Genomic DNA, 509,561 nt, shown 5'->3' with positions numbered 1-509,561 from the left:
AATATTTATCACAAATCGAAACCAACCAAAACCACCAATATGAAGCACAAAATTCTTAAAATGTTATGTAAACTGCCTTCAGAAACCATCCTACACCGATCAAATTTGATTGATTCGTATTTAGTTCTGCTATTTTGTAAGGAAAATAAACTATTATTCAAGGGCTGGATGTGAAACATTTAATATTTATTTTTTTAGATATTCATTATTTTTTAAACAACAGTAATAAATTAAACTATGAAGATTCAAAATAATGAAATTACGAGTGCTTATGATGCTTATATATATATATATATATATATATATATATATATATATATATATATATATATTTACAGTACAGACCAAAAGTTTGGACACACCTTCTCATTCAAAGAGTTTTCTTGGAGCAACATGGGTGAAGGTACAATCTCCACCTCTTCTCCATACCTTTCTCTCAAATTCTCCTCCTGCTGTCGCACCCACTTCTTCAGCTCTTCTTGTTTGTCTGCTTGGTCCTTTTTCTGGCTGGTTCCTACTGTCAGCTTCTGAGTTTGGATCGGACCAAAGTGCAGACAAGAGCTTGGCAGCCGCATAATTAAAGGAATCTCCATCTTTAATTAGCAATCTCAAGGAAGTAGCAAAACACAAAGAACTGATCAGGGAAATGAAACATGGCAGAACAGTAAGTAAATAAACAGAGGAACCAGCAGGGAAAAAAGAACACAGACCAACTAAAATACAGGGAGAAAACAAAGGCAAGTAATCACAGGAACTAAGAACAGGTGTGACAAGCTGGCAGGGAGGCAGAGGGGACAGGTGGAACTGATTAACAACACAGGGAAACAGAACTAAACAAAAGTTAACACAAAACACAAACCAAGTCCAAGGATGTCATATCATGACAAACGTGTCCATTTTTAAATCAGTTAATACAAACCCAGCGATTCTATGGAAGTGAATGATGTCAGGTCATGTTAGTCCTCTCACACAATTGCTGACACACATAGTACATTTCATTGATAAGTTTAATTAATAACACCTGTGTCTAGTAAATTAGTTTCCAAATTATTGTCAGGTTTAGCAATATTATAAGTACATTGAATAGTGAACCCACATTTTAACAAGCAATTCAATTTTAAGTAAAGACCGTATTACCAACAGTTTCTTATCTGTTATAACCCTGGCATACATGAAATTGGTTACTTTTTACATTTCATCAAAATTTAAATCTCAGCTGTATGAACAATATCCTCACTCCAACTGAGAGTCTTTATTGTGAATTGTCACCAATAACATTTATGTATCAACAAGTAACATTTGTTATTGGACAGGTTTTAATTATTAATACATAGTTGTACAAGCACACTATTCCATTGACACAAGATTTTATATTTATTTCCGATCATTTGGATTATTAGGCTTAGTCATCAATGCAAAGAATTAATAAATATTTTGGAGAAATATATAACTGAAAGTGACAGAAAAGTATATAACAGATAAGCATTAGGAGGTACTTTGACCCGTTCTTTCTCTGAAAATCTACAGTAAAATTATAATTTTTTTTACATAAAACCTGTTTGTGAAAGTTGTAAATGTGTCACTAATATAAATGTTGTGAAGGGTAATTTTCTGTTTTCCTCTTAATTTCTGAACCGTTGCCTGGATTGGCTTCTGGGCTGCTCTATTACCGTAATGCACCTTGTATGTGCGAAGCTAACCTTTAACAGAGAGCTGACGTCGGCGGGCTTCTACGGAAGCTCATTGCATTCACCAAAGAAACAATAATAGACATATTTTCTCATAATTACAATCTCCTAAGTTTGAAAAAATATGTCTTTTTTTTTTTTTTTTTTTTTTTTTGGTGAATGCAATGAGCTTCCGCACACTTGACCGCGGTACGTTGGAGAAAAAAAGAGGAAGCTTACAAGCCTGTGTAAATATCATGGAGTGTGGGCGTCCGCGGAAGAAACTAGTACTCTTCACAAAATATACGTGATAAGAAAAGAAAAAATTCCAGGAAACGAATGTAAAAATCTTATGAAGGGTTACCTACAACGTTTGACCCAAGCCAAATAAGTCCAATACATAGATAGAGAATCCTTGTAATATAGTGCATGAGAATCAAAGTTGAACATACTTTAAATTGGGTTCTGTTCTAGTATTTGGGATAAAGTATGTTATCAGAGGAAGGTATATGTACATCTTACTTAAAATTCAGAAGTTTAAATACAGTTCCTTAGAAATTCGTTAATTAAGACAGATTGAATTAAGTATTGTGAAAGAAAACCTGTCTGAACCTCCATCTTTTCCATTCATGTCTTTCATTTATTTCTTTCAGTGGTTTTAATCATTACTTAATTTCATAATTATGAATTACATTAATCTTTGCGAGAAAAATATTTTCATAATTGTTTTAACAAATATTTTTGTTTGAATAAAAAAATATATAAAAAAATATCAAAATCTCATGAATTTATAATTTCATAGTTTCCTTTGGGATAAATAAAGTATTTTTTTTTTTATTTGAATTGAATTGAATAGTCTATGAATCTATCATCAATAGGTTTTTACATTTTATCTCCGCCTAAAATTTCACCAGCTGTGAAATTCATGTTTCCATGATCTCCATCAGCTAAAATAATTATTTAAACATTATTCAGAGAACAATAACTACAAACATTTCAAAGTACAAATGACCAAACACAATGGTCTGCATTAAATTGTTTAACTCTCTCTGTCTCCCTCTTGTGGCGATTCTGTGTATTGCAGGAAAAGTCGGCAGATGTTATGCCAAAAAGTGCATGCCTGTCGAGATTTGCATGCCCTATCGCGGGAACGCGCATCACTCTAAACACCCATATATCCTTAAGAAAACGGAATAAAATGTGACCCACGAGGAAACTTCTAAAAATATTCGTTATATTAACATGTTTCTTATCTATGAACGCCATGAAAAGGTATGTTTTTTGGGAGGTTAATTTAAAACAAAATTTTGCTTTGGTTTTTTTAACATGTTATTGTTAACAAAACCAAATCAAGAACATAAGGCAGATTTTACCTAATTACTCTTTTAAGTAAACATGGCAAACTTGCTTTAACTCTGTAAACTATTTACAGGCCAAGCAAAGAAAAGCTTCTTCAACAGGTGGGCTTTCTATGCAGAAGGGTCACCCTATAAGTGTATTTTCTTGAGTGAAAAAGTGGCATAAACAAGCACAAGCTGCAAATTGCCACCGCCCTCCTTATCAAACTACTATTAAAAAAATAATAATCTGGACAATTTGCTATTGCAAAATTACAGGTCCATCTCAAATCTCCCATTTATCAGTAAGGTTACTGAAAAAGCTGTGTTCAACAGTTTCCTTCTTAACAATGACCAACTGCTTTGATGTCTTCTGGTCAGGTTTCCTGCTCACCTCAGTACTCAGACTGCCCTTGTCAAGGTGTTTAATGACATCCTCATAATTGCAGACTGTGGTAGAACCACAGAGCTGGTATTACTGGACCTCAGCGCAGCATTCTACACTGTTGATCACGGTATATTAGTGAGCGACTGGAGAACTGGGCCGGCCTTTCTTGTACAGCACTTGACTGGTTTGAGTCTTACTAGAAGGACAGGGATTTCATTGTTTCAATAGGTAACTTTACATCAAAGTTGACAAAAAAAACCCACATGTGGGGTTTCCCAAGGTTCCATCCTGGGAGCCGATCTATTCAATGCTCCTCCTAGCTCAGATCATAACAAACAAGATAAGTTACCATAACTATGCAGATGATACACTGCTCTACATTACAATATCACCAGGGTGACTGTGAGCTCATTCAAGCATTGGGTAAATGCATAGAACAAATCAATGGGTGGATGTGCCATACTTTTCATCAGACGAATAAAAACAAAATTGAAGTCATTGTTTTTGTGTTTTTGGACCAAAGGAGGAGCAATCAAGAGTTAGCACACAGCTTCAGTTACTACAGCTAGAAACCACTGATCAGGCCTGAAATCTGGGTGTAGTGATGGACTCAGACATGAACCTCCAGAGCCACATGAAGACAATCACTAGGTCAGCCTTTTATCACCTGAAGAACATTTCCAGGATTGAAGGACTAATGTCCCAGCAGGATCTGGAGAAACTCATCCATGCATTTATCTTTAGTAGAATTGATTACTTCAACAGTGTCTTTCACAGGTCAACCTAAAGAGTCAATCAGACAGCTGCAGCTGATCCAGAACACTGCTGCCCACATCCTTTCTAAAGCTAAGAAAGTAGAGAACATCAGCCCTGTTCTCAAGTCCCTACTCTAGCTCCCTGGACCTCAGAGAATATACTTTAAAATTCTTCTGTTAGTTTATAAATCACTGAATGGCTTAGGACCAAAATACTCTAAAGATTTGCTGTCATTGTATGACCTTTCCACACCACCTTGGTCTTCTAGTTCAAGTCTGCTCTGCACCCCCAGAACCAGAACCAAACATGAAGAAGCAGCATTCAGTTCTTATGCTCCACTGATCTGGAACAAACTTTGAGAAGATGGCAGAAATGCTGAATCCTTGAGTTCTTTTAAATCAAACACATTTGTTTAGATTGGCTTTTGATTCTTCTAATATAAAAGTTTAAAAGGTCCTGCTAATCAGACTAAAATTTTCAAATTATTATAATACAGATTTCTACTGGGAACAAATGTCATATGGGATTTTCTACCTTAGAACAGATTGGGGTGGACCCATTGGTAGTTCACTGGTAAAGACCCCTCCCCTTGGTGGTTGAGTGAGGCTGTCCTGAGAAGATGTGATTAGTGAGTGATTAGAGTCCCAGAAAACTCTAAACTCCAGTGGAGACATCTGCAGGTTTTTAAACAAACATTTTCCTCATTACCCAGACATGTAAGGGGATAGAAGAAAAGTACTGTCAGAGTTCTGTCAGGAGACTGAAATAAAATTTTGAAATGGGAAGAAGGAAGCAGAGTTCTAAGGAACTGCCTCATCCCCAGGGAGAAATGTTTTACCTTTTGACTTTATGGTACTAACTATGAACCAAAACAGCACCGAGTGCATAAATGAATGGGTTAAAGAATGAACTTTTTCCAACGGGGGGGGGGGGGGGGGGGGGGGGGGGGGGGGGGGGGGGGGGGTGGGGGGGGGTCGTGCAGCCCTAAATTATAAAAATTTATTAATTTTAGTCTGTAGTACAACTTTTCTTTATTATATTATGCCACTGCAATGTACTTTTTATGTTCTTTTGATTGTCACTGCAAAGTTGTAAAGCACTTTGAATTGCCTTGTTGCTGAAATGTACTTTATAAATAATCTTGCCTTGCCTTAACATGTTATGGAACACACCACCATTAAAACGTCTGACAACTATTTTCCCTTTTAATCATTGTCAAAATAAACAAGGTACTTATTAAATGCTGTAATGTTCTTTTGTGGTGTATTGGCGTTTTTTTTCTACAGATGACCTGACTGACGATATTGTTAACAATAACATGTTTTATACATTGTAAGCGGAGTATTCTTTGACAAATCTACATTCAGGCTGCTAGCCAAGACATAGATCATTGGTTTCTTCAACTTCGCTGTGTCATTGAAATGTATGTATTGTGGTAGAAAAATCAAGTTATAACGGGGAGAAAGTACTTGTATGTTCCTTTGCAGGCAAACAAGAACACAAGTCTTCATGATGAGAAATGTTTTTAAGAAGAAAAATCAAGAGTCTGGAATATTGTTCAGGGTCAGGCTGAAATTTTTGGTAACTCCACAGTATAAAGAGATAACAGCTCCAAAATATCAGTTATAGTTATTCATCGTAAGAAGTGTTTGTGAGCAAAAAATCAACAATATGGGATACTGTTTGTCTATCATTTGGATGGGGATACAAATTCTGGCAGGGTCAGCCTGACAAAGTCTGTTTCCACCAAATATAGGGGAAAGCTGTAAGATGACTGTGCAAGATTGGGGCAGAAAGTTTTAAAAAGACAAAGATAAAGAGCAGTAACTAATCATAATCTCAAGGATATTAAAATTAAAACACTAGACAGGTGGAGTAGAATGGGGATACAGATTCTGCCAGTGTAGAATGAAATAGGAATGTTAGAATGAAGATGTTAGAACAGATTATGGTGATGGCAAGGAGGACGTCCAGCCGGAATGACTCTGTGCTCCAAAGAAAAATGTCAAAGCACCAGTGGAAACATGCAAAAAGCTGGTTAACATTTATAAAATGGGTGCTAGAGCTTTAAAATCAGTACAAGTTTTTCCATTGTTAATTGAGAAGACTATTTATACTTTTCTACGTACCATTTATTAATATGTAAATTAAAACAGATTTTTTAAACTCTTATACATCGTTATATTTTGAAAGATACCTGCCTTGTTTCCTGCCAATTAAAATCACGTTAAATCTAGATATGCCAAGGTTTTGAATCATGTTGGGCTTAACTTTATTCAGTGTTTATTTTTTTACATTTGGGATCTGTTTCATATGATCTATCTTATGGATCTAGCAACAAAATGTGTTTTAAAAGAATAAAGTAGACAACTGTTCAGTGATGTACCCAGGAAGGTGTATTTTTGTTATCAGCAGACAAAAATTTGTCGATCTGCGATCTGGAAATGATCCCACGTCAGTTTACATGTTGAGAATGTGGTTTATCGTGTGTTAATGTTTTTATGTATCGAGTTTATACTGACGTGATTATCCTCTTATTAGGCAAACGCTCTCGGTTTGTTCACGCGCGATACCACGTAAGAACAACACTAAATGCGTCATTTACTGTCGTAAACCTCTAACTAAACGATTAACTAACGGCACTCATTTCCACAAAAGTAAAACATCACTATTTCCACGTCACGTTGGTTAAGAGTTGAGACGGAAACAACTGGGTCCGCTCTTCCTGCTGAATGCGCGCTCCCGACGCAGAGGATACAAATTCTGTCGGGGATACGTAACCTCGGCACGACACCGGACCTGAAGACGGATGCGACTCCACCTGACCTGTAGTGTATTTCTAAATGAAGATGCTAGATGCCCGGTTTCGTCGCTTGTGTTTGGTGGTTTTAGCGTTCGGTTTTCACCTCGGAGGAGCGGCAGAGGTCTCAGTATGGAGCGTAAACATCAATTCGGTCAGTGTTTAACCTTCGGTGTGAGCGTTTTTACAGAAAAGCGACGGTCTGCGGGCTAAATGTTCAGCAGCTGGTAGCTAAGGCAGCTAGCAAAGCTGTCCCCTGTATGCGTGTTCCACCTGTCAGGAAATAGATGGATGGAATATGCTATGCCTTTTAACAAACTACAGGCAGGTTTTTTTTTTTTTTTCCTGGAGCGTAACCCTATCTGGAGGTAGCTTTCACAGTAAAAGCAATTTAAAAGAGGTCGTCCTGACGCTTAATATTATGCCCACGATCAGGGATGCGGATCTTAAGGATAACATAATGCTACAGAGTGAAGTAAACGGAGGAAAAAAAACCAAACTAACATCTGTATAATATGAGCTGTGTTAATGGGTGTTTGAGCCAAAACCAGTGAATCTCTTTAATTTACATGGTTCCTAACAGTCATGAACACTATGGCAATTTATTTGTCAGATCTGGACGAGTATGGATGTAGATAAACAGATATAGAAATATACAAGCATTTCAATACTTGATTCCCTATCCCATTCCATATCCATCCATCCATCCATTTAAAAATGTATAATTTTTTTAATATATGACTATCACTGTGTAGAGCAAGAACCCTACAAATACTGCTCTAAATTAAAACCTCCCCTTTATCAAATCACAGTATAAATCACAGTTTTTATCAGGCTTTTTTCACTAAGTTAGATGATGGCTTATCCCATCCATCCATCCATCTTGCTTGTGTTTATTTGTTTTTTGCAGGTTCCACATTTAAAACATGGCCAGCTACAAATCTGTCTGCAATAATTTCATAGTGAACTTTAGTATTTATACTTTAAAACTGTGACAAAGTGAGCGAACTCTGGAAAATTGGGTGAAAACATGTGAAGAAACCCTGAATTTACAAAGTGCCGTTAGAAAAGGACAGTTTTAGTGTAACATTTTAACACATTACGGACAAAATCAGATATTGACATGCAGACCGGGACATGTCTCTTGGTCTCATTGAGATGTGAGGACCAGAAAAGTCTCCTGATCACATATGAGATGCTATGTCACCTAAAGTGTGATTGTTTGTTTTCTATGTTGTGTTTTTAGACACAGGATGCTGTGTTTCGGAAGACGCTGTATGCCAACACCACCATCTTTATGAGGTGTAAGTAGTCAGACTGCGTCCTCATGTGTTGTGTTTTTCTCTAGGCTGAGTTGAACTTTTGGGCATTTTCAGTGCCAGGTTTTTGTTTGACCTATGGAGCTCTGGCCGTTGTGTAACCTTCTGATCCGTGAAAGTTGTTTAAAATTGGGAGCTTTTTCTCCCCTTTATCTGATAATCCTGTCTGCTATCCTCTCTTCAGTTCTCAACGACTCAGGGTCATGTGACAGAAATCTGGCCTTTAACATCAGCTGGTACCTCCGCTCATCCGTTTGCTATAATGAGGTCTTCAACACACCAGTAAGTTATGGTTCTGTTTGTTGATGTCCTTTATTTAAATCTGGGACATTGCTGCACAGAAGGTTCTGTCTGCTCTGATTCAACCCTTTCCAGACTGATTATTTACAGGTATTCATCCAATACAGCCAGAGTGCCGTTCCCTAAAAGGCTGACATGCAGAAGTCCTCTGAGCCTAGTGAACCGCAAAGCACACAACTGATTCTCTCTTCCCCTTGTGCCTTCACATCTTTTCTTGGTTCCTCGTCTTACAGAACAAAAATCCACCAGACGTACATTACACTGCAAAAGAAATACTGGTTTAGATCCATCCGTTTTCCCATCAGCTCTGACCAGCTTATCCCTGCTGAAGAAAAGCCCACAGCATGATGCTGCCACCACCATGTTTCACTGTGGGTATGGTGTTTTCGGGGGGACGTGCAGAGTTGCAATTCTGCAACACATATTTTCATATATTGTTCTCATCGCCTTCAACCTCATGTTTGTTGTGTCCCCTACAAGGCTTGTGACAAATGCAACCATGACCTTTTATAGCTTTCTGTCAACAAATGCCTTCTTCTTTCCACTCTCCCATAATAGGTGAGATTTGTAGACGGCACAACAGATGGTTGCATTGGAATTTATTTTGGAGTTATCAAAACCCAGATGTACATTTTTGTTTGTTAAAAAAAAAGTCACATAAAAGGCACATAAAATACATAGAGGTTCGTGATTGCATCCAAACCAGTGTCAAATATTGTGGGGATTTTAATAGAAAATCATTACTACTGTGATAGACAGTTAAAACTACTACTCTGTATTGTTTTCTGCAAATGACAGCTAATTTTCAGCACGTTGAGTAAATCATAGCCGGAGGCAAGTAACAGAGTGGACGTTTTGTCACTTTTTCCTCATGGTTTTTTTTTTTTTTTTTGTCTTGAAGGACAACAAAGCGATGAACATGTTCGGCATGGACCACATGCTGAAAGATGGCTGGAGTGGCTTCTATAGCCAGGGCTACATGTACTTTGAGAACTGCTCTTCTCTCTTCATCCCAAAAGTAAAGCCTGATACATGTAAAACAGCTGCTACCTGAACTCATGATTTTCCTTACGTTCCAAAATGTGAAACATTGCAATGTTTTTTGCTGTTTGCAGGTTTATTTCCCAGACTTCAACCCTTATCAACCACTGTCCAGTCCAAAGGTGGGTGATTGATTTCATTGACCATGCTGTCTGAAAGCTCTTATTTGTTTAACAGCCGCATCACTATACAGTTTCATTGAACTTTTGTGTCTACTTTCAGAGTGACCCATCAAATCAGACTCTCACTTGGCCAGATAAGCCGGTGAGGAAGGCTTTTCATACATTAAACCAAAAACATTTTCATTTTTTTATTTAAAATCATCTTGCCTTCATGTTTCAAAATTCTCAAATCTTGAAATTGTTGTTTTCCAGGATGTCAGTGCAGTTTCTAAGGCTTGGGAGGATGGTCCCTACCTGTTCATAGTGAAGGTGCAGCCTATGTCCCGTGGAGTTGAGGATGAAGACATCGGAACAGAGCTGCTCAGTTTTGCTTTCACAAGTGAGAATCGAACATTTGGTGCAGAGTTTTTTAGATGTCATCATACAGTAACAGACAGGTTTTTTCTGAATTCCCCAGTGAATGTGGAGATGAAAGGACCACATGACTACTCCTCCCCAGCAGACTGGCCTCTGATGATCGTATGTATCTTGATTTCTTGCAGAAACCATACCAGTGGTATTAATCTGGCTATAGTAGCCTTGTACGTAATTTAGTTGCTGCTGGATGGTATTAAAATAAAGCTGTGTGTTTCTCTCACCTCCTCTCCTCTCAGTTCTTCATGGTGATGTGCATCGTGTACGTGCTGTTCGGGGCGCTCTGGCTCTTCTGGTGCGCTTGCTACTGGAGGGACCTGCTGAGGATCCAGTTTTGGATCGGCGCCGTCATCATCCTCGGCCTCCTAGAGAAAGCCGTCTTCTACTCTGAGTACCAGAGCATCCGTTACAAAGGAGACTACGGTCGGGCAGCATGTTTGCTTGAGTCTGGCGTATTTGTCCTTTCCATCAGTCACGTCCATCATGTTGTCTCTGGATTTTGTTGTTGCAGTTCTAGGTGCTGTGATTTTTGCTGAGCTGCTCTCTGCCCTGAAAAGATCCTTGGCTCGAATCCTGGTTCTCATAGTCAGTCTTGGTTATGGCATAGTTAAGTATGTCGACTGCTTTGAAAATTATCTATTAGTTGTTTTTTTTTTGCACCCTAAAAACACGCGCAGAATTGCTTCTTAATAATCACTGTGCTGTAGACCACGGCTAGGTACCACAGTGCATCGACTGGTGGCGGTTGGACTTCTCTACCTTCTCTTCTCCTCTGTGGATGGTGTGCTGAGAGTGACAGGTGTAAGTAGCAGTCAAATATCAAATGTTAGGGAATGGTAACAAAACTGTTGAGAAAACTGTGAGAAAAGACCCTTTAATTCCCATTTAACAAACGTAATCTTGGTAAAAACCTGTGAGACATTAGCCTCTTTGTATTTTTTCTCAAATTGAGCATTCTGCCTCTACAATTCTGTGAAAAGCATTCCTATTCATTGAATGTTTTCAAAATGCGGCGCTTTACAAATACAACCTGTCAAGTGAAAGTAACATGATTCATTGGTTAAATAATTTTTTTGTGGGCAGAGCAATGCAAACAGCCACAGACTGATTTGCCAATTTAGAACACAAATGTCCAAAAACTGGAGGAACTAGTTATCAAAAAAATATAAAATCTCCTAGGATTACTATGGCTTTAAACCAGATGAAAGAGGTAAACCACGGGATGTAACTACTCGCGAGCAGTGTGTCACATATAAAACAGTTCAATGTGGAGACTTTTTCCCGCCAAGCAGTTTATTGTGTGACACCGCGTACGCCGGCGGACGTCCGCTTTGAGTACGAGCGTACCTCCGCGGAGTCAACCAGGCTACGCCCTACTATGTTTCGCCCTTAACCCGTAGACCAAAAAACAAAATACCGCTCTTAAAAAACAAAAAACAAACCTTTGAAGGGCTCAGCCTATCGTCAATGGTCGAAAACTTCGTCTAATTGCCCAACCTTAGTATGAATTCAGCTGTTCTGGGAAGGCCTCGGAGGTTTTTAAGAGAACATTAGTGGCCAAAGTAGGACTAAAGTTCTGCATACTGTTTACATCCAATCATCAAAACCTGTAGAAGAAAGGAAGCATAAAACATGCTCAAGGCCCAATCACTCAATGTGATACATAAGGACAGTAAAACTGAATGTAAAATGTAAAAAAGTTATATGAATACTTTTACAAGTCACTGTAACTAAGCTGAGAGCTATATTATTTAGAGCTAAACTGCTCAGACAAGAGCTCCATTGATCTGGTTTATCAAACCTACTCACATCTTGTTTCTACAGGGTTTCTATGGGACTGTTGCCCTGGTGGCTAATCTTAGCCTCTCTCTCATTGACTCGTGTGTCATGTGGTGGATATCCTTTTTCGTTCCACTAAAGTGGGCTTGCTCAAGTCCATTCATGGATTCTTGGAAGCATTGTGCATTCTGTATAAGTATTGTTTTTCCATGTGTACTCCCAAGGTTCTCCTTAATCAGCTTCTACATTTTCATCAGCTTGTCACAAACCACTCGTCTCCTGAAGCTCCGCAGAAATGTGGTAAAGCTGTCTTTATATCAGCACTTTACCAACACGCTCGTCTTCTTCGTTGTCGGTGAGTTCGACGCCGGTCTGGGAAAAGAAAACTAAAATCAGAGCTTGTCCTATGGGTTGTAGTCGAGTTTAGAGAGCACATCGACGAGTTCAGACCAGAATAATTCACGTTCAGAGTTTGTTTGTGTATCTACATCAGTTTTACGTTACGTCTACATTGGTTTTAAGTTGATAGTACAACATTTAGGATTACATTTTTTAAATATTGTGGAAAACCCTCACAGTCCACTGGACCTTTTCCCAGTTTTGAGCGTTTCAACCATTCTTCACACCAGCAGGATTCCCAGACCTTCTTTTGAGACTCCAGGTTATCTGTTTGTGGACAGAATACAAAGGATTATTAGCCTCCTAAAGATTTTTCTTTGGTGAGATAAAAGTGTGTTAGGGAGGAACATTTTAATTGGACAGGACGTTTATAAGCTAATATAAACAACTGCCTGTTACAACCTCTTAAAAAACCTATAAAAGCAAGAGGAACATTTTGTAAAGAGTCCTTTATTTAAACCTCGAAGGCTTTCTTTACCTTTTGATTTGTCACATCACAGCTTGATTTCAACATTTCACTTACAAGTATTTCGGGTTTTGATTTATCTACTGAATGCAGACATGTTCAAAAATCAAGAAAGCACCATTTCACTACTTTTCCATAAAAGAAATTCCAAACAATCCACAAAAGCTGCTCATTTTTGCAAATTTTCCAAACAAATGAAAGGCAACAGAGCTCACAAACTGCTTTAAAGACCCAGCATGTTTTGCAGGATACACCAGAGTGCAAACGTTTGAGATTTTGCAATAAAGTTGCTCCTAGTTAGTCCAGATACCTAAACAGCTGTGGATTTGCCCAATAACAGTCAGCCCACTATTTGAGCCATTCAGGGGGGGTTTTGGACTAGACTCAAGTCTACAAACACACAACAGATTTGATGCTGTCACAATTTGCTGACCTCAAGTTAACAGCATAATGGAAAAGCTGTGTGTGAAAACTAAGTACACCCCATGACTAAATAGCTTGTAGCAGCAAGAACTTGAATGATGTTCTTTGGTCCACTCTTCTCTTTCCAACGTTATTTCTGGTCTTCGAAGTTTGTATCTGCACAGCTCTGTAAAGGTGCAGCCACAACATTTCAACCAGGTTGAGCTGTAGACTTTGACTAGGCCTATGTAACACATTGATTCTTTTCTTATTCAGCTATTCTGTTGTAGATAGATTTTGCTCTGTGGGAGAGAGATCATTGTCCTGATGATGACTCAGTTGGACCAAACTTCAGCTGTTGGACAAATGGTCTCATATTTGTTTATTTAGAAGACATTAGCATATAAAGGAGATTGTAGTTGACTTACTGACCGCAAGGTGCCCAGGTTCTCTGGACACAAAACAAGCCCAGAATATCAGCCCTCCACCACCATGCTTCACAGTTGACATTTGGGTGTCTGCCATATTCTTCACAGAGAGCTGGGGCTTCTGGGCAACCCTTTCAAAGATGCCACATGTTTTATTTTCTAATTCTGCTATCATGAACTTCTGTAGACTCTAAGATGGTTTTTTTTTTTATTGACCTGAAAGTTCAACAACTGTCCTGAAATTGTCTACTTGTCAATAATCGTTCAGTAGAATTACTTGAAATTGTTTGGAAGTGGTCTTCTAATCTTTCCCGGATTGATGGACGGGAACGTTTGCTTCTTTAAGGTCATTGCTAATGTCGTTCCTGTTTGGCTAAAAGTTGACTAATATCTGTATGCTCCAGACACGCAAACTGCCAAAACTTGGTGTCTTAAATACTATAGAAACACAGAGGGTGTACTTAGTTTTTCATCACGAATAAATAATGACAGTGTGGAATAAGCTCTGTGTTTTACCCTTGGGGTTAGATTTAAATACATGTAGAACCTAGTAAAGGAAAGATCAGGTTTATTTATTAGATTTTAAAGTGTGTCTCTTTCTTTTTCCTGTGAGTGGGCATCTTTAGCTTCTGTTAAAATGTACCAGAATATGACCGGTGTTTAAATTGTGTCCACAGTTTCCATCATATTTATCATCTGGACCACCAAGGTGTTTAGGCTGGTCGACTGTCAGAGGGTCAGTTCATTTTTGGTGCTGACTCAGATCGATTCTGTTCACTGTGTGCACAGGAGAAAAGTGAACCCACTTCGTCTGTGTTCTGTGTTGGTTCTGTCCCCCCAGAGCTGGCGGGACTTGTGGGTAGACGATGCCTTCTGGCGTCTCCTGTTTTCCACTATGCTGCTGGTCATCATGGTGCTGCTGCGACCTTCTGCTAACAGCCAGAGGTTAGTGTGGATAGTGTGGAGCCTTGTCCAAAAATATATTTATTTTTATTATTTCAATTACAGAACTGAGATTTGAGTTAAGCCTGTGTTGTGTTTACTCTCAGGTTCTCTCATTCCCCTCTTATTGACGAAGATGATGAAGAAGATGAGGCCAAGGAACCGATGATGAATGAAGCTTTTGGTAAGAAGTACCTGTGCATTGAATTCAAAATGAGGCTTGTATCGGTATTTATAGTCCCCATCGTAAGTATTCATACCACGGAAGATTTTTATGTTTTCACTTTACAACCCAAACCTCAATCTCTGATTTTAAGATGTGAACCAACACAAATTAGTCATTGTTCTGCCGGAGGTGAACATCCACCCAAGTAGAGTATCACAGCATGATACTGCCACCACCATACCTTAGCGTGAGGATGGTGTGTTCAAGGTGACGTTCGGTATTAGTTTTCTCCCATTTGGCACATAGGCCAGCAAGTCCAATCTTAACCAGAGCAGCATCTTCTTCCACATGTTTACTGTGGATTTTATTTGGGTTTATCGGAGTAAAGGGGGCTGAACACAATCGCACACCAGAATTTTCAGATTTTTATTTGTAACTTGTACGTCCTATTTCATGTTGGTCTATTAAAACATCACAATAAAATACGTTGAAGTTTGTGGTTGTAATGTGACGAATGTAATAAAGTTCAAGAGGAATGAATGCTTTTGTAAGGAATTGTTTTAATGGTTTAAAATGTTATTTTACTTCCCATTATAGTTTCACAATTACACAGTTAAAAAAAAACACTCTAGTAACCCAACTGAAGGCAAGATGAAGGAAGTTCATTTATAGAGCACTATTTATACACCAGGCAGTGTGAAAGTGCTTCACTCAAAATCAAAGGAGAGACATTAAAAAAATATTGCGAAACACATTTTAAAATGTAATAAAATCTTAAATCTTACCCTTTAGTCACCCATCATTAATCAGAATCAGAATCAGCTTTATTGCCAAGTTCGTACATACAAACAAGGAATTTCACTCCGGTACACTTTGCTCTTTGGTTTTGTTTTTGTATTACAGAATATACATATTTACAATGTACAATATAGACATATATAAATAAAAAGGTGCATTTGCAACATCTGTATACTGTTGTTTTGTACTCTATTGAATGTTCAACCGAGAAACAGCCTGGGGGAAGAAACTGTCTCTGTGGCGGCTGGTTTTAGCGAACAAATCCTTTCTTAATGAGACTCTTCGACCAAAAGCTGGAGTAAACAATAATGTTTTCAGTCTTGATTTAAAAGAGCAAACAACTTTGGCACATCTCAGGTTTTCAGGCAGTTTGTTAGGGAGCTGAGGAGCATAGAAACAATGAAGACACTGCACAATATTCGAACCAACTGAAAATAAAAGCATACAACATACTGATCAACAAGCACTTTTCTGGCAATGCCTGTCATGGTGTGCGGTCTTAGCTATTTTTATTTTTATGTCCAGAGGGAATGAAGATGAGGGGATCGAAGCCTGACGCTAATGGCTCCCAGAAATTTCTGAGTAAAGAGGTAGATCTTTATCTTCTTTATAACTTTAATTATGTTCTTCAAGCTTTAGTTTGTTTCAAACCTTGGATTCTTGTCAGGATGAGGACCTGAAATGGGTAGAAGAGAACATTCCTACCTCCGTTGCTGATGTGTAAGTCATTCACTGCATTTACTGCACGGTAGCCTTTAGAATGAATTCCACACTTTACCATAGAGAATAGAGAATGAACATTGGAACAGTTTCGACATATTGTTATAACAGCTTAGATAAATGTATAAGTTGAAGGAACAGAGATAGGACAGGTTAAGATTGATGAGGTCAGTGAATAATAACAAAATGGCAACATGCTAACATTCTGATTGTTTTCCCCTTCATTCAGAGCTCTCCCTGTAATGCTGGATGAGGAAGAGGTAAAGTCTTTTTCATTCCCCGTGCTAATCCCATGATTCTAGTCACAACTATTTAAAAAGATCCAACTGTTGGCTTTTAGCTTGCCCTTATTTCACAGTCACATTGCAGCTTGTGCATACATTTCTGTGTTTATCTTCTAGGAAATCCTGAAAACTAAGATGGAGAGATCTAAAATGGAGTAGAAGTAAATGCAGAAAGGTGCTTTAAGGGTAAGAAGGAAGCTTCACTGAAGCAGCAATGAATGGGATTTAAGAACTTTCATCACCAAAAAAAAATGTTAAAAAAATGTATTGTTTTCTTTTTCTTTTTCTTTTTTTACACAGGTTGTATGAAGCTCAGGAGTGTGAACTGTGTTTTAGAACAAAGAGATGATGTGTTCTGAGTTTAGAGGTGCTTTCAAGTTGACCCACCTCTTGCATTGAGGCGAAACTCAAATAGATGTTTAACAGAACAGTCCTCTAAAATATTTTATGGGTTTCACCTCTGTGTCTTCACTATTGGGCAAGCTCAAGCACATGGTTTGCATGTTAAATGAGATTCTTGTTTAAAAAAATCAACATTTATCTGAAACCTATTCCTGTGGTATTTGGATTAGTCCTGTATGTAATTACAGCAGATGTGGTTGAGGATAAAGTCTTCTGGGGATAGTTCCATTGCCCATTTCTCACTAATGGAGTTAGTTCAGAACATGCTGAAGTATGAAAATGTGATTCAGTGCTGAAAACGGGAGGGTGTTATATTATTTAAAGCGTTCAGGTACATAAATTAAAGAAAAAAAAATATTTTGTAATCTACTTTTACATTTGCTGAACCTTTTTTTTTCTTTAGTGACCACAGTGTGAACATTGTACGTTCAGTTTTGTTTAGGCCCACAGAGTGATCTCTAGCTTAGAAATAAAGAAGTCACTAACTGTCCACTGCCTTGCAGCAGTATACAAAACCCTTTGAACTTATTAGCATGTTGTCACATGGCAACCACAAACTTCACTGTATTCTCCTAGAATTCTACATGGCAGACAAACAGGAGTAGTGCAAAAATAAAAGTTCATCCAGAAAAATATGGCATGTGGTTCTTTTCAACCCCACTAAGACAATACTATGTAATACCTACTTAACTGCTACATTAAAGTCTTTCTAGGTATGTCCCTGCCAGCTTTGCTCATCTAGGGAGGTTGTCTCAGCCCCATGCTAATTAGGAAAACTACTCAAAGTCAGTCAGATTGGTTGAAGAGCCTTTGTGAAAATAAACGTTTAACTCTTGCTACAGATTTCAAATTAAAGTTAGGTTTGGATGTTGACTGTGCCACTTTAAGACACGAAAAGGCATTGATCTAAATTATTTAAATTATTATATTGTAGATCTGGCTGTAGGATTTGGGGCTGTTGCCCTGCTGGAAGGTGAACATCTGGCCCAGTCTCGAGTCTTTTGCAGCCACTAACAGGTTTTCTGTTTTCCGCTGCATCCATCTACCTATTTATCCCTGACCAGCTTCCCAGTTCTGGCAGGACATTAGCATTTCTGCAGCATTAGGCTGCCTCCATTGAATATCACCATAGGTATGGTGTGCTTAGGACGTGCAGCGTTAGCTTTCTACCATGCATAACATTTTGTACATAGGTCAGAGCACCTTCTTCCACACGTTTGCTCTGTTCCCTGTACGACTTATGGCAAACTGCCAGCAGAACTTTCATTTATTAGTGGCTTTCTTCTTGTCCTTAAGGTCCTGTTTAGTTGTCCTGCCAACACAGTCTCCTACCTGATGTGTGGATCAGTTATCAGGCTCCTCTAGGCTGCATCTGTGATTAATACTTGCAGATGAGCCATGCTCTTTATGTTTACAGATGATGGACTGAACATAGCTCACAGAGATGTTCAAAGCTTTAGGTATTGTTTCCAAAGGTGCACCGATTGCGGTTTTCTATTTACTACTTAGGTGATTTATGATGGCAGTTGGTTGAACTGGGTTTTCTTTAGGGATATAAGTGTAGGAGGGGCTGAATACAAATGCATGCCATACCTTTAGATATCGTGTATAAGAAATGTTGAACATCATCTATGCTCAAGGGTATGATTACTTTTGCAAGGCACTGTATATCAACACAATTGTTATCCAGATCAGATCAACAAGATGGAACTTTGTCTTTTTTGTATTGTTTCTTTCATTGCTAAGTTTTGGGGAAAAAGAGATTCCCAGTTCTTAATGAATATTGAAAATATGAAGCAAGAATAATAAATACTCAAAAAGTGTAACATTATGTATATTTGTATTTTATGGAAGTCCAAATTCTATTGCTGTGTTTCACTTACATTCAATATTGCAGCTAAAAATATTACATCTCTTGTGGATGAAACACATGATTTACAGCATGTATGTTTGAGACTCACTGCACTAATTGGATCAATGTTTTCATTCAGAATCTCATAAGGCTGTTCCTGTTACACAAAACATTTAGTTTGATCTCGTCTGACACAATTGTTTGAATCCTTATTTAGTTTATGAATAAATGTATGGATATTCTGAAATCCTTGGGTTCTGTTTCAGTATAGGTTTAAGTCTAGTTAATATTTCTTTGTAGAGAAACATTTGTCACTCTTTAAAGATTTTGACCTGTTGTGAAGCTTTTTGCATAAGTTCTGCAAATAAACTTTATATTAAAAAACTGTGAAAATGTGATTTTGTTTTTGTTTTACTTTTTGTGGCACTTAATCAAAAATAAAATTGACTTACAGAATCTTAGCTTCGTTTTTAAAAAAACCTTTTCCATCCATTTTTACCATCTTCATATTACAGACATTTTGTTTGTTATTGCTACCATCTCCAAACCACGCATCATATAACGCTTCCGCTTTTTTTTGTAAACCTTCCTTTTCCCTGAGCTATCCTCCAATCGCAAAACATTGCTGCTGTTGACCTGGTTGTGTCCAGGTACTTAAAGTAATCCAGTTTCAAACGTTTCAGATTAAGATGTGAAATGAATGCCCTGCGATGGACTGGCGACCAGTCCAGGGTGTACCCTGCCTCTCGCCTGTAGATTGCTGGAGGTGGGCACCATGCGAAATGTACGCAGAAGCTGTATGGAAGAAGCGGGTATAGAAAATGGATGGAAGTGAAATTATTTTAAATCAAGTTATTTGTTTCCGAAAAGAAATGACACAAGCATCTTTTAACAGATAAACCGATGCAAGCAAAATCCAACAAATGAGTCAAAAAAATCAAACAATGTAAAAGGAGTATAAGTTTAAATACAAATTACTGTATTTGGTTGCATTTTAATATAAAATGGCATGTCGAAAATGATTCAAACCCTTCTCATAAATGAACAGAAATATCGTTATTGGCATTAAAGCATTTAAACCTTTCCTTCACAAATGACCATCTTTTGTACGTTTCTACTTGTATTTGCCATCACCCTGATCTTTAGCTCCCTCCTCTCTACCTGATTCAAGTCAGGACTCATGCTGGGCCTCTCCAAAACGTTGACATTACTTCCAATCATGTTAACATGTTAAAATAAAAGATAACTTCAAATCTAAAACTACCAAGGCCATGAGTAATTTTGGACTTAACTATATTATATGAATGTGTTTCTTTGCTCTCCTGTCCAGATACTTTATACGTTTAGCTCACAATATTCTCTGCAAACTTCATAAAGTACTCCATCTGTTTTATCTAGCCATGTTCTGTCCATCCATTCACCAAACCATCCATTTGTCCATCCATCCATCTTATGTTTACCGATCCTTGCACCTTTTATTATCCCATCCATCCATCCATCCATCCATCCACTCATAACGTCCTTCCTCTTCATGTCCTGTCCAACTAGACATCCATCCATCCATCTGTTTTGTCCATTCGTCAATCCTTTCCTTCCACCTACTGTCCTCTTTTTGGCGATTTCACATTTAAAGCCTTACTACTGTAAAAAAAATATATATTTGTTAAAAATTTAAAGTTAACTTTTGTATTCAAGTTAAAAAATGTGCTAAAGAGGACATGACAGACGAGTCTGTCGAAATAACTCTTGAGTCTCGTGATAAAGGCACTGTTAACGGACCGCGGAGGGGGAAATAAAGCCACTGCACCTTTAATTCGCTCCTCGTGAGTTCAGTCACGTGCCTGTCAAAGCCTCGCGCAGCTGTCAACAGTGAGGAAGTAGCGAGAAGCAACAGTGGAAACTAAACTGCTACCATAAATTATTTGCGTCTATTATTTGGCGCATGTAGTCGCCTACAGTTATGTTAGGTTTTGTAGACAAAGTAAATGGCGACCTCTGCACGCTTTTCTTTTGACCGCGAGGGAAAAGAGAACCATGTTTAGAGCCAGTAGCTGTTGCTTGCTAACTTCTAAGCTAGCTCGCTAACAGTCAGATGTTGTTATGGTTGGAGCGATAGCTGGCTAAAGGGACGCAGTATTATATTTGTCTACAAGACCAGGATTTACGAGACTGCAACTTCTGCGTCCAAACGTGACACATGGACCTGTTCGGTTGGTTTTTAATGACAATATAAAAAGCAGCATCACCCCGACAGACTCGTCATCTGTTGTCTGGCAACTCGGTGTGGCAATTGATCATCCAGCGGAAATATTGTGTTATAGAATCAGCAGGACTGCTTCAAGATGCATGACGCTTATGAACCAGTGCCTATTTTAGAGAAGCTTCCTCTTCAGATCGACTGTCTTGCGGCTTGGGGTGAGTAGATTACTTCACCTTCAGGTTGTCCCTCTGTGTGGTTCTGGTCCTGCAGTCTGAAGTGTCCCCCGGGCCTTGAAGGGGTCATTTGTGGCACCTAATATCTCTAAGACAGGGACAGATGTCTTAATTTTTTTTTTTTACGGGGTGACACATGTAAATGACCCATTAAATCAATTACATTTTTCAATTCTAAGTATTATATCTAGTTTGTTGTATCAAAATGCTTATTTTTTTGTAGATTTGAAGCAAAATTTAACTAAGCTCATATACTAAAGCACTTCAAGAAGTTTTAGGCAGCTTTTAGACAACCCCAGCAGCTAATATTATATCAGAGAAATATATGTTCACAGATTGCCATCATGCAAATATTGTTTTGTTCATAACAAATAAAAATATTGAAATAATAACAACCTCCTAAAAAGAAAAGATAAAATTAATTTTACCGACTGTGCCTGGGTACCCAACTTTGTATAGGATTAGTTGACCTTTTAAATAAGAATTGCTCCAGAAATGTATTTTACAATATTATTACCTCCTTTCATTTATCCTAGAATTTAAAACTCTTTTATTATCCTGACTAATATAGACATGAGCTCAAAACAGCCAATGTTATAATAAGCACACATGCAACTGTCACATTCCTTGTTTTACCCCATCCTGAATTAAAGAACATCAGAAGCATAATACATAGGTTAAGAACAAAAAGGACTGGACTGTTTCTCAGGCATCCAAAGTCCTGTTTACAAATGTAAGTAACTTTGATAATTCTAATAATTATTTCATTTTATTTAAAAATCAGTGCCGTAGAGTCTAGAGGAAAATTTGAGAGGCACAGAGTCCAAGCTGTTTAAGGACCAGTGTGAAGTATCAAAAGTCAGTCATGATTTTTGGGAGCTGTGTCATCTACTGGTGGTAGCTGATTGCCTCACAAACATGGTTGCAGTAATTCATGCAATAGAGCCCAAGTGTTGAATGCAGATACTGTACAGTACACTTATACACTTTTTTACTATATTGACATTTTTGTAATGAAGAGCCAGTTTTTGTCTGTCTTTTTAAATCAAATTGTCCAAGAAATACAATTTTCCATATTTATCAAAATGAGCACTTAACATGTATCTAACTTTGCATAGTGAATCTATATATGAATTTCAACTTTTTAATTGATTTACTGAAATAAATGATCTTTTTGATGTTATTCTAATTTACAGAGAAGTACCTGTATATTCAGGAGAGGTAAATTTCAAACTACAAAGGGGGACACTACAGAAAATGTTTGAGAAACACTGCTCTAAGGTAGCTCCCTGCATCTTTTAAACTGACTCACCCTCAATGTTTGTCCCCACAGAAGATTGGCTGCTGGTTGGAACAAAACCAGGACATCTTCTTCTGTACAGAATCAAGAAAGATGCAGGTAAAACAGATTGAGGGATGGTAAATGACCTGAACTTATATAAGTCCCCAGAGACCCCAAAAGCGCTTTACACATCAGTCATCCACCCATTCATACACACATTCACACACTGATAGTGGTGAGCTACATTGTAGCCACTGCTGACCTGGGGCAGACTGACAGAAGCGAGGCTGCCATACAATCGGCGCCACCGGGCCCTCTGACCACCATCAGCAGGCAAGGCAGGTGAAGTATCTTGCCAGATACAGACAGAGCGGGCATTCGAACCGGCAACCCACTGGTTACAGGACAAACTCCTACCACTGCTGCCACCGTTCCCCATCAGGGATGGATATTTACGTTTCACTTAACTTTTTTTTTTCCCCCAGGTGTTGATGAAAGTTTTTGTAATTTGTTTTCTCCTCAGGCACCAACCGGTTTGAAGTGACTTTGGAAAAATCTAATAAGAACTTCTCAAAGAAAATCCAGCAGGTAGGATAAAACCTGGAACAATAACAGTATAAACCAGTTCTTCTTTTGGGGAAGACCAATTTGAAATTAAAACACAACAACCAGAAGTTGTTTCAGCTAAACTTCTTGTTTGAGCACATTATTAAACATAATGTGCTCCATGTTATTCTAAATAAATCGTATTTGTATAATCAGCGGTTTGTTTAAATCAACTGAAGAATTTAATTAATGCTTCAATCAGTGTCTCCTACCAATTTTAACATACATTTCTGCTGTATTATTGTTTTCTTCTTTTTCTCCAGCTATATGTTGTCTCACAGTATAAAATTCTTATCAGTCTTTTGGGTAAGTTTTGACATCCCATTTTTTACTGTTTTACTGTCCTACATGTGTAAAAGTTAATTTGTCGTCTTGTTTTTTGGTCTGTTGACTTAAGAACTGGTTGTAAAGGTGTGGGATTAAAACCAGTTTATGCAGGAAATTAGACTAACCTTTTGCACTGATGCACCTAACTTTTTTATTTGGTCACACTGACACAACTTTAAGGTATGGATGAAAAGTTTCACAGCTGGTTTACCATCATAACATTACATGTTTAAAAGTAACACTTTGTTAATTTACAATGCAGGCTGATGATTATTGTTAAAAATTCATCAGGATTAGCAAAATTAATACAAATCATACAGCGTAATGACAATAAAACAAGATAAAAACATTTATTAGGATGTGCAACAAACTTTCATCTCACTGTGGAGCCCTGTCATCTATACAGCATACTTGTTAGCCATTTAGTCAAGAGAGGTCTACAAACCCCTCTCTTGTGTCTTTCAGAGAACAACATCCACGTCCATGACCTCCTGACCTTTCAGCAGATCACTGTGGTGTCTAAAGCCAAAGGATCCACACTCTTTGCATGCGATCTGCAGGTCAGTTACAGTCTTTCTTTGGCTTTAGCTCATTATGCCCACAAAAAAAAAAAAAAGACTAAGACATGTAACTTTATCTCTGACTGTCATGTTTAACACCACTTTATTTAGTGAATGCTAGCATTATCATAGAAAAAAAAAAGTGTTTTAAAGTGTAAATATAACACGATTATGGAAAAGGCTCTCGGGATGACACTACAAACACAACTTCAATGTATTTTGTTTATTTGTTGTAACAAATGTGATGCATTCTGTGAAGGCATCAAAGCTTTTATTTTAGAGAACATTGCTCAACAATGGTCAACACATACAATGGCCCTGTCAAAGTCCAGATCTAAATTCAATCAAGAATCTGTGACAAGACTTGAAAGTGGTTCACAGGCACTCTTCATCCAGTCTGACTGAGTTTGAGCTGGCCACAGATTTTCCTCTCTACCTGGACAAAGCTGGTGGAGATATAGCTCAAAAGCACTGCAGGTGTAATTACAGCAAAAGTTGCTTCTGCAACATATTGACCAAGGGGGTGGAATACAAATGCAAGCCACACTTTTCAGAACCTTTTCAGAACCATATTTAACATGTCTTTGTTCTCTGCTATCCATTTTAAATCAGCTCTACCTTGTTGTCAAATGAGGTAACATATTCCATGATTTCTTACTGACTCCCCATCAAAATGGAACGGTTTATATAAAACTACCGAAATAAGACAGATTTCTTATATGGAAACACATTTGTGGCTTTCTTTGTAAAGTTAAAAGTCATGTATTTTTTTTATCTTCAGCAAACAAGCTCGGGAGAGGAAAGCCTCAGAATGTGTGTGGCAATGAGAAAGAAACTCCAGCTGTATTACTGGAAGGATAGAGAGTTCCATGAGCTGCAGGTAAATTTAATTATACTGAACACGTGAGGCACTGTTGTGTGATTTAAGTTTAAATATTCCACTCTGTCCCTTGGCAATAGTAGATTTTTGTTTCTGTGTCTCAGGGTGACTTGTGTGTGCCAGATATTCCAAAGTCCATGGCTTGGTGTGAAAATTCCATCTGCGTGGGCTTCAAACGGGACTATTACCTTATTCGGGTATGTTTTACAGAAATTCGTCTTATTTTTATTTGACGTAAAGGAATTCTCAGGAGAGTTGCGAAATGTTTTCAGTGCTGTCTCTTATGGAAAGCAAATGCTTTGACTTCGTATCCCTAGAAACCACTTTACCATTAAACCAAGACATACAAGTTAGGTGAAATAATGGTGGATAAAGGAAAGAAACTGATGTTTTTTGCCTTTTTAAAGCCACTAAAACCTTGAACAAAACTCATAACAGTTTACAGAAAATGTGTATGTTAGTATCTGCAGTGTTTAAAAACGCACAAATTGATCTTTTATGTCATATCTTGTTGTTTTATGGTGATTTGTTTGTTTGTGTAAGACATCTCAAAGGTTTTTTTTACACATAATATTTAATTGTGTATGATATTTGGTTCTTAATCTCATTTGGACTTTCCCTGCTGTTAACTAGCTGGATGGCCGCGGCTCCATCAAGGAGCTCTTCCCCACTGGGAAACAGTTGGAGCCTCTGGTTGCCCCACTGGCTGATGGGAAGGTGGCTGTGGGGCAGGATGACCTTACTGTGGTGCTTAATGAAGAAGGAGTTTGTACCCAGAAGTGCGCTCTGAACTGGACTGATATCCCTATTGCCATGGGTAAGGAAATATTCCCTAACATTGACATTATGCTTGACATTAATCAGAAAAGACGGTTTTTTTTCTGAGATCTATGTGGGTCAGAGCTTCAAACAACAAATAGAAAAGGAGTTTTTTTCCTAAAATGTGTCAGCTGTGGCAATTTCACCAAGAACAGTACATGTCCTTCACCACATGATGGGCTTCGGCTTTCATTTGATAAACAAGGAAGCCCTAAAAACAGCAACCTGGTTTAATTATTCTAAATAAATCTGGCTGTTTAGCAGTAATAAGCTGGCCTGTTGAAGTAAAATTAACGGCACAAGAGGAAATGGATTTGTGAAAGCTTGACACCACACTTTCAGGGGTAAGCTCATAGTGTTTACTGAGAGTAAAGCCTAATGTATGTTGTGTGGGTACCATGCACATGCATATACTGTGCATAAACTGTGCACTATGTTATATCAGTTATTTTAAATCCAAGAAGTTTAGGCATGACTGTAGTTCCCACTGCCACAGCGCCTTGCACACAGTATTTCCCACAGTTATCCACATTTTTTCTCATTAACACCACAAACGTCAACGTATTTGATCAGGATTTCATGTGATATAACAACAGAAAGTAGTGCAGAAAGATATGTCTTCTGGTGAAGTGGAAAGAAAAGGATACAGGGTTTCCAACATGTTTTCAAATAAAAATCTAAAAGGTGTTGGATGCACATGTATTAACCCACCCTGAGCTAATACTTTGTAAAATCACCTTTTGCAACTTTCATAGCTGTGGGACTTTACCAGCTTTGCACATCTGGGGACCAAAGTATTTGCACATTCAGTCAGACTGGATGGAGAGCGTATGTGAACATAATTGTTTTTTATGTCAAATCTTGTCACAGATTCTCATTTGGATTTAGGTCTGGGCTTTGACTGGACCATTCGAAGACATAAATATGCTTTTATCTAAACCATTTCATTGTAGCTCTGGATATATGTTTCTTATTATGTGTTATTATTTATCTTAGGTCACTGTCCTGCAAGAGGGTAAGCCTTTACCCATGACTCAAGTTCTTTTCAGCTTCTACCAGGTTTTCTTCACGATTGCCCTTCATGATGCAGTTTTTTCACTAATGTTCTCTAACAAACCCGCCAGGTCTTTGCAGAACAGATTGATATATCCTGAAAAGAAATTACATGTAGTTGGACTCTAATTGGCTAAGGTGACTGGTTGCACTGATTATATTTAGAGGTATTAGAATAAATGATGACGAATACAAATCTACACCATACTTTTCAAATTCTTGTTTGTAAAAATATTTGAAATCCATGTATCATTTTCTTTCTACTGAAGTTATGCTCTACTTTGTGTTGGTCCATCATATCCCAATAAAAAAAACAGTTTTTTGTTGTAACATAAAAGAATTGGGAAAAGTTCGAGGAGTATGAATACCTAAGCATGGCACTGTACACTGAACAATGTTTTAGCTGTCATTTTGAATTTCAGCTCGAGTTAGAACCGTGACTTTAACCGTGACTTTAATTCCCCTTGCTAAATTTTATTCAGCGTTTCAGCTTATAATAATAATGCAGTTGTGAAGAATCCCAGGATTTTTAGTCATAGAATCTCTACGGATTTCTTCAATTAAAAATTTAGGCAATTTTTTACGAGATCACTTTGCCTTTTTACTAATGAAACAGGAAGTGCCCGGATAGGATTGCTCTAATATTAGCCAAATCCCTATAACCGTTGTCATTGCTCTGTCAGTAGTAATCCAGCTGTCTTTTCTCTGTCATAATCAGTTTTCCTCTTTCCTCTGTGTAGTCTGAGCAGTCCAGATACAGGTTTGGCTTTCACATATGAGAAGATGAAATGTTTAACTCATGACTAATTCACCATAGGTCTATGCTGTGTGTTTCTGTTCTCACTGGAATACAGAAAGGACAAATAACAAGAGGAAATGAAGCCTCCAAGCACTGGTTTTATACAGCTTTCAATTTCCTCATCTTCATACTGTCAACAGAGCGGCGTTGGCATGCAGAGGCTGATGTGAGCTGGACCATTTTAAATCTGTTTAAACGGACTGTCCCAACTGCTTGACTATAAAGAACAACCTGTTTTTTTGTGCATCATCTGCCTCATATCTGCACAAAACCATGACTAAACTGTTGCCTCAATACTGGATTTGCAAAACTTAGCCTCGCTGATTGTAAACCTCAGAGATTTCTTATTTTTTTTAACAACTGGTGCTTGGAGCAGAAAAAGGGTGACAACAACCATCAATTTCTGTTCCATCGTTTTTATTTACACCTTCGTTCTCATAATACCCCTTTTTACATCTCCACAGAGCACCAGCCTCCGTACATCATTGCAGTGCTGCCCCGGTACGTGGAGATACGGACCTTGGAACCACGGCTGCTGGTGCAGAACGTGGAGTTGCAAAGACCACGTTTCATCTCCTCAGCAGGGTGAGACCGACATTACAGTGATGAAACAAAACACAAATCACCTGTTCACTTTTGTGTAGAGCACTGATCTTCTAGTATATGATGTTTTTTTCATTATTGTAAAATCTGTTTCAGTTCACCTTCAGACACAGTTTAAAGAAAAGATCTGACTTGTGATTTTTGTTGTTTGTTTTTCCCCCTTAGGAAAATAAAAATTTTGTTTTACTAGACTCCTAAAAGCTTTTAAATCAACCCCATTTTATTCTTAAGAATTACTATTTAGATGCTGCATTTATTAACAGAAACAAAGTGCCTTGTAAACAAACAATTATTTGGTCGGTTTGCACCTTCTCCGATTGGTGCCAAGTTGCCATTTCATCCCTTCTACTTCCATTTCGTGCCTGCAAGCCAGTTATATATTTTATCACCATTTAGACTCAAAACAAACAAACTGAAATAAAATATGAATGTCAAAAAGACAAACACAGCAACAAACAAAAGCATAAAAACATGTGCCATAATGGCATAATGGAAAGAAATATTAAAATGAGGTTTTAGCAAATAAAGGGCTGAGACATGATAGAGCTGATAAAGTCATTTTGGCCCCTATAGGTAAACTGTAAACAGTAATGTTTTCAGTCCTGATTAAAAGGAGCCAAACATTTCCACACATCTCAGGTTTTCAGGAAGTTGGTTCCAGAGCTGAGCAGTGTAGAAACTCACCTTTTTTAGTTCTTGTCCTAAGAACCCTGAACAAAAGGTCTCAGATGACCTGAGGGTTCTACATTGTTCATACCTAACTAGCAACTATGAAATGTGTGTAAGCCCAGGATTATTCAGCACTGCCAGAGTCCTGGTGTTGGTCAGGGCTCTGGCAGCAGCATTTTAGATGAGCTGCAGCTGCCTGATTTGTTTCTTTTACAGAGACCAATGAAGGAAACCATAACAATAGTTTAACCTACTCAAAATAAAAGCAGGCACCACCATTTGTGTCCTGTTACGAAACCTTTTATTCTGGCAGTATTTTAAGGTAGTATTGGCAGATTTATTGCTAGAATGTATTTGGCTGTTATGGTTCAGATCTGAGTCCTTGATGACACCTGGGCATTTTGCTTTCTTCATGGTCTTCAGGCCCTTTGAGTCTGGTTTGAGATTTAATTTCCAACCTTGCATTTTGAGACCAAAAACAATGACTTTGAGTCTAAGGGAATTCTGACCCACCTACTCCTGGATGTTTTGGACACACGGACTCAGTGGCTGTAAAGAAACAATTCAGTAGAGTATAAATAGAATATAAAAAAATATTTTAAATGATCAGTTTTCATTGCGGGAACGTAATGTCCCCTGGAGCAGATTCCTTTTTTTATGGTCAGTACAAAGTCTCAAACGGCGAAGAGCTCCATATCATACCTGAAGAAGTATGAAACAACCAAAACTGCAAAGGCAGTAAATAGGAAGGGGGCAAAATTATGACGCAACCCCAAAACTAACCAGCGAAGAGTGGATGATGTTTGCATTTATTTTCTATAACTACCTTTTTATTGCAGTTCATCATTCATCCTTGGAGGGTTTCATCGTCTTTTCTGTTGTTGTGAAGATGATGTTGGTCCATGTTTAGAGAGGAAGAGTCGCTCTGATGTTGCGTGCCAATAGTTAAAATGCCTTCTCTTCTCTCACAGGCCAAACATTGTGTATGTAGCCAGCAACCACTTTGTCTGGCGCCTGGTGCCGGTGTCGATAGCCAGCCAGATCCGCCAGCTTCTTCAGGACAAGCAGTTTGAGCTGGCTCTTCAACTTGCAGTAAGCAGAACAACAACTTGTTTTTCATTTTATTCCCCCAAAATCTAATTTTGATGAGATGCACTAATAGAAAGACTAAAATGCTTTAAGCTTTGTATCATCACTTTTCTGAAGGGTGAAGAGAGTCGGTTCAGGTGTCTCGTTGGATTCCAGAATTCTTTCAGCAGGAAGCCAGATAAAAATTTTAAGTCGCATCACGTTTCACTGTTTATATCCTTTTTTTTTCTTTCAGAAAATGAAGGATGATTCAGATGGTGATAAGAAGCAGCAGATACATCACATCCAGAATCTTTACGCCTTCAACCTGTTTTGCCAGAAGAAATTTGATGATTCCATGCAGGTGTTTGCTAAACTGGGCACAGGTAGGACTTCTCTCCTAGTCCCAGTAGACTGGGGTGGTAATGTCAGAGAAATGGGTCAAATCTATGCAAAATACTCCCTTTATTTTCCCAACCTGCAACTGGATTTTTCTTCTGTCACAAATCGATCTTGACAATCACTGAAAACAGATTTGGAAATTTGAAGGAATTGTTTTTACTTTTCCTGAATCAATTCTGGATTCATGTTTGTACTAACTTCATCATATATCTGGCTTTTAATTCTTATTGTTTGATATGTTGCTTATTGTAAATGATGTTTTATACATTATGACCTCATGTCAAAGTCACATCTCATTTGTACATGTTTGTTCAACAAAAAAAAAAAAATCTATCATGCTCTAATTGGCCGAAGGTCCAGGAGGCTTGGCTTCTTTGTTTTATTGCAATTATAGTAATGTGTAGTGTATATTTTATAATGCCCCTAATGCTTGTTCTGTGATGCCAGATCCCACACATGTGATTGGACTTTACCCAGACTTACTCCCATCTGACTACCGCAAACAGCTGCATTACCCCAACCCTCTGCCGACCCTGTCTGGGGCCGAACTGGAGAAAGCTCATCTCGCCCTTATTGATTACCTTACCCAGGTGTGTGTTTATAACAAAGAAATGAAATTTCTGCATTTTTAGAAAACCGTAAGCACTGCATGAGCTACATAAAGTTCACTTTAATGTTGGGATTATAAAAATTGTGCTAAATGGGGAAAAAAAATATGATACAAACCTTCATTTTTCATTTTTATTTTTATCTTTTTGGTCCTGACAGAAACGCAGCCACCTTGTTAAACAGCGTAATGACTCGGACCCTTCTACAACATCTCCACTCATGGAGGGCACACCAACTATTAAAAGCCGCAAGAAGCTCCTGCAAATCATTGACACCACATTGCTGAAATGTTACCTGCATGTAAGACCACCATGTTTTTTGCCTTACTTTAAATATAAGTCCCTGCTAACAGCTTCCTTTATTTATATATTTACTTGCCTAAGTCTAGTTACTTATTACAAAAAATGGTTGCAGTGTTTTTCAAAGCCGCTCTTAACAGAGTTTTTTGACATTTTGTCACATTTGAATCACAAACTTCAGTGTTTTGTTTTAACATTATTTACAAATAACAATCTGAAAAGTGTGGCGTACATTTATATTCAACGCCTGAAACGTTGTATAACCATTCATTCACTGCAGTAACAGCTGGTCTTTTAGGGCGTATCCTGATCAGCTTTATATCTACAGATGGAAGTTTGTTTCTATTCTTCTTTGCAAAAAAGCTCAAGCTCACTCAGGTCGGATGGAGAGTGTCTGTAAGCTTACGTTTTCATGTCTTGCCACAGATACTGAATTGGGTTTAGGTCTGGACTTGGACTGGATCATTCTAATATACTTTGATCTAAGCCATTACATTGTAACTCTGGCTGTAAGTTGAGGGTAGGTGTCCTGATAGAAGATAAGTATTCACCCCACCTTCAGGTTTTCTTCCAGGACTGCCCTGTACATTCCTCCATCCATGTTGCATAACTTTTCTCCAGCTTCCAGGGTCATGCTCTAGAAATGTGTCTCCACTGCTGCCATTACTATGTTTCAGTAATGTACTCAGGGTGATGTGCAGTGTTAGTTTTCTTTCAGATGTCACCTGTTAACTCATTAAGTGACATCTAAAAGCATTTTTTTTCATGTGGGCTGAACACAAATACACGCCAAACTTCAAAACGTTTAAATGTGAAAACCGATGCCAGTAAGTATGTAAAAATCATTGACCCTAATCAATTAGGTTATTGATTATTAGGTAAGGCTAATTTCAATTACGTATACATAGTCTCCAAGGAGATAGTTTGTCTCTATTAATAATTTAATTGAAAATAATTTATTGAATTATTAAGTCTTACCACCATGCAGGTTAATGAACCTCGTATATAGCAACAGTAGAGGACCTCACTGGTAGATGTGCTATAAAGCTGGAGGCTACAACACAGTTACAGTCTAAGGAAGCATTAACTGTAATCTCCCTGAAGCTTTATAGCTGTGACACTGTAAATGATGAAACTCAGCCTACATACCTACATTTTGTTCTGCTTAGATTAGCAATATTCTCCACCAGATTATTGAAGTGATTCGTATAGTGTAAAGCAGAAGAAGACCTGATGACGTACATTGGGAGTAGTGGACTGAGGTTTTTAAATGCACTGTGTTGTAAAACTATTCTATGTAGACAAATGTGGCGCTCGTCTCCCCCCTCCTTCGACTTGAGAACAACCACTGCCACATCGAGGAGAGCGAGTACGTCCTGAAGAAGTCTCAGAAGTACAGTGAGCTCATTATTCTCTACGAGAAAAAGGGCTTGCACCACAAAGGTAAGCAGCTGCTGATGGATATGCTTAACAGGTCAGATTGTCATTAAAAGTAATTTTTGTTTTTACGATTTTCTTGTCTTTGTTGATAAAAAAAAAAAAAAATGTTCTTAAAGTATATTATTACAAATTGAAAAATTGGTTAAATGCAGCTTATTTCTCTGCAAAAACACAACATATCAGTTTGATTATGTGTGACGCTGATCCCAGTAACTTATCTGAAATGATTTAAAATTGTTCAGATTCTTTAGTAGTGGCTGGTTTCTGGAAAACTAATCTTTCAGAATTATTCTAATGTTATAGATTTAGGTTTACAAAATCAGTCAAGAACATGTTAAAGCTTTATGACCGCCCGTGTCCCGCTGAGCTACACTTTCTGGCGGGCCGCTTCCTAAAACTCCGCTCCGCGTCACATTATCATTGTTTGCTATAACTGCTGGTTTGATTCCATACACACCCACTGCTGTTTTGTTTTATTTGTTTAGTTAGATATTTTTTTTACCCTTCTGTGTAGAACTTTGCATGTTTGATTAAGTGAAGATTATTGAATTGGAATAGCGAGGTGGATCAGGCTGTTGATTTAATAAATATTCACGTAGATAAAGAGAATTCGTTTATTTTTTGTTTTGTTTATTTTGTGCAAGAGTGATTCGTCAGTCAAAATAAGGTTAAAGTTCCCACATTTCGGCAGAAACGGTTGATTAAACAGTGACATCTAGTAATAGTTATCAATTATTACTGAGTATTTAACGGTTGTAATTATCAAAGGCGTTGAGCCACAATTGCAACACCAGAAGACATCTCTGGTTTCGATTCATAAATGAGGATTTATGGTTAAGAAATTGATTTTCTCAAATTATGATTTTTAATTCTAATTCTTGATGAATATTAATTAATCAATAATCATAATTCTAACACTGATGATTTTTCCAAGTAATTTGCTCATGTCCTATTTATAAAACAAGCATCATTCACATAAACAGGTACTGTTCTGTGAAGGCCAGTAGTTGGTACATTTTAAGCTCTTTTAATTACAACTCTGAAATGGAAATAACAAAATATGCCAAGATTATTATATATGCTCATTCTTTATTACATCTAAACATAAGATACCAGGTTTGTCTGGTTTGGAGGGTCGAAAATATAAATGTGAGGGATTATAGTGAATGTCAATGTTCCATCTTAAATAATAATAAAATAAAATAAACATTCATCCCAGAAGAAATCTGCTTCTGGTGAGGAAACGACAACATCCTCTGTACAGAAAAGCTGACATGCTCCACAGATTCCCATTAAATGTTTCATCAGTCACCAAATTCACTCGGTTTAGGAAGGAAGGGACTGGGTTCAATAGTGAATATTTTACGGATAAAGAAACAAAAGTGGTATTTAAAGTCCATCTCTTTGATAAGAGTTGATCAAAATCACCATTTATGATTTGTACATTTAAAAGATCAACCATTCTGTTCTTGTTTGTTGTGTTATTGTCTAATTAGGGGACCAAATATTTTATCTGAAGTGGAAAGTAATTCATCAAGCCACAGATATGAGTCAGCTGAAATGAAACTGCTGTCACAGTCTGAGTCGTTTCGGTTTATTTGTTGCAGGCAATCAGCATGACAGTGTAATGCTGAACAAATGATCTGTTTCATCATCCCCTTTTTCTTTGAAACTCGGCTTGAATTAGAGCTTTGAATGTCAGACCAGCTATTGTCTCGTTTTGTTCCAGTTCCAACACAAGATCATTAGCCTAAAAGTATCTGCTCAGAATTGCACAATTGAGCCATTGTAAGCGCAGTTGGTCCATTATGAAGAACTTCACTGGGCACCAGTTAGATGCTTGTAACAAAGCTGTATCCTGGGGCCTGTGAGTCAACTCGCTAAGGCTTCACAATTCGTCTCAGAGGAGGTTTCCTGCATGTGGTTGATTCATGATCCTCGTAAATAAGAACAGTTTTGATCTTTCTGGTTCTTGTTCATTCTGGATGATGCGTGCACAGCTGGTCCTAATTGGCCTGCTGTGATTTACGCTTGTGATGTCACATTGCTTAAGTTTGTCTTCAATTAAAAGCAGCTGTTTGCAGCCACCAGCTAACACTGTGGATGTGCTTCATCCAATTTCTGTTGATAGAGGCACTATACTGTGCAGTACACACCAAAAAAACATGGAATCCCACTGTTTCACAGTAACCACTGATCATGCATTTACTCTTAGTGTTCTGTCACGCGCCTCCCTTTAATTATTCTTACTTTGTTTGCTCTGTTTCAGCTTTGCAGGTCCTGCTGGACCAATCTACCAAGGCCAACTCTCCTCTTAAAGGTCATGAGCGAACCGTCCAGTACCTCCAACGACTTGGTGAGAATCAGCAGTCCTCTTGAGCGGACTTTGGGCGATCAGTTGCACTAGTATTTTTTAGGGGTTTTAAGAGTAACAGAGGCTGAATACAAATGCACAACATACTGTTTTAGATCATATAAAATACCACTAAAACACAGTTGTAACGTGCCAAAATGTCAAAAACAAATGAAGAGGTAAGAATACGAATAAATATTTTTTTGCAAAGCACCAGTCTTCTTTATGGCTAGAAGTGAAATAGATTTCAGTTTTTAAAAACTAATATTGACATAGTTTATTTCCTACCTTGTAAACTTCTCTTACACACAGGAGCAGAGAATCTGGGCATAATCTTTGAGTTTTCTCCCTGGGTGCTTAAGATCTGTCCTGAGGATGGCTTGAAGGTGGGCACAGGTGTTTAAAAAACGATCATATAAGCATGTTCATTTATTCCCAACTTTCTTGTATCTCAGCTCCCTGTACCTTCATGGCAGTAAGCCACAGGGAAGTTGAAACTTGAACATCTTGTGTTTTATATTGACTTGCATGATGAAAGGATCCCTGTTGGTATGAAAATGTCTCCTTCTTTTTAGATCTTCACTGAAGATCTGCCCGAGGTGGAGACTTTGCCCCGAGACAAGGTGCTGCAGTTCCTGAAGGAGCGCTTTGAGGAGCTGGCCATCCCGTATTTGGAGCACATCATCTACGTGTGGGACGAGAACGGCCCTGAGTTCCATAATGTGCTTATTCAGCTGTATCTGAGCAGGGTTCAAGGCCTGATGAAACAGTACCTCTACTCACTGCCAGAGGGTATGTGCAGAAGTTCCCTGAAGCTCTGGGCACTTTATGGTCGGAAAATTTCTAGAAGTGTTTTTTTTTTCTGGCTGGTTTTTGCTATTTTGGGTATTTGGCTTTTAACTGAAGATGGTATCATTCTGTCTAATTGTAAGATGATACAAATTAACATTCAAATTTGAGTGCACGCAGCTTTTAGTATATATTGTTGAAAAATTAACTTTTTTTTTTTAAAGTGTTACCTTAGTTACTGTTGTCTTATGAAAGATTTCTTGTAATCTAAGCATTGATAGATGGAAAGACCTTACATTTAGAGAAGTTACTCAGATGCATTGACAGACTGACTGCATCACAGCTTGTTTTCAGAAAATGCAAGCTCTTAGTTCATTTTAATGTTCACCAGAAGCTCAAAGGATCAAAGTGAGTGTTCTACATAGTACTGGAAATCTTTCTTGTATCCATGATTGCCCTCTAGTGTTAGCAAAGTGATTAAAAATAGCTGATTTAAACAAACTGATGGCATTTGGCAGTCTGTTGGTTCACATGGCAAGATTTTAAAAATTATCCTTTGATTTTCAAAACCTGAGAGACCCCAAACATAATGATAAAGAATCGTGGCTATAACAGGTTTGGTCCTACATGGCAAGCACAACACACCACACCACACACAAACAGATTTCACTCATGAACATTCAGATGGGAATCTGAATGAAATCTCGCAAAATCTCTTTAGATCAAACGTTAGATCAGAGTAAATTCCCTCCATGTTTCCGTCACCTTGCTTTCTGATTGGTTACATGTCACATTCAACAGGCTGTATGCTCGTTTGTCCTCTGGGAACACCCCATATAGTAGGATATCGGGCCAAGACAATCCAACATGTTAAATTTCGCAGATTTGAGGTCAGAGCGGTCCCGACGTCCTTCTGAGCAGAAAAGATCACTCTCAACACACCACAGCCGCTCAATATCTCATACAACTATCTTTAGAGGCATAACAATGATCGGGGGATCCTTAAGATTGTCGGAAGGAGAAGATGGGGTTGAAAATCGGTATAAAAATCCTGCATTAAGGCATTAATCGAATTAATCGAACACAAAGACAATAATTAATAAACTTTTACGTTTTTACAGACAGCATGTGATAAATTATCTATTCTGTTGATGTCATAAACCTTCCTGATTGAATAAATGAATAACTGCACTGTAAATCTGCAACACTTTTGCTATGTTTACTTGATCAAAAACACTATTAATATGTTTAAACAACAGGTTTTCTAAAATAAATTGATGGTTGAATTTTGAACTCTAACCTTCAGTTCATAGACTGATCACTTACTTTAATACCCATCATAGCATAATGAGATGTGCTCTGTATTGTGTAGGGGTTTCAGCTGTTCCTGCCGGGCAGGAGAAAGGTGAACTGGGACAGTTCAGGAACAAACTGCTGTCCTTCCTGGATATTTCTACTAGCTATGAACCTGCCAGACTCATCAGTGACTTTCCATTTGATGGTAGGAAGGCTTAAAGCTCTGCTCCTATTGTAGAGATCCAGACAAATGTGTTGGTACCCTTGTACAGATGTTTAAAGAGCCTATAAATCCTTTATTGCAATTGCATAATCTCACAGTAAGCAAAATTCAATATTTCATTTGAATCGATTTATTTGGGGGAAAAAACTCTAGTTTTTAACAAAATCACTGGTGGTACAATGATTGGTATCCCTGCTGTCAATACTTTGTGAAACCCCCTTTTGCTAACAGGAAAAGGCCAAGTCTTGAAATAATATAGTGATAGGTATTGCATCAGAAACAGCCCGTTGCAAAATTATTATTCCAAATTTTGATATTAGAATGACTTTATATTCGTGATTTATTGTGCAGCTCAACACCTAACGTGCCTCATCTGACTAAAGCACATACTTCTATAAACTTCCAAGTGGAGTTCAGCAAACTCCACATGTTTACATTTGGGATAGTAGGACAGAAAGGGCCTTTTCCTGGCATCACCCCCAAACAACTTGTTATCATATAGTTTCTAATGATTTTATAGTGGCTTGGTTACCCCAAGATGCCATAAATTGCTGCAGCTATACCAGTAATATTTGGAGATCTTTTCTTTTTGAACCCCCTCACCATCCTTCTCTGTGTTTATAGTGACAAGATCATTGGGTCGTTCTCCAGCCAAGTGGCTGCTGGCTTAAGGAAAAAGGCCTCTGTTGTTATAATTTACTCAGAGAAAACACACCGTCATTGATTGCTAATTAGAAATTCTGCTTAACTTAAAAAAGAAAGGTATACATTAAAAAAAGCTTCAGGTACATTTTTTTAAAGGGATTGTTAGGAGTGCCAGTAATTGCATCATCTGTGATTTTCTCAAAACAAGTATTTTTTTTTTTTATTGTATAAATGCTCAAATGAAGCGTTTTTCAGTGTGAGAATATGCTGCTGCCATAAGAGATCAAATTATTTTAAAGGTCCTCTTCACCTTAATAAAAACATAAGGTACAAGTTATATTTATGAACAGAAATATAAGATCATACATTTAAAAGAATGCTGTGCTTGCTTAATGTTAAAGTATTTATTCTATATATATATATATATGAAAGCATATTATTTGTTTGATACCACTTAGAAAAATATGGCAATAATCTCGCAGGTCTTGGGCTGCATCACTGACCTTGTTTTCCATCTCTTAAGGGTTGCTGGAGGAACGGGCTCTGCTCCTGGGTCGCATGGGTAAACACGAGCAGGCGCTTTTCATATATGTCCACGTACTCGATGACACCCGCATGGCTGAAGAGTGAGTACTTGTGTAAACACCACCAAGCCTTGCCTAACCTCACATAACAGCAACCATCAGAAAACTCACTGGACTGAAGCTGAGCAAATATTATCTGACTGAATCATTTTGTTGCCAAATATCATATTTGAAAGGAAGGTTCTTTCTCTACATTATAAAGGCAGATGACTCATCTGAATCGTTATGATTATGTGAAATGCTATGACCATGTTGGTTACAATAATCAGGTTCTAATCAAGCTTTTTTGAGTCATTGATTATATTTTTCTTTGTTTTATGATGTAGATATTGTCACCGACATTATAACAGTTCAGTGGAAGGAAATAAAGATGTAAGTACCTTTTTTTTTTTCTGTTTTATAGCACTGCTTGGTTCTACAACAGATACTCTCATTGTAGCAGAGAAACCTAAGTATCATCTTAAACAGAAGAAATACAGTCAACATATCATTACTGTTTCTGCAACGGTCACAAAAAGTTGAGTTTCTAACTTTGCTGTCGGGTTTTACATGTTTGTGTTCAGTCCAATTGTTAGTATGAAACCCCCTTGTTTACTCTGATTTCAGAATAAACAGTAGTAAAATGAAAGAATAGGACAGATAGTAAGTCAGGATGTGAAGGAAAATAGTAAGGAGGAAGTTAGGGTAGCTTTGAAGGGGATGAGGTGTGGAAATATGTTCCAGATGATCTACCTGTGGAGGTATGAAGATACCAGAAGAGTGAAGGGATGTCTGATGATTGGAGGAGGTGTGTGGTGGTTACAATCCTCAAGAACAAGGAGGATGTATAGAGGTATAAAGTTGATGAGCCACACAATGAAGATCTTGGAAAGACTGGTGGAACCAAGACTCAGACAAGAGCTTCAGAACATTGAGCAGCAGTTTGGTTTCATGCTAAGAAATATTAGCTCAGGTGCCATTTTTGCTCAGACAGTTCCAGTAGATAAGTAAAGGTCAGAAAGAGTCGCAATGTCCCCTTATGGATACCGTAGGGTGCCTAGAGAGGAACTGTAGTGCTGCATGAGGAAGTCAGGCGTGGCAGAAAAGGGTGTCATACAGGACATGTATAGAGACAGTGGTGAGGTGTGGAGTGGGACTCAAAGATGGGTTTATGGTAGGGGTGGTGGTACATCAGGTATCTGCTCCGTGACCCTTCTTGTTTGCAATGGTGATGAAAAGGTTGACAGATGAGGTCAGGCAGGAGGCTTCATGGACCATGATGTTTGCAGATGATATCATAATCTGTGGTGAGAGTACGGAGAAGGAGGAGTAGAACTTAGAGAGCTGGAGGTTTGCATTAAAGAGAAGAGGAAGGAAGGTCAGCAGAACCAAGACAGAATACATGTGAATGAGGGTGAAGCAGGGGGAAAGGAGAAGCTATAGGAGGAGAAGACATTTCGAAGGTGGATGAGTACCTGAGGTCAACCATCCAAAATAGTGGACAGTGCTTATCTGGAAGTGGCAGAGTGGAAGATGCTGAGATTTCCATTGGTAGTAATCAGGACGTACAGGACTAGAAATGAGGATATCAGGAACAGCTAAGGTTGGGTGGTTTGGAGATAAAGTTAAAGATGCAAGGTTGAAGTGGTTTGGACATACTGAAGAGATGAAGAGGACACATTGGATGTTGGAGAGGAAGCTACCCGGCAGGTGGAAAAGATGAAGATTGATGGACGCACTGAAGGAGGACATTAAGATGGTTGGTGTAACAGCAGAGTATGGAGGTGATGTAGTGAGAAGAGGCAGGGGGCCTGCTGTGCCGAGGACAGTGGGAAGCAGACTAAAGAAGAAGAGTTTGCTTCTGATGTCAGCATTTTAGAAAGTGTGTATTTGTTTTTTTTCTGAGATAATTTCATGTTTCTTGGTCACAGTTTGGACAAAAAGGAAAATTGTGTTTTTATAAATATAAACTAGAGCTTTGGGTCTGTTAGCTTAATTTTAATGATGCTTCATATAGTTTAAATTCCAGTACGAACGTTTTATTCAGTCAGTTTTGAGTATTTATTGAATTATGTTTTTTTTGTCTCAATCAAGACTGAATGAATGTAAATAGAGATGTAGAGATCTGAACTATGAGGCTAATTTCTGACCGCCTGTTTTTCTTTTTTTCTTTTAAGGTTTAACCCACTGATGTGGATTTTAGCTGATCATTCTTAGAAACTATTAAATGGGAAGATATAAGAGGAGACATTTGTTTCTGGTCTTTTTGGTCAGTAGTTATTTATGTCAGGGACAGAAATTACATCACACGTCATGTTGTGGAGAAAGTAGCCTTCATAAAATGGTTTTACTAAAATTTTAAAACAAAAACTTTACTGAAATCTTTAGCTTCTTATATTAGCAATTAGCATCGCCAAAGCAGTCTATGCATTTTTCCTTTGGACATTGGCCTTACCTTATCTCTGAGTTTTGCTAAAGGCTGCCAACATTTTCAGATCAATCTCCATGACAGACAGAGGTTGAAAACTGAAAATGATAAAACAAAGCAACATTGATGTACTCCATTCAGTCTTCCTGTTATCTGCTGAAAGTCCTGCTCCGCCTAGTGCGCTTGCTGCTTGATCTGAAAGTGAAATGCTTGTTCCTGAGTAGCTCATTCATTGTATTTCACTAAAATGAGATAAAGATTTGACTTTAGGGAAGAATTAACTACTGTGACTCTGCCTTGCAGGTTTATCTGTCTTTGCTGCGGATGTACCTGTCCCCCCCTGACGTCCACTGCCTGGGGCCCATTAAGATGGAGCTCACTGAGCCTCAGGCCAACCTGCAGGCGGCCCTGCAGGTCCTGGAGCTGCACCACAGCAAGCTCAACACCACCAAGGTAATCATTTCTCGCACCTTCAGCACTTTTACAGTTAAACTTTAGTTCTGAACCTTTGCTATGAATAAAAGACAGAGGCTTGAGTAAGAAACGTGAGTTATAGGCTTGCTTTTTGCTCTGATACCTGCCAGGACTGATAGTTTAAAAAGCTGCAAAACTAATTTATCCAAGATTTCTCTAAATATCTTTTTAAAAGCAGTTTTAAAAATGATTTGTTTATATTAATGACCTCACTGGATTAAGAAATAACAGGTTTTACACAATATTTTGAGTGGTTTACCTGTTTTGGGGCGCCATGCTATTTTTGAAACACACACTTTTCTGGTCAATGTTTCCCAGGCTATCAATCTGCTCCCAGCAAACACCCAGATCCGCGAGATAAGCGTTTTCCTTGAGAGCGTTCTGGAGGAGAAGGCCCAAATGAAACGCTGCAACCAGGTGTTGAAGAGCCTGCTGCAGGCTGAGTTCCTCCGGGTGAGTCCTAGAGAATGTTTCTGTGGTTGATTATTTCTGATACAAAGGAACAGCGAGGAGCCAAAGTGAAACCCAAAGAGAGATCTTTCCTTCTGGCATCTTCATGGGGGACCACTGAAAACAGAACCAGCTACTCTGTTGGAAGCAATCCTAAAGGGACTGGACATTTAGGCAGTGCTTAATCCACTCTTTTTAAAACTTACTGGTGTAGACCATTCAGGGGATTCTTGATGATGCTTAGTAGTGCTCAGTATGACGTCATGCTCATCAGACAGGCAGTGGTTTGGGACAGTTAAAGCTTAAAAGCAATCCTCCAAACCTAATTAACCAAAGGATGGCTAAATTTGAAAGATTTTTCTCTCTATTTTTTGTCAGACATGCAGATAACTCTGGCTAGGAAAAAGATGTTAAATATGATTTTGTGTCTGTTTTCAGGTGCAGGAGGAGCGCATCTTCCATCAGCAGGTTAAATGTGTCATAACAGAAGAAAAAACCTGCAGAGTCTGTAAAAAGAAGATAGGAAACAGGTAACAATATCTCATTTTAGAGATAGTTTTTTTATTTATTTATCTCGTTTTGGTAATTTGGGGTACAGTTTTCATGTCCCTTGAACTTTTTCACACTGATGGACAAGGTATGGAGGCCATTAATCAGAGAGGCAATTAAGATGCCCATGGAAAACTCTGGAGGAGCTGCAGAGATCAATTGCTTGAAATCTATGCCCTGCACACACCATTACCATGGTAGAATTTAGTGGCTGCATCATGCTGTGGGGTTGCATTTCTTCAGTAAGGAGTGGGAAGCTCAGAGTTAACAGGGAGATGGATGGTACTAAATACAAGGCAATTCTGAAAGAAAACCTCTTAGAGGCTTCAAAAGACTGACGTTTACCTTGCCACAGCAATCTTAAACATCCAGAGCTGCCATGGTTTAGATCAGAGCCTATTCAATGTTTTAGAGTGGCTTATTCAAAGCACAGACCTAAATCCGATTTGAAATTTGTGGCAAAACTTGAAATTTGCTGCTCACAGTCATTCTCCATCTAATCTAATCTGATGGAGCTTGAGCTCACTTTAAAGTGACAGCTTAGAAAGCTTGCATCATTTTCCTTCCGCTTCACAAAAGATCCAACATAATAAACTGAGATTGGTGGTTGTAATGTCACAAAATGTGGAAAAGATCATGGGCTTTGATTATTTTTGCAAAGCATAGTAGTATTACTATCAGGTTCTGTATTTACCATATATCTTATATCAGTCTAAACTGTAGTTTTATTAATGCTCATAGTTACTGGAACAGAAGGATGGTGATAAGAAATCCTTATTTCATATGATTCTCTTTCAGTGCATTTGCCAGGTATCCCAATGGTGTGGTCGTGCACTATTTCTGCTGCAAAGATCGCAGTGTGTGTCCCACTGAGCAGTAAAAGCCTCTTCTCACACTGCAAATAAACACCCCCCTCTCCCCTGTGGACTTCGCTGCTGGGTCGTGTTGAAAGTAGAAATATATTTGAAGGTTTGCCGTATTTTTGGCCTGAGATGCCCTTTGCTGCCACAGAGCAGAATAGGACCACCATTTTCAAGCTGGAAGGCTGAGGCTTTCTCTCTTTACACATGAAGAAACAGGAGGAATGTCCGGCGACCCTCAGCAGGAACGGAGAAGTGAACAGAGAGGTAGATCAAGACAATCCCAAAGCATGTGCTACTGTAACACCAGGAAAGATTTGTTGCCTTAAAGGCACACCGCCCTGGTAGATTATTGACAGCTTGGGATAACAGAGGTTTGTACTTGCTATCTCTGATCATTACAGACAGTGTTTTTGGTTTGTTTTTTGGCTCTCACTTTTCCTCCATTACTATAGCTCATTGTAGGCCTCAAACACACCTTGATATGCCATACTGAGTACTACAGTACTGTTAAATGCCTTCTGTGACTGAAGATTGTACTTGCAATGAAAGGAGATGTCACTTGCGACTTTTTGTTAGAATATAACAGACTATAGTGCTTTTATTTAATATATGTCTGCCTTTTGTCATTTAATATTATTTATAGGTCAACTTTCTTCCCCAGTTCTTACCCAACTGCATCCACTGTTGTATGAACGTTATTTTAACACATCATAACACTGATTCCCTTGGCCATTCTCTTACAGATGCTATGATCAGTTCAGTCATCAGCTGAGAGATGTAACATTAATCCAAATGTTGTTCTTTCTGCTTCTTAAATCTGAATAGCCACTGCCTTTTATTAGTAGGATCTGTTCCACTAAATGCAATACATATACACCAAACAAGAAAATTTAGTGGTTATTAATCAGTTTTCCAACTGTAGCAGTATTCACTCCAGTATATTTATTATTTTTATTTCCAACTTTCATTGTAAACTAGAATTTTGTGCTGCCTCTTCTTTCCAAAGGTCTCTCACTACGGTAGAAAATGGAAGTCCTGCACTTTAAATTGATTCTTTTGATTCTCTTTTTGAAATACTGGAATTATACTAAACTGGAATGGTTGATATCTGCATTTTGGAGGCAACATTGTTCTGAAATGTGTCTGTTTACTGTTTCTCTAGTGAGCAGTTCAAAAAACAACAGTTTTCTTTACTAAAAATAAAAAGCATGTAATGTTTGTTTGCTTGGTCAACAGTATCATCATTCAGAAATGTGTCAGTTTCATTTGTTAACCATTAAGCACACCTCATCTTTCTGAGGTTGTCTTTCACATTGGTAAATGTGTGTAAAATGTGTTTAAATGTGCCAAATTTAGATCATAAACACTATTTGGGTTGTTGATGCTAAACGTGTGCATGTTAACATTACTATTCAGGATATAACAGTTTTTCATCATAGCATTGAACTCAGCTGTAGGCTTAGTGATTCACAGTGTTTGTCAGCCTGTAACAGTTCACATCTGCTCCTCATTGGCGTGAATATCATTCAGAGCTTTTATTGATGCATTTGAAGTTTTCTTTTTTTCGGGCAGGTATCAAGTTACAACATATAACTTTAACTGTACACAAATGTATGCATATTTTCGTGAATCTGCACAAGTTCTTTCTGTAATTTTTCTTTTTTTTTTTTTTTGTCCAATCCGAACCAACTTTGGATGTTTGTTGGTTGGCGTATTCATCTGTCCAAGTTTTGATCATCTGAACCAAACTGCCACCCACGATGAAATAAAATCAGTTGTCAGGAACAACTGAAAAACCATCAAGGCTCAAGCCTATGAGAAACTGAGAGCTGCTAGTACACCAGTGTCCACAAAAGCTAGTTTAGCATCAACATGGGCTGAAAGGTTCTGTTCCAAAACCAGCATCTATAAAAGCCCGACTGAAACTTGCAGCTGCTCACATGGACAATCTAAATACTGTCTGGAGAAAAATTTATATTCAGATGAGACAAAGATTGAACTGTTTTTGCCACAATGATGATAAGTATATGGAAGAGTCGAGGTGAAACCTAAAAGTACTCTGCCAACTGTCATGCATGGTGGTGGTAGCATCATGCTGAGGGTCTGTTTTGCTGCCAGTGGTACCTTCATCAAAATGATGAAGCAGACTAACATTGAACTTCTAAAATGGCCCAAACACCAACCTTATTAAAATATTGTGGACCAATCCTGAGAAGCTGGATCTGTGCCAAACCAACCAATTGAAATTAGGTCTTCTAAAACTGATGAGTAGTGAAATATTCAGCCAGATTTATGACAGAAGCTTGTTGATGGCTACAACAATTATGTGGCTTCTCTGGAAAAACATTATCTAAATTTTAATGAGAGTGAATGTAAATGTTTGAACTATTTTCCTATTTTTTGACCATGTCATAAAAAGTACAGTTCAAATGCCTCTTAAAAGCCCAATAATAATACAATTATGCTAATGATGAGTATATGTCAACTTCTCACTGGAACTATTTCTCCTTTTGCATGTTTATTTTTAGATTTTTAGTTATTGCTATGCACTGAGTAAATGGCCCATATCATGATTTTAATAAAATCACCAAGACACCACACTGTTCCAGGCAGCATGACTTCAGCCTGTAATATAACAGTACTGTTGTACCTCACATTTAAAATGACTTTGAATGAACATTTAATGCTTTAAGTTACATCAATGTATTACTGATACAGTTGTGGCACTGTTTCACTGAACCCTTATGCCCACCTTGACTTGCCCTCAGTTTTTATTATTATTTATTTGGTGACCATATTCATTCATATATTAATTCATTTATTTATGTAGACTTTTTAAACAGACAGCCAAAGTATTTTACAATAAAGTCGCAAATAAATAAAGAGCAGATAAAACAAATCAAATAGATACAAAATAAAAGAATAAAAAGTTAGAAATCTGGTATACCATGCCACAGTGCTGCTGCGTGTTAAAAGCCTTCCTGAATAAAATTTTAAAAGATTGTGTGTGGGTGTGGCGGTTGTGCAGGGGTGAAGTGTGCAACCCATGTACGAAGGCCTTAGTCCTCGACGCAGGCTGCCGTGGGTTGGAGTCCCGGCCCATAGTCGTTTACTGCATGTACTCCCCCCTCTCCACACCCTATTTACTGTTGACTCACTTTTGAAGTCATTTGAAAAATAAAGGCCACTAGTGCCTTTAAAAAAAAAGAAGACTGGGAGTCACGACTGAAAAGGCCTAGTCACCCCAATGTTTAAATTTAGTTCTCAAAACATTCAAGAAGAAGAACGACAATGACCTCAGGGATCTACCACACACACACCATCTCAATAAATCAGAAAGGCCACTTTTTTTAGGTAAAAAAAAGCTAAAAGCTCGATTTGACCACTAAATAAACTTGTTGAATTTAAAATTATTTTGTTACAATTTCACCAAATTGAAAATATAGAGCATGGACGTTAATGGTGGCAATCTCATCAAACAAAATGTATTTGGTATTTTTCTTCTTTTAAAACTGGAAATATTTCTTTAACCATTGTTTTACTGCAGAAATACCATCAGCGGGGGGGAGTGTTGAATGTAACAAGTGTAAATCTGAAGATTATTTGCATAACAGTGGAAAGACAGGTGATTCCAACTCATAATCACTCTGGGTGGCAGCAGATAAAGGGGAAAAAAGAACAGAGGAGCACTGGAGGAAAATGCATTATTAATTTTAAAACCTTTAAGATACCAACATAGTGGCCTAAGCAAGACAGCTATGTAAACAAGCGATGGAATAAAGGAGTAAAAAACCCTAGGTACATCTCACAAAGTAGAATACTGTAAAAAAAAAGTACAATATATTTTGTCACTTATTTCAGAAAGTCAAATTCCTATATAGAGTGAAATATTTCAATCCTTTGTCTTACAATTTGGATGATTATTGCTTACAGATAATGAAAAATCCAGTGTCTCAGAAATTCAGAATAGTACATAGGATCAAAACAAATATTTCAAACAGAAATGTCAGGCTTATAAAAAAAAAAAAAAAAAGCCACTGGATTTATATACCTTCATAGGTTAAAACATATTAAGGAGTATTAAGAGTCACTTGAAGGAAAAATGATGGACGTAGTTTGGTGGATTTCTCTTTCTTTTCCGTTAAAGTATAAAGTTGAAATGTGAAGGAAAAAGTCAAAATTCTGTTTCATGGATAAAGGTTTTTATATTGGTTGCATATATCAAGTTTGTGTTTATAAACTAAAAGACAATTTTTAAAAATTAAATCTAACCCTAAAGTAGGCGCTCGGTGGCTCAGCAGGCAGACCATATACAGAGACTATAGTCCATGACGTGGTTGCCCTGGGTTCGATTCCCGGGCTCAGGCCATTTGCTGCATGTCTTCCCCTTCTCTTTCCACTCTTTTCCTGTCAAGCTACTGTTCAATAAAGCCTATTTACATGAGGCATGTCTATCGCAGGTGTTTGCGGCAGTACCGTTTCAACTTTTTTCACATCATTTTGTCTTTTTTCGTAATTTCGTCTTTAATCTTAAAACAGGTAAGCAGCAACAAAAAAGCTTCCACCTCGTTTGTTTTACCGAGTGACCCTAATAGTCCGTGGTAAAAAAAAAACTGTTGTTTACATACAGGGTAAAAATAAAACCTTTTTTCCTCACTGCCTTATGTCAGACTTAAGTTTTTTGGTCAGTTAGTAGTACCAGAATTATTGCTATGTGCTAAATGCCAGAATAATTAGCAATAGAATTTGTTTGACAATTCTTTAAATTCAGAAGTTTACATACAGTACATTTCCTTTGTATTTTATAGAATTGCCTTTTAAACTGCATGACTTGGGTCAAATGTACTGGGTATCCTACAAGCGTTTCACAATAGTTTGTCCCATTCATACATTTGTCATCATTCATTGTCCCATACCAGTTCCGACAGAACTGGAATAACAAGTAGGTTTTGTTGGCCAACTGCTCACACACACCTTCTCAACCCTGCTCATTTTCTAAGGGACTGAGATCAAGACTTTGTGATGGCCACTTGTTGTGGCTTAAAGGGACATATCATGCTTTTGATTATTTCTTTTCACACTTAAACCATTCAGTTGTGGTTTATATAAAGTGGAACTGCAAAGCTTTGGTCTGAACTCCTTGTTATTGTAGCTCCACAGGCCCATCTTTTACCCCTGTTCTGAGGTGCGTCTGAGAACAACTCATTTTGGTGAGGTCTCTTTAAATATTGAGGCACTTCAAACCCCGCCCCACTCCAGGTCAAAGAGCGTTCCACTCTTACCCGTTCGGCCATTTTTGTAGTTTGATAACAGAGATACAATTATCTACCGGTGCAGAAACAAGAAAAAAAATGGCAAAAACAATGCTAAACTATTTATCTAATAAAACTATTTCAAACAGTCCTGTCTTCAAGGAGCTAAAAGCAGCACACAGCACTAACATTAACAGAAGGCATGATGCTACTGTTATCAAAACAGTGGCCAGGACGTCATATCAACACACAATAAATTCATGTCTAAAATAAAGTTTCTTGTCATTGTAGCGTTATTTGCAGCTTACCGCTTTGCTGTGTTCGTCATTTAAATAGACAGAAGGAACTGACCCCTTAAACAGATGAAGTCTTTCAGCAAATCCTTCTTCATACTGGCGCAGGTTGCTGAAGCACTCGTCCTTGAAGTGTTTCATGCAGATAAAGAGGAATTTCCCCACTGATGTGGGTAAATTTCTGGTGCTGGGGGACAGTGAAATAAATTGTGTAGGTTAATACACCTAACACACGAACATTTAGACTTATCCACTCGCAACTTCGGCATACTTGAGCTTCGATTACAAAATAAGAATACAACAAGAAATACATTTGGCAGATACGCAAAATTGATCAGCCAGAAGTCCAGGACCTGTTCTACAGCAAATACTGTGACGTAACAGTTCAAAAAATGTAAAAGATAATAGGAAAAACTGAAAGCACTGAAAAATATGATTCAAACAGAATATAAAGATATCTACACAACACCTGGAGAGACTAAATTCTACTTTTCTGCACTCCTACAGACTCCAAGTACATAACAAAATGTATTGAAGGGCTAAAAAAAAGTGGATTTTGTACAATATTTCCCCTTTAAGGAATTTCTTGTCCTTAAACCACTTTGAAACTAATTTGGCACTTTTGGAAGATTCGTTTTTCTACAAGCTTTACCATTCTGGCTGATTTTTGGCTTTTGGCTGAGATGTTGCTTCACTACGTAATGTTCTCTCCTTGTTATGCCATCTGTTTTGTAAAATGCACCAGACCTTCCTACAGTAAAACACGCACACAACATGATGATGCCACCCTCATAGTTCACAATTGAGATGGTATTCTCAGACTTGCAAGCTTCCACCTTTTCCCTCCAAATGTAACGTTGGTCATTTTGGCCAAACACTTCAATTTTAGTTTCATCAGATCACAGGACATGCCTCCAAAAATCTTTGTACCTGAAGGCATCTAAAAATTGCAATCTGGCTTTACATGTTACTTACGACAGAACTTGTTTCACTGTGGATAATTACACTCTATTAACAGCTTCAGTCAGCATCTTCACAATGTCTTCTGCTTTTGTTTTGGGGTTGACCTGCAAACCTTGAACTAAAATGATTTCACGGAACCCATCTTCATTGTGAACTTGTGTGTAATTGTTTGATCAATTGAATATTGCACTTTGAGACATCTGGAAATTGTACCTAAGGATAAAGCAGATTTGTAGAGGTTGGCTATTCTATCCTCCCAGATTTCTTTAAATCTTTCCGTGCCCCTCTGGATCTGTTTGTATGTTTGAGCCTTGCCCACTGGGCTGAGCAGCTCCTGCATGTTCCACATTTAACATACCTTAGACCCTACTTAGAACGTTTTCGGCCCACTTGCACAGCTGGGTTGGGTGGGGTCGGTTCTTCAACATGTAGTAGCTCCCAAAGTGGCCTTTCTGTATCTAACTAAATTTTCACCCTACGTTATGGTGCTGCATATTTCCCAAAAAGAGATGAAGCTGGTCTGGATGTTCTACAAGTTATTCAGAGTGTTTTCATTTATGTCAAAGATTATCAGTCTCTTCAGAAATATCATCTCAACAATGGAACAAGTCTTTTAAACTGAACCACCAGGCAGACTCTGTAACGTCTATAGCTGTTTTCAAGCTCCCCAAGGACCACACTGCACCCCATCGACCAGCTGAATCTCACCTCAAGCTCTACCTAAAAAACGGAACATGTTCTCAGATATTTAGAGAATTGTTTGCACTACACCTTTTAAAGGCAAAACATCAGATGTGCTAAAAACGTGTGTGTCGCTGCAACCATGGGGGCCTGACTATGTAGTAAAATGGGGGAATTTCACACCTTTTGACCATAGTGGTCTAAGACACACTACGTTTGTGCTGGAGATCAAACCTCAAGAATGTTTTTATTTTTATTTTGCTGCTTCGGCTATATGCTAATGAACAATCCCATTTAAAGACTGTACAGCTAGTTTGAAAACACTTCCTGGGATGCTGTTCCTGCAAATGGTAAGGTGGACTGACCAGGCTGCTGCAGAGATCCCAGCAGATAGCAAATGCATTGCTATGAAATGTGTTTTTCAATACTTGATTAGATTTATGGTGAGTGTGAGGGATGAAGCACTGTCACAATAATAAAAAGCTAATTGACATTCTATTTATTTTACTATCCAACTGAAGAGATTACTCTGGAAAAAATCCACTTTTTTTGCAGTGAGCTGGATCAAACAAACTGGGTGGTGAAGAAAGAGGGGACTAGAATCTAGCAATGTTTTGTAGAATTTATTATTTGCTTCAAAAAAGCACACTGTGAGTTAACAGAGACTTTGTATACTTGTCTGACTGTGGGGAATGATCAGATTTATTTGGGACAAATAATTAGGGAGCAGAAACATACATTTGATCGAACTTTGCCAGTTGGAATTCAAACTTCAGGAGATGTTCTTCATGTATTTCCGAGTGTACAACTCAGAATATCTGGCTCCCACTACAAACACAAAGAGAATGAACCATGGCTTTTCTTGTTATAATGCTAGAAAAATTAGCTAGTAGCCAAACTACAGGCATCCATTTGTATTTCTTGAATAATCTTAATAAATACTGCCTTAATCCACATTACACTTTATGCATGGTTCTATGAAGTAAACAGCTGGGTGCCTGCCGCTGGCCGGGGACCTCTTGGTGGGTGAGTTTGTCCCATCATGGTGCGGGGTCGGGGGTCCTGTTGTGGGTGCGGTGCTCGGTGGGGTCTGCCCTGTTGCACCAGTGTACAGTGGTGGCGTTGTGCGTGGCCCTTGCCTTGCCGTTCCCTGTGGGGGTGTGCCCCTGTGGGGGATGGGATTCGTGGGGCATGTGTTCAATATCGGTGTCCTTGTTGCGGGTGGTCCTGTGGGGAGGTTCATGTTAGGGTTCACTGGGGGTGGGAGACTCATGGGGTTTGGATCGGAGCTCATTGGGGGGTCGGGACTGCTCCGTCCTGGTTGGCGGGCTGGTATGAGCCATGTGGACACCTCTTTTGTACATAGCCCCCTCTCCGGAGGTGGATGGGGGTTGTTGGGGACTGGGTTCGGGGCGGGGGCCGGGCCAGGGTCGCCCGGGTCTGGGCGCTGCCGACGCTTTCTGCCTGTCTCTGCCCCATTAGGGAAGGGGACCACCTCCTGGGTCCAGGGGCTGGTTGCCTGTACCGGCGCCTGGACCTGGGAGTATAGAGTATGCATGGGGAGTGTGAGTTGTTTGTTTTTTTTGTGACAGGTTGGGTCTTGGACTGCTCCCTCTCCTGGATCAGCTTAGCCCCCCCCCCCCCCCATATTATGGGGGGCCTATTTCCTCCCCGCCACACTACCTGCCGGTGGTTGGAGTCTCTGCCCGCTGGTGTAGTTGTGGTTCTCAGTGTCCGGGGCTGGGTGCTTTGGTGTGTGCTGGCTCACTCCCGTTGGCTGCTTGCCGGCGCCTAACCCCCTGGGCTCTGTCGGGCCTCTGCTTGGGGGATGGTGTGTCCCGGGGTCTTGGGTCTCGGGGTCCATGGCTGGATCTGCTCGAGCGTGGACGGCTGCCGGCGGGGCATGTGGGCTCGTTGCTGCGGCTCCCTGGGGCTTCTGCACTGTCGCTGGGTGGTTCCCCTGGGACTCTCCACTGCTCTTCTCTGGGGGGGTTGCGGTAGTCCCGGCGGCAGTTCTCCTGGGGTTCCTGTGCTTTGGGGGGCCTTTGGATGTCTGTGGCTCGGATCTCCTCAATGTCTGTCCGGGGACCATGGGGCAAGTCTGTGGGTCCTCACACTCGCTATTGCATATTTTTGTGGAGAAATCTTGTATGCAAAAGCGTGTCCAAGCTTCAGATGTTGACAGATACATACAGGGGTTGGACAATGAAACTGAAACACCTGGTTTTAGACCACAATAATTTATTAGTATGGTGTAGGGCCTCCTTTTGCGGCCAATACAGCGTCAATTCATTTTGGGAATGACATATACAAGTCCTGCACAGTGGTCAGAGGGACTTTAAGCCATTCTTCTTGCAGGATAGTGGCCAGGTCACTACGTGATACTGGTGGAGGAAAGCGTTTCCTGACTCGCTCCTCCAAAACACCCCAAAGTGGCTCAATAATATTTAGATCTGGTGACTGTGCAGGCCATGGGAGATGTTAAACTTCACTTTCATGTTCATCAAACCAATCTTTCACCAGTCTTGCTGTGTGTATTGGTGCATTGTCATCCTGATACATGGCACCGCCTTCAGGATACAATGTTTGAACCATTGGATGCACATGGTCCTCGAGAATGGTTCGGTAGTCCTTGGCAGTGACGCACCCATCTAGCACAAGTATTGGGCCAAGGGAATGCCATGATATGGCAGCCCAAACCATCACTGATCCACCCCCATGCTTCACTCTGGGCATGCAACAGTCTGGGTGGTACGCTTCTTTGGGGCTTCTCTACACCGTAACTCTCCCGGATGTGGGGAAAACAGTAAAGGTGAACTCATCAGAGAACAATACATGTTTCACATTGTCCACAGCCCAAGATTTGCGCTCCTTGCACCATTGAAACCAACGTTTGGCATTGGCATGAGTGACCAAAGGTTTGGCTATAGCAGCCCGGCTGTGTATATTGACCCTGTGGAGCTCCCGACGGACAGTTCTGGTGGAAACAGGAAAGTTGAGGTGCACATTTAATTCTGCCGTGATTTGGGCAGCCGTGGTTTTATGTTTTTTGGATACAATCTGGGTTAGCACCCGAACATCCCTTTCAGACAGCTTCCTCTTGTGTCCACAGTTAATCTTGTTGGATGTGGTTTGTCCTTCTTGGTGGTATGCTGACATTACTCTGGATACCGTGGTTCTTGATACATCACAAAGACTTGCTGTCTTGAACATTCCCACTCTGCTCTTATTGGTGCAATGTGCAATCAATGACGACTGGCAACCAGGCTGGTCCACTTTAGCCATAAAACTTCACACACTAAAATGACAGGTGTTTCAGTTTCATTGTCCAAACCCTGTACATTTTACAGTCATAAGTACCGTGTACTATTTTGTTAAAAAAAAAAAAAAACAGCTGCAGGTGTATAAGCAAGCAGAGTGTAATCTTGTATTCTCTTCATCCTTCTTTCTTTCCTCCACTCTTTCCTCCTTTTCTCCCCTTTTTCCCTTTTGCCCCATTTCTCTTTTTAAGGCTTTTTTTTTCCTTTTCATTTCAGTCTCCGTGTCCGTAACAATTGAAATATTCCCAAATAAGTTTATAATAAAGTCTCTCTCGTCTCGTCTCGTCTCGTCGTCTTCCGCTTATCCGGGACCGGGTCGTGGGGGCAGCAGACTCAGCAGAGATGCCCAGACGTCCCTCTCTCCAGACACCTCCTCCAGTTCCTCCGGGTGGAGCCCAAGGCGTTCCCAGGCCAGCCAAGAGACATAGTCCCTCCAGCGTGTCCTGGGCCGTCCCCTGGGCCTCCTCCCGGTGGGACGTGCCTGGAACACCTCCCGAGGAAGGCGTCCAGGAGCCATCCGATATAGATGCCCGAGCCACCTCAACTGGCTCCTCTCGATGTGGAGGAGCAGCGGCTCTACTCCGAACCCCTCCCGGATGGCCGAGATCCTCGCCCTATCTCTAAGGGAGTGCCCGGCCACCCTACGGAGGAAGCGCATTTCAGCCGCTCGTATCCGGGATCTCGTTCTTTCGGTCATGACCCAAAGTTCATGGCCATAGGTGAGGGTAGGAACGTAGACCGACCAGTAAATTGAGAGCTTTGCTTTTCGGCTCAGCTCTCTCTTCACCACAACGGACCGGCACAGTGCCCCCATTACTGAGGCAGCCGCACCGATCCATCTGTCGATCTCCCGCTCCATTCTTCCCTCACTCGTGAACAAGACCCCGAGATACTTAAACTCCTCCACTTGAGGCAGGAACTCCCCTCCAACCTGAAGAGGACAAGCCACCCTTTTCCGGTCAAGTACCATGGCCTCGGACTTGGAGGAGCTGATCCTCATCCCAGCCGCTTCACACCCGGCTGCGAACCGCCACAGCGCATGCTGTAGGTCTTGGCTAGAGGGGGCCAGCAGGACCACGTCGTCCGCAAAAAGAAGAGACGAAATCCACTGGTCCCCAAACCAGACCCCCTCCAGCCCTTGGCTGCGTCTAGAAATCCTGTCCATAAAAGGACCGGTGACAAAGGGCAGCCCTGCTGGAGTCCAACATGCACCAGGAACAGGTCCGACTTAGTGCCGGCAATGCGGACCAAACTCCTGCTCCGCTCGTACAGGGACCGGATGGCCCCTAATAAAGGGCCCCCGATTCCATACTCCTGGACACCCCCCACAGGGCATCACGAGGGACACAGTCGAATGCCTTCTCCAGGTCCACAAAACACATGTGAACCGGTTGGGCAAACTCCCATGAACCCTCGAGTACCCTGTAGAGGGTATAGAGCTGGTCCAGTGTTCCACGGCCGGGACGAAAACCACACTGCTCCTCCTGAAGCCGAGGTACGACTATCGGCCGGACTCTCTTCTCCAATACCCTGGCGTAGGCCTTACCAGGGAGGCTGAGGAGTGTGATCCCCCTGTAGTTGGAACACACCCTCCGGTCCCCCTTCTTATGAAGGGGGGACCACCACCCCAGTCTGCCAGTCCAGAGGGACTTTCCCCAACCTCCACGCAATGTTGAAGAGGCGTGTCAACCATGACAGCCCTACAACATCCAGAGACTTGAGGTACTCAGGGCGGATCTCATCCACCCCCGAAGCCCTGCCACCACAGAGCTTTTAACCACCTCGGTGACTTAAGCCTGGGTGATGAAAGAGTCCAACCCCAAGTCCCCAGGCTCTGTTTCCACCACGGAATGCGTGATGTCAGGATTGAGGAGATCCTCGAAGTACTCCTTCCACCGCCCGATAATGTCCTTTTATAAATATCAAGCAGAACTTTAAAGCATTAGCTGTGATGCTCCGCTTGTGAAAGTAAATCTGTTGGGCAATTTCTTGGCACTCAGACAGAGAATTTTGAGCGATACTCTACTGGACAGGACACGGTAAAAAAAAAAAAAACAGCTAAAAAGAATGTTCACCAATAAGCAAATCTGTCATATTCTGTGTCAAAAGTGTTCATTAAACATCTTTTGTCAACTTAGCAACAGTACGTTTATTAAAAACCAATGAGAATGCATGCATGTCAGCAAATCTGTATGAACCTACCATAAACCTCCTTCAGCTGTTGCCAAGCAAACCTGCAACATCATAACATTTCTAATATTATTTACTTAACTGCACACACAAAGGTCTGTTGAGCTTTGAGCAAAAAACAACAGTATTGCTTTCTCGCAGTCTTCCTGAATGGGTTAGTTAATTCTATCCTAGAATATTGATGCTTCAGTTTGTTGGCGTTATGTGTGATAAGCAAGTGGACCAGCCAAATAAGACGTAATTTCCAGGTCTTTCCTCACATTTGATGCAACTCACAAGTTTTATGAAGTATGTGAATAAAATGTCTAATAATAAGTTGACAAATTATTACTTTTCCCTTTCAAACTAAAATGACAACTGAGTTCTTTACCTGATCAGCATTTTTGCATTAACATTTGCTCAGCGGGCAGGTCAGTGATAGAGCTGTGTAGTAATTCAGGGTTAGGTTAAAATAAATTTATTAGAAGTCCCTCACATACAGAACACTATCTGTTGTGGATAAATAACATTGCGCATCACCATGAACACACCATCCCCACTGTAAAAACATGGTGATGGGAGCATCATGCTGTGGGAATGCTTTTCTTCAGCAAACATCAGGGAGCTGGTCAGTGTGTGATGAAACATGACAAAATGTGGAAAGATTCAAGGGATGTGAAACCTTTTGCAATATACTGTATTTTACTTGACCCTTCTAATAGTTCTATGACAAGAGAAGAGCTTTTTCTCTCTCATCTTTAATTTCTTGGATATCTTCGTCATCCTTAGGGCTTAATATTCCACAAGCTCACTTTCTACACTTGGGTGAGACAGATGAGGCAAAAAAAGGATCCTAATGAATCTTTCATCTGGGGAGGGAGGCACGATCAATCCTCAGAACAGCCAAAACAAGCAGTATATGCTAGGCTGTTAAATGTGTATCTGAGGCTAAGGAAGAGGCCCAGCATTATTGTAAGAAGGTCTCCAGAGACTTTAAAAAAAGCGGTCTGTAGGACTGGAGGAAACACTGAATAATCCACCCTCCTCCAGGTTTGTGTAGTTGTCTTACTCTGTTTCTCTTTAAAAAAATGTTTTGCTGTGCCCAGATGCCGTCATGTCTTGGAATAGTGTGTCAATGTACAAATGGGAAAGATGTACAAAATGGAAGTTGCCCAGCCAATAGGACAACTTCTTTCCGCAAAGCTTAGGAAACTGATTTTGTTGATATTGTTCCAGACAGACAGACAGACAGACACACACACACACAAACACTCGCTCTCACAGATTTTGCTCTAACTTCTCCATGTGATTCCCTTACTCAACACTGCTGTTTTTCAGTAGGCAGGCTGCTATTAGTATGGCACTGTAGATTCAGTGCCTTGGAAAAGTATTGACCCCCTTGGCTTTTTACCTGTTTTGTTATATTCCAACCTGCTATTTAAATGTTTTTAAATCTTATTTTATTTGATTGATCTAGTTTAAGATGGTGAAGTGAAATGAGAAATATATATATAGGAAAACATTATTAAAAGAAAGAAAAAAACTGAAATTGGTATCTGCATATGTATTCACCACCTTTGCTATAAAGCCCCTAAAAACGTCTGGTGCAACCAATTACATTGAAAACTCACATATTTAGTAAAATTAAGTCCACTTGTGTGCAATCTAAGTGTCACAGAATCTGTCAGTATAAACACACCTTTTCAAAAAGGTTCCAGAGGCTAAAACACCACTAAGCAAGAGGCATCCCACCATGAAGACCAAGGAGCTCTCCAAACAAGTCACGGACAAAGTTGTTGAGAATTACAAGTGAGGGTGGGTTATAAAAAATATTCAAATCTTTGATGTTCCCCTGGAGCACCATCAAATCCATAATCTTCAAATGGAAAGTACATCATACCACAACAAACCTGCCAAGAAAGGGTTGCCCACCAAAACTCACAGACTGGACAAGGAGGGCATTAATCAGAGGCAGCACATAGACCAACGGTAACCCTGAAGGAGCTGCAGAGCTCCACAGCAGAGATTGGAGTATCTGTCCATAGGACCACAATAAACCCTACACTCCATAGAGCTGAGCTTTATGAAAGAGTGGCCAGAGAAAATAAAAAAAACATTAGTTTGTGTTAAAAATGAGCAGGCATCTTTTGAGTTTGCTAAAAGGCCTGTGTGGGATTCCCCAAATGTTGATGAAGGTGCTCTGGTCAGATGAGACTAAAATGCAATTTTTAAGCCAACAAGGAAAACGCTATGTCTGATGCAAACCCAACACTTCCTATCATTCCTGAAAACCATCCTTACAGTGAAACAAGGTGGGGTTGTTTGTCAGCAGCAGGAAGTGGGAAACGGGTCTGAGTTGAGGGAAAGCTGGATGGTGCTAATGTACTTGACCAACACGTGTGTCAGTTTGCCTGTGATTTGAGACTGGGATGGAGGTTCACCCTTCAGCAGAACAATGACCGAAGCATACTGCTAAAGCAACACTTGACTGGTTTAAGGGGAAACATTTAAATATGATGGTATGACCTAGTCAAAGTCCAGACCTCAATCTAATTGAGAATCTATAGTTAAGATTGCTGTTCACAAGTCAAAACCATCCAACATGAAGAAGCTGGAGCAGTTTTGTCTTGATCAAAAATCCTAGTAACAAGATATGACAAGCTCAGAGACTTAACCAAAGCGACTTGCAGCTGTAAGTACGGCAAAAGGTGGCTCTACAAAGTACTGACTTTGGGGTGGGGGGGTGAACAGTTTGTGCACACTGAAGTTTTCTGTTACTTTATTTCATTTGTTGTTTGCTTCACAATAAAAAAAATACATCTTCAACATTGTAGGCATGTTCTGTTAATGAAATGGTGCAAGCTCTCATACAATTTATTTTAATTCCAGGTTCTGAAGCAACAAAATGCTTTTGCACGGAACTATGTGGGGATACCAGAAAATAATGTTGCAGTGGTGGAAATGCAGTTTGGCTAGGCTCAGAGAGTCACATATTCTTTCTATTAATGGTTTTAGAAAACCCAATTAGGAGCTCAGAAATGCTGTTGAAGGGTGGCCACATGCATGGATACAAATCTGTAAACCCTCTCCAGGCATTTCTAATTTTTTTTATTCTGTCATTCTAATTCTGTAAGACATGTTTTATCCATTATAATCCAATACTTTTTGAGTATAAACTCTTCGCTATAATGAATTCTGATGTTGCTTAGCAGTTTCTGCTGTACTATGGTAATGTATGGTAATGTATGCTAAAAATAGCAACGGTATTGGTTTAAATCCCATGTTTTTTTTAAAAGATACAAAGTCTGTTAATTACATGTCTTTAATGATGGAAATTTTGTTAATTCTTTAATTGTATTCTTTTAAAACATGATCATGCCACTGCGATTATACTTATTACCATCTTTTACAACAGTGCAGCTGCCACCAGAGTGAAGGCTAATAAAGGGAAGGCAGCATAGACTGCTCAATAATGGAAGAAATGACAATATATTATTACCCTTAAAGTGCTAATGTGACATGCATTATATAAGAAGTGCCATTAAATGGTAAATGGACCAAACCTATATAGCACCTATCTAGTCATACCGACCACTCAAGACATGCTGCAACAAAGCAGCATGATAAACAGTTCTTGGCAGATGTTTGTACTGACTCCCTGGGGTATACAGGTCCTTCTCAAAAAATTAGCATATTGTGATAAAGTTCATTATTTTCCATAATGTCATGATGAAAATTTAACATTCATATATTTTAAATTCATTGCACACTAACTGAAATATTTCAGGTCTTTTATTGTCTTAATACGGATGATTTTGGCATACAGCTCATGAAAACCCAAAATTCCTATCTCACAAAATTAGCATATCATTAAAAGGGTCTCTAAATGAGCTATGAACCTAATCATCTGAATCAACGAGTTAACTCTAAACACCTGCAAAAGATTCCTGAGGCCTTTAAAACTCCCAGCCTGGTTCATCACTCAAATCCCCAATCATGGGTAAGACTGCCAACCTGACTGTTGTCCAGAAGGCCACTATTGACACCCTCAAGCAAGAGGGTAAGACACAGAAAGAAATTTCTGAACGAATAGGCTGTTCCCAGAGTGCTGTATCAAGGCACCTCAGTGGGAAGTCTGTGGGAAGGAAAAAGTGTGGCAGAAAACGCTGCACAACGAGAAGAGGTGACTGGACCCTGAGGAAGATTGTGGAGAAGGGCCGATTCCAGACCTTGGGGGACCTGCGGAAGCAGTGGACTGAGTCTGGAGTAGAAACATCCAGAGCCACCGTGCACAGGCGTGTGCAGGAAATGGACTACAGGTGCCGCATTCCCCAGACCTGGGCTACAGAGAAGCAGCACTGGACTGTTGCTCAGTCGTCCAAAGTACTTTTTTCGGATGAAAGCAAATTCTGCATGTCATTCGGAAATCAAGGTGCCAGAGTCTGGAGGAAGACTGGGGAGAAGGAAATGCCAAAATGCCAGAAGTCCAGTGTCAAGTACCCACAGTCAGTGATGGTCTGGGGTGCCGTGTCAGCTGCTGGTGTTGGTCCACTGTGTTTTATCAAGGGCAGGGTCAATGCAGCTAGCTATCAGGAGATTTTGGAGCACTTCATGCTTCCATCTGCTGAAAAGCTTTATGGAGATGAAGATTTCATTTTTCAGCACGACCTGGCACCTGCTCACAGTGCCAAAACCACTGGTAAATGGTTTACTGACCATGGTATCACTGTGCTCAATTGGCCTGCCAACTCTCCTGACCTGAACCCCATAGAGAATCTGTGGGATATTGTGAAGAGAACGTTGAGAGACTCAAGACCCAACACTCTGGATGAGCTAAAGGCCGCTATCGAAGCATCCTGGGCCTCCATAAGACCTCAGCAGTGCCACAGGCTGATTGCCTCCATGCCACGCTGCAATGAAGCAGTCATTTCTGCAAAAGGATTCCCGACCAAGTATTGAGTGCATAACTGTACATGATTATTTGAAGGTTGACGTTTTTTGTATTAAAAACACTTTTCTTTTATTGGTCGGATGAAATATGCTAATTTTGTGAGATAGGAATTTTGGGTTTTCATGAGCTGTATGCCAAAATCATCCGTATTAACACAATAAAGGACCTGAAATATTTCAGTTAATGTGCAATGAATCTAAAATATATGAATATTGAATTTTCATCATTACATTATAGAAAATAATGAACTTTATCACAATATGCTAATATTTTGAGAAGGACCTGTAATTAGAGGAAGGTTTAAGGCTTTCAAATATTTGGACACTGTCCATCTCTACTGGAAAACAAAAGTATGTGAGTGTTTTGGCCTGCGTGTCCCATCTGTGCTGTAGACACTGTAATTTTACAAGTTTCTTGTCAGAGCCAGCCCAAGGCATTAGTGAACTAAGCCTCAACGCCAGCAGGGGCTGCAAAAGCTCACACAGACTGAAAAAGATGAAACATGAGTGTACATTTCAGTTCATGATAAAGATTTAAGTTTGGAAATGTATCATTTCTTTAGAATTTAAAAGAAATGAAAACAATTTGCTAGTTGCAATCTTAGCTAACAGTCAATGATTGGTATCATTTGTTTATCATTTTTGCCACTCGTCTCTGTGCTGAATCTGCATTTCATGGACTCAGCTTCAAATCAGTCGTCAATTTTCCGTATAGTTTTGGAGGTGCAAACAAAAACTGGCCCCACCCCTGAGTCTGAATTGAAACACTTTGCTCCAGATTGCCAGAACAAATGAGAAATCAGAGAATTGAGCTTGTCTTCAAAACGTATTTACTGCTATCTATGAGATAAATAAAATGAAATGTGTAATGTGAGGGTAAACTGTGTCAAGAGGGCCAATGGGTCAACCAAAGCACATTCTTTAATTAGCTGAATGTAATTATTGGCTCAACAGTAAACCATGAAATCTGGGGACGTTATGTGCAAAACATTCAAACAATTAATCTTGGGCAATTTAAAAAGATAATACAGGTCCTTCTCAAAATATTAGCATATTGTGATAAAGTTCATTATTTTCCATAATGTAATGATGAAAATTTAACATTCATATATTTTAGATTCATTGCACACTAACTGAAATATTTCAGGTCTTTTATTGTCTTAATACGGATGATTGTGGCATACAGCTCATGAAAACCTAAAATTCCTATCTCACGAAATTAGCATATTTCATCCGACCAATAAAAGAAAAGTGTTTTTAATACAAAAAACGTCAACCTTCAAATAATCATGTACAGTTATGCACTCAATACTTGGTCGGGAATCCTTTTGCAGAAATGACTGCTTCAATGAGGCGTGGCATGGAGGCAATCAGCCCGTGGCACTGCTGAGGTCTTATGGTCTTATTATTATTGTTATTATTATTATTATTATTAAATGTGATTTAGACAAAGCCATTTCAACAAATTGCTAAAGGCAACATGATCTTTTCAATAACAAATATAGATAAAATGGGTTAGAATATGTATTATTAGGTGTGTATTCAGGAATAAACATTACTTGATATAAAAAGGCTTACTTTTGTTGTTGTTGTTGACTTTTAAGCATCTCGTTTTAATTGGCAGTGGTGAAACAGCAGGTCATTCCTGTATGACTCCACCTCTGCTTCATTACGCTCTCATTGGCCCAGAAGCTCGGATGAATTCCTGACAGTCAGTCTTACGACATGTACAAGACTAAACTTGCACACATCAAAGGCTGAGGATTATCAGCTCCAGCAAGACGGCAGTAGGCTAAACTTCCACTGTCATCAATGATATTCTATTGAGGCGTGTGTCTGCCGGGGTGTGTGACTGGAGGTGTCTGGGATTTCTTTAAGTGTACAGGTCCTTCTCAAAATATTAGCATATTGTGATAAAGTTCATTATTTTCCATAATGTCATGATGAAAATTTAACATTCATATATTTTAGATTCATTGCACACTAACTGAAATATTTCAGGTCTTTTATTGTCTTAATACGGATGATTTTGGCATACAGCTCATGAAAACCCAAAATTCCTATCTCACAAAATTAGCATATTTCATCCGACCAAAAAAAGAAAAGTGTTTTTAATACAAAAAATGTCAACCTTCAAATAATCATGTACAGTTATGCACTCAATACTTGGTCGGGAATCCTTTGGCAGAAATGACTGCTTCAATGCGGCGTGGCATGGAGGCAATCAGCCTGTGGCACTGCTGAGGTCTTATGGAGGCCCAGGATGCTTCGATAGCGGCCTTTAGCTCATCCAGAGTGTTGGGTCTTGAGTCTCTCAACGTTCTCTTCACAATATCCCACAGATTCTCTATGGGGTTCAGGTCAGGAGAGTTGGCAGGCCAATTGAGCACAGTGATACCATGGTCAGTAAACCATTTACCAGTGGTTTTGGCACTGTGAGCAGGTGCCAGGTCGTGCTGAAAAATGAAATCTTCATCTCCATAAAGCTTTTCAGCAGATGGAAGCATGAAGTGCTCCAAAATCTCCTGATAGCTAGCTGCATTGACCCTGCCCTTGATAAAACACAGTGGACCAACACCAGCAGCTGACACGGCACCCCAGACCATCACTGACTGTGGGTACTTGACACTGGACTTCTGGCATTTTGGCATTTCCTTCTCCCCAGTCTTCCTCCAGACTCTGGCACCTTGATTTCCGAATGACATGCAGAATTTGCTTTCATCCGAAAAAAAGTACTTTGGACCACTGAGCAACAGTCCAGTGCTGCTTCTCTGTAGCCCAGGTCAGGCGCTTCTGCCGCTGTTTCTGGTTCAAAAGTGGCTTGACCTGGGGAATGCGACACCTGTAGCCCATTTCCTGCACACGCCTGTGCACGGTGGCTCTGGATGTTTCTACTCCAGACTCAGTCCACTGCTTCCGCAGGTCCCCCAAGGTCTGGAATCGGCCCTTCTCCACAATCTTCCTCAGGGTCCGGTCACCTCTTCTCGTTGTGCAGCGTTTTCTGCCACACTTTTTCCTTCCCACAGACTTCCCACTGAGGTGCCTTGATACAGCACTCTGGGAACAGCCTATTCGTTCAGAAATTTCTTTCTGTGTCTTACCCTCTTGCTTGAGGGTGTCAATAGTGGCCTTCTGGACAGCAGTCAGGTCGGCAGTCTTACCCATAACTGGGGTTTTGAGTGATGAACCAGGCTGGGAGTTTTAAAGGCCTCAGGAATCTTTTGCAGGTGTTTAGAGTTAACTCGTTGATTCAGATGATTAGGTTCATAGCTCGTTTAGAGACCCTTTTAATAATATGATAATTTTGTGAGATAGGAATTTTGGGTTTTCATGAGCTGTATGCCAAAATCATCCGTATTAAGACAATAAAAGACCTGAAATATTTCAGTTAGTGTTCAATTAATCTAAAATATATGAATGTTAAATTTTCATCATGACATTATGGAAAATAATGAACTTTATCACAATATGCTAATATTTTGAAAAGGACCTGTATTTGCTCAGTGGATTAACTATTGTGACCCTTGAAATGTCAGCTGTTGTTCTGTCTGAACTACTGAATCCATACAAAGCCATAGGAAACAAGATTCACAACTAAAACACACTTTGTAGAACCAACTTTAGTTGGAGTCACAGCTGTAAGTCTTTTGAGGTGTGCTTATACCAGCTTTCCACATCTACAGACAGACATTTTGGCCCATTCTTTTTCACAAAATTGCTTAAGCTCAGTCAAAGTGGACCAGAGCACCTTGTTCCACATGTTTGCTGTTTCCCCTGCATGACTTGCAGCAAACTGCAATCAGGACGACGTTTGGCTTTTTCTCAACAAATGTTTTTTTCCTGCCATTCTTCTGTAAACGCTAGATATGTGGAGTGCCCAACTAATAGATGTCATGTTGACAGATTATCCACCTGCGCTGCCATGTCTTGGTAGGTGTCAGGTTTTGTTTTTAGAAGGATCCGAAGGCAGGCAGATCAGAGGTAGAGAGGGGAAGAGTTTTAATCATGAAAAATAAGGACTTACAATTCCGGCATGAAGAGATAGGACATTGAACTGCCGTGAGTGTAACAGAAGAACACAACGATGAACAATATAAAACAAGGAGCTTAAATACTTAAATACAAGGCAGGGGTGAAAATGTCTCTGAACTAGCTGAGCTAATGAGAGCAGATGTGGAACAGCTGTGGCAGAATGAGAACAGAAAAGCTGAGGGAGGGAGACTAATTAACACAAAGAGCTAAACTAAGACTCAAAAAGAAATAAGACTAACACTGATATAAGAGATTAAATCAAAATGCACAGGGAAAGACAACAAAAAAATTCTAAATGTGGCAAGACCTTATTGACAATAAAAAACCCAAAAATGATCAGAAAGCAAATACAAAACAAAACCCTTGTGAATTGTGACAGTAGGTTTGTAGTTGTGTCATCCTTTTTCCATTTTCAGATGATCCATTAAACACTGCTTCATGAGGTCTTGGAGAAATTTTGCAACCTGTCTGCTGCTTTTAATTTCTCCACAACCTTCTACCTGACCTGTCTGCTGTGTCCCTTGGTCTTCATGATGCTGTTTATTCATTAATGTTCTCTAACAAACATCTGAGACCTTCATAGAACAGCTGAATTTATAAATAACAAAGAAATAACATGACCTCAGAAGCCAATTGATCACTTTTAGGGGTATCACAGTAAAGCGGTTGAAAACAAACAAACACCATGCTTTTCAGATTTTTTTATATAACACTTTTCTTCAACTTTACAGTGATGCACTACTTGGTTTTATGATCTCATAACATTCAAATAAAATAAATTGAAGTTTGTTGTTGTTACATTTAAAAACATGTAAAAAAAATCTTTAAGGAGTATGAACATTTCTGCAAGCCATTGTAGTCTGCAGGGATCTCGACAAGCACCCATGGAAGCATGCACAGATAGTTATTAGATAATTACTTTTTAAATGCATCATCTTTATTGTACATTTTAATAATTTTTGTTCTTGCACCTTTTTGTTCAGGAAACACAGAATTCCTGAAAATGTTTAACAGCTTAAGTGCTTTCCTGCTTCCAAAACAAAATCCAGTTATTTCTCCTGCCTTACGTTTTTTCTGCATGATCTAGCAGTTACTATGCAACACTTTTCCCTTCAACCCACTTAAAGACAGAGGTCAGGGGTTATACTAAAAACAGAAAGCCTTATTCTTGTAAATATATATGCTCAAGTGTACGCAGCACAGTACACTCACACACACCCACACACAGATAACTGCAAACCATTTAAACATATGTTCTCTCTGTGCAGATTAGCTGCTCTTTTTTGTTTCTTGTAAAATAACTGAAACCAGTTCATCATCAACTGATCTGCTCCACTGTAGGGATAAAAATTAATGTATTTATCATAGAGGTTCAGAACTTGAAAGCAGCTGAAAAACGTCCCAAACCTTAATATCATCCAGTATAAGAAATAAAAGCTGACATAGCAATACGGCAAATGTGCTTTATTGCCGTGGATACTGTTTTTGAGCATCAGGCAGATAAAAACCATCCATGTGTTCATTGTTTACATGATAAAATATTGTTACACAATATTTTTCATAAATCGAGTTTATGATGGCTTCGACTCTAAAAAGCCTTCCAGTAGGCATGGGGTGTTTTTTTCCACTTATTGGTCGCATCCTTTTGTTTTCACTTCAGAAATCTGTGTAGTTTAGTCAAAATGTGACAAACACTGACCAAAGCATGGAGTTCCACTTAAAGTCCCAGTGCTTTTTTAATCATGCTCAAATTTAGTACAATAGACAACATTTAGTATTGATAATCAGTGACCACATTGCAAGTTGTACATTGTTTTCGGTGGAAAAGTTGGCTTTGCAATCATGTTTTATTTTTGTTTGCCTGTAGGATACAACATTTGTATGTCTTGCATTTAAACACTAGGTTATGTTATGAAATAAGTGGGGTGGTACCTGTCTCTCAGGATTACATGAATCGTTGTATTTTACTTTTTTTTTGTTTTGTTTTGTTTTGTTTTCAGGTATATAAAAACGTGGCTGCCAACTTGTGTGAGGGCTGATTTGGCAGCAAAAGGTCATTCCAAGACACTCCCCTGTTGCATAATTAACTTTATTAAGAAAACGTTTTAGGTTTGGCTGTTGGTTTACCATAACTGAAGTAAGCCATAATTGTTTCTCTCTGAGCAAACCTTTGTTAAAAAGGCAGTTAAGATGACGTTACCGTCAGGCTAAACACAAAGTTAATGTGGTTGAAAAGAGAAAGGAGAAAAGAGGTCTTAAGGAAACATTAAGGGTGATAACATTTCCCTTTTAGATAACTTTAAATACTAACTTTCAACACTTTTGTTTATGTCAAATTTGGACGTTACAGGTGAGAAACAACATGTTTTCTGCACCTAAATAAGGAAAATGACTGGCCACACTCCATGGATTTGCAGTGTTGTCTAATCCCGGGCTCACACAGTGGGATTATCGGACGTCTTGGCCCAGATCTTTTCTCGTGAAAGAATAGTCAGACAATCTCTGGTTGTGAGTCTGAGTCGGTGCTCTATGGTAGTTCAATGTGACAGACTCATTCACATCCACATCAAGAATGTTGCATTCCCTTTCCAGAGTCTTTAGGATATGCTCCAAATGTCGTATGAGGTTCAATTTTTTTAGTCTGCATTATGGAAAGACTACAACTGGGATATGTAGCTGGTAAAATACATTATACTTAGGTGAAAAGCTCTAGTTTGGGTCAGATGAGACTGCTTTGAATATGAATTTCTGAAAAGCATTTCATGCCTACTGTTACTGATACTGTGGATTCATCTATGATGCTGTGGGCCTATTTCTCTTTCAAAGGCCATGGCATTCTTGTAAATGAGGCATCACAAATGCTTTGAAATATCAGAGTATTTTTAATATGGTGAACTCTACCAGTAAACAGGTTTAAGTCTTAAATATATTTTTCAACAGGCAAATCTCCCAAATACAGGTCCTTCTCAAAATATTAGCATATTGTGATAAAGTTCATTATTTTCCATAATGTCATGATGAAAATTTAACATTCATATATTTTAGATTCATTGCACACTAACTGAAATATTTCAGGTCTTTTATTGTCTTAATACGGATGATTTTGGCATACAGCTCATGAAAACCCAAAATTCCTATCTCACAAAATTAGCATATCATTAAAAGGGTCTCTAAACGAGCTATGAACCTAATCATCTGAATCAACGAGTTAACTCTAAACACCTGCAAAAGATTCCTGAGGCCTTTAAAACTCCCAGCCTGGTTCATCACTCAAAACCCCAATCATGGGTAAGACTGCCGACCTGACTGCTGTCCAGAAGGCCACTATTGACACCCTCAAGCAAGAAAGTAAGACACAGAAAGAAATTTCTGAACGAATAGGCTGTTCCCAGAGTGCTGTATCAAGGCACCTCAGTGGGAAGTCTGTGGGAAGGAAAAAGTGTGGCAGAAAACGCTGCACAACGAGAAGAGGTGACCGGACCCTGAGGAAGATTGTGGAGAAGGGCCGATTCCAGACCTTGGGGGACCTGCGGAAGCAGTGGACTGAGTCTGGAGTAGAAACATCCAGAGCCACCGTGCACAGCCACCGTGCAGGAAATGGGCTACAGGTGCTGCATTCCCCAGATCAAGCCACTTTTGAACCAGAAACAGCGGCAGAAGCGCCTGACCTGGGCTACAGAGAAGCAGCACTGGACTGTTGCCGTTGTCCTGGGCCGTCCCCTGGGCCTCCTCCCGGTGGGACGTGCCTGGAACACCTCCCGAGGAAGGCATCCAGGAGGCATCCGATATAGATGCCCGAGCCACCTCAACTGGCTCCTCTCAATGTGGAGGAGCAGCGGCTCTACTCCGAGCTCCTCCCGGATGGCCGAGCTCCTCACCCTATCTCTAAGGGAGTGCCCGGCCACCCTACGGAGGAAGCTCATTTCAGCCGCTTGTATCCGTGATCTCGTTCTTTCGGTCATGACCCAAAGTTGATGGCCATAGGTGAGGGTGGGAACGTAGACCGACCAGTAAATTGAGAGCTTTGCTTTTCGGCTCAGCTCTTTCTTCACCACAATGGACCGGCACAGCGCCCCCATTACTGTGGCAGCTGCACCGATCCGTCTGTCGATCTCCCGCTCCATTCTTCCCTCACTCGTGAACAAGACCCCGAGATACTTAAACTCCTCCACTTGAGGCAGGAACTCCCCTCCAACCTGAAGAGGACAAGCCACCCTTTTCCGGTCGAGTACCATGGCCTCGGACTTGGAGGAGCTGATCCTCATCCCAGCCGCTTCACACTCGGCTGCGAACCGCCACAGCGCATGCTGTAGGTCTTGGCTAGAGGGGGCCAGCAGGACCACGTCATCCGCAAAAAGAAGAGACGAAATCCACTGGTCCCCAAACCAGACCCCCTCCGGCCCTTGGCTGTGTCTAGAAATCCTGTCCATAAAAGTTATGAACAGGACCGGCGACAAAGGGCAGCCCTGCCGGAGTCCAACATGCACTGGGAACAGGTCCGACTTAGTGCCGGCAATGCGGACCAAACTCCTGCTCCGCTCGTACAGGGACCGGATGGCCCCTAATAAAGGGCCCCCGATTCCATACTCCTGGAGCACCCCCCACAGGGCATCACGAGGGACACAGTCGAATGCCTTCTCCAGGTCCACAAAACACATGTGAACCGGTTGGGCAAACTCCCATGAACCCTCGAGCACCCTGTAGAGGGTATAGAGCTGGTCCAGTGTTCCACGGCTGGGACGAAAACCACACTGTTCCTCCTGAAGCTGAGGTTCGACTATCGGTCGGACCCTCCTCTCCAATACCCTGGCGTAGGCCTTACCAGGGAGGCTGAGGAGTGTGATCCCCTGTAGTTGGAACACACCCTCCGGTCCCCCTTCTTATAAAGGGGGGACCACCACCCCAGTCTGCCAGTCCAGAGGCACTGTCCCCGACCGCCACGCAATGTTGTCAACCATGACAGCCCTACAACATCCAGACACTTGAGGTACTCAGGGCGGATCTCATCCACCCCCGAAGCCTTGCCACCGCGGAGCTTTTTAACCACCTCGGTGACTTCAGCCTGGGTGATGAAAGAGTCCAACCCCGAGTCCCCAGCCTCTGTTTCCACCACGGAATGCGTGATGGCAGGATTGAGGAGATCCTCGAAGTACTCCTTCCACCGCCCGATAATGTCCTCAGTCGAGGTCAGCAGTCTCCCGCCCCCACTATAAACAGTGTTGGCAAAGCACTGCTTCCCCCTCCTGAGGCGCCGGACGGTTTGCCAGAATCGCTTCGAGGCCAACCGGTAGTCCTTCTCCATGGCCTCACCGAACTCTTCCCAGGCCCGAGTTTTTGCCTCTGCCACAGCCCGGGCCGCAGCACGCTTGGCCTCACGGTACCCGTCAGCCGCCTCAGGAGTCCCACAAGCCAACCACAGCCGATAGGACTCCTTCTTCAGCTTAACAGCATCCCTTACTGCCGGTGTCCACCACCGGGTTCTGGGATTGCCGCCACGACAGGCACCGCAGACCTTACGGCCTCAGCTATGGGCAGCAGCATCGACAATAGATGCAGAGAACATGGTCTACTCGGACTCTATGTCTCCAACATCCCCCGGGATCTGGTCGAAGCTCTCCCGGAGGTGGGAGTTGAATACATCCCTGGCCGAGGGCTCCGCCAGGCGTTCCCAGCAGACCCTCACTATGCGCTTGGGCCTGCCGAGTCTGTCCGGCTTTCTCCTCCTCCAGCGGATCCAACTCACCACCAGGTGATGATCAGTGGACAGCTCAGCCCCTCTCTTCACCCGAGTGTCCAAAACATGCGGCCGAAGGTCTGATGATACGACAACAAAGTCGATCATCGACCTACTGCCTAGGGTGTCCTGGTGCCAAGTGCACTGATGGACACCCTTATGTTTGAAGCAGTCATTTCTGCCAAAGGATTCCCGACCAAGTATTGAGTGCATAACTGTACATGATTATTTGAAGGTTGACGTTTTTTGTATTAAAAACACTTTTCTTTTATTGGTTGGATGAAATATGCTAATTTTGTGAGATAGGAATTTTGGGTTTTCATGAGCTGTATGCCAAAATCATCCGTATTAAGACAATAAAAGACCTAAAATATTTCAGTTAGTGTGCAATGAATCTAAAATATATGAATGTTAAATTTTCATCATGACATTATGGAAAATAATGAACTTTATCACAATATGCTAATATTTTGAGAAGGACCTGTATGTGTAGAAACTACACACAAAATCGACCTTCTTTCATGACTCTCTCATTCTCCAGACCTATAAGAAACTGCAGAATGGGTTGAAGAGAAGGTAACGAGGACCAAGGACTCTGGAAGACCTGTGCACAGAGATGGTTAGAGATCTGTCTTTCTGTATGCTCCATCTTTGTGAAATGCTATAGAAGATTTAGTGCTGTCATGTTGGCAAAGGCAAGCTGTAGAAAATATTAAAAGAAGGAGGGGCCACACCAGGGATTTAGTTAAGATCAATTGCTGCTCTCTCTGTCTTCACAGCTGACATGGGAATGTAGAGGTTTGTATCTCTGTGTGGATGAAGGAGGATGTTGACAGAGGTATCAGACTGACTGGACTGGAAACTCCCCACCCAGACATTCTCAGACCTCCCAGCACCCACTAATCTTGACATCCCTAAGCCAGTAAAGGGCTTCGTTGCCAGGTCTAGAGGAAAGAGCCACAACACACAGTGTTCAGAGTTCCCAACTAAGCTGCCAGTGCTGACACCTCACCATGACTGCTGTGTGCATTTCTCCTCGCCTTGTCTGTATGCTCTGAGACTTTTTTCTTCCTGCTTTGGGGTGACACTGTCTTTCCCATAGAGAAGAGCAACAGCAAAGTTGCGAGAGGCACAGGCCTGTCCATACGAATGAAGACAAATGTCTTCCAGCCTTGGGCCAGATGTGGCTCTGACCCCTGTGCTTCCCCTTTTTGAATACACACAATGGATTCAGGGCAGATCTCATTAGCTGACGGTTTCTCTGTGACAGGCTGGACGACCGGGAATAGACGGCTCATGAACACAATGAGATTAACCTTCAAGCCACAGAGATAAAAGGTGCGAGCACCACTACCGGAAACCTGCTAGACTTTTTCTAATTTACAAAGGGTATTTTTATGCCTGGTAATTAAAAATGACAAGAACATGATCATGAGGAATAGAGGGCAGTTCCTTTCAAACATAATTACATCCCTTGAACTTTTTCCCAGTTGTCAAATCCCATTGTATTTTATTGGGATTTGATCAGAGAAGTAGCCAAGAGGTGCATGCCAACTGCAGAGGAGCTGCAAATATACATAACTCAGGTGGGAGGACAACTATGAGTCATATACTCCATAAATCTGTCCATTGTGGAAGCATGGCAAGAAGAAAGCAACTGTTGAAGGAACACCGTGAGAAGTCCTGTTTGCAGTTTGCCACAAGGACACAGCAAACATGGAAGAAGGTGCTCGGTCAGATGACAATACTTTTCTCCAACAAGGATTGGCTGGTGAAAGATGATAGTAAGATGGAAGGAGCAAAATACAGGGCAAAATGGAAGAAGACTTGTTAGGGGCAAGGATTCACCTTCAACAACATTAAACAAACAGCCAGAGCTACAATGTCATGGTTAGGATCAAAGCATATTCATGTATTAGAATGGCCCAGTCAAAGTCTGGTCTAATCCAACTGAGAAAATGTGGTGAGACGTTTTGGGATTTTCAGATGCTCTCTGTCCAATTCAAAAATTTAAGCTATTTTCCAAATAAAATGAGCAAAACATTTCCATCTCTAGATGTACAAAGATGGTAGACACAAACCTCAAAAGACTGGCAGCTGTAATTTTAGAGAAAAATGTTTCTGCTGGCTGAATACAAATGCACACCACACCTTTTCAGATTTCTATCTTAAGACCCTGTTTTTTTCCCATCCACTGCACAATTATGCACTACTTTGGTTTTGTCTGTGGCATAAATCTCCAAAAAAATACATTGACATTTATGGTTTTAAAGTGCACCTAATAAAAATGACTATAACTTTAACACTGGTATGAAACATGGCCTATTGCAATATACTATCATCAATGAAAGCATAGGAAAAAAATATTTTCAACAGGACACAGCTGCAGAGGGCTTTTACAGTCAATGGTTACTCCATGTTGCCTTCCCCTTACTGCCTCTGGATCATGTTTCTTCTCACTTATGCTTGTGATGATGAAAACGTGGCCTTCCTGACCTGTGATGCTGTGGTGGTGGGCCCAGCTGTGGGGATGTTTCTAACACAGTGGTTTGCTCTTAGCTGGGGTGGGATGAGCTCATACTGTTAGCTGTTTGCATGTTTCTTGTTGCAGAGAGGGAAACTGCAGCTGCTTTGGTTCTGTTATATACCCAGGGTGTTATTAGGTTTCTTTTGTTTTCTTTACTGGTGAGCTGGTCCACATTTAAAGGTGGGGAGAAATTTTGAGAAGGGGGTCTTTTCAGTCTAATGAAGTCAAATGTTTTTTTATACCCTTCATATTTATTCTGAGGTCATCTCTTGCAATTCAAAATAAACGGAAGGAGATTAATGTTATCTCAACAGCAAACTCTTCTCTTTCTCATTATTTCAGTTACCGTGTTTGAGGTGGAAGCTGATAATTAAAATGCATATTTTAAGATGCACCAGCAGCATAATGCTTAGTAACACATCCACTGAAGTAGTGCAGATTATATTTATATTCTGAATGCTGGATTAACAGTTTGTTACCGTAAGGTTGTGGCAATTTTTACCTTGCTTATTCAGATCATTTAGTGTTTATTTCTGAAAACAGAATAATTTAAAATAATTTAGATAAAAATTGTGGAACTGGCAAGTTGAAAATATTTCTGTAGATCAAATGAAATGTGTAGTTAAAACTGACATTGTTAATCCCTTGAAAGGGAATAATTTTATTAATTTTTTTCTTGAAGAAGGCTTGTCTTTGAAAGTGATTGGGCGGATAGTGAAGTTGGTGCAGCCCAGTATACACGGTATACATTGCCAGCCACATTAATTGGCAACGCTGGTGATAAAAACTAAATTAATTTATCTGCCATTAAAAATGTTAGAACACCTCTTATATTAAGAAACAAAACCACAGTTGCACCCGAATTTGCACTTGTGATGGTAGGGCAGAGAAGGCTTTTTTTTCTGGACTCTGTTCCACACCACTGGTTATGGCTTGCACTGGTAGTGCTTTATCAAGTCCGACAACTCCAAAGCGCTTTACACTACAATCAGTTATCAACCCATTCATACACAAATTCACTCACTGACAGTGGTAAGCTACATTGTAGCTGCAGCTGCCCTGGGGCAGACTGACAAAGGTGGGGCTGCCATACAATCGACGCCACCGGGCCCTCTGACCACCGTCTGCAGGTAAGGCAGGTAAAGTGTCTTGCCCAAGGACACAATGACCTAGATGGACGGAGTGATTCGAACCAACAGAACGTTTGAAACCGTTTTGTGAGCTTTGAAGAACTCAATAGAACAACATTTACTCGACATTGAAAAAGCATTTATTTACCTCAGAAAAAACAGGTGTTTGAAATAAAACGTCCACTCATATATCTTTTTGAAGCAGAAAATCAAAGAGTGCATTTAATGCATTTTATGTAGAATGTGGAAAATAATTTAATCGTATGTCACCGGCAAGATGGTGGCAACACCATGTTCCACGGTGTGTGTATGTGTTCAAGATATGCTGTGTTAGTCGTATTCATATTTTTTGTATGCAAACATTTACTCTGGTGGTTTTAGCTACATTAGCTATGTGATCCAAACACATGGAAAATCTAAACATGGAAATATATAAGGGAATGCTTATGCGACAAAAAACAGTCTGTTGTGTTCCCAGTGATTTTATGATCTAATTCCCATGATTCATATCTTCTTCAATAAAGCATGATCATTTTGTAAAATCATCTTTCCATTTAGAGGTAAAACACCTATTTTGGCCAGACTTCCAAGTTTGGAATTGTACATGCTGCATTTCTTAAATGCTCTGAACCTTTATAGGGCATATTAAACAAAACTGGCTTTATAATGCCAGTGTGCTGTTGAGCATGGCTCTGCATTTGTTACAGTCGTTTGGATATTTTTGGTTCAATAACTATAACATTTTGTTGAAATTTGATGGAGAATTTAACTGGGGCACAGAACAGGGACCCAGTAATGTATCACCTGTAAATGCTTTGCATGATACGCCAGGAGCCTTTTCAAGGGGAAGAGGGGATGTTCATGTTATTATAACCGCCTTGGTTTCATTGTGGAGCGAAAACAAAAGCAGAGTGTCAATGCACGGATGAGAAAGAACCAATTAGAGAGTTTGTCTTCATGATTTCTTCTTTCCCCCTGTTGAAAAACGTCCTCTCCTTTATTGTAACCAGTGGCTGCATAATAACCGAGTGTGCGAGATAGGGTTGCGTGTTTACAGGGGGGGAGGAGGGGAAGGGGGGTGATATAGCTCGGCGCTAGGACCGTGCACTCAGTCAGTGCGCAAATCCCAGCAGAGAGACAGCTCTCCGACAGGAACGATAGAGGCAGAGGCTGTCTGTCTGCTCTGCAGGTTCAACCCATCAACGGCAGGGGCGGCTGCACCTTCTGCCCGCGGACGGACCTGAACCAGCCGGGCTCGCCTCCGGTGCCCTCCTTATGGGCTCACCATGCGCAGGATACGGGCCAACGCCATCGCCATTCTGACCGTCGCCTGGATCCTCGGCACGTTTTATTACCTGTGGCAGGACAACAAACCCGCATCAACGCCGTCGTCGTCCGCGTCGCAGACTCGCGGCAGGGGCCACGGGCAGAAGCTGGTCCCCGGTCGGTTGGAGATCCACCGGGACGACAGGACCATCCCGCTGATTGTAAGTGGACACGGTTCTGAGACAAATTTCTAAAAAAAAAAAAAAAAAAAAAAAAAAAAAAAAAAAAAGATTAAAAAGAGAATGGTGCTGTGGCTGGAGACGACGGGTCGCAAGAGAGTGTGTGCTGCATGTTGATGTGCATGTGTGTGAAAACTTAGAATGATGGTGCTGCTCAGCTGGGTGTCTCACCAGGAATATGTTCAGCTGATGTATGTAGCGCAGGAACACCGTCCCCCTCCTGTGCAGGCATGCCTTTATTCCACAGGCTGCTCAGCGCAATCTGCAGCCTTCTCGGCCCGGTTTCTCCATGTTAACCCCCATCCCGGAGCCTATAAAGAAACCTCATGGACCGTCTCCCCTAAGAAGCTTTCTCTTAAGTCTTGTGCGTCATGCGCAAACGACTAGTAAACAAATAGCCCTGAGAACTTTCCAGGGGCGACTCCAGAAAATTTTACTCGGGGCAGCCAGATGGGGGCCACTAATAATCGTGAGGTGGCACACTAAAACCAAATGCGGGAACAGAATTTCATGAGTTTATTTCCGTATGCTGCAAGGCTGTACCATAAATCGAATCACAATCGTCATGCAATATCACTGCACAATATCATAATCACAAAAGACTAATTAGATGCAATATTTGGTAGGATATTATATTTCACTTTCCATGCTTTTTGCATGCTAATTTTGTGATTGAGAGGACTGCTCTAGTGTCCTTTCAATCACAAAGTCTGTCTGACATGAATTTTGTCATCTGTACCCGCCCACTAGTATCCTATGGGTCTCTTCACACGTGGGGTTGTGGTATTTTAACATATATATACACTCACCGGCCACTTTATTAGGTACACCTTGCTAGTACCGGGTTGGAACCCCTTTTGCCTTCAGAACTGCCTTAATCCTTCGTGGCATAGATTCAACAAGGTACTGGAAACATTCCTCAGAGAGTTTGGTCCATATTGACATGATAGCATCACACAGATGCTGCAGATTTGTCGGCTGCACATCCATGATGCGAATCTCCTGTTCCACCACATCCCAAAGGTGCTCTACTGGATTGAGATCTGGTGACTGTGGAGGCCATTTGTGTCCAGTGAACTCATTGTCATGTTCAAGAAACCAGTCTGAGATGATTCATGCTTTATGACATGGCGCGTTATCCTGCTGGAAATAACCATCAGGAGATGGGTACATTGTGGTCATTAAGGGATGGACGTGGTCAGCAACAATACTCAGGTAGGCTGTGGCGTTGACACGATGCTCAATTGGTACTAAGGGGCCCAACGTGTGCCAAGAAAATATCCCCCACACCATTACACCACCACCACTAGCCTGATGATACAAGTTGATACAAGGCAGGATGGATCCATGCTTTCATGCAGTTGATGCCATATTCTGACCCTATCATCTGAATGTCGCAGCAGAAATTGAGACTCATCAGACCAGGCAACGTTTTTCCAATCTTCTATTGTCCAATTTTGGTGAGCCTGTGTGAATTGGAGCCTCAGTTTCCTGTTCTTAGCTGACAGGAGTGGCACCCGGTGTGGTCTTCTGCTGCTGTAGCCCATCCGCCTCAAGGCTCAACGTGTTGTGCGTTCAGAGATGCTTGCCTTGGTTGTAACGAGTGGTTATTTGAGTTACTGTTGCCTTTCTATCAGCTCGAACCAGTGTGGACATTCTCCTCTGACCTCTGGCATCAACAAGGCATTTGTGACCACAAAACAGCTGCTCACTGGATATTTTCTCTTTTTCGGATGGTAGTGCGTGAATTTTTTTTGCAGGTATATTGTAGTTAGGCTCTTAACAAAACAGACTAAAATAGGGGAGGATCAAACAATAAATAATCAAGACGTTTATAATGATGCGACTTCCTCTTGGCTCTTGGGTGGTAGAACAGCAAATTGGTTGTTTTACAGAACCAGTAATAACAGGCTCTAGCACCAACCCAGTTAAGAGCCTCTTTGATGAAAAAGCCCTATGGGTGGAATGTGAACCTTCATCTGAGCTAAAAATAATATGAACAAGGGCGAGTGCTTGTACATGAAGTCCAAGCAGCTCGCATGCAAGAGCCAAACTGCCCTTGGTGCCCACACCTGATGTTGATTTTTAGTGGCTGAGATTGTAGAAATGGGCCCTTCAGGGTAGCTCCAAATAATGATACAATTAAACAAAAACATTCTTCATTTCTCTTTAAATATGGAAGCAAAAGCTTTTCTTTGCTCTAAAACAGAAAACCAGAACTCAGACTTTTCATTTCCTTCAAGAAAAAGAGATTTTTATTTAGATATTTATAAAACCTGATACATTAACTTTCTTCTAAATGATCATGTCAGTTTTGTCTTTAGACAGGTTTTATTTAGCAAGTGTGAGACCAAAAATGGCTCCTTGCACTGTAAAAGTTGTTGCCACCAACTATTTACTATGTACCTGCTTTTTTTAGCCGATACAGAATTTATTGATCCTGATTTTAAAATACTGTTATTCTGCTCATTTTTGACCTAAAGATGTGTTCTCTTTGTACTTGACTTTCTAAGTTCCCATTTAGAATTGCAAAAGATGTGCCCTCTGAATTGTTATCGGGGTTCAATATCCAATATGGCTGCCACACGTGAAATGTTGCCAATGTTGAAGGTATAAAGTGTTCATGAGCACTTCTAACAGCTTTTAACCCATAAAACAGGTGTCCCCAACAGTGCTATATGACCTCTATTTGTCAACATGTTAATTTGGTGTTTAAATGCATAACATGCCAAGAAATACACTGTTATTATCTTGGATTGCTAATCCTAGTTAGCACCACAAAAAATAGCAAATCTCACTAGTCTTAAGACTTAGTCCCAGAGCGCGCTAAACTATGACATGGCGTCATTTCAGATTCAAGGTCCAACGTCAGAAACAGTGGAACGCAACATTAATAGGAGATCCTGGGATCATTTAAGGGGCTGAGCCAGGGGTGAGTAGAAGACATTGAAAAAGGGCACTATTAAAGGACATAAAAATGAAAGCATTGTCATATGAATTAATAAATAATTGTTGCGACTCATTAAGTTTGTCCATTCCTCTCAGAAATTCATAAAAAATACTTTTCATCTAAAATGTGAGGCTAGAATATTTATGGGGTGGCTATTGCCCACCTGGCCCTCCCCTTAGTGGTGCCACTGGAACTTTCCCGGCCTCCACAATGGATTGAAAAACAGCAGATTTCAGAAAGAGACATGAGACGATGAGCCACCTAGTACAGTATAGTGTTTCAATAAAGGATTATCAATGACAGATCAGGGTTCAGAAGTTAAAATAAGCCATTCTATATGTTGAAACTGTTGTCGCAGGTTCGGCAACCTCCTGTTTGCAGCCCCAGATCCAGTCAAAGAGCATGCTCTTACCTTGGATTCTGGCTGATGTTCTGCTAGCTTGGATTAGACTATGTTGTCTATCTGGCAGCAGACATTATGCTGCATTAGCTGTAAAGAGATACAAGTATCGTTTACAGCTGTATCAAGAAACTGAGAGTAATCTTGTAATAAAATACCCATCTGCTTATCTCATCCCAGATTCAGAATAATAAATACAAACATAGTTGTTTCTTACTATCTCCAAAGCTAAGGTAGAACAGGTATACACAGCGTCTCCATCCTAGTTTACTCTTCTAACAGTGGCTAGTTGCAGAAAAATAATTCAAACTCTGTAGAATCAATAAAACCAATGCAGCAGCCACACTGTGTTCCTTCTGTTACAGCTACCCATGCAGTCCTCCGTAAGTCCCCTCACCTTGTGTATGAAAAGGGGGACATGTGCTCTGCATTAGTGTGTGAATACATAAGCGAAGTTTGTGGTGGTGAATCGGAGGATGCATGCAGCAATACTTTTCGATATTCAGCTCTTCATCCCTCCAGCAGACTTTCCGGGCACATGCCGTACTCTGGCAATCAGACATCAATTCTAATCAGATCGTTCTTTGACCTGAAAGTGAAGCTCCCTCTTTTGTAATTGCTGATTTTGTCAGTGGGGTCGTTGGCCTGTCACCAAACTGAGATGTCCCTGCTGTTTGTTTTGTAATATGACCTGACGCCTGCCTGCTGCCAGCTCTGTCCTGCTCTTCAGCAAGATCGGGGTGGTACAGACAGGAGGCCTGCTGGGTGTCTCTTTCTCTGTCATAATTGATTCGTTGATTTCTTTGTGGATTTAAATAGATTCTGTCATCTTTTCTTCCAGCATATTGACCCTTGTAAGAGTGCAAAATATTTTCACATTTTCTGATGTTACAACCACAAACTTCAACATCTTTTAAAAGGATTTTATGTGATATACCTCAACATAGTGCATAATTGTGAAGTGAAATAACAGGACACATGGTTTGAAAATGTTTTGCAAATAAAAGTCTAATCAAATCAAATAAAAGTGTTCTGTGCACATGTATTTAGCTTTCTTGACTGTGACACCCATAGATAAACTACAGTGAAACCTTTTGTCTTTAGAAATTAAGTAGTCATTTTGTGATCTTAGTACAAATCCACCTGTTCTGCCTCAAAGGATTTTTAGAGGACATTATCAATCATACTGCATTGTGAAGACCAAGGAGCACAGCAGGCAGATCAGCAATAAAGTTGTGGAGAAGTTTTTCTTTGAACATTTCTTGGAGTATTGTTCCATCCATCGTTCAAAAATGGAACGAGTATGGCACAACTGCAAACATACTTATCTACCTACCAGACAGGATTAATCCTCTACTGAAAGGGCAAGGGAGCATTAATTAGAGAAGCAGCCAAGAGGCATGTGGTAATTCTGGAGGACTGTCAGAAATCCAAAGCTTATTAGGGATACTGTTGACATAACAACTGTTTGTCATGGACATATATAGTGCCTTGCGCTATTTTTTTATATTCCAGCATGATCTGCACAAAATAGTCTAAGTTGGTGAAGTGAAATGAGAAAAATACATATAAAAAAAGAATAAAAAGTTCTGGTGCTCTGGAGGAAGGTGCTCTGGTCAGATGAGACTAAAATAAAACTTTTCAGCCACCACGGAAAATGCTATGTCTGGCACAAACCCAACACATCCCTTCACACCAATAACGTAACCCTTATCATTGGTGGTGGCAGCATCATGCTGCGGGGATGTTTTTCAGCGGTTGGGACTGTGAAAATGGTTCAATTTAGGGAAAGATGGATGGTGCTAAATACAGGGATGTTCTTGACCAACATCTGTGTCAGTCAGCCCGTGATTTGAGACTGGGATGGATGTTCACCTTCTAGCAAAACAATGACCAGAAGCATACTGCAACACTCAAGTGGTTTAAGAAGAAACATTTAAACATGTTGGAGTGGCCTAGTCAAAGTCCAGACCTCAAACCAATTGAGAATCTGTTAGACTTGAAGATCGCTGTTTACAAGCAAAAATCCTTTAACACAAAGGAGCAGGAGTGGTTTTGCCCTACGACATTGGTGAAAATCCCAGTGGCAAGATGTGGCAAGCTCAGAGCCTTACCCAAAGCGACTTGCAACTGTCATTGCAGCAAACAGTGGCTCTACAAAGTACTGACTTTAGGGGGAGGGAACAGTTATGCATGCTCTTATGTTAAGTTTTCTGTTAGTTTGTCCTATTTGTGGTTTGTTTCACAACGGTTCAAACTTTCAAACAATCCATTTTAATTCCAGGTTGTGAGGCAGCTAAACATGAAAAGACCAAGGAGGGTGAATACTTTTTCAAGGCATTGTGTCTGCTCCTTATGGAAGAGTAGCAGGAGAAAAGCCATAAAAAATCCCATCCACAGTTTGCCCCCAGCCATGTATGAGACACAGCAAACGTAGAAGACGGTGCTCTGGCCACTAGAGATCAAACTTGAACTATTTTATTTTAGCCAACAATCAAAGCACTATGTGTTGTGGAAAAGTAACACTGCACATCACCCTGAACACGCTATACCCATTGTGAGATGTGGTAGTGGCAGCCTCATGATGCAGGGATACTTTTCTGCACAGATGGAAGCTGATCAGATTTCATGAGAAGATGATTGGAGCTAAATACAGGAAAATCATAAAAATAAAAAAAAACCTAAAGATATAGTCAGGGCTGCTATGGAATGTTTTAGATTAATGCATATTTGTGTGTTAGAATGGCCCAGTCAAAGTCCAGATCTAAATTCAATTGAAAATCCAATTCAAGACTTGGAAATTTAGCTATGAGAATGGGCAAAAACATCAGTCTTCCAATGTTCGAAGAGGTAAATACATCCCAAAAGACTTGCAGCTGTAAAACGTGGTCTTAATGTTGTCTCAGGGGGTCTGAATATAAAAATCCATGCCAAACTCTTCACATTTTTAGGTTGAAAACCATGTCATTCCACTTCACAATTATGCACTACTTTGTGTTGGTCTATCACATCAAATCCCAGTAAAATGTACTAAAGTCTGTTTTTGCACTGTGAAAAATGTGAAAAGGTTCGGTTGGTATGGATTCATTTGCAAGGAAATGTATTTACTTGCCTTTTTCCTTTTTTTTCTCTCTAACTCGAAGTATTTTCATTAGCAGCATTTGTTACAGGTAATGATATAATTTGTGAAAGCTGGCTCCACTTTCCTCCCCCAATTTTTGTAATTTCCCAACACTGTGTTTCAGTTTACAGTAATTCATTGCACGTGAACGTTCACTGATTAAATTTTCGGCAATGACCGGTTTCTCTAACCTGCACATCTGTTGCTTGGTTGTTAACGCTGGGCATGTTGCAAACATTCGACCTCAGCTTGCCATTAACCTTCAGGCGTTAGCTGATGTCACCTCTCCTATAAACTTTATGGATTAGGTTTTCATTAAAGGTTTAAGGTTCCTATGTTTAATCTAATATTGGACACAAAGATTCCAGTACATAAGATCTAATAAAGCTGCTGGGTTTTGTGGCCAGACGTCACACTGAAATGCCAGCCAACATTTTATTTTTCAACAGACGTGTGACCGTATAAAAACTTTAGGAGATAATTGGATTAAATGTGCTGTTAACGATGTTGTCTGAGCTAGGATTAACTACATGTTCCATTACTGTTATGCTTACGAAACTTGAAGAGTTTGTGTGACTGCAAAGCTCCATTTAACTATGAGCAGTTTAGAGATTGAAAGATTTATTCAGAAACTAAGCTGGTGTGCGTCATCTGTATGTGCCTTGTTTAAAGTTGTGGAGTATATGTGGATAGATGGAGGGATGGAGTAGATCCATTCATCCATTCATAGATTCATCTATCCATTGTCTATAACCACTTTTTGTTGCAGAGTTGCTGGGGGGCTGGTACCTATCTCCAGCTGTCAATGTTTACCTGGAACAGATCGCCATTCCATTAAAGAGCAACCCCATAAAAAACAAAAAGCATAAACCTAGCATTTGGGCTAAAGAAAACCTGGTAGGGTTTTGTATGTAAGTTTGCGCAACATGAAGCAAAGATGAAAAACCAATAAGTAAAATCTGTAATGTGGTATAGATTATCTCGCTTTGGAGGTAAATTTGCATTTAGCAAGAGTAATGTCATTGGTTAAAAGGGAACTATTTCTTGTTAAAAAACATAATAAATTTTGATTAAGGTTTTATAAGTCAGGGTTACATTTACAGTACAGTTCTAGGCTGTAATTAACAAGCCTTCTCTTGTTAAGAAAACTACTGTAATATCCAATGCAAACTTAGTGTTGTAACAAAAATAAAAAGCATCCAGTAACAATAATATAAATATTTTAGTGTCCTCTCTTGCAAAACATAGAAGGGGGTTATGAACAAGACTAAACCCACCGTAGCAAGATAATCTGATGTATCTTCTGTGGTCTCCATCATGTCAGAACCACCTTAACAGAGCTGCACTTCGAGTGCATAGGCCAGGCGCTGCTTGCATGTAATTTGTTAAATGCTTTAGGTCAGCCTGCAGAGCAGACCTGCTCATCTTCCAGATAAAGCTCATACTTAATTCACAAGACTGAGCCTCAAAAGATCTACTGTTACTTTTTTCTATCATCTGCCTTCTATTGTTTTAACTGCTATTTAATGTAGATATAACATGGATAGAGGCAAGATCATTTGAGAAAGAGAACAGGAGCTTAAATAATTCATTTAATACTTTACAATCTTCTGTGAACTGCCCAAGTGAAGGTTTAAGTATAGTAGAATATGTTCCTTCAGGTCATTGATTTGTCTGTTGTTTATAGAATATTGATGAGCAAGTTAAAATTACTTACTCTTACAGGTGATCATTTTTAGAGCTTGTTTTCCCACCTGAACATGCATCCAAACAGCTAAAAAGCTGTCATTTGTATATGCTTTTGCCTTTTAGATCCTTGGCACATGTTATTGAGAGAGGCTAGTAATACCACTACTTGTTGTTTTGGTTGATTTGTACTTGATATATTTTGGTTCAAAACGGAGTCATGTGCATTTAGTACTGGCCATGCGTTCATTTATACACACTTTTGAGACGCAGCATACCGACCAGTTCATACCCATCTTGGGTATATTTCATATGGACCACTTTTCAATTCCTACAAGCTTTGCAGGCCATTCGTACCAGCCGTGTATATATTCGTATCCCCTTTATAGACGTTTTGTACTTACCCTTTGTCAACTCATACCTACCATAGGAATGTTTCTTATCAGTCATTAGCCAATTGTTTTGCAATTTGAGGTTGTTGTATTTAAATCATGTGACAACTCAAGCTACTTTAAAGACATTTTGTACAGACACTGCGTCAATCTGTACCCACCTTTGTGATGTTTCATAGCAACCATGCTTCAATTTGTACCCTCTTTGGGAATATTTTGTATTGACCATTGGTATGTTTCATACAGACAATATGTACATGGGCACCTTCTTCTTCGTACATGCCATTGCATCAATTTGTACCTGCTTTGAGAATTTTTTGTACCAAAATGCGTCCATTTGTCCCCGCCTTGAAGACATTTCTTATCAACCATCTGTCAATTTGTTCCTGCCTCTGTTACAGTACTTATCAGCCATGCTTAAGTTTGTGCCTGCCTTGGGGATGTTTGGTATTGATAATGCATCAATTTGTGCCTGCTTTGGAGACATTTTGGACTTTTTATGCATCAATCCGTACCTGCACTAGTCATGATTTGTACCAACTATGTGTCGATTTCTACCTGCTTTGGGGACATTTCATACCAACCATGCATCAATTTGTATCCCTTTGGTGATGTTTTGTACAGAACACATGTCTGTCAACCAGCCATGTTTCAGTTTGTACCTGCCTTGGTGATGTTTGGTATCAACAATACATCAATTTTGACATGTTGCAATGACCATCCATCAATTGTGGTGATGCTTTGTACAGACCGTACATCAGTTTTTACCTGCCTTAGATTTTTTTGTTACTGGCCATGCCTAATTTGTACCCACCTTGGAGATTGTTGTACCTGCCATAAGTCAATGTGTACCTGCTTTGAGGGTGTTTTGTAACTGTTTAGAAATCCAGTGATATACTTCTGTTTTTTTCTTCTCAACTCAGAGTCTACCATGTGGTGTTCATTAAGTTAAATAATGCCAGAATATATATGTGAGATTCTAGCATTTTTATGAATATGACTATAAGTTATTGAATGTCTTACTACAAATAACACAGGTGTGAAATAGTTTGTTTATTTGTATAAAGAGGATGTGGCTAAATGTGAGTAGAGAATGTGGTTAGCGAGGGCTAATTGTCAAAAACAACAAATTAATTTCTTTTGTTTTTAGTTAAAACTTTATGCAAATGCAATTTCTAGGTGATAATGTAGTACAGTTAATATAGTCCAAATTCTTTACCATTATTTTACCATTGAACAGACTGAATGAAATTATCTGCCTACGTCAACAGGCTTAGATAATATCAGATAAACTCAATGGGTTTTATTGCTTATGTGTTTGGGTCTTGTTGTTGCTTGGGGACTTGTAATCACATGTAATGCTGTAATAATCCCATTATTGGTTTATTGCATTAGTTCAAGCAAATGAAGCTGGAACTGTTGTGGCTATACAGTTTCTATTTGTCCTTCTTTTTTTGCTGCCAACCGGTAGAACTTTATGGATTTCATTTTACACATTTTTAATATATTTTTTAGAAAATAAAAGCAATAGTGAAAAAATGAGAAAGTTGTCCATATGCTGCTTTTTTTATACTTCTACAACCCAGGTATACAGCGTCTACTCTTCTGTTAAACAGTAGCTATATTCCACTCTTACTTGAAAGTCTAGAAAATCTGTGCCAATGGAACAGAAATGTCTTTCCTTTTAAATAAATTCTTACATAGGCGACTGTGGCTCTGTAGGAAGAGTAGTCGTCTTGCAATCAGTGAGTGTTAGTGAGTGCGATTGGGTGAATGTGGCTCTAGTGTAAAGCGCTTTGAGCGGTCTGTATGACTGGAAAAGCGCTATATAAGTTCAGTCCATTTACCATTTACATATCTCTGCTTTCTCTGATTAAACAACACCTTACTTATTCCTGGAGTCAAAACGTCCACACCAACGAATGCAGTGACCATGACCTGGTAGTACAAGTTGTAGTCTGTTCACTGATAAAATCAGGAAAATTTGAGTATTTTTTTAGTTTCCGACTATTCAGTCACCAGTCAGGGCCAATAAAGCTGACGATTGGTCAATTCTGGTCAGCAGCTAATTTCGGCATCTTTAGTAAAAATAGTTTTTTTAATGGTTTATATTTCATTAAATGAATTGCAAACACAGCATTGTACCAACTGGTCTATAAAAGGATTGTGACATCACTCCCATAGCTCAGCCAAATTGAATACAACATAACAACAACTCCTATTAAAGTTAATTAGGCACATGTATTTGTTTAATAGTAAATACACAATAGGTGTTTATGAGCTACTCGTTAGGCCAGTTTCCATCTGTATTTACAGAACCTTTGGCCTCTGAACGGCAGCTGATCATATATCCAGCATTCATTTCTAGCAACCTGGAAGTCTATATTGTCACTGTCAACTCTTCACTTTCCTCCAGCTGAGTTTTTTTTTCCACACTTTGGGGTCACGCTGCTTCCCTGGGGAGCCTGAAAATGAGGTCAGTCCCACCTCAGCCTCTTCAGGAGCTTTTTCGAAAACCCTTCAGCTGCACAGACCTGCACTGAAGCAGCAGCAGCATCCTGTCCTGTGTCTGTATTTTCGTTCTGCATTTCAACCTTTGTGATGAGGGCTTCTCTCATCTTCCTTTAAGTATTCGTCTGCTGCTTCAACCTTCCACTTTTCTGGGCTGTCGGTGAGAGTTAAAGCTCCTCGAAGGGAAAATCCATTTATTACTGAGAATTTATTGACTATATTCTGATCTGATGACTGCTCTGCTCATTTTGCCTTGTTAGCAGTAAAAGCGACCTGAATGGGAGGCAAACATTTACATTTTTGGCAGATAAAGGTATTCATAATGAATTAAAAGTCAACCCAATTTATTTCCTTGTTGGCACTTGACACGTAGATTTTGCACATTAATAATCATTGTGCCAAGAGTTTGCCAAGCGGATGTTTTTGTTCTTTCTCCCGGGACAAATTCAACAAAATCACCGGGAAGAAATTACAAACATGCTTTGTTGATAGAGGTTCTGACGCTGAGGGACAAGACTGTCGACTCTTTTTATTCTTGCTCTGACTTTGCCTAAAACAATTGTATATAGAGTGCCTTGCAAAAGTTCTCATACCTCTCGCACTTTGTCACATTCTTGCATGTTACAACAATAAGCTTCAGTGCATATCATATATAATTTATGTGCCAAACCAAAAAAAGTGGTACATATTTGTAAAGTGGAAGGAAAAGGGTGCATTGTATTTAAAATCTTTTTAGAAGCCAAAAACATAAAAATGTGCCGTGCATTATATTGAGTCAGTAGAGCAACCTTTTGGTGCAGTTACAGAAGCGAGTATTTTGGAGGATGTTTTTTTCTCCTTTGCACATCTAGAGACAGAAATGTTTGCCCATTCTGCTTTGCAAATTGCACAAGCTCAGTCAGATTAGACGGAGAGCATGAAAAGCAGCATTGCCACAGATTTGCATTTGAATTGAAGTTGTTGCTTTGACTGGGCCATTCTATTACATGAATTTGCTTTTTCTAAACTATTGTTTTGGATCTCTGGCTGTATGTTTAGGGTCTTTATATGTTGGAGGGGAACCTCGACCAGAGTGTCAAGTCTTTTGCTTCCTCTAATAGGGCTTTTCCACCTAACAGGTTGCAGTTCTCAACCGAGGCTGGTGGTAGGGCCAATTCTTACCTGGCTCTGTAAAAGAACGGTTTTGCTTTTCCATCACCTGAGAGCCAAGTTGGTTGGAGACAATTTAAACACTCCAACAATATAATTTATCCCGCACCAACAGCTGGAAATGGGAGACAAAAACTGCTTTTAGAGCAAGATTTGTTTTACATCACCTGGTGATCCATCTTCCCATTAACTCTGACCAGCTTTCCTGTTTCTGCTCAAGAAATACATCCCCACAACATGATGCTGCCACCACATTTTTCACGATGGAGATGGTTTGTTCAGAGTGATGTGAAGTCTTAGGTATCCTCCACACAAATCATTTTGTATGTAACCCAAAAAATTCAATTTTGGTCTCATCTGACCGGAACATCTTCTCTCGGCTTTGGAATGTTCCCTACATGGCTCGTAGCAAACTGCACAGTGTTTCTTTTAACAATGTGTTGTTTGATTGATACTTTCTGAGGACTTCACACATGAGTTGTATTTGTACTGAAAAGAATTACACACAGATTAATTAAGTGACATCTGAAGGCAGTTGGTTGCAGTGAATTTCATTCAGGGTGACACAGTAAAGTTGGCTGAGAAAAAAAATCTAAAAAACTTTTCATATTTTTATTTCTAAATCATTTCGATAGTAGTGTGTCCCTCCTCCTTTCAAGATTCGTTCTCAGACTGCAGGTTTACTGGTGGTTCCTAGAGTCTCTAGAAGTAGAATGGGAGGCAGATCCTTTAGTTATCAGGCTCCTCTCCTGTGGAACCAGCTCCCAGTTTTAGTCCATGAGGCGGACACCCTGTCTACTTTTAAGGCTAGGCTTAAAACTTTCCTTTTTGATAAAGCTTATAGTTAGAGTGGCTTAGTTTATCAGGGAGGGAGCCTTCCTCCCTCCCTGTTGGATGGAATAAGGGGGAGTCAGGTTTAGCCTAAACCGGCTCAGTTATGGTTGAGGTGCAAACACACCCTCCATTTCTGCTACCTGTATGACTCCTTCTCTTTTCCGATGGTTGTGATCAGTCTGACAGAGAGAGGTATCCCAATCCTTGTGGTTTTTAGTATAACAATGACCATCAGTGGGACCCTTTGTGGGGTTCCTTGAGACGACATTGTTGTAAATAAGCGCCGTTTAACTAAATAATCTGAACTGAAACTATCTGTGTAGTTATGCTGCTATAGGCTTAGGCTGCTGGAGGACATAACAACCACTTTCACCCTCTTCGCTACATTCTCACACTACTCTCCAATTTTGCATTATTTGCTGTTATTTCAGCTTTTAACCTTGTTCTCTCTTTTCTCTTCCTAGAAGTTACACCTGGCCTGACTCTGTGTCTACCTGTGACACCTTTCTGGAGAGGGGAATCGTCCGAGCTTCTGCTGGCAACAACTTAATGCTCACCCTCTACCAATGATCCACATAGCCCAGTCTTTCAGTGTTTAACCCTTTCTCTCTCCTAGACATGGAAATTGACTGAGCTTAACTGTAACTAATTATATGTGCTCTCTTTCAGACTCTAACCTTGAAAACTGGCTCAGAGTTTATCTGTTCTTTCTTTCTAGATGAAACAACTAAAGGAGCTACATCATTAACATTTACTTTTCCTTCCCATAAAAAGTACTCCTGGATCATTGCTTCTGTGTTCCTTTTGTGTCTCTGCTCTGTTCTCTCAAACCTCCAGTCGGTCGTGGCAGATGGCCGCTCACACTGAGCCTAGTTCTGGTTCTGCTGGAGGTTTCTTCCTGTTAAAAGGAAGTTTTTCCTCTCCACTGTCACTACATGCATGCTCAGTATGAGGGATTGCTTCAAAGTCAACGCCAGTGACTGTCCACTGTCTCTACATGCTCATCCAGGAGGAGGGAATGCTGCAAGTCACTGACTGGATGCAATCTGCTGGGTTTCCTTAGACAGAAAAACTTTTTATCCAATTTGAATAAATAACTGAATCTGACTGCACCGTTCAATGATTAGGATTAATTGGAATGTATGTACCTGACTTTTGTGAAGTGCCTTGAGACAACGTGTTGTGAATTGGCGCTATACAAATAAAACTGAACTGAAATTTAATTGAATTGAAGATAGTTCCAATAAAACACACTGTGGTTTGTGGTTGTGTCAAAAATATCAAAAAGCTTAAGAAGTATGAATACAAGCCAATGTATATTTATACATGTCTTTGCTTTCCATTGTCTTTGCATTTATGGACTCCATTTTCCATCGTCTGCAGGTGACTCAGCCCCCTCGAGCTGAGCAGCAGAGCCAGCTGCTGGGCAGCTTTGATGAGAAGGCCTACCTGGCAGCAAGACAACTCAAACCGGGGGACGACCCATACAGGGAGCATGCCTTTAACCTCCAGGAGAGTGACCGTCTGGGCAGTGAGCGAGCCATCCGAGACACTAGACACTACCGGTGCGTAGAGTTTCCTCCTTATGCTTATGTGCTGTTGATCTTCACAAGATGATCAGGAACTTATCTTTTGTGAGCTCCAAATCAATTTAGGGTTACACTTATGATTTTATACTTGGATTGCTGATTAAACAGTGATTGGAAAGGCTGTTTTAAAACCCCCAAGTTTAGAGAGTGAAATTATCGACTGGGACATTTTATTATTTATGTTTGCAGTGCCTTTCTAAAAGGTGCACTCCTTTTCAGCCTGATGATGGATGTTTGACCCACTGTGTCCGGGCTCTTTCCTCTGCCTGGATAGGGTTCCTAGCACATATTTCTGAGAATAGTTTTAAATAGGCAGACATGATGAGTTAATATTTTCAAATGCAGTGTAACTAGTTATCTGGTTTGCATCTGGCATCAGCATACTTCGTTTGTATATGGTGGTTAAGGATTGATACTCATACCCATAGTGATTATAATGTCAGGTAAAACTCTTCCTACCTCCTAAAGTATTCAAATTTGTCGCAATAAAACCCCTAACATCAATGTTTTTTGGGATCTTATGTGATAGACCGACAGTTATGCATAACTGTGAAATGAAGAGGAAATGATACATGGTTTTCAAAATTAGACCCAAATAAAAATTGACTCTACAGAATCACCTTTGGCTTTAATCATAGAGATTACCAGGTTAAAAAATTCAACTTAAAGATGTGCAAAGATGTTTTGCAAAATAGCTCAATCTTTGTCAGATAGGTTGTCATCTGAAACAGGAATTTTCAAGTCTTGGCACAGATTCTCAATTGGATTTAGGCCTGGACCATTTTAACACACATGTATGCTTTGATCTAAACAGTTCCGTTTTGGCTCTGTCTGTGTGTTTAGGGCTTTAGTCCTAGTTGAAGGTGAACCTCCAACCCAATCTCATGTATTTACAGCCTGTAACAGTTGTTTTTTAAGGATTGCTCTGTGTTTAGCTCCATCCATCTTTACCTTAAACATGACGAGGTTCAATGTCCCTGCTGAAGAAAAAGCATCCCCACAGCATGATGCTGCCACCACCGCGTTTTACAGTAAGAACATTGTGTTCGGGGTAATGTGCAGTGTTAGTTCTAATTTGCTAAATTCTAAAAAGAAACACTGAAGCATATGTTGCAATGTGATAAAATGTGAAGAAGTATGAATGCTTTTGCAAGGCAATGTAGGCAAATAATTTTACAGGTGTTAGTGTTTTTCATCACAATATATCACTGACCTTAGCCTTATGCCTAACCAACACTAAAAATCTACTCATTTGATATGGTAGGCATCAGAAAAGGTAAATTTGCTCTCCGGTTTGTTAATCACCATTGTGACACATGTAAAACATTTACCTATCAAGAAAAACTGGACTCACAGCAGTGGCTCAAAATAATCAATCACTTATTCAACAAGAATTAGACTGATGTGTGCATTAAAGTAACACATCAGATCTTTGTGACTGTTTTTGTACTTAATCTGCCAGGATATTTTGTCTGTTTTCTTGCAATACACTTAATTAGGTGTTCTGTGGACAATTTGCACTTGATTTCAGTTTAGTGTGTTTAGTTTTTTTCCATGTTCAATTTGAGTTGGATGTCTTCCTTCTACAGGTCTCTGCCCAGATCTTAGGTGGGCAAATAAAGGTTGTCATCCTCACGACCACTGAGAAATGCAGTGTGTTTTCTTGCTTTCATGGATCATTTTACCTTAGAAGTATAATTACAATTCTCTGCTAATCTGGAGTCAGAATAATCAGCTTTACACATTTGTAAAAAGACATGGTTCTCTGTTAAAATGTCAGCCTTATCTGTGATTAAACAGGATGTTTTTTGTGCAGCTTGAGTCATTCAGTAACAGATAGTTAAATATGGTTATAATGAATTTATAGATTTAATGTTCACCATTGTAAAAGGTTGTAATAAGTTCTTGAGAAATATACATAAAAAACCTTTACCACTCGCTTCCCTGGTTTCTTTTTCTCCTTGGTTTTGTGTTATCACACACATGTGCATCTGTCCAGCAAACAACCCAAAATGTTGCTTTAATAAAGGTGGCCACACCTCCTGACATCACTTATCAGGTACATTCCCCAATTCTACTTAACACACACCTTTTCTATATTTCTTAAAAATCACTTGTTGGAAAAACATGTTACCAGTGAAAGGTTTATGTTGCATTCATATATAAATATGTAACATGATATTTGCATTCGCACTGAGGAATATGTCCATATGTGTTAATTTTTATATTTTGGAAATTTAGGTGGAATGTCTGAAATACTTTTTTTAATAATTCATTACTGAATGAATAAATTAATTAATTCATTCTGTGCTGAACAAATTGTTTAATCTTCTTTATAGGTTTATTTCGAGACAATTGCTAGTTACAAAACTTATATTTGTGAAAATGTTCACACATGCACTGATTCATGATGGTTATCTGTAAAGAATCAAATTCATAGCTTCAATTATTTATTAAAATTTTCTTCATCTGTTTGAATGAAAACTAGATGTAGTTTTAAGTCCTATATATTAGCCCCCTGATGGACTGTGAACCTGACCCTGGATAAACGCTGTTTTGCTATAAACATATTGAAAACGTTTAGAATTTGGCTGTGTATGATATTTCAGATGTCTTCTGACCTAGGCTTGATTCTCCCTGCACCTGATATAAGAGAAGAAAGTGGTCCCAAACCAGTGCGATTGTTGCCGGGCAACTAGATATTTTCATGTCACTAATGGCAACAATGAGGCTACTTCTGCTAATCACAGCTGGCTAAGACTCTGTTCAATGTGCTTTGAGGCTGGATAGAAAGGTAATAGTATGTGACTGACTGAGCACATAAGTCTGATCTCTTTTTCTTTTGTCGCTTTAGATGCGCATCTTTGACCTATGACACAGACCTTCCCTCCACAAGCATCGTCATCACTTTCCACAATGAGGCTCGCTCTACTCTACTTCGCACCATCAAAAGGTAATGAGGTTGGACATCAGTTGGTCCCATTAGACTGGTGCAATGACACAAACACATTTTCACTTGGATCTCATCTCTCTCCCTTTCTCTTTCAGTGTCTTGATGCGAAGTCCCCCATCTCTCATTCAGGAAATAATCCTTATAGATGACTTCAGCACTGATCGTAAGTTCTGTCATTTGTCCTTTGTTACTTAAGGGAATATGGCTAAGCTCTCAATTATGCTCCATCTATTTAATGCAGCTATAATCAATGGTTTTATAATAACTATTAGCTGGTGGGAGGTATATTTCAACTCATTGTTTTCAGTTGTTTTTCAATGTTGTTTTGAATAATTTAAACCTACCATTCTTTGTTCTTTTTTTTTTTTAACTGTTTTCAGCTACAGGACTGTAAATAACATGTGGCCAGAATCAATACTGAATGACCCTGATCTCTGGGCCCTCAGGCAGCACTGCTTGAAAAGAAGACACAATTTTATGGAGCCTGGGCTCATATTCACAAAGAATCCTAAGATTAAAAGGAGCTCCTAGTGACGTCATTTTAAGAAAAATAATTTCTCAAATTCTACGATTTTTCTGAGAATTTACCCCTGATAAGATAAAAGTTATTTACAAAGCACCTAATGCCTTAAGAGAGCTCCTAAGGTGAACAAATGTTAAGAGTAGTGAGGAGGACTTTTAGTGAGCCCAAGAGTGTCTTAAGCAGAGAAGATGATGGAAAGACAGAGAGAACGGAGAGATAATCTCCTACAATAAACAACAGTGAATTAATATGACTCTACCAGCTCGATTGTGCAGGGATCCACCCCCTCAACAGTCTAGTAAATGAGCACATAAACTTTGATAACAATCATACAATTATTAATATAAAGATGAGGTAAACTTTATCATCGCCTTAGGGGGAAATTTCAACAGCAGGACAGGGTGAAGGTGCACCTCTAGTAAGGTAATATTAGGAAGCATAAATAAATAATAGAAACAATAGCAAATCACCATGAATAAAAGTGAAAATATGTACAAACAAGTTTAGTATTAATTTATTGCAAGTCATAACGTCATTCCAACATTGAACAACACTGTTGGTTATATTATCCGTCCACTTTTGATGGTCTCATTGTAGTTAATAGTTTTAATTCTTATCTTAACTCCTCTACGCATATCACACATTTTCCTATAATTTTGCCGCTTTACTTGCATTGTCTGACCTTAAGGGGAATTCGCTGGGCCTCCCACACTGGAAAGATTGGCAACCTTCCGAATTGTTTTCAGATTGTGAATGCACAGTCTCACTGGACAACGATTTATTTTAAATTGTTTGGAAATTGCTTTATAGCCATTCCAAGATTAATGGGCAGAATGAATTGCTTATCTGAGATAATTGCAGATGTATTTTCCAATTGGCATTAGGTCAACACACAAATTTATATTCCAAAACTCCTAGTTTCCCACAGGTGGTCACCATAGACAGCACAAGGCACGTGCGAACTAAGCCGCTGGTGAGGTCCCCCAAACCATCGGGGGGCTCCCATAAATGCTTGAATTTTCACACAGACCATAGATATTTTTAAATGTGTTTATTGAGAATGGGATTACATTGGGTTTGACTGTTTCAACATAGATAGATCAAAAATTTTAAATTGGTAAAAATGTAAGATTTAAAGGAATTCTCAAGGTTACTTTGTAAAAGTACAAAGGATAATAAGTTGTTTGATTGTTGTGTTAAAATAGTTTCAATCTGATGCTACAAGTTTAATCTTTTCTTTATGTGTGAGTTCGGTTTGTTCACAAATATATCTCAGCAAATAATGATCGAATATCCACGACTGCTTTTAAGCTCAGCCAGTTAAACTTGCTCCCTCTCCCAGATTCCACCAAATCTGTATTGAAATGCCGTTAGTGATGGTGATGTTCTTAACAGGCAGAGGGGCCCCAAATCAAATTCTGCTTAAGGCCCCATACAACCTTGGGCCAACCCTGGTGTTTACACACGTGCTGATGCTCCCTTTTTCCAAGCATATTTCCCCTTTAGCCCTAAATCTAATGAAAGCAGCAAAGAGTCTCCACAGTTTTTGACACACCACCTTTCCACCTTGTTGACAGTGGGGAAACTGTTAAGTGTGTTTGTTCACTTATGTTTAGATTGGAATCATCTTAAAGCCTGGTAAAAAACAGATTAGGGTCTTCTTTCCATTTTACTGTGACTGTTAGTGAGATAAATAAATGTAGATATTTAAGAAGTTTCCTTTAAGATGTGAGACATGCTGTAAAAGAAAATGTGAAATCAAAGTGCAATTTGCATTTAGGGAGTGAATAGGTTATTTTATATCCAGTAGCTCCACAAATAGGAATAGTTTCTACTGTATGTCAGAGGAAAACTGTGTCTTAGTTATTATTCCACTTTGTCAGCATTGGGCAGATGAATTACATGAGCTAATGTTTCACACTGTCCACTGTGCTTTCTGTAATTTCCACCACATGCATCTTGTGTCTGTGGGAACCGCATGCTGACCTAAATTCCTTGTGTGCTCAGACCCACATAAGGACACACTTGAAAGTGCCAGAGCTGGCCAGATATTTAACAGTGTATGTAGCAGCAGGAGCACTTTAAGCTCCCTAATGCCGTTATTTATTCTCCCCATGGGCAGCCAATCTACCTGCACCCAAAATGAACACGCACTAACCACCGTGTCTGAACTGGCTGCCCAAATACATTTAAACATGAGTTTAAGCCTCCTCCCTGTTTTTAATTACAGTTCTTAGTATTGAGTGTCACACGAAACAGTTTTCTCTGGTTCTTGGTTACAGTTTGAAGCTTTTAATTTTGCCCCTGTCTGACTGAGCCAGTCAGCCTCTTTCTCGCTCACCTTTTTGTTCATCTGGGTTTTTTTGTGTGGTCCTTCAATGTTAGTGCTTCTGGGTTTTTAGCACTAGAAGAAAGAAGGAAAGTCTCACTGAAAGTTTATCCAATGGGAGTTTAAGCAGTCAAATGTTTTTGCTCGTAATTGTATCAGGATTAAACTACATTAAACTATACCAGCATTCATAAAATGATCGGTCTCACAACCTATCAAAGATCAGTCAGTCTCATAATCCCCTTTTCCACCGAAAGCCCTGGGGTTTAAAGCTCCAGGAGTTGTTTTACTCGGGTAAAAAAATACAGGGATTTGGGTGCCTTTTGTTTACATTGCTCAGTTAGGCCACGGACCATTTAAATCAGCATAATGACGAATGGGAATGTTGTGAAAAAACCTGTACTACACCTTCAGTCCAGGGGATAACTTTTACATAATAAATAATTTTTAGTTTCAACCGATAAATAATAATAGATGATGAGCAGCTTTAGAGTTATAAGGTTGAATAATACCTTCCGTTATTCCTTAAGTTGCTCTGGATCCATAAGCAGGAAAAGTTTAAATTATTATTTTACATGTATTTTTTTCCCCAACCTCAGAGTTGTTGTTTGTGTCACATTGAAAGTTGAAGTCACTCAAACTACTTATTTCACATTGTTTTTCTGATAGTTGTAGAGCCATTAAAATCAAAACTGTTCCATGTGGCCTCTATTTGGTTTTTATAATTCTAGTCTAAATGTTTTTTAATCAGGTCCACTTACACCAGAGTGCAGCTGAGGTTTCCAGCAGACAGGAAGCTCGGCCAGTGAGAGTGTGAGCATGTTGGTCAATAGATGGGATCTGGCAGGCAGACAGGCGAAGAAGGTGGCGGAGCACGTCGAACAGCAATAGCATTAAGGACTGTCTTGGCTGAGCGTAATCCCATTAAGGCTCGCCTTAACTATATGCCCTGACCTCAGTCAAGGACACTGATCTTCACTGTGTGTGGACAAGTTCATGTGTGTCCAATTTCACTGTAACAAGAATAGATTGCTGAAAGCTTACTTAGTAATAATAATAACAATAATAATAATTTACAGAGCACAATAAAAACAATAAAATTAGGATTCTCAACAGAAACTCTGAATACTAGGGTAGTTGTTGTCTTCAATAGGGAATGATTTTGCCCAAATAAGAAGAACCTCGGTTTTATCTTTCTGTGAGGTAAACCAACATCTAATGAATGGAAATGGAGGTACGTGGGAGGGTAGAGCTGGGTTTAGAGACAAGGGGTGTGTATAATCTGTACTATATATCTAATAAAACTGATAGTGAACTTGTGGAAGATATTGCCAAGTGGAAGGAGATATATGATGAACGGCAGGTGTCCGAGGACCGAACCTTGAGGAGCACCACTAGTGACAGGACGCAATTGGTATTGTGCCAAAGTCAGTTTATAAGTATTAAATAGGACAGATGTTTTGTTATGTTGTTCAACCCAAGTCACATTTAATAATCCCAGCATTGTGTGGACATTTTGCCCGGTCCATATGGGTGATGTGGGTTAATGGTTAGGTTTAAGACTAAGGTATGAAGGGGAAGTTATATAGTGGTAAGGGTTAGGTTTAAGGTAATTGTCAGCATTTTGTGTGTGTGTGTTTGTGTGTAGAATCTAGATATGACTATGAAATAAAAGTAGAAAATTTGAATTGTGTCCTCTCAACACTGGTATATAATTCAAAGTAATTTCAGGGGTAATTTTCCAACATTTTCTTAATTAGTGATACAACTTGGTATAGTGAAAGAAAAATAAAGCTATTTCCTCGTTAGCTCTAAGGTGGTTGTTGTAAGCAAAACAAATTACTGGCAAAAAACTGAGACAGAAATATGTACACTGAGTCCAGCTTTCATAGCTCGATACAATGGACTTTAATAATTCACTTTCGACAGGCACATTCAAGCTCTCCTTACATCTAGCATGTGCTTTATGGCCAGATATTGAAGAGATGACTAATCAGCCAGTCTACCCTCGAGCATTGTTGTAACATTTTTAATCCTTTACAGCGTCCAAAATGCCAAATTTGCGGGTAGCTAAGTGTTCCAAAGTAATGTCCAAGCTATCTCAGTCTGGCCAGAGATGGTTTAACTGAGAAGGCTGTTTATTCCTTCATGAATAAACACAACTATATGCATAACTTAAGTGTCTTCATATTGCATAACTGAAAAGAATGGGATTTGGTAAATGTTGTACTCAGGAACTGTTACTGCTGTGAATGTGACCAATTTAAATTGAAACAAACCACCAGTGGTGCAAATAAATAGACAATTACTGTAGATATTGCTTTATTATGTGCCTTATATCTCTATCCCTGTCATATTGGATTTTAATGTTGGGTTTGATGAAGCTCCTCAGATTCTCCAAGTCGGAATTCTGACTTCTAGATTCATTTAAACAAAACAAAACAATATCTGTTTTTAATTACAGATGACAATGTTTGACTGTAGGCATTAACAAAAGATCTGATTTTGGTTAAATTTGAATGATAATTTGGATATATCTTGTGTACAAGTATAAAAACTGCTTTTTGTCACATTACTATGGCAAACTTATTTTTTTTTAACTGGTCTATTATAGATTTTTATTTCTAAAAACCTTTGAAACCCATGTATTAATTTCAGTTTACTTCACTAGAATGCACTACTTACATACATACGTACACACAAACACAAAAACGGATGCAGTCGTGCACACACACTTAATCTGGCTGAAATACAACATCTGCTCTGTGGGTGTAACCCTTGGCATCTGTCTTATGTTCCCTGAGTGATTAGTCCCCCATATAGACATGTTTACACACATACACACACACACACACACACACACACCTGCTGTCCCACACTCTCTCATACACACCCATGTCCCCTGTGACATGACTGGGTCCTGTAAATACAAACAAACAAGTTTGTTCAGGCGACATTATTTAATCAAAGAGGATTACGAGTTGTCAAGCTTCAGTCTGTAACCATCAGGATGCGTCTCTGCTAGAGAGGGGGCCTGTAAATCTACCTACAATCCCTCAGTAAGACCACACTCACTCTCTGCTACTGATACTAATCCTCCAAAAGGGCATGAGTCCTTTTCAGCACCCATGTTTGTAATGCTGACTGTCTGCAGTGACAAAAAGTCCGTGGCAGCTTTTGCTCATGCAGAGAAAGTTGGAGGAAATAGGCTGCTTTCTGAATTTTAGGTGAATTATCCAGTAAAATTAAACTATTTTCTTTGTGCACTCATTTGTGCATGTTCATGCGTTTCAGGGTATTCCTTTTTTTTTATTTTAGCAAGGATGTGTGTTGCTGGTCTGTGTTACTGGGTGTTTGAATTGCTGTAAATCCATGCTTGTGTGGCTTGTGTGGTGTGTTTGTGGGTCAGAGTGACTGACAGAGAGCGAGGCGATGCGATAAAAGAGATGTCTCAGTGTATGTTCTGCCTCCAAAATAACATGCCATCTCCTCTGCTCTCCACCTCCAGCTGAGGACTGCCAGCTGCTCTCCCAGATCCCCAAAGTGCACTGCCTGAGGAATAGCAGGAGAGAGGGTGAGTGAAAAGACTGGGAGGAGATTGGGAGGAGGTTCAAATACTGCAAAATGGTCTAGTGGGAAATATACTGTACTTAAAAGTGCTGTGTGGGGTGTGTTTTAAGCAGTATGAGCACTCAACAAATTTTGAACATTTTTCAAAGTTCACAAGAAACTGATTGAATTCGTGGTAAAAAGAAAAAAAAAATGTCATAGTTTACCATTTAGAATTACAGCATAAAGTATTCTTACATCTTGATTTTTTTTTACATTACAACAACTATGTATCTTAGTCAAATAGTATATGTTTGATCTAATGTAAAAAAAAATCCAAGTATTCTGTAAAGTCTTCAGGAGTTTAGAAAACATTAGTGAACAAATAGAATTATGAAGGCTAAGGAACACACAGTGGGATCGGAACATAAGGAACACAGCAGACATACCAGAGATGAAAACCACTGCTCAATCCATCACCCGCAAACCTATCAAGATATTAATCAGAATAACAGTCAAGAGGCCTCTGGTGACTCTGGAGGCGCTGCAGAGATCCACAGCTCAGGTAGTAAAATCTGTCAACAGGACAACTATAAGTCATACACTCAATAAAGTGCACTGTGTTTATCACCCTGGACACACCATCCTCAGAATGAAAAATGGTTGTGATAGCATTATTGTGTAGGGATACCTTTTTTCAGGAGGGACTGGGAATATTGTCAAGGTTCACGGAAAGATGGATGGACATAAACAACAATTCTGGAAGAAAACGTTAAGATGCTGCAAAAGCATTTAAACAGCAATTCTTCCTTCAGCAGCACAACAGCCCCTAAACACACAGTCAGAGCTGCAATGGAATTTAGATCAATGCATAAATATGTGTGAATGATCCAGATCTAAATCCAAATGAAAATATGTAGCAAGACTTGTTGTGTCCTTCTCTGTCACACCGCTGGACATCGATCCATCCCTGCTGAACATATTCGCATTTACACGAATAAGTCAGCCCTGTTTTGAAATGGAACATGCCGACATAGCAGATAAAGACTCATGGGTTTCAAAGTTCAAAACCCTGACAGTGGATCTCCAAGCAGTCGCTCGCCAGAAGGCCACTCTCGCTAAAGAGCACAAATGGAATTATATTGAAAACCTCCCTGAACTTGAAAAACTTTTGAAACATGGAGTGCCATTCCCGACTCGTATATGAACATGAAACAGTATGCCTTTGAAGTCCTGTTCATCTCTGGTTCAACATACTTATGCGAGCATGAAGTCCAAATATCGCTCCTACAGTTCTGTGTAAAGATCAAAGTGACATCTTACAGCCTGAACTTAGGGAAGATCAGCATGGAGCTTCAGAAACAGAAGTCACATTAAACAGGTATGAACTTAAAATGAAAGATAGTTTTGACACGGGGTTGATGTCGTTTTTTATCGTATGTTCAGGTGCTTCACCTGATTGCTGGCCAAGAAAGAAACCTGAAGAGGATGAGAGCACACTGAAATGGACTTTTCTAGTTTTATGTTTACTTTATTAAAACAGCTAAGCTGCAACTACGTCTTTTTATATTAAAGTAGGTTACGTTTTATTTTATTTTGTACAAATACGAGAGCTTAAAAATCCCTGCAATTTTCAGTGTATAATTTATTGTAAAGTAGGCCTTTAGATGCCAATATATATATATAGAGAGAGAGAGATATATTCCAAAAGACTATATAAACTCTCTCTCTCTCTCTCTCTCTCTCTCTCTCTCTCTCTCTCTCTCTCTCTCTCTCTCTCTTTATATATATATATATATATATATATATATATATATATATACTCCAAACGACTATGTAAACTCTCTCTCTCTCTCTCTCTCTCTCTCTCTTTATATATATATATATATATATATATACATATATATATAGACTGAATTCTATTCAGTCTGTTCAGTAGGACTATCAGCTGTGTACTGTATCCACCTCCTGCACAACACAACTAATGGTCCCAACCCCATTTATAAGGCTTGAAATCCCACTTATTCAACCTGAGGGCACACCTGTGAAGTGAAAACCATTTCAGGTGACTACCTCTTGAAGCTCATCAACAAAATGCCAAAAGTGTGCGCAGCTGTAATCAAAGCAAAAGGTGGCTACTTTGAAGAACCTAGAATATAAGACATATTTTCAGTTGTTTCACACTTTTTTGTTCAGTATATAATTCCACATGTGTTAATTCATAGTTTTGATGCCTTCAGTGTGAATCTACATTATTCATAGTCATGAAAATAAAGAAAACTCTTTGAATGAGAAGGTGTGTCCAAACTTTTGGTCTGTACTGTATATATATATTGTCCCAAGGTATTTGGAACACCCCACCAGAAACATGATGGAAGCTATCAGGTGCTTAACGACCTCTACTTGACATGCAAGAAGCGCTAAGCTACATGAGGCATTAACATTGGAAGCCAGAAAACTACTGAGAGGTCAAAGCAATATTAATAAAGCAGATATACAATAAATGAAATGTATGATATACACACAGTAAAACTTCTCAAACCAACTTGCATTACAAGGAAGTGACTCCACTCTCATAAAGGTTTTTTTTGTATTGTAGTTAAATACCATTTAACAAAATGGTATGTGTATGTCCGAGTAAAGTTGCGCACATAGTTGACCGTACTGTGAGCAGCAAGGACTCTCCATGCACTGTTCGCGGATGTTTGAGGTTTCATAGCCGAGTGTACCAATTTCCTGCATTTCTGATGACAAACTCCTACATTTCCCAAACTGTGTGCCACGGCATCATTGGATGCTGAAAGGTACTATTTTCATACCCGGGTAGATACCATTTGATTTTAGACTTAATCAACCGTTTTGTTTAAATTATGGGCTGTAGGGTTCTGTTTAATTTATTTTTATTTTAAAGTAAAGTCACCAATACACAAATCCTGTTTTATAAGGGCTATTTTCTATTTAAATGAAGAAACCTAGTTTTTGGTGTCAGACATACAGTTTTCAAATGTAACTTGTACATACCAAGTCTTGCTCTACTATTAACCTTACTGTGTGACATTGTCGGATTAAAATAATATAATTATAATAAATAAATATATAGAAAATAAGTAAACTAAGTAAACTAAATTCTAATATTGTTTGTATTATTGTATATGCAATAATGTCTTATACAAGGGTTGGACAATGAAACTGAAACACCTGTCATTTTAGTGTGGGAGGTTTCATGGCTAAATTGGACCAGCCTGGTAGCCAGTCTTCATTGATTGCACATTGCACCAGTAAGAGCAGAGTGTGAAGGTTCAATTAGCAGGGTAAGAGCACAGTTTTGCTCAAAATATTGAAATGCACACAACATTATGGGTGACATACCAGAGTTCAAAAGAGGACAAATTGTTGGTGCACGTCTTGCTGGCGCATCTGTGACCAAGACAGCAAGTCTTTGTGATGTATCAAGAGCCACAGTATCCAGGGTAATGTCAGCATACCACCAAGAAGGACGAACCACATCCAACAGGATTAACTGTGGACGCAAGAGGAAGCTGTCTGAAAGGGATGTTCGGGTGCTAACCCGGATTGTATCCAAAAAGCATAAAACCACGGATGCCCAAATCACGGCAGAATTAAATGTGCACCTCAACTCTCCTTTTTCCACCAGGACTGTCCGTTGGGAGCTCCACAGGGTCAATATACACGGCCGGGCTGCTATAGTCAAACCTTTGATCACTCATGGCAATGCCAAACGTCGGTTTCAATGGTGCAAGGAGCGCAAATCTTGGGCTGTGGACAATGTTAAACATGTATTGTTCTCTGATGAGTCCACCTTTACTGTTTTCCCCACATCCGGGAGAATTACGGTGTGGAGAAGCCCCAAAGAAGCTTACCACGCAGACTGTTGCATGCCCAGAGTGAAGCATGGGGGTGGATCAGTGATGGTTTGGGCTGCCATATCATGGCATTCCCTTGGCCCAATACTTGTGCTAGATGGGCGCGTCACTGCCAAGGACTACCGAACCATTCTTGAGGACCATGTGCATCCAATGGTTCAGACATTGTATCCTGAATGCGGTGCCGTGTATCAGGATGACAATGCACCAATACACACAGCAAGACTGGTGAAAGATTGGTTTGATGAACATGAAAGTGAAGTTGAACATCTCCCATGGCCTGCACGGTCACCAGATCTAAATATTATTGAGCCACTTTGGGGTGTTTTGGAAGAGCGAGTCAGGAAACGTTTTCCTCCACCAGTATCACGTAGTGACCTGGCCACTATCCTGCAAGAAGAATGGCTTAAAATCCCTCTGACCACTGTGCAGGACTTGTATATGTCATTCCCAAGACGAATTGACGCTGTATTGACCGCAAAAGGAGGCCCTACACCATACTAATAAATTATTGTGGTCTAAAACCAGGTGTTTCAGTTTCATTGTCCAACCCCTGTATATGTTTCTTCATGTATAAAATGATCTACTGGGATAATTGTAGTTGCTCTTGAGTTTTATTTACTTTTCCCTGCCTCTTCGAAAACCTCATTTCTCCTGGTCCCATGGCCAATAAGTGTACAGTAGTCTGTTCATGTCACATGTGGTCCCTTCTCAGCCCGATCAGGTAAGAAAAAAGTAGGTGTCGGTAATGGAAACGCTCACAAAGCGGTCCGAGTGGAGTGGAGCTGGCCTAAATAGAGCCAGTGGAAAATGGGCATAAGTATTTGTTTCGGCTTTAGGAAGCACATGCCGACAAAGCAGAAATATGTCAGATTCAGGCCAACATTGTCCGACTGGCAGATACAGTGAGCCGGATCAAGCTTATCTTTAAGATTTTCTATTCTGCCAGCTTTAAAATCCAGGGCAGAAAATTAAAGCTTCAAGTATGAGCTAAATCTTTCACAGCTTTTCTTAGATAAAAATGCTCAAGGCGCCTTACTGTATTTTTGTACCACCAGAGCAAAAGGAAACAGAAAACAACACAGCACTGAGTTTTGTCAAATAACATAATATGTCTTGAATTAATTTGAGTTTTAAATAGCTTCACATCTTTCATTTAATGTGTCACACTATGCTAGGGCAGCAAGCACGGATGCAAGTACTAGATCAACATTAGTAACATGCTAACACAAGACAGGCTTTTCTCAGTAAGTTATAAACCCAGTGCCCAGCACGTGTCACGCAAGTACAGTACAGACCAAAGGTTTGGACACACTTTCTCATTCAAAGAGTTGTCTTTATTTTCATGACTATGAATATTGTAGCTTCACACTGAAGGCATCAAAACTGTGAATTAACACATGTGGAATTATATACTGAACAAAAAAGTGTGAAACAACTGAAAATATGTCTTATATTCTAGGTTCTTCAAAGTAGCCACGTTTTGCTTTGATTACTGCTCCACACACTCTTGGCATTCTGTTGATGAGCCTCAAGAGGTAGTCACCTGAAATGGTTTTCCAACAGTCTTGAAGGAGTTCCCAGAGATGTTTAGCACTTGTTGGCCCTTTTGCCTTCACTCTGCGGTCCAGCTCACCCAAAACCATCTCGATTGGGTTTAGGTCCGGTGACTGTGGAGGCCAGGTCATCTGGCACAGCACCCCATCACTCTCCTTGGTCAAGTAGCCCTTACACAGCCTGGAGATGTGTTTAGGGTCATTGTCCTGTTGAAAAATAAATGATGGTCCAACTAAACGCAAACCGGATGGAATAGCTTGCCGCTGCAAGATGCTGTGGTAGCCATGCTGGTTCAGTATGCCTTCAATTTTGAATAAATCCCCAACAGTGTCACCAGCAAAGCACTCCCACACCATCACACCTCCTCCTCCATGCTTCAAGGTGGGAACCAGGCATGTAGAGTCCATCCGTTCACCTCTTCTGCGTCGCACAAAGACACGGTGGTTGGAACCAAAGATCTCAAACTTAGACTCATCAGACCAAAGCACAGATTTCCACTGGTCTAATGTCCATTCCTTTTGTTCTTTAGCCCAAACAAGTCTCTTATGCTTGTTGCCTGTCCTCAGCAGTGGTTTCCTAGCAGCTATTTTACCATGAAGGCCTGATTCACACAGTCTCCTCTTAACAGTTGTTCTAGAGATGTGTCTGCTGCTAGAACTCAATGACCTGTTCTCTAATCTGAGCTGTTGTTAACCTGCGATTTCTGAGGCTGGTGACTCGGATGAACTTATTGTCCGCAGCAGAGGTGACTCTTGGTCTTCCTTTCCTGTGGCGGTCCTCATGTGAGCCAGTTTCTTTGTGGCGCTTGATGGTTTTTGCGACTGACTGACCTTCATTTCTTAAAGTAATGATGGCCACTCGTTTTCTTTACTTAGCTGCTTTTTTCTTGCCATAATACAAATTCTAACAGTCTATTCAGTAGGACTATCAGCTGTGTACTGTATCCACCTCCTGCACAACACAACTGATGGTCCCAACCACTTTTATAAGGCTTTAAATCCTACTTATTAAACCTGACAAGTGAAAACCATTTCAAGTGAAGTGAAAACCATTTCAGGTGACTACCTCTTGAAGCTCATCAACAGAATGCCAAGAGTGTGCAGAGCAGTAATCAAAGCAAAAGGTGGCTACTTTGAAGAACCTAGAATATAAGACATATTTTCAGTTGTTTCACACTTTTCTGTTCAGTATATAATTCCACATGTGTTAATTCATAGTTTTGATGCCTTCAGTGTGAAGCTACAATATTCATAGTCATGAAAATAAAGACAACTCTTTGAATGAGAAGGTGTGTCCAAACGTTTGGTCTGTACTGTATATCTGACATATCTGATTTAGGATCACTCAGAACCTTGCATGAACACCCCTTGAACATTTTCAGAGTTTGTCACATTACTCTTTCTAAATTGCCCTTAAGTATGAATGAGTGTGTGCATGGTTTTTTGTCCTGTGTGTTTTCTTGAGTTGCCCTGCGATGGACTGGCTGCCAGGGTGTACCCATCTCTCACCTGCAGAGCGCTGTAGATGGGCACTAGCTTCCCCCGACCCTGTACAGAAGAAGCGGGCATTGAATATGGATGGATGGATGGATGGATGGATGGATATAATCCATTCCATTGTAGCTCTTGCTGTGTGTTTTAGGTCGTCGTCCTGATAGAAGATAAACCTCCACCCCAAGTCTTTTTTCTGTCAAGAAGTGGTTCTTGGATTAGACCCCAGAATGCAGACAGGCAGGTCACAACACTAGGAATAAAAAAAAAAAGGTTTTCACAAATAACCAAAAAGGAAAAGCTCACAGATGGCAGGATCTAAGAGATGCAAGCATGAACATAGACAGGCTTGGTTTGGCATGAACAAACAGTATTCTTTACTGAGGGGTAAACAGAACATCAGAGTCTAAAGTGGATTGCACAGGTGAAAACAAGGAGACTGATTAGCATGAAACAGGTTGACCAAATGAAGCTGATTATGGAGGCAGTGGCTGAAAGTGGAAACAAAACCTGAACTGAACACAAAGACAATAAAACCAAAAGATAAATCTAAAACTAACACCACTAAAATACACCATAAACAGAATGAATATGAAACTAAAGTGAACTAAAGCACTACCTGGAAAACGTAAACAATCATGAGCAAGATCCAAAACAACTCAAATACCTACCAATCATGACATTTTCAGCCTTTAACAAAGTTTTCTTTCAATATTGCCCTGTCTAGCTTTATCCACCTTTCCCACAACTTCTCTGTCTCTGATGCAAAATATTATCCCCAAAGCATGATGCTGCCACCACCATCTTTCATTATGGGGATCTTGTGTTCAAGGAGATGAGCAGTGTTATTTTTCTACCACAAAATAATTACACAGAAGGCGATGACTATTTACACAGGTTAAAAAAAGTGCTCCACTAGCAATCTTCCTGTGTGAAACATACTGAGATTGGACCATGTAAAGGGTTTACATGGTCCAATCTCCTGATAGAAAATTAAGGCAATGAAAACAATTCTGTAAAGTAGGATACACTAAATTTGCTTCACCTTTATGTCAGGCAGGTACTCTGATAAGAAAAGCTTTACATGTTCAGTTCACAGTGTACAGGAAGATCATCATCTAGACGTTAGCTTAATCATCAGGGACTAATCTGGATTTATACTAAAAGAAGAGGCAGAGAGAGTTATCTTATGCAAGTGAGATATTAACTATTTATAACTGTTTTACAGAACCTCAGTTAAAAATGTTTAACTATCCCATTACTTTCCTATGAAGAGTTCTATGTTGACCGAAAATTACCACTGTTGAAGATGTAGTTTTTATTTGGAAAGATACATCTATTGTCTGATTTAACATGACACCTTTTGAAATAGACTTTGCTCTCAACTCAAATGGCATCTTGTTCACAAGTTATCTATAACATCCGCATGGGCAAAAGGGGAGACACCATGCTAACTAGCTCAGACTAATCCAGTTAATCGCTTTAATGTCTAAATGCTGTTTGATTTTCAGAGCCTCTGTCAGCTATGTTATGTACACTACTGGTAAAAAGTTTTAAAAACACTTTTTCATTTAATGGTTTTCTTTATGTTTATGACTATGACTATGACTCATTGTATGTAGATTCTCCCTGAAGGCATAAAAACTGAATGAACACATGGAATTACGTAGCAAACAAAAAATAGCAAAATATGTTTCAATATTTTTTTTTATTTTAGATTCCTTCAAGTAGCCGTCCTTTGCTGTAATGACTGAAATATTAACCTCTGGCCGTCTCTCAATGAAACTCTGGGAAGTTCTTTCAAGACTGTTTGGAAAACCATTTCAGGTGACCACCTCATGAAGCTCATGGAGAGAATGCCAAGAGAGCAAAGCAGTAATCAAAGCAAAGGGTGGCTATTTTAAAGAATCTAAAATATAAAAATGTTTAGAGTTATTTCACACTTTTTCTATACTATATAATTCTTTGTGTGTTCATTCATAGTTTTGTTGCCTTTGATGAGAACCTACAATGTAAATTGTCATGAAAATAAAGAGACCCATTAAGTGAGAAAGTGTATAAAACTTTTGACCGGTAGTGTATATAACAAAAAACTTTTTATTTCCTCCAGAAAGTCAGTTATGTTAATAGGAACCAACATTGGAATAAAAAAAAAAGACATGGAGACAATTGCCTTAGAGTTCAGTGGTAATAATAAAAATTGTTTAATAAAAAACAGGCAAAAAGATTTTTTGTCATTGTTTCTGATGGTCCCAAGCAGTAGGGCAGCATGAGTAGTAGATATATGGAAAGATAAAAGGGACACAATGTGTGTGCCTTCTAAAACCTAGTTTTGTTTTGTTTTAGAAGCACCTTGCAATATATCAGTAAACTATTATATACCTTAGGTGTTTGGGTTTTAGTATTCTTTTGTATCCATTTTCACCATCTCTCCGTTGTTTATTATGTTCTAAATGGTTTGGTCATACATAGTTCATTTATTTAGGTTTAGTTTCCTCTTTATTTCTTGTGTTCGGTTCCCCGTGTATTCTAGGTTATTCCCTTAGGTTTGTATTTGTCTTTTCCTCTTGGTTATGTGTATCCTAAGTGTGTCTTGGTTCAGCTCTCGCTGTGTTAATTAGTCATTCTCCCTCAGTCTACCTGCTTACCTTCTGCCTCAGCTGACCACAGACAAGCTGTGATTGAATGCACCATAAAAGTGCAGCTCTTCCCCTTTGGTCAGAGGGAATTATCAACCCCAGTGGGTCGCATCTCTATGCTGTGCAGGGTTTTGGACTGGTTTAATGCTTCAGGTACATTGAGTTTGATAGGACTCACCCTTTCAAAACAATATGAAGGCTTTGCGATCATGTTCCATCATGAAAAGGAGGAAAATTGATTTTCTGGCTTTAGCTTCTTCGGCATGCAGCCATCTGGATACTCTCCAACTCGGCATTCATTCTCATCAGCTGAACCTAAGATCCATGAACTGAAATGACAAGTTGGCACCTGTGTACCTGCAGCTGGAAAATGGGTTTGGCCACACCAGAAAGTGAAAGAAATAGTCAGTCAGTCAGTCATTTTCTACCGCTTATTCCATAGTGGGTCACGGGGGAGCTGGTGCCTATCTCCAGCACTCTATGGGCGAGAGGCGGGGTACAAAGAAGAAATAATGTATTTCTTTTCTTTTCATGACTGGTCATTTCTTCCGAACATCCCAAAGCTCTCCCATTCAAATCCTGTGAAGATACTTATCTAATTAATAAATAAAGAAGCAGATTTAGTGACAAATACCCTAAAAACAACTAAATTCATTTGTTTGGCAGCAGACTCAGCAGATACGGCCAGACGTCCCTCTCCCCAGACACCTCCTCCAGCTCCTCCGGGAGGAGCCCAAGCCGTTCCCAATCCAGCCGAGAGACATAATCCCTCCCTCAACTTTAATTGTGAGCAAAGTAGTTAGAGATAAACTGAGGTGTGTGGCTAAGTAATTCTTGTAAAGCTCTGACCTGCTGTTACTGATTTTAGTTCAGATTTTTCTTTAAGAACTGTAATTATTTCGGCTGCAAATCTTTTTTTGTAGCCTTTATGCCTTGAGTCCTGATAAATTATTTATATTAGGATTTACATTAGGAACAGAGGTAATGTCATCCTTCACCAATTTGCATGTTTAGTGTACCTTATATACACCTCAGTTTTGTTTTTTGTCACAAAACATTTAAAGGTCCTGCTACATTCAAGACGTGTTCTACAAATACAAACTGGTGTAATTTTTACATTGGGCTGGGGCAAATACATGTATTATGGATTTTGGCAAAGTATGTTTTGGAGTTCATTGGTAAAGAGGTTCATGGGTCTGTGGGTAAAGAACAAATGAACACCACCAAAGAGGGACATTCACCTCACTGGTTCGTTGGCGTTAAATGATCTGATAAAATGAACCTCTGAAGCAATGAGATGGTTTGTATAAAGCAGTTAAGTGCTTTTGGACAGTGGTCACATGATCAAACCACACCTTAGCACAGCGGTTCAATACATTTGCTTCATGAGCTAACACCTGTGAGGTAGCCTCATGTCCCAGAGGATCATCACTACTTACATATGCAATTAGCATAATGAGTCAGCATTGCTGACTATAAACATGAGTCCCTTTGTGTATTCCCTAGTGAATGTTAATCCCAACGTTAGCTGTGAAATTTTTAAAAGGCTGCTAACATTTCCACATCCTACTTGTTCCATTACAGACAAAGGTTGAAAAGGTTTTAAAGAGTCAAATGAAACAACTTTTCTGTAATACGGTTAGCCTCCCTGTTATCTACTGATGTCAGGTCTGGGTCATTTTATTGCTTCACTAATTGAGCAAAACAACTCCAAGGAACTGACATCCTGTGGCACACGTCAGCAAAAATCGGAAAGACTAATATTACAAACATACGAAATGGCAACAGCGGGAAATGACCAGTAACCAATGGGGTTAAAATGCTTTGATATGGTAGATTTTTATACTGTACAACTTATATATAAAGCCAATAAAAATATATTACCTACTTTTATCGAAAAGCTCTTTGGAACCAAATGGGATTGCAGCTCAAGCAATGACCAAATATAACTATATATTGCATATCTTGATTCTTTTCTTTATGTGCAGTACTGTGCAAAAGTTTTAGGCATGTGTGAAAAAAGGCTGTAAACAAAGAATGCTTCAAAAATGGAAGTGTTGATCATTTATTTTCATCAATCAACAAAATGCAGTAATGAACAAAAGTTAAATCTAAATCAAATCAAAATTTGGTGTGACCAGTCTTTGCCTTCAAAACAGCATCAATTCTTCTAGGTAGACTTGCACACAGTTTTTGAAGGAACTCGGCTGGTAGGTTGTTTCAAACATCTTGGAGAACTAACCACAGATCTTCTGTGGATGTAGACTTTCTCACATCCTTCTGTCTCTTCATGTCATCCCAGACACACTCCATGATGTTGAGATCAGGGTTCTGTGGGGGCCATACCATCACTTCCAGTAATTCTTGTTCTTCTCTAGGCTGAAGATAGTTCTGAATGACGTTGGCTGTATGTTTGGGTTCGCTCACTTAGCATTTTGTATATTGATAAAAATAAAAAGTCATCATTTATATTTCTGAAAGCATTCTTTGTTTACAGCATTTTCTCACACTTGGGTTTTCTCTGGGTACTCCAGCTTCCTCCCACAGTCCAAAAACATGGCTGTTAGGTTAATTGTTGTTTTTAGATCACCCTTAGGTACAGTGTGAGTGTGTATGAGTGCATGGTTGTTTGTTTGTCATGTTTCTCTCTGTGTTGCCGTGTAATGGTGACCTGTCCTGGGGCTGTTCCGCTTCTTGCCCCAGTGACCACTGGAGATATGCAAACCCCCATTCTCCACAACCCTGCAAGGATAAGCGGGTATAGACAATGGATGGATAAATATGATTGCTATATACGTCATATTAGGAATCAAATGTATTATCCCTATATACATGCAGTAAGACAGCAGGCAATGCAATTATTAGTATTCTTAGCAAGCTTTTGAGTTTTGAACCTTGAGGTGTCTGTGTCATGTGTTTTTCACAGGGTTGATCCGATCGCGAGTGAGAGGAGCCAACACGGCCTCTGCCACCATTTTGACCTTCTTGGACAGCCACTGTGAAGTCAACACTGACTGGCTGCAGCCGATGATCCAGAGGGTCAAGGAGGTATGAGAACACAGATTCACACGCTCCAGTTAGGCTTTCTTTACAAGTAGGATGAATTCAGGGTCTCTGTGCCCTAGTGTGTCATTCTTTAGCTGCTTTCCAGAATAGATTTTAATGGTCATAATGTAAAAGGCTGGCACTGCATTTTACATAGATATCAATTTGTTTTGCTTAGATTCAAGTCACACCATATGTGCCTTCTGCTACATCTCTACCCAGTGCACCAAACAGATGGATCATAAACTCCTTAATATTGCTTTATAAGAATATGTATGTTCTTTTTATGGAAGCTAACATATAAGAAATAGAAATGTATAAATGTTTGAAATGTCGAAACAAAGACCTGCAGTGTGTGTTTCATAGTATTTGGTATCTGCTTTGTGTTTCTGTGATGTTGCAATGCGATCAGTGTTTACTCTTGCTCCAGGCAGCATGCTGGTTTGTTTTGTGATCAAAAACAGCCTTTTGTTAATGCAGCCAAAAGATTCTTCCAATTCAATGCATCCTGCAAATTAAGTTATGCAGTCCACCAGGGACACTGCCATCACATCTAAAGAAGAATGCACAGAATACACAATGAAATGCAAAACCCACCACTTTTCATTATGAGTTGTTTTTTTCTACTTCGTCTTTTTAATTTTACTGGAATTTTGATGTGACCCTTCAAGGACGTTATGGCTGTGAGCCATCCCTTTTTCTCAGGTGCACAAAGCTTCTGCACAGCTAAATTATTTCCTCTTCTAAGTCTAAGACATGAAGGTCTTGCATTTTGATGGAGAGAGATGTAACCATGGAGGGGGTCAGTCATCGCTCACTTATGAGTAGGAGACTGTTTCTTCTCATATGCCCAGTGTCATTATTAATCTAGCTAATTTCACATTCCTTTCGGTTGTTTCCTGTCTGTGCTATACCTGTATGGGTCAATACACCATTTTCCCTACATGGTAGGGGTGAATATTTTTTAAATCTAGCTCACAGTTGTTTTGTGGTGAAAAAATGATGGAATTTCATCTGTAAGGAACAAACAAGGACAGCCTTTTTCCAAATTAGTTGAAATGCTGTATGTTTGAAAGCCAGATAAGTACCTATACCTATATCAGTCTAAAATAAGTACTTTCTGCAAACATACACATCAATGCTTCTACTGTCTTAATTCACAAGAAACATGATGGGTGTGTTTACATTGTTTGCGTTTGGTAAAGCACTCTTGGCCTTGGGCTGCTGTGACTCATTCAGCTTTCATTATGGCCTTTTAGTTTGGCATTCATGAGAGCTCAGTCATAATTCACTACATCCTCATCTTGGCTCCATCTGGTCCTGAAGTCATTTGTTTCTGTGAGATTAGAGCTTTAGGCTTAATGCGGGAGCCATCCAACGTCGTTTGTTTCCACATGGTGACCACAATTAATTATTAAATTCACCACGACTCAAACAGCTTTAATTTAATTAAATGCCAAGAATAATTATTACCTACGTAAGTTATGAAATTGTGGCCTCTAAAGTTTACACTGGTTTCTTAAAGGTGGAGCTTCTTAGTGTAATTTTGGCTTAAGGCAGAAAAGATCATCTCAAAGCCTAATAGTTGATTTGCAGGTAGATAAGTTTCCATTAATGCTTTTTGAATAATGCCTCAGACCCTCTGTTATGTAAAGATTAATAACAGTTAGGGATGGGTACCTTTCACATTTGAACCGATATCGTACCGATGCCCGGTACCTGGGAAACGCTATCGCTACTCAACAAATTTTCGGTACAAAACAACATCCAGCTGTTTGTATTATAACATCTGAGTTGTTTCAAGCATTTCTTCTCCCATGTTTCTGGCTGCAGAAGACGAGTCACTAACAGATGCAGGCATACTGACGGTGCCGAATGCAGGAGTTGTAGCCGTAGATCTGAGACTGATGAAAATTGAGCTCTCTTCAGCCTTGAGAAAAATCTGGTTTTGAACTAAGTGCTTCCTCAGATTAGACGTTTTTCTACTGCTGCAATTCGTGTCACAAATATTGCAGCGAAAGTAATCTGCATCGCATTTTGAAAAGTGGGGCAATTCTTTCGAGCGCTTTCTATCAGACATGCTTTGTTGACGGTACGAGCAGCTACTGACGTCATTACACTTATGTGCGTGCAATGCTGTGTTCAAATGTGCTCAAAATTATTGCTTTTTGCAGTTTTAAAATCATTTTTAGTAGTAAGACAAATTTTTTATGTCGCAGTTACGGCGCAGAGGTGCAAGTCAATGACGCAACCCGTACTGTCCCAATTCTACAATTTTGCATGCCTGTAACCTGCGTACTCGAACCTCTACGTGCACATCTACAAAGTACACACTTCATAGAGGGGCATAGGGTGTAGTGTGGTTATTGTGGTTATTAAATAAAGCACGCTAAACAGCAGCTTATACACCAGACTCACATCATGTACAGTATAGTAAAACAAATAATTGTAATACCTCCATTTGAAAACAAATTCTTTCAGCACAGGAGTTAGATTGGTGAACATTGCTATATTCCGCCTTTTTGCTCAAAATGTCACATGCAGCAATGAATTGTGGGCATTATGCTTCGGCGAAATCTGCTTAGATACACGATTAGCCAAAGTGTGGATCGGGGGCGCAAAGGGGGCGGCGCAAAAGGCCACTTTGGAGAATTAGGACACACTACGCACTCAAACCCAGCAACGTGTACATGCAACTGAGGGACACGGGTTTAAGTGCAAGTATTGGGACACGGCCTCTGTCAACACAACAGGGCAACTCAAGAACCACTTCCTTTCTAACTTCAAAGTAAAGGTTTCAAACCTAGAACGAACAGGGGTTCAAGCTTAAAGCTCTCAACTTCAAAAATAACTGCTTACAGTTATTTTACCTCGAAAGACAGTCTTCAGCTTGACAAGAAAATACTGGAACCTTTTAATATTTCAAGATTTTCCACCGTAAGAACATTTACTGTATGGTTTCTGTATTAAGTCTATGGTGATGATTATTGTACCAGTGTCCAGTAAGTAAAGTAGGCCATATCAAGTGGCCATAGTTTTAATGACACTCATGCTGCCTACAGGTGGTTTTAGAGAAGTGTTGCTACCATGAAGACAAAAAGGAAAAGTGTCAGAACCTTTTACTAATGAGTAGTCCATTTTAAGCACTGGGTTGATATTAACAGAAAAAGGTGGGCAGCTCAAATTTAAAACAGCTGTTCGTTTGGACCCAATATTAAACTGTTGAGTCACACACACACACTCAAACACCTGCCTTATGAACATATAACAGTGTTTGCACATCACTTTCACACAGACACACAAACTAAAGGAAGCCAACAGTTTTCTCATCTGGTGTGTTTACCTTTGGGATCATATTACCTTTGCTGCAGAAGGTTGTTTAACACTTCACAGATGTTACTCCACAAAGAGCTAAGCTATCTTTTTCCCATTGGATTGGTTAACAAATTGCTGTGAAACCAGTGAAGACCGGGGCTGCACGGTGGTGCAGTTGGTAGCACTGTTGCCTTGCAGCAAGAAGGTCCTGGGTTCGATTCCCGGCCGGGGGTCTTTCTGCATGGAGTTTGCATGTTCTCCCCGTGCATGCGTGGGTTCTCACCAGATACTCTGGCTTCCTCCCGCAGTCCAAAGACATGCCTGTTAGGTTAATTGGTCACTCTAAATTGCCCTTAGGTGTGTGAATGAGTGTGTGTGCATGGTTGTTGGTGTGTTGCCCTGCGACGGACTGGCGACCTGTCCAGGGTGTACCTTGCCTCTCGCCCATAGACTGCTGGAGATAGGCACCAGCTCCCCCGCGACCCACTATGGAATAAGCGGTAGAAAATGACTGACTGACCAGTGAAAACCTTGAACTAATCCATTCCTGCAGCCCTCCTGATACAGAATATTGACTTAAAGAAAAGCCTTGACCAATGTAGTATTTATATTTGTTGTCAAATGTAATATTTTACTGTTTGCTGAATCATCTCAAGCTCTATCTCTGTCATCTCTTTTTGTTGTTATTGCCAGGATCATACTCGAGTGGTCAGCCCCATTATCGATGTGATCAGCCTGGATAATTTTGCTTACTTGGCTGCATCTGCTGACCTAAGAGGAGGTCAGAACCCAACACAATACACTTGGAACAGTAACAGAACCCTTCTTATTGTATTTATACTATATTGTCAAACATATTGGATCACTTTTACAAATAACTGACATCATGTGTTCCAATCTCTTCCATGACCACAGTAGTTTAAAATCAGCAGCAATGCTCGCAGACTGCTTCTACAAACATTTGTTTAAGATTGGGTTGCTCTCAGAGCTCGGGGAATTCAACCATGGTACCTTGAGAATATACCACCTATGAAATAAGTCCTTTTTTAAATTTTCCTTTCTAATAAACATTCCCTGGTCAACTGTTAGCGGTATTATTAACATGCAGAAGTAAATAGGAACAACAACATATTATCCATGGTACAAATCACAAAGGGGGGGACAGTATATGTGAAGATGCACAGTGTGCTGAAGTCACCAACTATCTGCCGAGTCATTAGCGGCAGACCACCAAAGTTCATGTGGTCTTCAGATTAGCTCAACAACAGTGTGTAGAGAGCTTCATGGAATGGTTTTCCTTAGCTGAGCAGCTGCTTCCGAGCAGTGGAGGTGTGTTTTCTGGAGTGATAGATCACTATACCCTGTTTGGTAATCCAGTGGATGATTAGGGGTTTGACAGCTGCCAGGAGAACAACACCTTTTTGATTTCAATTTGTTAAGTGTGAAGTTTGGTGGAGGGAGAATTTTGTTTTTTGGTTGTTTGTCATTGGTTGGGCTTAGCTCCTTAGTTCCAGCGAAAGGAACTCTTAATTATTGTTGCATACAAAGACATTGTGGACAATTTTATGCTTCTGACTCTGCTGGAACAGTCTGGAAATGGCCCCTTTAGGTCCAGAACCGTTGCACAAAGCAAGATAGAAATGAACATGTATTATTGAGTTTGATGTTGAGGAATTTTATTCTAAACTCAACCCTGATAGGAGCACTTATGGTATAAATTAGACTGTATGCCAAGTCATGTTTAAGCTTTTGTAGTAAGAATGGGATGTCATTAAAGTTGATGTGGAATACGTCCAGCAATATAGTGCATGTCCCTAGGATTCATAGCAGAATGCTATAGAATAACATTTCAGTTATGTAATGAATCCAATCAGGAAAAAGATACATTGGAGAAATCTGTAGTTTGCAGTGTCTGTATTGTGTATTATTAACAGATTTTGCATACTAATATACGGCTATGACCGATATGGATATAAAACATGATTTAAGTTAAAATTTGCTTCAGTTTTTATTTGTCCACCTGAACCCAATAAGACGAAAGTGTAGACAACAAAATTAAAAAGCAACATGTTTTTTTTTTTGCTGCTTGCTCCACTCGTGCTGTCTTCTTCATGTCAGGGTTCGATTGGAGTCTCCACTTTAAATGGGAGCAGATTCCAATCGAGCAGAAAATGGCCAGAAGTGACCCCACACAGCCCATAAGGTACATCTACGCTACCAATTGTGATATCTACTCCTACATTTTTCATGTTTAACTGATTGAAACCCTGAAATATACTGTGTATACATTTTTGATTAAATATGTGTTTATATTTTTAACTTTTGCGTTTTCTCAATATCAGAAAATAACTAAATTTACAGTTTGGAAAATAAGTACTTAATCCCCTGTTGATTTCCTGAATTTTATATTATTTTTATTTTAATGCGGAGAAACAGAATATCAAGGAAAAATTCAGAAAGGGTGCATGACATAGAGGTTAAAAATTGGTTTGCATGTCACCGGTTGAGCCTATTAGCACAACCTCTATTTTTAAAAAGTTTTCTTTAGCACCAGAAGCATAAGATAGAGAGAAATACATTGTTATACCCTTTGTATTGCTAACAGTAGTTTGCGGCACAAAAATTGGTTAATCACACTGGTTTTCCGAGTTTCAGTCAGAACGCTTTTAACCTGGGTGTGACATTTTTGCCAGATCTGACTCCTGAGACTAATCAAATGCTGCAATAAATGTAATCAACCTCAAATAAACATTATTTATTTAAATGTTATTTATCATAATCTCACGAACAAGGGCAAAATGCACAACCAGTTTTTTAAAAGCTATGCTCACTCTTATTGTCTCCAGGAGGTTTATAAGTGTTGCGGCAATGCCCATCCAATGAACTTATAGAGTGCAGCGAATTTAGCAGATTGCTTCTTTGAACCATTCAGTTGGGAGTTCACACAATAGCAGAATAGCAGAAAGGAGAAACATCAGCCATTATCTTCGAGGAGAAATCACTCATTTCACAGTGAGAAAATGTATGCTCAAGTGGAAAACTACTCTAGCAGGCCAATCTTCACAGTAATGTTTGGCCCAGTAAGAATGAGGTCACACTGTTTAATGCTAAGCAAAATACAAAGAAAGCCCCCAAAATCCCAACATTCACCTGAGAAAGTTCAAGAGTTATTTAACATGTTCATTTAATTAAAAAAAGACTGACTAAGTAGGGTGAAATATGTTTGACTTTAACTGACCCATATTTGGTTAAAAGCATTCCAACAACACGACCTCGTTCAATTTCTCAAACCCAGTGAAGGCCTGATGATTGGGGCTTTTTTGATGCAACAGGACTTAGGCGGCTTTCATTCACATAGCTGACTACAGGCCAATGATGAAGAGGACAGATAAATAGTTTTTATGTCCCAATCTCAAGATAAGACCTCAAAAACTGGAGTGTAATCTGTGTATGTGCAAATCATTTTGGCTACAGTGCCTTACCAGAATATTAATACTCCATAAACTTTTTCACAATTGGTAATATTACAACAAAAACAACATATTTTATTCTTATTAATGTGACAGACCAACACAAAGTAGTGCAGAAAAAATCTAAGGTGAAAATGTTTTATAAAAAGTGTGGCATGTATTTGTTTAGTTTAATCTCAAGCTGTTCTTTGTGGAGGTTTTATTTTCATAGTTAAAACAATAGCATTATGAAGACCTGAGAACACAGCAAACACATCAGGGATAACATTGTGAAGAAGTTTAAATCTGGGTTAGGTTATAAAACAATATTCCAAGCTTTAAACATTTGGCACCACGGCAAACCTACCAAGAGATTGCAGTCAACTTAAACTGACTGGCCATCCAAGAAGAACAAAAATCAGAAAAGCAGCCTATGGAGGAGCTGCAGAGATCTAGGGCTCAACAATTTTTCATGAGCTGCACAAACCTGGTCATTATGGAAGACTGGCATGAAGAAACTTATTGTTGACAGAAAGCCACAACAAGTTCCATTTTAAGTTAGCCACATGCCGCGTAGAGGACACAGTAAACACGTGGAAAAAAACTAACACTATACAGTACATCACACAATGGTAGCGTCATGCTGTGTGGAGGCTTTCCTTTAGCAGGAGCAAGTAAGCTGGTCAAAATCTATGGGAAGATGGATAAAGCTAAAGATAGGGCAATTTTAGTAGAAAACCTGTTATAGGCTGCAAAAGAGTTAAGAGTGAGCCAGAGGTTCAAAGTCCAACAGGACAAAATGAGCAAAATTTTCCATCTTTAGATGTGCAAAGCTGATACAAACGTAGAAGACATGGAGACCAAAAAAAACCTGCAGCTGTAATTACAGCAAAATTAGATTCTACAAATTATTGACTCGGGAAGGCTGAAGACAAATACACACCACAACTTTCAGATTTGCATTGGTTAAAAAATGAAAAATATAAATGTTTTTCTTTCCACCTCCCAGTTATGCAATACTTTGTGTTGCTCTGTCTCATTAAAAATCTAAAATACTTTGAAGTTGTGTTGTAACATTTTAAAATATTGACAAATTCAGGGGGTACTAATATTTTTGCAAGGTTTTGTATTTGTGATTAAATGTACTTTTCTAAAACTCCTTAATGAAGGTAAAAACTTCTCCTCCTTCCTATTCCACAGGACTCCTGTCATTGCGGGTGGGATCTTTGTCATGGACAAGAGTTGGTTCAACCACCTGGGCCAGTATGACACTCACATGGACATCTGGGGTGGGGAGAACTTTGGTGAGCTCTCTGATGATTTAACACTCTTCTGCAGCCCAATACAAATGTCTTTAAATCAGATGTAGAAATAAATGCATTCTTATTCACAGCAGAGCAAATCGGGTCAAGGTATGGGTTGCTATGAGATTCTCACAGTATAATAACTTAAAGTGAAAATAATATAACAATACAATAAATTGTTTACTGCAGTTATAATAATTTATAACAGTTATTCATTCTTTTGATACATTGACCATCATGATGTCATTTGGCATACGTTGTCCTGTGCTAAAATATATAATAAATCCCTGCTAAACATTGTCATTTTAATGGGAGGTGCTTCTTGAACTGTTGATTTGGACTTGTTTTAACAATTGCAGGATTATCATTTTAAGCATAACAGATTATTCCAGCTCAGTGTAATATCTGCAGAAAAGTCAGATTTCTGATGGGTTTTTAATGCCACAATGCAAAATGCCTAAGTGGGCATGCTTTTAATGCTAAAAAAATAATGCCCACACTCCTGGCTTAAATTTTAAAACTGTTCTTTCCTTTGAACTGAAATATCAGTTGCCATAAATTTCAGTGTTTTGCATTTGGTTTACATCTGCCATCCATAAAATGGTGCTGGGGAATTCAGCCAGAGTGATTTCATGATGATGCACATTAGCCTAAGTTGTTCAGTACGATAAATAAGCTCACCGAATGCAGAACACCCTTCAGCGGCATGTCTGCAACCTTTGCTGCATCCTCTGTGCCTGTCCTCTTGCAGAGCTTTCTTTCCGAGTCTGGATGTGTGGGGGAAGTCTGGAGATCCTTCCCTGCAGCCGCGTGGGTCATGTGTTCAGGAAACGGCACCCGTACGACTTCCCAGAGGGCAACGCTCTTACCTACATCAAGTGAGTTGGGTTGGTTGTTTACTTGCCTCGTAATTTAAGAACTGCCAACACGCTTAATTCTGTGTTCCCCTCCAAAAAAACTATGTGTCAAAAGGAGTTGGATGTGAATATGTGTCAGCTGACACATATTCACACTTCTGACACATTCTACTGAGAATTTAATGATAGATGAGCTGTAAAAACTCTGAGCAATTTAACTGTTTATTCCTCACTTTGAATTTGTTGCTCTAGGAATTAAATCAAAGATAGAAAAGCATTTAATCTTTGAAGAAAACAAGCAAAGAGATGAGAATAAAATTAGGTTTGGTAATTTGGTTGGTCTATAATAGGATAACTAACTAAAATGTAGCAAAGTAAGATGAGAATATTTTGACCAGATTTTTGTCTAAGAAGTGGTTTAATTTGAGTTTGAGTGCTAATGTAGTTTTGTACAATGTAGTTCTGTGTAGAAATGCACAGAGAAATCAGCTGCTGACCGGAATCGGACAATTTTCATCCTGACTGGCACTGACAGGTGGCTGGCCGGTTGGAGAATCAAAAATGCAATCCTTTTCTGATTACTTAAAGCATCATACAGTACTGTGCAAATGTTTTCGGCAAGTGTTAAAAAAAAGGCTGTAAACAAAGAATGCTTCAAAAATGGAAGTGTTATTCATTTATTTTCATCAGTCAACAAAATGCAGTGAATGAACAAAAGAGAAATCTAAATCAAATCAATATTTGGTGTGACCATCTTTTGCCTTCAAAACAGCATCAATTCTTCTAGGTCCACTTGCACACAGTTTTGAAGGTACTAGGCAGGTAGGTTGTTTCAAACATCTTAGAGAACTAACCACAGATCTTCTGTGGATGAAGGCTTTCTCACATCCTTCTGTCTCTTCATGTAATCCCAGACACACTCCATGATGTTGGGATCAGGGTTCTGTGGGGGCCATACCATCACTTCCAGTAATTCTTGTTCTTCTTTACACTGAAGATAGTTCTTAATGACTTTGGCTGTATGTTTGGGTTCGCTCACTTAGCATTTTGTAAATTGATAAAAATAAACAGTCATCATTTATATTTCTGAAAGCATTCTTTGTTTACCACTTTTTTTCACACCTGCCTCAAACCTTTGCACAGTACTGTACATAACCACTAAATGAAGCCAAAGGAAGGACAAAGATGCAGAAAGCTTTTGGAAATTACACTAGGTAATCCAAGACACGATGAGACATTTATTCCATCTGCTAGAGAGTGCAATAAACAGATAACAGAAAAGGCTACATAAAGTACAGCAAAATTGCTCTTTTTTATCCTTTTGAGCTATTTATCTCTGTGTTATGGAAAAAGTTTTACTTGGGAATGTTGCCAGCCAAGAAATACTGTAAGGATCTATAATATCTTGAGTATACACACAGAGATCTTTTTGTAATGCTAAAAAAGATATTTCTAAATTTTATTTTTATGTCCTTTAATCTTAAAGTTTTAAACTAGGTATACTTCTATTCTTAAAGCAGATTTGTTGTCATTAAATCATCTCATTTTAAGTGGCTAAAATAAACTAAGAGTCTACATTCTCAAAGTTTGATGGAGTAGAGGACAGTTTTCTTTCTGAAAATGGACTGTTATTTACTGTATATTTGAGTATAAACGTTTGACAAAGCTGCAAAGTGATCAGGTCTACTTGGATGATTTTTAGTTTTTCACTCCTCAGGGTTAACGTAGGGATCTAACATAGACCATTTATGACCACTCAAAACCAGATATCAGCCACAAAATTGTGATCATTGCATTTCTAGTTTTGTTTTAACTAACTAGTTTTTTTTCAAGTTGCTAAAATACCATGAAATCTAAAGTCTTAAAGCATGATCTTCTCTCTGATGGAGTGCAGAGCAGGTTTTATGTCTGGAGGCTCCTCCGTGCAACAAAGTCATTAGAGCTGACTGCAGGAATCACAGCAACACTGTAATCACAGCATCTGAGCAGGTGTTCTGTCTGTGTCGACGCAGGAACACCCGACGGGCTGCTGAGGTGTGGATGGATGAGTATAAACAATACTACTACTCTGCACGGCCGTCTGCTCAGGGCAAGGCTTTTGGCAGGTTGGTCTCTTAGAATTATACCCCTTCAATGTGTTTATTATGAGACAGCATGAAGACAGCAGCCCAGAAAGAGGGCTGGTAATGTCTCATACAAGTCAGACCCATTGTAGTCATGCAAGCTACACTTTTAAAAATGCTTACCGTCATGCTTTTCAAAGGGCTGGCCTAAATGTAATGCATAATGGGCAATTATTTACTGTTTATGAATATACGTGCATGGTAAATGTCAAGAGCTGGTTGTCTTCTTCACCTCTGGTGTTTCTATATATTATGAATGCTTTTAACAGACATAGTCTGAAGAAAACCTGTTTCAGCATATTTAAGTGTAAACGTTCGATAATGTTAGGAGCAAATTCAGCAATTATGGCAACTGGGAAGAATTTTTGTTTTCTACCATTGTCCATGATGATCCCATTGTTTGCTCTCTCTGCTTTGTTTTTTTTTTTGCTTCTTGCAGCATTGCAGATCGTCTGACACTGCGTCGGAAACTGAATTGCAAACCTTTCCGATGGTACATGGAGAACGTCTACCCTGAGCTGAGGTGGGACGATTTAGTAAAGGAAAGATTTTGTGTAGTCTGGATTTGCTTTTGTAGGGCAAAAAGGTTGGTAGCCTGAGCTGTGAATAAAACACATGGAAGCACAAGCAAAAGAGCAAGAGGGGCTTCCATGTTTTATTATTTCATTATTTATTAAGATGTGAAGTTACTTCCCAAGGCTTTTGGTTTAAAAATCTCTGTAATGTCAAAAAACATATTCTAAATCATATTTATGTTGAGCTCGATGAACAATATTACCTGCATATGAATTTAAATGGTTTCAGCATCTTCCATTTTTCATTTATGGTTCAACATTAACAGCTCCTTGCAAACATTCACATTTTGTCACATCACAACCACAAACAATCAATTTATTTTATTTTATTTTTTATTTTTTAATCTGAAAAGTGTGGCTGGCATTTTTATTCAGGTCTCTAAACGATAAACCTTGAGTAGAAAATGAAAGTGTTCTAGCTTAGACTCAGTGAAATTGAATGGAGGGCGTCTGTGAACACCATTTTTGAAGTCTTGCCAAATCCCTACCTGTATATATGTAGGTCTCTACTTTGACTAGACCCAATTAACACACTTGTATGCTGTGACCTAAACCATGATATTGTAGTTCCAGTTAATGTTTAGTGTTGTTGTCCTGCTAAAAGGTAATTAAATCTGCAGTCTTGCGTATTTTGCAACAAGTTTTCGTCCAGTATTGCCATCATTTAGCTTCATTAATCTTCCTATCATCTTCCCTGCTGAACAAAAGCAGGCCCTGCTATTCATTAATTCAAAAGAAAAACTCTTTGTCCTTCACAGAGCAGCTATGTTTCACCTGAGATAAAGTTACGTACAAGTGAACTAAACAGATTTCAGAAGGTGATTGTTTGCACTAGATTTTATTTTGGAAATCATATGAAGGGGAGCTGAATACAAATTGTCGGCAGATTTTATTTATTTTTTTGTGTGTGTGTGTGTTAAGAAAAATTGAAAACCATGCACTATTTTACTTCCACTTATGCTTATGATTATGCTCTACTTTGCGTTGGTCTATCACATCAACCCCCTCCCCCCAAAAAACATTGAGCTGTATGGTTGTCAGTCAGTCAGTCATTTTCTACCGCTTATTCCATAGTGGGTCGCGGGGGAGCTGGTGCCTATCTCCAGCAGTCTATGGGCGAGAGGCGGGGTACACCCTGGACAGGTCGCCAGTCCATCGCAGGGCAACACAGAAACAACCATGCACACTCATTCATACACCTAAGGGCAATTTAGGGTGACCAATTAACCTAACAGGCATGTCTTTGGACTGTGGGAGGAAGCCAGAGTACCCAGTGAGAACCCACACATGCACAGGGGGAACATGCAAACTCCATGCAGAAAGAACCCTGGCCAGGAATTGAACCCAGGACCTTCTTGCTGCAAGGCAACAGTGCTACCAACTGCGCCACCGTGCAGCCCTGTATGGTTGTAATGTTACAAAAGGTGAAAAATCCACACCATAAGAAAAACTTTCAAAGTTTTTTTCAGACTCTTGTTGTAATCCAAAGAGATGGAATGAGCCACATAGATTTACATTTGAACCTTCATTTATTTATTTTTTTCAGAAGCAATGTTTGGAGAAATAAAATTCAGAAGCAGGTGATCTTGATTCCCCTTGGCATAAAAATAATTGTGGAATCAAAAGCCTTTATTTTTGCTGTCCAGTATATAAAAAATAAAGTAAAAAGAAAATGTATTTTCTTTTTACTTTACAGAGGGTAGCAACCCTCCACGTTGAAAATCAGATTTCAGATGGGGACCTTTGCCTTGATTTATATCAAGATCTCAAAAGCTTGTTTTTCTGACCTCTTCAGCTGTATGTGCTCCAAACAATGTGGCTCTGACAGCATAACTATATATGTCTAGAAGAGCTTGCTGTAATAAGCCACAGTACTTGTGGAGAGATGCAATTACTTGATACAGCTACTCATCACTCCAGTCAATTTGCTCTTTATTGTTTGTAATAAGATCGTTTCACCAACCTCCCTCCACTCCGTCCCTGATTTCTTCAGGGTCCCTGAGCAGGAAGCGGTGTCCAGTGTCCTGAAACAAGGCGGTTTGTGTCTGGAGGCCCTTGGGAGGGACAGCATCGGCCTGGCAGAGTGCAGGGGCGCCGGAACCAATAGGCTGCAGTCACAGGTCAGGAGGCTGTAGATAAAAGTTCATGTTTTGAACAAATACTGTGTAATCTTATTCTTAGCTGTAACTTTAAAATGAAACATATGGATCCAGCAATATTAAAGAAAATGTTTTTTAAATTTCATTTTAGGTTCTCTTGTATTACTAATCTCAACGAATGCATTTGATGCTTCCAGTTTGGAGTTGTTTTCAGATAAATAAAAATATATATTTTGGTTGGGTATATTTTATCCTGTTTTTTATGAAAACCTTGATCTCATTTAAATTATTTTCTCATTGAATAAACTAACACCTATAATTATCAGACACAAAGAGGTAAACTATTAGCTGTGTATTTGTAAATCATTTTAAAAAATGTATCAAAAATATCAAAATCATAAATTACATAAAATTCAGTTAATTAATGTACGATTATGTGCTCTTTAAGGTCTCATTAGTCATCTTTACCTATTTTAAAAACATGTCAAAGTTTAATTTAAAGTTTAATTTAACTCAGTTCAATTTAATTCAGTTTAATCAAAGTGATTTAGTTCAGTTTTGTTCAGTTTCATTCAATTTAATTCACTTTAATCCAGTCAGTTCAATTGCATTCAATTTAGTTCAGTTCAGTGCCGACTGTACAGTTTGATTTAGGTTATTTCCACTGACAGAAAGAAAACCACTGTGCAAACAAAGAGGACATTAATAAGGTAGGAGTAGCAGAGCTGTGTAGCCATTTCCAAAATATGGCAGATACAGTTCATTTCAATTCAGCTTTATTCAACTGAGAGAAATGCAACTACTGTAGATAAGCTCATTTTCGGTAAAAGGAAGAGAGTAACGTCACTGCTACACCATATTCATTTCAATTCAGTTTAGTTCATTTCAGTTCAAACGAGGGACAGAAGCCGCTGTGGATACACTCATGGATGGGGTACAGTGGTAAACTTGAAGCAGCAGCAGCCCTGCCTAAGTTTTCTAGTACATTCCTGACACTTTTCAATATTTGTCATTGGTCAGCTTTGGGTGTGGGTCCACTACATCGGCCATCCATGATCCCATCATCCTAAACAACCACAGATCGCAAACTAAAGCTTTAGACCAAGGAGTGTTCTCACAATTCTTTCACAATAAAAGATTTTATCTACAAAAACATTTTACAGTGCGAAACCATCTTAAAGCAACCAGCAGATATCCTCACGTTGAAGAGGTCCGCTATCATTCAAGCCATTCACCTTGACCGTACGTCCATCCGTCCATCCATTGTCTATACCTGCTTATACATGCAGGTTCACCTATGTGCTGGTACCTACTGTATCTCCAGCAGTTATTGAGTGAGATGCAGAGTACACCCTGGACAAGTCCCACCTCGACCATCATATCTAAAATCCCATTTCAAGGTTACATATTACAAATAGTTTTAAAATATTAGTTTGAATCTGCAATCTTAAAGAGGTACTAAGTGTCCTGTTCCAATGAAAGCAAAAACTATATGCGAAAATTTTTAAAAACATTCTCACTCCTGTGTTGAATATCAAGTGAATCACATTCACTCAAGAGCTAAAGATGTTATAGAAATTATTGCTTAAACCTTACAATACAGTTTTTTTTCTAAACAAAACAGAATCTTTTTAAAACAATGCTAAAAAATGCTAAAGGCAGTAAAAGGCAGTAAAAATCCATACCTCAGTGAAGGCAGTGCTGTAACACTATAGGGTATCTGCCTTGCTTTTAAATCCTGTAAGAAGATACAAAGTTTTAAGTGAGTAACGCCCTAGCGTTGCGTTCCTATACATGTGACACTGTAGCATACACAGTTTGATCAGCAGCTAAACCCAGCTACCATGCATCTTTTGGACATGTCCAAAATTCTGCGAAATGAACTTTTACACTGAGATAACATATATACCACACACAGGCTCCGCTGATGTGGAACACAAACAAAGGCCATTCAAAAGTCACAACAGTTTCATGTTACGCTATGCAGCTTCTCTGCTTGCGCTGATGAACAATCACTCACCTTTGCATGCTGAATGCTTGGAGTGGCTCCAGCTGACGGCCACCCAACCTATTCTCTGATTAAGTTAGCTAAGAATTATTTGACCACTTGAGAACATATAAAAGCATTGAACTTTCATCCTCAGATAATCGGTTGATCCTTAAATATGGAGAAAAGAATTACACGGTGATATTGCGGCAATAGAAAGGTACACTTTAAACACTCATACTCTATATAAACACATACTTTAAATATGTAACAGGACTTGATCCGCTTTATTTCCTCATATTTAGGTGCACATAACATGTGTATAGATATACCAACATACAGTGTGACAGCTTTAATTTCATAAAAACAAGTGTCTTCACTACAAAATAAATTTGAATTATTATTAGAATTTAAAATACAAACTTGAATGTTACTTGCAATGTTTTAATTTAAAAAAGCCTAAGTGAGAAAAAGACGTTTCTCTGAAAACTAAAGCTGGCAATGCTGGGTGTCAACACTTTCCACTGCTTTCTGGGTTTGCAGAAATGGGAGCTAGTGGAGCCACTGATTCGGCAACAGGACCTGTGCCTGGCCATTTCTGCCTTCACAGCAGGGTCAAAAGTCAAGATGGAGCCCTGCAACTCAAAAGAGCCCAGACAGGTAAGATGAAGAAACATGTTTTAGCAGATAACAAAGAAAATACAAAAAGTAAAAAGAAGATTTTCTAAACATCTTCAAGGAGCATTTAAGGATGCCTAATAATCTACAAGAATTTCAAATTTGTATTTGTCTTTCAGCTACCAAATAAATGCCTGCAAAAAGAGAATTCTGTTGTTTTTTTAAGGAGGCATTCTCTCAAAACGATTTCCAAATAGTTGTTTAATTATGCCATGAAACTGTTTATGTTTTGTTGAAACTCCATATGCAGTAAATTAGCCCTATAATGGCATATGTATCATTTTTGATGCACATGTTTCTGAGACCTCTTCTTCTTCTTCTTTAATTGGTACTAGCCAAGGACGGGGACTTAAGTTTTAAACTTGGACTCAACTAACAATCAAAATACTTGAGATTTAACTCAAACTCGTGGTCTGACACTTGAGTCTTATATATAATCCTTATCTAATGTAATCAAGAGTTAAAGCAATTAAGAATGCAAATTAGAGACCGTAGCCATATGATAGGAGATGCGCTGTATGCACATATTTTACTGTGGCAGGGTGTAAGAGGAATTTCTGTCAATGGTGGGCTATTAATAGGGTATAACAATAAGAAAATGCTTATTTCAGACTACAGAAAAGACTTGGACGTGAGGTGAAAAATTTGAGACATGACTTGGACTTGCCCTTAAAGACTTCAGACTTGATTTGGGCTTGGGAAAAATTACTTGTGAACATCTCTGGTATTTACCTCCAAAACCAGCTGTATCAAGTCCTGTACCTATCCCAAATGTTTAGAAAAAACATGGACTGGGGAGACAGAAGTCGAACCTTTTGGAAGGTTTGTGTCTGGTGTGAAACTAACACAGTTTTAGAAAAGGAACATCGTAACCACAGTGAAACATGGTGGTGGTAGTGTGATGGTGTGGGCTGCTTTTCTGCTTCAGGGCCTGGATGATTTGCCAATTATTGATGAAACCATAAATTTGTCTCTCTATTAGAAAATCCTTAAGAATTTTCAGCCATCAGTTCAGGATCTGAAACTCGAGTGGACTAGGGTTGTGCAGCAGGACAATAATCAAAAACTTATCAGCTGGTTAAAAAACAAATAGGATGGTTTTGGAGTAGCCTAGTCAAAGTCTGGACTTAGATCAGATTGACATGCTGTGGCATAACCTTATCATACAAGAAAAATCTCTAATTTGGTTGCATTAAAACAGTTTTACAAAATAATGTGAATTACTTTTTCACACAGGGCCAGGTTGGTTTGAATAGCTTTTTTCCTTTGATAAATGAGATCCTTATTATTCTGTTTACACAGGTTATCTTTGACTTATTTAAAAAAAATATCTGATGATCCATAATAGTTAATTAGGGAAAAACAAAAACAAAAAAACAGAAGACATCTGTAAAGGGGGGATGCTTTTCATGGGACTGTATTTACCAAAAGAATAACTGCATTACATGACTTCATCATTAATGTGATAAAATACAATATCAATTGTTCAATAGATATTTTGTCAAAAGTATCAAATAAGCAGTTCTATTTTTGACTTATAGGATTTTCTGTTTTCAGACTTCTTTTTATATGAGGCTCTTAAGATTTGAAGTCATGAAGAATTTTGAGAGAAGAGGTAGTTTCAGAACAGATGTGCAGCTGCCAGAGGAGCTGTATGAGACCCTGAGTGGCCCTATTCCACCAAGGCAGATCCTGGCAGGCTGACTTTTATAGATGTAGCAGCTGAACAAGCACTCTTAAAACCCCAGCCCCTCTTTGTTCCTTTTTGTAAATGTTGAATACTAACATCCTACAGAGTTTGCTGTTTGTGATTCAGGGTGTTGTAGGAGGCATGAGTTAACCATGTATGCACATCTTCACACTCTTGCCAGGTCTTCTTCTCCTCCCTCACTTGGCCAATCATGGTGTTTTCAGAGATCTTTGGGAGCATTCCCATCAACAATGAACCACTTATTGCTGATGGAGACATTTGGCATCTTTGAGATGTTTTTTATTCCCTAGAAAGAAAGAAAGAATTCTCTTCTTGACTGTGCTGATCTTTCTCTGTGCGATAGTGGACATGTCATCTATCACCAGGATTACTCAGGCTTTTCATTATTTCTTTCCTGGAAAACAGTCTGGAACGTTGATGGCTTTTCTTTCTTTCTGTAAATCGTTTGTAGACACTTGTCTTTTCCTATCAACAACATGTTGATTAGTTCAGGGTTTTGCGTAAAAAAGCATGTTTATTGCTACTTTACAAAATTACAGGCTGTGCAAAAATGAAATTAATGTTTTGGAATACAGTGTTGTGCAAAAGCCAGTGTAGATCCCCTCTCATCTCTGCATTTGCTTCCAAGAAGCCACATTTTCTTGTACTTTTTTGTAGTGGTTTCCATCAATAGTTCTGCAGGCTGTCTGAAGGTCTGTAAAAAGTTTTTCCTTTTAAATTAGTTTTTTTCTACTCCTTCACAGCTCTGCCTCTGTATTTGACCCATTTTTAAGGAATATGTTTTTCTTGTAAAGCCTCATAACATTGACTTATGAATTAGATGTAGTAACTTACTGAAGTATTCATACCCCTTAAACTTTTTTTTTTTACATTTTTCATTTTTTGAGGGGGAGGGGAGGGGGGGTATTCCTGACATAGCAACATAAAGTAGGGAACAGTTATAAAGTTGAAGGAAAATGGAAAATGGTTTTCAGCATTTTTGGAAGACAGAAAATCTGAAACATATGTATTCAATAGAACACCAAGTCTTCTTGAGTGTGTCTCTACTAGATTTTAACATCTAGAAAGTGACTTTTGACCATTCTTCTTTGCATGATAGCTCAGGCTCTGTCCAATTGGAAAGACACTGTCTGTGAACATCAATTTTCAAGTCTTTTCACAGATTCGAAAATGGATCAAGCTCTGGACTTTGACTAGACCATTTTAACATGTGAATATGCTTTGATCTAAACCATTCCATCATAGCTCACGCAGTATGGTTAGGGTCATTGACCATCTGGAAGGATGAACCTAATCTTGAGTCTCAAGTCATCTGCTGTTCCTAACCGGATTGGATTTTTTTAGAATTGCGATGTATTTAGTATTCATCTACCTCAAAAAAAACATCCCCACAGCATGGTTGTGCCACCACCATTTTTCGCAGTGGGAATAGTGCGTTCAGGATGATGTGCAGAGTTAACTGACCACTATGAAATGTCAGCCAAACGTTTTGAACAGAGCACCTTCTTCCATGGTTGTCCCTTGTACGGTATCAGGTAGTTGGACATCTTAGAGCTTTCCTTCAAAAATGGGCTTCTTCTTGCCAATCTTTCACAAAATGCCAATTTTGTAATGCACTTTACAAAACATTTGCACACCTGAGCTCTGGATCTCTGCAGCTCCTCCAGCGTAATCATGGGTCTTTTGGCTGCTTCTCTGATAAATAATCTCCTTCCCCACCCTGTCAATTTAGTCTGAGGGCCACATCTTGGAAGGTTTGTAGTTTTGCCTCCTTTATTCCTCCAATTTCAGATGACAGTGCTCTGTGAGGTGGTCAAAACTTCCTCCCTGACCTGCTTTGGCCATCATGATGCTGTTGTTCTCTAATGTCCTCTAACAAACCTCTGAGGACTTCACAGAACTGCTGGATTTATACTGAGATTAAATTACACACAAGGTGCTCTTAGTGTAATAATAATGTGACTTCTGAAGGTAGTTGGGGTTTATTTAGATGCATCAGAGTAAAGAGGACTGAGTCTTAAGGTCTCAAGAATGTTCCTAGGTTTTTTTAAGGAGCGCTGGCCAAAAACGTTTGTGCAGTACCCAATTCCTTACTATTAAATAAAAACTTTAAAACAGATTTGATGATAAGAAGTTGTACATAATATCTTATCCTACATGCAGGCATCCTCAAAGTTGCAGTGCCTGTTACACGGTGTTCCATCATGTCACCAGCAGTCACAGCGCCATCACTGTCAGAGTTCATTTTTTGTCTCTGGTTCTGCTGTCCAAACATGCCTGCTCTCCAGGTGCAAACAGGTCCCGCCCCTGCAGCAGTGCATATTTACTCTCAGTGACACACTTTCACAGAGACACTTTCTCGGGGATTTTAAGATTAACCCCTCACTCGGCTGCGGACTTCATCCATGTGACTCCATAAATCTGTACTTAACACTCTCATGCCTCAAGTTCAGCAGCTCTATCCATTTATCGATCGAGCTAAAATAAGGAAACAGTCGCAGCGTCCTTTGTGGTCTGTGGGACGCCTGCAAATAAGAAACAAAATATCTCACCATCTGCAGCGTCTGTCTCATCTTTCTTGTCAAACCAGCTCTACTGCTTTGCATGCAGAACCTTATGTGATTCATGAAAACCTATATACTGTTGAGTTTAAGGAGTGTATTTATTTTTTTAGTGCATTCTTTTCAGCTAATCTGGGTAATATCACACTTCTGGTATACAGTGTTGGCATAATTTGTTGTCCCTAGTAAAGATGTGTAAAGGCCTTAAAATGAACTTTTTTTTATTGCAGCAGCATTTCAAACATGAAAAAAATTGAGTACAGCCTTTAATTTAAGTGCATTTATTCAGTGGGGGAAGAAATAACATGGATGCAAATAGGTTCATTTTGTGTTTGAACCTTTTTTTTGTTGGTTTAGCCATATGTTTATACCATTATTCTGCTGAGAGACCCAATGATGACTCTTTTTCCCTTCAACCACAGAGTCAAGCAGATTTCAATTTAAGATGTTCTGGTATTTCAAAACATTTACGTTACGGTGCATTCTAAAAAAGTTCCCAGAGTGTTTGGAAGAGAAACAGGTCCACAGCATCACAGGTACTACTCGTACTTAACAGTGAACATGAGGTGGGTTTTTGTTGGCATATGCATCCTATCTTTTACTGGGAAAAAAAATTGTGGTTGCAAAATTCAAATTTGTGAAAATGAGCCCACAGAAATGATTATTCAAACTTGTTCCAATAAATAAAAATTTCCAACAAGGTGAAATATTTAAAACATTTTATAGCTTATCCCAGGTATGTAGAGGTTCATTAAACATATCAGAACTACACTATACCTAGATATGATGGAGCATTTTGATGCAAAATGTGGATGTGTTACATTTCCTCAAATGGTGAATCAATGCGACTCAAAAGCTCATGTTGCATTTTTTTTATAAAAGTGTGCACCGTGACTGGACCAACAACCATCATCATGTTTAAATGTTGACTTCTTGGCTCAGAAAGAGTCTCTTTAAATCTAAAATAATAACATAATTATTATTACAATAATTAAATTCGTAATTAAAAGATAACTGCAGTCCCAGGTAACTTTTTTAATTTGTTAGATTCTAGTTTGTTTTCACAGTAAATCAACATTGTATTGAATATCATATCCCTGAAGAACAGGCTTTCTTAGATTGCATTAGGCCTAGTCAGCTTTAGATTGATCTACCTTTTAAATTACAGATAAAATAACCTAGAGCAAAGTCAGTAAAGGGTTTCACTTTTTTATCTATACCAACAGGCAAGATTCAATTGTAGGGTATTTTTCTCTGCAGAACTGTACCCAGTCGCATGGTGTAGAGTTAGAGCTTGCGCCCCGTATGCAGAGGCTGTTAGTCCTCGACGCAGCCGTCCGAGGTTTGATTCCCATCCTTGGGACCTTTGCTGCATGTCTTCCCCCCTTCTCTCTCTCCCCATTTCCTGTCTGGTTACTGTTAATAAATGCTACTAGTGCCACAAAACCATTAAAAAGTTAACTTCACCCACAGTGCTTCCGCACGTCCTTTATCCCTCTGCCATCAGACTCTTGTGCAATAACATGTGAAATAAATCTTGTGACTTTTATCGGGTAACTGCGATGTCAGTAGAAATGTGCAAAGCTGTCCACTGAATACATATTCATCATACACCCGTGCAATATTGAAATTCACTCCAGACAAAAATCTGTTTTATATATTGCTTAGAAATGTGTTTATCTTTCTGCACATAATGTGATTTTTTTAAAATCTCCTAGATTATTGTCTCTTTTATAAATTATTCCTATATTTTTTATGTACTTTTTTTACTTGTGTGGATTATTCATTGATTTATTTAGTGCTGTGGGATGAATAAAGGTTTCTTTTCTATTCTGTTCTAAACTGCCATTTGTTAGCAAACAGGAACAGATTTCCAGGCAGAAATGGTAAACTGAAGCAGGCAAACATCAATAAACAGTTTGTAAAGCTTTTAAACTGTAAAATATTTCTCCATTTTATTTTAAAAACAAAGTTTTTCTCTGTTAGCGTTTAAAAATCTCTCTCTTGGCATTTGCAGTTGGGATCAGAGGTTTACATAAATTGACTATGGTCATAAATGTCTTTATTTTTGGGCTTTTAGTGATGCATTTAGGATACCAAGATGCAACATACAGGTCCACAAATGGGAGAATTATACATACAGGCTCAAATATATACATAGTCCCCATTAATATATAGCAATAAGTCCCAAAAAGTCCCTTAGCATGTTGTAGATAAATAAGTCACTTTTTGAAGCCATCAACGAGCTTTAGGCATAATTTAACCACTCTTCTTTTCAGAATTAGTAGAATTTGTTTAAATTGTTTGGTTTTCTGTGCTTTTGAGGACAAGCCCTTTCCAGAAACTTAATCTTAACTCCTTTACCCATTCCAGAACCTGTTTTAACCCATCCAATTTGAACATCCACCTGTGTCCAAGTATTACTAATCTGGCCCACACTCTGACTGAGATGAAAATTAGTTAAGGGTGATCAGGAACCACCCATTAACCACCACGACAAGCCTACCATAAACTAAATGATGCTGGTACACTAGAGTCACTGTCCCCAGATAAGCCAGTTGAACATCAAATTGAACTGAGTCAGTGGCCACCTAGAGAATAGCCTCTGCTTCAATTTGAGAGGCCAGGCAGTGATGTTGGATGAGACGGTTGTAGCTCACAGTCTCTCCTCTAATTCATCCCAAATGTGTTATTTAAGGTTGAGGTCAGGACTCTATGCAGGCTAGTCATGTTCTTCCACACCAAACTCACTCAACCATGTCTTTATGCACCTTTGGTGCACCTTCTGGACCTCATGTTAAAACAAGAAGGGATCATCTCCAAACTCTACCCAAAGGTTGGGAGCATAAAATTGTCCAAATTGTATTCTTATGCTAGAGCATTAAGGAACTTAGGGGCCAAGCCAAAATCCCAAAAATCACCCCTACCCAACAATCCCCTCTGCAACAAATTTTACACCAGACACTATGCAGTCAGGCTAGTCATGTTCTCCTGGCAACTGCCAAACCCAGACTTATCCATCAGATTCCCAACCAGCGAGGCAGGATTCTTCACTTCAGACAACACGTCTACACTGCTCTTTAGTCTAGTGGCATCTATGCAGTGCACATGGTGATGTAAGGCTTGGATGCAGCTCAGCCATGGAAACCCATTCCATGGAGCTCTCTACACACTCTTCTTGAGGTAATCTGAAGGCCATGTGAAGTTTGGTCTGTAGCTGTTGACTCTGCAGACAGTTGGTGACTACTGCACACTATGTGCCTCAGCATGCACTGTCCCTGACTCATAGCTGATTTGCTGTTTAATCCACTTTGTTATAATACCTCTAACTATTGACTGTCCAAAACCTAAGAACACTAAACCAGCTGTCAGGCATAGTGGTAGCAGTGACTCATTGTAGTTGTGGCAGTGTCATGCTGAAGGAGACCCTTAGAATTACTGGTGCATCACACAAAGTGAGTGGAGTAATTAAGAAGGGGGATTATCTTCAAATATTCCTTCAGATCTACAACCAAATGTTTGAAACATGGGCACAGTTGGATGCTCCAACAGAATAATAATCCCAAACACGCACTAAAACAGGATTTGGAATAAAGTCTGCAGGTTTACATTAGGGACTGGAATGACTAATAATGCTTAAACTGGGTCTTTGACAGGAAAAAAACACATTTAAATTAGTTCTTTCAATTCTGCTAAAAAGAGTGGTCTAAAATCCAGCCTGAATTATGCCAGAAGCTTATTGATGACTTAAAAAACTGCTGAACAACATTTAATTAAAACTATTAGTTTGGGTGTATATAATTGAGTCCGTTTGTATATTTTAGGCCCTCTGTAAACATAATAATAAGAAATGGGACACAAACAAAAAAAATGATGTGCATAAATATGGCTATTTCTCTGAAACAAAATAACAATAAAATATGGGGAGGGAAGGACATCTACTACCACCACCTTAATGATGATTAGTATCCACAGATGTCTACAGCACATAACTCCAAACATTATCATCTAATGCAAACTGTCCCTGTCCTCGTGGGATGGCCTGCTTCCAGGGGCAGTGCATCTGGATGTTCTGTGACCTATCTACCGTGCATACTGTTAGTCAGTAATTCACGTGATTACTCTAATCCAAGTCTGAATCAGGCCATTACTCATTACTAGCATGAACCTCCTGTGCTTATTCACATCATGGAATACAAACCAGAGAGCGTGCCAGGGTGTCTGTACAGACTGAAACGGCTTTTTTTCCCCCCCTTTCTCTTTGCAGAAGTGGAAGCCCAGAGGCCCAGCTCTTCAGCACATGGTGAGCGGCCTCTGCCTTGACAGCCAGGGCACAAACGGACCTCTGGTTATCTCGCAGTGTCGCCCCCAGATGGCTGGCCAGTCATGGGAGCCGCAAGTTATCGCCTGAAGCAAGGGAAGGGTAGGGGCAAGGGGGAAGATTCTGGAGGTGGACCGCAGAAGGACACGGGTGGAATCTGTGGAGTTGCTGAGGCACAGAAGAAGTGAAAACTGCTTTTCTGATGTCAACCTCTGTCTGCTCATTTTAAGGCCTTGTTAAGAAAAACCACCTGAAGTCTTTTGTGTATAGTGTTTCATCCTTCAAGGATGCTGCAAATCATCTGCAACACCAATAAGGTTGGGACGTTGTGCAAAACATAAATAAAAACAGAATACAGTTATTTGCAAATCCTCTTCCTACATGCAATTGAAAAAGAAAGACAAGATATTTGATGCTCAATTTGATAAATGTAATTGTTCCAGCTTTTTTTGGAACATGTAGCAAGCATCAAATTCAAAATGAGTGAATATTTGCAACGTAAACAAGTTTATCAGATTGACTGGTTAATGTCTTGTCTTTGTAGTGTATTCAGTTGAATATAGGTTTAACTGGATTTGCAAAGCATTGTATTCATTTTTTATTTACGTTTTCCACAACGTCCCAGCTTCATTGGTATTGGGGTTGTATATATTCTAAGCTTTCCACTGAATATGTTGCACATTTAACTTCTTCATTTCTGTTTCTACTGCGGTCCACAATTTGCTTTCATTTAAAACGATTTGACAAGTGCAAACTGTTACTGTAGCAAATTAGCTGAGCTGCACCTGATCAACTCTTCAGTCAAAGTCACTGCTTTTGTAAAGTGACCTCGTTTAGGTGCAGGAAAGACTGAGGACAGGGCAGCTTTGTATATAGCTCAATAAAAATGGGAGCTTTTTATTGCTGATTAACAAAGCACTGTCAGGACATTATTTATTCGTTTGCACGGTCAGACCCAAAGAATGTTTTATTTTTCCTTTTGGTTCTGTCTCTATAAAATTTCATGTAAATATCGGAAACAGGTTATTGTTTTTGTGTAAAGTAATCTACATGTTGTTTTAAAAATAAAATGTGGTTGCAAAGACAATTGCATTGCTGCATATATTATTAATATTAATAAACAAAATCAAAATTGTGTGATGTTTTTTTTGGTCAAATACTACATCTGACAGATGAATATTCTTTCATCTAAACCATTCTATTGCAGCTCTGGCTGTATGTTTAGGGTTGTTGTCTTGCTGGAAGGTGAAACTCCACTCCAGTCTGATGTCTTTTGCAGCTTCTAACAGGTTTTCTTCCTGAATTGCCCTGTATGTAGCTTCATCCGCCTTCCTGTTATCTCTGACTAGCATCCTTATCTCTGCTTCCACTGACATTTTTCACTGTGGGGATGTTGCCTTCAGGGTATTGTGTGGTGTTAGTTTTATTCCGCACATAGGCCAAAAAGTGAAGTTTTTGTTTAACCTGACCAAAGCACCTTCACCCGGATGTTTGGTGTATCCTCCCACACTTCTTCTGGTTTTCTTTCAACAATGGCTTTCTTCTTGCAACAAAAAAGTGGATGATCCAATTCCAAATGAACTAGATTTGTGGTATACACAAGTAATAGTTCACCTGTCATCAGATTCTACCCCCAGGCGCTGTGGATCTAAGCAGCTCCTCCAGAGTTGCCAGGGGCCTCTTGGCTACCTTGCTGATCACTGCTCTCCTTGCCCGGCCTGTCAGCCTGCCATGTCTTGTTTGGTTGGCACTTTTGCTCTACTCTATTTCTGGATGACCAAGCAGAATAACTAGATTTATACTGATATTAAATCACACGCAGGTGGGCTTTTTTAACTAATAGGAGAAATTCTGAAAGAGGTTGATTTTATTTATGGGTCTCAGAGTAAATGGGTTTAACACAAATACAGCATCCCACTTTTTGGATGTTTATTGGTCATAATTTTAGAACACCATGTACAGTTTCTTTCCTCTTCAAAATTATGTGTTAGCGACAGTAAAACACATTGATATTTATTGCAGTTATGTGAAAAAAATGGGAAAAGGTTGGAGGGGAACAAAAAACTTTGTAAATCATTGCACCTTCAATAAGAAAGCAAACACAAAGACAAGCAAATGTTCCAAATTAAGCTTTGGATTTAATCTACTTTTTTATTCATCCGTTGTTAAATATCAGAGCTCTCGAGATAATTAAAGGGCTTATGCCTCCCTTTTTTCGGTCTGCCAAGGGCAATCCATCACGGTTGAACTCTGACTGATCTCTTATTGTGAAATAGAAGCACTGTTCGTCGGTCTTAAGATGAATTGAGACATGGAGGGAGTTAAAGGGTGGGGTTGAGAAACACATATTAGTCACATAGTGCTTTATCCAGACATTATTTTAGCTGCGCTGACCTGCTGAATCTATTCTGTCACTATCTTGATCCTCATGATCAGAAAACTGGAATGCTCTGCGGCAATATCCACAATATGCATGACGCAACTTTTAGATGCGGCACAGTTCCTATTTTCAGAAAAATGCGGTTCCTAAATCGTGAGTGAAAAAATAAACATGAAAATTGAAGATTAAACTCTGCTGGTAGAAGGGGTGGCCTGTTATCATTAAAATGATTATTGGATGAGTTTTATGAATTTGGTTACACTCTAATAAATGTTGCAGCAGGATCTGCTGTCTGGATGAGTTATGATGGCAAGGTCAGACAGGTTTCATGGAAGGTTTGCCTGCTCTGAAGACAAATCATGCTTGTTTTTAGGAGAACCAATACTAAATGGCTTTATTTATTTACTTATGCACTCCTTTATATATATATATATATATATATAAATATATATATATATATATATTTATTTATTTATTTATTAAACAGACTTCATTGCAGTGGCTTGTCCCCCCACTCTAAAAAAACAAAAAGAAAATCAAATCTGGTTCATACAAACTCAAAAAGGCCGCAGATACATTGAATGAATATAATTCAGCCCCAAATTATTAATCACTCCAGGTACATTACATTTTCATTCAAGCAAGAAGGTCGTTCCTGATAAGTACTGAGACAGACAATAAATCAATGAAGGAGTATCCATTTTGAGCAAAAGAAAAACAATTTATCTATTCTTTACATTTCATTCAAAAATGGCAGCTCAAAATTTATTTCTACCCTTCTCAATAATCAGTGGAAAAATCTTTATTGACGTTACAGAAATCAAACCTTTCTAAGCAGCTTTTTGATGGTTTCCACGATTTATCTTTGGTGATGAGCTCCATGTTTTTGTAAGTTGGAAGTCCTCCTTGCCATCTCCCTAATCTATAGCAGCCTCCACAGATTCTCTATCAGATTCAAGTCAGGACTCTGGCCGAGCAGCTCCAAAACGTTAATATTACTTCCAGTCAGTAGAAACCTGCTGATCAAATTAGAAGGTGACGTTAATCTCCCACGGGTGTGAATAATTTTGGGTTAAACTGTATGAGAATAATAATATTTTATTGAAGAGAAAGTTAGATAATGGCAGGACAATTTAATTCATGTTTTCTAAAAGTGTAAGCTGTCGGTAGTCGGAAACTTTCACATTTTAGGGAAAACCTGCAAATTAAACGCCTGCATTCTTCTTCACAGATATTAATAAAGGAAACGCCAACAAGAACATAATTCAAATGAATAAATGAAAAGTGGACATTTCTAAAGATGTACAATAGAAAACCCATTCTAGTTTAAATCTGTTGTTCACTGAATCCTTGTATCCCACATATTGGCTATATAGTGTCTTGTAAAAGTATTCATGACCCTTTCAACATTGTGTTACCTTACAAACACAAATCTTATGTGTTTTATTGGGATTTCATGTGATGGACCAACACAAAGGGAAGTATAGTTGCAAAGTGGAGAAAAATTACATGATTGTCAGTTATTTTTACAAATAAAAATCAGACAGGTAGTTTTACTTAGCCTTGTTTACTCTGATGTCCCTAAATATAATCCAGTCCAACCAGAAGTCTGCTAATTAGTTAAGAAGAACATAAATCAGAGATGCAGCCAACAGATTCATGGTAGCTCTGGAGGAGTTACAGAGATCCACAGCTCAGCTGTGAAAATCTCTCTGCAGGATAGCTTAGTTGTGCATTCCACAAATCTAACCTTTATGGAAGAATAGTAAGAAAAAATCCATTGTTAGAAGAAAGCAATATTAAAGCTAAAGAAGGGGCTCTGAGACCAAAATAAATATTTTTTGTCCTATATGCAAAATGCAATATGTGGAGGAAAACCAACACTGCACATCACTTTATCCACATTGAAATATAGAGGCAGCATAATGCTGTGGGGAGGCTTTTCTTCAACAGGCGCAGGACAGCTGGTCAGAGTTAAAGGGAAGATGGATGGAGTTAAATAGGACGTCGCCTGAAAGAAAAACTGTTAGAGTCGGCAAAACACTTAAGACTGAAGCCCTGGTTCACCTTCCAACAGGAAAATGGTCTTAAACATAAAGCCACGGCTACAATAGAATGGTTTAGATGAAAGCATATTTATGTTAGAGTGGCCCAGTCAAAGTCCGGACCTAATCCAACTGGGAATCTGTGATAGGATATGAAATTTGCTGCTCACAGGCACTCTCCATCCAGTCTGACTGAGCTGGAGCTAGTTTGCAAAGAGGATGAGGCAACACAAGCCAGTAGACATGCTCCCAAAAGACTTGCGACTATGATTGAATCGGGGCTGAATACACATATACACCACTGTTTCCTGATTCCATGTATTCCTCCTGCTTCAGCATTTGTGTTGGTCCAAAACAGAAATTCTTAACACAATGCAATGTACTTTGATGTAAATTTTAAAACGTTGAAGAAATTCAAGGGCTATGAATGATTTTGCAAAGCATAGTGGGTCAGGGTTGAAACCTCATCAGAATCCAGATTTGGCCAATTTAGAGATAATTTTGAAGACCTGGTGATTGTGTTCACCTCGGGATTATTTTAAGAGTTACTCATGGAGAGCTGATTGATTTCTAAAAAGGTCTAGTGTTTTAAAAAATTAATAAAATAAATTGAGTTTTATTTTATGAGACAATGTGATTGTTAGCTCTGAAACTAACTTTGTCAAGTGTTTTTTTTTTTTTATTTAGAATATTTTTATACCAGTTATTTAACAAAGTTAAATAAGAAAGTTAGGACATGTCTTCTGGTCGCTACTACACGCTGCAGAGCATAAACCTGCTCACCATAAACCTGCACTTAGGACGGCAGGTGATTAAATCCATGCAAATCACATCAAATCCACTGTACAAAGCATCCCGCACATCACATATGTCAGGAAAGGAGCCCCAGGTCCTACCCTCTCCCTCTAGCTCAGAACATTGCACTCTAAAGTCAGCATAGGGTGCAAGCTAGGCTGCACAGGTCACCCAACACAAGCAACACGACAGTCTTCCTCACCCACAGCCCCAATAAAAGAAAGCAAAGAATTGATACAGGATAGGTCCTAAACACATGGACCAAAGCCCATCACTCCCACGCCCATCATAGTGAGGATCCAATCCCAGGTAAGCTCCTTGCATTAGGTGATGAACTAACCTGATTCTCAAACATCATCTAAAGGTTTGATGTCTTATTTACATTTTGTTATATAAAACTTGCTTCTAACATTGTCAAATGAATTTGGTTTGTGCTCAGGTTTCATTAAGGCTGTTTTTTTCTACCATTGCAAATATATTTCAGTTAAAAACTATCGTCCTATCAGCGACTTCTTGTTGAGATTTTGATAAAATCATTAGGCTCATTTTTAGTAAGCTTATTTCCTGAAAAAAGGTCTAACGAGCGTCTGAGTCAGTGAACGTCATTTTTGAACTTACCAAGGTTGACCGCAAGATGGCAGAATATCTTAACAAATAAAAGAAATGGAGGGACTCACACAAAAAAGATAACATTTCATCACTGAAAGCATAATAGATGGGGTTTTGGGGCATACTTTTTATACATAACATAAAAGCAGTTGGTTATTATTAAAATTAAAAAAAGGAAACAAAAAAGCAATAGCGTAAGTCTTTGACAGTGAGAAGGAGAACTTACCATTAAAGTATTTTAATAAGGACATTTGCATGGCAATCATCAACATAAGAGGCTTGACTACTTTGTTCGTGTGTGTGTGTGTTTGTGTCCTCTGTTCGCTTTGTAACCTTTGAGGCCACAAATTATGCTACAGTGCAGCTTTGTAGACCTCAGAACTATGCGAGGAATGCTGATAAACTTGTGGCCTTTTAGAGAGGCCAGTTTGTCATCATCGAGGGGTGAGGCGGTGCACTCAAACAGGAGAATAGATGAGGACAATGAACGTGGAAAAAGTGAGTTTTAGTCTGTTTGACATGATCGGAAACATTTATAAAACTGGAATTATTTGAAATTTGGAAGGCTATGAGGGACGTCGAGGTATCCAAACAGTCTCTACAGCTTGAAAATAACCTCACAAAGTATATTAGGTGGATACATTTCATATCATATAGTCAGTGAATACATACTGAAGCTGAGTACATTCACAATTGTACTTTATACACTTTGTACTACTCTTCCCCTCTGCATTAAAGCAGAAAAGTACTTTTATTTGACTGCTTTTATAATAATAGTTTAAAACTTTGGAGTGTGAACATTTCTCAATCAATGTTTAAACCAATAACTTTAATGATTAACCTGCAATGCAACATATAACAGAAATATATTCCTAGTCAAATTCCATGTAATCACCTGTGAGTAATGGTCTATTAAAAGCCTTGCCTTTACTAATAATGTGTTGTCAAATGTGAATCAAGATATTAAAAAAGATTACATCTGGAAACGATTCATACTGCATCATTTTTTCCATATTTGGTTATGTTGCAGCTTTACTCCAAAATGGATGCATTAGTTTTCTTCATACAAAATTCCATAAACAATACCCCATAACAACAATGTTAAAAAAATGTTTAAAAGCTTTTCTGATTTAAAAAAATATATATATATCTCATATACATGTGCAAGGGGTCACATGTACACGACAGGTGGGTCAGGAAGCTTGACAAACCAGTTTTGGAGTATTTTCTACCATTCTTCTATGCTGATCCTCTTGAAGTCGGTTAAGTTATGTGGGCTATTTGGGATCAAAGTCCAAGTTCTGGTTGGACCACTAAAGGACATTCATAGATTACTACTGCCGCCACTCCTTTGTTATCTCAGCTGTGTGTTTTGGATGATTGTCATTTTGGAAGTTGCATTAGTCTGGAGCAAATCATGAGGAATCTCTACAGTTGCTGTTATCCTACTCTCTCTGTGGACTAGTCCCCAGTCCTCAGAGCAGAGAATTTTATTTCTTCTGGTCTGATAACCTCAAAAGTGTTTTGATTTTTCTTTTATAGAATTTAGGCGGGTTGTGATACCCATGTGGCCATCATGCTATAAAGGCCTGATCGGTGGAGTTCTTTAGCAAGGGTTGACCTTCTGGGTGGATGGATGTTATATCTCTACATGGTATGCATGATTTTTCTTGTGTCCTTCCTCATCTTTGGATTATTTCCACCCCTCTCAATAATAAGTGGAAAAATCTTTATCAACATTACAGAAATCAAACCTTTCTTATAACTGCAGTTTGGCAAAAGATTTGGGTGAATCTTTGGTGGCAGCTGAACATTAGTGATGACAAGGAGGCCTTCTAACCTCAAAGGCTTGAGGTTCATCACCAAAGATAAATAATCTAAAACCTAGTCAGCAATTATAAAGAGAGGTTGATAACTGTGATGCCAATAAAGACTTCGCCATATGGGCTCTGTAATGTTCCATGTACTATAATATTGTACATGATATCAATTCGGTTGCTGTCACTTGTAATATGAAAAGACATACATGTGAACACGCTATCAGCCCTCACTATCAACACTACAAATGTAACAATTCTAACAAACAACAAATAATTATGCTTATATGTGATGGTAAACAATAGATAATGTTTTTATTTTTGGTAAATTATAGTGGGCTTGCATGTGATGTCACCATCAGCAGGCTGCCCATTGCTTTGCCACTCAGTTATTGCTCTGTCTTATTCAGTGTAGCTGATTGGGGTGTGATGTATGTGCAGTCCCTCTATAACAGGTTTTGCTACTTGCATTTAAGTTCACCGTTTGAATGTTTTTGCATAAGTTCTACAAAAATGCACTTCCTAGTGATTCATTTGCACTTTTTTTCTTAGCTATATGAATCAAAAACTGTTTTACTGTTACAAATGGAGGTAATACACTAGGGCTGTTGTAAACGATTATTTTAGTAGTCGGGTTTTCTATCGATTCTGGCAAATAATCGAGTAAGCGAATAAAAAATTCTGTTTTGCAACTTAAAATAGTACAAATATATGAAAGAGAAAATGCTAGAAAAAAATACATTTATTTTTAAATAACATTATATTGCTTTAAATGCAATAAGATTCAAACATCACCTTTAATAAATGATGAATGCATTTTATGCTTCCATTACTTGATTTTTTATGTATATATGTGAGGTTTGAGGGGGTTGAAAATTCCATAGTAGTCAGAAAGAATTTCTGCTCCCTGAGGGGGATAGAAAATAATTGATAATCACTGCTTTATGCCTCTTTGACATGTGTGTTAGTTGTGGATGGTGAATAAATAAAACACTGAAGTAATGTTTTGTTTTGTAAGTTTTTTCACACACAGTCTATGCCCAGGCGAAGTTCCCAGACACCACCATGCAAGATGTGAGACGAATCATAAGAAAGAAATGCAACAATATAAACTATGCCAAGCAACTACATGAAAAGAAGTCATAAAAGTAGCGTTTTTGTTTCTGTCAAGATATTTATTTTTTGTTCCAAAGATGTGCACTTTTCTTTTACCTTCTTTTGACAAGGCATGAGTTCAGTTCTCTGTTGGAGACACTATTTTGTCTACACTTTTAAAAGCATATGCACACTTTTTCATGTTCCATTTTTTACATAGAAGGATTTCATAGTGTTGACATTTTTATATGCAAATGTGCACCTTTTCCTTTAAATTTTTAAAGCAGGGCTTCATTTCATAGAGGCTTTTTGTTTTTGAACTGCACACCTTTAATTATTTAGGCAGGTAATTGCAAAAAACACTGGACGTTATGTTTTAAAATGTTATATAAATAAATGAAAGTTGTTCTCAAGATTTGTCTTGTGATTTTGTAAACATCGCGGTGATGTGTACATACATTATGGGTCAATTTTAAGAATACTTTAAGAAGTGTATTTTCTGTATATAAATAGTATGCTATAAGTAATATGCTAAGCGAACTTACAAGTATATTGTAGTATATACAGGTCCTTCTCAAAATATTAGCATATTGTGATAAAGTTCATTATTTTCCATAATGTCATGATGAAAATTTAACATTCATATATTTTAAATTCATTGCACACTAACTGAAATATTTCAGGTCTTTTATGGTCTTAATACAGATGATTGTGGCATACAGCTCATGAAAACCCAAAATTCCTATCTCACAAAATTAGCATATCATTAAAAGGGTCTCTAAACGAGCTATGAACCTAATCATCTGAATTAACGAGTTAACTCTAAACACCTGCAAAAGATTCCTGAGGCCTTTAAAACTCCCAGCCTGGTTCATCACTCAAAACCCCAATCATGGGTAAGACTGCCGACCTGACTGCTGTCCAGAAGGCCACTATTGACACCCTCAAGCAAGAGGGTAAGACACAGAAAGAAATTTCTGAACGAATAGGCTGTTCCCAGAGTGCTGTATCAAGGCACCTCAGTGGGAAGTCTGTGGGAAGGAAAAAGTGTGGCAGAAAACGCTGCACAACGAGAAGAGGTGACCGGACCCTGAGGAAGATTGTGGAGAAGGGCCGATTCCAGACCTTGGGGGACCTGCGGAAGCAGTGGACTGAGTCTGGAGTAGAAACATCCAGAGCCACCGTGCACAGGCGTGTGCAGGAAATGGGCTACAGGTGCCGCATTCCCCAGGTCAAGCCACTTTTGAACCAGAAACAGCGGCAGAAGCGCCTGACCTGGGCTACAGAGAAGCAACACTGGACTGTTGCTCAGTGGTCCAAAGTACTTTTTTCGGATGAAAGCAAATTCTGCATGTCATTCGGAAATCAAGGTGCCAGAGTCTAGAGGAAGACTGGGGAGAAGGAAATGCCAAAATGCCAGAAGTCCAGTGTCAAGTACCCACAGTCAGTGATGGTCTGGGGTGCCGTGTCAGCTGCTGGTGTTGGTCCACTGTGTTTTATCAAGGGCAGGGTCAATGCAGCTAGCTATCAGGAGATTTTGGAGCACTTCATGCTTCCATCTGCTGAAAAGCTTTATGGAGATGAAGATTTCATTTTTCAGCACGACCTGGCACCTGCTCACAGTGCCAAAACCACTGGTAAATGGTTTACTGACCATGGTATCACTGTGCTCAATTGGCCCGCCAACTCTCCTGACCTGAACCCCATAGAGAATCTGTGGGATATTGTGAAGAGAACGTTGAGAGACTCAAGACCCAACACTCTGGATGAGCTAAAGGCCGCTATCGAAGCATCCTGGGCCTCCATAAGACCTCAGCAGTGCCACAGGCTGATTGCCTCCATGCCACGCCGCATTGAAGCAGTCATTTCTGCCAAAGGATTCCCGACCAAGTATTGAGTGCATAACTGTACATGATTATTTGAAGGTTGACGTTTTTTGTATTAAAAACACTTTTCTTTTTTTGGTCGGATGAAATATGCTAATTTTGTGAGATAGGAATTTTGGGTTTTCATGAGCTGTATGCCAAAATCATCCGTATTAAGACAATAAAAGACCTGAAATATTTTAGTTAGTGTGCAATGAATCTAAAATATATGAATGTTAAATTTTCATCATGACATTATGGAAAATAATTAACTTTATCACAATATGCTAATATTTTTAGAAGGACATGTAGATGAGTGTACTTGCATACTTTAATGTATAATTTGGTAAACTTAAAATGACCTTGTAACAGTATACTTAAAGTATACTTTTATAAACTTAAAAATGTCCCAATTTAGTCTGAAGAAGTATTCAGTTAGTATACTTTCTAGTACACTACAAGTAGATAATCAATTGTATACTTGATATACTTATACTTAAACTCAAGTGTACTTGATAAAATGATCTTCGGGTTGAGGGGTATAAATAAGTTTCGACATGCTAAATTTACCATAGTGGGTTTCACACCCTAACTTTACGCGAAAATAACCGAGTCAGTCACATAAATGCATTAGTCTCCTGAAGCACGTCTTTTAATAAGTAGTTTTCCAGTGTCCCCATCCTCATTGCACCAGTGAGTTTAATCGATAGTTGAAAGCACCCTGCCTACGGTACTTTCAACTATCGATCACCTCATAGCTGCGCGAGCGGCCCAACGAGGTCACGCGGAGGCGGTCCGTTGCTAAGGAGGAGGTTTGGTTGAGTCTCTGCGTAGCAGCCATTCAGCGGCGGTGGCTGAAGCGATTGGACTGCGAGGGCTTCTCCAACATTTTTTTTTTGTGGAATTTGAATTATTTTGGAACAGCACGGCTGGTGGTTCATAGGTGACGGCTTCAACGGGACAGCTTGTGGGTCGCAGAGGTGGTCACAGGTAAGTTGAACAAAAATGCGTAGAGTCCTGCTGGGACTAGCATGCCTGTGATCTCTACAGTCTGGGTTAGCTCGCAGAGCTAAGCACCACTAGCCTTTCTGAATGCGGCACACGCAGCTACGTTAGCTCCCGATTTCAAGGCATTTAGTTCGCTTTCTAACGCCAGTGTTTGACGGAATGAGGAAATTATAGATGTAAATCTGTCTACCACACTCTGCGCATGTTGGAAAGATCCTATTTTGGCCAACTGACCGATGGAGGTAGCAGGTTATTCGGTGGGTTACATCCTTTTTCTGGTAATGCGCCAACGACTCTCAAGTTACCTGAATAACTTTGAGAGGAGGGCGTATGTCGGCAAAACGAATGGCTCCATCTCCGACAAAAAATAAGCAGTCATCCAACACTTGAGGTGTCACGACTTGTTTTCACACATGGTCACACGGATCGCTTGTGTATAATACGGTCGTTACAAATGTTGGCTGCAGTAGAAAACGCGGATACGTTTACTGCGAAGTTTGGTGACAAGGTGTCAACAGTCTAGCTCCTTCGGATCGAAACATACGGCTAAAACGACTGCTCCTCTAAAACAGCCAGGCAGCCTGGTTAAGTCGTGACTCATAGTCTTAACACGATGAATTTTTGTAAAGTGTGATAATGCGTCTCAGATTACTGTGTAAGGCACCTTTTGTGGGACTTCTGGGTCGTACGGTGGTTTACTCATAACATGTAGGAGAGATTTCAAAGCTGCTATCAGTGATAAGACTAGCATCAGTGGTCAGATTACTTTTCTGCCTGCTGATTTTCTGAAGGTAAACACAGGAAGACACCCATACTGCTTAGACATCCCGTTTACTACACGGTAAGCCTGCTGGGAATCTCTTTAGTGGTCAGTGTTTATAGTTAGTAAATGGCATGGCAGGGAGTTTTGTTGTGGGACAGATCACAGATCAGAGCTTATCTCGGATGGTTTAAGTGGTACATCTCAATGAGGAACCATATTAAAACATTGCACTGCAAATGACAGGTGTGTTTTCACATATTAAAGGGTTGGAGATGAATGTTTTAGAATAATCAGCAAATGCCCATTATTTACAAAAGTAATTTCATTTGATTGGCCAACCAGTTTATTTTTGCTGAGGGTATGAGTTAAGAGTGCTGACAGTTTTTGACGATCTTGAAAGTAGTTCATGGCTTAGCCCATCTCAAAGAATGAGGGAGTCAAGGTTGGCTGTCTGCCACTAAACCCCCTCTCTAAGTATGTCAGCTGTTTGAGCGAGGAGGAGAAGAAGTCTCTGTCCGCAGCTTTGTTTTATTCTGTGGGAGAAACTAATCATCCTGCTCTATTCTCAGAGGAGAGGCTCCTGCTTGGTAGCGAGCTGTGCATGTGAATTATGAGAAGTGATGCAATACAGGTAGATAAACCCGCTGTGTGATGACGGCACAGTCGGAAGGCTTCAAATATATACCTAGTAGCTGGCAGATTGTTGAGCCTCTGGTTGCATGTGTTGAAATCACATCAGCTTAGCTTCAGCGTCCAGCGGTACTTAATTTTCTTCACCTACCAGTCTGCATCAGGGTGGTTTTTCTCTCTGTCTCTTTTATGCTCATAACCTTATTATAAGGTATTCTTATTCTGTTAAATTTAACTTGCGAGACAAAAATGTAAACTCAACTTTAGTAAGAAGCTTTTTAATTTATCCATAGCCCAAAAACATTTTACAATATATTGCATTACAACCACAGACCTCTCTATATTTTATTGGAATTTTTATGTGATAGACCAACACATCCCATATTTTCCTCGAGGCCTTTTTTAGCCCCTTTCACAAAACACTTCAGGGTGGGATTGCGGTGCCTTTTTGCCGTCTCCATGTGTTTTGTGACAGGACCAATGTGGCAAAGAGAGCTGAGGTCAGTCTGTCTCTGTTACTCTTCCAGCGAGGTAGTCACAGCCCTGCATCAGCTGACTTATGTAGGGATAAGTCAGCTTCGCGGGTCAAGGACTGATGTAGTGATGATGTATAGTTTGTGAGACGAGCCGGCAAGCAGGATTTACAAGCGTAAACAAGACTCAGAAAATAAAATGCCAGATTTGCCCTGCACAAAGCTGGATTGCTACACTGACTTTGTTTTAGATTTATGTTTTAAAAAGATTGGTATGGGGAGACTGCCAACAATGATTTTATGTGTAGTGTTGTCATTACCACCGAACCACCCCTCCTGCTTGATGGGGGTCATCATTTCTAAAAGCTCACAACCATATCAAATATTGCTGTATAAATGGTCAAGCATGGCTTGTCTTTGTGGGTTTAGGACAGAAATGTTTTGTGGAAGAACTTTGCTTGTCCATCATCACGATGTATCCACCACATTTTTATTATATTTCCCTCTAATGGCCTTCTTACACTGTGCGATTTTAACAATCTTTGGTACGATGTCAAGTTTAATGTGCGTGCCCATTGTACGGTGACCGTTTACTACTAAATTGGTTATGACTTACGGCGATAGGTAACACCATCAGTGTGCACCATCCACCTGTGCCGCCTGAGACAACCACAACAAACACACAATGAGGAACGCAGTCCTAGTAGTTACGGCATTTATGTGCCTCGAAACAAATATGAAGAGAAGGAGGAGGAAAATGTGTATGCGGTCGTGGAAGGGGATAGCGGCCAATTTGGGATGCTGGTGTTGTGCTGTGTGTAATCTGTGACCACCGTGTGCTTGCCTCACACAAGTGGATTGTCCTCACCATTCTGCTGTCCACTAACTCTACCCTCACATGACTCATACCTCCACATGAAGAACTCTGTGGAAACACTACATGGTGAAATACATGTAGCGCTCCCAAGGTGTAGCACCAGTGCTGTGTGGGCAGGGAAATGCATTGTTTCGGGGGAACTGAATTTCGCACAGCACTGGTTTTATGCTGCAATCCTATTGGCGGATTAGTAGACGTAGGCTGTAGCAGCTGTCACACTGTGGGATTGTCATTGTAACTACCTGACGCTGTCAAATATTGATCGCACGGTTTCTTTGGTCGCAACACGCCCCGACCAAAGATTTCTCCATGATTTTCCCACTGTCGTCGTCTTTTGTCTGCGGCGGCCCAAAATCGCACAGTGTGTACCGGCCATTAGCCTTACATCAGAAGCAGGAGTTACATGTGGGAGTATTCCACTCTACCAAATAATGTTTTGAAGCAGTCGTTTGCAGATTCAATATATTGTGTAGCGGTAATTTAAACTGACTTCAAATTACACACAGGTTGACTCTATCATTTGGGGTTATATAAAGTAAAATGGGCAGATAACAAAAACTACAAATAATTTTACGTATAATGTGAATACTTTTGCAAGGGAGTGTTTAGCCGTTAACTGACTTTAGCATTTTATTTTTTTTTTCATTTTAACTAACTTTTAAAAATACACAACATTGAACCATCTGATTTGTTTAAGCAATGAGAAGATTACTTCGAATGAATTAAGACTGGCTTATTAAATAGATAGCATTTAGAGAAACATTTGAAAAAATATTATTTCCCGCTTACGCAAAGGCCCACGTAGCATTTGATAGCTCCTCATTCTTACAAAGTCTGCACCCTGTCCACACATGTGAAATCTGCACAGCTCCACCATCTTAGCGTGGCTGTCCAGCAGAGACACTGGCAAGATTCAACCAGAGGGCAGGTTTTAGAGCAACGATCTCAAATGTGCAGCTGACCCCATTTCAAAAGAAGTAGCTGAAAATAGGTTCTCTGGAACAGCTTTAATGCGTTTGGTGATGAATGCTGTTGTCTCCTGTCACTGATGAAAGCTGTTGTTGGTCGTGACTTTTTCTTCACAAATCAGACTCCATAAAGAAGATCTGTTTCTCAGGCTTAACTGCGACCAAATCTAAAGAAAGAGGAAATCACAGCAACTGATCACCACGGATGATTAACGCACGGCAACATGCAGAATAAAGAAAATCGGACAGGTTTTGTTCTGGGGTTAGGGGTCATACCATCATACCATTGGGATTGATCCTGGCTGGAAGAAGTCATTAAACTGTTGGTAAATTAGGGGTTTTTGTCGTTAAAACATTATCATTACTGTTCAACATGGAGATAATGAGAAGGCAGTTCTGTACTCCCAATGATGGGTTGTGTTATATTATGTGCTGTAATACCTTGTACTGCATTAATGGCCAACGGTAACTAACGATACATTTTTCCTCTCCTGTAAAATAACTTTCAGAATGACTCTACACTCTTTCCTGGTATTTATCTTGCACAATCATAGAAGCATTCGGTGTCTCTGCAGTCATGTTCATGCTAATCAGATTTGTTCCAACCTTAGCTGTCTGGTTTTACTGCTTTGAGTGTGCCCTTTGGGACAATAACTTTAGGTTTTACTTGACACCAGAGGGCTTGCATCTCCCCTCCTTGCCCTGACTGTATCATCTTGGTATTAGGGGGGGGTTATCACTGTATGCGAGGAGTTGCCTTTCAGGTTTGTGCCTGCATGACTCCTCCCTGGATACGCTGTAAGGCTCAGGGACTCCTTTTGTCTTTGAAGGCCCCTATATAATGTGATACCTGAGCCTCTTGGCCTGGAACAGCTCATGCTTTATTCAACCCTCTGATCTCTGCTTTAATTATGGCCGACCCAAGATGAAGTGACCAGTGGCTGGATATCATAGGGTGGGAACTTTGTACCAGCTTTCAGTTGGAGTCAGGACTATAGATGTTTAAAAGTTGCGTCACACATTTGTATTGTCGGGATCTTGTTTAAACTGACAACGAATTACTAGTATTCACTAGTTAGGTGACCACAGAAAGAAAATGGTTGCACTGGATTTTTGTTTAGGTAGATGAGAGTAAAAGGGGCAAAATAAAATAAAAGATAAAGCAAAGCAAAAGAAAATAAATGAATTTCAAAGGTATATATAATTTTCTTTCCATTTCCCAATTTTACACTACCTTATTTTCCGCACTATAAGGCGCACTTAAAAACCTTTAATTTTTTCAAAAACTGACAGTGCGCCTTGTAATCCGGAGCGCCTTATATATGGATCAATTGGTTAATTAGTTGATTCATACTGGTTGTACACGGCGCTCTGTCAAAATGTTTCAATACGACTGGTAAACTACAAAGCCGCACCGCTTGCAGCATTACGGCTACCGTAGTCAGGGGCGTCGCCGAAGTAATAGCGGTAAACACCTGTACTGTGCTTACTGCTAGTCCAACACCACTTGTGTGTGTATAACGTTTGAATGTACTGTTGCAGGAATTGCCTGAACTATATGTGATTAGAAGCTCAGTGTGTGGGGTGTATGTTTCGTGTGTGTGTATGGAAGATGTTGACATTACTCCTCCGGACAGAGGTGGCGCTGTGTGCTGCCGTAGCTGAGAATCAAGAGTGAAGGAGTGACGTCGGTATTATTGTGTGTGTGGGGTGGGTAGAGACGGCGACCGGAGCAGCGGTGTATCAGTCTGTAAGCCCTGTGTTTTTACGTGCTGCAAAGTCATTAAAAAGAACCCCGAATCTCGTCAACAACTCAGTGTTTTGATGCTGTTTCTTCATGCTCAACTCAGCAACGTATGAGTGAGGGAGTTAACCTCGAGGAAACTAGTAACTTCGGCCCTGGAGAAAGCGTCTCCCCTGTGTCATCAGACTACGGTCAGGGGACAGAAACAGGAAAGGTTAACAGTACTAACGTTTGATTTAGTGCATCAAACTGTTTCTTTTACGTGTTTACTGAATCAGGGAAAAGTTCCCTTTCACGTTTTAACTAACGTTTGATTTCAACTTCAACTTCATAGACTCCAATGCATTCCTAACGTGCGGTTGGCTTTATTCAATAGATTTCTATGTAGAGGAGACCTTACCATGAGAGTGAATGGAGTTATCAGAACGCTGGTTTGTAGTGTATTAATAAAGTTTGACTGACTGACTTATCTGACTGTTTTGTTGACATTCTCTTTAGCACAGCTCCATCTAGTGGATGCATACGTTTGACATTCAAATGTTTGACTGCAGTCGCTTCTATTCTATGCGCCTTATAATCCGGTGCGCCCTATATATGAAAACAGTTCTAAAATAGGCCATTCATTGAAGGTGCGCCTTATAATCCGGTGCGCCTTATAGTGCGGAAAATACGGTATTTGGTGTAGGTCTATAACATAAAGTCCACTTGTCTGAGGAATTTGTAAAATGTTATCTTTTTGAACATGCACATATTTAAAAGCCATTAAACATGCATTTTGTACAAGAATGAATCTGTTTCATGTGATCATTGTATTAGGCCTTCATAATATTAGAAAATCTTTCTTGTGGCCATGTTATGTCCTGCACAACCATGGGGAAAACTGGTAAATTACCAGTTGTCTCGATGGAGAGCATATTCTGTACAGCACATAAACATATTTTTCAGCAGTGTCACATTTCTGTTTTAAATATTCGATTTTATTGCTCTTATGTTACATTTTCTCAGGTACAGAATTTTGGTGTTTATTAGCAGGAATCCACAATAGCCAAAATGAACAGAAACAGAAACGTGATGTATATCATTGTGTGCTGAATCTGTATAATTTTTAATAGTATTATAAAACTTTGAGATGGTTCTGTACTTGTTTCGCTCTATAAAGGGTTAAGAAAGTGTACTATATGGCTGGTTAAAAAAATAAAAGTCATCTGTTTTTTCTAGAGCCAGTGTTGGCACCAGTGGGGTGGGTATAACTTGTTGCTGTAAAACAAATTGACGTGCACAGATGTGTTTGTCAGTGGCTCCCCGTCCAGAGCATGGGTGGCCGCAGTACGTTTCCCCAACACATTGTGTCTACCCTCAAGATACTTCCTGTTCAGCTATGTGTGATGTGTACTCTTCTGCTGCCATCATGCTAGACAAATTGTTACCTTAGCACCAGTTTCTACCACAGAAGCTGGTGTAGAGAAGAAAAAACCCCAAATGACTCATCAGTGTGCTCAGTGTTAGGAACCGGCAACATGCAAAATGTAAAAACATGTCAATGATTTTAAAGGCAATTACAAAAAAATATCAAATATGCGGCTCAGTAGAGCCTGTGGTTTAATTGATTTGTGATGCAGTTGCATTGTTTTGAATGTGTCATAAATCCCCAGTTTTTTCAAATTTATTCTGATTACTCTTTGCTCTGAATATCTTCGTTTCATTCATATACAGAATTTTGAACAGAGAAGAGATTGAAAATCTAGTAAAAAACTGAAAATTGTAGGTTGGAAATTAAGTGTTTCACCTGTCTTCCTCTGCCTTGCAAAAGGTACCCCTTGATTTTTTTTTGCTATGTTTTGTCAGCTTGCAACCACAAAATTAAATGTGTTTTATTTAAAGATGTTTTGATAGACCTGCACTAAATTATGAATAATGATGCGAAAAATGATGCATACAGTTGTTAAAAGGTCAGTTGTGCGTTAGTTTAAAGCAGCATTGTGGTGTCCATTGTTGAAAATTTACAAGGCATGAACTGACAAGCTGGACAAAGAGAATATTAGGCAAGTGAAGCAGCAAAAGAGGCCCACGGTTTCTCTGGAGGAGCTGTAGAGAGCCACAGTTCTGAGCAGGAAGACGGCCGCTGATATAACAGTCCGTTTTGCAGTTTGCCACATGCCCTGCAGGGGGGCAGCAAACCGGACTAAGGTGATTTTGTATGTGACAAACACAACAGATAAAACACGTTATACCAGAAAACGAACATGTCACTGTGAATGGGTCATGTCCAAATTGGGACATGGTGGCTGCAACAAGCAGGCTAGTTGGAGTTAATGGGAAGATGTATGGAGCTGAATACAGAGCAAATACGGACGAAAACATTTTAGAAGCTGAGAAATACTTAAGACTGGGACAGAGATTCACCTTCCAGCTGTACATCAGCGCAAAATAAACAGCCAGAGTTACAGTGGAATGGTTTCAGCATGGCCCAATCAGAGTCTAACTCCAAGTGAGAATCTGTGGCAAGAAAATTGCTGTTCAGACACCCTTCACCCCCTGCTGCTGCGGTTGAGCTGTTTTTGGTGGAATATTACATCAAATCTCAATAATATACACTCAGGTTTTTGGAGGTAATGTAACAGAATGTGGAAAAGCTGAAGGACGGTTTATGCATGTATTTGCAGGTAACTGTAGTATGTAAGTGATATTGTTGGTAAATCACTTTAGACTGATTTCTGGAAGTAAAGCTGAGTTGAAGATGAATAAACATTCATAAGACAATCTTTTTACAACTCATCTCAGCGTCGCATCAAATAAGGTACAGCTTTAATTACAGCGTCCATAAAGAGGATTTTTTTTAGCATAACATTTGAGACTGTTACATTATTTTGTTTCAAAAAGAATTCATTGTCTCCGGTACATTTGTGTCTCGTCAGACTTCTCTGTCTTTAAAAATGGATTCTTTATTTACAAGGAAGCTCCTTCACGCTCTAGTGGACCTACATTTACCGGTGATTGTTGCATAAGGGATATGAGCATGAGCCATATTCCTTTGGCTGCTGTTTGCCTGTTAGATAACTGGGTCCTGAGTAGGCAAAAGACTCAGCAATGAGAATATCAAGTTAGAAGGTTTAGTTGAGTCATTTACTTCTCACGACATTGCATTTGCAGTGGTGGGCTGAAACGTTCCAGGTTACAGTATAGAAAGGACCTGCACAGCAACCAACACTAAAGCTTTGCCCAGTTGATAAAGCCCTGTGTCAGAAAGAGTCAATTATTGAGCTAAGTATCATGTTCTGCCTCGAGTAAGAGGGGAAGTTTATTTTAATGAATCATTGCTGCTTTGCATTTGGACAAATACCAAGATGACAGTAAGGAAACAGAGGAATGTAAAGTGAATCAGGAACCGTGGATATGGCGCTTTATTTAAACAGTTATTAAGGAGGATAGCGCAAAACATGTTTTCACTTTATTTCATTTCTTAGCAGCTAGTGTTTTAGTTTATTAAAAAGCCTTGGCAACAGGTGTAGCATATGCACATTTGGTGCAGTCTGTGTTGCGTTTCTGTTGTTACAGGGATCGTGTGAGTAAAGGAATCCAAGACATGTTCAGTAGCCAGTTCACAAACTGCCCAGCCTTGCACCATTCCTCAGCAGCGAGCGGCCTGATGAGAGGGGTGTCTGGCTCGTGAGAGAGCCACTGTGCTGAGTCGACAGGAGGGGGACAATGCCGCTGCTGTGCGGCTTGTCAGTTTGGCCGCCTTTATGCAGCATTTCAGACAGGCCCACCATCGGCTTTTGGCTCTGTGAGCCATGTTGACTAGGCCCTTGCCTGGTTGTTACTGACCCATTGTGCCCACAGTGCCTGCAGCTCGTCAGGACTCCGAAGACTGCTGATTATCCCACAGTAATTGGTGCCTGGGCCCTGCCTGATCAAAGGTGTCCAGCTGATTGTGGGGCCTTGGTAATTTTCCATTCTCTGATGCTCTGCAGTCTTTGTCTGTTTGCCTGTTCATCTGGCCCACTGCTTGCCTGGCTGCTCATACTGTATCTGGGCAAAGGGGGTTGATGCTTGTCTGCATAATTATTCCATTTTGTAACTGGTATTACAAAAAGGAAAAAGACACATTGAGTTTAAGAACAGTCAAAATGTTCAGGTCAACTCTTGTTTCTCAAAATCAGCTGTTGCTAGAAAGCCTAGGTTAAGTTTGAGCCCTGGAGCTTTGGAGTATGCCCAACAGCCATGTGACTTGGCAAAGTTTTTATTCAACTTGTACACCTCAGTCATGTGCTTTTCAGGTTTTTGTTAGTCAGAACTTTGTACTTTCTGCTTCAGATGTTTTAGTTTGGCTCTGCATCTCCTGCAGGTGTATAACATCCCCTGGGATTTAGACTGAATGGAAATAAAACTTGCATTGGCTACTAATGGATCAAATTCATATAAATTATAGATGACAATTGTAGTCAATTATAATTCTCTTTTTATCACTATTAGTACTCAAATATTGTTTCCCTTATTTTGGCATACATTTTTGGCATAAACAATATTCTGTGATGTTCCCAAAAACAGCAAACAAATACAATAAAATCATTAGACTGTGAGACAATGGAATCTGTGCAAATAAAACACAACCAAAGAGAATGTTTGCAGCTTTTTTGGCCCAAATTGTGCATAAAAGAGAGCAGTTGATGTTACACAGCTCTGTACTTAACCAGGATTTTAGTATTTCAAGACAAAGACAATAATTATAGGAGTGAAATGTTCTTTAGCATCTTAATTTAGCATTTTACATGAGCAACGCAATTCGCAAGGTTAGCAATTCTATTTCTAAACATCAGTCTCTTTGAGTAGATGTGGGAGACCCTTACCTGTTATAAAATGTCTAAAAGCCTGAAAACATTTTCTAATCCAGCAGAGACAGAACTGGACTTTTCAAAATCACAAAACCACATCTTACATATAATATGTTCAGCTTCCAGCTGTGTGCTGAAGTCATTTCCAGGCTTTTGGAGCCTGCATGAACACCCAGCATGCCTCCATAGAAAACAGTTTAACTTCTAAAAGCATCTTCTGACTCCATTTTAAAAACATCTTACTGATACGAAACTAGATGAGTCTTCTTCACTCGGTTGACAAGATCCACACCAAAGACATTTGGTGTCAGTGCAACCTGTTAGCACCAAGGTATGATGCATTCACTGACTGGAGAAAGAAAGAGGGGATCTTTTCATTTATGGCTGGCTTATCTCAAAACGGAGCCCGTTAGGAGTAAAATTATCTGATTCTAGTTACTTGGCAATTTCTTGGTGCATCTCTAATATAAATGATGGTGCTTTACGTACGTGTTCAATAGCAGATACCGAATCCAAAAAACTGTCTTTTGACTATTTCAGTTCCTTCATTTCTTTTTCTTTAATTGCCAAGAAATAACAGAATAGCTTGGATGCTTTGATCTGCTAGTGTATGTGAGAAAATTCTCTCTAAAGCTCTGATTAGATACTTTCACTATAGTACTATTTTTTTTAGGAAGTGTCCAACATTTTTGAGGAAGGACCACTGGATCATCAGGGATGCTGTCATTGAAGTGAACAAGTCTGCTAGTCGCTTACAAATATTAGTCTATTAACTATTAACAATTGCTATTTTTAAACTGTGTCGTGATGACTGATATTCCTGATTAGCCGTCCTGACTTCTGCCTTTCTATAAAATTAGCCAAGTTAGCCTTTTCCATACTGATGTAGTCTGCGAGGTATCTGCAGGCCAAATACTGATCATTAAATGTATCAGTATTTCAGTCTATAGATGCATCAACAATCTGTATGTTCAAGGATGCATTTTGATTTTGAGTTAAATACCAACTTCCTTTACCATGACACCCAAACTACGTTGTTTTCTGTTAATACCAAGGTTTGTTACATTTGGCTGATGAAATAAAGCATAGTGAGCAAACATGTTACTTTTTCAGCAGGTAGGTTGACTTTCCAGGAAAACACAAGATACGCATTAGTCGTTAGGTCGGGTTTGTCATGATCAGTTTCTGAAAGTGTCCCTTTGCTTCACACTTGCTTTAACTGTACAGAGAAATTTGCTGGGTAAAAAGTTCGACAGTTTTGCTTAGTCTACTTTGTATCTTTGTATTCAGCAGCCATCCTTCTCTTAACAAAAGCCCAGCCAGAATACAAAGAGATAGACACAGGTATGTGCAAAGAATCCCTGATATTGTGTGCAGGTCAACAGCTGCACTGAACTTTACAGCAGCATTTACATTCAATCCTGTCCAGTTGGTTTCTTGACCTCAATATAACCTGCTTTTTATGGAGCGGATTCCTACTGCTTTTGTGTGGATCTCCTTCTTCCTCTCGCTGACCATGACAAGCAGCTTATACATTTGATAAAAGGTTACAGTGTAGTTTCAGTTGTACTTGCTCACAACTTTGCATATTTCATCTTCAGTTCAGCCAGGCGTAAGGGCAGGTGAAGTGAGTGGAAAAGGGGATTTGGTCATGATGTGTGTACTTTAAGCGAGTGTGTTTCTGTGAGCCGTAGTCTTGTTGGACAGCCAATGTGGCAACTGCATGTCTGTTCACTCAGCAGGAAGTTCCTGTTCCACTCCATCCTCTCGTCACTCATGCTGCTAGACTAAATCTGCCACTGACTGTCTCTCTCACACACACAAACATACACACACAGAAGGTGAGTGCCACCGAGCCATGGTACGGTGCTGCTACAGTGTACTTATAGTAATGTTTGGACAAAAAGCTCTGTCACTGTTGCCACTCTAATTCCTTTGTAGTATGTCTTTATATAAGCATATAGTGCTTTACATCAGTATTCGCACCCTTTGAATTATGTCACAAATTTTTCCACATTGCAGTCACAAACATTGGTATTTCAGGCTATAGACTAGCACAACATAAATACATGCGAAGAGGAAGGAAAAGACAACACAACACAGTCCGCTGCTCATGATCAGGTGTTGCCATAAAAGCCAAAGTTCATCCAGCTGGCAAAATATATTTGAATACATAGCACATGAAATATTATAGCCTTCCAAATATTGCATTTGAACAGGCCTCTGCAATGGCCATATTGCACACCTTGCAACGGCAGCAACAATTGCAGTTTGATATTTTATGTAACTCTTTAGAAAGCAACCAGCATTGTGGATACACAGGAACACATCCAGCAGGTAATGGATAAAGTTGAGGCATTGTTTAAGGTGGGTTAGATTCTAAAACAGTATGCCACACTTTAAATGTCTCACAGTGGACTGTTTAATCCATCATCCAAAGAGGGTAGGAATTTAGCACAACCTACCAATGCAGGACCATCTGCTTAAACTGACAGGCTGTGCAAGGAGGGCATAGGCCAGAGTAGCAGCCAAGGGAGCCATGGTGACTTTGAATGAGCTTCGGAGATCCACCATGGTGTTGGAAGAATCTGTCGACTGGAAAGTTATTTAACCTATGAACAGAAGTCTATAGTCTAATGCAAGCCGTGTTGGGGAAAAAGCAAACATGTGGAAGAAGGGTCTGTGGTTGGATGTGACCAAAATGACATTTTTTGTCAAAACTCTGGCAGAAAAATGAACATTGTACATTATCCCAAATACACAATCTACACAGTGAAAAAATGTGGTGGTAGAATCATGGTGTGGGGATGGTAAAGCTGGTCAGGGTTGAAGGTGGATTGAGGTAAATACAGGGCAAATGCTGGAAGAGAACATTTAAGAGACCTCAAAAAACTTGAGACTGGTGTGTGGAGCTGCTAAATTTAATATAACTAAATGTGAAACAGCTCAAGGGGTGTGAATACGCTAAGAACTGTATTTTACCGTCACGCTCTAGTTTCTTTCACTCACTATCAAATTCTTATCTGAATGGCCTTCCAGTATTGAGATAGTATTTATCTGATGTATTACAATGATTCAAAATGCATGGGAGAGCCATCTCTAGATGATGATGATGATGGGGAAAGCATAGACAAGTGGCAGGCCTTTATCATGGTGTGAAGACCATAATCAAGCCCACTGACACGGTTCCTCACTGCAACGCTTTCACCACCTAATGTATGCTCAGTGAGCCTGCTCAAATTATCTTTCTTGACACACAAATTAACAATGGACAAAATACAGAAGGCAAATTATGTTTGTTAATCTTGATCAGTAGAAAAAAGAAAATATATTGACCTGTTCTTTCTTACCCACTTTGCAAATGCGATGTAAATTATCTTAGGGAAAAACATTCTTATCTTTTTAGATGTTCACAGGAATTACCTGGTCAAGGGCCCCACATTGAAGCAAATTTTAATGGCTTTTGTGAAAGTCACAGCTGCACCAATTATACTTTTCAGTTTTACCACCACATGGAGGATCCACAGATCATCCCCGTGCAGTGGGAGTCCTCTCGGTTTGGGGAATACATTAATTGCCTCTAATCACTGAATCATTTCTGTTTCTTTGTAGTTTCTCTTTGATGCCTAAATGAACACGTCTTTACAATTTGTGATCACATACCAGTCACTACTGTTAAGCAATAAATGTTCTTATTCGCTGAGCATTTCCTTGCAGTTGTTAGGCTGTTTATTTGTATATTTATATACAGTAAGTGATTCAAATCTTGTTTAAGAGAAGTGCTTTTATGTGCATTTTTACAGGAAATAGATTAGTTACAAAATGGATCTGTTAGGGGTTAGTGTCAATTCTTTAACAAAAGTTTATTTAATAAAGCAGTTATGTTTCAGTTGAGTAATCTGTTTCATTTATTCATTTACGTTTCTATCTCTACGTACAGTAACTGTTTTTCTGTGTGCTTTTTGAGCTCTGATGAGTTGTTTGACAATCAAAGCACTCATTATATCGTCACTGTGTTCAGACGCAGGGGCTTTATAGTTGCCTGTGTGACAGCAGCAATGACTGAGTTTCAAACAAACCTCTCTCTGCAGTGTCACCTACCCTGTAGGCTTTAAATTAGAAATGACAGGGCTGCTGCCAGAGCTATGGAAGAGCTGAAGGGTAACTGGGAGAGCTTTGAAGAAGGACTGTTGAAGCGCAAAGCAACAGCTGTGCAGAAAACCTACCACTGCTTGCCTTAATCATGTCTTACCACTTATCATCCTGTGCAATTTACTATTTTCTTTTGAATCAGAGGCGTGGCAGGTTGGTACCCAGGAGTTTTTATGGTCTAAGGACGCCTTTCCCAAAGAGACATGATTTCAGTGTTTGAATCACTGTAGGATGGACCATTTATGTATTTAATGTAGTTTGTAGGAATGTGTGGTCATCGTTTAGTGCATCTGTTGTTCTTTGAATCAAACACATAAAGCGTTACTAGAGGTGCTAATTTCAGTTAAAGGGCTTCAGTGGAAAGTGGCCGAAGAAACTAGCCTGATCCATGAAATGTGGTTAAATATTGTAGGGACAACATTTAACCAAATGTTGTGTGTATTATTCTAACGTCCATGTTATGACAAAAAATTATAACAATTAAAAAAAGGGAATAATGTCACATTGACATGATGTTGTCTGTTCACATTTGTGTGTGGGAAGGCTTGGTGTCGTGAACTTTAAAAACCCTTCTATATGCTAGAGAATAAGTATGTTTATGTTAAACTAACTGTGTTTGACCGTGACAGGAGTCTACCTTGTTTTAAGTATTGGCCTGTAAGGGACTGTTGACACGTGTGACTCTAACGGAAGCTCTGATAATATGAGTCTCCGCTTGCACCAACTGTTTTGGCCCACTTGTTGTATTTTCCTGTTTTTGATCACTGATGGCCAGGCTGGTTTAGTTTATTAAACTTGTCTTAGCCTTGGGGGGGATAAAATCTGCAATCTTAGATCACAATGGTTCCTCTGAGACTCCTATAAATATGATTAAGCCTGCATTCTCACAGTGAACCTGGCTTATGTAGGAGTAATGGATCATGTATTAACAGCACCTGGTGAATATGTAACCTTGGCAGTGTTTCTTCAGGTCACTGCTGTGTACAGAGGAAGTACTCAGTGTGCACAGTTCAGCCTGGTTTCTTTAGCTTGCTGAAACAGGTCATCTCTCTTCCTTGTGAAACAGTTCTGAGAAAGTTTGTGTTTGGTGCTTCCTTTGCATGTTTTTTTTGTATAGAAGACAGAAGTCACTTGAACGGGAAAATGTCAGCTTCATCTTCATAACGAGCTTTTTCCCCCAGGTTCTTTTTAAAGCTTCATAAAATCGTAACTTTTTTTTTTTTGCATTTCGGACGATGTCTTGCTGTAGCTTTTCCAGTCCAGGTATAATTTAGTCTAATTCCAAGGTGGTCATAAAACGTTTCTCTTCTTACTTTTTCACAAATATTTTGCGAGTCTCAAATGTTTTTTTAAGGAATCTATATTTTGGTGTATAATAATCCAGTTGCAGTCCCGGCTAGTTGAACACTGGTATAGGCATTTCGCCCTGATCAGAAGCAACAAAGCAGATATCAACTTGTTAGTGGCTAATGGTTAGCAACGAGGTGTCTTCGCACCCTACTTACAAATTGCTTGTGTCTTATTGGTCACTAGAGATGCACCAATAAATCAGCTGTCAACTCCCCCTTGATCGGCTCTGATTTGGGGTTGGTAGGTCAAATACGGAAAATTCAAAAAGAAAATGTCCCTTTCAGTTCAGTAACTGCATCAATGAAGGTCTTTTACCCAATTCTGCCTGTAAACTCATCCAGCAATAGCATGTATTTTAAAAACCGGATAAAGATTATGGTAAAATGCTTTCATACATTGATGAGGATAATGTTAGTTGTGCTTAATTTCCTTCTGGGTTCAAAATGACTTCCTCTAGGAAGGACATGGCAGCAAATGTAGCCTTGTAACGTGTTATTCTGTAGTCCTGTGGAAATAAATCTAATTCTCTAGATCAGACCTGGATCATTGTGCATCTCTATCACCATTTCTTTATTACTCGTTTTCCACTAAATCTTCCGGGTTTCCGATCGTGATTTCAAACTGGTGACGCATGTTTCAACAAACGAAAAAAGGTTCCAGAGCGCGAACTCTGGTACAAATTGAGCACTGCAGAATACTTGGTTATTCTGCACGAAGCGTAATGTCACCTGCAAAGCCGCAAAGATTGTACTGCATAAACATTATTTATGTTTGCAAAAACACACCAAACACACAATTGTATATCTACTTATTTCCATTACACTTGCAGATGTTGAACATATATAAACAAAAAAAAACATTGTACGTACAATTGTTCTTGCACTAAGTCGCCGTCTTTTTCCAGATTAACTGTAGTTTATGGATGCTCTCTTTGTGCATTAAAAGGAAAATTCCCGTAGCTCAGCAAGCTCCGCTATCACGCTACTAAGCTTCCCCCCACCCGTTGTGGAATGCCCACTGTTGATGACTCATGCTTGGTTCCCACAACTGGTGAAAACACAAGCCGGTGCTCAATAAAACACCAAAGTTTAAAGGCACGTGAAATGAACCAGTTCAAGAATGTGAGTTCTTCGGTGGAAAAACATTATATTTGGAAGAGCTTTTTTTTAATTAGATAACACAACAGGGAAACTTGAGAACTACTTCTTTTTCTTCTTCAAAATAAAAGTCGTAAACAAAAAGCCCATGCTTTTATATCAAAGTATAGTACACTTGACTTTGACACTGTTTTTGTTTTTCAATTTGCAAGATCTTCTGCAATGAGATCTTCTTACACCCCTTCTTATCAACGAAAAAGAAAAGCTGTGATTTTCTTACATTTTTTTATTTTAGGAATGACCTTTGCCCAGTCAATCAGCAAACATAGTGAGATCCATTTGGTTGGGCACAGCACTGACTCACGGATCACACAATTATCTTTGGGCTCTATAAAAATATGTTTTTCCATCGCTGCATCATGAGTTAGTACTTATTGTATTTCCATAGGCAGCTTCCAATAAATAGAAATGAGAATGGATGGAGTGGGATGCTCGGAACACTACATCAAACCACTCCCAGCAGGCCATTGCTTTTAGTCCCCAACCTCTCTCCACAGCACAACTACAGTGTTTACACCTTTTTTTAGTGATTGAGACACCTTTCCATTTGAGGTCTCCTCTGGCAAGATTCTTAGAAACACAATCTCAGCCTAGATCTTTGGTGCAAAAACAAAGACTATACATTTTTAGGGTGACTTCTTGACATTGTGTGTTTGGCTCTGTGCAGATCCTGATTTATTAAGTCTGCAAATCATAACCAGGGCATGCCTGAAGGGAGATGATACAGTGACAGTGACTTGCAACTGCTTCGCTGCCAGGGTTCTGCCCTGGATGTTTAAATGTTTCCTCAGCTGTTACCCTAAGTGATGTGCAGCTCCAAGCTTTGAATGGTGTGCTAGCCGGCCGACTTGCTCTTTGCCCGGACATCATCAATGCCATGCCTGACCACACCCAGAGAGACACAGTATGGAAGGAACAACAGTGTGCGGCCCTCTGTGGGCTGGTCCACACGTTTTATTTTTTTGTCTGTCTGCACTCTAACCCCAGTCAGATGTTACCCTAGGAAATGGGGGTCATTCTGAGGGCAGAGAACAGATTCACCCTGTAATTATTTAGTGGCAGGCGGGGAGTCTTGTCAGCAGGTCAAACAGTGGCCAGCACTTCTATTCCCACCATTTCCTTCCTCCTTCCACCTATCTCCACAATGGCCTCATCACTTACTCTCCTGTATTCAGTTTGAGATTTAACATGACCAGGTTCAAAAAACAGATGTTCTACTATGTACAGGGGTTGGACAATGAAACTGAAACACCTGTCATTTTAGTGTGGGAGGTTTCATGGCTAAATTGGACCAGACTGGTAGCCAGTCTTCATTGATTCCACATTGCACCAGTAAGAGCAGAGTCTGAAGGTTCAATTAGCAAGGTAAGAGCACAGTTTTGCTCAAAATATTGAAATGCACACAACATTATGGGTGACATACCAGAGTTCAAAAGAGGACAAATTGTTGGTGCACGTCTTGTTGGCGCATCTGTGACCAAGACAGCAAGTCTTTGTGATGTATCAAGAGCCACAGTATCCAGTGTAATGTCAGCATACCACCAAGAAGGACGAACCACATTCAACAGGATTAACTGTGGACGCAAGAGGAAGCTGTCTGAAAGGGATGTTCGGGTGCTAACCCAGATTGTATCCAAAAAACATAAAACCACGGCTTCCCAAATCACGGCAGAATTAAATGTGCACCTCAACTCTCCTGTTTCCACCAGAACTGTCCGTCAGGAGCTCCACAGGGTCAATATACACGGCCGGGCTGCTATAGCCAAACCTTTGGTCACTCATGCCAATGCTAAACGTCAGTTTCAATGGTGCAAGGAGCGCAAATCTTGGGCTGTGGACAATGTTAAACATGTATTGTTCTCTGATGAGTCCACCTTTACTGTTTTCCCCACATCCAGGAGAGTTACGGTGTGGAGAAGCCCCAAAGAAGCGTACCACCCAGACTGTTGCATGCCCAGAGTGAAGCAGGGGGGTGGATCAGTGATGGTTTGGGCTGCCATATCATGGCATTCCCTTTGCCCAATACTTGTTCTAGATGGGCGCATCACTGCCAAGGACTACCGAACCATTCTTGAGGACCAGGTGCATCCAATGGTTCAACCATTGTATCCTGAAGGCGGTGCCGTGTATCAGGATGACAATGCACCAATACACACAGCAAGACTGGTGAAAGATTGGTTTGATGAACATGAAAGTGAAGTTGAACATCTCCCATGGCCTGCACAGTCACCAGATCTAAATATTATTGAGCCACTTTTGGGTGTTTTGGAGGAGCGAGTCAGGAAACGTTTTCCTCCACCAGTATCACGTAGTGACCTGGCCACTATCCTGCAAGAAGAATGGCTTAAAATCCCTCTGACCACTGTGCAGGACTTGTATATGTCATTCCCAAGACGAATTGACGCTGTATTGGCCGCAAAAGGAGGCCCAACACCATACTAATAAATGATTGTGGTCTAAAACCAGGTGTTTCAGTTTCATTGTCCAACCCCTCTATGTGATGTATTAACATGATAAATAGGAAATCACCAAATTGATTTAAATGAATAAAAACCATGATGTAGAGATAAACTAATAATGTTGATACATCATCTTAAGCTAAAATATTAAATGCACATCCACCAAATAAATTCTGCAAAATATAATACCCTTTTGCCATTCTGCCTTACACAGAGTGACACAAATGCAACAAGCTTCAGTTAGCTGGTTAATCAGTCAGGCTATGTGATTGGGTAAAACCTGAAGTCAGCTGCTTAACAAACATACTGCTGGTAGTTTGTCAGCAGTAGTTGTAAAATGGCATTTCCTGAATAAAGCTTATTAGTTGCTCTCATTTGGCTTTTACAGCATGATTGCCCGTGCTTTGCAGCTGGAAATGTTTAAAAACAGTCCAAGTTGTCTTTCTTGGAAGCAACAGAAAAGTATAGAATATTCAGTGCGCTGACCGGCAGTCCACAGCACTTCAAATGGTAGGAATGCGATAATAGAAACGGATTTTTTTGGTGTGCTTTGGTACTGGAACCCACCCCAGGTCTGTATATTACAGTTAAAAATACTAATATCTTGTCCGCCTCACATGTTTGTCTTGCTTTCAGAGTCCCAGTGTGCAGTCATTCACTTTACTGTGTATCGTTAACTGGTTTCAACCCACGATCCACTCTGCAGACAACCTCTGAATGTGACAAAGTGTTTCTGTCTGCTGTGAAAAGTGTTGTGAAAAGTGTGCTGATCATCAAAGGAGAGAACAGTGCGCTGAGCCTGGAGCTCAGTGATCAGCTGACTTACACTTATTTCCCCACAGTCTGTCATTAATGCTGTGGTTTATAATTTAGCTTTTCTCTGCAGCTTATTGTATGCTGGACTATTGGTAAATTATATATATAGGGTATAAACATGAGCAGCTGTGGCACACACTACGTAAGCTTTAAACAATGGCTTAGAATTGCATGATTTCTCTACATATATTTGCATAAATGCATTACGTTTGTAGATATGTCTTCAAATGCCTAAAAAGATGTCTTTGCATACACCCACAAATAAATTTTTAATTTGTATTGCATAAACATTTAATAAGATGACTGGAAATACACAGACTAACTCAAACAGTGCCTATGCAATCTATTTCTGAGCAAACGTTTTGCTAGTTTGTGATTTAGTCATGCTACTCATGCCATTTCCTTCTAGACTGTAAGAACAAATGTGGAACTCTTGAGATTTTCTTTTGATTATTCCCGAATCAGGTTTCTTGTTGCGTTTGAAAAGAAAAACACCAAAACGTTTGCGTCAGAAAGGCTGTTTGGCTGGAGCAGCAAATGCTTTTTTTTTTGGAATAATATCCCTCTACTTTGCTTATAGACATCATGGCATCCCTGTGATATTAAATAGACTCAATGTAGGTCAGATTTCCCCCGAGTGCCAATATGTAATACTTTAATTAATTGTATGTGGTTGCATGTCACCCAGAACATTAAATTAATCAAGTGAGCCACTGGATGTCCCTGTGGACTGTTTCACTCATGTTTGAACTCAGAATCTCAGTAGTGGACAATTGGTAAATCAGTGTTCAGCAGTACTGTATTAGTTATCTACCTACATAATTTATCATGTTATGTCACCACACATATAGATCCAAAAACCGCCTGCACCCCCTGGTGTTTTTGTAGCTATTTTTCCAAATAGTTGATTAGTCAACGGTTATTTTAATTCACTTCTGCTTTGTGTGGGTGCATCGTCTGTTACTAAACAGGTTTATTGCATCTTCTCAAGTCAGCAACATGTGAATTTGACCCGGATGTTGTTGAAATTCATGCAGCACATTAAAATGATTTGGAAACGTGAGTTTGAGAATACATTGCCCCTTATTTGATCAGTTCTTCTACTCTAAACTCTAAAATACTTACTCATGCGTTGTGGTAGGGCTGCTATGGTAGGAGAGCTTGGCCTTACATTATCACTATCATGTTTCTGGTGGACAAAGGAGACAATGCAATCCCAACAACTTCCTTTTTAATAAGCTTTTCTCTTATTAAAAAAATTAAAATAAATCAAATACATGGTTTTACACCACACGTCAATGTTTTTGGTCCTTATGTGTTAAGTTTTTTCCCTTCTTTTCCTTTTCATATGTTATAATACCAAATGTCATATTTTGTCCAGAAAAATTTGATTTCCTCAGTTCCAGGATTCTTTTGAATTCTGTCTTCATATGGCTTGTTTAGATCAGAACAGAGGCAACATTACCTCCAGCCGACCAGCGTCCTGATAACAGGGTTCAGTAGATATGCTTTCCTTGGTCAATTTGCTTTACAAATCGCTTCCTCAACTGATTTGAGGATATACAATATTATTGTTGACCTTTTAAGCTATGGACACACATAACATGGAATTTCCTGAGCACAGTAGAATAAAATAGGATAAACTGCATCAGTTTGGCAAAAATGGTGGGACAAGCCATGAAAGACTATTGTTGGATTGTTTTGTCTCAATCTGCCCTTTTTTCCCAGTCTCACGCTCACTCCCACTTCTAGACTCTCCCTCCCTTCTTTCTTTGAAACTCAACTGCTTTACTCATCCCTGGGATCCTTCTGCAGGGATTAATCAGTTTTCCATTCCTGAGGAGATTATTTAAATACTATTACATCTGCAGCCAGCTGCAGCACACCCTTCCTCCCTCCTTCCAGGCACATAACAGATGAAAGTGAGTTGACAAAAGTCTCCCCCTTCTATGTTTTTTCTGTTATTTGTCCACTTCTACCCTTTAATTTCTTATTTAAGTATGGCATTAATTTTCCAGCAACAAAAATGTTGCATATAGAGGGACCTAATAGAACTTTACACCTCCTACTATTTACTGTTGTGTATGTTCTTATGAATGCAGAGTGAATACCATACAGAGAATGGTTCTTATTTAATTGTTCTCATTAGTGTTAACAGTTGAGAAGCCATGGGTTTCTCACAGCACCAATGTATTGGAGCTGTGAGGGCTCCAGCACGGTCCAGATCCTGCCCTTCTATACTAAAGCTTTTATGTCCCAACACAATTGCTTGTCTTAAGCCCCTAATCAATCTATCTTAACTGCCTCATACCCCTTTTATTCTTTTTCTTCTGAAGTTTTAAAATGTGGCTTTAGATGATTCATTTTTGTTAGAAAGAAACAAATCTCCCACTGATTGCCCCAAATCTGCCACTCTCCCAGTCAGACTGAAAATACAAATTTACACAGACTTTTTTAATCTTTGCAGGCCTGCCCTCAAATGTTAGGGGCCAGACATTTGTATGCAGTTAAATTCACAGTTGTATTTTTATGACAGACCAGCACAAAGTAGTGCATAATTGTGAACTGGAAGTAAAATAATTATTGGGTTTCAAAACTTTTTTTTTTGCAAACCAAAGGTTTGTGTGCATTGTACTCTGATTCTCTTAAATAAGATACAGCACAACTAGTTGCCTTCAGAAGGTACGTACTTAGTAAACAGAGTCCATCTGTATGTAATGTATTCTCAGTATACATTCAGCTGTTCTGTGAAGGCCTCACAGGTTTGTTTGGAGAGAATTAGTGAACAACCAGCATCATGGAGATCAAGGAGCAAAACAGACGGGTCAGAGATAAAATTCCCTGAACGTTTTGAACATGTCATGGAGCACTGTTCAGTCCTTCAGCTGAATAGAAAGATTACGTCACATCTGTAAACCTACAAAGACACGGTGGTCCACCATAATGACAGACTGGGTAAGGTAAGCATTAGACAAAAAAGCGGCCAAGAGGCCCATGATGACTCTGGAGAAGCTGCAGAGATCCACAGCTCGGGTGGGAGATCCTATGATTAAACGTCTCTTACTTGTGCACTCCACAAATATGGCCTTTATGGAAAAGAAGAAGAAAGCTATTGTTGAAGGAAGCCATGAAACTTGTTTGCCACATTCATGTAGGGGAAACAGCAAACGTGTGGATGAAAGCGTTCGGGTTAGAACAGACCAAACGAATCGGGACGAGGGTTAACCTTCCAATAAGACGTCATCCTAGAACCTCCAGCCAGGGCTATAGTGGAGAGTTTAAATCTCTCTGTGTGATTAAGTAGCTTGAGCTGTTCTGCAAAGAGGAATGGGGCAAATGAGGTTATAGATGAGCAGAGCTGGTAGACTTACCCCCAATATGCCTTCAACTGTAGTTGCAGCAAAATGTGGCAAATATTTAGATTTTAAAAAAAATATATATTTTTGTAAAGAAGTTTCAGTTATTCTCAGGAGTTATTCTCCTTCCAATCCACAAATATTCACCACTTTGTGTTGGTCTGTCACCTGAAACCTGACTGGAATTTGTCATTGTGAAGTGATGAATGAGCAAACGTTCAAGGGGTGTGAATACGTTAATATGTTTTTAAGATGGAAACAAAATGCACAGTGTTTAAAATTATGCAGAGAAAGGAGCTGATCCACAGCTGCAGAAAAAGGTTAATTTATAAAGCTCACACATTTGATCTGTTTTTCTTAAAAAAGAGATGTTGATTTCACATCATGTTATAATTGACCAACTTCTCTGTGATCTGTTGAAGCCGTTTTTATTTCACTGCTCTTGCTAAGTGCGTTAGTGTTGTGTTCTCCTTGTAGTTTGTGGTCGTTGCAGTGCCACACCACAAGCTGATTTCTTGTATTTCTGTGTTAAGTTGTGGAGGACACATTAACTGTTGTATCAGTGTTGTTTTCTGAGTTAAGCTCCCATCATAATGGATCATTTTTATAATTAGTGATAATACAATAGAATCGGTGTGCTGTGTTTGCGTTATGCATGTCTGATGACAGATCAGTGGATGGTTTTAGTGCCAGAAAACAATTTAACCATTATTGTCACTCATCAGTTAAATTCCTGCGGTTATTAAATATTGTCTCATTTCTCTTCTCTGATTTACATTTGACTAATTTACCTGCAATTTAGTATTTCTTTTTAGCTTTTGCTTGCTGTTCCATATTTATGTAACATTTTGCTTTTTAGGTTCTTGGATGATCAAGGAGCTAAATGTAAAAGAAACCTGGCCCACGCCTACTATTGTGCCGCCGCTTCTTCACCAACACACTGCTCCACTTCTTTGTGGCTCCCTCTCTCTGACCTCAATCCTGATAACTGCTCATCTACCTACTATCATCACTCTTACACAATGCCTTGAAATAGTGTTCAAACCCCTTGTTCAGATTTTGTCAAACTACAGCCATAAATCTGATCAGGGAACACAACTGGGAGGTCAGAGATAAAGTTCTGGTTAAGTTTAAACCAGGGTAAGTTACACTGTTCAATATTTCATTTGAAAATGAGAATAGTATGGCACAACTGCAAACCTACCAGGACATTACTGTCCACCTAAATTGATGAGAGCCCAGACAACATCTGCCCAGATCTGGGCCCATATTCGCAAAGAGTCCTAAGACTAAAAATAGCTCCTAGTGACGTCATTCTAAGAAAAATATTTTTTTCTTTCTCAAATTTCTTGAATTCTTCGATTTTTCTTAGAATTTTTGCTTGTTAAGATAACAGTTATTCACGAAGCATCTTAGGCCTTAATAGAGTTAAGTGAGGAGATGTTAAGAGTTGTGAGGAGGACTTTTAGTGAGCCTAAGAGTGTCTTAAGCAGAGAAGAAGCTTGAGAGAAAGGAGAGATATTGTTCGTACAATGAATAACAGTAAATTAATAAAACGCTACCAGCTCGACCTTGTAGGGATCCACCTCCTAAATAGTCAAATAAATGAGCACATAAACGTCTGTAACAATCATATAATTATTAGTATAGAGATAAGGTAAACCTTATCATCCCTCAAGGGGAAAATAAATAGTTTAAGTGGCAGGACAGATTAAAGCTGCACCTCTAATAAGGTAATATTAGGAAGGATAAATAAATAATAGAAACAGTGATAAATAACCATGAATAAAAGTGAACAAATTACAAACAACATAGTACAGAATTATTTAAATATTTGCAGACTGTACTGATGCCTGGTACCTGGGATTCAGTATCGGTACTCAACGGTAATTTTGTGCATGTTTATGTGTTTTATAAATGTTAATTTGTTTAACAATAAAATCTCAAAATCTTTCAATTCAACATATTTATTTCTCCATATCTAAACTTTAATGAATATATCAAAACAACATCCAGCTGTTTGTATTGTAACATCTCAGTTGTTTCAAGCATTTTTTCTGTCATGTTTCTGGCTGCAGACGACGAGTCGCTAACGGATGCAGGCGTGCTAACAGTACTGAATGTAGGAGTTGTAGCCGTAGATCTGAGGCTGATGAAAATTGTCTCTTCAGCCTTGAGAAAAATCGTTTCCTCAGGTGTTTCCTCAGTTTAGAAGTATTCCCACCGCTGGGCTTGCACAACGCATCAAAAATATTAGAGCGAGCTTAATCAGCATTTTATTTTGAAAAGTGGAGTTACACTTTCAAGCGCTTTTTATGAGTGATTTTTGTTGGCGGTATCAGAGTTTACTGATTACATTACGTGCAATGGTGTGTTCATGTCCAGCATGGAAAATCTCCCAATGCTCATCTACAACGCTCCCCCATCTGAGGAGAGCTTCCTTGGTGTGCTGCTATCCCTTCTCTAGCTTCTAAATGCAGAAGGTACCAGAGCTGCTCACATCCCAGGCTGGTGCTAAAACCAGAGGGAACGAAGCATTGATCTGCTTGGGAATACCTGTTTGTTATCAGGGCCCGTAAGATTCTCAAAGAATGGAAAAAGAAAGCCCCAAGAAGTCCCATTTAAAACAAAAAAAACAAACAAACAAAAAAAGGTCCAAGTCATGTAGGGGAAACATCCAGAAGATGATGCTGTGGTCAGATGAGATCACAATTGAACATTTTGGCCCATCTTAGCTGTGGTGGAAGCATTATGGTGTGGGGGTGCTTTTCTTCATCGATTGTAATAGAAGCTTTCCATCCATTCCAACTGAGCTTGAGCCATTTTGAAAAGAAGAATGGGCTAAAATGTCGTTCTCGTAGAGCCTGTAGAGTTGTACCTCAAAAATGTGCTGCTGCATTTGGAGCAAAAGATGGTTCTACAAATTTTGGCACATTGGGGGCTTAATACAAATGTGCGCTACATTTTTCATATTTTTATTTAAAAACTGTAAAAGCATGTTTGGTTTTCTCTCCTTATGTCATAATGCATAATGCATCTTCTTTTTTTCAGTTTTTCCTCTAAAATCCTGAGAAAAACATTGTTGTTGGGGTCGATGCGTGATGTAGCAGTAGAGCACGTATCCCATGTACAGAGGCAAATGTGTCCTGGGTTTGATTCTTGACCTTGTGACCCTTCTCTCATGCCCAATTTCCTGTCTGGTAGCTGTCAATAAAGGCATCTGTTGCCAAAAAATATATATTGTTGTGTGGGGTTTTAACATGACAAAATGTGGAAATTAATACTTTTTCAAGGCTAAACATATTTTGGTTTCTTTTTTCAGGTTAGTGTAAGTCATACAATTTCTTTTATAGTCTGTTTAAACCAAAATGTAACCATAAAAACTCCACCTCTACCTGTTAAACCCCAGGAGTCACAGTAAAGTTGGGTTAGACACCACCCCAGCACCTAATAAAATGTGAAAAAGAAACACACAAGTCCTATAGGTGAGAAATAGAAACCAGCACACAGTGATGCAGATTCATTACACAGTGTCACTGTTTGACATTAGACTATAAACACACGTTGCACCTTGTTGACCTACTGGTTTGTTTTCACACTTTAATCTCTGGCTCTTGGTGTTGACACAAATAATGCTGTGACTTCAGAGCGTTTTTACGATTCTCTGGTTGCTGAGCAGTATGGACAAATATGTATATACCTGTGTAAAAGAAGTCTCAGGAAAAATGGACCTATGCTCATGTAACATGTGAAGAGGTAAAAAAAAAAATATAAGGTATGAAATCTTTTACAAGAATCCACCTAAATCCCTTCAAATTGCCACTAGTGGTGTTGATCCCAATAAGCCATTTCAGGGTTACTCACATAGCTGTTGCTGCCAGCAGAACCTGGCACTACCTTCGAGATGAAATACCTGTTGTTCCTGGTTACATGACAGGAGAGAGATTACACTGTGTACTGCGTTCATTTTGATTTATCAATTAGTATGGAAATCTCTGGTTGTGGGCGAATTCTCCACTGATCACATTACATGCTTTAGGGCGTCCTATTTGTACTTGGGAGGAATTTAAATAATTCACCCAGCGGTGCAGAGATTTTACATTATTGCAATCCTCCTTCTCTGGTGATGAAAGTCTACTTTTGCTTTTCTTTCTGCCAATATTTTAACCTTTTTAAAATTTAAAATTTTACATAAAATGTCTTATAGTCCTTGTATATTTTATGCTGCAACAGGAGAGACAAATATAGGGCTATTCTAGTCTATATGTGTATGGTAAATAACTTTTATATATACATAGATATCACCCCACAGATTTTGTAATCTTTGCGCCATCAGCGCTCTTCACATTTTTTGGCTTTTTCCCAGATTTTGTGCTTTTATATATTGTATTTTCTTAAAGTTGTATTCTCTATAAAGCTCATGGTACTTATATATATGTTTTCTTTTTAAGTGAAGAAAACAAAAATCACACTATAGAAAGTCTGGTATCAGTCCAGATTTTGAAATTGCTATTCTTTAATTCCAGCTTAAGTTTAATATTGAATCAACAAATAATTAAGGGTTCATATCATTTAAGACATCTTAAAATCTTTTTTGAATCTTTTAATTTGGCATAAGTGTATAATTTGCTATGCAAACTTTTCGGGTTCTTAATGTTAATTACATGTTGATTACCAGGGGCTCACGGTAGGAAGAAATACTGAATCTCAGTCGGGCGTTCCTCACTAAATATAGGCTTTAAATGCTCTTTCAGTGTATTCTTTCCAGTCATAAAGTTCACTCTTAAGTTGTGTTTGTAAAGAATATTAAAAATGTTCATTATTACAGGTATAAACTGAAGCCCATGCTTGAGTTTGGCTCCTTGCTGTGTGTCAGAAACCTCTAGCTGAGATCATTGGCAAATGTGGATCTTTTACGGGTCAATGCTCGCTTGCGCTTTTACCCTTTTGACCTCTTTCAAAGAACAGTAGGATCGTCAAGTTGAATTAAAAGTTGCAAGTCATAAAATACTGCAGTGGGAATCGGATTTTGCTCTTTTCAGACATGTAATGTTCTTTTGCAGAGCCTGATGCCAAGATATATGCAAACACATGTTGAGGTCTAGTTTCTTATTTGCATTATTCTAGGTGAAGCACCGGGGTCACTGACCATGTTCTTTCTTTATCAGCCAGAATGGTCCAGAAAAGCTACTTGTCTGTTTTCCATGGCTTTAGCCTTTGTTTAATTGTCTGCTGGACATCTCTTTTGTATAGGATTGACTACATTTGAAAAACACTATAGCTAAGTATTGATCAGACAATTGTGACATATTGTATTCTTGCTACTCCTGAACTACCAAGTTATAGTTTTTGCTTTATTGATTGGAAACTATGCTCTTCTTTTTTTAAAGGTGTCTTTTTTTCTTTTCTACAGACTATTCAAGGCAATTCATTTCAGTTCAGTTTATTTATGTACAACATATAAAAGAAAATATGTATTGCCCTTTCTTTGATAGCGATAGTTTTACAGCAGAAAATTAAAGAATTACAAGGTTATCTCTATTTATGCATTATAAATAGAGATAATGATGTCATGTTTTTTTTGTTGTTGTTTTTTACTGAATACCAAAGAAAGTGTATCAGAGTACATGCATGGGTGATTCTTTGTATACCAGAAGTTCTTAGTTTTGATATTTCATTAAAGATAGGAAGAAACATATTATTTTCAATATTTTACCTGCCAGTTACCAATTATAACCAATCAAAGTTGGTCATTTTCGCCTGAGATCAATTATGGGATTCTGGCACTGATCAAGGAAATATTAATGATGAGGTATTGAGGATCCTGGTTATAGCTAACTACCACTCTCTGTTGTTTTAGGTCAGCTATACAGATGTAAAAATCAATTAGCCACATTGGAATAAATATATACATGCATTTTTATCCTGGCCAGCTGGGTGGAAAAAAAAAATTTGACTCTTGCTTCCTGTCAGTAAACGCTCCATACCTGTGCAACAAGTCTGCACCAGTTGTAACAGGTCTTGGCGGGAACGTTGCTTCTGAGAGAAGACACGGTTGGCCATTGTAAGTTTCTGTGAGGTATATAAAAATCAATCTCTGACTTAGGGTAGGATCTACTTATTCTACAGGAAATACTTAGGGTCTGCTGCTTAGTAATGCTAATATAAAATGTGAACGTTTAAGACGTCATCTCAATTATGATGTCTTTGTACACACACAATGTGACGTCACCCCCTTTTGAATACTTTAACTATTCACCACAGAAAGTCTTTTGTTTCGTTAGACGCAGCTGTCATTTATTTTCAATGGAACTGTGTAATGTTCTGGTGATGTGGTGCACTTTTATGTTTAGAGGTCTGCAAAAATAAATCCAAATATTAAACAGCCATTCTAATCAAAATCGGCTAAAATTGTTACTTGTCGGCCAGAGCGTTAAAAGAATAATTCAGACACTAAGCCACAAACCCCTGATTGTTGGATCTCTACTGTTAACCGACATTTCTCAGGGCTTGTTCTACATAATCATTCATTTAGTTATTAGATCAGTCCAAATGTTTTCATTGCTTTATTGTAACAAGTACATTCATTGTGTTGAGCCAAAGACACGATGCAGATGGATCTGTTTTCCTCCAGCCTGCAGTGTCGAATCATGCAGTCTGTCACAGGCGCTGCAGTGAGCCCGAACATGATATGACCTAAATAAATGACTTTAATGGAGGAGAGCAGGAGTGAGGCATGAAGCAACATTTATCCCCCTTGCTTGTCGTCTTGTTTTCAAACCCTTTACCCGTCTGCAGGCTACAGCTTCTGAATCTCACCCGTCAATACCAATACGCAGGCTGGAGCTCGGCTAAGTGTTTGTATGTATTTTCCCTTCTTTTTGCTTCTAAGCACATTTTCACTTTCACTTTTTTGCAATGTTGCAACAACAAACAATGCATTTTGTTAGAATTTTCTGTAATATACCAACACAAGGAGGGGCATGATTTTAAAGTGGAAGAAAGAGGACACATGGTTTGAATTTTCTATTTGTTTTTTTGCAAATGAAAATGTGAAAAGTGTGGCGTGTATTCATGTTTAGCCCACTGTGTGAGCTTCCGTGTCCCTGCAGAAAAAGAACGCTGTGTTGCTACTAACACTACATTTCACAGTGATGGACTGGGATCAGAATGATGCGAAAACACATTAAGTTTTGCATTAAGGCCAAAAAGGTTTGTTTTGAAATAATCTGACGAGAGTACCTTCTTCCACATGTTGGCTGCATCTCCTACATGGCTTGGTGCAAACTTTAAATCTAAAATTTCTTATTGTTTTTTGTTGTTTTTTTTATGTCTTATTTTAACTACTTAGTAAAGGCAAACTTTTTGTGGAGTGCACAACTAATAGTTGACATGTTAACAGATTTTTGTATCTTAGTTGTGGATTTTTGCAGTTTCTTTACAGTTACCATCACTAATTAATGCTCTCCTTGCCTTGCCTGTGGGTCTAGATGGTCGGCCATATCTTGTAGGTTTGCAGTTGTGCCATACTCTTTCAATTTCTGGATGATGGACTGAACAGTGGGATGTTGCTTTATTCGTATCTAAATTAAACTCACTAAAGTTTTTGATCGCATAGTGGCTACATCTTCAGAACAAGTTTCAACCAGATGGAGAAGTTTGCTGCACAGAAGTAAGAATAACCTTGATGAAGGTCACAATAATACTTAAAAACAATAAAATTAGCAGCGTTTCTGAAGTATTTCACTTAATATTTTTCCCCCTCCTCGTGCCTCCTGGCAGTAGATAAGGTTGTGTCACAAAATCCTAGGTTAAAAATAGTGGACAGTTCAAATGAATTTTACTGCGTAGCATTGGGAATTAAGTTTGACATGGTTCATGCATATGATAGACTCAAGCTTAAAGAGTAGTCTATGTCTACTCTTTGACTGTGATTACAAGTAGTTTATCGTATTTAGGTGTGCTTCGTGCTTTAACATGGCCCAACCTTGAAAGCTTTATTCTGTCCTGCCTGCAGAGCTGGGGCCTGGCATGGACAGATACAAGAACGTCACCTCAAGCATACTGTTAGCTCCCGGTCACTACAGGACAGGTCTGATTATGCAAACAGTCAACCTAGGTCGTCTATGTGTGTGTGTGTGTTCCTGTCTTGGCATCACAGTGAGAACCATTTTCCCGATTTCACCATCAAATTGAGGACCGATTGTACCAAAGTGAGGACATTTTGCTGGTCCTCACGACCTATTTTGCTAACGGTTAGGTTTAGGACTAAGATGTGAATTGAGTTTAGGTTAAAGTTAGGGTTAGGCATGCACTGGTAATGGTTAGGTTTAGGGTTATTGTCAGGGTTAGGGCATAGAAAGGGTTGAAAATGACTGAAAATCAATGGAAGTCAATGGGAGTCAACACATTGTCCTCACTACATATAGCAAAACAAGAGTGTGTGTGTGTGTGTGTGTGTGTGTGTGAGTGTGGTTAAGCAGGGGCATATGCATGTGATTAGTTGGGGTGGGTGTGTAAGTGTATGCTGCTGTTCATTCTTGCTTGTGTGTGTTTGTGGACAGTCAGCTCTCCTGGATTAAAGACTGTAAATCCTGACCGATCCTCATCAGTTCAGAAGTCAGTGGGTCCAACTTGTTAGTTGAGGAGTTTGCTGTACTCATGTGTTTGAAGTGAGAATTTCATGGCCGAACGAATTTTGGTCCCTAGTTTTCGAGTTGATCTGGGAGGTTTGAGCCAGGCTTTCCATGATGGATGGGCCTTTCAGTTCTAATTTGCATCAGCAACTTTTAATTGGGACTCTGCTTTTCTTGTGTATCCTAATCCCCTCTCAAAGCCAAGAAGTGCACGTAGCTGTTCTGTCACCTTAATTAAATGTGCTTTTTAAAAATATTTTACTGTTTGAACCTGAGTCGAAGAACATTCCTAGTGTTGGTTTATTTATTCCTGTAGTTACGAGGTAGACCAAAATTCAGGACATATTTAAAGTTTCCCATATTCCATCGTTGAGCAGGAAACTTAAAAGTAACTCAAAGTAGAACCATGATGTAGGTGTTATGTGTTCATACACGTTAAGCAATAAATGTGCTGAATTATAGACTAATAATTTTATTTTAATCTTATTTTCACTTCTACTTCTTTCTTGAATCATTGGGTGTATTTTTAACAGTGTTCTCATATTTCCTAAATCTGACGAAGTAATGCGTAAACAGGGCTGTAGCTGGTGCATGACTACTTGTTGACTGATCTGTCAAAATCTTTTCCCGATTAGTCCATTAGTCATTGATTATTTTTAACCATCTCTGTTTTCTGTGGTGACATATTTTGTTCTCAATACAGGCACTATTTATGCATTATGACAGAAATTCCCTCAGTGAAGAAAAATGACTCGTAAAATGTGAATTTGAAAATACATTATCCGTTCTTTTTAAAAACAATCCATTAAAAATCTAAAATACTGAGGTTGAACCTGAAGTAGATTGTTCTTTGCTGATTAAAGATTCTTTAAATAGAGTTTTACTGGTTGAATCCTTGTTTTCGTTTGTGAAAAAACCAAAAAGGCATACTTTAGATTGAGCATGTAAGACTGTGGCTAAACTAGACTGTTTGACTATTTTAGATTTTGAACTGTGTTGAACAAAGTGGTTTAGATGACCTAAAAAATGTTTCAGTTATTTTTAGCCCACATGGCAGAAGTCTTGCCCTTCACCACCCCTTTATAATGTACGCCCAGCAATCCTTCTTAGCTTTTTTTATTATAAGTCGTCACCTCTCCTGAAGAAACTACCCATGGCTGAAGTCTACAGATCTGTTTCTTCTTGTTGTAATTCATTCTGATTCTTGCATTGTGTGTAAATATCAGGAAATGCTGTTTAGCATGCAGCACATCAGTTCGGCTTTGTTTTCATCTTATCTGACCGAAATGCACCCTCTCAGGTGCAGGCTTTAATAGCTTTAAAAAGGTTTAACAGTCTAAACCAGTTAAAACCTCAGAAAAAACTTCAGAAAACTAAATATTTACATTGTACATTATGACTTGTGGATGATAAAAGTTAGCATCCACACCTTTTTGTAGTAGACATCGATGATCTTGTCAAGTCATCATTGCAACCACAGTTAAAACTGTATTGTATTTGTAGGTGCAGTAAACACCAATATAAAAACTGCTCAATCATGCATTTGGTAATATACAGATCTTTCTGGATTGTGTGTTGTCAGTAAAATAGTAGGTTACAGTGCTGCGTATTAGCTCTTAACTCCTAACATCTGTATTCTGGGTCTTTGACTTTGCACAGTAAGCGAACACAACAGTTAACATACATCATTTTTTTATTATTATTCACATTTAAAAATAACTGACTGACCTAGCTGTATTTAAAAAGTCAAAGAAATACCATGGTATCATGATATTTATCCAAATCTATTTTCATGGATAGCTAGCCTGCAATCAACGGCTTGACCAGACATGGCGCTTGTAGTTTTTTGTAACCATCCAAGTTTGTAATTTTTGGGGAACGACAAAAAAGTGTAAGAGCTTTCTTTTAGTAAATGGACCAGCAATGAGTGGCAACGTGTGAAGAAGGGGCAGGGTTGCATTATTCATCATAGTCAAATAAACTCAGGCATTTTCTCTAGAATCCCATTAAAAACACTTTCAGACATAATTTTTATGATGGAAACTTTTAGAAGGTTTGACAATTTAAGAAACTGGTAGATTGCTGATGCTGGTAAGCGGTCCATGTAAACATTTGTATTTATGTTTTGTCAAATTATGTGTTTTGCCTTGAAAATGGTGTTAGTCTTAAAGTGAATTTTTTTTGTTCTCTGACTTTTAAGGTGGTGGTATATTCTTCACCGTTCAGCCATTTTAACAGTCCCTTTCACCCCTCACAGGGAGCTCAGCGATGAATAAGCTACGGCAGAGCTTCCGGCGCAAGAAAGACATCTACGTGCCAGAGTCAAGTCGGCCCCACCAGTGGCAGACGGACGAGGAGGCAGTCCGCAGCGGCAAATGCAGCTTTGCAGTCAAGGTGACTCTCCCCATTGTTGCTGGAATACAAACAGCCCTGGATACACACATTTTATTTTTAACAAATATTTGAGCAACACACAAACTGGATATGGCGCTGACCTTTCTGTGAAACAACTGTACTCCAGAGAAACTTCTCCTCGGTGTCTCTACATCCAAGGACACTGCTGTGATTAATCAAAAGCTTTCAGAGGACGTGAGCACAACTTTAATCTAGGTTACAGCTCTGCGGCTGTGGGCTCCTTAAGCTGTTAAAGCTGAGAGCATTGCTTCCTGATCTCTACAACTTTATAAAATAACTTGAATAGAGATATATTATGATATAAAAAGTAATATTTTATTTATGTTGAGAACAGTAGAGGCAGGTCTGTGCAAAGGGACAGTGCAGGAAGCACCGCTCTGACGGTTATGCTGCAATTGATAAGGTGGAGAGTTCATTTTATTTTGGCAACACATTGTTCCACTTTTGCAAACAGAAGTGCAACGGTACGCTTCCTCTCATCACATGGGGCCAAATGGTCACCTCACTCAGTAAAGGGAGAACTGGAGACATGGGTTTGTGAGAAGGAGTTTTTTTCCACACGTAGATAACGAACATTTGTAGCTCTTCAATAGATGAAGATATCCCTAAATGACTTTGCAGGCTGTGGTTTGATTTTTGGGTGAAGTTTTGTTCAGTGTTGTCAGAGCAACCAAAGGGCTTTCAAAAAAAGGCTGGAGTTGTATGAACAATGAAAGCTGGGACCTTAGTGTTACAGTAAGACTGAACAGAGATTTGTGGAAACAGAAATTTGCGTTTAGGTTGTTTAAACCAGACATTTGATGTTGAACAGCTACATGTTTATGGCACTCAAAAAATAGTTAATTTATTCCAGCTTTGGAAGCTTGAAGATTCCAGGTATTCTTTTAGCTTGAAAACCAAGTAATCAGTACACCGTCACCTTCTGAATGTTACTGGTACTGGATTTATTTATGAGCAATTACATATGTACCTATCAGGCTTTTCCAGGCCGATCCTGATTTAGAGATTTCTTTGTGGTCTGACATGCTGACTCAATTCCATTGATTCTGGATTTTTTTTTTTTTCCCTAAGGATCATAACACAAAAGAAATGTTTTTCTGGTTCTTTGCTAGAGTTAAAGTTTTGTATCCAACAGAAAACAGAACAATTGCAAGATTATGCATCACAGCATAAATCTCGTAACATTTGTCTGATGTTTATTAAACTTGGAAAAAGTGAAATAAAGGGCTCACTGCTGGTTGATTCGTTTTAGTATTTGACCTGCTGATCACCAGCCAGAGCCGATCTTGGGAAAATTGGCCTATTCCAATCTGTGGCTCTTTAATTGGTTGATTTATTTTTTAGAAAAAACATTTCCAGTCCATTTTTCCATGCATGTAAATAAAGCAGTAGTTTACCACATTATTCCTTTTGTTTTAGTCTTTATGTTGTTAATCATGTTTGATTAAAACAGTGTTGTTGTTTTTTTTTACCTTATAATCGGCTTTATGAAATTTTTGTTTTTAACAGTCTAGAACAGACATTATGCGATGCAATGATGAAAGCCTCGCTTAGGCGAGACACATAAATGGAAAAAGTCCGTAGATTTCCTTTCCTCTGGTCTTCCTCTCATTATGAGACCGCACAACCTACCATGCTACTCCTCTGGGTCCCTCCCCGTCTTCCTGCTCCTGGATTCCCTCTCTAGGTGCCTCAGATGAGGCGAGTTGTGTGTAGGTTGTTGCCGTGAAATTATCACCAACTGCAGCAATCATGCAGCACACAAGTGTAGCAGAGGGTATGAACGGGAGAAACCTGTTTCCAAGTTTTGTCTAGAGGATTTGCTGCCCTTCAGTTTAATTTGTTGTCATTTATATTTGTAATCAGATCTGTTTGCATGTAAAGTTGCATCGGTTGTCTCAGGTGAATGTAGATATTCATTTAAAGATTTTTTTGTTTTGCCCCCAGAAAACGTTAAGGTATGTTGAAGTATTTATTGTGACTGTTTAAGCCATCCCTGCTTCCACTCATATCCACTCCATCATCATCTCCTGGCTGATCCCTGTTGTGAGACACTGCTGCTTTCACTGTCCCAGCTGCCCACGGCTGCCTCCTCGCATCAGTATTGTCCCAACATCCTACGTTTGTAGTCTGCATCCGTGTGTATGCATGTATAAATGCATACACATGTGTTCTAATACGCTTGACAGTGTGACTCACGGCTGTTACGTCACAATCTTAAAATAGCAGCGCCAGAGGGTGTGGTGACAGGCATGGGTCACTTTGTGTGTGTGTGTGTGTGTAAGGAAAGGGTAAGGACTTCCTCTCTGGCCCAGCACGCACAATAGCTTCTGAGGAGGTCAGGGTTGTGAGTGGAGGGACACGTAATGATGCTGTTTCGAGCCCAGAAGGATAGGGGGAGAGATGTTTTCAGGCTAGAGGCAATATTTGCTCTGTGTTCAGTTGCACTTTAACCCTGATTCGTGGATACGCACACATGTACGGTTGACACAAACACAAAAGCACCTGTGCTTCATCTTCATTATTTGGCCTTGTTCCTGCATTCTTGTCTCCAGTCTAACTAGGAATTTAATTTGCTTATGAGAGTGTATGGTAATTCAAGAACAGACAGTGTTAGTCTGAATTCTGTGTGAAACTTGGTTCATGTGTGAAAGCTTTAGTGTCACCAGAGACAGTTTTATTATATTTGAAGCAACGCTCCTGGGTATCATGGGTCTGGGAGTAAAATATTATTTTATGACTTACCATCTCATTCCAGAAGGATTATACAATGACCAAAAATCATTTGAAAAGTATTATTTCTACAAGCATTATTCTCCTGGTTTTGTAATGAGCTTTTATGGTCACACAGTCCTAGATGATCATAAGTAGATGTTTTGCAAGAAGTGACAGTAACCTCTTTTTACAGCTAAGTTTCATTTTGTTTTTTTTTTTCTTAATAAACAATGCAGATCATTTTGCATACTCCTGCTGGAGGGAGATGCTCTGGGAAATTGGATGTTGACCAGAATCGGTCGATTTTTCAGATTGATCAACCTTGTCTGGTGTCCAGCCAGTAAAAAATAAACATCAGGGAACACTAAGGTCCTCACGATACTAAGAAAAAAACTAAATACTAGTCTATACCATTTACAATACCGTGGCAAAATTTTTTGAATGGTTCTTTTTGCTTAAGAGCAAAAAATATGATTAATCACAATATGACAATATTTTAACTTATCCAGTTAGGGCAAAACCAATAGGTAGGCAACAATTAAGCATTTGTAAAAAAAAAAAAAAAACATGATTTAAAGGTGTCATTTTCCTTTTTGGCAAAACAGTAGACAAGATAACAGTATAAGTGTCCTTTGTGGATGTATGTACCTTTTAATTCAGTCGTGAAATTATTTGATCAGAATTGTTGATCTTTAGTGTGCCACTGTGTGCTTCCACGTGCCTCTCAATTTGATGTTGATGCAAATAAATGTATACAGCAGCAGCCCTGTACAGTTCATGTCTTCCTGGAAATTTTGCAGAATAATTTCTGCAGCGATCAGCTACATTGAGGTTCACATATCTTTGGAGGTACTGAGTGTCTGTTATTGCGCAGCTGCTGCTAAAGAAGTGTGACAATTTGGGCAAATATGAATGGGTCAGTTTATATCGATTTTGACACGAATGAGTAGCTTTAAATAATGATTTTTTTTTTTTTTTTTTTGTATTGTTGATTATATCGAAATATTGATTATTTTGACAGCCCTAATGAACACACCATACCTTAGCAATACCAGTTTGCGCTGATAACACTCTTCGATGTGGAGGCTGTTATTGAGTTAGGAAGAATTATACTTAGCTATAACGGTGAGGTGTTTGAATATGAGCCCAGAAGAAGCACAGGGACATTGGAAGTTGTTTGAACAGAAACTACATTTTGTACAACATGTCTGTGGTTCATTTAGTCTGTGAGAGACACCAACATTCAAAGCACATAACAGGAGGAACGTAGTACAGCAGAGCTGTTTACTTTTATCCTTTTGAGCTTTTAGCTGTTGTCTGTTATTGAACATGTTGGATTTGGAAATGGTGGAAGCCTTTTGTCAGAGTAGGGCTGGGCCATATGGCAAAAATATCCCATCACGATATCCCCATATCTTTTTCTCTAGGAACGGCTTTTAGGTTAACATAGGTCTTGGATCATTTAGACCAAGGAACATTTCTGAAATAATCAGCTAGCAAAATGTTTTTAACTTATGTTGTGCACAGCTGACATACTTAAGACTTGAAACAGCACCTTTACCAAAATGGGTTTTCCCAACTCAGAAAATGTCTTTCTAACCTCAAAGTTTAACAAACAGCAACACTCAGGCTAAGTGCACTGTTGCTACATAAAGATGTAACTGTATGAACATTTTGTATCAGGATTTCTATTTTATCACAGTTATCGACATAAATGTTAACATTAAACATTATTATTAGTAGTAGTAGTAGTAGTAGTAGTAGTAGTTGTACTAGTAGAAGTAATGGTAACTGTTCTGGCATTAAGTCAGAAATACAGCTACAGTTACTCCTTGGTGCACGTTGGTTGTCAAAATATCTCTGCTTTACTTTTTTACAATTTTTAGAAGCACTAACTAAATATGGATTTAATATGTAATTTAACGGATAATACCTAAATCATAATGCTTTCATTTTACCATTTAATCCCTGGTTTATAAATGCTAGTTTATTCACCTGAAGGGAACGGAGGAAAAAAAGGAGGGCACTTGGATTATGATATATTTTAATATATTACTAACACCCTGTTTTATAGTGATTGTTCTCTCAAATGTGATGTGTCATTGCTGCTAATATAAATAATTAATGACCCCTCTGAGCTGGCAAATACTTTTTTATTCCTTTTCCTCTTATCTTTTCTGAACTGGACAAAATTGGTTTTGCCAGATCAGAGCTTTAGAGATTGGAAATCACCCTCAAAACTTGGTCGTTTGGTGCATTCTTTTACTTTTCTCAATAAAGTTTAGAGATTAGTCCATTTCTGATTGGAATAAACCAAGAACCAACTGAAGGAGCAGTCAATCTCAGTGGCGGTTTATTAGATTTTTTTTAATCAGCAGCACAATGGTAGAATGGATGATGAGAAAAGAAGGGCCAAATAGCACCAGGTCTCATCTGGGAGTGTTTGTCAGATCACTGGTGTGATGGCTAGTAGAAAGGTTTGTTACAGCCTGGCTGAGCCTCTTTCTGTCTGTCTGCTTCTGTTTGCAGTACCTGGGGCATGTGGAAGTGGAGGAATCGAGAGGCATGCACATCTGCGAGGATGCGGTAAAGCGGCTTAAGACGGTAGGTATTACAACTCAACCTCTCTGTACCTCCAGGAATGTGGGTGCTTAAATGCCAGGTATTCAACCTCCTCTCTCTCCTCAAACTCCTGCATCTTTAATGGCAACTCTCTGTCTTTGACAGTATATGTTTTTGTTTTTCCTGGTGTTTCATTCTTTTATCTTGCTTAGCTTTTCCCCTATTCTTAATGGCTGAAGTAGGTCTCCACTCATGCCAGCCCTTAAGCAACCCTCCCTCGCTCTCTTCTTACGCTCAGTCTTGGACAGAGCAGTAAGGTCGGCGTGTACTTCCTGCTGCCATAGAATATGTCAGAGTTGCGCAAAAAAGGAACAAATTCCAGCTTAGGGAGTGAGAGGAGGGTAAGAGGGAAGCAATTTCTTTTGCATGTCGTCAGCTGTTTGCCAGAACTCCACCCAGGTCGTAAACCCCTGCGGGTAAATGTGGCTGATTCTCCAAAGTCAGGGCCAAACCTGAGTTGGCAGGTTTGCAGGAGTGCTCTTTCTGTCTGTCTGTCTGTCTGTATGGTCAGGTTCTATTAAGACACATTAACGGATTGTGTCTGAGTTTTAGCATAAACTGCGGATGAACATTTTTCCCCATGTGTGTTGTCAGATTTCAGTTTTAATACTAGGGAACTTACATCCAGTTCCTCTCCATCAGTACCTACTTCATTTATCTAGCAATTGTGTAAAGAGCATTGTAGTCCTCCTGCATGTTCTACTCAATTGACTGCTGAAGACTACTTGAGCTCTAAGTGTTAGCATAATTACACTAAAGAACATGAGTCCAGGAGGGATTTATATATTTAACATGTACATTCAGCAAACTGTAAAACACTTATCATTCTTATTCTGTGTAAATTAAATACATAAGTTAAACATGCTCATAAAAGCGATCTTGTTTTAAAATTTATGGTCAGCAGCCACACAAACTCTTTATAACAAAATGGCTGCTTTGTGTATCTGATTCAAATATAAGACAACATGCAGCCAAATAGTTTCATGCAGTGTTCATATTTGCTTACTTGTCGACACATGCACTGAATGATGAGTGATTAAAAAAAAAAAAAACAACCACACTGCACATCACGAAGAGACCCCACTCCCTTCATAAACACAGTGGTGGCAGCACGTTGCAGGATAGCTGTTACTCAACAGACTGGAAAACCTTGGAAATAGAAGGTCTCAGATGGTCTCCATCTGATCAGTATATCAGTACAGGTTTGAGCTATTTTGTAAAGAACAATGGGCAAATACGTCATCATCTAGTTGTGCAATGTTAATAGAGACATGCAGCTGTAATCGGAGCAAAATGTGGTTCTACAGGACTCAGGAGTGTGGAATACAAATGCACACCACACTTTTAGTCACTTCTGGCCTACATGCAAAATGCTGTGTGCGGCAGAAAACACACCATCTCTTTTGTGAAACCTGGTGGTGGCAGGATCCATGCATATCCATGAGTTACAGAAGAGCCTAGTCAAAGTCCACACCTAAATAAATCCAGAATATGTGTCAAGTACCATTTTCACATATGTCACCAAGTACATGCACTGAAAATGGTTTGTAAACACGAAAACCATGATGAGTGTGAAGTACAGACTATAATGCTGTGCATTTACGCACTAGCATACATTGGGTCCAAAAGTCCAAAACAGATACAAAGCTGCACACTCATGCACTTAATGAGCCTGCATGATGTCCACAGACCCGGAGGCCATAAGGTATCAGAATAAGAATTGCTATTAGATTGCTGTGTGTTTTTAAAAGGTATTCTTATTCTGATACCTTACAGCCTCTGGGTCTGTGGACATCATGCAAGCTCATTAAGGGCGTCTTGATTGTAAAATAAAACAGATGTTCTCACAAAACATTCAAAGGATGCAAACCTGTTACTGGAAATCTACCAACAGAGTAAAATCCTGCAGGCTGTGGGCCGGTTACCACAAAAAGAGGTGCAGCATTTCACCTTAGGTCCTTTACAAGAGAGATTAGAGCTCACCAACCTTTTTGCATAGCTCCAAATATGGAAGTGCACCATGTCACAAGATAATATTTTTCTCTCCATTTAAATTAAAAAATAGTTTTTCCCAACTTAAAATTTGAGAGGAAAAAGCTCTGATTTAGATCAGGCGTAATAAATCATTCATTCATTTATTATTACTATACAGGACTCTTTAACAGCCTTTGTCACCAATCATTAATTACAGTTGAGCCCAGAATTATTTACACCCCTGGCATATTTAGGTTTAAATGAATCTTTTTTAACTTTGCCAACATGTTTGTCCTGACTGGAAGAACTATTAACTTTTTGGAGTGTCCAAACTGGAGTCTGATCAAGAATAAGGGTGATGGCAAAGAAGCCTTCCAAAACTCAAACCTCAACCTGTATTGAGAAAGGTATAAATGCCTTTTTTGATCAAATGTAAATAGAAGCAAATAATTATTGCTTTGAAATTGGATTCTCATTTTACATTGTTTTATTGTCACTTGATTCCTGCTTCATTTTCAATCAGAAACGAACTTCTTGGTTGATGTTATTTATGTTTTTTTTTTAAATATCTAATCCTGCCAGGGGTATGACAGGGTGACGTCACTCTGTGTTGGACAGAGAGCAGTCTGTGTAGTACAGCTCTGCAGTGTAACAGGTTTTCAGATTTTCAAAACAAAGACAAAAGTCTGAGTAAACTGTCTTCATCTTTAAGTTACAGATCAGCACAGTTAGCGTTCCTAACCGCAGCCTCTGTCTGTATAGTGAGTAGAACCTTACCTTAACTCTGAGATTTCCTAAAGATCTCTAACACTTCCTAATCTAGCATGTTCCATGTCAGAAATTGGGAAAATACACAGCAACTCTACTGTAGTGGGTTAAGCATTTCTGTTATCTGCTGATGTCTCCTATCCTGTTTAAGTTTAGTAGCAACAGCCACATGCTCAGATAGACCCCTAGTGGTTTTTATGCATCCCTGCTGAAAATGCTTGCCTTTTCATACAACGAGCATTCAGACATAATACCATAGCCTACATGTTTTGTACTCAGGAAATCTGAGATTTGTCCTGCTGTTCACTGATGTTTGTCCGGTTTAATGAAGAGAAATGGGGAGAGATGCAGGCAGATAGACAGACAGGGAATTTAAAAACAGTTTCACAAATTAGACCAGTTCCCTACTTTTGTTTCATTTAAAATTTTTATTATTTTGATGTGTAAGCCCGAAGGGGAAAAAAAGCATGACCCAAATCATTTTGCAGGAGAATGTCAAGCAGCACTCAAAATAAACTGCAGAGTTTTAATTACGTTTTTTAGTTAGTAATATCTTTTGATTGTTATTTAATATATTGTTCGGTTATTAAAAAGCCAGCACAATATGGACCTGTTAAGATGATGCATCAATTCCAGTTACCACCGGATTTTGTGGTGCATCTCTAAAGTTTTGTTTTAAATTTCCATATTTTTCATTCCTTTTATGGTCATTTGAGGTGACAGAAGAGATCTGCGTCAAGGTTGTTTAAAATAAAAGAAAGAAAACCCCAAAATAAATCCAGTGAGTTATATTACTCTGTTTTTACCATTCAGCGCTATGACAACAGAGAAATTTGTCTGAGTTAAAGTGGGTCACTGTGCCTATAACCTCACTCAGACGTTGTGAAATCACACTTAGATGGGTCATCCTTACTCCAGACACTATTGTTAAAGTAAAGCTGTCAGAGCGAGGCAAGCCTTTAGACAAATACAATTAGCAAATCCTTCTTCATCTTCGTTAAGTCTTTAATAAACTGACTGTTGCCAGGCAACAAATGCAATCCCTGTCAGCGGAGAGCATGTCAGTTAGCATCGCTCTGGAAGCAGACTCTGTTTCCTCAGAGCTACTAACTGTGTTGGACAGGAAGCGGGTTCTAAACCTGTAGGTAAGTAATGTTTGGTGCAGGATGATTGTTCCCCTGAACTTTCAGCTTGAAGCAGGCAGACAGCAGCTCGACCACCATCAATCTGGCAGCATCATCCCTACAAGAGCTGAAGAACAGTAGCAGTGAGCTGAAGTTCTCATGAATAAGTAGAAAACAAAGCCAGTGTAGATGTGCCTGAATGTTCAGCTGAGCTGGAAGAAATCAGCTGTGCAGCTGTCAGTTGTGAGGCAGCTCCATGGTGTCTTCAGCAGCCTCTGGGAGGCTAATAAGAGTTTTCTCACAGCTCTGAGATCTGTGACTCAGAGAGGAGGGTGGAGGAAGAGGAGAAGGAGGAAGCTGCACTGCAGCACCTCCAAGCTGCCCTCTTGTGCTGTCATTATGACATCACTTCCTTTTGTTTGCTAACTGGTGCTCTGAGCTTTATCTGTGTTCTTGCTGTTACTCAGGAGCTCATAATGAGGTGGAGTTTTTTTTGTCCGTGTTTGCTGGGTGGGGCAGCACACCTTGCAGATTCTGACCCGGTGAAAGAATTTCTTCATGTGTTCATTCAGAGAGTAAATTGAGTGCTTTCTAAGAAAAATCTATTTGAAGAGATGTCTGCTGCTTTTTCATCTTCAGCTGATATTTTTGAAGTGAATCCTAAATTCCAGAAGGAATGAAAAGCAAGTCCTCATTAAAACATGTCTTTTAGTCAGAAATACTCTGTCTTGCAGAACATTTCTTTTTTTTTTTTTTTCTGGTGCATGAGGTAAATGTTGTAAAGCGTTGATCATTACACAAAGATCTTACACACGAGGTGTGCGGTTGTACTGCATATCCTGCCAGTGTTTGCAGTTGCTTTAATTGGAGGACTTCTATTACTCACCAGTATGCCTGATCCGGTACGATAGCATTCAGTAAAACATCACACAAACATTCAAAAATGAATAACAGGATCAACTTGCTGTGATTTAAAACTGAGAACCACCAGCTACTTCTTCTGCTGCCAAAATAAAACACTTTGATTATCACAGTTGTAGTAATGCTACCTACATTATGAATTTATTGTTATTTTCATATGTAAAAATATATCATAAAAACCCATTGAATTTAATTGTAAATAAATGTTTTTTTTTTTTATGGAAATAATATACCTTTTTGACATTCTGCTTTTTCCAGAGTAAGAGTAGCATATTAACGGGTTAGTCAGGCTATCTGCTTATGTAGCCTGCCTACTGTTGGGTTGCTTCGTTATATTGCTCTGCTCAAATCTAGGTAATAAAATTCATGAATGCATATTTTTTCGCTGCCAGAAACAGCTGAATTTGTCTTTCTTGTAGGCAATTGAAACATGTAGTTCCTTCAGCCAGGTGACCAGCAGTGTGTTTTTGCCTATTATGATTTCATTCATGAACGTTGAATGACCTTTTTCTATGCGTTAAACCTTTTGTCCTTTTTTTTAAGCAGGTTTAAATTGCAGAGAAATGCCTGCAAATCCAACTTCCTTCTTTTCTGAAGTTCTAGTGATTTCTTTAATCGTTCCTCTAACCGTGACTTACTAATACATCACTGCTCATCTTTCTGGCTCACACAAACACATACGCTTACAGGAGCTTAACTTCACAACAAATAAATGTCCATTTCTGGTTAACATGTTTAATCATGCATTAACATGGTGCCCAAAGAGCCGTCTCCACCGCGGCAGTGTAACAGGAGCCGAATGGCACTCCTTTTCACAGTTTACAGGAAGGAGAGCCGCTCACTGCAAGCGGGTGAATGCAGAGAAGGGATTAAGACTAGATCTGGTCTGGTTGGCTTTTTTTTTTTTTTCTTGTTTAAAATGGTTGCTGCAGTTCAAACCTGAACCCCAGACTCAGCGAACAGTCACAGGCTTGACCCAGGGGTCAGTCTTCCGTCTGCAGCAATCTGTTTCTGTCTACTGAGCAGCCATGGATGGATCAGGTCTCTGTCTGGAAATCAGAGGAGAAAGAATAGAATGGGACTTTAGGTTATCCCTTCCCACAAGGCTGAGAGCCAAAGGTGTACAAATACATCAGCTGGACAGGCTCTGACCAGAACAATGGTTTGTTTTTAATTGTTTGAAAGAATTACAGCTTAAATGTGGTTTTAGAATACTTTTTATACACTTTGATTTTGGTGGGTAACCTCAAGAGCATATCCTTAAAGATCTTGTACCCCAACTTTAAACCAAAACTCTAGGGAATACACACAGACTAGTGTGCATATTTAGTAAAGCTAAATATGTCTAATACGCAAATTGCTAATATAAGATGTTACATAAAGCTTAAAATGTGAACTGTAATACCTTTCTTTGTTTTCATATAATAAAGCTATTTTCTGCGTGGAAGCTGTAACTGAAGGAAAAGGGACTTAAAGTTAGCTGAGTTCATTCAGGCTGGGAGAGAGCAAGACTTTCAGCAGGTAACAGCTAGGCTAAATTAATTTACAGGAAATAATTTTATCTTATTTGGTGATCAGCCTCCATCCGTTATAAAAGGCAGCTTTATGGAAATCCTAGAGTTAAGGTAGGCTCAAGGGAATATAAACACAGACAGCTCTTTTAGTAATTATAGTAACGTCAACCATGCTAATTGACAGTGTAAGAATGCTAAAGACAGTTTAAAACATATTTTTGCCTTTGTTGAGTAGAACACTAAAACAGGGTTTAGAGGCAAGCGCTCTCATAGGCTGCAATGTTCCCTCTTCGACTGATATATTGAATACAGGTCCTTCTCAAAATATTAGCATATTGTGATAAGGTTCATTATTTTCCATAATGTCATGATGAAAATTTAACATTCATATATTTTAGATTCATTGCACAATAACTGAAATATTTCAGGTCTTTTATTGTCTTAATACGGATGATTTTGGCATACAGCTCATGAAAACCCAAAATTTCTATCTCACAAAATTAGCATATCATTAAAAGGGTCTCTAAACGAGCTATGAACCTAATCATCTGAATCAACAAGTTAACTCTAAACACCTGCAAACGATTCCTGAGGCTTTTAAAACTCCCAGCCTGGTTCATCACTCAAAACCCCAATCATGGGTAAGACTGCCGACCTGACTGCTGTCCAGAAGGCCACTATTGACACCCTCAAGCAAGAGGGTAAGACACAGAAAGAAATTTCTGATTGAATAGGCTGTTCCCAGAGTGCTGTATCAAGGCACCTCAGTGGGAAGTCTGTGGGAAGGAAAAAGTGTGGCAGAAAACGCTGCACAACGAGAAGAGGTGACCGGACCCTGAGGAAGATTGTGGAGAAGGGCCAATTCCAGACCTTGGGGGACCTGCGGAAGCAGTGGACTGAGTCTGGAGTAGAAACATCCAGAGCCACCGTGCACAGGCGTGTGCAGGAAATGGGCTACAGGTGCCGCATTCCCCAGGTCAAGCCACTTTTGAACCAGAAACAGCGGCAGAAGCGCCTGACCTGGGCTACAGAGAAGCAGCACTGGACTGTTGCTCAGTGGTCCAAAGTACTTTTTTCAGATGAAAGCAAATTCTGCATGTCATTCAGAAATCAAGGTGCCAGAGTCTGGAGGAAGACTGGGGAGAAGGAAATGCCAAAATGCCAGAAGTCCAGTGTCAAGTACCCACAGTCAGTGATGGTCTGGGGTGCCGTGTCACCTGCTGGTGTTGGTCCACTGTGTTTTATCAAGGGCAGGGTCAATGCAGCTAGCTTATCAGGAGATTTTGGAGCACTTCATGCTTCCATCTGCTGAAAAGCTTTATGGAGATGAAGATTTCATTTTTCAGCACGACCTGGCACCTGCTCACAGTGCCAAAACCACTGGTAAATGGTTTACTGACCATGGTATCACTGTGCTCAATTGGCCTGCCAACTCTCCTCCATAAGACCTCAGCAATGCCACAGGCTGATTGCCTCCATGCCACGCCGCATTGAAGCAGTAATTTCTGTAAAAGGATTCCCGACCAAGTATTGAGTGCATAACTGTACATGATTATTTGAAGGTTGACGTTTTTTGTATTAAAAACACTTTTCTTTTATTGGTCGGATGAAATATGCTAATTTTGTGAGATAGGAATTTTGGGTTTTCATGAGCTGTATGCCAAAATCCTCTGTATTAAGACAATAAAAGACCTGAAATATTTCAGTTAGTGTGCAATGAATCTAAAATATATGAATGTTAAATTTTCATCATGACATTATGGAAAATAATGAACTTTATCACAATATGCTAATATTTTGAGAAGGACCTGTAATTAATCACTGCTCATGCCAAGAAGAATGGATGGAAATATTTGGGGCCCGCAATGCACTGCTCTCCCATGCAATGCATGGCAGGCACCTATTATTATTCACCTCTAAATTGGACTCTTTATTTATTTATTTTTCTTCCGTCTCCGTTAATGCGGCCCGAACCGTAGCGCACACCCCCACAATGTATATATATCAAAACGTCCGGCTCGGTCTCGGGATGTTTGCTATTACTTTTATTGGCGTTTCAAGTTACCGTGGCGACGTAATTAACGGAAAACCACCCCCCCAAAATCCCATAGAAATGAATGGAGTCAGGGGAGGAAGGAATCCTCAAAATTCACTGTTTTTGAGGCTCTACTGTATCGCCATACATTCACCTAGAAACACTGTATGACTTTCAGTTTGTAGAGAAATCCACCGGCTTTTCAGAAGTGAAAACGGTGTGTTGATAACTACTACGGTTTGTCTAAAATTAGACTCCAAGCAACACAAAGTTTGCGAGAAAATCCCACTCCTACAGTGGAGATGGCAGTTACTAGATTGTATAAAGCGGGTTTTTCTTCAGGAAAAATGATTTTTAACTCGCCCTCACGGCCACAATTTTCGCTCTAAAGTCACCATTTTCAGTCAGTTTGTAGGGCCGGGCCTCTGCTTTCACACAATATCTTTAAAATTGTTCTAGGTCTCACGGTTTTCTGTCAAAACCCCCTCGATTGCCAAGAGTCAGAAGAATTCTGTAGGCCTTCTCCCATGTATTTTCAATGCGAGTTTGACCAGTAGTCCATGAGTGAAACCATTTCTTTCCATTGTCCTATTTTATACTGTGAATGACATAGAGCTATGAAAATCTCCATGATTGGGGACGAGGGATGGCTTTCACCCACAGTTCAAAAAAATTTTAAATACCATGTACGGTTTTCGAGATATTAGACTTTGTTTGGGAGCATGTTCAGGCATTTTTGTCTTTTTCTCCATTTTCCCCTCTCTTTTCACCTAGTGTTGTGTCTTTATTATTATATTTTCAACAAAAAAGGATTGATATTATCGTTTCCCTGTCCGTTCTGATAAAAACGGTCCAAGAATGACGTTGATAGCCTTTACGGTTTCCGAGTTATGGGCAGTAGATCGGGAGCATGTGCCACCATGTTATAAAGCCAGGCCATGATGAGACACAAAGTGTGGTGCTGCCTGAGTGAGAAACAGCAGCTGTTGGGCACTCATTAATTACCATAGCAACAGAACACAGCTGCCAGTGAACTAAAGTAACCTCTGACAGAGAGTGGCTCTGAGGCTGAGCTCAGGCCAGAAGCTTCCATGAAGGATCACAATAAGTCAGTCATAGCTGACAACCACACTAGATTTACAAAATAAGACCTACACATACTCTACAAAATAAAAGCCTTTTTGCATACTGAACATCAACCTTCCATATGTACTGATTTTTTTTTATAGCTGATAATAGCATAAACAATGATTTTAGACAAGCAAGCAGGTTCTATGTGACTAATGGAAATAACCCAGACCTGAAAGGACAACCAAGCTAGATTTTCAAAATAAGACAAAACATACCCTGCAAAATAAAAGCCTTTACATTTTAAACAATAGATGATTGCAGGACTGGGCATTACACTAATGTTGGAGCTCACTTAGAGTAGAAAAGAGGACCAGGTCAGTCCTTTTATAATAAAGCTTACTGAAACTTTCAAAATAAAAGCCTCAAACTTCCATAGTTATTAAGGATTTTTTGAGCTGATAATAGCACATAAAATGTTTTTAAAATAACAAGCAGGTTGTGTATACCTAATGGAACTAACCTAGACGTGAAAGTACAACAATGCTGGACTTTCAAAATAAGACAAAAATGCTCTACAAAATAAAAACCTTTACATTTTAAACTATAGAACTGGGCTTCACACTATTTTGGGAGCTCAAGTGTTGGAAATGGGACTATGTTGGCCCTTTTAAAATAAGGCTTACTAAAAATTTCAAAATAATGGCCTCAGTTTCCAGAGTTACTAGCAATTTTTTAAACTGATAATGGCATAGACAATGATTTTTAAATAGCAAGCTCTGGTCCGAGAAGCACGCACCAAGAGGCAGGCCCTGTCTAAATTTCTTCCGAAATTTTCTAGTTTAAATGCTATTCTTATATTAGAGTCCTTCAATGAACTAGTAGAATGGACTAAATCAGTAGCGGAAGGTTAAAGCTATACACAAACAAGAGATTGGTAATCAGCCACAAATCTCTGGTGTATCCGTATCAAGCGGTGTCACTTCCTGCTGTCAGCATTAACTCTTTTTGGGTGCTTTCTTTACGGTTCTACTAACAGCAGTTGGCACCAACAAAGTGTCACCCATCAATAACCATGACATGAATTCATGTGGAGCTAACTGAGCACTCACCTCACTCATAACGCAGCTTCAACTTCACCAGAAAACAAACTAAAATCAAACCCCTAGGTAACATTTTCATGCCTTGTTCCTCCCCCCCCGTCTCCTCCAACCCTCTCACCCGCCCTCCCTTTTTGCCACATCCACTTCCAGGACAGGAAATTCTTCAAAGGATTCTTTGCTAAAGTAAGTTATTGCTTTGTGTCTCTGAGCGTTTCTCCTTCTTACTGGCTTTATTATTTTCTCACACTTCACTCTTTGATCACACCTGGTGGCTGGAAGAAGCACACAGACACACAGAGGAAGTGAGTCTGGAGAGAAACAAACACACCAATGCATGTGTCTTTGAGCAGGTGGGGTGGTTTCAGGCTGGGGTGGGGGCACCTTTTAGTTATCGTGTTTTGTATTAACAGGAGTGCCTTCTTCTCCTTTAGCCCTGCTTCCATGAAGCAGCAATGGATCAGTGAAAAATTTGTGTGAATGAATGATTCCTTTTTCATTGTTGCTATTCTAACCAACGGGGTCACAACCTACTGAATCAGTCCACAGAATCTCACACCAACCCTTTTGGTTTCTTGATCAAAATTTGTCTCCTGTGTGGCACAGATCTTCAAAAAAAACTCGACAATTTTTTTTTTTGCCTTTTACTTGCTGCTGTCTCTTTTATTCACAGGTGTGCTCTGTTTGCGTTTGTGTGTTTATGGCCTAATATTTTCTTATGAATAGGGACAGAGGAATAGTAAAAAAAAGAATGTCCTGTAGGATGTTGAAGAAGCTCTCTTTTTGTTAACTTGTTGCACTTGTGTGTGTGTGTTCGCAGGTTGGGAAGAAGGCAACGCGAGCTGTGTTGTGGGTGTCTGCTGATGGTCTTCGTGTCGTTGACGACAAAACAAAGGTAGTACTCTTTGACAAACAGATATTTCCCTTGCAAAATTATTTATACTGCTTATACTTTTACAGTTTATGTTTACAACCACCGACTTCAGTGTATTTTATTAGATATGAGATAAACCAACATGTATCTCGTTTACAGCACCAAGTGGGTTTTTGTGGTCCCGGATTAAACTGGTTTAGGTGTTATCAAGCAGAAAGAACCATGTGTGTTAGAATAGCAGATTCTGAATCCTTCTCTGCTCCTCTATCTCAGGGGTTCCACAAGGCTCAATCTTAGGTCACCTGCTTTTTTCCTTTTATCTGCTTTCTTTGGGTTCAATACCCAGGAACCATTTTCATTTTTACGCTGACAACAGTCTGATATGTATGCCACTAAAAAAGAAGCCCTCTCAAATGAACCGCTTCTGTTGTCTCGTAGACATTAAAGCCTGGATGACCGCTAACCTAAATTTCCACAATAAAACACAGAAGTGATGGGCTTTAGTCCTGGTGGCTCCTGTGAACCTTTCCCCTGTTGATTTGGGCTCCTTGGCATCTTATTTAAAGCAAACAGTTTCTAATTTGGGTTTTAAATTGGACAGTAATTTGAAATAAGATTGCCAGTTTGGAGCAGTGGTCAAGTCCAGTTTTTATCGTCCTAGGCATCTGGCACAAGTAAAGCCCTTTCTCTCAAAACAAAACCTTGAAACAGCAATTCATGCTTTCACTACATCCCAGCTTGACCATGGTAATGCTCTCTATTGTGGACTCAGCCAGTCCTCCCTGAAACATCTCCAGTTGGTCCAGAATGCAGTTGGAGGCTTCTAGAGTTGGTAAGAGGGAGCACATCACCCCCCACTCTGGCCTCCCTCCACTGGCTGAGTTAATTTTAAGATTCTCATGTGTTTTTAAAAGTTTACATTGTCTTACCTCTCTGAGCTGCTTTACCTATATTCTCCTTGTTGATGCCTCAGTCAGCTGATCAGCTGATCTTGGAGGTGACGAGCACCGTTCTGTTTCCATTGCTCAGAAATGCCACGGAGCATTTTTTATATCACCCGAATGAGGTATGGGGATGTTGTGAAGAAAACTGCACTTACACCTTCAGTCCAGCAGATGGCATCACTCTCCGTATAAAAGACTATTAGCTAATAAAAAGATATTTTGTTTCAACTCAATTTTACATTTAACTTTTTACCTACCTGCATCTGGCCAGTTGTTGGTTTACAACTGCATGATTCATTTAAAATAACTACTAAACAATGATTAACACCCTTTTTTTCTTTTACAATTATCAGGTAAACTCATATCAGATAACTACAGAAAATGTTTTTAGTAAAGATTTTATTTATTAGAATAAAAAACCTGATAATCAATCCAGAAGTACAAGCAATTAATACTTTGACTATCTTATCATAAGCAAACATTTATATAAAGTAGAGGATGTGTAGTGAAGTAGAGGATGACAGGACACAAGGGTGAAGAGGATGCACAGAGCTTCTGTGTAACTGCATCCAAACCTGTCCGTCCTTCTGCAAATTTGTCTGCACAAAACCATGTAAAATTAATGATAAAATACACTCCACTAAGTTAGGTTTACATGAACAGACAATCTTGGGGAAATGTGTATTTTTTACAGTGCCTTGCGAAGGTTTTCAGCCCCCTTGAACTTTTCAACCTCTTGCCACATTTCAGGGTTCAAACATAAAGATAAAATATTCTAATTGTTTTTGAAGAATCAACAACAAGTGGGACACAATCGTGAAGTGGAATGAAATTTATTGAATGTGTCAAACTTTTTTAACAATTAAAAAACTGAAAAGTGGGGCTTGCAGTATTATTTGGCCTCCTTGCGTTAATACTTTGTAGCTCCACCCTTTGCTGCAATTACAGCTGCAAGTCACTTGGGGTTTGTCTCTATCAGTTTTGCACATTGAGAGACTGAAATTCTTGCCCATTCTTTCTTGCAAAACAGCTCGAGCTCAGTGAGGATGGATGGAGAGCGTTCATGAACAGCAGTCTTCAGCTCTTTCCACAGATTCTTGATTGGATTCAGGTCTGAAATTTGACTAGGCCATTCCAACACCTGGATACGTTAATTTGTGAACCATTCCATTGTAGATTTGGCTTTATGTTTTGGATCATTGTCTTGTTGGAAGATAAATCTCCGTCCCAGTCTCAGGTCTCTTGCAGACTCCAACACGTTTTCTTCCAGAATGGTCCTGTATTTGGCCCCATCCATCTTCCCATCAATAGTGACCGTCTTCCCTGTCCCTGCTGATGAAAAGCAGGTCCAAACCATAATGCTGCCACCACCATGTTTGACAGTGAGGATGGTGTGTTCAGGGTGATGAGCTGTGTTGCTTTTATGCCAAACATATCGTTTTGCGTTGTGGCCAAACAGTTTGATTTTGGTTTCATCTGACCAGAGCACCTTCTTCCACATGTTTGGTGTGTCTCCCAGGTGGCTTGTAGCAAACTTTAAACGAGACTTTTTATGGATATCTTTGAGAAATGGCTTTCTTCTTGCCACTCTTCCATAAAGGCCAGATTTGTACAGTGTACGACTGATTGTTGTCCTATGGACAGTCTCTCCCACCTCAGCTGTAGATCTCTGCAGTTCATCCAGAGTGATCATGGGCCTCTTGGCTGCATCTCTGATCAGTCTTCTCCTTGTTCGAGATGAGAGTTTAGAGGGACGGCCGGGTCTTGGTAGATTTGCAGTGGTCTGATACTCCTTCCATTTCAATATGATTGCTTGTACAGTGCTCCTCGGGATGTTTAAAGCTTGGGAAATCTTTTTGTATCCAAATCCGGCTTTAAACTTCTCCACAACAGTATCTCGGACCAGCCTGGTGTGTTCCTTGGTCTTCATGATGCTCTCTGCGCTTTGAACAGAACCCTGAGACTATCACAGAGCAGGTGCATTTATACGGAGACTTGATTACACACAGGTGGATTCTATTTATCATCATCAGTCATTTGGGACAACATTGGATCATTCAGAGATCCTCACTGAACTTCTGGAGTGAGTTTGCTGCACTGAAAGTAAAGGGGCCGAATAATATTGCACGCCCCACTTTTCAGTTTTTTATTTGTTAAAAACGTTTGACACATCCAATAAATTTCAATCCACTTCACGATTGTGTCCCACTTGTTGTTGATTCTTCACAAAAGATTTGAGTTTTATATCTTTATGTTTGAAGCCTGAAATGTGGCAAGAGGTTGAAAAGTTCAAGGGGGGAGAATACTTTCGCAAGGCACTGTATGTACATGGAAAATTTAAAGTGCTCTGATCATCAGCACTGCATTAAAATATTTCTCTTACAGAACTGTGCCGAAACAGTTTATAATTAATGCCAACAATAACTTAGAATATGACAAACTTCTGGTAAAAAATATTCCGTTTTGTCTTCCGATACTTGCTGTTATTCACCACATAACGACTAAACGCTTTCTATTCACTTTCAGCCGCCGCAAACAGATAACGGGTAGCGGAAAGTCCCAGAATGCTGGCCGATATCAGGCAGCTGTTAGTGGGGATGTCCCAGTTCAACCACCCAGTTAGCTTACTGACCACCCTGTAAACGGAGCTCTGGAAACTGAGAAAAACATTTCAAAGTAGGCTCATTCTTGATGAATTGACTGCACAGATGAAGTTCTGAGGTGTACTTTCTTGCTTAAAAACATCTTAAAACTACTATTTGTGACAAATTAATGGTATAAAAACGATTAATTAGTATTCTCAGCTCCGCCATTACTGCAGTTGCTGGTGCGGTGCCTTGCTGCACACAACCCTGCCCCTTTAACAAATACCGGGGAAATCTGGAAAGACCCACTCCAGGCCGGGACCATTTTCCCATGAAAGTAAAGCCCTGGGAAAGTGAAATTACCCGGGTAAATTTCTTTCTACAAGCAGTGGAAAAGGGGCTAATGTGTTAGAATGGCTTAGTCAAAGTCCAGATTTAAACTCAGTCAAAAATCTCTGGTAAGACTTGAAATGTGCTTTTAACCGATGGTCTTCAAAGCTGGTAGAGACATATTCCAAAAGAATCGCAGCTGTAATTGCAGGTTGTTCCACAACCTACTGACTCAGGACGGCTGAATACACACATTTTGTTGTAAAATGTTTGAAAACTATTTATAATTTTCCTTCCACTTCATAATTGTACACTACTGTGTTTTGGTGTATCTCATAAAACCCTGATATAATACTGGAGCATGTAAAAAAATGAATATGATGTATTAAAAAGTTTAATATTTTTTTGTCACTCATTTTATAAAGTGAAACTCATAGATTCATTACACAGAGCAAAAATATTTCAAGGCTTTATTTTTTGCAATTTTGATAATACAGAAAATGAAAACCCAAAATTCAGTGTCTCAGAAAATTGGAAAATTGTGAATAAATAAATGTTTGGAAACTCTTGATGTCACATCCTAATTGGCTATTTAACCCAAAACGCCTGCAAAGGTTTCCTGAGCCTCTAAATGGTCTCTCAGTCTGGGTCAGAAGGAGACACAATCATGGTGAAGACTGCTCACTGGACAGATGTCCAGAAGAATGCTATTGCTAAAGAAACTGGTTGTTCACTGAGTGCTGTATCCAGGTATATTCAGACAAAGTTGAGTTGAAGAAAACAGTGTGGTAGGAAAAGGTGCACCAGTAAAAGGACAATATTTAAAAGATTGTCAGGCAAAATCCATTCATTAATTTGGGGGAGCTTCACAAGGAGCAGACTGAGGCTGGAGTCAGCGCATCAGGATCCCCTGTGCAGAGAGGAATCCTGAGACAAGTGTCTTGTTCCTCATGTCAAGCCACTCCTGAACCAGAGACTGGACTGTTGCTCAGTGGTCCCAAGTCATCTTTTCAGGTAAAAGTAAGGTTTGCATTTCATTTGGAAATCAAGGTCCCACAGTCAGGAGGAGGAGTGGAGAGGAGCAGAATCTACACTGCTTGAAGTCCAATGTGAAGTTTCCAAAGTCAGTGGATGATTTGGGGTTCTTTGTAATCTGCTGGTGTTGATCCACTGTGTTTTCTGGAGTTCACAGTCAACACAGCCATCTGGCAGGACATTTTAGAGCACTTTATACTTCTGTCCGTTGACTAGCTTCATGGAGATGCTGATTCCATTTCCCAGCAGGACTTGGTACTGGTTCTGTTTCCATTATCTGTAAGCTATTATTATGAAAACTGCAAAAAATACATTACAATTACAATTTATTTAGATGTACCTGTCGATTAAACTTCTTTGTTGTGTTAATGTAACAAAAAGTGAAAATGTTCCAGGCGGTATCTCAGATTATTAGCTCCAAATATGGAATATGCCGAGTTCATGTATTGATTATGATCAGAAGGTCAAGTGACCTCCAGAGGGCCCTCTCTGCACCTGTAGGGGTGGTACAAATGAGTTGTTTACATAGAATCATATAAGTGACAGCGACATCTGCTGGACATATCTGATAATGCCATCAAGATTTTGCTCAAATCCTCAAAGGTGTTTGGGTTAGCTGTGTGAGTTGGATATATTATTATTTTTGGAAAAATAACACTGTAAATTCTTACATTTCTTTTGTTCCTTTTGTCTTTTAAGTTATATGCCACTTAAAGGTATAGTTTACAGAGCTAAATCAGAACAACTGTTGACTTTACTGGCCAGACTAGGTTTTTCAGAGGAACTGAAGTAGTTAAATGTAGTTAAACTTAGGAACATGTGAAATGGGGGAAGAAATATTAGTTCACTACTTCATTTGCCTAGCATTAATATCCAATTGTAATTTAAGAGGTGTACTATTGCCGTTTTTTTTTTTCATCTGTAAACATTTTGTCTTGAGCATTTTGTATGTCCCTTTCCTTATACATATTAATTATTTGTGGTTCTCGTACCTGGATCAGGGCAATGCTGGTCCATTTAGTTGGTAGTTCAGTAGTTTTTGAGCCCAATGACGGAACATTGTCATCAGAGGAATCCCTGTTAAATTCTTCAGCTCATGCTTTGATTTGATTTCCTATGTCCCAGCTATCACCATGCTAATGATGGAAACTGCTTTCTCCAGGACCTGATTCTGGATCAGACAATAGAGAAGGTTTCGTTCTGCGCTCCAGACAGGAACTTTGAGAGAGCGTTCTCTTACATCTGCAGGGATGGCACCACACGACGCTGGATCTGCCACTGTTTTATGGCCGTTAAAGACTCAGTGAGAACATGCTCAGTTACTCTAATGTTTTGCTGTTTTAAAGGAACTGAAAGTTATTCTCTAAAGAGGAGTTTTAACTGTCATCTTGTCCAATAAACATGTGTTTTGGAGAATTGTCATTTCTTCCAGAAACTTGAACCATTTGTCTCGTCCCTGTCAGGGAGAGCGGCTCAGTCATGCTGTGGGCTGTGCGTTTGCTGCCTGTCTGGAAAGAAAACAGAAGCGGGAGAAGGAGTGTGGCGTCACAGCAACCTTTGATGCTAACAGAACCACTTTTACCCGGGAAGGCTCATTTCGCGTTACCACGGCAACAGAGGCTGCAGAGAGAGAAGAAGTCATGAGGCAACTGCAGGATGCTAAGAAAGGTTTGTACTTTTAAGGTTGAGAATTTTGATTTCAGAACTACTTACAAATCTGTGTTTGTAGCTTAAACAGAGTTTCAGGCCTGTTTGAAAAAATAGGAAAATGTTTGGAAATGTGGTCTAATTATTCTCCAGGTCTGGATGACTGTGGAAAAACAGAGTATGGGAATAAAATTGCAGTTCCCCTTGACTAAATCTCCATTCCTTCCTTCCTTCCTTCCTTGCTTCCTTACTTGCTTACTGGCTAGCTTGCCTGTCCATCCATCTATTTAAATAATTTAACAGCCATATGTTTATAGTAAAGGTTTGTATTATTACTTTAACAAATGCCTTAAAACAACAATGTGTTTTTGACATGAGAAATGTGTGGGAAGCCTGCCTCCACAGATAAAAATAGCTATTTATTTAACAGCTGTTTGTGTATTACATTAAATGAATAAAAACCCCATCTCACCAGGGATTAAGCAGGTATAGAAAATAAATGGATGGATTGATTAAATTAGTTATTAATTTATAGAATTTTGTAAGAAAGTTGTCACTTAGCTTCAATATAAATCTCTTGGCTCTTCAGTGGGACATTGACTCATTGTCGCTTTTTTTTACCAACAGAGACAGAAGTGAAGGTTGCCGGAAACTCGGCCAACAGTGTGACCAACTCTTCAGTGCACCAGCCAGGAAGTTCCCCGTCTCCCTCGTCCTCTCCGCCTCTATCTGTGGCCGCGATGGGACCTCAGGTGATACCCCGCAGACACGCGCCGGTGGAGGCTCTCGCCCGGCAGGGCTCCTTCAGAGGCTTCCCGGTCCTCAGCCAGAAGACCTCTCCCTTCAAACGACAGCTGTCACTGCGCATGAATGAGCTGCCCTCCACCATGCAGCGAAAATCTGACTTCCCTATGAAAAACACAGGTGAAAAACCTTCAAAACAGGGTTCTTTAAAAGTCCTAAAATGGCTCAAATACACATCTGCATGTGGATTACGTTTATTAGTGTTTCGGAAATAAATGTAATTTATTATTAGTTCTTGTTTCTCTGACAAACTTGGCTGCTCTTCAACATGGGAAAGACATGAGAGCATGCCATTCAAGTAAGGCACGTGTGGGTCAGCCTTAATTCATTAGAAAATGGCTACAAGAAGCTACTTAAATATATAAATTTGACCTTTACTACAGTCAGGGCAATAATTACACTTTAAGAGCCGAGATAAAGAAACCTGGACGAGGATCCAAATTAATCTGCCACCATGCACAGTGAGGAAAATAGTGGTAATAAAGTCAAATGCAAAAAAAAAAAACAGTTCAATGTTTAAACTGCAACAAAGACTGGCATCTTGAAGTCACCAAGTCTCCATAACGACTATTCCCTAACCGGGCATGTAGGTAAAGAGTGTTCATGAAACATTCTTAAAGTTATATATGCAGAGTTTGCTAAACTCCACTGGGAATTCAACTGGAACTGTGGGCTTTGGTCTGATGACACTAAGATTGAGTTTCTCTTTAACAATCACTTCTGCTTGGTTTGGAAAGGGTGAAAATGTGGAAGAGCAGCTCATGTCAGTTGCCAAGTAGGATGGAGGTTTGTCATGCTGTGGGCCTTTTTCTTTTCCAAAGGCTCTGGTAACCTTGTTAGAGTGCATGGCATCATGGACACTTGGAGATTTTAAAGAAAAACTTAATGGACTCGGCCAGAACACTGAGATTTCATCATCAATTGGTATTAATGATCCAAAACATATGACAACACATACAAAAAGAGATGCTGTGTTACTTCCTGTTTTTGAGGTAAAAGGGACCAACCAGAAAGAAATATGTATTTATTAGTTGCTTAAAAACGTATCTCTTCTATACGTTTGATTAAGAGAAATTCAACAAATTATGGATTGTTTTTATATTTATGAAAGGAAAAATACAGTAGTTCCTTTTTTATAAGCAGATATTTCCATAAAAATAAGCATTCTGAAACTAAAGTAGAAGACATATTTAACAAGGATGCAATGCTCTGGTGTACTACGCTAATGTTTGTGCAGGTATTTTAACTCCTGCTTCTTTGAATCGTTTTCCTGCAGTCCCTGAGGTGGAAGGAGAAGGTGACAGCATCAGTTCACTGTGCACTCAGATCGCTACTGCTTTCAGTGGACCCCCAGAGGACCCGTTCTCTTCCGCTCCAATGCCAAAACCAGCGTCCTCTCCACAGTCTCCTGTGGCACCAGGTAAGACCTGTTCATATAGAACATCTGCTCTGTGCTACGAGAGACACCCTGACTAATATTTCCTCTTTAGACATAATCTATTCAGAAAATGGCTTTTGAATACGTTTGGTTCAAATGAAAAGTCAGCTGATCAGATAAAAACTCAATCAGGTTCTAATTTATAGGTACTGTATAATTAGGTATTCATTGCAGTGAAAGAAATCAGCTGGAGGTACATCCTGTGGGCTGCACTCTTTATTTCAAAGTTTAGCTGAATTTCTTGCTCCTCTGATGAGGCAGTTGTTGTGATAATTTACATTTAACTGTACTGTTGTATTGCCTGCCTCTCTTTTTTCACTAGAAAGTTTCTAACACCTATGTTAAAGAAGCTGTTAAACACTTAAGGCTACCTATTAACAGCATGGTAACATTGCATGTCTAGCAAAAGATCAGCCCCCATCTTTCGGAGCTTGCATTAGCTTTGGTGTCTTATTTGCTTTAGTGAATGGCACCATGCCTGCCTTCTCTGCTGCTGTCGCCGCTGCTGCAGCTGCTGCAGCTGCTGCAGCTGCTGCCACTGCCAACTCCTCAGTCCTGCACCCAGCATTGCCTGCTCGAGAGACTAACCCCTGGGCTACAAACCCAGCAGGACCCCCGGCTTTGGCCCACCTAGGTAAGCAGCTCTGCAGAGAAACTGAACTTTGACATTTTGGGCCCCATGACGCTTTGTCACTGCTGTTTTGTAGAAAAAAATCCACTCTGTAACAATTATTGTTGTATCAGGCACACAGCTTAAACACCAATCTAAGGATATTTTCTGAGAAAAGACATTTCTGTGCTAAAAGAAATTGAAATGCCTTTTACTTCTTAAACCTTTTCATGTTTTTGTCATGTTACAACCACAGACGTAAATGTATTTGGGGGATTTTACACTACACAAATCAGAGCGTGATTGTGAAGTGTAAGGAAATTTATGTAAGGTTTTTAAAATTTTCTACAAATAAAAATCCAAATAATGTGACATTCATCTGTATTCAGCCACCCTTTACTTTGATACCCCTAAACGAAAATCCAGTGCAACCAATTGCCTTGTTTTTATTTCTTCTGGAGTTTTATTACGAGCCATCAACAAGAAGATCAGGACAAGAGCTCAGACAACACCAAAACTGAACTTTTTCCAAAACACAAAAATGTTTATAGACACTTTCCATCCAAGTGGACTGAGCTCCAGCTCTTTTGCAAAGAATAATAGGAAAAAGTTCAGTCTCTAGATCTCTAGAATGGTGGAGATATACCCCAAAAGAACCAATTAACAGCAAGAATTATCTGTCATTCACAAATCTGAGCTTTATGGAAGGGTGGCAGCTAGGAAAGACATTGTGAAAGCCAGAAGAAGTCCAGTTGGCAGTTTGCTGCAGGCTACGTAAGGGACAGAGATGTAGAAGAAGGTACTCTGGTCCGATGAAAACACAAGTGAACTTTTTTGGTATTGATGGAAATCACTGTTTGGAGGAAAATTAACACAGTATCCACGTCATGAATCACGGGGATGACATCATCATGCTGTGAGGGATCCTGGACAGAGTTGATGTAAACATGGATGGAGATAAATACAGGGCAACCATGGAAGAAACCATGTATCTTTTTCCTTCTGCTTCACATTAATGCACTACTTTCTGTTGGTTTTTTAAACAAAATGCAAATACAATAAATGGAAGTTTGTAGCTGTAACGTGACAAAATGTGAAAAATATTATTGGGTCACATACTTTTACAGTGCATTGTAGATGTGCTAGCATCATCTTTGTGGCTCGGCTAAATAACACAAAGTGACTGATTGTTTCTCTTTCTTAATTCAGGAGGGGACTGGCCATTAACGACACCAGTAATAGTAGCCCCTCCCACTGCCTCTCCAGGGTTGTCCGCTCACAAACGCACACCATCAGAAGCAGACCGGTGGTTGGAAGAAGTCACCAAATCTGTCCGAGTACCACAGTCTAAACCAGTCACTGCAGAAAGCACGCCTCCTCCCCAGCCATTTGGTGCCCCTTCGCAGATGCCAATAGCTTCTGTCTCTATTGTTCCCCCTGTGCCCTTTTTTCCCCCTCTACCCCCTACTGTCCCCATCGTGCCCCCCCGCCAGCCCACTTTCCACGCTCAGGCTCCGGCATCCTACCCAGTGTCCAACGGGCTGCCGTTTTCTCAGCCCAGCATGCCTGTGTTTGGCATAACTCCTTCACAGATGGTGGCTAATGTGTTTGGCTCTGCTACCCAACCCCAGCCTTTTCCTCTCCCAGCCTCCACAACACCACAGACTGATGCTCAGGCCATTAACAATATTTCCCCATACATTAAACCCCCACTGCCCACGGAGGTAAACCCCGCTACCCTCCACCCCCCTAATGGCAGGGCTGCCTTTAACGGGGCTGATGGCTGGGCGGCTTCATCGCATATTGCTTCATCTTCTCAGTATGTCCAGTCTGCACCAGCGCAGCAGGAAGATGCTTTTGAAGCCCAGTGGGCAGCCCTGGAGAACCGCCCGCACCAGCGCACCACCCCCTCCCCCACAAACCCCTTCTCCACCGAGCTACAAAAGACTTTTGAGATCCAACTCTGAACACTGTGCAGTTATAAAGCACTGGGTTATGGGGACTTGGATGGCTGTAAAGGAGATGGGAGAGCCGTACTGCCTTCCTCCTGGGTTTTATTGGACACACTCAGTGGGGGTAAATAAAACTAGGAGAAAGTGGAGAACAGCAGGGGGGCAACATCGGAAAGAGAACCCCACACAGCAACAAGAGACAAAAATGAAAACAAAACAGGTTGCTGTGAATAAATTTACGGCTCCTCAGGCATTTCGTTTGTATGGTCTGTATTGTTTTTTTTGTGCTGTGGAGAGTTATCATTGCCCTGTGGAGTATCCCTGCTAAAAAAAAAAACCACCCCATTCCGCCACCTAGCTTCGCTTGATGAGGCCCCCGTTGGCAGGGCGAAACCTTCCTCAGCCTGGCCGATGGGCTCCAGCACTGAGAGAACTCAACTTCCAGATGAGAAGTACTCCTTAAAAACCACCCAATTATAAGAGTAGAGTGAGACAATGCCAAAATCTTTATTTTTATGCATCAAGTATATTTTAAATAGCTTTGGAATCTAATAGAAGAGTTGTAAGTAATCTTGCCAAAGGCACGGGATAACTAGAAAGTTCATGTATACAAGAAATGATCATGTATATTATACATAAATACATATATATATATCTAAAGAATCTATACTGTACACACAGCTCACAGCAGTGCAAATTTTTAATGTGATGTAAAGAGATTTTTGTGAAGGGATAGCTGCTTTATGAGTGTGTGCATTTTTCTTTGGTTTTGGTTTTCCTAATTTTTGACGACAAATCTTGATGCAGTTTCCTGCATCGTCTAACTTAATGGAGAATATCTCACCGTGAAATAGGGTATGTTTGCAGCAACAATCAGTTTGGACTTGGCCATGGTGGTGGTGCCTATATGGTTGCCTCTCTCTTACCTGCCCTTTGTTTTTAACGGTTTAGTACAAATTAGTACTTTTTTGTTCTTTCTTTGTAGTACCAATCTTGTTTTATATTATTATTATTATTTAACAACATAGGATACAGCAATCCTGTTTTACCACCTCTTCCTGGGGGATTTTTTTATTGTAGTTTATTTTTATGTTTTGTTGTTTTTGTTTTTTTAATTTTGCACATGCACTAAACCAGATAGTTTGAACTCACAGGTGAGCTTGATTAACATGGGCTGGTTAGTCATGGTGCTGCAGTAGCTGAGAAGCTGCATGATGATCTGGCCCAGTTTCCGTTAGCCTTCGGTGGGTCTAACGGGCTGCAGAACCCCGGTGGGAGAAACAAAAATGGTTTCATCTTCACTAGCTGATTTCTCTCTATTTTATTTTTTATTATTTTTTTAAAAATCAAGCCTGCAAATATGATCAATTCTCTGATCTGTTTTTCCATTTTGTAAGTATTTCATTTCTTTATTCCAGCTCTTTGGAGAAAAACTGAAGCTAATGGGTTGAATAAATTTATGGTGATAGAAAAAAAGGCAGCGTGTGTTCCTGATTTATTCACAGCCAGTGCCTTATAAAGGTATTCCTGCACCTTAAACCTTTTCACATGTCACATTATGACCACAAGCTCCATATGTCTTATTGGGATTGTATGTGTTAACATAAAAGAAGCGCATGATAGTGAGGTCAAGAAACAGGATGCGGGGTTTTTGACTTATTTTTACAAATAAGTCTGAAAAGTTGTCACTTCCAGGTTCCACTAATTTGGAGGTTTTCTCTTCCAGCTTTGTTCTAATAAAGCCTGATTTTGTTGGCCAATTTTCCTTACCAAATCACACAAACTCAGTCAGATTGGATGGAGAGTGTCTGTGAACAGATTTTCAATGAGATTCGTCTATATGCTTCAATCTTAGCCATTCCATTGTAGCTCTAGCTGTATAATTGGGGATAATGACCTGCTTTGGGGTGAAAATTTGCTCCACGCTCCAGTCTTTAGTAGCCTGTAGTAACAGGTTTGTGTCCATTTTTGCCTTGTATTTAGCTCCATTCATCTCCCTGCCCCTGCTGAAGGAAAAGCAATCCCACAGCATTAAGGTGCCACCTCCTTGTTTCACTGTAGTGATTTGCAGCTTTACTTTCCATGCAAATTTTTGTGTGAAGAAATGTGAAAAGGTTCAAGGTATGAGAGTTTTATATTGAAGTGGCCCTACTGGTCTCTAAGATACAGGCCCGTCCTAGTGGCTGTTTCGTTATTCTTTCATCCATCCACCAGGGGGCGGTAGCTGTCGCGCGGGTTCCCGTCGTAGAAGTGCAGCTATAAATGCAGCTCAGAAGAAATGGATCAGAGCAGCAAACGACTTTACGTGCGTGTAAGAGCGGCGTTCTGCTGACTAGGAATCTAAAGGTAAGGCTGTCCATCAGTCGGTACTGAGCTGGCTTGTAAAGCAATATTGACGCCGCATTAGTCAGTCGATGTGCTGCGAGCCGCTTGGGAGGAAGCTAGTTTACTGGTTAGCTGTTGATGCTAACAGGTTAACGTGGGTTTAAGTTGATGGGGAAAATGGAACACAGGGAATCTTATGGAATTAAATTGTAGTCTCCTTTCATTTAACACGTGTGCACGCTTAAAACGGAAAGATAACCCAGCGTTGACACCTCAGTTCTTAAGCTTACACTGCAGTTGTAAGTCTTCTGCGTTAGCATCCGATTCAGCACTGGAGTAAAGGACTGTTTCATAATTGAAGTTAGGAAATCTGGGCTACTTTTGATGAGCCCCATTTCTAAAATCTAAAAGGCTTAGAATGGTCCAACCCGAAATGACTTGTTCTACACTGCCTACAGGTTCTTTATTACACCATTTATGATCTGTCAAAACTCAGAGATTTTAAGGCTTTCTTTCGGCATTTTTGAACACATTAGATGGGAGTTCTTTATGAAATGCCCAACTGTAATTGCAGGACTTGACCTGTTCGAACCTTATCTGGATTGTTCAGTGAAGAAAGACTAATCTTTTGTGTTTTTCAATTGACAAAGCATATATTTAATTTGGTAAACACAAGGGGCTATTTCAATGCGTTATATTTTTTACATTTAGTCCACATTAGCGGAGTTCCATTTTTAAAATCACACTACTGGACTGGATTATTCTACACTAAATACACATCCTTTAAAACTGGTTTTCGAATCGGTTAAACCAAAGAAAAATGTTTTTTATGCATCCCTGGCATTTAGACAGGTTTCCTACACAGTCTGGAAAAGTATGGAATTTGATCCGACAATTTTCCAAGTTCCATGATTGGGAACGTATATGAATTTTCAGATAAGTTTCACAGAGAAGTGTTGCATCCATACATCCAGCCTTCCTTTGTCTCTCATCTATCAATACGTCTAATAAAATTTTTTTTTGCAGAACTAACTGCTCAAAAGTGCAGCTTGGGGGATTCTCGACCTGGTTAATGTCTGCATAGGATCCTTGTTAAAGTGATTGAATGTATCGGAGATATCACACAACCCTATATAGACCTGTGGATGTCCTGACCGCCCACTCTGTGAAATACTAACGTTTATTTACATGTAGAGCAGGTAACTGTGATCTGATCACATTTTAACAGTTTGCCATCAGGCTTCCCTACTTGCGCCAGTTAGGACACATGTTGAAACCAGGTCTGAACAGAGCCGTAGTTTAGGTATAGATATACAGGTCCTTCTCAAAATATTAGCATATTGTGATAAAGTTCATTATTTTCCATAATGTCATGATGAAAATTTAACATTCATATATTTTAGATTCATTGCACACTAACTGAAATATTTCAGGTCTTTTATTGTCTTAATACGGATGATTTTGGCATACAGCTCATGAAAACCCAAAATTCCTATCTCACAAAATTAGCATATTTCATCCGACCAATAAAAGAAAAGAGTTTTTAATACAAAAAACATCAACCTTCAAATAATCATGTACAGTTATGCACTCAATACTTGGTCGGGAATCCTTTGGCAGAAATGACTGCTTTAATGCGGCGTGGCATGGAGGCAATCAGCCTGTGGCACTGCTGAGGTCTTATGGAGGCCCAGGATGCTTCGATAGCGGCCTTTAGCTCATCCAGAGTGTTGGGTCTTGAGTCTCTCAACGTTCTCTTCACAATATCCCACAGATTCTCTATGGGGTTCAGGTCAGGAGAGTTGGCAGGCCAATTGATCACAGTGATACCATGGTCAGTAAACCATTTACCAGTGGTTTTGGCACTGTGAGCAGGTGCCAGGTCGTGCTGAAAAATGAAATCTTCATCTCCATAAAGCTTTTCAGCAGATGGAAGCATGAAGTGCTCCAAAATCTCCTGATAGCTAGCTGCATTGACCCTGCCCTTGATAAAACACAATGGACCAACACCAGCAGCTGACACGGCACCCCAGACTATCACTGACTGTGGGTACTTGACACTGGACTTCTGGCATTTTGGCATTTCCTTCTCCCCAGTCTTCCTCCAGACTCTGGCACCTTGATTTCACAATGACATGCAGAATTTGCTTTCATCTGAAAAACGTACTTTGGACCACTGAGCAACAGTCCAGTGCTGCTTCTCTGTAGCCCAGGTCAGGTGCTTCTGCCGCTGTTTCTGGTTCAAAAGTGGCTTGACCTGGGGAATGCGACACCTGTAGCCCATTTCCTGCACACGCCTGTGCACGGTGGCTCTGGATGTTTCTACTCCAGACTCAGTCCACTGCTTCCGCAGGTCCCCCAAGGTCTGGAATCGGCCCTTCTCCACAATCTTCCTCAGGGTCCGGTCACCTCTTCTCGTTGTGCAGCGTTTTCTGCCACACTTTTTCCTTCCCACAGACTTCTGGCAGTCTTACCCATGATTGGGGTTTTGAGTGATGAACCAGGCTGGGAGTTTTAAAGGCCTCAGGAATCTTTTGCAGGTGTTTAGAGTTAACTCGTTGATTCAGATGATTAGGTTCATAGCTCGTTTAGAGACCCTTTTAAGGATATGCTAATTTTATGAGATAGGAATTTTGGGTTTTCATGAGCTGTATGCCAAAATCATCCGTATTAAGACAATAAAAGACCTGAAATATTTCAGTTAGTGTGCAATGAATCTAAAATATATGAATGTTAAATTTTCACCATGACATTATGGAAAATAATGAACTTTATTACAATATGCTAATATTTTGAGAAGGACCTGTAGTGATGTAAGGGATGATTTGTGAAAGGAGGACATTGCTTTCTTTATGCAGAGATGCATCAAGCCTGTTGAGATCACAGAAACAAGGACTAAATGGGAACTCATTGATCAAGGAAAGGTAAAGTATTACAAACTGATGGATGCCTGATTCCAGATCTGCTCAATATTTAAAACTCTTCATTTTTCTTTCTCCTCCTAGGTTTGAACTTTCCAGTCTGTTTTAAATCAGGGCAAGTCAACATGTCTCATCGAGGGCCTTTAACCACTGTCATAACAACAGTACTGGGGGCGGCCTTAGGGGGGCTGCTCATATGGCAGGTGTATCGAACAAAACGGAAGAAGCTGTCTTCTTTCCAGAATGCAGCGGATCTGGTTGTCACTCTGTGTCCTGCTGAGAATGCTCTGTCAGTTGTGGAGTGTCAACAGATCCAGCTGCCACATCTGGCTGACAAGGAGGATAAAACCGCAGTGTGTCAGACCACAAACGTACCCTCTCCTGTCCGGATCCCGTCCTGTGACCAGCTGCTGGCGGTGAAACCAGTGATGGTGAGCTCCAAAGAGGATTGGCTGGAGATATGGCCGCTAATGCAAAAGGAGCTGTCAGTCTTCCCTGTTCTGGGGCTTGACTGTGAATGGGTAAAGACCAAAGGCGTAAGGAATACCTTTTGCATGATTTTTACTTGATCAACAAAGGAAAAATCCACCCAAAAGTTTAGATATCTTGGTTCACAGAAGTAGAAGGGAAAAGTGATTTGATTCAAGGTGTCTAAAAAAACTGCACTGGTGGAATTTTCCTTTTCAGAAATCGCTTTGTTCCAGTCGGATTTGTCTTGTCTGACCCAGCCACCTTCTATTATTGCAGGTGTCGATAAAGGGCAGAGCCTCTGTGGTCTCTCTGCTGCAGATGGCCACATACTCGGGTTTGTGCGTCCTGGTGCGGCTGCTGACGTTTCGCAGCGGCCAGCAGCCGTTCCCGCTGAGCTTCATGGAAGTTCTTAGAGATCCACACATTTTAAAAGTTGGTGTGGGTTCCTATGACGATGGGAAGCGCTTAACCCGTGACTACGGCCTGTCCCTGACCTCTACAGTCGACCTGCGCTACTTTGCCTTTAGGCACAGGTATGGCTGAAAAGAAATCTTGTCATTCTTAATAGTTGTGGATTTTGACTGCAAACCCATCCTTATAACATGATTTCCATTTTCAGGAGATCTTCTGTCAGTAATGGCCTCAGTCTAAAGTCCTTGGCTGAAGATCTGTTAAATGTATCTCTGGATAAATCTTTGGAGTTGCGCTGCAGCGATTGGGAAGCGGATCAGTTAACACTTGAGCAGGTATTGAGCCACTACTTCCTTGAGTATATTTAAATAAATTAAATAAAATAAGCACTCAAGAGCTTTCATTTTTGGAATTAATATCCAGCAGCATACAAGTTAGGAGATTTTAGCCAATTTATGATTTCCTTTTCAAGAACTGTAAGATCCTACAGCAGTGAAAATAATGCCTCGAGATTAAAACTTTTTTCCAAGATGTATAGAAATATGTTCTCTATATGGGAATTGAACCCAGATAACATAGGTGCAAGAGCCAACTGTTACCCACTAGACTACCAACAACTACAAATGATCCTGGTGAACGATTTAACCAACTGCTATTTTATACAAGTTGTGATAAATATTTCTATTTGTTCCTATATTCTCATCTTTTTTGCTGAATCCAAAGGAAAAAAAGACTAAAAAAGAGCTAACGCGCACTCGATACGGTACAAAGGGCACCACATATGTCGTCGACACAAGCCTCGATACGTGCTTCACAAAGAGTACCTGGATTACTCGACACGCTCCGAAGCATCGGCACACTGGACACATTAGTGATTAGTGGGATATTACTACGGTGGTCCCAGTGTTTCGTAGATCCATTCATAACTCTCGAAATTTCCCTGAAAGCTGCCAGCAATCCCAAATCCACACTGTTCCATAACAGAAGAGGCAAGTTTGCTGTAATACTTCCAGCCTTCCTGTTATCTGCTGGATGTGTGTTTTTCGTGATACCTGGAGCATCATTATAATCACATGGATGAAGTGACTTCTTGTCATTTGAAAACAAAATAAACTTTACTTAGCTCTGACATCTGAAGACTGCAAAAGAAGAAGATAACCTAAACGTAAAAACGAATTAATAATTCATTTTTTCCCCCCCCTGAAAATTTGAATGCATATTTGTGTCCTTGCCGTCCCTGAGACTTTGTTTGGGTAAACATCAGATTTCTCATCCTTGTTTCTTTAAAGCCTGCTTTATTTTTCTATTTCTGGTTCAGATCTGACTGCTTTTTTGCCTTATCAGCTGTGATTGGCAACACCCGTTGGCTGGCACTATATTCTGTCCCTGCTGATGCAGTAACAAAAATTAGGGCTGCAGACAGTCGTCTACAGAGACTACTTGCGCCCCTAGTGGATGATGATATTAATGACGGTTTTTCAAAATTTCCGGGTTTTTTATTTATTTATTTTTTATTCACTCAGAAACTCGATATTACCAGGGGTTAACCTATTTCCACTACTTTTCTTAAAAAATAAATGTATATTTACATGCAGGTGAGGTAGAATCCGATAATTTCAAAAGTCACATCGGTTAACAGATTTTTTTTTTTTTTTACATATTTCATAGAATTTTCTGATAAAGGGTAAAGCTGCTGACTATTAATGTTTTAAATTAGGTTTAAGAGACATGGTCTTAAATTATTACCTACAGCAATGCACACCAGATGTCACGTGTCTGATGTGAGAATGTTAATGTCAGGCATTTGAGATCTGATTACGGTGCGTTCACTGAATGGGTAAAATGAGATTGAGTTTCTGGCCAGATGGTCACTGAGGGCCAGTTGATCTAAAAAATGGCAAATTCTGATCAACAGCTGGTTTGACGGTGCATCTTTTAATTAAGGTAAAACGGACTGGAAGATGAAACGGATTTCTATGAGGTGACATTCTTCCAGGCCGAGCAGGATCACGTACTTCTCTGAATGCTTCCCCTCTGCTTCCTCCAGATGATGTACGCTGCCAGAGATGCTCAGATTTCTATTGCCCTCTTCCTCCACCTCCTCGGCCTCCAGACTGAAACCAGTCCCGCCTTTTCCAGTGGGAGCTCCTACTTGGAGCTGGTCTCCCGCTGCCAGGGCCTGGTGGACGTCCCCTTCAGGGGTCGTGGAGACGGAGACGGCGGGGCTCACGAAGGAGACAGGAAACGGAGGACGCGGAAGCCAGCACCATGTGAAACCTCGGAGTCTGGAGATCAGCAAGTCCCAGACCCTCGAAGGAATAACAAGAGAAAACCGCTGGGTGTCGGCTACTCTGCCAGGTGAGCAGAGGCAGGATGTTCTGATGACAGAAAGAGACGGCGTCTGAAGAACAGTGTGTTTGCAGTCTGTCCTGGCTATTTTAAATCTCTCACCTGTGCTTCTTGCAGAAAGTCTCCTCTCTATGATAACTGCTTCCTGTACGCACCTGACGGCCAACCTCTCTGTACATGTGACAAAAAGAAAGCCAAATGGTACCTTGACAAAGGAATCGGAGGTAAACTTATTGTTTGGACTCTGTAGCAGAATACTTGCTTCATTCTTTTTCTTGTGCTTTTGGTGACAAACTTGCCTAAACGTTGCTGCTGCTGCACCTTCCTGGCCTTGTAAAATTATTTAATGGTCCGGATTGACTTTTTTCTCACTTTATAAACAAATGCTTTATCATATTTTTATGTGGATTTTCTGTGATGGTGGAAATGTGCTTTAGAAGAAAAATGAAAAAGTTTCCAGAATAAAAATCTGGACCTTGAAATTTAGTGTCTTACATCTGTGTCCACCCCCTTTTTTATGTTGAGTACCGCTCAAGTTGACAATAAATGAGTAATTCTGTTGAATCTATATTCAGATGAGCCTTCTCCTGGTTATCCAAATATTGTTGTTTTGATGCAGTGCTGCAGAGTGAAGATCCTTTCATTGTAAGGCTGCTCTTTGAGCCATCAGGACGCCCCGACTCCCAACAGGACTACTACCTGACCGCCAAGGAAAACCTCTGTGTTGTCTGTGGCAAAGCGGATTCCTACATCAGGTTTGAATGCTTTAGTGTTGCTTCTCTGGATTACAACGTCTCAGTCTCAAGTGGCACTCCCTTTTTTATATGTGAAATTCACCGTTAATTCTCCCTGGCACGGCAGGAAAAACATTGTACCACACGAGTACAGACGACATTTCCCCACAGAGATGAAGGACCACAACTCCCATGATATCCTGCTGCTCTGCACCAGCTGCCATGCAGCCTCCAATGTTCACGACGGCTTCCTGAAGGAGCAGCTGGCCGATGAATTCTCAGCCCCTCAAGGCTGCGAGGAGGGAGTCCGGCTGCTGGAAGACTCGGACCGCCGGCGAGTACGTTCGGCGGCTCGGGCGCTGCTCAGCGCCAAGGATGGGCTGCCTGAGCAGCGGCGAGAGGAGCTGCAGGCGCTTATCAAGAACTACATGAACATGAATGAGGAGCAGGAGCTGACGGATGAGGCGCTGCAGGAGGCTGCCAGCCTGGAGACCAGGTGATTCTGCTCATTATCAGCATCTCAGGAATATAATCCAAGTAATGAAACTACAATATGAACAGGAACTGGTGATTTTCTTGATACTATTCAGTACTATTTAATGTCCGATACACCATGGATCATGATGTTTACAGATGATACTAGGATCTATAGTGGAAGCAGGTAGAAGAGAGCCTGGAGATGTAGAGGTATTATGTGGGGAGGAGAGGAATGAAAGTCTGTAGATGTAAGAGATCAATGATGCTGCATCGAGTAAAAGTATTAAGTGTTTAAACTTAACTAGCAGTGGGCAGGAGCATGCAGGATGGAGTGGAAAAGCTGCAAGAGTAAAAGGGAAGGTTTCTAACGTGGTGGTGGGACTGGATGGTTGGATTCAACAAAGGATGTTGAACAGGGAGCTGACATGGAAGGAGAAAAAGTTTGTGGTTGTAGTGATCAGGATATGCACAGGGTTAGAGTGAAGGGATAATGCTCAGTGTGGGGTGAGATTAGAGCAGATCTTTTTTCTCCTCAAACTAAAGGTCTCACCCTTTCATAATGGAAATGATAGATCAGGAATTCCCAATAATCTTGAATCAGCAAAAAAAGGGAATTTATGTTTATGAAATAAAGCTAACAGATATTTTCAACGTGGGTGGCTGGGTAGAGCTTTATCGTTGGATTGTTACTAAAGTAGGATTTAAGCTTCCAATGATGGACTTTCAAAATAAAGTTTACATGTTCTTTTTTTTTTTTTAAAGGCAGTATTTCAAAGCAAAAGTAGGTTCCACATTACAAATGAATTTTTTTAATGTTTTTTTTTTTTTTTTTGCCCTTTACAAAAAAACTGTCATACAGATACTTCATCTGCTCCTTTTTAAATAGGTCATTACAGATGGAGCTAAATCGGTAATAGAAAAAAGGATTATGTTGGCCTTTCAAAATAAAGCTTGGAAAAACACATGCTTATTACAGTAGTGGGACGTAAACTCCTTATGGGCCTAAAACATTCAGGAACAACAAAGGCCTAGAGCCAGCTTAAAAATAAAATCTTAGTCTTGCTTTTTCATGGATTAGATTATTAAAATAGTTGGCTCAAAATCCTGTATTGTTCCAAAAAGTATCTACTTATGTTGGCTCAGAGTTGGGCAGCTGTTGGTTGTCTTTCATATGGAATTGGTTTGGACACAAGGACTAAACAAACATGAGATTATGTTGGCTGGTACCCACCAAGTGGCAGGCACCACCAACATTCTTCAGGAAGTTTCAGGACGTTTGGGTTAATGGCTAAACAGTCTAGCATTTAGCCGTTAATTAAATCAACTTTGTCCGCTCGAGGTCATGAGTACATCAGGCGCACTCGGGTTCCTGCTTTCTTACCGCTCCTCTCTCCTCTTCAAGGATCCTAAATGAGGCGTACATACCTCATGGCCTTAAGGTGGTGCAATCCCACGCCGAACGCGGCCTGCGGGGCCTTATGGAGCTGGAGCGTCGCTGGAGGCAGCACTTTCTCACCACCATGCAGCCTCGCCATCTCCCTCCCCTGTGGTCTGTGGACCATAATCACAGCAAGTTTCTCCGCAAATACGGAGAGGACCTGCCCATCAAACTCAACTGACCAGAGCGGCACGAGCAGCTCCTCGTCCCAACTCCTAGGTCCTCTCTCTCTGTGACGAACAAAGGGACATTCCAAGCCTGTGGTGAAGAAATCCAACAACCTGAAATACACTAACCTTCCAGTGTCATGGAGGATGTTATGGACATTTTTTAAATTATTCTATTTATTTATAAAAAGAAATTATGAGATAAAAATAAAATGATCAGATTTTTTTTTTAGATAAAAGCTGCCTCCTGCAACTTGCCTAACTTCCCTTTCTGTTAATAAATGAATCCATTTTCTCCATGCAGGTGAGCAGCGTATTCCCTTCATCAGCCTGAATGATTTGCTGTCCAGAAGGAGGGTTGGTGATGAAGTATTTGGCACTCCTCCCTATTTTTCTCTTTAGTCTGTTGTCTGATTTAGGTCAATAGAAAAAAGGTTAGAATCCTTAAAACGCCCTGAAATCAAACAAAAATGATCCCGTTTCTTTATTTTTCTAGACGGGTTTGGTCTCAAGGTGCGTTTGGGTTTGAATATTTAAAAAGATTTTTGCAGGGAGAGATGAGTGCAAGCAGATCAAAGCTGGCATCTGTTAGTTGATCATTTAACCTCTAGATGGTTCTGTCCTGCTGCTGAGTCTCTCTGATGGTTGGGACATCTTCATGGCTCATGTTTTAGTGTGCTTCCTAACCCGGTCCCTCCTGATCAGAGTCTCATCGCAGCTTCAGGAAGCTCAGTTTACAGCAGTTTCAGCATGACGTCGTTTTTTCACACATCAAACAGCACAGTCAACGGGTGCCAACTCTCTCGATGTAACCAGACAAACTTTACCCCCTCCTTTTTGTACGGCTTTCCAATGAAGATTGTGAATTAATGTCATTATTGGAGAAATGATTCAAATCACGAACTCTGCTCAGTAAAGCGTCAAAGCTGTTTTCCAAAAAAAAAATATATAAAGAATAAACATGTTTGTAATAATCAGTGTGACTATATTTGTTCATTTTTGCACACATTCATAAAACCCCAGAAGAAGACAGACTCGCATTTTTCTTACAAAATCACAGTTTAATAAATAGTTTGTAAAAATGAGTACAAAAGTGGTTTTCTTAACATTTCTTATATGAATGACTTAGGAGTCTTAAGTTGAACCCTTCTTTTTTTTTTTTTTTCTTTTTTTTTATTTAATCAACATTTATTTTTTTTACAATCTAGTTCTGCTGAATTAAGGCCTCTTGATTTTGGCATCAGAACAATCTGCTAGTCGAATGTTTTGTATCTGAAGTTAAGTGTAAGTCATGAGCTCCCCTGGTTTCACAGTTCAGTCAGAAACGCTGAATAAAGCACATTTACAAATAACTAAAACGGCTCAACATGCAGAATTCTTTTATCCGATGATCCAGACTGGCTAAATATCTGAAGCGCAGCGTTTGACACTGCGACAGTAACAATGGCACACGAGGCTGCTTCATTAAAGGGGATTCCGTCAATGTTGAGCTTCTCTCGTATTGAGAGGCGTTGAATTTTAAAGGAGAGGCTTGGGAAATGCTTTGCAAAAAAAAAAAACAGGAATTCCCCTTAAAGAAGTTTAGCAGTGACAAAGTGATATCTGTTGTGAAAGACACTGACATCTTTACTGCATTTTTGCTGAAACTTGTAGGTGGAGACACTAGAAGATCCAGCATGTCATTAATTCTGAAAAGGCCTCTTTTTGCAAAATGTCAATAATAGTGTCTTGTAAAAGTATTCATACCCCTTGAACCTTTTATTTTTTGGATGTTCTCTAAGATTCATAATAACAAGGAAGGAACTTTTATTGATAAGAGGGGAAAAGAAATGGACCAGAACGCACTCTACCCACGCTGAAACATGGTGGTGGTAGTATCATGCTGTGGGAATGCTTTGCTTCATCAGGAACAGGGAAGATGGTCAGAGTTAATTTGAGAACTGATGGAGATGAGGGTCACCCTCCAGCATGCCAATGAACCCCTAGCCATACAACTGAGCTACAATAGATTGGTTATGATCAAACCACATTCAGTTGATAGAATGGCCCAGTCAAAGTCTAGCTTGACCTGTTTTCCAAAGAAGAGTGAGCAAAAACGTCCATCCCCAGATATGCAAAGATGGGCCAGGCTATAGTTACAGTAAAATGTGGTTCATCTAAACTCCTAAGTGAATACAATTAAGTTTCAAGTTGTAACGTGAAAAGGTTCAAGGGGTAGAAATACTTTTTCCAAGTCACTATAAATTTTAGAGAAGAAATTGAAAGCTTAAGGAAGCAGGTAATTGCTTATCACAAAATCTCCCAACATGACAAACCAGGCTAGCCAACTGCTGCTAACCGTGGCGTCAGAGTTGGCACACACAACGGGTTTTGTGGATCTTCAATGTGTCCACCAACACTAGTACATTTAGTTTCAACACGAAATTACTGCATATTAAAACTCCTTTTGTTGAAAGTAACAAAAGACTATTTAAGAACACACACAAAAAAGCTCACACGATTCAAGAAAACAATGTAAGAAAGCAATTTAGCCCCAAATTTCTGGATGTCTCTTTTCCTAAAACCAACATGTTACAGTAGCTTGAAAAACACACCCTAACTATCTTGTGATTTTGTTTCATTATGTTGTATTGACCACACTGTACTTTATAAATATGTCCAATTCATAAGTTGTCCTAACCCCTTTTAATTGTATGAAGATAGTTTTGTGTCATCATATTGCATAAATCTGAGAGCAAAACTTCACATCAAGGATATCAAAAAAATATAGTGAAAATAGGTATTAAGAGGGGGTGGGTGTAAATTTTACATTATTTTAACTGCTTTTGTTTAAAACAAGACGATTATTTCTACTGATGTTAATTTAATTAAACATCATCATAGTTATAAATCCCGAGGATATTGGAATGCAATCATTCTGAGATTTGTGTTGCAACTTCTAAAGTTAATGGAGCACCATAAATCTACAAGTTGTGCTTGTTATTTAGACTTTTTGTGATGTGACAGCTACTGATCTCAGTCTCAGTTTGCAGCATCTGCAATTACTAGGAATAATGGGAAGTCAATAAATAGATCCATCTTTACACATTGTCATAGCCAGAATGGCCTTTATACATCAAGTAGCAGTTGAAATTTTGAATAAACAGTCTGAGACTTCATTCATTCAAAAAAACGATTTTCTTGTTTGATTTTTAAATTGCAAAATAAAGACACAAAAGTGACCCCATACTTTTAACACCCTAGCTACATTTTTGAAGCATGTTTTCAGTCCTTTCTACAGGTAACAGATATTTTAGTTGTTTTTACAGTTCAAACTTGGATCTTCAAGCTAAAAACTTACCTACAGCATATTTTGCACACATTTCATGATGAGTTTGCAAAGGCGGGAGGATAAAGAATTCACATTTTCATAAGGGCCCAGACGATTGTCACAATAACATAAAAAGCTGCGAAAATCAAAAACTGCTTAAATAAACTTTACTGTAAGTGTAGCAGATGATTCATTATGTTTTTGGTCAAAGGCTGATGATGCAGAGAGGCTCGAACTCTAGATTCTCTCCTAGTTTTAGCATATTTCTTTCCAAAACTAAACATTTCTTATGGTCATTGATGCCAGTACACCCACTTTAAGCCCTTGAAACATGTTAGAAATATTTTCTAAACAACAAAGGCCTTTATGACAATAAAGCATCTCTCATTTCTGCTAAACAATCTTTGCTTTTACCCAATCCCAGTTAACAAACAGGCTCCCTCCTCCTGCACCACCGCGGCTCCCAACAACCCTCACTTATTATTGCTTGCATGTTCATACACACAGTAGGGGAAACTGTTCCTGTCTCTGCAAACGAGCAGTATTTCACAGCTCGACTCCATTAATAGTCCAAACTTTTTTTTTCAAAAAAAGCAACAAAATACGACTGCCTAATGTGTTTCAGTGGCCCATCGGGTTTTTTTTCTTTTTCTTCTATTTCAACGAGGACAGACTCCACTTTGCGGGAAGAGACACGGTGTGGATGTTTGCTGGTGTATTCTGAATGTAGCAAGTCACAAAATCTTTGGAGTTTCATTCATTAAGCTAGGATGACTGCGCACGCGGGATTTATGTGTTTCATCCCGTCACGTGATCCGATGCTTTTACACACACACTTCCGAATCCAAACTAATCCAGACGAGAACACGCACACCTCACACATTCACTGCATTTCTCAATGCAAAACACAGTTGGCACAAGTATCAAAATAAATACCCTGGAAGATTGGCACTATGCAAAAAAAAAAAAAAAAAAAAGCTTCACAATTTTGAAAGAAATCTTATAAAAAAACTATTGAATAATCTCAGTCTACTCCATGTTTTATTATCCTCACTATTACTTATATACTATATGCTGATGAAGGTTACACCAGTGTCGTAAACCTCTGAAGGACTTAACTACCACTGAAACAATATAGCTCCTATTCAAATAGATTTTTTTTTTCCACAAACTTACATCAAAAATGAAGTATCTAACATCTATTGGACTATAGATAGTGCTGTTGTCTGGTATGCATCTCTTTATAGTGCCTATTCATTGTTTTTCTTCTTCACACAATCAGTTCAAGCAACATCATCAACATCTTTGTAGGGTTACCTCACAAGTGTCCCTCCAGGATGCTGGTGACAGGCTGGTCCAGTGAAGGGCCTGATGCTGCCCTGCTCGGGGCTGCAGAGGGGCCCTGCAGGCGCTGGAGCTCCAGTATGCTGTCTATGGCACTCTGTAGATGTTCACTGAGGATGTTGTCCTCTTGGAAAGGCAGGGACGCAGGGCTGAAGCGCTGCTCCGGCTGAGGGGACACATCCAGCCTGTAGCATTTCAGTTTTGGGGCGCCGATGTCTCTGGTGGCCATCTCAAAGCAAACATCCTCTGGTTCTGTCATCGGAAGGGAAATTGAAGGTTTTGTTTGGGAATCAGGTGCTGTCTGTGGGACCTGTTCTGCAGTGTTGCAGATAAAAACTCCATCAGACATTTCTTCTCCATACTGGGGACGACAAGAAGCTCCATTGGTTGCCTGATGGTGAAGTTCATTTAGACCTCCCCCACCATTAGTCAGCTGCCCTGCATGGTCTCTCTTGAGTCCTGCATCGCAGGCCGAGTTGTGGATCACTTTGCGAGAGCCGGACTCCTGCTTGATGGTGAGTCTTAGAGCTCCACGTGAGCTGGAACGATAGGTCTTCAGTCCTGGGGGTCTTTCGGTCAGTCGTGCCCAAGCTGGTGGGGATGAGGGGCTGGTAGAAGAGTATACATGAGAGAAGCCAGAGGACTGGGCACTGTGAGGGGAAGACGCTGACGTCGCTAAAGCTGTCACAAAAGTTTCTGGACAGAAGAAAAATGGGGCGATTGAACAATGTGGTTAGTTAGTTTTGGGTACTTTGGCAGACAGTACTCAAGATTGGTTCAGATCGGACAGTTCTCAAAGTTTTGGTCTTGTCACAGTCTTGGACCTGCTGGACTCTGCATTGTTTCTTAAGACCAGTCAAGACCAGATCTGCCACATCTTGTTCTTTATTGTAATTGAGTTTAAAATTCTTGCTCAATTCAAATGCAGCCAATAAAGTTTTTTGTTTTGAAAATTTAATCGCTGCCACGGTGCCCCTACATGCCGAGGATGAGAAAATAAAAGGGAGAAGCATTTTTTAGTGCAAATGTTGAAAGATGTCCCATTGCAGTTTGTAGCGGATACAGTAAACATGCATCCTAACACTACACGTCAGTCTGAGCACATCATCCCCACAGTCACACATGGTGGTGGCAGCATTATGATGTGGGGGTAGTTTGCTTCCGCATAGACAGGAGGTTAGTCATAGCTGTAATTGCAGTAAAAAGTGCTTCGACAAAATATCAACCCATGCGGCCTAAAAAACAAATGCACAACAAACTTCACACTTTTGTGCTCCTCTGTCACATAAAGTCCCAATAAAATAAATTAAAATTAGTGGATGTAACCAAACAAAATGCGAGAGCATTTAAGCGATACGAAAACCTTTCCAAGGCACTGTATTCTGCCTTGGTTCTCTTTACTTTTTTTTATGTTTTAGTTTTGGTGCTGGTCAAAAATGTGGAATGAGACATTATAATCTAATAATATACTCTCAGAAGCTACAGCGTCTAACAGCAGCATCCAGTTCCTTTTTCCAGCTTCTTAACATAAAAAAAACAGCTGTAATTTGTCCTTAATTTCTCACATGTAAGTTTCCATCATCATGCAGCTCTCCTCAGCCCACCCCTGCTCCACATTACATGACATAATTAGTCATTTACATCTAGTAGCTTCACTGGAGAAAAAAGGGAGGTCAAGTGCTGGGCCCTGATGTACCACTTCAATTGTCTAAGAAAAGAAAAAGTATCACTTACTCAGTCATTTCCCTGAATCCGTTTAAATGTTCTCACAGTGGTTGGAAACTGTATTTTGTTTCTCATTGAGAGACTCCTTGTAGTGATACTAGCTCCCCCTGCTGGGACACTGACCTGGATCTTTGCGAGCCCGCCGTTTGTCCTCTGCTAACGAGTACCTCTCGGCCTGGAGGAAAAGACGCTCCAGCATCACCATTTCTGCCGACGGACTCTCCTGCTGTGGAGACCAATTGATTTGTCATCAATCATGGAGACAGAACCAGATCTGAGGTGTTTTCAGTTAGTCTCGGCTCTCGCTAGGCAAATAAAAATAATAATGGACAGTGCCTTGCAAAGGTGTTCACACTCTTTCACATTCATTCAAGTAACAAACACAAAATTTGGTGGATGTTATTAAGATGTTATGTGATATGCACTACTTTAAAGTGGTCTAATTGTGAAGTGGAAGGAGAATTGTTAACAAATTGATATCAAATCTGAAAAGTGTGGTGTGCATTTGTATTCAGCCTCCCTGAGTCGGTACCTTGTAGAACTACCTTTACTGGAATTACAGCATCTTGTTGCATGTATAAAGACTAAAAATGTTTGACCATTCATACCGTCTTAATTAAACTGCATAAACACAGTCAGTGTGGATAGACAGGTTCTGGGAACTATTGAGTACTAGCCACAGATTCTCAATTTAATTTAGGTTTGGACTTTGATTAGGCCATCCTAACACAGAAATATACTTTGATCTAAATCATCCAGTTGTTGCTCTGGCTGTATGTTTAGGCTTGCCCTGCTGAAAGGAGAACCTCTGCCCCAGTCTCAAGTCTTGCAGATTTTCTTCCGGGATTGGCCTGTATCCTACTGTCCATCCATGTTCCCATCAACTCTGACCAGGTAGGTAGGGTTGCAGACAGTTCTGTCATAATCATATCTTGATTTACAGTTGTTCACTAAGGCTCACTAACAACTCTCACACAGATGCCTTCACAGAACTGCTGTGTTTGTAGTGAGACTGAATTATACACACCTGGATCATTTTCACTTTCATTTTCACACTTCTGGAAACAGGTCAATGGCATTTTATTTAAGGGTACCATAGTGCAAGGGAATTGTACAAGTGCATGCCACACTTTTCAGATTTTTACATTTTTTTAAGATTTTGAAAATCATGTAGAATTTTCCTTCCACATCACAATTACTACATTTTTTGTGTCTGTCACATAAAATCCTTATAAACTATATTGAAATCTATGGCTTGAACGACACAAAAAGTATAAAACTGTATGAATAGTTTTTCAAGTCATTGTATATACCCAAAACACAATCTAGTTATAAAGCAGAAATATGCAATCTTCTAACAGAGATGTGGGAAATAAACCCTCTGAATGTTCTGAGGTTCTGCTAACCATAGATGCATAGATGTGCTCCGTCTCACCTGGGTTTCCTTAACCAATAGCTGCCTGTATTTGTTGACCATGTCCTTGGTGCGTTTCAGCAGGAAACCTGACACAGTGTCAAACTCCTGGTCCACTGTTGAAAGAGACAGACATTTATAGATGAACTTGGACTGTTAGAAAATGTGGATGCTACTTAGAACCTTGTTCAGAATTTTATTAAAGGCAAAGAAGAAGACAACCTCTTGAAAAATGACTAAAGAAACAGAAAATTAAATGAAACCCAAAGCCAAATAAAATACGCACAAAATTGTAAGATTTCTATTATTTTTAGACTGTATAAATCATCAGCCAATGCTTATGAACCTAAACTGAAGTCATCTTGAGTGGGCAGGTGACCGGCACAGGTGTGGTACGGCAGCAGGCGTCTCACAGCGCCTCTCAGGGTGTTGAACGCCGGTCGTGTGAATGGGTTCTGCACAGCTCCATGGTCCAAACAAAGCTGCTGCTGGAATCTTAAGAAAACGGTTAGATCTCAGCATTAACATGCATGGTGACTGTTAAAAGGTTAGTTTGGTAGCGGAAGAAATTAGAAGGGCAAGGCGCTGACATGAGAAATGAAGTTGGTAGAACTATAAAGTCATGGTTGATTTTATCTCTTTTAGGTTAACTTAACTGTTAGTCAACAGATTTATGGTTCCTCTAGTTTTTCTAATGCACTGCAGGGATTTATAATCCAAGAAAATGACACGTGGATTTTTACTAATAAAAATCAGAAAATTGTGGCATGCATTTGAATTCAACCCCCTCAAACATTACTTTGTTTGCAAGCAGCTTGAAAGACAATTACAGCTTCAGGTCTGGGGAATGTCTATCTGCTTTGGACATCTAAAGAACACATTTATTGCTTATTCTCCTCTTTGAAATAGCTCAAGGTCAGTCAGATTGGATGGAGAATATCTGCAAACAACAATTTTCAAGTCTTTTCAAGTCACCGATTCACAGATTATTTGGAGTCTGGACATTGATTGATCCATTCTAACACATGACCAGGCTTAAATTACTCTAATGTAGCTTTGGCTGTATGTTTAGCATTGTGCTAGATGGTGAACCTCCGCCCCCGTCTCATGTCTTTTGTATCCGTTAAGAGGTTTCTTCTAGGTTGACCCTGTACTTACTTCATCCATCTTCAGATTAACTCTGACCAGATTACCTGTGCCTGCCTAAGAAAAGCATATCCACAGTATGATGCTGCTACCACCATGTTTTAGCTATAGATCACTGCAGCCAGTCCAGACTCACCAAAGGCCTCTTGGCTCCTCCTTGGACTGCTTCTCAGTTTAGTTGGATGCCGATTTCTTGGTAGGTTTGCCATAATCGTTTTATTTTCTGATAGAGTGAACGGTGCTACACAGCAAATTCAAAGCTTAAGACATGGTCAGAATCATGTTTTAAAACCCAACCCTGCTTTAAACATTTCCACAACGTTATCCCTGACCTGTCTGCTGTGTTCCTTGGTTTTCATAGATATGACTAAATCAGACACATTTGGACTCTATTTAGTACTTTGGTGACTTCAGATGGCAACGGCATTTTATTTAGGGGTATCAGTAAAAAGGCTGAATACAAATTCATGCCACACATTGAAATCTTTATTTGTAGAAAAACGTTTTGAAAATAAAAACAAATGTTCATTTAGCTACAAAATTGGCCCCACTTTGTTTTGGTCTATAACACATTGTTGACAAAACAGGGGAATAAAATTAACTTTAGGTTTTACTGAAAAGTCAAATAATTGAGCAATAAATAGAATAAACATTTCATTTTAAAAATGACATTTATTAGAATTTCTTACCTCTGTCTCCGCATTGCTGGTGTGATCCTCTCCTCTCTCTGCGGTTCCAGATTACTTGCCAGCTGATGGACACAACATTTTCAATGAGAAGACATTGACTCAAGCATGTATTTTATGTGGAATAATTAAAGGTTTCCTGCATGGTGTGTCGAATAATTAATCGCACCTTTGTGTCGCTCTTCTCACTTATCTGGAAGGGGCCACATTGAACATGAGGCCTGTGAACTTGAACCCCCTGATCTGCAAGAGATGGTGGATGCACACTGAGAGTAAAGCTCTTACTCTCCAAGGCAGCTGTAGGCTCTGATGAACGACACAATGACAAAGATGGACACAGTGGTGCTACTGTGGGAGGACACCTTGATACTAGTTCTGAGTAAGCTTTATTTTTTTTGAATGAGATCCAGTTGAACTCACTGTTTTGTGTGTGCTGTTGGACAGCAGGTTCATCTCCGTCTTTGGACAGAAAAGCAGATGCAGTTGTGGGAGCAGTCTGCTGCTGAGGCACCGAGACGTTGACATGCAGAGGAGACGGGCTGCTTTGGGCTGGAGTGCAGCTCGAAGACTGAGGTTGGGAAACAGATGGCTGAACATTCACCTGGGTCTCAGCAAAGAAATTCTGGGGAACCTGGTGCTGGTGGGGGACTTGGTACTGGACCTGGGCCTCCATGTGGGATTGGGAAGCTGAAGTCTGAGGCCCAGGTGGAGGGGAGTAAGTTGTTGGAGCTGGTTTCACAGTGTCATGAACCAGAGACGGTGAGCAGATCGCCAGTGGGTCTTCAAGGTCTGAGGGATGAGGAGAAACTTCACCACACTGGCCTGAGATCACGTGAGCATCTAGCTCAGACACAGCACTGGTCTGGGGTTGGATCTCTCTGTCGCTGACAACCGGGGAGGTGAGGGGCTCAATCGGTACCACTGGCAGTGCTCCAACCAATAATTCAGATGGGATGGGAGAATTAAGTGCTTCCTGCTGTGGTTGGAGAAAATCAGATCATAATTTAAGCCAACCTCTGATATGAGACACTGAATTCAGCTTTGAAAGAAGCTATTCTGCGCTTCTGCATTTTTAATTAATTTAGGTTATTAAATGTCACTCCTCTGTCCTAAAGTTACAATCTCAAACGTCTGCTTTTTGTGGGGATTTTATGTGATAAACCAACAACAGCATTGAATGGTGAATTGGAAGAAAAAACGATACATGGTACAAAAACTCTGAACAGTCTCGCATCAGACCTGAACAACCAGCACCATAAACACCTTACAACACAGTAGACAGGTCAGGGGTTAGGTTATGAGACAATATTCCACATTTAGGACGTCTAATGAAGCACTCTTCAACCCATAATCTGACAAGAGTCTGGCACACCTGCGGATATAACGCAACATGGTCGTCAACCTAAACTGTAAGGCCAGGTAAAGAGAGCATTAACCAGTCAAGATGCCCTTAAGGGAGTTCTGGATGAGGAGCAAAGGTCTACAGCTCAGGTGGGAGAATTTGTTGACAGGACAACTATCAGTCAAACACTCCACAAATCTGGTCTTTATAAGAGAAAGCCATTAAGTCATGTGGGGTCCTCCACATGCAACATAGAAGAAGGTGCTCTGGTCAGATAAGAGCAAAACTGAACTTTTTGGCCTACATGCAAAATGCTGAAAAATAACACTGTACATCACCCCGTACACAGTGATGCATGGAATGCTTCTTTTCAGCGGGGACAGAGAAGCTGGTTGGAATTTATGGATAAACAGATTATGCTAAATAGAAGTCCACTCTAGAAGAAAATCTGTTCGAGTCTCCAAAAGACTTGAGACCAAAGCCAAAGTTCACCGTCCAGCAGGACAACTACCCTAAATATACAGCCAGAACTGGAAAGTTTTTTTTTTAGATCAAAGCATATTCATGTGTTAAAATGGCCCACTTAAAGTCAAGACCTAAAACCAATTTAGAATCTGTGGCAAGACATGAATGGAGCACAAAGGCACTCTAGATCCAATGTACCTGACACCGGCAGCTGTAATAGCAGCAAAAGAGGGTTCTACAAAGTACTGACGTGTGGGCTGACTATAATGCACACTACACTTTTGGGACATTTATTTGTAAAAAAGAAAAAAATCTAAACCATGTATGATTTTTCTTTTCTTCTACTTCATGTGGTACTTTGTGTTGATCTGTCACACAGAATCCCCCAAAATGACATTAAAGTACTGTATATCTTCTGCAGAAGACATCAGACACACTGACCTGTGGCATGTGTTGCATAAAGGCCTGGCTCTGACTCATCGAGTGGGTAACCTCTTCTACAACTTGACTGAGGTCTGCTGGGGGCATCAGGAGTTTCGGCATCTCCACAGCTGATTCTGAAACATGCAGAGGCTCAGGTGGGGGCTGTAAAACTGCAACTACAGGAGGAGGAGAGGACTGCAGCCCTGCGGAGTTGGGCTGCACCGAGACATGCTGGACAACGTGTCCAAAGGGCTGCAGAAAGACACACTACAGTTAAGACAAAACTTGCTTTTTTGGGCATCACAGCAACATCCCTACCAAACAATTTCAGGGTTTTTAAATATTCGGACGGGATAAACAATCATCCTCAAGAGGTCTGCTTTTGGGATCTTTGTCCTCAATGACTAAATTCAGCTGATAGTTAGCTGGCCTCTCATGTGACTCGGTATACAGAGGAGTTCATGGTTCAGAATGAAAGTGCCGGGTTACTGTGGCAGCAAAACAGGTCCAAATCATCACATCTCCACCACTGTGCTTGGAAGCTGGTACACACCTTTGACCTAGCTGTCCAAACAACACTTCTTCATGAAGACTAATTCCACACTCTCTAACATTTAACAACTGAGATTTCAGTTTTTTTCACTTAACTCCTAAGAAAGCAGAAACAAATTCTGAACATAGCTTTTCTAACCATAGTCTCTGCTTGTTGGCTGTTTTTTTCCAAGTTGTTTTACCTTTGAGGGGATATTTCCATTATTTTAAGGCCAGATGATCCTCAAATAGCATTGATGCACCATGTGAATGCGAGTAGATCTCTCACCTAACCTCACCAGCTTCCCAACGTAAACCTTCTCATTATGAAATAAAAACAACAAAATGTATGTGCAGTGCCTTGCAAAAGTTTTGACACCCCTTTTTCACATTTTGTGAAATTGTAACCACAAAGGAAAAATTCAAAATTAAAACAAAGTGAACATCTGAAAATGCATGATGCACATTTCTATTCAGCCTTCTTTTATTTAGGGGTTACCCTGATACCCCTAAATAAAATCCAGTGCTACCCACACTGCAGAAACCTGACTAAAGAGTCGTTGTTAGAGAACATTAGTGAACAAGCAGCATCATAAAGACCAAGAACACAGTAGACAGGAGAAGTTCAAAATATTATATCTAAAGCTTTGAACACCTGATGGAGCCTTGTTCAATCTATCATCTGAAAGGTAGATCATTATCAGGCACTGCTGCAACCCTTCCAACACATGAAAATCTATCTGAACAGGCCTGGCGAGAAAAATATTAATCAGAGAAGCAGCCAGGACAGGAAGCTGCAAAGATCCACAGTTGAGGTGAGTGAATCTGCTGACTGGACAATTATTTGTTGTACTCTCTACAAATCTGGTCTTTATGGAAAGGCTGGGAAAAGGACAGCACCTGAGGGAAACTTTAATCAGTCCTGTTCTGCTCACATGAGACCAAAAATAAACTGTTAAGCCTACAAACAACACAATATGTGGGGTGAAAATCTAACAATGCACACCCGTAGTGAAACATGGGTGTGGTGGCATCATGAGGTAGGGATGCGTTTGGTCAGCAGAGACAGGGAAGCTGGTCAGAGTTGATGAGGAGAGGGAGGCAGTCAAATACAGGACAATCCTGGAACTAAATCTGTTAGAGGCCGCAACAGACTTGATACTGAGATGGAGGTCCGGCTTCCAGCAGAACAACACAAAACATACAGCCGGAACGGTGAACCCCATACTTTTCAGTTTTTTAATTATAAAACCTTTTGAAAACCTTGTTTTCCTTTCTTTGTACATCACAATGATAGACTATTTTGTGGTTGTCAATGACATACAATCCCAAGAAAGTCAAATTTGTGGTTATAACATGACAAGATATATATCTGAACACTTTCGTAAGGTACCGTCAACATGGGACTGACAATTTTTCATGTAGCTATTAAAGTAAAATAATTATTTTGAAAAAATATGAGTCACTAAGATTAAAGTAAGCCATAATTAAACAATCATGTTTATCTTCCATACGGTGAGAGTTCACCTGTTGTAGTTGGTGGAAAGCCTCCTCTGAGCTGCTCCTCTCTTCCTGAACAGGCCTCTCAGGCAGCAGCACCACAGAGGCCCGCTGGAGGCTCAGCTGTCCTTCTGTCACTCCTGCCTGAGGAGCCGCAGCCTGGGCAGCGAACGGCAGTCCCTGAACAACCGAGGGGCCGTTGACAATAGAGATGGAAGTCAGATCCTGGGGAAGCACCCCTGAACTGTTGATCAGGGTGATGTGGTTCCCAAGACCAGGACTGTGGACCAGGGTAGCTTGTTGCCCCTGCCCTCCTGCAGTGTAAGCTCCAGCCAGCTGTGCTGGCATCTGGAAGACAGTAGCGGGGGCTGACTGGAGCTGCAAAGATCCTGAAAGCACAGTGGCCTGGCGAAGAGCTAGCTGCCCTGTAGGAGTGGTGAAGACTGGGCTGAAATTCAGCTGTCTTTGTGGTACAGTTAGGATCTGAGACCCGTCCACCAGCTGCCCAGTGGAGGCAGCTACACTGTGAACAGATGGGCCTTGATGACTGGGGGTAAGAAGAGGTTGTACTGCTCTGGCAGGCTGGGAGATTGTAACGGGACACTGGCCCGGAAGAAGAAACTGGTTCTGACCTTGGAAGAGTCCCTGAGGCTGGAGCACAAAGGAGCCGCCCTGATTGACCAGCTGCAGGCTGACTGGTTTTGAGAGCTGCTGTGCTGGCTGTGGCTGTGGAGATACAGTCTTTTGGCCTGGAGCTTGGGACAGTAAAATGTTAGGCGAGGCAGTCGCGGGGACAAATGTGAGACCAGAGGTGGCTTTCTGCCCTGAGGGCTTAGGGCTAATTTGAATCAGTCTAGGCTGAATGCTGATGGGTAACTTGGGCTGGATAGGGAGAGGGGCACGCTGCAGGACAATGCCTGATGCTGGTGCTGCTGCAGCTCTAAGAGCCGGGTTAAAAAGGGGGCGGGTGGTGACACTGGGCACAGCCTTGTGTATGATCATGTTTGAACCTTGAGCAGGACTCAAGGAGAAGGAATTGTCTGGAGATGGAGCAGGAAAAACATTTCCAGGCAGGAGTCCCATCAGCTGAGCCGGGGCAGCAGGTTTTAGAGATGGGCATCCTGGTCCAACAGCCAGTAGGGAAGGCTGGGGAGGCTCAACTGCTGCCTGAGTGTCTCTGGGCAATGTTGGCGCAACAGGCAAGGTAACGGACTTAGGTATGAATGGCACAGTAGGTGAAGAGAGAAGAGGAGTGGGGGAATATAGGGATAAACTGTCTCCTGCATGTGCCAGTCCTGCTTCCAGGGCCATAGTCTGCTCAGTGATTTCAGCCTCCTGCAAACTCTGCTGGAGGATATCACAAGCCACCTCTTCCTCCCCCACTTCCTCCTTCTTTGCCTCACATCCAGCCTCCACAGGTGGCTGCACAGCTTCTGGGTCCTCTCCACCCTCCGGAGATGACAGGAGGGCCTCCTCCAAGAAGGACAGATCCACACAGCCAGGTGGAGGCGTGTCTGTGCAGTCCCTGCCGTCTCCCAGCAGCGAGACGGGACTCTGGAGGAAGAAACAGTGGGAGAGAGACAGAGACACACACAGACAACAGAGAAGGCAGGGGGGGAAAAAGTAGGGGGAGCGGTATTGTGTGATTAGTCAGCGTTAACAGGAGGCACAAATGGAGAGAAAAACAGCAATCTCCTGGGGGTTAACGCTGGTTGTTGTGACGCTGCTGGCTGTGCATCCAGACACTCACCGGGGCATCTGTGAAGAGGGAAGGCTCCCCAGAGGAGGAGTTAATGAGCAGGTCTTCAGTCTGCAGCTGGTGAGATAAAAATGAGTCAATTTTAGGTTTAGCAGGCTTGAATGTGGGGGGAAATGCATTAAGTGTTACATTATAACTCTCTTTTAACTGTCTGCACTCCTACAAACATTCCCCCAATCTGATTCCTTATTAGCCTGAATGATTTCATATTACAACCTCAAATATCAATGTATCTTATTAGGGTAGAGCAACACAAAGTATTGCCTACTTGAGAAGTGGAAGAAAAATGCTACATGGTTTTCAGAAGATCCAGCTTTGCACGTCTAGTGTGAAAAGCTCAAGCTCAGTCAGACTGAGTGTCTGTGAACTGCACTTTACAAGTATTGCCTCAAATTCACAATCAGATTTAGGCCTGGGCTTTGACCAGATCACTCTAACACATAAAAAAAAAACTGTAACAGAAAGGATTAACATTTTCTTCCATTAACAAAAAACAGATGAAAACCAAAATAGATCAAATTTTATTCATGTGGAAATATGGGACAAGCCTAAAAACAGCTAATGAGACCTAATCTTCAGCAGTAGGAAATGCCTTTCTCCAGCTGGGGCTCAGTTAGTAGGTCTGTTGCCTTGCAGCAAGAAGATACCAAGTTCAAATAACAGCCTGGGATCTTTCTGCATGGAGTTTGCATGTTTTCCCCGTTCATGCATGGGTTCTCTCCAGGTACTCCAGCTTCCTCCCACAGTCCAAAAACATGACTGGCGGCCAAAACGTTCAGCTCGTCCCCTACATGGGTTGTGGCAAACTGCCAACAGGACTTATAATGGCTTTCCTCTTGGTCTCTCCTCCATAAAAGAGAGGTTTGAAGAGTATCTACTGGTAGTGTTGACAATTGATTTTGTAAAAAGGAGTTTGCAAACGTATCACTTGTCTTCCACTTTACAACCATGCACTACGTCATGTTATTCTACCACATACAATCCCAAAAACATTTGAAGGTTGTGGTTGTAACGTAAAAGATTCAAGCAGTATGTAGACTTTTGGTTGTCACTGTATGTAAATAATTCGTTACCTCACTGGTCCCGTGAAGGAAGTCATTCAGGGCTTGGGGGTCACTGCAACAAGAAAAGAAGAAGAAATCTATGTGGATATTTGTTTCAGAAATGTCACTTTTAATGCATTCCATAGAGTGGGGTCTTCTTAGCATGTCCTGATCAGTTTGTTCCTCACATTAGAATGCCTACAGGCTATCTTTAAAGAGTATGAATGGAGGCATAAATCAGAAACCTACCACAAAACATCAAGTAGACAAGTCCCATCTTCATCCTCCATGTCAGCTGAGAGAAAGATGGGCAATTATTAATCCTAGCACTTCCTTTTGTTCAAATATTTTTTTCTTAAAGTTCCCCTGATGGTTGTCCAAACAAAAATAATTATTCTGATATCATAAAAAAATACATTTGATCAAGACGAATGCTACTGTTGCATCCACGTTACCTGATGATTAGACACTTGATCTTTAAAAAGCCCGGCCTGCTGTTTCTTATGTAATTGTAAAATGAATACAGTTAACTTCACAAAGCCTTTTTACTACAGGGACATAACATCCCCAGCTTGGAATTGCTGCTTTTTTATGGCAACACATAAGGCAAAGCCTGAAAAATCCACATCCCCCTGATAACTTTAATATCAAACAAAGACAACCTGAAGAAATACAAAAAAATTTTCAATTACTTTTTCATTTTTTAAGGAAAAAAGCTATCCAAACCAACCTGGCCCTGTGTGTAAATGTAATTGACCCCCTGCATAAATCACGATTTAACTGTCATTAATCACATGTTTTTATTCACTAGCCAGACCCAGGCCTAATTACTGTCTGGCCCATAGAATCAGGAAATTACTTAAATAACCCTTGTCTAATGACTTGAAAAAGGCTAAAAGATCTCAAAAAGCAAGACATCATTCCCAACACATACACCCAAATCTAAAGAAATACAAGAATAAATGAGAAACAAAGTCCATGACTACATTCAGTCTAGAAAGGATAACAAAGCCATTTCTAAGGCTTTTGGAGTGCAATAAATTGCAGTGAGCGCCACTATCTACGAACAGAGAGAACATGGTAATAGAGGTAAACCTTCCCAGGAGAGGGTGACCACCAAGATTACTCCAAGAGTGCATCAACAACCCATTCAGGAGATCATAAAAGAACCCAGAACAAGAATGTTAATGATTTGTTAAGTCCAACGTTAATGATTAAACCACAAAAAAGTGACTGAGCAAAATATTAAGCATCCTTTGGACAGTTCCATACCCCAAAAAATATTTTTAGAAGATGTGCATCCCATGTCTCATAGTGGTACTGTGATGGTCTGGGGCTTCTTTAGAACCTAGACAATTTGCGATAAGTAAAGGAACCTTGAATCCTGCTTTTTTAGTAGTAAATCCTGAAGGAGAATATCCGGCCCTCAGTTTGTGACCTTAAGCTCAAGTGCAACTTGATCCCCTTACAGATGGAAGCAGACTAAAAATTTACTAGTTTAGAAGAGCTACCAGAAAGAGCTTCGTGTATGGTCTCAGTAAATAAAATACATACTGACACAAAACCAACTGTTAAGCACTGTAGCAGAAGGATAATAACTAGGGCTTGTTGTAGGGCTCTGATTGAGGCTTCTAATGGCCCTGCTCATATAAGGCAACACACATTTATGTTACTAACTTGCCATTTTAATAGTGTTGATATCTAAATGAAGTCCAGTTGACCTTGCATATGGTTCTTGAAAACATATCATCTCTCATATTAATAGTATCTTTTATTCTTATAAATTAGAATCTACAGGGGTTGGACAATGAAACTGAAACACTTGTCATTTTAGTGTGGGAGGTTTCATGGCTAAATTAGACCAGCCTGGTAGCCAGTCTTCATTGATTCCACATTGCACCAGTAAGAGCAGAGTGTGAAGGTTCAATTAGCAGGGTAAGAGCACAGTTTTGCTCAAAATATTGAAATGCACACAACATTATGGGTGACATACCAGAGTTCAAAAGAGGACAAATTGTTGGTGCACGTCTTGCTGGCGCATCTGTGACCAAGACAGCAAGTCTTTGTGATGTATCAAGAGCCACGGTATCCAGGGTAATGTCAGCATACCACCAAGAAGGACGAACCACATCCAACAGGATTAAGTGTGGATGCAAGAGGAAGCTGTCTGAAAGGGATGTTTGGGTGCTAACCCGGATTGTATCCAAAAAACATAAAACCACGGCTGCCCAAATCACGGCAGAATTAAATGTGCACCTCAACTCTCCTGTTTCCACCAGAACTGTCCGTCGGGAGCTCCACAGGGTCAATATACATGGCTGGGCTGCTATAGCCAAACCTTTGGTCACTCATGCCAATGCCAAACGTCAGTTTCAATGGTGCAAGGAGCGCAAATCTTGGGCTGTGGACAATGTGAAACATGTATTGTTCTCTGATGAGTCCACCTTTACTGTTTTCCCCACATCCGGGAGAGTTACAGTGTGGAGAAGCCCCAAAGAAGCGTACCACCCAGACTGTTGCATGCCCAGAGTGAAGCATGGGGGTGGATCAGTGATGGTTTGGGCTGCCATATCATGGCATTCCCTTGGCCCAATACTTGTGCTAGATGGGCGCGTCACTGCCAAGGACTACCGAATCATTCTTGAGGACCATGTGCATCCAATGGTTCAAACATTGTATCCTGAAGGCGGTGCCGTGTATCAGGATGACAATGCACCAATACACACAGCAAGACTGGTGAAAGATTGGTTTGATGAACATGAAAGTGAAGTTGAACATCTCCCATGGCCTGCACAGTCACCAGATCTAAATATTATCGAGTCACTTTGGGGTGTTTTGGAGGAGCGAGTCAGGAAACGTTTTCCTCCACCAGTATCACGTAGTGACCTGGCCACTATCCTGCAAGAAGAATGGCTTAAAATCCATCTGACCACTGTGCAGGACTTGTATATGTCATTCCCAAGATGAATTGATGCTGTATTGGCCGCAAAAGGAGGCCCTACACCATACTAATAAATTATTGTGGTCTAAAGCCAGGTGTTTCAGTTTCATTGTCCAACCCCTATATATTCTTATGCATTAATTCACTGGGACTCTTTAGTTCCATGTAGAAGAAGCCTTTTGGGTCAGGGCTGAGCTATTTTCAAGAGGTTTGCTATCATTCATAAGACAGACCTGTAAAATAAGCAGACCTTTTCACATTGCTGCTGTTACTAACTTTAATGTACATTAAAAATATTAAAAATAATGTCTGTCCTGTTATGTCATTTTTATTAATAATGATATGAGTCTCAATTTAGAAGTAAAAAAGTTGCAGAACAAAGTCAAGTACAGGGTAATGTTCAGGCAGAGGTTTTCCAATGGGAAAACAAGAAACAATGTAATTTACAGGGATTTTATGTGATGGAGCAACACAGCGTTGCACATACTTTAAAGTTTGAGGAAAATGTTACATAGTTTTCAAATTAGTGTGTAAATAAAAATCTGAAATGTGTGGTGTGCATCTGTGTTCAGGACCCTTTACTCTGATAGCTCTATATAAAACCTAGTGCAACTAATTCCCTTCAGACATCAAGTCTCCCAATTAATTATAACCCTATAAACAAAGTCCATTAATCTTAAATTAACAAAGCTGTTCTATGAGGACCTAACAAGTTTGTTAGAGAATTTAATTGAACAAAAGTTATCATGAAGATCAAGGGTCAGGGAGAAAGTTGTGGAGAAGTTTAAATCAAAGTTAGGTTATCAAAAAAAAAAAAAAAACAGATCTCACAGAGCACTGATCAATCCATCATTCAAAGATGGAAAGAGTTTGGCACAACTAGAAAAATAACACGACACGGTCATCCACCTAAGCTGACAGGTAAACGAGAATTACTCAGAGAAGCAACCAAAAGACCTATGGTAACTCTGGAGGGGCTGCAGAGATCAAACTCAGGTAGAAGTAATTGTTGACAAGGCAACTATTAGTCAGGCACACCACAGATTTATGGAAGAGTGGCAAGAGGAAAGCAACTGTTGAAATAACGTCAAAAAAGTCAAGTTTGCAGTTTTTCAGAAGCCATTTCAGTAACTACAGGGGTTGGACAATGAAACTGAAACACCTGTCATTTTAGTGTGGGAGGTTTCATGGCTAAATTGGACCAGCCTGGTAGCCAGTCTTCATTGATTGCACATTGCACCAGTAAGGGCAGAGTGTGAAGGTTCCATTAGCAGGGTAAGAGCACAGTTTTGCTCAAAATATTGAAATGCACACAACATTATGGGTGACATACCAGAGTTCAAAAGAGGACAAATTGTTGGTGCACGTCTTGTTGGCGCATCTGTGACCAAGACAGCAAGTCTTTGTGATGTATCAAGAGCCACGGTATCCAGGGTAATGTCAGCATACCACCAAGAAGGACGAACCACATCCAACAGGATTAACTGTGGACGCAAGAGGAAGCTGTCTGAAAGGGATGTTCGGGTGCTAACCCGGATTGTATCCAAAAAACATAAAACCACGGCTGCCCAAATCACGGCAGAATTAAATGTGCACCTCAACTCTCCTGTTTCCACCAGAACTGTCCGTCGGGAGCTCCACAGGGTCAATATACACGGCCGGGCTGCTATAGCCAAACCTTTGGTCACTTATGCCAATGCCAAATGTCGGTTTCAATGGTGCAAGGAGCGCAAATCTTGGGCTGTGGACAATGTGAAACATGTATTGTTCTCTGATGAGTCCACCTTTACTGTTTTCCCCACATCCGGGAGAGTTACGGTGTGGAGAAGCCCCAAAGAAGCATACCACCCAGACTGTTGCATGCCCAGAGTGAAGCATGGGGGTGGATCAGTGATGGTTTGGGCTGCCATATCGTGGCATTCCCTTGGCCCAATACTTGTGCTAGATGGGGGCGTCACTGCCAAGGACTACCAAACCATTCTTGTGGACCATGTGCATCCAATGGTTCAAACATTGCATCCTGAAGGCGGTGCCGTGTATCAGGATGACAATGCACCAATACACACAGCAAGACTGGTGAAAGATTGGTTTGATGAACATGAAAGTGAAGTTGAACATCTCCCATGGCCAGCACAGTCACCAGATCTAAATATTATTGAGCCACTTTGGGGTGTTTTGGAGGAGCGAGCCAGGAAACGTTTTCCTCCACCAGTATCACGTAGTGACCTGGCCACTATCCTGCAAGAAGAATGGCTTAAAATCCCTCTGACCACTGTGCAGGACTTGTATATGTCATTCCCAAGACGAATTGACGCAATATTGGCCGCAAAAGGAGGCCCTACACCATACTAATAAATGATTGTGGTCTAAAGCCAGGTGTTTCAGTTTCATTGTCCAACCCCTGTATGTAGAAGAAGGTGCTCTAGCAAAATTAGACTGAATTGAACTTTTTGGACTACATGGAAAATGCTACTTGTGAGGGAAGACTACCATTGCACATCACCCCGGAGAGACGATTGCCATCGGGAAACATGGGGATGGCATCATCATGCTGCGGGGATGCATTTTTTAGAAACCAGTAGTTTCTGGTTTCTCGCCCAACTTCCCATTCTTCCAAGGCGCAGAGAGCGGAATAAAAATCTGATAAAATTGAGGACTCTAGCAACACTTCAAGTTAATAAAGTTGGTTTCTCGGTGCTAGAAGGGATGTCTTTTTTCACCAGGGACAGGAAGGCTAGTCAGAGTACATGGGAGAATAGATGGAGCTAAATGCAGGCCAATCTTGGAAGAAACGCTATTACAGGCAGCAAAAGGCTTGATATTCGGGCGGAGGCTTGCCTTCCAGCAGGACAACAACCCAAAACATACAGCCAGAGATACAAAAGAACGGTTTAGATCAAAGCATATCCATGTGTTAGAATGCAGGTGGTTCTACAAACTTTATCTCATTGGTGCTGAATACAAATGCAGGCACACTTTTCAGATTTTTATTGGTAAAGAATTGAAAAGTTTTACACGTGTTTACTTCCATTTCACAAATACTTTGTGTTGGTTTGTCACATTAAATCCCAATAAGATGCATTGATGTATTTTGGTGTAATTTGACGTGGAGAGAGTCTTACTGTTGCACTGCTTTGTAGTTTGTATCATAAAATAAGTGTGATGCTGTAAGTTTTAGAGCAGGTCAACCAAAGGAGTGAGATAATTAATTTGTTAGGATGTGTGAGGAAAATCACCCAAAAATAAGAAATGATTTGGAAGAAATTAACAGATTTTAAATGCCAGGTCTTGAATCACTGGGTTATTTCAAATGATTAAACAAATGTCCATCATCTCACCGTGATAAAAAAAAACAAAAGCTTTACGCTCCCTGTAAATAGGAAGGCTTAACAACATGAACATACTTTACATGTGAGAGGCCCCATGCAGAGCGGTCGAGCTGAGTTCTGGTGGTGGCTTCATGGGAAGCTGTGGCCGCTCTTCAGCGTCTGGAGGCAGGTGGGTACCAGGCCGAGGCGGCGGCATGGAGAGGAGACCTTTCTCTGCTGGGGCATCGCTGCGGGAGGCTGGATGTGAGGAGGGCAAAGAAACACAACACATCACATTCTGCCAGGTCACTCCAGGTTACCACAAACACACCTTCATCTCAGGAGAGACACATAACGATCAATGTGTGATTCATCGGTTTTCTGGCGAGACCGGTCCAAATCTATACCCACAGTAGCATCATACGTCTGGTTATTGATTACGCCCGAGGCTGCAAGGGGGAAACAGAAGCTATTGTTGTGGCTTTTGCACAGACATGAGGGTCAGATCATAGCGGCTCAGCTGTAAATAGACGGCTCCCCTGCACCTCGGATGTGACTTGTCCTCTCCTCATGGCTGGAGGGGGAGAAAAAAGAAGCAGCAGCAGCGTGAAACAGCTCTGCACAGCCTGATCTAACATTACTCACTGCTTTGCGCTCACATTCAAAGTCTCTCCCTCTCCGACTCCGCCGATGCATTACAACCGCATTAACACCCCTCAAGGTACCGCATCGCCCAATAAAATCCGGGCAGAGACCGACCCCTCATCTAAACCTGCAGCTGCAAGTGCATGCTATTCTCTGGCCATAACAGGACCAGCATCCGCTGATGCGTTTGTAGGTTACGTAAGGTGATGTTGGGTTCATGTTAAATTTATATCCGAGACGATGCAAGAAGCCGAGCCGCTGTTCGTCGCTGTTTTCCCTTCATCTTTATTTTTTCAAATATATTTTCTCAGTATGGGTCCACGGCAGCTGACGCCTGCTGTAAATCATATCGCGGTAACAAAAGATGCCTTGTGTTAAATCTCCTTCTCGCAGTCAGCCCCGAGCGATTCCCTTCTCGTCGGGTCGCTGGAGTAAATTCCGCTATTACAAGAATAACCAAGAGAGGACAAAAAAAACACCCTCACCCCTTCTTTGTGGTTTATTGTCCTGTCAAGCGGGCCTCTGCGCCATCGATTCTCACTCAGTGGTCTTTTCAGATGCTAAAAGGAGGAGAGGGGGGTGGTGGTGGTGGTGGAGGGGGACAGGGTGGGATGAAGGAGGAGGAGGAGGGGTGTGGTAGGGGCGCCGGAGTGGGTGTGAGAAAACAGACTGCGATCACAACACAAAGGTAGGGGGAAAAAATGCACACGAGAGCAGGCGAGGATCCAGCTTCAGCGGCGCGAGTGCGGGAGAAGTGGCCGTCTCCCGCGCCCCATCAGGCGGCACACACGCTTCAAATGTCCCCGCGCTTCAGCGCTGCGTTCCTTCACACGCCTCGCAGGGGGATTTTATTGCATTTCATTGATTTTCTTTCAATCCACTTACGACGTAAAACCAGAAAACACGATCGGGCACAGATCTGAAAAAGGCAGAAAGAAAACGGAGAGTAGAATCTATGGAAAAGTGAAGTTAAAAAATCTCCCCGAAAGAATCCATGATAATTAAATGAACTTGGAGTCCTACATATCAGTTTTTACACATTCCTAACATGCCAAACCGCTTGTTTTAATAGATTTTTTTAAATCTCTTATTTTAAGTTTCATTTTCCTGCAAAGACTTGGAAATGTATTAATACTTAAAATAGCCAAATAGAGTTGATGACACTTGAACGTTTCCACATTTTGTCACTTTGCAACCACAACTTCAATATATCAAATCGGGATAATTAAGAAGTAAACGGAAATCTTGTTTAAAACGTCTCTGTTTTTTTGCAAATAGAAATCTTAAAGGTGTGGCATGCATTTGTATTTAAATTTAAACTTTCACTGAAATTAGAGCTCAAGTCCGTTGGGTTCTGTCTAGCTTTGCAGATGTAAAACTGAATTTTTTGCCTATTCTTTGGAAAATATCTCAAGCAGGTAGGTTGGCCAGAGAGTATACAGGGTTGGACAATGAAACTGAAACACCTGGTTTTAGACCACAATAATTTATTAGTATGGTGTAGGGCCTCCTTTTGCGGCCAATACAGCGTCAATTCGTCTTGGGAATGACATATACAAGTCCTGCACAGTGGTCAGAGGGATTTTAAGCCATTCTTCTTGCAGGATAGTGACCAGGTCACTACGTGATACTGGTGGAGGAAAACGTTTCCTGACTCGCTCCTCCAAAACACCCCAAAGTGGCTCAATAATATTTAGATCTGGTGACTGTGCAGGCCATGGGAGATGTTCAACTTCACTTTCATGTTCATCAAACCAATCTTTCACCAGTCTTACTGTGTGTATTGGTACATTGTCATCCTGATACACAGCACCGCCTTCAGGATGCAATGTTTGAACCATTGGATGTACATGGTCCTCAAGAATGGCTCGGTAGTCCTTAGCAGTGATGCACCCATCTAGCACAAGTATTGGGCCAAGGGAATGCCATGATATGGCAGCCCAAACCATCACTGATCCACCCCCATGCTTCACTCTGGGCATGCAACAGTCTGGGTGGTACGCTTCTTTGGGGCTTCTCCACACCGTAACTCTCCCGGATGTGGGGAAATCAGTAAAGGTGGACTCATCAGAGAACAATACATGTTTCACATTGTCCACAGCCCAAGATTTGCGCTCCTTGCACCATTGAAACCGACGTTTAGCATTGGCATGAGTGACCAAAGGTTTGGCTATAGCATATACAGGGGTTGGACAATGAAACTGAAACACCCGTCATTTTAGTGTGGGAGGTTTCATGGCTAAATTAGACCAGCCTGGTAGCCAGTCTTCATTGATTGCACATTGCACCAGTAAGAGCAGAGTGTGAAGGTTCAATTAGCAGGGTAAGAGCACAGTTTTGCTCAAAATATTGAAATGCACACAACATTATGGGTGACATACCAGAGTTCAAAAGAGGACAAATTGTTGGTGCATGTCTTGCTGGCACATCTGTGACCAAGACAGCAAGTCTTTGTGATGTATCAAGAGCCACAGTATCCAGGGTAATGTCAGCATACCACCAAGAAGGACGAACCACATCCAACAGGATTAACTGTGGACGCAAGAGGAAGCTGTCTGAAAGGGATGTTCGGGTGCTAACCCGGATTGTATCCAAAAAACATAAAACCACGGCTGCCCAAATCACGACAGAATTAAATGTACACCTCAACTCTCCTGTTTCCACCAGAACTGTCCGTCGGGAGCTCCACACGGTCAATATACACGGCTGGGCTGCTATAGCCAAACCTTTGGTCACTCATGCCAATGCCAAACGTCGGTTTCAATGGTGCAAGGAGCGCAAATCTTGGGCTGTGGACAACGTGAAACATGTATTGTTCTCTGATGAGTCCACCTTTACTGTTTTCCCCACATCTGGGAGAGTTACAGTGAGGAGAAGCCCCAAAGAAGCGTACCACCCAGACTGTTGCATGCCCAGAGTGAAGCATAGGGGTGGATCAGTGATGGTTTGGGCTGCCATATCATGGCATTCCCTTGGCCCAATACTTGTGCTAGATGGGCGCGTCACTGCCAAGGACTACCGAACCATTCTTGAGGACCATGTGCATCCAATGGTTCAAACATTGCATCCTGAAGGCAGTTCCGTGTATCAGGATGACAATGCACCAATACACACAGCAAGACTGGTGAAAGATTGGTTTGATGAACATGAAAGTGAAGTTGAACATCTCCCATTGCCTGCACAGTCACCAGATCTAAATATTATTCAGCCACTTTTGGGTGTTTTGGAGGAGCGAGTCAGGAAACGTTTTCCTCCACCAGTATCACGTAGTGACCTGGCCACTATCCTGCAAGAAGAATGGCTTAAAATCCCTCTGACCACTGTGCAGGACTTGTATATGTCATTCCCAAGATGAATTGATGCTGTATTGGCCGCAAAAGGAGGCCCTACACCATACTAATAAATGATTGTGGTCTAAAACCAGGTGTTTCAGTTTCATTGTCCAACCCCTGTATATTGACCCTGTGGAGCTCCCGACCGACAGTTCTGGTGGAAACAGGAGAGTTGAGATGCACATTTAATTCTGCCATGATTTGGGCAGCCATGGTTTTATATTTTTGGATACAATCTGGTTTAGCACCCGAACAGCCCTTTCAGACAGCTTCCTCTTGCGTCCACAGTTAATCCTGTTGGATGTGGTTCGTTCTTCTTGGTGGTATGCTGACATTACACTGGATACCGTGGCTCTTGATACATCAGTTTCATTGTCCAACCCCTGTATTTAAACATTAATTTCAAGGGTTGCTACATATTCATGACTTTGACTGGGTAATTCTAACAGATTAAAGGGGCTTTACGCTTTTCTGTTGTCTACACCACTGCATTTTTATGGTTGTCCTGCTGGAAGATTTTTTGTAGCCTGTCAGGTTTTCTGGCAGGATTGCTCTGAATTCACTTACACACTGTATGGCGCATAGGCCCAAAAGTCAAATGCTAATCTCATCTGAACATAGCACATTCTTCCATATGTCTGCCATGTTCATAGCCTGGCTTATAGCAAAGTAGAAATGGGACTTCCTATGGCTTGCTCTATAAAGGATAGATTTGTGGAGTGCACAGCAACCAGCTCTTTGTTAACAGGTTCACTGAGCTGAGCTTTGGATCAGTGCAGTAACCTCCAGAGTTACTATGGGTCTTTTCACTTACTCTTTATATTTTCTGATGATGGACATCATTTTGTAAGATGTCAAAGTTGGGGATATGGTTTTGGAACATAACTCTTCTATAAACACTTGATCTTTGACCCACCTGCTGGATTCTTTTGTCTCTATGGCCTTCACACTACAACTGTATCAGATTATTTATTAGATGGTTTTGAAACCATGCATCTTTTTCCTTGCATTACTTTGTGTTGGTCTATGAAATAAAACCCCAATAAAATACATTGATACTTATGGTTACAATGTGAAACAATTCTAAGTGTATGAATACTTTGGGCAGGTGCTGTAGGAAGGAAAACAAAAACAAGTGAAAAAAGGAATATAACAAAAATCAATAGAACTTAAAGTAGAAGAAATCTATGAATATATGACATAAGTCCTAAAATCAGACATGTTTATATTGTATGATGGCTTAAACATGAATGAATGAAACAAAAGACACCAAAAAGAAATATATGCAATGTAGCTTTCAGGAACTAGTGTTATTTAATAGGAATCTTTATTAATGAGTCAAACAAGGACATATAAAATACACTCCCCATGAGAAAAGAGCACAGAAAAAACACAGCTAATAAACACCCCCCCGGATCTTCTCAGGAGCTTCACTTGGCTGCTTGCTGGGCTTGACGACGAAGCAGCACATAGATCTTCTCCTTGATCCAGTCCTTGTTGTAAGGCTGGTACGTCTGTGTGTCGGCACGATACCTAAGGCACAACAATAGATTTAGGTCTGTTTCTTCTGGAATGCTGCTCTTTTTTTTTCAAACATAAAATACTTTTTAATATTGACCAAATCAAAGTTTTCTTGTGCCTCTAAAGATGACCCCTCCCTGATTTTGAGATCAGAACTTAAAAAGAAACAGCTTTGCTTAAAAAAACTTGGACAGACACGCTCAAAAGGTTAAAATTCATAGTTGGACAGTTCTGTTTCTGCCAAGGTACCAAACTATCGAATAATAAATCCGAATAACAAAAAAGGGCACACCTTCTTATTCATCAAAAAACAAAACATGTACACCTATAAAACGCAATATGAGAGCAAAACTAAATAAATATAGAAATGAATACTGACATGTTTCCATCTGATATAACAGAATACGTCCTCTTAAAAAATTTCTATTATTGATTATAAAAGTCTTACTTGATAAATGAGATTATGTCCCAAACAGATGAAATGTCTTTGCCGCTTAAAGTTGTAAACTTTGTGAATGTTTTTGTTTGACAAGTGAAGCATTTTTTTCACCTTTAAAGAATAAAGTAACCCCATTGTTCTAGTGTGGAGAAATTCTTCTCTTTCAGATCAAAGTTCTGTGATAATCACACAACCATAATGGATGGATGGATAGACCCATCCATCCATCCATCCATCCATTCATTCATTCATCCATCCATCCATCCATTAATTCATTCATCCATTCATTCATTCATCCATCCATCCATCCATCCATTCATTCATCCATTCATCCATCCATCCATCCATCCATCCATCCATCCATCCATCCATTCATTCATTCATCCATCCATCCATCCATCCATCCATCCATCCATCGTGGCAGAGGGGCCGGTGCCCATCTCTAGCACTTTGGAGAGAGACAGTAGACAGGTTGCCAGCCCATCCCAAGGCAACACAGGGATGTAGAGGACAACACACACACCTATGGGCAACCTAGAGACCAATTAACCTAACCGGAGAGAACCCACTCCATACAGAAAAAGCCCAGGTCAGGATTCTAACTACTTCTCCACTTCTGCAGGCTCATTCACATCATAACTTAATCAATATGTTTGATTATTTCTGCAGCAGCTGAAATATGTGTTGCTTTTTTGTTTTAAATGAAACTTTTTTTCTTTCTTCGATTCTTCTGTAAATATCCAGACCCATTCATCCTGTACTTCAGATCCCTTCAGTCTGAAAGCAACTTGCTACACTGAAATGAAAGAACAGATTTGGAGTTCGGTTCTGCACCACTGGTGCACTGACCCGTTGCTATAAAACCAAAATAAATCATGAGCAGGGGAATTGGGGGTTTCTCTTAATAATATACCATGTTAGTTTTTTCTGAAAATGTATCCTATTTTTTCCAGAAACTAGAGATGCAAGAACACATCCAAGTGTAAACTCCACCGCTCACACGGTTTAAGGTGAGTGGGTGGTCCCTTGTTGAGGACCAGGACATGTTTGTGTTTACACCGATAAAAGAAAATGGCCACCAATGTTGCAGACCACCACTAAATGTTATGACTGGTTCAGAGACAAAAAAAGATATTTTCAGATTACGGTTTCTGGTCTTCTGCAAATAAAGTTAAAGGTTGTTTGTCTTTTTAACCCCTTATTAAACTAGAAAGTTCTCTCTCCTGCCAGGGAGTCATTTAAATTAAAAATCTGAAGTGTGACGTACATTTGTGTTCAGCCCACCTGAAGCAAAAGTATTTGTTGAACCACCTTTCATTGCAATCACAGGTCTTTCAGAGGTCGTCTCCAACAGCTTTACACATATTGAAATGAACATTTTTACCTGTTCTTTACTAAATAAATTAAGCTCAGTTAGACTGGGTGGACATTGCCTTTGAGCAACATTTCCAAGTCTTGCCACAGATTCTCAATTGTATCTAGGTTTGGACTTTGACTAGGCCATTATATGTGCCTCACCATTTCCGCTTGCAGACGATGCTATGAATAGTGCTGCATGAGAAGTTCAAACCTAAGGACACCGTTCTATAACCTACCCTATCCTGCTTTAAACCTCTGTACGACTTCATCCCTGGCCTGATGTGTTCCTTGGTTTTCATGAGACTGTTAGTTCAGTAATGTTCTCTAACAAACCGTTTAGGTCTTCACAGAGCCACTGGATTTAAAAAGATTACAAGCATGAGACCCTTTTAAGATTTTTACTTGTAAAATATTAAAACTCATGTATCCTTTCCTTCCATTTCACAAATTGGCTCTACATTGTGTTGTTTATCCCATTTATTCACAATAAATTACAGTTACGTTTGTGGTTGTCACATGAGAATTTTAGCAAACGTTCAAGGGGAATAAATACTTTGCCAAAGCACTATTTAAATGACCAGTTTTGTGTTGATTTTTAGTGTCCCTGGAATAATAAACAACATTTAAGGTTACAATCCAACATTTTCAGAGTTTAAGCATCAGGAAGGATTTCTTTAGTTGAACTTACACCAAGCAGCTGAGGTCAGCGAGGTCATCGATGAAGTCAAACAGTTGACTGATGTCATATGTTATTGATGGACTGTTGGGGTTCATTCTCTTTAAATGCTCCTCATACATCTTACAAACTCCTGTAGGACACAAAAATACTATGGATTAAACTGCTGCCATGAAACTACCCACATAATAAAACCTTACATTTGAATGACTGACATATTTGTATAATTGTCTAATAATGTTTTGAACACAGATTGTGACTGAAGAGTTAGTAAAAATGCACTGATCTGAGTGGACCAACAATAAATCACTCAACAACTTTTTAAGATTATTTACATTAATGCTTTGAGGCTGGTTCTCTGCTTCTCAGATACGTTAGTACTGGTGTTCAGGCAGGAGAAAATACTGAAACTTATTTTTCTGAAGTAGAGAGCAACAGAAATCTACATCACAGTAAGTTATTTTTAAGGATTGGAGAACCGTGATGTGAAACATGATCCTGACCAATGTAAAAATAAAAATGGATTATGGCTGAAACAATTAATCGATTATTGAAATAATTGTCAACTAATGTAGTAATCGAATAATAGTTAACTGGATTACACAGATTCTTAAACATCTTGTTAAAGAACAAACCACTCAGAGCAGTAATTAGGCCTAAATTGTACAGAAAATACATATATTTTGCATTTAAAATGAAAAACTTTCTTTGTCTGTAAATGTGCTCAATCCAGAACGCCACAAGTTGCAAAGCTGTAGCTTCACCTGATTCAAATTCTGTAAAAAAATCTCCTATTAAGCACCTTTTGCTATCTGATTATTTAACTATTAATCTAATAATAGTCAGCAAACTAATTCTTGGCTGCAGCCATAAAATGGATAGAGATTAACTACACAGAGAACACAGAATGGACTGGGAAAAAGAATTTAACCAGTTAACGATTTCTGGTTTTGCTTTTTTTGTTTCATATTATCAAATAGAAATATCATGCAAAGATAATCACAGCAAACACAAACTGTGGGTTTTAAATTGTGATTTCATTTATTAAGGGAAAAGAGCGATCTAAACCAACCTGGCCCTATATGAGGAAGTTTTAACCCCTTAAACCCAACACCTGGTTGGGCCACCACTGGCAGCAACAACTGCCACCAAGCGTGTGTAAAAAACCATGAGACCATTTCTCATCTCTGTGAAGGACGTTTGGCCCATTCTTCTTTGCACAACTGCTTTAATTCAGTCACAGAGGATTTTTGAGCATGAAGGTCCTGTTAAATGTCCTATCACAGCATCTCAATCAGCTTTAAGCCCATGCTTTGACTAGGCCACTCCAAAACATTGGTTTTGCTGCATTGACCTTTTCAGAGGTGGACTTACAGATTAGATGGGAATCATTGGTCTGTCATATAACTTCAGTGGGCTTGATCTTCAGATCACAGACTGATGGCAGAACATTCTCCATCAGGATTTACTACTAGAGAGCAGAATCTGTGGGTCGATCCATTACAGCAAGTCATTCAGTGTGGGAGAAAGCATTGCAGCCCTAGCCCACCACACTGCTACCACCATGTTTGACTGCCAGTGCCATGTTTCTTTTTTTTCTTAAATGCTGTTTTAGTTGTACTTAACATGTAACTTCTAAAAAGTTCCTCTTAAAATAATATTTTCCAGAAAGTCTTGAAAGACAATCAAGATGATTATTTTTAATTTGGCCTTTGTGTTCTGTTTGCTCAGCAGTGGTTTTGGGCTTGGAACTCTTCCATGGATGCCATTCTTACCCATCATGAATCATGGACACTGGTCACTGCAGTGCTTTAAATGTTGTTGTTGGGTTTTTATGACCTCCTGGATAAAATTTTGTTGTGCTCCTAAATAATTTTGGTAGGCTGGTCAGTCTTGGTAAAGTACATCAATGTTTTTTCTCAATGTGGTCCGCAGGAGCCCCAAAGCCAAAGAAATGTCTTTTTAGTCTTAACCAGACTGACAGACATGACTGTTTCTCATCTGTTCATGAATTTCTATAGATCAGGGCACAATGTTGCTTTCTAACATCTTTCACTTGATGTTCTCAGGTGGGTTCTATGTAAGTGATTTCTTGATTATTTAAGTCAGACGGTAATCAGGTCTTGGTGTGACAAAAGAAACTGAACTAGGTTTCCCAAAACATCTGGTAAATCAGTCAATTCCTGATTTAAAAAGAAGGACGATTACTTTTTACCCAGGGGTTTGATCGCTTTATCAGTAAATAAATGAAATACTTTTTGTATTCACTCAGATGATCTTTGATGTCAACATTTGTCTGATGATATGAAACATTTAAGTGTAAAAACAAAGCAAAAACCAAAGAAATCTGCAGCAATCATGGTTTTGACGCCACTCTATGTGCTAACCTGCCACCAGCTTACCTTCCATACATTCGTTGACGGATTCATAATCAGCATATGTCCGACCCTCTGGCCTCTTCGTGGGCTGCACCAGCAGGATGGTGTGAGACTGAAAAATCAGATATTGTTAGATGTGAATAAAATTCATGACTGTCTGATTCAAAACATACTTGTTTTAAGGTAAATAAAAGCTGCTCCAAATGTGTGCAGGAACAATGCAAGATATATTTATTCGGTATTATTGTACATGGTGTAGTGCTAAAGTTCCTTCCCCTTAAACTGTTCAATATTTTATGTTGCAACCAAATATTAATATATATTTTATTGGGATTTTGTGTGACAGACCAACACAAAGCAGTGAATAACTGATGTTGAGGAAAAATGACACACGGATTCCTATATTTCTTACAAACTAAAATCTGACAAGGGTAGCTAGGGTAAGAGTATAAAATAATTCCCTAAGCTTCGGACATTTTGTTGTCCGATGAGCCAACCCCTCCCTCCTACTTCCCTATTTCTAAGGGGATTGCTCAAACCAGCTCTCCATCCAACAGGTCCGGACTTCCCTAAACCTGAAAGGTCTAACTAAGCAGGTTTACTGGAATATCAGTTTAAGCTGGTGTCGGGAAATGACTCGCCTAACCTCTAACAGCCTGCATCCAGAAGTCTCGCTCTTCTTCAACTGGTGATCTGGACGACCGAGTAGCCCCTAGCAGTCATCCACTCGACAGTTTACTCCTGTTAACAGCTGCTCATTCCCTATTTTACAACTTGCAATTGGTATATGGGTTAGGTTGATTTTAGTGGCTCGGCACGAGCCCCAAGGGCGTTGTTTTAACAAGTTTGGCTTAAGGCAATTTATAAAAACCTCCTAAAATCATTTGGAACGAGGCAACAAGACTTTTTACCACCAATGAAAAACCCAAAAATAAGGTGACTCAAATAATTGACTGTCCACAATAAATGTAGAATTTTATATGCTTTCTTTAATTAGTAATGCTTTTGCAGGGGTCAGTAACAGCTTTAAAACCAGCAAAAAATAATAATTTGAATAATAGAAATAAATCAATCAACTTAACCAATCTTTCCCTAATGCTGAAACTGGTAAGGCTGAAGAGGCTTTGGAGACGGAGGCTCGCCATGGATCCGAATGGAATGACTTCTTCAGTAGGCAACTAGCGATTTTCTTCTTGGGTGAAAGGCAAATCTTCAGTTCTCTTCCTCTAAGTGAACGGGCGCTGATGCTCGGGGTTTCGATGGTCAAGTTGGAAAAACAAAAACATATTTAAAAAACAGAAACTTTGTTGGCATGTTTCAATAGTCGGTAGCTTCCAGAGGCTGAAATTTAGAGCAATCAGTTGTTCACTGACCAAGTTCACTTCTGTTGTCTTGGTAAAAATGCAACAGATGAAATTCAGATTCTAAATTTTGAGTTGCAGGTCTTCTCAGGGCACACGAGTTGGTCCTCTTTATAATACAGAATTGTCAGCAGGGCTGCATCTCCAGTCTTCTAATTCATCTGTAGCTTCTTTCTCCGTCCGATCTTGTTCGCTGGTCTTCTGCGAGGAAACAACCCCGTTTCTTTCTTTCTTTGGCACAGATTTTATAGTGCAGATAGCCTCACTGCTCATCCCCTGTTGCCGGGCAAGGTTTCCCATCATTGAGTTACGCCGTCGGCGTGACTTTTTGGTGTTGTCTCCCAGCCTCCGTAGACAGAGTCATAAACAGCTCGCAGCTGGTTCCCTGTGTTATATGACTTTTGCCTGTTTTTCGAACTTCAGACTCACGAAAAACAGCGTGCACCTGGCTTCTGGTTTCTCACTCCCATGTCTCTTATGACTTGAGCTTGCTCGCTGACCTTCCATCTATGCCCAGTTCCCGTGAAGCTGGCTCTCCTCTGCCCCTCCCGTCCTGATGTTATGACTCTGCCGCCTCTGGCTCCCAGTCCATGGTGCCCTCCTTATCTGCTCAGCCTCAAGCTTTCTAATACAGTATTTCTCTTCTTCTTGCTCTCACACCAGTTACAGCTAAAAAAAAACTATCACTTCATTTTTATTCATACATCACAATTGATTAACATTACCCCTCCTTATTACATTTAATAATTGTAGAAAAATAGAAAATCATCATACATTTTTTTTTATTATACTTGTAGCTTTCTACATCTGAAAAAGATAAAAGACAGTCACAGTAAATGTGTGACTCCATGCAGGCCTCTTCAGTCCTCACTTCCAGAGTGCAAAGATATATTCATTTTACTGTTTCATGACATCTTATCCATGTAATATGATCATTATTTATTTGATACTCTAAAGATTAGGCTCTCATTTCATCATATGTGATTGTTGTTAAACTCAATCATAGTGATACACTTCTGCAAAAGAAAGAATAATTAAAACATACAACAAATGGCCCCCCCACCTCCGACTTTATAGCTTTGAAAGGTGAACATTTACTGCTGTATATGTCATTGATCTAATTATGAGGGTTTAATTAATTTCTTCATGGATACATGGAAGGATCTCACCTCATTTTGACAACATTTCATTGAATGCTGTTCAATCATCATTTGAAAATAGGAAAGAATATGGCTTAACTGCAAACCTTGCAAGAAATGACCATCCATCTAAACTGACAGGCAGTGCAAAGCAGTGCATAAATCAGAAAAGCAGCCAAGAGGTCCATGGTAACTCTGGAGCAGCTGCAGAGATTGATAGCTCAGGTGGGAGAAAGTTCTGATGAGACCAGAATTAAACTTTTCGACCCACATGCGAACTGTTATATGTAGGGAAAACTAATACTGAGGGAAAAAAATGTATGACGCTGCACTATGTTGAGTTGATATCTCACTTAACATCCCATTGTAACACGTTTTCTGATTTCATAGCTCATGTTTGCTATAGGGAAAATGCTACACTGAACAAGTCATAGTTTGCAAAGACTCAACAGCAAATAACCGCCAGAATATGTTTCTAGAGCTTAGTTTACACTGAAAAAGTAGTGGACTTAATGGAGATATTTGTGGTTACAGCAGTTAAATGTGCTCCAAATATTTCATGCTAACATTAGCCATTGTATTTACCGTACGTTCTTTGAAAAACACTGCAATTAATTTAACACAATGCGTAGGCTTAAGATTTAATTGGAAAAGTATAAAAAGTATTTCCGTTATGAACCTAATATTAAAACATACCATATTTTTGGTGGCTTTCGTCGATTTTCAGGGATACCTGTTACGTCCGTTCAAAAGAGCTGACCTCTATCACCGGAAGAACAATTCTTCTTCTTCTTCTTGTTGGTGTTATTGGCGGTTGGCAACAAACTTTTAGTAGCATTACCGCCACTTACTGGTATGGAGTGTGGTTCGTGTCGGTCTATCTATTTATATATATATATATTTAATTCTACAAATTAAATAAATAAATATATCTTACCTATATGTATATATACAAATAGACATACTTACACATTACATTGTATTCTACCCTTCTATATCCTCCATACTTTCACAATTTTATCTACGATAATCAAATTCTATGAAATAATTTTGTTTTCTTTAAAAAACGAATCGCTATTTGTATATGTTTACTCCCTAAATTCTTCCTCAAAATATCTAATAAATTAACCTTTTCCTTAATACCTTCAAACTCTCTTCTCATATATCTTCTTTCTCTTTCATATTTATGACATTCTAATATAACATGTTCTATTGTTTCATATGTTCCACAGTAATCACATTTACCAGTATCATGCTTTTGAATTTTAAAAAGTGTATAATTAAGTCCTGTATGCCCAAATCTCAACCTTGTTATCACTCTTTCCTCCTTTCTATTTCGTCTTCCATTTCTTCTTTCTCCTACTATCTTCTGAATTTTATAAAACCATCTTCCTGTTTTTCCTTCATCCCACCTTTTTTTTTCCATTTTTCCATCAGCTTTCCTTTAACAACACTCTTTCCCTCAGATTTACTTGTTTTAACTATAAAACTAATAGGATTTTGAATTATCCTCTCTGCTATTTTATCTGCCCTCTCGTTTCCTTCTACTCCAATATGTGCTGGAACCCACACAAATATAACTATCAAGCCCATTTTTTGTATTCTGTATAATGTATGAAATATTTCTAATAAAATGTCCATCCTACTATCTGATTGATTATATTTTAAACTTAATAATGCAGAGCTTGAATCTGAGCAAATGACTGTTTTTAATGGTTTTATGTCTTCTACCCATTGTAAAGCTAATAATATAGCCAACATTTCTCCTGTGTATACTGATAAGCCGTCTGTAATTCGTTTTCCTATTTTTAGATTGAATTCTGGTACTACAAAAGCTATTCCTACTTTTCCATTTATTTTTGATGCATCTGTATATATTTGAATATATCTATAATAATTATTTAAATGTATCTGTACTGAATAACTATCTACTATGGAAGATTTATCTTGCTTCTTTTCCATTATTGACATATCTACTGTTGCTTCTGGTAGAATCCATGGTGGTATAATTGATATTGGTGATGTTTGACTAATTTCTAAATCAATCATTTTAAATTCTTTTACTTTATTTTCAATTGTCCATCCAAAACTCTTCATTTCTTTCTTTTCTTTTTCCCAATATGGATTTAAAATTTCCCAAATTGGATGATCCAAGTTATTACCTTGTAAATTTAACCAATAATTTATTTCTAGTTTTATTCTTCTTAACTCTAACGGCATTTCTCCCATTTCTATTTCTATTGCTGCTGTTGGTGTAGTTTTAAATGCTCCAGTACATAATCTTAATGCCTGATGTTGGATAATATCTAATTTAACCAGATGTGTTTTAGCTGCTGAACCGTAAACTATACAACCAAAGTCTATGTTAGATCTTATCATTCCTGTATAAATCTGTTTTAGTGATTTCCTATCTGCTCCCCAGTCACTGCCAGCCAAGCATCTCATAATATTTAAAATGTTCTTACATTTATCAACAACGTTTTGAATATGTATATTCCATTTTAGTTTTTCATCAAACCATAATCCTAAAAATTTTATATACTTTACTTGCTCTAATTCTTGGTTATATAATTTTAATTTTATTTCCTTGTTTATTTTTTTCTGATTAAATATCATTACTTTGGTTTTTTCAACTGAAAACTTAAATCCCCATTGTAACGCCCATTTCTCTATTTCAATAATAACCTCTTGTAATTTCTTTACAATGAAATCTACATTTTTTCCTCTTTTCCAAACAGCTCCATCATCTGCAAAAAGTGAACATCCCATTACTTTTCCAATATCTTTAAATACATCATTTATCATAATTGAAAACAATAACGGACTTATAATACTCCCCTGTGGAGTTCCATTTTCTACTATATATTTTCCTGAGATCACTCCCCCAATTCTAACTTGTATTTTCCTATTTGTTAAAAAGTCTTTGATCCATTTAAATATTTTCCCTTTAATGCCCAGTATTTGTAATTTAATTAATAATCCTTCCACCCACATCATATCATATGCTTTTTCTATATCAAAAAATACTGCCACTACACTTTCTTTATTTACCTGTGCTCTTCTAATTTCATGCTCTAAGCATAGCATTGGATCGTTGGAAGAACAATTAACCAACGGCAACCAGAGTGACGGCTGTGGCAGACTCCATCTAGTGGAGCTCCGGTGGTAGGCGGAAACAGCTCCACAGGTGGTCGGAAATACTCATTTCCAGAGTGGGAAGCTTTCATCTCTGAAAAATGGCTTATGGTTTGCAAATGCATTTTGTTAAAATAAAGTAAAAAAAAAAAAGAAGGTTGATCATTTTGCTTTGTATATTGTGTTGATTTTTCTTTATTTTATAGACATGCTTTAATGTTTGTATAACCTTATGCTTTCATCTGAATTTGAATGATGAGCATTGTGGTTACCACTGGGTCCAATGATAACTACTTCAGTATTATTCTTATTGAGGTTCAGTTCATTTAAAGTCATCCAAGCTGCAACCTATATGAGACCCTTAAATAACGTTTTTAATTAAATGGAATGCTGGCTCTTGGTAGATCTGAGCATAGTCAGAATATCACTGATACAACATGTTGTATTTGCTGAACATGAAGCCTAAAGGGAGCATGCTGATGGAGATTAGATTGGCACCAAGGAGCCATGGGGAACTCCATAAGTGAGAGGGGTGAGAAGAAACAAGCTGTCCAGAAGCTTACAGAGACACTCCTGTCAGACAGGTAAAAAGCAAAAGAAAGCCTGAGTCTTTTGAGCCAGTGCATAATAACAGATCATTAAAAACTTTTAAATATGCAGCTTTATTGGCATAAAGAGCTTTAAAACCACACTGAAACCTTAAACCCTTAAACCCAACAAGCTGAAAAACTTTCTTTAAAAAATAAGTTAACACCATTTGTACAAGATGGCTTTATGCTATTACTTTCTCCACCTGATAAAACCACTGAGGTATGCCATAAAATTAAAATAGCTACTAGAAATGCAATAAATAATGTAGTAGCTTGTTAATATAAGAAAAATCATCATCATTTTCTTCTTGAATTTTAATGGCAGTTGGATAACAACATTTAGGTGCATTACCGTATCAGGACCAGCATTATGTTTTTATGTTTTTTTTGTTTTTGTCTTTGTGAAGCACTTTGTGACTTTAATGTCGGTGAAAGGTGCTATAAAAATACATTTTTCTTATTTACCAAATAAGCTAAAAAAACAAACAAACATTATTCTTTTTACTAACCCAGTTTCCATCAAATAACGAAAAATAATTTTATAGCTCACGTCAAAAGGACTTGAAATTTATAAGACTGTCCTGTTCTTTTTCCTGTTGAAGACTTCTTATTAATTTTGTACTTTCTTTTTAGTATTTCCTAGTTATATATTATATGTTCTGTTGTTTCACTTTCCTCACAGAAATCACATCTTCCTGTCTCATGTTTCCCTAAAGTTGAATTAAGTCCTAAGTGTCCCAGCAATAGTGTAGTTAAAATCCATTCTCTATTCTGTTTCTTCCAGCATTCTTCTAACTTCTCCAACCTTCCATTGAATTTTGTAGAACCATGTTCCTTTTTTTTACCCCCTTCCGACTGTTTATGTAATTTTTTCTTCATTTTCTTTTTAAAAATGGTTTTAACCATATGTGTCTCTTATATTATTGCCATCCCTGTTTGTTGATTATTTGGCCTTGTTATCTGGCATTTAATTTCCTTTCACCTCTATATGTACAGGTACCCAGAGAAATACAACTGCTAACAGGGAAAATCTTCTTCGCACTGTAGGTCAAGTATCAAGTTGTCAAACTTTAGTAAACTCCTTTGAAATGTTTCTGCCCGCCAGGGGAGCTGTTTCCGCCTACCAGGGGAGCTGTTTCCGCCTACCAGAGGAGCTGTTTCCGCCTACCAGGGGAGCTCCGCCCCTTTCTGTTGACTGCTGCTAGATGGGAGCTGTCGGCTCGAGCAGGAAGCAGACGGATGTTCTGGTAGGAAGCCTTAACAACAAAGAGGAGGAGGAGTGGGTGCCCGGGTTTTTAACCTGCTTAAACTGAATTTTAAAGTACGTACACCACATTTGTTGTAGGTAAGTGCGGTTCCTGGAGGAGTATTGTAAAAATAATCATATTTAATTTGAGCTGTGGGGGTTTCCCAGTGTTAGCTGATTAGCTCCGCTGTGCCGTGATGACAACACTGGCTAACATTTACTAGCAAATGTAGCTTTACCCTAATGTTAAACAGACCATGTGCGCATTAATACAGGTTATACATTTAGTCTTACTAGATTATGTCTCGCTGCTTATCATGTAGCGTTAGTAGGAAATCATTATTTTTCCGAAGCAGCTCAGCAAACATTAATGGCGTGAGTTTTCTTGGGTATTATTAATCAGCTCTGTTCCCACTAATGGAAATCATAATGGTGTTCTTAATATACTAATTACTAATCTTCTGACGACTTTATTGAGGAGTTTAGATCCTGTTTGGCACTATGTAATATAGGACTGCAGACACATGGATAGTACAGATGCGGACAAATGTAGTAGTAAAGATGTGGTAAAAAATAAATACACCTTAAATTATCAGCCTTGGCATGGAAAATAACAAAAATCCTTTAACCTTATTCTTTAATTTGACATCGATTTAAAAAAATTTGTTTTTGTACATTATAAATGGTGGCAAAGTTATAAGTACCTCTAAAAATCCATTTTAAAATGAATGTAATTGAAGTATTTTTTATTCCTGTTTTACTGTTTTAAGTTGGTCAGAGTTTCAACAAACTTTCAGTCATTAAAACATGACTTTTATGTTTCTCTGATTGTAAATGTCACCCACAAAGGACCCATAATTATCTGTTCATCACACATGGTGACCATGACGGTAAGTAAGGTAAAAAAAAAAAAACGTCACTATTGAACCGCAGCATAGACATCAACACAGGGCATCTGTTGTGATCTGTTGTGCTTTTCCACAAATTCATCCTTGCATACACCTCCCCAACAACCAGTTAAATTCAATACCATAATATTTTATTCACCCCAAAGGGAAATTAAATGTTGTTATAGCTCATATTATGAAGGTTTCCTCAAAGAGCCGTTGTAGATGCTGATGGCTGTGGGCAGGAAGGATCTCCTGTAGCGCTCCGTCTTACAGCAGATCTGAAGAAGCCTCTGACTGAAGACACTCTGTTGTTGTAGGACAGTCTCATGAAGAGGATGCTCAGGGTTCTTCATAATGTTCTTCATTTTATGAAGAATCCATCTTTCCACAATGATCTCCAGAGGTTCCAGAGGAGTCTCCAGAACAGAGCCAGCCTTCTTTATCAGCTTGTTGAGCTTTTTTAAGTCCCTGGCTCTGATGCTGCTTCCCCAGTATCAGAGCCAGGCATGAGTTGTCATGTAGGCAGATCCTAATTGTTTGTAAGGGCGACTTGTTGAGCCTAAGATGCCGCTGTATGCTGCAGTGAACTTTGAAGATTTGTTCTTACCTTCCTTACCATCCCGCTCACTGTGTGCTGCTGGGAAGTTAGATATAGGTCGTTCTCCAGCCTGGTTGTCAGTAGTTGAAAGAAATGGGCCTCTGTATCCCTTTGTTTTTATACCCCATGGAAATCGAAAGACATGCCTTACTAATTAGGAACTAACCAATTAAAAACAAAAAGTATGAATGATAAAGGGATTTTTAACGGTATCATTAATTGTGGCAACGGTGATTATGGTAAAACAATTGTTTCTTTTCATGAGTTTATTTTCCCTAAGCTTTGATTTTTCTAAAATATTTCAGTGAGGTTATGCTTTTATACTAACATACTTCTTCAAAGCTTACTTTCCATACATACAATTAGAGTTCCTGTTTTCTACTGTAATCAGTTCTGTATAGAAAATATTATTGCTGTAATCTTCACAGTCTCAATGTCATTCAGTGTCTTTAATTACATTTTACTGTGTTTGTTTCTTGTGGTCTAATCATGATTGTGTTTCTTCTTCTTCTCTTGCATCAAGGTGAATGAGGTTTGTTTGCATGTGAGGGCAAGTGTCAACTGAGCCAACATGGCAAACAACACAGAGGATGTTGAAAACAACATGGTCAGTATGAAGCCTGTGACACGGCAGCCATAAAGCTCTCTCTGTGTGTCTATTTCTTTCAAGTGTTGGGTAATCATTACCCAACATTTTTTGACTTAAATAAACTGTTTTCTTGTCAAGGCCCTGAGTCATTTTGGTGTCAGGCATAGTGGAGAACTTCCTGTAACATCAGTAGAGTTTGGTGTTTTTTGGCCATTTTGTATTGTGACTTTAGATGTTTAGAATTATTTATACAACTTAAGACTTTTTTGAAATTCTTTCATGTTACAACCAACAATCTCCTTGCATTTCTTTGGGGGTGGGGGGATATTTATGTGTTAGACCAACACAAAGTTTTGCAAACTTGTGAATTGTATCAAATCTGAATAGCATGGCATTCATTTGTATATCCCTATCAGCTTTGCACATGTAGATATAGATGTTTTTTGCCACTCTTCATGGGAAAATAGCTGATTCAGACTGGATGGTGGGGATCTTTAAGTTTTCCTGCAGATTCTATGTTGAAATTAGGCCTGGAATTTGACTAGGCCATTCCAACACACTAAAAGGCTTTGATCTAATCCACTCTGTTGCAGCTCTGGCTGTATGTTTAATGTTGTTCTGTTGGAAGGAGAACCTCCAACCCAGTCCTAAGCAGCCTCTAAAATGTATTCTGCCTGCGTCCACCTGTGCTTAACTCTATCTTCCCATCAACTTTGGATCAGCTTTTCCTCAGCATGATGTTGCCACCACAGTGTATTACTATGGGAATGGTGTGTTCAAGTGTTTTCTCTCACATAGTTTTGCATGTAGGTACAAAAGGTCTCATCTAACAGAACACCTTCTTTTACCGTGGCTCTGTCCAATAGATGGCCAGTTCCAAACTTTAAATTTGACTTCTTTTGGCTTTTCTTCAACAGTACCTCTATTCTTGCCATTCTTCCATAAAAGATAGATTATTTTAGTGCTTAAATAATAGTTGTCCCGTTGACAACCCTGGGGAAGTCTGCAGCTCCTGTAGAGTTACCATGGCTGTCTGGGTTGTGCCTCTGAATTATGTTCTTTGTCCAGCTTGTTAGTTTAGGAGGATAGCCGTGTCTTGGTAAGTTTCCATTTCTGCGTGATGGATTGAACAGCTTTCAGTGAAATGTTAAAACTTTTTATCAATGAATCCTGCTTTAAACTTCTCCTCAAATTTCTCCCTGAGCTGTCTGCTGTGATCCTCGGTCTTCATGCTGGTTGTTCTTTGATGTTCTCTAAAGAACCTCTGAGGCCAGAAACGGAGCAGCTGGATTCATACAGAGATTAAATTATTCGCTGATATGCTCTGTTTACTAATCAGGTGACATCTGAAGTCAGTAGGTTGCATTCGAGGCATTTTAGTGGCTGGATATCTATATGCACTTTTCAGACTTTTACCTTCCATGTGTGCACTACTCTGTGTTGGTTTGTCACATAAAATGATATAAAATACATTCAAGTTTGTGGTTGTAACATAAAAAATGTGAAAAGTTTAAATGTATGGTATGAATACGTTTGCCAGGTGCTGCAGTTATGTACGGCTTTACTAATCTGCTGTTACTGTAAATATAAGTGTTTCCTTCACAGCCGGAGGACGAAGTCAAATTCCTTCTTTACTACCTCAAAAACTTTGTTTACTCTGGAACAGTTGGACTGTAAAATATTGCTTGACAGCAATACACAGAATACTACATGCTGTGTAATATTAGTAATCATTTCTGGTCAGGTTGCTGTTTTAATGTGGCGTTATCACCGACAACCTTAGTCTATGTAGACTGTTACAGTGTTACTAAATGCTGGTTAATTTAACACCAATGGAGTCTGCATCTTGTGTCCTTGGTCTTATTCCCAGGCCTGAGAAACAATGCAGCATAGAGATTATTTTGCACTGCAGCCTGTTCAAATGTTCAGATGGCTCTCATCGAATTTCTGGCAATGCCCCCTGCCGCACTTTTATTGTATCTGGATGAAGTGCTTCATGTTCACGGGGCCACAAGTGTGAGCTTGCCTCATGGTATGGCGCTTCAGGTTCAAACATTTGTTTATCTAAATCTTGATCTATTTTTTTTTCCTTGCTCTGACAGAACAGATCCTCAGGGGGATTTACAGCAAGGATGATACAGTTTTTAACACTGCTGCTGCAAGTCAGTGACATAAATTTGCGGCTGAAGTCAGTGTTTTACATGCCTGTGTAGGGTTTGGTAGTTGTAAAAGTTAGCTGCTTTCTGTTTTTGGTTAAATGGCGAAGTAATGATTGTCTAATTCTGGTTTCAATCATAGTTCAGTGGGCATGCGGCTTGGCACACGAATTAATTTTCCCAACTGTTGCAGAACAGCTGTTCTGATCTGTGCTCAGCTGAGCCCAAAGCTGGAAGCTCTGTCACTGCATGCAGCCCTGATGTTAAAACAAGCTGAACTCAGGAACAGCATTGTGTAATAACACCTCAGTCTTCCTAGAGCTGCACAGTATTTTAAACTCACAGCCCTCATCGCAGTATCAATGTGCAGGAATGTTTGGATTCAGGATTTATAGAATATTACATATGCATTTGGTTGTACCTTTACTACCTTGATGCCCACGCCTAATATTTATTTTAGTAACTGAGACTGTAAATGTCACAGAGAGTGATGGGGACACCGTAATGATGGAAAACAAAGAGGACATTTTTTCTTAATGTCGAGCAGCCTCAAATGTGTCCGATCGGAGAATAATCAAAGACAAGATATTGATCATTACAGTTCACTTTGCTACATGAAAATATAGAATAAAAACAACTATTAGACCTTCTTGACATTCAGATTTTTACAGAATAACACAAGTATATATTCACTGCCCATCAAAAGTTTCAGATACACTTTCTCACCTGATGGGTCTCTTTATTTTCATGACCATTTACGTTGTAGATTCTCACCTAAGGGAATAAAACTTTGAATGAAAAAACATGGAATTATGTAGTAAATAAAAAGTGTTAAATAACTCATTTAAACATTTTTATATTGTAGATTCTTCCAAATAGCCACCCTTTGGTCTGATTACTGCTTTGCTGTCTTGAGATTCCCTCCCTGAGCTTCATGAGGTGGTCACCTGAAAAGAGTTTTGTTGTTAAGGAAGTGAAAAATCTCGACTCAACATTTTTTCTTTTTAATCCGACTATTTATTGATCTAATATTTTTGACCCTGTTCTTCTACAGCAGGTTACAGGGAAAGTGATAGATTTTATTTTTTATTTGAGAAATTCAGAACTTTTTCAATGTCTTCATCTTTTTGGACCTATGGTTGTTACTGTTGCTTGTCGGCCTTTTCAAACTTTAGCAGTAAAAAAAAAAAACTGGTATTAATTTGTGCTACAGTTTTAAAAGTTTAAGTTTTAAAACCACTAAAACTGTCTGCCAAATGTGTCTACAGTAATATGTGGCTTTTTTTTAATGAGATACAGGAGGAAGTGACATAGCTTTCATAATATTGAGCTAGAATAACGCAATGCTGTCCCTTCTCTACCTGTTGCTGCATACTGCATGTCAGATGCTGGGTTTACCTGAAATTTTGGTGTTCATTTTATATTTTTGATAAAGCCAAGAGTCTAGCCCAAATTATTCAACCTACTGGCAGATTTGGATTAGAAGTAATCTCTTAACTGCACCAGGATGCTTGTTCTGACTGGAATTAATAGTGATGTTTTGCAGCGACCAGCCAGAGAGTCCAGGCTTCAACCTGGTAGAGAATTTGTGGTAGGTACTAATGATTAGTGTGATGGCAAGGAGGCCTTCCAGCATCAAAGTCGTTGTGCTTATCATAATGATTTGTCAAAATACTAGTGGAAACCTGCAAAAAGCTGGTAAAACCCATATGTTTTAGCTGCAGTTGCTGAATTATTGCTGCTTTTCTGTTTTAAATAAAAGTAATTAGATCGTACAATACATTTTGGTTGTAAACCTTAGCATTAATACAGTGATTATGTGAAATGGTGGTATTTTTATGGTGTCATACTGTGAAGATCTCAAACCGGCCCAGAAAAATATATGCAATTATGAGCGTATAACTTGTGAAACTTGCTGTGCTTCTTTCTTTCTTTTACATTAAACGATGCCTCCTACTAGGAGGTTTTCCATCTCAGCCACTAATAATCTACAATAGATGTGAGCATTAATGGCAGTTAAAGTCCATCCAGCTGGCCAAATATACACTGCTGAAAAAAATAAAGGGAACACTTAAACAACACAATATAACTCCAAGTAAATCAAACTTCAGTGAAATCAAACTGTCCACTTAGGAAGCAACACTGATTGACAATCAGTTTCACATGATGTTGTTCAAATGAAATAGACAACAGAGGGAAATCTTTGGCGATTAGCAAGACACTCAATAAAGGAGTGGTTCTGCAGGTGGGGACCACAGACCACTTCTCAGTACCTATGCTTTCTGGCTGATGTTTTGGTCACTTTTGAATGTTGGTGGTGTTTTCACACTCGTGGTAGCATGAGACGGACTCTACAACCCACACAAGTGGCTCAGGTAGTGCAGCTCATCCAGGATGGCACATCAATGCGAGCTGTGGCAAGAAGGTTTGCTGTGTCTGTCAACGTAGTGTCCAGAGCCTGGAGGCGCTACCAGGAGACAGACCAGTACACCAGGAGACGTGGAGGAGGCCGTAGGAGGACAACAACCCAGCAGCATGACCGCTACCTCCACCTTTGTGCAAGGAGGAACAGGAGGAGCACTGCCAGAACCCTGCAAAATGACCTCCAGCAGGCCACTAATGTACATGTGTCTGCACAAACGGTTAGAAACCGACTCCATGAGGATGGTATGAGGGCCCGACGTCCACAAATGGGGGTTGTGCTCACAGCCCAACACCGTGCAGGACGCTTGGCATTTGCCAGAGAACATCAGGATTGACAAATTCGCCACTGGCGTCCTGTGGTCTTCACAGATGAAAGCAAGTTCACACTGAGCAGATGTGACAGAGTCTGGAAACACAGTGGAGAGCGATCTGCTGCCTGCAACATCCTTCAGCATGACCGGTTTGGCAGTGGGTCAGTAATGGTGTGGGGTGGCATTTCTTTCCATGTGCCCGCCAGAGGTAGCCTGACTACCTTTAGGTACCGAGATGAGATCCTCAGACCCCTTGTGAGACCATATGATGGTGCGGTTGGCCCTGGGTTCCTCCTAATGCAGGACAATGCTAGACCTCATGTGGTTGGAGTGTGTCAGCAGTTACTGCAAGATGAAGACATTGAAGCTATGGACTGGCCCGCCCGTTCCTCAGACCTGAATCTTATTGAACACATCTGGGACATCATGTCTCGCTCCATCCACCAACGTCACGTTGCACCACAGACTGTCCAGGAGTTGGTGGATGCTTTAGTCCAGGTCTGGGACGAGATCCCTCAGGAGACCATCCTCCGTCTCATCAGGAGCATGCCCAGGTGTTGTAGGAGGTCATACAGACACATGGAGGCCACACACAATACTGAGCCTCATTTTGACTTGTTTTAAGGACATTACATCAAAGTTGGATCAGCCTCTAGTGTGTTTTTTCACTTAATTTTGTGTGTGACTCCAAATCCAGGCCTCCATTGGTTAATAAATTTGATTTCCATTGATGATTTTTGTGTGATTTTGTTGTCAGCACATTCAACTTTGTACAGAACAAAGTATTCAATGAGAATATTTCATTCATTCAGATCTAAGATGTGTTATTTGAGTGTTGCCTTTATTTTTTTTTTAACAGTGTATAAAAAGGACAGCGGTGTCAGTGTTTAGAAAATTACATTCCTTTAAACTGCTATAAAATGTAGAGATCTTTTAAAGGCAAGATGTTGCGCAAAACCCGTCTTCACAACCCTACTTTTACCCCATATGAAAATACACCCACCTTCAATTTGGATTGATGAATCTATCCAGGATGGATGGATGGATGGACAGGCATGTTGATCACCTTTGCAAAAATGTAGGTCAACTTCAACACCATAGTTATTTCAGTGTACGCTTTATTTTTTTGAGCAGTATATTATGGATATGTTTTTCATGATTTCCTGACACTTGAAATGTTTTATCATTTCAAGAATTGGGTCCCAGTATTACTTTGCGATTGCAAGATTTCACACTGATATACTGTGCAGCTTGACTAAATTGGGTTTAAATAGTTTATAGCTATATTAATTGAACCAGTGCTTTGATCCAATTAATTTCTCTCAAGGACCAACAACAGGTGAACACGAGCCCAGAACCCATCCTGCAACCCATGGAGGCACCGGTGACAACAGCGAGGTCCAGGGGAGGCTCTGGTGCTGGAGCAGATGATGGGGGAGGTGGCAGTGGCAATGGTACCAGCACCGAGCAGAACGGCCAGCCCCCCTCCACTCGTCCTGCTCAAATTGTGGAGAGCGAAGAGGAAGAGGATGAGGAGATGACCTTGAAATACGGGGCCAAGCACGTCATCATGCTCTTTGTTCCAGTGACACTGTGCATGGTGGTGGTTGTGGCAACCATAAAATCAGTCAGCTTCTACACAAGGAATGACGGACAGAGACTGTGAGTGTTTTATGACCTTTATCGGGCTCGTGGTGGTAAACAGATCTAGTTTGGGACTTCGACCAGATTTAAAATTAGTCAGTCATTTTCTATACAGCTTCTTCCGCCGGAAAGCTGGTGCCTATCTCCAGCAGTCTATGGGCGGGAGGCAGGGTACACCCTGGACAAGTCAAGTCAAGTTTATTTATATAGCCAGTCCATCGCAGGGAAAACACACAAACAACCATGCACGCACTCATTCACACACCTAAGGGCAATTTAGAGAGACCAATCAACCTAACAGGCATGTCTTTAGACTGTGGGAGGAAGTCAGAGTACCCGAAAAAAACCCACGCATGCACGGGGAGAACATGCAAACTCCATGCAGGGAGACCCCCCGGCTGTGCTACCAACTGCGCCACCGTGCAGATTTAAAACTAATTACACCTTTTGTTGTATTGCCGTGTAGTAGAACAGAGTTACCACTAGGTGGAGGCAAACTAGTGTATTGTATATTGTGCCTGCAGAGTTTGACAGTAAAGTATTTCAACATACATATATATATATATATATATATATATATATGTTTACATTATATGTTTTAGGCTTTTTCTGTTGGAATCGGATATTAAACGGTTCTTTCTAATCTCCACTCCAGGATCTACACACCCTTCCCTGAAGAGACAGACACAGTAGCACAGCGAGCTGTCAACTCCATCCTGAACGCCACCATCATGATTACTGTGATCATCGTCATGACTTTGGTGCTGGTGCTGTTATACAAGTACCGCTGCTACAAGGTACAGACAAAAGCCTGGATAATATAGCAAATCTCTGTGGAACTTTTCCCCTTGCCAGTGCAACCTTTATTTGCCAATGTGACCATTTATGTTTGTTGCAAAAGGGAAGTAGATGGCGGAGGTGGGATCCAACTCAACTGGTCAATTTTTAAACTTTGTCATATTCCAACTACAAACTTCAGTGTATTTTTTGTGGTTTTATGTAATGAACACAAAGTATCTCATAATTGCATTGAGGTCTTCTGACACCAAAAGGGGGACTAACACACTAATAAGCAGGTGGTGATAATGTTATGCCTGTTCACTGTAGGTCTGAGCTTTGATCCAACCCATTCCATTGTAGCGCTGGCTGTATGTTTAGGGTTGATGTTCTGCTGAAAGGTGAACCTCCACCCAGTCTCAAATATTCAGCAGATTTCCTTCCTGAATTTCCCGGTATGTAGCCATGCTATGTCCCTACCAACTCTGACCAGGTTGCATGTCTGTGATGAAGAAACATAATCCCAACAGCGGGATGCTGCCTCCACCTTGTTTCACCATGAGGATGGTGTGTCTGGTGTTATTTTTCCACCACACACAGTTTTGAATGTGTTATGGCTTACTAATTACTTCTGTAGGCAGCTGGTTCCACTAGATTTTATGTAGGTGTATTGGAGTAAAGCGACTGAAAACTAATGCATCCAACACTACCACACAAACATTTATAAAAACATATTTCATTTTTAATTATTTTCCCTTCACTTAATGACTAATCCACTACTTTGTGTTGTATCATTTAAAATCCCAGTAAAATACCTGTAAATACCTTGTGGTTATGTTACAAAATTTGAACAGGTTAAGGGCTGGGAATGCTTTTGCTATATCAGTGACTTCTTCAAAATAAGACCTTAATCTTTATCAGATGTTTTTATTTGCGCAAAAAGCAGCTCTGTCAGAAAAGCTAATTTGTAATTTATTGCTGTTCTGTATAACAAAGGTCACATTAAATTGTGTACCGTAACACTGCACATGAACAGAGCTGTGCTCCAAAATGGACCCTCTTGGACTGATTCACTGCCTTGCTGACAATAGCGGTCATTTAACCTTCTCTTAATAAGATGCAACAGAGTAAGACTTCGTATTTTTTGGGGTTCCATTGTAGTCAGAACAATTTAACAACTTCTTCCTTGGTACTACTTCAAATAAAGTTCTAAGTGGGTCAGGCCGGTCCTGTAAGGTGATGTAATATTGCAGGCTAGCATTAAAAATATCAACAAACTTTACAATTTAAATTATGAACTACACATGCCATTTGTGTGCATGAATCTCAAATTTCCTGTATGAGTACTTAATACAAGTGAAGGAGTATTGCCCAGGAGTATGGATCTAGAACGCTGAGCGCCTTGTCTTCTTGACTACTCCTGGGAGATCTTTAACTCCATTTGTAACTAAAGGTTTGCCCCAAACGTCTTTAGTGCAGTAACCAGATTAAACCCCATTTTTAAGATTAATTTAGATAAATGTGTCCCCTGAAATCATTCAATATAGTCTTATTAACACACAGAGGTTGTGTGTTTTTCACTTCACTATGAAGCTATGTTATGAAAAACATAAAGGCATAAAATCATTGTGATTGTAAATTTGTTTTGCATCTGTTTAATAAAACAGAAAGGGTTAGGTTGCACTTAGGGGTAGAGATGGACCGATTTGTTGTTTTTGTTAAGCTTTGACCTGCAAATACCAATTTTCCTCACGTGTACTGCAAAAACTGATGAAATGCTATGACCAGCTATCATTTACATTAGGAGCAGAGGAAAAATTTCACATTTTAAGCTGTTTTTAGATTCTTTTATTAGTTATTAGAATGCTTAGCATTACTGAAATAGCATTTTGTTTCTGCACTCCACAGAACATTTAGATTATTTCCTTAACTCTAAGATTTCCAGCAAACATTCCCAACATGCTGGACAGAGCAACTTGGCTGTTCTCTCTGTTGCCCTCCTGTTATTTACTGTTAAAGTCTTGCTGTCTCTCAGCCTGAATGAACTCCAGACATGTATCCACATGTCTTACCAAATAGTTTCATTTTTCGTCTTACACCTCTGTGCTTTCCCTGACTTCATTTTAAACACCATACTGATAGTGAAAATAGCTTAGTTTGACTCTTCCTCGCCAGGTGGTTTTTGTCAGGCTTCGGTAGCATTCAGGTAACAGAAAATGATCAGAGTTTGGTGTGTCCAACCAGCTGATCACCCATTAGGGCTAATGAGGCTGAAAAAGCTGCCAATTTGTTAATGCACTTCTAATTTGTTATAATAGCTTGTTTGGACACCATTTATTTATTAAAAATTTTATTTTTTTAACCGTGTCCTGTCCAGCAGAGTAGCGCTCAGAATTGTTGTCTGAGTGCCAAGAAAAAACCCAACAGATTTACTTTCACAAGTGGAGCATTACAGCTAACGCTTTAAAGCTCTTCTTGATATTCATAAAAATAAACTTTATTAGAAACTGCTTTGAGATTATTTCAGTTGTTACGGACACGGAGACAGAAATGAAAAGGAAAAAAAAAAGAAGCACGAAAGAGAGAAAGGGGGGCAAAAAGGGAAAGGGGAGAGAAGGAGAATAGAATGGAGGAAAGAAGGACGGATGAAGAGAATACAAGATCAGAATCAGAATCAGCTTTATTGCCAAGTTCGTACATACAAACAAGGAATTTGCCTCCGGTACACTTTGTTCTTTTGTTCTGTTTTTGCATTACAGGATATACAAATTTACAATGTACAATATACACATATATAATAAAAATGTGCATTTGCAACATCTGTATGCTGTAGTTTTGTACTCTATTGAATGTTCATCAGAGAAACAGCCTAGGGGAAGAAACTGTCTCTGTGGCGGCTGGTTTTAGTAAACAGTGCTCTGTAGCGACGGCCTGAAGGTAAAACTCTGAACAGTTTATGAGCAGGGTGTGTGGGGTCTGCAGAGAATTTAGCAGCTCTTTTCCTGACCCTAGACCTGTATAAGTCCTGGATGGAGGGAAGGTCAGCCCTGATGATTCTCTCTGCAGACCTGATTATTCGTTGCAGTCTGGACCTGTCCTGTTTTGTGGATGAGCCAAACCACACTGAGATGGATGAAGACAGGACAGATTGAATGATGGCAGTGTAGAAGATCACCAGCAGCTCCTGTGGAAGGTTGAACTTCTTGAGTTGCCTCAGGAAGTACAGTCTCTGCTGGGCCTTCTTTTGAACAGTGTCTATGTGTGAAGAAGATCTCAGGTCCTCAGAGATGGTGGTTCCTAAGAACCTGAAGTGGTCCACGGCCGATAGAGTGTTGTTGAGGATGGTGAGGGGGGTGTATGGGGGTGGTGTTCTCCGAAAGTCCACCACCATTTCCACAGTCTTGAGTGGGCTGAGTTCCAGGTAGTTCTGACTACACCAGTGGACCAGCCGATCCACCTGCTGACTCTGTATGCAGACTCATCACCGTCCTGGATCAGTCCAATGACAGTGGTGTCATCTGCAAACTTAAGGAGTTTCACGGACGAGTCCGATGAGGTGCAGTCATTTGTGTACAGAGAGAAGAAGAGTGGGGATAGAACACATCCCTGGGGGGCACCAGTACTTGTTGATCTGGATCGGGAGAAGATGCTCCCCAGTCTCACCTGCTGCTGTCGGTCTGTCAGGAAGCTGTTAATCCACTGACAGGTGGAGGCTGGGACGTTGAGCTGGGTGAGCTTCTGGTGGAGGATGTCTGGTATAATGGTGTTGAAGGCCGAGCTGAAGTCTACAAACAGGATCCTGGCGTACATCCCTGGGTGGTCGAGGTGTTGCAGGATGAAGTGTAGACCTAAGTTAACAGCATCATCTGCTGACCTGTTTGCTCGGTAAGCAAACTGCAGGGGGTCCAGCAGGGGGCCTGTGATGTCTTTCAGGTGCTTCAACACCAGCCGCTCAAAGGATTTCATGACCACAGACGTCGGGGCTACAGGCCTGTAGTCCTTTAATCCTACGATGGTGGGTTTCTTGGGAGCCGGGATGATGGTGGATCGTTTGAGGCAGGAGGGGACCTCACATTTCTCCAGTGACTTGTTGAAGATCCGGGTGAAGATTGGAGCGAGTTGATGTGCGCAGGCTTTCAGGCATGATGGGGAGACGTTATCAGGTCCTCCAGCTTTCTTTGTTATCCTGTGCTAAAAGAGCCTATTTACATCTTCCTCTGAGATCTTTAGTGCAGGCAGAGGATCTGATGGTAGGGGGTTGGTAGCTTTGTGGGAAGAACTTGTTCCTGAATGGGATGTGGAGGGGATGATTTGAGGTGTGAATGGCTTCTTGTCATGTCTGCAGTAGAAGCCATTCAGACGGTTGGCCAGGAGACGACTCTGTTCAGGATGGGTGGAGGGGCTCTTGTAGGCAGTCAGGTTTCTCAGACCAGTCCATACAGCTGAAGCATCACCAGTAGAAAGGCTGTTCTTGAGCTTCTCACTGTAGCTTCTCTTGGCTGCTTTGATCTCCTTTGTTAGTTTGTTCTGTGCCCAATCTCCACTGCTGTGAGCTTCTTCCTTGTCCTTGTGCAGATTCCTGAGGTGTAGAGTAAACCATGGCTTGTTGTTCCTAAAGGTGCAGAAGGTCTTGGTCTGCACACACATGTCCTCACAGAAACTGATGTATGATGTCACCACATCAGTTAGTTGGTTTAAGTCAGTGGCTGAGGTTTCAAAAACAGTCCAGTCTGTACATTCAAAGCAGGCCTGTAGCATCTGCTTTGATTCCTCAGTCCACTTCTTAACAGTGTGAACCGTGGGTTTGGAAGCTCTTAGTCTCTTGTCTGTAGGTCGGGATGAGGTGGATTAGATCATGATCCGAAAAACCCAGAGCAGCCCTGGTAACAGCATGATATGAGTCCTTAAAAGTTGTGTAACAATGGTCCAGTGTGTTTTTGTCCCTGGTGGGACACTTAGTATGCTGTCTGTATTTGGGGAGTTCATGGGAGAGGTTTGTGCTGTTAAAATCTCCCAGTATTATGATGAAAGAGTCAGTGTATTTTTTCTCCAGGTCTGTAATCAGCTCAGCAAGATGTTTTTCAGCGGCAGAAGTGCAGCCATGCGGTGGAAAATATGAGCCAATTATTATAAACGAGGAAAACTCTCTCGGTGAATAAAACGGTTTACAGATTATGGAAAATGACTCCAGATCCGGGCTACATGTTTTTCCCATCACTTTTACGTCTCTGCACCAACCTTAATTTATATAAAAGCAGATTCCGCCTCTTCGCTTCTTCCCCGATAGCTCCGCGCTGCGATCCGCTCTGAGCAGCTGGAAGTCCGGCATCAGCAGTGCGCGGTCCGGGATGTTTTCACTCAGCCATGTCTCGGTGAAGCAGAGAACCGCTGATCCGCGGAGGTCCGTGTTTTTACCGGTGAGAAGAAGCAGCTCGTCCATCTTGTTGTTGAGAGAGCGGACATTTGCCAGGTGGATTGAAGGCAGTGGTGTGCGAAGTCCTCTTTTGCGGAGCTTTACCAGCACGCTTTCCCCTCCGCCGCTTTCGGCACAGGATCCCATATAGAGCCGCACCTCCGCTTGCCAGGAGCTCAGTGAACCTCGGATCGATGAAAGATGGTGAAAAAAACCCAAGAGAGGACTCTCTGATGTTGAGAAGTTCCTCTCTACTGAATGAGACCACAGGATTGTGGCCCGACACCACAGAACCGTGGCTCGAAAAACATAAAAACACACAAAATACAAAAACAAAGAGAGAGCGAAGCTCCGAGGCTGCCATCGTTGGCGCCATCTTGTCAAATGGCAAGAGATAACACCCTCCTTCCTTCTACACCTGCAGAAACATTCACATTACCAGCTATTTTACCAAAAATGCATGGTACTTTTCAATCCAAGATATATTTAGTGGTAAATGCGGCTCAATATAGAACATTTGTGTATCTGTTAACACCTGAATCTAAACACCTGTGGGTCTGAGTTTGAGCGCGCTTGTACATACAAGGTTTCTACATAAAAATATGCAATAGTGAGTGTGAGGAGCCACAGACCTGGCCCCCCTGGACCCGGGACAGATACGGAGGAGATCCAAGCCACAGACATCCAAAGCCCCCCCAGAGCACAGGAACCCCAGGAGAACCACTGCCGGGACTACTGTAACCCCCCCAGAGAAGAGCAGGGGAGAGTCCCAAGGGAACCACCCAGCAACCACAGTGCAGAAGCCCCAGGGAGCTGCAGCGACAAGCCCACAGGCCCCGCCGGCAGCCATCTACGCCCGAGCAGATCCAGCCAGAGACCCGAGACCCCGTGACATATCACTCCCCAAGCAGAGGCCCAAAAGAGCCCAAGGGTTCAGGCCCCGGCAAGCAGCCGCCAGGAGTGAGCCAGCACACACCAAAGCACCCAGCCCTGGATACTGAGAACCACAAGTAGACCAGCGGGCAGAGAAACCAACCACCAGCAGGTAGTGGGGAATAGGCCCCACATTGATGGGTGTCCCTAAACTGATCCAGGAGAGGGAGCAGCCCAAGACCCAACCTGACACAAAAAACAGGCACACACAGTCCCAATCACACATTCCCACCCTCATACGTACTCATAAAAACACTCACACCCCGGACCCCGACCCACCGCCGGGTTCCAGAGCATGCACCGGCCCAAAACCCTGGTGCCCCACACACCCCAGGAACCCAGAGCCCCCAAGCTCTTGATCCGCCCAGGTGCAGCCCGCCCACCAGGCCAGTAACCTATGTCCGCCGACACAGGCTCCCCAAAAGCAACGCATACAGCAACCAGATGCCGCCCCCGAGAGCCACCCAAAGCCCCACCCCGGTTGGGGCTATAGTCCCCGGCGCCAGACTCCCCAGCGACCCCAATGCCCAAACCCAGACACCCCCCCACATCCGCCACAATGCCCCATAGGACAAAGCCAAAGGCGCCCCACCCACACTAGGGTGATGGAGCCCAGAGAGATTGATCTGATGTGGAGGCGGAGGCTGTCTCAAGACTTATATAATCCAACAGAAGGTTTCTGTAGTGGTTAATATTAAGAAGGTTTTTTATTTTTCCAATTCATGAGGATAGTCTTCTTAGCAATACATAAGGCAGTGAAAACCACATGAGCTGAATTAGTCTCTATGGTGACATCATCTAAGTTGCCCAACAAGCAAACTGAGGGGGAAGGTGAAATATTACATCTCAGACACTGAGTAAGTCTTCACATATCAGGCGCCAGAACCTCTGAACAGGTGTACATAACCATAGTGCGTGGATGTAATTGTCAGGTATATTGCCTGTGCAGTGTAAGCAAGTATTAGATGTTGCAAAACCCATCCTGAACATCCTTTGACCTGTATAGTATACTCTATGAAGGATTTTATATTGTATTAATTGTAAACTGGTGTTATTAGTCATTTTAAAAGTTTTGGAACATATCCGAGACCAAAATGTTTGGTCAAAGTTAACTGATAAATCCACCTCCCATCTCATAATTGGAAGGGAAATTGATTCATCTATATTAGACAGTGTCCTGTATTTCTTAGACATTAATTTGGTGGGGTTGAGTTCTAGGAACTCTAGTACACTTGATGGCATTTGTAACTCAACGTTTTTAAGCCTAAATTTATTTTTTATTATAGATTTAATTTGTTTATATTCTAAAAATACATTCTTGTCCATCCCATATTGTATAATTAATCTGTTAAATGGGATGAACTAAATTCCTTCAAATATATGTTCCAGGTGTTCAATTCCTTTACTCCTCCAATGTGGAAATCAATCATATAATTTTTTTGTAGGATGTCAGGGTTGTTCCAGATGGGTGGACGTCTGCATGGGATTAGTGAAAACCCTGTCAGTTTTAGATATTCCCACCCTGCTGTCAGAGAGGTCCTGATATTGAGGCTTTTAAAGCATACATATCGTTTTATATTTGAGCTAATAAATGGTAGATCTGAAATCTTAATATTATTGCATAATGTCTGTTCTACATCTAGCCAGGGTTCATCTAGAGGACTGTGTTTAAACCATATTGAGATGTATTGTAGCCTGTTGGCTAAGAAGTAAAGATGAAAGCTAGGCAGATCTAGTCCTCCTGTTGGGAATCCATCTGGGCCTGGAGCCTTTTTATTGGGCATGCTTGTGAGAGCTTATTGGATTATCCAAATATGAAATCCGCTCTTCTTTAAAATATTTGATAAATTCTTTATCCTTAAGCAATAATGTATTAAACCTCCAGTTTTTGCTTTGTGGGTTTTCTTTCTTATTTACTAGAGTTAAGGAGACAGGAGCATGATCGCTGACAGCTATAGGGTGTATCTCAGTGTCTGAAATGTCAGTCAACAGCTGCTGACTAAGAAATAATCCAGACGAAAGTAAGAGTGGTGGACATATGAGAAGAAAGTACACTGCTCAAAAAAATAAAAGGAACACTTAAACAACACAATATAACTCCAAGTTAATCAAACTTCTGTGAAATCAAACTGTCCACTTAGGAAGCAACACTGATTGACATCAATTTCACATGATGTTGTTCAAATGGAATAGACAACAGGAGGAAATCTTTGGCGATTAGCAAGACACTCAATAAAGGAGTGGTTCTGCAGGTGGGGACCACAGACCACTTCTCAGTACCTATGCTTTCTGGCTGATGTTTTGGTCACTTTTGAATGTTGGTGGTGCTTTCACACTCGTGGTAGCATGAGACGGACTCTACAACCCACACAAGTGGCTCAGGTAGTGCAGCTCATCCAGGATGGCACATCAATGTGAGCTGTGGCAAGAAGGTTTGCTGTGTCTGTCAGCGTAGTGTCCAGAGCCTGGAGGTGCTACCAGGAGACAGACCAGTACACCAGGAGACGTGGAGGAGGCCGTAGGAGGACAACAACCCAGCAGCAGGACCCCTACCTCCACCTTTGTGCAAGGAGGAACAGGAGGAGCACTGCCAGAGCCCTGCAAAATGACCTCCAGCAGGCCACTAATGTGCATGTGTCTGCACAAACGGTTAGAAACCGACTCCATGAGGATGGTATGAGGGCCTGACGTCCACAAATGAGGGTTGTGCTCACAGCCCAACACCGTGCAGGATGCTTGGCATTTGCCAGAGAACACCAGGATTGACAAAGTCACCACTGGCGTCCTGTGGTCTTCACAGATGAAAGCAGCTTCACACTGAGCACATGTGACACACGTGGCAGAGTCTGGAGACACTGTGGACAGCGATCTGCTGCCTGCAACATCCTTCAGCATGACCGGTTTGGCAGTGGGTCAGTAATGGTGTGGGTTGGCATTTCTTTGGAGGGCCACATGGCTCTCCATGTGCTTGCCAGAGGTAGCCTGACTACTATTAGGTACCGAGATGAGATCCTCAGACCCCTTGTGAGACCATATGCTGGTGCGGTTGGCCCTGGGTCCCTCCTAATGCAGGACAATGCTAGACCTCGTGTGGCTGGAGAGTCTCTTTAATTTTTTTATTTTCTCCAGCTCCGTCATTCCATCGGTAAGTGTTTTTACTTTATCCCTCAAAGTTTGGCTTTCAGCTGTGAGCAAAGCGAGTTGTTCCTGGCTAAACTCTAGAGACTCCCTCAGAGCTTGAAATTCCTCTGTGGAGAACGTCCACCAGGGCGAGACGAGCATCCAGGCTGGTTAGGTCCTTGTCGATAGAGTCCTGGACGTCAACGTAGCTTTTCTCTGGAGAGATAGTGGAGGTGCTGGCTGAGCACTCTGAACGGGGGCGTTTTAATGTTGGTGTGGCCATGGGTTTATGGCTTGCCCATTACAATGTTATCAAAACATTCGTCCACGTAGCTCTCCAGGCTGTCCAAGATTTCCTCATTCAGTTTGTTTTATTGGGAAAATATGAGACGGTGGTTAGTATTTTACACGTTTATGTGTTCGGCATGAATTTATTGACTTGTTTTACCTGAGTTTTGTTGTGTTTGTTTACCAGTATACCGCTGTATTACTTGCGCACAACTCTTGCGAGATCTCAGCCGCTCATCACCTTGCTGCTGCTCCTCAACCTAACTCCTATTCACAGTAGCAGGTTTGTCATCTCATGGAGACCATTTTAAGTGGATAAACCGAAAATTGTCCCATCAAATATATGTAAATTTAATGTACAGTATGGTAAATAAAAGTGAAAAGTGACTTCTAATATTAGACTTCTTGGATGTGGTGTGTTCCAGTATTTTGCTTTGTTGCACCTCTTCCACTCTTTTTTTAAAATATATGTATTTATTTAAAAGATAGATGTAATATTTATCTGTCTGGTGTTTTCTTCCTCAGGTGATCCAAGGCTGGCTATTTCTCTCCTCCCTCCTCTTGCTCTTCTTCTTTTCCTTCATCTACCTCCAGTAAGCCTCGCTGACATATACAGGTCCTTCTCAAAATATTAGCATATTGTGATAAAGTTCATTATTTTCCATAATGTAATGATGAAAATTTAACATTCATGAAAAGTGTTTTTAATACAAAAAACATCAACCTTCAAATAATCATGTACAGTTATGCACTCAATACTTGGTCGGGAATCCTTTTGCAGAAATGACTGCTTCAATGCGGCGTGGCATGGAGGCAATCAGCCTGTGGCACTGCTGAGGTCTTATGGAGGCCCAGGATGCTTCGATAGCGGCTTTTAGCTCATCCAGAGTGTTGGGTCTTGAGTCTCTCAACGTTCTCTTCACAATATCCCACAGATTCTCTATGGGGTTCAGGTCAGGAGAGTTGGCAGGCCAATTGAGCACAGTGATACCATGGTCAGTAAACCATTTACCAGTGGTTTTGGCACTGTGAGCAGGTGCCAGGTCGTGCTGAAAAATGAAATCTTCATCTCCATAAAGCTTTTCAGCAGATGGAAGCATGAAGTGCTCCAAAATCTCCTGATAGCTAGCTGCATTGACCCTGCCCTTGATAAAACACAGTGGACCAACACCAGCAGGTGACACGGCACCCCAGACCATCACTGACTGTGGATACTTGACACTGGACTTCTGGCATTTTGGCATTTCCTTCTCCCCAGTCTTCCTCCAGACTCTGGCACCTTGATTTCCGAATGACATGCAGAATTTGCTTTCATCCGAAAAAGTACTTTGGACCACTGAGCAACAGTCCAGTGCTGCTTCTCTGTAGCCCAGGTCAGGCGCTTCTGCCGCTGTTTCTGGTTCAAAAGTGGCTTGACCTGGGGAATGCGTCACCTGTAGCCCATTTCCTGCACACGCCTGTGCACGGTGGCTCTGGATGTTTCTACTCCAGACTCAGTCCACTGCTTCCGCAGGTCCCCCAAGGTCTGGAATCGGCCCTTCTCCACAATCTTCCTCAGGGTCCGGTCACCTCTTCTCGTTGTGCAGCGTTTTCTGCCACACTTTTTCCTTCCCACAGACTTCCCACTGAGGTGCCTTGATACAGCACTCTGGGAACAGCCTATTCGTTCAGAAATGTCTTTCTGTGTCTTACCCTCTTGCTTGAGGGTGTCAATAGTGGCCTTCTGGACAGCAGTCAGGTCGGCAGTCTTACCCATGATTGGGGTTTTGAGTGATGAACCAGGCTGGGAGTTTTAAAGGCCTCGGGAATCTTTTGCAGGTGTTTAGAGTTAACTCGTTAATGCAGATGATTAGGTTCATAGCTCGTTTAGAGACCCTTTTAATGATATGCTAATTTTGTGAGATAGGAATTTTGGGTTTTCATGAGCTGTATGCCAAAATCATCCGTATTAAGACAATAAAAGACCTGAAATATTTCAGTTAGTGTGCAATGAATCTAAAATATATGAATGTTAAATTTTCACCATGACATTATGGAAAATAATGAACTTTATCACAATATGCTAATATTTTGAGGAGGACCTGTATTTACATTCATTTTACACATTTTCTAATGGTTTTCATGCATGTCGAGAAATCTACCTCTTCCTGATGGTAACAGCAGTTCCATCTTGTCTGCTCTTTCCATTAGAGAGGTTTTCAAAACTTACAACGTGGCCATGGACTACTTCACCCTGGCCATAGTAGTGTGGAATTTCGGAGTGGTTGGCATGATATGTATTCACTGGAAAGGACCTCTGCGGCTGCAACAGGCATACCTCATCATGATTAGCGCCCTGATGGCCCTGGTTTTCATCAAATACCTGCCAGAATGGACCGCCTGGCTCATATTGGCCGTCATATCTGTTTATGGTAAATCTTCTAGTCCATTTTTTTTTTTTTACCTACCAACTTTGAAGATTTAAAGTTTTACACAGTGACTCCCAGACGTGGTTTTCATTACATTTTCACAAAAACAGACATAGCATGCTTGATGCGAAGTATGTTGTTTTTTCTTTGAGATGATGGATTTAAGAAACAAAACATTTAGAAAAATAGTGTCTTTCAAATGTTTTCACATCCCTGTAAATGTAGCATATTTTGTCAGGAAGAAAGTTTCTAAAGAAGAACCTCTGGGAATGTAGGAGCCAGAAAATCTGCATTTGTTTTTATGAATATTGTCAATGATACCCTGTTTGCAACATCACTTTGCTGATTTGTCTCTTCTGTCCTGTCAAAGATCTGTTGGCAGTGCTCTGTCCTAAAGGACCACTGAGGATCCTCGTAGAGACAGCCCAGGAGAGAAATGAACCCATATTTCCAGCTCTCATCTATTCATGTAAGTCGGATAAAGATTTGTCTTTTTTTACATCATTATCAAAAGATTTTAAAATAATCAACACAGGAGAGGTGATATAATGGGCAATATTTGCAAGCATGTTCAAAATAAAATATCAGGGTTTCTACATGGTCTTGAAAAGTGTAGTATTTAACTTCCGAGTCTGGATGGATATGGAAAAATTAAAGTATGGATTACAATTTGAGATTCCACACTTAATTACTGAATCCATTACCTTAAAGATAAAATCAGGGTTTGTTGAATGCTTTCTACGCCAACATTTATTTAACCTTTAATATTGGTTTCAGCATATCACAGCTTGTATTTTTATTCAATTCATTTATCAGAGGGGATTTTTAATTACCAAAAGATGAAAGGAGACTGTTTCTAACTCAATCAAAAATCAGAAAATGACCATTTAATTGTTTAATTGGTCTTTTAATTCTTTTACATCTGGATTTAAAACTGGAGCCAAGATTCTTAAACGTTTTATCATTGAAGTTCTTATATTTTGGAATTTTATTAAGTGAATGTATTATGATTACAAACTGTGATTTAAAGGGCCTGTATTTAACATAATCCCATCCAGATGCAGAATAAAATAGTTAAATTATCCATCACCACACTGTGGAACTGGAAGCTGCCTTGGCACTGTATTGTTTTGATTGTATTTTATTTTTTTATACCGTTTTCTTCTTTTCCAGCTACAATGGTATGGCTCGTCAACATGGCAGACACTGACAAGCCAAAGAGGAACTCAACAGAAGCAGCTTCACCTCAACAACAGACTCAAGAATGTGAGTAGGAAGCAAAATTTCCCTTTCAGATGTTTCTTTTCCCCCTTATATGTGAGACTGACTTTATATTGTTAATAAGCAGCCGTAGAGTCTCCGGCCCCCTCAAGTCCCTCGCAGGATGATGGGGGCTTCACCTCCTCCTGGGTCACTCAGCAGCAGCACCAGCTAGGGCCCCTCCAGACCACTGAGGAGACCAGACGGGAGATCCAGCAGATGCCCTCTGCTCGTCCACCTGTGGAAGATGACGATGAGGAGAGTGAGTACTGAAGGCAGAATTATTGAACACATTGATCTTTTAATTAGGGGTATTGGGTATGTAACAGGTCAGCAAAGTTAATATTTACATGAGTTTACATGAGGTGTTGATGTGTCCACTATGGCTGAAAGTCTCCTCTTTGACTTGTCTGTTTAAAGGAGACTGTTCCTAACATCGTGTGTTTTGATGCAATTTTGCAAGCCTAAACCTATTTTGTTGCTTACTTAAAGAACAAACTGTTCCAACAAGTCCTTACTTTTTTTCCCTTATTGTACTGCCAAGAACTTTAACATCTAAATGCTAAAGCAATACCTCTGAGCTTTACATGGTCGGACCTCAGAGAAACCGTGTTTTTTTATTCCCACTAGTTGGATATTTAGGTCTATTTCCAGTGAATAATCACAGTAATTTCACTTTAAATGAAGGGATTGGAAATAAAAGGTTATATCATCAGCATAAAGGGAAACATGTGGTTCGGTGTGAACTCTCTGAATGCCCTAAATGTTATGCATTAGAGGAATATTGCCAGGGCTTTGATCACTTGATCGGCAGCAGATAAGGAATGACTTTAAAGATTTTGTGTCCATAGTTGTCTTTATTTTCAGTATACAGGCAGGAAATGGACAGAGAGAGAATAGGGGGAAGCCATGTCGCGAAGGTCCCAAAGTTGGCAATCAAACCCCAGAAGTCTTAATAGCCTCTGTATTTGGGGCAGATGCTGTACCTGGCCGCCCCGGGAATCACTTTTTAATGTATAGAAAAACCTAGCTCAAAAGATACACTGAGCATTTTCAGTGCCTCTTCATTTAAAATAATAAGTTCCCTTTTGTGCAAATAGCTGAAAAAGTGATCAGATTTGGTAAATGATGACAACAGAGGGTAAATTTGGGGATTTGAAATAAAAACTGATAGATAGTTGACATTAAGGGAAAGTTTAATGTTCATTGTGTTCTCAAATAACTTGAAATTGCTTTTTTTTGTGTGAAAGTAACCAAGTGTTTTTTTCTATATTTCTCACACACATGTCAGTTCAAAGTGTTTTACAGAGGTGAACATTAAGGGCCTGATCTTCAAAGGTCCCAAATAACGGGTGCTAATTTGCCTGTACTATAAATAAATTGCACGTGCAGTAAGTGGGTGTGTTGCATGTGACCTTTAAAAATTGCGCATGCAGTGGATAACAGGTGCAGACTGCCCTATTTAAATGAGGAAATTGTGTGTGCTACTGGCTGGAACAAGAGGAAAAGCAAACAGATCCTCTTCTGTGTTGCTGGAAATATGCATTAATGTTACGCTGCATCATTATAAATGATCCAGTTGCAGAGTTTTTCCTTCTGGTCTGTTTGGCCCTTGCCTTTCTGGACTGTTACATTTAGTTAACTTTTGTTGTCATGGTGAGATTATTTCTCCTATCTTGCTCGACTCGCAACAAATTGCCAATCAATATTAACAATAAAACAGACAAACATGTCTGTTAATTAATTTATTACAGGTTTGCCTCTCTTGATCTTTTAAATATTTTTGGAGACTCACCTGGTTCTTTTTGAGAGTCTGTGTTTGAAGAGTTCAGAATTAATGGTAAACAGGCACAATATTTAAGCCTGAACGTAATCTTAGCAACATAAAAATAGTTTTTTTTTTTTTTTGTAGGAATTGGCAATCTGTATATTATAGCTTTGCTAATTTTAAAACATAATGTCATAACTGTCCTGCAAAGAATTTAAATCGAACATTTATGTACATAAAAATAATCTTCCAGTGATTTTACTGAATTCGTTTTGTTTGGTCTGCCAATATTTTAGCGATATTTGTGTTTGATTGTTTTTCTTTTTTTACTTATTTTTTATTGAACATTTCTTTAAACAGTTACAGTGGAGAGGTATCAACATATATACTTCCATATACCTTTGTTCTGTATCAGTGTTCATTTTGGATTGTTGTGAAGGTGGTATCATCCTTGTTTTTATATTCACTCCATTTTTCCCATTTTTCAACAAACTGGTCTTCTTGCAGTTTCAGTTTATAAGTGAGTCTTTCCATCACATAAATCTCCTCCACAATGCCCAGCCACCGCTCCACAGTTGGTGGTTCGTCTTTGTACCATAATGTTGTGATGGCTTTCTTAGTTGCACAAAGCAAGATTTTTACCAGGTATTCATCTTCTTTTTGAATTAAGTCGTGTGTAAGACAGCCCAAATAGAGTGTCTTACATGATCTGGGTATTCCATACCCAAGTTTTTTTTTCAAAATAACACATGTTATCCCAGTATCCAATTAACCTTAGGCAGGACCAAAATATGTGGGTATGGCCTACATCCATCTGACCGCAGAGTCTCCAGCACAGCTGAGAGCTGGTTACTATCCTCTTTCTAATCTTTGGGGTTATAAAAAATCTGATTATATTTTTCCAATTGTCTCCAAACTTTGGAGCAAGTGGCTGTACACTGCGTTTTACAGATTTTAAACCATTCATCCTCACTTATCTGTTGCTGCAGTTCCTTTTCCCATTTTTCTTTAATATATACAGTAGATGTTTCCCTGCCTCCCATCAACCCCCGATACAGTACCGAAATAACTCCATAGTTCTTCCCCTCGTAAGGCCTTCTGAAATATTCCTATTATTGTACTTATTTTAGTTTTGACCTCTTTCTCATAATAGTCTCTTATCTGTAAATATCAATATTGATCATGATCACCCAGTCCAAATTTTGTCTTCAAGTTCTCAAAACTCAGCTGCCTATCTCCTTAATTTCCTTGAACAATTCAAACTGAACATTATTCGAAATCAATGTCATAACTCCCCTTTTATGCTTCTGCCCTAATAAACTGGAGAAATAATTTCTATACCCCAATTTTTTGTACTTTTCATGCCCTTCTTTCGATAGATGCGTTTCCTGAAGGAGAATGATCTGCACTTTTTCTTTTCTAAATTTGGTCGAGACCTTATCTCTCTTCTTAATACTATTGAAACCGTTAACATTCAATGACACCACTGTTATATCATTAGCCATTACTTACCTATTTTAGTTTGAATCACACCTCCACCGAACAACGACCTAACAATAAAAATTAAATTAACAAAAAGTCTGAACTCCGAACTAAGAGTGGGCCAAATTCCCAAGAGTCCCTGTCCCCCTGCTGGTAAGGGAGGGAGATGACCTTTCATAAACAAAGGGCCTCCTCTAGTGGTTTTGGGTAAACCCATAAGTTTTCCCAACCTGCTAGATAAGTCCAACAGTTACTTGTTTATTGATTCTCCCTGTCGAGTCTTGTCTAAACTTTAGAGAAGTCTGAAGACCCAACCCTCACCCCCTATTTCCAAAGGGGGTGGGAGTGGTGATTACTTCCATCTGCCCATATAGACTATTTCCAGCTTCTTACCCTTTTACCTCGAAAACGGTCAACGTTGGGGCCGTCATCCATAGACCATTTATTCCCCAGTTACCTCAATGCCCTTAATGTCCTCTTTTAAATTCCTGCAGCCTTTCCTTCGCTCGGTTCCCTGCATTCCGACCTGTGTCCTCTGTAGTGGTGGTCCTGCAGTCCGTTCTCCGTTCCTTCCTGACGCGCTGCCATGGTAGTGCCCTCTGGATTTTCTCCTTCAGAAGGGGAGGTCCTCGTCAGTCCTCGTCCCCTCATGTCTTTGCTGCCTCCTCGACGCAGTTGTAAATCTTGGCGCCATCCAACCAGTGAATCCGTATCTTTGTCATTGGCGTCTAGAAGCGGATTTTTTGTTCTTTGAGAGCCTTTTTAATCTCGAAATAGGATTTTCGTTTTTTTGTTACCTCGGTGGGGTAATCATGGTCAAAAAATATCCCTCTTCCATTTGTTCGGCTTCAGTTTTGTGTTCTTCAGGCGTTTTTTTCTTCATACTTCTCTGCTTACGTCCTCCACTCATTTCGTGTCTGGGCGAATCGTGTTTTAATTAGTTTCTTTGTTTTAGGGAGGTTTTTTCATTTCCTCGACACGGAAGCTTGGTCTTATGCTGCCATCTAGCTCCGCGTCCCTCCGGAAACCCTTTAAATAGTTTTTCATGACACAAAATAATTTTTTGCTGCATAAACAAAACCCTCCCCTGGCATATGTTTACATTTAAACAACGTAATCTAACTGATCCAGCTCCAATTGCTCTGCAATGACATAACGTTACTGTCAATAATGCACTGTGTTTAGATTAGTGACAAGGTTAAAGCATACCATGTCTTTTTCACCACATGGAAATGCTGCCTTTTAAATGATGATTTTTCACCTGCTAAGAAGTGATTTTAGCATCTAGTTTGCAAATGAAGGATTTATTGTCTTTATTTCTTTACTATTAATCATATTATCAACATCAAAAGCACAGTGGGTCTTTTGCATGATGTGTGATTACAGTTAACAGGCTGTGCGCATTAATGTTCGTATTTGCCACGATCTTTGTGTGCGTTCATCAGATGATCACTGACAGTGATGTTACGCTGGAATGATCAAGACGCAAGAAAAAAGTGTTTCAAGGAGTTTCTATATCATGGCTATTGTTTGTGATTGGCTCCAAATCAGAGTTTAGATAATCCTACATAGAATCCTCTATTCAATTCAACTCAGTTTATTTATATAGCGTCAATTCACAACACTTGTCGTCTCAAGGCACTTCACAAAAGTCAGGTACATACATTCCAATTAATCCTAACCATTGAACAGTGCTATTCTCTAACTATTCTCACCTATTTTAATTTTTTTACATTTTTTCCAACCCAAATCTGTTGGCACATGTAAGATTCTCCACATCATCTGTCATTTTATCTATGCCTCCTTCTGGCCAAAGACAGCAGACATTTTTGCGTCCCAGTTAGCACCTGATTTCAAACGTGCTAAATTCACACACTAAAATTGCCTTTCAGGTTTGGAAAATCACGTTTGGGTCATTATCATGTGTTCTTCATATTCATAGACTTCCTGAATATTAAGTCTGCCTTCAGACTTCATATTCGGGCGCAAACGTTTTGCGCCCGCAGTTCTGCTGATTTTGCACACGCAATACGATTACCGCCACATTGCAGATCAGCTTTGCTGACACAAACAGGTTTACGTGCGGTTTAGTACACACAAACCTTTTGAAGATCAGACCCTATGTGTTTTACTGAGGTGAACATTAGGTGCTCAACCCAAAAATGGAAAACTTTCCAACATTGGTGCACTTATATTCATAAATATTGGTAATAGTACATTATAAGTTCTTTGGCTTACCTCCTTAGCTTTAATGTGAACATGGGTTTTGTCGTTTAAACCAGTTAAAACAAAGATTCTTCTGTTTAGTTGCTTCAGTTCCCTTCTCTGCAAACATATAAAACATTTCTGGAATGTTTTTATGTGTCCCTGTTTCTGTGAAACTGCGGTGCGCATGAATGCTGCAGTTTTTCTTTTTTAGGTCTAAAATGATCAGGAAGTGATAATTTATGGCAAACGCTAGGTTTTATGTCCTTACCATTTGGACACCCTGTGCTCTTTCTAACTTAAATCTTCAGTAACTATGGGGTCGGAGCTCTTATTTTTACAATAATTACAGCTGGGAAAAACTGCCGGGTGTTGGGCTAACTGGGACTGTTTGAATTGACTACACCCTAAATGTGGTGACCTCCTGTGTTCTCAGGGGGCGTCAAGCTGGGGCTCGGAGACTTCATCTTCTACAGCATGCTGGTGGGAAAGGCCTCAGCCGCAGCCAGTGGCGATTGGAACACCACGCTCGCCTGCTTCGTAGCCATCCTCATCGTAAGTAACCAGCTGCTTATTTTCATGTCAAACACAAGCCACCGCAACCTCCTCTCTGTCTCTCAGCACAATATCTATCCTCATTTTATATAAACCACTTGATCGCTTAACAAGTCTTTAAGTCTGTTTTTCTGCAGAGATGGGTGTGTTTTGGATCATAATCACTCGGTGTGCTATGTTTGTCTCTTCCTCCCCTGCAGGGCCTGTGTCTGACCCTGCTCCTGCTTGCCATCTTCAGGAAAGCACTCCCCGCTCTGCCCATCTCCATCTTTTTTGGCTTGGTCTTCTACTTTGCAACAGATAACTTGGTGCGGCCCTTCATGGACAAGCTGGCGCTACACCAGTTTTACATTTAGCAGGACGCCCCCCTTCCTCAGCCACACCGGCCCCATCCAGCCAACAGCACGAGAGCACTCCCTTTTTGGCCAGGAGAACAAAGGAACACCTCCTCCTTGAAGCCTCATGATGCTGGCACACCAGCTGTTTTGACTCTGCCTTCTTTCCTGGTACCGAGATAAGATATTCTCTACAACGGCTGTTCTTAAATGTTTTATTTCCCTTTTAAACCAAGAAATGACATTTTTCAGCCAGAGGGAGACCTGGTCTTCAGTTTGTCCGGCATCCATTGGGCTCAGGCACAGACTGAAGTGGGAATATTTTATCCCGATTTAGGCCAGGAAGCTCTTTTTTTTTCCATTTACACACATTCATCAACCACAATCCAATCTGAAAGGGGCTTTACAGCAGGTGCCTTCCTCAGAGACACCTACATGGTAGCTGTTCAAAGAAGCGGGAGTATTCTCTTACATCCCCCTTTAAAGTTTATAGCAGAAATTCCTCTCTGGTCCATTTTTATTACAACTCGAGCTCTAAACCCTTATAGTACCTTCATTACATTAACAGACATACAGATGGTGACACTGCTAATAGATAAAAATGTGTAGTTAGAATGTGAATGAGATGTCGGCGTGTGTTTTGCTCACTGCTGTTGAAGACTGGTAAATATTAACTGTATTATTTTCATTTCTGCAGAAACAAATATGACTGATTTACACCCACAAAGATCAATTCTTCTTTGAACGAGAAGCCGATCTTTCCTATGATGAAAGTGGGACTTTTTTCTTGACACAATTGGAAGCGAATTCTGAGTTAAATTGGGAGACTTCTCCACGTTTTCCGCCCTCACATTCACATTTCAGAATTCACAGCTCGACGAGGGGAGGCAAGGACATGCAGCGACGAGAAACGTTCGCCACCGAGCAGTTCTATTGGAGCAATCTGAGGGTTCAGTGCCTTGTTCAAGGGCATTTCAGTAGTTCTTCTTGTAATAACTGTGTGACCGACATGTTTTGTTTGTTTGTTTGATCCCCCCTCCTAATCTGTCCAGGGATTGTAACCTGTGATCATTTGGTCACAAACTCTGAACCTTTAGGCAACAGCTGCCCTCATGATGCTCGCCTGGTGCTGTTTGGATCTATGCTACAACCAACCCTGAACTTACTGCGTCACACCGATGCTGTTGGGATTTCTTTTTCTCTTTCATTGTGCTGAAAAGAAAATGTTTGAAACCTGTTTTTTTTTTGTTTTTTTTTCTGGGGAAAGTGTTTAGACATCTAAATTTGTATGCTAGTATACAGTGTTGGGCACTGCTAAATAGGAGTAAACAGTTTTGAGGAAAACTTCCCAGTTTCATTGTGCATTAGAAGCTGTTATGGCCATTAAAAAAAAGATAAAAACAAACCAAACCTAAAAGATGAAGTTTGGTTGAATTAAATACAGGCTGTGTGAATAAAATAATTAATATTGAATCTAAAGGAGGACCAGCTGCACTGATTGCTTGTTTGTTGTTGCACCCCAGAGGGAACAATATACTCATATTTGTTTTGAGGTAGCTTTTATTCTCCTTTGTTTTTAGGGAAACTGTTGGGTGACTGGCTTACTTTTGTTTCCTTCACATACATATATGTGTTATGCAAGGTTGTTCCGATTCAGATTTTGTTCTTTTTTTTAATAAACGGTGAACCATGAAATATTTTTTTACACTTGTTGATTTTTGTTACTTATCATGCAGGGGTAATTTTTCTAATGGCAAAACAAGAGGTGTTAATAAAAAAAAAAGTAAATTAATAAAATGTTTTAAAGCTACTTTGCTGTTGCTATTGATCTTGACAGCCCGGGTGCAGTTTATAATGCTGTGAAGGTTTTTACCTGCTCCAGAAAAGGTTCGGGTCGGTTTGATATCTTCGTAGTACGATAATACTGAGAGGAATAAACACCACATAATTCTTAACAAAAATAGCATAACCTGATCCAAGTATTTTTTTTTTAAAATAAAATCAATTATTTCAACAGTTTTAACACATTAGATATTTTAACTACAATGTACAGGCTTAACAAGAATCAAGAATAAACCCATGCTCACTATAAAATCAGAATCAGCTTTATTGCCAAGTTTGTAAAGACAAACAAGGAATTTGACTCCAGTACACTTTGCTCTCTGTGAGGATTTTTTTTTGGTAATATATTTTAAGTGCTTATTGCTCAGAATGTTATATTTTCTTGTTTGACTATTGAATAACAAGTAAAGCCAAGTAATATTATCTGGTTAATAACTTGAGCTATCTACTTCAGTGGCTGGCCTGCAATCAGCTGCTTGACTGAGCAGCTATATAGGTTGCCAACTGCACTAACTTAAAAAGCACTAACTTAAAAGTAGTGGGATGCAATCCTTTAGTTTCAGCACCAAGTCTCTCTCTTTCTTTCGACTGGAAGTTTTCCAAGCAGCTGAATTTGTCTTTCTTGTAAAGTGAAGGAAAAGTGTAATTGGCCTTCCTTTCAGCCAGCTGGCTGGCAGTATGCAAAACGTGGTGGAGGGGCAGTGCTGTGTAGCTTCATGGAGTCTCACTAAAAGGATTTTTTTTGGCTGTTTCAAAACCTAGGCAGGTTATGCCTAATAGCTGCTAAAATATACTCACTGCCCGATTTTTTTAGGGACACCAGTATAATTGTATGTTAACATAAACAATCACCAAAGGGACGGGTGATATCGAATTAGAATTGTACATCCATATTTTGTTGCATTTATTGTGATGACGATAAAAGTGATGAAAAGGTGACTGCATCTCACAGCAATTAGCTCCACAACACAACCACTGCTCTTAAACACATGCCCAATGTTAAACACCTCCTTTAGGACACCGGTTACTCACAGACATCTGATATCTATCACTGCACAGAGTGACTGCATTTAATCATGTTCTATAACATTTTTTATATTTATTGATGCTCTCTTGGAACAAACAGTGGAGATAATAAAAGTAACAGTCCTGACAAAAACCGTCAATTCACTGGAATTTTCACATGTCACAATAAAACAATTCTCACAACGATGAGAGAGAGTCTGTCCCCAAATCAGCCAATCACATGGCGTACTACTTTTAGGAATCTAGAGAGGGTGATGGTGACTTGCTGAAGTTCAAACAGCATCAGGAAGGAAAACAGAGAGGGTCGGTTGATGGTGCCAGACGGACTGGTTTGAGTGTTTCAGAAACTGCTGATCTGTTCTCTCGGTTAACAGACAATTGCCCGAAAAAGAAAAAACCAGGGAATGGAATTTGTGTGGATAAAAATACCTGGTTTATGTCAGAGGTCAGAGGTGCATGGGCAGACCGATTTGAGATGATAGAAAGGCTGCAGTAGCTCACATAACTACTGGTGCCACCAAGGTATGCAGAATATAATCTGACACAAAATACATTGAACCTTCAACCGGAAAAGCTCTAGCAGCAGGTGCCACTCCTGTCAGAAAAGACAACTGAGCTCACTATTTGCACAGACTCACCAAAATTGGACAATAACAAGATTGGAAAAATGTTGCCTGGTCTAATGAGTCTCGATTTTTACTCAAAACATTCAGATGGTAGGGTGATAGTTTGGTAAAAAACCATGAAAACATGGATCTATCCTGCCTTGAACCAGCTGTTCAGGGTGGTGGTGGGGCTAAACCTTGGGACCTCTTTTCTCTGCACTTACCTGGTGTGGGGACTATTCTTTGGAAACATGGTACAGTCTTCCAGTGCTATGCTGATGACTGTCAGATTTACATACCACTAACTCCTGACAACCCAACTTGTACACAGCCCCTTATACATTGTCATGATTTTCATGTCAAAGTGTGGATGGCTCGAAATCTGAATTTTAGTGAAAAGAAAATAGAGGTTATCATATTCAACTCCAACAGCGACAGAATTCCCTGAATCGGTGTCAACGTGGACTCAACTATTAAATTTCACAAACAAAAAAAAACTTTTTCCACTTAAGGCAGATTGCTTAACTGAAGCCAATGTTGTTGATGACCTTAAGAGAATTATTCATGCATTCATTACTAGCTGTCTTGACTACTGTATGGCTTAACACTGGACTTAGCCACAGCTCACTATCACATCTACAACTAGTGTAAAATCCAGCTGCCCGTTCCCCAGCTGGAACACGAAAATATGAGAATATGACTCCTATTCTATTCTCTCTCCACTGGCTCCCACTACATCAAAGAATAGATTTTAAAATATTGATGATGATTTTTAAATGATTAAATGACCTAGATCCTGAATTGTTGTTTGAACTGTTTCAGCCTCACATTTCCTCACAGTTGCGAAGATCTCAAGGCAAAACAGAGTCCATCCTAGTACTAGAAGGACGTACCAAATCCAGTGACTGGTTTCGGCCATGGATTTGTTTTTGTTCTTTACACAGTGGTTGGAGGTCAGGACATGACCCAGATCAGTACTGTAGAGGCTAGTTTAATACAGTTGTATCACACAGTTATGAAATACATTGACACAGAGCGATTATCAAAGAGCCAGCCCTCCTAGGAACTGATGCTAAGCAGAAGATGCGGGACATCGTGGAAATTCCTTGATAATTTGGCACACCATCATTCCTCACTCACCATCTCCTGGTGCAAACTGGCTGATGGGAGTAGTTGGCCTTCACTCTCGACTGCTGGTCATTTTAGCTGTCTCCATGGGAACTGTGCAGCCTCATTGGCTTGTATACTGTCATACTATGACAGCTTACCCAGAATGTTTAGGCTCATACTATAACTTGCCTAACAAGCCCTCAGGGAGGCCTCTTTTTGGCATGTGAGATCTTAAGCTACACAGTTAAATCCATAACATTTAATTTCTTGGATTCTAGAGCTCTGTTTGGTTCAGAAAGGATCACGCCATACCTTTGAAAGCTTTCTGGGAGGATTAATATGCAGAATCTCCCACTTCTTTTCTTTTTTCCGATGTTGAGCAGCTATGGTACGTTTTTTATTCGTAATAAAGAAATTATTGCAAAAGAAACCTAATTAATAAAAACATACCCATACTGCATCTTTTAGTAGCTTGCAAACATATTCATATCACTTGAACTTTTTAACATTACAACAAGCTTCAATGTATTGTATTGGGATTTTACCTAACAGACCAACACTGAGTAGCGGATAATTGTCACAGAGAAGGAAAATGATACATGCTGTTCAACATTTTTTACAAACAAACTAGCCAAAGATTCTCAATTTGATTTAGGTATGAACTTTGACTGGGCTATTCAAAGAATCCAAACAGAATAATGCAGCTACCACCATATATCACAGAGGAGATGGTGAGCTCAAGGCAATGGGGGCATAGCTTTTTGTTTGTTAGGAAAAAGGTTTGAGGTGTGGTCTCATCTTACCAGAGCACCGTCTTCCACATGTAACAGTTGTGGATTGTTGCAGCTCCTCCAGAGCTATCACATATCTCTTGGTTGCTTCTTTGATTACTGCTGTCCTTGTCTAGCCTGTCAGTTTAGTTGGAAGGTCAATGCTTGGTAGGTTTGCAGACTTACTTTCCATACTTTAAGTAGTACTTTTATTTTTTATTTTATTTTTTTCACTTCACAATTACACACTACTTTGTGTCTGTCCATCGAGTGAAATCCTAATAATGGGAGGAAGCAGACTTTTCAGTAGACGTCACATTTCTTTGTAGGCCTTTAAGCTTGTTTGAGACTAGAGTGAACTGAGGTAATCTGTCCATCACTTTCATCCTCTGTATGGGGTGGACTTAGGCAGGAGATCCTGTGGCTGTGTGAAACTCTTATGTGCGTTACAGGTTTCCAGGGATAACTCTGCTAAGGGGATTAGTGTGCACGTCTGTTCCATGTGAGACATGCAGCCAAGCTGCAGCGAGGATTAGATTTTAGCGATCACTGCAGACAAGCATCAAGCTCAGACACCTCAGAACACAGCGGGTAAAGCCTTTGTGAAAATAATTAAAACGCCTCTTCAGGTGTATAAAACATTTCAACAAGATGTCTAAAGAAAAGCTGGAGAGCCTGGTGAAGCGCATGGAGGAGACACTCTCGGAGATGGAGCAGCTGAAGCTGCACTGTGGGAAGCAGAATGAGGAGCTGAGCCAACTGGTGGTGGAGCTCCGGCGAGAGAACCAGCAGCTGGCTGAGAAGTACAACCAGCTCACCGTGGAGATGAAGGAGGCCAAGGAGATCATAGAACAGCTACAGGACACAAAGTACGCCTTCAATGCGAAGGAGCGGCAGGCACAGAAGCTCAGCCGGCAGCTTTGAGGGCCGTCGTTCTCCAGTGGAAGCATGACTGGCAGGGAATGTGATCTTGGAATGATGAATCCAGAATCCAGAAGGAAAGCAACTTGAGGAGGAGGAGAGAAAAAAAAACCATGTTGCACAAGATTTTAAAAGACTGGGTGGCAGAGGAAGCCAAACTGAGTGCAGCTGTTTTCCTTAACGTATACAAGGTCTTCTTTTCTGAGTTAGTGCATGGATGGATGTAAAGCTTAGTAATTTAAATCATCTTGTGGCTTAGAGCTCTTTTTAAAGCTATGGCTAGACTTAATGACCTGAAATCAAAGCAGAAGGTCTGGTTGTGGAAAACATAAACTCTGATTAAAAAGGCTTAAAAAAAACAAAACATCAAGGACAAAAATCGAAAGCATTGTACTCATTAGGCTTTGGTAGTTAAAAACGCTATTCCTGGAACATAGGATGAAAAGCCTTGTAAAGTTTTTAGTAAATGCCAACTTGGGATTTTTTAAGTGGGTGGTCATCTATTTTTGGTCTTCTGTAGATCTGAGCCCTAAAAATACCTGATTATTCCTCCTTACCCTCAGAACATTGAGGTTTGAGACCTCAGGTCAACCACCATTTTTATGAATGGTAGCCATGTCCAGAAATGTGAAATGTTTGTGTAAAATAATAAAATTATGCTGTTGCATACTAAAAATGAATTGTCAAAAATGTTCAATAAAGTTGAGAAAGTCATTTCCAATTCTGACTTTAGACATAGAGCTTTTTGTTGTTCTGGTCTTTATTTAACAATGCATGGTTTCCAGTCCTATACGGGAAAACGTCTGTTTGCAGTCAGAAACACGGATAACAAAAAAGATCTGCAGCATCAAGATTACATTTTAAATAAAAGCCAGTGCAGCCAATGTCGTTAAGACAGTAGCTAATGAGCAAATATCTGTGTGTAATTTGTTTTCACTATAAATCTAGCTGTTCTGTGAACAAAAACAGCTTCATGAAGACCAAAGAATACAGCAGACAGGTCAGGGAGAAAGTTGAATGCGGGTTAGGTTCTAAAACAATATGCCAAGCTTTGAAGATCTCACAGAGCCTTGTTCAATCCATCATCTAAACATAGAAAGAGGATGAACCAACCGCAAACCTATCAAGACATGCCAACTCACGTAAACTAACAGCCCAAGTAAAGAGGGGATTAAACAGAGAAGCAGCCAATAGGGCCATGGGTACTCTGGAAGAGCCGTAGCGATCCAGAGCTCAGGTGAAAGTATCTGTTGACTGGAAAGCTATTCATCTACTGTCTAAAGGAAGCCAGAGCATTCTTATTTGTAGTTTGCCAAAAAAAAAAATCCTGACAAAATTCTCATTTTTGCCTACATGCTAAATGCTACAAGCAGTCAGTCAGTCAGTCAATCAGTCAGTCAGTCAGTCGGTCATTTTCTACCACTTATTCCATAGTGGGTCACGGGGGAGCTGGTGCTTATCTCCAGCAGTCTATGGGCGAGAGGCAGGGTACACCCTGGACAGGTCGTCAGTCCATCGCAGGGCAACACACAAACAACCATACACACACTCATTCACACACCTAAGGGCAATTTAGAGTGACCAATTAACCTAACAGGCATGTCATGACTGGGGAGGAAGCCGGAGTACCCGGTGAGAACCCATGTATGCTACAAGCAGGTGTGGCAAAAAATGGTGGTGCGTGCGTCATGCTGTGGGTGGATGGATGGAGCTAAATACAGAGACATCCTGGAAGAAAATACCTGAGACTGGGTTGGATGTTCACCTTCCAGCAGGAAAGGTATCCTACAAATACAGCAAAATCTACTTAGATCAAAACATATTCATGTGTGAAAATGGCCCAGTCAATGTCCCTGAAGACTTGAAAATTGCCGTTTACATATTCTCAAAGTCTACCCAATTTGACTGAGCTTGTTCTATTTGATTTTTAGAATTAGCAAAAGAATCTGTGTTTAGATGTCCAATGCTAGTAGATACATACCCCAAAAGACAGTGAAAGATGGTTGTACAAAGTATTCACTCAAGTGGGCTAAACACAAAAGCATAACACACTTTTCAAATTTGTCCTATTGATGATCTGTCTCAGACTTTTTTGAACTTCACTTCTTTCCCCCTGATACTTCTTTTCAATAATCATTATATAATCCCCAAAAATGAATGTCAAAACCCACAAAATCTAAAAGGTGGTGAATTATCAAACTCCCATCCAATCAAAGAGGATCATATTAAAACCCAAAAGATAAAATAATGTGATGACTAGAACCCATTACTTTAAAAGACATTACGCATTTTTTGACCTTATATGTTTTTTTTCTTTATATAACACTGACAACAGACAGCAATCAGTTCATTAAATTTTCTATTGAATAAAAAAAGCATGAGAACTAAAATATTCCTTCATTTGCTTGTTTGAGTGTTTAGAACCGTCATGGTTACCTGTAAAAAACTGGAAAAGGCTCAGACCTTGTCGCACCAAAACTTGCAAAGCAATTTCAAACTGTGAGAAGCACAACTAAATTAAAAATTAAAGGCTCTTATGTGTGTAGTTTTTAATTCTACAGTTTTTATTTAGTTTACTGGTGTCTCCAGAAAGACTCAGTAAGGTCATGTTGGCTCACCATTGCTTTACTGATTTTTCTATAAAAGTATTCCAGGCAAGATCATAAACTGTAAAAAAAATTGTCTAAAGACAAATACACTTCACACCCATTATGTATTTTTTATATACACCAGGAACATAATTTTAGATGATTGAGGTGTGAAAAGAAGCTGCTCTGCTAAAATGAGAGAAGACACTCTTCTGTGGAAACATTCTGGCAGATATATAAACACAGCTTGGTTTATGTGGTTTCCTCTTTAAAACCCCAAAATAATCCCTTTTTACTTGTTTACATGTAGTCTTGACATGTTTTTTAAGGTGGCCATCAAAATATCTATAATAAGAACATTTGGGTTGTGTGTTCCCTTGGATCAGTCTTTTTGAGTATTTTTGGAAAATCCAGAAGGATGACATGTCTTTAAATGTATTTAATAATCAGGGAGCTCCACAGTCCTAATAAATCCTCAGATAGGCTCGGCTGACTGATTCAGATGTTCCAGCTTGCTTTGATTACCTTTTGTTTCCTTTTGAACCACCAACAAAAACACTAAACTAATTTACTGGCAACCTATAAATTAGTCAAACTTGTGCTGTATTTCCTTTGTTACAACATACAGCCTTACCAAAACATTTTTTGCCCCTATACAAATTTCTTCTGTTTTTTTTTTTTTTTTTTGTCTAACTTAAATAGAACCTGTCTGACAACATGAAGTTGGCTAAAATATGTCCCAATCAAGGATGTTCAAGATCAGATAACATACAAATTTCTTGAAATCTATCAGTCTGGAAAGGCTTACTTAGTCACTTCCAGGCTTTGGGACTCGAGCGAGTCACAATGAGAGCCAGTATATATAAACTGAGAGAATTCAATTTAATTCAATTCAAATTCAAATTCAAAGATACTTTATTGATCCCCGAGAGGAAATTAGAATTCCAGTACCACCCATCCAAACATACATCATGACACAAGACAAGGGGGGTATGGGTCACCGAGGCTTTGCTGCCCACTCACAGGCGCTGCTCTTGCTAGATGAGAAAAGAGGCCACATTAGGTAAGTAGAGGGAAAAAAATCATATTTCACACTTTATCCTTAGCAGGATACAGTTTGAGATTGTAAAAAAACTCAGCACAAAGAAGCAACAAGTTTACAAAACAACATCATGCCGGGAACGGTGAAGGTGGTGTGTGAGGGGGTGCATATGTTTATCTTGAGCATGTGTGTGTGTGCAAGTAAGTGTGTGCAAGTAAGTCCATGAAGCACTGTCACAGATGCCCTTGTCCTTGATGGAACATGTAATGGTGGAGAATCTTGACAGAAGTGCCTGGCCTACAAAAATGATTCCAAAAGCACATCGCTGAAAACTCATCCAGGAGGTCAAAAAAGAGCCCAAAAAACATCTAAATACTCTAGGCCTTGTTTGTGTCAGTTAAGTCAGTGTTCATCATTCAACAACAAGAAAGAGATGTGACAAAAAAGGGCATCCACATGAAAATTCCATGGGAAAAAACAAAAAACAACACAAATGCCCAACTTACATTTGCTAAATAGAAATCTTGATGATTCCTACAATTATTTGGGGAAATATTTTCTGGGCTCACCAGACAAAAGTGGAACCTTTCGGAAGGTCAGTAACCTATTGCATCTGGTCTAAACAAAGACAACATTTTAGAAAAACCACATCATAACCTTAGTTAACATGGCGGTGGCAGTGTGAAGGTCTTAGGCTGTTTTGCTTTTTCAGGATGTGGATGACTTGCTGATGGATTCATGATTGTGCTCTCTGGGTGACAATTCATAAGAAGATTGTCCAGTAGTTAATTCCAAACCATAAGCACAAGTACACTCGGGTTATGCAGTAGGACAGTTATCTGAAGCACACAAGTGAGTCCACATCTGAATAGCTCAAACAAAAAATTAAATAAAGTTTTAGGAGTGGCATTACTCAAGGTCTGCGCCTAAATGTATTCAGATACCATGGCATGACCTTGAGCAGACTAAATTTTATAAAAAACCGTCCAATGTTGAATTCGTTGTGATCCTTAGGTGTTCATTATGTTCTATATTCTTGCCTTATTAGTTATTCCCTTGTGCATAGTTTCTTAGTTTATTCCTGGGTATTCCAAATTATTTCCCGTAGTTTGTTATTTGTCTTTTACTCTTAAGGGTGACTTTGTATCTCTGTTCACCTCATTTGTGTCTCCCTCCCTCACCTCCCCTCCTTACCTTCTGCCTCAGCTGCTCTACATCATCCTCTAATTGCACACACGCATCTAACATCATTCTCCACACCTCCCTCAGGATTTAAGCTCTCTACTTATCATTGTTCTACACACGATCCACACATTACACATGCAGAGCTTGTTGTGAAATGTTTAAAGTTTTCATGGCACTGTATGGGTAATATGCTGTCGTGTCTAATAAGACTTTTAATGACAAATCATTTTGATAATGAATGAATCCAAATAAGAAAAGGTATACTCAATATAGCTGCTGAACATTAAATATTTCTTGGCATTAATGGCTTTATTGCAGATTCTTTGGTTAAAGTGTAAATTTTAACAGACGTTAAATATTTAGCAGGTAAAGTGCTAATTTTATTTTAAGTGAACAAACTCGTTCTTTAGTGTTAACTAAAGTCATTAAGACACAGTGACACTATTTTTTTTATTTCATCCAGCGGGAAGAGTTTTACTGGTTCAAAATGGCGGTCTGTAAGGAATGAAGGCTACTTCTCTCCTCTTAAACCCATTTTTGACCAACTTTTGTCCCAAAAACTTAAACCCAGCCTTTGGGTAGAAAAAAAGTTTTCAGAATGAATATTAAAACATGACACCAAAGTAAAAACTGTTCCACGTAGCGAAGGTAACATTTGGGACTCATTTGTGGCTAAAACTGTAACTCAGCCTTTACATTACACCCATATAGCATCGCATGATTGCCCTGCTATTACATAACTCCTATTCATTGTGCAAACATTTTCCAAAACCTTCCTCTATGTCTATGAAGAGCCTAATACAAAACGAAAGCTGGCTCTAACTGTTATTTGTGTAGTCTAAAATTACACAGTGGGCGTGAAACATCCCCACGTCTTTCAGGAGGGACTGTAATTGGGCTGAAAGAGCTGCTGGTTAAAAGGCGCCCCGCAGGAGCTTCAACCAACACTTTCTCCTCTGCCTGTCGGTTTCCTGTTGGGCCATAGTGAGAGACAAAGGTTTCCAGCAGACAGCTCCTTCTCATATATCCAGGACACCTCGACTCTTTTCGGACGCATCGAGCCAATTATCCGCTGTCAGCTGGGCTGCGTCTACCCAGGCGTGAAGAAATCGCATTTAAAAGCCACCGAGCAGGGTGAGTGATTATTTTTTTAAAAGCCATAATCTTTTCAGATTAGATTTGGATACATCTTTGGGTGTGAGACATCTCAATTGCGTTTGTTTTCTGGGAAATCCATGGAGTTACAGTGTAGTAAAATTGATCCTTGGTGACAGTTAAGGGAGACAAGTCTTAATATAATATTAAAAAAAAATCTATTAATGAAGATTCCTCATTATATCCTGGCCAGATTCAGATTTCACAGCTGGTACACAGGGCACAAGACACTGCTTGCCCTGACTGAGGAGCAGGATAATAGTTAATTTATTCTGATGAAAGCAGGTAACCTGCAGGCTTTATAGCTACACTGATGACACATGGATCTTACAAGAAATCTGAATGACTCATCAGTCTAGTCCAGTGCTTCTAAATTCGTTTTAAGAGACCTGGTTCAGGCATCCTGTAAATTTAACAAACAAATTGTTCTCTATGACCTTTTTAGCTGTCACATGGATGTGGATCGTGAAGTTTAGGAGCTTTCGTTATGCTGGTGTTTAATTTTTTATTAAAGGTCTTCTATACAGCAAAACGCCATGCATTCAGTGATTTTAAACAGACCCTGATTCTCTTCTCTTCTCTTCTCTTCTCTTCTCTTCTCTTCTCTTCTCTTCTCTTCTCTTCTCTTCTCTTCTCTTCTCTTCTCTTCTCTTCTGGAAAATCAATAGATTAATAAGTAGATATTTTATTACATGTCAATTATTTAGACTTTCTGCAATTTGATGTACGTCCAAAAGTACAACTACCTGTCCAGAAACATTGTGGCAATAAATTACTCAATATTGGCCTTTTTAAATGTATATTAGACAAAGTGACTCTCTGGAATAATCTGGGCTTGGATTAGCCATCCTTTTTACTTCTTGCATGTTCTCAAGGGTAACTGTCCTCTCTGCTGGGACATTTGGTGGTCACGGCTTGCAGGCCGGATAGGGTTCGGCAGTCCTAGCTGACCCTCATTCTTTATCTCAGGAGAGGCAGGAAACTCTGTTTAGCCAGGGATAAACAAACAGTCCTTCCTACTGCAACAAAGGAAATGTGCTTAATTCAGTTAATCATTTAAGTAATAGAGTTAGAAAGAATAGATAAGAGTGGAGATAAGGTTTAATTACCCATTTCCACATGGCACAAGCTTCAGTGTTATTAAAAATATCTACGTCTATGTCAAAATCACATCATTCCAATTTACAAAATTATTGTGCTTGAATAACTGGTTGAATTACATTATTTATTGTCATTTGCAAGCAAAATAGCATCATGTTTAATTGTCTGGTAATGTAACGTCCCACCCTCCCTTCTCACAACCTGCTTTCTCTACGGAGTGTTCACCGTTTGCTGTACTTTTGACGTTGTCGCTGGTGGGAGTGGTTGTACTTTGAAAAGAGGGCCGAAAAGCAGACAGAGTTTTTTTTTTTTTTTTCACTGTTGGTCAAAAACATCTTGTAAAAATGAGGTAAATATATATGCATTGTTAAGTCAGCTGATGGTTTTTTGACTACGCTGCTTGACCATGCCTGTACACGCAGACACACTGTGAATGCCGGTGCATGTGTTAAGGCTAGGTCTGAGGTACAGTGGTATCCAGCCAGGAACAGGTGGAAACAGAGCAGCATATCCTAGGCTGAGATTAGCAGTAAAACCTGAATATTGGCTCAGAATGGGCTCTTTGTAAGCTACAGGTTATCGCTTATTCACCCAGCAAGACATGAGGTGGAGGTTCACTAATGATCACCATCAGGGTCATGATGAGGAACAGAGAATAGAGTTAAGTGGGGGGTGCGGCACCAGTGGTATAGGGGTTAAGCGCGTGACCATGTGCAGTGGCTGTAGTCCTTGATGCGCCTGTCCCAGGTTCGAGCCCCAGATCCGGCAACCTTTGCAGAATGTCTCCCCCTCTCTTTGCCCCTCTTTCCTGTCTACCTAGTATTGAAAAATAAAGGCCTCTAGTGCTGCTGCTGCAAAAAAGAAAGTTAAATGGTAGAAACCTTCTCTGTGAGCTTCTAGCTGAATTTGCATCATCAGGTGTAAAATATGCAACCCTGTACTTCAGTCAAAATCAAAGCATTTAATCCTAATGCAGCTAAACACATCATAGATCAACATTGCATCTCATGTGGCTGCAGCCAATTCTACATGTAGATTGAAAAAAGTGTTGCTAAACTCATTAAACAAGGATACAGTTTTACCCAAGTTATACATACATACCACTTTATGTATACCTTTATTAATAAGTGTAATATTAATGCTGATAACAAGGCAAATGAGGAAATGAGAGTCCAAGAAAGAAACATTAATACAATGTTTTGAAAGCTCTCATCATAATAAATAAGCAAAAATAATGAAAAAGCAAAATAAATAAATGTGTTTTTAGGATCTTTTTGACTAACTGTATACCAGTTTCCTTTTTTGAAATGTAATAAATTAAGAAATGGATCCTCAGGAGAGGAACGATCTGATGAGAGTGTATAATTTACAAAGAAGCACATTTATTTGACCCACAGTAAACATAGTTTGTCTGACAACTTCTGTCACCTAGAAATTCAGATTAAGTTTTGTTTCTAAATATCACAAAATGTATCATTATCTGCTTCAGAAAAAGGTTTTTTCATCAGTTGTAAGCTGTTTCTCTTCATCCTTCACTTCAACTACTAGCAAAACAATTAAAGCTAAGTCAAATGATTGTAAACTGCATTCAATGCACTAAATTGCATTCAATGAAAACCCAGCCGAGGCAGAGACCTGGCGCAACACGCCTTATTTGTCATTTTTGTTATTGTATGGCAAGACAAGGCAAGTTTATTTATATAGCACATTTCAGCAAGACGACAATTAAAATGCTTTACAACTTTGCAGTGACAAACAAAAGAACATAAAAAAGTACATTGCAGTGGCATGATAAAGGAAAGCAAAGAAAAGTAAAGAAAATTTGTACTACAGACTAAAATTAATTAATTTTAATAGAACATTTAGGACGACATTTCAAAACTTTGCTGCTGTCTCTTGACAGAACTGTGACAGAACTTTACTTCTATCCCCTTACGAGTCTGGGTAATGGGGGGAATATTCATTTAAAACCTGCAGACTTCTTCACAGGAGTTTAGAGCTTTCTGGCACTCTAATCGTCTTCCTCTGAGAAGAGGCATCTGGGAACCACTGTGCACCGCACACTGCGGGGTTCACAGGTCTCAGTTCTAAGGTAGAAAATCCCAAATCACCCTTGTCCCCAGTAGCAACCTGTATTATAATTTTAAACTTTTAAAACTAAAGCTAGACAAAAGCTAAAATGACTGCAGATAATAAAATTGTAACTAAAAATAAAACACGCAGTCTAATAAATGAATACTGCAATGAAACACTTTCATCACCTTTTTCTAAAGTTATATATTCCACATGTCTTGACTGCTAGCTTGACTGCTACAAATCATTCATTTTACCATCAAATGTCTTTAGCTTTGAAATCATCTTATTTAGTCCTCAGCAGATTGTTCTTAAACCTCTCCCAACTGCAGAAAAAGAAGTAAAATTTAAGATAACTTTGCAAAATCAAAATTGGATGATATTTGGCATAGTAACCATACAGTTTATTACATTTAGATGGTTGGTTGCAGAAAGAGCAACAACTCCATCCAGCTGAACAACCTCTTGTTCAGTTTGATGTTCAAAGCTCCAATAGCACTGCTGCACAAACTGATTTATACACTTGGAAAGGTTATGGGTAATGCTGCAGGGCAACACAACTGCTGTGCACAGACTGTCAGCCAAAACCGTTTTAGTCAAGGACTTCATTTAGTCTCTTTCTGCCCTTGGTTTCTTCTTCTACATACTGGCCAGAGACTCGTATATTACATCAATGTCTGGGACACTTTAGTTGTTCTGGCTAACAGTCCGGAGTAAGTAACTTTGTGTCTTTCCCTTTTTGACAGGGTTCAGCGAAGATGCTTCTTTCTCTGATGATCCTGCAGCTGCTTCTGGCTCCTGCATTCATGGTAAAGTGGTTCTACTGTAAAAAAAAAGACAGTAAGACCTAAGACGGATGGATCTTATTTCATGTGATAAACGCAAAGTAGTGCATAACTGCCAAATGGCAGGTATAGAAAACATGGTTTCAAAAGGTTTTGACAAATAAAAAGTGTGTCATTAATATGTGGTTCCATTTACTCTGTCACTCCTAAATACAATCCAGAGCCCTCAAGCTCCTCCTGAATTCACATAACTAGAATGCCTTTAGAGGATTGCTAGAGAACATTAGTGAAAAAACAGCATCACAAAGACCAAGGAACACAGGGGACAGGTCAGGGAGAAAGTTGAGAAGAGGAGGCCCATGGTAACTCTGGAGGAGCTTTAGAAATCCACACCTCAGGTGGGTGAATCTGCTGACAGGAATACTATAAATTGGCACTCCACAAATCTGAATGTTATAGGAGGGTAAGAAGGGAGCCATCATGAAAGAAAGCCATCTTGAGGACATATCAAGTATTAGGAAGAAAGCACTCAATTTATTGGGCTACATTCAGATTGCTGACAGAAAACTGCACATAATCCTGAGCACATAATCTCAACGGACAATAAAAATCTCAGTTGACACATGGTGGGCTGAACATAGATGCACACCACACTTTTCAGCTTTATATATGTGAAGAACTATTTAAACCATGTATTATTTTCCTTCCACTTCACAGTTATGCAGTGCTTTGTGTTTTCACACCTAAAATCTCAGTAAAATATAATGGATGTTTTTGCAGGGGACTGTGATGTTTAAAGATAATTATATTATTATTAGACGTCTTAAAAAAATACATTTTCTGGTTAATCTAGCAGTCTATAAAGTCTCTGAAGTTTCTTTTTCTTCATGTGATGGTTAGTATCCCAGAGAAGTGCTTTTTGTATTAGAATCAGCAAAAGACTTAGGAAGTTGATACATAGAGATCTGAAAAAAGGTGCATAAGTGCATGCATTACCAAATAATTTTCTCTGTAATGTATTTGATTTGTTCTGTAATAAAAAATAGTTTATGTTTAGAACTTTAGGGCAAATTTGGTTTGTCTGCAAATAAAACAGTAGCTATAAAATGCATGATGTAATGATGCTCGCAACAAAAACTTGCAACAAAACCAGCTTTTCCATGCATCCAGGTGCCCAGTGTGGATTTCTGGGACTCATGGGGTCCTTATGGTGAGTGCAGTCGGAGCTGTGGCAGTGGGGTGACTATGAGAATTAGAAGCTGTATCACTCAGAGGTACGTCCTGTATTTCTCCATTTTTTACGTATTCACATGCATGTACTACAGGATACCTGTTTATAAAGTCCCACATTGCATACATAAACAGTCTCTCTCTGTAGACTAGAATACGGCGTATTGAGATGATTACCTGATTACTTTCACATAGTTTTTTTCCTCTGTGTGCTAGAGTGTTATTTAGAAGAATAGTCTGTGTTATGATGGGAAAAGGGTGATATGAACTCAGCAAAGATGCCTTTCTGAGTTGGGTGTTGGCTCCTGAAAAGGATCAGTTTGGCGTCAACAATTCAATCTGCACTTTTGACTTGCACAAGTTTTCTCATGAATGGGTTATTTAAGCCTATTAAGGTATAATTTTGATAATTTTAGGTCTACTTTCATATTGTTTGTCAAGCTGCTTTCTCTCTGTCTGAGTCCAACTGATGGGTCAGATATCTTTGTGAACGTTGTTTTTGTAGCAGTTATTGCTGGAATCCAACTGACACATCTCCTCATGTAATCCCTAAAGGCATTTGTATTCACATGATTTGGATAGTGTTTTAATATGTATGGGTTCCTCTCCTTAGCGGTTCAGTAGATATTTAGTTGCTTACACACCCATCACACTATTCTGTATCAGATTTAGGTTTAAAAGTGTATGAAGACACTATGTCAAAGGAACATAACTGTGGCATACACAATATGACCACATGTGAAGTTGGCTGCTCCAGATCTTTTGGACATGTTGAAAAATTCTAGGACCATGCATATTGCCCATGTGCACTATTGCTACAGGATCCATGCAGCTGTGACTCAGATATCACAGCAATCACCTATTAGTAACATTACCTCTCACGCTATGCTATGTTGCCTGCATTGATGAAGATTCACTCACCTCTGCATGCCAGATGCTTGAAACTGACTGCTTGCCCTACGTACTGATTATTTAGTCTAATAATTGTAGTACTCATAGATCTTGATCTTTAAAAAACAACTAAACAAAAAAAAAAAATTATTCTTGGCATAATAGAATAACAATAAATACAGTGCCTTGCAAAAGTACTTTTACCTCTTTGAACCTCATCATGTTTTGTCATGTCCCAATCACAAACTTCAATGTATTTGATTGAGATTTGATGTGATACACCAACAGAAAGTAGCGCATACAGTACAGACCAAAAGTTTGGACACACCTTCTCATTCAAAGCGTTGTATTTATTTTCATGACTATGAATATTGTAGCTTCACACTGAAGGCATCAAAACTATGAATTAACACATGTGGAACTATATACTGAACAAAAAAGTGTGAAACAACTGAAAATATGTCTTATATTCTAGGTTCTTCAAAGTAGCCACCTTTTGCTTTGATTACTGCTCCGCACACTCTTGGCATTCTGTTGATGAGCTTCAAGAGGTAGTCACCTGAAATGGTTTTCACTTCACAGGTGTGCCTTGTCAGGTTTAATAAGTGGGATTTCAAGCCTTATAAATGGGGTTGGGACCATCAGTTGTGTTGTGCAGGAGGTGGATACAGTACACAGCTGATAGTTCTACTGAATAGACTGTTAGAATTTGTATTATGGCAAGAAAAAAGAAGCTAAGTAAAGAAAAACGAGTGGCAAATCATTTCTTTCATTACTTTAAGAAATGAAGGTCAGTCAGTCTGAACAATTGGGAAAACTTTGAAAGTGTCCCCAAGTGCAGTCGCAAAAACCATCAAGCGCTACAAAGAAACTGGCTCACATGAGGACCGCCCCAGGAAAGGAAGACCAAGAGTCACCTCTGCAGCGGACGATAAATTCATCCGAGTCACCGAGTCAGCGGTTCAGATTAGAGAACAGGTCAATGCCACACAGAGTTCTAGCAGCAGACACATCTCTAGAACAACTGTTAAGAGGAGACTGTGTGAATCAGGCCTTTATGGTAAAATAGCTGCTAGGAAACCACTGCTGAGGACAGGCAACAAGCAGAAGAGACTTGTTTGGGCTAAAGAACACAAGGAATGGACATTAGACCAGTAGAAATCTGTGCTTTGGTCTGATGAGTCCAAGTTTGAGATCTTTGGTTCCAACCACCGTGTCTTTGTGTGGCGCAGAAGAGGTGAACGGATGGACTCTACATGCCTGGTTCCCACCGTGAAGCATGGAGGAGGAGGTGTGATGGTGTGGGGCTGCTTTGCTGGTGACACTGTTGGGGATTTATTCAAAATTGAAGGCATACTGAACCAGCATGGCTACCACAGCATCTTGCAGCGGCATGCTATTCCATCCGGTTTGCGTTTAGTTGGACCATCATTTATTTTTCAATGCCAAGAGTGTGCGGAGCTGTAATCAAAGCAAAACATTCTCTGACTTTCAACATCTCACAGAGCACTGTTCAGTCATTTATCAGGTTACAGAAAGAGTGTAAGGCATAACTGATGCAAAACTGATATTGATCAGAGAAGCAACAAAGAGGACCATAATAATTCTGAAGGAGTAGCATAGATCCACAGCTTAAGTGGGAGAATCTCTCAACACGACAACTATTATTTTTTCCCACCCACAAATCTGACCTTTATCAATAAGTGGGTTGGAAGAAGCCATTGTTGTACACGCCATCTGCATGATGTAGAATGGATGAAGGGATGCTTTTTATTAGCAGCAACAGAAAACATGGATGGAGCTAAATACAGGTTCACCTACCGTGTGACAACAATCCTCAACATTCAAACAGAGCGACAACTAAATGGTTTGGATCAAAGCCTATCTGTGTGTTAGAATGGCCCAGTCAAAGTACAGAACTAAATCTCCCTGGGAACATGTGGAAAGACTTGAAAATTAATGTTCACTGATGCTCTCCATCCAATCTGAGCTTGAGCTGTTTTGCAAAGAAAAATGGGCACAAATCTGTAGATGTATTTCAGTATTGCAGTTGTAATTGCAGTGAGGGATGGTTCTATAAAGTATTGACTCAGCGGGTGGAACACAGATGCACGTCATATAATTCAGACTTTAGTTTGTGAGAAAATGTGAAAACAATGCATCTCTTTCTTTCTACTTCAGAATTACTTTGTGTTGACCTGTGACCACTTTGTGCCCCACTGATTGCCTATCAGAATGTAGATGTGTGTGTGTGTAATTGAGCAATCCCTTTGCGGGAATTTGATAAAACCAACAATTTTGCTGCTTCCCAACATGTCCATGCAGTCAGTCAGCCAGTGAGTCAGACAGTCTGGAAGGAAGTGATTCCTCTCTATACCTCAATGATTGTAAAAAACAGGGAGATGCCCTTCCCATTGCTCCTGTCTTGAATGAACTCTGCCATATCTTGTCTGCCAGATTCGGCTGAATCACTCCTTTAAACACAATGATTTGAGATGTTGAATCATTATGTACTTTACAGAACCTCCCATTTCACCATTCAGTTTAGATGGAAATTGTCTCCAACTAGAAGGCCTTGTTTTTTAAGTTTAGCCTGTCTGTGAAAACAGATTGGTATGAGGGGTCATTTGGAGACAAACAGTGAACTTTTCATCCACTTGCATTCTTTAGTGAAAGGTTGTTCGGAATGGTTGTTTCAACGTGTTGTAGTCTCGGATCTGACAGGAGCATGCCTTACTCCTGCCAGCCTTAGGGCAGGTACTTTATTTTTTTTAAGGTGGCCTAATCATGTGCTCACTGTGCAGTGGGGATGGAGGGCTTCAAGATGAGATTTAGAGCTGAAACTAGCTTTTTTTGCACTTCCAAACTACTTGAGCTGTACTTTTACATAGCCTATGCAGTCATTAACTGATTTGCCTCATAGTAATAAATAAGAGGGTTTTACCTAAATTTAGCAAGCAAAATGGAAAATTGGTCTTTAACTAAGTGGTTAATTAGCTTGTGAAATCCTCTGTGGCTGATTTAAAGATGGCCTTTATTTTGTCTCAATTGTCTCAATTTGTCTTAAATTTGAACCTTTCATCCCCCTCAGGCCCAAGGCTGTTTTTGAAATGTTCCTCTGTAAAACAACCATAGTTTTAGATGGAAAGGGCTCCCTAACAGCAACACCCCCCATTGTTTGGGTAGGAATGTTGTTGTAGAAATCAAAATTATTTATTCATGTTATCTGATCAGAAAGATTAAAAGAAAGTAAATATGTATTTCCATCCGTCATCCCATTAACTCTAACCAGCTTCTCTGTCCCTTTTGAAAAATTGCATCCCCATAGCATGATGCTGCCACCACAGTGTTTCACTGTGGGGATGGTGTGTGCGAGGAGATGTGCATAATTGTCTTCTAGACATAACATGTTCCATGAACGCCAAAGAATTTATAATTGTGGTGTTATCTGACCAGAGAACCATCTTGTAACACAAGGCAGACATGTAAGGCACTGTCAGTGTGAATGACCTGACATGTACCTGCGATGTTTAAAGAGAAAACAGGACTTGGACGAGAATTGGATCATGTCTTGAGTTGTGTATTTGAATGCAGACTGCAGTGTTTGTTGGTAGAAGAAGAACCAGAAGGCATGTTTGTGTGAATGCTGACAAACCTGTGAAGAATGTTACTCAGAGGTCTGAAGAGAGCAACAGTGTAGCTGCAGGTCTGTTTTTTAAGGTGTTGATCCTGAAAGCACTTGGCATTTAGGAGTATAGAGATAATGTTATATTACATTGCGTGCCAAGTTACAGACCAAGTGAGAAATAACTTTAGAGTAAGATGTTTCCGTCATTCTCCTCTATTTTGCTTCATAAAATGCTTATGGATCTAAACAGTGGTGATGTTCTGCTACATTTCTTGGACACAATAAAGTTCTTTTGTGCATATAATTTGTTTCGGTACACTGTTTTGAATAATTTAATGTTTTTTTGTAATGTTTGAAGCTTTTTAAAAATACTGACAATGCATATATTTATCCACTTGGCATATTTCCATCTGTATCAGATGACAGCATGTATCCACACATGGGCATGAGTCATCCATAATATGCTGTCTTGTAGTTCAGATCAGATGCTGAGGAGACTATTTAAATGAAAACAATGGAGTTGATATATTAACAAACATTTTTTAAACGCTGTCCAATGATCATCCTTTTTTCACTTTTGATGCACACAGGACAGATGGTGGACATAACTGTGTGGGACCAGACAAGTCTTATCGCATCTGCAACACCCAGGTAAACAAAGAAAACTGAAAGGAGTTCCAGATTATATCTGAGAGCTGTTTTAAGTCTTTAACAGTTTGGGCAATTAGTAAATTTTTGGCTTTAAAAAATCACCTGTGTTCGACACTGACCTAATAGTATCGTTTAACTGGAATAAGTCAGAGACATTGTTTATCTTGCTGATAAATATATAAATTTAACTGGTGAATTTTTCTGGATGACTAACCCTCAGCCTCTCTGTTCCCCCTTTCCAATCAGGACTGTCCAGAAGGATCCAGGGATTTTCGGGAAGAACAGTGTTCCCAGTTTGATGGGACTGACTTCCAGGGAAAACGCTACAAGTGGCTTCCGTATTACGGAGGTCAGAATGAGTGGTTGAGCACATCTTTTTTTTTTTTTTATATATAATGTTAAAATGCAAACCACAGATATTATATTGAACTTTGGACAAATCTTCGATGGTGCTGACATCCCAAAAGCTCTTACTACTTTAACTGTAAATTGAAAGTTCTCTTTTTTTTCTACCAGCGGAGAATCCCTGCGAGCTGAATTGCATGCCAAGAGGGGAAAACTTTTACTATCGCCACCGCAGCTCTGTCGTTGATGGCACACCCTGCCACCCAGGACGGAGGGATATTTGTGTGGGCGGAGTCTGTAAGGTAGTTTTCAGTGGACAGGACACAAGCAGACAGATGAACAACACAGAGAGGCAGAAAGGGAACCATGTCACATCTGAATGTCAATACTTCCCAGCATTAAATGTTATCCAAAGGGATAAAACTATTAAACTTCTGCTAACACTTCAATTGATTCAGGACTTTGCAAAATAATTCACACCCCCTGAATTCTTTATAAAATACAAATGCATGCCACACTTTTCAGATTTTACTGAGAAGCAAGCCTCTCTGATGAGCTCAACATTTTTCAGCAGGTTAAAGGAGGTATTTCTTCATAGATGATGTTTATGTTTATGGTTCATTTTGTTTCTGTAAGTAATAGCTCAAGCCATAGATGCATTTTAGTCTGTAACAGTGATGTGTTGAATGCTCCAAACTATGCAGCAAGCTTTTTACTCTTTAAAATAGATTCCTCCATTGGTTTATCTTGTTAACAGAAAAAAGGCTTTAGTAAGTACAGAACAAATCCAGACCCATGTATCATCTAATTCTACATTATGTGAATCTTAAGTAATTCTGCAAAATATATAAAATCCTGCAGGGGTGTAGAGATTTGACTAGAAAATCAAACAAACAGCAAACTGTGTTATAACATCATAATTGCTCCTCTATTATGTTTTCAGTCAATTACAGACACAGCAGGATAATATCTCTAAGGTTCATAAGTACTCTGAAATCCTCACTGGGAGCATCGTTTTATTAATCAGGGACGACACACTCAGAGTAGCGCAGCAGCGGGGATGAAGATTAGTTTCGCTATGTGGTAACGTCAAACATTTCTCTTGCTCTCGCTTATTTCTCATGTAATTATAACTCCAGTATATCAACCCGTTCCTCCTCGGACTGGTGGGTTTAACCCCTGACTTTATGCCTCTAATACCAGCTCTGCTTGGAGCAGCTCTTTGCAAGTTTAACACCACGAGATCCCACCAGCAAGACTCACACTTAGACCCTTGGGACCCAATTGGGTTCCCACCAACAAAAAGAATGTAAAACAAATAATTTTAATTACACTTTATCACTTTCAAATCTCAAATCTTTTAATCAGGTTCAGGTCTAATCAGAACTACAGTTTTCATCCATTAAAAAAAATATTTCCTTTATGCTTTTTGTGCCATTTTTGTGATAATAACACCCATAGAAGCCTGAACAAAAGAGCAAGTGGAACAAGTGAAGCTTGTCTCAAAAAATGTTTGAGAAACTAACAACAGATATTCTTCTCTGAGTTGATGTAGTCCCACTCAATTGGAAACATTTTTGAGGGATTTTGCTTTTAATAGGGAGGTTTCTGCCCCATATTTGTTCCCATAATAATAATAACCCTTGATAATGCTCCCTATGTCAATAAAGGAAATGCACATAATTTAAATTATGTTTTGCAGAGTTGATTGTTTGTGGTTTATACAGATGATGATTTTTATTCTAAGCATTAATGCATAGAATGAAATACAACAGGGCTGCTCAATTTATACCCATGCATTAGCTCAGCTCTTGACTAGTGTTTAAATATGTAAATTCATAAAAAGTAAAACAATTAAAGAAAATTTCACCCTTTAACCTTGATAGAAACCATTAACATTTGAAAGATTTCATGACTATAGCAATAATACAGACAAAAATATTGACTTTTTAACCAAAAGTCTTTTCTATTTATGGCCACAATCCATGAAGGCAAAGAAACTGGAACCGTACCTACAAGGTCAGACTTTGTCAGACCACAGCAGCCAAGATGTTAAACTGTAACATGTTGCATAAAAAAGAAAATCTGCTGCAGTGACAAACTGTTGAGTGTTTCCGTCATTTTAAAGCCAAAGAAACAGAAACAACTGACCAACCTCAATAGTGTTTGTAGCAAAATACATGATGTAGCTAGTTGTGCAGCTTGTGACACAAATTCCTTCTGCAGACTAATGGTTCAGTTCCAACATCTGTATCCTTCTCTGTGTTTGTAAGTCTAAGCTGCGAGATACTGAAAAATACATATTAGAAAATGCTGCCTGTGAACCACATAGTACATTACATATTGTCGGGCCCTTGCATCAAACCGAGTTTGGATCACCTGATCAACTAAGCTCTGGCCACCAATGAACGAAGTAGATTTTGGTTATATTTCAGACTTTTACATAAGTTTGTATTATTCCCTTTTTCAGCGCCTGGGCTGTAACAACATGCTGGAGTCTCCTCAGCAGGAAGACCCCTGTCTGCAGTGTGGGGGCAATGGCCAGTCCTGCTACCTTGTCAAGAACACCTTCACTGTACGCGACCTGCCAGCTGGTATGATGTTTGGATTTCTTATGTGAACACAGACATAATTTGGTTTTTGCATTAACAATTGTACCAAAATCTAAATTTAGGGGACTATGTTGCTCAAAAGCCAGGATTTAGGATTACTGAATTGAACTGTTAATCTGATTGTGTTAGCACCTACTCCTATCTTGTCCCGTTCTATACACAGTAAAGGTTCTTGTTTCTCACCCTGCTTCTATACAATGCCTTGCAAAAGGCACACCCTTAAACTTTTCAGCGTTCTATCATGTTAAAACCACTATTTTCTATGTATTTGTGTGGAATTTATGGTACACAAATTATTGCAAGTGGATTTGTTTTCAAATAAAAAGCTGATATCAGCACATCTTCTTATATTCTGTCACCAGTTTCTCAGTTCCTGCTGAAGAAAAGTATCCCCACAGTATGATGCTACCACCACCATGTTTTGCAGTGAAGATTTAGTGTTTAGGGCAATATGCATTGTTAGGTTTCTGCTAGTATTTTGCATGTAGGCCTAAAAGTGGAATTTTAGGCTCATTTGGTCACAGCACCTTCTTCCACATGTTTGCTGTGTCTTGGTTTGCTACTTGGCATGTGACTAACTGAAAACAGGACTTCCTAAGACTTTTTTTCAAAAATGGCTTTCTTTTTGTCCCTATTCCATGAAGCCCAGATTTGTTGATAGCAAGGCCAATAGTTGTCTTGTCGACAAATACTTCCAGCTGAGGTTTGGGTCACTGCAGGTCCTCCAGAGTTACCATGGGCCCACAGGCAATGAACCTGGTGACAGGATTCAACACCTACACTTTTTCAGCAGTTTTAAACAAATGTCTCGCTGCTGAACTCAATTTCATCTAGACCCGCTGTGTCTCTGCTGAGGCCTTCTGCTTGCTCTCCTTCTCCCACGCCTGTCGCCCCATCTTTGAGTGAAGCTGGCTGATGATTGGCTACTGCCTCTCTTGCTGTGTTTGTTTCATGGTGAGAAGAACTAGTTTGGTTGATGGTTCATACAGGTGTCTTGCCAAGGTAGTTATCCCCAGAATGTAGCCTAAATATTGTTTTTGTGGACTTGCTAGTGCAAATAAGTACAGTTTAGCAGTCTTAGTCCTGTCAGCCAGACCCAGGTTGCTATTAAACATACCCCTGTCTTTTTTGCCAGATAGAATCAGTAAGATACAGGAAAGGAAAATGCAGAGGAGAAGATAGACTCATTTTTCAAGATAAAGCACACAAAAGCAAAATGTTGACGGAAAATTATAGCCTATTTCAATGAGATATTGTTTTCTATTTATGTCATGGTATTAGTTTAGTTGGGTGGATATTTTTCTATCCAAGGTGAACATGTGTCTGGTGTGCATAAAACTCAAAATTTCCTATTTTTCTGTTTTATTGGGATTATGTGACGTATGGCCATAGAGTGAGGAAGACATGAACAGAAAGGAAAAGGAGCAACTGTAGGGCAAACTGGTAAAACAGAATGAAGAAGAGGTCAAAAGTGAATTAGCTGAGGGTCAGAAAACCCAGATGAAGCTGTTTCTTGCCCACAGTTCAGTAAGCCTAATTAACCAGATTTTTGTGAGGAAATCCTTACCCAAATTATTTTATACCCTAACTGTACTTCCTTGGTCTTTAATTGTTCTCTAACATACCTCTGAGGCCGTCAGCTGGATTTAGATTGACGTTAAATCACACACAAGTGGACTATTAACTTATTAGGGTATTTCTGCATGTAGGTGGTTGCACTGGACCATATGTAGTAGTATCACACTAAATGGGAGTCAATATAGGTGCAACCCCCACTTTCCAGATTTTTCTTTTAAAATTTCTTGAAAAATGTGACATTTGAGTTTGACGTTGTAAAAGGTTCAAGGTGGATGAGATCTTTCACAAAGCATCGTACAAGCTGAGATGTGGGGAAAAATGTGCTTCATCTTGTTATTTTGTCTCTAAATATGTCTTCATCATAAATTCGTTTCTATGGGGTTGTATCTGAATCTCAGCTTGTGTTTTCCTCCCAGGCTACAACCAGATGTTCATCATCCCTGTTGGAGCCACAACCATCAGCATCAGAGAGACAATGGCCACACGGAACTATCTCGGTAAGTTTGTGCTGACTTTTTGGAAAACAAGGGAGGATTTACATTAAACAGTTTTATAGCATTCCAAAGTTCATTCAAACCATTTATGCTCTGCATGATCAGCCATCAAGAACCTGCGTGGCGAGTACTACCTCAATGGCCACTGGGTAATTGAGTTTTCTAGGGCGACACCCATTGCTGGGACCATGCTTTACTACCAACGAGGTGCTGAGGGTGAAAGCGTACCCGAAACCATCATTGGCCGTGGTCCTACCACTGAACCACTTGTTGTTGAGGTGATTATAACGCCTTTCATCTTCCCTGAATTTTTTCTTCATCAAGTGTGCTGACTCATCAGTTGTTTGATCCTTATTTATGTGTTACTCCATCTTCTCAGCTGATCAGCCAAGAACCTAACCAGGGCATTGAGTATGAATATTACCTTCCAAATGGACGTTCCAGGGAAGGCTACTACTGGAGCTATGGATCATGGTCTTCTTGCAGCAAAGAATGTGGATCAGGTTAGACTGGTGGCACAACTTCTCCAAGATGAATGACTGAGGAAAGAAACAATTCATCCTTCTGTCTCTCCATTAGGCTATCAATCTCGCTTGGTCTTCTGCACGATTGACAACGAAGCCTATCCAGACTATCTCTGTGCTTCTCTGCCAAGGCCACATTCAAACCGTACATGCAACCCCCATCCATGCCCTCAAACCCAAAGGTTAGTCATTCTTCTAAGTTGAATGAAAATGTCAGATATGGGCACATTTTTTCAGCTAATCCCAGATGAGTTGTCATCCTGATTTTCTCTTTGTTTCAACTAATAATGTCCAAGACAACTTTTTGACTTCTTTTTATGACTATCTGAAAGGATGGCATACCTGTATCCACCACAGTTGTGGAAATCCTCCATGAGACCCAGAGTGCTCAGGTAACATAGGGTCTGTAGTTGTAGTGGAGTTAAAACTGACTACACACACAAGGGGGAGATTAAACATCTCCTTTTCAGCAGTCCTATTAGTTTATTTGCATTTTCGTAGAAAATTGGAGATCAGGAAAACTTTGCCTAAATTTTGGCTACAGAGCTACAAAATATGCTAAATTAGCCAAAACAGATTCATAAATGTATGAAATGTCCGTTCAGAACAACAGTATCTCCCCCTTTAAATGTGTTTGTATGTAGTGCAAAAGCTTACTCCTGCACGTAGAATAAAAACAAAATGAAGTGGCAACTGTCCGGCTCAGAGATCATCTTTCAGATTGGATTTACTTGACATGTCTCTTGAGAAACATACACTGCTGATCTGACACCTCTTCCCTTCTTACCCCCCAGTCTGTGGCCTCTGTACCTGATGTCTGAGCTGGACAGATTGCTTCAATTAATCTTTCAACTTTCTGTCAGTTCTGATTACCGTAGCAATGTATTGTGAATTGTTCGTAAGTTATAGTGTGTCATAAAGTGTTGCAGTTTATGTTTGTCTGTTTAAAACATAGGAGCAGCAGTGCAGCAGGTAACAGCTGGAGCGCCACACTCTAAAATCAGCTGGGTGAAAAACAGCCCAATTTGTTTTATTTTGCTAACCAAGTTCTTGGTAAAATATGGACGTATCTAGCCGTTAATTTAATACAACTTTCTATGTATTTAACGCAAAAATTGGTTAAATCAACTAATGTTTAATGTTAAGGCTACCAAACAGTGGTTTGAAGCAAATTACCCATAACATGGATTACATAACAAGTAGCAGCTGTATCAAAAAAATTACCCGTCCATGTTCTATAACTGCACTATTCTTTGCCTTCCGCCTGGTGTCAATGAGCAACAGGTTGGGCACACCCTGGACTGGCTGCCAGTCCATCGTTGGGCAATTCAGAGACAAAGTAGCACAGACAACCATGCATCCGCACAATCATGTCTCATGGAAACTTAAAAAACCCAGTTAACCCAACATGCACTGTGGGAGGAAGCCAGAGTGCCAGAAAAAAGCCCACATATGAAAAGAAAAGTCCTCACCTGGGGTTCAGACCTGTTTGCTCTGATTCAACACTGTTAACAGCTTCTCCACCATGCAGCCAAAACTGAATGATTTGTTTTTATTTTTAACACTCAATTGTACTGCAAAAATTCACTAGAGGTCAGGAATTAATGCAACACAACAATAAACTCTACATGATCAGAAATCCATCCACAATCACTTGTCACCTGCTGGATTTTTAAGTATAGTCGGTCCAGTCTAAATTCCTTCATATGCCTAATCAAATGATTATTTTGTGAATAAATGACAGAATTTTCTTTCACTGCCATCATTGTCTCCTGTCTTGTCATTGCTGCTATCTGACTCTTTGTATCAGTGTGACAGTGGCGTCTACACCTCTTAGCTGTGACTTTGATTAACGGGTATGACGGATTAATCAGATTGGATGAAGAATGACACAAAATGCGCTGTACCCAGAGGAAAATCTTTAAGCGACCAATTAGAGACCAGCATGAAGTCACATGGAATCCAAAATTAAAGAAGATTCATACACACTCAATTGGCCAGCAATCCTCGCCTTTGAAAAGTATGTGTTTAGCCTTACATAAAAGAATACAGTACAGTCTGGATGTAGGTCTAGTTCAGGGACTGGTGAGTGAGGCCAACTGTGAGAATCAAGACTATTTAAGGTCTCTTCTTTCTGCATCTTTTCTCTTAATCCATGCATGTTTGTGTGATGTTAATCAAATCATCCTTATGTCTACATTTGAACACTTTTAGGACTAAATAGTTTTTATTTAAAATTCTACGTATGTGTAAATTAGTAGGCCAAATCTCAACTTGTAGGTCATAGTTTTCTTTACCTATACTGTGTAGCTACTCCCGACCTCTAGGAGAGAGAAAGGGTTAAACACTGAAAGATAGGGCCAAGTGGATCATCTGTGTGGTTTTAGAGTACATTTTTGTATGACAAAGTCCTTTTTACACTCAATCTCATAGAGACCTTCTTAGTTAAACGGAATTTTGAATATGAGGTCCAAATCCAAGTATATAAATCCAAACTAAAGCTCTTCAGAAATTGCCCCTCACTCTAACATGTACATTTCTCTCTGCTTTAATGACATACCCTTTTATCTGTAGTTTTTTTAGTCCTTTAGTATCTGGAAATGAAGGATAAGGGGACTAACTTTTGTTTCCTGCCTCTGTCCATTTTCATGGTGGATTTCTCAGCTGGAGAACTGGTGAGTGGAACGCCTGCTCAGTTACCTGTGGTGGGGGCTCTCAGCTGCGCACCGTGCAGTGCATATTGCATGATGCCTCTGGACCTCAGGTGGTAGAGGACGGCATTTGTGCTGCCTATGCTGATGCTCCTCCTTCTCTGAGGACCTGCAACATGCACAAATGTGCAGAGTACCGTGTGACTGGATGGAGCTCAGTAAGTAAACATAGTGCAGTTGACCAAACTGCAGACAGACCATTAGAAATAAAATTATCTGAGATTTGGGTATGACAAACATTATATGAAGATACGTTAAATTTGTATTTGGCATAGAATATTTATAGAAGCAATATTTTCCCATCTTTTGTAAACATAGACATTTCATTTGTTTGTGTACAGTGCTCAGTGAGCTGTGGTTCAGGTGAACAGACCAGAGAGGTCACCTGTGTGGGATCAGGTACCACAATGCTAGAAGATGCATCCTGCAGGACTTTGCTGCGCCCACCCTCCATCCAGCCGTGTGAGATGCCTGCCTGTTCAAAACAGATCCGTTGGCATGTAGGATCATGGGGGCTGGTGAGTTGGATACATGCATTCTCATAGATTGTGGTGGTCTGGAATCTAACTGTGTCTTGCAAAGGTACTCAAGTAAGCTGGTTAGGGGTTGATTGGAAGATGGATGTAGCTAAATAGAAAAAATAATACAAAGAAAGGCTGCAAGGGACCATTTACCTTTCAGCAGAACAAGGGCTGAACTTTCAGCCAGATCTATAATGGAATAGTGCAATATACTAATTAGGAGACTTCTGAAGGCCATTTTGTAGCACTGGATTTTATTAAAGGGAATCCAGGAAATACATAAAGTATACACACAACATTTGTCCATATTAGTCCACGTATTAAATGCGGACTAAAGATAAACTCACACCACATTTGTAAAAAAAAAATATTTATTGTTAAAATGTGTGAAAACGTAAAAAAGTGAAAAGAGGGAAAGAATACTTTTAGAAGCTATTTTGCTAATTACTATCAACATTTGTGTTCCCGCAGTGCTCTAAAAGCTGTGGTTCTGGCTCACGAGAGCGCCAGGTGATCTGCTCGGACCAGGACAGGAACCTTTATCATGTAGACCAATGCAACACCCACCCCAAACCCTCCACAATGGAGCGCTGCAACACCCAGCAATGCTTTAGTCCACAGGGTAAACTCTTGTACATCTCAATTAGGCTTTTATTTTAAATGCTGCATATTTTGTCACCTGCCATTGTCTTTTTCCCTTTATGAAGAATGCATCTGTTAAATTCCAATCTGCTGTTTATTTCTTTATTTTGTCATATCATGAACATTTTCCTGCAGCAAGGACTATATTTATTTTCCTGAGAACCTCTTTATATCAGATTAGGTCGGCCCTTCATTCTTCAAGCCCACTTGAACATAACTGGAATACAAAGAAGCTGAAAAAGCAATTATGAGGCTGCTCTTTGTGTTTACCAAAACAATTTTTAAAGGCTGCTTTCCTGGCCATTATAGCACTATGTTACCACCATCAGTACCACATCTACATTAGGATTCTCATTCCAATCTAGAGAATTTCCTTTGAAATTTAAGAGGTTTCTGTGCCCCCACCATCAGCTTTGGCCTTACCACGAAAGGTGAATCACCAGTAGTACTTTCATAGTTTCATCTTATTGGCAGCAGAGGATTCAGGTGAGAGGGTTTTCTGGCTAGAGCTTCTTCCACAGTAATTTTAACTTAATGCAGCATTTTAATGCACGTGTTGGAAGATATGTGCATTAGAGCGGAAAGAATTGGAACACAGCAAGGCTCTGTAGCCTGAACTTATTATTAATGTATCGTGCTGCAAATAATATGAAATCATTATAAACCATGTAAGCTGTTGCTCACACTTTTTCCCTCCTCTCGCTTCCTCAGGTAAATGTTGCTTTTTAAGCTCCAGCCTATAAAACATACAATATTCTCTCAGTGTCCGACCAACCAGCCAATACATTTCTAAGAGTAATTTGGGGATGTGGGCGCTACTTCCCAGCTGTGGGCAATTTTTCGTGGGGAGTGGAGTTCATACAAATTTTTATATGCCCAGGGGCCCCATCATGGTGCTTTGGTGCTGCTTGTTAAAAGGCTTTTGGTTAAAGCCAAAGCTAGGAAGGATTGTGATGGTGCCAAAACAATGCAATAACTCACTCTGAACGTTGCCAGCCTGTTGTGGGAATGATAAGGTGTTAGCCTTGCTATGAGCCCGTGTGATTAGTTATGTTTCAGATTCTCTGATGACCAATCCACACTTTTACATGTGGACCAGGCGTAATGGATACGTTTCCACTGCCGCACCCATGATGATATTGAACTCCACTATTTTCAAACTAAGACATGTCTTAAACTAAGTAACAATCTTAGGATTCCCTATGTTGATACTTATTGGCTAAAATGTCACCATACCTGTAAAATCCCCTGCTTATTATTTAAGTTTATGTAAACATTTCTCACTCATTCAAACCAGAGATTTTATTTTTTATAAAAAAGTCCAACAACACACTTCCCCTAACTATTTTTCTCTTATTGTTGTCTGTAGTTGTCCCCAGCATTCAGGACCCACGAGGACATGACAGCACTCAGACTAGCTTCCAGCTGTATGTGCCAGGTCATGCAACAGGTGACACTATATCCAAGATCCATCTCTAAGAATAAGTAAACCATTTGAGCTATAAAGAAACCTGTAAAAGTAAACATTTTTTACAATGATTTAGAGAGAAGGATAAATGTGAATGTCTTTGCAGCCTTTTAATTTAGAGACCACAGCCTCTCCATCTAATCCTCTCTGTTGATATAATGACTGCCGCTTTGTCCCCGATTGCACCCCCCACCTCTGACGTCCCCAACCCATCCTCTCTCAGCACTAATTATCCGGGCCTAATTGGCATGTTTTCAGGACTCCATGAGCATTATTGCCCTGATTAAAATATTTCAGAAGCACTGAACTGTGCCGTTCCTGACTGTTGTAGTTCTGGAGTTTTCAACACCACGCACTGCTTCAGCGCTCAGGAATTTTAAATATTTGTTTATTTGCTTTGACATTGTTTCTGATCACTGAAACTGATCACTGATTTTTCAAAATATTATCAGTTTCCATTGAGTAATATGTGAGCTCTTACACAGTGTAAACTCTGGGAAATTTGGGGTCTAGTTTGCTTTTACAATGAAGGGCTTTCGTCTCAGCCCGCAGGCCAGACACAAGAGATCCCACCCAGACAAATACAGTGCGCGACCCTCACAGCTTCTCCCCGGCCCTCCACTGCAGCCAGTCTTATTATGGCTGTTGCCCAGACGGACGCACCACAGCCAGGGGGCTACAGGGTCTGGGGTGCCCACAGTCTCCAACTCCTACTCCCGTCCCGTCATCCTGCATCCAGACAAGGTATGCTCCCTCAACCGATTTCTGCTCTGTGTGGTTTAGGTCACAATATGCATGGAAGCTGTTTTAGAGTCGTTTTCTGGATGTTATTTTTATGGCTGGGTTACCACACTAACCACACATTATGCATAGCCTGAAAAATCCCCACTTACCACAACAAGCATGAATTGTTTTTTTCCCAAATTCTTTTATATTTTTGACTCGAACATTCAGTACTTATTGCTCAATTGTTTGTTCTTATTTTTTGTTCTATGTTTCAGTTATGGCTGCTGCCAAGATGGTGTGACAACTGCTCAGGGTCCCAACAAAGAGGGCTGCTTAGAGTATGTGGCCCCTGCACCCACAGTAAGCAAATTCTTACAATGTTTTACTTATTAGCTGGAAAAGACTCATTGTTTTTTCTTAAATACAAAGTAAATCCGGTATAGCAAGTACAAACAAATGTGTCTGTTTTATTCCGGAAATGTCTTGTATCCTCAGCTTGCACCTCTTCCTTCTGAGAATGCTGTAGAGTGCCGCACTACCACCTATGGGTGCTGCTATGATCGGAAGACACCAGCAGGGGGTCCGAACGGAGAGGGCTGCCCTAACCCGCCCAACCACAGTAAGAGACATGAAAGCTAAAACCCTAATATTATTTTTTTTGTGTAAGCCTAATGCTCTGTTTTCTTAAACCCCAATATTATGCAAATATATAGCAAATCTTTTTTTCCCCAAAACATGTCCTCCCTCTGTAGGACACATTCTATTCTCCCACAAATAACAATCTGTAATTGTGGCATTCATTGGTATTCTGCCCCCCAACTAATTGCCTTCAGAAGTCACTAATTGAGATTCCGTTATATGATTTAAAGAATAATGACACAAACTAATGACAGAGACATAATTTTACTGAGACTGATCCATTTTGCAAAAATCAGTGGGCACAAATGTCAGTCTGTAAAGCAGGTGGAGACCTACCCAAAAGACTTGCAGGTGTAATTAGAGTGGAAAGTGCTGCTCTAAAGCATTGTCTCAATAGGTCTGAATTCAAATGCACACCACACTTGTCAGATTTTCATTTGTAAAAAACTTTGAAAGCCATGTCCTTTTTTTGTCTGCTTCACAGTTGTGTACTACCTTTGGTCTATCAGATAGCATACCAATAAAGTACAGTAAAAATGAAATATGAATAGGTTAGAGTAACTGACTTATTTGTGGGCTATAAGGCAAAACCTTTGATTTTACAGTTGAGCGATCCATCTGCTCCTTGCCTCGTGCTGCTGGCTCCTGCAGCAGCTGGACTGCACGATACCATTTTGACGTCATCACCTCAAAGTGTGTCCACTTCTGGTATGGAGGTTGCCACGGCAACAGCAACAACTTCCTAACCAGAGCAGAGTGCCAGAGGGCGTGTCAGGTGCCAGCGCCCAGCCAGCAGCGCCCTCAGCCAGTCGTGCCTGTTGGAGAGTCGACGTTCACAGGAGAATCTAGTCCTGAAAGGACCACACCTGGAGGAGCATTGTCTCCCTCTGCAGGGTCAACAGATGTGCAGTCACGCAACATGGGGGGTACTTTCACAGTGCAGGGCGGTACCCCGAGCCACTCCGCCAGACACGGCACTAGCGCAGCCAGACACGCCCACAGAGCTCGAGTGTATCTGAGGGCACGCCGGCCATCGTCTGCTGCACTGGCTCAGCTGACCGGGCCAGCTGCGAGGTAAGAACCCCGAAGAGCCGGGAGCACACTGAAAAGTCTGAGCTCCAATCCTACCATCACCACTGGCTTCACAAAGCTGTTGACAGCCTTCTAATCACTGCTGAAGGAGCTCTTATTCACTTTGTGCTATAAAGCCAAAGAGTAAACTGAAGGAGATTGAAACAAAGTTCAAAAACAAATCATGTATCATTCTGGATTTTGAGGAAGTTTGTTTTCAATGCATAAAAAAACGTCTAAATATCCTTACCATTTATAAAAACTATTCTTGATCCAATATGAAGCCCAAATATAACAAGAAAAGGAATTATACGGAAGTAGTAATAACAATTTAGAGCTTTAGCTATCTTAAGTGAAATTCAGAAGTTAATATTGAAGTAAACATAAAACACACAAGTAAGAATCAATGTACACTACCGGTCAAACGTTTTAGAACCACTTTCTCATTTAATGGTTTTCTTTTTGTTTATGACTATTTCCATTGTGTGTAGATTCTCACTGAAGGCATCAAAACTGAATGAACACATATGGAATTATGTAGCAATGAACTTCTAACTAACGAACTAAATCTAGCATTTAGCTTAGAACTTTAAATATCTTTTATATTTTAGATTCCTTAAAGTAGCCGCCCTTTGCTGTAATGACTGAAATATTAACCTTTGGCTGTCTCTCAATGAAACTCTGAGAAGTTCTTTCAAGACTCTTTGGAAAACCATTTCAGGTGATCACCTCGTGAAGCTCATGGAGAGAACGCTAAGAGAGCAAAGCTGTAATCAAAGCAAAGGGTGGCTATTTTAAAGAATCTAAAATATAAAAATGTTATTTCACACATTTTGTTTGCTATATAATTCAAAGTGTGTTCATTCACAGTTTTGTTGCCTTTGGTGAGAATCTGCAATGTAAATAGTCATGAAAATAAGGAGTAAGGAATAAGTGAGAAAGTGTATCTAAAACTTTTGATCAGTAGTGTAGTACTTGTTATTTTTATGTTTGAGGCAAATACTGAAATTTAAATGGTAATTCTATAACCAATCACTTTATTATGTCTGATCTTAAATAGATAAAGGATTAGTGTGGATTTGTTGCATTTAGGTTCTGTAGAAATATTGATGGTAATAGCTCTCTTACTTGTAGTAGACAGATATTATTGCATATTCCAGGATGTTTGAAGAAAGGTAAAGAAACCCTGAGAACTTTGGAAAGCTAACTGGTTGCTAGGCAGACCCCCATTTTTGCTGATTTTAGTCATTCAAACTCAAATTAGAAATTGTTCATCCCCAAAGGGTACAATGCTGTCTTAGCAAAGAGTAAATGTCTATACTTTCACAAATGTTTCTTTTTTTTCTACAAACTCACTATGACATGACATCTTCCTACCATCTGTAAGCGTATGTTTGCTGTTAATAACTTCACAGAGTCTAATTTTAAAACTCTGAGAGCTGAAGCAGGACTGCCCACTGATTATTTTCTGATGACATTGTGATCTGTAGTTAAAGTGATACAGTGTTGTAATGCTGCACTCCAGTTTTATATCAAGAAAATCAAGATTATACGAAGCAACTGTACTTCCATTTTATGTACAATATACTCCTGTAAATCGTGTTTCATACATTATTTTATACGGCAGACCTTTTATATGTTTTTGTGACGCTAATATAATCAACACTTGTGTTTTCCAGCTGCTTGTAGCTCCACGCGCTCCTCTTGTTTTTGCTTAGATAGTAGCTTCTTGTTTTCCCTTAAAAATATTGCGGGACAAACTTTTCTGTAGCTCTGAGTTTAAATGGACCGTTCAGCTGGTAAATGCTTTGTGGACTCCTTGCTGTTTGTCTGAGCTAATGTTGGCCTATCTGTGTCTGCTAACTCATTGTGTCACTTGTCTCCACCTCTGGGCTCTGTCTGTCCGAAAGGATCAAACTAATAAAGCTTTGAGTGCGATACTGTCATCGCAAGTGTGTGTCACGGTGTCATGTTTGGGGGCATTTGGGTTTTTCAAAAGGTGAGGAGTTTTTGCCATTGTCTTCCTGTCAGGCATCATCATTGTTGGTTTTAACATTTGTTCACTTCTATTGCCTTAGTTTGTTTGATTGTAGGAGCCCAGTTTATGTTGTGTTTGTTTGTCATGTTGCATGGCTCCTTTGTGAGCGTTTTTCTCTGTCTATAGCTTTGTTTCTGTCTGACAAACTTAAAAGCCAGGTTGGGGGCTCACTTTATGCTTGTTTTGTCGACCAACAGTAGAGCATAAAGTGAATTTTATTCTCCTCTTCAAACCTCACCCTCGCTTCTTTCTGCTTTCTTAATTTCCTTTCTGTCCTTTCAGTCGTCTCTCCTTGTATCTCCTCATGTTTCCTCAGTTTGACCTTGGCAGGTGTAAGCATTGATAAGAGCGATCCAGACAAAGTAGAAGCTTTAGTCGGCCAGACGGTGGTGCTGCCGTGCAGGGTCAGCCCTCCACCTTCGTCTACCATCATTGTGGAGTGGAGAAGAGATGGAATCCCTGTGTCGGCTCAAAGGTTAACTGCAGCACAAACAAAATGGAGCAGCTTGCGTATAATTGTTCTTAAAGGGTAATCTGTGCCTTGTGTTGTTTCCGATTTCCTCAGACATCACCAGCAGCCCAGTGGGTCCCTGTTGGTTGGCCCTCTTGTGAAGTCAGACTCTGGGTGGTTCTTGTGCTTTGTCACTCGAGAACGGGAGCGAGATCACCGCTACATTTATTTGTCTGTCTCAGGTAATGCTCTACATTCACATTAAAGATAAAAAAATCAAGAATTTGACACAAATTGGGCTGCTGCTGCCCTGCACGTCTGAAAAAGAGTTGTTTTCTGGGATCGCCATCTACTGTTCGGTATCTGATCTGCTTAAGTAGCATTTATTGGATGCTGATTAATAATAAACATAGGTATTTATATTTAAAAATAATTTGTAGGAATTTTTAAATGCTACAACAACCCTATCCTGTTACCTAAAATTTGGCTTAGGAAATACATCTAGGAAGTAAAGTGATGAACAAAAGCATTCATCTGTCACATTTTGTCATGTAGCAACACATAAACTGTGTATATAATAGGATTTTATGTGATGGATCAACACTGAGCACATACTTGGGGAGTGAATGAAAAGTCCTGCATAGTTAAAAAGAATTCACACTCAAGTGTGTGGCGTTAATTTGTATTCACTCTGTTCATTAGATCAAATATTCAGCTAGAACCACAATAAGCTGGTCTGTCACATAATATAAAAACAATTAGGATTTGTCCCTCATTTTTCTGTCTTTGTTAGGGTCTGCTAACATTAAATAAACTTTCATATATAAATTTGAGATTATTTAAGTGCTCATTTATTGTCCATATGTATCTTTTCAATAGAGGCCCCACCTCAGCTCTTTCCAACGTTGCTGCCTAAAGATGGCCCAATCCCCAGGTAAGAACATCCAAACACGAAATCAGTGCACCAGTCAGTATTCCATTGTGTTTCTAATATCTATTCAATTTCACATTTAGTGTGGGAATGTAAAGACATTTGCACCTACTTTAAGTTCCTGTATTGTTTCTCAGGTTCAGCATCGATCAGTCAAGCCCATCAATAATAGAAGTGCGAATAGGACAAACTGCAAGACTCCCCTGCACCATAATTCCAGGTGCAGCCCTGCAGTATGTCAGTATTCAATGGACTAAAGATGGAAAACCCCTCAGTGACTCCAGGTATGTTGTGTAGATCCTATATCTAGGCATTTCTAACTCCAATTGTGAATGGCACCTTAAAAGTTGCATTTCAAATAGCATGCTAAAAGTTCTATGAATTTTCATTTTTAAATTCAATGACTTACAGATAAAGAAAGAGAATTTTAATGGCATCCCAAATCTGGGGTTGGTATGAGATAGAGGTTGTTTGATAATGAATTATCTCACCCAGAAACTGGAACCAACTCTGAACAAGAAACATCATCATAAATTAGAAAAGCAGAGATATTTGATTATTAGATTCGATAACAATCTCGAAAATATTAAGTAGTAAGATTCTATTCGCTCTCAGAAATTACAAACACGGTGTCATACAATAATTTTGTTTAGTGATAGAACTTCAGTTTTACTGTGGTTTACCTGAAGAACAATTGTACAACTGTTACATTTGAGATCCCCAGAGGTGAAGAAGAGGGGAAAATATATAATGAAAAACTGTGAATAGGAAAACAAGGGAGGTCCAAGAGCTGACCCCTGAGGCACCCCGAAAAGTAGAGTAAAAGTAGAGTGGGGACTTGTGCAGTCATAAGTTGCTGTTATTTCAGGGTGAATTTTTATTTACATTCTGCCTTTTACATGGCAGTAAACAGAATTTCTGATTAATTTATGTTGTTTCAGGATTACCCAGCATGCTGAAGGCACCTTGCTCATCGGCCTTCTGAGATCTGACGACTCTGGGGTCTACACATGTACAGCTGCCAGCCAACAGCAGCTGGAGCAGAGGCAGCTGCAACTCAGAGTACAAGGTAATTTTCTTTTCACATCTTCACCACCTCACTCAAATACAGTTCTTATGTATAGTTGGTGTTTCAAAAAGCCACCACTAGGGGACAGTAAATGTTAACTTTTTGTTGATACTAAAAACCCTTACTGTCTTAAAAAGGGACAAGATTGTCTTTCATTTATACTTCTATGTTTACAAATTTGATCTAACGAGCTCTTTTTCCTATTTTTTTTTTTTTTTTGCTTAGTTGACCTGAAGATCACTACAGCTCCCAATAACATCCAGGTGTCTGAAGGAAGCAGAGCTCTGCTGCCATGTGTGGTGTCTGGAGATAACGTCAGCATAGGCTGGTCCAGGTAAAAGTTGCTTTTCTTTTTCTAAAATATTCAGTTTCTCAGTGGAACTCATCATTTAGTGTTGAAAATTTCATGAGTCTTAATACAATACATCCAATAACTTTGAGTGGAAAATGTTAAAGAATTAAAATGTATATTTTTATGTTTTTAGTATTCCAAGAATGATCAAAAGGATCCTTGCTCAAAAAATCAGTAGACAAATCTGTATTGGCATTACACCAATCAGTATTTAGTAAAACATTTCTTCTCTTCTATTTTCACATTCAATTAGCAGTTATAGCAATGAACAGCACTGAAAACTGACAACACAGGTTTGCATCAAATAAAGGGGGTTAAAAAAGTCTCACTAAGCTGATAGGACCTAAGAGCCTTTCACTTGTGTTGACAGAAATGGAGTGCCAGTGCGTCCAGATGGGTATAACATCCTGGCATCGTCTGATGGCAGCCTGATCCTAAATAATGTGAAGGCCTCCGATGAGGGGACCTACACCTGTAATGCTTACACTGGCATTTATTCTGTGAGCGCCACAGCTGAAGTGAGAGTCCTTAAACTCACACAAGGTGAGAACATTGATTCTACTAATACATACTGCTGTTTTACTGTAGATTAGATTGCAATAGATTCTGTCTTTACTATCATTGTGCAGGCGACACCCAACAAGAGGTGCAAGGACAGCATAAATACAATAAATACATAAATACAAAGCTTAATAAAATTTTTTGAAAAGAACTAAGTAAATAGAAAATGCATAAATGATTTACTGACAGGGAAAAGTAAAAACAAAAGTGAACAAACATGAATATACAAGAACATGACAAAATAGTTAAGAAGAAGATTTCACTACTTTGAGGAGCATTAAGATTAGGAGGGATAAAGTTGAGGCACTCACATAGATTGTCTATAATGTTAATCTCCAGTTAATTCAATGTTGATACAAGTTCCACTTAAGATACATTGATGAGAATAGAAGACTGTCCTTGTGGTGGTTTCTCCTTTTGGCTTTTCAGTTGCAAGTTATTATCTTTTACATAAAGTGTCGAACCTCTTCCCAGAATGCTGCCCCATTATCCACTCTAAGCACACCTACCACTAGGATATTATTTACTTGAAATAGCATTGGAGCAAAAAGAAGGGGTACATAGGTTAATAGAGAGTAGAGCAGAGGACTCAGCACACAGCCTTGTGGCACTCCGGTGTTTAGTGATAGTTCAGAGAGAAGTTCCCTAATTTAACAGACTAAGGTAACTAGTTAGGGTATCTTAAATTGAAAAGTGATTTGCTGATACAATTTACTTTTGATTTGTTCTAAACACTGTTAGAGAAAGTAGGCATCAGTAGAAGCAGAATTAGGTTTTCCAAAATGACATTATACAAATAAAGGGATTATATTTAAATGAAAACTGTTGTAAGTTTTTTCTTTGTAATCTTTATGGTGTCGCCAATCACATGGGTGAGAAATAATAAAGGTAATGATTCTGACAAACAAAGGCAGGACTCTTTTATATAATGAAATCAAAGATGTGAACTAAAACAAGAAATAAATTCCAAGAAAGCTTTGCTTGTTTGTCATCATATGTCAGCCTGATAGCGTTCTGAATAATAATAAAAACATCTTGAATATGCTGTTTCAGGTGTTGATGTGCAGCCAGGTTGTGTGGACCAGAATGAACTGGCCAACTGCAAACTCATACTTTACGCTCGGCTGTGCGACCATCAGTACTATTCCGGTTTCTGCTGCGCCAGCTGTGCTAAGCATGCACCAAAGAACGGCAGGATTGGTTGGCATGCATTTTGATATGCTGACTTTTCTGCATTTGAACTTCTGCATTTGCCAAATGGAACCAAAAAGGTGGACCAGACTGTGCAGAATTATTTTAAAAAAAGAACTGATGAACGAGGAGTTCCACAGTTAGGACTTTGCTCAAATTGCTTTCTGCATCAAACAACATGAAACTTTAACATAAAATAGTCCATATATGTATGATCTACTGGATTTGAGGAGGCACTGAAAATAAGCTATTTACTCACTGGACCTATTTGTTCTCTGTTTTTTAGAGAATCTAATAATCTAAAAATAATGTAATTTTTATTGTTTGCTTCATTATTTTGACTACTACTTCTCTTTTTGAATCAGAATGTTTGCTAATTCACCTGTTGTTGATGCTATCTCCTATTTGACAGTTTTTTTGCCTTTTTATTGTATTTTTTTATGTAAAATAAACTTATTTTGATAACCTCTGGTTAGCTTGAGTTGATGTTCCAGTTTTAACCACAGGGCGTACTCTATGTGACAAATCAGCCTCTAACTCAACTTCTGCTTATTGTGTGCACAAATGTATGCAAGTTGTTTTTAACGTGTTTCTTTTTTGTTTTTACTGCTTTTAAACCTGTTAACATATATTACATTTGTTACATACTTAATCAGTGCAGAGATAAAGGACTTGCATACTTACAGAAATATTTAAAAATGGAACACAAATGATTGGAAGTTCTTTGACATAAATCTGTAAAGTTGTTTTTTCTGAAAATAATTTTTTTGTCTTCAGGGACAGAACAAACATCGCTAAATACTGTAATTGCTTCTTGGGGCGTTATAAGTTTCTTTGCTTCTATCTTTTTTGATGAGGTATTCAGAAGTTTTTCCGTCTACAGAAGGTTAATATAAATTTAGATGCCTGACAGTGTTTGAATTTCCTAAAACCCTATTAATCCTACATGTTTCCTGCAGTGCAACTGACTAGTGCAGGCATGTGGGATCAATTGATATTCTTCCTCTCAGAAACATAAAGTTATATCAAGATTTTCTATAACATTATTACATGTAAAACAGTATTTTAAAGGTTTACAAATGATCAAGGTAAATATACACTCGCAGGCGACTTATTCGATACACCAGTATCAGTACCAGTTTAGGTCCGCCTTTGTCTCCAGAACTGCCCTAATTCAGTGAACCCGTTTTCATGTTCAAGAAACCAGTCTAAATAATTGAAGCTTTTCAACATTATCCTTCTGAAAGTAGCCACGAGAAGATGGGTACACTTTTTCGGGGTTGAAATGATGCTCAGTTGTTACTTAGAGGTCTAAATAAAGACAAGATTGGAGCCATGCTTTCATGTTGTCTACCCTAAATTCTGACCCAATCATCTAAATGTTGCAGCTGAAATCGAGACACATCAGACCAGGCAATGTTTTACAATTCTGGTATGGTCTTATTAATAAGAGTCTGTGTAAATGACTTGATCAGCCTTAAATAACAATATAGAACATGTCCATGGATGTCCAGTGTGAAATAGACTAGATCCTTGACTTTCACTTATAAGACACGAGTACATTTTTATCTAAAGCATTCCACTGTCGCTCTGGCTGTATGACCTCCACTCCAGTTTAAACCTTTTGCAGCTTTTGACACATTTTCTGCTAGGTTTGTCCTATTTTAGCTTACCCATCTTCCTTACCCATCCCCACAGCATGATGCTGAAACTACCGTGTTTCACCTGAGGGGACGGTTATGTTCAGGGAGATGTGCGGTGTAAAGTTTCTGCCACACATGGCAATATACATGCAGGCATGCTAATGTTCTCTAACAAACCCCTGAGGTCTCCACAAAACAGCTTTAATTATATTAAGATTAAATTATACAAAGATGGCAGAGTAAAGAGGGCTCAATACTTACAGTATGCACACAAATCCTTATAATTGTTTGTAGAGACATGAAAACCATGTGTCATTTTAATTCCATTTCCAATTCTTTCCTAAAACCTATCACACAAAATCTTTATAAAGTGTGAAAAAGTTAAAGAGTTGTGAAAACCTTTGCAAGGCACAGTACATAATAACATCTCAAAGTAACGGATCATTAAAGTTATTTTTTTACTTATTGTACATAAGGTTGTAAATTTATCAGTAAATTAAAGTCATCCTGTTCTAATGAATTTTTTGAGATAATTTAGCAGGTCTTAAAAGTTCAGCTGCTTTTAAATTGATATAAGGAATTTGGTTTGAAGAGATATGTTTCTTATCCCCAGGTGCATTGTGTTTCTGTTGCTGATCAGTGTTCTGTTAACTTGACATGTTTTGTGCTTACTCACATAGGGTCAGGTTAATTTAGATCACTTCTTTCAACTTTATAAATGAAATCATTTAAAAACTACTTTATAAATCAGATAATCTTTGTCTGATATTAAAATTTGTTTGATGACCTGAAACATTTAAGCGTGACAGAAAAGCAGAAACTGAAGAAATCTACAAGAGGGCAAATATTTTCTCACTCAACTGGACTTTTTTAATTTTAACTCTGTGACAAGATCTACATCACAGCTGCTACAAAATAGAAAATAATTTATTTCTGCCACAGATCACAGTGAACAGCTGTTGTTTCTTGTTTGTCGTATAACGCATAAAGACACATGTTCAGGTTTTAGCTTCAGTTGACACAGAAATGGAGCCTGTGGTAGCTGTTTGCTCGGAGATGAATAGAGTGAATGTGTGTGTGTGTGTGCATGTGGGGGGGTTTGCACAAATGCAGGTGCACTCAGAGAGCCGGAGGTTGTGGTAAAGGTTGAAGGTTACACCTCTGTCATTTCTCAGCACTGAGATGGAGCTGCAGGCTGCTCTGTGACCACATCCTTTCCTCTGCTGTCGCTCTCTGCTCCTCTGCAGCTTTCAACTCTCGCTCCGTCTTCCTCCGCAGCAGCTCTGACCTACTTCTTTGTGCAGATGACAACGCCGGCTTCCTGTTTTCATGCGGCAGACTTACACTCTTACTCCCCTACTAAAAATGTGTTTGAACTAACGGAAAAAGTAATTTGGCAAAACAGACAATCTTGATTTGAATGCCCTGAAACTGAGATGTTTCAGGTATATGTGGAAAGAAAATGGCTTCTCAGAACTCAACTAAAAATATCTGACACTATCTGTGGAACAAGTGATGCTCAGCGGAGGAGTGTGGATGGAGTAACTGACAGTTGTTGTCAGTATAGGAATTGCATTTTCAGCCAAATTCTCTGCTGTTTGAGTTATTTATGATTAAAAAAAAAACTCATTCTTGTTAATGTGTAGTTTTAATAATAAAAAAAATCAAGTTTGTGACCCAAATGATGTCTTTTTATTAATTTTCCAAACAAACTACTGAGAAAATCGGACACACATGACATTTATTTAAAACACTTCTGTTAAAGAGCATATGAAGATAAACAAGCACTTAGACAGTATCTGGAAAAAAAAATACTATTGGTAATTTATTTGCATGGCTATACAGAATAACAGCAGATCAGGTTTATTATGTACAGGGAGGAGGAATCAAAACTCCGGCTCAGCTCTCACTTGTTTTGCTTTCCATGTTTTACCTGAAAAAGACATAAAAATATTCTCCCTCAGCTTCAGAAGCTCTTTGTATTGCTTACAGAATGGTTAATCAGAACCAGCAGGGTTGTTTTGGACAGACCTGAAGCTTCCACACCAGAAAGCAGATGAAGGCTCCGTAGATGCAGCTCTTCACAATCAGGACACTGTAGGAGAGTTTGGCGTTCTGGGTGATCTTCAGGTAGTTCTCTGCAGGGAGTTCAAATGTTTTGTTTAAGGAAACTGAACAGAACAGTTCAGACTTTCTCAATGCCATCGACATGCTGCAAACAATGTTTGCTTTAAAAGTGAAGAGCAGCAAAATGTTGCAGTTTACCTCGAGACATGCCTGTGTCTGTTGTGTTTGCTGGAAGAATAAAGAGGTTGGACATAATTAGACGTTGAGAAATATAACTAAATATAGTCTATTTAGGATAGCTGTGTGTTAAAGGAACATACATAAAATGGTATCATTGTGATAACTGGTAGAGGATCCATCAAAGAAGCTGACATTGCACTTAAACTCATTTCCAGAATTTAGCCATTCTCTGATAGGGACCGTCAGCCGGCTGGAGATTTTGTAAAAACTTCCATGCCTCTTGGCGGCGGTGTCAGTTGCCACGCCATCAGTGATTTTCTGGTTATTGCGCTCCCAGGACACGCTGACATGATCTGGGTAAAAATTAGAGGCCACACAGACCAGGGTCTTCTTCTTCTTCCCGTTGTGGTCTTTGCATTCTTGTTCTGACGGATGTAAAACTTTCACTGTTGGTTTTTTCACTTCAATTTCTGGATCTGAACAAAGAGATAAAATAATTCATTCAGTAAAATCTCCAAAATCTGAATATTTGGATATGTAAACTTGTATGTAAATGAAGGGATGTTTATATCTTTAGTGTTATCACCTTTTAATGTTAACACACAACAGAACATCTGTACAAAACCTGTACTAATAATAGACTGTCAGGCCCAATGAGGGAGCCCCATAAAGAGGTCCTTGTTCCTAAAAAGAGCTGATAACTTTGGACTATGATCTCTGCCCTCATATGTTTAGTTCATTGGTATACTTTACAACAAAATAAACATGATCATTACATAAAGAGTAACTTCACTGAATACATTTCACTATAATTATCCTATTTCTGGGAATGTCTTGCTTCATCGTGGTTTCTTCAAAGTAACCTCTGCCTATGACTACAGTATGACATATATACGGTATCCGAAGTGTGATTTGTTTTCTGACTTTTGCATTGAAGCTGGGACTCTTGTGAATATTCTCATCTCTAAAACAAAGCCCATCTTTTCTGCTGTTTACATTTATTCAGCAATGGTCTCAATAGATGTAATGTCAATTAATTCCTGAAGTTCAAAAGAGAAAAAAGATGCATATCAATAAAAGCAAAGTGTGATCATGCAGTAAATAAAACTCTTTTTTACTGGCATTGTGATCAGAAGGTTGAAGTTGCTTCTAAACATTTGTCGTGTATTCTGCTGCCACATGTTGAATTGGTTCTTTTTTTTTTTTACTTTGGCTTTAATGTCTAAGTTTTGCTTTGATTTTTGATGTTTATGTCTATTTGAAATCTCTTAAGTAATAAAAAAAAAGTAAAGAAATGCAAATGGTACAGAAGCAAAAGCAACAGAGGACAAAGTAAGCACAGGATATTACCTTTCTCTATAGTCTTGAATAGACAAACCCCAGAATTATGACATGAACACAACCAGTGCACCAAATACATGATTACCACCTAGTTAATCTTTTAAAAGGTTTTTTTTAGATGATCTTACCCAGGACTGTTACTTTGGTTCCTTCTCCAAATTCAGCAGGATATGAGCTCGAGCACAATGCTCAGTTGCAGTTAAAAAACGGCTCAGACCAAAAGGTTTGAGGATCGCTAAAACGTAATGTTTCAGCAGTACAATTCATCCACATTTATTAAGCCACTAGAAAACAGATGTTAGTTATTTTTTCAGCTGTCGGACATCACTAACAAAATCCCAAATCTTTACAGCTCTCTACCAGCTAAGTCTATTACCAGTTCACCAGATCTGGCCGTAGATTACATTCAGTTGTAGTCACACGTTTTTATATTTAATTCACAAATTAACTATTTACAGAGGTTGATCATGATTCAGAGAAATCACTTCAAAGCAGCTCAAAGCAGTAAACTGTTTCTTGTTTTCTTACCTAAAACTGTGAGCTTGGTGCCTTTGCCAAAGTAAGCAGGGTCGTAGTTGGTCACACTGACAAACGGCTGCAGGAAAAGCTACTGAAGCCGTCAGCACTGAGACCAAACGCTGACTTTTCTTTGTAACCATAACTGAACAACACAGAGCAGCCAGAAGTACTATTTACTTGTTACGATCCTAAACTTAAGTTTATGGCCTCTTTGAGAAGATATAATTCAAAATTTACAGGTCGAAATCAAATTAACTTCTCTGAACTTATACTCCACAGACCTCTGCAGCTTTTTTCCTTTCCAGTAATTTTCTTCAAAGTGAATTTTATAGGAAAAAAAATATTAAGAGTTCTTGTTTTCTTACCTAAAACTGTGAGCTTGGTGCCTTTGCCAAAGTAAGCAGGGTTGTAGTCGTTCACACTGATAAACAGCTGCAGAAAAATCTGCTAAAGCTGTCAGCACTGAGAACCGACTACATTTCCTGGTCCCTTTCATTAAAACCGAACCACAAACTCAGCATCAAGACAACTATACTGAAAATGACTTATTATGAGTCTGTAATTTTGATTTGATGTAAAGCTTACAGATTAAAAACCTCCTGTCAACAAAAAACACATGGCTCTACACCAGCACTCCATAGACCTATGCCCCTATTATCATTAAAAGCTTCCAGCTCAACATTTCTTTTCTGTTAATCTTCAAATTATTTTACAATAAAGAATAAATGAATTTTTCATGGTTTCTTACCTAAAACTGTGAGTTTGGTGCCTCGGCCAAAGTAAGCAGGGTCGTACTGGTTCACACTGATAAACGGCTGCAGAAAAAGCTGCACAAGCCGTTAGCATTGAGAACTAAATGCTGCCTTTTCTTCTGCCTTTCTAATTAAAACTAACTCCTTTGTCCAAACAAGCACAGAGCAGCATGAAAACTATACAGAAGAGTCTTATTTGTAATCTGGCTAAACTAATGGATTTCTGGTCCTTTTGGGAAAGAACTCTGCAAACACATTCCAATACTAAAGATTTTATCCCTTTCCAATCTTTGCAGTCTTACCTAAAACGGTGAGTTTAGTTCCAGCTCCAAAGTAAGCTTCAGACTGGGAGTCACAGTGTTTGACAGAGCTGATAAAAATGGGCTGAGAGTCTAATAATCTGGGCTTTGAGCCAAACATTTAGTAGCTGCACAGCTTTGACTGGAAAGCGTGGAAAGCATTTTATTCACACAAAATGTCTTCTACACTCTACAACACATCAGGTGTCTGTGATCCAAATGATTCCTGGCTATGACCAAGAAACAGAGCTTCTTTCAGTTTGATGTTTGGTTATATTTTTGTTTTCTCTTACCTAAAACAGTGAGTTTAGTTCCAGCTCCAAAGTAAGCTTCACTGCCGAAGGAGCACAGAGACTCCAGGCTGTAACACAAACTCTTCCTGTAGCTTGAATTGTAAAACCTTCAGATCACTGCCAACTTGTTTATTGATCTAATACTTGTCGAGAAACTCTCTAAACCTGTTTTTACATAATAATGCAATATTTCTTTTTCCAAAATGTTTGGCAATCATTTGGGATCAATGTTATTAGACCTGGCATGAGCATTTTAAGAGCTTTGAGGTTATATTTGCACTTTTACACCAGTCAAGTTGTGAAGCATGTAATTTTACTCTGTAATTTAGACAATGAAACATTTTCTTACCTAAGACAGTCAATTTAGTTCCTCCACCAAAGAAAGCTTCAGATGTACTGTCACAGTGAGCAGGATGAGTGCTCAAAATAGCTCTACAGGCTGCTTTTCCTTTGCTCTTCTATAGTTTAAATTTGCACGGAATGAAATTTTCTTTTACAATTAGCCAAATACTAAATGGGAAAGCTCATAGAGCAGGTTTTTAAAGTCATTTTGTCTTGTGAAATTACTTCCTTTCTGACACTATTTGAGTTTATGAAGTAAAGTATGAGCTGATCTTCAGCTGTGTTTGTTTCCGTGCTGTTTTTGAGTGGATTTCTTACCTAAAACGGTTAACTTTGTTCCAGCTCCGAAATAAGCTTCAGCGGCACCACCAGAGTCACAGTGCACACATTCAGTGCTTAAAACACCCTGGGCTCTTCTTTCTTTGCTGCATTTCTTGTTATTAGTTTTGTACTGTTTTTCTCTCTGAAATTGCTCTTCATTTTTACCACAAAACAAGCTTTTAAACCTTTAAAATTACTATTCAATTTAAAATAAAACTAAAGGTTTTACAGGGTATAAGAACTGCTTTGATTACTTTTACAGGAATCAAATTTATATGCTTTACTCACCGAGAACAGTCAGTTTTGTTCCCTGGCCGAAGTAGGCTTCATAGTTGGCACAGCAGTTAAAGTTCAGAGCAAAAAGTATTGAGCTCAGATAGCGAGGAGCTCGAGAGCAACTCAGCTTTGATTGAAAATCTTTCTATATTTGTTCTACTTGTTCAGGGTTTTTAAAAACATGTCTAAATAATATGCATATTTTTATTTCTCTTACCTAAAACTGTTAACTTTGTTCCTCCTCCGAAGTAAGCTTCAAAACCACCAGTGGCACAGTGCACAGGATCAGTGAGTAAAACTCTCCAACATGCAGCTTTTCCATAGTTATATTTCAATTTTTTGTACTATTACAAGTGGGTTTTTGTCAAAAACAGCTCAACGGTTGTAAATTTGATCCAGAAAGTCTCAAATCATTCATCGAAGCATCAGTTCAACACTCTTATTTACTTTGTTCAGACTTTACTCACCCAGAACAGTCAGTTTTGTTCCCTGTCCAAAATAGGCTTCTCTGTCTGCACGGAGCTTCAGCTTCATATCATAAAGTACTGGGCATAATTTTAACTAGAAAGACCTGCATATATGCTGCTTATTTAAGCACCTTTACAGTTTGAAACTGGGGAGATATGTTTCATTTTTTTTTTAAAGTTACTCACCTAAAACTGTTAGTTTTGTTCCATTTCCAAAGTAAGCTTCAGCATTATCACAGTGCAGCAATACTGAACACAAACTTATTTAACTATCAGATGTATGTTAAAATATCTATTATGGATACACACTGTCAACTTTAAGACTTTATTAAGTGTAACCTATCAGAACACAGTATTAAAGCGAAATAATTACCTAAAACAGTCAGTTTGGTTCCTCGGCCAAAGTAAGCAGGTTCTCCATAGTTCACAGTGGTTTGAGTACAGCTCAATATGTCACAATGTTTATACTCAACCAATTTTTATTTTAGTTTAATTTAAGAATTACTTCAGTTTAAATCTAATTCGATGAACTGAACATGAGAGAAGTCCAACTTACCCAAAACGGTGAGTTTGGTTCCTTTTCCAAAGTAAGCTTCAGTTCCAGTGTCACACTGAACATCTTCTCAACCAAAAAGTCCAAAAACGTTCCAGAATCTTCTACTCTAATAACACAGATTATCAGGTAGGGTTAAACATGCAGGATGAGCTTCATAATGTTTAAAGAAGTTGTGATTTATGAAGATGAGAAACACATGATCCAAATGCTCCACATATGAACTCAAACATCTCTTTATAAAACATGTTTCTGATACAGATTCTATATATTAAATCAGTTTTTAATCCCTAGCTGTGCCACCATCCTGCCCACCTGCAGATGATTCATTTTCCTGCTCTCTGAGGCGTTCTGAGATCCACTCAGCCGTCTACATAATGGATGTTAATGGGAGGAGGTTTTTGTACGGCGGCTCTATAGGATTGTATCACCGTGGCCCCCTGTCCCCACGATGAAAAAGCATCACACAAAAACCTGGTGCCTCTGTCTCTCCCCCCTCTCTGCCTCCCCCAGCCAGCCTCTCCATATCTCAGCCTCCATCTTTGTGTGTCTCTGTGGGAGCAGCTGTGGAGGTCGGGCTGACTGACGCCTGTAGCTGGCTGCTGCTATTTCTGTGACAGCTAAGAAAAGAAGGCAGAACAGAGAGGAGGAAACTGCTGTTTGTTTTTGTTAGTTTGGAGCCACTGGCAGGAAGTGACATCTCTGCTGGTCACGGCTCTTCAGCCAATCAGTCAGCAGAGAGAAACATCCACTGATGCTGATGATGAGTACAAAGGTGTTGAGCTTATGATTTCTAATTCGTTATTAAAAGAAATGGTTGTAGGATCAAAAGGACCCAAATGTTGTCAGTATTGAAATACAATCTAAAAGTTGCAGGTTAACGTTGGGTCTATCTCAAACTCAAGAATATGCATTGATCTAAACATGTTTAGGGATTTTGTTTTACTGGAATGTAAACCCCTTCCCCTAGCTCTAAGTCTTTTGCAGCCTCTAAAACATTTTCTACCCTGATTAACTTCATCCACTTTCAACCAAGACGTTTTATTCTTGCCATCCTTATGCAAAGGCCAGATCTGTGGTGTGCGTCTTGGCTACCTGATTAATTAGATATTCAAAGCTTCAGATGTTGTTTTATAACACTGTTTTAAACTGTCTCCCTGACCTGTCTGCTGTGTTCATCACAATGCTCATTAGTGAAAATTGGTCACTAATGTTCTCAAACAAACCATGGAGGGCTTCACAGAACTGATAGATTTATACTGAAATTAAAACACGTAAAGCCGCATACTAAGGGGTACCAGAATAAAGGGGGAATAATACACATACATGGCCCCATTTTTAGCTTTTGTTGAGAAAAATTTAAAAATTAAGTATTATTTTCCCTTCACTTGAAAATCATACACTACTGCATACTGGATGTAAAGTTTCAAGCATTGGAAATATATTAAATGAACATACACTTACAGTATCACTAAAGAGTTTTGGCATACAGTATCAATAAAAGTCAGATTATACTTTGCATATTTTAGGTTTATTTATCGTGAAAAAGTTTGAACATCTATAGAGATGAATTCTAACTCATCAATAGTACAATAGTTGGTTGTTTAAATCTTTGTCTGGAGTTTCATAAAATGATTCATTTGTAATTTCATAATAAACCAGTAGAGGTCAGTATAAGATGCTCGTTGTAACTTCCTTTTGAGGGCAATGTAGGATCCTAGCAAAACCCAAATGTGGAGAGAGAATCACAGAGAGACATGAGGAGCAATTTAGGATACTATGACATAAAGGGAAAACTGTACACAGCTGACACCTGCGTTGCTATCTGAACAGATAAGCTTTGAGGCTTCGAGGAAGCATGACTGAGCTCTGAACAAGGTTTTATTCCATGATCCTACAAGCTTCTAAAGGTTGACTTTGTTTTAAGCCTGGATTCTTCAAAATATACTTCATGTCACACTGATATATCTATCTATCCATGTTAAACCTTTTCATCACTACCACTTCCTAATCCTTGTGTTGTTATCCTCTGAGGTTGTTGTTAAGCAGCTGAGGCAACATGAAGCACTGTGCGGCTGGATGCGCAGTAATACACAGCACAGTCTCCGGCCTCAGCAGGGTGAATCTGCAGAGAGGTTCTCAGCAGCTCTGGACGGGTCATGGTGTACTTGGACTTGTTGAAAGGAGCTTCGATGCTCGATAAATCTTTACCAGCAGAATATGTCACCAACTCCATTTCTCCAGTGCTTGCTTGTCTGTACCAGTACATATAGTAATGCTGATCATTGTCCTGCTGACAGTGGAAGGTCACACTCTGCTCTCCCTCTCTGATGAACACTGATGGAGGCTGGTGAATATTAGCAGCAGCAGCTGAGAACTCTAGAAAACAAGAGAAAAACACCATAAAATATATAGTTTATGATTAATAAGGAGAATATGATGCAGTTCATTTATTGTAGAGTAGGTTTCTTACCAGGCAAGAATAAAACTACAATAAAAACCAGGTTCATAACGGCACTACTTTAATTTGTTCTTCTACAATAAAAATAATAAAAGGAAGATTTGACCCTCCTCCTTCCTCCATACAGAAGATCTGAACGAGTTTCTCTCTTTTGCTGCGCTCTTCTAGAGGCAAACAGACTGTCTTAAAGGGATAGTACTTAGATTCTTGAAGATTAAAAAATGTAACCTGACGTAATGAAAAATGTAACGGTATGAACTGAGTTGTTAAGACCTCTCAGATCACTTTCAAAACCTTCTTGAGGCATTGCATTAAAGTTAATGTTCCTGATTTTGGAAGTGAGGTTATGGTCAAAGTTTATAACCAGTTAATATCTCACCTGCAGCAAAACGTTTGGCATCTTTGATATAAATGCAGATTAGCTGATGAGTTGTATTATGAGAGTAAAGGTCGATGTTGGTGTTTGTCCCTCCTAGTGTAGCTGTTAGCTTCAGCTTCACCCTCAGTCTGGATTCTTACTGAATAAGTAAGTTTAGTCTTCTGTAGGTAAGAAGGTACTGCTTACAACCTTTTATCATAACCTAACAACATAAACCTCAACTTATACCTTGTAGACTCAAAAGCCTATATATTATGTATATATATATATATATATATATATATATATATATGTGTGGAATCGAACCCAGGACCTCCTTGCTGCAAGGCAACAGTTCTACCAACTGCACCACCGTGCAGCAATATACACACATATATATATATATATATATATATATATGTGTGTGTATATATATATATATATATATATATGTATATATATATATATACATATATATATATATACATATATATATACATATATTTATATACATATATATATATATATATGTGTATATTGATGCACGGTGGTGCAGTTGGTAGAACTGTTGCCTTGCAGCAAGGAGGTCCTGGGTTCGATTCCACACATATATATATATATATATATATACACACATATATATATATATATATATATATATATATATATGTGTGTATATACATATATATATATATATATATATATACATATATTTATATACATATATATATATATATATATGTGTATATTGCTGCACGGTGGTGCAGTTGGTAGAACTGTTGCCTTGCAGCAAGGAGGTCCTGGGTTCGATTCCTGGACGGGGTCTTTCTGCATGGAGTTTGAAAGTTCTCCCTGTGCATGCGTGGGTTCTCACCGGGTACTCTGGCTTCCTCCCACAATCCAAAGACATGCCTGTTAGGTTAATTGATTACTATAAATTGCCCTTAGGTGTATGAATGAGTGTGTGCATGGTTGTTTGTGTGTTGCCCTGTGATGGACTGGCGACCTGTCCAGGGTGTACCCTGCCTCTTGCCCATAGACTGCTGGAGATAGGCACCAGCTTCCCTGTGACCCACTATGGAATAAGCGGTAGAAAATGACTGACTATATATATATATATATATATATATTGGAAAACCATTTCAGGTGACCACCTCATGAATAGAGAATGCTAAGAGATCAAAGCAAGGGGTGGCTATTTTGTAATAATATAAAAATGTTTAGAGTTATTTCACACTTTTTGGTTACTACATAATTCCATGTGTGTGTGTTAATTCACAGGTTTGTTGTCTCTGGTGAGAATCTACAATGTAGGGTCATGAAAATAAAGAGACCCATTAAGTGAGAAAGGTGTTCTAACCCTTTTGAAACCGGTAGTGTATATATAGACATATATGTATATACACATATTTATATATATATACCGGGGTTGGACAATGAAACTGAAACACCTGTCATTTTAGTGTGGGAGGTTTCATGGCTAAATTGGACCAGCCTGGTAGCCAGTCTTCATTGATTGCACATTGCACCAGTAAGAGCAGAGTGTGAAGGTTCAATTAGCAGGGTAAGAGCACAGTTTTGCTCAAAATATTGAAATGCACACAACATTATGGGTGACATACCAGAGTTCAAAAGAGGACAAATTGTTGGTGCACGTCTTGCTGGCGCATCTGTGACCAAGACAGCAAGTCTTTGTGATGTATCAAGAGCCACGGTATCCAGGGTAATGTCAGCATACCATCAAGAAGGACGAACCACATCCAACAGTATTAACTATGGATGCAAGAGGAAGCTGTCTGAAAGGGATGTTCGGGTGCTAACCCGGATTGTATCCAAAAAACATAAAACCACGGCTGCCCAAATCACGGCAGAATTAAATGTGCACCTCAACTCTCCTGTTTCCACCAGAACTGTCCGTCAGGAGCTCCACAGGGTCAATATACACGGCCGGGCTGCTATAGCCAAACCTTTGGTCAATCATGCCAATGCCAAACGTCGGTTTCAATGGTGCAAGGAGCGCAAATCTTGGGCTGTGGACAATGTGAAACATGTATTGTTCTCTGATAAGTCCACCTTTACTGTTTTCCCCACATCCAGGAGAGTTACGGTGTGGAGAAGCCCCAAAGAAGCGTACCACCCAGACTGTTGCATGCCCAGAGTGAAGTTTGGGGGTGGATCAGTGATAGTTTGGGCTGCCATATCATGGCATTCCCTTGGCCCAATACTTGTGCTAGATGGGCGCGTCACTGCCAAGGACTACTGAACCATTCTTGAGGACCATGTGCATCCAATGGTTCAAACATTGCATCCTGAAGGCGGTGCCGTGTATCAGGATGACAATGCACCAATACACACAGCAAGACTGGTGAAAGATTGGTTTGATGAACATGAAAGTGAAGTTGAACATCTCCCATGGCCTGCACAGTCACCAGATCTAAATATTATTGAGCCACTTTGAGGTGTTTTGGAGGAGCGAGTCAGGAAACGTTTTCCTCCACCAGTATCACGTAGTGACCTGGTCACTATCCTGCAAGAAGAATGGCTTAAAATCCCTCTGACCACTGTGCAGGACTTGTTTATGTCATTCCATTACAATTACTTTTAAAAGCCTTGCACCATTGGTGCCCTTCTGCAGTAGATATCCATCTATCCATTCTCCATGTCACCCTGCTTATCCTTGGAGGGTAACGAGGTGTCATTAGGGGAGAGGCAGGGTACACCCTGGACAGGTCGGCAGTCCTGTTGTAGATATTCTATGCAGATATTGCATAAAAACATGAATGAAAACTTCTAAAATATATTCTTCTAATTTCTTTCTATCAGAATATGCAATCAATGCTCCCTGACAAGAAGAATACACAATTCAGAATTTTTTTGGTACAAATCTTTAGACTGATAAGTACAATAGTATATTTTAATTAGACTTTTTAGGACACAAATTCATATTAGTAACTTATCAATTACTACATTTAAAGATTGCCATCTTCGATGCATTATCTTTCTTTACATTTTGTGCTCTGAATTGAAATAAGACATTCTTCATTCTTGTTCCCTAAATTGTTAAGAGACGTCTTGCGTTTGTTTTTTTTAATAGCAAAAAAACATCACACCTTCATCTTCTAGTTTTAAGCTGTGTTTAGATATGAAAATATATGAAAACTGAAAACATATCTTGTGGCAAAGATGGGAAAAAACATCTGGGTGTCTACTGTCCATCTAGATCTGATCCACTGGGGATCCTCCATTGCTTCATCTGCCCATAGTTTCAAACTTTGTTTAAAAAATTACAATTATTTTATTTTATGATATGAATTTGAAAAATGTTGAATGACTCCGTTGAGAGCCTATAAAAGATTTATCATGTTAATTCTAACAACTTTGAAAGAATAGTTCAGTATATGGATAGCTTTGTTTACCTAAAGCAGAAGAAATTTACCGAAACCTTTGCAAGAGCTTGTAATAAATCTCATACAGAAACATACTGGAGTATTTGGCAAAGTTTTACATGCAGAGCCATATCTTTTAGACCAGGATGCATCAGGCACCCACTCTCTGCCATAATACCCTTTAGGATTAAGTTTTACATTTTTGCATTTTGCTCATTCTCCTTTTCAGAACAGTTTGCTTTGGTTTCTCATGAGAATCACATCCTGATTTTCCAAGCCAGGGCTGTACTCATTAGAGTATATCATAACCCAAATAAAAAAGACCAATTCTTTTAAAAGATTTCCAGTAATCACTTTGTTTTATTCAAATTCTGTTGTGAGCGTCACTTCTATTCTGTTATATACCACAAAAAACCTTTTTGCTGTTATAGTAAATATCTAAAATCCATGTAGAACTATATTTTATTTCCAAAAATGTAAAATATGTGATGATGACTATTTCCAGCATTTTTGCTGCCTTTGCTGTTATGTTTTAATACCAAACAAGCCACAGCTCCTTCCTGTCTGTGTACCACAGACGGTCTGGTTATTTGTATGAGTGTTTGATCTGTATGCTTCACTGTGACTGGCAGCACAGTAGTAGATGCTGCTGTCATTCAGAGACAACTCTGGGATTTGAAGAGAAAACAGATTTTTTGAGGTCTCAATCGAAGACCGGAAACGTCCAACAGATTCTTCGTATTCTTTGAGGATGAACTCCATTTGGGCTCCATGGTAATTCTGTCGGTACCAGAGCATGGTTTGGCTGCCCATGCTGTACCCTGTTCCCATTCTGCACTCCAGCGTCACTGTGACTCCTGGGCGAGATATTAGATCTCCAGGCTGAAGAACTACAAGAGAGAAACCTGCAGCACACAAAGAGTAAAGTTTCAGAGTGTTTTATCCTCAAACAAACCAATGTAGTTTAACTCATAGATAAAATAAATTCTTGGATCTCAAGTATCCTACTATTTTTCATAAATCATCTACCTGATTTTATCAAAAGTGAAAGATAAACGACAGTCACAAACATGTCAGTGGTGATCTGCCTTCAGCTGAATGAAGTAGGTGATGAAACTGTTTCTCTGCTTGACAGAAGCAAACCATGAAGTCACATGATCAGTTGCCACAGGAAGTTAAGTATTTTACTCCCATTCGCAAAATCTCAAGTCTTTTAAACCGAGCCTTCCATTTGGAAAAAATTAAGTTTCTTTTGTTGAAATCACATGAGAGACATGTGAAATACTTGTTTCTCATGTGGGAATATGTGGTTTTGAAACATTTTGATGTAGTAATGTGTAAGAAACATGTAAATTCCCAGGTGAAAGCCATAGGATTTCATTTGATATCCATGTGAAACAAATTCATTGCATGTGATATGAATGTGAAACCCACTAAATGCACATGATGTCCATGCATACATTTCTTTTTCCTTCAATAAAGCTTTACCTCAACCTGAGACTGTCATCTTCCTGTCTGCACTCAATCATTACATAAATCATGACAATGCACTGTCAATGTGAAACTAATAGAACTATGGACTATTTCCAAGTGAAACCAATGGGATTGCTACATGATATATCCCTGTGAAACCCATGGGATCACATGCAATACCCAGGCAAAATCCACGCAAATACCTGCAATTTTTAAAACGATGGGATTACATATGATGCCCATGTGAAACACTTGTAATTACATATGATGCCCAGGAAAATCCAATGGGCTTCCAAATGTGATGTATTTGTGAAACTCATTGGATTATATGCAATGTACATGTAGAATAGAATGATATGAGGTTACATGGGATGTCCATATTAAACCAATATATTGCATGTGATCCCCATCTTAAACACATCTGAAGTCCATGTGAAATCAATAAATGACATATAATCAGCATGTTAATTCCTATGTGAAACCCATCAGGTTGCATTTGATGCACATGTGAAACTTATGAAATGCATGAAGCTCATGAGATCACAAGAATAGAGGTAAAATGATATTTAGCACTTTTCAAGTCATACTGATCACTCAAGGCAATCATACATCATGAGCCTCATTCACCCAACACTGCTTACTCATGTAACATTGTAACAGCAGCTGAGGGTTTAGTGCCTTGCCCAAAGGCGAGAAGTGTTGGTGGGTGCCGAGGAATCAGACTCACCACCTTCTGACTGACGGCTTCTTTCAAATTATCAAAAGACACCCATGCTCTTTCAAACACTAACCTCATAGTTCTATTAATATTACGTATGAAGCATTTGAACAACATTTCTGGATTTTATTGACAGCAACACTTCATCTGTAAGAGAAGAGGATGCCTGGAAAATGCAAAGCATTTAAGGTATCAAAATGTTTTCCCATCATGTTGTGCGATAACATCTAAAAAACCTGTGTTAAAACAATCCATGTTTGACATCAAACAAACAGCAGAGTTGAAAAAAATCGTAGCCAAATTGTAATATGTAACATGTTTCTTGCATGCACGTGTGAAAAATTATTATTAAGAAGAAAATGGGTTTACACACCAGAAAATATGTTTATAAGGAAATCACACAAATCACAGTTTTACTGATTAGGACACAAGGTTTGTCGTCTTATAGACGAAAAGAGAAACAATGTTTGGCAAAGATGAGGAGATCACCAGACGCTGATGTGAAGAAGCTGTTTGTCAGAGTCTGAAACAAGTCAAATGTGCTGCATTGGTCTCATTAAAATTAAACACTACATCCTCATGATAACAGCTGTATGCAAGGAGCTGTGACGCCCCCTGTTGACTAAATTATGGTGACTATATTCCCTTGGAGTGTATTAACCAGGTTGTGTGATCCAAGAGGTTTTTCATATTTTGTCACGCAACAACCACAAGCATCTTAAGGGTTTTATGTGACAGAAAATTCTGTCTTTATTGAAGAGTGGCAAGAAGAAAGATAGCCTTCAGATGACCAGACAGTTAAGAAGTCCAAAGGGACACAACAAACATTTGAAAGAAGTTCTGGTCACATAGGAGCCAAATTAAGCTTTTTGTCTGGCAGAACAATGTCCATCTCCTGAACACTCCATCTCTATGGGAAAATATGGTGGTGGCAGCATCATGCTGTGGGGATGCTTTACTTCTGCGGGTCAGATTTCTTTCAGTCAAAGTATATTCATGTACAACAATTCTGAAATCCACTATTCATTTCCTTCCAATTCCAAATTATTCTCAATTTTGTATTAGTCTGTCATATAAACTACCAGTAAAATACCTCGAAACTTGTGGTTGTTTCGTGACAAAAAGAGAAAAAGGTCAAGGGGCGTGAATACTTTTGCACGGCGTTGTAGATTGTAGATCTACATTAATCCTGGACAACACCCAAGACTGATGCTGGACACTAAAATCAATAAAAAAGAAATCCATGGTTGGAAAATGATCAGTTCTACTGATTTCCAGCAGTCTGCAGTGAGGTGGTAGTTGGGCTCTGTCTTTAACCTAGATTCAGAGAGGAGATAACATGAGGCCATAGGTGGAGGTTTTTGTTCAGGGCTGGTGGATGTTTGACACAGTGTGCCTCCCTTGCAGCACAAAAGTACGTCGCTGTGTGTTCGGCTTCCAGACCAACTATAGAAAGGGAGAGGTTTTTCTTGGCTGCCTTTAAATCTCCATCTAACTTAAAATGTTTCCTGAACGTTTCTTCCATGCTATTGTTACTGAACTGTCCATATCCATATCCGATGAGCTTCAGAGCCTTTTCTCCAGGAGTCTGCTGGTACCACAGTACGACTCTGTAGTCCTCCTCTTCATGTGAGCAGAAAAGCTGAACATCACCCCCTGTGTTACGGATGACATTGGAGGGAAACTGATGGATATGAACCCCCAGAGAAAAAACTACAGAAACAGAAAGAAACTCTGTTGAAACAGCAAAAATACAGTACATACCGGTTAAACAAATAAAGAATTTACACTACCTGCAAGGCAACAGAAAATTAAAATGGAAATCATTTTGTTTCTTTAATGCAGATGTTGTTGTAGTTATAGTGATAAAGGTGATAAGCAAAGTGCACACAAAAAAGCAAGCAGAAGAACAAGGAAATGATGTCAGAGTCACATGACAAAATGAGGGCAGCATGCTGAAAGTTGCTTCCTGATTTTACGGATACGGAACAGAAAGCTATCAGCAGCAGAGAAATACAATCAACACTAGTTCATATGATTCTTTTTTGTTTCCTAAAGTTTTAATGAATCGTGGAAAACAAAGATTTGCTATAGTTTATGTTTACTGGTAATTCTTGCCCCCCAAAAAAGTCTTTTTACTTCACAAAGCAAATAAAAAACTGGAAACTTATTGAGACTAAATATTTCAATGCATTTAATCATTTTAAACAAACAGTCTCTAATCTCTATGGTTTCTTTTTCTATAAAAACCAGAAAAATGACAGCCATTATACATTGTCTTGCTATAAAACAGAAAAAACATATAAATAAATAAATTAATTCAATAAATGCATTTTGTTAAACCTTGTCTATAAATAAATATGAAATATGAAATTCATATAAGACTGGACATCAAACAGACAGACAGACAGATAGATAGATAGATAGATAGATAGATAGATAGATAGATAGATAGATAGATAGATAGATAGATAGATAGATAGATAGATAGATAGATAGATAGATAGATAGATAGATAGATAGATAGATAGATAGATAGATAGATAGATAGATAGATAGATAGATAGATAGATAGATAGATAGATAGATAGATAGATAGATAGAGATGCACATAAAAGACAAAAATGTGTTTAAAGGGTGTTGAAAAATTGCATTAGGAAACACCTCCATGCATCTATCAACCACAATACAGCTGTTTGGAAGACTGAAAACCACAGATGATACAAATATTGTGCAGTTTTTGTGAAGATCGGAGGTGTTTTTTGTCATTGTGCTCTACTTGCTGCACAAAAGTAGAATGCATTGTGCTTTTCCTCAGCAGCAGTGATTGTAAGAGAGGCGTTTTTTAATGTATTTACACTTAAATCTCCAGAGATGTTGAAACCCTCTTTATATTTCTCCTCCATGGTAGGGTCTTTAAAGTTCAAATACCCTATAAGGTTCATGGCTGTATCTCCAGGTGGGCGCTGGTACCAGAGCATCACTCTGTAGTCACTTTTATCATAGGTGCAGAAAATCTGAACTTTATAACCAGGGACTGTGATGAGATCAGAGTGAGACTGATGGACTTCAAAACACAGACTGACACCTGAAAATAAGAGAGAAAGTTTAGTCATGGTAATGTATTTAAAAAAATGGCAGAACATTTTAAGTTGATTGCCTTCTAATATGATTTAACCTGCAAGGCAAGAGAGGATGAATATAAGATTCATTTCTGTAAGTTAAGAGTTTGCTGACATTCCACCCAAGGGCAAACAGACAGTTTGTAGGAACTGGAATCCTACAGTGAATGTGCTCCTGATAGTGACGAGGATTTAACTGAAACCTCAAGAGGAAACGGACGTGACGGAGAAACACAAACCCTCGATACAGACAGGTGAAATCAAAGGCTTAGTTAAAGTTAATCTGGTTTCTGTTTTAAATGTAATTCTCAGCCATATAATTTCTATATTTTTCTCATTTTATAATGTTACAGTCCCAAACTTCAATGTATCTTACAAGGATTTTATATGACATAGCAAGAGAAAGTAGTAAATAATAAGGAAATGGATGGAAAGTTAAGCATGGCTCTGCACATGCATGTTTTGTGAAATAGGAGTCTCTATCTATCTATCTATCTATCTATCTATCTATCTATCTATCTATCTATCTATCTATCTATCTATCTATCTATCTATCTATCTATCTATCTATCTATCTATCTATCTATCTATCTATCTATCTATCTATCTATCTATCTATCTATCTATCTATCTATCTATCTATCTATCTATCTATCTATCTATCTATCTATCTATCTATCTATCTATCTATCTATCTATCTATCTATCTATCTATCTATCTATCTATCTATCTATCTATCTATCTATCTATCTATCTATCTATCTATCTATCTATCTATCTATCTATCTATCTATCTATCTATCTATCTATCTATCTATCTATCTATCTATCTATCTATCTATCAACAGGATAGCAGGGTTGTGGGAGGGGATCAGTGCCTTTCTCCATCAGTCATTGGGCGAGAGGCAGTGTGGAGCCTTGACAAGTCGCCAGTCAATCGCAGGGCTACATTCAGAGACACGCGGGAGTAACAACCGTGCATGCAAGTGCTCACTCTGCAGGGAAAAGTTTGCAAGGGCAAATAACCCAGCATGCATGTTGTTTTGGACTGTGGGAGGAAGTCAGAGTGCCTGTGGAGAACCCACTCATGTACGGGGAAACATGAGACCTTTAGGCAGAAAGACCCCAGGCCAGGATTCCAACTCAAGACATTCTTAATACAAGGCAACAGTAATAACCTCCATACTGGCCGCTGTTAGTCGTACATTACAAAAATCTTTAGCAAGGAGTGGAAAGAAAAAAGCCATTAGACGTCCAATTTAATGTTTGCCATGATACGCACCTGTTTGTCTTTCTGTTGATTGTACTCAGATGTTTTTTATGTGGTTGTTTTCACTCTATTTAAGTTCCTTTTGTTTGCCCCTTCATTGTTGGGTGGTCTGTTGTCACAGCTGTTGTTGTTTCCCAGTTTCCCGTGTTTCTTCCATTTCATTAAGTTTTATTCAAATGTATCCATCCACCACGTGCCTGCAGATGTCCTGTTTCTGTTTGGTCCTGCTCAACCCGACACCGTGAGAAAATCATGTGTGGTACATAGCAAACATGTAGATGAAGATGCACATATAAATAAATAAACATAAATGACATATAAAACCATGTACAGGCTCTTGCAGAGTAAAGAGTAAAATTTCCCTTAGATGTAAGTATTGAGGATCAGATTCAACTGATGGCACAGTTGAGCAGAATATGAAGATGAAAACAGCTATGTCCTCTTAAAGTGTAAATCAGTGGGGCTTTATGGATCTCGGTAATATGACTCATTGCATTCTTCCACTAGGGGTCGCCAAAAGCACTGAAAACGAAAATAGCTACCACAAAAAAGCTGCTTGCAAGACAGACTGCAAACCACAAATGATAAAAGCATTTAATAGTTCTTGCATAGATCAGATGGATTTTTTTTAATCATTATGCTTTGCCTGCCGCACAGAAGTTGAATGCACTGTGCTTTTCCTCTGCAGCACTGATTATAAAACAGGAGTTTTTTAACGTATTCCCCAAAACATTTCCAGAGATGGTAATATCCTTATTATAAGCCTCCTCCATAATGGTGTCCTTGCAGTGCAAATATCTGATGGGGTTCATAGCTGTGTTTTCAGGTGGGCATCGATACCAGAGCATCAGTCTATTGTCCCTTTTATCATGGGTGCAGAAAATCTCAACTCTGACATCAGGATTTACGATGAGATCAGTGAGAGTGATGGACCTCAAAAGCCAGAGTATCACCTAAAAATAACAGAAACATTAAGCTTTTTCTATTCTAATATTCTTTTATGTATACCATGTATAAGTGGATGATTCATTTCACTTCTGTAAATTAAACGCTTCCTGACCATGCACATTACCTCAGAACAGATCCTTTGTAGTTTTTTGCCAGATAAAATTTTTTGAGATCCAAGTGAAATGACATAGGCAGCTGGCAGTGGCGTAGATTTAACTGAAGCCTCAATAGGAAACGGAAGTGATGAATAAAAACAAACCCTCAATATAGACAGAGGAAGTCAAAGACTTTCAAAGTTCAGCCGCCTTCCGTGTAAAAGATAATTTTATCTTTTAAATGTTGTTGAGGTTAAATTTAGTTCAAACCTTCTTAGCTGAAAACTGCCGGATTTATCAGAACTGCATAAAATGAACATGGACTATTTTATGATACTTGGACCACAGTGTGGTGTAATAACATATTCAGTCCAGCTCAGAAGAGACTGCTCTTAAAACCTAACCTGAAACAGATGTTATTACTGCTTCTAGGTTTATTGGTTATGTCTGTATGCCTTTTGTTTGTTCTAATGAGATTCCAGAGTGAGAGAGAAGCCGAGTGACTGGCGTTTTCTCCAGCAGTATAAAGCATAGTAGCACATGTGTTCTACGTCTTGTTTTTAGCTGTTCTTACTGTCTTTGTATTATATTAAACCTATATTTGTATTTATTTATTTGCACTCTGTAAAGCACTTTGTGATTTTTAGCTGTGAAAGGTGCTATAAATAAAGTTTACTTACTTACTAAATGTTTTGTCCATTTGCTCTACGAGGAGCAAATTGGCAAAAATGTATACTATTGTGTATGCTAATGACAGTTGAAAACTACTACAAAATCTTGTAGGTATATGCAGTCACAACAGCAGCAACATCATTATAACTGTAATATCATTATTTGAGCAGCACCAGGAACAACGGTTTTGTTTCTGTTTGAAATAAAAGGAATTGATCATGTTAAACATTTTGTTTTAAAAATGTTGGTAAATTGTGTAGAACCATTTTATTTGTATTTAAAGTTATCAAACCATCAGAATGGTGAACCTGCCCATTCCCACTGGATGACATCTTTTGTGGGCACTTTGTAATATGGATAATTGGATTTTAAAGTATCTTAGGCTTTTTCTCCACTATTGGTCATTTCTAGCAGACTGATTAGCAGCCAAAATGGGGTTCACACTGTTGCTCCGAGACACTTGAACATTCGGTTTGAGGGAATATGTGATCCAACATTTGAAATGTTGGATGATGAATCATTTCTTGATTCCCAGCTCCCCCTAGTGGAACGTTCTAAAAGAGCAAGTTTTGATTAACAGTTTATTGGCAGTCAGTTTTTGCTCAGCTGTTAGATCTCCTCCCATCTCTGTGTTTGCTGACAGCACAGAAATACACACCACTGTCATCAGCCTGTAAGTCCTTCACGGTCAGAGCTCCAGAGCTGTCTTTTACTGCTGAGTATTTGGTCTGAAGACTGTCCCCATAGTCTGGTTGCCCAGGAAATGCTGTGAACACAATGAGGGTCATGGCCTCCCCTGGACGCTGTCTGTACCAGTACATCTGAGTATGAGAAATATCTTTCTTGTGGCTGCACTTCATCTCAGCTGATTTAGACTTAAAACTCCAGCTGTTTATAGGCTCCTGGATGACATGCTGGCAGCAAACTGTGAGGAGAAGAAAAATATATAAGATGTATCTGTTATTTAAAAAAATATAGTATGAGTCATTTAGTACTAAACATGAGACGTAACTGTGTAGAATTAAATGTAATATATGAGGTTAGAATGCTGCTCAAGCCAATCTTGAAAACTTGAACAACTAACAAGAATTTTTATCCATAATTTCGCAAATTTACATTAAGAGGTTAAGCTCTAAAAATTAAAGTGTTTCAATTCACAAATTTTACTCTAAAATAAACACATCTTAATATACCTTGAATCCTCAATGAAGAGAGTAGAAATACAATGAAAACCTGCAACATTGTTTGAACTTTAAATGACTGAAGCTACTCATGTGGTCCAACAAAGATGTGCAGAATATCTGGGGGGGCAAATAACATGTTGCTTCACAGAAGATCCTCCCCTTTAAGAGAGAAAAAGAAACTCTTCATTAAAATGAGCTGGTAGGGATCATTGTGGGGTTGGATCCCTTATCCAAAGTTCAGGTGTCATGTGATGCCTCCTCTTTTTCTTCTCCATTATTATGCAGTTTAAGCTTTCAGTGGAGAAAATCTCAAGTCATTATGAGAGTAGTTCTGTGGTTATCAAGTATCAATATATGAGCTGATAGACTATTTAAATTCATATTTGTATTTGACTTTATGAATAAATATTAATCTGATTTGGACCGCAACATAGTCAGTTTTTAAGGTGTCGAACCCATCTGTGGTAGAGTTTGACAGCCCTCTTTTAAAAAATATGGTTGCCTCATAAACAGCCTCTCAAATCTCTGCTTTCTCCTATTTCATTTCTTTAAACATCTCACTGAGTCTTCTTCGTTCAGTCACATCTTCCAAATCGAGGACTGTTGTGATATTATGGTTACGCCAACTAAAAGTGCATAGATATGATGCATTCACACATAAGAAAATAATTCGATATTTGAGTTTCCAACCGGCTGGTTACTGGTGAGGGCCAGTAGGGCAAAACAACTTGTCATATCATTAGATTCTGGTCACTAGCTAATTTATCTGGTTATCTTTTCAGTATCACAGTCAATCCAAAGGTTTTTATCATATTTCATATCCCTTTGTCTTATCTAAGCAAATGATGCAGGTGCATAGGGAGCATGTAAAATACTGTGAAAGATAAAAAAAAACAACATTCAGGAGGTTTTTGCACTGAGCAGCAGTGATATGCAGCACTGTGGTAACTAGCAGCACAGAAATAAACTGCACTGCTGCTCACAGTGAGCTCTTTAATTGTCAAAGTGCAGGTCTGGCCTACACCTGCACTCCCTTTCATTACCATATTTACTCCAGGTTCAGGATTGCTGGTGCCCTGATACACGTAGCCCAGAAATTGTAGCTGTCTGTCCTCTGATCTCTTGTACCAGAGGATTCGGTTGTAGCTCTGAATACTGTGAGAGCAGTTGATTCCGGCTGTTTCTCCTGGGCTTGCTTGAATGTAAAATGGAGTTTGGTGGACTTGATCACTGAGAGAAGATCCTGTGGAAAAGACAACGTAAAGTGTGTTTAAATTAATACCGAGCAATTTGTGAGCATGCTTAGATAAGACAATCATATAATTTAATCTACAACTGAAACAGCAGCAGAATAAAATAGGGATTTGAAAAACTTTAAAAGTGTGTTTACCTGAAACCAGCACAGCATTGAGAGCAAACATTAATGGGAAGATGTTCATAGTTTTTTTATGGGATTTTGATGTTCATATAGAGGTTGATGTCTGCGTGTTAGCAGTTGTTTTGAGCCTGTCCTCCCAGTGAGACCTACAATGAGGCAAATGAGAATAAACTCAGTATGTGGGTGGAGCCACAGTACACCAAAGGCTAACTGTCATACTTGACACCACTTCACCTGATCAAATGAGCTACTACAGGTACACAGTGATGTACCTGTTTAATGAACACTATAAAAATACATTTTGGCACGTATTAAATGTTTAACATAGACTTGACTTCAAACAGCACCTTGAGAAGCATATTAGTTTGTAAATATAAGGTTCAATAACAACGTTATCTTCTTAATTTTGGGAACAACACTTGAACACTGTAACTTATCAAAAAAACTAAAGATATTGATTCAGTAGGCCCTTATTCTCAGTCGTTTAGTGTGGTGTCCAGTAGAGAACGGAAAGGCTGATCTGTTTAGATGGGTTGTATTATAAATGTATACACCAGCTTAGTAGAAGTTAAAAAACGTATAGTCAAGAAAGTTTGTATCCAGCTTGTGGAGGCAGATTTAGCATAAGATGACTAGTTCTCTTTGTGTCTTTTATTATTCTATAACAGGTAACAGATCCCACCAGAGGTCCAGCGTCTCTAGAAGCTGTAACAATGATTCCTGGGACGTTTTACAGAACAGAAGCATTTCCTGTATGAACCACCACATTCAGCCAATCGCTTCGCCCCCTCTGTCCCCTCTTTGAGCAGCAAGCAAAAGGTCATAATGTTAAGGTCAAATAAAGGTTTTACTCATAAAAGGTCCTAAATCATAACCCATAAATTTCAGATATTAAATCTTCTAAAGAGTCTCATAATAAATCAACCCCAAAAATGTTATTATGTACCAATGTACCTAAGATATGAATAAAAGAAATAATTTATTGTCAGTAGAAGAAATAACTAAATATATTTCAACTTTTCCCAGGCTTTAGCTACTTTGGTGACAGCACTAATGCTAAAGTCACAGCTGCAAGCAAGATACGTTTTTTAATTCCGAGGCAGTCGCCAGCAACGAACATCAAATTTTAGCTGTCAGGGATATCAGATGGCACACTTGACGCGCATCTGCTCATGAACTGCAGGGTTATATGATTCAGCACTCCTCAATTCCAGTGCCTGACCTTCCATTTGTTGTTAGCAATCAAGCCTTCAAGTTATTGTACTCAGTTAACATTTTTCTCAGCATCAATTCCCAGTTTCTCTGTGTGCTTTCTAGACGTTAAAGGACTCACCAGGTGTTAACTTTGGTGCAGCCTCTGAAATCTTTGACTCCTTGGTATACCAAAACAACAGTAAGACTCAGCTGGAAACTGACCTTCATGGAGGAGCTGCTGGAGGAAAAGAAGAAGAGAGAAAACAAAAGCAAAGAGCTACCAACACTACTACCTGTCCACCCTCACTCTGCTACATCTCCTAACTATGGCTGCACAACTTCATCGTTATCTGCATCACACTGTGCATGATATTAGTATGGCAAACAACAGCTTGGACTACTAATTATGCAGTAAATGTAGCATGCATTCAAGCTCTCTATGCCAGTAATATATTTGGTAAAGCCTGTTGTATAAGGCGGCAGATTTTAGATGTGCTGGTAAAGTCATTTAAAAACTCCAACCATGGTATTCCATAGCCAAAACAACACCTGCAGCCTGATGTGTCTTTTTCAATGAACATATTGTTGAAATGGAAGTAATGAATTTCACTATCTGGGGTCAATCATTACTGCTGGAACATAAGCTTTAATATCTGTATTTTCACAATAAAGCATTTTAACTTTCATCTGGCTACATTTGAGTCACTGACAGGCTTACATTGCATTTTCAGTAAATTGTCAAAATTTCTGCACAAAAGTATGAATCAAAATCTGTCCAAATACAATTTCAACACATTGCTACAACAGTTTGTTTGTTTTCAGCAAAGGGTGAGGTTTTTGTGGTGTGCAGCAGTGATATGCAGCACTGTGGTAACTTGCAGCACAGAAGTAAACGGCACTGCTGCTCACACTGAGCTCTTTAATTGTCAAAGTGCAGATCTGGTCTTTATCTGCACTCCCTTGGATCATCACATTCACTCCAGGTTCAGGATAACTGTTGGTCAAAAACGTATACCCCAGGAGCTCCAGCTGTCTGTCCTCTGATCTCTTGTACCAGAGTATTACGTTGTAGCTCTGAATACCGTGAGAGCAGTTGATTTGGGCTGCTTCTCCTGGGCTTGCTTGAATGTATAATGGAGTTTGGTGGACTTGATCACTGAGAGAAGATCCTGTGGAAAAACAACACAAAATACAACTGAATGGGCACCTGGTAATTCACCAGTGAAAATGGAAAACTGCAGTCACAAAATACAACCAAAACATCAGTAGTGTAAATTATGGTACTGTGGTATTGAAAACTGTGATTACCTGAAAACAGCACAGTGTTGAGAGTGATTATCAAGAGTCTGACACACATTCTGTTATTTATTATGCTGCTATTACTGTGATATTCTCAGCAGCTGAACAAGCTGTTTGAACAGCCTCTCCTTTGAGGCTACAGCAAAATGCGCTCTGTAGGTGGGTGTGGTCACAGCAGACCATGTAAGGCCATATCTTGCAAATATGATAATACGCTCTGTATTATTATATTAGCCATGCAAGATATGGCCTTACCACATCAAAGAAGGTAATACAGCTGCACAGGGATGTGAGGAGGTTTATGTACTGAAGCGCAATGATATGCTGCACTGTGGTAGCGAGCAGCACAGAAGTAAACTGCTCTTGTTTTTACATTGAGTCCTTTAATTGTTAAGGTGCTGGTCTGGCCTTTGTTTGCGTTCCCGTCCATTGTCACATTCAGTCCCTTCTCTGGGAATGCACTGGTTCCATACATGTATCCCAGGAACTGCATCTCATGGCCTTCTGATTGTTTGTACCAAAGGATTTGATCATAGCTTTGAATACTGTGAGAACAGCTGATGGTAAATGTTTTCCCAAGACTTTCAAACATCTCGACAGGAGTCTGGAAAATTTGGTCACTCAGAGAGGAACCTGTGGGAGAGAGAACAAAAAAACAAGAAATATGTGGGAAACCCAGGTTCTATCCAAACAAAACAATTTTATTATTCTAAAAATCTAAATCTTCCTAACTGTTGTAGAAGTCTGTAAAGGCTTTTAATGACTTTACCCGAAACCAGTATGGTCTGCAAGCTTATGCAGCAGAGAAGGAACATTGTTGGTTCTTGTTGGGGCAAATTTGTTTCTGGTCTTGTTATAACTGTTGAAGTAAACGAAGAAGGGGGTTGCCGCTGTGCCTCCTCCTCTTCTGAATAGGGAAGCTATTTATTGACTATAGCTCCAGCAGTGATTAGACATTTACATTCATGACAGTTTTAAACTGACGACATTCAGAACTGTATTCAAAAGGAATAAGAGAGAAAATTGATGAAGCTACAAATGAAATATTACATTTTACTTGGTAGTAATTGTACAGACACAACATTTCGTATGAAACTATGTAAAAAAAACCTAACTTGTCACACAGATACATATATTGTACCTATGGTAACAAAATGATAATTTCTCTTACAGGGACATTGTTTTATAGTTGAATTTGATGCTTGTCACATTTGTCAAAGCATTTAAAAAGAACAAAGCAAGAATTGCCACAGTAAACCGTTATCTGCACTGAGAAAAAGAACTGTTGTAGTAGTTTGCATATTTTTGATTTATAAGCACCTATTATGTAAGCTGAAGAGCTAAAACACACTTTAATAAAGTACTGAAATTTCAACCTATTTTATTTACTTAACCAAATGGTTAAATTGTTACTAACTTTTAAGATCATCTAGCCTTAATTAATCATTTTAATTACTCAAAACGAGCTATTCTGTTTCACATTGATTAAAATAGTATCCACACAAGACAGTAGTTGTCAATTTGTATTTTAGTGATCTATTAAACATCACAAACATCTGCACAATCAACACTTCATAAACAACATAACACTCATTTAAATGGCCTAATTCAGAATTATCTTCCTTAAAAATACATTTAAAAGTTATCAATCATTTCTAAATACAGTTGATTAACGAGGATGCAGTTTCACATCTGCAGTTATTTTTGCACACAAACAAATTTCATGGATGCAGAGGATCTATCTCCATTATTATGTCTGCTGGGTTCTGCTTGGCAGTAGAATCCTGTCAACCGATAACTTTAATTCATGAATCATCTGGTTTGTCCTCTACCTTTAAAGGGAACAAAAAATAACTTGTTTGTACTTAAGGAAAATAAATTTACCGAAATAATTATACACTTTTTAAACGGTTTTAACAAGGTGGCATGTCAACCTTTGCCCTAACAATCACAGCTAGGATGTATCACTCCTGGGCAAACGACTGCATGGGAGTTAAGAAGCTCAGCTTGCTAGCTTGCTTGACTTTAGCATTACCGCTGTTGCTAACCTAGCTAAAGAATAATACAGCTCATAACAAAGCCCAGACAAACATTTCTTCGCTGTTATTCTCTGTTGGACACAGTGCTAAAAGCTTGTATATTCTCTGTAAGAACAGAGAAATGTGTTCTTCTTCTGAGGGTTGCAAGATGTGGAAATATAAATGCCTTATTATTAGTAGTGTGGAAATATAAATGGCTTATTATTAGTAGCTAAGACTAAGATATATTTGGGACTTTGCTGTTTATAGATTGATTTTTATTAGGAGTTTTAGTTATGCTTTTGATAGTTAGAAAAAACAGTAGCCTTTAGTATTATAACACAATGAGTGTTTATTATTCAAGGTTAAGGCTTGCACGTCTTTTCTGTCTGTATCGAGAAAAGCCGGCAGTGTATTGGGGAGGCATGCTACTCCTCTCTGTGCTGACCGAAACTTCTGATAAGTTTTCCACCCTGAAGATTCCTGAAGACGTGTGGGAAACAATTCTTTATTAAATGATTAAATGTATCTCTGTTTCTTTGATACTGTAACAGTAGCCTCTAGTATTATAAAACAATGAGTGTTCATTATTCAAGGATAAGGCTTGCAGGTGTTCTCTGTCTGTATCCATGTGTGGGAAACAATTCTTTGATTAAATAATGAAGTATATCTCTGTTTCTTTGACACTGTTGTTGGGGAGACATCCACAGACAGAATGATTGTGTATGTGTACTGCATAGCAGTGTGGGGTATAAAATGTCATGTAACGCAGCCCCCAGTGAGACAACACACAGAGGTTTCCAGGTACCCGTGTAAGTGTGGTGTCTCCCTCTTTGAATTCAGATTGGTTTTAATAAACTTGTGGAAACGTACAAATGATCTCTGACTGAGGATTGTCCTTTGGGGTGCCAAATAAAAAGAGTCGATGAGAGGTGAGGAGTAATGTAAGACTTAACGGACGGCCAGTAAAGTTTTCCTACCTCGACAAAGACCAAAATAAACAGCCCTGGTTAGGAGTTTTTGCAGCTTGTTCTTGACACATCTGGGCAGAACGTTTTTATTGTAAGTGAGGACCTCCCAGGAGTTCTGTACTTCTTGTACTTGTGAAGTATGTGAAGTAGGTCCTGGCCAGCAGGAACTCTGTTCTTGTTCTTGTCACCTTGAGTTAAGGACCAAATTTCTCTGTATTTGCCTTAACAGTTAACTTTTAAAAGTTACAGTGGTGTTGTTAGAATTAACCTTTATTTAACATTAATTTTAAGGATTAATATGCTTGATTAGAATTTAAGTAATCTCAAGGCTAATACTGAATACCCACTATCATTTATTTTTATACTACAGCAACTATTAAAATAAGGGTAACAATTTCTTCATTTAATTTTTTCAGTTAATTTTTTTTCAACAAATACTATTTTGTAATCATATACTTGGCTCAAATATTAATTATGTTTAGAAAAATACATGCTTTCATGATGAGGTGCCATATTTCCAAACTGTAACAAAAGCAACACAACAGGATCTTAATGAAAACATTACCCCCTAGCGGACAAAATAAGGTTAACCTTTCATCATAATGGTCCAGCTGGGTGTTCAGTTTCTCTCATGTGGTTTTCTTGTAGTTCACGTTATCAGCAGGTAAATGATGGTTCCTTCTGTATCAGAGGGGGTTTTTGTTGGAGGTGAAGGCTTCATACAGCACTGTGCCTACTAGCTGCACAGTAATAACTGCTGCTGTCTTCTGGTTGGAGTTTCTGTACATGAAGCTCTGATTTCTTTGAGCCGTCTCCACTCACATTGAAATGACCTTGGAATTCATCTTCCAACGTTGCACTGGCATAAAGAATATGTCCAATTAATTTAAGAGCAGAGTCGCCAATTGGCTTTTTGTACCACAATATCACGTTGTAGGAACTTATTGAATGGCTGCAGCTGATTGTTGCCGGATCCTGAGGACTTCCTAATATTGATGGTGGGTCCTGCTGGACCTTACTGCTTAGACAAAGATCTGTATTGGAAAAAAACCCGCAAACATTAATAAAAGATAAACATAAAAATGCATATAATTATAGAAAAGTTAGAGTCAAACCAACAGCTGATGCCGAGCAGCAGCAGAGTGATTGTGCTCAGGTTTCTTATCATGGTGTCTGTATCTTCCTCATTGTCTCTGCAGGGACGGACATGCTCAACACATTAGTGGATCAAATTAGAGGGGAGGAGCCACAAACTGGTGATGCTATATGTTTTGCTCAAATGTAAAAAAAAAAACAACATAAATAATTAAACTACAAAAGTCCTAATAAACTGTAATAAAATCCGGTACATGGTTTCATGTCAACTTGAGTTTAGGTCTGCAGTCAGTCAGAAATAAAGCAACGCTAAATGCATCTAACAGATTTTTTTTCAAGAGGCTTTCAGTTAGTCTTTCTCTTTCTTATTGATAATTTGTACGATCAGCTACACTGAGCGGCAAGATGTAACATTATAGATGCTGAGAAATCTGAACTTGATGCACCTTTTTTCCACAGAGCTGTGCTTGGGGCTATCATAAGATTCATTGTCTATGACTCCACAGCCATTGTGATGAACTATCTAATTAGATGCATGTAAATATGTGTCAATAATGCTCTTTAAAGTGATGTTCTTTTTGTGCAACTCAGTAAGCTTTTGAAATAAAGGCACACTTCAGCATCCAGTCAGTGATATCTGCTTTTGTTTCGGAGCTCTGTACTAAAATGTAAACAATGGAGTTTGGAAGTAAGATGGATTTATTATCGGCCTTGGTATGACAATTTGCCGTGAACACAGGTGTTATAAGCTCCTCTGTTGCTGTGTCTGATGACATCCCAATGGGGTGATTTCTGTGAGCTTTCAGTGCTGTGAAGATAAAGAGAACTTAATGGGCCGAAAGACTAAGGTACTTGACATACCTCTCCGTGTCTGTGTATTCATTCTAAATTTAGCTCAGGTGAAACAACTGCGTTCCACTCATATATATTCATTTTTCACAACAGCCTCTTCATGGGCAATAATGTGCTTGTTTAGATCTACTCAGAAGAAGAAAAGAAAAGACCAAAAAGAAACTACAAAGTAATTTCTCGCCAGAACATCAATGCAGTTTTTTCTATCCTTGTTCTCCCTGATAGATAGAGAAAAATCTCTAGGAAAACAGTAGATCTCCCCTTACTGTATGAGCTTTATTGTTGTTTACTGTGTCCTCGTGATCGTTTTCTTCATCTGCTGTGTGTTTGGTGCCACCCTCAGACTGGAAGGATTATTGTGCCTGCCAGCGCCGCACCCCATGCGGTCACAAAAAATCAGTGTTGCATGCTTCTTGGAGGACCCTTGAAGGCAGTTATGAATGATGAAATTGAGTGGACCACAGAGCAAAATAGGGAGAATTAATTACGTATTAGAAACACAGAACCAAGTAGAGAGGTTCTGCCTCTCTATGCTAGGTCGATGCCGGAAAGCCAACACATTTAATTGAGCTCTACTAATTCACTAATTCAAGAAGTGCAGCCTAATGTCCAATCAGTCAGAACTATGCTGCTAAGGGACATTTAACCAAATATTAGTTGTGTTATATGTATTACTTAGGCCATGTTTTGTTTTGGCCATGTGTGGATAGAGAAACCCCGGTAAAAATGTTACTCTGTCCACTCAATTCTGTCCACTCAATTCTTGAAATTGAAAATCCATTAAAATGTTTATGTAATCATTCCATTCTGAAAAAAGATCAGTTTAGAGGAATCCATTAAAGCCTACAATAAATATGACATCCATGCCCATCATAAGTGTGGTTACATGTCTTGCCATAGGAGCACTTCCTCCCACAGTGCAAATACATGACTGTTAGGTTAATATAATGCTCAAAATTGCCCCTGGGTGTGAGTGTGTGCATGTAGGGCTGTTTGTCCTGTGTCTATCCCCTGAGATGGACTTGTCCAGTGTGTACCCTCTTGCCCATTGACCGCTGAAGGTTGGCAGCAACTCCCCTACAACCCTTGACAATGGCAAGCAGGTATAGACAATGGATCAATAGATTACCTAAGTTATTTGCCTAAGTTATTGCTTAGGTAATAACTTAGCACTTAGCAAAGAGGTCCCACTACAAATATATTAAGACAAATCTTTATTCCATATACTCTGACACCACAAATCTGACTTTTGTGCAGCTCTTTGAATCAGCTGCATCCCTATATTGACTTACAGCACACAAATACACTCCATTGTCTTCAGGCTGCAGCTTCTTCACTGTCAGAGCATCCTTCTTCTTCTGGAAAGTTTCTTATCTCTGAAGCCATTTTAATATTGATGTGGAGGAGGCGGAGGTGTGAAAACTATTTGCTTCATGTTCATCCAGTATGCAGAGAGCTTTATCAGAGCAGCTGGGATCATTATTGTGTTGTGAGTAGACTGAACTCAGAGACCACATCTCTTGTCAGTGTGTGTGAGGGGAGCTCCTCCATCTCTACGGAGATGTGAACAGTTATGGGAGGGTCTCATTAATATAAGACACAATGTGTGGTTGGAGGTGAGGTGAACAGTGCTCAGAGGTTTTTGTTCAGCTCACACTTGTGTTTGTATCACTGTGTTGACTCACAGCACAGAAATACAAGCCTTTATCTTCTGGTTGCAGGTTCTTCACTGTAAATGTTCCTCTCTCAACTTCAGTCTTTGAGGCTGAGAATTTCTCTTTTTTGAATTCTCCAAAGTTGTGATCTTTTGAAGTTGTCGATGTGAAAACGATGAGTTTCATAGTTTCTCCAGGCAGCTGTCTATACCAGTACATCTGGAAATAGTCAGCTCCCTTGGTATGGCTGCACTCCATCGTTGCATCTTCACCCAGAGACTTCCACAGCAAGAGGGTCTGTTTCACATCACTCCCACAAACACAACCTGGTGAATAGAACAGAAATGTCTTGCAAAATGTTAAATAAAGCCTGAATCTTTAGATCAAAGCAGATGTTTATTTTAATAACCTGATATCCACAGCAGAAAGACTGAAAATGAGGCGAGGTTTTGATTAAATATGTTGTTTTGTTGCCTGATCATAATGTAGAGCTGTTGTTATGAGCTGCAGGGGAGAGAGTCAGGAGACTGCCACTGTGTAACTCTGTGTAACTCTGGTTTTGTGGTCTGCTGTGACTCTTCAGCATGTTGATGACAATCCTGGAAACAGAGGATCATGGGATCCAAGCCCATCACAGTCATATGTTTTATATAGATACGCCAGTTTGATGACGTACAGAAAAATGTCGAAAACATCAAATTTTAGCATTATAAGAGGAAATAAAATAAAGAATAAATAAATAAATGATAACTATAATTTGTGGGCAAATGGAGATACATTAAAGCACTTTAAATTATAACAAATCTGTAAAAATCAAATCCCATGCCATTTAATGGAATATCCTCAAAGTATAGGAGTTATGGTGAAAGAAACTATGACTAAATGTTCACTTATCAATGTCTGATCTGTTTTTCATTTATCGTTGAAAAAGAAAGTGATTTCATTGCAGGTAAACACCAAAAACCGTGTTTTATTCCTTAGGCAACATGTATCAACAAAAAAGTGCATTTTACGCAACAAGTTATAACACCCTACCCCACAATAACTCATCTCACCCGTTTTGGCTGAAATAACTTCAGCAAGATGCTTCTTGAAACCATCTACCAGTCTCTGACATCGGCCCAAGGAAAGTTTTGCCCACTCCTCCCTTTCACCTTGGAGATGTTTGAGAGGACGCTATAGCATGACTCAACAGGAGACAATTTCAGGATAAAAAACTGTTATGTCTGTTTTTATTGGGGCTCCATAGTGGAGCAGTTGGTAGTGTGTTGTCTTGCACTAAGATGGTCCTGGATCCTATCTGCATGGAGTTTGGAGTTCTCTCTTTGCATGCTTGGGTTTTCTTTGGGTACTCTCTCTTCCTCCCACAGTGCAAATACATGACTGTTAGGTTAATATAATGCTCAAAATTGCCCCTGGGTGTGAGTGTGTGCATGTAGGGCTGTTTGTCCTGTGTCTATCCCCTGAGATGGACTTGTCCAGTGTGTACCCTCTTGCCCATTGACCGCTGAAGGTTGGCAGCAACTCCCCTACAACCCTTGACAATGGCAAGCAGGTATAGACAATGGATCAATAGATTACCTAAGTTATTTGCCTAAGTTATTGCTTAGGTAATAACTTAGCACTTAGCAAAGAGGTCCCACTACAAATATATTAAGACAAATCTTTATTCCATATACTCTGACACCACAAATCTGACTTTTGTGCAGCTCTTTGAATCAGCTGCATCCCTATATTGACTTACAGCACACAAATACACTCCATTGTCTTCAGGCTGCAGCTTCTTCACTGTCAGAGCATCCTTCTTCTTCTGGAAAGTTTTTTTATCTCTGAAGCTATTTTAATATTGATGTGGAGGAGGCGGAGGTGTGAAAACTATTTGCTTCATGTTCATCCAGTATGCAGAGAGCTTTATCAGAGCAGCTGGGATCATTATTGTGTTGTGAGTAGACTGAACTCAGAGACCACATCTCTTGTCAGTGTGTGTGAGGGGAGCTCCTCCATCTCTACGGAGATGTGAACAGTTATGGGAGGGTCTCATTAATATAAGACACAATGTGTGGTTGGAGGTGAGGTGAACAGTGCTCAGAGGTTTTTGTTCAGCTCACACTTGTGTTTGTATCACTGTGTTGACTCACAGCACAGAAATACAAGCCTTTATCTTCTGGTTGCAGGTTCTTCACTGTAAATGTTCCTCTCTCAACTTCAGTCTTTGAGGCTGAGAATTTCTCTTTTTTGAATTCTCCAAAGTCGTGATCTTTTGAAGTTGTCGATGTGAAAACGATGAGTTTCATAGTTTCTCCAGGCAGCTGTCTATACCAGTACATCTGGAAATAGTCAGCACCCTTGGTATGGCTGCACTCCATCGTTGCATCTTCACCCAGAGACTTCCACAACAAGAGGGTCTGTTTCACATCACTCCCACAAACACAACCTGGTGAATAGAACAGAAATGTCTTGCAAAATGTTAAATAAAGCCTGAATCTTTAGATCAAAGCAGATGTTTATTTTAATAACCTGATATCCACAGCAGAAAGACTGAAAATGAGGCGAGGTTTTGATTAAATATGTTGTTTTGTTGCCTGATCATAATGTAGAGCTGTTGTTATGAGCTGCAGGGGAGAGAGTCAGGAGACTGCCACTGTGTAACTCTGTGTAACTCTGGTTTTGTGGTCTGCTGTGACTCTTCAGCATGTTGATGACAATCCTGGAAACAGAGGATCATGGGATCCAAGCCCATCACAGTCATATGTTTTATATAGATACGCCAGTTTGATGACGTACAGAAAAATGTCGAAAACATCAAATTTTAGCATTATAAGAGGAAATAAAATAAAGAATAAATAAATAAATGATAACTATAATTTGTGGGCAAATGGAGATACATTAAAGCACTTTAAATTATAACAAATCTGTAAAAATCAAATCCCATGCCATTTAATGGAATATCCTCAAAGTATAGGAGTTATGGTCATGTGAAAAAAACTATGACTAAATGTTCACTTATCAATGTCTGATCTGTTTTTCATTTATCGTTGAAAAAGAAAGTGATTTCATTGCAGGTAAACACCAAAAACCGTGTTTTATTCCTTAGGCAACATGTATCAACAAAAAAGTGCATTTTACGCAACAAGTTATAACACCCTACCCCACAATAACTCATCTCACCCGTTTTGGCTGAAATAACTTCAGCAAGATGCTTCTTGAAACCATCTACCAGTCTCTGACATCGGCCCAAGGAAAGTTTTGCCCACTCCTCCCTTTCACCTTGGAGATGTTTGAGAGGACGCTATAGCATGACTCAACAGGAGACAATTTCAGGATAAAAAACTGTTATGTCTGTTTTTATTGGGGCTCCATAGTGGAGCAGTTGGTAGTGTGTTGTCTTGCACTAAGATGGTCCTGGATCCTATCTGCATGGAGTTTGGAGTTCTCTCTTTGCATGCTTGGGTTTTCTTTGGGTACTCTCTCTTCCTCCCACAGTGCAAAAACATGACTGTTAGGTTAATATAATGCTCAAAATTGCCCCTGGGTGTGAGTGTGTGCATGTAGGGCTGTTTGTCCTGTGTCTATCCCCTGAGATGGACTTGTCCAGTGTGTACCCTCTTGCCCATTGACCGCTGAAGGTTGGCAGCAACTCCCCTACAACCCTTGACAATGGCAAGCAGGTATAGACAATGGATCAATAGATTACCTAAGTTATTTGCCTAAGTTATTGCTTAGGTAATAACTTAGCACTTAGCAAAGAGGTCCCACTACAAATATATTAAGACAAATCTTTATTCCATATACTCTGACACCACAAATCTGACTTTTGTGCAGCTCTTTGAATCAGCTGCATCCCTATATTGACTTACAGCACACAAATACACTCCATTGTCTTCAGGCTGCAGCTTCTTCACTGTCAGAGCATCCTTCTTCTTCTGGAAAGTTTTTTTATCTCTGAAGCTATTTTAATATTGATGTGGAGGAGGCGGAGGTGTGAAAACTATTTGCTTCATGTTCATCCAGTATGCAGAGAGCTTTATCAGAGCAGCTGGGATCATTATTGTGTTGTGAGTAGACTGAACTCAGAGACCACATCTCTTGTCAGTGTGTGTGAGGGGAGCTCCTCCATCTCTACGGAGATGTGAACAGTTATGGGAGGGTCTCATTAATATAAGACACAATGTGTGGTTGGAGCTGAGGTGAACAGTGCTCAGAGGTTTTTGTTCAGCTCACACTTGTGTTTGTATCACTGTGTTGACTCACAGCACAGAAATACAAGCCTTTATCTTCTGGTTGCAGGTTCTTCACTGTAAATGTTCCTCTCTCAACTTCAGTCTTTGAGGCTGAGAATTTCTCTTTTTTGAATTCTCCAAAGTCGTGATCTTTTGAAGTTGTCGATGTGAAAACGATGAGTTTCATAGTTTCTCCAGGCAGCTGTCTATACCAGTACATCTGGAAATAGCCAGCACCCTTGGTATGGCTGCACTCCATCGTTGCATCTTCACCCAGAGACTTCCACAGCAAGAGGGTCTGTTTCACATCACTCCCACAAACACAACCTGGTGAATAGAACAGAAATGTCTTGCAAAATGTTAAATAAAGCCTGAATCTTTAGATCAAAGCAGATGTTTATTTTAATAACCTGATATCCACAGCAGAAAGACTGAAAATGAGGCGAGGTTTTGATTAAATATGTTGTTTTGTTGCCTGATCATAATGTAGAGCTGTTGTTATGAGCTGCAGGGGAGAGAGTCAGGAGACTGCCACTGTGTAACTCTGTGTAACTCTGGTTTTGTGGTCTGCTGTGACTCTTCAGCATGTTGATGACAATCCTGGAAACAGAGGATCATGGGATCCAAGCCCATCACAGTCATATGTTTTATATAGATACGCCAGTTTGATGACGAACAGAAAAATGTCGAAAACATCAAATTTTAGCATTATAAGAGGAAATAAAATAAAGAATAAATAAATAAATGATAACTATAATTTGTGGGCAAATGGAGATACATTAAAGCACTTTAAATTATAACAAATCTGTAAAAATCAAATCCCATGCCATTTAATGGAATATCCTCAAAGTATAGGAGTTATGGTGAAAGAAACTATGACTAAATGTTCACTTATCAATGTCTGATCTGTTTTTCATTTATTGTTGAAAAAGAAAGTGATTTCATTGCAAGAAATCAGCAAGATGCTTCTTGAAACCATCTACCAGTCTCTGACATCGGCCCAAGGAAAGTTTTGTCTGCTCCTCTCTTTCACCTAGGAGATGACTGAAAGGTTTCTTCCATGTACAGGCCTTTTACAAAAACCTTTAGGCATGTCAATGAACTCAAGATCTGGGCTCTGACTCAACCCACAACTTGCTATTTCTGAGTTTTCAGCCAGTCATCAGTGTTTTACTGGTATTTTCTGAGTCGCTGGTATGTCGCAGGATCCAATTCTGGTTCAGCTTTAACTTATTTTACAGATGGTTTCACACTTTCATGGAGCACCCTCTGTATACGGTACACAGTGGATTCTGCTCATGGTAAGCAGTTAGCATTGTGATTAAGGATTCCTGCAAGGTTAGAAATATTTGTTTTGGACTTAAACAAAAGCAAGAAAAACAAAAAATGTCTACGTTTACGCATAGGTACGCTGTCATCTGCCAGAAGGGTAGAACCTGCACTGAACCAGGAGGATACAACTGAAGAAAATGTGTCAGAGGCAACAGAGATTCAGTTAACAGTTCTAAAATGTAATTTGCAAATACTGTTATAGGGAAAAATGCTGAGATCATTTATCATCATGCCTCTCATACTGCTGCATTGACTTTTTTCTTATTTGTCTGTTTACACTCACTGGTCACTTTATTAGGTACACCTTGCTAGTACCGGGTTGGACCCCCCTTTGCCTTCAGAACTGCCTTAATCCTTCGTAGCATAGATTCAACAAGGTACTGGAACAATTCCTCAGAGAGTTTGGTCCATATTGACGTGATGGCATCACACAGATGCTGCAGATTTGTCGGCTGCACATCCATGATGCGAATCTCCTGTTCCACCACATCCCAAAGGTGCTCTACTGGATTGAGATCTGGTGACTGTGGAGGCCATTTGTGTCCAGTGAACTCATTGTCATGTTCAAGAAACCAGTCTGAGGTGATTCATGCTTTATGACATGGCGCGTTATCCTGCTGGAAGTAACCATCAGTAGATGGGTACATTGTGGTCATTAAGGGATGGACGTGGTCAGCAACAATACTCAGGTAGGCTGTGGTGTTGACACGATGATCAATTGGTACTAAGGGGCCCAACGTGTGCCAAGAAAATATCCCCCACACCATTACACCACCACCACTAGCCTGATGATACAAGTTGATACAAGGCAGGATGGATCCATGCTTTCATGCAGTTGATGCCATATTCTGACCCTATCATCTGAATGTCGCAGCAGAAATAGAGACTCATCAGACCAGGCAACGTTTTTCCAATCTTCTATTGTCCAATTTTGGTGAGCCTGTGAATTGTAGCCTCAGTTTCCTGTTCTTAGCTGACAGGAGTGGCACCCGGTGTAGTCTTCTGCTGCTGTAGCCCATCCGCCTCAAGGCTCAACGTGTTGTGCGTTCAGAGATGCTTGCCTTGGTTGTAACGAGTGGTTATTTGAGTTACTGTTGCCTTTCTATCAGCTCGAACCAGTGTGGACATTCTCCTCTGACCTCTGGCATCAACAAGGCATTTGTGACCACAAAACTGCTGCTCACTGGATATTTTCTCTTTTTCGGATGGTAGTGCGTGAATTTCTTTTGCAGGTACATTGTAGTTAGGCTCTTAACAAAACAGACTAAAATAGGGGAGGATCAAACAATAAATAATCAAGACGTTTATAATGATGCGACTTCCTCTTGGCTCTTGGGTGGTAGAACAGCAAATTGGTTGTTTTACAGAACCAGTAATAACAGGCTCTAGCACCAACCCAGTTAAGAGCCCCTTTGATGAAAAAGCCCTATGGGTGGAATGTGAACCTTCATCTGAGCTAAAAATAATATGAACAAGGGCGAGTGCTTGTACATGAAGTCCAAGCAGCTTGCATGCAAGAGCCAAACTGCCCTTGGTGCCCACACCTGATGTTGATTTTTAGTGGCTGAGATTGTAGAAATGGGCCCTTCAGGGTAGCTCCAAATAATGATACAATTAAACAAAAACATTCTTCATTTCTCTTTAAATATGGAAGCAAAAGCTTTTCTTTGCTCTAAAACAGAAAACCAGAACTCAGACTTTTCATTTCCTTCAAGAAAAAGAGATTTTTATTTAGATATTTATAAAACCTGATACATTAACTTTCTTCTAAATGGTCATGTCAGTTTTGTCTTTAGACAGGTTTTATTTTGCAAGTGTGAGAGCAAAAATGGCTCCTTGCACTGTAAAAGTTGTTGCCACCAACTATTTACCACCTGTATGTACCTGCTTTTTTTTAGCCGATACAGAATTTATTGATCCTGATTTTAAAATACTGTTATTCTGCTCATTTTTGACCTAAAGATGTGTTCTCTTTGTACTTAACTTTCTAAGTTCCCATTTAGAATTGCAAAAGATGTGCCCTCTGAATTGTTATCGGGGTTCAATATCCAATATGGCTGCCACACGTGAAATGTTGCCAATGTTGAAGGTATAAAGTGTTCATGAGCACTTCTAACAGCTTTTAACCCATAAAACAGGTGTCCCCAACAGTGCTATATGACCTCTATTTGTCAACATTTTTCATGTAACCTACCTAAAATATGTATTTATAAAACTAATATTTTACCTGTACTAAACTGAATTAATTTATTTAAACCATGCCTAATTTTATTTGATAAAACTTTGGCTTTTTACAGGACTGTTAATGCTGTTTTCGTCTGTGTTTAGGAGTGTTGTGTTTTTTGATCAAACCTATATTAATTCAACCTAGTTTACATGTTTTTTGTGCCATGTTCAAGATGTGAAATGTCTCATTCAGCTGCATTAACATGTAGAAGTGGGGCTATTGGTGTTGTGTTTCTGCTCTGTGTGATAAGTTACTGTCTGCTTTTTAGATCTGTTTACATCTCTAACCATGTTCACATCAGCTTGTGCTGTTTGTGTTTCTGTTACCTTTACTACACATGTTAGGAGGTCCAAATGGTCCTTTAAAATTTCAGTCTTGCTCTGAAACCTTAATTGGAAGCTTCTGGTTTATTCAACATAACTGTATATATTTTTATGCAGATGTGACAGACAACATTATTGTAGCGAGAGCTCAGAATTACTATTGAGATTCAAATTTAAAACTATTAAAAAATGTATTATTGGAAATTTTGTTAGTATTTACATGCTTAAACACATTTATAATTTTATGTTAGTGACACATACCAAACTGCATATTGATTTATAATTCTCTATATCTAGAGTGCCTTCAAAAGTATTCATGCCCATTGAACCTTTCTATATTTGGTCCTGTAGATCCACAAACCATAAATGTATTGTATAGGATTTTATGCAGCAGACTAACACAAAGTAGTACATACTTAAGCGTAGTTTTAAACATTTTCTACAAATAGAAATCAGAATAGTCTTATTTTGGTCAGCCCCCCTGGGTCAATACTTTGTTGAACCACCTTTTGCTGCAATGACATGCTGCAGGTCATCTGGGTTATGTCTCTACCAGCTTTGCACATCTACATACTGAAAGTTTTAGTCTCTTCTTTTTGTTAAATAGCTTGGGCTCAGGCAGCTTAGATGGAGACCATCTGCAAACATCAATTTTAAAGTCTTGTCTCACATTCTCAATTGGATTTAATTTTGGACTTTGACTGGGCCACCCTAATGCTTTATTCTTAGGGTTACAGTCTGACCCCGTCTTTTGCAGCCTGTAACAGTGATTTCTTGTTCATCTTTCCTGTCCCTGCTGAAGAAAAGCATCCCCATAGAATGATGCTGCCACTATCATCTAGCAATCATGCATTGTCCCTGCCAACCTATAAACAAAACCTCTGGGATGTCTGAGCATACAAGAGTTAATTATATTATATTCTGTTCTATTCTATTCTATTGTAAATCAGAATAACTACATTAACATTCGAAGATCTAACATGACAATAAGTAAAAAAGTTGGAGGGCAATGAATTTTTTTGTAAGGCACTGTAACCAAAATTAGAATATTTTGCAATATGATGATCTGTAATATAATCCTCATAAGGTCGTAGTGTTTCTCGCTGTTAAATATTTTTATTTTGACAATGTTTTTGATGATGTTGACGTTTTTTAGAAGAAATAATATAATTGAACAACAGATTTTGTAGAAAGCTTGGGTCTGTTGCTGCCTCCCAGATATTGTTGCCTGTTTTCCTTACACAGATCAGAACAAACATGTTTTTAAAAGAAACTGAGTGGAACAGATGCTTCCTGTGCAGTTTACTCCCACTGAAAACATGTCACAGAAAAAGCCAAATGCAGAAAGACGGTTGTGCACAATACGTAGTGTTTTGTTTATTGTTTCTTACAGGTATGTAATTCTTAACTCAAACAAATACAAATATATGAAAATAGTAAAGTAAAATAAATAAATTCATTCCCAACTTTTGCCCCAAATCCTCACACACAGCTGTTGTTTGTTGTTTGTTATATAACACATAAAGACACATGTTCAGTTTTTAGCTTCAGTTGACATATAAATGGAGTCTGTGGCAGCTGTTTGCTCTGAGATCAACAGTGTGAATGTAGGGGCTGCAGGTGCACTCAGAGAGCCGGAGGTTGCGGTAAAGGTTGAAGGTTACATCTCCGTCGTTTCTCAGCAGAGAGATGGAGCTGCAGGCTGCTCTGTGACCACATCCTGTCCTCTGTTGTCACTCTCTGCTTCTCTGCAGCTTTCACGTCTCGCTCCGTCTTCCTCCCCAGCAGCTCTGACCTTCTTTTCTGCACAGATGAAAACGCTCACTTCCTGTTCTCTTGTGGCAGACTCATACTGACAATGTTCCACCAACACAGAGAATGGAAACCGTAACAACCATCTCTTTATGCAAAGTTGAAAACTGAATAAACCTAAAGTTAAACTTGAGTTGGTAATTTATTTTAATTATAAAATTTATATATAAAATAAGTTAAGAAAAGATAAATATTGGTAAGTACTCAGAAAATGAAAAAATAAAAAACTAACTTTTTTAAACTGATAAATCCCATTATGACTCAGTTAAACCAGCGTATTACAATTTCCTGAGTTGAGACATTACAACTTTATGCTGAGAAAAAGGAGCTAATTTCTCAGAAAACAGACACATAAGTAAGCCGTTTTCTCTGGAACAAGTGATGAGAAGAGAATAAAAAGTAAAACCATCACTATGATGAAAACATTTTTTTATATGTCTTTATTGAGAAAAAAAAATGATTAAGTGTGGAGTGGTTAATAAAAACAAAGACAGTAAAGTAAAAAATCCAAGCTTTTACACTTTAGCAAGAAAGATAATGTTATTAGTTCTTGAAAAATTTGATCAGGTCATTTAAATGTAAATCAATAGAAATACACATATCTATCTGCCATTTGCACAAATTGCATTTACAGAAGCTAAAAACGTTTCTCCTGAATATTATGGGCTGCTTCAGGCTTCATTTCCGCTCTCACTTGCTCTGTTTTCTTGGTGAACTCTGCAAAGCAAAGAAAATATTCATTATCATGTAGGAGTGAAAGTTTTGTAATAATAATGGGATGAAACACCAAAACCAGAAGCCATAAAAGATTACATAGCCATACAAAACACTTTTGAAGCTGAATTTAGTGCCCATGTACTGTAACTATAAATTTTACACACACACATGAGTGCTATATATGAGTCTAGTATAATTAGATCCTTTTATATATATATATATATATATACATATATTATATTTTTTATAAATAGTTTATGCAAGTACAGTTTTTATTCTTCTTGTGTTTGCAGACCTGCCTTTGCCCTGTCTTATTCATCGTTGCTCCCACTTGTATCCTGCTGTAAACCTAATCTTGTTGCAACATGCAGTTGGGTTGCATGAATAAATATGTTCTAGTTTTAAACTCACATCTGGTTCTGTAACAGGGACCGCTAATAACAATTTATAAATGGGCAGTTTTGAAAAGCTGTAGACTTTGTTCAATGTACCTGAAGCTTCCACACCAGAAAGCAGATGAATGCTCCGTAGATGCAGCTCTTCACGATCAGGACACCGTAGGAGAGTTTGGCGTTCTGGGTGATCTTCAGGTAGTTCTCTGTGGGGAGTTTAGGAAAAATTAGGGTGTGGAGAATAATGCTTGATTTGTTAACACTAGATTTGACCAAATAATGTTTTTTGAGCACAATGTAAAATAAAGGGATTTATTCACCTCGTGTCATGCCTTTATCGGTTTCAGTTGCTGAAAGACAAAAAAGATAAAACCATGAGACATATTACACTATGACATAAAATCACTTTAGAAGGTTTGTTTTCCTAAAGTAACTTACATGAAATATTTGCTGTTTTGATTTGGTTTTCTTTTCCATCAAAGAATGTGACGAGGCACGAGAATCGATTCTCGGGTTTGAACCATTCCTTTGCAAGGACCCTCAGCCTGCTGGTGATGGTGTAATCTCTTGAAGTTTTATCCTTCTTGGCGGCGGGGTCAGTTGCCACACCATCAGTGATGACCTTTTCATTGAGCTGCCAGGATACACTGACATGATCTGGGTAGAAACCAGAGGCAACACAGACCAGGGTCTTCCACCTTTGCCCGTTTTGGTTCTTTTGGTCTCTGCACTCATAAGATGATGGTTGAAAAATGGTCACATTTGTTGGTGGAGTGACTGATTTTCCTGGTTCTGTTTATGAAAGATGGGATAAAACAATTTCAGCTGCATGACAAAATCTGAAAGTCACTCATCAAATTGCAGTTTTTCAAAAATCATTACTTGCTTTCTACATAGAAATAGGTCTTTTAATATTTTATTTTCTGCGATCTTACCAAGAACTGTGAGTTTGGTTCCTTCTCCAAAATAAGCAGGATAAGAGCCAGAGCACAGCACTCATTCACATGTAAAAAACTCACCGCACTCTGAGAACTCCTTTATGTTTAATAAATGATACAGGACCCTGACACAGGCAGAATTTATCTCACTCTGGTGATTTATTTTCAAACTTTGTTTAGACATTTTCCTTCGCACCTTTTGGACTTTAAATCTATCAGAAATAAATGAAATCAATGCTGTTTTGTTAACAGGCAAAATGGTAGGATTTCATGGACTAACAAGCAAAATATTCAAAGAAGATTAACTAACACTGGTGTAGATGAAAATGATACCTTTTTGTGCTGAAATTGATTATTTTCTACTTATGTAAGCAAATATAAAAACGTATACAATTTATTAATTAATCATTCTGATTTGTATACATTTGCAAATGTAAATATGTTTTCCGATCATCTTTCTTACCTAAAATAGTGACTTTGGTGCCTCTGCCAAAGTAAGCAGGATCGAAGTTGTTCACACTGATAAACAGCTGCAGAAAAAACCTCTGAAAGCTGCGACTGTCTTTGAGCTCTTTTACACATGAACTAAACAACTTCTGATCACAAAACTACTAAACAAAGGCTTCATAGCCTAAATGTCTTGTCTTTCCCCCATCAGAATATTTTCTAGGTGACATAAGAACTGTTTTCCACCACACCAGGTTAAGTTTATCATTAATATGTTTGGCTTCCTTACCTAAAACGGTGAGTTTAGTTCCAGCTCCAAAGTAAGCTTCAGACTGGAGAGTCACAGTGTTTCACAGAGCTGATAAGACCTGACTTAGAGACTAATAATTTGGGCTTTGAGCCAAATGTTTTGGAGCTGCACGAACTACGACAGATCTTCTGCTGGCATGAAGGCATTTTTGATTGTACTTAATTTCACCTGGCACACTTAGTTAATTACCAATATGTAATTATATATTTTAAATATTGCTTCCAATCCAAATACAAAACTAAGACTTCACTTGATACGTTTTCTTACCTAAAACAGTGAGTTTAGTTCCAGCTCCAAAGTAAGCTTCGTTGTAGGAGCACAGAGACTCCAGACTCTAGCAAAAACTCTTCCTGCTGCCTCTGTCTTTCTCTGACACTCTGTAAATACTTCAACTATCTCTTTCTTTGTCGTTTAAAAACTTAGATTTATTATGAGTTGAAATAGGTGCAGAATTCAGACTTAATTTCCATGCAACACTGAATAAACAGTTCATTTTGTATCTCTTCCAAGGTGAGCCTTTGGGAGAGGAATAAATCCAGCTTTCAATCACATTAAACAACAGAAGCTGATTGAAATAAGATGGGTTTTGATACACACATCACATCACACACATCTCAGTATAAGAGACATGTTACCAGTTGTATGTTTTGCTTCTCATACCTGCAGATTCGCAAGAAGGATCTTGGATGTTTTACTCACCAAGAACAGTGAGTTTGGTCCCCTGACCAAAGTAAGCTTCGTACTGACACAGTGTTAGCGCTTCATGTCAAAAGCACAGAGCTGAAACTTTACACAGCTCCCAATCATTTGTTTTTTATACATATTATTTTCAGCCAAACAGATTTCTATATTTGTTGTGATCCCTAACTATTGCTGAGTTTATACAGAATGTGTCTTACCTAAAACAGTTAACTTTGTTCCAGCGCCGAAGAAGGCTTCATAACCAGAGTCACAGTGTAGACAATCACTACTCAAAACTACGCGTTGATGGTTTTACATCAGCTTTTTTTTGGTAGTTTTCTTTAAATTGAGCTTTTGTTTTAAGCAAATTTTTCACAAAGTATCACATAGCTACAAACCACAGCGTAAGAAGCCTATTTTCTTTACTCTAACTTTCCTGACTTTGTTCTGTCAAATGACTTTAGTTCAACATCAGAATTTGCATTTCACAGGGATATAGAACCACTTGAACAACAGCACTTAATTGAGGTTTCTTACCTATAACAGTTAATTTAGTTCCTGTTCCAAAGTAAGCTTCATTGGAACCAGAGTCACAGTGCAGCAGATCAGTGCTCAGAACAACCCAAACTGGTACCTACTTTGGAAATAGATTCAACTCTTCATCTCATCTGACTAATATTTTAAACCTTCTTTCAATCTAAGATGCATATTTGTTGCATTACTATTTCCTGATCTTTATTTTATGTTACATCAACAAAAAGTGTTATTTCTATTTGCTTTATAATATGTGAGTCAGTGAGGAGAGGTTTTGATGCCTTACTCACCCAGAACAGTCAGTTTTGTCCCCTGGCCGAAATAAGCTTCATTATTGGCACAGCGCTTCAGCTTAATGTCAAAAAGTGCTGAGTTGGACTTCAAATATAAATACCAGCATAGCTTGTTACTGTCTATGTGATACTGTGGTATCAAAGCTGGTAAATCTGTTTCACTGGAGTCCATCTCTTACTTACCTAAAACTGTTAGTTTTGTTCCTTTTCCAAAGTAAGCTTCGTTGGCATTGTCACGGTGCAGTAATACTGAACACGAACCTGTTAGCCTCTCAGATTTATGTTTATGAAGTATTCACAGACTCTTCTGTCACTACTGACCCTTTAAACAAAGTGACATCCATCAAAACTCTGTAATAAAGTTCAATATTTACCTAAAACTGTCAGTTTGGTTCCTCGGCCAAAGTAGGCAGGTTCGGTGTAGGTCACAGTGCTGTGAGTTCAGCTCAATATATCAGAACTTTAAACTTAACAGATTTTCCCTTAATTTTACTAAACTGTTTAGTTTAATTGTAACACAGGGAACTGAACATGAGAGAAGTCCAACTTACCCAAAACTGTGAGTTTGGTTCCTTTTCCAAAGTAAGCTTCATCATTGTCACAGTGCAGCAATACTGAACATGAACCTCTTTTTCTACTAGAATTACCATTACAAAGACCTTTACAGACACAAATATGTCTGTACAGAGGGTCTAATTAAAGTTACATCCATCAAAACTCTGTATTAAAGTGAAATATTTACCTAAAACTGTCAGTTTGGTTCCTCGGCCAAAGTAAGCAGGGTTAGTGTTGGTCACAGTGCTCTAACCTCAGGTCAATACATCAGAACATTTAAATTCAAAATGTTTTTTCTTTATTTCCATTTTACCTTTTAATTAAATTTAAATCTAATCATATCAACTAAACATGGGAGAAGTTCAACTTACCCAAAACTGTGAGTTTTGTTCCTTTTCCAAAGTAAGCTTCATTTCCAGTGTCACACTGAACGTCTCCTTGACTAAAAAGTCCAAAAACTTTCCAGAATCTTCTTCTTCAGACATACTCTAATAACACAGATTATCAGGTAGGGTTAAACATGCAGGATGAGCTTCATAATGTTTAAAGAAGTTGTGATTTATGAAGATGAGAAACACATGATCCAAATGCTCCACATATGAACTCAAACATCTCTTTATAAAACATGTTTCTGATACAGATTCTATATATTAAATCAGATTTTAATCCCTAGCTGTGCCACCATCCTGCCCACCTGCAGATGATTCATTTTCCTGCTCTCTGAGGCGTTCTGAGATCCACTCAGCCGTCTACATAATGGATGTTAATGGGAGGAGGTTTTTGTACGGCGGCTCTATAGGATTGTATCACCGTGGCCCCCTGTCCCCACGATGAAAAAGCATCACACAAAAACCTGGTGCTTCTGTCTCTCCCCCCTCTCTGCCTCCCCCAGCCAGCCTCTCCATATCTCAGCCTCCATCTCTGTGTGTCTCTGTGGGAGCAGCTGTGGAGGTCGGGCTGACTGACGGCTGTAGCTGGCTGCTGCTATTTCTGTGACAGCTAAGAAAAGAAGGCAGAACAGAGAGGAGGAAGCTGCTGTTTGTTTTTGTTAGTTTGGAGCCACTGGCAGGAAGTGACATCTCTGCTGGTCACGGCTCTTCAGCCAATCAGTCAGCAGAGAGAAAAGAAGTCCAATGACAGATATAACCCATTTTCCTTAAAAATAATGACAGTTGAGAGATTGAAATAGGCTTCTGAAAACCTGGGATTATTAACTGATGTTAATTTAAACATTAGACATCAATCTGAATTGTTTTAAAAGAGAACAATAATCTAATACAGTCTAGGAACACTGAAGAAACATTTAGAGAGGTGTACTGTCCTTTCACACAGCACATTCCCCATGACTTGTGTCTTTTTAAGACTTTGATAATCCACTCTTTGATCATCCTCATTTATTCCTTTAATGCTTCACAATACTGATAAATCATAATTTCATAAAGATAAGAAGAAAAACAACATCCATGTGGTTATTTCATGCATAAGCAATTTCATGGAAACCATGGAATACCAGTAGATGTATCATTTAGAAAATCAATTTAAAGATGGCTTTCAAGTTTTTTTCCACAAATGATAATCTGTATTGTGTGAGGAGATCAAAGATAGAAGGTTTTGGTACAAGTGCAACGTACAGATAGTGTTTGAAAGCATAATTAAAATCTTAAAATCAAACAAATTGGCCAGACAAAGACTCTAAATAAATCAAACTCAGGGGACATACAGTTCACCCTCTATAAGGCAAACTGGCACGGTCAATCTTTCTACTCATTCACTATTTTAAACTAAACCATATTTTTTGTTCTTAGAATCAGATTAGGGGACATCAGAGTATTAGTCTACAGAACAGAGCGGTGCTAAGTTTAGCTGATAAACTTAAAGTACGACTAATTGTGTTTCTTGGATTGTCTTAATTGTTGACTTGCACCATGATAGGTCTCTGGATAATTTGGCTATGAAAACCTGATAGAAGTGGACTATAAAATGGACCAGGGTGGACTGGAATGGGCAGATTTGATTGTCAGGTTTTAGCCATTTATTTAATTTGTTTTATTTGACCTTCATTCACCATGGAAATTCTCTTTTTAGATTTAAAACCTTTTTTTCCGAGGGAGACCTGGCCAAACTAGGCAACATAATATAAAACTGCAATTGACAGTTACCCAACTAAACCACAGAATGTAAATAATGACAGTCAAATAAATAAGATATATTTTAAGGTGGATTGCTAGAAACCATTACATGAACTGGAATTAGCCTCAAATATACATAGAAAAGGAAGAGCAAATGGTTGAGGCTTTGGGTGTTAAGGCCATCCCACCCTTTTGTATAACTCACAGTGATGTGTCAAAGGCTTATAGTTTGAACCGCCAAGAAGCATGGTCACCTAAGTCCATCGTACAAGCAGGGACAACACAACAAAATATTCCAGCGAGTACCAACTAAACACTACTGGGATGTACAAAAAAACAGCACCATCCACAACAACTGCCATGAATGAACGGCAGGCAGGCAGACAGATGATGGGTCCACATGAACCACCATCACCCACCATGACTGCACATGACACATGACCAAAACCATCTTTTTATTTTTAAAATGAAGAGCGAGGTGTGTTGTAGCGACTCAACGAGCGAACTTTAAATGCAGCACCTGATTCTGAGTCACAAAATTAGGCCCTCCGCTCTGCACCGTGTAGAGCGTTTGATATGTTGGCATACCACATAGTTGGGCCAAAAGCAGCAGAATACAGCATTTATATGTGTTCAACATATTTTAAATCAAATAAAAACATCTTACAGGTATTTAAATAGATTCATACCGGTTTAAGTTCTGAGAGTAGTCATCATTCTCATCACTGTTTGTTTTAGCTGCTGCTTCTGAATTACCCGTCATGGACGTGGATCATAAGAGTCATATTCTGGCTCAATGGTATAAGAACTGCTTGCTCCTGGAATGTAAAAATTTGGTTTTACTGGCTGAAAATTCTTTTAAATATACGTGGGAATGTGTTAAAAGTTTCTCGTTCAGCAAAGTGTTTACCAATAAATCCCCCTTAAACTCGCTTCTTTGTGTCAACCCGTAATTAATATTTATTTTATCCATTGACTTTCTGTCCACCTGAAATCTTGTAAACCAGAAGTTCAATATAAAAAACAACTTTGCTTTTTAACAAACTTGCTTTTTATGAACAGTATTTTGCTGAAATCCAGCATGAAAAATTCTCTAGTTATTTCAGATGGCCTGTGAAGACCATAATAAAGCTAAACATAATTGTAAGTGTTAAGTAGAAGACAACATGACTTCTTCTCTGGTTTCTTCAAATGCAAATGTTTAAAGAAACAAGAGAAGCCAATTTGCCTTCTAGTCAAGCTCTTTTGATTTTCATGTCCTGGATGACAGAGAATCTACACTAGCATACAACTGGAAACACTGAGAGACACTGAACAGACATTTAATGATGAGGAATTATTAGAGTAAAACATCTGTTTTTGTGCTTCTTTATATATCTCTCCTGGATGACTGATCATAAATTACACACAATTTTTATCAATCTGTCTTTACTGTACCTAACACATTCTACTGGATTTTTTGTCAGGTTTATTTAATAAAAACATCATTTATTTCATGACTTTTTTATGAGTTAGCACTTTAATGTTTTAGAGGTGTATTTTTATGATGAACTTTAAATGATATTTTCTATTACCCTCCTTTGCACAAAACAAAAATGCTTTTAAAATCAGTACTTCTTTACTTTAGTGCTTTCTACAGAAATACTTTCATACATGAAAAGCATGTTTTTACATTTAAACTTTATGTTTAAGCTTAAGATACTTCTGAACAATCCTTACTATATTATTTATATAATTCAGATTATTTTATAAGGCATTCTTTGTAGTCTTGAGAAGCACAAACAATTTTCTTTGGGTGTAATTACACATGAAACCAGAAGAGGTCCCTGTGGGATAGCCTGTTGATCTTCCTCACCTTGTCGACCTGAACAAAGAACCAAAGCTAAACAGCACATGAAGAAATTAAAGAGACACAGATGGGAAACTTTTGTGGAGAATAAAACTGGATGTTAGAATGTTCCTTGAGTTGACACCTGCTGTCTTATCTGATCTGCTTTGTGGTGCTGGAGAAACATGACAGAAGTACGTGTATAAATTATTGATTTTGTACTCTTTTTTTTTTTCTTTCATATTTTGATTCCACATTAATAGAGGTTTTCTCTGGAGGTTTTTGTATAGCTATCGATGCTTCCTGAAGCTCTGTGCTTTGCTTGAAGCACAATAATACACAGCAGAGTCTCCAGCCTCAACACGGTGAACCTGCAAGGTGGTGCTCAGCATCGATGGACGCAACATGGAGTATTTGGACTTGTTGAAGGGAGCTTCAATGGTTGAAATATCTTTACCAACAGAATATGCCACCAATTCCATTCTACCGCTTATTTGTCTGTACCAGTACATGTTTGGATATAGCTCATCATCTTGTTCACATTTTAAGTCCACAGCCTGCTCCCCATCTTCAGTCAGTAAAGATGGAGGCTGATCAATTATAAGACCAATGGAAACACCTGCAAAAAAAAAAAAAAGATTAATCTAAAAAAATCCGAAAGAAGTTCAATAACTTAATATAGATGTTCTTACCTGTGCAGATTATCACAGTGAATAGGACCAAATTCTTTGCTACATTCATTATATAATTACAAAATAAATTCTTCAGCTTCAGCCTTTGCTGCTACAGATGATGATGCTGAAATAATGACTGATCCCTTTCACTTCTTCCAACAGAAACTTTAATGATCTCGTTTGCTAAGCAGCAGACACCTAGAGGGCAGCAAGCTGCAACTGCAGCAAAAGCTTTTTATCAGAACCACTGTAACCGGCATAATTATACATCCAGCTCATGAAACAAGGTGTCAGTAACTAAAAGAATATGTTCACCAACTGAGACTTGCTTTATTATCGTAGAAAACTTATAAAAATCATATTGTTTTCCACAAATAATGTAAAGGTCTCACGAATCACATGCCGTGTTTTAAGGAATCCTCAAATCCAACATGGTACTTGTCCATCCAGTTCTCGCCTATTAACAGTTTTGGTTAAGCTGTTGTGTGAACAATTAATTTATAATAAAAGTTGTTACTATTTTAGATTTATTTCCATGCACTGCAAACAAAATTAGAACTGTATAACCAGATGGGCCAGGCAGGAGGCTTCCCTGGCATGGCAAGCATGGGGGCCATGGGTTACCCCCGTGCAAACATGCAGAGACCTCGCATGATGACTGCCACCAAGCCTCTCTGTCTGCAGCTGCAGCAGCGACTACAGGGACAGCAGTTTATGAACCAGGCACGACAAGGCATGAAAATGGAAAATATCCCTGGAAGAAGCCCTGCCATGCGCTCAGCCATGCAGCAGGAATGAGTGGTCAGCCTGGTTCCATGAATGCCCAGATGATAGCTCAGCACAACAGGCACAACATGATGAGGAGGCAAAGGATGATGATGCTAATGCAGCAGCAGCAGGAGGCTTCAGCCCTCCTCCTCATGTCACAGCACCAGGGGGCATGGAAACCCCATGGGAGTGCCCCCCTTTAATCAGCCTGGACAGCAGGGTTTCAACTATGGAAGTAACTACGGGATGAACCAGCAGGGGGACTCAACTTTCATGGCTCCCGGTAGCGGTCCGCCAGGAAACATGATGCAAAGCCGAATGAGCGGTCCTCCTCATAACACCATGATGGCTGTTAGGCAGGGGAATCCCCAGGGTGGCCACATGTACCCATCTGGAGACAAAGGCTGGCCACAGGGAGGAATGCCATGCAATAGCCCGTATCCTCAGCAACAGTTCCCACAGCCATCCAACCAGGGCCAATTTGGACCCATGATGATGAACGCCACAATGAGTGGACCTGGGCCGGTCAGTGGCTCAGCAGCAGGGCAGATGGTTCAGATGCAAGGCCAAATGGGCATGAACCCTATGGGAATGAGCAGACTCCCAATGGGACCTGATCAGAAGTATTGCTGAGGACCTGTAGCGGACTCTTTCAGCTGGGAAGGCCTGGGCTGGACCAGGACCAGACAGTAGATATTCCCCTGCAAAAGAGAGCATAAATGATTACACAGTAGACTGGGTACAGTGCGTGGTAATATGGCATTGTACTGCAATAAAAGAAATGAGCCACAGAGACTACTTTGTGCAAGTCAGAGCCTTGAAAGCACAAAGACAACATGGCTGTGTGGGTCTGTTTGGGTGGCCAACCTAGAGCTGTGGGGCAGTATTCAGCGCCACAGCCGGGCTACAGAACAGGACTAAGGTACAGCTGGCTGTGGCTGCTCTTTACCAAGAAGCTTCTTTGTTTCTGGCGGGGAAAAAAGGTGGATGCAATATTCCTTCATCTTTACAGCCTTACTAGAGATTCAATGCCTTTACAACAGTATGTTTAGTTTATTTCTTTTTCCTTAGCCTTTGAATGCACCTCATTCTTAAGTCATTGAGAGCTATAAGCACACAGTTTACTAATAATGTTATGCAGATTGGAGCAATAATTCTTACCTCTATGCTTTCGATTGTAACTGAACATCATAATCCGTATTTAAAAAAAACAAATGGTACTGCAGTATTAGACGTCTCATATGTCTTCTGTGAATATGAATTGTAAATACTTGAGAAATACCTATCACACCTGCTTTTTATAGGCCCATTCTAGCACAAAGAGATGAGACCTGGTTGTATTTTTGTGTCCCATAGGTCAACGCTGATTTGGTTGGTTTTTACCATTTGCAACACATTTACAACACATGTCATTTTCCGAATGCTTTTAAATTTTCCTTAAAGTTTGTGTTTCATCTTTTAGCAAGGCATTTTTTATAAGCGAGGAGAATCTGACCTGTTGAAGGTTTGTGCTTTGACCCGGTCACAGGTTTTACAGGAAGTTGGTTAAAGTGACCGAACAAAAATAGATGAACTAGTTAAAGTGAGTTAATCGATTTAGTTGAGACACCTTCCTCTCCCACGAGCTCCCTCCTTCAGCTGCAGGTTTAGTTTGTGCCATCTTAGTTTTGACTGTTATTTACTGGCAGGATCTACCTTTTCAACACGCGCAATCCAAAGATATTTTTCCACGTCTCTGTGTATAGTTTGAGGTTTTCTGATGTACATTTTTTTTAGATGTGTTATCTATTATTGGAACGGTAAATATGGATGTTTAAAAAAAAAACTAAACAAAAAACAAAAAACAGGACGCTTCTGAAAATGGAGGAGACTGCTCAGCTCAGCGAAGTGAAGAGGACCTGAAACTTTGAACTTGCTGGAAGTTTTTCCTTCCAGGAAACAAAAGCATGTGTTACTGTGTTCAACAAATACCGATGGAATGACATCCACTTTGAAACATATTCTATTTTTCAGGAAGCAGCATTGTTTAATTGTCCAGATTTTTTGTAACTTCAAGAAACAGGAACTTTGTAGCGTTAAATGAAGTACAAAATGGACAATTTTTTGTTTTTCTTTGTTTGGAGGTGGAATAAGCTGACATTTTACAGGATGTATATTACAATGTTTTCTGTTGATGTTGATATTGTTGTAAATACAAATTTAAAGTGCCTTGAGACGACGTGTTGTGAATTGGCGCTATATAAATAAAACTGAATTGAATTGAATTGAAAATGTGTCATACATCAGAGTACCACTGATGGCATCTGTTTTTGGCATATTTCACGGAGTCAGTGGGCTAAATGTGGGGTATACCTTGAACAGGTCACCAAGTCACAGCAGGGTCAATATGTGTAACAAATGAGACAATCAACTATTTATGTACACTTTGATAACGAAAGGGAGTTTATGGTTTTCAGTTACATACCAAGTGTGTTTGGTCCGCATAGGAGTAAACAGATATAAACCATGCTTTCCTGGGTGGAACAGGCAAAGGCCACTTAGGAACACCATGGCTATTGTGTTTGTATGTAACAAACACTGTTGATGCCCATCAGTCTGGGAAATGTCATAATGCCATTTCCAAAACAAAATGTTAATAATCACAAGTGAAACCGTAAGACACTTAATAATCTCCCCAGGATAGGATGTCATTGCAATGTCTGACTGTCAAGGTCACAGTCAAACTGACAGTACTCAAAGAAAATACAAAATATCCAACAGCCCCATGCTAGACTCTACAGGTCTAACTGAGAACGCCAAATGTTAAAGTTTATGGCAGTAAAATTAAAAATACTAAATGTGGTTTGTTTAAAAGGAATTCCAGGTGAATGTGTCTTCTTGCTAAAATGAATATGGTAGCATAAATAAAAGAGGTTTTCAAAGTGGCATTTGAATAACCCACAAACGTTCTTACATCCTTTCTATAGAGTTACACTATATTGGCAAAAGTATTGGGTCACACCTCAAAATTAATGAATTCTGGTATGCCAATCACCTCCATGGCTGCAGGTGCATAAAGTTTGGTGTGGAGTGGAGAAGCTTGACCTGCACAGAGTCCTGACCTCAACCTTCCTGAACACCTTTTACATGAATTAGAGTGGAGGCTGCAGTTCTGGTACTCTCATCTAGCTATGAACACTCCTAAACCTTGAGGAAGATGATTACAGAATAGTTATAGTTGCTACGTCTGGCAACGGTGGCAACGTAATAGACCTCATAGATTTAGAATACGATATCATCAAAGTTCATGTATATGTAGAAGTAGACAGACAAATACTTTTGGCAATATAGTGTAGAAACGTGGATATTGTTTGGTCGGACAAAACAGTACCAAATGCCATAACGCTCAGTTCTGAAATTGTAGAGTGTCTATGTCTGTTAGCATAGCCTTCTAGCCCGCTGCAATGTCCATTTTCATATATATGTGATTTATATCGCTAAAGCTAGCTGAAACAACTGGTGTACATGTGGCTAGCTGTTACTCATCCACCACTTCGAGAACTTATTTTCATTCTAACAAGCTGACAGTGATGTGACATTCTTCTAATACAAGGATCTAAACTATTGAAGATATTAACTTTACAGGACCTAACTTAAAGAAATCCAAGCTTCAATAATTTAGATAATCATTTGAGAATCATTTGAGAACTCATTTCATATTTACTCAGGTTATAATATTTATTCTTATTCTTGAGTGAAATCTAAGTTTGTATGTGTGACAGATGAAGCTTAGCTAATACTGTGTCATGCAACAGGACACTGATCTCAAATACAGCTGCAGTTATACATGTTTCTGCACACTTTAGGTTAGATTTAAGCAACTTTAGAATGTGGTTACAAGCAGATATTTTTTTACTATATCCTGATGCATAAAACCCTAGAACTGAAAGAGCTTTTGACTTGAGTTCTTGTTTGACAAAGCGAGACCATCAGTGAACAGTATTAGGATATACAACCTATCATGTAAATCATTTGTTGCATCTCACATTATTACAAAATATAAACTGTAATTTTAACATGCAACATTTTTGCAGGATGATAGATGTGAGTTTTACTATCAAACAAGCCACAGCTCCTTCCTGACTTTGTCACAGACAGCCTTGTTATTTGTATGAGTGATTGGTCTGCATGCATCACTGTGTCTGGCAGCACAGTAGTAGGTGCTGCTGTCATTCACATTGAGCTCTGGAATGTTAAGAGAAAACTTGTTTTTTGCAGCTTCAATTGATGCCTTGTAGCGCCCAGCGTTTGTTTCATATTCTGTGAGGAGAAGGTCTATTTGAGCTCCATGGTGGAACTGTCGGTACCAAAGCATGACGAAGCTGCTCATGGAATACCCCGTGCCCACTCTGCACTCCAACGTTGCTGCAGCCCCCGAGAGAAAAATCTGATCTGCAGACTGAAGCACTGTAACAGAAAAACCTGCAGGACATAGAGGAGAGTTTGAATATGTTTTCATGATCAGATAAACAAATATATATAATGAATATATAATGAATTCTTTGATTAGATCCAGATCTGCACCCACCTGATGACACTAACAGTGACATAAAAATGACTGTGACAAGCATGTTACTGATGAGTGGTCCTGAGCTGAGTGAAACAGCTGGCGCAATGATCGGCTGAACACAAAGAAAACAGGAGGTCACATGCAGAGACAGGAAGGGCTGCCATATCCACAACTCATACATTAGACAAGGGTTTTACAATTTATACTTATATACTTACATGAAGTGAAATACGTTTGTTTATTGCGGTTTGTGGCCATTCCAAATTTCAAATTTGTATGTGGTAAATAGTATTTGTTCGTATTTTGTTTTTTACGTAGGCATTGATCAAGGTGTTCCAAATCAATAAAACTATATGGTTTTAGCCAATAATACTGATGTTACAATTTTCATTTATTTTATTTTGATACAATTTAATCAACATTTCTGAGCAGAAGGTTTAACAGCTAAAAGATAAATAAAGCAATACAATTTCAATAAATTCTCAAAATGTACTTAATCACTTTTTTGAGATTGACAATGAGACAATACCATGCACAATCCATTTCTCAACTCAGAATCGTCATCGTTAAGCTGTTCCTCTGTTTTCTCTCGTGCCAGATATACTGATTCAGGTGAGGAAATGAAGGGAATATTGATTACTGCAGAGCATCAAGGGCTGTCCTGTCTTTGAAGTATGTGTGTGGCTTTGATGTACTCAGATTCTGAAAAGTCCTGGTCAATAGTGCAGAATTCACAGTTTTTAACTGCATCAGGACAGGTTACATTACTTTTGCCATATCACCGTCTCGTTTTATTTATTTCATATTTAAGAATCAACCGACTGTCTGGGATAGAATGTTCCATGGTCTATGAGTCCTCCTAAGTGGTCAGATAATTCAAAACTACATTATCTCTTGAAGCATCGTGCATGCCGAAATGAATAAAGCATTTCTGTAGCGCTGCATAAGATCAAGTAATGTTATTGTTGGGTCACTGTTTACTGTGTTGATCCTGTAACAGGGGCACACGTTCTTCATACATGGTGTGTGAATGAGAGGGCGCTCATCAGGCAGAATTTTTGAACTCAAAATTCACGGCAACTCGGCTTAACTTGTGTCCAAATTATGTACACTACAGTGTCAAATGTGTAGTAATGCACTGAAGGAGCGTTATTTTTCAGACAGTCTTGCTCTTACTAGTTACTAACTAAATACAAACAGAAATTCTTGCTACAACACAAACTTTCTCAACCACGGTATTTAACTTTTACTGAGTTTATATATATTCATTCATAACGCAACCCCCATAATCATACTAGCACACATTGCAGATGATGAATGAGAAAAACACTGACTGAACCATCATCTTCAAATAAAATAAATTTCATTTGAGTTGCTAGGTGAGGTAGTTAATGAATAAGAATTATTCGATGACTGAACTTTTATGGACAAATGAAAATTAACTTATTTGATATTTTAAAAAAAAAGTATTTATATTGCAGAGAAAGGTTAAAAGAGAAAACATTTTCTGAAGCAAGTTATGTAAGGACTCAATCTGGTGATTGAGGAAAAAACATCTTTATTAGAAAGAAAAATGCAAAGGATTGCATGAATTGCAGTTTCCTCACATCAGTGTCTAGCAATGTTATCATTGAATGTATCTAACATTGTTGGATACTGACATGAGGAAACTGTATTTTCACAAAACAGATGCACGGTGATTAAATATGTTTGGTTGATTCATTCCCAAATCCTCATGATAAATTTAACAAAGTATGCAGTGACTCCACCTGTTGGCCAGCTAATCCTGCTGTATTGTGCTTTGTCATCAAACATACAGGCTATCGCCTCTTATAGAGAAAAATGTTAGAATTCTTCCAGCCTTTGCTACAAATAATAATCTAGTTGGTTCCAAGACAAGTGGGGTAACACCATTAATAAATGTTTTTGTTTAACTTTGTCTTAGGAATCACATCCATATTATTGGTAATTCTGTGGGATCTTTAAAATTAACGAAAAATAAAATGAGTTTACAAACAGGAGGTAAATTTCATCAGATAGGGTTTTTTCAAAACCACTGGTAAATGGTTTACTGACCATGGTATCACTGTGCTCAATTGGCCTGCCAACTCTCCTGACCTGAACCCCATAGAGAATCTGTGGGATATTGTGAAGAGAACGTTGATAGACTCAAGACCCAACACTCTGGATGAGCTAAAGGCCGCTATCGAAGCATCCTGGGCCTCCATAAGACCTCAGCAGTGCCACAGGCTGATTGCCTCCATGCCACGCCGCATTGAAGCAGTCATTTCTGCAAAAGGATTCCCGACCAAGTATTGAGTGCATAACTGTACATGATTATTTGAAGGTTGACGTTTTTTGTATTAAAAACACTTTTCTTTTATTGGTCAGATGAAATATGCTAATTTTGTGAGATAGGAATTTTGGGTTTTCATGAGCTGTATGCCAAAATCATCCGTATTAAGACAATAAAAGACCTGAAATATTTCAGTTAGTGTGCAATGAATCTAAAATATATGACTGTTAAATTTTCATCATGACATTATGGAAAATAATGAACTTCATCACAATATACTAATATTTTGAGAAGGACCTGTACAGCACAGCCAGTGAGGCTGGGTATGGCTTCTGCTAAACAGAGTTCAGTGACTGTAACAGCTTAGAAAATGGATGTATGTATAAAACTGTTTTCTGAGCAACCAGTTGTTTTGTGCCATAAAAAAATAGGCAAAACTTAATTGTTAAATAACAACCCTAATTTTAATTACACTTAATTTAATTTCAAGCTGCTAAATATATGGTACTATGGAGAGAACATCATCAGTTATGTAATCTAAATATTTATGTATATATACACCTTCAATTAAACGTGTGAGTGCAGAAATGTTGGATGCCTGGGAGAAGAACAGTAAATAACAGCAACATGTTTGTAAAAAGAAAACATTGCATGAAGCACTTGAAAATCCAGATGATTAAAAAATAATGAACAAATGTACTATCCTTTCAACTGACTTTAGGTTGCTATTTATATTCATAACTGCTCTTTTTCCTCAGCTTTCACATAATGTCATGTGTTTGTGGTATCCTGTTGTGGTGCAGCTATCAGCTGGATTACTCTGAAGGTTTTTGTATGGGAGAGTCACTCTCTTTAATACTGTGCATAAATACGTGCGGCTCCAAAATATTCCCCACCATCTTCAGGGTGTCTCAGGTTTAGGATGTGAAGATAAGCCGTCTTCTGTCCATCTCCGCTCACTTTAAAGTGGCCTTCAAATGCTGACTCCACAGTGGGGCTTTTAAAGTACACGTACCCGATCAGATTCAGGGAAGTGTCTCCTGGAGAACGCTGATACCAGAGAATAGTATCATAGCTCGGGATTTTATGAGTGAAGGTCAGGTTGACTTTACTGTTTGGTTGGCTCAGAACCTCAGCTGGAGACTGAAATACTTCCTTTTCTTTACTGAGGTAGACTCCTGTGAAAAGATTGAAGCTTTATAGTTATATGACCTAAATAAATCACCTATAAAAATGGAACTCCAAGGAATGACAATGAAAATGCAAATGTTTCTCCTCATCTACATATGTACCTATGTAGTTTCAAAATGCTGCTTTGATAAAAAAAAAAATAGTAGTAATACCTTTAATCCAGAAAGTGACAGTGATGAAGATGAGAGATGGCTTCATGTTGAATGCCAGGAGGCAACTGTCTCTCTACTTTGAAGGAGGGACAGGAAATTATGTTCTTTTTCTTTTTTCAGAATCAGCTTTATTGCCAAGTTTGTACAAACAAACAAGGAATTTAACTCTGGTACACTTGCTCTCAGTGAGGATTTTCTTTGTATATATTGCAGTGGAAATAAAAAATATCTTTTCAAATGTACATATATACACAACTGACATGCAATTGACTTTACAATGGAATATAATGTGAAATCAGTCCAAGTATGCATGGTGTTCTTTTGGAACTCTGACTGTCAAGTGTTCATCAGAGAAACAGTCTGTGGGTAGGTGGCTGGTTTTAGCAGACTGCCCTCTGTAGTGCCAACCTGAAGGTAAAAGCCTAAACAGTTTGTGTGCAGGGTGTGGGGGGTCTGCAGAGATTTTAGCGGCCCTTTTCCTGAACCTAGACCTGTATAAATCCTGGATAGAAAGCAGTGGCGGATGCTGGTCTTTCAAGGAGGGGAAGCTCAATTTCAAGATCGCTGATTCGCTCATTTCGCTGTCAATCAAAAAGGGATTCAGCCTCAGACAGATCATCCAATCATCATGCAGAAGCTGAGCGTCCGGGCCAGCCGAGGCCAGCCCACAGCCCCATAGACCCCCAGAGACGCTGAGCGTCCGATGGGCGGGACAAAGCCCAGCATTTTTGCAACGCTATTAAACTCACTGTTTAAAGCACTGTGAAGCTGCGGGAATGAGTGAGAGGAAAGCCACGTCGTTACCATTGATAAGAATCTGATTCTGAACAAAAGTTGAGTGCTTTGTAGCACATATTTAGTCAATGACATGTACACACAACAGTATATATTTGATCACTTATTTTTTGACATTTAGGGGAAGCTGAGCTTCCCTTGCAGTCTTAGAGCAATCGTCACTGATAGAAAGGAAGGTCAGCCCTGATGATTCTCTCTGCAGACCTGATTATTCGTTGCAGTCTGGACCTGTCCTGTTTTGTGGATGAGCCAAACCACACTGAGATGGACGAAGACAGGACAGACTGAATTATGGCAGTGTAGAAGATGACCAGCAGCTCCTGTGGAAGGTTATGCTGCTTGAGTTGCCTCAGGAAGTACAGTCTCTGCGGGGTCTTCTTTTGAACATTGTCTGTGTGAAGACTATCTCAGGTTTCGAGAAATGGTGGTTCCTAGGAACCAGAAGTGGTTGTTGAGGATGGTGAAGGGGGTGTGTGGGGGTGGTGTTCTGCAGAAGTCCACCATCATCTCCACAGTCTTGAGTGGATTAAGTTCCATGTGGTTTTGACCACAACAGTATACCAGCCAATCCACCTCCTGTCTGTATGCAGACTCATCACTGTCCTGGATCGGTCCAATAACAGTGGTGTCATCTGCAAAGAGGGGTCCACTAAGGTTCAGTCATTTGTGTAGAGGGAGAAGAGAAGTGGGGAGAGAACACTCCTCTTGGGGGAGGCTCCTGCCGGTCCTTTAGGAAGCTGGTGATCCACTGACAGGTGGAGGCCGGGACTTTGAGCTGGGTGAGTTTTTTGTGGAGGATGTCTGGGTTAATAGTGTTGAAGACTGAGCTGAAGTCCACAAACAGGATCCTGGTGTACATCCCTGGGTGGTCGAGGTGTTGCAGGATCAAGTGTAGTCCCACGTTGACTGCCCGGTAGGCAAACTGCAGTTGGTGCAGCAGGGGATTGTGATGTCCTTCAGGTGCTTCAACACCAGTCAGTCAAAGGATTTCCTGCCCACAGACGTCAGGGTGACAGGCCTGTAGTCATTCAATCCTGTGACTGTGGGTTTCTTGGGTACTGGGATGAGTGGAGCATTTGAAACAGGAGGGAACCTCACACAGTTCCAGTTACTCCAGATAGATCTCAGTAAAGATGGGTGCCAATTGGACGGCACAGGGTCTCAGGTATGATGGGGATACATTATCAGGTCCTGAGGCCGTCTTTGTTTTCAGGTGTTGAAAGAGCCTATTTACATCTTCCTCTGAGATCCTAAGTGCAGGCAGGGGGTCTGAAGGTAAAGGGGTGGTTGGTGTATGGCAAGAATTTGTGTCTGAATGGGATATGGAGGAGTTGGATTGACGTGTGTACTGCTGCTTTTCATACCTGCAGTAGAAGCCATTCAATTGATTTTCCAGACAAGGATTCTGATCAGAGTTGGGGGAAGGTCCCCTGTAGACAGTCAGGTTTTTCAAACAATTCTGAACAGCAGCAGCGTCTCCACGTAAGAAGCTTTTCTTTAGCTTTTCACTGTAGCTTCTTTTCACTCCTTGGCCTGTTTGTTCCAGGCCTGCTTATACAGGGCCCGGTCCCCACTGCTGTGAGCCTCTTCCATACCCCTGCACAGGTGCCTCAGATGAGACGTGAACCAAGGTTTATTGTTATTGTATGTTGTCCGAGCTACCGCACCCTGTCGGCGGTCAGATGCCTCGGAGCTCCTCCGGTCCTTGGAACCCTGGAAGTGTTTAACAGTTGCAGGAAGAATGGCGCTTGTGTGACTGTAGCGTAAAGTTAACATAAACGTGTGAAGTTCGGTGGAGGGACAGTAGGGGCTCATACGTAGAGGTATTCAGTTAGTACCAAAACTGTTTAATTACACCAAAGTAACTCAGATATTTAGCCTATTTAGTGAATAAATTAAATTTTCTAAAAAAGAACCTCTGGTTTCATGCATGTTTTCAGCTTCCATCTTTACAACCACAAAAGCAGGTGCTTGAATGACATTCATTAATTTTTCAATTGAAAACCACTGAGAGATAAAACACTGTGCAGTTTTTGTTGAAGTGCAAAGTAAATCTTTATCATTGTGCTTCTCGTGCAGCACAGTAGTAAACACCAGTGTGAACTTGTTCTAAGGTTTGGATTATCAGAGAGCCATTCTTTGCTGTTTCCCCTCCCAGATCTCCTGAAATTCGAAAGTCCTTTTGATAGCCGTCTTCCATAATTACATCTTTGAAGTACAAATATCCGATAAGCTTCATGGCTGTGTCTCCGGGTGACTGTTGGTACCAGAGCATAACTCTGTAGTTGGTTCTTTCATGGCTGCAGAAAATCTGAATTTTGTCACCAGCTTTTTTGATGAGATCAGAGTGGGACTGATGAACCTCAAGCCCCAGACTGAGACCTAATTATGAGAAGGAATATAAGGATAGACTTTACGTCTTGAGGAAAAACATTAATACAATCCTTTCGAAAGAAAATAATTACCTGCAAGACATGAGAAGACAAAGATGCAGTTCATTTTTCTTCCTCTAACTGAAGGAATTGTGTAGAAATTTCCTAGAACAAACTGGACTACTTTCAGGTGTGCAGCCATAAACCTTACTGCTGTTTCACTGAGATGAAGTCATTCTCATTGCTGTGTGGATTCCGCTCATGTCTTGAGAGGAAATTGAACTGATAAATTAACACCACCCTTTAGCGCAGTCTCACAAAGTCAAAGAATTCAAAGTTCAGCTTGCAAGCAGAGTCTTCTTTAGATTCAAATATTAATGCTCTGGATATTGAGAAATAGGCTTTAGTCAGCTTATCTGGACTTTAAGAAATCTTCTCAAACCCCATTGGGAGATTAAGAAAGGTTCTGATTATTCTATCTTTGAAAAAAATTAAAACTCAGGTTTATTTGACTATAAGTGACCTGCTCTTTGTTATCATGTGGTGATGTGAAATCAGAAGAAAACTGGTGGTTTAAAAGAGAAAAAAGCAAATATTGTTATTGATAAAAGTGATCATAAATTACAGAACAAATCTCCATTCTTCCCGGGAAACGTCTTGAAAAAAACCTATATTATAACATACAATGCTTTGCAAAGTCACTCAGAACCCTTCCTTTTTTCACATTTTCTCAAGTTACAACCATAAACCTGGATGTATTTCAGTGTGATGTCATTTGACAGACCAACTTTCAGAAACATATTTGTGCAGTGTAAAGAATATCATTAGGGATTGTAATATATTTATTTTTTTACAAATATAAACTGAAAAGTGTGATTTCTATTTGTCTTTCAGTCTCTGTACTCTGAGACCCCTAAAAATACCGTGCAAGCCGTTCCTTTCGACCAAAATAAATGAACATTAGAGAAGGAGCCAAGAGGCCCATGGTGACTCTGGAGGAGCTGCAGGAATCCTCAGTTCAAGGGGGGTACTTTTATTGAGAAGGGACCGTTGGAAGTCCATGAATTCTGTTCAGGGCCTCAAACAATCTTAACCCAGTTCTGAAGCCATGGCAGGACCTCTGTGATTTTTATTTGCTCTCTGAACATTGCTTTATTAAAAGAGGAAATCCAGAACCTCTGCTTTCACACATTTTTAATAGGTATCATCTTTACAACCACAACAACAGGTGTCAGTTTTCTATTGAAAACCACCTGATGATAAAACACTGTGCAGTTTTTGCTGAAGTGCAGAGAGGATTTTTGTCATTGTGCTTCTCTTGCAGCGCAGTAGTAAACGGCAGAATAACTTTGTTCCAAGGTCTGGATTATCAGGGAAGCATTCTTTGCTGTATTCCCTCCCAGATCCCCAGACATGCCAAAGTCCTTCTTGTATGTGTCTTCTATAGATGGATTTTGGTAGTGCAAATATCCAATGAGCTTCATGGCTGTGTCTCCAGGTGACTGTTGATACCAGAGTATCACTCTATAGTCAGTTCTTTCATGGCTGCAGAAAATCTGAACTTCATCACCAGCTTTTTTGATGAGATCAGAGTGGGACTGATGAACCTCAAGACCCAGACTGAGACCTGATATTTTGAGAAAATATATAGATTATTCTTGTTGATAAAATAAACGCTTCACATGATATTATTCTGGAAAAAAATACCTGCAAGCCAAGAGAAGATAAAGATCCAGTTCATTTTTCTTGCTTGAATGAAGGCATTTGCTTGGAAATGTTCTACAGCATACTAAACTACTATTGAGTGTGTAGCTGTCAAAGAGTCCCACTGAGGTGATGATGAATGCCTTTCTTATAGTGAAATGGAGTCAGCCTATAGCTCAAGAGGAAACGGAAGTGATGAAGAGACACAAACACTAAGTGCAGCCTCACCAAGTCAAACTTCCGTCAAGGTTCAGCTGGCAAGCAAAGGTCTGTTTAGAGTCTAATTTCAAACTAAAATAGTGATTAAGGTAACAGGAACAAAGTAAATGGAAGTAGGCATCATTTCTATTATGCACATTCCAACAAAAAATTGGGAAATGTTTACATGATAGTACCTTTGGAACACCACAGGCTCAGGGTTAATGACTGGAAGTAAGCCGTTATTTCTCAACATGTTTATTTATGAAGACAGTGGAAAATATAATGTTATAAGTCAAAAATCAGAAAATGCAACCATCTGTTGTACTATGTGATGAACCTTACTGGTAAAGTAATCATCTATGAGTTGACATAAACACAGAATAAATCTGTGTGTTCCAGGTTCCTTCTAAAAATCTCATAAAAACTGGACAATACACACATTTTGACCGACATATTGAGACACTCCTCCTGATGATTGAACTCAGATGTTCCAGCCACCACCATGCCCACAGGTTTATAAAATTCAGTACACATTCAGGCTGCTTCTACAAACATTAGAGGAAGAATGGGGAGCTCAGTGAATTCCAGGTTATTATTGTGACAGGAAGTCACTTGGGCAATATGTTCATCCATGAAATTTCCTAGAAACTAAATATTCCAACATTTAGTGTTATTATAACGCAGGGGAAGTGATTGGAAACAATAGCAACTCAGCCACAGAGAGATGGGCCGTGTAACATTATGGAGTGGGTTCAGCAGAAACTGAGGAGCACAGCCAACAGCTGCAGGTCTCCAACCTTTGTGGCCTTCAGATAATCTCAGGAACAGCATGAGGAAAGCTTCATGAAGTTGATTTGCATAGCCGAGCAGCTTCTTCTAAGCCTACCATCAACAAATGCAATGCAAAGCAAGGGAAACAGTGGGGTGAAGCACACCATAGAGAAGTGTTTGAATTTATGCCTGCATCTGGCAATCTGTTAGACGAGTCAGAGTTTGGATTCTGTGTTTGGGATTATGGTGTGGAGTTATGTTCAAGTGCCTGGGGTTGCCCCCTTACTTCCAAAAACAACAACCATCACTGCTGCCTTATACAATTACACTTGGGACAATTTCATGCTTCTGACTGTGTGGGACCAGTTAGAGGATGACCTCTTCCTGTTCCAGCACAAGGTTGATCAAGACATGGATGATGGAGTTTGTTGTGAAAGAACATCACTGGCTTGCACAGAAGCTCTGTCCTAGAAATGATAGAGCACATCTGGGATAAATTAGTGGAGACAGCAAGCCTTCTGTTCCCAAATCAGTGACTGACTTCATAGATGTTCTTTTCCACTAATGGTCAAATATTCCCAGAACCTTCCCAGAACAGCTGAAGCTGGTATAACTCTGTATTAATGCTTCTGGAAATATAGCTTATTTCAATTTTCTCCACGTGAAATTGTTAAGATTAACTATTTCTTGAGCCGCACTGCCATCTACAGGAGAGCCATTAAATTGCATATGTGGGTTTTGATTAACTCATTTTATTGGCAATCAGTTTTTTTTCTGTGAGATCTCCTCACATCATTGGGTTTGCTGACGGCACAGAAAAACACACCACTGTCATCAGGCTGTAAGTCCTTCATGGTCAGAGCTCCATTCTCTGTGCTATGCTGTCTTTAACTGCTGAGTATTTGGTCTGAAGGCTCTCTCCATAGTCTGGCAGCCCACCCAAAGCTGTAAACACAGTGAGGGCCATGGTCTTCCCTGGACGTTGTCTGTACCAGTACATCTGACTATAAGTGATATCTTTCTTGTGGCTACATTTAATCTCTGCAGACTTGGTCTCAAAACCCCAGCTGATTTTAGGCTCTTGGATGACATCCTGACAGTAAACTGTAAGGAGACAGAAGAACATTCAGGAACCCGTTAACTGTTTGAATCAACACATGTCAAAATCCAAAAGGATACTCTCAAATATACCTTGCTTCTTTGAAAAAAAAGAGAAGAAATATGAAAAGAACTTGAGATATCATTTTGAATTATTGTGTTTGTTCGACACATTCTATTGATGTGATCTAATAAAGGTGTGCTGAATATCTGAGGGAGGTTTAATACTGTGCTGCTTCAAAGAAAATCCTCCCCTTTTAGAGAGAGAGAGAAACATTTGTTTAGAATGAGTTGATCTGGGTGCAAAGCTGTGTGAGTCATAATAATAAAGAGAGAAAAACCCAGGAGAGGTTTTTGCACTGAGGAGCAGTGATTTGCAGCACTGTGGTAGCGAGCGGCACAGAAGTAAACTGCGCTGCTGTTTGGGCTGAGAGCTTCAAGCATTAAAGTACAGGTCTGGCCTTTGTCTGCATTCCCACCCAGCTTCACATTCAGCCCTGCTTCAGGATTCTCCATGTCTTTGTACATGTGTCCCAGGAACTGGAGCTGTGTTGACTGTTTGTACCAGAGAACCCGATCATAGCTTGGAATACTATGTGAGCATTTTATCGTGGCAGATTCTCCTGGTTTTTTTATGATGTGCTCAGGAACCTGGTAGACTTGGTCACTTAGTGATGAACCTAGATAAAAAGAGCAAAGACATTAAACTCATGTAGCCTGTTAAATAGAAAAGATGTAAATCTTAAGCCAATAGATCATTCACCTCATGCTAAAGTTCTTAAAATATCTTTAATAAAAATTCAAACTCTGCTTTACCTGAAAGAAGAAACAAATCAAAGCTTACATAAAAAAAAAAGTAACATTGTATTGTATTTGGTAAAATTAATACAATAGCAATAAAGCTAACATCACCCTCTGGCTCTAAGAAAAGCAATTGAGCACAGAGAAAGCAAGTTGTGTCATGGTATGGTTCTTAACACTGAAACTATATCAGCAGCACCACCTGGTACTGCCTCAGTATAGGATATGCTGCCACCTAATGAAATAATTTGAAACTACATATAAATGAAACGCTTTGTAAATTTCCAAATTTAAGGTATATATTTGCAAAACTAACAAACTTGACCTGCAAGTGAACTTTTTCACATACTGTCAGGTTACAACATCAAAATACAATGTATTTCACTGGGATTTTATATGATAGACCAACTCAAAGTAGTGCAAATACTACACTCATGAAACAGACAGGTCTTCTTCTGTTTGACATCTTTTTTGCCCCAAGTTGCATATATTTGTTGGAATCTTTCTCTCTGCAGCAGCTGGAATAAATGCACATATCAATGGCAGTCACGTTACGGATCCACAACTCGACCATACTTTGTGTTCACAGTAGATCATGTCACTCTGATTTTCTGGTAACGTCTGTGCCGAACAACAATTGACTACACAGAAAATGTAGAACAATTAAATTGCTGAAGAAAACAAACTACTGTACATAAAATGAACTAAAACGATCCAATTTCACAGTGCTTTATCCATCACTTTAGAAAATACACTAATCAAAATATTTCTAGGATGTAACACAAAACCGTAAAGTGGAAGGACAAATACGTGCTTTTCAACAATGTTTTTTTTAACAAATAAACATCCCAAAAATTGTGTTGCATTTTAATACTTTGTAGAACCACACTTTACTGCAATTACAGCTGTTAGTCTTATGAGGTGTGTCTTTACCAGCCTTAAACATCAGGAGACTGATTTTTCCCACATTCTACTTTGTAAAATATCTGAAACTCAGTTAGATTGGATAGTGTGTCTGTGGAAAACATTTTTTAGGTCTTGCCACATAGATTTGTGATGTGATAGTTGTTGTGCATACATGTTCTGCCACCTGAACTCTGATCTCTGTAGCTCCTACAGAATTACCATGACCCTCCTGGCTGCTGCTCTGATTAACACTCTCCTTCCCTGGCCTGTCAGTTTAAGTAAAGGCCATGTCTTAGAGTATCATTTTATGAACTAAACCTGTTCTCCACAACTTTCTTGGTCACTTGTCTGTGCTGTTACTTTATCTTCACAATGCTGTTTGCTTACTAAATGTTCTCCTAATAAACCTCTGAGGCCATCACAGAATAGCAGGATTTGTACTGAGATTAATTTACAAACACGTGGACTCTATTCACTAATGACAAACTTCTGAAGGCAGCTTTATAGAGTGATGAGGTCTGAAATAAATAATGTGATTTTTTAAAATTGTAAAAATTTTGAAAACCATGTATAATTCTGCTTCCATGTCACAATTACAGACTATTTTGTGTTAATGTGGTACGCAAGATCCCAGTAACTTAAATTAATGATTTTGGTTGTGACTTGACATGATGTAAAAGCGCTTTGGAATAGCTACATCATTTTATCTGTGAAAGAAAGGATGACAATGTTAGCTGGAATGGATCAGGCAGGTGAAATGATTGGTGAACTGCCGGCCTCAGATGAAGGAAATCTGTTAAATTAGAGGCAGATATGCAAATGTGGGAAGAAGTTTTTGTACTGGCAATAAGTTGTTTGTGTCACTATGGCAACTGACACATAAATAAACCGCACTGCTGTTTGATTTGCAGTTCTGATCTATATCTGCACTTCCATCCATCTTTCCATCCAGTCCATCCTCTGGGTATGAATCGCTGTAGTAGACGTTCCCTAGGAGGAACAGCCGTCTGTCTGACTGCTTGTACCAGAGAACCTGGTTATAGTTTTGAACTCTGTGTGAACAGTAGATCTTGGCTGTCCCTCCTGATCTACTGTAGATATTTGCAGGATTCTGAAACACCTGTTGACTGCAAGAAGAACCTGGAAATGTAAAAAAAAACAAAAAAAACACTACACCGTATTATGCTGTCTGAATCGACCAGTTAAAAACGTATCTAAATATCAAAACTCTTTGAAAGGTTTATGGCATCACCTGGAAGTAAAATCCAGTTGAAATAAATGCTCAGAATCAGAATAATCAACATATCTTTAACATATGGTGGCTGTTTAAGGAAGATCTCAGATAAAATGTTACTTTTTTCAAATCATCATCATGAAGGAAGAGCTTTAGGTTCTCCTCAGCACAGAGGAAGTCTGTGTGAAGATATACTGCCTTGTTATGAAAGGAAGAACACAGCTGCCAAGAGCTGAGAGATATAAAAAAGATTAAATGACAGGTTTTTGTACTGAGGAGCTTTAATATGAAGCGCTGTGGTATCTAGCAGCACAGAAATAAATTGCACTGCTGTCCACACTCAGATCCTCAACTGTTAGTGTGCAGATCTTGTCTTTGTTTGCGCTGCCATTTATTTTCACATTGACTCCAGGCTCTGGAGTTCCAAACATTACGTTCATGTATCCCAGGAACTCCATCTGCTTGTTATTAGAGTGTTTGTACCAGAGTATCCGATCATAGCTCTCAATACTGTGTGAACAGTTGATGAGGGCTGCTCCTCCAGGCTTGTGGAACATCTCAGCTGGAGTCTGGTGGACCTGATCGCTGAGAGAAGCACCTGTTGAAAAGGTTTTAACACTGAATATTAATATTAAATCAGGTAATGTTAACAAGTTACTTTAAAGAAACAATTTTAACACAGCAGTTCAAGATAGTCTTTGTAAATAAAGATATTTTGTTTATTTCTGTCTTACATAAATGTTTATTTCATTTGTTGAGCAAGAAGTTTGGTGTGGCAAAATGTAAAATTATATGTTTGTATAAACAGAAAGGCAATATTACCTAAAGTTGCAGAAACACTGGTCATTAGGCAGAATATGACAATCATAGTCTTTTCTGAAAGAGTTTAACATGAATACATCTGATATTGTGTCTCTACACCCAGCATATGTTGGTATGTTCAGTATATGAGACACAGCATCTGTGGACACTCCCACAGAAGGGAAATAGTCACATCCTATAACTGTGGGTTTTGACTGAGTACTTCATCTTCTAACAAATTTTCACATGATCATTTTACTGCTACACCAGTAAACTATTAACCAGTCAGTACTGTCACTTTTAACATTATTGTTAAACTATTATTACATCATTTACTAAATAAGTTATTACAATATTGGCTAGTTATAACCTACCTGGCATTATTATGCTGAAAACGAGCAGAATTATTGTTAATATCAGGTGATACATTGCTGGCCCATATTAGATTATTGGTCACTAAAGGACGGCTTATAGAGGCTCTCAACCTGCTGCTTATATGTTTGGTTTATAACTGCATGCTTCGAAACAATGTGAATGTTTTTCCTTGTCTCTGTGTGTGTGTGTGTGTGTGTGTGTGTGTGTGTGTGTGTGTATGTGTGTGTGTGTGCGTTTACAGGGTGTGGTGTGTCCCTTTGCCTCAGTGCGTGTTTTTGTCCTGAGACTCTGATCAACTCTTGGATTGTTTTGTATTGTGTATTTTAATCCTCCTGTGCTTTCTATGTGGCATTTAGATTTTTTGTAGTTAACAATGGTTACAGATTTTTAGTAGAGAGGAACCTGAAAAAAAGACAGCAAGAACAGCTAACAATGTTATGACATTCGAATGGGAAAAATTTTAACCCTGGAAGATAACCTAAAGAAACAAGACTAAATAAAGAAACTAACTTTATTAAAAGCAAAATGTTTTCTTTGAATGTGATTGTAGAAGTGTTCCTATGACTTTACCTGAAACCAGTAAGATGTCCAAGCTTATCCAGCAGAAAATGAACAGCATCATGTTATGTCACTTATATTATGTTTCTTCTTCTGTTTTCCTCTCTGTATATGAAGGTAGGTGGGTTTTGTCATTTCGCCTCATCTTCTTCTGAGTTTATAAAACTCTGCACCAGATAAATACTTTCCCTTTGGGATTAATAAAGTATTTTTGAATTGAATTGAATTGAATTGATGAGAGGTGAAAGACATTGTATGACCTCTAAATTAGACAAAGAAAAGACCTTAAACAAGCAAATGTAATTTACACATTAAATTTAGCATAAAAGCATAAACAAAGCATTTGAACTCTCTAGGAAAAGTATTGATTAGACTTTTTACGTAGAACTAAAAGATGGTCATATTTAAAAAAAGAATTAAATACATTTTACTGAGTTGTAATCAGCCCCACTGCAGGGTAACAGAGCACTAACACATCGTTAACACATGTTTGGATAAATATCTTAAAATGTGGCCCATCGTGACCAACTTTTATAATGGAACACTACTTTATCATACATTAACGAGTCAGTCAGTCAGTCAGTCATTTTCTACCGCTTATTCCATAGGAGGTCGAGGAGATTAAGCTGAGGTTTGTCTCTTAGAAAATGGTTAGTACCAATAACAATACTTTTAGTTTTTCCAACATTCCTCACTATTCTTAAATGTTGTCTATGTGCACCGATATGTTGTTGTTGTTGCAAAACTAACTAACTAACTAACTAACTACTTAAGTAAAATTCTTGGAACTTGAAGGTTACTTTCCAGAATTTCCTGGAACTTAACTTGTACTTTCAGGAACTTAACAGGTACTTTCCTGAACTTTCAAGGAACTTACTTTCACAAAGTTTCAGAGTAAGTGCCCTCAAATCACATAAGACATCTGAACATCTGAAGTTCTGGGAAAGATGTGGAATGAGTCCTGTAAACTCCAGAGAAATTAACCTCCAAGCTGTTTTATATATACATCGTCAGGGTTAGCTCTAACGGATCTCTGTACTTCACTATGACTACTTTGCCAATTTGCCTATAATAAGCCAAAACTGATGGTTAAACATTGATTCTTTCCTTAATCTTGTGTCAATTTGATGTTGGGTTGCATTTAATTTGCTTTTGACATAAAATGGAAAACACATGAAGCTTCTGATCAGAGGTTAACTCCACATTAATTTGTCTCTGATAAGAGAGTGTATATTATATTCTTTTTCTCTGAAACTATCATATAAAAAGTGCACATATTGAACCTCTTCTCATTACATCTGTAATATCTGTAATAGAAGGTAGGGCAATGTAAGCTGGAGTGGATCAGGCAGGTGCAATGATTGGTGAGCTGGTGGCTTCAGATGAAGGAAACCTGTTGTTGGGAGGTTTTTGTACTGAGAAGCAGTGACATGCAGCACTGTGCCGACTAGCTGCACAGAAATAAACACCACTGCTGCTCGGGTTGACTTCCTCCAATGTTAAAATGCAGGTTTGTCCTTTAATTGCCTGTCCCATTATCTTCACATTCACTCCAGTCTCCGGATAGCCATCATTAACGTTCATGTAACCCAGGAGCTGCATTTGATGATCCTTTAATTGTTTGTACCAGAGGATAACAGTGTAGTCCTGAATTTTGTGTTTACAGCTGATTTGAGGTTTATCTTCAGGCTTGCAGAACATGTGAGGAGTCTGGTGGACTTGGTCACTGAGAGAAGAACCTGTTAAAAAGATTGATTAATTCTATATTTTCAAATATTCAATTAATTCTTCCCTGTAAACAGTGAGCACACCCTTTCTCAGGCAACAAAACTACATTACCTGAAACAAGACGAACATTTAAGACTAAGCTTAAGAAGATGATCATGTTGTTGAGTTTTCTGTCAAAACAATTGTCCTCCATTCACTGAAAACCAGAAGAAAACCTTTCAGTCTGACAAAACAAAACGTTTAAGGTGGGTTGAACCTCTCTGTCTCCTCCTCTTTCAAATATTGAAACCAATCACCCATAACTGTCCTCTTACATCTGCTTTTAGCTGGCACTGCAAGTACAGTATTTATACTCCTTTGGTCCAACAAAGTAAAGAATAAATAAAAATACATTATTCTTCCAGGGCGATGGGATCATAAACCTGAAATAGCATTAAAATCAGCATCCCTGTTACTGTTGAAGTTAAAATAACATTCCCACTGCATGATGTTGCCGCTACCATGTTTCACAATGGTAATAGTTTATTCAGGATGATGTGCAGGGTTAGTCGTTTGCTAAAGCAGTTTGCATTGTAGTAATATGAGTTTGGTTATATATATACAGGTTGTCCACCAGAGGGCTCTGTGGGTACAGCTTAGAAATGCTATACTGTAATGTTGTGTTAGAAGAAGAGTTACTGCTAAAAAGGAAAAAGTCTACAGCTAGAATGTAACCTCTTGGTTGCTTCTTTGGTAAATGCTGTCTTTACCCGAGGACTTGAGAAGAGCATAGTGAGTTGAAAAAAGATTTAATGATGAAGAAAATATACAAATTTACTGAACAGCACGAGGAGAACAGGATGTGGCAAAAGGAGGCAAACAGGAGAATCCAGAAGTGATCAATTTAAACCAGTGAGTTTAAAAACAGAGGCAGAGTGGAGAAATGACCAATGAACCAGAGAATCTAATCAGATGAAATTTGGAGCAGCTGTGGCAGGAAAAATGCAAATAAACTGAATGGTGGAGGCTCATTTACACAGATGAGCCGTAACACAGAGAAATCCAGAGAAATAACAGAGACCTAACATGTAAATAAGATGTATTTAGAACACTAAAACAAAAAAGAATAAACAAATATGGAAAGCCCCCAATAAAAATAAGCATAAGAAAAAGAAGAAAAGAAGGTAAGCCAAGAACAAAGTAAACAGTAAAGAAATGGTCAAAATGCACAAAAGAAAATTAAATATCAGACACCTTAATGACACTGAAGTTAGGTGGATAATTATGTCTTTGTAGGTTTACAGTTATGTCATCCTCTTTCCATCATCAGATGATTGAAAAGTGCTCTGTGAAATGCCAAAAACGTTTGATATTGTTTTATAACCTAACCATCCTTTAAACGTCTTCAGAACTTTCTCCCTGACCTGTCCACTGTGTTCCTTGGTCTTCATGATGCTGTTTGTTTGCTAATTTTCTCTAACAAACCTTAGATGCTTTCACAAAATAGTTTTTCATACTGAGATTAAATTTAACACAGATATACACCTTTTCTGAATAGGTGACTTTCAGGGATATCATGGTAAAGGGGGCTGAATACATATGGATTCCACACTCGTTAGAGGAAAGATGGACAGAGGTAAAAGAAAAAAACAAAACAGGACAATCCTGAAGGAAACCTGGAAGTGTAGAGGGTGACCTTCCAGCAGCACGATGACACCAAAGATGCTGCCAGTGTTTCAGATCAAACATACATGTGTTAGAATGGCCAAGTCAAAGCCCAGACCTAAATCAAATTGAAAATCTGTAGAAAGTCTTGACAAGGGATTTTCATTGATTCTCTCCATCTAGTCTGACTGAGCTGGAGATTTTTTCCAATAAAGAAAGGGCAAGAATTTTAGTCACTAGATGTCCAAAGTTGTTAGATCCACAGTTTTCAGATTTGTTTTTGTAGAAAAATGTTATATTTCATTTAGAATTTTCCTTTCATTTCACATGGAGTTTGCATGTTCTCCTGATGCATGCATGGGTTCTCACAGGCTTCATCCTGCAAGGATAAGAGGGTATAGACACTCACCCAAGATCAATTTGGAATCTTCCTTTAAACATCCCTGCATAGTTTTGATCTTTGGAAAGAAGAAATAACTTTTTCTGTACCAGCAGCAACACATAGTTGCAAAGCTTTTAGATGTCTCAAGCAATTCCAAGAAAAGATGCATTTCCGTCATGATCCAATATCATAAACTTCAGCCTCCACGGCAGAGACTGAGGACAGTCATTAGATAAAAAATAATGAATAAAAGTGTGTTCACACAGGTGCAGCAGGATGTGAGCTGAGATACATATTACAGAAACAGTGATGTGGTGGTTTATGTACTGAGGAGCAGTAATATGCAGCACTGTGATAGCTGGCTGCACAGAAGTAAACTGCGCTGCTGCTCACACTGAGGTCTTTAATTATTAAAGTGCAGTTCTGGTCTTTAGCTGCATTTCCATCCATCTCCACAGTCACTCCAGGTTCAGGATTTTTGTTGTCTAGATACATATATCCCAGGAGCTGAAGCTGTCTGTCCTCTGATCTCTTATACCACAGGATTCGATCATAGTTCTGAATACTGTGAGAGCAGTTGATCCTGGCGGTTTCTCTTGGCTTTGCTTGAATATAAAATGGAGTCTGGTGGACTTGATCATTTAGAGAGGATCCTGTGAGGAACACAAACAGTCATTCCAATGGAACAGCTATTATGTCATAATAAATTGGATGAGATACAAATGAGTAAATTATTGCTGCAGCAAAACTGATTACCTGAAACTAGTGCAAGGCTGAGAGTCATCATGAACTGTAAGATGCTCATATTGCTGTTTGTAGGCGTTTGATAGTGTTGCTACTGAAGGTAGTCAGTGTTTCAACGTTTCGGATTCTCTTAAAACCCCCAGTCAGCATAATCAACATGTGCTCTGTGGGTGGGCGGAGTCGCAGCAACCCCTTTTTATTATTTGTCCTGTAAGATACTGCTTTACCTTCTTGAAGGAGGTAACACAACTGCACAAGCCTGGTCGGAGGTTTCTGCACTGAGGAGCAGTGATATGCAGCACTGTGGTAGCGAGCAGCACAGAAGTAAACTGCACTGCGGCTCACACTGAGGTCTTTAATAGTTAAAATGCAGGTCTTGTCTTTATTTGCATTCCCATCCATTGTCACATTGAGTCCGTTCTCTGGATATCCACTGTTTCCCAACATGAATCCCAGGAACTGCATCTGATGAAGCCTTGTCTGTTCGTACCAGAGGATTCGATCATAATCTGGGATACTGTGAGAACAGTGGATGTTAGCTGTTTCTCCAGGATGTTTGAACATTTCAGCCGGAGTCTGGAAAATTTGGTCGCTTGGAGAGGAACCTGTAGGGGAAACAAAAAGAAAGTGTGAAACAATCAAAGAAAATAGGTTTTGACCGGTGTATAAATATAAGCCAGAGAATTCTGTGGAAGATTTTTCATACCAAAAACAAACATGATGTGCAAACGTAAAAACCAGAGAATCAAGATGACCATTGTTTGACAATCAGATTGACTGTGGTTATGTTTTTATGGCTGCATATGAAGTAATCCAGGTGGGTGGTGTCACTTTGGCTCCACTTCTTAGCATAAAAACTGACATCAGTGGTGCTACATAAACTGACTCAATATCAGAGGCGAAATATACTCTGTCACCACATTAATAAGATTAAATATTAGCCTAAAAATAATAATAATTGTAAATACTTAAAACTGAAAAAAACAGACATAAATGTAAACACATTGCCTGTTTTTACTGCCTAAAGGACATACCGTATATACACAGCTCAAAAAAATAAAGGGAACACTTAAACAACAAAATATAACATCAATTAAATCAAACTTCTGTGAAATCAAACTGTCCACTTAGGAAGCAACACTGATTGACAATCAATATCACATGATGTTGTTCAAATGAAATAGACAACAGAGGGAAATCTTTGGCGATTAGCAAGACACTCAATAAAGGAGTGGTTCTGCAGGTGGGGACCACAGACCACTTCTCAGTACCTATGCTTTCTGGCTGATGTTTTGGTCACTTTTGAATGTTGGTGGTGCTTTCAAACTCGTGGTAGCATGAGACGGACTCTACAACCCACACAAGTGGCTCAGGTAGTGCAGCTCATCCAGGATGGCACATCAATGTGAGCTGTGGCAAGAAGGTTTGCTGTGTCTGTCAACGTAGTGTCCAGAGTCTGGAGGCGCTACCAGGAGACAGACCAGTACACCAGGAGATGTGGAGGAGGCCATACAACAACCCAGCAGCAGGACCGCTACCTCCACCTTTGTGCAAGGAGGAACAGGAGGAGCACTGCCAGAGCCCTGCAAAATGACCTCCAGCAGGCCACAAATGTGCATGTGTCTGCACAAACGGTTAGAAACCGACTCCATGAGGATGGTATGAGGGCCCGATGTCCACAAATGAGGGTTGTGCTCACAGCCCAACACCGTGCAAGACGCTTGGCATTTGCCAGAGAACATCAGGATTGGCAAATTCGCCACTGGCGCCCTGTGGTCTTCACAGATGAAAGCAGGTTCACACTGAGCACATGTGACAGACAGAGTCTGGAGACACCGTGGAGAACGATCTGCTGCCTGCAACATCCTTCAGCATGACAGGTTTGGCAGTGGGTCAGTAATGGTGTGGGGTGTCATTTCTTTGGAGGGCTGCATGGCCCTCCATGTGCTCGCCAGAGGTAGGCTGACTGCCATTAGATACCCTTTAATTTTTTGAGCAGTGTATATGACTGAATATATGTTCACACTTGTTCAATAAAAAGTGGTATATTTGTCAAGACTTTATGAAGACCTTGAACTATGGGTACATTTATTCCCTCTTACTGATCACTAAATTGGTTTCAACTTTGAATTTCACACACACTGGAAGGAAAAGGAAAAGCCCCTGGATGATAGGAAACATTGCCTCCTAGTGGACGAAATAATGACGCATCCTGAACCTGACGAACACTGTCAATTTAATTAATTAAAAACAGTAAGAAAAAACTTTAAGAAATTAGGAATAAGCATTGGCCAATAGCATTAATTATCAATGGAATTAAACTCACCTATTAAACACATCAGCACAGAAGAGAGTGTATTAGGAGTGTATTCCAAGACTGAAAAGCATACTTTGTACAGAAAAACTGATATTGTACACATACAGCTGCTAACAGTATTTGTGCACATTTTCCTGCTCTGAGAGTTAATAGAAATGATTTTGATTAAAAAAAATGTTATACTTTAATTAACCTGCACATTAAAATGAAAAAAATAAAGAATTATTTAATCTGTTTAAACTGGATGAGAAGAAAGTTTTAGACCAACTATTACACTCCAACAATCCAAAAAGTTAACCTAATGGAATGTCTAGACCCGCTATTTATTGGTGTATTTTAAACTTAGCATTAAATAACATCCCAGTCAATCTTAGCATAATGCCAGCTGTTCTTTAAAGGCCTCGGAGAATTGTTAGAGATAATAAGTGAACAAACAGTATCATGAAGACAAAAAAACACAGCAGACAAGACAGGGATAAAGTTAGACTATAAAACAATATCCCAAGCTTTTACAATTGTATAAAGCACTGTTTAATCCATCACCCAAAACAAAGAGTAATCCAACAAGACTTGGCAAGGAGAGCATTAATCAGAGAAGCAGCCAGGAAACCCATGGTAACTTTTGAGGAGCTGCAGAGATCCAGCCCAGGTTGGAGACTTCATTTGGTATAATGTTCTCTGGTTAGATGAGACTAACCTTTGGTCTAGTGGAAAACTAACACTGCAAATCACTCTGAACACACCATCCACCCTCAAATATGGTGGCCCCAGTATCATACTGGAGGGATGCATTTCTTCATCAGAGAAACAGGTTTTTGTACTGACAATCAGTTGTTTGTGGCACTGTGGCACCTACCAGCTCAGAAGTAAACTGCACTGCTGTTTGAGCTGAGTCTTTCAATTGTTAACATGCAGTTCTGATCTATATCTGCACTTCCATCCATCTTGACATTCAGTCCATACTCTGGATAAGTACCACTCAAGTAGACATATCCAAAGAGAAACATCTGTCTGTCTGACTGCTTGTACTAGAGAATCTGGTTATATTCTGTAACTATGTGTAAACATTAGATTTTGGCTTTCCCCCCTTCCGTCATGTAGGTATCAGCTGGAGTCTGACAGACCTGTTGACTAGAAGAAGAACCTGAACTGTTTACAGCATCACTCGGAAACAGAATCCAGTTAAAATTAACGCTCACGATCAGAAAGATCACCATGTTTCTAAGGGGTAAAGGTTGCTCTCAGTGTGTCTGAGTGAACTGAATAGTTTTGACTAATTGCTCCTTTTATTAACTCATCATCATGAAGAAGGAGCTTTGGGTTCTCATTGTTTCTAAGGACGTCTGGGGGAAAATTTACTGCCACCTTTTGAAAGTAACACAGCTGCAGAGAGCTGTTAGATGGAAAATGAAGATTAAATTAGAGGTTTTTGTACTGAGGAGCATTAATATGACACACTGTGGTATCTAGCAGCACAGAAATAAATTGCACTGCTGTCCACACTCAGATCCTCAACTGTTAGTGTGCAGATCTTGTATTTATTTGCGCTGCCATTCATTTTCACATTCAGTCCAGGCTCTGCATATCCAGTTATAACATCATTATATCCCAGGAACTGCATCTGCTTGTTGTTAGAGTGTTTGTACCAGAGTATCCGATCATAGCCCTCAATACTGTGTGAACAGTTGATGAGGGCTGTTCCTCCAGGCTTGTGGAACATCTCAGCTGGAGTCTGGTGGACCTGATCGCTGAGAGAAGAGCCTGTTGAAAAATTTGAAAGCAAAGCACTGAGTCCCATGAAATCTTGTTAGGGGAGATTGAATAAATAAAACAGAACATAGAGAGGTGAGTAGAATTTATTTCAATAGCCTTTTAGAACCTTTTAGAAAGAATCACACCGTTACTCATGATGGACACTGACATTTATTAAAGTGATTAAGCAAAGAAATATAAAAAGAGATTTAAATGAATAAAAAGGCAATATTACCTAAAACTGGAATCACGTTAAACATTAAGCAGAAGATAATGATCATTATGCTGAGTTTTCTGAAGTTTCAGTCCAGTTTATGATGGGGCTCTTTAACACTAATGTATTCCTCAGCATCTGAGGAAACCTTTACATGAGGAACGTAAACAGGTCCTTTTAAGGATGTGTGACATCATACTTCCTTTTCTTCTAATCTAAACCAATCAACTCAATGAATGCCTCTAAGTGTGTAACTATATATTGCCATCTAATGGAAGGAAGAACACAACGCTGCTACAATTGAAAATATGTTCATCATCAAGGTTTTTCATGCCAAAATCCATTTAAAAGCTAAATATACAGTGCCCAGCAAAGTAATCCACAGCTTTCTCCAATTGTCTCCTATGAAAACATTAATAAAATGCCTCATAAATGTGAAGTAGAAGAAAAATCAAATGAAAGGAAACACTGTAAAAGGGTCACATGCATTTGTCCTTAGCCCCCTTTCCTATTAGGATTAATTAGAGAAGCAGGCAAGAGGTCCATGGTAACTTTGGAGGTGCTACAAAGAGCCACAGCTCAGGAGGGATTTGTTAATATGGACAGCTTTGGGCATGCGCTAAACAAATCTGACCATTATGTAAGAGTGGCAAGAACAAAGTCACAGTTGAAGGAAAACCTTAAAATGTCCTGTTTACAGTTTGCCATAAGCCATGTAGAGGACACGGTGAACATATGGAAGGAGGTACTCTGGTGAGAAGAGATCAAAACTAAACTTTTTATTTTACAGGCCCCATTGTGAAATATGGTGATGGCAGCATCGTGTTGTCAAGATATTTTTCTCCATCGAAGAAAAGAGAAACTGGCCACAGTTAGAGGAAAGACGGACTGAGGTAAAAAAACAAACAAAACAAAACAGGACAATCCTGAAGGAAAACTGGAAGTGTAGAGGGTGACCTTCCAGCAGCACGATGACACCAAAGATGCTGCCAGTGTTTCAGATCAAACATACATGTGTTAGAATGGCCAAGTCAAAGCCCAGACCTAAATCAAATTGAAAATCCATAGAAAGTCTTGACAAGGGATTTTCATTGATTCTCTCCATCTAGTCTGACTGAGCTGGAGATTTTTTCCAATAAAGAAAGGGCAAGAATTTTAGTCACTAGATGTCCAAAGTTGTTAGATCCACAGTTTTCAGATTTGTTTTTGTAGAAAAATGTCATATTTCATTTAGAAGTTTCCTTTCATTTCACATGGAGTTTGCATGTTCTCCTGATGCATGCATGGGTTCTCACAGGCTTCAGAATCAGAATCAGCTTTATTGCCAAGTTCGTGCATTCAAACAAGGAATTTGACACTTTGCTCTTTTGTTCTGTTTTTGCATTACAGAATATACATATTTACAATGTACAATATACACATATATAAATAAAAAGGTGAATTTGCAACATCTGTATGCTGTTGTTTTGTACTCTATTGAATGTTCAACAGAGAAACAGCCTGGGGGAAGAAACTGTCTCTGTGGCGGCTGGTTTTAGCAAACAGTGCTCTGTAGCGGCGGCCTGAAGGTAAAACTCTGAACAGTTTATGAGCAGGGTGTGTGGGGTCTGCAGAGATTTTAGCAGCTCTTTTCCTGACCCTAGACCTGCATAAGTCCTGGATGGAGGGAAGGTCAGCTCTGATTATTCTCTCTGCGTTCCTGATTATTCGTTGCAGTCTGGACCTGTCCTGTTTTGTGGATGAGCCAAACCACACTGAGATGGATGAAGACAGGACAGATTGAATGATGGCAGTGTAGAAGATGATCAGCAGCTCCTGTGGAAGGTTGTACTTCTTGAGTTGCCTCAGGAAGTACAGTCTCTGCTGGGCATTCTTTTGAACAGTGTCTATGTGAGAAGACCATCTCAGGTCCTCAGAGATGGTGGTTCCTAAGAACCTGAAGTGGTCCACGTCCAATTGTGTTGTTTAGGATGGTGAGGGGGGTGTATGGGGGTGGTGTTCTCCGAAGGTCCACCACCATTTCCACAGTCTTGAGCAGATTGAGTTCAAGGTAGTTCTGACTGCACCAGTGGACCAGCCGATCCACCTGCTGTGTGTATGCAGACTCATCACCGTCCTGGATCAGTCCAATGACAGTGGTGTCGTCTGCAAACTTAAGGAGTTTCACGGACGAGTCCGATGAGGTGCAGTCATTTGTGTACAGGGAGAAGAGGAGTGGGGATAGAACACACCCCTGGGGGGCACCAGTACTTATTGATCTGGATCAGGAGAAGATGCTCCCCAGTCTCACCTGCTGCTGTCGGTCCGTCAGGAAGCTGTTGATCCACTGACAGGTGGAGGCTGGGACGTTGAGCTGGATGAGCTTCTGGTGGAGGATGTCTGGTATGATGGTGTTGAAGGCCGAGCTGAAGTCTACAAACAGGATCCTGTCGTACGACGGGTATAGACACTCACCCAAGATCAATTTGGAATCTTCCTTTAAACATCCCTGCATAGTTTGGATCTTTGGAAAGAAGAAATAACTTTTCCTGTACCAGCAGCAACACATAGTTGCAAAGCTTTTAGATGTCTCAAGCAATTCCAAGAAAAGATGCATTTCCGTCATGATCCAATATCATAAACTTCAGCCTCCACGGCAGAGACTGAGGACAGTCATTAGATAAAAAATAATGAATAAAAGTGTGTTCACACAGGTGCAGCAGGATGTGAGCTGAGATACAGATTACAGAAACAGTGATGTGGTGGTTTATGTACTGAGGAGCAGTAATATGCAGCACTGTGATAGCTGGCTGCACAGAAGTAAACTGCGCTGCTGCTCACACTGAGGTCTTTAATTATTAAAGTGCAGTTCTGGTCTTTAGCTGCATTTCCATCCATCTCCACAGTCACTCCAGGTTCAGGATTTTTGTTGTCTAGATACATATATCCCAGGAGCTGAAGCTGTCTGTCCTCTGATCTCTTATACCACAGGATTACATTGTAGTTCTGAATACTGTGAGAGCAGTTGATTCTGGCGGTTTCTCTTGGCTTTGCTTGAATATAAAATGGAGTCTGGTGGACTTCATGAGAAGATCCTGTAAAAAAACAACAACAACCTCACACAATATGATTAATTTTATAATACGTTGAGCTAAAGTCTATTTAAACATGTGGAAAATAGATACAGAAGCATAGCAAAATATTGTAATGAAAATAATAATTACCTAAAACTAGGATCATCTTGAAAGCTATTATCAACAGTTCTTTGATCATGCTGTCAAAAGATTTTGATATTGTTGCTGTTAGTATAGAAGAGGTTGTCAGAAACTCCCTTCTCAGAAAAACCTCAGATCTGCAAAAGAAACAAATACCCTATAGGTGGGCGGAGTCACAGCAGATCCAGCTTATTATCAAATAGGTGCACAGTGCTGTTAGATCCTAAATATCAAACATTAAGGAGGTTTTTGCACTGAGGAGCAGTGATATGCAGCACTGTGGTAGCTAGCAGCACAGAAATAAACTGCACTGCTGCTCACACTGAGGTCTTTAACTGTTAAAGTGCAGGTCTGTTTTATATCTGCACTCCCTTTTATCTCCACATTCAGTCCTTTCTCTGGAAACCTACTACTTCCAACCACATATCCCAGCAGCTGGATCTCATGTTCTGTTTGTTTGTACCAGAAGATTCGATCATAGTTTTGAAGACTGTGAGAGCAGCTGATTTCGGCTGCTTTTCCAGGGGTTTTAAATATCTCGAAGGGAGTCTGGAATATTTGGTCACTTGGAGTCGAACCTGGAGGAAAGACAAAAAAAAAAAAATAGCAAACAAAACAAAATATCATTATGGAATTTACTTGCAATGTAATGACAAAAGAGTATTCATCCGTGTGACAATTCTGCTCTGGAAGGAAAGTGAAACGATCAAAAAAAATCTACCTCTGCCTCTCCTTCAATCTATGATTGTAGAAGTCAGAAAATACTTTTTATGGCTTTACCTGAGGTCAGTGTGATGTACAAGCTGATGCAGCAGAGAGTGAAGATCAACATTTTGTATTGCTATCTGCAGGCCTTTTTGTCCTGTTCTTCTCACTATGAGGAAAGACAGATGGGTGGCGTCTTTTAGCTCCATCCTCTCCTCAGTGTGAAAATGAAATCATTTGCAAAGCTTTTTAGCTCTTGATCAAATGACGCACTGTACAAGGTGGAAGACAGATAAAAAAGAAACATATTGGTTTAACTGAAAATATCAAACATAAAGCAGCACATTTCTTTGTCTTTTGTAAGAGACTGTCTTTTAATCCAAACTTTGAACAGAAAGGATGATTATTTAAGGCTTATTACCAAAAATTATTTTTCTTTTATGTGACTTGCAAACTAGAACCAGAATTTTTGCCACAACCAGGCTTTTCACTTCATAGAATTTTATTAGGATTTTGTGTGATAGACCAAAACATTGTCACATAATGTGGAAGGAAGATGATGCATGCGTGTGTAAAATATTTGAACTCTACTAAACCTCTGAAGCTTTCATGGAGCTGCTGTATTTATACTGAGATGAAACACAGAGGACCATTTTTACCAACTATGTGAGGAAATGTGTTACACTGTTATCTGTTACAAAAATTCCTGATAAAACACACTGTAGTTTTGGGGTCTGCATGGAAGATTCCTGCTGTCTTGGACCAAGAATGTTCTGGGTTTGAATCTTCCCAATGGGCCTTTCTGCATGCTGTTCTCACTATGCAGGTTCTTTTTAAGAATTCCTGCTTTCTCCCACAGTCCAAAAACCTTAAAGTTACATTAATTGGTCTCTCTAAAATGCACAAATGTGTGAGTGTGTGTCCATGCCTGTTTGTCTTTTGTGTTTCTGTTTTACCCTGTGATGGGCTGACTACCTGTCCAGGGTGTACCCCGCCTCTTGCCCAATGACCGCTGAAGATAGCCAGCAGCCCCTCCATGAACCCGCAAGGATTAAACAGGTAAAGAATTTAGCATATGCTTATAACATTGAAAATGTTGGAAACTGGAAACTGTTTAGGCGGTTTAAATGCCTTTGCAAGACACTGTGTGAGTTTGGAATGAACTAATCACACACAAAACACAGAGATGGTGAAGAACCACAGAGAAAACTGTTAATGGTTTTCTAAGAAGCAACAAACACATTACAATACATCTGTCTGTATAAAAGTGTTGGTAAAAGTTGCCCCAAATCAAAGCAAAAAGACAAAGCTTTATTGAGAAAGTTTTAGTTTCTGGTAGACAAATATCTGTTGGCAAGATAAAGAGATGTCTTGTTTTGGTTGTCTGGAAATTAAATTCGTTGTCAATTCATTTTTACATATTTCATACATTATTTAACATATATTCTATGTAATTTACAATGTCATAAAAAATTGAAAATACTCTTGTATAGGACAACATGTTGAGATATACTGCCTCCTAGTGGACAGTATCATTCTACAGCTGGGTGAGCAGTTTCTCCACTGCGGTTTTCTTGCGGCTCATGTTATCAGCAGGTGAATGATGGGTCCTTCTTTATCAGAGAGGGTTTTTGTTGAAGCTGGAAGCTTCATACAGCACTGTGCTTCACTGGCAGCACAGAAATATACTCCACTGTCCTCAGACTGTCTCAGCTTTGAAATAATAAGAGACGTCTGACTCTGGCCATTACCAGTTACATTATACAAGCTTTTAAATGGATCTTCAACAACACTATTAGTGAAGCGAGTATAACCAAGCAGACTCATATCAGTTTTCCCAGGAGGCTGTTTGTACCACTGGATCATGTCAAAGTTGGTGTTTGAATGGTTGCATTTCAAGTGAACTGATTCTCCTGGTCCTTTAATAACAACAGCTGGAGTCTGATGAACGCTGTTTTTTGATGGTTCTGCTGAAACAAATAAGGAAAAACTGATTAAGAGCAGAGAATCTACTTTAATTAGAGTTTACTTATTTAACTAATTTTAATTTACCTGTAGAACAGAGGTGCAGAGCCACTAAAGGAATGAAGAGTTTGATCATTATTCCTGTCAAGATGAATAAAGAGCTGCAATGATACTGTCACACTGAATAAAGATGTGTGCATGTAAAGAAGGAGGGGGGATCGACATCATATGGTGTCATTATAATCAGTCGATCAGCTTCCTGTAGGAGGGTTAACACATGCTGATAGATGTTGAACTGCTGCTGTTGTTTAATGCACTTTGTTGCAGCTGTGCTACTCATCAGTGTGTGTTCATGTGCTGGATTACCAGAGATGGTTTTTGTAGCAGGGAGACACTAACTGAGTCACTGTGCCTACTAGCTGCACAGTAATAAATGCTGCTGTCTTCTGGTTGGAGTTTCTGTACATGAAGCTGAGATTTCTTTGAGCCATCTCCACTCACACTGAAATTATTTTTGAATTGATCCTCCAGTGTTGGGCTTGTGTTTGCTATATAACCAATTAATTTAAGAGCAGAGTCACCAATCCGCTTCTGGTACCACAAAATCACATAGTAGCCACTGATTGAATGGCTGCAGTTGATTGTTGCAGGACTCTGAGGACTTCCTAATATTGCTGGTGGATCCTGATTCACCTCCTTGCTCTGTGAAAGATCTGTGTTGGGAAAAAAAACAATTATATTAATATACATAAGCAAAGATTTTACCTAGCAACAAGAATAATGTCCAACTTACAGGAGAAGCAGAGCAGCAGCAGAATGATCCTGCTGAGGTTTCTGATCATGATGTCTTTATCATCCTCTTTGTCTCTGCAGGGACTGACTTGCTGAAGACACATTAGAGGATCAAATGAGAGGGGAGGAGACATAAACTAGGATCAAGTCAAAAGCATGTGCTTCAGTTCATACTCGCATTTGCACTTTTGTTTGAATTACTGCTGGATTCTCTGAACCTTATCTTTGATAATTGCTTGCCAAATATTTTGGGAATTGTTCTGAAATAATAAAAAAATAATCAAATATAACACCAAGGTTTTATACATTATTAATGGGGGACAAATTGTTGCCATCCAGAGTAAGAGGCTGACAAAGCAATTTTTTCTATTGATACTGAGGACTCAAAGTGTTTTACATTAGAGCCACTTCCACCCAGTTGCACTCATAGATGTGCGCTCATTAATACACCGCTATGCACATCGGTAGGCAACTTGTTTTGAGGAGTCTTGCCCAGGGGAACATGAACAAGTGTCAGGAGAAAACTGGAATTAATCTTACAACTTCTTGATTGCAAGCCAACAACTCTTCCTATTTCATCACAATCACCACAAAGATGGCTACAGCGCACTTGTGTGAAATTGCAGGCAGAAAATTAAAGGTCAAAGTGTCATCAGAGTCAAACTTGTTGGTTGAATGAAAATAACGTTAAATCTAAATAAGACAGGGGTATAAAAATTTTAAGCATCACCGTCCACATGTAATACACACACATGCACCTCTATTTAAGCGAAACATTGTGAAATAACCAAAAGAGCTTCAAAAATCTGTTATTTAAAGGCATAGTAATCTGCATGTAAACCTTTAATTTGCAACAAAATATTTAAAAAAGCCTCTCAATATTTTGGTATTTAGCAAATAGAAATGATTTTGTAACCCTAACTGACCTCAAACAGGAAGCGTTTAGTTTGACTTAATGAAAATAAAAATAAAAAACAGGTTGTGTGTCTTTCTATACGGTGCATTTAAACAATTAGTTTCAACCCAAAACTATTTTTATCCTCCTAAATTTATGCTGAATAAAATGCACTTGCTTTGCCAAAAGCTTTCTAATACAACGATAAAAACTATGTTTATAGATTAAGTAGAAATCCACATTTTAAATAATCTCTGATGTGTCAAAAATAAGCTGTTTTCCGCTGTTTGTTAGAATATTTGTTTGCCTCAAGTATTAGACTTAATACTAAACAATTACTTAACCAACATCTTGAGATATTACAGAATATGAATTGAGAGCTCCCCCTGCTGATGGTTAAGTATAATTATGTATTTAGTTCACTGGGTCTCCAGCAGGTGTGTTTTTGTGTAGCCCTTTTAATCAGATGCATCACTGTGTTGACTCACTGCACAGAAATACACTCCACTGTCTTCAGGCTGCAGCTTCTCCACTGTCAGAGATCCAGTCTGAGCATTCTTCTTCTCTGCTGGAAATTTCTCCTCACTGAAGCCTTTTTCATACTGATGTGGAGGAGATGATGTTGTAAACACTATAAGCTTCATGTTCTGTCCCGGCAGCTGTTGGTACCAGTACATCTGGAAGTAAGTTGCATCTTTAGTGTGACTGCAGCTCATGGTGGCAGACTGACCCTGGAACATCCACAGAAGAGGAGTCTGAGTGACATCACTGCCATTAGTTAGACCTGCACATGAAAAATGATCGTAAACACATATTTAAGTAGCTGAACACTTCTCAAATGTTCTTACCTCCTAAATAGTGAAAGAAAGCTTCTGATAGTACAGTAAATTACCTTTTATCCAGAGAACAGAAAGCAACAAGGTGAGGAACCTGTGTCTGATAGGAATCATGTTCTCAAACTAAAACTAAGCTCAAACTAAAAGTCTCAGACGTCTGTCAGTCAATTACGTGTGCAGGAATAGATGCAGGATGTGACTCTGCCTCCTGCTGTCAGCCCACTGGGAAGTCATTATTGTTACATGTGAGGAGTTTAAATGAAATGAACCCAGATGAAAAACAGAGTCGGTTTGTATTGGAGCTGCAGCTTCATGTAACACTGAGCTTCACTTTGGACAGGATGCTGACTTAAGCAGAAGGAGGACTCAGCATCAAGAGAGTTGCATTTATCAGTGAATGGGCCACTCTCCTGCTCTGAGTGTTGACACTATAAGAGGGGGTTTTAATGCTGATATCTTTGATTTGTTGCTGTAGATTATTGCATTTTGTTGCAGCTGTGCTCCTCATCAGTGTGGGATTATGTGCAGGATTATCAGAGAGGGATTTTGTAGCAGGGAGACACTAACTGAGTCACTGTGCCTACTAGCTGCACAGTAATAAATGCTGCTGTCTTCTGGCTGGAGTTTCTGTACACGAAGCTGAGATTTCTTTGAGCTGTCTGCACTCACTCTGAAATTATCTTTGAATTCATCCTCAAGCGCTAGAATGGTATATTGAATATATTCAATTAATTTAAGAACGAAATCACCAATCGGCTTCTGGTACTTAGCAAAAGGTCTGAAATAACTGTAAACATTTATTATATTTTAAATTCTTCGAAATAGCCACCCTTTGCTTTGATTAATGCTTTGCTCTCTTGGTATTCTGTCCATGAGCTTCATGAGGTGATCACCTGAAATAGTATTTCAAAGAGTCTTTAAAGAACTTTCCAGAGATTCAGAGACGGCCAAAGGTTAATATTTCAATCATGACAGCAAAGGGTGGCTATTCTAAGGAATCTAAAATATAAAACATATTTAAAGTTCTTTTACAAATGTTGTTTGTTATATAACTATATGTGTTCATTCACAGTTTTGATGCCTCCAGTGAGTCTACAGTGGGGAAAACAAGTATTTGATACACTGCCGATTTTGCAGGAGTTCCTGCTTTCAAAGCATGTCTTTAATTTTTATCATAGGTACTCTTCAACTGTGAGTGATGGAATCTAAAACAAAAATCCAGAAATCACATTGTGTGATTTTTAAGTAATTAATTAGCATTCGTATTTGATCACCTAACAACCAGTAAGAATCCCAGCTCTCACAGGCCTGTTAGTTCTTCTTTAAGAAACCCTCCTGTTCTCCACTCCTGTATTAACTGCACCTGTTTGAACTCGTTATCTGTATAAAAGACACCTGTCTACACACTCAATCAAACAAACGCCAACCTCTCCACCATTGCCAAGACCAGAGAGCTGTCCAAGGACATCAGAAATAAAATAGACCTGCACATGGCTGGGATGGGCTACAGGAAAACAGCCAAGCAGCTTGGTGAGAAGACAACAACTGTTGGTGCAGTTATAAGAAAATGGAAGAAGTTCAAGATGACGGTCAATCTCCCTCAGTCTGGAGCTCCATGCAAGATCTCACCTCGTGGGGCATCAATGATCATGAGGAAGGTGAGGGATCAGTCCAGAACTACACAGCAGGACCTAGTCAATGACCTGAAGAGAGCTGGGACCACAGTCTCAAAGAAGACCATTATTAACACACTACGCCACCATGGATTAAAATCCTGCAGCGCACGCAAGGTCCCCCTGCTCAAGCCAGTGCATGTCCAGGCAGGTACAAATAATAAGAAGCATCTAAAAGTCCTGGAGAAGCCTAGCCAGTCTCCAGACCTGAACCCAATCGAAAATCTTTGGAGGGAGCTGAAGGTCCATATTGCTCAGCGACAGCCCCGAAACCTGAAGGATCTGGAGAAGATCTGTATGGAGGAATGCTCCAAAATCCCTGCTGCAGTGTGTGCAATCTGTGAACACAATCCAAGGTTTCTGTACCAAATCTTAAGTTTTGTTTTTCATGTGTCAAATACTTGTTATTCAATAAAATGCTAATTAATTACTTAAAAAGCACACAATATGATTTTCTGAATTTATGTTTTAGATTCTGTCACTCACAGTTTTCAGAGTACCTATGGGATGGGATTTCTACATACTTTGCAAGTGGGAAAACCTGTAAAATTGGCAGCATATCAAATACTTGTTCGCCCCACTGTACGTAAATAGTAAATAGTAAACATAAAGAAAGTCAGTAAATAAGAAAGGTGTTTTTGAACTTTTGACCGGTAGTGTGTATCTATAGATATGAAGATATACACTGTTAATTAACCTTATTGAATAGTGAAGTGGTATAAATAATGGTCTTTAAACCTCTACATAAATAATTTAAAACAAGTGTATCTGTAGTCTGTACATTACTGTAAATTTAACGACCTTTCTATTCTTTATTCATCGTATACACTGTTATAAACTGTGAATGCTTCCATATGAAACCATCTTTTAAGAAACACTGCCTCCTAGTGGACAGTATCATTCCACAGCTGGGTGAGCAGTTTCTCCCCTGCGGTTTTCTTGTAGTTCATATTGTTATCAGCAGGTGAATGATGGTTCCTTCTTTATCAGAGAGGGTTTTTGTTGAAGCTGGAAGCTTCATGCAGCACTGTGCTTCACTGGCAGCACAGAAATATACTCCACTGTAATCAGACTGTCTCAGCTTTGAAATAAGAAGAGACGTCTGACTCTGGCCATTACCAGTCACATTATACAAGGATTTAAATGGATCTTCAACAACACTATTAGTGAAGCGAGTATAACCAAGCAGACTCATATCAGTTTTCCCAGAAGGCTGTTTGTACCACTGGATCATATTGAAGTTGGTGTTTGAATGTTTACAGTTTATCTGGACTGATTCTTCTGGTCTTTTAATCACAACAGCGGGAGTCTGATGAACGTTGTTTTTTGATGCGTTGTCTGAAAAAGTAAAGACAGAGGAAACGTTAAACAAGTTTTACTCTGAATATTTAAATTATTGATAAATTTAACTTAAATGTACCTGTTAAACAGAAGTGCAGAGCTACTAGGTGTATACAGAGTTTGAACATGATCTTGGTGAAGAAGCAGACGAAACTAATGATCCTGTCAGGCTGAAGGAAAGTCTGTGGATGTAGAGAAGGAGGAGGGGTTAACATTGTGATTGTCAGATATCCTCAAGCCAGTCTCCTGGTCTGAGGGTTGACACGGGAAGAGGAGGGTTCAATACTGATATCTTTGATTTGCTACTGTAGTTTAATGCATTTTGTTGCTGCTGTGCTCCTCATCAGTGAGGGATTATGTGAAGGATTATCAGAGAGGGTTTTTGTAGAAGGGGAGACACTAACTGAGTCACTGTGCCTACTAGCAGCACAGTAATAACTGCTGCTGTCTTCTGGCTGGAGTTTCTGTACATGAAGCTGAGCTTTCTTAGAACCGTCTCCACTCACTCTGAAATTATCTTTGAAGTCCTCTTCAACCACTGGGGTGGTATATTGAATATATCCAATTAATTTAAGAGTGGAGTCCCCAATCGGCTTCTGGTACCACAATATCACCAAGTAGCCACTGATTGAATGGCTGCAGTTGATTGTTGCAGGATTCTGAGGACTTCCTACTATTGCTGGTGGATCCTGATTCACGTCCTTGCTCATTGAAAGATCTGTATTGGTAAAAACAGCTATATTAACACACATGAGTATGGATTGTATCTAGTTGTAACCAGAGTAATGTTGAACATACAGCAAAAGCAGAGCAACAGTAGAATGATCCTGCTGAGGTTTCTGATCATGATGTTCTTATCGTCCTCTTTGTCTCCGCAGGAACTGACATGCTGAGCACATGTTAGATGATCATATGAGAGGGGAGGAGACATGAACTGAAATCATTTCAGCAGAATCTGCTTCAATTCCCACCCTGATTTATTTTTTTACACTATTGTGTGGTCTGTAGTTTAGCTGTCATAATTGAAGACATTAATATTTGTCATTTAGCATTCATATGCTACATTAAACTATATAAACATATCAAAATCACTCAGTCTTATAATCTATAAAACTTTAATCTGAAAGATCGGTTTTCTAGCCTTCTACACAGTGTTTTTTTATCACTCAAGAAGTTAGGAACTTTCTGTACACCTCTCTGGTAAATAATTTATTTAGCTTAAACACAGAAAACACACAGAAGCAACATTTGGTAGTTTAGAATGTTAATTACCACTTAAAGGAATAATCATGCAATATTCATGAATTAGTTCAAGGTTTACTGAAAATTAGAACATTCATATTTACACACTTTGATGAGTTGGGGGCTTTTAACAAAATATTTTTCAGCATAATATTGAAAATATGAAAACATAGATACCGGGAAAACCAGTTTGAAATAAGAGGTTATGTAAATAAAAGCCCCAACGAGGAAATTTTGAATAATCCTTGGGGACAATTAGATTTTGTAGTTGATGGTCAGATTGGAGGTGTTCAGTGCCCTACACCTATAAAAAAACATTTCATTTATTCTAAAACACACAGCTTCACTTATCCTGCACTCACTGATGTCACAGCTTTTTCCTAAAAAAGCCTTTTCTGTATTACTCTTTACAAATCAAAAGTTTTTGTTTAAACAATGAGTACCATTAGCATGATGATCTAATTAAAAAGACTATTGCTATACATACTGTACATGAATGAAAGAATAAATGGTCTTTATGGTCTTTATACATAGTATAATAACATCCAGAGTGGTGTTCCTTTAAACTAAGAATAATACTTAAAAATAAAACATAATACTCAAAGAACTAAGCTCAATATAGAATAGGTTTAAACACAACAGAAGAAAACATTAACATGATACAAGTGAAACATGTTTTTTAAGCCACAAATATTCAAATTCTCAAATGTAATAAATCAATGTTTGCAGTTAATATATCGAATCCAATTATTTCTACAAATAAATATTTTATGATGTTTATACATTTTTCATTTTCAGAAAGTAAATGTTGGCAATAAATTCAAATGTTTCTATCAGTTTCTACAGGCATTTGTTTTTACAGAATTATGACTAATTGCACTTACACAACAAAAGTAAGCCAATCAAAATGTACCGAATTAAATGATTAAGACAAGGACAACAAATATCACAATATTCTAGTATGCTTCAGATAACCAAAAGCCTGAGTTAATGGTGACATGAAATGAGATTGAAACAACTGAAAAAGTTCACACAGGGATATCACCAGACCTCAGGGAGGCCACTGTCTAACCAGATGGGACCAGACAGACACATTTACAGTGGTGGCAATTGTCTCCACAGTCAAAAAGTATTTTGGTTATTTTGTCCGCTACACTTTAGGGACAGATTTATGTTCTGGTCTTTTTCCATGTTTTCCCTGTTTTACTCAAACAACAACAGATGTCACAAAAGCACCTGTGTTATCACACTTCATAGACAGTATTCAGAAAGTCAACGTTGCCATATTTCAGACTAGATACTTAGTCATTACATTCATATATTATATTAGTACAGGCACAGAGCTCCCCCTACAGATGATGAAGTATATTTATGTATTCAGTTCACCCGGACTCCGGCAGGTTGGTTTTTGTGCAGCTCTTATAATCAGATGCATCACTGTGTTGACTCACTGCACAGAAATACACTCCACTGTCTTCAGGCTGCAGCGTCTTCACTGTCAGAGATCCAGTCTGAGCATCGTTCTTCTCTGCTGGAAATGTTTCCTCACTGAAGCCTTTTTCATACTGGTGAGCATTGTATGTTGTAGTGAAAACTATTAGCTTCATGTTCTGACCTGTCATAACTAATATCTTTAGTGTGACTGCAGCTCATGGTGGCAGACTGACTCGCGTTTGTCCACAGCAGAGGAGTCTGAGTTACAACACTCCCATCCGTTATACCTGCAAGGGTCAGACATCACAGAACATCTAATAAAGCTACTATATACAGCCAAAGAGAATAAAATAAAATCATGAGCAGCACTTTTAAGATAAAGAGGCAGCTTCTTCTTGCAGTGGTCAGGATCATAAAGTTCATGACGTACCTCCAAAATAGAGCATAATTGCAGAGAACTTTATCAGAGCAGCTGAGATCATTATCGGGTTGTGACTGAACTCAGAGACCAGAGCCGCTGTCAGTGTGTGTGATGGGAGGGTTAGTGTTAGGTGTTAGGTGTTGTAATATTTAGATTCCCTTAACTCATTCCTTGTTTACTAATTTCTTAGTCTATTTGTGTGTTTTCTTTACTGTTGGATTTTTCCCAATGTTTGTGTAACTCTACTTTATCCTCACTTCTCCCCTATATTAAAGCTCTGTTCTTTTTTTCTCTCCCTGATGCTTCTGTTACACTGCTCCTGTCCCGATGTGCTGTTGCTCTGCCACATTATTTGTCTTCTCCCCCAGTTCTTCATACCAGTTTTCTATGCAATTGCACCTATGCAATAATCAATTCAAGTAAGCAGAGTGACCCATACAAACATAACAAGACACAGGACTTAAAGATCTGACAAAAAACAGAAAAAAGAAAACCAACATTCCTCAGATTAGGACCAGGTGATATCTGTGTTATCATACTTGTGTGATAATATTCAACCAACCAGTAGTATCAGATTTAAAACTGAAAGCTTAGCCGACATACTGAGAAATCAAAGTATATTTTTTACAGACCTCTTATTGCAGAGTGTTACGGCCCCTGGCCCTACAGTATTTTCTTTTATGCAGATTCAGGTGTGGGAGCGTACTCAGATGATTGGCTGCCTGGAGGCTGCTGAGGAACCTGATTGGACCTGCTGAATCACCAAGCCAATCAGTGGATGATGAGACCCACATGCATCCAACAAACGGCTCCTGGATTCATTCTTTCAGTGGGGCAGCTTTTGGAAGAGGTTTTGTACAGCTGACCCCCGCTTTGCTTTGTGTGGTTTGTTTGGAGACTGTTTTGGCAGCTGCACATTATTTTGGTGCTCCTGACCCTCCTTGCTCTGCTTACCAGTTTGGTTAAATGCTTGTTTGTTTTCTAGTTCAATCTAGAGTGTTGTGTTTGAGAAGATTGGGCTGGATTTGTCATTTTCTGTCAGCCGTATTGTATGTTGGAACCCTGCTCCTTGTAATAAATCCCCTTAAATGTTCTCCTTTTAACTCTGGACTCATTTTTATGTTACCACCCCTTGATCCCCTAGACCTGGGGTTGTAACATAAGTGGGGGCTCGCCCGAGATTTGAACCCAGGACCTCTCACAGTTCACAATACACACAGTATTGTGTGTTTGATCTTTTGCTGAAGGTTAACACAGGAAGAGGAGGTTTTAATGTTAATATCTTTGATTTGCAGCTGTGCTCCTCTTCAGTGTGTGTTTGTGTGAAGGATTATCAGAGAGGGTTTTTGTAGCGGGAAGACACTAACTGAGTCACTGTGCCTACTAGCTGCACAGTAATAAATGCTGCTGTCTTCTGGCTGGAGTTTCTGTACACGGAGTTCAGATTTCTTTGAGCCGTCTCCACTCATACTGAAATGATCTTTGAATTCATCCTCGAGTTTTGCACCAGAAATTAGATTATAGCCAATTAATTTAAGAGCAGAGTCACCACTGGGTTTCTGGTACCACAATATTGTATCATATGTACTGACTGAATGGCTGCAGTTAATTGTTGCAGGACCCTGAAGACTTCCTAATATTGATGGTGGATCCTGAAGGACCTTGTTGTTTACAGAAAGATCTGTGCTGGGAAAAAAAAACAGGTGAAATTTAGACCAAACGAGTTTCTTAAATTGTTTGTAAATTTGTAATCAGACCCACCAGAGAACCAGAACAGCAGCAGAACGATCCTGCTGAGATTTGTAATCATGATGCCTCTATCTTCCTGTTTGTCTTTGCAGGGACTGACTGACAGGCTGAACACATGTTAGAGGTGAAACTGAGAGGGGAGGAGACTCAAACTGGGATTATTGCACAAACATCAGCTTTGTTTCACTGTGGGTAAACTCATTTATACAGTGTCCATCTAAGCTGCATACAGTGTGATAAGTCATGGTCTTTTATTTTTGCTACTAATTGAACAAAAACGTATGAGCTGTTTAATTTATATATATATATATATATATATATATATATATATATATATATATATATATATTAAGCGTTTTGATGATTGTTTTCTTAAAAACAGATGGTTGTTTTTTTATATACATTGTTTGAAAGAAATCTGTGTGACATGAATACAGCTTTTTTTGCTATCAACAACAAAATGTAACAGAGGACCCATCAGAGAGCAATTCAAATCACCCAAATCAATAAAATATAATCAGATGTGACAATTGTGGAATAAAAGTTGATCAAAATAAAAAATAATCATATTGTAAAAGCTTCTCTGACAATGAAACAATATTATTTATTTGCTTATAGTGTTGATATGTATTTTTAGAAGTATTAATCTGGTGCCATAATAAAGCAAAATAGGGCTTTGAAGATGATGATTCAGTAAAAGTCAATAACTATGAAGACTTGTGGTTGAGTTTCTCTGTTAAGATAAAACACTTTATTGCCCATTAAATGTAAATCAAACTGAAAATTATCTTCAGCATCTAGCAAGAAGAAACAAATCATACAAAATCCTAAAATATAAAAACCAAATAGTCGAAATGAATAAACTTACATACTTAGGCATCTATATGCTTGCACACACAAATCCATTATACAAAACAGACATTAAAAAGCAACATTTCTGGAAGAGCTTACTGGAGGGAAAACATCTTTAAAAATAAATCTCAGCTAAAGGTATAAAATATTTAAGTGTTTTAGTCCTCTGCCAGATAGCCTCAACTGAAACAATGAGGACGATAAGATTTCAACATATTTCCTCATTTTAAGCCTCATGCATCACCCACCCACCTCTACTCCTCAGTGCCAACCTAGAATCCCGCTGTAAAATCAGAAGGACCATCTATTTGTAAAATTGTTTCAATAAACCTTTCACACTTTCAACTTGTGTCGCTAATTGTTGCTACCACGAGCGTCTAATTCTTTTTGTCTTTTCAACATGGAGGAAAAACCAGATAAGACACATTATTACAACAATTCTTAAGAATTTAGCTAATTTAGCTAAGCCAGAATGTGGAAAAAACTGGTTGCATTTCAAGTAATTTACTGAAGTATGTTGGAGCCTTTAAAGCTTTTATATAATTTAACTTTTATTAAATAAAATACATATAGGGCTGCACGGTGGCACAGTTGAAACTAATCTTTGTACAGGCTTTTTACTCTCTGGGCCAGGATTATCCACCTCTGAATATAATAAACCCGAATGAACTGAAAAAAAGCAAATTAAAAACACGGCAGTGCAAAGAAGGTAAATAGAACTCAAACCCAAAACCTAAGTTGGGCCGAATATGACAGTATAAGTTCTAAGAAATGTGAACTGGTAAGAAACAAAGTCTACACTGGGTTTTCTTTAAATTGCCTGATGTACAGAAAGATTGACAATGTAAACAAGCTGTCTTTGAACATGATGACATCCATATTCTGCAGCACCATCAGTGTGTAGTACAGTTGCTATGAGTTGCAGGTGGCCAGGCCTCTGATGTTCCTTCTGTGACTGTGACCACAGTTTGTAGCTATTTTCAGTCTTCAGTATATTTCATCACGGTCCTATATAAAGTGGCACAGGGGCTCCCCCTAATGTACACACAGCAAATTTATTTTATTTCTAATTGAAAAACAGCACTGCTGGTGCTAGTGGCCCATATTGTGCCGTAGAAATGAAAACGTGGCTTCCAGTAATCCTGCTAGGGGTTTGTAAATGGTAGGTTGACAGTCTGAACCCCTGCTCTGTCCGTCTCAGTCGTTGTCTCCTTGGGCAAGGCACTTCACCCACCTTGCCTGCTGATGGTGATCAGAGGTTCCTGGTGGCACCGAATGCATGGCAGCCTCACGTCTGTCCGTCAGACCCAGGGCGGCTGTGGCTACAATGTAGCTTACCACTGTCAGTGTGTGAATGGGTGGATGACTGAAGCCCTATACAAGTGCAGGACATTTCCCATTTGTTCATTTGAGGGCAAAAAGAGGTGGCTTGGACGAGAATAACAGGATTTAACGTGCTTTAACATATTTAATTGAAATAATCATTCATGTGTCAAAAAGTGTTTATGTTTGGGAAGAGCGTGTGCACCATGTAGGATATGAGTCCTTAAAGCCACCATCCATTAGTATCAGATTTAAAACTGAACAGCAAGATGCTACTCTGTCTCCTGCTGTCAGCCCACTAGCAGGTAGAGTGTGTTACATGAAAGGAGTTTAAATGAAATGATCCCAGTTTGACTTGTGTTAGAGCTGTGACTTCGTTCAGCACCGAGCTTCACTTTGGACAGGATTTTCATATAAACAGAAAGAGAGCGTTACATCCGGATTTTACAATTATCAGTCTGGTACCCTTTCCCTGAGGGTTAACACAGGAAGAGGAGGTTTTATGGCTGATATGTTTGATTCACTGCTGTTGTTTTGCAGCTGTGCTCCTTCTCAGGGTGGGCTTATGTGCTGGATTACCAGAGAGGGTTTTTGTAGTGGGGAGACTTTAACTGAGTCACTGTGCATACTAGCTGCACAGTAGTAACTGCTGCTGTCTTCTGGCTGGAGTTTCTGTACCTGAAGCTCAGATTCCTTTGAGCCGTCTCCACTCACTCTGAAATTATCTTTGAATTCATTCTCAAGAGTTACACTGGTATAGTAAACATAACCTATTAATTTAAGAGCAGAGTCACCAATCCGCTTCTGGTACCACAAAATCACATAGTAGCCACTGATTGAATGGCTGCAGTTCATTGTTGCAGGACTCTGAGGATTTCCTAATATTGATGGTGGATCCTGATGCACATCTTTGCTCAGAGACACATCTGCATTAAAATGAGATAATGTTAAAAACGGATAAACAAAAATATAAATAAAATTTATAAATGGGTAAATAAAGAGTCCATCTTACCCGAGAAGTAAAGCAGCAGTAGAATGATTCTGCTGAGGTTCCTGATCATGATGTCTTTATCCTCCTCTTTGTCTCTGCAGGGACTGATATGCTGAACACATGTTGGAGGATCAACTGAGAGAGGAGGAGACACAAACAGGAATCATTGTAGCAACATCTGATTCAAACCACACTGTTGCTCATACAACGTGGGTATCTAGGCTCCATTTGGTTTTATACATAAGTCATGGTTGCCATATATTTGGAAATAATTGAACAAAAACCTAAACATTTTTTTTTTCTTACATCGTTTGAACTGTCAGGTTATGGAAATGTTCCAGTCCAAACATGTTTTCATATATGTGCTTGAACAAATAAAGGATCTTCTGGTTGTTGGTTATAGATGTGCTTTACTCAGTAATAATCAGACACATAAAACAGTGATGGTGTTTCTTTAAAATAAAATAACAAACATAAATAAAGTCCACTTGGAAATGAATTTAAAAAGTTGGCAGTTGAATCGCCTAAATAATTAGATACAGAATCAAATATGAGACTGTGTCTGTGACACTAATATTGTGCAGAGATATAAAGAAATGTGGTTATTGAAAAAAATCCACTGTGGTCAGTAACCTTACTTTCAATGTATTAATAATGCCTAGTTTGGTTTTTAGCTCCTTGTAAAAGACTGTGCGGCTAGCAGGCACTGATTGCAGATTACTCCTCAACTGAGTCTTCCTCAGTCAGAAGGAATAGGTCAACTCCAAGGATACAGTTAGACAGATTTATTCAGGATGAAGTAGCAGCAGGTACATGGGCAATGATAAGGATGCTGATACAGATGGAGCGACTTGTGACTAGGCATGTGTGTATTGTGTGTGTGTGGCTATATCGTAAGAACGCACAAGGACTCATACACACAAGAATAACAAAAATTGGCAGGGAACGGCAATTCCTGCACTATGGATGCTGCTCTGTCTCTGAGCCACACTGAAGAAACTGAAAGTGACTCGCTAAGCTACGAGCAAGTGCATCAATAAAACAATCAGGTGCATCATGGGTAATGTGTTAAATCAGGGCACAGACTTTTAACACTCCTTTTACAGTTAAGAGAAAAATAATTTACTGGGACTCCTGCAGTTGGGTTTTTGTGCTGCTCCTTGAGTCAGCTGCATCACTGTGACTCACTCACAGCACAGAAATACACTCCGCTGTCTTCAGGCTGCAGCTTATTCACTGTTAAAGATCCAGTCTATGCATCCTTTTTCTGTGCTGGAAATGTCTCCTTATTGAAGCCTTGTTCATACTCGTGAGGGCTGTATGCTGTAGTAAGAACTATTTGCTTCATGTTCTGTGCCGGCAGCTGCTGGTACCAGTACATCTGTCTATATGCACTTTGTGTGACTGCACTCCATTGTGGCATTGTCATCCTGATATTTCCACAGCATAGGTGTCTGGTTTACTGGATCACTCCCATCAACACAACCTGTGTGTGAAATACAGACGTGACTTTTAATGTTTTCTTGTTTTCCTTTTTACATTCTTCAGTAATATCTAAAAAGTGACTCAAAGTTATCAAAAAGCACAAACATGTAGCTCCATTTAAATCCAAGTTTAAAAAATAGATTAAATGGGTATTTTTTTATTTACCTGACATGCACAGCAGAAATACTGATAATGTGAAGAAGCTGTGTTTAAGCATGATGACTTCCATGTTTTATAGCGTTATCAATGTTGTTCAGTTGTTATGAGCTGCAGGTGGGAGAGTCATGTGATGTTCACTGGGTGACAGGATTTTGTGGCTTTTTAAAACTTTTTAGTCTATTGGTTGATAGCCCTAAGAACATTGGTTCTGGGGGGCCCCCTACAGTCACAGAACTAAACTATTTCACATGCAATGTGTACAAAAAAATAGAAAGTATTAATCTTTTAATCACCAAAAAAATAATTTTGTAATTTAAGATGTTCTATTTAAAATTTTATAATGTTTAGATTTGTTTTTACCATTGCTTGCCAAATTTCTTCAAAACATAAATCCATCCATTTATTGACACCCACTTCTACCATACAAGGTCGCAGGGGAGCTGCTGCCTATCTCCAGTGCTCTACGGGTGATATGCAGGGTACACCCTGGACAGGTCGCCAGTCTATCGCAGGGCAACACACAAACAACCACGCACACACTCATTCATACACCTAAGGGCCATTTAGAGTGACCAATTAACCCAACAGTCATGTTTTTGGACTGTGGGAGGAAGCCAGAGCACCTAGAGGTGCATATGCCTGGGGAGAACATACAAACTCCATGCAAAAAGAGCCCCAGTTGGGAGTCAAACCGAGGATCTTCTTGATGCAATGCAGCAGTGCCACCAACTGTGCCACCATGCAGCCCTCTTTGAAACATTTTTGGATAATTAATTATGCTTTAACCACTTGAACCTTGTAAACTAAAAAGAAAAATCTATTGAGTCTTTGAAAAGAGTTCCTTTCAGCTCGAAGGTTTTGTAAAGAAATTGAGTGAATCAGTCCTTTTTTACTCGGCCTCTGAAGCAATATCATTTAAAAGGGTCATTCAACATCTGTTTTAAGCTCTTCTTTAAACCATAATCTGTTATTTTAAGATATGCTCACATTCTATAAAACTGTGTACAATATAACCAGACTATATATCAGTTCTAACATTTAATAGAATTAACTTGCTTTGCAAAATATTTAGGCACAGATCACAGCTGTATTTTAGAGTTATATGCATTAAGAAGCATCAAGAAGAATACTGTTGTATCACTTTACTTATTTAACTTTAAAGAGATTGGCTTTTACAAAATCAAGGTTTAGAGATTTTTAGCTCTGATTAAAGCTGTGTTGCAGGTTTAGCCAGCAGGTGGCGTGCTTATCTTCTTCGGATCAGTGTGTTTTTTATTTGAATGAGCAGTAGCTGCAGTCAGGAACAGAAAGGTCTTATGGGAAGTTTTATGCCATTGAGCAATGTTGTGAGCCCAACAACGAATGTAAAGATGCAAATTAGAAGAAGCTGGAGGAAGCAACAAGCTAATATTCCGACTGGAGCACTCTCGAGTCAAATGCAAATACAGAAAAGAGGGCGTCAGAATCAGAGTTTCAACAAATATATTAACTGAGTTGTGTCATTTTTTATAAGCAAGCTTTTGTAACACTGGCAACTCTCGGTGTTCTGTGTGTTTATAACTATTTGAGTGTATGTCTGCATCATTATTTCAACTGGTTTCTTGAATTTCTATACCTTTTTGCACATAATTTTCCTCATGTGTTCAGTACTAATTCCTTGTACAATAGCACTTTATTACATATAAATTAATTTATGGCCTATTTTGTTTTTAATTCTTTGAATGTGGATTGCCTTCGTGTTACAATGTTTTGCAAAACTGAAGTATTGAATTTAAAACCTGTTTTAATTCATGCTAATTTTGCCTTCATGTATTTATTTTATGTCTTCTTACTTACATGCATTCATTCAGCATGCTTTACATGAGCGATTCCCAAAGCTAGGTTCACTTTCCCTCTATGATATGAGTTGAAACACACGTCCCAAGGTCAGTCAGTCATTTTTCTTCCGCTTCTTCCGTACTGGGCCGCGGGGAAGCTGGTGCCTATCTTCAGCAGTCTATGGGCGAGAGGTAGGATACACCCTGGGCAGGTCGCCAGTCCATCGCAGGTCAACACACAAACAACCATGCACACACTCATTCACACACCTAAGGGCAATTTAGAGAGACAAATTAACCTAACAGTACTGCCTTTGGACTGTGGGCAACGGTGCTACCAACTGCGCCACCGTGCAGCCCATGTCCTGAGGTGATCAGTGGAATTCAACTTGAAGTTCAAAAGACTGCAACAAGACATGAAATCAGTTATCAAGAATTAGCTATTTGAGTTTAAGCCCTATTATAGTATTTTCATAAAATCACCTCAAACTGCTCCTGATCTTAATCTAGATGCCTGTTGCATCTTCATGCATATTCAATACAATAATCTTGTGGTCAGAATGTCAACATGCATATTTGAGATTTGTGATTTTACTGCATTTATTCATTCATCTTCTATACCACTTCTTTCATAGTGGGTTACGGGGAAGCTGGTGCCTATCTCCAGCAGTACACCCTGGACAGGTCTTCAGTCCATCGCAGGGCAACACAAAGATACAGATTTTACTTTTTGTTGTATTTGATATAATTTGATAACGTGTCAGAATGGATTCTACATTTTTATGTTGTAATTTAATTTAAAAGCGCTTTTTAGTGATGGAAGCATCAATAAAATAATATAAATAGCTTAAAATACTATAATGCCCAGTTATGCCTAATGCTGCTAATTTGTACCATGCCTAAATATAGGTCTACAGTTGGTGCACAGATCAAATTAACAATCTCTATTTAACTCCGTGTCTGCTTGACAGCAAAAGCACAAGTAATTCATTTCTTTATCCAATTGTAAACAAATTCTGGCCGTAGGTTCATGTCACCGCTCCCTTCCCCGTTATCTTGTGGCTCAGAAACGTACCTGATTTAAAGTTTGACAACTAACACTTGATCCACATGATGCAACACACAGTTTTTAACCTATTGGCAAGAAAGGTTAAAATGTGTAAAATGTCTTAAAATGGCCTATTTATTGAAGTAGCCTAATCTTATACCAGAAAAGTAACCAAAATCCCCTACTTTTGATTTTAAAATAATTGTATATTTTTACAAAATCATGTATTTTCACTACTTCATGTACTTTAATTTTTTTAGGATGATCACATGGTCTAAGAACTTTTAGGTCCCTTTAAAAGTTCTCTTAAAATAACTTTTAAACAGGAATTTATGACTTCCTGTTTCTTGCTTCATATAAATATGTGACACAGTGATCTATTTTGTTTAGGTGCCACTCCAAATGGGAGAGATAAGAGAGCATGGTATTCAATTAAAGCAGATGCATGTTAATCTTTAGTCAGAAAATGGCAACAAGAATACTGCTTCCCATCTAGAGTCTGCAATATCTACAGTCAGAACAATAATTAAAGATTCAAACTAAAACTGCCAAGCCCTGCTGGATATGGACCCAGGTTTTTCTTGCCACTATGCAAAGTGTGTTGGATAGTAAGTACTTAGTTAAACTGGGACAAGCATAATATCTTTCCATTAATGACAGCCTGCAGCAAAATGCAAACGTTTACTCTATCTGTGGAGAACTTGGAGCAGACTGTCGAGTCACAGCAGATGAGGTGGATTCATTCAGTTAGCAGCTTCTGCCAACATAACTTCAACAAAGTAACATACATGTTGGTTTGGCTGTGAAAACAGTAACATGTTTAACAATAGTCTCTTGAGAAAGTGTAGATTTAAGATTTACTAATATAGCATTGTTTCCCACACATAAAGTATTAACGTTTTCAGTTTAAGTTGATTTACATTGCTAAAATCTGCAAAAATTGAGGGTTCTGTCCAACTGTTACCCTTTTGACACTCTTTTTCTTTTTCTACGAACTTATTGTGATACGGCAGATTTCATCTACAGGTAATGGAACTATTATTGATAATAACTGTCCACAACCTCGCTTAATTTTCAAATGTAGCCTTTTGGCGAAAAATGATCGAGGTGGGTCTGGGGGGAAACAAAGAATATCATTAAGACTGTGTAGAAAAACATGTCATGCCCAGTGGTGGAGAACCAGCAGAAGAGAGAAGCCAGACAAAAATCCTCACTCTGTAAGCTCCAACATTCTGAGATGTTACAGGTGAAGACAAAATCCAGTTTTATTGGAAAAACACTGTGGTGCCAAATAGTGTGGCACCGAGTATTTTATTTCTTATTAGTGAGATCTTAATAAATATACAGAAACTAATGGTTGAATTTATTCTTTATTTTATTTTTTTATTTTAAGCTGTATCTGTTTTAAGCCTTTCTACATATTTTATATTTTAACGTGCGCAGCCAATAAGTGTGAAAAATATGAAAGTTTGTCAAATTTGTTAAAATGAGACCGATTGTCCAATTTCTATTGTTAAACTACTGCAGGTTATGTTCAACAGATCAGCTGTGATTGTATTAAAGATGAATAAGTGAAAATTCTGAAATATTGGGGTTTTTTTGTGTTTTTTTTTAAACATATTTCAGCTGTAACTAAAATATGTTGCATGAAGTGTCTTGTTGTGAGGTTAATGTTGATGTTCAAATGTGGAGATCATTTAAATATATAAACATCTAAAAGCCTCTTTATCCACTGCTGGATGAATATTGTTTCTGTAAAACAAATCCTCTGTTCTGTTTGGTAAATTACAACAATTGTTCTAAATATGGTTTTTAGTAAAAGCAGCAGAATTAAAGTTAACTTTAGTGTGAAGGAATAAACACTCATAAACATGTCAACTTATTTATGAGAATGCTACCAGTTAGGGATTTTGAAAATAGCTAATTTATACCAACAATAGTTATGATCATAAATAACAAGTATTTTACTTCAGTTTTATTACAAAAAAAAAAAAAAATCCAATATTGCAATTTACTTGTGTAATTTACTTTTAGAAATGTTTAAAAAACGAAAGCAGGCTTTGTGTGATGAGAAATAAAACCAGAACTCAGATGCTATAAACATTGATTCTGTTGTTGCTTCACAGATACGGTTTCCTGTTTGTCTGACATGAGTAAAGAAAAACATGTTATCAGAGAAATTGAACAAAAATAAGTTTTTTCATATAAAGAAGGTAAATAGTACAATACAATTCTAAGAACTATAAACATGTCTTTACTTTATAATTTTTTATGACCAGGTGCTTGGTGCCAGGAAAAAACCCAATATAAACAGAACTTTCCACAACATAAATGCACTCAACTTCAACTTTCTGCCCCAGATCACAATAAACATCTGTTGTTTGTTGTTTGTCATATAACAGACATATGTCTTTATATGACAGACATATGTCTTTATATGACATATGTGTCATATAAAGACACATGTTCAATTTTTAGCTTCAGTTGACATATAAATGGAGTCTGTGGCAGCTGTTTGCTTTGAGATCAGCAGTGTGAATGTAGGGGCTGCAGGTGCACTCAGAGAGCCGGAGGTTGCGGTAAAGGTTGAAGGTTACACGTTCGTCGTTTCTCAGCAGAGAGACGGAGTTGCAGGCTGCTCTGTGACCACATCCTGTCTTCTGAAGTTGCTCTCTGCTCCTCTGCAGCTTTCAACTTTCGCTCCGTCTTCCTCCCCAGCAGCTCTGACCTTCTTCTCTGCATAGATGAAAACGCTCACTTCCTGTTCTCTTGTGGCAGACTCATACTGACAATGTTCCACCAACACAGAGAATAGAAACTGTAGGAAGCATTCGTTTTTAATCAAAGAGAAAATAAAAACTTCCAAGAAAGTAAAGCTAAACCAGTGTTGTTTATTCCATTCAATTAGAATATAATCAATAATTAATTAATGAAATGTTAATTAATGGAAAAAATGTAAGATGGAAAAAAAAGTCATTTGGAAAATCTACTTATGACTCAACCCGGCTTATTACATTTACTTACTTACATTTTCCTGAGCTATTTCAAGAATATGCCAAGAAAAAGCATCTGATTTCCCTGAAAAAACACAGATCAGGCAGACACAATCATGTCTGACACTGAATCTCAATAAATGTGGAGAAGTGTGGAAAATGCAGAGAAAAATGGCACATCACTATGCTGAGAATATTTAGTTACACACATTTATTGAGAACAAAATCAAAAATGGAGGAAAAAGCTGAACAAAAACCAGTAATATGAAAAAAAAAGCACTTTTACAGTTTAACACGAGTATATCTAGATATGATGTAGATTTGAGGAAGATTTGGTTAGCTTTAAAATCAATTCAAGCAATCTTTACCGAGCCCTACATACAAAAATGCTTCAAACTATCACAAAATTTAGAATTTAATCATATAGCACATCAAATTAAATCAAACAAATACACATGCAGAAATGGTGTATGCTTTATTCTGCATATTTTATTCACAGAAGCTAGAATAAGACAGTTTCCCCCAAAGATTGTCATTTTGTTCGGGCTTCAGTTCGGCTCTCACTTGTTCTGCTTTCTTGGTGAACTCTGCAAGACAAAACAAAAAAGAAACATACTTCATGCAATAAGCTCATTAATCACTCACTGAAATTAGTCAAAAAGGTTATGTCAAGGACAAAAATCTCTTTAAAGTTTAGGGAAATAATACAAGCTATAGACTTTGTTCAACGTACCTGAAGCTTCCACACCAGAAAGCAGATGAATGCTCCGTAGATGCAGCTCTTCACAATCAGGACACCGTAGGAGAGTTTGGCGTTCTGGGTGATCTTCAAGTATTTCTCTGTGGGGAGTTTAGGAAAAATTAGGGTGTGGAGAATAATGCTTGACTTGTTAACACTAGATTTGACCAAATAATGTTTTTTGAGCACAATGTAAAATAAAGGGATTTATTCACCTCGTGTCATGCCTTTATCGGTTTCAGTTGCTGAAAGACAAAAAAGATAAAACCATGAGACATATTACACTATGACATAAAATCACTTTAGAAGGTTTGTTTTCCTAAAGTAACTTACATGAAATATTTGCTGTTTTGATTTGGTTTTCTTTTCCATCAAAGAATGTGACGAGGCACGAGAATCGATTCTCGGGTTTGAACCATTCCTTTGCAAGGACCCTCAGCCTGCTGGTGATGGTGTAATCTCTTGAAGTTTTATCCTTCTTGGCGGCGGGGTCAGTTGCCACACCATCAGTGATGACCTTTTCATTGAGCTGCCAGGATACACTGACATGATCTGGGTAGAAACCAGAGGCAACACAGACCAGGGTCTTCCACCTTTGCCCGTTTTGGTTCTTTTGGTCTCTGCACTCATAAGATGATGGTTGAAAAATGGTCACATTTGTTGGTGGAGTGACTGATTTTCCTGGTTCTGTTTATGAAAGATGGGATAAAACAATTTCAGCTGCATGACAAAATCTGAAAGTCACTCATCAAATTGCAGTTTTTCAGACATCATTACTTGCTTTCTACATAGAAATAGGTCTTTTAATATTTTATTTTCTGCGATCTTACCAAGAACTGTGAGTTTGGTTCTTTCTCCAAAATAAGCAGGATAAGAGCCAGAGCACAGCACTCATTCACATGTAAAAAACTCACCGCACTCTGAGAACTCCTTTATGTTTAATAAATGATACAGGACCCTGACATGACTGTTGTATTCTTTTGCTTATTTTTTTTATTTTTTTCCCACCATTTTGCAACCTGCACAACTAAACAAATGCTATTTTTTAAAGAAGAATCCACTTTGGCTCTTCACTATTCTTTTTGAGCAAATAGTAAATTTGGCATTAGTTAAAATACTATCTGACTCCTTAACAATGAAAAACTGAGACAATGACAAATTATTTTCTCAGAAACTGTTTCTCACATTTTGATCCAGTCAGGAACCACAGCATTGTTTTTTTAAATCATTTTCTTACCTAAAACAGTGAGTTTGGTGCCTCTGCCAAAGTAAGCAGGATCCAAGTTGTTCACAGTGATAAACAGCTGCAGAAAAAACTTCTGAAAGCTGCGACTGTCTTTGAGCTCTTTTACACATGAACTAACTTTCACCTTATCTGGGTGGTTATTTTAAATGTACACCAAAGCTAACGATTAAAGGTTTTTCTTACAAATTTTTAAACAAATGTTCCTTTATATCTGATCTTTTATAAAGCTGGTATATATCATGAATATATTTGACTTCCTTACCTAAAACAGTGAGTTTAGTTCCAGTTCAAAAGTAAGTTTCAGACTGGTGAGTCACAGTGTTTCACAGAGCTGATAAGACCTGAATGAGAGACTAATACTCTGGGCTTTGAGCCAAATGTTTCGGAGCTGCACAAACCTGACGTTAGAACATAGATAACACCTGTTTTTAGTCACTGAAATCAAATTTTAAAATAAATCCACAGATTTTCACCTGACCCATCTAGTTAATTACAGTAGTTTAAATTATTAACAAGTGAATTCTAATTGTTGCAGATCATTCAACAACAAAATTGTAATGAGGATGGAGGCTTGCTTAGTTTTTGCAAACTTTTCTTACCTAAAACAATGAGTTTAGTTCCAGCTCCAAAGTAAGCCTGTTCGTAGGACCACAGAGACTCTGAACTGCAACAAAAACTCTTCCCCTTGCCTTTCTGTATCCCTGACACTCTAAATACTTCAACGATTCTCTTTTTGCCATTTGAAGACAAACCAATCAGAGATAATTTTCCTATTTGGATGCATCATTGTAAATTCTTTGCAATATTTCTTTAATCTTTAAATGCTCTCTTACCTAAAACTGTTAACTTTGTTCCTCCACCGAAGTAAGCTTCATAACTACCAGTGGCACAGCATATGAGATCAGTCCTTGTAATGGCTTATAATTTAGCTTTTACCTTCCCTTCTTTTATCCTTTTGTAATATTTCAAACCAACAAGTGGATCCTGCTTTCTAACTATTGTGCACCAGCTGAAAATCTTTCAAACGGGAGGTTTTATTCATTGATTTAGGTCACAAAAAACAACTTTGTCTCCTGGCTTTGTTCCATTAGAGACAAACATAATTGAATTAAACCTTCATGGGATTACATAATGATACATCTCTTTCAATTTCTGTGAAAATCATTAGTTTAAACTCAAACTTACCTAAAACAGTTAACTTAGTTCCACTCCCAAAGTAAGCTTCATTAATACCAGAGTCAAAGCGCAGCAGATCAGTGCTCAAAACAAGCCAAGTCGTTGCTTTTACTTCTCTTCTTTGATTTATTGAGGCTTTATATGTTACACGTTTCCTTTTTCTTTAACTCTAAAAATGAAATTTTTACAGCACTTCTGCTTAATTTCAGCTAAATTAAGTGCTGAGTTGGACTTCAAATATAAATACCAGCATAGCTTGTTACTGTCTATGTGATACTGTGGTATCAAAGCTGGTAAATCTGTTTCACTGGAGTCCATCTCTTACTTACCTAAAACTGTTAGTTTTGTTCCTTTTCCAAAGTAAGCTTCGTTGGCATTGTCACGGTGCAGTAATACTGAACACGAACCTGTTAGCCTCTCAGATTTATGTTTAGGAAGTATTCACAGACTCTTCTGTCACTACTGACCCTTTAAACAAAGTGACATCCATCAAAACTCTGTAATAAAGTTCAATATTTACCTAAAACTGTCAGTTTGGTTCCTCGGCCAAAGTAGGCAGGTTCAGTGTTGGTCACAGTGCTGTGAGTTCAGCTCAATATATCAGAACTTTAAACTTTTACTAAACTGAACATGGGAGAAGTCCAACTTACCCAAAACTGTGAGTTTTGTTCCTTTTCCAAAGTAAGCTTCATTTCCAGTGTCACACTGAACGTCTCCTTGACTAAAAAGTCCAAAAACTTTCCAGAATCTTCTTCTTCAGACATACTCTAATAACACAGATTAGCAGGTAGGGTTAAACATGCAGGATGAGCTTCATAATGTTTAAAGAAGTTGTGATTTATGAAGATGAGAAACACATGATCCAAATGCTCCACATATGAACTCAAACATCTCTTTATAAAACATGTTTCTGATACAGATTCTATATATTAAATCAGTTTTTAATCCCTAGCTGTGCCACCATCCTGCCCACCTGCAGATGATTCATTTTCCTGCTCTCTGAGGCGTTCTGAGATCCACTCAGCCGTCTACATAATGGATGTTAATGGGAGGAGGTTTTTGTACGGCGGCTCTATAGGATTGTATCACCGTGGCCCCCTGTCCCCACGATGAAAAAGCATCACACAAAAACCTGGTGCTTCTGTCTCTCCCCCCTCTCTGCCTCCCCCAGCCAGCCTCTCCATATCTCAGCCTCCATCTCTGTGTGTCTCTGTGGGAGCAGCTGTGGAGGTCGGGCTGACTGACGGCTGTAGCTGGCTGCTGCTATTTCTGTGACAGCTAAGAAAAGAAGGCAGAACAGAGAGGAGGAAACTGCTGTTTGTTTTTGTTAGTTTGGAGCCACTGGCAGGAAGTGACATCTCTGCTGGTCACGGCTCTTCAGCCAATCAGTCAGCAGAGAGAACAGAGGTCCACGGTGAGTTATTTAATGTTGTGATGTTCCTTTGAATGACTCTATCTTTCTAACTTTCAGAATAGGATGATTCTAAGTTTCGAAAATTTGAGGAAAAGATGTTAAAATATGAACTGCAGAGTATCTTAACACAAGCCCAAAGATCATTCCATTCACTTAAGTCATTCTTCCCTCTTAAACTCTTCAAGTAGATTTTCTTAAACATTCTGTACGTAGTCACTACTTTCTAAAGACCAACCATAAGAAAAAGATACAGCTTACCGATCAGAACCAGTCCAAAATGGTACAGGGCCCGAGGCAGAATGTGATGAGTTAACCCACTTCTACTTAAGACCATCGCTCAGCAGAAACACAACTTACCTATAGTGTCCGTGTTTTATTATTTTAACATTAACATAACTTGTTATATAGTTAACAAGTGAGCACATATTGTATTATTTTAGTAACAGGATGTTTACCTTCCATGAAGACCCAGTTTTGTCTCATCACTCCACAGAATATTTTCCCAGAATCCCTGTGGTCCTTAAGATGTTATTTGGTAAATGTAACACGGCCCTATGTACTTATTAGTCAGAAGTGGTCTTCAACTTGGAACTTTGCTATGGATGCCATTTGGGCCTAGTCTCCGTATTGTTCTGTTATGAACACTGACCTTAGCTGGGGCAAGAGAGAGGCTTGCGATGCCTAGGATGTCGTTTTGGTTTTGTGACCTCCTAGATGAGTAGTTGATGAGTTCTTGGTTGTATGTTTTCACTAATTGTGCATAATAACATTCATAATGGCTTACTGGATTCCCAAAGTCTGCAAAATGGATTGTGACCCTTTTCCAAACTGATCTGTTGTTGAGTTTTCCTAGATTAGGGCATGGTGAGCTACTTCCTCTTTAGATGTCTGGATTCTACAAATGTTAGTTCAATTATATTATATAATATAATTATTTAATTATATTATTTAGCAAGAGGACATTACTTATCCTTATAAAGTAAATTGCTTGTGAATGTTGCTGTTTTTCCTTGATATTCCCCCACTCTTTTCCTTTTTCATCACCCCCTCTTGTCTTTTTGGTGTGGTTGTTTTGCAGGTTTTGCACCCTGTCCACATGCCTGAGCCAAATGTGGTCTATTGTGCCTTCAATTCAATAAATCAATAAAATCAATTATGCTATTATCCATTTTCCTCTTTTTGTAGATCCAACCTGCCCTGACACTGCAAAGTAACCAGACCCACCAAACCGTTTGGACAACATGGCAGGACAGGATAAATAATAAATATAAAAATAATAATAATAATAAACATGTATGGTAGACACAGCAACTGCATTTGTTTTATCATACCAACATATCTAAATGTATTCTTCCATGAATCCTCTAGAGGTCAGTGTGTGATTACCTCTTCAACATGATATAATTGCTGCTACTTTGTCAGAAAATACAAAAATGGAATGAATTTTAGAATGAAGGCCTACGTAAGGCTGAAGGTAGACTCAGATGACACACTGCGTAAGGCAGTGTTTTTGTATGGGGCTAAGAAGGCTAAGACAGCAAACACCTGCTGCCTAATCTGAACAGATCAGCTTTGTGGTGTTTTAGAATTGTATACAAAAGAAATACCAGCATTAATATATGTGCTTTTACTTTTAGGGTTAAACACACTATGTACTTTCATTTACACATTACAAGTTTGTTGCACACCTTTTTTCTTGTCTTAACTAAGTCCTGCTGAGTGTCCGCTGGAGTTCCTATGTTTGATTTCCTCCCACTAATCTGTTTTTACTTATATCTCTCCAGGTTGTTGTTCAGATGCAGAGGCTCTATGAATCATTGTGCTCTTCTCGAAGCACAGTAATACATGGCTGAGTCTCCAGCCTGCACTCGGTGAATCTGCAGAGTGGAGTTCAGAACCGTCGGTCGCAACATGGTGTACTTGGACTTGTTGAAAGGAGCTTCAGTGTCCCATGTGTCTTTACCAAGAGAATATGTGACTAACTCTGGTTCCCCTGTGCTTTTTTGTTTATACCAGTACATGTAATAATGCTGATCGTTGTCTTGCTCACACTTTAAAGTTACAGACAGATCTTTTTCATGGCTGATTGCAAAGGGAGGCTGGTGGACTTCAACACAGATCAAGGAAGCTGGAAAGAAGCAAATAAAAATAAAAAAACATGTTATCATACATGTGCATATTACAGGATACAATGAAAGCAATGACAGTAAAATCTTACACGAGACAATCAGAACTACAACACAAAATATAATCATCCTCATGGTGAATTTAAAATGATCTCTTCAATACAAATGAGCAACTGAGCTTGTAACGTTTGGTGCTTCTCATAAAAACTCCAACCCATCCTGATTGTCTGTAATCTCATAGGCTGATGCAGTCTTTTCTTTGCAGCAAATGTCCCCTAGTGGACTCTGAAAGGCAACTGCATGCTGTTCTTTTGCAATTCCACCTCCAAATGATGTCTCGTAGGAAACTGTAGCCTATCACATTTTAGACATCATAAGTCTTTGGTGCTTACATGAATTGACTTTGTATACAAATGCTTCTACTAAGTAACATTACTAAATAAGTGTGCTGATAAAGAATAATAAATAATAAATCAAATTAACTTTCTATCCACAATTTTTTTATACCTGCTCAATCCTTATAGGTTCACAGTGGGGCTGGTGTCCTTTTCGAGTAGTCAAACGGTACTCGAACATTTTCACAGTTTGTAACGTTACAAACACCATCTTCAGTATATTTATTGGGGTTCTATAAGATCTACACGAAGTACCACATCATTGTGAAGAGGAAGGACAATGACACGTGGTTTGGATGTCTAGAGTTAGTTTTTCTTTAAACATACGTAGGGCTGAAAAATACCATTTTGGTCTCATCTGACCAGAGGATCTTCTTCCACATTGCTCTGTTCCTTGTGGTCCCATAATGGCCAGATTTGGTAAATGCATGACTAATAGTTGTGAACCGTTTCCCCCACCTGAGCGGTGAATCTTTGCAGCTTCTCCAGAGTTACCATAGTCCTCTTCACTGGTTCTCTGATTAATGCTTTGATTTTCACCCTGTTTATTTTCAGCCAAATATGTTGCAATTCCCAGGGAGGTTTGCAGTTTGGCCCTTTCGATTGTCTGATGATGATTAGTGCTCTGTAACAATGATTGGATATTGTTTTCTAAACCAGTTATTTCTGAAACATCTCCACCCTTTTATCCCTTACCTGTCTGCTGTAATGACCTTCATGTTCCTGTTTGTTCACTAATGTTCTCTAGCAAACCTCTGAGGCTTCTACTGAACAGTTGCATTCACACTGAGATTAAGTGACACATAGGTCAACTCTATTTCATAATTGGGTGACTTCCAAAGGCCATTGCTTGCATTGGATGTTATGTAGGGGCTTCTGTGTAAGGGGGGTTAAATACAAATGCATTCCAGATTTTTCTGGTTTTTAAATGTAAAGAATTTTGATTACCTATAAGCATCCATTTCCGTCCATTTCACAATCATGAGCTTCTTGCATTGATCTATCACATAAAATCCCACAAAAAACTGTGATCAGGACATGTTTAAAACTTCTCACCAGTCGATCCAAAATGCTGCTGCAAACATTGTAACAAGAGTAATAACTGTTCTTTACATCAGCCATTTTAACAGTACACATCATTTCACACAGATAGGAAGCTTGTATTGAACAAGATCCCTCATACCTCAAAGATACAACTTCACAGTCACATGCTGTTCACCATTATCCCAACAGAATGCTTTGCTCGATTACAGAACAAAACTATGTGGCATTTTCCTTCCTCTTTACAACTATGTACTACTTTGGGTGGTTCTGTCACATAAATTAATAATAAAACACATTGAATAGGGTTACCATGAAAAAAACCTGGAAAACTGTGCCATGTTGCTTTTGTCGTTTTCCTAGAATGAATGACAATGAGAAATGATTTTGTTTTTTTAGACTTATAATGCTTCATAAATTAAAGTTATTCAATGATATCTCTCTGAATCACACGCTTTATGTTTGGTTTGCCACATCACATCTTAATTATAACATTTTACCCATCAGTACTTTGTTTTTTTGATTTATTGACTGAATGCACACTCATACGAGAATTTAAAAAAAAAAGCCATTTTGCTGCTTTTGTCAACTCTGGACAACTTGAAATCCAAGCTGAACTGGACGTGTGGTTCTTAAACTGGGTCCAGGTAGAACATCAAACAGTTCAAGCTGTGCGAAAACCTTCATCCAAACAACACTTTCTCACTAGCCTTCAACAATAATACTGGCCTGTACATGCGGCCTCTTTCGGGGAGCGGCAGGACTTCAATCCATAAGGATTTGTGTACCCATAGTGACTGTTGTTCCCATATGCCTACAAATCATTGACAAGACCCTTTGCAGTCATTATGAGATGATCCCTCACTTTCTTTATTCTTCTAAACCCATATGGATGGGTTTAGAAGGATGCACCTTTTAAACCCATCCTTATGAGATACAGGAGCTCAAGGCTGAGGGTGTTTGATGGTTGGATTATTGCCTTAACTTTAAAATAATCACATGAGCAGTGGTCACCATCTTACCAAGCCTTTTTGCTGATGTTCTTGTTGCTCATCCCAATAGTGTGCAGATCAACTGCAGGGGACAAGGAGTCATTGACAGCTCATTGGTTCTGCCCATGCAGAAGGAGAGGCTGGAAAGAAAGAGCCTGCATTATTTCGGGAGTTTGGGTTAAAATTAGTTTCCATTGCAATTAGGTTACCATTAAAACAAAGGAGGCACATTTTGAGCAGAGGATGAAATACATATTTCCCCCACTGCACATCCATTTGATCTAATTTAAACAATGCTATATCCCCATGTGTTTTTACTGTGGGTTGCCTGTGTAGACCTAACAAGCCACAGCTCCTTCCGGCACGTCTCTGACATAAACATGCTATTTGTATGACAGTGTGGTTTGTCTGCATCACTGTGTCCCGCGGCACAGTAGTAGGTGCTGCTGTCATTCAGAAACAGCTCAGATATATGAAGATAGAAGCGATTTGTGGCTTGATCGATAGACGACTGAAAGTGTCCGACAGTCTTCTGATACTCTCTGATAAGAAACTCAATCTGATCTCCATGGTGACGATACCAGTACATGGTTAAATGATTCATGTAACCTGTTCTCAGCGTGCATTCAAATGTCACGTTGTCTCCTTGGTGAGAAATATGATCTGCAGACTGGAGAATCTCAACAGTGAGACCTGCAAAAGATTAAATATTTCATGTTAGTGCAAACCAAACATTTGAATGAAATATAGTTCGAAGTGTGACATGTAACTTTAATGAAAATAAATTCTATGATCTCTACATGTAGTGGGAATCTTATCACGGACGTTTTTCTGGGTGTTGCAGCACACACCTAAGTGTAAAAGCAGGAACAGATAAAAAACTGCGATCAGCATGTTGTCTGAGGAGGAATCTTCAACTGAGTGACAGAGCTCCACTTTGTTCAGCAGAAAGAGAAGGAGAAGGTCACATGATATTGTCACATCAGTCAATGAGTTCATACTGAGCATATATGTTTACCTAAGGAGGTCTAAAAATATGCACATCTTACAGATTTCTGCTGTTTTTGCTTCTTGTCACACTTACAGGTTCGACAAAGGCTGAACTATAAGAAACAAGAGGGAAGGACATCTTTCAGCCCACTGGTGAATTCATCCACCTCCTGGTGCTGCACCAGTAATGGTTCACTCCCTTAGCAGAAAAAAGAAAAGTATCATTTGTAATTTGCAAATGATAGGTTTGTAATGTTTACCAAATGTGTGCACCTATATTAGCTAACTGTCCAACAAAATTACAAAAACTGTAAGAAAATTCAAATGTGTCTGTGAAAAAAAGTTTGAAATAATTCCTAACACTGAGAAAAGGCTGGAGGACCATCCACACACTCCAAACCTTTTTATTTTTAAGCCACTCAGAAGTGGACCTGCTGGTGTGCTTTGGGTCAGAATCCTGGTGTATAGCCCAAGTGAGTCTGAGCAACAGCTCAAAAACTGAAGGCCTGACATTCTCCCCCCCTGATTTTCTGCAAGAGAGTAGAATTCATCCATCAATTACACCAAGGTGTCCAAGTCCTAAAGCTACCAGGCACTCACAAATCATCACACTACCTCCATCGTGTTTATATGTATCATGATCCAACGGGGTTTGTGCTTTTTTCACTTGTGATCATTTTTAGGTTGTTATTGTGAGTAAGGTCTTAATTATAAGGCCATAATTCTTTTTTCTGTGCTGTTCATTATTGTTGTTTAGGTCTTGTCATACCAGTTAATTCCATTGTTTTTAGTTTCTTTCTTATTTCTTGTGTTCTCTTCTCTGTGTGTTTTGGTTCATTCTCCCTTGTTAGTGCTAGGCTTTTGCCCTTTTGATTTATAGATCACTCTGTGTTCTGTGTTTATGAGTCTCCTTTCCTCAGTTTTCCCATCTCTGTATTCTCTCCCAGCTTCTCTGAATATCCCTGGCTATGCTCACCTGATTTCCCTGTTACTAATTACACCCCCTAGTAATTAAGCTCCTTGCTTTCCATTGTTCATCGTTGGTTTCTTCCATTACAATTGACCCGGTGCAGTTGTCTGTATTCCTCATTAATAATTTTTTCACTCCATCTTCCTGCTCCTGGTTGTCTTGCATTGTGGTCAAACTAAACAACAAAAATGATGGTGTGATTTGTTTTTATCAGAAATGTTGTTAGTTTATGTTAGATCTAACAGGATGCATATCTTTCTTTTTCTTATTGTTGAATCATAAACACAGACCTAAGTGAGGCCTGTGGTGCTTTATGGTGTTTATTTCGTGGTCTCCAGACTTTTAGATGCCAATGATTTGTTTCTCATCTGTTTTTGAGTTTCCTTTGTTGCTTTTTAAATTTGTTTTGCCTACTTCATGTTGACAGATAGGTTTCCTATTAACTGGTTTCTTGATTCTACAGTTCTGGCAGTAATCAAACCTGGAAGTGGCTGGTGAACCTGAACCAAAAAGTGTTTTAATCAATTAAATTCATAATTTCATAAGGTTAGCAATTACTTTTTCATATAAAGCCAGATTGGTTTTGATAGCTTTTTTTACGTGATTAAGTGAAATAATTATTTTAAAACTGTTTTTGTTTTTACTCAGGTTTTCTTGGTCCAAACTAAGATTGGACTACATTTTATTTCATGATTTGAAAATGTAATTCAAAAGGAAATGCAAAACAGAGATAAACTGTAATGGGGAAAATACTTTTTCGCAGCACTTTAAGTTCAGTATCTTCAGCCTTTGGTGTTCTTTATAGGTCTCCTAATTACATAGAGAGCTATATAATCTGCTATATAATCTGAACCAAATGGAGAAAGAAAAAGGTTTACTATCTCCATAAACAATTATAAATCACAACGGTCTGCAATGACAATCCATCTGTAATGTAAATAGTTATTTTTTACTTTAATCTCATTACATTTATCATCTTTTATATGTGTGCCTTTAGGTTTTAATGACTAAGTATTCTATGATTAGTGAGGCCTTGTGTTTACTTAGTAAATATTATTATTAATATTATTTGTATTTGTATTATTATACCTTCATTTAACCAGGAAGTTTCTTCATACTCATAGTCGTCATCTTCCGCTTGTCCAGGACCAGGTCGCGGTGGCCGCAGTCTCAGCAGAGACACCCAGACTTCCCTCTCCCCAGACACCTCCTTCAGCTCCTATGGGGGAGGCCAGAGGCGTTCCCTGACCAGCCGAGAGACATGGTCCTCCAACGTGTCCTGGGCCATTCCCTAGGTCTCCTCCTGGTGGGATTTGAGTGGAAAACTTCTCTGGGGAGGTGTCCAGGGGGCATCTAGAACAGACGATTGAGCCACCTCAGCAGGCTTCTCTCAGTTTGGAGGAGCAGGGGGCTCTAGTCCAAGCCCCACCTGGATGGCCGAGCTCCTCATCCTATCTTTATGGGAGTGTCTGGACACCCTGAGGAAGCTCATTTTAGCTGCTTGTCTCCAGGATCTCGATCTTTCGGTCATGACCCAAAGTTCATGCGCATAGGTGAGGGTAGGAATGTACACCTTTTGGCTCAGCTCTCTCTTCACCACAACGGAGTGGAGCAGCATCCTGATTACTGTGGCAGCCACACCGCTTTATCTGTCAATCTCCCTCTCCATTCCCCACTCACTCATGAACAAGACCCCAAGATACCCGAACTCCTCCACTTGAGCCACATTTTTCCAATTGAAAGTCATTGCCCCGGACTTGGAGGAGCTGATCCATGGCTGCAAGCCGCCCCAGTGCATGAGGTAGGTTTTGGCTAGAGTGAGCCAGCAGAGCCACTTCAGAGAGGAAATACACCGGTCCCCAAATCAGACCCCCTCAGGCCCTTCGCTGCACTGAGAATTTCTGTCCATGAAAGTTATGAGCAGAACCCGTTACAAAGTGCAGCCCAGCTGGAGTCCAACATGCACCAGGAACAGGTTCAATCCCTGCAATGCGATGAAACTCCTGCTCCGCTTGTTCAGAAACCGGGTAGTCCCTAATTAAGGATCCTGGACTCCGTAGTCCTCGAGCGCCCCCCGCAGGACATAGTGTTACTTTAAACGACAAAAAATAAAAAACCTTTTAAAGAAAAGTGCAACATTTAAGGAGCAGGGGAATTTTTTTCTGTAAGTTTAACAGCACATGATTAACTGGAACCCCAGTGAAATATGTTACAAGCTGAATTATCAACAAGTCATTTCAAAACAGAGAAGAAACTTGCTAATCTTAGTTTACAACTTCACCAAACTACTCCTGGGGTAAACAATGTGAGCAGGAACATGAGCTTGCTAAAGACAGAATCTGTATGTGTTGAGTCAGATTTATCTTCTAAAGATTTGATAAAGCTATGCATGTTTTAGGGGATTTTCAGGAAATTCTTCTGGTGCAGCATACTGAGGCTGCAAAAAACCTCAGCTGGGACCAGATATATGTTGCCGTCAAGAAACGCAGACAGTATAAACTGCAGCATCCTGAATTTCTTTGCTGAGTTAGTTGTAATACTGAAGAAATTTAGGGTTTTATTCTACTGCTATGTAAAACATTCATTTAATTTCCCTTTCGGATTAATAAAGTATTTTTGAATTGGATTGAACTACAGAGCTATAAAATATACAAAAGAGAGTGATTTCATTAACTTTGACTGGTTTCAGCTGTTAACACACCATGATTACAATAGACTCCAAAATTCTGGCCTGTATTTTATCAGGAACAGCCCTACATGTTGGACCTCTTCTCCTTCTGTGATTTTGTCCTTTTGCATCATGCAGGTATACCTTTCTAGTAAAAATATACTTGACTATTTACGTTGTTATAACTAGTGCTTTGACCTTTGAAAGTAATAACTTCCATAATGAAGAAAAACGACACACTGAGTTGGAGGTTAAGTTTTTAAAAGAGGGGCCATACAGTCTTGATTAGCATAACATAATCAACAGATGATGTATGTTGCAACCACCAACTAGACATAAGCATCAGCTTAAATGCACAAAAGCTTTCAAAAAAATGATGACTTTGTTGCTATATATGCACAAGTGACTTAAGGATGTGAAAATGAATCTAACACTATTGCAATTCTATTCTAAGAAATGCACAAACGCAACTGAAAAACACTCTACCTATGTATACAGTTTTGGAGGTAGGTATAAAAGACACCTGTCCACACACTCAATCAAACAAACTCCAACCTCTCCACCATGGCCAAGACCAGAGAACTGTGTAAGGACATCAGGGATACAATCGTAGAACTGCACAAGGCTGGGATGGGCTACAGGAAAATAGCCAAGCAGCTTGGTGAGAAGACAACAGCTGTTGGCGCAATTATAAGAAAATGGAAGAAGTTCAAGATGACGGTCAATCTCCTTCGATCTGGGGCTCCATGAAAGATCTCACCTCGTGGGGCTTCACTTATCATGAGGAAGGTGAGGGATCAGCCCAGAACTACATGGCAGAACCTAGTCAATGACCTGAAGAGAGCTGGGACCACTGTCTCAAAGAAGACCATTAGTAACACACTGCGCCGCCATGGATTAAGATCCAGCAGCGCGCGTAAGGTCCCCCTGTTCAAGTCAGCACATGTCCAGGCCCGTCTGAAATTTGCCAATAATCAATTTGATGATCCAGAGGAGGAACAGGAGGAAGTCATGTGGTCTGATGGGACAAAAACAGAGCTTTTTGGTCGAAACTCCACTCGCGGTGTTTGGAGGAAGAAGAAGGATGAGTAAAACCCCAAGAACACCATCGCTACCGTGAAGCATGGAGGTGGAAACATCATTCTTTGGGGATGCTTTTCTGCAAAGGAGACAGGACGACTGCACTCTATTGGTGGGAGGATGGATGGGGCCATGTATCAGGAGATCTTAGCCAACAACCTCCTTCCCTCAGCAAGGGCATTGAAGATGGGTCGTGGCTGGATCTCCCAGCATGACAAAGACCTGAAACACACAGCCAGGGAAACTAAGGAGTGGCCCCGCAAGAAGTTTCTCAAGGTCTTGCAGTAGCCTAGCCAGTCTCCAGACCTGAACCCAATCAAAAATCTTTGGAGAGAGCTGAAAGTCCATATTGCCCAGAGACAGCCCCGAAACCTGAAGGATCTGGAGAAGATCTGTATGGAGGAGTGGCCCAAAATCCCTGCTTCAGTGTGTGCAATCTGTAATTGCAAACAAAGGTTTCTGTACCAAATATTATGTTTTGTTTTTCTGACATATCAAATAATTATGTCATGCAATAAAATGCTAATTAATTACTTAAAAATCACACAATGTGATTTTCTGGATTTTTGTTTTAGATTCCGTCACTCACAGTTGAAGAGCACCTATGATAAAAATTAAAGACTTCTACATGCTTTGCAAGTGGAAAAACCTGCAAAATTGGCAGCGCATCAAATACTTGTTCTCCCCACTGTATGTATGTATTTAACACTGTAGCATACACAGTTGACCACCACCTACTGCCACAGATGTATTTGGACATATTGAAGAATCCAATGAGCACCATAACTCAGAAACAATGTATATTGCACAAATGAATTATACCAACACATCAACACAAGCACTGTTCATATGTAGCACCAAGGGGAGAATAATTACATCATTCTCATGCTACACTATGCAGATGCTCTGTCTAAACTTTAAAATATCGAACAGTCGGAGCAACTCCATCAGACCTAATTTTAATTTGGATAATAATATGACCACTTGAGGCATTGGCATTGAAAATTTATATCTAGACACATTTTTAAATACCCCTGCATCTATGGCAAGATGAAAAATAGTCTGATAAGAACTTAAAGCAACTCCAAATTGAAAAAATAATATAAGTAATAGCATAAGATAAAACACTGCTTAAAAAATAAAGGGAACACTTAAACAACACAATATAACTCCAAGTAAATCAAACTTCTGTGAAATCAAACTGTCCACTTAGGAAGCAACACTGATTGACAATCAATTTCACATGATGTTGTTCAAATGAAATAGACAACAGGGGGAAATCTTTGGCGATTAGCAAGAAACACTCAATAAAGGAGTGGTTCTGCAGGTGGGGACCACAGACCACTTCTCAGTACCTATGCTTTCTGGCTGATGTTTTGGTCACTTTTGAATGTTGGTGGTGCTTTCACACTCGTGGTAGCATGAGACGGACTCTACAACCCACACAAGTGGCTCAGGTAGTGCAGCTCTTCCAGGATGGCACATCAATGCGAGCTGTGGCAAGAAGGTTTGCTGTGTCTGTCAGCGTAGTGTCCAGAGCCTGGAGGCGCTACCAGGAGACAGACCAGTACACCAGGAGACGTGGAGGAGGCCGTAGGAGGGCAACAACCCAGCAGCAGGACCCCTACCTCCACCTTTGTGCAAGGAGGAACAGGAGGAGCACTGCCAGAGCCCTGCAAAATGACCTCCAGCAGGCCACAAATGTGCATGTGTCTGCACAAACGGTTAGAAACCGACTCCATGAGGATGGTATGAGGGCCCGACGTCCACAAATGGGGGTTGTGCTCACAGCCCAACACCGTGCAGGACGCTTGGCATTTGCCAGAGAACATCAGGATTGGCAAATTCGCCACTGGCACCCTGTGGTCTTCACAGATGAAAGCAGGTTCACACGGAGCACATGTGACAGATGTGACAGAGTCTGGAGACACAGTGGAGAGCGATCTGCTGCCTGCAACATCCTTCAGCATGACCGGTTTGGCAGTGGGTCAGTAATGGTGTGGGGTGGCATTTCTTTCCATGTGCTCGCCAGAGGTAGCCTGACTACCATTAGGAACCGAGATGAGATCCTCAGACCCCTTGTGAGACCACATGATGGTGCGGTTGGCCCTGGGTTCCTCCTAATGCAGGACAATGCTAGACCTCATGTGGCTGGAGTTTGTCAGCAGTTACTGCAAGATGAAGACATTGAAGCTATGGACTGGCCCGTCCGTTCCCCAGACCTGAATCCGATTGAGCACATCTGGGACATCATGTCTCGCTCCATCCACCAACGTCATATTGCACCACAGACTGTCCAGGAGTTAGTCCAGGTCTGGGAGGAGATCCCTCGGGAGACCATCCACCGTCTCATCAGGAGCATGCCCAGGCGTTGTAGGAGGTCATACAGACACATGGAGGCCACACACAATACTGAGCCTCATTTTGACTTATTTTAAGGACGTTACATCAAAGTTGGATCAGCCTCTAGTGTGTTTTTCCACTTTAATTTTGTGTGTGACTCCAAATCCAGGCCTCCATTGGTTAATAAATTTGATTTCCATTGATGATTTTTGTGTGATTTTGTTGTCAGCACATTCAACTTTGTACAGAACAAAGTATTCAATGAGAATATTTCATTCATTCAGATCTAAGATGTGTTATTTGAGTGTTGCCTTTATTCTTTTTTTTAACAGTGTATAAAAAGGACAGTGGTGTCAGTGTTTAGAAAATTACATTCCTTTAAACTGCTATAAAATGTAGAGATCTTTTAAAGGCAAGATGTTGCGCAAAACCCGTCTTCACAACCCTACTTTTACCCCATATGAAAATACACCCACCTTCAATTTGGATTGATGAATCTATCCAGGATGGATGGGCAGGCATGTTGATCACCTTTGCAAAAATGTAGGTCAACTTCAACACCATAGTTATTTCAGTAGCCATGACCAGGCAGTCGAAATGCCATAAAAATAAGAACATCAAGTATTATATTACAATAAAGGCAAACAAATTAAATAAAAAGAGCATTGATGTAAAAATTACAAATATAGCAAATATACGTGAGTGTATTGTGAGAAATCGGTACTCGCTACAAAAAGGCAACCCACCCTTAAGATTATTAACGTGTCAGAATAAAAAGGGTAGGACTTTTAGTCATGAGGTTTCAGTAAACCACATCACTGTGTACTGCCAGCGCAGAAATACACAGCAGAGTCTGAAGCAGTGACACTGTTAATGCTCAGACCTCCTGTTTGGGTGTTTGTTCTTGTCATCTTGAAGCTACTTTCAAAGGGCTTCTCAAAAACAGCTTCACTCCCAACGTAGTTATATCCTATTAGATTCATCATACCAGTTTCTGTTTGTTGGTACCAGAGCATTACATTTAGGCTGCTATCATTGTGACTGCAGTGAAAATCCACTTTATCTGCGATGTTGACTATTTTCGGATCAGATGGTTGAAATTTCACACTCTTAGCCTGGTCTGTGGGTAAAACAGATTAATTGTTAGGTTCAATAGCAAATATGTACATTTTAAGGAAATAGTAAATCAAAATTGTTTTTTCCTTGATACTTTCAATGCATCATGACCTACACCGAGGCAAGATGAGAAGAAATAGGATCATCGTTAGCGGCATCCTGCGATTTTTTGCAGCTGCTCCGGTCAGGATCTGTAAAAAGACACAGCTTCATGCGCAAACACACCTCCTGCACTGGAGAAATGAGAAGGGTTTTTAGTGAGGGAGTGGCATTAAACCACATCACTGTGTGCTGGCAGCACAGAAATAAACAGCCGAGTGGGACGGATTTGTTTTGAGTATCTTCAAAGCTCCTTCAACGATGTTTTTTCTTGTCAGCTTATATTCCTTTTCAAACTCACCCTCATAGCTCTGAGAGTTTTCATATCCGTATCCAATGAGGGTCATTGAGTTAGTGTCCCTTGTATGCTGATACCAAAGCATTATTATAAGAGAGCTATCATCATGGCTGCAGGTTATTTCAACTTCACTGTTCTCCTCCACTATGAGGGGAGAAGACTGGTGAAAATTTGCAGCGTTTACCTGGTCTGCAGAAAAATAAGCAAAAAGAAAACAGAGGGTCAAAGCAGAATTTGCAATAAACATTAATATTCATCCACTTGGATTTGAAATCTTACATGAAAACCAGATGAAGAGGAAGCCAAAGGTCTGTGTAGGTGAAGACATTGTGAAGCAATGATATGAAAGAAAGAACTGCAGAATAAAAAAGGAGGGCAAATCATCAAATCATTAACACACCCGTTTGATGGAGGCTGCATGTCATGTACTTTGGCTCCACCTGTTGATTACATAAGCACAGGACAGTGTCATCAACCACTTACGCAATTGATTGTTCCTAAAGGACCAATGCAATATATAATTGATTGGAAAAACAATGCTGAGAAACAAAATATTATTTATATCCATTTTATTCTGGATTTTTATTGCACTGCAAAAGTGAATTTTAAATGGTACAAAATATTAGCAATTAAAATTATTTAAGTTAGTTTTAATGTTCAATATTGGGTAAAATCTAATGTTAACTATTTTTCAGCAATTTAGTTTTTCTGGTAACAAATCCTACATGAACATTTTAGAATTTAATAAGAGATGATGTTGCTAATTTCATGACTTTGCTATGTTTAGAAAGTATTCAAATCTTCAACATCAAAAAAGTAACTAATGATAAATTTAACAGTTTTTTTTTTTAGGTATTTATTGATATTCTGATATGGAAGAAGGGGTCATCCCTACTGTTCCCGATGAGTAGCAGGTGCTGCACTCACAGGTAGCTCAATTCTTGTGCAGAGGTCCCTCCCAGATACCGTCAGATTTTTACCACCAGTTAGCACATTGGAGATGAATCATGGTTGAAGCACTGCTTGCTGCTGGCTGATCACGTCTTGACGTAAAAAGTGTTTTCTTTGTCTAAAATAAATCACTGCATTTTCTCTTACACATTGTGTAACTAGACTAGCTACCTTGTCTTAACTGTACTCTCAAAAATCCAGAAGGGAGGGGGAATTGAAACCTGAACCCAAAGACTGGTGGAAGCCATTGATGAGAAAATATACACAGGTCTTCTGCCTGTCGTATACATAAAAATATAAATGTCACGTACTTGAAAAGATCAAGCCTTGTAAAAGTTCAGGCCAAAATCAGTGAAGAAAATTTGGTAACGACATCATTTAGCGACTTCTAGTGACATTGAGAGCCAGTAACCACTTTCCTTACTTGGTAACGCTGGAACTTACTAAAAACAATGAACTGTCAAATTACTTGTGATTGATAAAGTTTATATGTTGCAGCAAAAATGTATATTTATATCCACCTGCAACTGGTTTAAAGACAGCGGTAATGGTAGAGTCTCCGTTTGACAGCTAGCAAACAGAGTTTCATAACACCGAGACAGTTGTTGCCAATGAATAGCACATCTTAGCTGTGGCTGTCTCCTGCTGCCATAAAACTTGTTTTTGTGGATTTATAATGCAGTGATGAAACTATACATTTTAATCAGGTGTGTCTGGAGTTGTTCAATCTGAAACTCTAGGGTTTAAATGAGTATGGAGCAAGGTTTGTGAGGATTGAGACATTTTAAACTATATCTCATTGTTTTTGTGCAAACATTTTGCACCTAAACCTGATTTATAAAACATTAATTGACAAATAGTGCTTATTAACACAATATAAGTCAGATTAGCTACAAGCTATCTAATTCTTTGAAATGGTTTATATTTTAAAACTAAAATTATCCTACATTTTGTTACAATTTGACTCATTCTGTTGAGTAAGTACTGTAAGGCTTGGAATGTAATGGAAGGGCCATCTTTAAATTTTAGGTCAAGTAGTTTGTTTTTATGGTGTATTATTGAGGTAAAAACCGTAAGAGATGCAGATACGATCTTTTCTACCATGTGGTTTTGTCTTTAATCCAAACATTAACACAAAAGGCAGGTGTCAGAACAATCAGCATCCTCTCTGCTGTGTGTTTTTGTCACAGTTCTTGGGTCTGTCGCTGCACTGTGTGACTGGCAGCACACAGATACACAGCCTCATCTTTCTCCTGAACATTGGATATAGTCAGAGACCACTGCTTATTTGTTTGCACTGCCTCAAAGCCAGATGTAAAGTCTGTCTCAAAGCGTGCAGTGCCAGCTAGCAAATACACAATTAGCTGAATCTCTCTTCCTCCAAGCTGTCTGTACCAGTACAGATAGTTATAATCTGTGTCGTTCTGGTAGCAGTGTATTTCTGCACGACCACTGGAAATACTGGAGATGTATCTGGGCCATTGACTGATCAGAACAGATTCACAGACACCTGGAAAAAAAGTAGAAAACATAAAGACATATCTGCAATCAGAACCTGTACATCAATGCTTAGTTAACTGCTTGTTGAATTCATTAATTTATGACAATAAATTAAATGAAATTGTCATAATTGTATCGTCATAATGCATTCAATTATGACGATAAAACCTGTGAAAATAATTGTAAAATGTAAAAATACATGTACTGGGTTTACCTGCAATCCAAAATATGAAATATGCCAATGCGGTGATGCCTGGATTCATTTTGTCCTCAGAGAGTAAAAAGGTTTAACTGCACAGAACCAAAAAGATCGCGTCTGTCAGGAGGAAGTGATGTCACTTCTAAAACTAAAGCTGTAAAGAAGCTCATTTGTGATTCTGTTGTGTTGAGGCGTATTGGTCTGGAAATATCCCACCCATTTCTCAAGCGCCTTTACGTTTTTTATACAAAAATAAAATGTACAAAAGCCAACTTCAGCATCAGAAATGAATTTATCAGTCAGTTCATGCAGGTGCATGGTTGACATGCGCTGCAGTGTTTTTGTACAGCAGCCAGAGGAGTTGAAACACTGTGTTATCTTGCTGCACAGAAATATTCTGCTGTGTCTTCTGGTTTGGTGTCAGAGATAATCAGCTGAGCTTTGCCTTTTGAATGGCCTGTCATGTTAAAACGGTTTTCAAAGCTCTTCTCAGGCGTTTGGGTTTCATAATGAAGCAGTCCAATCAGGTCCATGGTATGTCTGCCTCCTGCCGCTGACTGGTACCAGAGCATGTAGGGATAGCTGTTATCCCCTTTTTAACAGTGGAGAAGGGCCACCTGTCCTGACTTTATCAGAATAGAGGCAGGGGTCTGCTGGATTACAGGTGGTGATGCGATGATATCTAGAAGACAAAAAAGATGACAGAAACTAGACAGAAAGGTCTGCTAGAATATTTTAACACATCTGCTTACTCACCTGCAAACAAAGACAGAAACATCAGTGAAGTGATTAAAAATTTAAACATAATTTTTGACTGAGAAAACCCTGCATAGGTAGAATTTTCTTTAAAACATGGGCATGCAGAGATTATGTGGAAGAACAAACTAGAGGGAAATCATTGATTGTACATTTTTAGGTAGGAGGAGCTTACAGCGATTAACAAGTGTTGTTACTGGTCTCTGCTGTTCAGTGTTTAGATTCAGAGGAGACACTTAAGGAAATAATACAGAATGAATAGTATAACACATGCAGCAACCTCCACGGCACCAAATGTGTTACAATTTGACAAATTCTGTCGAGTAAGTACTGTAAGGCAAGGGATGTGACGGAAGTGCCTTTTGCTTTTAATCTGGCCACAATCAGAAATACTGATTAAAATTTACCAAATTAAAATGTATGAAAATTGTTGTACCGATTTTTATTTTAGGTCAAGTAGTTTGTTTTTATGGTGTATTATTGAGGTAAAAACCGTAAGAGATGCAGATACGATCTTTTCTACCATGTGGTTTTGTCTTTAATCCAAACATTAACACAAAAGGCAGGTGTCAGAACAATCAGCATCCTCTCTGCTGTGTGTTTTTGTCACAGTTCTTGGGTCTGTCGCTGCACTGTGTGACTGGCAGCACACAGATACACAGCCTCATCTTTCTCCTGAACATTGGATATAGTCAGAGACCACTGCTTATTTGTTTGCACTGCCTTAAAGCCAGATGTAAAGTCTGTCTCAAAGTTTGAATTCCCAGCTAGCAAATACACAATTAGCTGAATCTCTCTTCCTCCAAGCTGTCTGTACCAGTACAGATAGTCATAATCTGTGTCGTTCTGGTAGCAGTGTATTTCTGCACGACCACTGGAAATACTGGAGATGTATCTGGGCCATTGACTGATCAGAACAGATTCACAGACACCTGGAAAAAAAGTAGAAAACATAAAGACATATCTGCAATCAGAACCTGTACATCAATGCTTAGTTAACTGCTTGTTGAATTCATTAATTTATGACAATAAATTAAATGAAATTGTCATAATTGTATCGTCATAATGCATTCAATTATGACGATAAAACCTGTGAAAATAATTGTAAAATGTAAAAATACATGTACTGGGTTTACCTGCAATCCAAAATATGAAATATGCCAATGCGGTGATGCCTGGATTCATTTTGTCCTCAGAGAGTAAAAAGGTTTAACTGCACAGAACCAAAAAGATCGCGTCTGTCAGGAGGAAGTGATGTCACTTCTAAAACTAAAGCTGTAAAGAAGCTCATTTGTGATTCTGTTGTGTTGAGGCGTATTGGTCTGGAAATATCCCACCCATTTCTCAAGCGCCTTTACGTTTTTTATACAAAAATAAAATGTACAAAAGCCAACTTCAGCATCAGAAATGAATTTATCAGTCAGTTCATGCAGGTGCATGGTTGACATGCGCTGCAGTGTTTTTGTACAGCAGCCAGAGGAGTTGAAACACTGTGTTATCTTGCTGCACAGAAATATTCTGCTGTGTCTTCTGGTTTGGTGTCAGAGATAATCAGCTGAGCTTTGCCTTTTGAATGGCCTGTCATGTTAAAACGGTTTTCAAAGCTCTTCTCAGGCGTTTGGGTTTCATAATGAAGCAGTCCAATCAGGTCCATGGTATGTCTGCCTCCTGCCGCTGACTGGTACCAGAGCATGTAGGGATAGCTGTTATCCCCTTTTTAACAGTGGAGAAGGGCCACCTGTCCTGACTTTATCAGAATAGAGGCAGGGGTCTGCTGGATTACAGGTGGTGATGCGATGATATCTAGAAGACAAAAAAGATGACAGAAACTAGACAGAAAGGTCTGCTAGAATATTTTAACACATCTGCTTACTCACCTGCAAACAAAGACAGAAACATCAGTGAAGTGATTAAAAATTTAAACATAATTTTTGACTGAGAAAACCCTGCATAGGTAGAATTTTCTTTAAAACATGGGCATGCAGAGATTATGTGGAAGAACAAACTAGAGGGAAATCATTGATTGTACATTTTTAGGTAGGAGGAGCTTACAGCGATTAACAAGTGTTGTTACTGGTCTCTGCTGTTCAGTGTTTAGATTCAGAGGAGACACTTAAGGAAATAATACAGAATGAATAGTATAACACATGCAGCAACCTCCACGGCACCAAATGTGTTACAATTTGACAAATTCTGTCGAGTAAGTACTGTAAGGCAAGGGATGTGACGGAAGTGCCTTTTGCTTTTAATCTGGCCACAATCAGAAATACTGATTAAAATTTACCAAATTAAAATGTATGAAAGTTGTTGTACCGATTTTTATTTTAGGTCAAGTAGTTTGTTTTTATGGTGTATTATTGAGGTAAAAACCGTAAGAGATGCAGATACGATCTTTTCTACCATGTGGTTTTGTCTTTAATCCAAACATTAACACAAAAGGCAGGTGTCAGAACAATCAGCATCCTCTCTGCTGTGTGTTTTTGTCACAGTTCTTGGGTCTGTCGCTGCACTGTGTGACTGGCAGCACACAGATACACAGCCTCATCTTTCTCCTGAACATTGGATATAGTCAGAGACCACTGCTTATTTGTTTGCACTGCCTTAAAGCCAGATGTAAAGTCTGTCTCAAAGTTTGAATTCCCAGCTAGCAAATACACAATTAGCTGAATCTCTCTTCCTCCAAGCTGTCTGTACCAGTACAGATAGTTATAATCTGTGTCGTTCTGGTAGCAGTGTATTTCTGCACGACCACTGGAAATACTGGAGATGTATCTGGGCCATTGACTGATCAGAACAGATTCACAGACACCTGGAGGAAAAAGTAGAAAACATAAAGACATATCTGCAATCAGAACCTGTACATCAATGCTTAGTTAACTGCTTGTTGAATTCATTAATTTATGACAATAAATTAATGAAGTCATCATAATTGTATCGTCATAATGCATTCAATTATGACGATAAAACCTGTGAAAATAATTGTAAAATGTAAACATACATGTACTGGGTTTACCTGCAATCCAAAATATGAAATATGCCAATGCGGTGATGCCTGGATTCATTTTGTCCTCAGAGAGTAAAAAGGTTTAACTGCACAGAACCAAAAGGATCGCGTCTGTCAGGAGGAAGTGATGTCACTTCTAAAACTAAAGCTGTAAAGAAGCTCATTTGTGATTCTGTTGTGTTGAGGCGTATTGGTCTGGAAATATCCCACCCATTTCTCAAGCGCCTTTACGTTTTTTATACAAAAATAAAATGTACAAAAGCCAACTTCAGCATCAGAAATGAATTTATCAGTCAGTTCATGCAGGTGCATGGTTGACATGCGCTGCAGTGTTTTTGTACAGCAGCCAGAGGAGTTGAAACACTGTGTTATCTTGCTGCACAGAAATATTCTGCTGTGTCTTCTGGTTTGGTGTCAGAGATAATCAGCTGAGCTTTGCCTTTTGAATGGCCTGTCATGTTAAAACGGTTTTCAAAGCTCTTCTCAGGCGTTTGGGTTTCATAATGAAGCAGTCCAATCAGGTCCATGGTATGTCTGCCTCCTGCCGCTGACTGGTACCAGAGCATGTAGGGATAGCTGTTATCCCCATGGTAACAGTGGAGAAGGGCCACCTGTCCTGACTTTATCAGAATAGAGGCAGGGGTCTGCTGGATTACAGGTGGTGATGCGATGATATCTAGAAGACAAAAAAGATGACAGAAACTAGACAGAAAGGTCTGCTAGAATACTTTAACACATCTGCTTACTCACCTGCAAACAAAGACAGAAACATCAGTGAAGTGATTAACAATTTAAACATTATTTTGCTTAAAATAAAATCCTGCAAAGATGGAATAGGTATGCAGAGATTATCTGGAAGAACACAATGGAGGGAAATAATTTATTGTACATTTTTAAGGAGGAGGAGCTTTCAGAGATCAACATTTTCCTGTGCTGTTACTGTCCTCTGCTGTTCAGTGTTTAGATTCAGAGCATACACTTGAAATAATACAGAATGAAAAGTATAACACATATAGCAATTTCCACACCTAATGGCACCAAATAGCCTTTAATTTGATTGCTTTGATTTATTAAGTTGGAAAACATCTCAGGTTAAGGGCAATATATATTTGTTGTGTTACTTTTCAAAACGTATTGGTTCTCCTAATTAATCAGTTTTTCCATTTTTATTCACTTTCCACTGAATAATGTTGAATAAAACGTAGCTAAAAGAACATATGACCAAATAGAGAGGCTATAAAAAGCAAGATGTTTTTTTCACTTCCTGAAAGCTGCATTTTGGAAATAAAAAGTTTATGTCTGACAAAAATGTATTTATGTACTTACAAGTTTATTCCAATATCTAGCAACTTATTTCTAATAATCTATGGCTTTCTGTTACCCAGCTTTATTATGAAGGGACACAACCTCCCTTTTTTTCTTTCAGCTAGATAAGAAAACAACCTTTTCTGTTCTACCATCACAAATGTTAATGTGCCTCTAGTCTTCTTTAATGTTTACTGGAACTTTGTGTATTCATCAGATAAGTTTCATGATTTTATTGTGTTTGAGTTTGTTTTGGACCTTGTTCATGATTACTTATGTTTTCCCTGTGGTGCTTTAGGTTATTTCTTTAAGTATAGTTTCTTGTTTTGATTATGGTGCTTTCTAGTTCTGTTAGTTTAAGATTTACCCGATTTATTAGTCTACTTGCTTCACCTGTGCCATGCCCCATATATATTCCTCTGTTCTGTTTACTCCTTGCTGGTTCATTCGGTTGTCCATGCCTGTTTACCTTACCAGGCCAAGGTCCACCTGCCTGCCTGTAAGTTTTCGTTTATTTTTATTAAATCTCTTTATTTCACCTTCTTCTACTCCTGCCTGCTTGTCTGCTTGTTCCTATTCCAAGAACCATCACTCTGACAATTAGACAAAGATAGAGCTTTTTGACAACAAACACTCCAGTTGGGTTTGGTGTGAAACAAAAGGATGAATGTGTGAAAAATTACCTTATGCCTACTGTTAAGCAGAGGCTCTAGGATGCTGTGGGCCTGTTTCTACTCCAAAGGTTATTGGAAACTTATTAGAGAACATGACATTATGAACACTTTGAAAAACCAAGAGTTTTAAAATAAGTCTGGCTGATTCTTATTGTTATGATTTGAGGTTGTTTTGGGGTTTTTGTTAAGTTTAAGTTATTCTTATTCTCAGTTATGTTTTTGGATCAGGCTTCTGTTGTTTTCTAGTTCATGTTTTGCAAGTTATATTCCTCTTAGTTTGTATCATAGGATTTCTGCTTGTCCCAGTCATGTTTCATTTTCACTCCCTGCATCTGTCAGTCATAACAATCAGCTTCATTCGGTCCACCTGCATTATGTAATCAGTCTTCTCATTGCATCTGTATCTCGCTCCATTTATACTCTGTCTCTTCACTGTGTGTGGAAACATACCATTTCTGTTTGTCCTCCATGCCTGTCATTATTTTGTTCCTGCCTTCCTTTTGTGAGCGACTTGTCTTGCCAAGAAATAAACTGCTTTTACTTACGCTAAGATGCCTGTCCATCTGCGTTATGGGTCCTTCGTCACGCCACACCTGACAGTTATTGGTTCTTCTTTCAACAGAATACTGATCCAAAATGTTTGACAAATCAACACAGAAATTGTTCACCATACACTAAACCAACATCCTTTCATGACCTCCATAACTACCTCAGTCTACAGACTTAAATTCGATTGAAAATCTGAGAGGTAAACAGTAGAGAAGAGCACAAAGAAAGAACCGAGCACTCTAGATGATCTACAGGTATTGTACAAAGACGAATGGTGAAAGATTCCTCTCTCTTTATGCTCCAACCTTCTGGCAAAACAATTGCCAGCATGCCAAATTCTGGCTGTCCAAACAAGTTCATCCTGAAAACAGACCAAAAGATGCTAAAAATATCCCTAAAAGGCAGTACCAACATCAAGCTCTTGCTATTGTTGATATGAAAGTACATGCCTGTACAAGCAGAATGCACAACTTCCATGGGAGGTGTGCAAGTTGGAACCCTTTGCTCTCTGAGAAAAAAACATTAGGCCTGACTAAAGTTTGCCAGACAGAACATACACACAGACCAGCATTACTGGAATAATGTTCATGAACAGATGAGTCTAAAACTGAAATATTTGGACACCAGAACAGAGAACATGTTGGGTTTGAACCAAATTTAGCATTCAAGAAAAATAACCTAAATGTGAAGCACATAGGTGAAAGTATCATGGTTTGGGGATGCTTTGCTGCAATAGGACCATGCTTGGTCACTATCATAGAGTCCACCATGAGCTTTACTGTGTATCTGAGGGTGCTTGGGGGAAGATGTGAGACTATCTGAAGCAGAACCAGATCTTGCAACGATTCAAAATGTATCAGTGAATCCACTAAGGACTGACTGAGAATTATGAAATGGAAAGTCCTGTTGAGATGGTTCATGCAATAATCCACTTAAAAATCTCACAGCTGAGAGTATGGAGTGGATCAAGCTTTCTTCAAATCGACATCAGTGACTGGTATATGACTACAAGAAGTTTCTTAGCCAAATAAGATAGAGGGTAGGGTCCTGATTTTTATCTGTAGATTGAAAATGCAATTTAGTGTATTATTTCTATCAATACAGTTTATACAGTACAGAGTACAATTACAGTTTAAGGTATCTGCCTTTCTCGTTGTTCTGCTGGTATTATTTTGTTGTTGCATCTCGTGGCTTTAGAAGTTTCCTACTGGTGTGCTGCTATCATATCACGGTGGGTTTTTGTATGAGAAAGCCACGATCTTCTTCACTGTGCATACTTGCTGCTCCAAAATATTCTCCACTGTCTTCAGTGTATGTCAGGTTCAGAATGTGCAGATGAGCTGTGTTCTCTCCATCTCCACTTACTTTGAAGCGGCCTTCAAACGGAGCCTCAATCTTTTGGGTTTGATAAGACACGTACCCTATGAGCTTTAGGGAAGTGTCTCTCGGTAAGCGCTGATACCAGAGAATCGTGTCATAGCTCTGGATTTTGTGTGTAAGGGTCAGCTTGGCTTCCCCGTGTGATTGCAGCAGAAGTTCATCTGGAGACTGAAAGACCTGTTGATGTTTACTGAGGTAAACTCCTGTAGAGAAATAAAGTATAAAATGTTAAGGAATTAACTATATTGTCCATTTATTTTAGTTCTTCTGTGTAAAAAAGAAGTGAGAATTTAAGTATACCGTCAATCCTGCATAGAGTGATGATGCATATTATGAGATGATGAAGCTTCATGTTGAAACTGAGGAGCTAACGCGAGTCTCTGCGGGTCTTTGTGAATAGGGAGGAGGAGCAGGAAATGACTCACTGTATAATTCTGTGAAATGTATTTATACATTGACTTAAAAAGTATTTACACCGCTTAAAACGTTTCACATTTTGTTAAACTACTAACCTTAATGTATTTCATTGGGGTTTTGTAGTGCACAATAATGAAGTGAACAGGAACAACATATGTAATTTTAATTTTTTCATTAAATAAAATCTGAAATGTGTGGTGTGCATTTGTATACAGCCCACGGACTGTTACCTTTTTCTGCAATTATAACTAATTGTGTGTTTTTTTGTTTTTTTATTATTATTTGGTACTCTGTCAGATTTGATAGAGGGCACAACATTCATGTCTCGCCATAGATTCTCATTTTAGATTAGGTGTACATTTGACTGGGCCATTCAGAAATGTGAATCTGCTTTGGACTAATTTATTCCATTGTAGATCAGGCTGTATGTTTTAGGCAGTTTGAAGATGAACCTCCGTCCCAGTACCAGGTCCTTTGTAGTCTATAGAAGTTTTTCATTTCTTCTCCCATCTCATATCCCATCAACTCTGGCTAGCTTCCTTGTCCGTACTGAGGAAAAGTATTCCCACAGCATGGCACTACCATCACTATTGTGTTTCATGGTTGGGGTTCTGTGTTCAAGTTATTGCTTTATAACATAGCCCTACTTTAAACCTCCATGAGGTTATCCCTGACCTGTCTGGCGTATTCCTTGGACTTAATGAGACTTTCTGTTGACTTACGTTTTCAAACAAACCTCTGCGCCCTCTGTGACGCATTTGGTGACTCTTTACTAATTTACTAATTTGGTGAGGGCAATCAGATGCACTGGATTTTATTCAGGGATTTCAAGGAAAAGATGGCCTTTTGTAAAAGAAAATTGAAAACTATGTATAAATTTACTTTGTGTTGATCTAACATTGTGTTACAATCCTTGGGTTTTAATTTTCATTAGTTTGTGTTCTACTTCTGAATTCATTAGTTAGAAAGATCTTGCCACATTAGTTTATTTCTTTGGGTTTCGTTTCTTATTTCTTGTGTTCTATTCTCTGTGTATTTTAGTTTATTATCTTTGTTCAGTATTATAATTTTTTTTTCTTGGTTTGTAGTTTCCTTTGTGTCTAGCTTACTTCAGTCGGTTAGTCATTTTCTACCGCTTCTTCCATAATGGGTTGCATGGGTGCTGGTGCCTATCTCAATCAGTGTATGGGTGGGAGGCGGGGTACACCCTGGACAGGTTGCCAGTCCATTGCAGGGCAACACACACACACGACAAACAACCATGCACACACTCAGTCACACCTAAGGGCAATTTAGAGAGACCAATGAACCTAAAAATCATGCTTTTGGACTGTGGGAGAAAGCCAGAGTACCCAGAGAGAACCCACACATGCACAGGGAGAACATGTAAATGTTATGCAAAAGAACATGCAAACGTCATGCAGAAAGACTGGGAGTCAAACCCAAGACCTTCTTCCTGCTAGGTGCTACACAGTGCTACCAACTGCGCCACTGTGCAACCTCGTGCAGCCCCTCTGGCTCAGTGCCTTCTGTGTTAATTAGTCTCCTCCCCTTCCCTCAGCTCTCCTGCTCAGCATTCTCCTCGCCTTCCTGTTCCACACCCTTGATCAAGCTCACATAAATCCAATGACATTTTCAACTCTTCCCTCAGTATATAAGCTTCCTGGTTTTCATTGCTAATTGCTGGTTTATCCTCCCTTTTGGTCCGACTCTCAGCTCACGAAACATGATACTTTGGAGTGTCCTGTTCAAATATTGAGCTGAGGCTTTTTTAGATGAAGTTAATTTAGTTGACATAAATATATATTTTTGCATGTTAACAAAACATGCATGTGCTGTAAACAAATAATTTCAATAATTATGGACTATATGGACTATGTTTTGCTAATAAAGCCAACTCTATGAGGCACCCTAGACTGAATTCAAAATAGAGTGCAAGAGGTTTTTGTCAGGAGCAGGTGGATATTTGATGTACTGTGGTTTACTAGCAGCACAGAAATATGTTGCCGTGTGTTCAGCATTCAGATTCCTTATGAAAAGTGAACCATTTTTGGCTTTGTTTCCACTCAGATCTCCAGCTAAATTGAAATGTTTCTTTCTGAATGGTTCCTCAACGCTGTCATTTTTAAACTCCACATATCCATATCCAATGAGTTGCAGCGCGTCTTCTCCTGGCCGCTGCTGGTACCACAGCATTACTCTGTAGTCACCTTGTCCATGGTTGCAGACCAGTTGTACCTGTTCTCCAACTTTTCTAATGAGAGCAAAAGGAGACTGGTGGACCTGAATTCCCAGAGAAAAATCTGCTGTAATAAGATTTTTAAAGATTAGTTACTTAAAAATTGTTAGAACAATACACTTGAGTCCAGAATAAAGTAGCTGGTACCTGTAAGAAAATAGCAAAGAAGACATATAATCATTTTGCAGAGATGAGACAAGTTTACTCTACATGCGTCAATGAATTGGCCTTCACGTTCTGGCAGCTGTTGGTGGTTTCTTCTAGAGTGAGATTACAGGAACTCAGCGTGTGATTTCAGGAACAAACAAGTGTGATGTAAGCAGATGGGTGGAGGTACTACATCTAATTTTTTTACCCAATAGATGCCTTTATTAGGAGTAAAATTATGATAAATTATCTTAAATTTGTGATCAACATTTAATTTAAAGACATTGGGATAACTGTTATATATAAGCCAATTAAATAATGACAACATATAAATATGACCCAAAAGGATTGACATCCAAAACATGATTTTATGGACCCATGCCAAAATAATTTTAATGTCAGACAAAAATAACATATAAATACATGATTTTGTTTTTATGTGCTACTTAAATTTTTTAAGGGGAAAATGGCTGCCCAACCCAACCAGGCTCTGTTTGAAAAAAAAAATAAAATCACCCTCTTTTGTTGATTTAGAAATAAACTGTGCTTAATTCCATTCTTTGGAAAGCTAATTTCCAATTACTCAGCCAGAGCATCCACGTATTACTGTCTGACCTGTAGAATTAAGAAATCACTTAAATAGAACCTGTATGACAAAATGAAGTAGGCTAAAAGCTCTTAAAAAGCAACACATCATGCCCTGACCCAAAGAAGGCCAAGAACAGATGAGAAACATTTTTAGTCACATCTTTCACTATAGAAAATGTTTAAAGAAAAAGCCGTTTCTAAAGCCCAGGGACTGCACATAATCTGAAGCCAGCACCACAGGAATTTATTTTCCAAAATATTCTCTCACAATGGGCATAAGAATGTGTGGGTACAATGTGTGTTTGTAATGCACTTGTTGGTGTCAACCCATTGTTTAAGTCTTCACATTGCATCATGGGATTTTTTGGAATGATGCTGTCAGGATGAGTTTGATATTTTTATTACAAGTTCCTTTGTCAAATCCCTTCATGTTGTCATTTGTACTCTGGATTGTGGTTCATTCTTTCTTCGTTATTTGTTGGATTGCAAAGAACACAAAAATGCCAGTTTATAACCCACAGAGCAAACCCAACCCTTGGGAGTCATTGTTCTTGTTATTGATGTTGTGGTGATCAATTGTGATCTTCCTGTTCATGGATAGCTGTAACAAGATAGTACTGTAACACTAAGAATATGCAGACTTTGTAAATATGGTACCAAAAAATGAACGTTTTTACTTTTTATCCTTTTATCTTTTAGGTATATAAAGACAAGAGCAGAAAACGTCGGTTTTTCTCAGAGAATTTCTTTTTTTAAACAGCTTTTCTCAGATTTTCTTGGACAAACACAATTATCAATATAAAGTAGAAATTTACAGATTTTTTTAAATTTAGAGAACAATGTCACCTTTTAGCAATGATTTGAAGACACTGAATAAAAACAACAAAAGCAGGTGTTCAAAAGCTGTTTTTTGTTTCAATTTATTTTTGCAAACCACTAATGAGGATGATAAACGGATTGCAGTTTTTGTAAAGCACAGAGAGGAACTTTGTCAGTGTGCTTCTCGTGCTGCACAATAGTAAACAGCAGTGTGCTTCTGTTCTACCGCATCGATTATCAGAGAGGTGTTCTTTGCTGTGTTCCCACTCAGGTCTCCAGAGATTTTAAAATTTTTATAATTTTTATCCTCCATGGTCACGTCGTTTGCGTTCACATGTCCAATAAGTTTCAAAACTGTGTCTGCAGGTGACCGCTGGTACCAGAGCATCATCCAGAAGTCAGTTTTCTCATGGGTGCAGAATATCTGAACTTTTTTACCAGAATCCATTATGAGATCAGAGTGGGACTGATGGACATCAAGACCCAGAGCAAAACCTGGAGAACCAAGTACAACAAAAAACGTTAACCTTAAAATGAAGATAATCTGTTCAAAGTTTACAAACATTTGATTTCAGCCAAGTTGTCACCTGTGATCAAACAAAAAAAGATTAAATTTATCATGTTGATATTTCCCAAATTGTTTCTTGAAAGACGTGTATCTGGCTGAAAGAGTCAGATTCTGTCAGATTCTGATTCTAATGGTTAGCTAAGATATCTGAGCTTTGAAAGAAAAAGTAAAGCTAAAACTAGTGTCTGACAGAGCTGATGGCATTAAATCAAGTAGAGGGTGGGGCTTAATCAAACTCTAATTGTGAACCAATGACTTCAGTAAAAGCTGATACTAAGATTTTGTATGAAGAAGAGTGGATTTGCTGTCAATGTGCATAGCTAGCTGCACAGTAGTACACCGCAGTGTGTTCAGTCTTTAGGTCTGTGATGGACAGAGAACCATTCTTTGCTGTCTCTCCACTCATGTCTCCAGTAATCTTGAAATGTTTTTCAAAACGTTTTTCTTGCTCTATGTTGCTGTAATATACATGTCCAATGCGCTTCAGAGCTTGGTCTCCAGGGGATTTCTGGTACCATTGCATGAGTGTGTAGTCAGTCTTTCCATGGCTGCAGATCATCTGGATGTGTTGTCCAAGTTTTGTTAGAGCTGCTGGAGGAGTTTGATGAATTTCAATACTCAAACAAACATCTTGAAAATTAGAGAAAATTAGTTAGGTGAATGGAAAATATACATTATGTTCATAATAGTGAAAAATGAAGGAGAATAATAAAAGTGATTACCCATGACCCAAAATAAAACGGAAAATGTCAGCATGATGATCTACTATCTTACTGAACAAAGGAAAATGTGTGTCTAACAGTTTTCTAGTCTTTTTTATCAGCATGCCCAACCTTTGCAAACCTTATTGGCTGACCTGAGAAGTCTTCATGGAGCTCTAGTGCCATCTACTGGAAAGAATAAAACAAGTAAATTTTACAGGCTTCCATCACGATGAACTGACAATACGTTTTTGTTCAGCTGTTACATCTTCTCACATCACTGTTTGTTGACAGCACAGAAATACACACCACTGTCATCTGGCTCTAAGTCCTTCACAGTCAAGACTCCAGTCTCAATAGTGTTTTTGACTGCTGAGTATTTGGTCTGAGGGTTCCCTCCATAGTCTGGTTGCCAACCCAACACTGTGTACACAATGAGGGTCATGCTCTCTCCAGGACGTTGTCTGTACCAGTACATTTGGTTATGACCTTTATCTCTGCTGTGGCTGCAATTCATCTCTGCAGACTGGGCTGCAGAGCTCCATCTGATTTCAGGTTGCTGAGTCACATCCTGGCAATGGCCTGTGAGAAGAAAGACAAAAGTAGAATACAAATTGCAAATTTTAGATTGAGTGTTCAGGGTTTTGCAGAAAGATTAGGTATATAATCTGCAGAATTAGATATACTGTAAAATCTAAGTATCATCAGTTGGTTATTGGATTATTACAAATATTTTAGTGTTTGGCTCATGTACCTTGTTGCCAAAACAATAGATCTATAAATGTGAGAAGAATGTAACCCAACATAGTGGTTAGGTTCAATGTACATTCCTATGTTTAATCTTGCTGTTATTTAAGGCAGAAGGTAGGAGGGTTAAAGCCATTGTTCTGCAGTAAGAACCTCCCATTCCAATCCCTGATTAAATCAGAGGAAGGACCAAATATTGTAAAATGATGGCCTTTCTGTATGGAAGAGTACAGTTATGCAGCACTGTGGAAACTAGCAGCACAGAAATAAATTGTACCGCTGTTTAGGCTCAGTTCTTGTTAATGTGCAGGTTTCGCCTTTATTTGCACCCCTTCGATCTTCACGTTCTCTCCTTTCTCGAGATTTTCTCTGCCTACATACATGTATCCCGGGAGCTGCACGTCTCTGTTTGTTGCTTGTACCACAGGATCCGATCATAGTTGTCAATATTGTGCAAGCAGCTGATTTTTGCTGTTTTTCTCCATTTTTATGTACAAATCAGTTGGAGTCTGGTGGACTTTGTCACTTAGTGAAGAACCTGTGAAAAAAAACAATAATTTAGCATTTATCAAGAATAGAAACTAAAACAAAGCTCAGGTTAGAACCATTTTGTTCTATTACCTGAAAGTCCATAGAGCATAACTGTCAAACAAAAGCCTGTGATTTCCATATACTATTTCATGACTGATTATATGGATATCCTGTTATTGCTGCCAACCATGAAGTTATGCTGATTATTCACATCACATTTCTGTGCATACCGATCCATCATGACACTGTTCTTTGAGTGGGTGGGGTCTCAATGCAATGTGCGTTTTGTAAATTATCACTATACATGATACAGATTGCGCCTCATTTTTTTTAATAAACTTCTTTGTAACCTGTTTAGATGAAATTAAAAACCTGATGCAACCACTGACTCACAAAATTGTGTTTTGTAATTTAATAAAAACATAATTTTTTATGTTTAGGCCGGGTTTCCCTTTTCTGTCAAAATTCATGGATGATAGAATTATTATAATTCTGTATTTTGGTTAAAATAATTTTGAGTTAGCAATTGTTATCGATACAGTCTTTATTCCACAAGAAAAAATATATATTTTGTTTGAAATGGGTCACTAGGTATACGCATGATGACAGAGATATTTTAACTTAGGTTTATCATCTCTTCAACAAATCCATCAGAATATTGTACATCCGTGATGTTCATTAGAAACTTGTAATAAAGGTGATGTTCTTTTGGAAAGCTGAAAGGACCTCTGGGTAATTTATGATTTACTTTTTTCTTCCCTGTATTTCCAATATTGCCTTTTTACAATCATCTTTTTAGGTTCAAATCAAACCATAATTTAACACTATTTACAAGTTTTCAACAGATGAACTGTCAGGTTTTGTTAAGCTGTTAGATCTCTATACATTCAGTCCTCAACGAGTATTTGGCCTAAGGACTCTCTAGTCTGATTCCCTACTAAACTCTGTGAACACAGGGAGGGATATGGTCTTTCCCTGAAAGCTGTCTGTTCCAGTACATTCACATGAACATGACTATCAATATAAGCAGCATGCAATCCACCACAGGGTTGTATTCTACAGTGCTTATCCTAATGTCTGAGCTTTCTGCTGTTTAAGAAGGAAGGCACAAAAACTACCCAAGTCCTGATTAGATCAGAGAAGAAACCAATATTGATGCAAATGCAGGTGCAAGGGGATGTGAACTGTAATACAGAGCTGAAAAACAATTCGGAGATAATTAGGAGTTTTTCTAGCAGAGTTATGTAACACTGTGGAGACTAGCAGCACAGAAGGAAATTGCAGTGATGTTTAGGCCTGATCATTTAGTTGTTAATGTGCAGGTTTCTCCTTCATTTCCACCCCCTTCGACCTTCACTTTCACTCCATTCTCTAGATTTGCAGTGCATCCCAGGAGCTGCAGGTCTGTGTTTGTTTGCTTGTACCATAGGATTCAGCTGTAGCTATCAAAACTATGTGAACATAGTTCTTCTTGTCAGAAGATTTGTAGATCTCTGTTGGATACTGTTGGACTTTGTCACTTAAAGAGGAACCTGTGAAAAACGAATCAACATAGTATAATTAACATCAGCATAAGCACACGTGAATTCAAAGAAGTAAGGTAAATCAACTCTTTCTGTTGCACTGCTTGATTTTGTTTTTTAAAGGCACCTGAAACTAGAAAAGGGTTCCAACTAAAGCGAGAGAATTTTCTATTCTCCAAACATTTTGCCAAATCTAAAAATTAAATTTCAAATAACACTATTTCAATGTTACTGATATAATTGACTGTTTTTTCATTACATCAAAAGTATCATGATTCCCTCCTGCAACTCCAAAGTATATATACTACCACGAGGTGGGTGATGTCATAGTTGATCCTCCTTTTCTTATGTTATTCTCCATAATGTCACCGGCACCTCACAGAACTGGATCAGTGTTAAGGTCTGTCTAAAGACATACACACACTCAAAGTAATACAAAAGAGAACTATGATCATTGTGTTCCTTTATGAATGAAAAGTTTCCAAATATCCCTTTTGAGTTATTCCCCCTCTGTCAATATGTGGATGGTGTCTATGAGGTTCGTCCTCTACTAAAGATTACAACCACAGCATCATTTTATCTCCCTCATGTGCATCAATGCCTCAACTGAAAGATCCAAACCTTGATAAACTGGTCAGAGGAGACAGGTGCCTGGAACTGGGACCTGTGGAGAGAGAAAAATAGATACGTTTTTGCAGTGAGGTTTTTGCACTGATGGGTTTTTGCACATATCACTGTGGTAACTAGCGGCACAGAAGTACACTGCACTGTTGTTCAAGCTGAGACTTTCAAATGTCAGCGTGCAGGTCTGGCCTTTGTTGGCATTGCCAATTATCTTTACCATCACTCCTTTCTCTGGATAGGCAATGTTTGCTAACATGTACCCTAAAAGCTCTAGCTGCTTATCCTTTGTCTGCTTGTACCACAGGATTCGATCATAATTGTTGATATTGTGAGAGCAGTCAATTTTTGCAGTTTGCTCCGATTGCTTGTATAAATCAGATGGAGTCTGATGGACTTCGTCAATGAGTGAAGAACCTACAGAGAAAGAAGTACAGAAGAAAACAATACTTTAATGAAAATAATTCTCAATAATAGAGTTAAATGAAATATCAGTTTAGAACCATTTTTTCCATTACCTGAAAGTTGAATGACCATAAATGTCAAACAGAGGCCTGTTATTACCATATGGTGTGTCATAGCTGACTTTAAGGACATCCTGTTTTGCTGTCAGCCATAAACTTCTACTGAGTTTTCACACCTATCATTTCTATGCATCTGATCTTCTTTGACAGGGTGGGGCCTTAATGTGTTGTTCTGTTTTTGAACTATCACCATACATTATAAAGATACTGCCACCAAATGGAAAGAAATGTCATAGTCCTGAATCAAATCCTAAACTGTGGTTTAACATTGATTTTACTGAGACCTAAATCACAAATCTGATGTTTTCCATAAACTCTCCTGTGAAATTAACAATCTGATTTGTTAGTTTAATTTTGGTTCATTTAATTTTCAATCAGTTCCATTTTCTGTCAGAAATCTAGATTGGGAATGTGAAATTGATTAAAGATTAATTATAATATAGTCATATAATATAGTTATTGTCAATTATATATACCTTTCTGCATTTCAATGCTTGCCTTTTATTTGAAGAAAAACAATCTGTGCAAATAATACATTTAAAGCAATGAAATGGAAGAACCTGTATTCAATCTCAAGACTGTTTCCAGCTAAGCCCAAAATTATTCAAACTCCTGGCAGATTGAAGTTTAAGGAAATCTTTGAATTTTATCAACATGTTTCTTTTGACAGAAAGTAATATTAACATTTTGGAAAGGCCCACCCAGACTCCTGACTTGAATCAAATATAGAATACATGAAGAGAGCTAAATACTAGGGTGATGGCAAGGAAACCTTCCAACCTCAACCTTATATACTCAAGCACGCTGACATTTACACCCACAGGTGTTTGTATTCAGGTGTTAACAGATACACAGATGTTTTATATTGTGCCGCAGTTACCACCAAATACATCTTGCATTCATTAGTACCGCGGACTTTTTTATAACATTACTGATGTTATACAGTATATGTTTCTGCAGGTGGAGAAGCAGTCTTCTAGTATCTTGTATTCTCTTCATCCTTCTTTCTTCTTTTTTTCCTTTTCATCTCCATCTCCTTGTCCATTGCAATTGAAATGATGGCAAAGCAGTTTCCAATAGTTTATATATAAATATATATATATATATATATATATATATATATATATATATAGTTTATATATATACTCTGCCAGGACATGTTAAAAAAATTAAATTAAATAAAATGGACTCCTGTATGACACCAATATAGCGCAATACCAGGCAACATTACAAATGCCCAACAGTGGATTTCGTCTCTTCTTTTTGCAGATGACGTGGTCCTGCTGGCCCCCTCTAGCCAAGACCTACAGCATGCACTGGGGCGGTTCGCAGCCGAGTGTGAAGCGGCTGGGATGAAGATCAGCTCCTCCAAGTCCGAGGCCATGGTTCTCGACCGGAAAAGGGTGGCTTGTCCTCTTCAGGTTGGAGGGGAGTTCCTGCCTCAAGTGGAGGAGTTTAGTATCTCGGGGTCTTGTTCACGAGTGAGGGAAAAATGGAGCGGGAGATCGACAGACGGATCGGTGCGGCTGCCACAGTAATGGGGGCGCTGTGCCGGTCCGTTGTGGTGAAGAGAGAGCTGAGCCGAAAAGCAAATCTCTCGATTTACCGGTCGGTCTACGTTCCTACCTTCACCTATGGCCATGAACTTTGGGTCATGACCGAAAGAACGAGATCCCGGATACAAGCGGCTGAAATGAGCTTCCTCTGTAGGGTGGCCGGGCACTCCATTAGAGATAGGGTGAGGAGCTCGGCCATCCGGGAGGGGCTCAGAGTAGAGCTGCTGCTCCTCCACACCGAGAAGAGCCAGTTGAGGTGGCTCGGGCATCTATACTGGATGTCTCCTGGACGCCTTCCTCGGGAGGTGTTCCAGGCACGTCCCACCGGGAGGAGGCCCAGGGGATGGCCCAGGACACGCTGGAGGGACTATGTCTCTTGGCTGGCCTGGGAACGCCTTGGGCTCCCCCTGGAGGAGCTGGAGGAGGTGTCTGGGGAGAGGGATGTCTGAGCGTCTCTACTGAGTCTGCTGCCCCTGCGACACGGTCCCGGATAAAGCAAAAGACGACGAGTACGAGTACTGGTATAAATAATTGTGCAGCTGTCAAGAACATCCAGAACACCTAATGCAAATTAATTGAAAATGGGATGTCATTTCTCCTAGGAAGAAAACATATTTGAGTTATCTTAAATGTTAACTGTGGATAGGAAGAATGTCCTTTTAGCTATCTGAAATGTTTATTTTTTCTGGGATGAGTTCTCTGTATCTGTAATAAGTATTAGCATATTAAATGTTAGAAATTGTAACTTAAACGTTTTTGGGATTTTGAGGTGCTTACAATAATAACAGGTAGCTTTTTATTATCTCCACCCTCCTCTGTATTGCAAATGTGTTATTTAGGAAGTAAAAACAAATGAAGTCATCACCATGACAACAGAGCAGCTCCATTCCACAGCCATTTGTATTCTCTAAATTGTCATTTTGCCATCTTTACATCTTTACAGGTCCATCTCCGCCATATTAAATAACCATCCCAAATTGGTAATAAGCTTCTATAAAATGATCCTGGAGTCCAATTTTTGCTCAGCTGTTAGATTCTCTCACATCACCACCAACAGCACAGAAAAACCCAGCAATGTCATCCAGATGTAAATCCTGCACAGTATTAGCACTGGCCTCAATGCTGTCTTTGTATGCTGAGTATTTTGTCTGAGGGTTCCCTCCGTAGCCTGCCTGCCCACCAAACACTGTGTGCACAATGAGGGTCATGGTCTCTCCTAGATGCTGTCCGTACCTGTATATTTGGTTTATTTAATTCATTTACTTTACTTCACTGGGCTTCCGAACCCCAGCTGATTTCAGGCTGCTGAGTCAATCTTTCCAATGACCTTTGGTTTCAATGTAACTTGCCTTTAAAATGCATATTAAGGTTTTAATATATATCTTTAAAACAATTAAATATCATCTGCATAAAGTGAAACTCTCAGGAAAGATTTGAATGCTCACCATCCCTAGATTAGTAATAATGAGCTTTAATTTATGGGTCTTGCACATTATAACTGCAACAGCAGCACTATAAATGTGAGAAATATATAAGCCATTACAGCATGCTAATATTTCATGATCAGTTGAAAGCTTGCTGCTTTCTAATGAGGAAGATGAAAGGTTAAAACTATTGCTCTGCAGTAAGAACCTCCCTTTCTAAATTCCCTGATTAAGTCAGATAAGAATACCAATATTGGTAAGAATGCAGGTGCAGGAGGGTGTGAACTGTAATACAATGTTAAAACAAACACAATCGTAAGATCAAGAGGTTTTTGTATTGAGAAGCAGCCATTTGAAACACTGTGAAGACTAGCAGCACAGAAGTAAACTGCACTGCTGTTCAGGTTGAGTCCTTCAATCGTTAATGTGCAGGTTTCATCTTTATTTGCTCCCCCTTTAATTGCCATGTTCACTCCTTCCTCTAGCTTTCCAGCGCCTGCAAACATGTATCCCAGGAGCTGGAGGTCTTTAGCCGATTGCTTGTACCAGAGGATTCGGGTGAAGGTATTATCATTATGTGAACAATTAATTTTAGCTTCACTGTCAGGAGATCCATAAATTTCCGCTGGATACTGTCGAACTTTGTCGCTTTGGGAGGCACCTGTGGAAGAAAAATCCGTATACTATTATTAACATCAGCATAAACACAAGTTTTAGTTTAACTGAAAAAGTTTGTTTCAGTCACTGCTAGTGAAAACGTAAAGTTGATTAACTGAATTATACTGAACAGCTTACCTGAAATCAGTAAAGTGTTACAACTAAAGCAAATAAAAAAGATGAGCATTTTCTGACCTTGAAACATTTTGAAAATTTTGTCACATAACGCTATTAATGTAATTCAATGGTTCTTTGTTGCAATAGGAATTTTAATGATTTAGTTTCATCCTTGTGTAAGTCATCATTAAACAGGGTGGTGTTAAAGTGGATCCTCCTCCTCTTAAGTCATACCCATTAAGTCAATCAAAATCTCACAGAACTGGTTTAGTGTAAAGTTCAGAGTGAAAAGATTCTGCCACCTATGGACTGAAGATACAAAATACAGAGCAGGAAACTTTAAGATTTTGTACTCTGGACCAATAGTATGCAGCAGTGTAGTAACGAGCAGCACATAAGAAAACTGGACTGCTGTTATTTCCAGCCATGTTTTCTTTTCTGTCAGACATTTATGCATGGCTTAACTATTGAAAGTTCACATTTAGACACTTGATTAGTTAAAATAATTCTGTGATTGAAATGTATGCTTAACATTGTTGCCCTGGAGCTAATTATACACCATTATATCATTCTTCAAGAAAATCTCCACAGTGCCTTCCAAGAGTATTCTTACCTGTTTTGCTCTTTTTGTCAATCTACAACCACAAACTTCAAGTTATAGTTGTTTTAAAACTTTTCTGCTACAGCTGAGAGAGAGGTACTCCACAACAAGCCTAAATAAAGATATCACCATCTGGAGCCAGTTTACACATTTAATGTCTACGATCACATGTATTCATTCCTAAAGGAAACAAGAAGCTAAGAGTTTAACCCAGAAGGAAAAGATCATTAACTTTAAAAACTGCTGTTTTGACATGTTTACAGCAAACATCATTTGTTGTAACAATTTTACAGTCATTGCATTTGGACAATCACACGAGCACAGCCTATTTAATAGACTGTTGTTAGTTAAATTGATCTAAATTGAAGACCTTTTCGGCAGTCTTGGCAAAAATCATTCCACTTCACATCTTTGAGTTGGTCTGTTACCAAATATCCTAATAAAATATGCTGCTTGTGTTGTTATATGATAAAAAATAAAAAAGGTTCTCGGGTGTGAATACTACCCTTTTGCCAGGCTCCACCAGGATTGCTCATCATAACTGAGATTTTTTATATGAAGTTTTGCATGATGTATTACAAATTATTTTATGATTTTTGAACTAAAAGTTGTCCTGTCACAGTAATTAGCGATGCTTTTCCAATATTATAGTTTTATAGCCATCTTTACAGGTTCATTGCCATATATCCTTTTCATTCCAAATCCTACCCTATGTTATGATCTGGGGGTGTTTGGTTTTTGGTTTTTCTCATTTTTGTTCTCACAGTTGAGTTTTGAAATCTCTGTTTATTGTTTTAGAGGTGGTGCTGTAGTTGTTTAGGTTTGTTTTCTTGTGGATGTTTTCAGTTTATAGTGCTTTCAGGTTTATGTGCTGTTACAGTTATGTTTCTTAGGTTTGATTATGTTCTTAGATTTCTGTTTTCCCCAGTTACGTTTTGTTTCTCCCTGCCTCTGTCAGCCTTAGCAATCAGCTTCATTCGGTGCACCTGCATGTTGTAATCAGTTTCCTTGTTTCACCTGGTTCATGCTCCATATATACAGCCCGTTCTGTTTACTCCTTGTGGAAACTTTCATTCTGTTATCACTCTGCTCATGCCTGCCTGTTTGGATTGCCTGAACATGCCTGTTTCTGCAACCACCTGCTGAAGTGAGTTTTATTTATTAAATCAGTTTACTCACCACCGCTGCTTGCTGTCGTCTGCATTCTGGGGTCCACCACTACACCGCTCCAGACACCCTAACCCTCAAAATAACTGAAATACCAACAGAGGATGCTTAAAATCTGACCAAAATAAAGATACCAAATGTCCCTGTAGGTTTAGATTCTTTACAGGGCACAGACTTAATAAATTACAATTGATCATATATTAAGTCTGTTGACACACACAAATGTTCCTTAACTGCAGGATATTTGGAGAAATATTAAAAAAATATGGTGGACCTTTCTTTTTGTTTTGCAATGTTCTATGATCCAGTAGAAATCCCAGTGATGCCAACAGCACAGATGTTTTTGTTCTGCTTTCAGGTTGTTTGTATCACTGTGCTCACTTACAGCACAGAAATACAGCCCTTCATCTTCTGGCAGCAACGTACGCACTATGAACGTCCCACTGAGAGCATCAGGCTTGGTGACTGAGAATTTTTCACTTCTGAACTGAGATTCAAAGTCAGCTTCAAAGTCAGGTTTGGAATTTTGAACAGTCAAAACAATTTGTTTCATAGTTTCTCCTGGCAGCTGTCTGTACCAGTACATCTGGTAATAGCCAGCACCCTTTGAGTGTTTACACTCAATTGTTGCATTGTCCTCCTTGACTTTCCACAGCATTGATGGTTGGTTGACATCACTCTCAGCAGTCAGGCCTGAATATATCAACATTTAGAGGGAAATCATGTTAACAGAGCTTACTATCTTTGAATGAGGCATATTAAAAATTAACCAATGACAAACAGAATTCAGCATTAAACATGGATCATTTTAATCTGAACTTATATTCAAATAATCACCTGAAGTCCACAGCCAAGAGTATACTAATATGATGAGTTCTTGTTTGATGATGACATCCATGTTCTGTTGAACAAAACTGCCGATGTGTCAAAGACACAGAGTAAATAAAGGTGGAGTCATTGCAAGTTGAAACACAGATGGCAAAAAAGTGACAATGTTTCTCCCCCTACAGGTCATCACTGGTATGATCATTAAATAAAGGTTAGATAACGGGAAACATACTAAGGAATGGCAGATGTTAAGTATGAAGTTATGTAAAAATTCAAAATAAAAAATAGCATTTTGCTCAGAATAGTAGAAGACACATTGAAATATACAAGTTTAAGCAAAAATAGAAAATAAAAGTCTGGCTTTTAACAATTTTTCAATTGAATGGCACTCAGATTATTCAATAAATTCTGAACATTGTGCATTTACAGCGTTTTGATTGGTCAATGGTGAGCCAACTGGTGAGTCAGTAACAATGTATTTTTTACATGGAGGCTGGCTGCAGGTGTTCAGATCTTTATCTTTCTGCAGAGTTTTTGTATTGACTTAATGGGATTCTGTTGTACTGTGTCGACTGGCAGCACAAAAATAAACGGCGCTGTCATTTTCTGAAACAGTGGAAACATTCAGGCTTGAATATTTACTGCCGTCTCCACCAAAGCTGATCTTTTCTTTCACATCGTCCTCTGGGTACGGGAAGTTCCTGTTCAGATATCCCAGGTACTTCAGAGCTCCACGTTTATTTTGTTTGTACCAAAGGATGCGCTCAAAAATTGACACATTGTGAGAACAGTAGATCTCATTGACAACAGATTCTCCAGGTTTCTTAATAATGGAAGGAGGTGTTTGGAAGATCTTGTAAGTTCTAGAAGCTCCTGGGGGCAAACAAAACAGATGTGATATTAGTTTTTTAGCAGCATGGAAATTACAATTTTGTTTATCATTCTGTATGTAATCTTACTGGAATACTCACCATCATAAACTGACAGCTGAAACAGAAACAAAAAGACCAAAAAGATTATCTTCAGCATGATGAGATGAAGGCCGCTTTTCATTGCTGTGGACAAGTGTTCATCTCCATTTACATGTGTCTGTGGAGCTCTCAGAAAAGGAAACTGTCTGTTGATCTACAGGTTAAATTAGCTTGTAACCATTTAATTTCTGGGAGTGAACACCTTTTTTTTTTTTCATTTTTTAGAATTTGTCTCCCCCTATTGGTCGAAAGGATAAATTGTGGCAGAAAGTCTCTAATTTGGGGTTTAGTTGCTGTAACTCAACAGTTGAGATATTATCAGTTGGAGGATCAGGGCTAGGTGTCCTTCAGGCAAGACACTGAACATCAAAATCCAGGTGAGGTTCATAAGATAATTTACTGTTTATAAGTAATGACAATTAACTATGTTACAGTTGTGTAATCCGTTTTGGCCAAATGACTTTGCTCCAGAGATCTTTGTTCAGATGTAACACTGCATACCCAACACTGCTAACAGACAAAGGTGTGTTAGTTAAAAACTATTCTCTTTTGGTACTTGTACTGATTATTAATGAATAATTTTAAAATATCTGAAATCATTTTTTAAAAGAAGATTTTAGGTAAAATGTTTATTCTTCATTTCCTGGATTGTACAGTAATAAGACTAAAACTTTGAGGACTCATGATAAAATATTTTTTGTGATAGCATATATTTTCTTCTCTAAATATTTAAGGACTTAGAATTTGTAAGTGATTCATCATGTTTTAATGACATTCAAACAAATACTATTTAGAAATGGAATATTTTGAATTTTGCAGAAACTGTTTTAGACTCGCTCCAACTTTACAAACGTTAGGGTTTTATCTACATTTTCAGAGAAGAAATATATTTGATCAATCCTTTAAGTGGTGCCCCTCACTATAATTGAGCAAATATTTTGTGCGAGTCTTGGTTAAGAGAGTGGCAGGCTGCAGGTGTTGAGACAACCAGATAAAGGAATGTTTTTGCATTGACTTTCAGTAAACCTGCAGCACTGTGCCAACCTGGCAGCACAGAAATACACAGCACTGTCATTCAGTGTAAGATTAGAAATAGTGAAGCTGGATTGTTTGCGGCCATCTCCATCAAAGTTGATTTTTCCTTTCACATCTTCTTCAACATTAGCAAATGCATTATTCAGATTCCCCAGGAGCTTCAGAGCTTTGTGCTCATCTTGCTTGTACCACAGAATGACTTGATAACTTGGTATGCTGTGTGAACATCTTATCTCTCCGTCCACAGATTCACCAGTTTTCTTAATGATGAAAGGAGGAGTTTGGTCGACATTTTTGGAGTCAGAAGCACCTGTCGAGTATCAGAAAACAATTTAAAATGTTGACATTTTCATCTTTGTCTCTTTTATAATGTGTATATTTGTCCCCTTACCATTATTTCCTGGCAAATGAAAGAAAATAAACATGCAGATCATAAAAATCATGTTAGAGAAGTGAGATTTGATCCTCTGGAGACAGCTCTCATTTGAGATCCTGTTTGTTCAGCACCAGTGGAGAAGAATGCAGCAGTGTTTTAAAAAAGGGGAGGGATTACAGGGTATTGTTTAAGATTGCAGGATTCAAACATTGCTAATAGGCCAGTGGAACAAGGAAGTAACGACAACTAAAACATGACTGTATCCATTCATACTCACCGTTTGCCTCATTGTGGGGTCTTGACCCAAACTTTGGAAGTCACCGATCTAAATCCTCCACAAAGAGCAGTGCACAAGAAAATAGTCAAAGATTATTATATATTATGGAAATATAGAAACAAAACATAATCTAAATGTGAGTAATATGCTTTTCAAAAGAGGATCCAGACTTTTAAATTGTTTGGAAACAATTTTTAATATTTGATAAAATGACAAACGTTGTAAATTTCATACCAACAAGGAAACACTGAGTTGTTCTTCTCTCATTTTAATAAAGTTCATTATGAGATCCAGATAATACCAAAAATATGTTATCAGGAAATGTCTTTAAACAAATTTTAACAGAGCTGTTACATTAAACGGCAGTAATATAGAACAATACATATACAGTCAAATTTGCCCATACATTGCCTATATCAGTTAGTGGTGAAGGGTGGCAGGGCAGCTGGTGTCTATCTCCAGCGGTCATTGGCCGAGAGGTGTGGTACCACCGGAACATATCGCCAATCCATCACAGGGCAACAAAGAAGCACAGCACAAACAAGCACACTCATTACTTAGGGCAACTTAGAGAGACCAGGTAAAGGAGTTTCACGCTGGAATCCAAGTGAAGTCATAAGCTCTGTATAAATTCAGTGGCTGCATCCTTCAAAGGACCCTGTCTACATGGACCTGGTCAGTGGAAACCACGAAGGCTGGAAGTGAGCGGCTATGAATTACAGCCTTCACCAGCAGTAGAGTGAAATACTGAGTCCAAGATTGAACACAAATTAATGGATTTCTAAATGATTAAAAATGTACTTAAGTGTTTGGCTGTTGTACTGTACTTTGTAGCCTCAACACCACAACTATGAATATAGGTTTGTATGCTATCATAGTGTTTAAATATTCAAAGTGTGTGTTAATGTTGATCTAGCAGCAATTCAGGAGGAAAGTAGGAGGGTTTATGCTTTTGCTCTGAAATACAAACCTCCCATTCCAAACGCTGATTAAATCAGAGTAAACGACAACATTGGTGAGAATGCAGGTGCAGGAGGATGTGAACTGTAATACAAAGGTTAAATAACTCCTAGATCAGGAGGTTTTTGATTAGAGAAGCAAAGATAAAGAACACTGTAGAAACTAGCAGCACAGAGGTAAACTGCATTGCTGTTCAGGCTTAGTCCTTTAAGTTTTAATGTGCAGATATCATCTTTATTAACATTCCCCATAATGGTTGCATTTACTCCTTGCTCTAGAGTTTCAGAGCCTATACGAGCAGGTACCCCAGGAGCTGCAAGTATGTCTGTTAGTACCAGAGGATTCGGTTGTAGCTGTCAATTCAACCTGAAAAGACTCACAAAGAGCACAGCTGGTAATTATGAAAGTTTATTAATACATGATTATCTGGTTATTTCTTTGGTGGTCGGACCCCGGAGGAAGCTATGAATGCTGGCTTAGAATGCTAGGCTTAAAATTAAAGATGTCTTCTCCCAAAAATAAGGGCCCGAGGCGAGGCCTAATTAAAGCACTGGAAGGATGATCTGACGGGGGGGGATAATTATATACACACACGCACACACACACACACGCACACACACGCACACACACACACACACACACACACACACACACACACCGAGTATAAGAAGAAAGAAAAGCTAGAGGCAATGATGATGATAGATCTGCCATGAGGGCAACAAAGATGGTGGATCAGTCATGATGGCAATGAAGCTGATAGATTGGGCCATGAAGGCACAGGAAAGGATAAAAGTTGAGCGGAGGTGACATTGAGGAATGAAAGAGCCTGAGAAGAAATTAGAGGAAAAACAGTCTGGCTAGAGAGATGATGGTGAAGAGAATCAGAGATGATGAAGATGATGTACCTGTTAAAGCGCATGAAGTGAAGAGGAGAGACCTTGGGCAGCTGCAGAAGTGGCTGCTCCTATTCTGAACGAATGACCTGAAAAGTGACTGGAGGACAGGTTGCATTGAACTAGGATATGTCTAAAATATTTGAGGAACCAGGAAGCAGACTTTGGGGCTTTTTCAGGAGTGAGGAAAAGGGGCATGTTAGGTGGGCCGAGTTTCTGGCGTTTGAGTGCGAAGTAGAACATGGCTAGGAACGGGCAGAATGAACCGTTGAGTCGGGCGATGGAAATGAAACATTTCCTTTGGTGTGTTTGAGGTAGAGTTTGAAATGGTCTGGGTAGAACTTTAAGTCAGCAAAAGTTAAATCCCTAGATGGATTGAAAAGGTTGGTAGGAGAAGTGAACTCGCCTAACCTAAGGAAACCATAGAACGCAAGAAGGAAGGCGCTAGAGAGAAGATATTTTAGGTAGACGGAGAGAGGGCCAGAGAGGAGAGCTGAAATGAGATTTTTAAGGAGGGGAAGAGTAATGGGTCTATGATTGTTGGACTGAGGAAGGCAATGTTCGGAGATGCCTTTAATGAGGACTTTAATAGAATGATTTGAAAGAAGGCTGGGAGCCGGTTCTGAGAGGAGTTTCTTGGAGAAATGTTATGCCAGCTTGAAGGCTCCGAATGTAGGGGAGCTTGAAGCGGTGATGTTCAAAACAGTTAAGAAACGAAGCAGAATTTAGCGAAGGTTCACCAGACAAACAAATAGGATTTGAAAGTGGAGGAGCTAACCCTGACATGCAGTAATATTTAGCTGACTGGAGCAGTGAATGAAGAGATGGATCTAATCTAGCTTCTGGTCTGAGACGAGGTATGGGAGTGGGATGAATGTTGGCTGACAGGCAGAGCCTGCGGAAAACCTGGAATTTGGAGTGAGATAGAGCATCGGCAACTGAATTAGAATAGCCTGGAATGTGACGGGCAGTAAAAATAAAATCATTTGTGACAGCTTGCCAAGTGATACGGCGAAGGTAGGGTATTATAGCTTTAGAAGCTGAACGGCCTTTGTTTAATGCTTCCACTGTTGCCGAGTTATCACACAAGGCTGCGATACGTTTTCGCTTCCAGAGGGGTCCCCAAACTTAACAGGCGGCGCCGATGGGTATGATTTGGTAAAACGCCGAAGATTCTAGCTGAGGGAAGGAGGCGGGCCATGTGCCGGCGAACCATTCCCCCTAAAATAAAAATAAAAACCCACAGACGGGACTGCGTCCGTGAAAAAACGGAAACGAATCACCCAAATGGATGACGTAATCATAAAAGAAGGTAATACTGTTCCAATCTCTGAGGAGGCTGGACCAGAAACCCAGGTCTGAATGGCAGCCGTCATCTAAAGTCACAAGGTCGAGCAAGGAGGGGACCGAGTTGGTGAGATCCAGCAAGCGGGAGACAAACAAACGGCCCTGAGGGATAATGCGCATAGCAAAATTAAGGTGGCCCAGGAAAGACATGAGTTGGTGCTTGGAAAAGACTACAGAAGGGGGCCTAACTATGTTAAGAAGGATCCAGCAGAACTCCTTGGATAGCTTGTTGAACAAGCAGAGACTACTCCTACAACTGAAGGTGAGCCTCACCGCGAAATAGAAACGGCAATCCCATCTGACACATAGCAGGTGCCATTGGGAGGGATGAACCGGCATGACTTTAAAAGAATCTATAATGTCGACCTTCACGAGCCAAGCACCACGCCCCACAGCCTTAATGAGAGCGATGGCATGGTTGACCGTAGCGTAACAGAGAGAGAAAGGGTGCTTGGGAATGATATAATTAATGCTAGGCTGGGGGCCGGAGTGATCGATGATGAGCCGATTTTTGCCTGAATACGTTCGGGTGGCGATTCCCAGGGCGCTAACGGGGAAAGAGGGGAGATTTAAACAGGCCCATCATGTAGCCCTTAGATACTTTCTTGAGGAGAAGCTGCGCTAAGACCTCAGGTTTGTGCAGCACTGACTGAAGGTTAGGACAGACGAGCGTAGAAGTGAAGGAGGGGGAAACGCCTATAAAGAAACCCTGAGAGAGGCCAGAGATGAGACAATCTGTTCTGGGACATTGCCGGAATTAAGAGGTAATGGGAGATCAATTTTTGAAGACCTGGCGGGGTCTGGGGAGAGATGAGCAGTGGGGACAGACGAACTTGGGGTGGGCGTCCCTGCAAAAACTGCAAATACGGAGAAACGTACAAGTAAAGAAAGCACAGACATCTTTGTTAAAATTATTACAGATGGGTTGATTATTATGAACCTCAATTTTCCTCCCTTGGCGGTCTAGAGACTGAGAGCCGGGCGGAAGGAGAGGTTGAGGGCGGGAGGAGGCACTAGAGGAAAAGGGGAAGGAAGGGCAAAGGGAGCTCCGATGGCCGAGCGAGCCGCAGGTGTCTGGGGAGAGATGAGCAGTGGGGACAGACGAACTTGGGGTGGGCGTCAATGCAAAAACTGCAAATATGGAGAAAAGTACAAGTAAAGAAAGCACAGACATCTTTGTTAAAATTATTACAGATGGGTTGATTATTATGAACCTCAATTTTCCTCCCTTGGCGGTCTAGAGACTGAGAGCCGGGCGGAAGGAGAGGTTGAGGGCGGGAGGAGGCACTGGAGGAAAAGGAGAAGGAAGGGTAAAGGGAGCTCCGATGGCCGAGCGAGCCGCAGGTGAAACAGGCGGCGGCCTGAGTGAGCATAACCAGGATCTCGGTGTCCAGGACAGACCAGTCCAGGCAAATGCTGGACTGGGTGAGTGTGGAAGCAGCTTTGGAGGAGAAGGCTTTATGGTAGTGATAGAAAAGGAAGCAGCCGTATGTGAGGTGGAGGTCTGTGATGAGAAAGAGATAGCAGTCGAGCTTCACTGGGCGGTCAAGGTAAGAGGAGCAGATAACGTCCCTGAAGATGCTGAAGGCCGCCACAAAGGCTCGCAGAAGAAAAGATCCTCAGTTTCTTCATTGCATCAACAAGTATACTGACTGTGTTGTATCCTTGTTTGAGTCATCATCATAAGAGAATTTAAGTACACCCTTTCATCAAACTTTTTGACAGGTGGGTGGGACTTCCGGTGAGGGCGGGATTTCCGGTGGGCGCCATATGGGCGCCATGTGGTTGCCATGTGGGCAGGAGGTCACGTGGTCAAGCAGGTGGTGTGTCCAAGGGGGCGTAACCGTGGTTGCTGATTGGTTGTCGTCATTAGGGGCAATACCTTAAATGAGTCAATTAAAACACAGGGGTGTGTTTGTTATAAATAGAACAAGACAAATATGGTATTATCGGAAACTGTTTGGCATCAGCACCAATTAAAAATAGAGGGGGTGTGTTTGTAAGCATCGTTAAACCTTGAATAACCCAATGAAAACAATAGGGCGTGCCTTAGTGTTTACTTTAAATACAGAGATAAAACTCTGCACTTTACATGCAGCATTCGTTGGAAAAAAAGAACACCCGTTCAACAATGGCTAGAGTTAAGAGAGTTTATCGTCAAGCGGAGGAGAAACGCAACGCGTGCCAAGATGATGATGATGAACAAGCAACTGCATCATATACTTCCTCAACGGAGATACCTATCGGAATTCCCGTCGTGACATACTCTACCGATGATGAGGATCCAACATCAACTTCAACAACCATGGTTGAAAATCAGACCTCGGTTCGGCCAAGAGGTATGTCAGTTCTGTGCGAAACCCCAGTGACCGTCTACCAGTATTCATCCCGTGAATTGAATGCTCCTAAGAAATCAACATACTACATCTGCAGGGTACAAAGACCCCCGTTCGACACTCTGCAGGAAGAATGGTCTTTGGAGCCATATGGCCTGGTTGGCAGCTGGGGTTATATTTTCATGTATGAAATAGGAGAGCTTTGCCTGTATCAATTGGATCAAGATGAGGTATTTAATGGATCACTGGCTCTGTGTACACTCACCCACAGCGACTGGGCTGTGTTAAAGCTTGCAATCCCGCACCTTAATGATAGCCCTGAAACAGTCTCAAGGCAGGAGAGGGAGGAAGAAGAAGAAGCAAATGAACTGTCTCCTCGACCTGTAAAACGGGCGAGAATGTTTCATATACCATCCGATGTTGAAATAGCTGAGAGAGAACCTCTCTTTAGCGCAGTGTGGGGGTCAAAAACCACAGCAAATGGCCGCTGGTCTTTTCGGGCAAGCAGACGCAGGAACAACCGGACGAGTCCCTCAGATCTGTTTGTGTTGGAGGCTTTCAATCAAGACTGCGGCGTATTCAAGACAATGCTGGCTCTGCCGTTTGAAGCTTGGGCAGAGAAGATGAGTGAAATTGGACATCGTCTTTCCGACCTTTTCCAAAAGTCACGAAGTTGGATCGATGTCATGTCAGTGAAAAAAACGCTGACGTTTCCTGTTTTACGTTTAGAACGAACCCTCTTCTGAGGACACGCCCCTTCCTATGATATATATACGGGGAGATAACTGCAAGCTCACAGACACTGAGAATCGTATCATGAGAATGAGTGGACCGACACCATACAGGGATCTCTACAACCACCGAGCAGAGATCCACTTCTCTCCTGAGCACGATGAAAGCTTCAACATTGGACCATATCATCCGCCTTCCCCTGACCTCTTCTCACAATCCACCTCAACATCCTCATTCTCAGAGAACCACTTCAGTCCTGCATCACCTACAGGATACAACATGAAATATCTACCGCTTTCTCCAGACCTCTGCTCACCATCACCGCTATTCATGGCTGAGTCTGTAGACGCGAATGTCCTGCCTGAAGACATGAAGGTGGTCGTGGAGGAGGAGGTAGCCACTGGCTACTCACCCTCTACCGAAGCCCCTACACAAACCCTGGAACCGATGGAGGACCCTCAGCCTTCAGCAGAGGATGAGAGTAACCAGGAGGACGAAATTGACGGTTGGTTCTCAACCACCCTCATCAATACGGTGAAAACAGCGATACTTCATTTATTCAACATAACCTCTTTGAACTATCTCAGAGAAACCTGCTATGGATGTATAACGAACCACCCAAGCCAGCGTCAACACCATTGCCTGGAGGTACTGGGGGAGGATTATTACCAAGTCAACTTTCAACGCATCGTACGACGACTCGTAACCCCCAAACTCATTCCTGCAATTCAGAATCTTCTGGTACTTCGAAGCATACAAGCGGATGACTTCAGAGTGAAGACGATTGCCAAGACGGTTTTATATGAACTGAAATCGGTACAAGGCATCCACAGTGCAATAGCGCACGTTTATGATCGCATGGTCGATGAGAAACATCTCAAACAACTTAACTCTGTTTCAGAGTGCTATGGACTGACAAACTGATCTCACATGTTTGATGACTTGTTGTATCATTTTTTTTTTTTTTTTTTTTAGTATTCCAGTACTTTAATTAATCTGCATTATATGATTTTTTTTCTTTTTTCTATTTACTATTAAATACAATTGAAGTAGGAACATAGTAACCTTTCCCAAAAGTGTTGTTTAAAAGCTAGTAGTGTTTGAATTCATCTGCATTAATCTGCATTTTATCTGATTTTGTTTTTTGGTTGTTTTTTTTTTTATATTAAATACAAAAATAAAAAAATAGAAAAGGATAAATCTACCCTCCTGTGTGTTTTTTCTCATTATTTAACAAGTAATCGGCAGAGCTTGCATGTCACAGAGATCAGCCTGGAACTGCCTCAATGGTCTGGTGACAAAAACTCTGTTTCTCGGGAACTTTATTCTTGCAGGTTTATGTAGAGTATAGGTATCTTCTCCTGATAAAAAATCTTTAACTTTTTCAACCGCAACCTTCTTTCCCGTTTCATCTTGCATAACCCTCCTCAGCCTATCTACACCCCCAAAACTTCCCGGATTTGAAGGGCTATAATATACTTTCTTCATCAGCCGTCTTCCTGCCATCTCTGCCTTATGCTCATTCTGCCGAAACACACCCCTGTGTTTTAATTGACTCATTTAAGGTATTGCCCCTAATGACGACAACCAATCAGCAACCACGGTTACGCCCCCTTGGACACACCACCTGCTTGACCACGTGACCTCCTGCCCACATGGCAACCACATGACGCCCATATGGCGCCCACCGGAAATCCCGCCCTCACCGGAAGTCCCACCCACCTGTCAAAAAGTTTGATGAAAGGGTGTACTTAAATTCTCTGTCAGGTTTGGAGTCTTTCATAGTGAAAACGATTTGTTTCATAGTTTCTCCTGGCAGCTGTCTGTACCAGTACATCTGGTAATAGCTAGCATCGTTGGAGTGTTTGCACCTGATTGTTGCATTGTCACCCTGGTTCTTCCACAGCATTAATGGTTGGCGAACATCACTCTCAACAGTTAGGCCTGAATATAAAAGAGGGTACAGGGAAATCATTGTTACATTTACTGGGAGATCTAGCTTTGGTTGGTGACATACATATCATGAAAACTAACAAAAATATTCCTGGAAAGATAATTAAGGGAAATCATAAGCTAATTAAACCAAAAATTACCTGAGGTCCACAGCCAAATGTAAACCAGTATGAGGAGTTCTTGTCTAATAATCACATCCATGTTCTGCTGAACAAAAACTGTTGAAGCCTCTAAGACCTGTAGGGTAAATAAAGATGGGAGTGTCAATGCAACTTTTAGCAGAGACGGCAAGAAAAGTAAAAATGTTGTTCCCCCTACAGGTCATCACTGGTGTAATCTAAAACTCAAGGTTTTGATGAAAAGAAATACCCTGAGGAAGACATATGTTTAGTATAAGATGATTTTCATGTTAAGGAATAAAAGTTCAAAACAACATTTTGCAGACAATACAAGTGCTTCTAACACAAATTTAAACATTAAGCATTTTGTTTCTTTCTTAAAAGAAAAAAAACAAGCTCAGGTTGATAATGTCAGGAAAACAACAATTATTTCTAGATTTTACCAGCATAATAAATACAATACCAACAGTGACTTTGAGTTTATACCTTGATTTTTGATTTGTCAATAGTGAACCAGCCCAGTCAGAAGCAACGTGTGTCTTACATGGAGGAAGACTGCAGCTTTTCAGATTTCTGTCTGTATGCAGAGTTGATGTATTGCCCTGAGAGGATTCTGCTGTACTGTGTTGACTAGCAGCACAGAAATAAACTGCACTGATATTTTTTACTGTTGTCTCCGCCAAAGCTGATTTTTACCTTTGCATTGTCCTCCTGAAGTTCCTGGTTCCTGGTGAGATATCCCAGAGCTCTATAACATTTGTCTCCCTCTGCTGATATAGTATTTGGTGGTGTGTGGTGTGTTTTACCAAACCTCTCAATGTGCATTATGGCCAAATATTATGACTGGGAGTTTGTTTGCTGCAACTCAACTAGTGAGATGTCATCAGCTGGAACATCGGGTGTCCACATGCTCAAGAGTCTTCAGAAAAAACACTTAATACTGAATTACTCCTAATATGCTTGATCATGTGTATATTCATGGAATGCAATTACAGTATATCAGCAGTGTGTGTGGGTCCATGAATGGGAAACACTTTCAAAGGAACATTGTAGAACTAGATGAAGTCCAAAAGGTAGTAGACTGAGTAAAAGTAAAGATCAATAACCATTTTTATAGAGTCGTTTAAATTTCTAAACATGAACATAAACATTTTACAGTGGTCTCATCTCTTCAAAGATCACTGCTCCTGACAACTTGTAGTTTGTTCAAATTTAACTTTGAAAAACTTAGCAGTCCTTACAAGTTAAAAGGTTTATTACATAGAAACAATTATATTCTGATAGTTGGAAGTAATCTTATAAAAGAAAAATATTCAGAGTAAAATAATTGTTTTATCTTTCCTTAAATTCCATCGTATAGAGACAAATAGTTTTGAGAGAACATGCTTCATAATTTATGCTCAATAATATGTATTTTCAGATATACTTTACAATATTTAAAGGAGTTTTTCAATGACCAAATGGCTAAACATCATCATCTAATTACATTCAAGCAGGAATTTTTACTTTTTGTATTTTTGACAGACTATTTTAGACTAATTTAAACAGTACAAATGTTTAATCTAAGTTTGATGTTTTCAGGAACAAAATATATGTGATCAACCCATTCATAGTTAAAGTTCACTGTAAATAAACAAGCTATTTTAAGTATGAAGATGATGAAGAAAATATAAATCTTTGCTGAACCTGAGAGTGGCTGCAGGTGTTGAGACAACCAGATAAAGGAATGTTTTTGCATTGACTTTCAGTAAACCTGCAGCACTGTGCCAACCTGGCAGCACAGAAATACACAGCACTGTCATTCAGTGTAAGATTAGAAATAGTGAAGCTGGATTGTTTGCGGCCATCTCCATCAAAGCTGATTTTTCCTTTCACATCTTCTTCTAGACTAGGATATTCCATACTCAGATATCCCAGGAGCTTCAGAGCTTTGTGCTCATCTTGCTTGTACCACAGAATGACTTGATAACTTGGTATGTTGTGTGAACATCTTATCTCTCCGTCCACAGATTCACCAGTTTTCTTAATGATGAAAGGAGGAGTTTGGTCGACAATATTTGGAGTCGGAAGCACCTGTTGAGTATCAGAAAATAGTTTAAAACATTTAAGTTTTCATCTTTGTGTCTTTTATAACGTTTGTATTTGTCTTCTTACCATTTCCTGGCAAATGAAAGAAACTAAATATGCAGACAATCAGTATCATGTTAATGATGTTGAGATTTGATCCTCTGAATACAGCTCTCATTTGAGATCCTGTTTGTTCTACTCAAGTGGAGAAGAATGCAGCAGTGTTTGAACATATTAATACTTACTGTTTGCCTGGCAACATTTGCAGAGATATGCTGTTTGAAAATATTCTATAATGTCTGGCATTCATCTATGGACCTTCCACTTGGTGTTTTATGATCCACCATTGGGACCCGACCCAAGCTTTGGCAGTCACCGTTCTAGATTTTTGGCATGAAGAGCTGTGCCCAAGAAATAGGCAAACGTTATTCATTAATTATAACTATAATGGAAATATTTAGCTTGAAAATGATCAATTTGTGGGTAACTAATGTTTTAAAATGGCATCCAGAATTTTAACTATGTGGAAATAAAATAACTGTTATATGAAAAATACTGTTTGTCAATTTCATACCAGCAACAGAAGATATTTTGTTCACCATATAACAGATACCTGAAAACCAGAGCACAAAACCTTTGAAAAGAAAGGTCAGTGTTAAGTGAAAAGTATTTATTTTTATCAATTTGACCTGATTTTATTACATAAAATGCTACTGAAATTGAAGAATAACAAAAACAAGGATACATTACCAACAATGATATTGTAATATTGAACCAAAATAAAACCACAGTGGCAGGTGCTTCAAAGCTATTTCCTCTCTTTTTGCAAACCACTGATGATGAGGAAAAACTGAGTGCAGTTTTTGTGAAACACAAACAGGATCTCTGTTAGTGAGCTTCTCGTGCTGCACAGTAATAAACAGCAATGTGCGTCTTTTCTGCTGCGCTGAATATCAGAGAGGCATTCTTTGCTGTGTTCCCACTTAAATCTCCAGAAATGTTGAATTTTTTATCCATTTCATTTCCCATTGTCACTTCTTTTAAATACAAATGACCAATAAGCTCAATGGGTATTTCCCAAAAAACCTGAAACAAGACAAAAGAAAACATTAAAACAATATTACAAGAAGCTTTTCCACGTTTAAAAGCAAAGCAAAACATTTTCACTACAAACATTTTCCTTTCAGATAGCAGAAAATGAGGAGACAAATCATTTTGTATTTTACCAACATATCTTTAGTCTCCATCTGGAATAGATCAGTCTAGATCAGTTGTATAGTCAGGTGACAAATGATGCGTTAGCTGTGATGAGTGAAAGAAAGAGGAAACTGAGGTGATACAGAAAACTATTACTCTACTGCTGAAATACTGCATGATGGGAGGAGTTACTGGTTATGTGGAAGAAGGTGGCTGTACTTGTTTTTTATTAAAAATGTATGGTTTTACTGCTCTGTAAGTAAATATGTCAAAGAACCATATCATACAGTCTACAGTTTTTTAGTACTTGGTAGCAACTTTCCCAGAACTTTCAAGGACATTACAAGGTACTTTTTGGAACATTAAGGGAACTTATCTGGAGGTTTCCTGGAAGTGCAAGTAGATCTCCAAACTTTAATGGAACTTAATGTTTTATTTTTTGAGAGTACCTATTACTTTTCTGAACTTACTGGACTGAATTAGAGTACCTGATACGTTTTTGGAAAATATTCAGCTACAAGTCAACTCAGATCACCTGGGAAAGTAATGAATACATTTCATTGAAGCTCAGAAAAGTACATGGTAACTTTCATTTAAAGGTACCTGGTAGGTTCCAGAATAGTACTCGCTATGTTCCATGGATGTTCCTTCGAAGATCCAGTAACATACCAAATAGGCTCTGGAAAAGTAACATTCTGGAAGTACTGGTTGTACAGCTCTACCAAATATATAAACCTACCTGCAGATTCTGGGTGTCTTTTTCAATTTTTCCCACAGCAAAGAAGGCTGGCTCTGTTCTGGGGACTCCTCTGGAACCTCTGGAGATCATTGTACAAAGAAGAATTCTTCATAAAATGGAGAACATTATGGAGAACCCTGAGCATCCTCTTCATGAGACTGTTGTACAACAACAGAGTGTCTTCTGTCAGAGGCTTCTTCAGATCTGCTGTAAGACAGACCGCAACAGGATATCTGTCATAGTTAGCTATTCTGTTGCTGGACCAAAGGCAGACAGGCTCGGAGGAAGCAGAGTGGGATCAAAAACTCGTCTTTATTTTTAGAGTTCACTCGCTTGCAGGCGAGGAGCAGGGGTACAGATATCCAGAGCAAAAGTATCCTCAAAAACGGAAACAATAAGATCTGGAGCAGGGCGAGTATCCAAAGACACGACAAAATACATGGAAGAGACATAACGACACCGCGGGGCACAAAGAACAAAGACAAACTTAAATACAGACGAAGGTGGACAAGAAACAATAGGGCAGGTGATCAGGGAAAACAGACACAGGTGTGGAACAGGCGTGCAACAAGACAGAGGGGCAGGTGAACCAAATGAGGAGCCAGACAAGACAAACAGTAAACAAACCCAAGGGACCAGAAAACTATAATAATAATAATAATAAAGAAACCATTCTAAGTAAGTAGGGAAGCCTCACTAAGGGAACAAGGGTGAGAGGAGAACACACTGGGAGGGAGAAGGAAACCAGAACAGTCAGGAAAACAAAAAATAACCAAACATGAATACAAACCAAAAACAAGAAACCTCTAGCTAAAGTAAACAAAAACCCAAAACAAAGTCCAAAATGTCACATCCTGACATTACCCATCCCCCTGAAAGGTCGGATCCCAGACGACCAAAAAGTCCAAACACAAAACAAGCCACCCAGGGCGGGCGGAGGGGGCCTCGGAAAGAGGGCCAAAGTCCAAAAACAAAATAAGTCCAAAAATCCAAAAACTGACCCAAATGGGAAAAAAACCAGAGTCCAAAACAAAATAACCCAGTAGGGCGAGACACGAGTTCCGGCTCGGTTTCTGGTTCCTTGTCTTGGTTCCGGTCACTGACGCCGGTCCCTTTTCTGTCTGGGGGAGGGGGTTCGGAGGGGTCTGCATGGTTCGAGTGTGCGGGCTGACCGGGGTTGGTCTCGGGGTGGATTGGTCTCGGCTTCCGGATGGGTTTTGGTTTTGGCTCTGTGGGCTCTCTTGCCTTTTGTGGGCTGCGGGGTGGGTCTTCTTGCGGGGCTGCTTCTGGCAGGGGTATGGGTGTCGGGCATGTTCTAGGACCTGGATGGTGGTGCACTTTCATGGGGGGCTTTGTTTTTGGGGGTCTGGTGGGGGCACATTTGCGCAGTGGGAGCTTTGTGTGCAGCTTTTGCTTTGGGTGCTCTTTGCTGCATTCCGTCCTCCACTGTATGGCGTGCTGTGGTGTTGGGGCGATGGTCCTGTGCGCGGCGGCTCTGACCTCCGGGCGTGGGTGCGGCAGGGCGGGCGTCGCTGGGCTCTGCGCTTGCGTCGGGCTTCTCGGCCTCGTACTGGGGTAGGGTTTGCTGGATGGTTCCTCGTGGGTTTGGTGTGCTTGGGGTTAGTGGTCCTCGCCGTGCCCCTACGGATGCACAAAAGGATGGGTGGTGTTGCTGGCTCGAGGGGATCTGCGGTCTGGCTCGGCTCTATCGTTTTTGCTTGGCTGACCTGGATGTAGGTGGGTCTGCATCTCTGGATGGGCGTGTGACCTCTTTGCTCTGTGTGCTGGGGCCTTTCTGTGGCACCCTTCGGCTTGCTGGGCCGGCGTCTTTCCCTTGGGCATGGTAGTGGGTGGGGTGGTGCATCGTGGGGTCTGCTTGACTCACTCCCGGTGGCTGCTTGCCGGGGCCTGGCCCCCTGGGCTCTGTCGGGCCTCTGCTTGGGGGGTGGTGTGTCCCGGGGTCTTGGGCCTCTGGGTCCATGGCTGGATCTGCTCGGGCGTGGACGGCTGCCGGCAGGGCCTGTGGGCTCGTCGCTGCGGCTCCCTGGGGCTTCTGCACTGTCGCTGCTGGGTGGTTACCCTGGGACTCTCCACTGCTCTTCTCTGGGGGGGCTTGCGGTAGTCCTGGCGGTGGTTCTCCTGGGGTTCCTGTGTCTTAGGGGGCCTTTAGATGTCTGTGGCTCGGATCTCCTCAGTGTCCGTCCCGGGACCATGGGGCAGGCCTGTGGGTCCTCACACTCCCTATTGCATATTTTTGTGGAGAAACCTTGTATACAAAAGCGCGTCCGCACCCATACTCACAGGTGTTAAGCTTCAGGTGTTGACAGATACACAGATGTTTTATATTGGGCTGCACCTCTCACTAAGTACATTTTACATTCAGAATGACCGTGTACTATTTTGTTAAAAAACAACAACAAAAAACAGCTGCAGGTGTATAAGCAAGCAGGGTGTAATCTTGTATTGTCTTCATCCTTCTTTCTCTGCTCCACTCTTTCCTCCTTTTCTCCATCTCTCTCTTTTTTGAGCTTCTTTTTTCCTTTTCATTTCAGTCTCCGTGTCCGTAACAACTGAAATATTCCCAAAGAAGTTTATAATAAAGTTTCTGTTATAAATATCAAGCAGAGCTTTAATGCATTAGCTGTGATGCTCTGCTTGTGAAAGTAAATCTGTTGGGCAATTTCTTGGCACTCAGACAACAATTCTGAGTGATACTCTGCCGGACAGGAAACGGTAAAAAAAAAAAAAAAAAGAGATGCAGGCATCTAGGAGGCTGGCGACAAGGCCAGAAGAATCCACGAAGCGTGGTCCTTGGAGGTCTGTGGTGTGGCGAGAACCGTGGCGGAGACTTGGGCATGGCATCCGACTTGGACCCAGGTAGGGCCTGCAGAGGCTTGGACCCATTGAGGGCCAGCAGAGGCTTGGACCCAGGCAGAGCCTGCAGAGGCTTAGACCTGGCGTCCGGCTTGGACCCAGGCAGGAGATCTGGAGGTTGGCCAAGCAGGGTGGATGACCCTCCAGGAACCGTGTCTGGCTCTGGTGTGTCATGTGGTGTGTCAGGCTTGGAGTCTGGCTGTGGTGTGTCAGGCTTGGAGTCTGGCTGGAGTGTGTATGGCAGTGCGTCAGGCTGGTGTACACCTGGGTCCTTGTGGCGGTGTCGTACTGTCATAGTTAGCTATTCTGTTGCTGGACCAAAGGCAGACAGGCTCGGAGGAAGCAGAGTGGGATCAAAAACTCGTCTTTATTTTTAGAGTTCACTCGCTTGCAGGCGAGGAGCAGGGGTACAGATATCCAGAGCACAGGTATCCTCAAAAACAGAAACAATAAGATCTGGAGCAGGGCGAGTATCCAAAGACACGACAAAATACATGGAAGAGACATAACGACACCGCGGGGCACAAAGAACAAAGACAAACTTAAATACAGAAAAAAGTGGACAAGAAACGATAGGGC

General features: G+C 39.5%; 12 protein-coding genes, 2 long non-coding RNA genes and 13 gene segments (V, D, J or C); 7 read left to right on the top strand and 20 right to left on the bottom strand.

Moving 5' to 3' along the window:
• Window positions 1-6,840: 6,840 nt before the first annotated feature.
• LOC124855768 (transmembrane protein 87A-like) lies at window positions 6,841-18,756 on the top strand. Its single transcript, XM_047345842.1, has 21 exons — window positions 6,841-7,102; window positions 8,195-8,252; window positions 8,452-8,549; window positions 9,469-9,585; window positions 9,683-9,730; window positions 9,831-9,872; window positions 9,983-10,109; window positions 10,188-10,249; window positions 10,384-10,567; window positions 10,656-10,755; window positions 10,852-10,945; window positions 11,969-12,040; window positions 12,170-12,278; window positions 14,296-14,354; window positions 14,460-14,563; window positions 14,668-14,744; window positions 16,050-16,114; window positions 16,192-16,244; window positions 16,474-16,504; window positions 16,646-16,714; window positions 16,829-18,756. Exons 1-20 carry the CDS (start codon window positions 6,992-6,994, stop codon window positions 16,685-16,687), a joined length of 1,653 nt encoding a protein of 550 aa, XP_047201798.1. The 5' UTR covers window positions 6,841-6,991; the 3' UTR covers window positions 16,688-16,714; window positions 16,829-18,756.
• A 1,875-nt stretch (window positions 18,757-20,631) lies between these two features.
• On the top strand, window positions 20,632-44,482 carry vps39 (VPS39 subunit of HOPS complex). Its single transcript, XM_047345669.1, has 25 exons — window positions 20,632-20,992; window positions 21,104-21,197; window positions 22,549-22,614; window positions 23,021-23,085; window positions 23,367-23,409; window positions 23,896-23,990; window positions 24,772-24,870; window positions 24,975-25,067; window positions 25,504-25,687; window positions 28,006-28,126; window positions 29,785-29,905; window positions 30,138-30,267; window positions 30,731-30,873; window positions 31,052-31,192; window positions 32,493-32,634; window positions 34,901-34,987; window positions 35,297-35,370; window positions 35,560-35,776; window positions 37,146-37,274; window positions 38,461-38,563; window positions 38,848-38,893; window positions 41,232-41,381; window positions 41,721-41,855; window positions 42,291-42,382; window positions 43,200-44,482. Exons 2-25 carry the CDS (start codon window positions 21,125-21,127, stop codon window positions 43,279-43,281), a joined length of 2,631 nt encoding a protein of 876 aa, XP_047201625.1. The 5' UTR covers window positions 20,632-20,992; window positions 21,104-21,124; the 3' UTR covers window positions 43,282-44,482.
• Window positions 44,483-74,543: 30,061 nt separating this feature from the next.
• galnt16 (UDP-N-acetyl-alpha-D-galactosamine:polypeptide N-acetylgalactosaminyltransferase 16) lies at window positions 74,544-138,536 on the top strand. Its single transcript, XM_047345129.1, has 15 exons — window positions 74,544-75,802; window positions 90,247-90,428; window positions 93,307-93,405; window positions 93,501-93,568; window positions 99,766-99,831; window positions 112,303-112,424; window positions 116,430-116,517; window positions 117,855-117,939; window positions 120,386-120,489; window positions 121,241-121,367; window positions 123,359-123,451; window positions 123,909-123,992; window positions 126,038-126,164; window positions 128,674-128,790; window positions 137,348-138,536. Exons 1-15 carry the CDS (start codon window positions 75,602-75,604, stop codon window positions 137,489-137,491), a joined length of 1,707 nt encoding a protein of 568 aa, XP_047201085.1. The 5' UTR covers window positions 74,544-75,601; the 3' UTR covers window positions 137,492-138,536.
• Window positions 138,537-148,807: 10,271 nt separating this feature from the next.
• Window positions 148,808-213,179, top strand: numb (NUMB endocytic adaptor protein). Of its 4 annotated transcripts, XM_047345416.1 has the most exons (11): window positions 148,809-148,997; window positions 183,486-183,622; window positions 188,888-188,962; window positions 199,638-199,670; window positions 200,305-200,379; window positions 206,415-206,555; window positions 206,716-206,920; window positions 207,527-207,823; window positions 208,980-209,123; window positions 209,605-209,775; window positions 210,961-213,179. In XM_047345416.1, exons 2-11 carry the CDS (start codon window positions 183,497-183,499, stop codon window positions 211,716-211,718), a joined length of 2,025 nt encoding a protein of 674 aa, XP_047201372.1. In that variant the 5' UTR covers window positions 148,809-148,997; window positions 183,486-183,496; the 3' UTR covers window positions 211,719-213,179. The 4 variants fall into 4 exon arrangements, with proteins under 4 accessions (XP_047201374.1, XP_047201372.1, XP_047201373.1 ...); XM_047345418.1 differs by lacking the exon at window positions 209,605-209,775 and having other exon boundaries at window positions 148,808-148,997; XM_047345417.1 differs by lacking the exon at window positions 199,638-199,670.
• A 742-nt stretch (window positions 213,180-213,921) lies between these two features.
• exd2 (exonuclease 3'-5' domain containing 2) lies at window positions 213,922-223,973 on the top strand. Of its 2 annotated transcripts, none has more exons than XM_047344866.1 (10): window positions 213,922-214,049; window positions 216,887-216,952; window positions 217,034-217,470; window positions 217,697-217,953; window positions 218,040-218,166; window positions 219,879-220,189; window positions 220,298-220,404; window positions 220,800-220,935; window positions 221,042-221,410; window positions 222,794-223,973. In XM_047344866.1, exons 3-10 carry the CDS (start codon window positions 217,075-217,077, stop codon window positions 223,008-223,010), a joined length of 1,920 nt encoding a protein of 639 aa, XP_047200822.1. In that variant the 5' UTR covers window positions 213,922-214,049; window positions 216,887-216,952; window positions 217,034-217,074; the 3' UTR covers window positions 223,011-223,973. The 2 variants fall into 2 exon arrangements, with proteins under 2 accessions (XP_047200822.1, XP_047200821.1); XM_047344865.1 differs by having other exon boundaries at window positions 217,034-217,485.
• A 63-nt stretch (window positions 223,974-224,036) lies between these two features.
• si:ch211-168d23.3 (BRD4-interacting chromatin-remodeling complex-associated protein) lies at window positions 224,037-247,175 on the bottom strand. Of its 3 annotated transcripts, none has more exons than XM_047344861.1 (14): window positions 247,064-247,175; window positions 246,030-246,191; window positions 239,934-239,979; window positions 239,715-239,757; window positions 238,633-238,698; window positions 236,910-238,436; window positions 234,870-235,103; window positions 233,042-233,597; window positions 232,791-232,927; window positions 232,625-232,686; window positions 231,136-231,284; window positions 230,811-230,905; window positions 229,499-229,601; window positions 224,037-228,346 (listed from the first exon to the last, which is right to left on the bottom strand). In XM_047344861.1, the coding sequence occupies exons 3-14, from the start codon at window positions 239,972-239,974 to the stop codon at window positions 227,625-227,627; spliced, it is 3,735 nt and encodes a 1,244-aa protein (XP_047200817.1). In that variant the 5' UTR covers window positions 239,975-239,979; window positions 246,030-246,191; window positions 247,064-247,175; the 3' UTR covers window positions 224,037-227,624. The 3 variants fall into 3 exon arrangements, with proteins under 3 accessions (XP_047200817.1, XP_047200820.1, XP_047200818.1); XM_047344864.1 differs by having other exon boundaries at window positions 232,791-232,864; XM_047344862.1 differs by having other exon boundaries at window positions 233,042-233,594.
• Window positions 247,176-251,215: 4,040 nt separating this feature from the next.
• Window positions 251,216-259,620, bottom strand: LOC124885018 (enhancer of rudimentary homolog). Its single transcript, XM_047393181.1, has 4 exons — window positions 259,480-259,620; window positions 256,308-256,395; window positions 253,918-254,038; window positions 251,216-251,443 (listed from the first exon to the last, which is right to left on the bottom strand). Exons 1-4 carry the CDS (start codon window positions 259,480-259,482, stop codon window positions 251,341-251,343), a joined length of 315 nt encoding a protein of 104 aa, XP_047249137.1. The 5' UTR covers window positions 259,483-259,620; the 3' UTR covers window positions 251,216-251,340.
• Window positions 259,621-263,698: 4,078 nt separating this feature from the next.
• On the top strand, window positions 263,699-294,720 carry psen1 (presenilin 1). 3 transcript variants are annotated; one of them, XM_047345706.1, is made up of 11 exons: window positions 263,699-263,829; window positions 265,766-265,849; window positions 272,050-272,384; window positions 273,022-273,163; window positions 283,423-283,490; window positions 285,088-285,308; window positions 285,676-285,774; window positions 286,479-286,571; window positions 286,651-286,827; window positions 292,457-292,575; window positions 292,776-294,720. In XM_047345706.1, exons 2-11 carry the CDS (start codon window positions 265,814-265,816, stop codon window positions 292,929-292,931), a joined length of 1,446 nt encoding a protein of 481 aa, XP_047201662.1. In that variant the 5' UTR covers window positions 263,699-263,829; window positions 265,766-265,813; the 3' UTR covers window positions 292,932-294,720. The 3 variants fall into 3 exon arrangements, with proteins under 3 accessions (XP_047201662.1, XP_047201664.1, XP_047201661.1); XM_047345708.1 differs by having other exon boundaries at window positions 263,710-263,853; window positions 286,654-286,827; XM_047345705.1 differs by having other exon boundaries at window positions 263,710-263,853.
• A 10,196-nt stretch (window positions 294,721-304,916) lies between these two features.
• Window positions 304,917-335,902, top strand: paplna (papilin a, proteoglycan-like sulfated glycoprotein). Of its 2 annotated transcripts, XM_047345065.1 has the most exons (27): window positions 304,917-305,133; window positions 309,075-309,137; window positions 310,284-310,387; window positions 315,453-315,513; window positions 315,760-315,862; window positions 316,030-316,160; window positions 318,329-318,452; window positions 320,465-320,545; window positions 320,648-320,820; window positions 320,922-321,045; window positions 321,122-321,248; window positions 323,731-323,935; window positions 324,119-324,295; window positions 324,770-324,920; window positions 326,310-326,390; window positions 326,954-327,152; window positions 327,410-327,494; window positions 327,630-327,753; window positions 328,379-328,847; window positions 331,199-331,357; window positions 331,448-331,575; window positions 332,213-332,267; window positions 332,402-332,548; window positions 333,206-333,333; window positions 333,559-333,667; window positions 334,056-334,228; window positions 335,300-335,902. In XM_047345065.1, the coding sequence occupies exons 2-27, from the start codon at window positions 309,087-309,089 to the stop codon at window positions 335,461-335,463; spliced, it is 3,633 nt and encodes a 1,210-aa protein (XP_047201021.1). In that variant the 5' UTR covers window positions 304,917-305,133; window positions 309,075-309,086; the 3' UTR covers window positions 335,464-335,902. The 2 variants fall into 2 exon arrangements, with proteins under 2 accessions (XP_047201021.1, XP_047201022.1); XM_047345066.1 differs by lacking the exon at window positions 326,310-326,390.
• Window positions 335,903-338,749: 2,847 nt separating this feature from the next.
• LOC124855315 lies at window positions 338,750-361,702 on the bottom strand. The segment is given in 8 exon segments: window positions 338,750-339,013; window positions 339,112-339,218; window positions 339,346-339,375; window positions 339,468-339,803; window positions 341,553-341,608; window positions 349,976-349,979; window positions 361,128-361,421; window positions 361,569-361,702. Coding segments are annotated over 8 exon segments (903 nt in total).
• Window positions 344,765-347,072, bottom strand: LOC124855312. The segment is given in 2 exon segments: window positions 344,765-346,869; window positions 346,964-347,072. Coding segments are annotated over 2 exon segments (375 nt in total).
• Window positions 361,703-364,167: 2,465 nt separating the features above from the next.
• LOC124855310 lies at window positions 364,168-365,036 on the bottom strand. The segment is given in 2 exon segments: window positions 364,168-364,682; window positions 364,819-365,036. Coding segments are annotated over 2 exon segments (420 nt in total).
• Window positions 365,037-380,089: 15,053 nt separating this feature from the next.
• Window positions 380,090-409,809, bottom strand: LOC124855314 (M1-specific T cell receptor beta chain-like). Its single transcript, XM_047345069.1, has 7 exons — window positions 409,713-409,809; window positions 409,184-409,488; window positions 383,338-383,380; window positions 382,102-382,449; window positions 381,984-382,013; window positions 381,763-381,869; window positions 380,090-381,271 (listed from the first exon to the last, which is right to left on the bottom strand). The coding sequence occupies exons 1-7, from the start codon at window positions 409,756-409,758 to the stop codon at window positions 381,245-381,247; spliced, it is 906 nt and encodes a 301-aa protein (XP_047201025.1). The 5' UTR covers window positions 409,759-409,809; the 3' UTR covers window positions 380,090-381,244.
• LOC124855313 lies at window positions 401,863-402,364 on the bottom strand. The segment is given in 2 exon segments: window positions 401,863-402,185; window positions 402,269-402,364. Coding segments are annotated over 2 exon segments (357 nt in total).
• A 4,827-nt stretch (window positions 409,810-414,636) lies between the features above and the next one.
• LOC124855673 lies at window positions 414,637-415,230 on the bottom strand. The segment is given in 2 exon segments: window positions 414,637-415,031; window positions 415,135-415,230. Coding segments are annotated over 2 exon segments (444 nt in total).
• A 3,653-nt stretch (window positions 415,231-418,883) lies between these two features.
• Window positions 418,884-419,550, bottom strand: LOC124855672. The segment is given in 2 exon segments: window positions 418,884-419,200; window positions 419,427-419,550. Coding segments are annotated over 2 exon segments (363 nt in total).
• Window positions 419,551-421,743: 2,193 nt separating this feature from the next.
• On the bottom strand, window positions 421,744-422,799 carry LOC124855308. The segment is given in 2 exon segments: window positions 421,744-422,479; window positions 422,609-422,799. Coding segments are annotated over 2 exon segments (438 nt in total).
• On the bottom strand, window positions 422,680-423,512 carry LOC124855311. The segment is given in 2 exon segments: window positions 422,680-423,177; window positions 423,380-423,512. Coding segments are annotated over 2 exon segments (393 nt in total).
• Window positions 423,513-424,661: 1,149 nt separating this feature from the next.
• On the bottom strand, window positions 424,662-425,561 carry LOC124855309. The segment is given in 2 exon segments: window positions 424,662-425,271; window positions 425,357-425,561. Coding segments are annotated over 2 exon segments (435 nt in total).
• A 13-nt stretch (window positions 425,562-425,574) lies between these two features.
• Window positions 425,575-428,077, bottom strand: LOC124855307. Its single transcript, XM_047345067.1, has 4 exons — window positions 427,849-428,077; window positions 427,445-427,740; window positions 426,063-426,153; window positions 425,575-425,982 (listed from the first exon to the last, which is right to left on the bottom strand). The coding sequence occupies exons 1-4, from the start codon at window positions 427,904-427,906 to the stop codon at window positions 425,609-425,611; spliced, it is 819 nt and encodes a 272-aa protein (XP_047201023.1). The 5' UTR covers window positions 427,907-428,077; the 3' UTR covers window positions 425,575-425,608.
• A 2,334-nt stretch (window positions 428,078-430,411) lies between these two features.
• LOC124855671 lies at window positions 430,412-431,737 on the bottom strand. The gene is made up of 4 exons (XM_047345665.1): window positions 431,605-431,737; window positions 431,313-431,524; window positions 430,886-430,988; window positions 430,412-430,803 (listed from the first exon to the last, which is right to left on the bottom strand). The coding sequence occupies exons 1-4, from the start codon at window positions 431,735-431,737 to the stop codon at window positions 430,412-430,414; spliced, it is 840 nt and encodes a 279-aa protein (XP_047201621.1).
• A 6,607-nt stretch (window positions 431,738-438,344) lies between these two features.
• Window positions 438,345-438,953, bottom strand: LOC124855796. The segment is given in 2 exon segments: window positions 438,345-438,753; window positions 438,840-438,953. Coding segments are annotated over 2 exon segments (423 nt in total).
• Window positions 438,954-446,514: 7,561 nt separating this feature from the next.
• LOC124855269 lies at window positions 446,515-467,810 on the bottom strand. The segment is given in 7 exon segments: window positions 446,515-446,907; window positions 447,054-447,160; window positions 447,275-447,304; window positions 447,393-447,746; window positions 448,297-448,363; window positions 467,176-467,474; window positions 467,679-467,810. Coding segments are annotated over 7 exon segments (933 nt in total).
• A 719-nt stretch (window positions 467,811-468,529) lies between these two features.
• Window positions 468,530-469,567, bottom strand: LOC124855271. The gene is made up of 3 exons (XR_007035044.1): window positions 469,556-469,567; window positions 469,237-469,351; window positions 468,530-469,094 (listed from the first exon to the last, which is right to left on the bottom strand). It is a non-coding gene; the product is annotated as an uncharacterized LOC124855271 (long non-coding RNA).
• A 1,264-nt stretch (window positions 469,568-470,831) lies between these two features.
• LOC124855270 lies at window positions 470,832-472,543 on the bottom strand. Its single transcript, XR_007035043.1, has 3 exons — window positions 472,174-472,543; window positions 471,433-472,099; window positions 470,832-471,228 (listed from the first exon to the last, which is right to left on the bottom strand). It is a non-coding gene; the product is annotated as an uncharacterized LOC124855270 (long non-coding RNA).
• A 12,090-nt stretch (window positions 472,544-484,633) lies between these two features.
• LOC124855669 lies at window positions 484,634-490,501 on the bottom strand. The segment is given in 3 exon segments: window positions 484,634-484,649; window positions 488,046-488,397; window positions 490,291-490,501. Coding segments are annotated over 3 exon segments (393 nt in total).
• Window positions 490,502-491,200: 699 nt separating this feature from the next.
• Window positions 491,201-492,292, bottom strand: LOC124855268. The segment is given in 2 exon segments: window positions 491,201-491,979; window positions 492,078-492,292. Coding segments are annotated over 2 exon segments (411 nt in total).
• Window positions 492,293-509,561: the final 17,269 nt, after the last annotated feature.

This window comes from Girardinichthys multiradiatus, chromosome 19 (assembly GCF_021462225.1).
Source record: "Girardinichthys multiradiatus isolate DD_20200921_A chromosome 19, DD_fGirMul_XY1, whole genome shotgun sequence".
Classification (NCBI taxonomy): domain Eukaryota; kingdom Metazoa; phylum Chordata; class Actinopteri; order Cyprinodontiformes; family Goodeidae; genus Girardinichthys; species Girardinichthys multiradiatus.
The sequence above is the reverse complement of the archived record's forward strand: the minus strand, read 5'-3'. Positions and strand labels throughout refer to the sequence as shown.

Coding starts and splice junctions, on each gene's coding strand:
- paplna (XM_047345065.1), top strand. CDS start 309,087: ATGCTTCTTTCTCTGATGATCCTGCAGCTGCTTCTGGCTCCTGCATTC. Junction 315,863..316,029: donor GTGGCTTCCGTATTACGGAG/GTCAGAATGAGT, acceptor TTTTTCTACCAG/CGGAGAATCCCTGCGAGCTG. Junction 321,046..321,121: donor CAGCAAAGAATGTGGATCAG/GTTAGACTGGTG, acceptor TCTCTCCATTAG/GCTATCAATCTCGCTTGGTC.
- LOC124885018 (XM_047393181.1), bottom strand. Junction 254,039..256,307: donor CGTCAACGAATGTATGGAAG/GTAAGCTGGTGG, acceptor TGTGTCCTACAG/GAGTTTGTAAGATGTATGAG. Junction 251,444..253,917: donor GCTGACCTCAGCTGCTTGGT/GTAAGTTCAACT, acceptor GTTGTGCCTTAG/GTATCGTGCCGACACACAGA.
- psen1 (XM_047345706.1), top strand. CDS start 265,814: ATGGCAAACAACACAGAGGATGTTGAAAACAACATG. Junction 272,385..273,021: donor AGGAATGACGGACAGAGACT/GTGAGTGTTTTA, acceptor TCTCCACTCCAG/GATCTACACACCCTTCCCTG. Junction 292,576..292,775: donor GCTTCGTAGCCATCCTCATC/GTAAGTAACCAG, acceptor CCTCCCCTGCAG/GGCCTGTGTCTGACCCTGCT.
- vps39 (XM_047345669.1), top strand. CDS start 21,125: ATGCATGACGCTTATGAACCAGTGCCTATTTTAGAGAAGCTTCCTCTT. Junction 28,127..29,784: donor CGTTTCATCTCCTCAGCAGG/GTGAGACCGACA, acceptor CTTCTCTCACAG/GCCAAACATTGTGTATGTAG. Junction 42,383..43,199: donor AAAAAGAAGATAGGAAACAG/GTAACAATATCT, acceptor ATTCTCTTTCAG/TGCATTTGCCAGGTATCCCA.
- LOC124855671 (XM_047345665.1), bottom strand. CDS start 431,737: ATGTCTCCTCCCCTCTCATATGATCATCTAACATGTGCTCAGCATGTC. Junction 431,525..431,604: donor ACTGTTGCTCTGCTTTTGCT/GTATGTTCAACA, acceptor TTACCAATACAG/ATCTTTCAATGAGCAAGGAC. Junction 430,804..430,885: donor TCTGCACTTCTGTTTAACAG/GTACATTTAAGT, acceptor TTACTTTTTCAG/ACAACGCATCAAAAAACAAC.
- galnt16 (XM_047345129.1), top strand. CDS start 75,602: ATGCGCAGGATACGGGCCAACGCCATCGCCATTCTGACCGTCGCCTGG. Junction 99,832..112,302: donor GAGGAATAGCAGGAGAGAGG/GTGAGTGAAAAG, acceptor TGTTTTTCACAG/GGTTGATCCGATCGCGAGTG. Junction 128,791..137,347: donor ACTCAAAAGAGCCCAGACAG/GTAAGATGAAGA, acceptor TTCTCTTTGCAG/AAGTGGAAGCCCAGAGGCCC.
- si:ch211-168d23.3 (XM_047344861.1), bottom strand. CDS start 239,974: ATGGAGGATGAAGATGGGACTTGTCTACTTGATGTTTTGTG. Junction 239,758..239,933: donor TGTCTACTTGATGTTTTGTG/GTAGGTTTCTGA, acceptor TTCTTGTTGCAG/TGACCCCCAAGCCCTGAATG. Junction 235,104..236,909: donor CTTTCCACCAACTACAACAG/GTGAACTCTCAC, acceptor GTCTTTCTGCAG/CCCTTTGGACACGTTGTCCA.
- LOC124855768 (XM_047345842.1), top strand. CDS start 6,992: ATGAAGATGCTAGATGCCCGGTTTCGTCGCTTGTGTTTGGTGGTTTTA. Junction 10,756..10,851: donor CTTGGTTATGGCATAGTTAA/GTATGTCGACTG, acceptor ACTGTGCTGTAG/ACCACGGCTAGGTACCACAG. Junction 16,505..16,645: donor TAATGCTGGATGAGGAAGAG/GTAAAGTCTTTT, acceptor TTTATCTTCTAG/GAAATCCTGAAAACTAAGAT.
- LOC124855307 (XM_047345067.1), bottom strand. CDS start 427,906: ATGATTCCTATCAGACACAGGTTCCTCACCTTGTTGCTTTCTGTTCTC. Junction 426,154..427,444: donor GTGGAGTGTATTTCTGTGCA/GTGAGTCAACAC, acceptor ATGTGTCTTCAG/CAAGTCAGTCCCTGCAGAGA. Junction 425,983..426,062: donor GCTGCTGCTCTGCTTCTCCT/GTAAGTTGGACA, acceptor TTCCCAACACAG/ATCTTTCACAGAGCAAGGAG.
- numb (XM_047345416.1), top strand. CDS start 183,497: ATGAATAAGCTACGGCAGAGCTTCCGGCGCAAGAAAGACATCTACGTG. Junction 183,623..188,887: donor AATGCAGCTTTGCAGTCAAG/GTGACTCTCCCC, acceptor TTCTGTTTGCAG/TACCTGGGGCATGTGGAAGT. Junction 209,776..210,960: donor CCCGGCTTTGGCCCACCTAG/GTAAGCAGCTCT, acceptor TTCTTAATTCAG/GAGGGGACTGGCCATTAACG.
- LOC124855314 (XM_047345069.1), bottom strand. CDS start 409,758: ATGATTGTCATATTCTGCCTAATGACCAGTGTTTCTGCAACTTTAG. Junction 382,450..383,337: donor AACTAAACTCACCGTTTTAG/GTAAGGAAGCCA, acceptor AAACAGAACCAG/GAAAATCAGTCACTCCACCA. Junction 381,272..381,762: donor TTCTGGTGTGGAAGCTTCAG/GTACATTGAACA, acceptor TTTGCTTTGCAG/AGTTCACCAAGAAAACAGAG.
- exd2 (XM_047344865.1), top strand. CDS start 217,075: ATGTCTCATCGAGGGCCTTTAACCACTGTCATAACAACAGTACTGGGG. Junction 218,167..219,878: donor ATCAGTTAACACTTGAGCAG/GTATTGAGCCAC, acceptor TGCTTCCTCCAG/ATGATGTACGCTGCCAGAGA. Junction 220,190..220,297: donor GGTGTCGGCTACTCTGCCAG/GTGAGCAGAGGC, acceptor TGCTTCTTGCAG/AAAGTCTCCTCTCTATGATA.